The sequence below is a fragment of the Squalius cephalus genome (genome assembly GCF_949319135.1).
Source record: "Squalius cephalus genome assembly, chromosome: 10".
Classification (NCBI taxonomy): domain Eukaryota; kingdom Metazoa; phylum Chordata; class Actinopteri; order Cypriniformes; family Leuciscidae; genus Squalius; species Squalius cephalus.
Genome location: NC_137131.1, coordinates 8,460,097 through 9,036,812, shown reverse-complemented (window position 1 = coordinate 9,036,812; position 576,716 = coordinate 8,460,097). Strand labels below are relative to the sequence as shown.

Sequence of the window (576,716 nt, the reverse complement as noted above, 5' to 3'; positions counted from 1 at the left end):
TAGGTATATATGTATGAGTATATATAGATATATAGAAGAATCTATTGAGTCTGCTTCCTGCTTGTCTTACTCCCTGGAAGAGTGGTGGTGCTGCCCCCTCTTACTTGCGAGCGTGGGAGCCACTCTACAATATTTTTGCCCCGGTACTGAGGTGCCTGGAGGCAATATCATGATTCTTCAGGTATTCCATCCTCCATCGCATGTGTCGGATGATCAAGGTCATAGCCTTGGAGGTTCCTATATAGACCTCAGGCTGGGAGGAGTCAATCCATCTAGGAGGTATCAAGGGTTAGGAGCTATTCCCCTTTATCAAGTAGACAGTTGGTTATCTGCAGAAACCATTCATATTTGATGTACAAGGTGCGCTTTGGCCTTCACCTTTTATTTAATCATTTCTACTGTCCGGGGTTTCCCTTTCCATGAGGTCAGTTGAGCCTCTGGCTCCTCACCTCCCCTTCTTACACCAAATCTTATAACAGACTAGTTTGGATCTTCCCTCTACTCATTCTATCGTCCTTGAGTATACCAGATGCTTTGTACCAGGGCGTTTTTCTCTCAGTGTGGCGGCGTGGGTATTCGTTCCCCAAAGTATCGAGTATCGATGCAGCGGGAGTTCCCTTTACGAAAGGGAACGTCTCGGGTTACGTATGTAACCCTCGTTCCCTGAGTAGGGAACGAGACGCTGCATCCCTCGGCCACACTTTTCGCGCCCCTGAGAACGACTTGCTTTGACCAATTAGAAGCTAACATTTCCTGGTTCCTGTGACCGTTTTATAGCTTCCGGATCACCGTCACATGCGACGTCACGGGTGACGTAATGACGTTGCACCAATCCAGATTGGAATAGTTGTATAGTAGGCTTCAGACGCTTCATGCCGAAGGCATTCCCCAAAGTATCGAGTATCGATGCAGCGTCTCGTTCCCTACTCAGGGAACGAGGGTTACATACGTAACCCGAGACGTTTTTTTCCGTAAAAACTACGGGATTTTTTTTAGTGTAGTGTTACAAAATTGTTCTTTTCTGTTCTGTTCTTTTGAACTTTCTTTTCATCAAAGAATCCTAGTATAACATTTCCCACAGAAATATTAAGCAGCATAACTGTTTTCAACATTGAATATAATAGTAAATGTTTCTTGAGCACCAAATCAGCATATTATAATGATTTCTGAAAGATCATGTGACACTGAAGACTGAATGATGCTGAAAATTTAGCTTTGTCATCAGATAGACAAAAATATATTCAGATAGAAGACTGTTCTTTTCAATTGAAATAATATTTCAGAATATTACTTTTCATGACCAAACAAAACATTGAAAAAAACTTACTAACCCCAAATTTTTTTATTGTAGTGTATGGACTCAATTGACCAATTTGTGTGGCAAACTTTGGTGGTTGGTAAACTCTTACTTTTTTATATATGTGAATTAGACAACACAACTCTTTGATTTGTCTTCCTTTGGGGACGGGGGTTAAAACTTTAATTAAAGGGGTCAGACCACAGTCAAATACTCTTACCAGCTGAAATAATGCCGTTATTTGTTCATGCTCTTTTTAAAGTCATCATGAAATCAAAATAGACAATTCTTTGTTATCAGATATTGCAGTATTAATTATTTATCTGTGCACATCATTATTGTTATGCCCTTTATACTCATACTTTAATTTGAGGGTCAGACCACACAGAGTCAAAATAGTCTTATCAGATGAAAAAATTCAGTTATTCATGCACTTTTTAAACTCTAACCTGTTAGTCATACCTTTGTTTCTCTCCACACTTATTTCTTTTGTTAGTCTATATTGAGGCTTAATGTAAATGACCATATCTCGTATACCTCATGTTAGAACTGATTTCAATGCCAAATATTTCATTTTTAAAGCACTTTATTGACAACAGTGAGAATGTACTGCAATACAGGCATTTTCATAACATCACCCACCACACTAATAGTCTAATAAATGTTTTTCTCGATAGCCTATTTAAAGACACTATATTTTGTACATTATTTTGATTGTGATCAGGACAGCACACACTGTGAGCAATTTATTTTCCTGCTTGTTATAAGAAATGATAAAAGGAGGGAAAGGTAAGTGGGGGTGAAATTGTATAGTTAAACATTGTTTGAAATGCTTCATTACGTGGAAACTCCACAATGAGTCTAGTGGGTTTCATTTTTTTTTTCTTTACATAATTGTACTGTGCTAGTACTATGGTACAGTGATGGTGTCAGATGGTAAAATCATGGTACTTTGATATTTACTGAACACTTAGCACATTAATGTGCAATTTACATGGTACTTCAAAGAATACTAATAATGTCCAAAAACATGTTTGTTAGTGTTGTTTCTTTTTCACCGCGTGTCAGAGTTTTTAAAGCTCAAAAACATAGAGCTGACCATCGTAGCTTCCTCAGGCAGCGGCACCTTCATGTCTGTGTGTTTCATGCACAGGAGAGTTCCCAACAGTGTGGGGAACTTCACAGTGAAAAGCAGGTAGATGCATGGATTGGCAACACTGTTCAGACTGGCTAGCAACATGAGGATGGTGAAGATTGCAGCTGAAAAATAAAATTGATAATATTATTGGTTAGATACAAGAAATTACAGTGGATAACATAAATGATTTAGCAGTGCTGTGTGTTACATGTAGGGTAGAGTGTGGAGTGTAACATGGGGTAAGTTGGAACATCTTCCATCATCTAAACCAATTAAAAAGATAAGATGTGAGAAATCAAAATATCATGTAATTATATAATATAGCCAACCCCTGCGAGGACTTCAGATGATGCCCACTCTGAATCTGCATGCCAAATTTTCTATATATTGTAATCATTACAATCACAACTAATAATTGCTTTAATGAGCTCATTGTTTCTGCTTAAATTAGTACATGATGTTAGCTAATTACATGATTTGTATTACCTTTGAACTCTATATTTTATATGGGCAATATGTGATCTGTGATAAATTAAATTGTTATGTAGAAACATTTATTTTCTGTAAAGTTGCTTTGAAACGATCTGTATTGCAATACAATCTGTATTCTGAAAAGGGCTATTAAATAAACGTGAAATGAACTGAATAATATAATAAAGTATATAAATGTTATTAAAAACAGTTGGCTAATATTGTGAAATAGCCTACCTATAATTTAAAATAACTTTTTTATTTGAATATATTTTCAAATATTTATTTCTTTGATGGCAAAGCTGAATTTTCAGCAGCTGTTGATCCTTCAGAAAACAGTTATTTTAAAATAATATTTGACAATATTAGCCTACTGTTTTACTGAATTTATGAACAAATAAATGCAGCCTTGGTGAATATATAAGAAAATTCTTTCAAAAACATTGAAAAAAACACTTAAACACAAATTTTGGCTTGATAGATAGATAGATTTCTCTTACTCTCAGTCGGAGCGTCGGTGTCCCACACAGACCACAGCTGCACGGTGAAGAACGGAGCCCAGCACACGGCGTAGGCGAGCACGATCACCACTGTCATCTTCACGGTCTTAATCCGAGACTTGGACACAAACACCACGTTGCTGGCCCTGGAGGAAAGAGAGTTCGGGTGTCCATCACCTTCCCGCGGCTGTTGCTGTTGCTGCAGCGTCTTCAGGTACAGGTTGATCTGGAGCGCGCGGCATATGCGCACCTGGCACACTGTCACAGTTACGATGGGCACCAGAAATATCACGAGCGTCGTCCACGTCACGTACGCTTTAGGTCCCCACGGCTGAATAAACTCTGCCCAGCAGTCGTAGACACCCGGGGCGATCTGAACCCTGGAGAAAATAAACAGTTGCGGGACGCTGAAGACAAACGACACAAGCCACGCGACGCACACGGGCAGGTTCCAGCGCGCGCGCCTCCTCTGGAAAGTCACCATGGGGTTGCAGATCGCCTGATAACGGTCCACAGTCATCACAACTATCATGTAAGTGGAGGCGAACATGCCGACGATCTGTAGATACTTGACCAAACGACATACGAGGTCAGGACCGATGAAACGGTCAGTTATGTCCCACATCAGCTGAGGGCACACCTGGAAGAAAGCGACCATCAGGTCTGCCAAGCAGAGATGGGTCACAAACACACGCATCCTGGACACCTGCTGTCTCTTCCTCCACAGAACCAGCAGCAGACCGAAGTTCAGAGTTGATGCGCAGAGAAAGATGACGCTCAGCACTGCGATCTCGATTTGAGCCAAACGCTCGTTCCGGGGTTCATTTCCGGTGACTTCCATCTCCAAAGTTAAATTGCTTAAGTTTAATGTGAAGAGAGACATTATCTTAATATTTGTAGAGTCTTAAAAATAATTAAAGTTCAGAACCTGCAGCCCAACTAACCCTGTGCACACAAGACTGTCAGTATAGGCTATTCACGCGTCTGCGCATCTTTAGTGTGCGCGCGTGAGTGAAGACTGTTTTATACGTGGTTCTGCTGGATGGCGGTGGGTCCTTCATTCAAAACTACTCATGAACACAAAATGGCATTCAGAAATCTACATGATGAAAAGATGAAGTATGATTTTTTTAGACAAATACACTCTTAGACAGTTTCACTTTATAAATAAGTCATGAAAATATACTTTTATAATATACTGAAATATACATTTCAAAAATAGTTTAACCAGTGTTTCAAGCAGTTGAAATTCGAATTATTGTGCGTTTTTAAGTATTGTGGTTTAAAAACAAGTGATTTTAAACCATTGAAGCACAGTAAGCTGCGAAAGACAACTCATTCCCCTATAGGCAAGCGCTGTCAGACTTTCTCAGCGCTGAATTTCAAGGGCTATTTCTCAGTGCTTTCTTGCTGTAGAGACGCTGCTCATAAAGCGTGTGAGAACTAAACCGAGTGCTTTTTGCTGACTAATTGGGCTTGAGCAGTTAAATACACATACTTATGTGTCAAAGTAACCATGTCTTTGCAAGTGAACATAAACAGTTGAGAAAGAAAGCGTATAAGTATATTGGATCCGTGCAGTCGGACTTAAAGTGACAGCATCCCAATTTACTTGCTGTCATTATTAATGTTAAAGGGGTGGTTGATTATGATTTCACTTTTCTAACTTTAGTTAGTGTGTAATGTTGCTGGTTGAGCATAAACAACATCTGCAAAGTTACGATGCTCAAAGTTCAAAGCAAAGGGAGATATTTGCTTTTAAAGAAATTGCTTTTTAAGGACTACAACAAACGGCTGGTAGAGACTACACCACATTCCTCCCGGGTTAGTGACATCACTAACCCTAAAATTTACATAAACCCCACCCCCGGGAATGCGATTTATAGATTATCATGACAGAATTTTCTAATCAATGACTAGAAGATAGTTAACTCTACATCAGCTACATACATTTAAACATAAACAAAAAAAGTTTTTGAAATTTTCAGGACACAAGCTGTTGTAGCTCCGCCCCCCGTGCTGGGAGCAGCAGCTCATTTGCATTTAAAGGGACAGACACAAAAACGGTGCGTTTTTCCTCACCCTTAAAAAGTGACAATTTTAACATGCTATATAAAAATATCTGTGGGGTATTTTGAGCTAAAATTTCACATACACACTCTGGGGACATCAGAGACTTATTTTACATCTTGTGAAAAGAGCATTATACCACCCCTTTAATCAAACAACAAAAAAGAAAATCTCTCACCGCTCTTCACTGAATCATTTTTTGTAACTTTAATAAGACATGGAGTGTTTTTATACATTTGATTACTTTATGTAGTATTTCTTATTTCTAGTGCTTAAACTTTTTCAGGTATGTCTATTTCATTTGTGTCTTTGTTCTATTGTAGTTTGTTTTCCTATTTGCTTGTAATTAGTTTCTTTGTTCTTTCTTTATCACTGTTTTCTCGTCTTCAGAAAGCTTGAGATTATTTTTACTTAGGCTAGTATTAGTTTGTGAAATTGAAAATGGTGACAAGAATTATAAAATGGCAATGGTATCGATACATTTTGATATCATAAAAACCTTATTTAAAGCAAAAATAACTATATTGTGATGTATATCATTATCGTGAAATAAAATGACTCATATCACGATATAAGGTTTTGGTCATATCGCCCACCTGAGATATATATATCAAACCATTACAGATTACCATCCATGGACTTAAAAGCAAGACGCCACGACACTGTAATACGTAATGTGTGCAACTTTATTTCAAAGTAAACACCTGGAGAGTTGGTTACATAACCATCTAATAACTATGAACTGTTGACAAAAGGAATATAACTTTTCCTCACAATGAAACCATGGCTACGGCTTCAAATATGAGAAGATGTCATCTCTGCAGGAGAGCTAAATTACTTCCTTTACTATAATAATTACACCACTTCATTCTTCTTGAAAGGGACAAATCCCACATCAAAAAACAAATTCAAAATTAAATTGTATTGTGTCATTCAATTTAGAGGCATCCTTGGTAAAACCAATTATATTAATGAATAAATTAATGATATTATGTCAAAGTAAATCACCATTTATAAAAGGAAAATGATAAGGAAGTGTTTATGATGTTTAGCATTCTAAATCTCACAATGTTCGCTTTGATACTCCGAGGCATTTTCTGCATCCCGAAAACATAGCCATTACAAATTCCAAAGATAGCAGCCATAGATATTCCTCAGCTTTTGGTAGCACTGTATCTGCAAAGCCACAGGACAAAATAATAAGCGTTTATAAGTGCCACATACAGACCTGATGGTCCCTCCACACACTTTTCGTTGACACTATGGAGGTGCACCTTCTGTACATAGACTCATAATGCATTATGGAACATGCATGCAGAGACAGTAGCACTTCTGACACTATTGAGTTTCCTTTTCTGACATCAGGATCTGCTGAGGGTGGCCAGAAGTTCCTCTTTGCTCATCTGATAGCGGCTCTTCTTCCACATGTCCCTGAGCTCCTGAAGGATGGTGCCAATCTCTTTACCCGAGGTAATGCCCAGCTTGCGTAGGTCATGCCCATTCACTGGGAAGCGGGGGATGGACCACCTTCTCAGCTCATCTAAAAGTTTCTTTTCTCCCTGATACTTCAGAAGCTCCAGTACTTTACTCTGCGAGTCTGGCTCTCGAGACTGCAATGAAAAAATAAAAAGATATATTTATAATGTAAGGGATAATACATGGCTAGCTGTCCATTACATGATTTTGTGAAGGCAAAGAACCGCCCGAAGCAAAGCTTAAAGCTGTTATTGATGTTTGAAGCTCAATATTTGACTGGAAGCGTAAAATTGATTATTTCCATCAATTACAGCTCGTTAGATCTAGCATTCTCCCCACTTTGAACCAGACACAGAGGTAAAGTAGTGCATAAGATTACATTTATTTGAATGAATTGCAGCATTTATTTGAATTAATTATCAAAAGAGGAAGTTGTGTACATGCGTCTGTTCAGTGTCTCTCTCTCTCTATTAACAATGAAGCTGTGAGTTTAATTATTTCAGAATAGCGATGTAAGCTGAGAAATATAATGTAGAGATTCAGTAGCCAAGCTATTTTATTAATAAAGGTCACAGGGCAGCGTTGATATGTTTCTGTGCTCCTGAATGTTTCTGTGTGCGAGTGACGTTCTGTATGTGTGTGCGCTTCAATGAAAACAGCGCATTAATACAGACCAGTGATTAATCGGACTTGGAACTTCCTGTGCATTAAATGGTTTTATTACACACCTTCCAGCCAATCAGAATAGAGTATTCAGACAGACCATGGTATAAAAATATATAATATTAATGTTTTTTTTTTTGATAAGTAAAAACTATATAATGTGGAAATAAAGATGAGGGGGAAAAAAGCGTTGTTATTGTTGACTAAAACTATTAAAAATCCTTAAAATAAATACATTTATTTAAAATAAAATAAAAATATTAAATGAAAAACAAACAAGTTAGAAATGTTGCCTTAGCAACTAACTAAAATAAAAAAAATTATTCACTAAAATTACTAAAACTGAAAAGCTAATTAAAAATATTAATGAATAATATAATAGTTTAACAAAACAACTAATGTATAAAAAAAATCAGAAATGAAATACGCAAGTAAAACTGTAGTAAGCAGAATACTCATATTCTGCTTACTACAGTTTTACTTGCGTATTTCATTTCTGATTTTTTTTATACATTAGGCCCAGTTTTTAACACTGGGCCTTTGAAAAAAATCCATTTAATTTTTTAGAATGAGTCTTAATGATTATGGTGATAAAGTGTGTCTTCCTACTGTTTGATTGACACATACATTTTTTTAATGTAAAAATGCTTTAAATGAATTAAATCAATGTACAACAACAGATTTTTGTTGTAGTAAACATTACGAGAGGGAGCCCAGGGAGGAAATGTACATACATCAATTATGAAATCTGTGTACGGTTTCATGCTGTCGTGTTGATCCTGTCCCTTAACGAGATCTCGTCTGTGTTTGACCAGGAAGAGGCCCAGGTTTTTCTCTTCTCTGGACAGCTTCAGTCGCAGATCCAGTTTCTCCACATCCTCCTGGCTTCGGAACAGAGCAGCCAGGATAGTCATGGGTTTAGGAGAGCTGTCGTGAGCCCTCTGCCAGACCTGCTTCATCTCTCCAACATTGCCATCTGCTGGAAGACCTGCAGGAGACACACAGTAAGTCAGAATATTTGCAAATAATTATTAAAATTTTTGAATATATTAAGTCCAACCCATTAAATCTATTGTATTTTGTAAATTTAAACAAATTTTGATTTTGGTGGCAGCTAGACACTAGACTAGACTTGGGACAGAGGCTAAATTAAAGTGGAAAGCTTACAGAAAATACAAGTTAATCTCTTTTGAAACAGTCCACAATAAGTAAGTGAATTGGTAATAGGTGAGGGTATCGTGATTGATTGTAAAAGGAGCTTCTTAGTCTTTGCAAGCAAAGATAGGTCATGACTCATCACTTTGTGCCAAATATCATGAGAAAATTGTCAAACAATTCAAAAATAAAATTTCTCAATGCAAGAATGCAAAAAATGTAGGTCTTTCACCATCTACCATACATGATATTGTGAAAAGACTTAGGGAATCCAGGGAAATCTTAGTACAGGTAGGGCAAGGCAGGAAACCGCTGTTGAATGTGCATGACCTTTGAGCCCCCAGATGGCATTGCATGAGAAACCGTCATGCTACTCTGTTTAATACAGCCACATGGGCTTGGGAGTTCTTTGGAAAACCGTTTTCACTTAACAGTCTGACGCTGCATCAAGCCACTTGAATCTCTGTTATGCAAGGAGAAATCAATACATCAGTTCTATGCAGAGATGCCGACGAGTTATCTGGGCCCGAGCTCATCTCTGATGATCCAAAACACAGTGGAAATGTGTGCTGCGGTCAGATGAATCCACGTTTCAGCTTGTTTTTGGGAAAAATGGACATTGAGTTCTCAGTCCCAATGATGAAAGGAACCATTTAGACTTTCATCAGCAGGTACAAAAGCAAACATCTGGGGATGCATCAGTGCAAATGGCATGGGTGACTTGCATGTGTGTGAAGGTACCACTGACGTGGAGGCATATATTGGGATTGTGCAGAGACATTTAATGGCATCAAGATGACATCTTTCCTGGGAAGCAAGACAATGCAAGGCCTCATTCAGCATGTGCTACAACAGAGTGGTTTCTAGACACTCTAGTCTACACCGTAGAAGGGTTGTGCTCGCAGTCCAGATCTGTCTGTTATTGAAAATGTATGACCCATCATGAAAAGGAGAATGACGACCATGGACTGTTGAGCAGCCGTCTTGTGTCAGGTGAGATTGGGCAAAAAATCCACTTGCAAAACTGCAACAATTAGTATCCTCAACTCCAAACTATTAAAAAGTGTAAATAAAAGGAAAGGTGATTTGACAGTCGTGACAACTTTTATTGTAGTGTTCTGCTGCCATCAAAATCAAAATTTGATTATATTAACAAAATAAAATGAAGTTGTCCACAATTCCTAACAAATATCTCCATTTCTCAGTTTCTCACCTGTGTACTGGGCTAGGCCTGACTGATAGACAAGCTCTAGCAGGTGACCAGCATGGTTTCCAACCAGCATCTTCTTGAGCTCCACCCAGATCCTCTCACCTGAGATAACAGCCAATCCTTTGGCATTCTTTCTTATTGCCTCCAGAGTCTCAGGTTCATGTTGCCCAGGCTCAGCTGCCACTCGCCCATAGAATCTACAGAGCGAAGACCGAAGATTTAAAGATAAACTCTATCATAATTTATTCACCTTCATATCATTCCAAACATGCATTTTGTTCTAGCTACTTTCGGTCAAAATACTGTAATAGTGCATAATTACCTGAAATATCTCAAAATTCGAAGGTAGTCCTCTTGGATCCGTAGTGAGGCACTGCCGACGAACCTTACTTTCCTGTTCTTGAGGTCCTCATATCCTTTGAAATAATCATATAGAGTCCCATCCAGCCCTGTAAAAACATAATAAATGTTAAAGCTACACTGTGTACGATTTTCTCTCATCTAGCGGTGAAATTGTTTATGACTACCAACTGAATATTACTTTCTAGCCCCTCCCATTCCGAGGGCGTTTTAACTCCTACGGTGGCCGTATTAATTCAAATCTGCCGGCAGTCGCGAGTAATCTCCCCCTCGCATTCGTCACGGTGCCACTGAGTGTCAAAACGCGAAAGGCGAAGCTTGAATTTCCAGGTATGTCCCTCTTTGGCTAATGTATTTTCAAGAAGGAGGCGCAACATGGCTGCCGCCATTCGAGCGACTCGCTCGTATGTATTCTAAATGGCAGATTCTACGCTTACGAGAATACTTGATTAGTTGGTAGAAGTAATTACACATTAATGAGCACATATCATTTTGAAAGAACAAAGTGTTTTTTTGCTAAGAATCAACTTAAAAAATTACACAGTGTAGCTTTAATGATTCCAAATCCTGTGAAAGTCAACATCAAATTAATGAGAAATCCATTCATTAGGTCATTCATTCAGGTGAAATGTCTCGTTAGGAAGTCCTTCTGTTTTACCAAGAAACATGGAGTTGATGGTGAGATCTCTGCGCTCTGCATCCTTCTGCCAGTCAGTGGTAAACTCCACCTCTGCGTGCCGCCCATCCGTCTGCACATCCACTCGCAAAGTGGTCACTTCAAAGTTCTCGTTATGAAGCTACAGTATATAATGTATAAAGTGGCATGTTTCAGTTTGTAGTCATAACTTTGACATTATGTGGAAAATTCTCACAAACCAAAATAGATCACCTAAACCCACTGCAAAAGTATAATAACTGTGTAAGAGTTTTAGCAAAACGTAAAATGTTTGAGGAATATATCAAATTCTTCACCTTACCCTGGCAGTAATGGTCCCGTGTTTCTCTCCTTTATTGTTTATCATCCTGACTCCTGCTGTCTGGAACATGCTCTTCATTTCCTCTGGAGTGGCTGTGGTAGCAAAATCTACATCTTCAGGCCGGTTTCCTGACAGAAGGTCCCGCACCGCCCCTCCTGCAATCCTCAGCTCAAACTGGTTCTTTTCAAATATTTCTATATATCGTAATAAATACAATGTTTTTTGACATGTTCCTTGGTAGTACAAAAGTAAACAGCATTGAACATGAAAATGGTAACCATTCAAAAGTTTTGACATGTGACCCCTGACTGAATGTACCTTATAACATGCAAAATGGTTTTGTTTTGCTGACTTTATCATTCTAAAATGTGAAAATACTATTAGGAGTATTTTTTAAATAGTAAATAGTACTATTAGAAAATGAGTAGGAGTGTCCAAACTTCTCGCTAGTACTGTATATCCAAGTGAGAATGGTAAAGTGGGGATATCATCACTGCAGTTAAAGAAAAGAAAAGAAAAGAAAGAAAGAAAGAAAGAAAGGGTGATGATGGCGTAAGATAAAGTGAGCTTACCAGCAAGGCCAACCAGCCCGTCGGTAAATAGAGACTCGAACTCTTTAGTTTTCAGTTGCATTGTGATCAATGATCTGTGACTCCACGTGAGATGAACTCGGTTGATAAACCTGGGGCTAAGAAATAATTTAGCCCACATCGGTGAACCTAAAGACAACAAAGTCAGTTACTAAAATGAGCAATAAATCTATCAAACGTAACATTAAATACTTAATATTTATTCACCTGAGGAAAACAACAGATGCTATTTTAGCATATCGGTAGTTTTACTTCCACCGCAGGCAGCCATGGCAGATATTCGTAAGGGGCGTGGCCAAGCTCCACAACATTTCCGGGATATATACCTCATGACACTACCAACCAATGAAAAGGGTTTATTTGCTTTTTTTTATGCACCCACCCAATGCTGCCTTTAGTATTATAAAAACTTTTTACATCTCTTGGCAGAAAACGCCTTTGAATGTTTTCATAAAATGATGTTTATTCATGTTTATCAGTCAAGTCCCAGGTTCACCACAAAAAATTGTTTACCTAAACTTTGTATTGAGCATATAAAGTTAACAGGGGATACATCAAAGATCACTTAAGAGAACAAGTTAAGACATTTGAATTGAAGCAATGGCACTAAAATATATTTGCAAAAAAGATCAGGGATAGTCTACTAAAAAATAAAGTAATTAACAGAAACATCTAAAGCAATTAAAAATGAGATTATCAGGAGGTAACCCTTGTGAAACCATTTTCTTTTCATCAATAGAACAGTATTAGCCGCTTTTTTTTGTTGAACGATGAACAGAGACTTTAAATCAATACACCACAAATTCTTATCGTGTGCTCGCTCACTCGTGGTTTCTCGGTTTATTACGAAACTAAAGATTCCTGGTTCAGCTGAATCATTCAGACTTAGTTCAAATTCTTCATTTAAAAGATCCGACTCAAGAGAATCGTTCGTTCGCGAATTGAACAGGTTACTAGTTAATTAAATCAGGCAATAAATAACCGTAAACTGTATGCGACGAGCATGACAATAAAAATCAATGTCTGGTGATTGCATTAAGTCGTAAATTCAAACATGATGGTTTGTTTACATGTGAAGTAACCGCCCATTTAAAGCCAAAGCGCATCGCGAGAGTGAGGAAGTGCATAAGCTGTGAGCAGCTGCCAGTGTATCCGGTTATTCGGTTTTAATGGCTAAAGTGGAGATCGCACCTTTGAGAGGCTGGGATGATTTCTATCCAGGCTCGGAGCGCTTCGCCAAACCAGACACGCGAGATTTGGCAAAATGGAACAACAGAGTGGTCAGCAACCTCCTCTACTATCAAACAAACTATCTGGTGGTGGCAATCACTGTATTCATGCTTGTAGGGTAAGTCCAGTAGTCTTGTTGGGTAATTTGTTCATGCATTCACAATATGGTATTTAACTGTAAACAGAGATTTCTAACTATTAGACTATCATAACTATTTCAAGCATCTAATTCTAACGTGTCTTGAACATATCAACACAAATATCGCATTACAGAAAGTATCGCGAGAAGTAATACCCACTGTTAAAACTGTAAATGCAGCTTTAAATGAGCATACATGCATCATGTAACTCATGTTCTGATTAACTTGACTTTAAATGCGTTTTAAAAATGGTAGCCTGCTATGATAATACCGATTTTTGTTTGGGCATCTTGGAGATAACATGAAATTTGCATTCTTTCAGTCCCTTGATATTATCATTTGAAACCACCGTTATACCATGGTACACTACTGTACTTTTTGAAAGGAAATTTCATGTTGTGCTGGAAAAAAAACAAGCTACGTTAAACTTTAAAAAGTTTTTCTTTTCCTGTCCAAATTAGAACATGAAGTCATTTCTTCCTAAATATAGTTCGTGGATTGTTAGTGATATGTGGGCAGCTGTGTTTGTAAGATGAATGCCAGTGTAATGTCTGGGAGATTATGGCTTGGCTCTAATATTATAGCTAGTTGCTAAGACTGAACAATAATAATCACATGACACTGACCATGAGCAAATGACAGTATTTAACAATGTAGGCCTAGATACTCATTTCACAGTCATAAAGTGGATGTTCATTTTCATATTTTAAAGTTCAGTTTATTATTTAACTGACAAGTTTATTCGTTGTTTTATTTATTTTCAGACCAACATGAAAATGCCTCCTTTTGTCAGCTATATTTTGTGTTTACACTTTATAGCCATTAGGTGTCACCATTGACACATGCTTCTATTCTCACAAAGCTAGAAGGCAGGACAAATTCAATTGAGCTTTTTGTGAGAACTAAGGGAATATTAAATATGTAGGCCTACAATGCTTATTTCTAAGAAGACATTGAAGCATTAGTTGAAAAAGTAACTGAACTGAAAATAACACAAGTGAACACCACAATTTTGGCCTCAATAACGTCCCGTCACCGTTCAATCCTCTGTCCACAGGTTGATGAACCCCGTGAGCATGTTCACAGGTGCATTAGTGGTCACTTCTGTCTTCATTGGCTCCGTGTGGGCAGGGGAGAACAAGGCAATCATTAAAAATTTCAAGAAGGAGAACCCTACCTTGTTTGTTTTCCTGGTGATGGTCGTGAGCTACTTCCTTATGTCGCTCTTCGGTGGAGTTATGGTATTCCTGCTTGGAATCAAACTCCCACTTCTGTGTAAGTTTCTTAAGAAATGTATCATTACCATAGATCTATTGTTAGCGAAAATGAAAGGAGAAAATGAAAAAAATTAGATGGAATGCATTAGGCATTCCTAAGTCTTGAAAAGACAAAATTCATAACATAGCAGTTTAATAAAAACTATGGCATTTAAAAGTTTTTGACATGCTACCTTGCATCTGGAGGTTTAAAGTGCTCTGTCATTTTTCGTTTCAGTGATTTTTGCACATGCATCGCTTCGCCTACGGAACATGAAAAACAAACTGGAGAATAAGATGGAGAGCGCTGGACTCAAGAAATCACCCATGGGAATCATACTTGAAGCACTGGGTCAACAAGAAGAGAACCTCAGTAAAATTCAAGACATTCTGGAGAGCAAACTGAAGGATGATCTCAGTCGATAGTGCCTCTCTGTGTTTCTCACCAATGCATGAAGGAACTGCTTTCAGCTGGTACAATTTGTGAAATCCACTCTGTTTCTTCCAACATGCATAATTGGCAAAAAGAAAAAGGTTTTTTTTTTTTTTCAGTGTCTTTCTGTAAAGGGATGAACAAAATGTATTGAAAAAAGAGTGTTTTATGATGTTTTTGTTTACGTCTCATGTCAAATGTAAGTTGGGTGATGTGTCATAAGTGCTTACTGAAAGTGTTAGTAGTATTTTTTTTCTTTCAAAATACATTCATTCTTACATTAAGAAAATTCGAAGTATTACAAAACAAGATGTCATCAGGTTTATAAGATCTAATATCTCCAATTTTCCTGCAGCGTAATGATGATAACTGGAATTATATGAATAAAAGATTGCATGGTCTGGACTAAAATTAATGGCGACTGTAATGTGTTATAATGAGCTATAATTAAGAATTTGTTGTTGATGTGAACTTTATTGAGCATTGATGTCTTTTAATATATTACTGTTGCAGATGTGTTGTAAAAGCAGTTTGAGTTCTGCATTACAATGATTTTACCATAGGAAATGGGCTTTTAGACACTCCGTTTTGTGTGTGTGTGTGTGTTTTATCATAGATAAGAACGTCCCTTACACTTGGAATACTACTGTAATGCACAGCCTTTCATGGCTCATTGTTTTGTTGTCACCTATAAGGTAAAATAAGTCATAGTTGAATTTAGAGTGATGCTATCCTCCAAAATCTATGCAAAAAGGGTTAATAAAGTCACATTTTGGTACCATCATGTGTTTTATTTTAAATCAAGTTTGATTTACATTGAAATCAGATTAATTGCTGTGGTTTGTTTGTTTGTTTTAATGCCAGGCTATTTTCATTTAGAAATGGTAAACTATATCAGGTTTTTAAAATCTATTTTTCTAAAATTATATTTGGTTTGTAAATGTTGTGTAACATTTTTTTTTAAATAAATAAAATGCCTTCCAAAGTGTTAACTGAATAAAAAAAGGTTTCTTCTCACCGTATTAAACCCAGCACAATCTAATAAAACATGCTTCAGGGATAAGGACAACAATTAAAAAAAAAAAAAAAAAAAAAAAAGAATCTTCTCCTAATAACTTGCTTCCTATACTTGTGTCATCCTGAAATGGCCTATATTTAGCAAAAGGTATAAACAATCTTGTCAAATCGATTTAAAAATGATGAAAACTTTCCCAACATTTGGAAAAGGATGTGGTTAAAGATGCACTCAGCAATTGTATTGTTTATGTTGTGCTGGTTTCTGAAATGCACTTTTCACGTGAAAATAGTGGGGTTACAGTGATGAAACTGGCAGAGGTGGACAGTAACAAAGTGCATTTACTTGAGTACTGTACTTCAGTACACTTTTTGAGTATCTGTACTTGAGTATTATTTTTTCTGCAAACTTTTTACTTTAACTTCACAACATTTGATAGACAAATATACTTTTTATTCCACTATATTTCTGTCAAGGTCCTTGAGTAGAAAGTAGTAACGTCAGTCATGGGTTGCATTTTGGTTGGAAATGAAAGTCGGCTTTACATCAGAACCCGACGTCGTACTGACGTCAGAACCCGACGCCGGTTTGACGTTTGTTGGAAATGAAAGTCGGGTTGACGTCAAACCTGATTTTCATTTTCAACGCTGGGTTTAGTCTTCTAAATGCGATTTTTGTCATTGTTTTGGAGCACACTAGCTTATAGATAACAGTAAGACTAACATATTCATACTAAAAGCCAAGAAACTTTAAATAGGGCACTATTTGAGGGAACCATTGTGGACGTTATTGAGTGCACTTATTCAATCTCACATTCAATCCCACTACTAGAACTGTGTTCTAGAAATAAATTTGATATTGATTTGAGGGGTAGGCAGGCATAGATTCAGAGGCATAAGGTACTATACATATTACATGCAACAATAATAAAACAATGCATCGATATTTACTTTTTACTTTTGATACTTAAAAACGAGTACTTCTGTATACTTTTACTTAAGAAAAAAACGGTCCTTACAACTTTTACTTGTAACGGAGTAATATTTGACCAGTAGTATCTGTACTTTCCCTCAAGTAAGGAGGCTGTGTACTTTGTCCACCTCTACAAGCCGGTCATGTGATCTCAACACCGCTGGGCCCCATGCAACCTGGTCCATGTAAAATAATCCAGCTTTTATTAGGCTACTGATATGACTGAGTCTTTATCTCCTTCAAGTGTACACGACTTTAAACATGTTTTACAAAAGCATTTACTCCTTTAAATGTGCAAACATTTTAAAGAGAAAAGAAAAGAAACGGCGTGCACCGAACAATGGATTCGACAGAGCAAAGTCTCCAATAACACTTCAACAGCTGACTCTCATTACAGACTCACAGAATGACTGAACTTGTGGACTTCTAAGAGTGAAGAGTCTTTAAACTGTAAAATCTTGACAGGAACTATGACTTTAAAGGAATCTTATCCCCAAAACCCACTGTCATTCTGTTCCTCTCTCTTATTAGATTGCAGGGTGTTTCAGAGCGGCTCGCTACGTCTCTGCAAACTTACCTGCAGTAAATCATGCTGGGTTCCTGCTGAATCAGCAACTTCACTTCCATGTGTTTACACTTAAAAACAGACCCAAATCTGAGCTCTTTAACTGGGCTCTTTAAAATGCTGAGCAAAATAGCCAAGAAGGATTTTTCTTTTCTTTTTTGCAGTCAGGATAAGGTTCAGATTTCTTTTTTGCAGCATCAGTAGGGATTGGGTTCAGATTTTTTTTCAATAGCAACAGGGATATAAGGTTCAACAGCCGGTTGCAACAAACCTCTTAGGTTAAGAGGTTATTCATTTATAATTATAACTAAGGATTTTCTTATCTTGAGTGGGTTGTTGTAACTAGGCCCAAGTTTTTCTTCTTGCACCGGGAAAGAGTTTTCTTATCATTTTTCCAGCACGCTCTCTAGGAGAAAGCAACCTTCAATGGCCGGTTGCTGACAATAAAGCCATTCATAAATGAAATAGCTATAATGGCATCATCTATTGAGGAATTAGGTCACAAAAACGTAACCCAAGCTCCAGTTGTTCTTCACCTTCATGCTGTTGACACATCCAAAAGCAGAAAACAGAGAGTGCAGCTCTTCACTGCCATATATATGTGAAATTCACCCTACAGCTCTTATATTGGTAATTTTCTCTACTTTTCAAAAATGATAGCAATTCATCTGCACTGTGCATAGACCTTATTCAGAGCAACACTATTACAGGTATGAAAGAGAGGCTGTGAGGGATACCGTGTTTTTAATGGCATTCGCTGTAAAAAGCTGTATAATTCTCCTCGATTCTCCATAATTTTCCACAGCTTATGTTGTCTCAAGTTTTTTTTTGTGTGTGTGTGTGTACTGAAATTTCTTGGGAAGATATTTTCGCAGTGTTTCATAAGCAGAACAATCCAAAAACACATTAAATAACAGTTCAACCCACTGGAGAGATTAATATCCCTCACAGCCTCACTTTCATTATCGTTAAAAATCAATGACACTGCTTTGTATAAAGTCTATTGCCACAGTTGAACATTTTCCTCAATTTGAGCTTCTTTTTACTAAATCTATCATTTACTTAACATCAGTTAGAGTAGATTTGAGCCTGATTTATATGTGAGGGTCTCTGAAAGACACCCACAGTGAATCTTTGATGGAACTTTGTCTCTGCCGCTACCCTTCCCCACCCCCAAAGGTTAAACATGACCTCATTTCTAAAGACCTTCAGGTGTATAAGTTGACCATTGTTGCAAAACTTTACACCACTATGAAACTCCTCTCCTCAGTTCACTGAGGTATTGGAATAAAAGAGTGCACAAACACAAAACAAAGAGCTCAGAAGATGCAGCAAGTTTAAAGGGTGTAATTGTCAAAAGTAAAAGTGTGTGAAGAACAAAATGTCTTAAAGGTACAATTTTGTAATAAAATATCCAAAAATCACTTGCACAGTGTGATATTTCATGCAGTGACTTACAATATCCCAAAAGTTGCCCAGTTTTAAATAATGGCTCGTCCCTGTTCACTTGTCACCTTGACATAATATCCGCGTTATCCATAGTAACCATGGCGACAGACGTGGACAACTGCGTTACATCTAGTGGCACGCTCACGCTGATTTTGTTTTCGTTCAAACATAATGGACCATGGCAAGCAGACTTAAAACTAATCAATGTTATATAGCTCAACATGATGAAATATGAATAGAATATGAGAAGTATGTTTTTCTAATGTTGATCTAGCTTACTGCTAGTCTCATACAGATAAACTAACACATATAATAACATTATAACTTTCAACACACTCAAATGCAGTCCAGTGTGATAGTGTAGACCAAGTGAAACAGCGCTGCGTTAACTTACCTCACAAGTTTCATTCGTCTAATAAACTGACCTGTTTAAGTATTAATTCAGCACTTAATTGCGGGTAGTTTGGTTGAATGAAATGTCCTTTATATACGCTGGGCTCGCGTGTGCTGCTGATATCTGTCTCTCATTAGAAATCGCGCCCTGCTTCATACCACAGTCATGTTAAAAACATCAATGTATTCATTCATCCATAAACATTATCAGATCCTTCGGCATGACGACAAGTTTCATAATTCCGCTTATGCATCATCAACCTACGCCTTTGTTATTGTAAGAGGTTAGCGACCCCTAGCGGCGAAAAAAATTACATATTGTAGCTTTAAATGAAGTGATTTTAGATGAGCAGTTGTGTGGTTGTACAGGCTCATTTATACGCTGACAGTTTGGGAAAAACTAGGTAAATTAAAAAAAACACTTAGTTATAGTCAGATGACTGTATTACAACAATCTTTTGTCTTTATACTGTGAAGTTGAAGTATGTGCGTAACCACAAACCCACTTGACAACTGGAAGGAGTGTGTGTGTTCATGAAGGACTAATAGATGGCCATTGTTTGCTTGGGGTTTGAGTCAGCTGTGGATGACCTGGCTGATATCTTTGTACAGCTGGTGGCTAGAGGAGCAAGGGGAGGTTAGACAGAAGGGTACAGCTGCAGCATACTTCAGGAGCAGTGTAGGGTGGACGGCCCCGGGACACAGTTCATCAGAACAAAGACCCTGTATCTCTCTCAGAGCCAAGAGCAGCGGCCGATGCAAAGAGAGACAAATTACTTCAAGAGCTGAAAAAAAACAAAGAAAAAACAGCAACTAATATTTTGAGCAAAGAACATGACTAGAGCCAATATGTTTTGGATTATGAAATCATTTCAATGTGGAAAAAAATAATGTCATTACTGTAAAAGTTTTGAAAATCACCCTGCACAGACAAGATTGTAAAGAACAACAAATATTGTAAAGACTTTGTTATAAAATGTAATATAATTTTATTTTTATATAACTCATTCTTTTCCACTGAAGAAATTACATTTTAGATTGAAATATGGTAGTCTTGCATTATTTTGTATTATATTTTTGAAAATATATTTTGTGAGAACGACAGTGGCTTCGTTTATATACGTACAAGTGAAGGATGAAGGTTAGAGGGCACAAACTAATCTAATTGAATGCATTTTAAATAGTGTTTCTTAGTGCGAACATAAATAAGTGCATTATGTATATTTATCAAAGGTGTTGCATAAAAAGCAAGCCAGCCAGCCACATGATCTGTTCTTACCTCATTATGTACACAGATGACAGATTGCTTATCTTTAGGGGAGTGGCTCATGTGCTCTTAGTTGGAGTTTAAAAACATGTTCTTCTGGTTTTACACTCCATGCATGATTGACGACGAGCTGCTTGTTCTCCTGAGAATAGTAATTCTCTGTGGAACAAGTGATGGAAGATAAACCGAGTGTGTAGCTGTAATGCAAGAACTTTAATTCAACTATATATTTCAACTACAAAGACAAATTGATAATGAATCACTTGTACTACTACTTGTAAGTTGCTTTTTTGTGGATGTCTGTAAAAAAATGTCTGTAAACATAATTGCAAAAAATTGACTTCTTAAAAGTCCTTAATTAATAATAATAATTCTTCTTCTTAATAATAAAATTGCTTACTGTTATAAACTGCAAGCTCAGTTAAGCTCGCAACTTCCTTATTGCATCTCAGCAGGTGGTATTTCCTTGTGAACCCATAAGAAAGTTACATATACAAACACTCATCAAATCATTCATGCTCAAAACGGACAAAAAACAAGGGCCATGCATGTTGGTTTTCTTTTTTAATTCCAATGAATTTTTTTTAGACAAATTACTAAGAACCAGCTTGATAAATCCAAACTATATATTATATGCTTTCAAAACAAAATCTTTCAAAATGATAAAAACAAATCTCTCTAAAAGGTGAAAAATGTATCAAATGTTTGTACAGTATTTACAAATACATTTACAGTTCCCTTCTGAAGAGGATGAGAGACGCAGTGTGCTCGGTCACGGTTTCCAATCTTTCCGAGTGAGCAAAGTCCATTAGGGTAAAAAAGTGCAGTAAATGCTAACAACTATTGTACCTGACTAATCGTTAGAGACAGTATTAAAACAATTATACTCTCATATAATCATGTTCCAATTATTAGAGCTGTTGCAAACCATTTAACAGAATTAGAAAACTAACTGAATACTTGGCAATGTCTGATGCAAAGTAGAATGTTGACAGGCATGATTTACTAGTACTTGGCATGTGCTAAAACAAATTCGTCTTGTTACTGGTCCAAATGTAAGTTGTGCACTGATCAAAAACAGCATTGCTGGTTGTGAACCAAATTAAAATGGTGCACAGGTGTAAAGCCCAGTACAAAGTCAGAAAAGAATGATGCCTGTTATTGTGAATGCACTTAAACCGAAAGTGATAAGTGAAAATACTGAATCAAAAAGTTGTTGTTGCACCATCACATCCCATTTTGGTTTATGAACATAAAAAAACACTGTAAAAGTTTGTCGAGAAAAGATGAGATCAGCAACAATAACAATCCAAGTGTGAAAAAGCATTGTGGAATATTTTGGTGAGGGTTTTGCACAAGAGAAAAATCTGGTTTCAATCCTTCATATCATTTTTAGCTTGTGCCTGATGAAATATTAATGTTGCAATATCCTTCAATGTCACAGAGTGTTTTGAGGGTTAGATAATGTCCCCAGTTCATTCTGCCCACAGCACCATGAGTTTCCACAGCAGCTGTGTCTTGTAGGCAAAGTGCTATCCCATAGTTTGTTCACGAAGAGAATGCATTGTCCTTTCTCATGTCGTCTAGCAGGATGATCTTCGCACGCATGTTTTAAGGCTCTTGTCCGGCAACATTCCTAACTTTGGAATTCATTGCTATTAATAAGCAAATGGGATGAGAACAAGGCACATGAGAGTGAACAGGAAAGAGTTTCTCTCACTCTCTACACTATGGTTCCAGGTTTAGAGTCCTCATGCCAATGCAGCGTCTGCTGGTCTTCAGAGTCAAAACTGCTGTCTATTGGGCTGCTCGTGTGTGAATCGTGGTGGCTCACGTCTATATAGGACCTGCAAATAGAAAAGAGGATAAAATGTTTTAATAATCTACAGGAAATATGGACAATGACTTACAAATGCACTGATTTATTGAATATTTTAAACCCCAGTGGACCATACACTGCCCGGCTAAAAAAAAGTCGCTGTTTGGATTTAAGTAGGCAAATGCTTAATAGTCAATGATTGGATCATTATTGCAGTGATTATTATGTTTCTAGCATGTTATATGTTTGACAACAGTTCTTCAAACCCTAATTGATGGAGTGTGTAGCTTTTCATTTCTTAAACAACCATGTAGGAAAACATATCATGATCATATTCCAGACTGACATTGTCAAGATCCATCAGGCTCAAATTGTGAAAGAATGGTTATAAGAGGGAGCATGACGAATCATTTTCACACATGAATTGGCACCTCTGAGTCCAGACCTTAAACTCATTGAAAGTCTTTGGGATGTGCTGGAGGAGACTTTACAGAGTGCTGGACTCTTGCATTCTCAATACAAGATCTTGATCAAATATGGATGCAACTCTTGATGGAAATAAGTGGAGGTGCACCAATTTTTGGTCCAATCATAGACTCTTAAGCATTTAAATCCAAACAGTAACTTTTATTTTGGCCGTTCAGTGTAGTATATAAATACAACACCAGATATACTAAAAACCAGAGTCAAGGTCAATGGTTTTGCAGGAACAACAATGTTACAAAAATAAATTCTTGTGCAGCTGGTTTTCAGCATTGTGTGCAAAGGAATTCAGTATATCTGGTCAAGAAACTAGCCTAGTTTCCAAATTGATGATTGTTTTTGATTATTGCGTCAACGTGTTGAGTAGGTTGAGGGAGACACAATATCACTGAACAGTGTTAAAGACTGAAGCAGACCATACAAAAGCACACACGTATACTTGTCATAACTTGCACACAGCAATCAAAACATGAAGCGCAGGGTCACATGCTTCCCCTCAAAACGATACTTCACCCTTTTTTTTAGAAGAAAACACAACCATCCCACCACCAGTGAGTAAGAGGTAGAAAGTGCTGTGGAAAAGACGGTAACCGCAGTCTTGTTAACCCCTGAGTGATTCGTCATTATAGTTAGAGAGGCAATTGCGAGTCCTTCATATCTCACCACTGTTTTACGTGTTGTCTGTCACTAGCAATGAGTGTAAAAGTATTCCGGATCATAACCACTGGCAACAGCGCCAGGCACCTCTAAAGGCACGGGCAATGGGCTTCTCCTGCCCGGAGTCATCCACCCGTACTCGGGTGGGTATCTGTCCATTAGAGGGTCAGGAGGCGGAGCCAGCAGATGGGGGTCAGGGCTGGTTTGGGAGGAAGGGTAAGCAGCAGTCAGTCGGACCATTTACTCACTTTTTATTTTGTTGCAAACACGTATGACTTTCTTTCTGGAACTCATAAATGCTATTTTGTAAAGTGTCTTTAGTCATAATGGACTGAGGCAGGGCCGGTGCTGCATTACCGTATTTTACATTTGTTATTTATGTGTATTTTTATGCCTTAAACATTTGGTTTTAATGTGCAATTTATGTGAACTAGATAAAATTATTGGCTAATTTGCCAGCAAAATTGTTTAAGTTAATGAACATCTCAGAGTTTCCTGTGTAATTATTATACCAGCTATTATTGCTTTCTCTATAAAGAAAATGTAACATTTGATATATATATATATATAGATTAATGTAGAGTAATAAATATAAATATAAAATTTGAAATTATGTTTTTACACTACCATTCAAAAGTCAGAAAGGTCAGTAAGACTTTAAAAGTTTTTAAATTTAAATCAAGTGTTTTCTATTTGAATATATAAAAAATATATTTATTCATGTGATGGCAAAACTTAATTTTCAGCATCATTACTCCAGTCTTCAGTGTCACATGATCCTTCAGAAATCATATTGATATGCAGATTTGGTGTTCAAGAAACTGTATCAATGTTGAAAACAGTAGCTTAATATTTTTGTGGAAACAGTGATCAATTATTTCAGGATTCTTTGATGAATAGAAAAGAACAACATTTATTTGAAATAAAAATCTTTTGTAACATAAGTGTATTTACTGGCACTTGATCAATTGATTGCGTCCTTGATGAATAAAAGCAAACATTTCTTTAAAAAACCCTCCAAACTTTTGAATGGTAGATTATGTGTTGGGGTCAGTGAAAACATTGTCATCCTAATAGGTCAGCAAAAGAAAAATCCTTAATGTTGCAGCTTGTGAAGAATATTGTGACTTCAAAAGACACAGAATATAATGCCGTAAGTCGTATGGATACAAATAGACGCTCCACTATGAAAACAAGCACTCTGGTCATTCTATTTGCATATTTATGGAAGAGAGAAACCTATACAAGTTTGGAAAGACATGAGGCAGAGGGTGAGTAGTACACAAGTGTGAACTACTCCTTTAAAAGTTGTTTGGAGGAAACACAAGCACATTTAAAAGACAGCCATGCAGTCACATTTTTACAACACACAACAAGCCAGACATCCTGAGATGCTGACTAAACATCAATCACGCTGAGTACAGACATAGCAACCCCACACAGCTGGCCGCTTTACTTACTATCAAGGGCTACATTTAGCAAATGAAGCTTTATTAACCCTTGCATGTCTTGCACCACCAGATAGAGGCGGGGACAAACCCATCTGCTTCATCTGAAAGCAAGAGGAGGATGGAGGAAGAGGAGGAGGAGGAGGAGGGAGTGAGGAAGAACAAGCTTGGGAGAAATGAGGAGGACAGTACTGAGGGCTGGCAGGGAAGTGCCAAGCACGTTTAGGGTGTGAGCTGGAGTCATGTCTGTGAGGGAAAGAACGGTCATAGCACAACAAAGCGTGAGAGCAGATACTGCACCAGCACTCCTGCAGAATTAACCAGATGCATTGTGTCAGGCAAGCTGTTAGCTTGAACATGCCCTAATGAACTGTAGCATATCAGCTAGATAGTGGACACTATGGTAAACATCAAGAAAAAAAAATACATTATTCAAACTAGCATTTTCTTTGAAAGTGTAAATATCTGGGTGGTTGCTAGAGCATTTCAAGGTCTTTTATAGGATGTGCTTACTGGCCAATTCAAAAGAGCCCACTATAAGCTTGAGACCCTGATTCAAAATGTGTCTTAAGGGATTTTTATGCTTTTTATTGTACAGCGCTATAGAATCACCAAGCACGCCATTATAGGCATGCCTCTGGTTAAGACGGTTCAGATAAAGGCTAATGAGCTAATCAGTAAAGGACGATGGTGCACAGTAGAGTCATACCTGCTCTGTAACGGGTGGCTGTGATGGACTGTGTTGTAGCCGTAGGACTGATGATGGTGTGTGAGAGGCATTTCATACTCTGACATTGCCATGACTGGTCGACTGTGCCAGTTTCCCGAACTAACTGCGATTACATGAAGATGAAAGGAAATTAATGAAGGAGAACCTCATGTAGATAACATTGCTGTTTAAGAGAGAAGAAAATGATTCTGCATTCAAATCAACCAAAACACCCAAGGTTTTAGACAAGCTAGGCTGATTAAATAGCCGATATTTGACATTGAAAAAGAAAGATGCCCATTAAAACAGCTTCAAATCTACCAATAGCTTTTTTTGTAATAAAAATATTAAAAACAGAAAATGTTTACTATGTAAAACACATGTTCATTTAATTAAAGCAATTTTGTGAAAGCCTCATTTGCCATCAACAATTTAATAATTGTGTGTTCACTAAATATTGGCATCTAGCCTATATTTGAAAATAAATGTTGATATAAATATTTAAAATATAAGAAGGAAATTTGAGGGATGATAATTTATAATTATTTTGATTTAAATAAAATCCTTCCATCTAAACAGTAAGAGAATATTGCATTACAATGCTGATAAATTGTGCTCAATTGCTCTGACAATAAGGTCACAATGAAAACCACCTTAATGGTCCTAGAATTGGCTTCTTTTGTCTTATGCATAATTCTTTTCATGTTGGTGTAAAATGTTTTCGAGAGATTCACCAATTTAAGACGCCTGTTGAAGCCCAGAAGTATTTGTAACACGAGGAAACAGGAGGTGTTTTTAAGCAACATTTCTCACCTGTTGAGTAGGAAGCTGTACTGTCACTGCGTACATAACTTGATGACATGGTCCTGTAGCCTAGGTTTTGCTGTGGCCCCCTGTAGGTATCATATCCTTGTTGTTTGTTCTGTCGGCTGTACCATCCCCGCAAGTGTTCCACCACTTCAGCCCTTTGCATGTGTCTGGCAAAATTCTCATTCCTGGATGGAGGACGGTTCCTTGGTGGCCTTAACGTGGCATAAAGGTTATGAGCCAAACCGTCTATCTCATCATGGCCGTAGTTCCCATGAGGGTCATGTCTGGGGTAGGAGGGGTTAACATTATAGTGTCCCTCCATCTCAGTCTCATACATATACGGTCCATTTGGATAAACCTCAGGTTCCATGTACTGCGGATATCCAGTGACGTAATAGGCTGTGGTGGTTGGCTGTTGCCGAGGCTGGGATGTATAACCACGTGTGTCATTCTGTGCTAAGTTAGGCATGCTTCCTGTGTTGGCGTATATGTTGCCCTGCCTCCTCCGATGTCGGTTTTTGGCACGGGAATGGCAGCCGGGTGCAGAGTACTCCACGCTGGACTGGCTGGTGTAGGAGGAGCCATCGTCAAGAATTTCAGTGCTGTTGCTACGACGAGGAGAAGAGATGGTGAAGACAGGCTCGGATGGTTCGCTTTCCGTAAGGAACTGTGACTGAGATTCCAGACTGCCACTGCGCTGCCGAAAATGAGTGCTTCATGCAGGAAGAGGCAAAATAATTCATGAAAACATTATCGAAATCATAACTTAAAATCATTTTAAAAGACATAAAAAAACATTTCTTCTCTGCATTTCTCCTCTTCTCTAGCTTGCTTCCTAATCAAGTTGTCTAATAAATCTGGCATTTTATATTACAAATAATTTTGAATTAAAGTGTCTGCTAAATGCATAAATGTAAATGTGATAAAATAAAAAAATATAATTTACATAAAACAATTGTATTTACTGGAGACGTTACATTAAAAGGATAGTTCACCCCAAAATTTTAATTTAGTCACCACTTACTCACCCTCATGTTGTTCCAAACCTGTATGAGTTTCTTTGTTCTGTTGAACACAAAAGAAGATATTTTAAAGAATGTTGGTAATCAAACAGTTGATGGTGCCATTGACTTCCATAGTAGGAAAAAATACTATGGAAGTCAATGGGTGGCGTCAATTGTCTGGTTACCAACATTCTTTAAAATATCTTCTTTTGTGTTCAACAGAGCAAAGAAACTCATATAGATTTGGAACAACTTGAGGGTGAGTAAATAACGACAACATTTTTGGGTGAACTAACCCTTTAATAAGACCGAATAATGTTTCACACTGGTTTGTCAATTTTGCAATTCACAAACACTTTTCACATTTCCCGGTTTCTCAGAAGCGGAAGTTGTCATAGTTTGGTAAACTTCTATAGCGATAAATGAGAGAATACATTAAATTTATAAAAAAAAAATTTGTGTGTTCCCATTTGCTCAAATAGCAAATAAAAAAATAAAAAATAGGGAGACTGATAATGGCAGTCAGAAGAATAGCCGCTGTATTAGAAAAACTCTCAAAGCAGAATTAACTAGTTTCTTTTAATTTAATGCAAAGGTAATATAATACAAAGTATGGTGTTATAAATGTACATACATAAAAAAAAAAGCCTGCAACTTAAAAAAGCCTTACTTTTCGAAGCTTGTAAATCCCAGACATTTACAAAGAAAGGAACAAAGACAGTGTTCCTACGATCATGGAAAGTCTTTATTCCTTAACAATTGTCATTCAGGGGGCCTTGCTAGTGGGAGGGTGATGAAGAAGGGTTGATTGTGTACTGTACCTGAGCTGGACGCTGCTGTAGGAGTTGCGGGGAAGTTGCGGGGTGGGGGGCATGCTCCGCGAGTCTGAGGGTTGTCGTGAGGGTTGACAGTAGGGGCTGCTGTGTGTTGATAAGGTGTCTCCATGTATATAGGTCACAGGTTCTTGGACTTCTCCATAATTTAATCTAGAACACAGATAAGAACAACACTTTATCAAACTTCCTTCATGGGTGGAGTTCTTACCGCATACAAAGCCTCCAAGGAAGTACAGAAAAACTTTTCACGCTATACCACCCTTGTACCTAGTTAGATCTAATACAAAAGCTCATTGGTTTTAGAGGAACAAATGATTAAATAACAAACGATTGAATTACATCTCATTTTACGAGCAGACTTCAGCCGTTTGGTCTCATTGAACTTCCACCTCACTGGCTCATTCTATTAATGCCCGTTGTCCCTGTGAGATTTTCCAGAGCAGCTTTCCTGTTTGCTTATGGCCCTTCCGCCCCCACTTTGCGATTATTGCTAGAGTTTTTGCAGTCAAGCAGTGACATGCTTATTCCTGGGGCACTATTTTTAACACTGTGAGTGTTTGGGCTGATAAGAGGAGACTGTGAAGGAAGAAATGGAGGCAAGGGAAGACTGGAATGCAGGGCTGATTCCTTGATCACAGGTCTCTACTAGCTCAACTGGCCCAAAAGTAAACAACAGCCAGAGGCAGGGAAAGGTAAGAAGTGCATAAGATTAATCCTAAAGAGCTGTGGTTGGTGGGCCTCTCACCTGCTGTAGTTCTGGTGATCGTCATTTCCGTGATCTGAATTGTATGATGCAGTGAAGGAGTTTGACGAGTTAGGGCGTGGAGAATACTGTACTGAACGTGAACGTTGTCTCTGCGATGGCTCATCTAAGACAAAACAAGTTAACAAGATTATGAGAGTAGCCACCGAGTCTAGCCTACAGCGATAAGTGTTTACAGGCATTTATACACTACTGTTCAAAAGTTTGGGGTCAATACGATTTTTTTCAAAAGAAAATAATACTTTTATTTAGTTTTATTGACAAAAAGTGAAAGTACAGACGTTTATATTACAAAACATTTCTTTTTCAAATAAATGTTGTTCTTTTGAACTTTCTATTCATCAAAGAATACTGAATTTTTTTTAAAACACAGTTTCCACAAAAATATTAGGCAGCACATCTGTTTTAACATTGATGACAGCAAGAAATATACCTTGAGCACCAAATCAGCATATTAGAATGATTTATGAACAATTATGTGACATTAAAGACTGGAGAAATTATGCTGAAAATGCTAAAAAACGCTTTTTTGCCATGCAGCCTTGGTGAGCATAAGAATAAAAAGACAACCCCAAAATTTTGAACGGTCGAGTACCTGAATTCAACACCAGTACTCACCATCTTGGCAGTCAGAAAAGCTGTCAAGGTTCACATCATCTGCAAAAACAATTAAGTTTATAATTATTATTTCCTTGCCGCCATGATCCACTTCTACAACTAGCCTAAAACATTATCTCATCACAAGTAAAGCATAAACTATAACGGTCAACAGAGTGCAAAGATACAGATTCAGGCTACGGTCAACAATCGCCTACGTAGGCAACATTTGTTTGACTTTTCTAATCGTAAACACAGGCATGTTGAAGACTGCAGTAATGTTTTTCATTGATGTTATGGCAGTCCACTCTGCTTATTGCTTTTCGAGAATGTTGCACTCCTGTTTGTCATTGTGCACGAAACTTCACGCCAATAAATCAACAGGAATATTGCTGACTTGTGCGCGTCTCAAGCGCCCTCTTTACGTTCGTCCTAATGCCTGTTAGTTGTCCGTGGATTTGCCCATATTTGGCGTTTAAAATGGAAACGTCTTTAGACATGGAAAATCGATTTTACAATCGATTCAATGAACACATGTCTCAAAAATCGAACAGGATTTTTTCTCAAAAAGTGACAGCCCTAATAAGCATGCATGTTTTCAGTGTCCCACATATTTTGACCAATACATTTATATAATCACAAGTAATCGTTAAACCAGATATGTACCAGCAATGATGACGGAAGCTCTTTGTGTGGGCTCCTTGCCAATCTTCACTCTGTAACAATTAATCTCATTTTCAATCTCCTGAAGTTTATTGGTAGCATCCAGAAGGTTTCTCCTGCGTTTCTTCTTCACAGTTTTACAGAGCTCATTTTCATAGGCAAGTTTTTTCGCTGCCTCCACAATCTTCTTCTGGAGCGCAAAGCAGCCCTCCATGTTTCTTAAATGAGGGTCCTGCAAGGAAAACAACAACATTCAATTAGCATAGAGGAACACAAAATGCAAGGAGTTCTTGCAGCATTTCTGAGAAGAACGAATGAGACAACCTACCGCATCATAAGGGAAAAGATCATCCAATTTGAAAGCAGTTCCCATGCGCCTTCGAACAGTGGGGGGCTTCTCTCCTGATGCCAAAGGATACTCCTTAGGTAACACACCGGTAAGCTCCTGGTCAAATAAAAATAAAAAGCAAAGAAAAATCTCAAAATAGGCCGGTATAAATTGACAAACTTAAAAGAGTGTAAGGATATATGACAAGCCACTAACAGCTTCCCGGAGGCAGATTTTCTTCAGCTCTTCTTCCTTTAGTGCCAGAATTTCACTTAAGCTCTTCTGTTTGTTCTTCAGTTCTGCAATCTTCTCTTTCTTCTGTTCCTCATTCACATCATTGTCGGCAGAATCTAAAATGAAAGCAAAAGCAAGCTCAATCACGATATCAGTTCGAACGACAAAGTTCATTAGGCTGTTCTTGGAATAAATAAAAGAGATTGTCTTACTGGAAGAGACCAAACTTCCATTGCTGGCCATGATGAGCTTGTCTTTACTCTGCATGCTGACCAGCTTACTGCTCCTTGGAGCTCCAGTCTCTGAGAGATCCATGGCAATATCACCCAAACTTCTTGCTGTAGTTATTTTAGCCTTTAGGTTAAAAAAAGAAGAAGAAGGGTTATGACATCATCTCAATTATTTTTGCATGATATCAGCACAGAGACAAAGCAATGATTTGTGCATTTCTGAATTTATGAGTATTAAGTATTAAAGATGCACTAATGCTAATGCATACTCACTTTACTCTGTTTGCGGTCCAGGTAGAACTGGTGTTGGCTGATTGCCATTACCCAGATGGTTTTGATCAGAGAGTGGCTGGCATACCACGTGTGGATGACCTGACCAGACTGACCAAATGTGCGTCTAGAAGCTGTTCTTCTATGGATTAACACATGTGCACATTGAAGTCAAACATAAACACATTCCTCATCCTATTTACGGTCAATGAGAAGGCTAGTTTCTGTAAAATATATTTTTTGCATGGTATTCAAAGATGAATATTATATGCTTAAAAAGGTTGATTTAGTCAAACTAAATAGTTCTTAAATGGATAAAACCAATACAATTAAATGTTACTACATAAAGGGTTTCCTGATATTTGATACCAATTGACAATAAGGCAGGTTTGGTGACACTAGTATGGTAACAATGTACAGTGGTGATATCATCTTTGTTTACAGAGCAACCTCAGCCCGTATTACTACTACAGCGTAAAGTGACCGATTGCTTCACTGCTGCAGTTCAGTGTTGGAAACCCATTAACTACGTCAAAAAGGCTTTGCATCACTAACATTTACTTAGTCAGTCTATTCAAAGGCCATGTCTTACAGTCTGAAAGAGCAAAAATAATGCTGAACGTTTTATGGTAAAAACTGTGAATCAAAAACTGTGCTCATTGAGTGCTTCCGTCTATCTCATTCAGGTTTGTCATGTTAAAGTATATTAAGGCTCAACCTAGTGTATATATATATGTCTCATTTTCTCACCTCTGAGGGTCGTTGACCTCTACGGCAAACTTCTTCTCACGGAAATACAAGTTTTCAAGCTGTTTCCACAGAAAGAGCTACAGAGAAAAAGGAAATGAGATTTAGACAAGAACTATATTAGGAACACAGAAAAAAAAAAAAAAAAAAAGCATTTATTTTCATTGAGCATTCATTTCAATGATTTGCATATTTCTTTGTGAGATCAAGAACTTTTACATCCTTGTATTTCAGCTATTTTTTCTTTGCTTTCTCTGTCAAAGCAGGAAAAATGCATTAATTCCTAGAAACAATATATGCTGAATTTATTCACAAACACAATGACTAGATGATATGGATATTGATATATTTAGCTAGAAGCACGAGACAATTGCTTCAGGTATAAAGCCAATAGAATCTAAGCACGACAGAAGCGAAGCGTCCACTGAGCTTGAACCTCAATTTGGCCCTAAAGGGAGAGCACTGAAAAACAGATCTGTGGTAAAAACATGGCCAAAACATCTGCAATTCATGTGAACTATCCTTTCAGAGCTTTTTTCTAGAGCTCCGTCATAGCTTTTCCCAGCTTAGGGCAGGGAAAGTACAATATCCAAATACTATCAGCATGCGGGGGTGAGGATTTACTAGGAATGTTAATAAATGCTCCCTCTACCAGGTACTGCTCCAATGCACCTCCGAGTAATATTCATAGAAACAATACGATCCGAGCACGGATCTTACAATAGATTTGACTGCTAAGAGCATATTAAAACTTAACATTTCTGACAGTCATGTTTAATAACAACAAAACTAATAATGACAACTTATCCTAATTTCAAAGAACTTAAAATGGACCTTACCAGATCAGTTAGTAAGCCTGTAAAATCCCTTGATAGTTGGACAGGTTATAGTCCTGTGTAGTATAGTCCTGATCTAAAGTTTCCCACAGGGTTGTGGCTTCCTTGAACAATACTCGCTTGTCTGCTTTCAAAGAGACCAAAAGGTGTTGCAAGAGTTTCAGAAAAGTGAGCCCCGCCTCTTCCCTCCCTCTTTCTGTGACATCACTAGCACCTCACTTTGCTCTTACTCACCTTGAGCAAAACTTCTCTTTAAGAACAAGTACTACTCTCGGTTTCCGCCTGCCAACTATGCCATCGTCTCTCTGAAACTCTCTAACTCACACATGTAATTAAACCTTCGCAACTTCATTCTTTCTTTACAGTCACCTCCCTCTTACTCTGATACTCGCTTCCTGTCCTTGTCAAACCAGACAAACAGGTTACTCTCACTAAAATACACACGCATAGAATGGCATTCCTCTTCTTTCATTTTGGGAGGGGATTTAGAGCATTGATCATAATGTACACCCTTCAATAGCTATTCATTAATCCGTGTTCCTTTTCCTGATGGGTCTCATTTTTACAGTCTGAATCTTAATCCATCACCTGTTGTTTTGGATGCTCGCTCCCTTACGCTTCCCAAGGCAAGTATGCGAGGAATCTACTACTTTCTTGTAATCATTGATGGCTGGCCATGGCACTCTTCACCTCCTGGTGAAAACAGCATGCCTCTCTCACAGTGACTAAATAGCCAAAGCGACAGCAACAGGGAATGTCTCACTATCTGACAACATGAAAGTTCCCTGACCTTTCTCTGACAAATAACTAACAAATAACTAAAAGTATATACTTCTTATGTCGAAAGGTGGTACTGATTACTTAAAATAAGCAGTATAAACACACGACAGACCCAAAATATTTCAATTTTTCTATTTCTAAATAAGTCATACTGTTTTTTTTATAACAAAAACATGTGATAAACCATTATAATGTATTTTTTGTGACACAGAAATACCAAGTGCAAAATCAGCTAATTTAAAACCAGGACTGGGTGAGAGAAAACTATTGTTAATACATGAACAGCAGTCATTTAGAATGCTGAGTGAGATAAGCTATTTCAGCATAATTCTTTTAGCCAATTAAATAAGAGATAACTAGATAAAGTCTGAGGGGAAAATGAGAGCATGCAAATGGAAAGACAATGGGAACAATCCTCAACACCTCAGACTGTCTGTGACTGATAAAGCAAGACAGGCAGGCACATCTAGGAAGTCTGCAGAAGTCAACGACAAAAAAAAATGTGAAATTACATTAAATGAACAAAAAATAAAATAAAAACCCTACAGATGATGCATTTTAAAGTATCACTGATCTTGATGTAAATGTAACATCAGTTAGCACCAGAGATTTGTTTAGCACCAGTATCGATAACTGTGGATTCAAATCGGCATTACACGCATCTAAAAACAGGCTCAAGCATCTGGATCTGTGAAAGTATATTATTTTATAATCACACACACCTTAAACTCTTTCATGTCACTGGGATAATGATGATGCTGTGCAGAAATATGTTGCGAATATTGACACACCCTCATGATGCATCACTAGATCTTCAAAATAAGCTGTGTTCACAGAAGTGAAATGCAGTTATCAGTCCTTTTTTGGAGTGGTAAATACATTAAAAAAAAAAACTCTTAAAAAAAATTTAACTCTTTTGCATGAGCTGGATGTTTTTTTAAAATTCCTTAGCAAATGCAGTTGACTAGTTCTTCAGACAGTTAGGGAACAAATTATTTTAAATATGACACAGAAGCCACACCAGACACCACCAACACACATGATCCAACATGGACTCATGTATGAAATGCTGTTTATTTCAAGGCACGTTGCAACCAAAAACTAGATTGCCTGGCATAGTATTAAAATCTCTGATATGTCTATGATTTGTCATCACCATATTTACAGAAAATCCAGATGCAATTGTCAGCTCTGAATTATGACTCAAATATATATATATATATAACACTGGGGTGTTTTGGGTTGTTGTCAGGTTTTTACTTTCCAGGTAATACTTTATTAATTTGCTTTCAATTTAGTAAACAACAGGTTATCTTTATAATAATAATCACATTTGCTGATTTTATATTTTAGAAAGGGATCCCCTTGCAAGGGGATCATCACATTTTGGCATCAAAAAGTTCCTGAAAAATCCTGAATTAGAGGATGTCCCAGTGAAATAATATACAAGAGCAGAGCATTCAGTGTAAACACAAAAATTAAAGAAAATTAAGAAATTATTAATCAACATCTGATAAGCAATGTTAAGATCTACAGAAATGTTCCAATTAAAAATTGGGATAAAACTGGGGACAGACTAATGACTGGACTGAGTTTTTTCACTTAATTTACTGCTTTCATAGGGCATCAGTTCAGAGCCCGGGAAAGTTCAGACAAAAAGTTTCAGAGCTTCTTTTAATACTGAAGACTCCCAATAGCTCTTGCCTATGGAGGAGTTACAGCCGCGAGACCCCTTGCTCTCCTTTATGGCCCCCTGCTAGGCTAATTGTGTTTTATTGCTTGATCAATTGTCTGGCCTGAGTGAAATGCACAATGGCGGTCAGATTTGCATAATGAGCTCGGCGTGCTGGAAGAAGATCGGGGGGCGGGCGGACACAAAAACTGCCCTCTTGGCAGGAAGCACAATCAATACTGGCCAGATGATGGGTTGCACTCTGACAGGGCCTAGTGTACTTTCAAAAAGAGACAGTTAAAACACTCAGTCGAGTGGGAAAAGACACACAAAAAGGAGAGGGAGGGAATGAGAGAGAAGATGACCAAATGTGTTACCTTTTTTGGTCATGGTACCTTGTAAAAATGTGAATTTTTTGTGCATATATGTATATATATCAAAGTATCCTAGTAATACTATATGATAGATTCACTGTACCATGGTACCACCACATCTTTCTGTTAAGACAAAAAGAGAAAAAGAAAGGATTTCTATGTTTACTCTCTAACCCTCCAGTAGCAGTCTTAGTTTTGCCAGGAGAAGAGCTGATTGGGGTTCTGTCAATGGAGCCATTCCCCCTTCAGACATCACATTGCTGGCATCGCTCCAGTTCCTGCTCCCCATGAAGCTCCATAATTACACCCTCCACAGGGAGGGGCTGGTGTTCATTGCAGCCATGCAGCAGGGTTACAGAGTGGGACATGGCCATTAACACTCTGGCATAGGACTGAATATACATACACACCCAGCTGCATCCTACAAAGCATTGGTGTAATGGATGCCAATTAACAGACACTTTAATGAGTGAGGTTGGGGTGAAATATAGAAGTCCTCCTCATAAAAAAAGAGCAATGGTTACTAATCTCTCTCATATCCTTGAAATGTGATAAAAATGTGGTAAATGAGAATGTTCATTAAAAATTCCAATGAACACAAAATAAGAGCTAAGTGATAGCCTATCTCAATAGGACATTTCTGGGAAAAACATATTGCACACAAAAATCTGATTGGCTGACTTGGCACAACCTCTGGGATTTGGGGAGCACCAATCCACTTGGAAAAAAAGTTGGGTTTACAAGGTACTGGGTTAATACTAGGGCTGTAGTCAACCAAAGAAATGCTTAGTCGACCAAAGTCCTGTCCTGCGCAACGATTAGTCGACTAAAAAAGGTACTGGGTTAATACTATTACTGCTTCTAAGGATGAACAAAGCACCGGATTTGCCAGCTTAATGGCATTGAAATCTGGAAGTTATTTAGAATTTTTTAGGCACTTGGTAGCAAGCAATCTAGACTAGATGTCCACAAGGAGAATTGTACACTACCGTTTGAAGGTTTGGAGTCGGTGAGATTTGAGATATACAAATGAAATATACAATTTAAAACAACTGTTTTAATATATAAACTATTCCTGTAATGGCAAGGCTGAATTCAACATACATTACTTCAGTGTCACATGATCCTTTAGAAATATTCTGAAGGAATATACAGGGAGGAGGGCAATTATTTATATTTTGCCTATGTCACAATAAGAGGTAAATCTGGCGTTGGTGGTGTAAGCATTAAAGGTGACCTATTATGCCCATTTCTAAGATATGTAAAATAAGTCTCTGATGTCCCCGGAGTGTGTGTGTGAAGTCTTAGCTCAAAATACCCCACGGATAATTGTGTTGTTAATTGATAATTGTTACAATTGCCACTTCTTGGGGGTGAGCAAAAATGCGCTGTTCTGGTGTGTATCCCTTTAAATGCAAATGAGCTGCTGCTCCCGGCCCCTTTTCTAGAAGACGGCAAAGCTTGAAAATGTCAGAAACTGTCAGCAGTGTTGAACTCGAGTGTGCATTAACATCTTATCCATAAACTCTCTCTTTCCCTTTCATTATCATCAACATACACAATTACACAAAAACACTTGTTACAACTAACAGTAAACAAATATATACAGACCTTATGCCTTTTCAGGGGGTGCTTAATAAACTGGTAAACTTTTTATCTGTAAAACAACTCTGATAAACTGTAATAATGTGACCGCTCTCCCTTTCATTGTTGCCGTGACCAGTATTGATCCGGAGACTATAAGCTGGATCCTGAACAGATGGTAACTTACTAATCCATCCTCAAGTAACAACTTCAACCACGGTGTCCTCAGTGACTCAGATGCCGGGAGTCTATAGGGGCTTTCGCACCGGATAGTTCTAGGAACTAACCACCAGGGTAGTTCCTTGAGAACTAATAATTCCCATAGGAACATTTTCTGGTTGCATTCGCACCGCCAGTAGGAACAGTAAGTGACATAAGCCGTGCTTGTTGTGACATTTATTTTGACGGCGCTGATAACGCCAGCAAGAGCCTGAGCACACAGCGCTCGCATTTTCCGTGTTCATTAGTTTACGATCTGTCTAACAGTCCTGTCTAATACGTTATTAGATATAATTATTATAAATGGAAAGTAGACAGTAATGATAAGTTAGTAGCGTATGCAAAAGCCCCTTATGGAGACTCTTATGTTCGTTGGTACATCCAACAACAGAACATAATGTTTTTTGGCACAGACATTGTATATCCCCAGCTGCTACAGCGAGTAAACAGAAATGGCGGACTGCTGTGGCTCACTCAGGGCGGAAACTATGCTAATAGGGCAGATCGTCACCAGTCATGGGCGGAGTTTCCCTACTCTTACATAAGAACAGGAGGAAATCTAAAACCAGGCATTTGGAGAGATTGTTAATTATTTATGGAGATTATAAAAAAAGTATTGGGTGGATTTTTATAATTATAGGCTTGTTGTTTACACACATCTGTGTTCAAACACCTTATAAAAATTAATTTAGCATAATAAGTCTCCTTTAAGCATTTCAGATAAATACACCCCTAAATTATGAATTTGAACCTAGAAAGAACCATAGAATTTTCTTCATTACCACTGTACTCTTGCTTACTCTTACTCCACTGTGCACTGCTCTTAGCACAAAAACAAACAAACAACAAAACAGCAAACCTTTCGTGGCTTGAGCTTGTCTTGCAGGTCGTACTGGCCAATGCCTTTGTAGCTAATCCCCAACCACCACGGTATGCCCTGTTTGTCCTGTAAAAGAAAATTGTTTTGTTCTTTAAAAAAAGGGAAATGTAATATTATTTGCTTTTGTCTGGCATGGTAGAGAAATAAAAAGATCAAATGGGTACAACCAACACAGCCATTCACATACAGTAGCAGTGATTTAAACAGCACTGTTTGATCTCCAGAGACATTTCTAATAGAGATGCACCGATTGATCGGCTGGTGACTGGAATTGGACGATTTTCACGTGATCGGCCATGACGGCGACCGGCCGGTCAGTCTGACATATGCCGATTTTATGCCGGTCAAATGCACTCGGGCGCCACGCATGATTAACATCGCACAACATCAGCATCACATGTGCACGCGGAATGCACATGTAGGAAACAGAGCATGTGAGCAGAGCGGAGTGGGGAGCGGAGCGGTTATATTTCCTCCAGAGCGGAGAGCACCTTTCTGAAGAATCCACTCCGCTCCCTCATTCCTATGCAACCTCCATAAACTATGCAGTGTTATTTTACATTTGATTACTTTATTAGGTTTCTTTTTAGACCATACCTGAACAGTAATGTTAGCAGACCTTCCTGAAATTAAAGCACTGTGTAGGTAGGCCTATATAATGTGTATTTAATATATATATATATATATATATATATATATATATATATATATATATATATATAATTTTTTTTTAAACAAATTGTATTCTTTACTTTACCGGTATTCTTATCGGTTCTTTATTTATATATATATATATATATATATATATATATATATATATATATATATATATATATATATATATATATATGGGTAGGTTTAGTAGTGGTGTGGGGTACGTATGTATTATACGTTTGGGTAGGATTAGGATTCGGTGTTCTTATCGGTTCTTTATTTATATAAAAATAAAGAACCGATAAGAACACTGTTAAAGTAAGAGTAGTACTACCGTTAAAACCTTAACGATACCCATCCCTATCCCTAGAGAGACAGTGCGAGTTGGCAAAGATTCATATTGGAATCTAAAGTGGCACATTGGCAGAAAGCACAAGCATGTGCTACGCAAACATAGTGTAGCAAAAGGTGAGCTATAGGCCAACGATAATAAATTAGATAAATAGGTAAGGTAGCTATTGTGTTGTACCCCGCTCTTTATACGCGAAAATGAGTTTTTACGTGCATATGATATACGCAGTTTTCACGTGCATATGATACACACTTTATTGCGTGTAACACACACGCATCCCAAAACACTAATCCTACCCAAATGTATAATACATACGTACCCCACACCACTACTAAACCTACCCATGCGTATCACATGCATGTAAAAACCCGTTTTTGCGTATAAATTGCACGATAAACACAATGCGTGCTATAGAGACGCATTTAGTGTGAACGGGTTGCACCACGAATTAAGATTTCCTTCCCATGAATTTAAGAATTCGTTCTCTCATTTAGGCTAAATCATGGCCACAAATTAAATTTGTTCTCTGATTTTATTAAAACAAGGGAACAAATTATTACAACGTGGCCATGCACGATTTACTAAACCAGGTAGGCTAACGAATTATTATATAGTTAATTGTGTGTTCGCTTTAATTAAAATGAGGGAACGAATTATTAAAACATGGTGGCGTTGGGTGGGAGTAATGTAAGGGTTAATGCCTGACGAGGTGTCCATTATCAGGTTTTAATGGACGACGGCGAGGCGTGAACCGTCCGACGCGCAGCGGTGCATGTGCCTGCTTTGCAACGGCAGTTATGTTCACAGAAATAAAATAACGAAAATCTAATATACTTTTTCAGTTATTCCATTTTATAGGCAAGTTTCCTAAAGAGAAATGTCATGATTTTTAATTGATAAAGTTAATTTAACACATTTAAATTAATAAAAAGTACAGACTGTCACAGAATCTCATATCATAACTGCTATTTATAATCCTACTATTGATACATTATTTCAAGAAATCCAAAACAAACAGAAATCAATTAGATTACTACAGAAATGCAAAATGTTATATTAAAGAAAAGATAGAAAATAAATATTTGTTTGTGCTGTGAAGTGGTTAGAAAAAATGAAATCGGAATCGGCTAAAATCGGTATCGGCAGGTCAAACTCAATGAAAAATCGGAATCGGCCTAGAAAATTGTAATCGGTGCATCTCTAATTTCTAATGAACTAAGCACAATTATGATTATACCACACGATGGATATTTATTTAACCAATCATAAATCAAGTAAAGAACATACTAATTATGGCAGCTTCAGTATTTATAATGTCTAGGTTTATGTCCTAAAATACCACATGATAAATCAAACCACATACCTTCACTTTGTAGTAATGAACTCCATATGCAGGCAAGGACTCCACTAAGGTCAGATACCTGTTGATTGAAGTTACAACAGTCCAGTAAATGACAGTATAGCACAGAAAGTAAATAAGATAGTGTTTCAGACAAAAACAACAAGGATGAACAACATTTTAACCCTAGTTAATCATCTATAATGTGTCACTGACAGTAGTCCTACAAACTCCTGGTGCTTTCACAGTGAGGGACAAGGTCAATATATCAATGCCGGAGCACAAATCAAGCTGACAGAAATGACCTTGTCTCATCCCAATGAGCTAAAAAATAAAGTGGGACAGTGTGATTAGGCCAGTTGAAAGCGGTCACTTTCAGTAATGTGGTCTAATTAATTACGCAGTTTCGCTCTTCCACAAACAACTGTGCAGCAGTTATCAGAGGCTGGGCAACAAGCTCAGTCTCGCAGTTCCTGTATCTACTGTACGTTCCTTGAGGTCCTTTATTTCAGGCATATAAATTATTATTGCAGGCATATAAATTATTATTGCACTTACCGTACGATAGCCTGTCCACGACTGAGTCCTTTTAGCTTCTTATAATGCTCGATTACTTTATCTTCACTAGAGGGCAAAATAGAGAAACGTTACCATCCACACAACTGCAATAAAATAATTGAGCATAAGACCAATATGTGAATGTGCCATTTTAATGACGAGGCTAGTCAGACTATATTAACTAGTCAGATATTACACCAGGTGCACCCATGTGTGAAATGCCATCTGGCTGGCTGGCCAGTGAATCACACTCACACACTGTTTGTGGCAAATTATCCCAATAACCGGTTTGGTTCATCAAACACATACACATATACACGCTGTAAGTATTCATGTCCACTATTAATATGAAACAGCAAAAAGGAAATTAATATGACAGATGAACATTACAGTAAACTTGTACACAAATAAAATGACAATATATAGACAATTTTTATATAGAAACTAACACAGCTGCTTATGCACTCACTCACACAGCTGCCTCTTAAACACTTGCACTAACACACAGCTGTTTCCTAACATACTCATTCCCACTCACACACTTCAATAATTGCTGTCAGTTAACTGGTTTACTGTCTTACTGCTCCCCACACTCAATACCCATTGATTAACGCTGCCACATCAATCCTTTTAAGGTGGTAGACTTCAACATCTAGACGTCTAGGGTTACAGTAGCCAGAGGGCAGGAATCATTAACAAGCAAGTTAATTAGCCAGGTTTGTTTGAAATAAACAGGCTACAGCTTGCACACTACAACCTGGCTACACTAAAGTCTTTGAGTTTCAAGACTCATTACACAAATATTCACACTTATGGAATATGTTGGTTTTAGACACTGAATAATATTCTGAAAAATATGATCATGATGGATACAATCAAGTCTCGCCTACATAATTTCCTTCTGAATATTGCGTTTTACTCTGAAAAATGGCATATAACAGAACTACCTGCCTTTATTACAGAAACAAAAATGCAGTCTTACCAGAATGCTAATGATGGGTGCTCCTTTAAAACCGCAGTGGGGAAAGCTGGAAGCTTTTTTAAGTCTGATCTTGTGCTTTCATCACTAAAAGATTGAAACAAACAAAAACATCACTGACTGTTTTAAAATGAAATACTTCCTAGCTAAATATATGCTAGTGCATAAAAAACATGGTTGTACCGTATGACTACAGTATCAAGACTATAGTTTGGTTTCATAGATTTCAAACAATATTTTTTTTTTAAAGACTTGCATCGTCAAATTTCCTTTTTAGGCATTAAAAACAATGTATGATGTGTTTGTTAAAATGAATTAAAAAAAAAATTACTGACAAATTTTTTTAAACATATTTTCCAAAACACACCCTTAAAACTCTCATTACGAACAGTCTGAAACTGTCAATACCATCAGGAAAGCTAATACATTTTTTATTTTATGAAAATTGATTATTAACAGTTGAGTGCAGTTACTTGAAACATTGAAATATAACACTGATGTCTCTCATTACTGCAACACCTTTTGCAATTTACACTAATATTTTCATATATTTCAATAGGTTTTCATTTCAGTAGATTTTATTGAAACTTGACATTTTCAAACTGATGTAGCAAACCAGAAAGAATAAAGCAATAAGCCCCTTGAAGCCGTGTTTTACAGTGAATTCAGAACAGCTAAGGGCCGTTGTTAGGCACAGCGTGGAGCGGAGTTCTAAAGCCCCTTAGCTGTTCGAAATTCACTGTAAAACATGGCTTCAAGGGGCTTATTGCTTTTATAAAACGGTTACTCAATAAAAAAAAATCATTTTAATATTTATTTTATTCATAAAATAAACACCAGCAACAAAAAAATATAACGTTTTAACACATTTATTCCTGCGCCAAGCAATGTAGTTCCCAAGAGGTTGCTAAGCAACACATGCAGCAACAAAGAATCACAAACAGCAGTTGCGCAGTAATACTAATGTAATGCGGTCACAGGTGTATGTTTGTTGAATAATTTACAACGGCTTCGAATGCGGCTCAACCACTCAGAATCAAAGACCGGAACTATCCGTTTTATAATATAATGTCTAGATTCTGTAAATGTCAAAACAAGGTGTGATTTAAGAGATAATGTTTGAGAAGAGCATGTTTCATTCTCTAGAAATAGAACTCTGAGGTGATAAGTGATGACACAGATTGACTGATGTTTGCATATTTTTCTTTTAGAGCTTCTTGAGTTTTGAGGAGCACACCATTTTTATCTTTCATCCTCATGCTGGAATTCCTTTCCAGATAGATGGGCTTCCTATTGCAAACAGCTCACAACTCTTACACTTTAAACCAATTAGTGTTTAAATTACAAATCATTATGAGACCTGCATTTTTTTCTATTCTGAATCTTGGCTTAGCTTGACTTTTTATAGTCACTCAGAGCAGATATTTAAAGATTAGATGTAAATGTTCCCATGTGAGGTTATAAATTTAAGATGAAGTTAGTGATAGTAATGATGCAGTACTTGAGCTAATAGCATCTTATCTCAGTGGAGAGAGAGTACTATACTTCAATGTCAAAGTCTGTTACCTGAATATACAGTTATAGCATTTCAATTACAAAGCATGTTTAAAGTAATAGTTCTGTCGTATACTTGAGGCTCATGTTGTTCCAAAGCCGTATGACTTAGAGCATGTAATTGCATGGACAACTGGCATCTAGTGCTGAATCGAAGAAAGTCGGCCTAAGTCATACAGGTTTGAAATGGCATGGGGGGGTGAGTAAAAAATGAACTTCTATTTAATTTTTGCAATAAAACTATCCCTTTAAGGGCTTAGAAGGCTCCACATTTAACTACAACAAAAAAAGTGTAACCATTGTGATGGAAGGAAAGACACAACACCTGAATTCCTAAAACAGGACAGCAGTGTTATAGAAAACCCTCATGTCTTGTGTTTCCAGATATCTGATCTGCTCAAGAAAGCTCTGATCTGATCTTTTCCAAAACCATGTTGAGGGTGAAGTGGGCGATATTGTTTTTACAGGAAGCAATTACCAGAAAACAAAGGGGCAAAAACTGATCTAAATGTGCAGAACACTTTAAAACCACAACATCTGAGTCAGAATACTTTGAAAATTAATTAAAGACAAAAGGAAACCGGTTGCAGACTTGATAACATAAAACCTCTCTAGCCCCGCTTATCAGCCCATTAATACCTTGCTCGACTAAGCACCACTATATTCCCTGGCGCTTTTCCCTTTCCAAGCCAGTTGGTTCTGCAGTTCAGCGATTTATGATAAGTTTGAAGGTATAAATCTAGGAGGCTGGGTTGATGATGTGGTAAAATACAGTAAGCTGGTTCCCTGAGACTGCAATGCCTTGTCAGCAATCTGGAATTCATTATGCTGTCTGTACTATCAAAGAGTTGGCAAGGAAGGGCGGGCACATGCTTAACCCAGCACAAGCAACGCATGGAGGAGTTAGAGCCATGTGTCAGCTTTTTCAAGAATACACATAAAGTGCATTAGTGCCCACCCACTTTATCAGTGGCGTTGGTTCCGGAAGTTTTTTTCCATTTGTTTTTCCTATAGGGATTTTTGAAAGTTTTCTTTTTAAAGCCATGATCCAAGCAAACCAGCTCAGAGGTGAATCACAACATTACAAACTTTTACTCAAAGCTCGAAATATCTGAAAATTGGACAAAAAGACAAAGATTGAAAAATGTGTACGTGACTGCTTTAAGGTTTGGTTGCGTCACGCGGACACTGCGCAGACAGTCGAAGTATACTTCGGGCTTTAGTGAGGGAAAGAACTACTTTCCCCTCACTACTGAAGCATTGCTATAATGACAATTAAAAACTATCGAGAAATATATAAATATTTAAATTTGTTGATTATATCTAGAGAAACATTATATTTAGGGCTGTCAAACGGTTAATCGCGATTAATCGCATCCAAAATAAAAGTTTGTGTTTACATAATATATGTGTGTGTATGGAGTATAATTATTTTCTATATATAAATACACACACATGCATGTATATTTAAGAAAAATGTGTTATTTATATATAAAATATTTATATATAATATAAATTATATATAATATAAATATATATACACAGTATATACATGCTAATATTTCTTAAATATATACATGCATGTGTGTGTATTTATATATAGAAAATAATTATACACCGTACACACACATATATTATGTAAAAACAAACTTTTATTTTGGATGCGATTAATCGCGATTAATCGTTTGACAGCCCTAATTATATTTTAAAGGAATTTGTAATATGGCTTCATAAAAGCATATAACATTGATTAACAACTTCTGAACTCAGAGTAGATCTATTTTTTTATGGCTTATAAAAGTTATCGTTAAAAAACGAATTTCCTTACGGAGAAAATGAATGGAATTTTTACTTCCAGAACCTGACTACTGCACTCTACAGGTCTTGATGTCAACGTCCTTGAAACGTATGTGATTTCTGCTTAGATTTTCAGGTTCAACAGGATCAAGGATTTTCAGAACAGTATTTAAAAATATAAAACTGACTAATATTTATTTTAAAAGTGACACCACTTCTTAAACTTTCCATATTCTCTCTAAAGAACTAGGAAATATTAGGAGGGGATTGTATAGGAAGAACCCCTGAGTGGTTGCCCCTGACCTAAACTGCAGACAGATGACATCAGCATCCTGCATGACGCCCTATGTCTGCCAACGGGAGATGTCTCCACTCCCTTTCCACTAACATCTATGCAGTCTTAACAGAGAAGAGGAGGAGTGGTAGGTTTATATGAAGAGACGTGGGGGTCTTCTAGCTTCCTACATAAACTTAAAGCCCTGGGCCTCCAAATGCAACTGCTCTGGCTTTATGAGATCTGGGAGCTTCATCCACATGAAATAACAGAAATTAGAGGAAGAGAAGGTCTAAAGGGTTTGCTGATGTTAAGCCCACTTATACTATAAGAGGATGCTATCAATAATGACACACTGCTACCAGAACTGCTTAATTATGTGCCAGCAAATAAATAGTGAAGGGCATATCAGGCATAAAAAATGTACTAACATGACCAACCTATATCTTTAACCAAAAACTCAAAATAGGGAATAGACTACCATTTTAAATGTTTGGGGTCTGTAAAATTTAGAGGTTTTTGAAAAAAGTATCTTATACTCACCAAGGCTGCATTTATTTGATCAAAAATACAGTAAAACAGGAATATTGTGAAATATTATTACAATGTAAAATAACCACTTTCTATTTAATATATTTTAAAATGTAATTTATTCTTGTGATGCAAAGCTGAATTTTCAGCAGCCATTACTCCAGTCTTTAGTGTCACATGATCCTTCTAATACGCTCAAGAAACATTACTTATGATCAATGTTGAAAAAAGTTTATGCTTAATATTTCTGTGGAAACCATGATACTTTTTTCAGGATTCTTTGATGAATAGAAGGTTCAAAAGAACTGAATTTACTTCCTTTGTAAGTAAACTTGTTGAATAAAATTATATATAAAAAATATATAATATGCCTTATGCCTAATATGCCACCTGTGTACTCTAACCTCCCATTTTCCCGACAAGCCCTTTCAATATGTCCCTTTCTTGTCCATTTCGACAGAAGCACGTCGGCACAGAATGAAAACAAAGCTTGTCAAGCCATTTCACGAGACATTTAACAAGTTACCCACTGCTAAACAAAAGCAGTCGTTGTTGCAAGGTAAACATTTTCAGAGTAAAAGGGGCTGTTTGCACACCTCTGTTCTCACTCTGCTCAACAGTGGACAAGCTCTGTTTCCCAACAATGAACTGCAAGGCTACTGAGAACGAGTGGTCAACACATGTTCAAACCTTGCTGACCAATTCACCCTTTTCATTTGTTAGGGTTTCGTTAACAGATTGCTTTATCCCAATGCATCCCATTCACTGCCTCAAGTACATGTTAACAGAGAGGATGAAGAATTCCATTACTCACAACAACTAATCACTTGGAGTAAACCTCCTGAAAATTTATGAACGGAGAACTAGGTAATATGCCAACTGGCTTGATGACTGTAAAAATGTGCTTAGAAAGTGGCCAACATTTATAAACAACAAAAAGCTCTGAATTGAATTATGCTGTCGTACATGAAATGCAACTGTCATGGGTCCTTTTTTAAGGTTTGAGTCCAGAAATATCTAAGCCATGGACATATACATCACATATATTGACTGCCAGCTCTACTCACTCATGAAATGTTTCCTTTGGATATGATCAACTAGGGCTGAATTCACAGCATTGAGGCACACAACCTGAACATTAACTCAAAAATGCTTACTTTTAGATGGATCTAACTCGCAAAAACAATTCCACCACCAAGTTAGATGGACACTAATTTTAGCAATACAAATATTTTTTTCTTGCAGTTATCTTGTAAGGTATGATGGAATTTATAATCAACTGAACACCAGTGCAAAAACTTAATGTGGCAACTTTTTTTCATTTCAAGTTTGGTCTGGAAAGGAACTGACTTTTAATTGAGTTATGAACGTTATGTAATTTACAGCAGTAATAAAAGTTAAATATCTGAAGAGTTTAGCATTGTAACCCCCTACGCCTGTTACTTGCTGTCGATTAATGGTCTCCATCAAATTTTATAAGGCTTAACTGTAAGAACAGGAAGTTTAAGCTATGGTGACAGTATACCAATTCCTTAATACTAATGTTTTGATCCCAACAAATACAAGACATATCAGTAAATATAAAGTAGTGTGTACAGTGAGGCTAAAAGTATGTGTAAACTTCAGCCAAACTCGTACATGTGCCGAAAATGTCCACCCCACAAATGATCCTTAACCTCATCTCATCAACCTCAACTTTCAAATATTCCATTTTCTGTAAACCACCTGGTTCCAAGGTCATTTTAGTGGATTAAACTTTCACACAGGTGTCCTAGCAGGTGCCTGTTCCATTAAGTTGGACAAAATAAAGTGTTACTTTTACTAGGTGATATATAAACTTGATATATAAAAGTTGTCTTCATTTTGAACAATATCTATTAATTATTCAAAGTCAAACAAATAAAAAACATTCGAAACTATAGAGGGGTAGATAGATAGATAACTATCTATCAATTAGAATATAAAGTCTGTATTAGAGGATATATCTGGGACTGTAAAGGTCGGTTACCCCTGATCTAATGTCTTCCAAGATCTAAGTTTTCTCTTACCTTGTGTAGTCTCCGTTAGCCTCCTAAAGAAAGAGACAAAAGTGCTTGTTGATGAATCATTTCAGACTGAACCTTTATAACGTTACATGCTTGAGTCTTGAGTCAATGCGGTAAGAAGCTTAACTCCAGAGTGGGTTTGCTACAGACCACAAGTCTCTAAACTTTGTATTAGACATTTGCCAAATAATGAAATGTTGATATAATCACAGTTAAGTTGCACTTCAACGCACAAATACAAGCATGCAACAGTTTAGCGAAGTTTAGCGAAAAGATAAATGCAAATTCTGGCGTAAAAAACTTTAGTACCCATGTCGTTGTAACTGGGTTATTTCCAAAACAGCTTCAAATCAGTTCAGGAGATACAAATTGCGAGTGAAAATTACTCGCAGCGAGTCTGTCAAAACTATGTAAACCCAGAGAACTCAAATTCTCACTCACCTGAACAGTGTATGCAGCTAACTTAAAAACGATCTCACTCTCCACTTCAATGTTTTCCTGTAAGTATTAAAAAGGAAGGAGTACAGAATTATTAAATCGCTTTACACGTAAGGCTTTCGGCAGACACACCGAATCTCACTATTATTTATCCCACACCAATCGTTTCGTTTCCAGTTCCACCACACACAGGTTCCACAGTGGACGATACCATCTTTGTAAACAGACACGGGGTGTTTGTACAAAAGTAATCACTTTATCTACCTTACACGCACTGTAGCATTACACGACTAACATATTATTACGATAACACATGAATTTAGTATTTTAAAAACATAATAGACACTAATATATTTAATATGACTGCAGTACATAACTTGGACCACACCAAGATAACATGGTACATTCTAGGAGCAGGTTCAGTGCTCGTGTTTCAACGTGCATCAAAAGAAGCTATTCTGTTGTCTCGCGAACGCAAATGATTAAAAAAAAACTATATGGTAAAAAAAAAAAAGTTTTCACCACACGATCGAGCAGGGGTAATTTTAAATAGAAGTCTAAAGAAGTTTGTGGCTGTAGTACTACAGTTACAGGAGTAGATTAATCAGTCAACATGGGGTCGCTGTACAGCAACGAGGAAAATCCCTCAACCACTCAATCACGCCATATGCAGCGCCCCCTCACACCATCTACACCACAAAGAACGGATTATCAGCAATATTGCAAATATTTACTTATATTTAGTTATGTCAATCGATTAAAAATAACTAAATAATTCTGTAATCACGATTAATCTCACCTAACATTAAAATATGTAATATATTTTTTATATTGTAATACATAACTTCACATTTAATTTGTTTGATGGCAGTTTTTTACTAAGTAGTTACTATGAATGAAGGCCAGTATCATCAATATTGCTACTGATGTCTTTAAAAAAAAAAAAAAAGTTTCCTCAGTTTCTGGGTATTAAATGTGTAATTACAACCATTCAACATTATATAACTGAAATCTATTATTTTTAACATTTGATAAGCTTTAAAACATTTTAACAGTTTTAATTTAGGAGAACTTAAAACAATCTTCACATAAACCCATTTTATTAAATGCCACATTTAGTTATTGTTTTCTTTATTTTTGACCCATGTAACCTTGAATTTTAATTAGGGCTGTCAAACGATTAATCGCGATTAATCGTATCCAAAATAAAAGTTTGTTTTTACATAATATATGTGTGTGTACGGTGTATAATTATTTTCTATATATAAATACACACACATGCATGTATATATTTAAGAAATATTTGCATGTATATATTGTGTATATATATTTATATTATATATAAATATTTTATATATAAATAACACATTTTTCTTAAATATATATGCATGTGTGTGTATTTATATATAGAAAATAATTATACTCCATACACACACATATATTATGTAAACACAAACTTTTATTTTGGATGCGATTAATCACGATTAATCGTTTGACAGCCCTAATTTTAATTAATAAGGTTATTACATGACATTTTACATACCAGTGACATTTCACAATTATTGATTTTTAAACCACAACCAAAAACTACTAGCCTGAAGTCCACACATTTTTAATGTAAACAGTCAATAATAAAACTGTTAGGCATTTAACCTTATACTGCAGTAAACTGCACAAAATTACAGAAAAAACTAAAATTTCGTAAATGTCCATATTTATTCCCATTTACAGAAAGTAGATGTAAACAATTATATATAAGGAAAAAAAAAAAAAAAAAAAAAAAAAAAATCACACTGCATATATACTCAATTGCTTCAAAATTGCTCCAGTAACAAATCATTAGTATTGTCCACCTCATTTTTGTGTAAACTTTAACTTTTTTGTGTGTGTGTGTTACAGTGGAGGGCATCAAAAAGCAGCATAAGATAGTAAAATATGTATATGATTATTTTGGAATTAGCCTATGTGAACTGTAATGGTTTCTATTTAGACAAAAAAAAAAAAAAAAAAAAAAAAAAAGGAAGTCTGTCAGAGCAAGCTAAATTCATACTACCTTCTTTCTTTATCAAATGTGTTAGGTTGAGTTAGATTTGGTGGTTCAATAATGGCCTTTACAGTTGAAAGAGGCTACAGAGGAACCAGCCAACCCAGCAGCAACCTGCTGTGCCAGGGCTGTCATCTGTAAATGCCCGTAATCAAAAAGAACTTAATGGAAGCCACCTGCCAAGCTCTTTTAAAGCCTCACAAAAGAAAGAAAAAAAATCAAAAGGGAAAAATCATCCACAGACAATTGTTGTACAAAACATCAGAATATTGCACTACTAGATAACAGTATTGTTATCTTTAACAGATTTGGGATGTTTTGATCTGTGACATGATTTTAATACTTGGATCACTTACATTGTAGACCGATATCTTAGCATTCCGGAAAAACAGTTCGACAGTGGTAGCATCTTTCAAACATGCAACACTCTCGATGTAAAACCTACAGAAAACAGCGACAGTCAATGAGGAACATAAATTAACTCCTATGATAAACCAATACTAACAATCATTGCATATAAAGAGAAAAAAATACAAAGTAATATAAAGAGTTATGAATGAGAAATGATTGTCAATCTCAATGCCAAATCTTGTATGTCTTGCTTTTGTATGTTGAAGTTGCACCAGCATGCCTCATGCTGTACTGGTGGCGCCCCCTATTGGTTAGCCATTGGACATGCAAATGAGTGAATCTGAACTAACCTGACTTGGAATTTGAGCTCAAGGGGTCCAGTCTTTTTGGAAAAGTCATGGTCCAGCACCCTGCGATCCAGTTGAAGCCAGTTTTTTTGACCCCTGATAAATGGCAATAAGTCTAATTCAATACTTGGGCTAAATCACATAAGAAACATAATGATGTCTTTGAAAGACTTGTAAGAACTATTCATAGTTGTACATACCGGTAATTAAACCTCACATGTTGTGTATGATCCTATATGTGCTTTGTTTGACTGAATGAATGATCAAAAGCAAGTAAGTATTAAAAAAAAAAATCATAAAACCTAAACATAATACCTCTGAAGCCCCATCTAAGCCTTTTGTTCGAAAGCTTGTGAGTTGACAGACTTATAGCAGTTAGAAGTTCAGTTATTATTTGAGGATGTCTGGTTAACGCTACTTCAATGTGTGTAATGAACAGGGATTACATGCTAGTTTAATATTGTAATTAAAGATCTAATGGGGGAGTCTGTATTGTATAGTTGTGAAGTATGCTAATAAGCAATAATAAATACGTCTTTCTATACAATGACAACAAATCACTTCACTAGCTTACCTCTCATCAGTGAAGGAGATTCCAAAATATTCTTTCTCTTTTAGGTTGAAATGTGATGAAACCAGATCCAGGAGATCTCGGGACAGCAGTTTTGGCTGTATTAGGGAAACGGGTGTTACTGTTAATACCGTGTCTGTTTTTTATCTATGAGTTAGTGTGGTGACTGGTGAGTTAGCTTTACCTGGACCAGCAGTTCCAGCTGCCTGTCATCTAGCAGAAGCACCTGACACAGCCGGCCCTCCGTCATCTGCCAATGTCAAACACACATCATCTTATTATATACAATATTTGTATATTATTAATTCACATAAATATGGGCATGTATAAAATAGTGTGCACTACAGTTCAAGGGCTTGAATACTGAAAAAGAAATGAATACTTTCAGCAAGGATGCATTAAAAATTTCCATTTCAAATAAATGCTGTTCCTTTGAACTTTCTATTAAACCAAAAATATTAATAAGCACAAATGTTTTCAACATTTTCAACACGTGACACTAAAGTCTGGATTAATGGCTGTTGGAAATTAAACTTTGCTATCACAGGAATTAATTATATTTTAAAATATATTAAAATAGAAAATAGTTATTTCACACTGTAATAATATTTCACAATATTACAGTTTTTTTTTTTTTAATCAAATAAATGCAGCCTTGGTGAGCATAAGAAACTTATGAAAAAACATTTAAAAAAAAGGACCAAATCCAAACTTTTAACAGGAGTGAATTTAACATTTTTATTGACACTGTATGTGTGTGTAAGTGCATGAATATATTGAACACACTCTTCCATGACCTCTAATACAGATTTAGACACAATCATAACCTACTGCTATACTTATAAACACTAATCTAATGATGTGAGGAGAGTGTGTCCTCTGATACTGGGTTGATAAATTGGATTGTTTTTCCCATTGGGAAGATTGATCTCTGTGTACAGTCAGCTGGATTTAGATGTTATCTTGGCAGCCTCTTGGCAGGGTCACGTTAGTATTTAGTATTCAACAACGTAAGAGAAAACTGTGAAACAGTGAAATTATGAACACAATTATTATTTTATTATTATGTAAAGAAATCTTTTTTCTGAATAGCCTATATTTTAACTGAAGAACTAATTATGTATGAACCTATTTAGAGAGTAGCATTTGATTTAGAATGGGAGAGAGAGCGAGAGAGAGAGCGAGAGAGAGAGAGAGAGAGAGAGAGAGAGAGAGAGAGAGAGAGAGAGAGAGAGAGAGAGAGAGAGAGAGAGAGAGAGAGAGAGAGAGAGAGAGAGAGAGAGAGAGAGAGAGAGAGGGCATGTCCAAATCCAATGTTAGCTTCATTTCCTGGGTACTTCTCGATACTCAAATTGATGCTTCCTCGTTTCCTCGCTCCTCCGTCCTCCATCTCGTGACCCGTAAATTGATCAAACTCAGCCATCTTAAAGGGCATCTCAATTCTCTAATAGCACTGCGAGGAACGAGGAGTGAGGAAGCTTCCTGAGGAGTCATGATCGGGGATAGACAGGTGTATCCTTCTCTCGCATCCTAAGGGGGCGGAGCTAAGACGCGAGGAAAGGAAACAAGGATGCACAAATATGAAAAGAGAAGCACCCCCTGACTCCTGAGATACCTTCGTCTGATCGATGTATCATTCGCTGCCTTTGATATCCCACAATCCTGTGCTTTCCATTCTCTGACAGTTGTTGTCTGAAAGTTGAGGTCGGTGGTCAGTTTGTGTGTATATGTGAGTTTTTGACCAACATTTTACACTTCTGATGTTATTTCTAGCGTGTAATTACGATTGTTGTAATTAAATATTTGCTTAGTTATCACCAAAGCACACTCTATTTTGCTGTAGATCATTAAACCATTACGCTGCCTTAGAAGTCTGTCTGAAATCAGTTTCATAGGCCTACCTTCATGCTCAAATACTGCCTACAAAGTCATTGCCTGATAAGGCAGTGAGGCAAGTCAGCTGCCTAGGTTTTCAGATGCATCCAATGTGTGAGAGAGACTTAAACGGGAGGGCCTAAAGAAATATAAACTGATGCAAACCTAAACTTGTAAGGACACATTGTTCCCTTCCAATACAACGCTTATATTTATTTTTGGCGGTTTACATCATTCTGTCTTACACAATGGCTGTGCTGCTACATAGCAGAAAGCCCAAGACTGAGCTCTAATAGAATTTAATATAATCTAAGTGAATTATAGTCATGTGAAATTGCAAACTACAAATCTTTTCATTGTCGAAAGCTGCTAATAAAACTATAATTATCTATAATCAAACTGCCCTCTTATCTCTAATACTGCATTAAATCAATTGCAAAATTAATAACACACACACAATTAACTTTTCTATTTCATGAATTAAAACAGTGATGAGACTGAAGCATACATGAATTCTGCTTAATTAGTAAGAACCAATTAAACTATCTCTCTTCACCAGATCCACCAGTGTCCAAGTACTGATAACATTTGATTAATTAACCAGAATTGGCCATTCTCATGTGAATTAACCAAATTTCATATCGTATGATTGATGTAATATAATATAATATAATAGAAATATTTTTTTATTTATACTTAGAATTATATTTTTAGAAGAGACTTGTGACTAAACAAGAGCTATAATAAGTACTATTAAATAAGAGAGAAAAAAGCAGAGTCTTAGTCGCTATAACAAAAACAAGGACTTGCATTTAAGCCGTCTTAATGGAGAGAATTATTGGTGTTGTTAATTACACAGGCTCCATTGTCTAAGCCTGGATTAGTCACTATAGAAACCCTTTAAAGGACTAGCCCAGCCTGATAAATGATTCAAGCATGCTTTAATAAAAAATAAAAGATCGCATTGAACATGCAAGCAACAATAGATCTTTCTGATGTTGCATTCAACATTATTTGGAATTTATGCTTAAGCAATGTTTTGCTTGGCTAAATGTTTAGTTTAATATTTTCATTTTGATTAGAACAATACAACAAGAGTCAATACCGATTTCCATACATTAGAACAATCTGCTCCACCAGCAATGCAGGAAGCCTCATTGGCTTACCTTGCCAAAAACAATACACTTGAATGTGCATTACACCAGACTCAGCATCAGCATTATTTAAGCTTAATGCGGCACCACTTCCCTGCCCCCATTATACTTTCTTGCCCCCCTAAAAAGCCCTCCACTTATCCCTGAAAAAAAAAAACATCCACTTGTGTTTTCTGCTTGTCTGGTATAGATTTACTCATGCAGAAATCTCCCTTGTTTTGTGTGCTGTCAGACTATAAGGTCATCACTGTGCCAGGCACAGAGTGGCCGCTATATTAGTCTGTTAACTCATGTCGTGGATGAACACAGACAAAAGAGTTAGTATAAAGTTTGGGATCTGTAATGAATATTTAAACTTGTGGCTTTGTACTTCAGTATCTGAAGAGAAGCATAATTGATTTGTATTTGTGAATGAACTAAGCCAATGTGTCTATGGGGGCAGGGAATGAGTGACCACTGATCATGCAAAAAAAGAGGGCCATGTCATGTGACAATGCTCTTGACATAAGGGTCATTCACCCTGAATTACAATCTGAGTTCAAACAAAGCCCCATACTCCCTCTCCAAAAACATACACATGCTTTTACCTCTATTTAAAAAAATACCACCTAAACTATTATATACCACCACTAGCTTCAAACCTGAAAACTCCTCAACCCCTGCCATGCTTGAGTGTGATTTTCAAGTCCAATCTTTACACAAACAATGCAATCTCAGGGAGTCTGAGAAAAACAAAAATATTAAATGACCTACAGGCTCTAAAAAGCTACAGGAAAGAACTTAAAAGAAAAAGGAAAGGAAAAACATCTGGAGAGAAGATCTGTCTGGATATATAAATATCACCCAACTGTGGAGTGACTAATTTAAACAATAAAGTTGTTTAAAGAAATACAAAATTTGGTTCAATTTTTATCCTTTTTTACCCCAATTCATCATATGGCTTCAGACCATCAAAAAAACCTTGGAATAGTATTGACTTCTTTCATGTTTTTGTTTTTTTTAAAGGATTTATCCATGCACATATTTTTTTTTATGAATGCACGTGCCCTCGTAATTCTTAATCAAAATAGCTTCCCCTCTCTCTTGCAGCGACATCTCTTCTATTCTCTGATGACGTGTTTACTGGCGTGAGGGCAGGACAACCTGTCATTCACATAAGATCACAGATCTTGCACAGCAAACCACAATGATCCAACAATCCAATCAATTGCTGATAGTCAAAATCCCGCCCTACATTTCTTCTTGTGCGAGAACTCGGATATAGGCCTACATCAATAGGGAAAACAAGACTGTCACAACTTCCGTTTCATGCCAGATTTAAGTATGTAAAGCCATTGTGGGATATTATTACCACATCTTTTTTCAAACTTTGCAGACAGAAGTTTATTGACAAATAGGGAGTAAAACTGATTATATGTCAACAAATGGTCAGTAAAAAGAGGAGCTTTTATCTTCAGAAAATGTTCCTAGTCAACCACAGAAGTTCCATTTTTTAGAATGCAAATTAGGGTTGCCCATTATGAGAAAAAATATTAAAGTAATGCATTTATTAATGTCAATTCATAGAATGTACATCAAAATATTTGTGGGGGAAACTGCATGGCATATATGCAAACATGATTGGCAAGCATCTTCACAATATTTCAATGCTGCCTTACTGACACTTGCTGCAGTTCTGACTGACAAAGAAGTTCTGATTGGTCATTGCATTCATTTGCTCAACTGACTTGTCCGTGATTTGTTACAATGCAAAAATAAAAACATGTTTTTTAAAAAACATTTTGATGCAATGGGAGGACAAATGTACAAATTGTGGCAATTGTGTAATTTTACAGCCCTAATTAGCATTAAAACAACATTTTGAGCTGCTAATCCCATTCCTACTTCTAAACCACCATTTCTTTAAAATATGTAGTTATAAAGACAAACATAACAGACAAGTGGAATCCCAATTTATTTATTTATTGCAAAAATGTCAAAATCGGTACCAAAAGTATAGTTCAAATGACAATGTGCTGCAGTCGCAGTCCTCTCTGGCGGTATATAAGAGTTTTGTATGAGATACAGAGTAGAATTTAAGTTAATTGCTGAGAATCTTATCCCGATCCACTCAATGAAAGCATGCATTTCTCATTCAAATGCACATCACCCAAAACACGGGATGTCGCAATCTGTGACGAAGCAAGTGAGAGACAATGAGCGTTTGATATCGGCGCTGTCCCAAATGGCACACTCCGGACTTGTGGACTTCCTCAGAGTCCACACTTTGGTGACGTCATGTAGTGCAGACCTATAGGGCCCTTGGCGTGAGTCCACGAGGGCGCATTGAGAGGTATTTTTGGGACAGACTCGATCGGCACGCCGGAAATAATGGCCTGGTTGTTGTTGGAAAGGAGAAATCACATTTTTGCGCTCCGACGTCTTATCTCCATGTCAACTACACAGCCTAATTTTACAGTTCTATATTTTGATATTGTGCATATCACCTGGGCATTAGACAATAGATATGCTTATTTAAATGATGTATACAGTTGTACTTAATAATACATAATGTTCCATTTGAACTAAGATTACAATTTTAAAACATAATGAAAATGTGCATGCGTTTCAGATGAATTTACAGGCTTTCAATATTCATACTGTTTACATATGACTCAGTAAAGCCCTGCCATTCGGTTCTATTTATTTAATGAATCATAATGCGATCGTATTATTAAACGCGCTATTATTATGTTTGAAACATCAACCACTGAAACATCAATGACCATAATGTTTGTATAAACTGTAGGTAACAACTGGTAAAATGTACATTTAGGTCATAAAAACCGTAATATTTTCTTCTCAGCCATGTCAACAATTATCCATGAGTGAAATCTTCTCCCATCCGTTGTCTGATTGGCCTTTCGCAAGGATTCCTGGTTAGTTAAAGTGTTAAAGTGCGTGGAGCCTGCTTCTATGCGGGCTTCGCGGAAGACCGCTTCAAGAGTACAAAGGGGGCGCTGCTGAGCACACCTCAGAGTGGTAAAATGCTGAATGGGACGGCCTACGGACTCGTAGACTCAGCGAGCACGCGCAATTCAAGTCCACGAGACTGAAAGTCCGCATGAAGTGCGCCATTTGGGACAGGGCCATCGCTGCCGTAAAACGAGTTTGTAAAGCTTCCTGAGGCAAATGAAAGTGAATGGAGACCATAGGCTTATGCCCAAAAAACACAATAAATGACTAATATTCTGAGAGGAAAACAAGCATCTGTTCAGCTTGACTTCAGAAAAAACACATCTGTCTTTGATATAGCAGGTATATCAGATGTCATGAATGACTGAATTCATGTTAAGGTTACTAGAACAACATTCCTTAGACACAATGACATCAGACAGACCACAGCTCTGACAACAGTAAGAGAAGAAAAACATCCTTAGTCAACAGTGACACTTGCACGCATGAACGCTAAGTGAATTGAGCAGATGGTGCTTTGACAAGTCCAAAAATTTTCATTTGTATTTTGACTTCGACCAACTCTCAAAAAAACAAAGTTTTAGACGGTTTACCCATGAATTAAAATTCTGTCATCAGTAACACACCCTCATATTGTTCCAAACTTTCTTTCTTTCTTCCATGACGCACAAAAGGAGTTATTAAAAAACAGAATGTCTAAGCTGCTCTTTTATATAAAGTGATTTTTATTTAATAAATAATAAATAAATGGTTTGTTCCTCACATATGGCTTCATAAGCCTTAATATAGCGCATAATTAATATAAGCTACTTTTATGATGCTTTTAATTGCTCTTTTTGTTATTAATGGTAGAGGACAAATGGTAAATTCAGATGACAATCTGCTAAATGTCTCCTTTTCTGTTTCACATACAGTGATACAGGTTTGGAACAAAATAAGGCTGAGTAAATGATGACAGAATTTGTATTCTTGGCTAAACTAACCCTTTAATTTACATTTACTCTATACTGTTCAAAAGTTTGGGTCAGAAATAATTTTTATATGTTTTTGAAAGAAGTCTCTTGTGCTGCATTTATTGGACCGAAAATATAGTAAAACAGTGAATTATTGTAATACTATGAAATATTATTGCAGTTTAAAGTTTCTATTTTTAATATATTCCTGTGATGCAAAGCTGATAGATAGATAGATAGATAGATAGATAGATAGATAGATAGATAGATAGATAGATAGATAGATAGATAGATAGATAGATAGATAGACAGATAGACCCCCAAACTTTAGAACGGTAGTGTACAGACAAATATTATGACAAATAAACTATAAACCAAAGTGTATCATCATCATCACTCTCATCTCATACCTGATAGACATCTCCCAGACGACAGCATGTCTGCAGGAACCTCCTACAGTGCACAAGCCCATCACTATAGCATCTCCTCAACACCTGTTCAGTCAGAGTCCACACTAACTGACTTCCAGAGGCCAGAAGATCCTCAATGCCACAAAATAAGCCCTGCGCCATCGCTGTTTGTTTGGCACACTGGGAAGCTGTGCTCCCTCAGAGGCTGATGTAACCTAACTGGAGCCTGGAAGAGCCAGGGTCGGAATGCCACTGGCTGGGTTTGAGGCTCTGTATATACTATATAGGCTTCTGTCCAAGACTTTCCCCCTTGGAAGAGAGCACAGAGAGAGGGCAGGCCACAAACAATCCACAGTCAGACTCAGAGGCAAGCCTACTGACTGTACTGAGGCTTCATAACACACAGTGACTGAGACACATACATACTTCAGTAATAAACAGTGCACAGCACACACTCATAAACAAAAGAATGTGACCACAAATAAGTGCAGACTCATATACGCACACATATTTACGCAAATTGTACACAATGGCCGCCCCAGCCGTGCCAGTCCCTTCTCGTAAACAAACGTTGTGGTTTCTCTGTGCTTTTTACAAGCTTATGTCTTTTGTGATCAACATTTTACAGACACTTATGTAAGGCCAATCAAAAGACAATGTTTTGGTAGTCATAGTGATTAAAAGTAAAAACTCAAAGCTGACTATTTTTGGCTCCTTTCTGGGAAGGTAAGGGTTACATTTAGCTGTTTCTGTATGTAGCCTGCGAGTGAAAGTGTGTATGTTAAGGGTGTAGTTTCCGCAAGACGCAACACTTCTCCACCCGACATATTCCATAAAGGAAAAATGTATAAAAATACTCACTGAGCCATCCGCAATATAAGAGGCTGATGTGTTATGACTAACGGCCAAACTCAGCAAATTATAGAGGAAATTCAAAGGTCTTCATGGACAAAATGGAATAAAAGGTTTTCCACAGCATCACTTTCTGTTCCAAATCTGTTTAGATTACATTCAAAATGTCAGATATTTATGGAAGCCCGCTTCCACTTTTCTCTCAATTACGAGTTTATATCTGGGAAATCAGACATTTTTCTCAGAATTGTGAGATATAAACTCGCAATTGCGAGAAAAAAGTAAGAATTGCGAGATAAAAAGTTGCAATGACCTTTTTTATGTTTTACTCCGTGGCGGAAACAAGCTTCCATATATTCATTTTGTAGCAATCCAAAAGAATATTTTTCATTCTCCTCCTGCTGTTTGTGCATGAGTTTAGGGTCTTGCATTACACATATTGGTGTTGAGTTCATCCTTAAGGGTCATTTTGGCAGGAAATTGGACAAATCAAAGAGGAACATGCACACACAGCTGTCATTCTGGCAGTAGTTTATAGAGAAGTGTATGTCACTACATGTTTGAAAGATTTAAATCTTCTAAAACATAAAGAATGCACTAGAAATAAAGGGATTTGATGAAACAGGCTCTTAATAGTAAGTAAAAAATTCTATATGACACTTGAACTGGATATAGCTTGCTAAAATTGCTCATTTCAAGAGGTATACAGAATCTCAAAATGACGCAAACAAAGACCATAGAGAGAACGGAGAAACAAAACAGTAAACAATTCATTTAAGTGGTAGCTCCATTGTTAAAATCTACTAAGAAATATAGGCCAATCAATATAGACTACATGCATCTAAAAAAGAGAGAAGGAAGACTATGCAGGCTGCATGTTTGCAAGACAGGCTGTTCTTTGATGAATAGGTATAGAAAGCTCAAAAGAACAGCATTTTCTTGAAATATGGTCATTTTGTGATTTCAATCACCACATTACAGGCAGCCACACCCCTTCGTCTTTTTCGACTAGGGAAAAAGTTCCAGGGGTTCACCTCTTTTGGCCATCCTACACACAGGTGACAGACTGCTCGTGCTCGAACCAACTGGAGGGGAAGGGGTCGTGTTACTCTCTACACTGCACACAACCTGAGGGATTCCTGCACTTTCTGTCTTTGACGAGACCAAGCGGAAACCTTCCGGTCTCTCTCTTGAATCCAACACGGAAGTGATTAAACTGCAATTCATCGATTAGCCGCTAGAGACAGGCTCCAAAAGAAAGTCAATCCTATAGACCCCCCCCCCCCCATGTTAAAATGCCCAACTTTAAAGCAGAATTTTTTTTTTACAGCCCGGTGCAAAAAGTGGTTTTAGTCTATATAGCTAATTTTGAAGGGGTGAATTTTTTTCTAACTCATCTGTTTAAATTATATTAAGCCTGAAAGTTCTGCATAAGGTCGTGGCCACTTGAGTGACAGGTGGATTGCCGCTGCTGTCACTACTAGCCGTTTGTCTGCTATCTAGGCGTCACGTCACCTCAGCTAATCTCGTCTTTTGGGAGTGACGCGCTGCCAAGATGGCGACGGCCGGCTCCGCCCACTTTGGGCTTCAAAAATGCTCTTCAGAAACCTACGGGTGACGTCAAGGACACTACGTCCATTGTTTTATACAGTCTATGGACGAGACATACAAAAACAGCTCATACGCAGGAGTGGTATAACAGAAAAAAGAGTGGACTTTTTCAAATCGCGGTATACCTTGAAACTGGTAACCGGCCCATGCCTACTGAAGACTGGAGTAATAATGCAGCAGCATTTATATATTAAAACTGAAAACAGTTCTTGTAATAATAATAGTTCACAATATGACTGTTTTACTGTATTTTTGATTAAATAAATGCAGCCTTGGAAAGAGTAAGAGACTTCTTTCAAAAACATAAAAAATATATATATTTCCAAACTGTTGATAGATAGTGTGATACACACACTAACACTAACCATAAAGGCTAGCAATAGCAAACATAACCCTCTTGCAGTGCCACAGCTCCTAGGATATATATATATATAGGGGCAATATGTCAAAAAATCCAAGCTGTTGATTAAAAGGCATTAGTGTAAAGAGCCTCTAACCATGACTGACAAAGTTGAGACCAGTGCTGCTCAAAAGTTCCCTCACGGAGCAGAGCAACCATTGATGTCAAGCACTGATTGGCTGCTGAAAGGCAAAGAGTCAAAGGTTTAAGTGCATTCTGGGAATTCAGAGAGCCTGTGGCATTGGTAAGAGCAAACACGGGGGTTAGAAACAGGACATCCTCAGTCTTACATCGATCTTACACCCCCCTCAACCTTAATGTAAAACTCCAGGCTGAAAACAATTCAAATTCCACACAAAAAATAAGACGTTTTTAATATTTTTTCATAATAAGTCTAACATATAAACAAGGCAAATATGTCTGTATAATGGCCGCTAAGTTGTACAACCAATTTCTCATATGGTTCCATCAGTTCTTTATTCTCACATAATTTCTAAAAAATACTAAAATAAAATAATAATAAATATTAAAATTGTACTGTATATTACCCTTAAATATGTTTTAGATGTATAACTTTGATATTTGAAAAAAATATATTCATTTTCAAATTCAATTATCCCTATAATACCCCTATAATTCAAATATACTTATACTGAAAAATTGAGAAATATTTTATTGTTTGCGTGAATGTGACGCAAACTCTCCTGTTATATAATTTGTTGACTAATGAATAGATTATAAATTTAACTCAGCATAGAATACACTGAGGAATACGATGTTGAAAGTCATTCCCAATGGAAGTCTTGGGTAATTCTCTGGGTACATCTGACAAAAGTATCTGGTTAAACCTCTCAGGTGTGTGTGAGAGAGAGCAAGAACAAAAACAAAAACAAACACACATCTAATGCACATACAACACATAGGCTACATAAAATGCTCAAAATGCAGGCTGTAAATATGAAATGCAAGTACAAACACATACACAACATAAGGTTCACACTCAAGAGCTTCTCTACGAAAGAAAAAAGAATTGCCTGTATTCACAAACACACAGAGCAACCAAGGTTCACATACTGCCTGCACCTTTAAAAGTAAACACAGCTGTAGCTTTTGAAGGCATATTTTAGGCCGAAACTCAAAAGAAAGCACATTGTGAGCAAAAACAAAGACTTTTACATCAATGTGGGGGAAAAACATCAAATGACAAGTCTAATTTCCACATGTTGTGTTTAAAAGGCAAAAACATCTGGGAGAACTATGCCCTGAGTTGCTAGTGATGAGTTGCGCTTTGGTCTGCGAGCCATGCATTTTACATACAAACGTTACATGTTATTGCCACAGAAACTGAGATACAATTACAGCTTCAACTTGGCTTTGAATGATGACCTCACACATTGGCAATTGTCCAGTGTCATGTGCATAAACTCAAGCTCTCTGTGACATAGGATCCTATTCATTTTAATGGCATTGACGCTTGATGGCACCCTGCAAGTAATTAAATGCCTATTGTATTTCCAAAACAAACAGGACAATTGGATGTTGTGTTATATGACGTCAGTAGTCAAGTAGTCCTTCAAATGACAGCAATTACATAGACTGGGCCAGAAGGTGTTCATTTAATTCACAGTTGAATTAAAAAACTGCATTCTTACAATCATAATAAAAAGTAATAATCTTTATTACTCACTAGCCGTGCGTATACAAATTTGTGTGTTATCAGCTTTGTAAAAATACCATCATATGTCAATAATGATACTATTATAGGGTTGCACAATATTAAGGAAGCATGATATGCATTAGGCTAACTGTACAGATCCACTTGTCCGTGCGACACTTCTGTCGCGCCGCACTCCACTTTATTCCTATGGGTGATGTCAAGCGACTCTGACGCGCCCGCAAAGCATTCCGGGAAGGCGGCGCTTCATTTGGAAAAATGCTGCGCGTCAAAAATCTTTATGCAAATGAATTCCGTTGAACGCGACGCGACTATCCAATAGAAGTAGAGCATATGGAGACGGGGGGGAAGTCTCTCGCAGGTCCTCTGTTCTAACTTCTAATACGCAACATTTCCCGCTCGGTCAAAACCACGCCCATAGCGGTAAACGCCCATCAACGTACAAATGTGGGGAGGCGTCGCGACACCACGCAACAGTCGTGTCGCAAAAGTGGATCTGTACCTTAACCATAGACAGTAAAAGAAATGGACACAGCGACCCCATTGGATTCAACGAAGAAAAGTGAAGCAAATTAGAAGCACTCACTTCCTGATGGCTGAGCGTACTGCGCAGACTCAAACTGAGCTTGATGACGTAGATGTGACGTGGGCAACCTGTCTGACAGTTGTAAGTCTTCTAGTAGCTGTGCCAAGAGCAATCTGAATCATTCCCTTCCGAATCTTGCAGAGACGGAGAGTGTGAGTAGGAGCTGTCCATGAGTTAGGAGCAACTTTATGACTCTCTATGGGCTTCTCCCTTGACTTTATCGGACTTTATGCCTCCACGTCCCCCGATTGACTGCGAGCCTCTCCTCCTGTCTCTACGGTAATTTCCAGAGAGTCGCGTGGTTATGACGCAATTGTTAGCCTACTTTTACAAAAACTGCTTCTACGGGGCCATAACGTAAGATACAAGGTAATGGAGCCTTTTATACATTGTCGTGTTTCTTTAGAAATAAACAATAAACAAATAGAGTCTTTAAACGCCTCAGATGTAAAGTTATTCGCTGTTAAAGTGAAGCCAAAATGAATGGGAGTCAATGGAATGCTAACAGCAGGTGATGGCTTGTTAGCCAATGGCGGCCCCCGGGGATGGTACGCTTTCCAGATGCTGGATCACCCCCCTGTACTGATCCACTTCTCCGTGCGACACTTCTGTCGCGCCGCACTCCACTTTATTCCTATGGGAAGCGCCCGCAAAGCATTCCGGGAAGGCGGCGCTTCATTTGGAAAAATGCCGATGCCCATCTTTATGCAAATGAATTCCGTTGAACGCAACGCGAATATCCAATAAAAGTAGAGCATGGAGACAGGGGAAAGTCTCTCGCAGGTTTTAAATATGCAACATTTCCCGCTCGGTCAAAACCACACCCATAGCGGTAAACTAAGGAACGGCCATCAACATACAAATGTGGGGAGGCGTTGCGACACCACGTGACAGTCGTGTCGCACGGACAAGTGGATCCGTACCGTAAAGTGGAGTGCGGCGCCAGAGAAGTGTTGCACGGACAAGTGGATCACGGTACAGTCGTGTCGCAAAAGTGTATCTCTACCGTCAGTACCGGAACGGTACAGATCCACTTTTGCGTCGCGACGCCTCCCCACATTTATACGTTGATGGGCGTTCCTGACTATCCAATAGAAGTAGAGCATATGGAGACGGGGGAAAGTCTCTCGCAGGTTTTAAATACGCAACAGTCGTGTCGCAAAAGTGGATTACCGTATTGCATATCGAATTTTGCATTTTTTAACGAGATGGGCATCAGCCAGCTTTTTGACGTGCAGCATTTTATCAAATGCAGCGCCGCCTTCCCGGGATGCGTGTTAAAGTCGCTTGACGTCACCCATTGTGGAGTGCGTTGCGACAGATGTCTCGCACGGACAAGTGGATCCTGTGCGCATGAATACCTGTCATATGTAACAGTCACGTATCCAGTCTACTCTCTGCTGTCTGCGTCAACCTAAAACTTGGGACTTTTTGTAATCTTTCAGAATATTAAAATCAGGCAGTTATCGCAAGCCATTACGATATGTACATTTGCGGTATTTCGATATTGAGCAGCCCTAATATTATGTCAAAGAAGTCCTTCAGCAAAAGAAAGTCTACACCTACAAATCTTGGGACTACATGAGGTTGAATAAATGATACATTTAAATAAATAAAATAGGGATTTTTTTAAATGAACTATTCCTTAATGCATCTTTAAAATTCAGAGAACTCTTATTGGCTAAATGTTTGTTTTTTTTCTGTCTTTTTCTCTTTGTTTCAAGCTTTATCTATCTCCTTTTTATCAGTGCCAAGACAAACTCCCATGGTTACATTCATACACTGATTTGTATTAATGAGCTAATTTCCACTAGGAACCCAGAGGAGGGCGGCACAGAACTGCCATCCTCATCACCCTGTGCGCTCCCCCAGCATAGCAATAATGTGACTTCAATTACCAAATGCAATATGAGCATATTTAATTGGCTGAAAGGGGAAGGCATTTTATGCATCCAGAGGGCACACACACTCAGAAATGATGGGTATGCAGCTGTTCCAAAGTACACGCGTGCACATCAACAGCTGATGGCCCCAAAAGTGTGCATGACTGTGCTTTGAGAAGTGCAGTGTCTGCATTACACTTTCATTACTGGGATGCCACTGTACAGAGCCAACACCAAACGGCTGTTTGACCAGCCCACTGACTGACTGACTGAGGTCTCTGTTGGGTTACAGATGGTTTGACAGGTGGATTGTTGGAAGGGAAATCAATAATATTCTGAATTGAAATAAAAGAGTTCTGATATCAGACCAACTGTTTCGCAATCTGTAAAAATAATAATGCTTTTCATAACACAGAGAGATCAAAATCAGAGCAGGCTGCTCTAATAAATTCAGCTCTGTTGTATTTTAATTTAAAATGCCTTGGGAAAAAACATAGGGCTCTGAAATGGAATTTAACCCTTAGTATTTGGCATATAATATAACTCATCCCACGTTGTTTGTGCTGAGCATAAAATGATACCTCAAAATGTTAAATCTTTCATAAACAATCAAACATATGATTTTCACTTGGTGGGTGTTAAAAAAAAAGGTGACAGTAAAACATGTTAAAATATTTCTGTTTCAAATAAATGAACGTTTTATTCATCAAATAATTCTGAAAAAGTATCACAGTACGGTATCAACAAAAATATTAAGTTTTCAATATTGATAATCATAAGAAATGTTTCTTGAGTACCAAATCAGCATATTAGAATGATTTCTGAAGGATCATGTGACACTGAAGACTGGAGTTATGATGCTGTATGTACAGTAGTGTATCTGATGAATATTAATAGACTCCTTTGACTTGGGCTAGCGAGCAAACAAGAAACCACCCAGAACACCCTAACTACATAACACTAAAATCTATTCAGAACACCTTAGCAACAACATAGCAACGCCCTAGTAACCACCCACATCACCTAGCACCACTTACTTTTTCTTCAGAATATGTAAAAATCTTTTAGTCTTTGCTATATTTATATATCTTTATGAAGATTAAAATAATATAAGTGTATGCCTTCATGAATATTTAAGCCTCGGGCATTTAGATTACAGTAAGTCTTTGCTTTATGTGTCGTGATGGGGTTTTAGTAGTTCGTTGTCACAGAGAGCCCATTGAAGTGTCTGTTTGATTGGGATTTGGGGCTGACATAGGCCATAGCACACAGAGCTGGGTTATGTTGAAACCTCTGAACCATGACAAAAAGGATGGGTGTGAGTGTGTGTGCGCATAACACAGATGCCACGGAGCAGACGGGGGAGGTGGTCACTGCTGCTTCTGCCCAGCGCTCTGCGCGTACTGTCTGTCTGCCCCCTCTAATAAGGTCCCCACGGGATTGTGGGTGCAGGGACTTTGCAGAACGGTAGATTGAGAACGTGGGGCCACTGGGTTTAAATATCATTTGCAAGAGATGAAAACCATGAATGGATTCTCTTAGTTTCACTGTAGGGGGGGGGGGGGGGGGGGGGGGGGGGGTAGACAATGGCAGAGAAGATAATCTGAGAGAGAGCAAGAAAGAGCTGTGAAGAGATAAAGACGAAGACAGAATAAACCATTTTTAAGCTATCACAGTACTACTGAGCAAGTAATATATGACTTTTGATGCTCAAATAGTGAATATTTTTTGTCAACTATTATTTATAATGATCTATATTAATCTTATGTTAACTGATTCAAACACTATATGAAAATATTTTATCGTATAAAAGTAAACAAATTGTTTTTAAAATCAAGCACTAAAATGTATAAACTGAGTAGTCCCAACAATATGCAAGCTTATTAACATTATTCACAGCATAAAACACACTGTGACTTGCATAGCTTGCTATAGTTGTACCTTGATTTGTTCATGTTTTTTATTGATGAAGTCATGACAAGCAACTTTGCCATCTATATACCTTTTTGGCTGCTTTTTTCAAATGACCAAAATACTATAGATTTAGAATGGATGCACAGACTTTGATGTCAACCCAAAAAGTAATGGGAAGTATTTTCGACTCCCTAATAAAAATTCTAGGACTGGAAAAAACACAACATTTCTGTGATTACGATTGTCTGGATGTAAATAATTAATGTAATGCAGTCTCAATAATTCTCTTCCTGAGGCTATGATTTTGTTTTTCCCCACTTCATGTGGCTAGTGTTATGTGCTCATGCTATTAATCACAAAGACCTGTATGAATTAGGCTATTTATTATTTCTGAATCAATTCACATCCCTAAAAATTATAGGCTAATAACATTTTTATTTGATTATATGGTTAGTTGCATTTTTTTATTTTATATTTAGCATTTTCTGTCATGACTCACCAGTTAAGAAGCACTGACCTAGCGTATTGCATTTTCCCTTGTATGTGTCACATAACTTGACAATTTCTTATAAAATGATGCACACACTCACAGTCACACTTTATACAGAAAACATTCTGAAGTCCATAGCTGAATGAACCCTCACCCTGATATGTTTATATATGCGCATTTTTGTGAATTTGTAATCTTATTGCTACTGAAGCATAAGAAGTGTTTAGCTTATTCCATCTCTCTTGGCTCTTGTCCTTATTAATATTTAATGTTCTCTCCCGCTTCACAACGCATCTCCAACTATATATTATGCAAACTACCACTGTTAACATTTCAAAACATTTGTACTGAACCTTAGGTCCTTGTCTCTTGTCATATCCTTCAAAATCAGTGTGACATTTCACCTTAATTTCAGCCATGCTAAAAGGACAATTTTCCTCCTTTCTGGCTTAAAAGATATTTGAAAATATTTGGAGATGGAAGAATCTGTTTTAATAAATACAGATGAGTTATGTATAAAAATTTTATTGCAGCACAACAGGCTGGGTTCAAGCTAAGGCTACTGCTGTAAAAGGCCATGTGTAAGTGTTTTTTAGACAAGGAACACAAACTCAGCCTCTCGTAAAATTGTTTATATCTCATTTAACACTAGAATTGGTATTGGAATTGACCAAACATGTGCAAAATGATCCTGTGATAATTCACAGTCCTTGAACATGTGGTGGATGAGAACATTTTGAACATTTGTGTTCATTTAGGCTGTTCAGAATGGATTACTAAATAAATACTGTGAAGTAAACATCGCGTGAAATAATATGTGAAACTATGTATTATGCATACACATGCAACATTTTAAGCAACAATATGCACATTTGCATACTATGTATGTACAGAATACACTTTTGAAAAAAATTAAAAATAGAACAATAAGTATAAGATGCTTTTCTGAACATTGCCTTATTCTACTGAGTCCACGAACGGGAAACAGAGGGATAGAACAATCAAATTACTTTAACTGTGATCTTTATCCTCTCTCATGAGGGTAAATGGCCCACAGACACATGCCATGTGTCAGAACAAATAAACAAGACAGGCACAGCAGGGTAAGCAAATGCATGAGCAAGTAATTCACAGACATGACAAGTTGGATCACAACATGCCACCTGCACTCTTTGCTCAGTCTTATCACAATGATCCAGTCATACAAGATCTTTTGCTTTGTTTAGATAAAAAATAAGCAATTCAGCAAAGTTGCCACCATTCTCTGAAAAAAAAAAAGACAAAGACTTCATTGTAAATTTCTGATGATGTAAGAAATTACAACAGGCTTAGTCACAAAATCCTGTAAAGCTTTACTAACCCCTTTGGGCAACAATTCATTCACCTCTTGCTGGTCATTGATGGCATGAGAAGGTCATCGTCTTTTGTCAAGACCTTACCAAGTCCTTTCCCCCACCCCAAGGCTAGTCACACCTGACCGGTCAGCTTATGGTGACAAAAGTCAGATCTCTCTTTCTTTGAGTCATCCATATTTCAGCGTTTGAAGGCTAAAGCTAAAGTGTCAAGTTTCTATCTAAGCAGAGGTCATCTTCAGTAGCAGAGAAGTTAGAGCGTGTTCAAAGGACAGTTCTGAGAATGAATCATTTTTACATTGAATAGTTTTTAGTGTGTTGCTATGGTGTTTCTGGTTGTTGTTAGGTGGTTGCTAGGGTGTTAAAGGTGGTTACTAGCAAATCTCTATAACAGGTGGAATGTTTTCATAGTTAATAATAATAATAATAATAATAAGTAATAATAATACATTTATTTTATATAGCATCTTTCTGCAAACTGTAGGTCGCTTTACAGTATTATAGCGAATAAACCCGACAGCAGACCAAAAAACAATACAGATACACTGAGCGTAGATACAGTAACAACATGATAACATAAAGTTAGGGATCAGAGAAACAAGAAGCCATTTTCAATGATTTTGAAATCATGTAATGATGAGAGGTTGCGAATGTGTTGGGGAATATGAGTTTAGAGTGAGATCTGATGACAGAATTTTCATTTAAATAAATTGATACGAAATAGTCACCTCGTGAAACAGTCACGTTTTCTCATGGGATCAGGTTGGAAAATCATAAGTTGGGTAACTTAAAGTAATAGGAAACCTCTCCTTAATAACACCGCACAGTTTAAAGTATCATCAATTTCTGTAGCATAAACAAATTACAACTGAAGTCCACTACAAGTTTGGAGGATTGTTCAAATGGACAACTAATAATGCAACACATCTGTTCCTGAAAAAATATGTTTCTTTAAGGCTGAATAATCATTAAAAAGCAAAGGGCATGTGGTGGATTTGATTGTCACTCATATTAATATGAAAAGCAATTCCTTTACCATCTGCTAGATGAAAAGGGCTCCTGACCTGTGTCCCATGTCCCGTCTGCAGTTCATTGTCACTGTGGCCTTAGGGCTGTATATGTGCTACTAACCTAACCCAATATTTATGAAACATCGTTCTGATAATGTTTACCATATTACAGGGTATTGCACTTACTCTAGCCATCCCCCTTGAAAAGAACAGTACACTATCCCTTGATAAAACACAGAAATGTTGAAGAATCAGCCGTGATTCCCTCCAGCGCTACCACTTATGTGGAGCAGCACCATACAACTCTATTGATTTCCATCCAGACTGTAGGCCATGTCTATTTTTCAGCGAGGATGTTACCATACCAAGGTCTCTTGAAAGCGAGGAAACACACACACATACAACAGTAGTGGTAGGCGAGACAGCAGCGTATGGCCCATTATCATGAGCTCTTCCTCTCTGTGTCTAGGTGGACTGATATTAATAGTCGCTCTCATTCGGGCATTGATGGAATGTAATTGAACATATGCCTGCCAGTGCGAGAAAATGAGTTATAACTATAGGGATCATTTTCGGTTTTCCCTGGAGAACAGTAGCAGGGCATCATGGAAGCTAAAGTTCAATTATTGGAACAGAACATCATCACATAATAAAAACATTTAGCTTTGTATCAGTTCTTATATTTTCTAAGAGCCTTTAATTGAAGGGGCAATATGGATAAATAGCAATTGGTTGATAGGTATAAAGTTTTACATCCCGAGGACAGGTTTATGGACTACCAAACCTCTAGTTTTGAGCTCTTTGTTTTTCCGAGCTGCCACGGGACAATTTAAATACTCCAGTTAAGACAAAAGAATGGAAAAACAAGTAAGAAACAGCTATTAAACACAAAAACAATGACCCACTTAAATTCTGGGTACATTTTGTATATTTTTCACTAATTTGACACAAATATTCTGATTTCCATATGACTCTTACTGAGAAAACTGGCACCCATTACTAGACACATCTGCAAACATTATCTAATTTCATCTGTTCTACAAATGTACTTTGTACATTTCAACATCTCAGCCATCTGATGCCGTATTTGCCAGCATGCCTTTCTAAGGACATGGTGAAATTGGACTGACACCAGTGTCCTTAATGCAATAAGGGATCAATTATACGACATCAGGTCACACTTGCTCTGTAACTGAGTTGGTTTAATTGAATTGAACTGAATCCACATACCCCTCTGAGGCATTGCCAGCGCCATTAAATGCAGAGGCTTTGAATTGATTTGTACTTCCAAGCTTAAAGATAACTGCCAACCCACAGAGAGAACTGACAATCAAATTCCTAAATCTCAAAGCAAGTTTAGATTCAGCTAGAATCAAGTGTGGAAATCATTTAAAAACACCCTTCTAAAAAAGCCAAAACACTCTTCCTTAAAGTGGCCATTTTCAAGTTACACTTCTGGAAGCGTCAGCCATCAGCGTGTATGCAGGCAAGGAATATTATCTTTTGTGGTCAGCCTTCCTTTGTTGTGCAACAGGAAGGTGAGCTAGTTGTCAGGTTACACATGGTGAACATACTGGATTTACAACTATATCATATGACAACATCATGAGCAGTGTTAAAGGAAAGCAACTGGGCAGAAAGATAAAAACATATAGACAAAAATGCATTCAGGAGAAGGGGGATGGGAAGTGTTCAATGTGCTTCAATTAACCACTCTACCCTAAAAACCTCCAGAGAGAAAAGCCTTGCTTTTAATGATAGTTGAACATTAAAAGCCTAGTTTCTATAGGCAAATCCATTAAAGCACCCTGATTGGAAAATGACTCTATCAGACACGGAATTTTCTATATCAGTTAGCTTAATAGCTTAAAGGAATTGGGAAAACTGACCCCATTTTAATGCTTCCTAATTTTAGTATGCATGTGTTTGAAGGTGTGCATGTGCTTTTCTGATAAAACCAGCTAAAAGTAACCCACTGTGGCATAAATCAATTGCTGAACCACATGCACAAAACAAAAAGTCCTTGCCTTTAAAAATACAACCAGCGTATCCCTTAAATTAAATTTAATTTGGATTTAGCTTAATTACATCACCTGCTCCCAAAACAAGCCCTAAAAACAAAGAAAGCATTGCTTATCCTCCTTAAATTTGGACTGAAGTGCGTCACCGTTCCCCTCATACACTATCAGGATGTCACATGTTTCTGTCTCCTATTGTTTGTCTTTCTCAGGAAGTAGGAAGTTCAGAATCAGCGTCTGCAGGAACGGTGGGAAAATAGCTTTTTGATGGAGTTCTGTCTTCCTTGGTCTTTTAAAATGAGCCAGGGTTTCTAATCAACAGCTCTCTCACATGTGTCAACAGGAAACAAGCATACACATGTTCTCACTCCAGGTAGTCCCTTGGCATTGAGTATCATTGTTCAAGGTTTGAGCAAGGCATGAAAACTTAAAAGTTTTTATATTTGTGGAAAAAAATACAACTTTACACTGAGTAACTCTGTGAATCAACTAATACTATCAAGTAAACAGGGTTTTGCATTCACCATTGAAGGCTCATTTAAGAGGAGTCAGGTGCTCCTGGCAATATTACTGTGTAATATTAACTGTATTTCACCACAAAAAAAACACTTTCCGCAAAGTTTGAATCTAAGCTGTCTCTCTGATCCTGGAGAAAGTAATTTGTTGGTGTATTTCACAAATAGTATGTGGTGAAGTTTCTGACACCGGTCGTAGCCTACCGTACGGTCGTCATGTCAAACATAATGTGTATCAAAGAAACCCAACTTCTTATCCTCAAGTTGTTATAATATTGCAAATCCATTATCCCTAAAGCACAAAAGGAGGGAAAAAAAAAACATGCAGAACACGCAGACCTTTCAATAACAAGCGGAACTCACCTCTCTTTATTGTCGGTATTGTTGTGTTCAAGCCCCAGGTTTGCCTAAATCTTTTGTCTTTTTTGTTACCGGAGCCTAAAATGACTCTGTTGTCTCAGTGATCTCGCGTCCAAAGTCATGAACACAAAAGGAAAAGCGATGCGCAAAATATACAGCCAGCCAGTGATACAGTTCATGTCAGGTTTGTGAGGACACAAGCTCTGTAGGTCCGTTTACTGATTTACCCCTCCTCCGCCGCCCCTATCTGATCCCTACAGTCGGTCCTGCCTGAGCAGACGAATTTCCCTCTGCCGTTACCTTGGTGATACAAACGCCACTGACGCGCGCGCGGGCTGAACCTACAGTGCCTACAAAACAAAATAAAATAAAATAAAATAAAATAAAATAAAATAAAATAAAATAAAATAATGGAGTGGAAATAAATGGTGTTTTTTTTTGTCATGATCAATGCAGTCCTATAAAATCATATTGTTGTTTGTTATATCCACTTTATATAAAAACTACCAAGGTATTACTATGTTTTTGCATGGTATAGGCTAATAAGTTTTTTCCTCTTCTGTGCCATCAGAAAATGTAAGTCACAATGTATATTATTCTGACTAGGTGGTCCAAAGAACACACATTTGTAAAGTGTATTTGCTATTGTGACGTATATCCGAGTGAAACAAGAAGAAATGTAGGGCGGGACTTGATTTTGTCCATTGGGAATTGATTGGATGGTTGTGGTTTGCTATTGCTGTGATTTCATGTGAGTGACAGGTTGTCCCGCCCTCACACCGGAGAACATGTCATCAGAGAAGAGATGAGATTTCGCTGCAAGAAGGAGGGGAAGTTATTTTGATTAAAGATTATGAGGGCACTTTTTTTTTTTTTTTTTTAAACAATGATGTTAGTGGATAAACCATTTATAATAGCAATAGTCCATAAAAAATAAGAATGGTCCATTTTGATTTCATGGTGACTTTAAACATTTTCTTGACTTGTGCTATATCTTATGTTGATATAGAAAAAGATGAGTGTAAGATTGCCACCTCTTGTCCAGCTCTGTGATTTCACACATGGCTAGTCATCACTGCTATGCCTGCTCACTCTTCCACATCCATTTTGATTCCGTTGATTATCCAGTAAGATGGGTAAATGAGTTATCTGGGCTTGTCACTGGAGAAAAGTTTCACTTCTCACCTCAGCGAATAAGCGGACATTTTCACAACACGCATTTGTTAAGACCTATGATAGTCCTGATGAAGGACATGTCATTTTGAATTTAATTTTGATGGAAGTCAAAAGTGTAACCCCATGTGGGCCTTTCTTATAAAATAAATAAATAAATGTAGACAGTCTTACTGATAACATCAATGACAAATTGTATCAACATCAAGCACACAGTTTATCAAATGTAGTTACAGTCTATGTTACCAATCCTCACAATACTGTAAATTCTAATTTACTTTGTCTACAAAAATGTGAGGTGGTATGTGTAGAGGTTTCCCAATTTAAAATGTATTTTTATGCCCTAAAAGGCTAAAACTAGGAAGCTGAGAAAGCACAGGGAGCAGAAGAGAGGGAGAGGACTTGTGAAACAGGGAGGGAGAGGGATGGGGAAGGAAGGGAGTGTCAGTGCTCAAAACAATACAAAAGCTCTCAAAAAAAGAAACAATAGGCCTGTTAGCAGGAAAATGAAAAAAAGGAAGGAAAGAAAAAAAAATTGTGGCTTTTGGAAAAATACATTATAACATGATGGATTTTGCAGGCATTGGTTTCACATAATTTACATCCCCACCTCTCTTTTGGCGATGTTCTGTTAACGTTATTGTCAAATAAAATGAATAGGGTACATATTTTCTTTTCTTGATGCCTTCTAATTCACTGAATATGTTCCTGGATTCTCAGTCTTGGTTTGTTAAACAACCAGAAGAAAGACCAATGAAAAGGATAAAATAGGATGAAAGACTATGTTTGGTGCATTATAGAAATTCACAACTTGTATTCTGGTCCCCTAAGAGAATAAAATTATAAACAATGGATCTCTGCTTCCATTCCCTCATAATAAGCTATGGTTTACTGCCATCTAGTGGATGAAACATCTCTGACTGGTCTGGCAGAAATGTTTAGAACCATCTACTGGAGAAACATTCAATAAAAGTCTGAAAGGGACTTTTTTTCAACTTACTTTTTAAGTTGTGTCAGTTTAGAAACGGCAATTCTATTGTTAATTATCTAGGTATGTAATTATAAACTTGCGAATGTCTGTTCTTCAACACGCATTTGTTTTTGCACGCATGCGCACTATGACGAGCACATCCAATACATTGAGCCACAGCAAATGCATTTTTGGATTTTTTGGGGTTTTAGAAGTTGTTTTTGCTGTATGGTTATAAATGTTTTCGATGAATGAAGAACACCACGGACATAATTTGGTCACGGCAAGTTTGTTATCAAGTTAACTACAATTTAAATAATGAACTAAGTGTAATGTATTACGAAAAGCGACATTGCATATTAAATTCATAAACTAGCATTCTAGTGTTTGTTGTTGTAGCTACTGTCAGCTAAGACCTTTAGGCCTTACTGAAGTTGCGTTTATCATGGGGAAGTGTCAGAAAACATCTGATTCTAACAACAAAAAAGGTTGTTTTGAGGGAGAGAAAGTATCATTTCAAATTTTTACTCCTCTTAGATGCTCAAATCATCACCATAATCCGGTGGAGGTCCACCGTGAGATATAGTGTGTATCTATCTCTACCATAAAAGGATGGAATGAAAGTTTTCTTTTATATACATTTTTGAATGACCTTTCCCTATATTTTGTCAGTCTGTGCTCTGCTATACAGAATTTACTAGCAGAAAACTGTACATTTCCTTTGCGAAGAATGACCCCTTTCCCACCTCGGTAATGTATGATGTATGATGTGTGTGTGCGTCCTAATTGTGTGTGAGTTTCTATATGAGCTCAAAGAAAAATAATAAATTCATCAATTAATTGACTATTCATTTTTTTGTTTGTTTGTTTATTTCTGTCCATTCACGCTCCTAATGAATGTCCTTTGTAGACAGAAAGATTCCATGTCACTCTGACTTCTAGGTTAGCAGAGTCTGGAGATGATGGGGTGTGGATGTGGAGCAGGTGGCCATCTTCTGGACACATACATAATGTTCAAGTAAGTGATTTCCTGTGTAAAATTTATCATGTTAGGTAACAAGTATAAATAGGCTATCTGTAAATCAGCACGGAAATTAGATTGAAAAACCTATTTTATTACAGATCATCTCGGATAGGATTACTATTGGATTACTAAAATAGTAAGCAGTAAAACCATCTAACATGCACAGAAAGGTTTGAGCTTATCCCTTCCTTTCCTCTTCCCTTAAAGAAAATAAATAAATAAAAGTATTAAAATTGCAGGAGAATATCTTAAAATCTGCGGAATATCTTAAAATTAGTCTCAGGATCACTACTGCACAGACTCACGCTTCATGTGGTTTAGAAAAAGAAACAAAAAACGATTATTTCTGGGATATTTTGGCTTAATTTTTCTATAGTGGAAGGAAGTGGAGACACGTCATCCATTTTATTTTACAGTCCAGAGTGGCGCAGGTATGACGTCAGAACCCGGAAGTCTAATTCGCCTTTGGTTCCTTCGAGATTTTCCTATAGGGTTTTTATAATGGAGTTTTTCAATTTATGAGTAAAATAAAGCCTGTGGTTAACACAACTTGACAATACTTTTCAGTTTTGTTCTACAACGTACACTGCACACAAAAAAATGAACATAAAATGCTTCAAAATTCACGTTTTAGCTATTGGTGTGTGTAATTTACGTTGTAGAACAAAACTTAAAAGTATAGTTAAGTTATGTTTAAGTAACGTTAAGTAATTTGACCTTATTGTAAAGTTTTATAATGTTTTTATTTATTTGAAATTCTTGGTATTATGACTCACCCAACACTTAAAAAAAAAAAAAAAAAAAAGAGTAGTTTTAGAGAAACGCCCTTGCTTTAAGCCAAACACTGACACTAGCTGAGATTATTGCAATGTTTTAAGCAATGTAAGTCCACCGTTTTGATTGACATGATCTCTCATTGAGGCGATTGTGCAAGTAGCTTGCAGCTTGGGATCGCTGCTCTCCTCAGCTTGAAAAAGCAAAGTTTCATTTTAAGAGGTATTTTCCTTGAGGCTGTTTGTAACATATCTGAACCCAATAGCCCCAGTCAGCTCATGGTTCTCAGGTGTTTCTGTGCTGTCTATGTCTCTCTGGATGAATGACGGGTTTTGTAAGTGTTATGGATTTTGCCGTTAGGTTGGGTTGCTGATGAGACATGTTCCTTACAGCCCTCAAGAGAGATGCATACATTACATGTCAGAAAAGTGGATAAGTGCTCATATCATACATAGATTATCATCTCTTGTCAATTTGATTTTACATGTCAGTAGCTTTATGAAAATTTCTCTCTGTAAAAAAATCCTGTTAAATTTATGGTAAAAACTGACTGCTGTAATTCTACAAATTTAGTGTAAAAAAGTATGATGATAAAGTTACGGGCATTATGGGGTGGAATTTGGTGGCTGCATATTTTATAATTCATAACTGATTAAAAAATAAGAAATATTTGTTTTTAAATTAAATAAAAAACAAACTGGCAGCTGCCTCAGCCTCACTCAAGGTCTCACTATAAATTATTTTATTTTTCATTATTTAAAAAAAATATTATAGAACAATATTTGACTATAAAGGTACATGTATTATCTTGTTGAATATCAAATATTTACTTCCCAAAACAATTTTTTTCATGTGAAATCAATATAATTTTTCACTTCATATGGAAAGCTAACTTACAGTTAACCAATTAACTGTTTTTATTGTAGCATTTTGACATTGTTTTTCTGTTAATATTATTTAAAAAAAAAATGTAAGTGCATTTTTAGAATATTTAATTTTATGAACTTGAAAATTGTACCAAAATGTACTTCGTTTAACTAATTACTAATCACAAAATTCATAAACCATGTGATCATTTTGTGAATCCATTTTTTAAATATGTTTCATGTCATGTTTTGAATTTGTTTAGTTATTCAAAGTGGTTGCAAGAGTACTTTAATCTGCATCTAAACTTAAGATTTCTGTTATTTTTACACTGCAGCATTCCTCTAACACAGATTTCACTGGTTCCATGCCAATGTCTGGCTTTGTAACATTCAGGGAGGAGAAAGAACATGCAGCTACCTGTTACAGAAATGGACACATTTTCAGCTTCATTTAAAGCCTGGTTACACATGTCATGCTCCATCCTTCCTGTTTCATACTCATCACAAGCACAGATATATGTTCTGACAAAGAGTATACTCAGGATAACCACTACTGGAATTTTCCACTCCTGAGCCAGGAGTTTTTCGCTTACATTAAGTTTTGTACAGTACAGCTAGATGTGATGCAAATAGTTTGTATTGACAGGTTGTTTGGACAGGTTCCGTTGGTTTTCATAACCTCTTGCCTAATCATCTAAATACTTTTGCTGCATGTGACCTCATTTCACTGAGACCAGTTAAATAAGTTTTTTGGCGTTTTGCTTGTAAATAAGTTTGTATATGTTGCATAAAAAAAAAAATGTGTTTGCCATTAGATTAGTCTCTCTTGTATATTTATGTATGTTGCCCCTTCATTAATCTTAGATTGTTTCTTCAATGTTATCAAACTTTTAAAAAAAATTCAGTCTTGAATTGTTGGAATTTAATTTTATGAGTTTAAGACTGTTAGAGACATTCTTGAAAGGATGTTGTCTCATTAGGTGGAGGATTTTCCTTTTTTGTGTGTGATTTACATTATCATTCTAAAAGTTGCTAATTAAAAATGAATTAAATCTGCCATGTGTTTCTGTACCAGGTGCACTTTTGTACATTCTAATGTACTCATGTATGTTTGTATATGTCATTGACAGTGCCATAATCAACCATAACTCCCCGATGCCAGGAACAGATTCTTGAGAACTTCATGTTAGAGCGCCCTCTACCAGATAAATCCCAACACTGGACAATTGACTTCCCATTGAAGCACTAAAGGTGAGGCCTTCTGTTGATAAGGACTAATTTGACCATTGTACAAGTGTGATGTACAACGTCCTGTTCAGTTGTTCGTTTTTTGACATGGACGTAATATAACTCACAAAAAGTTGCTGTCTTGATCTTTGAGATACTATGGTGCTATATTCCACTGGGTATTCAGTGATGATCCCATTTGTAGGATCTCAGCCTCCAGAGAAAATTCCATGGGCTCTGTCTTCGGCTAAAGAATACTGGTTTTAAAGACTAAACTGTGTTAAATCCATAGGGGGGATTATCTGTACTCAGTGAATTCCTCCCCTAATTTGTGCTGTGTTTCCAGACTTTTGGCGTTCAAAATGTTTAATCCTATTTGCTCCACTACACTGACGTATTTTCATAGCTTTGATTTCTGGTTGGTCTGAGTGGACTACACAAGAGGAAAGTGCGAATCTCATGCACAGAGACACAAAGTGGTTTCATTGGCGGCAAAAATGGCCCTTCTGGCAGAAAGGAACTAGCTGAAAGGATCTGGTAAGGATTTCTAATTTGTGTGTAAATTTGTAGAGAATATACTACATTAATTGTGTAATATTTGGTCAATGACAGGTTTTGTCTTGTAGAGTTGCAGTTTATTATTATTATTTTAAACTTGGTTTATATGTAATGCCAAAATGAATGGCTGTTAAAAATTACACATTTGGGATGTTTGGCCATAAATTACTACATCTTAGTATTAAGTTACTTAACTTCAAATTTTAAACTTTCATATACGTTTTTAAGACAATTCTTTAGTATAGTACACACTAACAATATCAGTAGTGTGCTTGTGTTTTCTCAATTCCTTGCTCATATTACATGGCAGCATGGACGTCACAGGTCACAGTGATTTTGCCAAGTAAGACATGTTCCTGGATCAACATATTTTGTTGATCCTGGAAAAATATTTCTGTCCAAATATGTAGTCCTATCCCTACCCCTAAACCTAACCCCTACCCATAACCTATCCAGAGGAAAATAATTGGTGAATTATTTTCAAAATCAGAGGAAAATAATTGGTGAATAATACTGATGTAGAAACACCTAAACCTGGTTGTAAACCAAAACTTGACAAACTGTAAACTTGTCTCTCAAATCTGATTGGTTGATTGAAATGTTGTTCCAGGTTAAACAAAGATGTTGATCCAGGAACATGTTGCACTTGGTGAAATCACGTTCATTGGACGTCTAGTGGGGACAACCAGGAATTTGATCTTGGATTCAATATATGATTATTTATTATTGTTCATGAAATACTTATTTATGTTTACTGTTACAAATTATATATTTATAGACCCACACGTTGAGTTTTCATGTTTTGTGGGGACATTCCAAAGACATAATGATTTTAATGCTGTACAAACTGTATGCTATTCCATAACCCTAACCATATCCCTAAACCTACCCATCACAGAAAAAAAATTCTACATTTGTACATTTTCAAACAAAATCAGTATGATTTATAAGCTGTTTTCCAAAATATTTTCCCACAAGGACAAGAACTTCTGGTATTGCCATCTTTGTGGGTACATTTTGTCCCCATAATATAGGGTATACCTGAACCACACACACACACATACACACACACACACACACACACACACACACACACGCGCGCACACACACACACACACACACACACACACACACACACACACACACACACACACACACACATACACGCACACACACACACACACACACACACACACACACACACACACACACACACACACACACAGAGAGAGTACCCTTAAATATAGTAATAATGTTTTGCAAGAGTTTTAAAGCAGACCAAGCTCTTTTGTAGGCTAAAGATTAGTCCATGTCTCCACAAGGCAGACAAACTTTTTTGAGGTACCAGGCAGAGCCTGCTGAAGTAGAAAAGTTAAATCATTAAGCTCAGATGGGTTTGACCAAAGATTGAGTGAACCCTTAATTAGCTGAAGTACCTCTGACCCGACCAGAAATTAGCAAAGAATCAGCTCAGATACGAAGACAAAGGCAAACACAGTTCTGCCACACACACACTCAGCGCTAATTCAAGCAAGAATGCTCATAATTAGGACCGCCGTTCCCATTCTTCAAATAATTTATGTGGGGGGAAAAATCAGACTGCTTTGAAATGGTGACAGGACAGGATCCTGTCTACGGGGTTTAACGTCATGATCAACAATGTGGAAAAAAGCTCACAATTCACTTTGAAACTTTTTTCTGCTAAGTTGATTTCATTATAGAGGCTTACTGTAATGCGGAAACTAAAGCCTCTGTTTTATTTTATTTTTTTTTGGTATTCAAAAAGTGGTAGATAACAGCATTTGCTTCAAGAGAGGCAAAAAAACCAAAAACATAATAGTAATAATTTTCAGTAAGGCCATAATTTTGCTTTGTGACACAATGATTCTTTCTCATAGCTTCATGTGACTGAATAAAATGCATTAAAGCTTGTTGCATGCTACCATTGTAATTACTGCTTCTTTAAGATAGCCCTGCAAATGTTTTCCAAAAACAGATGACTTTGAATACCATCAGATTTCAGCTCCACGTGCGAATGGCTTGCCGTTGTCTACTTGGCTCATTGGTGGTTGGGGTGACCTTTCAAACTGCAATGCTTCAGGACTCTGTCCGTGTGCATACACAACTCCGGCTTTGTTTACCAGCTCCTGGAGATAATGAGGCTCGAGGCACTGTACTCTGTCAAAAACTAGACAGCAGGAAAAGAGCTTTTGTTCTGTGAAAAAAGGGTCTGGTCTGTTTCTGAGAGTTAGTATGTATTGGTTTACTGGCAGGTTTGCAGAGTTGAATCAATTGTTCGTTCAAAGGTTTTGGGTTTGTAATGAAGCAAGATGAAACAGTTGATGACTTTTGCTAATTTATTGTCACATGCACAAGGCCTTTCATAATATAAAACACTTAGCAAATCAACATTATCTAACATATTTGATTTGGATTCTTGCATCCAGCGATTGTTGGAACTGAACAGCGTTACAGAATACCAGAACCCTTAAACCAAAATGGATTTCCCAGCAGTTAATTTGCTTTGCTTGAAACATCAAGGAAGAACCTTCGAGGACCACACGCCTGACCATTGATGGTACTCGGGGGACCTTTGTGGAGTGGGTCCGTTCCAGTGAGTGAAATTCCTGAGTCCATTCCATTGAGTGAAATTCCTGAGTCTGTTCCAGTGAGTTAAATTCCAGAGTCCGTCCAAGTCCGTCCCTGAAACTGGGGTTCCCGAGTCCGTTCCTGGGAGTGAAATTCCCGAGTCCATTCCAGTTAGTGAAATTCCCAAGTTTGCTTCAGAGAGTAAAATTTCAGAGTCTGCTCTAGAGATGGAAATTCTAGAACCAGCTCGTCCTGTCAGTTCTAGCACGATCAAAAGACGTGGTCTTTTCCATATATGTTGCATCTTCTATGTGTGTCTGGGCCACACATACCCTGTCATGGCCACGGAGGCTGCTCCTTCCAGGCTCCCCGGACTAACGGCATCTCCCTGACTCCCTGAACTACCGGCACCTCCATAGCTCCTTGAGCTACCGGCACATCCCTGGCTCCCTGAACTACCGGCATCCTCCAGACTTCCCGAGCTACCAGCACCTCTCTGGCTCCCCGCACTGCTGGCATCTCCCAGGATCCCTGCACTACCAGCGCCTCCCTGGCTCCCTATATTGCCAGTGCCGCCCTGGCTCCCTGAGCTACCGGCACCTCTCTTGCTCATCCCTCAGGATCCCTGAGCTCCCTTCATTATACCGGCATTTCCCAGTCTCCCTGAGTTACTGGCACCTCCCTGGCTCCCTGTATTGCCAGTATTGCCTTGGAGGCTTCCTGTCCTACCTGTGGTTAATTAGTTTTGTTCATCTTCTGTTCCCTGCCTGTTTTGTCACCATGGTTACACATTCATTCATTCAGTTCAGGTGCTCCTCGTTTGGTTACGCCTGTTTGCACACTATATTTATACTCAGTCTTGGGCTGAATCCGAAATCGGCCCCTAAACCCTCAATCACTATTCCCTATATTAGTCCACTAATACTGTTCACTTGAAGGAGTGAATGAAAAAGAGCGAGCGAATTCGGACAGCCGTTGCGTACATCGTCTGTACACTCATTATTGCGATGCAATGTGGGATAGAATGATTGCACTCAATAACATCCACAATGGTTTCGGACACCACTACCAATGTCTGTCCCCTCAAAAATGCCCTATTTGAGGGTGTAGGGGGTGATTTCAGATTCAGCCTTGGTTCACCCTTTGTTCTGGTATTTGTTGTTATTTAAGCTGTTGAGTTGCGTTGTTTTCTCCTGTGTTTCCCTAGTCTTCTGTTTTTGAATTTAAATAACACTTCCGTGGATTTGGATTCCTGCTCCCAGCGAGTGTTTGAACTGAACAGCGTGACACATATTAACACAAAATTGAGAAATTATAATTCTGTACCACAGTGCATTGCAGTAATGTATTTCGTAATTAGCTTTTTTTTAGATTATTTCAGGTATTTGTTTTTTGGAAGTGTTTATAATAATGTAATTGTATTTATGTGTTTTTTTTACACAATTGTCATGTGTTCCAAACAAATGCAAACAGCTATGAAAAGGGAAGCAAAAGAGCTACAAAAGAATTTAATCAGAGATTTAATTTAATTAGATACTTTTTTGACCATTTTTGCTTTGTTACAGTGTTGCCACATTGCAACATGTTTCTCCAATTTATTTATTTTAATTCATTTTTAAATTTATGCCATCATTACAAGAAGTAAACTTTGTATACAACAAGTAAACAAAGTTTTTGTTCATTTTTGTCTATAAAGAGTCTCCTAACTGACAAACTGTCTGTGCAAGTCTGCAGGATAATCTTAGATTTGTAAGCAGTGTATTATGTACTTTCATTAGAGTGACTAATTTGACTATTTGACTATAAAGTCATCATTCATTCTGTTTTTGGCCTGTCTCCACAAGGCACCAAAAAACCTCTGACACCGTAACAAATATTAGTGCTCTCAACACCCACATTATGGTACACTGTGTATTCAGTTTTGCCCTGACACCCCAACTGTCATAACCGGGCTGTCTCAGATTTGTAATGAATTTATATCAGACTTGATTTGGGACAGTAGCCCAGCTGCACACATAAGCAGTATTGTCTGTCATGTAAGCAAGGGCATTTTTGTAATCCCTTGTAAATCGTCCAGTGTTGCCCATTGTGGTCCGAAGCTGGGACATTTTTGTTGATGCCTCTTGCCACAGGCTCAAAAGCACATTGCACGAATATGGCTGGATAAAAAGCTGTTCTTTTGTCTCAGATCCCTCCTCTTGAGCTGCGTGTCTTCATCATGGCCCTTTATGCGTAATGTGAATGTCTCTTCACTAAGGGCAAATGCTAATTCACACCCCTCAGGCATGCCTTTAAACCTACTCATTTAATGGTTGTTAGCATGCACACACAAGATGCAGTACTCTGGCAAATTTATTGTTTCACGCTTTCAGTGGCCCCAAAAGAATTTGGATGCATAAGCTATGCTTAAAAAAGTATAAATGTCATAGATAACAAAATATCAAGCAAAGGCATCTGTGATCAATTCAAATGTTCATTAGAATTAACTTCACTATCTTGCTATTTATGCCCTTTTTAAATCAAATGGTCCCAAGATGATTATTTTTTGTTAATGTATGAAGTCAGTTCTTCTAAAGTTTCCACGTGTAATCTATCATTAACTATGAACATATTCTACAAGCAGAAAGTGTCTAAATACCTTTTGTATGATTCTAATAGTTATCTGTTGTTTTATAATGTAAAATGTATCAAAGTTTGGTGAATTTGCTTGCAAAGTGTCCTTATGCTAACTTTTTTTCAAAATAAATGCCATTTGGTGTTGTGTTTGTTAGTTTGACACAGTTACGTTTATTTTACGTATATGCATCGTACAAGCTTGTACACTTTTATAAATGCACGCATGTTCTTTTCTACAAATGCTCTCTCATACTTACAAAGTGTCTGTTGTCTTAAACAAGCTGGAAGTTGGTCACGCATATTTTGTTTGGTTCAGATAATTCTACTCTCCTCACTTTCACCATTGTCTGTAATTCCACATCAGTTGTCTGAACTTTGAACCCCTAACTGATCTTTTATGGTCTTTAAGTTGACATAAAAGTTCTAATTTACTGTGAACTTATGGCTACAGATCAGTTAATGTCAGCATGTGGTGTGTAATGGATGGTGTGTTTTTTTTGTTTTGTTTTTTGCAGTTTTAGGCTGTGCAACTCTTTTGCAAAAAACAAAAAACAATAAAAAAAATCTTTACTGATATACTCAGAGACAGTTGAAGTTAATTAATTTATCAGAGTCCTATTCCATATTCAGGGTTAAATAAAACATTTTTTTACTACATCACTAATGCTGCAATTAGATGAAAATAATCGCTCCTTGTATCATATAGATAGTTTGCAGTACTTTTAAGTTTGATGTGTTCAATAAAGAATGCACAAAATGCTGTATTTGGAACATGTACTTGATGTAGATTTTATAGCCTCTGATAATCCATGCCTTGCATGTTACATTTTTACTGCTGGTCAAGCAATCCTATGCCAGTGTTTTGATATTTCATTATTTAATTCAGTAATTCATAAAAGATTATCAAACAAGTCTGTTCCATTCTAGCAAATCATATGACTCAGACTGACAGGTAGGTGTTACTCAAAACTTTGCACATCTTATACGTTTATTAACCTTCTAGTTTGCTGTTCTAGAAGACTGTTACATCCTTTTGCAGTGAATTGCATTGCATTGAATTTATTTTGAAGCTCTGCTGAAGTATTGGGATTTTAAGTTTGCAATCATATTTTTATTTAGTTTAGTCAATTACACCATCCTGCCTTAAAAAAATCATAATCAAATTAATTTATTATATTAAATTGAATGCATTTAATTGTTGTTTTTATGTATGTAGTGTTACTATATGTCTGTCGTTTTTTGATAAACATCTATTCAGCACCCAATATAATAACGCTTTAGCAGCCTTGAGTCACCAGCAAAATGTCACCAACCCCTAAAGGACACGGTTGACTATTTACTATCACCTTAACCACTCTCCTATGAGAATATGATAAAACTACTCAGAATTTATGAATCTCTCTATAGACACAGTAGCTGTTGGCATTTAGAGAATACTGCTTCTCTTCAGCAGGAACTTTTTATTGAACCCAGGGGGTTTGGCACGAAGGAGGAAAGTACCAGTGAGAGTAAAGAAAAGCACAAAGACTTTCCCTTATAAGAAAAAGAAGAGTGTTCTTATGTGGTCTGACTAAAGTTAGTATGGTCCAGAGCACGCTTTTGTCCACGGAATCTACGCGTGACACATTTTTATGATATGTGTACCTTTAAATATTAATGCATATACAAATTCATTCATTATTTTGGTACTTCCCTGATAACAAAATATAACAAAATGGCATGTATAATGAAAGTATTGACTATTTCCACTTGTACATGTTCTGCGTGTGCCTACATGCTGTTTTAATCTATACATCCACAAAAATTCAGGAATTATTTCCTTTGCTGCAGGGATTCTGAAAAACAATCGTCACATTGTTGTGACAAATACTGTCCATATAGTTTCAATTCCAAGGGAATTTTCAATGATCAGCATGTTTGTGTCTCGTGGTGTCATTATGTATAAAATATCAATACTTTACAATCTTTAATAAATCATGCATCTTGTTAATTTGCTATGCTTGTCTGATTTGAAAGCATGCCAAGTCAAGTTTATTTATATAGCGCTTTTCACAATACAGATTGTATCAAAGCAGCTTCACAGTATTAAATTAAAAGAATACATCAATGTTTGTTTCTAGTGGAAAACGTCCACGTTTGGTAATGCTGATCAATAGTATTGTTGATTGATTAATTAAATTAAATATCCCCAACTGAGCAAGCCAAAGGCAACAGTGGCAAGGAACTGAAAAAACTCCATCAGGTGACCTGATGGAGAAAAAAAAAACTTTGGGAGAACCCAGGCTCAGTCGGGGGCCAGTTCTCCTCTGGCGTCTATGAACTAGAGGTCGGATTTAACTGTAAGATTAAAAGTATTATATGAATGCCTGGCTGAAGAGATGCGTCTTTAATCTAGGTTTAAACTGGGAGAGCGAGTCTGAGCAACGAACAGTATCTGGAAGACTATTCCAGAGTTTTGGAGCTAAATGTGAAAATGCTCTCCCTCCTTTGGTGGACCTAGATATCCTAGGTATGACCAAAAGCCTCGAATTTAGTGATCTTAAAGAGCGCGATGGATTATAGGGCGATAGAAGGTCCGTTAAATAGACTGGAGCTAAGCCGTTTAGGGCTTTATAAGTCAGTAGCAATACCTTGTAATTAATACGGAACTTTATAGGTAACCAATGTAATGATGATAAAATTGGTGTTATATGATCATATTTTCTTGATCTAGTAAGAACTCTAGCGGCGGCATTTTGGACTAACTGTAGCTTGTTTATTGAGGATGCAGGACAACCGGCTAATAAAGCATTACAGTAATCTAGTCTCGATGTCATGAATGCGTGAACTAACTTTTCTGCGTCAGAAACTGATAGCATGTTACGTAGCTTAGCAATGTTTCTAAGGTGGAAAAAGGCTGTTCTTGTAACATATGAAATATGATTTTCAAAAGACAGGTTGCAGTCTAGTATAACACCCAGGTCTTTTACTGTAGAGGATAAAGTAACAGGACATCCTACTATGTTAAAGTTGTAGTGTGAGAGGTTTTGTGGGCGTTTTTTTGAACCGATGATTAGTACCTCTGTCTTGTCTGGATTTAATAAAAGAAAATTGCGCGTCATCCAATCTTTTATATCTTTAATACACTCTGTCAATTTGGATAATTTAGCGTTTTCATCTGGCCGTGATGAAATATAGATTTGAGTGTCATCAGCATAACAAGGGAAACTAATTCCATGTGTCCTTATAATATTTCCAAGTGGCAGCATATATATTGAGAATAACAGAGGGCCTAACACAGATCCCTGCGGCACTCCATAGTTTACTGGAGTTATGATCGATTTTTCTCCATTTAATGGTAGCGGTCAGATAAGTATGATCCGAACCAGCTTAATGCTTGTCCTTGAACACCAGTATAATTTTGTAGTCGATCTAAGAGTATTGTGTGATCTATAGTATCTAACGCAGCACTAAGATCCTGAGGAAAAAGTACCCGAGGCACTTGTGTTGAGGCATGCTCATTATGAGCAGTTCATAGGCATGTATAAACAATTTTAATTTGTGCTTGGATAACTTGGATACGCATTGTATTGCATGCACGTGCAGACTCGCTAAATGTTATGTTACACAAACAAATATTGTGTAAATGATTATTAAACAATGTTTTGATCAATATTTCAACGATTCATGCACTTACCATTTTGTTTATGCATGTTAGCATTTGTTTATATTAACATTTATTTTCTTAGCTTTTTGTGAAAATGCATGAAAACAAAAGGTACTAAAACATGAGAAGTGCTTGGTTGAGGATTATTGTTTTGAATGTTGCAGTAAAAATGTATTTGAAATAAAAATTTTATACTTACAGGTATACTACAAATACATTTACATATTTATATACTTAATATAAGTACCCTGCAATTGTACTTTTGGTATACTAAATAGGTATATTAACGTCTGCTAAATTAAGTACATTCTAATTTTGTACTTAATGCACTTTAGTTACCTGGAAATAGTGCTGAGGTCCAACTAAAGATATACTTAAGCACATTTGATTGTGCTAAAATTGTCATGAATGCGAGAGGAAGCAAGATGCAGGTAAAAGATGTTTATTATAAATAAACAGTGATGGTCAGGTCCACAAAAACACGACACAGGGCAGGAGAGTGACGCAGGGACCTCGATGGGCAACCGGGCTGATGGTGGATGGCAGATGAATGAGGAGTCCGTAAATCCAGAAGTGTGATGATGACAGGAAACGAAGCGGGTTAATGTGAGAATAAAACACGGGTTTTAATTTGTATGCATGAAAGACGGAATGAATTCTCCTGTACGCAGGAGGAAGTTTGAGTCGGACTGCCACCGGACTAAGGATCTTTGTGATGGTAAATGGGCCAATAAATTTGGGAGCTAGTTTATTAGAGACAGAGCGGAGTGGAATGTTCTTGGTTGAAAGCCACACTTTTTGACCAACAAAGTATACGGGAGGCTTCGACCAAGGCCTTAGCCTTGGTGCGCGCCCCCACTTGGAGCAGAGTCTCACGGGCTATGGTCCATGTGCGGTGACACCTCTGGACGAAGGCGTGGGCGGAGGGGACCGCGACTTCGGATTCCAGGCTAGGAAAAACTGGTGGCTGGTAACCTAAGCTACTCTCAAACGGAGATAGGCCTGTGAATGACACTGGTAACTAGTTGTGAGCGTGCTCAACCATAGAGAGCTGCTGACTCCAGGATGAAGGATTCTTGGATACCAAACATCACAACACTCATTCCAATTCTTTACAATCCCCCCATTGAATAACATCAGACCCTAATCCCTCCGGCACAAATAATCGATTCGGTGGGCCACCGGGCGGGGGCGTTACCCCTTCTAAGGCCGTCTTGACCTTCGACTCGATCTCCCATGTGAGCGTGGAGACAAATAGGGTCTCTGGTAAAATGCACTCGGGAGTGGACGGCCGTTCGGAAACGTCAAAAATTCGCGATAAAGAATTGGGTTTGATGTTTTTGTAACCCGGGCGATACGAAAGAGAAAAATCAAAACGACTGAAAAAAAAGAGCCCACCGAGCCTGCCTGGAGTTGAGTCTTTTGGCGGTTCTGATATATTCCAAGTTCTTGTGATCGGTCCAGACGATAAAAGGTACCCCCGACCCTTCTAACCAATGACGCCATTCTTCCAATGCTAACTCGATTGCCAACAACTCTCTGTTACCAATGTCATAGTTACGTTCGGCAGGAGATAAACGATGGGGGAGAAAAGCACACGGATGTATCCTGTCGTCTGTGGAAGAACGTTGGGAAAGAACTGTGCCTACCCCCACCTCTGACGCGTCGACCTCCACCACAAACTGACGTGATGGATCAGGGGCTATTAAGATGGGAGCCAAAACGAAGCGACCTTTCAGTTTGGCAAATACAGCCTCAGCTGTATCGGACCAACTGAGCGTAGTTCTGGGGGAGGTCAAGGCGTTCAGAGGACCGGCTAGTTGGCTGAAATTGCGAATGAAACGCCGATAGAAATTGGCGAATCCCAGAAACCTCTGTAGGGCCTAACTGGAATCCGGACTTGGCCAATCTACCACAGCCTTAACCTTATCAGGATCCATACGTACTCCCTCAGACGAGATGATGTATCCTAGAAAAGAAACAGACTGTGCATGAAAATTGCATTTCTCCGCCTTGACAAAAAGCCCATTTTCTAGCAACGTTTGAAGTACTCGTCGGATGTGCTGCACGTATTCCTGGAGAGAAGATGAAAAAAATCAATGTCTTCCAGGTAGACATATATGAACTGATCTACCATATCTCGCAGCACGTCGTTGATGAGTGCCTGGAAGACCGCTGGGGAGTTTGACAGACCAAAAAGCATGACCAAATATTCAAAGTGCCCCCTGGGGGTGTTAAACGCGGTCTTCCATTCATCCCCCTTCCTAATTCGAACCAAATGATAGGCATTCCGTAAATCCAATTTTTTGAAGACTGATGCTCCCTGTAACCTCTCGAAAGCTGAAGACATCAACAGCAAAGGATAAGTATTTTTTACCGTGATGTTGTTCAACCCCTGGTAATCAAAACAAGGTCGCAGAGAACCATCCTTATTGCCCACAAAAAAGAACCCCGCCCCCGCAGGAGAAGAGGAAGGCCGGATGAGCCCCATTGCTAGAGAATCAGAAATATATTTCTCCATGGCCTCCCTCTCTGGAACAGAGAGCAAATATATAACTTGCCCTTAGGCGGAGACTTACCTGGCAGTAAATCTATGGCACAGTCGTAGGGACGGTGCGAAGGAAGAGAAGCAGCACAGGACTTACTGAACACTTCCTTCAGGTCGAGGTACACAATGGGCACGTTTGATAAATCCACTGCCACCTCCTGAAACACAGAAACTGGTACAGATGGACAAGCAGACAAAAGACAAGACTCATAACACTGAGTACTCCCATGCGGAGATGGAGTGCTGGCACCAGTCCACCCTGGGGTTGTGTTGCGTGAGCCAGGGGTGACCAAGAACTATGTTGCCTGATGTGGTGAGTGTTATGGGTCCGGTGGTGAGTGAAATATTGGGGAGTTCTTGACCGTTGAGGGCGTTGACTGATATGCTATGAGTAAGTGAGGTGACAGGAATGTGAAGTCTATGAGCGAGCTTACGGTCCATAAAGTTGCCCTCCGCTCCCGAGTCCAGTAAGGCTTGACAGTCGTGTGTGCCGGCTGCCCATCTCAGTCTTACCGGGAGGAGCATAGATGATGATGACGAGGTCTTCTCGGCGGAGATCCCACCCTGAAAGCCGAGCTCTACCCACCTGCAAGGGCTCGTGATCGAAGACGGGGCTGACCGAGTCCCCACCGCTGGTCCGTGGGCTTTCAGTGCCTCCAGGTAGTCGATTCGGAAGAACGCGACGTTCCATCCTGGAGAGCCCTTATGGTAGATATGGTAGATCCCACACCGCCGTTCCCCATAATGCCGCTCTCCCAGCCAGCAGGGTCAAAACGAAAACTACCTTCGATCTTTCATTGTTGAAGGTTCGGGGTTGCAATGAGAAGTGCATGGAGCACTTGGTCAAGAACGCTCTGCAGAAACTGGGTTCTCCTGAGTACGCCTCCGGTACTGGTAGATGAGGTTCCAACTGGAAGAGCGACTCCGGTGGTGTGGGCTGAACTGGCGGTGTGGGCGGTGCAGCGGGACTCCTCAGATGTTGGAGTTGTTGGGTGAGCTCGGACACCTGTGTCACTAAAGCTTGTACTGCCCGCCCTGTGTTTGTGATGCTCTCCTCCTGCGTGTCCATCCGAGTGATACTCCGGCGATGAATTCGTCAAGGCTGATCGTGGGACCACATGATGTGGTCAGATCGTTCTGTCATGAATGCGAGAGGAAGCAAGATGCAGGTAAAAGATGTTTATTATAATTAAACAGTAATGGTCAGGTCCACACAAACACAACACAGATGGCAGATGAATGAGGAGTCCGTAAATCCAGAAGTGCGATGATGACGACAGGAAATGAAGACACAAAGAGACAAATCCAAACTGGAACAAAGACCACGAGAGAATGCCAAACAGGACAGGAACCAACACCGGTAAACACCACAACAATCTGAGAACACAAGACATCAGTCGCTGAGAATATATAGGTGAGTAGAGTGGAATCAGCTGGCGCTGATCAGGGCTAATCAGCGGTAATCAGAGGACACACCCACACTAATCATACACACTACACACAATCACACGAGACGAGGAAGAGACAGCGAATTCATGAACCGTGACAAAAATGGAACTATTGCAAGAATACTTTAGGTTGCATTTAAAGACTGATATTATACAGAGATCATACTATACTTACTAATAGTCATATTAAAACACATTTTAGGCTTAATATGTGCATAGTGCAATAAAGCACTCCAAATAAAGTTTAATTATAATATTTGTATCAGTCTCAAGTGATACGTCAGTAAATATGTTAATGGATTTGTAGTATACTTAGTATGAAACTTGGTATAGGTAGTTTTTTTTACTAGGGAACAGCTCTTTGTATGCAGATAACAGAACACTCAACTTTTAATGACTTTGTAGGTCCTAATCCAGTGGTTCAATCGGACAGGAATTTGTACATCTGTGACTTTCTTTGTGCGCACGTACATACATGTGCACAATATATTTAAAAAAAAGGGCAATTACCAAAGGCCCATCAGGCAACAAAGTTCTCTTTCCTTTCTTTCCCCCTTCAACATTTTAGAGATAACTCCATCTTAAACTGTCTTGTTTTTAGACTAACAGTGGTTGTGATTGTATGCCGGATGCTGAGAACAAACAATGTTTTATGCAGAACGAGTGGAACTAAAGATGAAACGTTAGTTAGCCTTAAGCCAGTTTCAGTTTAGACACTAGTAACCCGTCATCTCAAAGAGCCTTTTGTGTAATTAGACTGATGACGTCAAATGAACTCTATAAATGCATAAATTCATCGTTTGGGTTAAAAAACAATATGAGAACAGCAATCCCCTCCCAGCCCCTTAAATAAATTTTCCCTCTTTTCTTTTGCATTGATATCTTCAGCTGGCTAAGACGACGGGTCAGTTCTTGCACGTCACAAACAGAATCCACAAAGGGAATATATTTAAGCTAACAATTAGTCTTGTTTAATATGTTGGAGATGCTAGAGTACAGTCATTACCAGGTGAGATGAGACTTTGTTTATTGACTTAGAGAATATAGTTTATATTGTTATAACATATTGCAGCATTGATTGGTCTGTTTTAATTCTGTTTAGACTAGTGTGTTCCTTGAATCTACTTTCTCAGCCTCACAGCCAAGCCTGTGCTTTTGTCTTCTTTTTTTAAAGCATGCTTGCAATACACAGAGCAATTGTAACATGATCTAATGTATTCAACGGATTCAGTCTGTGATATGTTCAAAATAAAACAGGACTATCTTTGCATGAATACACAGATAGCATATAGTATTAGCATGTATCTGTCTGACTGTATGGGCATCACCTCTCTGTTTGTGACTCAGGTGCAGACCCACCTGGAAAGCCCATCAAAATACCACATCCAGCAGACCCAGAGGCAGCAGGTGAAGCATTACCTGTCCAGTGCACTGGGAGCCATGCTAAGCCCACAGGCCAACACAGGGCCTGGCCCCAGCCAGCCCACAGAACACGGCATGCCCCCTGGACCAGGAGCCAGCGCTCCTAATAGCCCTATGGCCCTTCTCACCCTCAACTGTGAGAAAGAGGTAGATGCAAAACCTGGCATTGCCAGTTTTGTCAATTAGATTATATTTTGCCAAAGTATGGTGTCAAAATGTGGTGAGTTTTCCTGACAATATGTGTGAATAATGTCCATAGACAAATAAGCAAAAGGGCAAAGGTAAACAAGAATCACATGAAGCATTAGATCTTGTTCATATTATTCACCTATTCATCATATTGTTCACCTTTCAAAACTTTGGGGTCAATAAGATTTGCAATTACTTAGCACTTATTTGATCAAAATAGTAAAAACAGTAATATTTTTTATTATATTTAAATATTTACTATTTAAAATAACTGTAAAATTCTATTTAAATATTTTTTAAATGCAATTAATTCCTGTGATGGCAAATCTGAATTTTCAGCAGCCATTGCTCTAGTCTGTATATGCTGATTTTGTGCTCAAACATTTCTTATTATTATCAGTGTTGAAAACAGTTGTGCTGCTTAACATGTTTGTGAATACCATAATAATTTTTTTTTCAGGATTCTTTGATGAATAGAAAGTGCAAAAGAACAGCATTCATTTTAAATGGAATTCTTTTGTAAAATTATAAATGTCTTAACATTTACTTTGATCAATTTAATGTGTCCATTCTGAATTAAAGTATTAATTTCTCTCAAAAACAAAATGTTATTGACCCCAAAACTGATGAATGGTAGTATACATCACTCTATCAAGGTTGTTAAGTAACTGCATGGTGGGGCCTGTTTGACCTAAAAAAAAAAAAAGCAAGTTGTGTAAGTAGCACGACTAAATAGTTTCTCACCATTTCTATGTCTATGAGTGATTGATGAACTGCTGTACATAAGTGCTGGAAGGGCTTTGAGGAAAGTAAAAGGTGACAGCTGGGTAAACAGGACAAAGGTTCTAAGACATTATTCATGTATGTGGTGTATGATCATCTTTCATTGTCCACAGAGGCCATTAGCATTTCTATTAATCATTGTGGCTTTCTTACTAACATGGATCTAAGTAATACTTTGGGATTGAAGCACTTATTACAAGGTGATGTGAACACATTCTGCTCTTAAAATTTGAATTGGCACAGATGGACGACGTAATTGAAGACATCATAAGTTTGGAATCGAGCTACAACGATGATATTCTTGGGTTCATGGATGCAGGACTTCAAATGACTAATGCGGTAACAGCCCTAAGGATTGTAGTGTCATGTTATTTAAGATTCATATAATCACCTGAACAGTCAGAACATGCACTGAAATCTTTTTGGTTCTAATTTTTCAGATTCCAGTTTCTGCAAACCTGTTGGACATGTACAACAATCATGCTCTTTCTCCAGCTGAGGTTACCATTAACAACTCCTGCTCTAACCTGCTATCCGTCAAAAGGGAATTATCCGGTATATTCACACTGTCTTATCTATCATTAGAGTAAATAATCATTTTGGTTACCATGTCACTGCCCACTGTGCTTAGGAATGGAAGTATCCATATTGTGTGCACTTTTGAATGCACAATATCAATGAAAGATATATTGTATTAAATAGTTACCCCAGCACCTGGCATGATGCACATTATGGACAAGTCTGGACCATGTGGCAAGTTTGACACTTATCAAAGGCCTGAAGGCTTTCCAGTAGGTATGTTTTCCGTTCCTTGGCCTCTGAAAGGCCCTAAGCATGAATAAAGAGTTGTTGTTTTTTGTCCAGACACTGTACATTAATATCTATAAAATTATATTATTTGATGAACTAACATGCGTGTCAACAAGGTTTACATTTGAAATTACCTTTACACACATCAAGTCAAGAAAAATATTTTCAAAATGCACAGTTGGTGTGTTAAAAATCACCTGTGTACTTAAGACAGTAATTGCACACAATATGGACACTTGTAAAACATGCTACACACACATTGGAACTTGAAGAGTTTAATTTAAAAATACAGTAACACAGTATACAGTTTTACATTTATTATTCTACTTTTTAGAATTTCTAGTGAACAGCAACACATTAGAATACATTGGCACACTAGGGAAGAAACTGTGAACTCTGTAATAGAAAGTTCTTGATGTTAAAACTGTGAAGTTGACTGATAATTATGAAGTTGTTTCAGTTAATATAACTACACATTTCAGAATCAGAGGTCAGAGCCTTGGCAAAAGAGAGACAAAAGAAGGACAACCACAACCTCAGTGAGTCTGATCATCACTTTATATGCATAAACATCTGAGATATATGCTAAAATGTCTGTCACATAATTTATTTTTGTATATTTAAAATTTTAAGTATAATAATAATAATGATAATAAAATATGACCATATCTTTATTGGCTTTTATATCCATACAGTTGAACGAAGAAGGCGTTTTAATATAAATGACAGAATTAAGGAGCTGGGGACATTAATTCCCAAGTCAAATGATCCGTAAGTCTCAAAAAATGATATTAAAATTTAAATAAACTTTGGTTTACAATTCTATATATTCTGTATTCATATATTCAGCCTAATCATCTATGAAATATACCAGCATGATCTATACCAGAAAATGTTGTGGTTACACATAAATACCAAATGCCAGCGTAACCGCCTGGCTCTGGATTTTGCAGGGACATGAGGTGGAATAAGGGGACCATCCTGAAAGCTTCAGTGGATTATATTAGGAAACTGCAGAAAGAGCAGCAGAAAGCAAAAGAGCTGGAAAACAGACAAAAGAGACTAGAACATGCAAACAGACATCTCCTGCTTCGTATTCAGGTAAACCAACTGATAAACAAAAGCTACTCACCTTTGGTTAAAAGCTCATGGCAGCTAGTTACATGATCAGATTTTTGCAGACAAGTATGTCCTTTGACAAAATGCTTCTTCTTCTTTTTTTTAAAGTTAGATGGCAAAACACCAAGCGTAACTATGCTTTGAAAGCTTATAAATTATGCTTAATGCTTCAGCTGCATGAAATTCAAAAGTTACACTTGAGTAATTCATTATGGGGAATTTCCTTCATTTTGACACATGGCATTTGGTTCACAATGCGCCTACTGTTTACACGCACAACTTTTCATGCACCCATCCATTTTCTTAGAGTAACGCTGTGTTATCCTAAAGTGTGTGTATTTGTCGTTTCTGGTTGTGTCCAGGAGCTTGAGATGCAAGCCCGTGCTCATGGGCTCACCATTTTACCCTCTCCCAGCCTTTATTCCTCTGACCTGGTGGCTCGAGCTATCAAACAAGAGCCCGGAATGGGGAACTGCACATCCGATTTGTACTCACACCTCCCCAGTACTGATATATCCCGCCCCACCACTCTGGACCTCAACAGCGGCACCATCAGCTACAACGACAGCCCCACGGAGGAAGAGGAACCGGGGGTCTACGACAGCCCCAACAAGACCTCCGCCAAGCTGGACGACATGCTTATGGACAACACCCTGTCTCCAGTGGGCAGCAGTGACCCCCTGCTGTCTTCCGGCTCCCCCGTCCCATCCAACAGCAGCGACAGCAGCAGTATGGATGAACATGAAAACGGCTGTTAGCATTGCAGACAAACTTCGATGAACCAAAGTTAGACGATTAGATGTTTTTTATATAATTGCAGTACCAATGATACATTCAGGTGGTTTCCTTACAATCCAGATCATGTGTAACATTAAGAGCACTTTTAAGTACAGTACTTATCTTGTATTTCTTAATATTTAGTGTGTATATATTTTTTTTTCATATATCATTTTGGAGTTTACTAGTTAAGAATGACTGATTTGATCAATTTCTTGATTTATCAAGGATTTCTACAGGATTTATCCAGGATAGCTAGAATAAAAACTGCTAAAGAGTAATTTTCAGAGTTGGCTTGATATTGTCTACAAATGCAACTTAATTTTTTTGGGGTGAACATTTTTCAGAGGTGGAGTAACCAGTAACACGTCTAGGCATGCACAGTTCAATTCAAAACATCTCTACAAGAGAAACACAGAGGTCTGATAGTAGTTAGAAGCAATCTAATTTAGTACTTTCAATCGGTAGCATTAATTCATTGAATTAATTTCAACAAATGTTTGTTGATGATGAAATTAAACATGTTGGCCCGTGGTTACCATCTAATGGTCATATATGAAGTCTGTTGGCCTGTCAGATTCCTTGTTTAACCATGAGAGAGTTGTTGGAAATTTTAAATATTTTAGATCATCATTTTGAACATATGTCACAGTCTGGTTTCAGAACAATATGTACTTTTGCACAGCATTGTAGATTGTATCAGTCAGGCACTGTTTTTAATCAGTTATATGTGATTATTATGTGCAATGGATGGCTTAGACAGTATACTAACATTATCAGTAAAATGAATGTCAAAATCCTGACTTATGATAATGTACATGAATGACTTGCTATTGAACAGCTAAATTACAATTGTTGCCTTTTTATATTTATATCAGCTCATTGGCAGTCCTATTGCAATTAATGGAAGTCTACTACAGTTTTTTAAAGGTCAAATAAAGTCTCAAAAGTGGTGTAGTTTTATTTATGCAACAAATCATTGATGAAGACAGGAGTGAACATTTATATCAAATTATCAGATTCAAATGTAGTTTTCTCAATCTCTATGCATTGTTAGGTCATTTTTAAATATACAGTACTGTAATATCCTTAATGTATGCATTTCAATATAAAAAATATTTTTAATTGACTTGATAACACTATAGGATAAATGATTACTGAAAATCCTGCATGAAGTGCTGTTTTCAAGGTTCATGAAGACAAAAGCAAGAGAAAACCATACATTCATTGAAAACCAAACCAATGGTGTCATGTTTTCCACACATATATATGGTATCTATGCTCTCAAACATAAATCTTTCTCTTCATAACAGTCTTGTTGTTAATAAGTGCATTGTTTATTATAAACCTGCATGCATTACATCAAACACATTAGGCAGACTTTATTACAGTTTTAATACATGATTTCATGATTAACCGAAATGTCCCTTTATCTAATATGAAATGGTGGGAAAGAACCCCCTTTAACACAACGATAGAAAGATCTTCACATATCAAGTCAGCCTTCTTCTATTCACGGCCATTTACAAAAATGGCATTAACAGTAATGAAAAGCAATTGTTTTAAATGTAAAACACTTAAATGCCCATGATGTACATGATGTTTTCTGTATACAAAATAAAAAAGAAATAGAAGCTGTCATTGAATAGTACACAAGTAGAAACTGTTAAAGCTAAGAGGATCCCCATATGTAAACATTGGTGTCAGATCTGTGAGGGGACTTCATCGAAGTGAACCAGTGCTGAGCTCATCACACCACTTCTCATACGCTCGGAACAGAGTGTCTTCATTAGTGTCGTTGAAGATTTCTAAGAAAGGAATGAGGAAAGAATATTTACTTTTTCCAAATCATGTTACTTTAACCTTCTGGTGCTGTTCAGTCATTTTTTACTTAAATGTATTAAAAAATTTTTTTTTTTTTTTTTTTTTAATTACATTTTTTACTTCATCAGAATTATACGAAACTTGGAAAAGGTTTTGGCACTTGCTGTGTGAATACACAAAAAATCATGGACATGATTCGAAAAGGTTAAATGGTCCTGAAAAAAATAGTCACACTTGTATTGTTCGCAGTCATAAATGACTGCATTGGAAATGAATGGGAGACGTATTTCATCTGTTGGAAACGTTTGGGACTGTGCACAAACAAGTTCTTACTGAAAGCTCTTTTTTTTTTTAGACATCAACCATCAACCTTATGGCTTTTATTTTCTCACAGTTTCAGAGTAAAACGTGTTTTGTAAAATATACATTTAATATAAAATTTGAAAATAGCAATAAATGTAACATTTTATAACTTTTTTCACTTCAGCAATAATCTGCAAGTGTTGTCTTGTTGTCATTCAACACACTTTACACAATATCTTAAAAATTCCCCTTAGGTGCTTTATCTTTTCTTTCATAGAAATTTCTTTCATTTCTTTCAAGTCATATCCCTACCTGACATACAAGTTTCAGGTATGGGTAGGGATACATGTAAAAACTTCATTTAGTGAATTATTCAAACTCAAAATTTGTTTGTTAAAACAATGTTAAAATACATGAAATTGCTTCAGCCTCTACAATAGTCTGTTTTCGACTAACACTAGTTGTAATGAATTACCTGCTCTTCCGAGGCCTGTTGGTAAAGGCATTCTCACGAGTCCTCCAGAATGCTGTAGTCTGTCACTTAGAGATTTCTGCACCAAATCAAAAGTGCAGTCTTGATGCCAAACCGGCAGCTCCATTCCCATCATGCAGCAGACGATCCTGAACTTCTCGTCCTCTGTGAGCAACCCAATCTCACGTGCCACATACACCATGTACGCCATGTCAATATTCACTGCTTCACCATGGAGTAGAGCTGGTAGGACTTTCTAAAACATGGAAAAAGGGGATGATTAAGTATTTCACATGCATTTATTGCTGCATTTTGCATGTGTAAAACCAAAGCCTGAAACACCCCTTAGGAAAAAGAAGTTTATTCAAGTGTGCTTTAGTATACTCTTTTAAACTAAAAATAAGAACGTATACTTTCAGTACACCTTTTATGTACTTCTCAGAAATATACTTAAAATAAGAATACTTGACTCATGCTAACAGACAAGTCTAAGTATATTTGGCCGATACTTGTACTCAATCTTTTGATCGAGATATACTTAAAAGTATAATTAAGTATTCTAAGTATACATGGATTGTAGTTGTGTTTAGTCTTTTGATTGAGTATATCCTATTAAATACTTTTTACTTAAATACCACATACTTTTACATCCTGTCTAATAAACTTACATTCTTTGAAAATATTGATTTATGAAAAAATAAAAAAATACTTGACCTACGCCATCTATGTTTTGATCATCGTTCTGAACCGATTCGGACGATTTTCGCAGCTTTTTATTTAAAATGTTGCTTCTTCTTTTTCTTTTTCTTTTTTTTTTTTTACGAAACTTACCCATATTCAAGTGTTGATTAAAAATGATGCATGAAGCTAGAATAAAAAAGTTTTTAAAATGAAAGGGTTAAAAGTACAGTTAAAGGTAATGTTATATATAAATAGTATACGTGTAAAAAATTAATACCTAAATAGGAATATAGTAGTATTCTTAAAGTGCAAAAATAATATATTAATAAATAGTAAACTGTGTAGGAAAGTGTACTTTCATAAACTAAAAAATGTGCTAGGATTTTACTAGTAAACTATCAGTATATCTACAAGTTCACTTGTAATATAGTTGCTGTACAAATGAAAAACTTAGTTTGACTTAGTCAACTTCTTGTGTACTCAAAGTTCACTTAAAAGTAAACTTTTATAGACTAAAAAGTGGGTCAACTTAGTCCCAAGTAGTATTGACACACTACAATTACAAGTTATACTTCTAGTACATTGATATTAGTATACATAAAGTATACTTAAAAATATACTTCATAAAATGAACATGAAAGATACTTATTTTTTGTAAGGAACAGTCTCATGTACTTTAATGTGGAAAAACTGCATCCAATCTTAGAACGGTTTTCAGACTCTCACAAAAGAAAATAATATTGAAAGCCTTAAGGCGAAACAGAGTACGGTAATCATGAGTGCAAGCCTTTCATTTATAACCCCACCCAACCCTTTGAAAATAGTAGAATGCGCAGTCGAAGAAGTAAAGATACCATCTCTAGTTCTGGGCTGATCAGGTGACCGAAGTCGACCAGTCTGTCAAGATCATCCTCCCACAGGTTTGGAGCTAATTCTTCCAACATGGTTTCTATAGCGACACGCGTGGAAACAGAAGCCGGGTCAATGCAGTCGTCTTCTAAAACCTTAGCAGACTGGAACTTTGAGTCTAACAGGAACTGTCCCTGCGTTTCCAGAAGTTCAAACAGCCCTCTGTGCTTCATGAGAGCCATCTACAACAATATAAATATAAATGAATTAAAATCTGTTTGACAAATACAGTTGCTAGGACATATTTCTCAATACTTAGGTTGGTGACTTTTCTTAAAACTAGATCAGTTCATGGCTAATTAAAATGCAGAGCAGTTCATTTCACATTCAAAATGCACTAAAAGTACCAAAACATCTCTCAAATCAAGTCGTTTTTCCAAAACACCAAGGTTGTCACCCAACAAACACACTTTCTCACTCACAAAAACAATGACCTAAAACACTAACAACAGGTAGAAGTATACCAATAATAAATATAGCTGCAAGCAGCCATTACTGGGGCCAAGCGCAAAAAAAGACAATAGATAAAGCATTTAAGGCATTGCAGAGATAAAGCCTGAATAGTGCTTTTGGCATCATGCCTCAAATTTGCTGCTGCCCTATACGAAAACGGTTTCGTCTATCGACACGAAATCCTTAACTTTTAGTCGGCACGGTCTGGAGATGACACGATTCGATTTTGGTGAAAATCAGACAAACGGTCTAGGAGGAGTTCGAAAAAGTAGGTTTTGGATGAAAATCAAGATGGCGGACAGGAAGTTCAGCCAAATAAGGAAAACTTGGTATCTATGCTCTTGTCTTGAGCCATGGAATCTATTAAGACCAGTGGCATTACAATAGACAGATTTATTCAAAAGTTATTAGCAGTTTTGGACATTTTGTTATAACTTTTGACCACTAGGTGGTGCTGTCTCGAAATATTTTGAGTACCTTCAGGGGATGGTGCTGATGGCACATTCTGAGTTTCGTAATATTACACCAATGTATTTGTTTAGTATAGCATTTTATTTCACAAAACTGTATTGAAGTCAATGGGTATTTCATGTTTTGTTCTATTATAGCACCACCAAGAGGCTCAGTCCCACCATTTTTTTATGTGTCCTCAGAGTGAGCCTATACATATGTGTGTCAATTTTGGTGAAAATATCTCAATTCGCTTCGGAGTTATAGACATTTATATGAAAAAACACGTAAAAAATGACTGACACATGACTTTGATTGGATTTTACTACCCCTTACTATCAATATTTTCACATTTGGGCATAGATGTTTAACTATCGACCTATGTTTCCAAAGTTCTGACGGTGGTTTCGTCTCGATCGGACTAGCGGTTTCGAAGATATAGCCAAATGTTTTTTAAGCGCTAAATCACAACGCTACACAAACCCTAAGGCGAAACCTAGCATGTTTGGTATCGTAGGACTCGGCAAGGATTCAGGAGTCTAATTAGATGAGTCTCGTGAAAATAAGTCGACCACACCCAAAGTTATAAGCATTTGAAAAAAAACATTCACCACTAGGTTGCGCTGTTTCGAAAATTCTCATGCTTCTTCAGGACATTGTGCTGATGACCCATACCAAGTTTCGTAACAATCCATTCATGCGTTCTTAAAATACAGCATTTTAGAACAAAATTCAAAATGGCCGACAGTCAAAATGGCCGATATGGTAAAATTGGATATCAGTCGACTCGGCAAGTTGCGATTAACGAGACCAATTTTATGATTTTTGGACAAACTGTTCAGAAGTTATTAAATAGCCATTTTTCATATCTCCGGACCAGTAGGTGGTGCTGTGCCGAAACGCAGCATGTAGCCTCAGGTCATGCTTGTGAGTACATGTACCAAGTTTGGTCTGAATATGATAAACCGTTGCGGAGATACAGCCTTACGACTGTTTTTGCAAGCGCAACATAAAATTTGTTCGAGCGTTTATCGAAAACGGTTTGACGAATCAATTTAAATTCCATAACTTTTGTCAGCACTGCCTGAAGATGATCTGGTTCAATTTTCGTGCAAATCGGACAAACCGTCTAGGACGAGTTCGAAAATGTAGGTTTTTCGAAAAATTCAAAATGGCGGCCATATTTTTATGACGGAAGGGTGCAATCGAATCGTCATGAGCTCAGGAATCAGAGGAAAAAAGAATTTTGTTGATTGGCCTTACGGTTCAAAAGTTATTAGCATAAAAATGAGTGCAACTTTGGACAGTTGGTGGCGCTAGAGGGATTGGTTTTAAGACACCAAATTTGCTATGGTGACTTTTCAGACCGTCCTCTACCAGTGTGCCAAATTTCATAACTTTCCCGCAAGCGGTTCTATGGGCTGCCATAGACTCCCAGAGCGGAAGAAGAAGAAGAAGAAGAAGAAGAAGAAGAAGAAGAAGAAGAAGAAACCTTCGGTGCTTGGCCCCTAATAATTACAGTATGTGCACTTACGAGTACTTACAGTGTACTTGCCTAAGAAAAGGGTAACTACATGGGTTAGGTTTAGGTTCAGGGTTAGTATCTATTACCCAGTAATTGTAATAACTATAATAAGTACATAGCATGTACATGGGGAACTGGACTGTAAAATAAAGTGCTACCAAAATTGCTGTCTTGTTCAGTTTTGTATTATGTTGTGAGAAAACAATTCATGTAATTTGATAGAAATAGTAATTGAGTGCATTTTGTGAGAAAGCAATGAGCGTTTAAAAAGGTGACCTTAGTATTGAGAAACTTTTCTAAAAACTGAAATAATAAATATAGTGAAAAACAACAAACTTTTATTGTACCTTCAGCATTTCTGCAAGACCATTAGATATGTGCCTGCGAGGAATTGTCTGTATAAACGACCGGTCCAAGAATGCAGCGACAGGTGCGATGTAGGTGCCTAGCTTATTCTTGCAGTTTGCAAAATTCACGCCCGTCTTTGCTCCGACACTAGCATCTATGTAGGACAGAAGAGTGGTGGGAACACGAATGTATGGAGTGCGCCTTCTGTAGAGGGACGCTGCGAGACCCACGATATCCAGGCAGACCCCACCACCGATGGCAATGATGGGCTCCGTGCGCCGGTCGATACCAAACTGGTGAACTTCCTCCAGGATCTTCAGAGCCATTTCCATGGACTTGTTCTCCTCCGTCGTGGGCAGGGGCAGGATCCGGTACAGGACGTGTCTGGCCTTGAGGTAGTCGGTGACCTGAGAACCATAGAGATTGTACACTACCTCATCCATGACTATGAAGCGTTTTAAGGGCTTGGTGCTGGACCGTACGGCCTCAAGCTGCTCAGTGTCTCTGATGTGGCCCAAAAGCAGAGTGTCATTGCTGGGGTCAAGAAGATTTTTGGTCTGAGTAACTGTATATGTGAAGGTGATGGGGGTGACCACTGTCCAGGTGGTGCCACTAGAGGAGGTGCTTTCGTAACTGCAACATATAAAGCTCATAACTCATTTTGTAGCTTGTTTTTGATTTAAAAAAAAGATGTCAAATTGAATATATTGCAAAAAAGTGGTGCTACCATACTGTAAAAATACTTGTAAAAAGTTCATTTAACCCTTCTATTGTTTTCAGGTCAAGAATATACTAAACCAGTGCTGTCAAATCGATTAATCGCGATTAATCACTTCTGACATACAAGTTTGTGCTTATATATGTGTGATATATATATATATATATGTGTGTGTGTGTGTATATATGCATGTATATATATACACACACACACACAGATGTGCACACACATTTATACATGTATGCAATTTATATATAAATAATATATTCATCTATATACACACATATATTATATAAACAAACTTATGTTTGATGCGATTAATCAATTTGACAGTGGTAATCTAAAAGTAATAACTATTTTTACATTTTAATTTGTCAAATGTTACCCATATTCGCGTAACCAGTTATGGCCTTTCACCCTTGCCCTTTCAGCATGTTGTTTGCAGATTTCTCTAAATCTATCTATTTGTCTGAAAAACGTTATATATTTTGTAATATCTTTCAAATATTTAGGTGTAAAAGACACCTTGGATGAAGTTTTCTCCTAAACACTGTGTAACATGAACCACCAGAACCTGCTTTGCATAAGTAGTGGATATGCAAACAGAGGCTGTATTTGAATCCTCCTGTTTAATGGAGACTTAGTGTGAAGTAAAGAGAAATATGTATGAACTAAAATTGTAGCTCTATCGTATGTCCATTTTCTAATAGCATAACGATACAGGTGTTGTTATAAAATACTGTAGCCTACATTAAATGTTATGAAATGCCAAAAGTAATCACAATTAACCAGGAAAATAGGTCTTTAACATACATTTTTTACTCAACTCTTTACTTTGTTGTAAATATAGAAATATTTTTAATACATAATATAATCATAATACAATTTAAAATCAGATAAAAAAAAACATCCTTACCTGCACTATTCTTACAAACATTACCTGCTGTACCCTAAAAAAGAATTAATGTATCTTTTGATGTTTTCTAAGTGAGTCAAAAAAAAAAAAAAGGTAGGTGGGTGCAGTTTCTCAGGACAGTAGGAGTTATTAGGACGTGATGAAATTCTGACCCTAATGTAAGTTGATTCAACCTTTGACTTGAATAAAACATCATTGAGAAGATACACATAAAGCACACCTGGCAACATTTTTATAAATAAAACAGTATAAGTGTTTCTGTAAATGTTCAGAATACTTATTGATTTATACGCACATTTTAGCAGCTGAAACTCGTCCTTTTATTCCTTGCTTCACATTTTGACCTGCTTTGCGTTTCCACGTCCCCTTCACCTGCACCAGGCTGAATACGGTTTCCTTCTGTTTGTTGAGTTTTTCCATCGTCGAAGTCTCCAAGGATGAGTGCCAAGGAACCGCTGACTGCCGAATTTCAGGTGCATTAACTGTTAAAGGTTCATCAGGTGTCTCCATATTTGAAGAGTCGATATATAATGGCATGGGGTGTAACAGCAGGAATCAGGGAGGAGCTTGCGAGGACAACTTATGAAATATTCTCTCTCTCCAAAACCGTGATGTCTCGCAGACTTTGAACTTACACAACTCACGTTCGCTACGATCAGTTACATATGATGATGACCACACGTGCACCAAATGCCCCGAAGCTCGGTTGGATTATGAAATATGTCGAAACGTTATGAGAGCTAACTGGAAAGTTATGTAAATGATAAAAGTCATTTTCATGCTACATTAGATTATAGTTGATCAAAAAAAAAAAAAAACTTATAGGCTATGTCTCACAAAAAAATAAAATAAATAAATAAATAAAAATAAATAAATGGGAATTATGAGTCTTTTATTTCTAATGATAAATAAAGTCATTGGGCATAATGTGAGGTGTATTCATGGATTTCGAGGACTGTCAATATCAGTGTTCAGAGAAGGCGATGACTTTCATTAGATGATGCTTTGTTTCTGTCATTGCGTAATATGCATGGAGAACGATCATAAGGTTTACGCATCCTCTTTTTTATCCCAGTTATTCGACAGTTTTCTGGCGCACACAAACAAATAAGAAAATTATGAATGATCTTAAATTCAACTAAAACAAGGAATAACATAAGGAAGATCAGGAAAAGATCCTGTTGAAGTCATGGCATAAAGTTAAGCAGGTTTAACAGGTTTGACTCTGTTTGATAAGCAACCACGTGCACACTTAAGCAAGGTAGACCTCAGTCTTGACCTTTGCATTCCAAAATATCAAGTAACCCATCATGCACTTTGGAATTACTGTAGCCAATTTTCGTGTTTGCTCTTGAAGGGGGTAGATATAACTTTTGTAATGCTATTAGCAAATTCCATTAAGATCCTACAGTTTTATTTAGACTGTAAAAAATGATATGATCAATAATATTTTTACATGACTTTAACTTCCTCAAAATAAGTTAAGCAGTTTTCAACTTTTTGTAAAAGTTATACAAGATTCAATGCATTTTTTCAATTTAATATAGGCCTAATGGAAGTTGAAATGACTTACACAGTCCAGTTGATTGTACTTAAAAATGTAAGGAAGCAACTTCTTTAGAAATTTAAAAAAATATTTGTTGACTTGTTGTTGACTTGAACTTTGCTCATCCCATGTCAAGTTGTCCAATTTACTTTGGAACTTTGGAATTACTTTCATGCTTACTGTTAAAAAAAAAAAAAAAAAAAAAAAAGTCAATATATATAACCACATTCATCACATTTTAGCCCTGAAACAGAAAACATGCACCGCACAATAATCTTTAGTCTCTAGAAGGAGGCAATGGCATGAGAAATACATTTTCACCTGATAGCTTACTAATATCATTATCATAGTTGAGTCTGTTTTGAGTATGTGGGTCACATCATGGGTCACTTCCCCTCAATAGAAATCATGTTCTTTTAGTAGAAATCAAGCAGAGGAAGATATTGCGTTTTGGGGCTGGGGGCCTCATGGAGATCGTTATGGGCCCCATGTTTACAGTTCTCCCTTTTTTTTGGGCCCCCTGTACAAAGTCCCCCTTCTCTCAATCCTTTTGAGTTTAAAAAAAAATCACATGTAAAACTGATATTATTAGCTATATTTAGTTGGCTACATCTCTGCAACTATCGAAGTCGACCCTGCCCTAAAAAAGCTATCCTGCAGAATTTTTCTCCAACCCTGATCAAACATGCCTGAAAAAGCTTCTGGATTAGCCTACTTGAAAATTATATGTTGTGTTAAAAATTGCATTAGGCTATATAGGCTACTTTATAAGGATGGAGGTAAACTCTGCAGTGAAGCTCTTAATGTAGCCTACATTAGAAGTACTGATCACTAATCTAAAAATAACAACTAAGATTAGAGGTTTTAACAAGGAACCTGTGAATATCCTGAAGATTTTTTCTTTTAAAGTGCTTAAACGGGTGGGTTTGTGGGGCGTGAAATGCGATTCACAGGGGTAAGACAGCAGCAGCCTAAAACTCAACCGTGCTCAGAAGAAGCGCATTTACGTAGTGTGTACACACGCACGAGAGAGAGAGAGAGAGAGAGAGAGAGAGAGAGAGAGAGAGAGAGAGAGAGAGAGAGAGAGAGAGAGAGAGAGAGAGAGAGAGAGAGAGAGCTGCTCACGGACGGAAACTGAGCCATGCATTGACTGAGAATTCGTTAACTTGTGTAAGTTTGTGACGTGATAGGCTAGTTTGCATAACGTTTATGCGTGTAAGGTGGGCTTGTGCAACGGAGAACACGACCAACACAACTCTTCCAATTCAAACTACGAGGATTCGCTAGTATGCAGGCAGCAAAAGGTAGGAATGTTTACGTGCGTCGGGTTGTATTCCCGAACTATTTACAGATTGCTACATGACAAGTCAGACTGCACATTTTCTGAAATAACGTCAGTTTTGTTTGTTGCAGCAGAACTAATGCGTGTTTAATGTAGTCTTACAACTCTTACTGAGAATTTACTCAGCTGAAAATAACTTTAAAACCCACGAGTGGAATTCCAGTCAGGGTTAGTGTGTCACTGAGCTCGGCCAGAGGTGTCGAGTAGACAGCGTAGCCTACTGTCACACACTCTTAAAATAAGGTTAGGGTACTTTTGTTTTTTTGTTTTTTTTTGTAGCGGTGCAATAGAGCGACCTTTTTTGTTTCACGAAAGGAGCTTTCAGTGAACAGTTCTTTCTTAGAGGAACATTTTTAAAAAAATATCGAAAGAACCTTTTTCCTCTACTTTTGTAATGTTCCAGGATGTTACTCTTCATGGAACCATCAATGCCAGTAAATAAACAATTTTTTTCGCAAGTCGTCATGAAATCAAAATTGACCCTATTTACTTTGTCAGGGCATATTACTAGTATTGTGGTGAACAATTAATCCGTGCAAGTTAATACACAGAAAAAAATTCTTTAATCAAAATCTAAAAAGTTACTTCCGGTCTGGAATGGTGTTCCTTCTCTGATGACGTCAGTTGGACGGCTTGGGTTGAAAACGCTTTAACTACTCCCCTTAAATCGTTAGTCTGCTATAGAGCTGGTAAGTCCCGCCCATCCGTAAAACCCCGCTGGACCTAGAGGTTGAAAAATCGTCAATGCAAGTGAATGGGAGAAAATAATTATTTTCTGATCCCGTTTGAATTGTGCCATGAATGTGAACATATGTTGTACGTGAATTTTTATATATAATGTTTCATGTTACGAGTTTGACCGTATATTGTACGATTCTTTGTTTAGCAGTTGTGGAAAAGACATAACGAGAAAGACTAGGCTACATGTCACCTATGTGACGTCACCCCATAACACATTTCCCTCCACTTGTCAAATCACGGTGCTAATGCTGCGATAATATATGGAGACAGATCGAGATGCCTGTGTGTTTTGTACCCAAATGTCACCATTCAAACCAAATGGGCTGTTCTTTCTTCAGATTCGCGTCGAAAGCAGCGAAGAGTTGTAGTCCACAAAGTGCTCTCACACAAAGTCTAACCGTATCAAACTTCTACCAGCTAAATTGTAGCATTCTTTACACGAAACATTATATTAAAAATTCACAGACAACATATGTCACATTCATGGCAGAATTCAAACGGGACCAAAAAATAATTATTTTCTCCCATTCACTTGCATTGACGATTTTTCAACCTAGAGGTCCAGCGGGGTTAGCGGAGGGGGCGGGACTTACCAGCTCTATGAGCCAGAAATGGAGAGGAGGAGCGCTAAAGTAAAACCCTGCCCTCTATTCAATATTCTGTTTCACTTGGAAATAAGTCACAACACTGGAGAAAAGTCGTTTGCAACTTCCGGTTCACGGGGACATTAAAGGCCTCATTATGCTTCTGCGTCAACTCCACAGCGTAGCTACGCCGTCACTCCTACGGCGTTGTGGCCGTTTTATGGTTCTGTGTCGGGTTGCGTTGCATTGCGGTGCATTTCACCGCCAGAACGCTAGGGGGGTGTGTGGTTCGCGAATCTCTTTGCTAGTTTGTTTTGGTTCCATGCGCCAAAACAAGAACAAAACAAGCGGCAGGGGGAAACCGGAAAAGCTACACGATTGATTGAAGCCGTCGATTCGACGCATAAGCATAAAACAGGCTTAAAGGCTGATTTATACTTCTGCGTCGGACCTACGCCGGAGCCTCTACACTGTAGGCGACGCGCTACACACAGCCTACGACGTAGCTACGGCGTAAGTTCGACGCAGAAGTATAAATCAGCCTTAAAGGGTCATTTCACCCGTGGAGACATGAATGTGTATTGAAAGTGGGTCATTTATGTAGAAGAAATGTGAAATTATTTTTGAATTTGGAGCTTTCTAGACTGAGAAAAGCCAGAAAATGTATTTTTGGCTTATGTGGATGAAAGACAACAACTCCCAGAATGCACTTGCTTCGCTGCCCTACAAGGCCACTCCCAAGCCACGCCTACCGGTAAGACAGCGCTGCGCAGTTGAAAACAAAAACATCAAGGCAAGGCTAGGCTACGAGTGAGTCTCCGTGACGAGTTTGCCCAAAATGTCCGGGATTCGGCTTTTGCGTTCTACAGTCGCCATTCATCATGTTTACTGTGGTGAGCAGGACGAGGCTGAGGGGCGCGGGAGAACGGCGCGAGGCCGGTGGCGTGATTACTGACGACTGACACCTGTGAGGCACTGTTCTCGTATCTCGCACGGAGGAGCAGGTATTTTCTTAGCAATGGTAAAACACACATCAACCGATCACGCCACCGGCCTCGCGTCTTTCAACCGATCACGCCACCGGCCTCGCGTCTTTCTCCCGCGGCGCTAGCCTCGTCCTGCTCCCTGTATTACTGTGATTACTGATGAGCGCGCCTGTGAGATGCACCGGTCTCATGGGCTATCTCTCACGGAGGTGCGGGTATTTTCTTAGCAATGTTAAAACGCAAATCAACCGATCACTTGTTTAGCATTCATGTAAACATTACATTCAGATTCACCAATCGGGGTGAATTCAGTTAGATTGAAACAAAAGGTGAGCATGTAAACAATGGATGGCGACCGCAGAAAGCAAAAGCTGAATCCCGGACATTTTTGTCGATCTCGACGGCCGGACATGTCCGGGAAATAGAGTATGGTAACCCCTACTACTCAGCTTTCTTCGTCCCTGTTTTCTGCAGGTTTCTGCCGTTGAAATCAAACGCACTCGCACTGATCTGTGATAGGTCTGTTAGCGCATTAGGTCCAACCCCCTATGGGCGGGTTTGAAAGGGTGGATCTAGTGCTTGTAGTCTTAACAGAAATCCCCCCCTCTTACACTTCCTCCTACAATGACGCAAAATGACGATTTTTGCGTCATTGTAGGAGGAAGTGTAAAGAGGTAAATACAGATTTCTCTCGTCTCGGGGGAAAATGAAAAAATGTTGCATGACCATTCAATAGTATGACTGGGTTTCTAACAATGCAAAGCTTAATGCAAATGGGTGAAGTGTCCCTTTAAGAGTGTAAAAGTAGGAGACTAGTGAACGTAGGCTACAGCAAAACAGACAGACAACAAAAACCACTCGCTGTTGCTTCTCCAGCAAGACGCACCAATCGCAGACCTTATATTTAAAGGGTTAGTTCACCCAAAAATTAAAATTCAGTCATTAATTACTCACCCTTGTGTCGTTCAAAGCCATAAGACTTTCGTTCATCTTCATCTTTTTGATGAAATCTGAGAGCTTTCTGTCCCTCCATTGACAGCTACGCAACTAAATCTTTGACGCTTCAAAAAGTTCATAAAGCGATCGTAAAACTAATCCGTATGAATCGAGAGGTTTTGTCCGAATTTTCTGAAGACACAATTGCTTTATATGATGAGCAGATTGAATTTAGGCTTTTATTCACATATAAAAATGTATCAAATCACACATCACTTGTGATAAATGGAAGCTCAAGCATGTTTGCTTGATGTGCGAGAACCAATGAGGTTCATTCTTGTGTGTTACGCAGCACGTTTGAGCTTCTGCAAGAACCAGTGAGGCTCATTCTTGTGTGTTACGCAGCACGTTTGAGCTTCTGCAAGAACCAGTGAGGCTCATTCTTGTGTGTTACGTAGCACTTTTAAGCTTCTGCAAGAACCAATGAGGTTCATTCTTGTGTGTTACGCAGCACGTTTGAGCTTTGAGTTTCTGTTTATGTGCTCTAAACAATGTTTAAATGTGAATAAAAGCCTAAATTCAATCTGTTTATATAAAACGATCTTCAGAAGTCTCTTCAGAAAATTTGAACTAAACCGCTCAATTCACGTGGATAAGTTTTACGATCTCTTTATGAACTTTTTGAAGCGTCAAAGTCAGTTGTGTAGCTGTCAGTGGAGGGACAGAAAGCTCTCAGATTTCATCCAAAAGATCTTTATTTGTGTTCCAAAGATGAACGAAAGTCTTACGGGTTTGGATCGACATGAGGGTGAGTAGGCTAATTAATGACAGAATTTTCATTTTTGTGTGAACTAACCCTTTATGTGAAATGTGTTGAGTTTATAAGAGGTTCTATAATGTCTTTTGTCTGTGTAGACACAGTGTTAGCAACAAACTGCTCCCAGAATTTTTGGTAACTTTGAATGATTGCAAGTAGGACAAGTAACAAAGGCTACAAAGGTTATGTGATATGTGACCTGTATGAGTAATTACACAGTCTTGGTGTGCTATGTAACTAGTTCTCACTTTTAAATCTTAGTTTAGGCCAACTATCAGGTAGTAGGCATCAGTAATTAAGTGTTGTAGCTGGATCACATACCTCTGTGAAAGCTCAAATATAACATTTCCATGATTATAAACATCATAACACATCTAGCCACAAAATCACATACTTATTCTCTAATCCATCCTTTGAATATTAGTTTCAGACACTCCTGTGGAGTTTGTCGTTGAGTACCTGCTGAAGGCTAAAGAGATTGTGGAGAATAATGCAAATATTCCAGCTGGGCTGCTTGATAATCTTCAGAAGGCCCTGGACATCGCTAGTGGATTGGATGGTTACCTAGAACAAATGAGCAGCCAGGAGAGTGAACCGTTGGCGGAGTTGTATAGGTAACCAAAACTCTTCAGATTACCAGTTCTGTGAATAGTGTGTCTTTATGGCTATACTGTTATGTTATTATAATGTTTTATGAACTATATGTTTATGCAATAAACACAAGATTGACATAGATTCACAATATTTATTTTCTGTAGGAAATCAGTTTCTCATGACTGGAACAAGGTACATGAGGATGGAAAAACCTTATTCAAGCTTCCTATTACATGCATAACTGGACAGGTAGAAGGTATAAATCTTGAAAATACAAATCTTTTTTTTTTTTAACTGCAAGATTTAGTCAATATTTGAATCTCCACTTTGCATACTTTGTTTGATCAGGTCATACTACCATTCAAAAAGTTTGGGTCCGCAAGTTTATTTATTTATTTATTTATTTATTTATTTTGAAAGAAATTAATACTTTTATTCAGCAAGGATGCATTAAATTGGTCAAAAGTGACAGTAAAGACATTTATAATGTTACAAAAAATTATATTTCGAATAAATGCTGTTCTGTTAACCTTTTTATTTATTAAAGAATCCTGAAAAATTCATCACTGTTTCCACAAAAATATCAAGCAGCAAAACCATTTTCAACTGTGATAATAATAAGAAATTTTTACTTGAGCATCAAGTCAGCATTTTAGAATGATTTCTGAAGGAGGATAGCGTGGCACTGAAAATTCAGCTTTGCCATCACAGGAATGAATTATGCTTTAAAATATATTAATATAGTAGAAAACAGTTATTTGATATTGTTATTGTCATTAACAATACTGTTTATTGTCATTCTATAGGTCAGGTATTGAAGATGCTGGTCCACATGACCAAAGCAAAGAGGGTCTTAGAGATAGGAATGTTCACAGGATATGGGGCCTTGTCAATGGCAGAAGCCTTACCAGAAAATGGTCAACTTATTGCCTGTGAGCTCGAGCCTTACCTGAAAGACTTCGCACAACCTATATTTGACAAGTCTCCCCATGGTAAAAAGATAACTGTAAAGACTGGGCCTGCTATGGATACCCTAAAGGTTGGACACCCCGCCAACTCTACATGCCCTGCAAGGAATTTTTATTATTTTGTTTAAAAAATGCTCCACTGTTTTTCAGGAATTAGCTGCCACCGGAGAGCAGTTTGACATGGTTTTCATCGATGCAGACAAACAGAACTACATTAACTATTACAAGTACCTCCTGGACCACAACCTTCTGCGGATAGATGGTGTTATATGTGTAGACAACACACTGTTTAAAGGAAGAGTCTACCTCAAGGATTCAGCAGATGATTTTGGAAAAGCCCTGAAAGATTTTAATCAGTTTGTCACAAATGATCCTCGAGTAGAGCAGGTATGCATGTTCTTCTCTCTAATGTTAACTTTTATTCATGTTGCAAAATTGATATTTTACAATAAACAATCAGATATTTTTGTTATGTGTCTGAATTTGTCAGTTAACCATTGTTTATAGGTTATTATTCCTCTGAGAGATGGCCTGACTATAATACGAAGAGTGCCCTACACACCTCAGGCAAACACAGAGGTGGAGGTATTTTTATGCCTTAATTGTTTTTAGGCTCAAATAATTGCTTTTTTATGCAAATTGACAGTACAGCTGTTGATCAAAGCAATGATGATGATCTATGCTTCATAGAGCACTGTAACCTATGACGAGGTGTTTCGAGGAGTCCAAGGCAAGCAAGTGCTGGACAGGTTACGCTTGGATGGGAAAGTGGCCTATGTGACCGGGGCCGGTCAGGGCATCGGCAGGGCCTTCGCACATGCTCTCGGAGAGGCTGGAGCCAAAGTCGCCATCATAGACATGGACAAGGGAAAGGCTGAAAATGTGGCCCATGAACTGACTTTGAAAGGTAAGTGGTTTTCGGTAATTGAAACGAAATATAAATATTTGATAAAAAACTTAAAGAATGTAAAAATGGGAAATGTTGCCTCTGCAACTAACTGAAATAAGTTATTTAGGTTAAAGGATTAAAATGACTAAAACTGAAAAAAATAAATAAAAATTGTATAAAGCTAAATAGAAATAATGATAAAAATAAAAATAAAATGGAAAAAGCATATAACAAAATTGATAAAACTTAAACTAAAATGAATATATAAAATTCACAAAGTTTTATTTGCATGGAAAAATAGAAATAATAATTAAATAGAAAAAAATACTGCTTACTATTCTATTTATAATGTTTACATTACTTGATTTGATCAGCAGATGGCGCCCTAGTATCATAGTTCCAATCCAAACTTTCCCTGCTGTTCAGACGGATTTTGACATCTTTTGTCTGTCTATATATATATATATATATATATATATATATATATAATATAGTGTTTAAAACAGGGAAAAACACTTTTATTTCATAATATACTAAAGTTTTGTTTGTGTCTTATCATTTGTTTCTTGTTTATGTATGTCGTTCCAGGCATTTTGAGCATGGCTGTGGCTGCAGACATTAGCAAACCAGAGGACGTTGAGCAGATGATTGACGACATTGTTTCAAAATGGGGCACAATTCACATCGCTTGCAACAATGCTGGCATCAACAAAAACTCTGCTAGTGAGGACACCAGTCTAGAAGAATGGGACCAAACCTTTAATGTTAACCTCAGAGGGACTTTCATGTGTTGCCAGGTACCACATCATTTATGCATTTTATTTGTCATTAATTGCAGCTGAGATAAACCATTTTGCTGAAAAAGAAAATCATGGTAAAAATGCGGCATGCAATTGCTAAAGATTTCATTGACCCACAGTCAGCATCATGCTGTCACCAGAAGGGACCTAGATAAGATTAGACATGACCAAAGGTTAAACTTAGATTATTTGTGTGTTTTTTGTTTAGCCTGAAAAGGGCCCCAGGTTCAAATCTTCACCTTACATATAGTTTTTATCATACTAAACCAAGCAAAATTGCCACTGAACCTAACAGCCATTGATCACCATGCATTTTTTTTTTTTTTTGTGCATGTTTAAGAGCAGTTTTAACATTTTGTCACATGGGTTGCCTCTACTTGTATTTTCCCAAACTTTTGCAGATTCTAATTGCTTTTGTATATTAGCAACAACTTTTCCATGAGTTTCTGACATTTCCCGGGAGACGGAATAAAAGCTTTGATAGGTGAACAGAGAAGTGTGAAGGAAAGTGATTTCATACCTACAGCATTAGAAGACATTAAATCCTGCTAGGCACCAGATAAATCAGAGTAAGCTGTTTTACACAAAACCAGGAGGTGATGGAGATGCCTTACGTGCATTAAAATGAACGCCGAGAGTTTTTGACACTTTTTGTCTCTCTCCTCATGCGGGGATTGTTATTCCTCTCCCTGTAGACTGTAGACGTGGAAGTCTGATTAGTGAAGGTGTCAATACTTTCCTCTGAAAGCACATTTGTCTCTTCTCTCCCTCAAATTACCGCCTCAGGCGGCCGGTCGTGTCATGCTGAAGCAAGGATACGGCAAGATAATCAACACAGCTTCCATGGCCAGTTTAATAGGTGAGTGATGATTTTTATGCCACCATAAGCTGAGATATTACACTGTCTCTTCCCTCTGAATTTAATACTCTCATCAAACGTAGGGGTGGGGTTTTGGAAAGAGATGTTTTTGTAATACCGTATAGGTACACTTGTCCATGATTTAAGATGAGGAAAAATGGTTTAGAAATCTATTACAAAACACGTACCAAGCTATTAGAAATGTACTCTTTATATTCATGTAAGTTTCACAAGTTTTTGAAAAATACCATTATACACAAAGAAAAGTTTGTTTAAAAAATGTCATGTGGTATCAAGTATCAATCAAGTAAATTGTGTCTATATATACATGTATGTATGTATGTATGTATGTATGTGCGTGTAGTGAAAATTATACCATACTACTTGATAAGGTTTTCTTTTAATGAGGCCTTTTCTTCATAATGTTTTCACTTTTGTATCACCCTGGCATTTTTTACTTATACTACATCAAAATTTTAATACAGAAATTAGAAACATGCTATTCATGGAATCATCTTTAGGTTTGTAAACAGCCTGCACAGTACAGCTTTTAATACACCAAAATGACTGAGACCAGTCAAGAGAAGCTGCTAAATTGTAATACACCTTTACAGATCTGACATAGCATTTGTGCTCAAACTGTCTGTGTTCAAACATCACTGGCCCTTTTATTGTTTGTTCAACCGTATTGCCCCTCACAAGGCTGTATTTGCATCATTATAAACACGACAACTGTAACGCTGTTGAAAGGCTGTAAATTGCAGCTTGTTCAGCCTCGTGTAAAGGGACTTCCTGGTATGCCGCCGGTCCTGGGTGCTCCGTTTAGAGCTGCGGAATAAAAACAGTGTTTGGTTTTTATGCAGCATGCTGTAAACGAACTTTATTTGCGACGCAGCGTAACACAATTTCTCCAACAGGTCCCTCGCTGTGCAACAGCAGCACTCCATCAACAGTATAGGCAAGTAGCCAATAAACTTGTGTACCATATGGACGCTAGTCCCAACTGTGGATGCAATCTGTAACAAAAGAAGCATGCTGCTAAAGGAAGTGGAGAGAGAGAGAGAGAGAGAGAGGAAGGAAGGAAGGAAGGAAGGAAGGGGGAGTAGAGGGCAAGGGGAAAAAGTGATCAATTACTCACATTACATACAGTCCTTCAGGAATTTTCTTTATTGGCCTGGACATCTGTTATAATATTGTCATAATGTGTAATCAGATGGGGGCTGTTGTAGCCAAGTTGGGGAATACATCTTGAAAGTCCCATTAAAATGCACAATGACACTACCTCTGTCCATCTGGTGAAAAGCACAGTGTTTTCCCATCTCCTTTTCCCTTCTGCATTCCCTTCGACCACTTTAAGTACATATTGGAATATTTCAAATGATCTTTTTGGATTTGTATTTTTCTGCTGTTCGGCCCATTGATGAAAGATGTATTTGACCTAACATAGAAGATAGGTGGCGTCATGCATTTACACATGAAGTGATACCTGAACAAGACTGGCTGTTAAAGGGTTAGTTGACCCAAAAATGTAAATTCTGTTATCAATTCTACACCTTTGTCATTTCAAACCTATAAGAGTTTCTTTCCTTTGTGGAGCACAAATAGAAATGCTTAGAAGAATGTTCACACAGCTTTTTTTTTCTCTATACAGCAAAAACATATAGTGAGCAGGAGCTGTCCAGCTCTAAAAAGGACAAAAGAGCACCATAAAAGTAGTTCACATGACTATACTTCAATTCTTTTAAAGACATACGATAGCTTAGTGTGGGGAACAGATTTGATTCACTGAAAATCTCAAAAATCCACTGACAGCATTCCATGAAACATCTTTTTTGTGTTCCACTGTATAAAGAAATCACATAGGTTTGGACCGACATGATGGTAACAAAATGATGACCAAATTGCCTTTTTTGGTGAGTGAGATATCCCTTTAATACTCGGGTCTTGGATGACAAATCAGGCTCTGATGACATCACATTGACCTGCAACATCTCTGAAATTTACAGATCAGAGAGGAGCCTTGTTTCTTTGCTCTTAAAATGTGAAATGAAAATCTGTATGAATGTTAAATGTGATTGAAGATATGTTTCACTTTCCTCTTTATCCTCTCAAGCTGACTGCTCTTTAAAACCGCAATGTTCTTTGAAACATCAATGCCGCCCAGAGGCATAAAAAGGCCTGTTCTTTCACCGCATTTTCAGCTAGGATTAATACATGTTGGCCTTTTTGTGTGCTGATAAGACAGACCTAGAAACCCGAAGCTTATTTGTAGGGAAAGAACGGCCTCATTTTATTTATTTTTTTAATAACAGTGGTATCCCTCGAAAACCAGGCCCAGCGCAACCTGACAATTGTCCGGTTAGCATTTCTCCTTTAAAACAAACGAGGGGCCAGAGAGCGCAAACCCATCTCCACAGGACTGGCCGCTGCCTTCGCACAGCTGTGCCGTATTTATCATCCCGCTCCCAACCACGGCAATTTGGCAGTGAGATCACCGGGTGACGAGGTTAACTACTAAAGTTGCATGTAACTTGGAGCCTCCCTCGTGATGATTAATCAAGCGAGCCCCTTTTTCCCTGCATCGCATGCAGCGTCGAGCATCTGTGATGGTCAAGGCAAACAAATGGCGTTTTGCCTTTGTTTCTGAAGATGATGCACACCGAACATCCCCAGTAATTAATTTTACATCGCTTCATCTGCGGGGTCCCAAAAGCTAATGAAAGTGTTTTCATGTCACATTGGAGTTCAAGACCCTCTCACTGAGTTATGAGGGGAATGAAGTAATCGGGCCTGGTATTAATCACATGTTTAGGTCATTACAGAGTATGATATGGATTTTAATGTGTGTTTAAAAGTTGGTTTATTTAATTAATTTCAATTTATTGATGTAACACTTTTCGCAATTGCTTCAATGCTGGTTCCATTAAGTTAGCAGATGCAGTCATTTTAAGTTTTTTTCTTCTGGGAAAATGGACCAAAATTATTGATGGCTCATCTTGAGGTGAGCACAAATGTTTTGTCCAATAAAATGGTACCAGCAAAATAGGGTTTTCTCCTGTGACATAAACTGAAGACTTTAGACTATTAAAAAAAAGGACAGTCCCTTTGATTATGTCCCATCTCATGCTCCTGTATAAGTGTTTTTAAAATGAAAATTCTATTAATTTTCTCCACAGACAAATAGATTTTTAATGATATCATAAACCAGAACTCTTTATTAAAGAGGTTTTTAAAATTTAATTCTTCTGGACCCAAGGCCACTGAAAAAGTGCAGTCACTATTGTCCAGTATAGGAAATACACTCGCTTCAATGTCACGATTTTATCAAATCACTTAATAGAATTTCAATGTTAGAAAGATGAAATGACAGAAAACTGATAAAAATGTTCCAAATAATTTTTAAATGTGCTGTGTCCTTCTCAATAGTACCGCACCCACAGAAGCAACTGTCCTATAACACATCCAAAGCTGGGGTGGTAAAGCTCACTCAAACCCTGGGCACAGAGTGGATCGACCGAGGCGTTCGAGTCAATTGCATCTCCCCGTAAGTGACCATAGACTGTGCTTTCTGGGTTAAAGGGATAGTTCAGCCAAAAATGAAAATTCTGTCATGACTTACTCATCCTCAAGTTGTTCCAAACCTGTATGAGTTTCTTTGTTCTGAAGATATTTTGAAGAATGTTGGGTCATTGACTTCCATAGTATTTTTTTTTCCTACTATGGAAGTCAATGGCTATCAACTGTTTGATTACCAACATTCTTCAAAATATCTTCTTTTGTGTACAACAGAACAAAGAAACTCATACAGGTTTGGAATAACATAAGGGTGAGTAAGTGGTGACAGCATTTTCGTTGTTGGGTGAACTAACCCTTTAAGTCATAATTTCAGTGGAATACATTTTTATTGCTTCTAACTTGGTTATTTCCCTCTACATGCAATCTCAAGCAGAGTCACATGCTCCGGTTCTTCCCTGTATTATGTTTTCGAATGTAACACATGAATCAATGCCAACTTTTTGTGCAAACAAAAAAGGCCTTTCTCCCTTCATATGTACATTGCACCAATTAAACAGAGAGAGCAGTTTTTGGATATTTAAGTGGAAACTTAATTTGTTTTGACAGGGTCAAAAGCATTATTTTCCACAATGGGCCACACAATTGAGACTCAGTTACTAAATTACAGTGTGAAACAATGCAACCCGGCTTAATTGGATGACGTCTAGAGGGATGAGTAGAGCAAACAGTTTCTTTAATTGTTATATTCAATTAGGGATTCAAATTAGCCTCTTCAGCTGAAGTGTCAGCAAAACAATGGCAGCCTTGTTTGTATCTATTTGTCAGCGCAGTTCTTCTGAGGAAAGGAAGAAAAGAGCAAGAGGAAGCGTGCACGTGTCGCTTGAAGCCGAGCATCCCCAAGCCCCCGTGGTTCCCACAGCAAATCCGCAACACGCATGCATGTGCTCTTTATTCATTTCTGTAAAGCACCAGCTTGTTTTCTAATTTTAATTTGCGAGGAAGCAATTCCTTTCTCTCTGCCGAACTCCCACTCCTCCCTTAAATACGAGGTCTCTCAATGGAACCCTGATTTCTGTGAAGTGACGGTTGGTAAATATGCATACAGGCGGCGGGACCACAATTAGCGCGTGTGAGGTTGACTGCCACCTGATTTCATTGGCAACTTTAGCCGCGACAGTGATAAGCTGCATTATCTACAAAATTGGCTGAGGGAAAACAGTAAGCCTATGATTGCCAGGACGGGTTCCCAGATAAAGCTGTGCTGATGAGAAATATAATTGAGATTTAAATATGCTAACCAAAGGTGTCACATGCTACTTCAGCGCCTCTGATTTAGCCGCGGTGTCGGGTTTGGTATCAAGTTGAATTGAATATATTCGGCCAGGCTTAAATAGCGTGGAAGGCTGTTGGGGATTTGGTCTGTCATTGAGTGTGTGAACAGACTGGCTGCATTTCCCGTGCGGCTGTCTCTCTGTGAAGTACGTTCGTTCCAAATTGGTGTGCATTTCCCTTAGTTAGGGACAAAAGCGCCACTGAAGTTCAAACATAATTTCCAATTGATGTGGACAGTTGTTGATCCAGCACCTCTTTAGTTCAACTTTTTGTGCTGACTATTTCATTAGGAATGTGCTCAAATGGAATAAGGAATTATTCTCAAATAAATAAGAATAAAGGGCAATAATTGACTTGTTCCATTCTGTACCAAATGGATTAATGGAAACATAATGCATAATATATTACAACATAATATATATATATAAATATATATATGATAAAAAGTTTAGGATCAATAACTGTTTTTCATTTTATAATATTTGAATGTGTATAATAATAATATTTGATGTAATTTAGTCCTGAATTTTAAGCAGCCATGTTACTAGTTTTCTGTGTCACCTGATCCTTCTGAAACCATTTTAGTATGCGGATTTGGTGCTGAAGAACATTTTTTATTATTATCACAGTTTAAAAAAAGGTTGTGCTGCTTATTTTGTGGATTGTAGAAAGATTAATAGAAAGTAATAATATACCACTTACTAGATAGTAAATAGGGTCAGTTTTGATTTCATGTCAGCTTGAAGACTTCTGAAGTTCAGTTAGGAGTGTGTCAATCACACTATCCATCCATCAAAGCAAAATGAACCAGTGTAAACACCATCAGAGCTGTTCTGCTCACTACTGAGGTCCTTGAAGGATAGCCAACTTCATTTTATGTCACTGTGACTGCTATAACTGAAGCAAGTGGCCCTGAAACAACACTGTCTCCCTGCCTCTCATGTCTGATCTCTCTCTTTTTTTTTCTCGACAGTGGTATTGTTGACACCCCTCTCATCCATTCAGAGAGTCTGGAGCCTCTAGTTCAGCGCTGGCTGTCAGATATCCCAGCCGGACGACTGGCTCAAGTGACAGACCTCCAAGCTGCAGTGGTATTCTTGGCATCTGACGCCTCTGACTACATGACAGGGCATAACTTAGTCATAGAGGGTGGTCAGAGTCTGTGGTAGAGAAAGTTTGCCTCTCAGATTTGGTAATACACTGTTCCTAAAGGAGACTGAGTGACTAACTTGATTTTAATGATGCAGTACATTGGTGAAGGGATGTACTGTACATTTTAAGTAATCAAAGGGTCCAGCGTAAGAACTTGTATGGTATCACAACTGTACATTTTTTAACCAGTGCGTTTTGGGCAAGGTTTTTATATTTGAACACTTTTACAATAAACACTGCTTTCCACAACATGTTTTTGTTTTCCACATTTTTCAGATTAAAAGGTAACACAAATTTTATTAAGTGGTATTTGCTCATACTTGCGGTGCGGGTCACATTTATCATTGCTTGGCGAAATTTTGCGAGCGAAGTCAAGTCTTTCCAATAGAAATCGGGAGTTTCGGGTTTGCGTGAAAAATTCTGCAACACAGATTTTACTCGTGTTCAAGTTGCTCACGTGAATTTGCGTGCTGACCAAAGGAAAGCTCCTTGGTGTGAAAGTGATTTCTGCGTGAGCTGTGCTTCATACCTCTCTATGCTATTGACAATGAACAGGTCACCTTTTTTGCCTGCAAAATTTTGAGCGCACTTTTAGAGTTAAAGTTTTGAACAAACACCTTACCCCTAATATTCAACTTTGGCGTGTAACTCATTCTGGCTCAAATTATGCTCAAATTGTGCAGTTTCACATTGTTTCAAAAGTTTCACATTGAACTCATATTGGTCAAATATGACAGCACAACAAAAAAATGCTAAGCTACAACTACTCTCCAAATGTATTTACTGCTAAATTTGCTCCTTTATTCAGATGCATCATAAATAACATTTACAATGCATTTGTAATGCTACATATCCCAAAACTACCTGCTATCACACTCGTTTAGGTCTATCCTCCCATGTTCAACCTTGTGTATAACACTACAAGTCTCTTTCACCATCACCAGCCCTGCAAGGACCTCTTCCCACTGTTATCTTAATTGCTCTCTGTTCTGTGTATATCCCGAAAAACAATACTTGAATGAAAAGGCCAGTGGACAACTTGACCCCAGTCACTGCAATTATTCTAAAGGAGTGGCCAATTAGTTCCATTAGTAAAGCAATAGGATTGCAGGTATACACATAAATGCCTGTAATATTATGCCATCAGCTCGGATACTCAGGCCAGATATTTACATAATTAGTACTGTAAATGAGGAGATTGATGTTGGAGAGGTTCATTGTTATGTTAGATCGGTGATTCTGTGACTGATCTGAATCCCAGCATCCCATCAACTATCAAGATATTCACGTTTAGATCCAAGAATGCAAAATATGCATGTTTTGATGTTTAATAAAATCAGAAATACTACCAATCAGGACTCAATTGTTATTTAATGCAAAAGCTGATGAACATAAAATAGATCCTCTGAGTAGGTTTAAAAATTAGTCTCCTGGTTTCACAGACAAGGTTTAAGACTAGTCCCAGACTAAAATGCATGTTTGATCTGAAAGCAACTTGCTCTGACATTTAAAAATATGTCGGTGCCATTGTTTTGTCTCAAGATGCACACTAGTAATGTTTTTTTTTTCTAAGGTACGTTTATAAAAGCTACTTAAATGTCCTAATTGTCCACAGGCCTAACTTAATCTGGCCTAATCCTGGTTTAATCTTAGACCTTTCTGTAAAACCAGGCCAGTGAGTGCTAATAAGAACGTCAGTGATTAAATTAAAAAGTGTGATCCATTATCTGTCCACTAAGTGGAAGCATGGAGTCAAAAAGCTTCAGTTCAGCGTGTGCTTCTTTTTTTATTACCAGCCCAGATCACTGAAGAACTATCAAACTGTCATGGCCCATTGTCTTCATTCTTTACATGGGAAATCTGCAGAAAGAAGAGGATTGTTTAATATAAAATGCTGCTCAAACTACTTAAATACAATTTTGAATACTAGGCTAAATATTTGCTTTATTATTAAGTCTATTGATATTTCAATGCTACAGAAAAACATGTTTTTGCACATCACAAATGACCTTTAGATTTAGTAGTAAACACATCACTGTGTACAAGGCTATTTTCTGAATCCCCATTTATTCAAAGTATTAAATTATTAATAAATAGTGTACTATAACAATAAAGCATAAAAGATATATGTGCATATATGTAAAAGTTAATAATAAATATTTATTTAATATTATTACAGAAACTTAAATTGTATGTATGTGTATGTGTATATATATATATATATATATATATAATTAAATATATATTTGTATGTGTATTTATGTATATATATATACACACTCACCTAAAGGATTATTAGGAACACCATACTAATACTGTGTTTGACCCCCTTTCGCCTTCAGAACTGCCTTAATTCTACGTGGCATTGATTCAAAAAGGTGCTGAAAGCATTCTTTAGAAATGTTGGCCCATATTGATAGGATAGCATCTTGCAGTTGATGGAGATTTGTGGGATGCACATCCAGGGCACGAAGCTCCCGTTCCACCACATCCCAAAGATGCTCTATTGGGTTGAGATCTGGTGACTGTGGGGGCCATTTTAGTACAGTGAACTCATTGTCATGTTCAAGAAACCAATTTGAAATGATTCGAGCTTTGTGACATGGTGCATTATCCTGCTGGAAGTAGCCATCAGAGGATGGGTACATGGTGGTCATAAAGGGATGGACATGGTCAGAAACAATGCTCAGGTAGGCCGTGGCATTTAAACGATGCCCAATTGGCACTAAGGGGCCTAAAGTGTGCCAAGAAAACATCCCCCACACCATTACACCACCACCACCAGCCTGCACAGTGGTAACAAGGAATGATGGATCCATGTTCTCATTCTGTTTACGCCAAATTCTGACTCTACCATCTGAATGTCTCAACAGAAATCGAGACTCATCAGACCAGGCAACATTTTTCCAGTCTTCAACTGTCCAATTTTGGTGAGCTCGTGCAAATTGTAGCCTCTTTTTCCTATTTGTAGTGGAGATGAGTGGTACCCGGTGGGGTCTTCTGCTGTTGTAGCCCATCCGCCTCAAGGTTGTGCGTGTTGTGGCTTCACAAATGCTTTGCTGCATACCTCGGTTGTAACGAGTGGTTATTTCAGTCAAAGTTGCTCTTCTATCAGCTTGAATCAGTCGGCCCATTCTCCTCTGACCTCTAGCATCAACAAGGAGTTTTCGCCCACAGGACTGCCGCATACTGGATGTTTTTCCCTTTTCACACCATTCTTTGTTAAACCTAGAAATGGTTGTGCGTGAAAATCCCAGTAACTGAGCAGATTGTGAAATACTCAGACCGGCCCGTCTGGCACCAACAACCATGCCACGCTCAAAATTGCTTAAATCACCTTTCTTTCCCATTCTGACATTCAGTTTGGAGTTCAGGAGATTGTCTTGACCAGGACCACACCCCTAAATTTCAATTTCAATAAAGAAATTGAACAGGTGTTCCTAATAATCCTTTAGGTGAGTGTATATATAGTGAAATGTCACCAAAGGCTGCCATTCAAATTCAATTGTTGATATCAACAATTGATTTCTTACTAGTTGAAATTCCAATTTCACATATCAGAAATACAATTCTTACTAGTACATACTTTATATTCGATATCAAGAATTCAATTGTCACTAGTTGAAATGTCTATTTTTGATATCAACAATTGAATTGCTACTAGTAACAATGTTGATTTTTTTTTATATCAATAATTCGATTTTCATAATTCAAGACGTTGGTGTCCATGCCGGAGACGGTGGTGTCCTTTCCGGAGACGGTGGTGTCCGTGCCGGAGACATTGGTGTCCCTGCCGGAGACGGTGGTGTCCATGTCGGAGACGGTGGTGTCCGTGCCGGTGTCCATGCCAGAGACGTTGGTGTCCATGCCGGAGACGGGGGCGTCCATGCCGGAGACGGGGGCGTCCATGCCAGAGACATGGGTGTCTGTGCCGGAGACTTTGGTGTCTGTTCCGGAGACTGTGGTGTCCGTGCCGGAGACGGTGGAGACGTGCCAGAGACATTGGTGTCCGTGCCGGAGACGGTGGAGACGTGCCAGAGACGTTGGTGTCCGTGCCGGAGACATTGGTGGAAATCCAGTTCTCATTAGTATTCATAAACTCATTACCATAGCTGTCCGTGCACTTGTCCGTGCCGGAGACGGTGGAGACGTGCCAGAGACGTTGGTGTCCGTGCCGGAGACAGTGGAGACTTGCCAGAGACGTTGGCGTCCGTGCCGGAGACGGTGGAGACGTGCCAGAGAGACGTTGGTGTCCGTACCGGAGACGTTGAAGACGTGCCAGAGCCATTGGTGTCCGTGCCGGAGACATTGGTGGAAATCCAGTTCTCATTAGTATTCATAAACTCATTACCATAGCTATTCTTACCTGTAAAAATTACATTTCTAGATATCTGTAATACTATTTTCACTAGTTAAAATGCTAATTCTTTATATTAACAATTGAATTTCAATAAAAATTTCAAGTAAATAAAAAAAAACAAAAAAAAACAGAATTTCAAGTAAAAACTATAATTCTTGATATCTGTAATTGTATTTTCACTACTATATATATATATATATATACACTAATATATATATTAATGTACTTTTTTCCTCACTATTTCTTTCAGTTTCTCTACACGCTAGAAATTAATATGGATTAATATGGGCACTTATACTGCTACTGCTTTTTCATATTTCTAAAGTGAAAGCGTGGGACTGGTGGCAATATTTGCAAATGCAAAATCTGTGCAGCACTAAACCAAAAATAATTTAAGATATTAATCTCACGTATTATTTATTGTACTTTTCAAATGTTATAGCTGCATTTTTTTTGTACCGTAAATGACTTGTACTAGTTAAAAAAGGGTCACAAGACACATTTTAATCAAATCTATTGCACACCTCTCTGTGTGAAAGGTTTTGACTTCCACTTTTTGACCACTGCTGTACAAATTATGATATATTTTGTTTACTGCTGTAAATTGTTTACAAGTTCTCTTTTGAAGGCCAAATTTTCCCTGAACCTCCTGTACCACTGGTGTTTTTTTATAGCTAGGATAGAAGCATTTCTCTTTAAACCTATGACTGCTCCACGATGTGTAAGTGATCTTGAATACATTATTGATGACCTCCTTGAGCTGCAATTACTGTCAGGAGCGTGGGCACGGCTAACTGTGTTGTGCTAAACACGTCTTCAGTGGAAAAAGCAACTTCTGCTTTGCTTGTTCTTTTTCTCTAGCAGTCTATGTAAACATCAGATTAACTCTGATAAATGTGTTGGACAATTTCTGTATGAAAATATGGAGATGCTGGCGATATGAGTGTCAGCGATATATTATTGCTGTATAGGACAGACATTACTTTGGTACAATGTTTTTTTTTTTTTTTTGGAGATATACTATAGTTACTTCTGTACATGGTATATAGCTCATTAATGCAAATATCTAAGCCCATTACATGGCAGCAACTCAATTTAGGAATGTAGACATGGTCAAGATAATCTGCTGAAGTTCAAATTGAGCATCAGAATGGGGAAGAAAGGTGATTTTATTGACTTTGAACATGGTGGCATGGTTGTTGGTGACAGACGGGCTTGTCCGAGTATTTCAGAAACTTGATCTACTGGGATTTTCATGCACAACCATCTGTAGGCTTTACAGAGAATGGTCTGAAAAAACAAACAAAACAAAAAAAACAAGTGAGCAGCAGTTCTGTGGGTGAAAATGCCTTGTGGATGCCAGAGGTCAGAGGAGAATGGCCAGACTGATTTAAGCTGATAGAAAGGCAACAGTTACTCAAGTAACCACTCTCTACAACCGAGATCTGCAGAAGAGCATCTCTGAACGAACAACACCTTGAAGCAGAAGATCACACCTGTCACATAAGAACAGGAAACTGAGGCTAAGCCTACTGAGGCTTTCACCAAAATTGGAAAATAAAAATTGAACAAATGTTGCCTGGACTGTTAAGCCTCGATTCCTGCTGTAAGATTCAGATGGTAGGGTCAGAATTTGGCGTAAGCGAAATGAAAGCAAGGATCCATCTTGCCTTGTATCAATGGTTCAGGCTGGTGTTGGTGTAATGGTGTGGGGATATTTTCTTGGTACACTTTGGGCCCCTTAGTACCAATTGAGTATCGTTTAAATACCACAGCCTACCTGAGTATTGTTGCTGGCCATGTCCATCCCTTTATTACCACAGTGTTTCCATCTTCTGATGGCTACTTCCAGCAGGATAGCACACGACACAAAGCTCAAATCATCTCAAACTGGTTTCTTGAACATGACAATGAGTTCACTATACTCAAATGGCTTCCACAGTCACCAGATCTCAATCATAAAGAGTACCTTTGGGATGTGGTGGAACAGGAGATTCACATCATGTTTGTGCTGCCGACAAATCTGCATCAACTCCATGATGCTATCATGTCAATATGGCCCAAAATCTCTGAGGAATGTTTCCAGCACCTTGTTGAGTCTATGCCATGAAGAATTAAGGCAGTTCTGAAGGCAAAAGGGGGACCGATCCGGTATTCGCAAGGTGTAATTAATAAAGTGGCCGGTGAGTGTGTGTGTGCGTTTATATGATTTTAGGTCTATATTAATATAGATTTTGTAAATGGTTTACATTTTACATATATATACAATTATGCATCAGCCTTAGTCTATATTAGCTGAGCTGTCTAGAGAGATCTTTATTCTGTTTTGTATTATAAAGTGAGTATACAAATGTCAGGCTCACACACATTCATACTTGCACAGATGCCACCGCACTGTAACCTTTCTACGCTGCTAAACAGTTGACATTTGAGAGTCCTTGCTTCAAACTTGGGAATAACAGCGAGTTGTAATTTCATTTTACAATAAGCAATTGTCCATAAACCCAAATTGGTCAACCCTAAGGGGGGCTGAGGGGGGTCATCACGGCAGTGGTAGCTGTTTTATCTGTTATGAAATTTTAATTTCAGCGAGAAAATGGCTGACCGTAGACACTTGTTTCTCTGAAGACTTTTAGTTGCATTTCAAGCTGTTTGTGAGTGTACAGGAGTTTAATTCTGATGTGTAAGCTCTGTTTATGCCCTGTTTGTGATCTCATGTCTTATTGATGATAGCAAGCTTGCGCTGTTTGCTTGGATCAGGCTCACCTGCTGACATACAAGACTTCAAAATGCATTTATAGTGCGTAGAAAAGGCACATTTCCACTAAATAATAAAAAGGGCAACATTTTGTCAACCTGTGCCGTACTGCTTGATTCTACTCGAATAGAGGTGGGAAACCGGCCACACAGATGTGCATTATTCATGTAGACGACACATCATTCTCACAGATTACGGGCCTGTTTGACCATAGCTGCCTAAACATTGAACCTCATGAATTACTGATTCACAATTTTTATTTGAACGTTTGCTTTTCTGAGGCACAACAGAATCAATGGGCTGTTTCAAAAACAACTGGTTTGTATCTGAACGTCATGAATTATCAAAGCTGGCTTTCCTAGATGTGCTGTGACAGAAGTCATATAAAAAAAAATCAGCTGATTAACATTTAAATACTTTATTTTATGCATCATAGCTCTTTTTTACGGTATGTCAGCCCACTCATGGCTATATTGACAGCTATTTTTAGTCAAGTATAGCTGCTTTTTCGACCAAATTCTCTGAAAATGTTAATCAATGTTAGATTTAAATGACATAGAGAATAAAATCTGATAAGAATTGTAGGCTACCATAAATTGTGCTTCCTAAACTCAAATCTCACAAACAACTAATCCAACAAATGTGTGTGTGTGTGTGTTCTTAAAGTAAAAGAAGCATTACCTTTGAAAAATGTAATGGACTTTTTTAAATGTAAGGCATGTCTGTCCATCTACTTTTTTTAAATGTATTTTAATATTTTTGTGGCTATAGCTATACAAAATGCTTAAGGGTGCTCAACTGTATATAAGTTAATATCTATACAAGCTGTAAAGAAATTATATGATTAATAAGTTATGACAACATGTTTTTACATTGCTTTAACTCATCAAAATAAGCAATTTTTTAAAACTGTAAGTTATACAAGATTCATTAAGCCAGTTAAGTTGAAATGACTTAAACATCCAAGTTGATTGTACTCACAATTTTAAGTCGGCAACTTTTTTTACAGTGCAGTTTGGTGATAAATGTAGTTTGTTTGAACCTTCAGAAATGAATTTCAGCCATTCTGCTTGTGATCCTTGAGTCATAACCTTCAATAAATTCAAAATAACAAACTAATAACCTTAATTGCACTGATACAAATTCGCTATGTGCCAATTTCCAACACTCATGTCTTTTACAGATTATTGCAATATACTTCATCAGTTTTCTAAACATTTTTATTTTCTTTTATTATCCTCAGACTCCTGTTTTTCCAGGAAAATTCATAGTACAACCAATTTTGTACTTTGTACATGACATGAGTCTAAACACAAAGAGTTTGTTGAGCTGAGGTTGTCTTGCCATTACATAAGCTATAACTTCTGGTGATTAATGAGGTGGCCTATTACCTAACACACTGTTGGTATACTTGTTTTCTCAGTGACAAGCATGTTCCTTAGGGAAGAATTCTATGGGGAGCTGGATGCATATGTGTTCTGCCATTTTGATGAATGAAAAAGTTGACTCGTATGGTGGAAAATTGTTATCTCTCTTCATAAGAGGTGTTTGGGCTTGCTGCTGGTGGCCCTAAGGGACGTTTAGAGAAGAAAAAAGAACAACACGACAAATATGTCTTATAAAACCGCTCCGGAGGAGTTCAATTATGTATATTCAACGTATGGCATTCAGTATATGTTAGCGCAGCACTGTAAGTGTGACCTGTAAGTTGATGCAGTGTCTGTTGGTTTCAAATATGCTATAAAGAAAGCACTATAATGCACTTTCAGCACATCTAGTTCTTGTTTGTAAAGCGATGCATTTTCCTTTAGAAAGCTTCCATTATGATAAACTGGACAGAGACTTTGTTCCACTGGCTCTTGAAACACCAAGGCAGGAATCCTGTAAATAAAGTCTCATTTTAAATTCTATTAATCTATTAATAGATGCAACTCACAGCCTTGTGTTCTTGCTGGAACCTCATTGCTTAATTTATGCACGTCCAGAGAAATCTCATTTGCATTCTATAGACATTCCATATTCTACTCGTGTGTCCAGAGAGATCATTTCAAAGGCAGATTCAGCTGCTGATGGAACGTATTCATTTGAGCTACAAAACAAGGAACACAATTCAGATTAGAATATGCATTATCACAGATTAGAGATGTCATTATTACTGGGTTTAGATTAAGATCTGCTTATGGGGAGAAGATGTCAGTCATGAAAATGTCTTAAAGAAAAAGAAGAAAACCAAAAACGAGTTCTGCATACATTTAATAAAAGCATTTTAAGCATGTTTAATTTGAACACAAGGGCTTCTAGAGTTATTTACAACTTATTTTATTTATGTGCTCTCTTTTGGGGTTTATATGTCATGCAGACTTACATATCTCTATTGATATTGCTGCTTGTGAATCATGCATGACAGGTACTCAATAATAATGGGTGCGGATTACTTTTGACATCTGGCTATTGGTGACGGCAGCTTTGTTCTATGGTCTGAGTTCACATGTACCACATCAAAGACTGGCGTTTCCCTCTCTACGAACATGCTGAAGGATGATTTTACTGACTTTACGATTGTCTATTAGAAGTGTCTATCACATGCTGAAAATATTACAAAAATGTAACCTGGTTTGCACCTAAATAGTTACTAGGTAATGTTAAAACTGTAGAATCATACTAAATAAGAACTGTAAATAATTGAATTATATAAACATTATTTTTTTATATATTTATTTGTAATATTACATTTTAAGACTGGTAAGAATTTTTGATGTTTTTAAAAGAAGTATCTTATGCTCACCAAGGCTGCATTGATTTGATAAAAATAATATTGTGAAATATTATTACAGTTTAAAATAACTGCTTTCTATTTTAATTTATTTTAAAATGTAATTTATTCCTATGATGGCAAAGCTGAATTTTCAGCATCATTACTCCAGTTTGTTCACATGATCCTTCAGAAATCATTCTAATATGCTGATTTGCTGCTCAAGAAACATGTGATGTACTGTTTTTCAGGATCCTTTGATGAATATAAACAGCATTTATTTGAAATTGAAACAATGTTAAACACTTTACTGTCACTTCTGATCAATTTCATTTAGTTAAAAAAAAAAAAAAAATCATACTGACCCCACACTTTTAATACATATTTTATTTATCAAATATTGGCTTTAATAACATTTTTGTACAGGTCCGATTTTGAGAAAATTATTTTAAAACGGTACACCTCGTTAAAACAGTACAGTAGTTAGACATCTAATCACGCTTTTATTTTTCTAGTTTTAATATTTCCAGAATTAATATTACATCCAGAGATGAATGACAAACTTTGACCTAAAATAAAACAGATGGACAGGAGGTAGAAAACAACAGGAGAGGGCTGTAACTGAGGAAGTGAAGATTTAGTGGGGTTGTGAGGTGCCTCTAAAGACTTACCGCAGGCTCATGAGGGAAGGCCACACTGAGGGGGATCGATACTCTGCTAATGCAACTCTCATTATTTCTCGGAATAAATTCTCCTGACTCGGGGACCGACACTAAAAGCACCTGGTGGTATTTCAGTGGCTCCGGGGGGCCCATGGGGTCCCAGGATGGCTGCATCAGACTCTGGCTGGCTACTAAAACTCCAGACAAGCTTTCGGGACCTTTAGCACCAAGCTCTAAGGGGACACATTAACAGAGAGTCTCACAATAGGCATTTTGATGTGTCTAACAAGAACACAATAAATTGTCTCTCATTACTCAGTAATTAACTCCACAGTCCCATCCCCCCTGCACTGACACTTAAATCACCCTTTCCTTCCACAAACACCCCCTAACGCTCTCCTTCCCTCCGCCTGCTCTTTAATTTCCTCTTCTCCGTGGGGCGTAAAGGCAGAGAGGTTTCACACCGTACTCCATCATTCGCTGCCATATGTGCTCTCCCTCCCCAGCCCATCTTCAACCCCACCTTTTACCCCGTCCCATCCTCGGAGGCCTCTCATAGGGCAACACCTGGAAAAGGGCGTGGCCTTATGACTGGGGATGATGGGAGTGAACCTAGGAGAATCTGCTTTGCTTCAGCAAAACCTAAACTGCTACCAATCCCTCAGGCCTTCACTTTCCACAGGGCTTTCACAATCCTCCACTGTTAATTGTTAAAATGAGGTTATTAATTGGACGCAGAGGAAAATCACCTGTCATGTCAGATGGGGATCTCTTACTGATTGAAAGGTATCTCTGATATGAGCCCATGGGCTTGATGGGCCTGTGAAACGCACACTGGGATTGATCGTCTGCATAGCCCAAAGGCATATAACCCACCCTAGTTCATAAGAGGGGGAGATCACTTTTTGATTGTATATATGGCTGACATACATCCTCTCGGATGGCCCAGATTCAAAAGCCATGAGTTGTTTGATAGCCTATTGGGGACTATCCTGGGAAATAAGGGATAATGGACTTCATACATGCACAGTTCAGCATTCATAATTCAAGAACATTTCCACATCCTAAGACATCAATAACTGCATAAAATGTATTTACACAAGATTTATTTTTCTGAAACATACAGTAACATTGACAACAAACTAGATTTTTACATGAAAGTATAAATGGTGTTTGCTCATGCAGAACAGGGTATTGTGGATGGTTGTGTATAGGATGCTTTGGTGTCTGGAGTGGTTTTGGCAAGTTTCTATTTGGGAAACTCATTCAAGTGATTCCCAAGCCACCCCCCCAACTCAACACCACACCACCCCCACCCCCACCCCCACCACCACCCTCATATAATCCATTGTGAGTGCCCTGAACAGTAATAAAACCATAGAATAATCAGAAAGTCCTTATGAACAATGAAAAGACAGTCACAGACGCAAACCTTTGTGAAGTTCTTTAAATAGATGGGAAGACCATATGCAGCACCATTAGTGAGGCCCAACAGCCCCTGTGGCTCCCATAGCTATCAGGTAATTTGACAAAGATCCAAAAGCTTAGACATGCAGATGTTTACCATTTAAGCAGGCATCTGTTTGCTCAGGCATTTTATGTCAGAGAAAATGTGACAGGCCCCCAAAGTCTTTTTAGAGAGCAATTTAAGTTAATTTTGTTAAGTGAAAAGTGTGGTGCATATGACAGTGAAAGCCATCTGATTACAAATGAAGTAAACTGAAAATAAAGTGATATAGTCTTGAATAATCCATATATGTCATCATTCTCATTATTTTGTATTTTTAAAAATACAGTAGAATAGGAAATTTACACCGAATGTGAGATTCGGTTCACATGAATCTGCAAAAACGATTAAAAACGCTGTATTATGCATGCCAGGCCAGTAGTTGGCGATGTCACTTTGTAAAGAAACACTACGCACCAACAGACTGAACACTTAATATGCATGAGAATGGCGGTATTGTATTCATAAACTTGCACTCTGAAACCGTTTTGAAAAGTTTGCGTTTCCAAAACGCCGTTGTCGTGTAAATGAACGGCCAAAATGCATAAAAAGTTTTCAGTTTTTAGTTGAAAATGGTGTTGTGTAAACGCCCCCTAAATATTGTAGTATCGATAACTATAACATTAGCATTTTGGTGGAAACTTTAACTATGATAATAATTTTTGCACCAGTCTGAGTTTGAGGAAAATTGTTATAAAAAAACATACAGTAACTCAGAAAACAAATCAGGATATACAGTTTTGCTTGTGGATATTCAAGTTTACATGCTACAAGTCCCCTATGCTTTTTTTTCTAGGATGTGATGCTACTAATCTGGCAAACATTTTGGCAAATCCACTAAAAGCGCCTATTTGATTTGTTGGGAAACAAATAAAAAAGTATTACGATTGTTTGTGTAAATGTGTATCAACCATTTAGGATTGTGGGAAAAAAGACAGCTCTACTCACTTCTTGGCTAACTGCGCTGAGGCTTTCCTGCTGTTTGAACAACCATGTTACTCAGTGGGTATCTCTATCTGATAACTGAAAACAAATGTTTAGCAAGCCAAGATAACACAATAACACTCCAGCCCACTGCCTGGCGTGATCGTTCTCTTACCTTGACCTCTCCCTGAAATAGATGCCTGAATTACATGCACACAAACACACGAACAAAAGTGTTGCTTTCCCCATTACGTGACGAGAGCCTGGCGCTGACAAAAACGATCTATTACACAGTCGCCGTGCACTCGAGAGAGCAGTCTTCCTGAACGAAGAACAAAGGTTGATGGGCCCTAGAAGGACAAGTGTCCTACAAAACATCGTCTCAAACTGGCTGTTTAACAACTGCACTCTAGTTTAAACAAGCCATCAACAGGGGGAGACTCTGAAGGCCTTTTCTCTCCACTTCGCTCTTCGTTGTGATAAAAATCAACATACGCTGGCACAAGGGCCTGTTATTGTGTAGAACTGTTTATCAAGTGAAGCTCATAGGATCATTTTATCAGCCTTCCGATACACAATCTGAAAGTGATTAATTTTAGTTAACTTTAGTGCTTCAATATTTGATCACTTCAATAATAATCGAACTGAGTCAAAACATGTTAAAGGGATAGTTCACCCAAAAATGACAATTCTGTAATGAATTACTCTCCATCACGGCATTTCAAACCCTTAAGACTTTTGTTCATCTTTGGAACACAAATTAAGATTTTTTTTGATGAAATCTGAGAGCTTTCTGTCCCTCCATTAACAGCTACGCAACTGACACTTTGACGCTTCAAAAAGTTCACAAAGAGATCGTAAAACTAATCCATATGAATCGAGAGGTTTGGTCCAAATTTTCTGAAGAAACTCGATCACTTTATATGATGAACAGATTGAATTTAGGGCTTTTATTCACATATAAACATTGATCAGCGAACATAAACCGAAGCTCGACCGATCCTGCTTGACGTGCGAGAACAAAACTCTTGCGGAAGCTCAAACGTGCTGCGTAACATGAGAATGAACCTCATTGAGCATGAACAGCAAGTGAACATGCTTGAGCTTCCGTTTGCCACAATTGATGTGTGAGTTGAGTTTTTTTTTTTTTTTTACTATCCCTTTAGGGAGCCTTTTTAACAGGAGGTCTGTGTTATTTAAGAGAAAGCCACTCACCTTAAAGGGGTGGTTGAGTATGATTTCACTTTTCTAACTTTAGTTAGTGTGTAATGTTGCTTTTTGAGCATTAACAACATATGTAAAGTTACAATGCCCAAAGTTCAAAGCAAAGGGAGATATTTGCTTTTAAAGAAATCATTTTTTAAGGACTACAACAAATGGCTGGTAGGGACTATACAACATTCCTCCAGGGTTAGTGACATCACCAACCCTAAAATTTACATAAACCCCGCCCCCGGGAACATGCAGTCCATGTTGAAAAGAGGAAGAGTTGTTGTAGTCGAGCACATTTGTGAGTCAGCTCAAACTGTAGCATCCGTCTTTTCACATGCAATAGAAAGTCACTTTGTGTGCACCTCACAACAGTTCCTATACGAGCGATTTATAGATTATCATGACAGAATATGCTAACTGAAGATAGTTAACTCTACATCAGCAACATAAATTCATAAACTAACCATTCAGAGACATCCTGCTGCATTCTACGTGTTGTCACTTCTTCTTGAGTCTCTCCATCTTTGTCTGACTCCGTTTAAACATAAAAGACAGAACAGTTTCTGCCATTTTAGTGTGTCTGCGTGAGGTAATCAAAATGAGCTGCTAACACACAAGCTCTTGAAACCCCGCCCTCTGTGTCGGGAACAGCAGCATATTTACATTTAAAGGGCCAGACACAAAACGGTGCGTTTTTGCGTACCCTCAAAAAGTGACAACTTTAACATGCTATATAAAAATATCTGTGGGGTATTTTGAGCTAAAACTTCACACACACACTCTGGGGACATCAGAGATTTATTTAACATTTTGTGAAAAGGGCATTATACCACCCCTTTAACCAATCAGAAAACTTGGAGGCACTTCTCTACCACTTCAACCAATGACGTGACTTTAGGGGTCGGACTATGGAAGATGGGAAAAGTAGCAATTTCATGTGAAATCACTTATAATAGCTTTAAATGTTTATATTTTTTTGATTTGATTATTCTAGCTCTAAATGGGCATCTATTAGCTTGCTTTGGCATAGACCGTAGTGTTCTTTGATACAAAATTTGCAAAGTGACACGAAATTGTAAAGTGTTCTTCCAACGAAGCAACTTTGACGTCTTCAGTTTTGCAGGCACCTTAGTGATAGCAAACCTCCGAAATTTCCATCGCTAGCTCAAGGCATTCCCCTGTTTCATGGCAGATGTCCCTAAGTCCACAGTCAAAATCACAACCGCAGTTCCAGTTGGTGTGCGCAGGTTCCGCGGGTGGAGAGAAAAGCATGTAGGTAGGGCAGATGGAGATAGCAGCTCGCTCGCATGTTTCAGGTAGCATGAGGAACAAGTCGTAGAATCGGCAGAAGAGACAATTCAGTACAATCCCAGCACAGAGCTCTGAACAACAGAAATAAGAAATCATGACATTGTGGGCAGTTAACAGGGAGTGCTAAAGCATCTATACTTTATTCATGGCTGCATTTAAGAAGCAATAAAGAAGTGTGTAAAACCTCCCTAATGGAGAATACACTTGCAGTTTATCTGTTTAGTTAGCAGAAACGTGAGGTATCTAAAATATGTACAGATGCTAGTTACATATCATGAAATCAAAAGGCAATAATTGAAATTTTTTATAAGATACACCAACTGCTAACTATAAAATTCTCCCTATGCTCTCAAACTACTAGCATATTTAGCAAAAAAATTCAAATGTTGTCAACATCTTTAATTCAATAGTTTTATATATACTTTTACATATTACTTTTATGCTCCAAGGTTTTCAGGTAGACACGAAATATTATTTAATCATGTGTATTTAAGATACACAAAATGCTAACTATAAAATTATCATTAACAAGACAAAAATGTCGGCTAAAAATGTCATTTCCACTACACAAATGTCACAATCAAACTGCATAATCTGAGATGAGGTGGAAATGTCTAAAATATGACTAAAATGACAGAATTCTCCTGTGATGCATGTATATAAATGGTTGGACATTGTTAGTGGGGAAAAACACTAGTGAGAGAAATCTGTTTTGTACAAAAGTTTATTTTCTAAAACCCCACAGGGCCAAAGTGTCTATAGTTGAAGAAACACCTTTAAACAGCTGTAACGTGCCAGTATGGAAACATTGCATGGGGAAAAACTGCTTTTTTGTGTGGTTGTCTCTAGCAGAGCTAGATATTATTATATTGCTAATAAGTTAGTTAACAGACTTAGGCTCTATCACACTTTTTGCACATATTCAAAAATGTACTACAGTACATTACAATATGCATCCATTTAGAATTTAATTGAAATAATCACATCTGTCCAACACAGCATGCCGTTACCATCAAATAGTAAAAAAAAAGTCAAAAAGCACAAAAATGATGTCAGAAATGAAGCACTTCAATGAACGACACATGGCACGATCATGCCGAGAGCTTAGAAAGCCCACACAGTGTTTTGTATGTTATAGAACCCAAATGCCTCTTTGAAAACTCTCACCTTGGGAGTTCGGCTGATGGGGATAGACACTCAAAGGCCCTTATTGACCTGCAGTCTGTCTGCACCTCTTGTATACAACAGTTTAAAAGCCCACCAGCTCTCGCTGGGCACTTCTGTACACATGCATAATTTACTGAATCACCTTTTCCTTCCAAAGAGAGAAGGAATAGAGCTGTGTGGAGATGTAATCAATTATCATCTGTCTGTATAGGTGTTTTTCCCTTACAAGATCATCTGTGCTCTGCTGGAGAGAGAAAGACTTCCAGGTGATTGAATAAATGGAAGAATGACACAGACTCAAAATAATTAGCAGGATTTTAGCAAAGTTGACTTAATGTGATGGTCTGTTTTTAAGAAATGTTTCCACACAGCCTAGGGTCTTAAGTAAAAAAAAAATAAACCAAGCTTCAAATGGGGCTTTCAAGACTTTAAGTAGATTTGAGCATAATGCAGGACAAAATACCCTTGCCTCTGAGCATAAGAGTTGGAATTAGATTAACCTCTGAATATTACACCAGGAAAGGCATTGTAACGCATGTGTAAAGCTCGACACTACGACATAATGACTGCAGCACCTTAACTCATCTGAACCTACTGGCTGAATGAAGGGAAATATATTGTTCTAATTAATTTCATATTGAAAAAGCTGTTGAATCGTAATACTCATGCAAAAGAGTTCTCAGTGCATGATTTTAATAATTCATCTCTATATGTAAGTTTAATCAAATGTGCTGCTTAATTCAGTTATTCAACTGATGTAGACAGCTTTAAAATCACAAGCTTTTCCTTAGTTTTCATTTTAAATTAAAGATACGTTTTAATAATTTACAATTTAAAAATGCATAATTATTTGCTTCTGGCAACATATAAATTCATAAAAAAATCAAAGGATTAAAAAAGAAACAAGACCATGTATAAAACCACTGCTCATTTGAGAGAAAATTAGGAGTTTTAAATTTAATACAAGACAATTCATGGTGGCAGCTGATGTTGTAATTTTTATTCATTAGAGCACTTTAGGGCACTATGGGGGTCTGGGAAAGTGGAAGCTGGCCAATCCCCAAACCCAGGTGTGATGATGTGTGACTCACCTCCTCTCTCCTGGGAGTCAGACAGGGAGCTACTGGAGGAGCCGGCCGTGCTGTACCTGTCCACTGAGCATAAGGAGTAAGTGAATTCTGTAGAGTCCGTGTCTGCTTCTCTCTCCCAGGGATCCAGCTCAGGAATGGGTGAGAGCCTCCCAGTTGCTGTGCTGGACACCTCCGCTCCTGAAAAAGAAAAGGAGTTTTTGAATAATCTGCATGCTTACAGTAAATTTATATTGAGCAAGATATGGTTGATTAAATTCACCTACACTCTCAGGTACAAAAACTGTTATTGGGGTTGTACCCTTTCAAAACATACTAATATGTACCTTTAAAGGGATAGTTCACCCAAAAATGAAAATTACCCCATGATTTACTCACCCTCAAGCCATCCTACAGTAAGTATATATGACATTCTTCTTTCAGACGAATAGACTCAGAGTTATATTAAAAAATGTCCTGGCTCTTACAAGCTTTATAATGGCAGTGAATGGCCGTTTATGTTTTGAAAAGTGCATCCATTCATGATAAAAGTGCTCCACGCGGCCCTGGGGGTTGATAAAGGCCTTCTGGAGCTGCGTTTGTGTAAGAAAAATATCCATATTTAAAGGCACAATATGTAACTTTTTTGCTTTAAAAATAGCTAAAATCACTATATCTATGTTATATATTTTTTTTAGTTGTGTACTTACATTTTCCCGACTGTTTCCAACAACTTTCAAACCAGGAGAAATTTGTAATTTAATTCGAAGACACGTCCCGTTTCTTTATTTCCGTTTTGTCGCCGCCAATGGCGTCATATCTGCGTTGTCCCTGGTTTCCGCTCGTACTGCCATAGCAACCAGAGCCCTCTGATAGTAACCAAAGCGACTGACGTGGACAACTGTGTAGTTCGCAATGTCTATCTGCACGCTGTTGTTGTTTCGTTCAAACATTATGGACCATGGCAAGCAGACTTTGGATAAAAAAGGAGAACTAAAACGAGAATCAATATCAGCGCGGTGTTTTCGAGATGCCTAGAGCTCCCATAGACAGTTTATGAGCTCCACGTCCGAGACTTCGACCGCTCCTACATGTACTTTATTAAACAGGTGAGCACATTTACATAAAACTAATCAATGTCATATAGTTCAACGATGATAAAATGTTAGAATATGATCTGTATGTTATTCTTATGTTGATCTAGCTTACTGCTAGTCTCATACAGACAAACTAACACACATTTCAACACATTCAAATGCAGTTTAGTGTGATAGTGTAATGTTAGACCAAGTGAAACAGCGCTGCGTTACCTCACAAGTTTAATTTGTCTAATAAACTGACCTGTGAGTATTCTCACTGGCGTGTAGTTCGGTATAATGAAATGTCCATATTCCTTTTATATCCGCGGGACTCGCGTCGCGTGTGGAGCTGATAGCTGTCTCTTAGCAATCCCGAACTGCTTCATATCACAGTCATGATAAAAGCATCGATGTATTCAGTCATCCATAAACATTATTAGATCGGTCGGCTTGACGTTGACGACAAGATCCATAATTCTTAGCAAATGTTGCGTCATCAAACTACGCCTTTGTTATTGTAAAGAGGTTAGCGACCCCTAGCGGTGAAAAATTCCATACTGTACGTTTAAAACTTTATCAACTAAAATAACTAACTTCTGGCAGACGTCCTACGCAAGTCGACTTACGCCAAAAGAGTATCACTTGACGATGTATGACGTAGAAGTAGCATAAGCTTCGACGCCTCTCGCAGTTCAAACAAACTCTTTAAAAATTCTCGTTTTAGACTTCTAATTCGTGACTGGTGTTTTGTTTTGCTCTGTCCTCTGTGCTTCCGCGTTCGTCACTGCGTTATGCGTCATATCAAAGGTTATTCTTTCGCCATAAATCGATGCGTACTTAGCACTTAACAAAAGTTACATTCATTTTATTTACTTTGAAATTTGTTCCTTTAAAAGCATTAAAGGAACAGTTCATCCAAAAAGGAAAATGTGTACGGCTTCCTATTGTGGATTTTCAGTAAATAAAAATTCAGTCTTTTCCTCACAATGCTTTCATATGACTTCAGAAAAGTCTAAATATAGCACCAGAGATGTATGGGGAAATATTATGATGCTATTTGTGTCCTTTTTGGAGCTTCACTGCCCTGGTCCCCATTCACTTTCGTCGTAATGTAGAGAGTAGAAAAATTAATGGATCCACAAGTTGCAAACAAACAGATATAGAATGCCACAGTTGGGTTCCAGAAGTCAATTCTTTAATGAAGACTTTTGAAAAATCCCTTTGAAAAAGTGGGTGGACATTGTTGCACTCTATAGTCCCGCCCCAAACTCACGCCATTGGCTGAGCCAGAAGTCTCTCATACACAGTTTTTTTTTAACAGCTAACTTATATCTGCACATTTACTTTTTTGCAATGCTAAAATCACTTAAATACTCTAAACATCCCTGTCAGAAACAAATCCACCACTATATATGCAAAATAATCAATGTTCTCTAATCCACCATGTCAGTTCCGGTTTCAAAAGTTCTTTCATCCTGAAGCAATGTTTTTCCAGGCTTGTCTAGAAAACATGTTGAGGTGTTCCTATGCTCTCACTGCTTTCAAAGTGAGCCCAGAAATCATTCAATAATGAATCTGCCAGATCTGAATGCAAACTATTAATGAATCATTGCTTTGGCTGCACTACCTTGTTTATTTTTTCTTCCACCTATCCCAAATGAATTATTCAATGTGCTTTTCTCTCTTTTATTTAACATTTAATGTCTTATGATTAATTAACACCCGGGACATATTTTCCGTAGAGGAATCTGCATTGTTAGTCTAAAATAAAAAAGAGAAAGGAAAGACAAATGAAAATGGCTTTGGGCTGTATTGGCCTTTTTTATTCTCTCTCTCCTTCAGATTGAATAATTTAGAAAAGAGGATAAAGAATTGTTTCTCCAGAAAGTTCTGTAGTTTGTCTTCACTGTGTTCTCGTTTTGTGAAGTGAAAATGTTATGATATGACGGATGTGGAAGATTAATCTTTGTTTTATTACGGGAGAGCGCATGCTCTTTGACAAACACAGTCACAGGATTTAAATGGCAGATTCTCAGGTGTGCCATTATCAGCTGTTCACAATCACAGCACATCTGTCATGCATTACCATTTTATGCATGATATAATCTCTAATACAAGTGTTTATGATAAATAAATATGGAGATCTAAGGGACAGTGTGACAACTAACCCCGGTCTCAACTTATTTTAGTCTCTGAGTAAAATTCATAAAAAAAAAAAAAAATACAATTTAAGGTTTTGGGGGATTTACTGGATGGGGAAAGGGATATTTATAGGGGAAAAAGGGATAAAAACAGATCCATTATGACAGGGAACAGGATTCACCTTGCCTATTTCTAACTGCTGTGAAAGCTAATGCACTCATTCTTCAATCAATAACTATCTCAAAATGAGTGAGAAAACATTGTTCTCATAACATACATAATGCACCATACCAAAAATCGAACAGTGTTAGGCTAATGTTTGAACATGTTACATTGCTTATTACTAACTTACCAGCTTTTACAAAAGAGCTTCTCTCTTCAGTTTTGATCAAATCAAGCTCGATTTCAGAGTTTTGTCCAGCCATCTGTCTTACAGTGTGATTAAAATATCAAAGCAAATATCAAGTTAATAATGAACCGATTCATAACCCCACCCCCCACAAAGACACTGCTAAAAGTGTATGAAAACTTACCATTGATATAATCTTAGTGAAGACAATATAAATGCATCACATGAGAGCTCTAAGCATAATGCGCGACACGCCTTCAGCAACACAAAAATAATCGCATGCGCATTTAAGCAGTTAAAGCTACACACGTCTAGGTATTTCACTTAAATAGATAATAAGAAAGTTACTGAGATTTAAAATTACAGAAGTATACTGTCGTCAAAAGCAAAGGGTTTCGTTTCTCTCACACTCCCGCTAGTCGTCACTGCTGGGTTTAAGTGAGCATCAACTTTGATTGACATGTGTGACACACCCAACCCAAGTCCACCGATGACGTCGTGCTATGGTCGTGACGTGTTGCGTTTGACAACAAAAACTCAAGGTAACGACACGCTTTCTCACGTTTTTCATTCAAATATGATTAATGTATTGATAGATCTCGCTATCAATGTTCAAACACGCCTTAAGATGCATATTTGATGCTGAGGTGTCCCACTTTTTTTTCTCAATTGGGTGTTTATATGCATTTTGGCCCTGTAAACTAGCCTATCTAACAGCCTATTTAAACGTTTTTTTGTTTTTTTTTGGTATAAAATGTCCAACTCTTTTGTCTTGCTAAAGCAAATGTAATAGCTATACTGTATATCTATGTTAAATACAATTAAACAATATTTTATTATTCATTTATTTTCAATAAGCTATTAAGTTTTTTTTATATATATATTTTTTAACTATTTAACAAAAGCTTGATTGGAAATTATGCACATTAAAAATCATTTGTTTGCAAGTGCTGTTTACCTTGATGCGAAACTGTTTACTGAATGCTTTTCAGTGAAATTATTAATTTGGTAAACGTGCAAAATTGTTTGTGGGGGAAATGACAACAATTGGACAGTTGAGAAAAAAAAGGCAATTTTGAAACATCCTCATACATTTCACACAATACATATTGCAATATATATGAAATATTAGGCTTTTTTACTCGTTTAAATTGTCATAGTCTTTAAAATTTAGACATATTTGATTGATTTTCATATTGAAAGTCTTAGTCTGGGATAAATTATATACAATCTATAGCCTATGTACTAAACTGCATTGGAAAAATGAATAATCAAGGCATGATCAAATCTTTCCAAGACAGTTTTAATGTGAACTGGATATAACAAAAAAAAAAAAAGTATGTGTTAATAAAAATCAACCCTTGGGACATAAAAGTGTCAGAAGTTGAAGAAACCCAATTATGAATGTACTTGCTACTTCCAGCATTATTCACACAGTTTCACAATAATTTTTTTTTAATTTTTTTTATTCAGAGCCTTATGCTGTAGCCTGTAGCACTACTGCACTGAAGTTCAGTAGCTTTTTCTTTGCACACAAACATGTCTACACATACCCCTGTTCACACAAAACAATCTAGTTCAGCTTACAACACATGCTCCTCATATGAAAGCCAGTCAGCAGAGATAAACTGATAATGAGCTCTATTCAGATTTCTCAAGGTTTACAAGCCTGCCAATTTACTCTAACTAGCCTGCAGATTAGAGTTGCATTTTAAAGGATACCCCGCTGTGTTTGCATATGTTTAGAGAACAAGGGGCCTGCTAATTGAAAAATTAAGATGTGGGTATGTTTGTGGGTTTGGACTAAGCCAGATGCCTTCTTCAACAGTGAGTGCTGGTTAAGTGTGAAGAATATTACAGGTTGGATACAACAGGCAGGATACAGATTATGCTAAGATCACTAGATTCCATCATTACAATATGTTGCTTTGTGCCATAATGATTATAATGAAATGCCTGTTTGTTATGTAGCTGATCCCTCATCTAAAGTGGTAGACATGGGTTCAAAAATATAAGTAATTAGATAATTTCATACTTTTAAGGGGCATCTGAAATAGTCAGTCACTGGTAAAACATCAACTATAATACAATTAAATTGATTGAGAAAAAATTGTAAGATTACTCAGCTACTTTTGAAAAAAGGAAATCAAATATTTTGCTATCATAAAGGTGCAGTTATAGTATCTACCAGCAGGAGCTAACTGTTGATGCTAACAAGCCAATTCCTTACCCACCCAGGGAAAAAACACACATTAAAATAAATGAATCAAATGCTGTAGGTTCAGTATAATGCATGTTTCATTTCCAAAAAACTGCATAACATCAATTTGAAGGATTGCAATCTTAATAACTTAAGATTTGATACCAAACTTTTCAAGATTTTAAAGCTATATATCATCCAAGGCTAACATGCAATTATATTATACAGTAAGTGTTTCTCTTTTAGACGGGATGGAGCACGCTAAATCTCAAACCTCTGGGAATCACCTGTTTTAAGGAAATGCAAAACCGAGGAGAGTCTGCTGGCAAAAAGAGAATGTGACAGAGCTTGTAATAAAACGAGAATCAACATTGGCTTGGCTTTTCGGATCGACGCGTTTTTATTACTCAACAGGTGAGTAAGGCATTGAACATAAATTGCCATACTGTGTGTAGCTCTCTTACAGAGTTATTGTAAGGCATTATCTATTGTGAAGGGTCATACACGCAGTGCCGACGCACAACCAAAATGTATGCAGTTTTGTTTTTTAACTATTAGAGGGCCAAAAGTTCCATAGGCTGTGTCTGAAATCAAACTATACCCTTATTTGAAGGGACAGCAATTTGTAGTGGTGTCCGAAACCGTAGTGGACGTTATCGAGTGCACTCTTTCAATCCCATAATGCACCGCAATAACGAGTGTACAACTGATGTACACTCAATGACTAAAGAATACCCATAATGCACTGTGAGGGTGGTGCCGAATGATGTTGGGAATAGTGAATGAAGGTATAGGGGGTGATTTCGCACACAACTATAGCGTACCTTTGCCATATATCATGAGGACAACATGCAATGCATATATTTGTTTGCTTTTTTGCATATATTTTACATTGTAAAATGTTGGATATGTTGGAATATTGCTCATAATACATAATATTTCCTTCTTACCTTGAGACAAAGACAGATAAAATGATCTTCCATGGAGTCATATTCTAAATCCAGTTGATAATTAATTATACTGCAACCTGATTCCCTTCCTCTAAATTATTTATGAGTTAACCCCTCTTTTATCCTCCAGTAATGAAATACATTATGCGTAATGACAAAAATAGATTAATTCATTTGTATAAAAGGAGAAAAATCTTGCTGCTTTAAATTGAATGATAAATATAGCTTCCCATCCCCCATACACAGACACTGAGCTCCAAGATTTACATCTTGATGGATGAGTTGAAACAGAATGACTGATAGACTCATACTTAAGACTCTCATGGATTGATTTGAGTAAAACGAACGAGACTTGAAGGATTTTTAAAGCTGAAGAGTGTAATTTCTGCAGCATTTGCATCACAAAATGCAAAAGAGAAATATCTGAACAAGTTTAAATTCCACACCTCAGTTTTAAGTTTCTAGTTGTTCTTGACAGTTGTATCTAACACGGATAATTCTTCAATTTTAAAACAAGGTTATGATGACATCAGGCTGCTAATAATGCCAATAAATCTCCCTTGTATTATTCGCTTTTGTCAGCTTCTATCGGGAGGACAGCTACTTGACCAGGCCATCATACCAGCATATTCCAGTGAAAATGACAAAGAAATATCCCTCCCAAGGACAATCAAAATAGATATCAGAATTTCCAATTAAGACTACAGATAAATGACCTCACAATACTGCAAAATATAGCAGGAATATGAGAAAAGGAGGAAATTGGATTTGGTGAAGTTAAACAGTATATGACTTAAATCTTTTGGGGATTCTCTCTCAAACAAAGAAAGTGAAGGTTTCCTAAGGCGATGGCTTCACTTGGGAATTCCCAGGGTGATCCAAGAGGGGATCGGAAAACCCTTGAAGTTATTCAACCCAGTAAATGACTAAATAGATTTTTTTTCTATTAACTGATAGCCCCACATTGGTTGAAGGCAGACTATTTGACTCTCTGTTTTTTATTTAATTAGATGTCAAAGTCAAAATGATCATCTTTGATGAATATTTTTGAATTATTGATATTCCTGGCAATATTGTCTTGGCACTAAATGGATATTCTAGTAGAATATAGATATTCCAGTCTGAGGAGCAGATTATATTAACCTGCTTAGACACTTTGCAGTCACATTTTCCTTTTTAACTTATTTTTATATTATTGGACTTCCATAATCCAAATTCCATATATTCTTTTTTTTTTTTTTTTCTTGTCTTCATTATGGCATTCCTGTTCTTTTTGATGAAAGAAATACTATGCCAGTCATCAGCAGAAAACATTTGACCATACGAATTAAAATGCACATTTGATTTTTTTTTTTTGCAACGAGAGCTTTTACCATTAGTGCAATTATGATATGACATCAGACATTCTCAGTAAAGTATTGTCTTGTTGTTATTGCGTAAGACGGATTATGATTGGGTTTAAGCGCAGGCACATTATGAGGTGAGCCCTAAGTAGTGCTGAGGAGGGAACAACTCTTTTATGGTGTCAACCAGATAATAAGCTCCTTGATTCATATATACTTTAAGAGTCAAGGGTAACACAATGCTAGCCTTGTATTTTCTCTCTCCATCTATGTGTGTGTGTCCTTGCTTGTAAGGATCTCTTTTGTCCTACATTTTCATGAGTCTGGTCTCCCTCAGTCTACTAGTGCTGCAGGCTTATCTTCACACAGCACTGTTTTTAAACACTGTCAATTCATCTCTCTCATTACCATCATTAATAAGGCCTTTGATACATCTTATTACAAGGTTAATTGGGACAAATCTGAAGCATATCCCCCTGTATCTTTTAATGTGATATGTCTCAAATACTCATCGCTCAAGGTAGACTGAATACCACAACTACAAAACAGAGTAAAAGACCCTCTAGTGCAATGTAAACGTTCACAACAGCTGGTATTCATTGATTGGCGTTTTCCAATAGTGAGTGTTTTATTGTGTTCCTGGGTCTGTTTGATGTCTTACCTTGGACTGTTGTGCTCAAATGTGCTTTTAATGGTGGCGCCTATGTGCCAAATTGTTCATTAAATGATTTTAACAGTGCAGTGTAACCAACTGCTTGCTTGTTGTCAAATGTTCAAACTGATATGGGAATTAAGAGGAGGTCATGATGCCATTCAGCCTATTCTGTACAAATATTCAGGACCAGGCAGAGTCTGCAAACTTTTTACGCATTTTATGGGGATATTGGGGAAAAAAATCTGTGGAATACAGTTAAACACATTGTGTTTACCATGAAATCAAAATGGACAATTTTCATTTTTTATGGCATATTGCAGTATTTATCCATGCACATCATCATTTATTTATTTTTTAAAATTCATGTGCCCTCATAATCTTTAATCAAAAAAACTTCCCCTTGCTCTTGCAGAGACATCTTTCCTCGGGTGACATGATTACTGGCGCGAGGGCTGGACAAATCTGTCACTCACATGAGATCATATAGCAAATCACAATGATCCAATCAATTCCCGATGGACAAAATCAAGTTTCGGAATACATTTTTTTGTTCAAGAAGCCTTTTCACTTGGATAGGCCTATACGTTACAATATATTGGGAAGAAAAAACTATTGCAACTTCCGTTTTATGCCAACCTTAAAATCACACTGAGAATACTTCACTCATAGCTAGTAATTAAAAGTTACAAAATTTGTTACTGTAAAACAAACAAATCTGCTGAAACTTCCAAAATGATTTCAAAGTGAGTGTGCATCTGAAAATGTGCCTTTTTACATTGTTTTGGTTCTTTATTTACTAATTACATTTAGCATTGTGGCAAGATAGAGGAAATGGTATGTTACTGTATGTGTATTCCATCTTAGATTTGCAATAACATTCAGATTTTAATTTTGGAGATGTGACAGATTTATGACTACAAATGCCTTTGTTGAGTGAATAATATGCCCAATGGCATCTATGGACTCTGCCTTTATTTATACTACCGTATTTTGACTTTAAATTTATGATTATTAAGCAATTTGGACTTCAAAATACCTGTGGAGAACAATTATTCTACAGTTGTTCGAAGAGACCTTTGGGCACTCAAGGTCTTGAAGCTGGTTATTGCACAGCATAGTCGCTGTGAATATTTCAAAAAGACAGAAAATGAGTTTGACAAACTGTTCTTAGCTATTGCTCTGTGCCAAATAATACATTTGCTGACAAGGCCACTTAAGAGTATGAGGTCCACAGAGTTCCGTCTGTATGTTCAGGTGGGAGAGTTATCAGAGCCTTTATTATCTGGGCTAATAAGATCTTTCAATTATGGAGAATGAGATGAACAAATTAATTAATAGTTCTGATACAGTTTTTGCCACCTTCAGCAAATGTACTCTTGAGATATACATGAGAGCACATGCTGATTCGTCTCTTGTTTTGTGTGAATTCAGTTTTTTTGCTTTATTTCTACTTCAGCACACAGCACTATGCTTTTCAGAACTGATATTGTGTGTTAGTTTTCAATAACTGTAGCACAGGTGCAAGAAAAGTGCTGTAATTAATTTCATCAATGCTACTTTTTGCTCTTGTGACAAATTTTCTTCTTTCATCCTATAGGTTAACTCGTCCTTCGCTGAAAAATGTGACATTACCAAAGTATACAAGTGCAAAGATGGGAACATTTCAGTGTAGAGCGGTGGAATTATACGTCAATGAATGGCCCCACTAATAGTGATATCACTCCCCGGAACAAAAGGATAGGAGGCTGAGCGAGAACAGAGGAGTAGAGGTGAGTTTGTGATCCGTGCACCGTCGGCCATTTCCGTCCCTTCCGTTCAGGTCATGCACTATCCCGCCGAGAGAGCGCGCACATGACTGACAATACCCACAAGACAAACGGTCCACTCCAGCACAAACCACGCTCAGACAGAAAAGTGCAAAAAAATAATGGTTATTAAATTAATTGCGGTCGTAATCTCGTAAAATATGTGTCAGAAAATTATACGCCGTTCGATTAACACATAACACGGGTGTCAAATATGTAATAAAATCCTGATCAATAAAACAATAACCATGTTGTTAAAAGCAGCCGTTGAAAGGTGTTGCCAGCTCTGTGTTTCAGGGGTGAGCACCCCTTTTAATATAAACGGATTTCATCTTTCCACTGTGTCACCTAAATCACTACAATGTTTGTGTATACAATTATAATAAGTTAATAAATTGTAGCAATGGATGGATTAGGAACACTCTCATCGACCCCATATATCAGGCGTTGTCATAGGCCCAGAAAATGCATGTCTAACAATCTGTTGATTACGCTGTGCTCCGAGAATAGCTTTTACTAGATACATTATTTGAGCCTATTGCATTGTTAAAATCAATAAATTGCCAGCAGTAATGATGAGTCTTTATTACATCTTATATCTTATTTTAGTTTTAAAGACAAGTTTTGTATTCTTACATTCTACGGTTTCTAGAAAAAATACTCTTTTGTCTTTGCAAAGAACAGAGCTTGTTGATGTGGCCCTAAAGCAGTGCATTGATGATCCACATAAATTATCACCTATTGTTCCAGATACATCGTCTTAGTGCTTTAAAATTCACAAATGGTGTGTGCTAAAAGAAAATGGTATAATTTAGGGTCTCACAATGATTCTTTTCTAACTGAAAAGGTATTTGTGTATAGCATACAAATGTATCATCGACCTAAATGTAAGCCTTTTTCATAAAGTGTTTTAAGGGAAGGCTTTCATTAACCAAAGCCATATTCCTCTTTCTCTGCGGAGGCACACTGGAATCATTTTCATGCCACATTGACTTCCAAAGGAACATTAGTGTATTTATCTGTATTTATGTGGAATGATTTGAAAAAGCTGTTGATTTGAAAATGACTATTTTTTGCCAGCGAAATATTCATTCGAGTGCATTAATTGTAGCAATTAAAAGGGTCATATTTGGGAATAGTTATGAGAATGGCTGTAGCTGAGGGTGTGGATTTTGTAAGTACAGGGTTAATTAACATTGGCTCTGCATTGCCAATGAAACCATCAATGCATTTGGGTTGCATCAGTGCAAGATTTAATTCAAATTGCCCCTTTGTGAATTAATTTGATCATGTATGCTATTTGTGGATGTTATTGGTTATTTCACCATACATGTAACGCAAGGAATTTATCGACTCATACGCATACTCTATTTACTGCATATGTGTACAGTGAACCAGTGTGCTGTGTCTATATAGGTGAAATAAAGATATATAGTCCTTACAGTAGATTAAACCGTCCCATGGTCTTAACAAGCAAAGGAAGATATCAGTGCACTAACAGAGCCAGTGGTCAATAATTGAATGAGAGAGGCCCATTGTCCAATTACACGGATTATCAGTGGAGTCTCCCCCTCTCGTTAACGACTAAGGCAGGGATGAGTAATTAAAAAAGATTCATGTTGTTGCCACTTAATGATCCTCTCTCTTTTTCTGTGCCTCATCTGTGGTTAGCAGAGCATTTAAAAGAGGGCATTGGACCAAAATTCCCTCAGCTTTTCGAATGCCTTTGGCTACATGTGTACTTCCGGAAAGCACCTAGCGCACAGGCTGCTTGCAGGAACTGTGTGTGTTTTTGGGTTACTACGCTATTGAGATCCAGAATTAAAGTCTTTTGAGAAAGTCTTCTCCCTGTGGGTGCGTCTGAATGTTCACTGGCTATAGGTGATTCAAGAGTCATTTCTTGTTGTAGACGGCAACCACAAACTGAGAACTCTAACACTGAATGATGATTAAAATTGTATTGCAAGTGTTAAATTAAGTTGATGCTTTTGCAAATCTTTTATTTGCTTGTTTATGACTAATTTTGTGAATATTGCAGATATATTTTTAAGGTGCATTTCTTCAGTAGTAGACTGGTTCTTCTCCAGTAATGGGACAAATTCACTGTTGTACCACTTTTGGTGTTTGAGGTTGTGTTTACACTTGGCAGGTTTGGTTCGATTAAATAAAACTCTGGAGCGATTGCTCTGTTTATTTGAACAAGTGTAAACTTTGGTGCACACCAAACAAGCAGACCAAGACCCACCGTTGTCCGCTTCCAAACGCACTCTGGTGTGGTTCGACTGAAATATGAATGCAATATGGACCAAGATATATAAACAACCCAAAAATAGGATGTGATGTCAAAATGCGACCCTAAAATGGACAGAATGCTCAAGCATACATGGTTCTTCTCGTCATAGGAGCTATGTTGTCCATTACAGTCCAGTACAGGCATCGGAACCGCCGTCCCTTTTATAAGCTCTTCGTGAGTTTTCAGCTGGTTAAAAAAACGGCATGTACGCACATACAGCGAGCACATTTAGCCCAACACGCGCAAAATATAGGAACAAACTACAAGTGTGAACATCCTAAGTTTGCGCTTGAATACCAAAAGTGGCACAACCGTTAAGTGAATTTGTCCTCCTGTCCATTTGCTTTTCACTAAATTCAGTACCTGCGGTCCCGTTTAATATACCCAGAAATATCACTGCACCATATATAAATTTGCCATTCCTTGGCTTCGCCATTCATTTAAATGGTTATTTTTGTAAATTTGTACTTTTTAAGCCTGTGGAAAGCGGGCGGTAAAGAGAAATGTATTAAAAATATGTTTTTGTGCCTTTCTCTGTTGATCACATCCAGTGATGGAGAAGATTATAGCTTTATAACTTGTGTATATATATACAATCAAGTTGCCATTACATTGGTTTCCCTGTAAAGTTTGTGAAATTTACATCTAGCACAAAATCTTTGCCCATGATTGAGCTATTATCTTATTTGCAAAATTCTTCTATCAGATTGGATATTTCAATGCAAACAGAGCATTCAGACATTCAACTAAAACCATTGTTATTGAATTCCCACCAATATGTTTTATTTCACCCACTGCTGAAAGCTCCTGAAAACACCTGAATAAATCGATTTGATTGATTTTACTTTATTTTTTAAAACGTAATGTATGCTTCAACAGATGTTAGTAGACTAGGAGCAAAACTGTCTTCAAATATATTCGCAGTGTCTGCAACAGTTCCCCCAGCATTTGACATGGTGACTCGCTGTTCTTGCGGCACATTTAGTAGCCAAATTGAAGTGATTAACTTCAGCGTTCATTGTTGACTTCTAACTGCTTAAACTCAACTTTTCTGAAAACCTCGACTTCCCACTCAAAGTTGGATAGCTCGGGCCAAGGATTTTCCTTAACCTATTTTCCCGAGCCCTAGACCTCAGGGCTGAATTCATAAAAGCTCAGGCTGTCGAACAATTTGTCTTTTGACAGGAGGGACCAATGAAGCCACCAGAGGCTGGTCAACAGTGAGTGGCAGGGCCCGAGCCTGGGGCGATACCTGTGGGGCGGGTGGCTGAACGGGTATTGCAGAAGCAGCTCCGGTAAGAGAGAGAAAGGGAAGGAGAGAGCTAGAAGGGGTATAAAGGAGGGAGCAGGCCGCCATCTGGCCCCGGAGAGGGAATTGGGTGGTACGATCAAGCCGAGGGTGGTGTCAGATCAGAGCGGTCAGGGCTGGTGGTGAACAGATGTTCTGGGGTGAACACGCACACAAGCAAACGCGCTCTGGAGGGACCACGTGTGTCCATCAGTGGCTGGAGAGTGCTGCTGTTCTGACCTTGAGCAAGGAAACATGTCAAAGTCTCTCTGCTCTAAAATACAAACACACACAAACACACGGACCTCGTAGGGAATTAACCTGTTCTGTATTTACATTTATGTCAGGGAAAAGAGGCCATGACCAATACCGCTTTGCAATTTGTAGACGGTAACATCCCAAGTCTAATATAGTACAGAAAGATGTTTTTCAGATTAAAGGAATAGTTCACACAAAAATGAAACTTGTTATTTTCTGATCATCATGTCTTTTGTGTGAGAATCTTGTGAAAAGTAGAACATTAACCCCTGGTTTCAGAGACAAGGCTTAAGCCTAGTCTTAGACTAAAATGCATGTTTGAGCGGTTTTAACCGAAAGCAACATACTCAGGCCTATTCAAATATTTGCCCTGTTGATGGGACTCAACTTGTCATGACTTAATGATCCGGTTAACAGATCACTAGAAGGAGGATTATTAGTAAATGATGACTTAAATTTTGTTAAGTCATGACGTCACTCATGTAATGCATATAGTTACTGTGTGAGTTAACTTGAGTTATGTTATTACATTACTTTTTCAAGTAGCGAGTAAAGTAACAAATTACTTTTATATTTACAACAAAATATCTGAGGCATGAATATGCATTTCCTTCAGCTTGACGCTTATTCACTTCACTTTTGATGTGACAGGACCTTTACATTTGCCAAAAAACAAACCCAGCCCAGGTGAGAAAAAAGTAACGCAAAAACTAGTTACTAAAAAGTAGCGTAATGCATTACTTTCCATAAAAAGTAACTAAGTAACATAATGTGTTACTTTTTTAGAAAGTAAAACAATATTGTAACATTAGTTTTGTAAGTAACTTTCCCCAACACTGCCTCATTCATTGTAATTGAATTATTTTTCCAAAGTGAAAAGTGTTTGGGACTATGATGGTGAGTAAATGCTGACAATTTTTATTTTTGGGTGAAATATTTTTTAATCTAAATATGAGAAAACCAAACTGATGTCAGAAGGTCTCCGTTCTTCACACAAAATCTGTTGTCCATGGCCTCCGGTACTCCTGGGATGGAGACTGGAATAAAATGGGCACTTTTTCATGCGTAAAAGTAGCCATTTCCTGCATCCTCATCACCTAGGAACTTGCTAATCAATAAGCATTTAATTAGTCAATTATATGCCATTAATTTAACACCCCTGAAGGTACAGTCATCTCCGTGATAATATAATGCTTTAGGAAATTTATCTATTGGAAAATGTAAAGGCAGACAATTAAGTTCTCAAGCAGGGATGTAAAAATCGACAAGTTGTCGTGTGAGGATGTGAAAGAGAGTTTGTGGAACCCAGGCACTGACTTTTCATCTCTTCACTTGTATGGTTTCATTATAGAGATAGTGAGATTCGTTTTAATATCTGACATGCTGAAAGGTTATTTGTGTTGTGGAATTTTACTTGTAAAAATGATACATTATACGTTGCTACTAATCAAAGGCAACTAATTGTGTTGCATCAAAACTATTTATTGCTAATGTATTTTTTTTTTCTTGCACTGCCAATATTTTCACTGGCCAGACCATTAAAAATGGACACATTTTTTAGACCACAAACCAAAATATTACAACAGATAATAATACAGTAAGTAAATAAACATTCTGTATAAAGGAAAATCATATAATGTAACCGTGTGACCACTGAAGATAATCGTTTGAAGAGATGTTATTTAGAGATGTGATTGTAGTTACATCTTATTTACAGTAGTGCGCCAAAAGATGAAAAAGCTTTAAGGCAGTATGGCTTATTTATACATTCACAACAATAATCCTTGGAACGCCTCTAGGACTTAACTGTACATGACTGGCCCCCATTATGATATGCTGCCGTATGACCTTCCAATAGACAACACAATTGTTTTACAGTAAGCATATTTTAATCTGTTTTCCAAAGGCATCTGTATGTGTTTTTTTATTCAAGCAAATTGTCTTCTTTTATTGCTGACAGCAGTCATATTTGTAAAAATGAGTCCTCGGCTGCAAAATAATGTTTATCGTTTTATAAACTGCAGGCTTATGTTTTATTTATGCCATATGATGAGAGAAAATACAGCTTGAATTGATGTTTGCTAATAGGCTGCAAAATAAGAAGCCTCCACATAATAGTGGAGTTCACTGGCGGCCAAGAGGCTTGTAATTCCTGGTGTCAATATTTGAATTGCTGGGGGAACTATTGCAGACACTGCGAATATATCTGAGCACAGTTTTACTCCTAGTCTATAAAAACTAACATCTGTTGAAGCATACATTAAGTTTTAAAAATAACCGAACAGATATCACCCGGAAAAGTACAGTTAACCAGATGTCGTTTTAAAAGTGGCAGATGGAACAATGAAAGGCGGATTGGAAATTAAAAAGCGCAGCTAAAGGTCAGATCAATTAAGGTGCCCGTCGCCGGCTCCCATGTGACAATTAAGATGAGTTTAAAGCGCTTTGAGCGATGGGACAGCCTGTACTGTAGCTGTTGCAGGGGCGAACTTCTTAAGGGCATAAAAATGTATGGCATGGGACCGGAGGCCCCTGGAAGTGCAGCGTATTTGCAGTGGGTCAAGGTTAATAACCCGCATAGATAAACCTGTTTCAGTGTCTCCGAGCTGAAATGGAGACCTTTGTCCATCAGTATTAAGCTACAAATAAATTACCAGTGACATTGCAAGAGGGGAAGGTTGGACTAAATTCATAAGTTTAATGTTATTTCAGTTTCTTTACTTGTCACTTAACACAGTGGTTCTCAACTGGCTTTGCTATATTAATTAATTGTATTTTATATATATATATATATATATATATATATATATATATATATATATATATATATATATATATAAAATCTGCGTTGGCGAGTATATGAAACGGTGTCACACATTGGCCGGTAACTTCTAAGTTTATATATGAAGTCTTCAGATGCAAAAGCCTCTAAGTGCCATCTGAAATTTTCTTCTAGAATGATCATTTTTTATCAAGCTAGTATATTTAAGTTCAGTAATTTCACTTAAATGGCAATGAAGATTACCTATTAATTGTCATTTAAGTGAAATTACTGAACTTAAATATATATGAGCTTGTTAAAAATGATCATTCTAGAAGAAAATTTCAGACGGCACTTAGAGGCTTTTGCATCTGAACTCTTATATATAAAATCTGCATTGGCGAGTATATGAAACGGTGTCACTCATCAGTTGGCCGGTAACTTCTAAGTTCATATAAGTTTATATATATATATAAAATCTGCGTTGGCGAGTATATGAAACGATGTCACTCATCAGTTGGCCGGTAACTTCTAAGTTCTAACAATGCATGAACATGAACACACGTTCACTCGGGACAGTTGACAGGCCAGTGCTCCATCGTCACGAAAGTTTATGCCTTGACATCTTAAATATTCAAGCTCCAGGATACGTGAAAGGGAGCTCATTTCAAATGCTAAACTGAGCTCTCTTTCACGTCTTCTTGCATTTGAGCGGACATTCAAAATTATGTAAAAAAATAGCGAGTATCCTAGTAAACAAAGTTGGTTATGTCTTAAGTGAACTTAAACAGTTGAGAAAGTAAATGCATATGTACAGTATCAGTATATTAGATCCACGCATTCGCTCTTAAAGTGACAGCATCCTAATATTCCTGCTGCTGCCTGTGTTTTTAATGCTAATCAAACAACAAAGGACAAAGACAAAATCACTCACTGCTCTTGACTGAATAACTTTTGTAACTTTAATAAGGATTAATTGATAAGGATGTTTAAGTTATACAGTGAAGACTATGAAGTGTTATTTAACATTTGCGTACATTTTTGTACTGTTAGACCTACGTGAAAAACCTGAAAGCACTGTTTATTTCATTTGTGTGTGTGTGTGTGTGTGTATATATACAGTATATATATATATATATATATATAATGTTTCCATTTATATAGTAGTACATGTCAACTCACTCACTCTCATAACTTGGTTGCTATTCGCTCTCATAAATTGACAAGATTATTTATTGTGCTATCCTAATTATGCACAAATGGTTGCATTTTATATTTTTAAATTTTGCATAGTTTTTTCTCTGCTGTAACCTACCCTATCAGATTCAGAACAGAACCGTGACCCCTTTTTAATTACAATCCATCAGGTGAGAGTCACTGATTTAGCAGACTCTATTATCTAACACTATTTACTGTACAATACACTGATTATACGCATAATTATGTGTTAGGCTAAAATCATTAATAAATTGCTATTTGAGGTACTTTAATACAAAAAGAATTGTGCTTTAAATTTCAAAAAGAAACAAAAAAATACTGATTTCCCATTAGTTTTAGCATAGTAACTCCAAAAGTACAATTTTAAGTGTATTAATATGATGGTGACCACATCATAATGGTTAGTAAAATTGGCAGAAAACGTTTAAACAGTTACATATCATGCTGTTCTCAGGAAAAAAAAGATGATACAGGGTATTACAGAGGGATCGTGCACATTGCATTTGGCAGCAGGGGAGCCACAAGAGGGCAATATTTGCATTGTTTGTCCGTCTGCTCCCCAGGTGCTCTCATTTACATCAGACGTGTGTATTTGCATGCTGGGATCAAAAACAGTTTAGTTTGTTCATTTACATCATAACATGCAAACAATATGTTCACAGTAAAGTCTGATAAGACCTTTCCGCCAGTGTCTACAGCCCACACTTGATACACAGACATGCATTTAAAGGCAACTATCTCTATTTGGCAACCGTCACCTGCAAATACTAGTTTATTTTTCCCTTCCACAGACGTGTTTTAATGCTTATCAGGACCTGGAAAATTTGCAAAATAGGTTGCAGTAGGTTTCCCCTTTCTTTGACTACATTCAACTTTAGTTCACATTTCAATTTCTGAATGTTTATTTTTAAATGAAATTAACATGGCTTTAATCGATAATCTTTTAAAGGTATAGGTCTAATTTAAATGGGAGTTAAGCATGTATTTATTCAATGTTAATGAAATATGTCCATTATATTGCCTTTTTTTTTTTTTTTTTTTTGCATTTTGTAGGATATGTTGGGATAATCTTGAAGAGAAGTGGGTTTGCTTATGTATATTACATATTTGTTATTTTCATCATGGAACAGCAAAATTTACTATGCTATGCAAAGTTGCAATCAGTCATTTTATTATTTTTTTTGAGTTCTGCCACAATTATCTCATACAAATAAACTTATAATTGTTATGAGTCATTGCAGCTTTTTTTCTTTCTTTTTTAATAGAGCTAACTTGGAATCGTTTCCAGACAAACCTCACTGTAGATTGACTACTAAACTGATTATTGTAGGTGTCTATATTGACTTGCTGCTGCTCCATACATTTCACCAACAGATGAAAATAATGAAAACATGTTATAGGAAAATTTCCATTTCTGTGTCATTTTTCCCTGAGCAGTATTTTCTCCCTGGTTTGGTGGCCAGTGAGCTGCCGCGCATCGGAGTGATGGAATTAATTAGATAATTTGTATAATGGACCACGGCCTGGAGAGGTTCAGAAGTCCTGCTGCTTGCATTGTCCTTGAGGAACTCTCATCCAGATGTTCAAACGGATCTTAGCCTGACCTGTAACCCAGTCCTAATTATCATTTGAATGACAACATGCTCTAGATCAATAGTGTTCAGTCACAGTTTGAAGGCGGAAGATAAGAACTCACCTTGTGGAGCTGCATGGGGGAGAAAAGATGCTAATGTATTTATCTGAGAATACATGCCAGTTAACCACTGAATTTTGTGGATAATGATGTAGTTCACTTTTATTAACTGATTCACTCAAGATATTAGTAAAAGATTACTGTAGACACTGCAAAATGCCTTGTCTTGTTGTTCAAATATGCCAAAAGACAAGAAGACTTTACTGTTTTTGTACATTGTACACAAGCTGAAAATTCAGTCTCATGTCTGTTCCAAACTTGATGTTATTTTTGATGTTATTTTTGATGTTATACTTGATGTTACACAAAAGATAAATAACAAATTCCTTACTTTTCCTCATTCAGAGCTATTATGGCTTCAGAATACTAAATAGTGCCTTTTTAATTTTCTTTACAGACATTGTCACTATCAATTGTAGTTGCATTAAAAAGAGCAATGTAAAATTCTTCAAAAATAGCTTACTGGTTAAATAATTACAGAATTTTTATTTTTGGGTGAACTGTCAAGTGTCTACAGGGAGAAAAGATGCTCAAGACTTTTGAACATGGTGAGGTATACTATTCCGTCATTTGTCCTGGTTTAAACTTTCCTGGATTGTTTTAACTTTCAATTTGTTTTTCCTAAACCTTACCAACCCGTTAATTTAGAACGGGTCATATTTAATCACGATCTCCATGTGTATTTGTATGTGGTTAGTTTTGTGTGTGGCTTAGTTTCGCTGTGTGTACAGAATGCTCTCTGGAACAGCAAGTTTATACAAGGCTTTATAACTCTTCTAGTTTTATTGGGACATTAGGTAACTCTGGTAAAACGTGTGCATTGCTTCAAGCTTCTATTTCACTCTCTCTGTCTCTTTCACAGATAGAAATGGTGCTCAGCTTGAGGATCGTTGGACTTCCCAGTCCATGTTTTCACTGACTTGAGAGCTGAACAATGACTCTTATAAGGATATTTTAGCATCTAAAGTAATTTAAATGGGTCATGAACTGCATTGTTTTATTATTTTATTTTTACATTAAAAAGAAAAAAAAAAATTAATTAGTTTTCTGGGGTGGACTTATAATGTTAGTATGATTTTTACATAAAAAATTGTCAAAATATAAAAATAAAAGGCATTTTTCCTAACCTAATTTTAGCCCTCTGATTTGAACGCTCGTTTTGAAAGGGGAGTGTCTGCTGTGAGACTTAAGTGTAAACGTCCACTGCTGTGATTGGCTAACATCTTTGCATATGAACTAAGTATTACATCTAGAACTCTCTCGAAAACTTTTAGCACGTTTTTTACTATTACAGCTCTCAAGATTAACTAATTGTAAAAAGTGTTGATTATAGCATTATATTTCGATCTATAGCATTATATCTCGATCGTGGCATGAAGGGTTGCAGTGATGAGCATATTAATCACAGTTTAAATAACAGATTATTTTCATCCTACTAAGAGAAACAATGTGAAGTTGACCGTTTAGTGATTGGTTTGATTTACTGACACATAAACAAAGGAAATCTGACTATACATGAATCATTAATTACTGGTCACAGATCAGGCATTAGAATTACCATGGTTACTTACATGTTGTCGCATTACTGTCAAGACCATATCGTAAAAGTCTGTTTTCAAAGCCTGCACCGAAATTGTGACTGATTTACCAAATCATTCACAGTGAAATGTACTGAACAAACAAATAATGCTCAACTGAGAAATTCACATTGTTGAAATTAAATAACCACATTCATAGCATTAGGATCCTTATTAAGGTAATGTTATTTTTAGTCCAGTGAGTGATCCTGTGCTCTTCTATCCTTGCATATTAAGTTGCAATGATGAAGTAGACAATGATTTTCTTCTGCAAAGGCGGCCTTTCGTCACACTATTACGTCATAAAGAGGCACATTCCACAACGAGTCGTTCTGCAGAGGATATTCTTATTGAATGATAACCTCTTATATGCCAAAATCTCAATTCATGACCCCTTTAATGCACCTTCTTGATATCGCAAGCCACATGCTTATGATGAGTTCATAGCAAGATAGTTGTAAATAATGGCCTATCGTTTTATTTTCGATGGACCTCTCTTTCTTTGTGTTTTCAGTTTAATGAATAGCTTAGCATAATGCTAACAGGTGCTAAAAAAAAAGAAAAAGCAAAACAGCTAAAATCAGACAAAACTGGCTGTCTGGACTCAGCTGGTCTTCTAGCCTGGTCATTGCGGGTTTAGCAGGTTGGTCACGGGTTTAGAGGGGTTTTGGCCACTTCTTTAGATGCTCAGGCTGGTAGACCAGCTGACCAACCAGTTAAAACTAGCTGAACACCAGCTTGGCCAGACTGGGAGACCAGCTTAACCAGCTACATCCAGCTTAAACCATTTTTTTTTATTTTTTTTTTATTTTTTTGCAGCAGGGTAACCTATTGTACTTTATACAATTTTACAATTTACAATGGTTACTCTCTGAAGTCCAAGGGATTTGGACGGTACGATTTGGGACCCTGTCAGTGGAAAACAACCAAACTCTCAGCTGTTCATCTTGCCCAAAATCTCTGAGGTAGAGCACTCAGGATGCCCTTTATCCTTTACCCTCAGCTTTCTTTCATCGTACCGAGGGAAATTGCAATTTAGTCCAAGTGTCCCTATCCTTGAGACTCTAAATAATAAACCCATTGTGCGTGTGTGAACCCTTTGCTCATTGTTGCTGATTCCACAAAGTAGGACAGAAGGATGAGATAGAGAGAGACGCAATTAAAGAAATTGTTCTAATGAAACGCAAGCTCATTGCGACTTCTCCCTCTTGGTCATTATCTCTCAGATTAAATGATCTATATGACTGTGTGGTGCTTAAGCGAGGTGAGAAGGGTGTTTATGTGTGGATGAGTGTTGGAGAGTGAGAGAAGGAGAGAGAGGGAGTAATTCAATCTATTCCATAAGTGAAGTACAGGCGGTCTCAGCCATCATTAAGCTTGCAGAATGGAGTCATTACAATTTAGATATCCATGTGAGCATAAGCAATATTAGACAGTCAGTAATATCATCTGATACTTTACAATATCATGCTATTCTTTTCTTTCCATCAGCTTTACTTCATATTATACTGGAAATCTCACAGCAGTTGATGGGTCAGTGCTCGGCTTCATTATGTTAGAATCTCTGAAGCATTTTTAGAAATGGAGCAAATATATTACAGTGTCTGCTGACCCATATAACACTGATCAATATAAATAGGGCTATGGTATGCCATTGTGATAATGTGTTGTTCTTAGTTTAATTGCCAATGACATTTACTTACTGTAGCTATGCATATGGATTTCTTTAATTTATGTTTATTTTACGTGTAGGTGTAGATTAACATAATGAATATAGCTACAAACAGTATTAGTAAATAGTATGTGTCTTCAAGACTAAATCTATAGTAATTAATATTTTCTTCATTGAACGGTCAGAGAGGTTAAAGCATGTAAAAGAAATGTTCTGGGTTCAAAACAAGCATATTTGTGGCATGCTGTTGATTACCACAGAAAATAATTTCAAAATGTATTTCAAAATTTCTGAAGTTGTGTTATAGCTATGGAATCTTGTTTCTGCCACGGAATAAAACATGCAAAAGATGTGAGATTGTGAGTTAGTCAGAATTGCAGTAAAATGTCAGAATTGTGAGCTGATTTTATTTCCCCTCAGAATTGGACTTTATATCTCGAAATTCTGACTTTTTTTCTTGCAATTGCGAGTTTATATCTAGCAATTCTGACCGTTTTTCTCACAATTGCGGCTATTTCTCATAATTGCGAGTTTATATTGTGCAATTCTGACAATTTTTCTCACAATTGCGGCTATTTCTCATAATTGCGAGTTTATATTGTGCAATTCTGACTTAATAACTCACAATTGTAAGTTTATATCTCGCAATTTTGAGAAAAATGTCAGTAGTAAAAGTCAAAACGATGTAGTAAAATAACTAAAACTTGAATAAAAATGAATAAAAACTATATAGACTTAAGAAAAGTCATAAATGACAAAAATACACAACAAAACTTTAACTAAAAGGAAAATATACTAATAAAAACTGATTCAAAATATCTCAGTGATACTAAAACAACAATGCTTCATTATACAATGATAAATATTATCTTTATTAAAAAAATCATATTATTTTAACATCAATTTTGAGGCCATTACATCTTCAATATTAGAGATGTTCTTGGGTTTTAGCAAGCTGCAATGTCAGGGCCCATGTGGAATCATAAATTATGAAAGATTATTTTTCTGCTGGGAGTCTGTGGTGTGTCTTTGACTGTAGCTATTCTCTTGAATTTGTTACGCAGTTTAGCCAAACATAGAGCATGCTGTGGCTTGCTCAGATGGGAGAGCGAACAGGGAATACAGTGACACAGTGAAGTGAAGAAAGAACTAAAACCCAATTGTATTGCAGAAAGGATTAAAACATGTCAAGTTTTCCTTCAATTGATACAAAACCAGTGAAGTTGAAGTGCTTTGTGCTGAAAAGAAATTCATTCTTTCTTGGTATTTGTACTATAGCATTTTTAGATTTTTTTATTTTTTAAGAAAGTTTAAATGTTTGTTTCTTTTCTTGGTCAAATAATAATAATAATAAAAATCCAATCCAGCTCAGACATTTCTTTCCCCATTTTATGAGGACCAGCAGGTGCCTCCTCCAAAAACTGTTTACATTTTTGAGAATAACACTGTGTAATGCCAGATGTGGACATCTGAAAGTAATAATAAGAGAAAGGAAACCGTGTGTCTTTCTGTTGTTTCCTCCTCTGTTGTGAGCCTGTGTCACTTTTAAGACAACATTTTCCTTCTGACTCTCAGTCAGGTTAGCAGCTCTCTGTGCGGCGTGAGCGCATCAGTCTATTGTCTCAGCATCTGATCCTGTGGAGAGAGCCCTACAGCCCTCTGTTACAGCTCTACTAGGCATTAATACCACAAATGAATGCATGACCGAATATGCAAGTGAATAACTGCATGAATAACAAAATACAATTTACATAATTGCACATAGGCTATGTGTTTTCTGCTGTTTGAAACCCTTGCATATTTGCATATGCAAGCTCTATAGAAATTATACACTCAATAGGATGGGCATATAAATATGACTCCTTTGAATTACTGGGGAGAATGAGGGAGAATAGTAAGGAAAAAAGAGAATTCAAACAATAATAATGTTAATGATGTTTTTTGCCCTAAGGGTAAAGATGCCCCCCCCCCACCCCTGCTTTGGGAGATGGACTTCAGTCACTGTTAAAATGATCCTCTGTTAAAATGATTGTTGATCGCAGCAGTGGGATGTGCTTGTAAATAACTCTTAGAACGTCCTGATCGAATGATGTGTGTCTCTCTTTCTCTCCTGCCGTATCTCTCTCCTTTAATTCTGCACTTAGACACACTGTATTGACACAGTCATCGATTTTGGGTTCTCACATGTGTGTTACAGTGCATATAGACTGTCCATGTTGCTATAGTGCACATAAATATATCAGTTCAAATCTTCTATAAGGCCTGCCGAAGTATGTCTCAATTTTATTTATATATTTTTTAATGTGTCTTGGCAATGATTAAGGAATAGATCTGCGAAACAAAAATTCATAGTCATGTTATCAGTTCTGGTTAGTAACTGATTACATGTAATCTAGATTAAGTAATCAGATTCCAAAAATGAAGTACTTACGAGTAAAATACTCGTAATCAGACTACAGTTACTATTTTCTTGATCACATGTTTATATTATTCACACAATGGCAGTAAATAATTCATAATTTATTGATAGAATATTATTATGTTCAATTCAATGTGATAAACGTCAAAAGTCAAAAGTAATCAAAAAGTATAGCGAGATTATATTACCTAAAATGTTACGTAATGTATTACGTTACTAACTACAATTTTTATAATAACCATATCTGTCAAGTATGAAGCCCATTTCTGCCACATAAATCTTTATAAGACAAAATAAAAATTAATAAATATCTTTGGCAAATCTTAATTTATTAAGAGGTCTTAATAAAATGTTGTACATAAATGAGATACTAAGTCATAATTATGAGAGAAAGAGTCAACATTATGACATACTAAGTCTTAAATAGTATATTTTTGTCATAATTATAAATTTTAATCTCATAATTGATTTTATGCGCCACAATTACGACATTTTGTAATTTTTGTGTCTCACTTTATCTCAGAATAACTACTTATCTCATCATTTTGACCTTATAATTATGACCATACTTACAACTTTTTATGTCATATAATTCTGATTTACCAAAGCATGTTTTTTTTTTCTTATGTGGCAGAAATGGACTCCAAAAAACACAAATGCATCATAAAGCACCAAAAGCTTTCCATATATATATATATATATATATATATATATATATAGATAGATAGATAGATAGATAGATAGATATATATACACACACACATTTTGCTGTATTTTACCAGTCTTCTGAAGCTGTAATTTTAAGACATTATTTACTGAAAATCTTCCCCTCAGCTACAACTTTAAATCCAATAGGAAGCTGTTAGACATTTCGATTTATTGTTGATGTCACAAAACATGAAATAACCAATAATGTCTGATGTCATGGCAGTCAGTCACAGTATCTTTAATTGTAGAGCAATTTATAATGTATATCAACTTAAAATTTGGTTAGTTCACCACATCATGCAGTCGTATATGTCTGATCAGAAGATGTGTAATATAGTACAGGAGTCAAAATACATTTATGGTGCTTATTTTGAGTTTGGAGTTTTACAAAGTTCCACCGATGGTCATGGTCACAATGTTGAGGATTAGGTGAAAACAAAAGTGAATCGAGTTGAGAGAGTGTCTTACTTAGACCTTCACCTTTGTCTGAGAGTGTTATTGCACCGCTATGCATGTGTGTTGTTAATGGGGGATGCTGTTTATGGTCACAGAAAGAAAGAAAAAGCTTGGACTCTCTGAGCGGCACCCCGCCAGAGCCCCGCCTCCTCTGTCCATCAGCCCTGCAGCCAATGGCCCAGCAGGGAGAGCGGACACAATTAAAGAAAGCAGGAAGAGCAGCGATATGTCACTCCACGAGAGGAGAGCATAACCACGGCCACATTTCCATGATTAATGACCTCTTCTGAAGAGGAGAGTGTCTGTGAATACCTCTGCTTCTATTTCTGCTTCTCGCCCCATAAGCTTGTGCTTGATGTCATATAATTACAATCCATTGTTTGTCATTGTATTTTCTTGTACAAGTGTCTCCTTTGTTTAGCAGGTATTCATGTTGTCACTCTTGTCAGTGCTGGTCAACCACTTGGAGTGAAAAATTATATGAAAGGAAGGAGAGTAAAAAGCTAAATTAATACTTTAAACACTTAAACATTAAAAGACTTTATGAAAGTTAATACCTGTTTATTTATCTTTTTCGTAATATGGTTCGTAATCGCTGTGTATTGTTTTACTGAATGGAATTAACCATACAAAGTGAATTGTATCATTGTATCACACACATTTCTAAGGCCTTTGGGTCAGGCCTTTTTCTGTGAACACTTAATGGACTGAAACAACTTAGATTTACTTTATTATCCTTACATACATTTTTATTTTATATACAAATATCATGTTATGCATCAGGCTTTTGCTTTTGATGATTAAGCCGATCATCATTGCGTTGCATTTTTGCTGAAAAAAAACTAAAACAAAAAAAACACAGAGCTCTATCTTCTTACTAAAGACATTATTCTGAGACACAATTTTTATAACAGACTACTTAAAATGCATATGCATTTTAAGTGATCTGTTATACTGTTATAAAAATCTCATTGATTTACATTACAAGCTATCAGAATTTCATCTTACTTTTTGGTCATATAAATATCAGCAACTGCACCAAACTGCATATTTTTGCTCAGTTTGCCCATCCGAATAAAACGGGGGTGCCTCAAGTATGATCTCTTTATTCTCCTATATTATACAATATGAGCCGTAAAAGCTTGATGTATCAAAAATGATAAAAAAAAACAAAAAAACAAAAAACGCATGCAAACCTTTATATTTACCCATAAATCTTTGCTCTATAGCAAAGTAGGAGTTGATGGTTTTCTTACAAATTCAGGAATGCAAATCTGAAGCTAGTTTTTAAATATACAAACCTTAAAGTAAAGTAATATAGCATTTAAGGTAATGGATACAGTGGGGAACTTAATAGAATAATATGAGGATATTTTCTATATTTGACTGTAGATGGCTTTCATCCCTCATCTCCTCTAGAATATAGATGAGGGCTTTGTCAACATGAGTTTATCATCATTTCATATGACACCGGTGGTTAAAAACATACTGAAAGGCATCAGGGGGTGAGAGATGGATGCGGAGAGATTGAAAGAAAGCAAGGGAGATAAAGAGAGAGAGCAAGCGGCAAGTAAACAACGCTTAAGTACTCTAAATAAAACATTTGTTTGTGATTGAGGTTTCCCGATATGAGCAGCATGACCTCTTTTATGGAGAAGTCTCCGAACACAGATCCCATCTCTCTCCTGCCTCCTCTCTCTCCCGATCTCTGCCAGCATACAACCTATCCATATTGCATGAGAACAAATTTTTTTGACAACTTGAGTGATAGATTTGTACAAGGCCTGGATGTTTTCTCCAGAAGAGGCCTGTCAGAGTGACACAAATTGCCATTAATAAAAATTTTAACAATACATGCCAAATGAAGTTTTTCTGTTAACACGGCAGAGGGGGAGAGTAAATGGGTGTCTGTGGTGGGCTTTTGGGGAATGGGGGCTCGCCTTTTCTTTTTCCTTTTCTGTTGTTTTGTCGTGAGGAAAGCCGGTGCTAAGGCCAGAAATGTGTTTGAGTGAAACTGACAGCAGTTTACGAAATGCTTCGTTGGCAGAGCCACCAATTATTTATTTACTCTGAAAGACCTCTCATCCGAAAGATGTCTAATGGTTCTTTTACACTAGAGGTTTTGGTGTTGCTCACCCAAGTCCATTTGTTAGCAGAGTTTGATTTGTTTGGTTAGTCTGAAGGTGGTTTCACGAACTCTGCTGCTTAGAAGCAATTTGCAGCCAAGTCTGCTTCATTTTTCTACCCAATGCTTGATTTATTTATTAGATGTAAGCCTATCAAACGCTCAGTTATGAGTGTGATATTGCTTTTATAAACAACATTGAATACATACATTTTAGGCAATATATTACTAATTAAGACTTGTTCACACCAAAAACAATAATAATGATAACTATAATGATAATGATAAATACAAAGTTCTGTCATGAAACTCTAGATGGCGCAGGCTAATTGGTTCTTAGCTCAACCTGCTTTCAATCACATCTTTCTCTATAGGGCACAGCTGATTGGTTCCTGCTGTATCAGTAGCCAATGAGCTCGCTGCTCAACTTCAAACACTTGGTTAGCATTTGCCTTAGCAAATGAAACCCTCCACCTTCCCCAGCTCCACCTGTATAGATCTGCCACTAATTCATGTCCGCTATATTGTACAGCAGCAGCATGCCTTACATGCTCATGCCAGCTTGCTGTGTATGTATTGGCAGTAGCAAGTCCACACCAGGTGACATTAATGTTCTGTCTTTTTATAAGTGCTGCAGTTATGTCGTTTGCCTCTTTATATGCCCAAGCTCTTAAAAGTCAAGTGGATTCTGATTCAATGTCAATGTTTTTATCATTCATCATTAAAACGTTACAGTTATAGTTATCGTCCTTGGTGTGAAAGGCAGTGGAGAATTAAACGTTGAGTGCCTCAGAGCAACACAAATTAGTGGCGTTTCGTTCCTGAACGAATCAGCTGAGCAAATTATTCACTTGTCTTGATCCTGAATGAATCAGTGTTTTGAACGAATTGGTTGAATAATCAATTGAACGACCTTCATAAACACAGTCGAGATTCAATGACAAATACACACATTGACGAACACAGAAAGACGGAATCATATTTATCTCTCCGTTAAGAGTTACTTCACATCAGGTTTCCATTGATTTTGCTCTGAATCAAATCTGCAATTTCAGGGTCGCTGGGGTTCTCACAGCTGCATTGTATGATTGTGTTTGCCTAAAAAAAAAAAAAAAGTTTTAGTTTTGAACTGTGGCTGAGAACTGAACCCTTTTTGCCTTTTTCTTGCGCTTCCTCTCTGCTGCGGTGATTAACTACGCACATGTTTGAAGGTGGGATTATACTCGTCTAATTGTGGTGTGTGTTGTCATGGCGACTATCAGCCGATCATGGGGGTAAACACCATTACTTGGCAGCGTTTGGGTGAAAAGCGACGTGTTCTGATGTCAACATCAGAATCACAATGGCAAAACAAGATTATGTTTTGGCAGTAAAATCAATACTCTTGCCACTCTGGACCTGATTTATTTTAATAAACAACCTATAATGTAACCTGTCCTGGACTCTTTGTTCTTCCTTGTAAAATATGAGACGTTTGAGACTTTCGATGTTCGTTGGCACTATTCTACTTTTGGAAGATCCTGTTTTTTTTAGTGTTTTTATGTGGATAAAAGAATGATTTCCTCTTCACAGATCTACAGCCAGCGCTTCTCTGAGTTTAACCATTTTTGTCTTCCTCTACTGTGAGCAGTGAGGTTTTAATAAGAGAATGCATGAGCATCATCAGTGTGTTGCAGATGTTGTGTAGACTATTCTAACCCTCGCGAGGACACCTGCTCTCCTGCACAGCAAACCTGCTCAATTAACCGAGGGACAAGAAGAAAACATCACAGGAAGTCAATAAACCCATATCACCCCCGCAGGGTCCTGGAATCACAATAACCCTCCACAAACACATTATTACACATTACAATTTGCCTTTAAGATATTGTGTAACACCAAGTGTCCAGCGACATCGTGCCTCTCTAAGACTTTATTAGTTTGCTTTCTCAAATGTACTGCTTCGTTAAAATTGAATTGCTGTTTAAACACACTCTTCAATGATGTCTCGGAGGTCAAGTGTTTGTCCTGGAGACACTGTAGGCCAAACAAGAGGGTTTAAACCCCTATTTTCTAGAAAGGATAAACTAATGATTAAACATTTCTTTCTGCCACAATATAATAACTTCGAATTGTGTTTACATTAGGTCTTTTTTCAGCAAATATAATCCCTTTGTGATAATTTATTTGTTTTAAAATTAGTTGATTTGACAGCCAATCGATCTTTTTCTTGAAACAGTTAACAAATGATTCAAATGATAGTAATTATATACTGTAATACAGAATTATTATTATTATAAGGTTGTTATACTATATATATTATATATATATAAATAAAATTAATTACTTGATTGATAATAATAAATATAATTATAATAATAACAATAACATGTAATTATAATTATACATTTTCTTCAGAATGTATTCTAATATACACATTTTTATGTACAGACAAAACATTTCTTATTATTATCAATGGTGAAAACCTTTTTTTTTTTGTGGAAACCGTGGCGTGAAGTACCATTCAAAAGTGTAGTTTGATCAAAATTGATGGGTAATTTTTTTTAATAATATTACAAAAGATTTCTACTTCAAATGAATGCTGTTCTTTTGAAATTTCTATTCATCAAAACCTCCTGAAAAAAAGTCACAGTTTCCTCAAAAATAGTAGCAAAATATGTTTTCAACATTGATGATAATGATAATAAATGTTTCTTGAACAGCAAATCAGCATTTTAGAACGATTTCTGAAGGATCATGGAGCAATGATGCTAAAAAATCAGCTTTGCATCACAGGAATAAATTCCATTTTTAAAAATTATTAAAATTTAAAAGAACAGTTTTATATTTAATATATTTCGCAATAGAACTCTTTTACTGTTTTTTTAATCAAATTATCAAAACATGAACATGAGACGTTTTTCAAAAACATGACAAAAATCCCAATGATTCCAAACTTTTGACCGTTGTATATACAGTAGTACACCTATGATGATGTTTTTTCTTGCTCGCCATTTTTTCATTCCTTATTTTATTAGAATTGTTTCTCTCAAGTCACACTTCTCTTTCCCATGAGGCTTTGCTGCATGAAGATGCTTTTAGAGAGCACAGATCCACAGTGTCCACCATCCTCTTATAAATATTGCAGTGGAATGAAACTGCATGGAGGTACAGGGTCCCCATGGCCTAATGTACAAACACGTGCTACGCTACACAAAGGGAGATTAGGAAAGTGGATAAAAAGCAAGGAAAGGATACACAGAGCAGACTTGATCTCCGTAGGCAAGGTCTATGTACAGCCCAGCACAGGTCCTTAATAAATCATGAGAATATGAGGCGTGTTGCACGCCTTCAGAGCGGCTCTGGCTGGGTAAAGGAGATAAGTGCATCACTCCAGGTCTGGGATCAAAAGGCCCTCTTATGGGTTTGTCAGCAGTCAACGCTTGAGCTTCTGACATTGAGAGCAAACGTGTAGAAGAAGACTCTTCTGTTAACAGTATTTCCACAAAACACCATGCTTGGCTGAAGCACAGGCATTGATCAAAACACACTCACGCACAAAAACCACACACTGTGCAATCATTTCAATGTCAAACACCTCTTCAGCCAATTGTTCTGACCCGTAAGAAGACCATACCTCTCCTCGAACTTCGTTCTTCCGTTTGATTCACTCCTTTAAGCCTTAAATCTCCTGTTTTCTTTGCTTCCAGCCAACAGGAGAAGAATGGTTGAGTTCTGTTTCAAAGGAATGGAAAGATTACCTTTATTTCCATTATAAAAGTGCTTTTGATATGGCGGGCATCTTTGAACACAGTGGGAACCTGAAATCTAGTACACTGGCCTTCATTATATCCCTCTCAGTCTGAACAGACGCAATACCCCTGTAAAAGAGCAGTGAATAGTGGGCATCCTGGATTGACTTGTTTGCTGAATATCAGAGTAGATTTTTTCTGATGTATTTATAATGGCCTTATTAAAAGTGCTTTTGATGTGAAGAATGCAACAACAGCACACAGAATTATTTCAAAGTTTGTGGCACAGCGTGCAATGACTATAAACTTACCCAAAGACACGTGAATGTCAATTTTTAAATGAAAGAGATAAAAGAATGTTATTATTTTTATTATTCATTTATTTGTATTTATTTTTTGAGGGGTCGGTGAGTCATTATTTATAGATGTTTAATAAAGGAGCCTTTCGAATTTGTCATATAATATCGTTTAATTTTTTCATATTGTTTTATTGTATTAGATTATCTTTTAGTAATTTAGTCATTACTGAGCAACAGGTTTTCATGTTGGAAATAAGAAAGGTTATTTTGCATTTTTATTTCAATTCTGTGTTTTTTTGTTTATTTGTTTTTTGTTTTTTTACATGCCTTTATATGACTTTTTTTTGGTCTGGCCTCCATGTGATCTCTTTTTTTATTTTATTTTATTTTTGCTTTATTATTGCTTTATTATTATTATTATTATTATTATTATTATATTATTTATTTCATTTATTTCATTTATTTCATTTATTTCATTTATTTCAATTCAGTTCTATTCTATTCTATTCTATTTTATTTTATTTTTTAAAAATAAGGGTAGATGAATCAACTATTATTTCTAGATAAATAAAGGAGCCTTTCGACTGCAGATAAATATATAATGTATAATTGTTTTATTTTTTTCTTGTTGTGTTGTTTTAGATTTTGTTTTAGTCATATTATTCATTGCCATTTACTGTGCAACAGGTTTTCATCTTGATTGAAAAATGATTGATTAAAGGAATATAAAATATGAATGCACATGGTATATTGCTCAAAATATGTTTAATGCATACATTTCTTATTAGTAACATCAGAGGACGTTAGTGACATTTACATTTTGGATGAATAAAAGGTACGCTTTTCTCACCTTTAATGATCCATTTCATATTCTAGCAAGTTAAAATCAATGATCTGTTGTTTTGCATTCACAGGGGTTGGCTTGAAAGAATCGCATATCGGTTTCCTGCATTATTATTTGTCTGGCAGAAATTTGAACACTTTCTTATTTGCATTCGTAATGCAAATAAAAATTCTCCCCATGTTTTAATAGCATATATTTTCCTACATGTTTTGTTAAACAAATGATTGACCACAATTGCTGCTTTTTTTATTTTCTGTGCTCCATGCTTGCAGATTTTTCATATTAGGTTTACTACCACTAAAGATAACAAGTCCTTTCATTTGCAAGGCCTTTCTGAGCTGTCAACAACCCATTCAAGAGCCTACAGCACTGGCTCCGTTTCAAACAATCTTTTTAAAGGTCAGCCCGGAGTTACTTGTCATTTGGTTGACGCTTTTTCCCCGTTTGATTTGTTTATAAAATGTATTTCATTAAATGTTGTGCATACTAGATAGCAGTACTCCGTAAACGCTTGCCTGTCAGAGTTGCTGGTCTTCTGCAGTAATGAGTCAGTGGCGAGCCTAACAAGGCTGAGCTTTTGGATTGCAAATACAGGCCGCTGTATCCATAATGAGACCTTTGCAATCGTAGATTAAGCAAACATGTCATGTGATTGGACTCATTACAATTTTAACACCAGATGTTGCTTTGTTTTCTTTGATTTCTGTCAAATATTTAATATAGGACCTTATTTTCATTCAGGCTTGTGACTGACATGTACAGACGCGCACGGAACAGGGCTATTTTTATTGGCACAAAGCATCAAATTCTTACTGTGGGTCACTGGCATTTCTAGACTGTTTAAATGCTTGGCATGTTATCATAAGATGTCCACATTCATCAATTTATACTTTTTTACATCACCATTTTGGTCCCCAAAAAGTAGTGTTTATCAACAAAAAAACACTTGTGCGTGTTGAAGCAAAACCTGGGACTTTTTTTTTTTCAGCGAACCTCCGCACAAGCCAGTCTGCTACTGCCATCAGCCATCGCAGTTGTAAACCAGAACCAAATTTATTCTCTTCTTGGACTCCGTCACACGGACTTACCGTGCTAGACAATTTATAAACAGTGCTTTCCTCCCCACCCAGCACAAATACCTGGTTCAAATTAAGAGTCTTTAAGAGTTATGGATATCTTTCAGAACTTCACATGTGCTGAAAGCCATCTCTGGCTTTTTTTTTGCATAGCCCACATTCTCTGAAGCAAAAACACAATTACCTCATCTGTAAGGAGCTTACGAAAATGTTGCAAACGAGGGTTATTCAAACATAATAAGTCAAGAAAAATGTCAGGGCGGGATTTGATAAATCTGGAAGTGGCAACAAAGGGGATATTATTCGTTTCGTGGAGCACTATCTCAGGAATTAGATTCAAACACATATTAGAGACAAGACTGATGGCCAACATATACAAATTACCAATGAGAGTGACAAGCTTAATGGAGAGTGTATGAGTAAAAGTTCTCGATCTCTATCTGCTTGTGCAAACAATGCTTTGACTGTATTAAAGCCTGCTTTGTTTGAATAGGTCAGTATGGCCAAAAAGATGAAAGCTGATGCTATCCGTCGTAACGTGTGCGCATATTTCAGCTCAAATCATTTTCTATTAAATTATCATTAAATATCAAACTGTTCTCTTTAAACACATTCTAGATAGTGTTGAAGGCTTTTTTACTACCGTAGATGTTTTTCATGCAGGTTTCTGACTAAGCCTTTTCATTCAGAATCCATTCAAAGCACATAAAACCATCAGAACATTTTAAATATCAATAAATCAGGTGACTCCTGGAAACCGGTGAAGCAGGACGCCCGCTCCAGATGTGCGGGTGGCACACGGGGAACGAGAAGGGGAAAGAAGGAGAACAGAGTTTGCAGTTCACTAGAGGAGAAAGAAACGAGAGCGTGTCTCTATACCTGCCTGGCATGGGCTGTATGCTGCATGCAAAAAGCCAAGGGAACTTTTTTAGCTGGAGCTTTAGGAACAGCCTTAAATCGTGAAGGTTGGCACCAGAATTTTGCCTTTGTTTTATCGGGAAACATTGTAGAAATATTGCATTGGAATACGAAATAAAGGATTTTGTATGCTCCAAAAATTGCCTTATTTTGTCGCCTTGTACCTTTTTGTAAAAGATTTACTTTGTTTTCTTCGTGAAAACAACTTTTGTTGACAACTTTTATTGAAATTCCTTTATGTAAAAATGTAAATTCTGTCATTAATTTCTCACCCTCACGTCGTTCCAAACCCGTAAGACTTCCGTACATCTTCAGAAGACAAATGAAGATCTTTTTGATGAAATCTGAGCGCTTTCTGTCCCTTTGTTTTAAGCGGTTTAGTACAAATGTTCTGAAGTTAAAATTTACGCCAACGTTCATTTTTATAAAAACGGTCTTGTGGAAAAGTGCTTAGCGCTACGCTTACGTACTTTTCCTTGTGGCCGAGAGTTGGAGCACTGCAGGTATTTGGAAATCTAAGCAATTCTTGCCGCTCGCCATTTTCAAGTAAAGGATTTGGACGTTAATGACATGATTCAGGCGGTGTTTACAAGATGAAGATCTGAAACCATTCAGCTGCGCACAATTTCAAGATCAATTGCGATTTATAGATTTCACATCTTTAAAGGGATACTCCACTGTTTTTGGAAATAGGCTCATTTTACAACTCCCCCAGAGTTAAACAGTTGAGTTTTACCGTTTTCGAATCCATTCAGCCGATCTCCGGGTCTGGCTGTACCACTTTTAGCATAGCTTAGCATAGATCATTGAATCGGACAGGACCATTAGCATCTCTCTCAAAAAAATGGCCAAAGAGTTTCGATATTTTTCCTATTTAAAACTTGACTTTTCTGTAGTTACATCGTGTACTAAGACCGACGGAAAATGAAAAGTTGCGATTTTCTAGGCTGATATGGCTAGGAACTATACTCCAGCAGGCGCAATGATATGACGCAGCGCCTGAAAATAGTCCCCAGCTCAGTAACTTCCAACGTGACCAGGACTAAGTTTGTCTAACCTATTAGACCTATTTTCAGGCGCTGCGTCATATCATTACGCCTGCTGCACCCATGGTACGGCAGCAAAGTTTCTTGATTATTACGCAGGAATGAGATTATAGTTCCTAGCCATATCGGCCTAGAAAATCGCAACTTTTCATTTTCCGTCGGTCTTAGTAGACGATGTAACTACAGAAGAGTCAAGTTTTAAATAGGAAAAATATCGAAACTCTTTGGTCATTTTTTTGAGAGAGATGCTAATGGTCCTGTCCGATTCAATGATCTATGCTAAGCTATGCTAAAAGTGGTACCGCCAGACCCGGAGATCGGCTGAATGGATTCGAAAACGGTAAAACTCAACTGTTTAACTCTGGGGGAGTTGTAAAATGAGCCTATTTCCAAAAAAAGTGGAGTATCCCTTTAAGAGAGTGGTCTAATGTTTGTTCTCTGAATCACACGTACACACATTGGAGAAATGATCGTACAGTAAGATCCAAATGTGGGACGGTTTCTACGCAACATTTTATAAATGAGGCCCCAGGTTATACAGTATGAATCTGTCCCTTCCTCACTGAAAGTACGAGAGATTTTTAGAACCTATTTTTTGCAAGTCTAAAAACTAATAGCGCTTTTTTCCTCAACAAACCGCAATAGTTTGAGATATCATTCATTGCCATAGCATGCAATTTTTAATTCTTAAGGTCAGAGGTTTGTTCATTGTTCATCAAGTATGAGCAATAGTAATAGCGATGCTTGCCTTAGCAAGCAGCCCTAATAAATAAATGTCACCATCTCGGCAAATTCTTCCACATTTCAAACTAAACAGCAGTTAATTATCGCCTTAGGCCTACGGCTTTGATGAAAACCTCTTTCCCTCCATCTATTCCTGGAAGTGATTTTCTTTAGGTCCTGAGGTAAACTAGCCCACTGGCTCTCAGCAGGCTTCCTGATGCTACCGCTGCTGTGATTCGCTGCATTGTGCATATGAATTAAGATGCACAGCATTAATGAAGGACTTACTCAGAAATATGGACTCGACAAATTCACGGGCGGCAAAACTTGTGAGATAAGTCTAAGGGTTCATCATTTTTTGCCCTGTTTAAAATAGCCCTCACAGGATTGAGCTGTGCTTTGTTGTTGATTTATCACGGACGAAGACAAGTGAGTCTGTTTGTATTACTTGTTTTATTCCTAGACGGCTTCCAAAATCAACAGGTTAGAAACAGTTCTCCCCTTTTTTTGAGGGTTTACACCTTTTTCTTAGAATTCTTTGAACTTCAAAAGTTGTGCATTTGTGTGTTCTGAGGAGTCATGCTTAAGGGCTGTGAGTTATTGGGTTCTTGACTGATGCATAGCCACTGTTAATTCCCCTTGGCTCTCTGCCCTGTCTCTGTGTTGAATATGGATGCAATAAGCCCGTATGCACCTTTCATTAACATGTCACTGCCGTTTCTTGTGACTGACATGGCTGCTGAGTGTAAACAATGGGGGTATGTGGCCCATTGCAGCGAGATATGCTGACAGTGGCAACCTGCCCTGATTGGTTGAAGGACTGCCATGTCAGTCATGTCTGTCGACACCTCTGTTGCAAATCTGATTGGACTGGAATCTGGAAGATATCCAGTGTCAAGGTGTAAACATGAAGTAGGAGTGAAATCCTTCGTGAAAACAATAGGCAAACAGATCTTGGACACACAAACAAAGAGATTCAAGTTTATTCAAACAGAAACTGACTAAAAAGACTAGCACAGCAGCCGCCCTCATGCACTCACTGTGACCTCGACTACTGACAGAAAGAACAATGATGGGACAATGAAGAACTAACACACATGTGAAAGAAGCAACCACGGTGTCTGATGAATGGTGACTTTGAAGTTTGAGGATGCTCTCGTAACAGCGTGTAACTCCCTGGAGAATTCACAAAAGATCACAAATAACAACACTTTAATATCTCAGTTGGGTAACTCTTTATTTAGATGGTCCACTTTAGACATTCTATCTATAACTTTGCAACTACATGTCAACTGACTCTCTTTAGAGTATTAGTAGACTGCCTCTGCTTAATATCTGCTAACACTTTATTTTGATGATCCCCTACAGACATTTTAAACGTAACTTTGCAACTACGTAAACTTATTCTACTAACCCTAACCTAACAGTCTACTACAGGTAAGAGTTGGTTGACATGTAGTTGCAAAGTTACTTATAGTTAGCAGAATGTCTAAAGTGGACCATCAAAATAAATTGTTAACCTCAGGGGTTTCTTCTATAAAATGTGTCAAATAGATATTTGACGTAATTGGTGTGATGTTTTCAATGATCAGAGAGACATAAACACTAATAACTGGTAGTATTGCTGACAATATATTCTTCCTGAATGATACATAGAAGTATGTATGTATGTTATGTATGCATGCATGTATGTATGTATGCATACATGTATGTATTAATTTATTAATTTATTTTTAGGGTGCCATTTTAACTTTAACAACCTTAAATAATGTTTATTTATTTTAAACTATGTACAGTACTATTTATTTGTATAAGTTCATAAATAGAATGTGCTTTTAAATGATTAAATACTGTACTTAAATATTAATATATTTTTAAATATACTGTTCAAAAGTTTGATATTTTGAAAGAAGCCTGTTATGTTAACCAAGGCTGCTTTTATTTGATCAAAAATACAGAAAAAAGTAATATTGTGAAATTTTGTCACATGATCCTTAAGAAATTATTCTAATATGCAGATTTGGTGCTCAAGAAACAGTATTATCAATGTTGAAAACAGTTGTGGAAACCATGATACATTTCCCCCCAGGATTCTTTGATGAACAGAAAAAGAACATTTATTTGAAATATAAACATTATTTGTAACATTATAAATGTCTTTACTGTCTCTCTTGATCAATTTAATGTGTCCTTACCAAATAAAAGTATTCATTTCTTCAAAAACTCTTTTTCTTCCTCTATAAAGTTCAGAAACCTGTCGGGAGGTAAGCAAACCATAGTCAAATTACATTACCCTGCAAATATAACAAATAGCTCACATGTTGTAAACACATACAAACTCACACCGCATGAATGACACAGCCGTGCCACCATGTGACCCTGGACCACAAAACCAGTCACATGGGTAATTTTCTGAAATTGAGATTTATACATCATATGAAAGTTGAATAAACAAGCTTTCCATTGATGTATGGTTTGTTAGGATAGGACAATATTTAGCCGAGATTCAACTATTTGAAAATCTGGAATCTGAGGATGCAAAAAAATCAAAACATTGAGAAAATCGCCTTTAAAGTTGTCCATTTATGTTCGCGATTGTGCTGCATCCACTCACAAAAATAAATGTTTTATATATTTACGCTAGAAAATGTACAAAACATCTTCATGGAAAATGATCCTAATGATTTTTGGCATAAAAGAAAAATCGATCATTTTGACCCATGCAATGTTTTGTTGGCTTTCGCCACAAATACACCCCGTGCTACTTGTGACTGGTTTTGTGATCAAGGGTCACATATGTCTTACACACGCTGTAATCGTTTCTACCGACGCGTTTCTACGCCTTGCCCTCAACCCTGCGTTCTGGGTTCCCCGTCTGCTGTCCACACTCATATGTTTCCTATCGCCAGCGCGGCTGTGGTTCCCTTCCCTGATTCTACCGGACTGGAAAAACAGAGCTAATATGGTGTGATCTGCGGAGCGAGCTTTGATGCAGGACCTTTCGCAAACACCCCCACCCCCTGCCGCCATATGGTTTGAATTCGTCTCTTAATTTATTTCCTATAAATGTCTCTTGAATATTCAGGCAGGCCACGTGTGGAGCCGGGGCTGGAAAACAGAAGGCCTCAGAGAGCAGTTTGTGGTGACGTGTGATGAGTATATTTTCCTTTTATTTATTTTCATTCATTTCTTGTTGCCATCTATTTGTGCACATATGGTAGGACCAGACAAGACTTCAAGCTAAGTGTAGCTGGCCCACATCAGAATAACAAATAAACGAATCAGGGTGAAGGGAAAAGATGTCGGCCATGATACCAAGGTAATATGAATCAGGAGTCATTAAAAGGCAATAAGCAGGAGAAGTGGAGGATGAGGTCATTGTGATTCATGTGTTGGAGGTCAGGTTTCATGGCTTTCGAGCTTGTTTTAGAGCCGCCAACTCTGGAGCGCATGGAAACAAAGCTGTCCAAAGTGACTGTAGTTTCCTATGCAGACTTCAGAGCGATGATAGCACTCGCGTACTCAGAGCCTTTTAGCGTTTTTTTTTTCTGTGCTGATTTTGGGGGATGAAATAAAACATGATAAAATGAGTTAAACAGAGCTTATTGGTAGATGTAAGAATGATCAAAACTAATCTGCGGCCTACTAAATCTGCGTCACAGTGTTGTTTATAACTATGTGTATGAATTAACGGGCTGTATTAAAGTAAAAAAACAATTCTTAGTATTTATGAATAGTACACACTGCATATTGTGATGATGTAATTCATACGTTGGTTTATTGATGGTTGAACAAATATGTTTTCATACAGATTGATTCTGTATAAAAAAAGAGATGTTATTGATTAGGCTTAGACATTATATTTGTTTTTAATCTATCATGATTTTACATAATTGCATTTGGCTGAGATTATGCTTAACGTCAATATATTGTCTTGGAAAGGAAGGACATTCATATTCTACATCCCTTAATCCTACCCAATACCTAAACTTAAAGGAACACGCCGACTTTTTGGGACTTTAGCTTATTCACCGTATCCCCCAGAGTTAGATAAGTCCATACATACCCTTTTCATCTCCGTGCGTGCCGTAACTCTGTCTGACCACTAGCCTAGCTTAGCACAAAGACTGGAGGTAAACGGCTCCAGCTAGCATACTGCTCCCAATAAGTGACAAAAAAACACCAACATTTTCCTATTTACATGTTGTGATTTGTATAGTCACAGCGTGTACAAATAACAAGGTCACATGAGACACAGCCATCTTCTAACCTTATAATGGGAACTATATTCTCAGAAGGCGAAGCACTGCTACTTCTGCAGAGTGATTTACTCCAACTCTGAGCGAACTCTCTGCTCCTCACCACGGGGCTTCTCAGGTGCTGCAAGCAAATCACTCCGCCCAAGTAGCAGTGCTTCGCCTTCTGAGAATATAGTTCCCAGTATGTATACGGTTAGAAGATGTCTGTGTCTCATGTGACCTTGTTATTTGTACACGCTGTGACTATACAAATCACAACATGTAAATAGGAAAATGTTGGTGTTATTTTGTCACTTATTGGGAGCAGTATGCTAGCTGGAGCCATTTACCTCCAGTCTTTGTGCTAAGCTAGGCTAGTGGTCAGAGAGTTATGGCACGCACGGATATGAAAAGGGTATGTATGGAGTAATCTAACTCTGGAGGATACGGTGAATAAGAATAAGTCCCAAAAAGTCAGCGTGTTCCATTAACAACTACCGTACTAACTATTAATAAGCAGTAATAAAAAGTTGTTAATAGTAAGTTAATAGTGAGGTGTGGACTCTAACCTAATATTTTTATAATAATCTTTTATTTAAAATGATTTAGATACTTTAACAGAACAAAAAATGAATAAAAATGTTAACATTTAATATATGAAATATCTATATTAACGGTATACCCTTTATAATTGCCTCTGTTGTTTATTTAATTTTCCAGTGTAAATTTCTCTAGCAGTCATGTAAATAAGACCTTCCGAAACTCCCCGAGAGTGTCCTACTGATGACAGAGTCATTAAGGTGTTCCATTGATCTAGACACTGTCTGCCCTCTATCTGAGGAGAAAACTCCCCCACCCTGTTCCCGCTTTCTCTTTTCCTTTTTTTCCTCCCTCTAAATCAGAATGGCCTTGTCAGGGAGGATTAATTGGGGGAGGCCAGTGTCAAGCTGTCTGTACAAAACACCCAGACTCTGCTCTCCAACAGTAAACAATAAGGGTGTGGATTAGTTTTGAAACAATGTGTTTATTTAAAAAGCTCACTTCCTGTATGCACTTGACAACCCTCCCATTAATTTCATTGGCAGCGACTCCGGTTCAGAAAAATGTTATCATTGTTTAGGAGGAAAATACAAAACCCAAACAAAACAAAATACAGTGCTTTTTAAAATGGCACTCGGTTCCTGAGAGATACTAAAAATGCTAGGCGAGCCCACGTTGAAATAGCGCCCAGAAAACTCTTAAACCTCTAAGCAGAAAACAAACTCCAAATCATTTTGTTTGAGTTGGCACCATTTTGCTGGATTTTTGTTTACAGTCAAAACAGAGACTTAAAAAAATGCTTGGCTTTGCTTTTTTCTGTCTCTCTCTCTCTCTAACTTCACCTCAGCTAACTGTGGTTGTCTTTCTTTTTTGGTGCCTGTAGGGTCTGAAATGTAGTGCTCGTTGCAGAGCCTTGGAGGTAGCGCTCAAAGCCCCTGTGCCCAGAGCCACATCCTGTCCAAAAGGAACACTCTTGCACTTTTCTAACATGCAGAAACAAAGGATTTGGCAAGAACTATTTGCGTGCACAAAGGCAGCAAAAATTAATGATGTACTCCACTTCTTATAATAAAATATTTTTATAAAATTATTTCATTTTTAATTGATTTAAATTGAATATTTAGATAACCTATAAAAACATCAAGCGCTATTTATATTTTATTTTACAATATTTGATTAATATTGGATATTTTTCCCACTTTGAAATGTAGATCTAGTTAGTGTATAAATAATATATTTAATCATTTTACTTTTTGAACTCAAACTAATAAATATTTATAATTGCTCATACTGTACTGTTGTGATGCCTAAATTCACTTTTCCCTTTTTTTTTATTATTTATTGACAAAAACTTTGATGCACCTCTTGATGGAAATTACATCACAACATTTATTTCCATCAAGAGTTGCATCCATATTTGATCAAGATCTTGTATTGAGAATGCAAGAGTCCAGCACTCTGTAAAGTCTCCTCCAGAACATCCCAAAGACTTTCAATGAGTTTAAGGTCTGGACTCAGAGGTGCCAACTCATGTGTGAAAATGATTCTTCATGCTCCCTCTTATAACCATTCTTTCACAATTTGAGCCTGATGAATCTTGATAATGTCAGTCTGGAATATGGCCATGATGTGTCTTCATACATGGTTTATTAGAAATAAAAATCTACAAACTCCAGTAATTAGAGTTAGAACTGTTGCCAAACATATAATATGCTAGAAACATAATAATCACTAAAATAATGATCCAATCATTGACTCTTAAGCAAATCCAAACAGTGACTTTCTTTTGGCTGGGCAGTGTAGTAGATTTATATTAACAGCCATTTACTGGTTATATACCATAAAGAGAAAATAATTATCAGCATACTGGTATTGCCCAGAATATCCATGTATCACTATAAACCAGACAGTTTTAGATGAAAAAATATGCATTAAATTTCAAAAACTTTGTGAGGTTGAGACTTTGTGACATTCAGCTGTCAGAAATCTGAACTTTGATGTTTACCTGATGTGCGGAGTTGCCTGAATTCGTGATCTTCTTAGGCAAAATAGGACTTGTGCAATCCCACATTTTAGTCCATTTCACATCAATAATACTTACGCCTCTGAAGTTTGAGGTTTGTTTTTGAAGCGATTACCAGCGTTAACCCTGCAAATGAGTTCATTCCCGAGACTGACAACTGTGAACAAACATAAAAAGCTTTTTTGAGGCGGCGTTGCACCCGTCCTTTGATGAAGTTGCGCAGTATAACAGGTAAACTTGGAGGATGGTGTTTAAGCCCTCTTTAAGCTTGTTAATCCCACCCTGGTACAGACGAAACCCGCTCGGCTAGATCCATGTCAATCTGCAGCCCCTTCCTCGGCCTGGATTTACATGCATTCCCTGCTAACGCCTGCTCCCAGTCTTCTGTATTACACCAGGTTGTGACTTACTTTAGGGTAGAAATGAGGTTAAATCGGAACTTTTTCTATGCTTCGTGCACTTACATTTTCGTTTTTGAAGGGTGAACACGCCGTCTTATTTACAACCAAACATGACTGCTTTTGTAAATTGACTCCTCAATTGTGTTCTGGGGCCAGACACAGGGGAAGGAAGGTTAGCTGCCTGTTGTATGATAAGCTGGCAGAACCTATCAGCTCGTCCGCTAGCAGATAGCGCTCTGTATTTCTGTCATGCTTTATCGCCAGCCGGGGTGAAACTAAACTGCAAGCAAGAGCAGTCTGAGGGGGCCATTTCTGTGGATTACTAAAGCCGACTTTAATTTCAAAGACCAGTGGCGTATCCAGAGAAGGTCTGCGGGCTGCGTCTGGTGCCGATTGGCAGCATTGCCTGGCGTTGGGGTGAACGATCATGGTATAACGGGACCACAGCGCTGGTGTGGCTTCCGGTTGAGCTGGCGTAGGGTGTTGTTGTGCCAACTACTGTATCTCTCTCTCTCTCTCTCATTTTCTGTTCCCTTCTCCTTTCACCCCGCTCTCCCCCCACAATGAAGTCTGCAGGAAACGCACCGCAGGAAGCTGTGGATTTGTAAGGACTCATTAAGAAAGGAGGTGACAGTTCAAATGAGTGGTTTTGAGGCGGCGACAATGCCAAAGGGAGCGCTGGCTGCTTTATCACCACATCTCTGATTCGTTGTGCTACAGCAACCGGAATCAGCCACAATGCCATTATTTTAGCTTGATGGATGAAAGCGCAGCACAAAATATCAGAATGAATTCGCTCTTCCATTTCCATTCCAAGTCAAGTTTATCCTCGGCCAATTTGGAAGCGTAATCTCCCCTGTATAATTCTCGCCTTTGTGGCGAAAGACGGTTAAATGTTTAGAAGAAACCCCAGGGAATCTTTCATATTTGTTAGATGTGCTTTCAGATCACAATTCCTATTGACATTAAGAAGTGCTCGCCCCCCTCAAGATGTTCGTGTTTGCGGAATATGCGACGGTTGTTTTTAATATCAGTTATTATTAGAAATAGCATTTCAAATGATATGTCACAAGGGAGCAAACATCATTTACAAATCACTAATGACTTCAGAACAGTGCTCTAGCCTCCGGTGGAGGATGCATGCAGAACACAGTATGGGAGCAGCCGCTGAAATAAGAAGCGCTGGGAGTTTTTCGGCATCCGGCCGTCCTCGTCTTAATTCGGAAAAGCCAATCACTCAAAAGCCCTTCATTACTATGCATCAAACACAAGAGGTGAGCATTGGCCCCTCTAATGGGTTTGTGCTGCTGTTTGTTCTAAATATGCAAATGAGCTGCTAAAATATGTACATGTCCCATGTCGAGATGGATTGGGTTTTGGGGGGATTAATTATTCAGGAGGCATTATCATTATTAGGCTTTGCATCTTCTATTAGGATGGATCGAGGAGAGAGAGAAAAAAGCCCTCACCTCATGCCGGACGGCCTGTAATGAGTCATCAATAAAACATTTTCATAATGTCAGGGAGACACAAGTGTGGATGCTTGATCTAATTTTACATTGACTCTCCTGGTCATTAGTTCAATATGGCATGAACACCATTTTATTAAAGATACAGGCGAGAAGGACGCATGCCTGATGTGCCCTGACAGTCCGTGCATCAAGATGCTTTTTTAATGTATGTTTAATGGTTAATCATTACAAATAATAGAGAAAATCGGTTTAAAGGCTGCTGTTCAGGAGGATTCTTGTTTCTCATAGCATGTTAGGTCACGATGAATTATTATTGGATGGCCTTTTTTGCCTCGGTCTGGATTTGTGGGGCTATCTTTCTTGGGAAGCCGTGAGAGTCCGAAGGTTCTGAGATTCTAGGAAGCATTTCTACTAGTGGTCTACTAGTAGACTTTTGGACCCCATTAGCAGGATAAGCTACGAGAGGTGAAACTGTAGCCGTCATAATTCACCCTCTAGTCTTACGAAATGATCAAAGTGAGTTTTTGATGCTTTAACTTTAATAAACTCTGACATATATCGCATACAAATACCTGAAAAGAATGAGTCCAATGCAAGATGATATTATCAAACTCTTCAATAAAGACGACACTCCTCCTGGGTGTAAACTTAAACTTTCATGATCTCAAATCTCAGCAAGTTGCAAACAATCAAAAGTTGGAGACGGGGGTTCAGATAATAACAGCGGTCTACTTCAAGCACAAGAGGGGGCGGCTTTATTGCCACTGAGACATAATAAGTAAATGCAAATTGTAACTAGTTAAGCACAGCAAAATAATATGATACCATTGTCTGAGGCAGATTGCTATTATAATGTTAGCATGTGCAAATAATTACATTCTCTTCCTGATACAATTACATTATTTGTTCTGCTTGTATTATACACCAATAAAAGCAAACATCATATTAGGATTCATGGCACTTTTCGCTTTGCATTATCAATATGTGGAAATAATTGTCTGCTGAGAGATTAAATTACATTATTGTGTATCTTTTTCATGCCTAATAAATAATGATGGATGGCTTTTATTTTCATCACCACCTGCAACCATTTTATCTTCCCCCTGAATGTTAAAAATGAAAGAAAAAAGAGAGGGAAGTAGATAAAGAAACAGGAGGCGAGTGTTGTCTGCGCCATCGAAATAAAGTGGAAGGGAGACGGAACGTGACGTGCCAGAATTCGCGAACCGCTGAGTTTGAGCGTTTGTTCCTGGCAGGAAAACACGAAAAAACGAGAGCTCGCGAGTCGGGAAGTGACAGATTAAATCAGTTTGCCATTTCCAGTTATCCCACACCTCAGAAACAGGAATATTAAAGCTGGAGATGTATTGTGAACACATCATTCCTGTCAATACACTGTTGAATCTCCAATCTGGGCTGAACGACAATTTGCAATCTTAAACGCCTGATATTTGCCTAATGTATTGAAAATGACTAGAGGTCTATGGAGTCAGACCGCACACAATATACATGCACCGATGCTACACAGATTAACAGACCAAAACTCTATATGAACCATGCTGGTAAACCCTCTAGATCATGCATTTGCATTTAGGAACAATCTCTAATTTACAATTCCTCAACACCGTGCCTCTACCCTCGCATAGCTTCAATTTCCATCAGTGCATTTGCACTTTGTGGCGATAAGAGGATTGATTAGCTAGCACTCTGCAGGACGCTTGATGTTTAATTGGCTTCTGTCTTTTCCCTCCCCAATACTGGTCAATGCCGAGCCGTCTCACTCCTGTTGCATTTGATGCATTTCTTGGCACTCGGTTAGGAGAGATAAAACAAGGTAAGGACATTTATAGTCCAAGTTAATTGCCGTTGGAAAGGCAGGGGGTGAAAAAACGATTGGTGTTATAACTTCATAACTTCTTAAGTCATGCCTTGTGCACAGCTAGGCGTTGGACCAATGTAAAATTTACATTTTAATGAAATATTTGAATAAGTACTTGAAATTCACTCTAGCTGGGCTCCCAGACCTAAAACCAACATTTCATGTTTGTGTTTTTGAATGGCGGCGTCGGGGAAATTAACATGCCAGTCATACAGATTAGAGGGGCATCAGTGTAAAGTCAGACCTGCTTCAATCAAGGTTCACTGCAGGTAAACAGCTGCCATGACATATTTTAATGACAGTTATTTTCCATCCCCTCCCCTGAAGAAGAGCATTAAATCTGGGCTGAAATGAGAGATGTGGAGAGTTGCACTGACTGAAAGTCACATCAGAAGCTGCATTAATACGCATCTGTAAAAGTGTGTACAGCAGGAGTAAAAGGGCTGTAAAAGTAAAGGCTCTAATCTCAAACTTTAATGTGCCAAATATTAATGAGACAGTTGGGGGAACGTAGGCCTCGCTGCTTTTAGGATTTAGAATTTTTCCATAATTATTCATCTTAAACCTGGAAATAATCAATCTGTAAAGCACAGAAACATGAAATAAAACTCACATAATTGCTATGATATAAGTACATTGGCATTAGAGACACTAAGTTGTATTCCATACATATACACTGACTGTACTGTGTGTGTTTTACTACACAGAACGTCTCCACAGTCATTCAGACCTACTTTCGTGGTTAAATATGTATTGACCTTCGATGAATGCATTAGCAAATGTGCTTTTTACACTCATGATATGTAAATGAAAAGTAAACTTGGCCACATCCATTAATGCGTGGTGGCGTAAGGCGGCGAGACTGGTAATTATTCATGTTGTTTTGCATCATCTAAATTATTCAGATATCCTGCTTGAATATGGAAAATATGTGGAAATTAATCCAAACAATGCTTCCATTTAGCACAAAAGAAAAATGTTTGATTATATGATCAGTCAGCTTATGCAGTTTGAATTACTTTTTTTAAAAGCAAGATTTCAATATATTTATAAGAATGCAAATATGTTTAAAAAAAAAAAAATATATATATATTATATTAATATTCTTCTTCTTATCTTATAATGAATGAATTTTCCTGCAATTGTGTGTGGATGCGCAGCCCTGCGAGGCCTGTAGAACAGCTGGCTGTAATTGAATCAAAACATTGGCTGATTAACTCAGCATCTGACAACCCATGATCCAAACAGCATGCCTGATGCAAATCACAAAAACACAAGCTCCAAACACAAGAGGCCCTGGAATGAAGTGGTCATCATCTAATTAACACAAAATGTTTTAATTACAGGCTAAACCAAGCAGCACAGTGTGTCAATTTAACTGATGCGGTAAGTGGCGGTTTACAATATCAGAAACTGACAAATAATTGGAATCTAATTGCAGCAGGTCTATTGCCCACCAGTGCCCGAAGCTGCTCATCTTAATAAACTTTTTTTTTTTTTTTTTTTTTTAAACATCAAACCCGTGAATAGCAAACACTACCGCCCCTGCTAATTGCCACGTCGCAGGATTGGGAATTTGCCAGCTCTGACTATTAAAGCAAAGCTCTTGTGTGGATTGCTGTTGCATTGCCACACTTTAATTAGAATGAAACGAGGGGTAGGAACGGAGTCTTGTTACTGCAATTCAATATATGTAAATAAGATAATGCACTAATCTGTCCATTTCATTTCCAAAAGCCTACGCAGACTGTGGGCTCGGTAATAAGGGCTAGACTCGCACTTGGTAACATAAGTAGACTGGTGTGAATGACATGATAGAGACAGGTTTTTTTTTTTTTTTTTTTGCCATATTTTCATTTTAGGATCAAAAGGTTTTCATGCTTTGCAAAGATACTCTGATGTATTTTGTTGTGTTATTTTTTAATTTGTCTAGGCTATATAGTTTTTATTCATTTCTATTTTAAGGCATCAAATTAAACTAAATTAAAATGAGAAAATTTGTCTTGGCAACTTTAACTTTTTTGTTTTAGCAATAAGTTATGAAATAAGTAAAGACAATTTATTCATGTTTTAGTTGTAGTTAACTGAAAATTAATTTCAAGCCTTGAATAAATAAGTAAAAACGAGAATAGGGAATTACTAACATATATATATACAGTGCAATGCATAAGTTAATACACCCATGCTAAAGTTGACTAAAAAGAGGAATAAAAAAATCATATTTTGGAAATTGAACTTAATGCCTTAATTTAAAAAATTAGGAAAAATCCAACCTTTTAGGACACCAATTTTCTTTGTGAATGAATAATGTATCGTAAATAAAAAAATGTTCTTCCTTAAAATACATGGTGCATAAGTGTGTACACCCCTATGTTAAATTCCCATAGAGGCAGGCAGATTTTTTTTTTATTAATTTTTAGGATACTATGCATCCTGATAAAGTTCCCTTGGCCTTTGGAATTAAAATAGCCCCACATCATCATAGCATTCACCATACCTAGATATTGGCATGGTTTTATTTCAGTTAGCCTAAAAGCTGGTTTGATTTGCATTGAGAGATGCTCTTATGGAAAGTACCCCATGCCAATCTCTAGGTATGGTGAATGCTATGTGATGATGTGGGGCTATTTTAATTCCAAAGGCCAAGGGAACTTTATCAGGATGCATAGTATCCTAAAAATGAATAAAAAAAAAAATACTTAAAAATAAAAATCTGCCTGCCTCTATGGGAATTTAACATAGGGGTGTACACACTTATGCACCCTGTATTTTAAGGAAGAACATTTATTTATTTACGATACATTATTCATTCACAAAGAAAATTGGTGTCCTAAAAGGTTGGATTTTTCCTAATTTTTTAAATTAAGGCATTAAGTTCAATTTCCAAAATATGATTTTTTATTCCTCTTTTTAGTCAACTTTAGCATGAGTGTATTAACTTATGCATTGCACTGTATATATATATATATACATACATATATATATATACATACACACACTCATACATACATAATATATATATATATATATATATATATATATATATATATATATATATATATATATATATATATATATATATATATATATATATATATATATATATACACACACACACACACACATATATTGTACTACAGGTTACTGTAGTTAACTAAAACTAAAAACATTAAAAAACATTGTTGTTACTTGAAATATAATACATTTTAACTGAAATAAAATAGTTTTCTTTAGCTATAACTTAAATTGAAAGAAAAAATAATTAAAATATATTGACATTTAAAAAAAAAAACTACAAAATGCAACAAAATGACTAAAACTTTAAACTTAAAAGAGAAAATATAAAGATTGAAAATATTAGTAAAATATAATAGTATCTCAATAATACTAAAATAACAATTATGTAATATCCAAATCCTTTAACATTTTTTTTAACAGTATAGAATTTAAAACAATCATTTGCTTTCATAGATTTTTAAGTGACTCTTTATCCAAAGACAAACTTTAGAAGCTTTAGTGTGAAGGGATGCAGGGCTTTTACCCTTTTCAATCAGGCATAACAATAAAACAATCTTTTTTTTGGTTGGACACAGGAACAGTACAGACTATGCCAGCGGATGAGGAGAGAACTAGCTCGCACTTATGAGCAGGAAATATTGGAGAGACAACAGCAATGAAATTAAGAAGCTCCAAACACGGGATAAAATATTACCACCAAAAAGTCGAACCATAATTTTATATTGTTTCCTTTAAATCTTGTCTTCCAGCATCTTTAATTAATAATATCCTCAGTGACATTTATGTATCAGAGCAATAAGCTAAGCGGGAAACAATTTATGTCACCTAAAGCTTTTTAACAAATCAATGCAACTATTTGTAATTGCTTGTTTCACAAGATTAAAAATGCTTAGGCCTGATCTCTGTCTGCTGTTTAGTGGCTAGCATGACCCTGTGCATCCCTCATAAAAAGCAAACTCCTCATCATCAGCATTAATTTCCATCAAGAAATCCATATCGCTAATATTTCTGGGATTTTAATGCAGTAACAATTTATAGCTGGTCAAATGCAGTTACCTAAATTGCTGTTGGTAAAGGACAGTTTAACTGTCTCTTTTTAATTAGAAGGTAATTTAATGTGCGAGCTGCCATGATAGTGCCGGTCATTACAGACGTCGCATTGAGCGTTCGATAACAAACAGCCCAAATATCGCTGTCTATAATCTTATGAAAGACACTCAATAATGTTGTGCTGAAACTGATAAATGCAGTGGAGTTCTGCCTTGAGCCTTATCTTTGCATGTCATATGTGCATATATGACAAACAATTATCTGTATCTTTTATTAGAGTGTGTGTGACCATGTACAGCAGCACAGGTGATGAAATATGCATATAATTCAGAAACAAAATGCATTTTTATTGCATCTATATCGAACATGAGAGTCAAGTTTTAGACTGTCTATAGCGGAGTAGTCAGCAAAGTGAGAAAGTAAAGATTTTAGATTGTAGCTCTGGATTAAATATGAACATGCATTTACTCATCTCACTTTCACTGAAAACAGATTCAGTATTCCTCAAAAAGAATAAAAACTGTGAAATGCAAACTCAGAATTTTACGCAAACCTGCAATAATAAAATATGATAACACTTATACTTTATGTATTTAATCTCACTTTATTAACCATACAGATGTGAATTTGCACATCCACTTGAGGCTTATTCATTTCACTTTTGGTGTGAAAGGGCTTTACATTTGCCAAAAATTGAACTTTTTTTGTTATTAAAAAAACAAGCAAGCTCAGTCCAGGTGAGAAATCGCAACGCATTACTTTCCATAAAAAGTAAATAATGCAATTAGTTACTTTTTTTTAGGGAGCAACACAAAATTGTAATGCAAAAAGTAACTTTCCCCAACACTGATTATGAGACATCATTTTAAGTTTTATTACCTCAAAGAAATCTTTGCTCTGCATAGTTTGTCTGGTTTTCTAGAGAATCACTATCATGTGTTCATGACTTTCCTCATAGCAAACCTTTTTTCTTTATCAGTATATTTACTGGGGAACAAGACAACTGCACCTTAAAACAAGGTCAATTTGTGTGATACTAAGAAAATCTATTTCAGAGAATATGTTGTGAATCAAGTTCCTACCAAAATGTTTTGAACTTTTAAAAAGGTTAAAAGAAATGGACTTTAAGCAAAATTCCACATTTAGATAGTTTTACTGGAAAATACAGTGAGACAAAGAGAAAAATAGGGATTAAGAAAATGATTTTTGCATGCAAGAATTTCCTCTTGTGCTCTGGAGGAAGTACACCTGCTTTCAAAGCTAATCTAGACACGAAAAGCAGGATCTTTTTCCCGGCGTATTAAAAACAGCTTAACACAAGGAAAGAAGGGAAAGACCGAACAAAACGCTTCGGTCAATGATAACAGAGACAAATCTGTTTTGTATTTTACAGTTTTTAGAATCCAAAAACGGAGGATTATCCCCGGATCCATTCCCTCCCCTCTCGCTCACAGATGTCTGCAAGTTTCCTCCCAGAAAAGCAAGGATTATGAAGTCAATTACATTTGCTATTGGAATACATACAGTAGCTCATTTCTTGGTGTTTTTCCGTCTTTTTTAATAGTAAATACAAAGCAGTTGTGATAAAGCAAACATGGTAATACAAACAGTATTTTTTTGTTCTTTGAAAAGAATCAGAAGATGAGAGGACACACAAGCTATAATGTGGTGTATGTACAACCTATTTCAACATGAGCTAAAGAGCAGAGACAGGAAACAGTTTACCGCATGTGAGAAGCAAAATAAATTGAAGCTGAATGGCGTTTCTTAACGATACAAAATCCTGAGGTTTGGATTGGTTTAAAAGAAGAAAAAAAAAAAAAGAGAGAGACCCTCATGATAAACAAGCTCTGATTTTTATATATATATAAAAAAAAAAAAATCTTTTTCTTAAAATAGTTTGCTACAGTTTTGGACTAAACATGCAAGACATACGACTAAGTGCAACCGAGTGAAATGTTACATCATTTTCTTAGTTACTCATTCCCTATAGGTTTGAAGTGAGGTATGCATACTAACAGTTTCTCATGCTGTATTTCTTCAGTAATGCAGAGCTACACATGCGGTGAATGCTCTCATCTACCTGCTCAAGAATAACAATCAGAATCAGCCCGAATCCTTCCCACTGTCCCTCAGCTGCCCGGATGCTCGATTCATTTTAGTGAACCACAGGGTGCCCATCAATAAGAAATGCTTGGATAAATTTACAAATAGTAGTAACTGCCATTAAAGTACCTTGTACCCAGCTTATTGGTTGACAGGAGTGTTTTTTAATATAAAAAAGTAATAAGTTGACAGACACTAAAACACAATCATAGAGCATTGCCAAGATTAACAAAAGGACATCGGGAATCCCGTTTCGAATTTACAAGGTAAGTGGCATACAATCTTTTCAAATAATAAAATGGCAAAAAAAAAAACAAAAAACAACAACCTAAAGTATGAGAACAAATAAAACTCTCATCATTGTGTGGTCCAGTCGAAGTTCAGTTCACATTGTGTTATGCAAATGGATTTAAATTTCCTGTGACGACAGTGAACAGTCCTAAACTCTTTCATCCATATCCTTCTCCTTTATAGCCATCATTTCCTGATAGAACACTCCCTTTTTCCTTTTCATTGGCCCAAAGACAACATTGCTTTGATTTGGTCGTGTGTTGGTCTCCATCTCTGCCTCTCCTCTCCTATTTTGGTCACAGGCAAAGACATACAGCTGCCCATCGAACAACCCCTTTGGCTTTTTTTTTTCTCTTTTCTCTCTCACCATAATAAGCCCGACACAGTTTCAGACATTTCACAATTTTTGTGTCCGGCCGGTGCGGGGAACACTATAAGGATATTTGGCCTTTCGTTCAGCTATTGCATGGAACATAGAATATATCAGCTTGTAGTATCTTGTATCTTTGGTAGTCACAGATAAGAGACATAAACATCAACTTAAGTAAAAACAAAATGACAACAAAAATGGAAGTAATAAATAAGAACACAGAAAGTGGTTGGTTGCAGTCATTTAAAAAACAAAACAATGAACGCAATCGTGTACGATTTGTAGAAGCCTAATCTAAAGTCTGTTCTCATCCTTGCGCAGTCCCAAAATTTGAACCTAAACTAGCCGGCGGCAGCAGCTTCCAATTCCGACTTGTTTCCCGGGTTCAACTGGCCTGCGTGGAAACAATCGTCTCCAAGGTGACGTGGCAAGATGCGAATGGTCATAGTGGGCCGCCCCAGTGCCGTAATGCTCAGTGGTCATGGCTGTGCCGTCAGCCTCGGTTTATAATCCCTTTAACATTTAATCCCATGTGTAATTATTATCATGTCTAATAACAGAGGCTGAGTCGGTCATTGATGTGGTGAAACAGATGCCGAAACTAGAGGCAATGCAGTTTAAAGTCATCCAGACAGTCTTTGAAATGATAGAAGTGGGTATCTCCCCCCCCCCTTTTTATATGAAAAAAAGTTTCATACAGTATAAGCTGACAGGAATCACAATTAGTTTTTGTCTAACAATTCTCTCCCTGCTGCTTATTTCAACATTTTTTGACATTTCATTTTGCAATACAGATGATGGTTTCGATCAGCGATTTGGTTGACGCTAACATGCATCACCACAAAAGGGGATTTTTGAAAGTATAATTCCAGAACGATAAACGTTAACCTGCGTTGATTTCTCTGTCATTCATTCCACGTGAAAATTAAACTTCATTGGTGCGTGGAGAGGGAGCCTTCATTATGAGTAGTGCATTTGCAGATGGACTTCATGAGCGGGAAAGAGCATGAGAGAGAGAGAGAGCGAGCGTGTGTGCGTGTGTGTCGGTACGCAAGGGCAATGTGACTGCAAAGTGGCGATTCGAAACGCTAGGAACAAATGACAGAAAAATACTACACGGTAATGCGACATTCTGTTTCAATTTCGAAAGGAAAGGAAAGGAAGAGGGAAAAAAGAGAGCATGAGAAGCCTTAACATTCATCCAGTGCTAAGCACACCATAACTCCACGTCATTATTCATGAGGTCTGATCAGTTACCAAAACAAACAAACCCAACAAAATGAATATATAGCTAACAGCACAGAGTAATGAGAGGACACTACATTTAAATTATTTGCCCAGAAACCCTCAAAACACCATACAGATACGCTCCAGCTGTGATGACAGCAAACTTAAAGGAAAAGTGCACTTAAAAAATGAAAATTCTGTAAATTTTATCATCATCATATGACATTTTAACCCTAAAAACTCTCTGCTACCTCTGTACTCACTTCATGCAATTGCAATTAATGGGGAGTAGAGCTTTTAAGCTTTTAAAAAGGACACAAAAGCATCATATATTTACTCATTTTACTATATTTCAAGTTGTAGATTGATTTGGATAAGACGCAAACCAAAATTCTTCCCTTCCTGTGAGTCATTGAGTTGAACACGAGAATCAGTGATTTGTGAACCAATTCATTGAAAAGATTTGACTCAAAAGAATCACAATTCAGACCCTGCTTACTTCTCCCATGAACTCCCAGGGAGAGCATTCCCTTTCATTATGTGAAAAAGCAACCAAGTGCGCTCTTTTTGTGTTTCACGGAAGAAAGTAAGTCATATGGGTTTGGAATGACATGAGGGTGAGTAAATGACAGAATTTTCATTTTTAGCTGAACCGTCCTTTAAGAAGATCTGAAGGCAGAGGCAATGAATTAAAGTCACAAACGTACACGCACACTGTGAGTGGCACGCTCATTGAAGCGCTAATGATTCGCGTGTGTGTGTGTGTGAGAGAGAGAGTTTGTGATCAGTGTTTATTCGACTCCGAGAGCAATGAGTCTTTCTCAGCTGTGTTTTCATGTCCGCTCTGGTCTCAGTGACACTTATGCCGAAACGAAGTAGAAGCAGGCCCCAGTACCAAATGTCTCTTCATCAGACGATGAGTAGAAATTTATGCATCTCGTCTTTTAAACGAAAAGTAGAAACAAATCAAAAATACTTCCAAATGGAATAGATTTTCTTATCTCGTATTTCGTTTTGTATTTAATGGCACTAAGAGTAAATCGGAACATTTTTAATAGCTGTCAACAAGAGAATTGTGAATCCAGTCTATATCTGGAGTGGTCTCGCAGGTGACCGCAGTTAGTATGGCCTCTTCGGCAGAGGACCTGGGAGAAACCAGGCTTACAGCATGTCCTCGTTCCCATGGTCGTCCTCGTAATCTCTGTTGTGGTCAAAGTCTGGACTGTGATTGGCTGTTGTCACGAGGGAAAGGGGGCCTTCGTGCTCCTCAGGGTCCAGTGGCTCCTCTTTTACGCTGATATGATGCCTTTGGAAAAAACAGAACAGGAACCTTCATTTATTTGCACAAAAAAAAGAAGAAATCTTAATGAATGAATATTCTTTTGTTTGTAGATATTATGAGGTGGCTTTGACTTTTTCTTTTCTTTGAGTTTTTAAGTCGACACACCAAAGAATCGTTTTTGGTGAGGACGTCTATGGGTCAATGACGTGACGGGTCATTTTTTTTGTTCAAAGGCCTTAATAATAATAAAAAAACAAATATATAACATCCAAAGTATGTAAGGTAGTACATCTTGATCTCTTTTACTGAATCCAAAAGGTTTTAATTATATTTGACTACATATAAAGGTATTTTAAAGATTTTGAAGTGTCAAAAGGTCATTCGGTAAAACCGAATAAAGTAGATAAGGCTCTTTTTTTTTTACATTTCCCCTTTTCTCCTTTCCCTGTGCAATGTTTTACTTGAATATGTTGGAGTGTTTAGAGTAGTCCAATAAATGATTACATTTATGAGATCAGTGATCATTTGTTTTAATAGTTCTTCTGTGGTACACACTATATACTATCTCAACATCAATGTCAAATCAGTTTTTAACTTTCAAATCAGTGGTTAAACCGAATGACTTTTTTTTTTTCCATCTTGTAAAAAATGACAAAAACCAGTGTTAATTGATTGTACAAACCACAAAATCTTATTGTTAACACCTAGGTAAACTAAAAAAATGGTTTCAAATATAGTTATATCTTCATTCTATTTTTTTACACTTTTAAAAACCTTATTCGTCAATGACCCTTATACAAATTGGTAAAAAAAAGAAAAGAAAATGATATATGGATCTACAGTTTCTAGGCAATATCGTGACAAATAAAAACAAAACAAAAACCATATAATCAATATGATTGAATCAGTGCAGCCCCACTGTCTAAATATTAAAAAATAAAAGGAATAAAGTAACGACCAGCTGTTTCTATAATGAAAGACTAACAGAGGTGGCACAGCAACACTTCCCTTACAGCTCTTCCAACACCGGGATACCAGCCGGCTTTATTTTCCACAGCTGGCCCGACAACAGGGTTTTCACTTTGAATTGATAAATGAGGGAGATTAATAACATACGACTTTGCGACGAGAGAATGGACCGCGGAGAACGGTGGCAGGCGTAGGAACGAGCGAGCGGACGTCCTGTCAGCTTCCCGGTGGTGTGGGATCAGTGCCGCTCTTCTCTCTTGTTAACATGCACAACCTGTGAGGCGGGTCTCTAGAGGACGACCCTGCGCAAGGTTCCGTCATTAATCAACTTCAAGCGTGCAAAAAAACAAAAAAAAAACAACACTGTGACCAGACAGCGCGGCGTACACTTTAAATACGCGCAAAATTAATGCAACTTCTAACCAAAGTGTCAATAAGAGGAAGAAAAGCAGAGGCGGGGAGAGGGGAAGGGGGAGGCGCTGACGACGGGGCCCAACACAAACGCCTGTGATAAGAAACAGAGCCCTTACAAGAATAATAACGCTGTCAGTTGTAAACAAGGCAAAACATGAACCCCGGCCCACAGTCTGGGCAAAGGATTGTCCACAGAGATGAGATCTGCCAAATTTCTCATTACAGAAACACTGCAGGAACAGAGCGCCAATGAGCGAGCGCTGACTGTACCGAGGACCAAAACTGAAACCAATGAAAGAATAAACATTAGAAGCAGCTGTAGCAAAGCCTTTAAGTTAATTAGTCTCACATGGCAAACTATAGGTTTTCGCTGAGACATGTTTGGCAAATGTAATTAGCCACAATCTTTATTTCTCTCGTGTGCTTCTCAGCCACGATTGTTAAGAAAGCAGCCATGCTAATGAGTTATCATATTTGAGTGTGAATAATAAGAAAAGTCTCCCCATTCTATCGGTTTCAGATCAAAGCATCTCCATGTATCCCATTGCCTCTCTAGCTGGAGGGCAAACATGAAATTGTTATTAATATGCAACTGAGATGCACTCCGCTTTAGCCTTCATTGTAATTGGGACTGAAGCGTCTGATTGCAGACATCTGCAACAATACAAACAGGTGAGGCTGATGGAAGCCCATTTGCTAGATGCTATTATTTACGACTTTGAATCATAAGGCAGTGTGTGATTCAAAAGAAATAATGCTAACATACAGAGGTTCTATTATCATAATGTACTTGTGTTTACAACATAATTACAGGCCTGGTTTACTTCATAGCATGTTAAGATGGATATAAATTATATACTTGAACTGACCATACTATGTAATCATTTCAATAGTTGACATTTAATTACACGTTTGATTTGAGAAAATCCAAAGTAAAAACATTTTTAAAAAAGTGCAAAGGGTAACACTTCACAAAAAAGTAGTGATGGTGTCAGATGATAATACCATGGTAGTGGGTGTTAACCATATTCACGTTCCATGGCATTGACATGGTAATCCAAAATACGTCATAGAAATGGAATTACCATGGTACTTGCCTAAAGCACATGCTACTAATATTTTATTTCATGACATGATGCTCTTGATAATGTAAATATCAAGTAATGATATTACTTGATATTACCTAAATAAATAACGTAAATCATAAAAATAAATTATGTTAATCAGAATATTCTGAAAAAAAAAAAAAAGGATTTTCCTTTTCCTGTTTTATGCAGGGCCATACATTTACACACTTTATAAAACTCATGTTTGGGAAATACTATTTGAGATTTTAATTACAGTTCTAAATAATTGTTTGCATTGAAAAGTAATTTATGCTTGAACAGATTCCTTGCCTAATCTATCAGCGACATCCAAACCATTTCCATTACTGAGAAAAGAAGTTTTTCACCGAAATTGAAACGCGATGCCCTTGATAACATGATCCATAAATCTGGTTAACTTAATAAACCTCAGTGGTTTTTATGTGAATGTTTTATGTATGCTCCTACATTCTCTCACACTTTGTACAGCTCGTGTTTGGGCAACATCTTTGCTTTTGAGTGTGTTAAGTTGGCAAATGCCTGGAGAGGTGAGAGGCAGACAGCCTCATCCTGTCTCTCTGTATCCTGCGGATGGGGCAGGCCTGCAGCTATGTTACCTGTCATTAGCGTTTCTCTCATCCACATCTTCACGAGTTCATTACCGCGCCATTTAAAAAAAAAAAAACCGATTTGCTGATGTTTCACAGAAACGGCAATAAATCTGGCCGAGCAACAAATCAGCGCTCTGTCCTCCAACATCTGGAAACCATGTTGTCTGCACCGTATTATTTTAAGCTTCAAACAAAACGCCGGCCCCTCCCATACAACAAGTGTATGGGGAGCTGTGGTTTCCAACCCCGACCGCAGCTCAGCTACATGGAAATCTTGGAGCAGTTTCGTCGAGGCTAATTACGACCCCCCACCCCTCCCTTCGTTGTTTTACTCTCGACAGCTCGGAGAGTTTTCGGACGTGCTGCGAGTCCTGTCTGGGTGGAAAAAGGAGGCCAGTTCTGTCATCTTCTATTCACCACTTTTGTAAATATTTAAACAAAATGGAGGCAATAATTAGGGAGGAACTCAACGTAGAACGCCGCACACTATTGACCCGTAATAAAAGCCAGTTTATAAACTTCTCCTCGAAATAACATGGAGAGACACTATTTTCTTTACGAGCTCCCCCAGCCTCGAAACCTGCCAAAGGTGGGGTTTCCTTTCTAAGACTGCATTCACAATTCCTGCTTCCTCTGTCAACTGCAGTTTTCTATATAATTTCACGGCTGGCTAAACATCTACTGTAATGTACATCGAACCCTACTGTGCGTTCGGAGACTATTTTCAGCTCATAGCGACCTGGTGAAAAACGTCCACCACCTAAGCTGTACGAGCGTCGGCCTGCATGCGCGTGAGCCTAATGATTCCTGGACATCTCCCTGTACCTCGAGCTCTTATCTCAGTCACACACACATTCTGAAGGTGGGATGTGAGCCACTCACATAGCTGGCAGGGGCGAGCGTCCAGGGCTGCTGTCACTACCGTTGCTGTTCCCGTGGTCCATGGCCCCATTCATTTCCTCTCGGATGGCGCTGGCAAGCGAGTTAAGAGTGGGACTTCCGATGGAAGCGGTAGTGTATAGAGGTATGTTGTTCTCTGCCATTGAAGCCTAAAACAGAATGGAGGAGATGAACTCGGTGAGACCAATTCCTTCAAAACATCGGGACCATTCGATGGCCTTCAGATACTTGTGCTCATCCAAAAAAAAAAAAAAAAAAAAACATTTTTAGAAGACTATTATAGAAACTATTTTAAAGTTTTTAAAGTGATGATGGCATGATTATGAAATGCAAATGATACACATTAGGTGTGTACTCTATTATTTGATATATTTGTGTTTTATCATTCTCGTAGTGCCCTCAAGGGAATAATAGAAAACTGTAGTTTCGTCAGGCAAGACTGTCACCTTATAAACCAGCTAAAAGAGCAATATTTTCAGGCAAGCTTTATTGCTTCATCAACTGTACACAAAATGAGTACATACAGTACTATATTGTACAGTCAATGACTGGATGAAGGCAGCAACTAAACATTAAAACATATAAATAATATGGATCAGGATTGGATGCTGCAAGCTTGTGATTTTACCTGGAAGGCTGCAGAAAGGGCGGGACCATATCCCAAAGTGGTATGGATGTTCTTTACCAGAGCTGGACTTCTGTAGAGACAAAAATATAAACACACATTCAGCTCAGTAGTGAAACAAGTCATACTGTCTCCGCTCTACTGAGCAGATTGATTTTACACTGAAGTCAGTATTTAGAGTACAATCTGATTTCCAATGAAACTCAATAGCAAAATCAATAGATGGCACTAAACTATCAAAAGCTCTTTAACACTGGAGCTCTGTCCCAAAACTAGCTGCCTACTTGGCCTACTTCACCTCCAATGCGAAGGCTGTTTCAAAATAATAATGCTAGCTTGTTTTGGCCAATATCTAAAGCAATGCATCTGTCAGTTGTGGAATAGGGAATCCCAGAATGCACTGTGACAAGTTAAGAGAAAAAAATAATAATTTCAGTCGATATCGAAAAAATATTGATATTTTAAAATTTTACCCAATATTTCTGTGTATTCTTATACTTGTGTTGTTTTCTTAGTAACATGCTAGCATCAGATCTTACAGAGTGCAAAACTTTTTCAGCAGCCTTGGTTGAGGAAGTATTTTGTTAAAAATAAATTCCACTATCCACCTTTTTCCTAACGACCCTACTGCCTTTTAGATTATGGGAGGCATTCCAGTTTGGGGAAGTTCCACTCGAAAAGCTTGCGCTACAAATAATCATTATCTGTCAATTTTGACTGAATGAGCTGTAAAATTTCCTTCATGTTCTATTTTCAGAAGTCAGGGGAATAACTCTATGGCAAGAATATTTTTCTCCTTTTTATTCCGCTGTAACAGTATGAAAAAGACAACATATACTGCGCATTTGTGGTCCGCTCTTCCGATTTATATTACGATATATCCCATGAATAATTCACAGGAATGCTCTAAGAAGTTCTCGTTTTCTCACCAAATCCTCACGTCTCATTCCAGGTTTGTTTTCACACGGATGCTTTAAAATGTAATAGTCTCTCCTTTTCAATTCTAATCCTAGTGTTTGCTGGAATGTTTCTAAAGCAGGTAAATACAAGATTTATTGTCTGTTAAAATGACAGAAATCTCTTTGAAATATTATCACATTGTGATATTTAACTCGGTCGAAATATTGCTGAGAAAATAAGCTTTTGGGGTTAATCCTGGTCTTTTGTAGTTATTTGTTAATGCTTTTACACTTTTAAATGTCCTTTTAATGTGAACAGAATGATGGTGCCTAGTTTTTGAAAATGCTTATTATTTCATTCAAAGATTGAAACTTTTGCTGGTGGTTTATAACATAAATGAATCCCAAAGCATCATAAGGTGAAGGGAAATGGTGGATAGAGAAAAAGAATGGGATGTTTACTTCTTTCTACAGTATATACTTAGAAGGTAATTACCTATGTAGACAATAGATTACAAGGAAGCTCGCCAAGTTTTGGAACAGAGCTTTTATATGTACAAGTGGTCTCATTTTAAAATCACATATTAATATAAATCAGTTGACACTCAAATAAGCAATTTCATCTATTATGAAAAACAGATATGACAAAAGCACAAGATACATACAGGATGAGCGAGCACATGGAGGCGGGGCATGCAGGGAGGGGGTGGGGCCGAAGGCGGAGCTTACTGTACAGGCAGATCATCACAGCTTTCGTCCGCCGCATGCTTCCTGGGGCGACCTCGTTGTATGTGGCGGCCGCGTTTAAACTCTTCATCGTCTACGGTCCAAAAGGACCCAAAGTCATCTTCAACTCTTACAAAGCATTTATGCAGGGAGAGATTGGTGCGCACAGCACCCTGGGATGGGGGAGAGGGGCAGCAAGCAGCCAGATGCGGATGTAGTAAGACAGACAGACAGTGATAAAGAAGAGGATATGAAGTGAATGAATGGATAAGCACAAGCGACCAGGGGTTACGGTTCATACAGCCAGCACATGACTCGCATACAGGCACAGAGACGCACGCTAAAGCTAGTAGGGGGTCAATGGGCGGCACAGCACAGAGACAATGACATGGAGCCCATCCATCAACACCACGAGACACGGGTTTGCTCAGCCATGCTGTATGGGGTGGCACTGGAACACCTACCCGCTGATCTTTTGCGGCCTTCTCTTTTGGAACTCTAGCTCGTCGACGGTCCATACCGCCCCTTTAACGTTTTCTACTCGCACAAAACACTTGTGAAGACTAAGGTTATGCCGCACTGCATTCTGCAGTTGGTGTGAGAGAAAGAAAAGAGCTATGAGTGCAAAAGGAAATGTGCTGGAAAAAATTTGACATCTTAATATTTTGTACAACAGCTTTTTTTTTTTTTTTTTTAATAAAACCCACATTCTCTTGTTTTTTACATTGTAATACATTTCCAATAAGGAATTTTAAATTCTGTCATCATTTACTCACCTTGTTCAAAATCGGTGGAACAAAATAAGAGATGTTTTGCAGAATGTCTTGAATGCCAATGAAACCAAACGTCACTGATTCTCTTGTTTGAAACTGATATTTGTTAGCTACAGCAGGACTTTTACGAGAACAATAGCTTACATATGGGTCTGTTTGTCACACAAAGCCATATAAGACATTTATGGTGTTTTTTTGGAGCTTGAAAGAGCAGCAGGGACATTCTTCATAACATCTTTTTTTGTTCCACAGAAGAAAAAAATGAATCATTTAATTTTGAAGCGAGTAAATGATGACAGAATTTTAAGAATCTAAAAAAAAAAACATCCTTAAAATAAGACATATATACCTGAAAAGCAAAATTGCATAACATATTAAAACATTTTTCAGACAATATATGAAATACCATGTCATTTCCCCCAGTTTTTTACTAGCTGTTTTAATGTTATATGCACTAAATCTTTTTTTTTTTTTTTTTATTCTTTATTTATAAGGATGCATTAAATTAGAGTAACATTAAATTAAAAAAGTACCAGCAAAAATACATTTCAATAAATTCTGTTCTTTTGAACTTTCTAATCATTAAAGAATTTTGGACAAAAAAGTATCACGGTTTCCACAAAAATATAACCGTCTTCAACATTGATAATAACAAGAAATGTTTCTTGAGCACCAAATCAGCATATTAGAATGATTTCTGAAGGGTCATGTGACACTGAATACTGGAGGAATGATGCTGAAAATTCAGCTTTGCCATCACAGGAATAAATTCTATTTGATCAGAAAACAGTTATTTTAAATTGTAATAATATTTCTTACTGTATTTGTGATCAAATAAATGCAGCCTTGGTGAGCATAATATTAAAATGTTTTTGCAGAATAGTTTGCTATTTCCAAAACACTCCCTAAACAAAGAAATGCACTGATCAAGAGCCAGTTGTAGCAGCACCTTGGACTACCAACAAAATTCCAGACTGCACAAATAGTCTGATAAACACGACTCTTTGGCAGTTATGACTTTAGCACTGTAGCTGAACAATGAAGGGAAGAGAAGTAATTCTAACATGCTCTGCTTGTTGCGTCCTTATAAATGACCCTTTCATCAGGCCATTTGTACAACATGAGGGTGATATTTAGCAAATAAAGCCCTCCTTGATTGATGGAGGTCTGTGTGGGTGTTGTCACTCTGGTGCTTGATCATTCAGCTCTGGTAAAAGTCACAGATAGTTCATCATTTTCTGCCTCACTTCAAAAACGGAAACTGAAAACGCTTGAGTTAGATGCCAATGCTCAACAAACTCAGCCAGGGGAAAACATCCTACTCAAATGACCAGATTTCCCCTTAAAGCTCTAGAAATTCTTCCAGAGAAAACCAAAAAACACTTTCAAAATAAATCCAAATGAAGAGGAGGTCTCTTCCAGAAACTTCTAAGGACCATTAAGTGAAATAAATCATATTTGGGGAAAAATACATACTTTCTCTGGGTAATTTGAACTTGTTAACTAAATCTCACTGGGCAAAATGGTATAAAGTACAGCAATTTTACATGATTTCTGTTTGTATTTCTGAGGGCTGGTGGTGTTTGGAATAATTCAGATATTTTTTAATGGTCATTATGCTGTGATATCTTAATTCCTGGAAACAGAAAATGTGTTTGCCAGTATGACAGTGTTTAAATAACTAAAATATACAGTGGTGTCTAAAAGTCTGAGAACACTAGTGAAAATTTATATTTTGCATTTTAATTTGATCTAATTTCATCATTTTTTTATTACAAATTATATAAGCAGCATAACATTATTATGAAAAGTTATGATAAGTTGACCATATAAACAAAAGAGTTGATATGGTAAATTTCACAAATTTTGGATTTTAAATTCCAGAACTGTAATGTAGTCTCAGACTTCTACTGTATCTCCCTTATTCATATATGCTTGTAATGAGCGAAGAATTGTGTGGTCCAATAAGAGTGGTGTGTGCTGAATTCTGGGTGTGGTTTTCTACTGCCAAGGGCTTAACAGTTCCACATTCTTCAACAACCAAGTTTTTTTTTGTTTGTTTGTTTCTACTTAATTAAAAAATATATATTTAATGGGAAAATTCCAAAATTCATTGCATATTAGTAACAGCAGGAAATAGAGAACAAGAACGGTGAGATCACCTTCCACGTCGCTGCATTTCGTCTGAAATATGCAAACATTCGCGTGAACCAGTTGTAGATCTCGTTTAGTGTTAGCTGTCTTTCCGGCGACTCTAGTATTGCCTGGAAAAACACACACACACATACACACACACACAAATGCTGATAAGCAAAAAGCTGTTTCATTTCCGTTCAAACCTGGAGCAAAAACAAAGTGAGATGCACATGGTATGTCAAGTTAAAGTTGATCTGAGGGTGCATGTAAAACAGCTCCACGCTTTTCCGTTCTCAAATGGGAGCTACTTTGTTTACTGAACGCTTCCTTATGCAAATGTGGCAATTTGAGCACATCCTTTTCCGCTAAACGACCAGAACAAGAAAAAAAAAAAAAACTATTTTATAGAGCCAGATTATAAAGCGGCAATTATCCCGGGCCCAGATTAATGCCCGTGTGATCACAGATTACCGGTTCAGGCCTGATAATTGACTGGGCATCTCAAAGACGCCCCGTTCCTACTGTTGTGTGAAATGAATTCCATAATAATCACATTGGCTGTAATACTTAATCAAAAGCAATTGTTATATATGGGCTTTTTGCCCCTCTATGAACAGCAAGTGCTCTCACGCTCATTTGCAGATGGCTAATCTTGAGCTCTGCTATTAAATTGCATCTGAAATTTAATGGCTGCGGAGGTGGGGGTTTAGGGGTTTGTCTTTAAAGAAGTTTGCAGTGGAGCATGTTAGATGCATGTAAAATCTAAAGTGTAGATGCTCAATTACAATGCAATAGATGGGTTAAATGCGTCATGTGAAAGTTGCTGTGGTCTTACCTGTCGTATTAACGAAGCGTATGTGAAAGGAGGTCGTACTTCAGCATTCATGTAGAACTCTTTGTTCTGGACAATATCTGTTCACAAAGACCAGACAAAAAAATATGAAGAATTGAACTAAAGAAAGCCTGGGCACAATTTACATTACATTAAACTGTAATTTGTGACAGTGTATAGGGTAAATTGTAACTAAAAAGACCGGAAAGCTATTTTCCATATAAGCAGCATACAAGAGAAGGCAAACATATACAAACATCTCATTTTCATTACTGTGATAAAATAAATCAATAAATAAGTAAATAAATCAATAAATAATCATGTAATTATGTGCTATTTAAAATTCTATAGTATTTATACATCATAGTGGTATTAAAAATAAAAGAATGGCAGTAGTAAAATAGAATAATACTAAATCTAATGAGAATCAACACTGAGAATAATTACAAAAATAAAATAAATACATAAAATAAATCAAGATATATTACAGTAATGAGATTTTGTGTTTAATTTGTGCAGTTTAATTGCCATAAAATAATGTTAGAAAGCAAAAAACATTTTCATATAATTATTTCAATTAATATTATTTATTTAATTATTATGTTGGTTTTGGGGGAAATGTGATTTGGCATATTATCATAAGATTCACCCACTGATTCAGTGTATTGTATGTCACAAGGAAGCTTCACAGAGTCTGCCCGTACCTGGAGATATGGGCATGTTGTACTTGTCCGAGTAGCGTCTGCGCATGGGACCGACACTGTGCAGGCTGGTGGGGGTGATAACAGAGTGGGTTTGTGAGAGCGGCGTGAGGGGGGCAGTCGGGGTGGTGGGTGTCTGGGGTAAGCTGAGGGGCGGCGAGGCCTCGGGAGCCGTCTTGGACAAAGTTACGTTGGACACCAGGTTCAGCTGAAAAGAAGCACAGAGCATTGTTAGTCACCACTGATGCCTGCGGATGCTAATTGTTAACACACCATCCAATCAATCTCTGCGCCACAGAGGAGCATGTTGGTTTGTAAATATTTGTAAACACCATGCTTTCGCTTTCTGCGTCCATCATTCTGCGAGCAAATAGCGTACAGCCCCCCTGGTCGCCTCTTTGTTTGGTCTGCTGGCGTGCTCCCAGAATGCCTAGCTCACTCTCTTTGCTCTCTGGCGGCTGTAGCAGTCTTGCTGGCTGATGGAATGAGTTTCTCACCGAGCCCTAAGAGGCTCCTAATAAGCCGCAGACAGAGAGAGGTCAATCTACACTAATTACAGGCTCAAATTGTATTGTAAGGACCCTAATTAGTGGCTACTTACAGGGGTGATACTACAATTAAACGTCACATCTGAATGACCCTCATCAGCCCGATGGTTTGGCATAAGATGGTTCTTCTGGAGAAATAGTTTCCAGAAAAATACTTTCTTCCTCCCTGATCAAGTGGCACGATGTGGGGGTCTAGTAATAATGGCTATAAGGTAAACTAATTAACCAGTGGGTTCGTAAAGGTGCAGTCCTGCTACCAACGGCTGCGTTGAGTCGTCAGTGTCAGATTTCCTCTTCTACTGGAGTGGAAAACGCAATCCTGACCCGATGCTCCTGATATTAATTTGTAGGCGATGGGAAAAAAGCTAATGACACACATACATATTTCCCCACCAAATTGTTCTAATTGCTAATTTGCCAAAGGAGGCCTTGTTACCAAATTAAACATGATTTCACTGGGAGGGTGGAAAAGCGATGAATGCATGGACAAGCAGAGAGGAGCAAAGAAAAAAACAACAACGAGAGGGCATGCGGAGGTGGGTTTTTCGTCGAGCGCCACAATCGCCTACAGATTGGGTGAACAAATTAATGAAATGTCAAGGCTGTCAATTGCTTTGGAGGTATCAGATGTCTAATTTTGCTCTATAATGGCGGCGCTGACAGTGCAGACGGCGGCGAGGCGAGTGAAAACCAACAGACAGTGTTTAACATCTAACCCCCCGCCACGCAGATACGTCGCAGGCCACGCAATTACCACACACCCCATTAACGGTCATTACCATACAGATGCTCCGTTTGATAGACAGGTACATAATAAAGAAATTTGAGGGATGACAGAAGCTTCACATGTCATTGACGTCATTGTCTTCATGCTTATTTAACCTTTTTTTGTTGTTAACTGGTTTCTCTCTGTGCTAAAATCACATTAGAAAACCAATAGTTCTGGTCTTTGATGCCGATTGGTCAATAACGGGATCCAGTCATGTTAAAATTCACTGCAATGCCTTTCTCAGGGATTATATGTTATAATGAAAAAATACAGATAATATTTTTATTATTTAGGAAGGCAAGGGAATTGTTTGCAGGGTTATCATCATTAGCTAAATCCATAAAAACATTTTTAATACCTAAAAAATTTAATTAAATAACTGAAATAAAAAAAGTATAAAAAAACTTAAAGAATAAAAAATGAGAAATGTTGCTTGGCAACAATCTGAAATAAAACGACTAAAATTAAACAAAAATGATAAACTAAAGCTTAGTAAAAAAAAAAATATATATATATATATATATTGACATTAAAATTTACTAATTTATAATTTACTAAAACTTCAACAACTTTAAAATGAAAAAAGAAAAGAAAATCTAATTCAAAATATTAAATAAAAATGATAATAGTATATTATTGATACTAAAATAACACTGGTTGTTTGCCATTCACTTAATTTTTTTTTGTTAAAGAAAATTTGGAAAGTAATGCGAAAGCTATTTTTAAATGAATAAACGTAAAAATTTGAAATGAAAAATGTCACTTTATATTCCATTAGACACACACACTAAAAGATACAGCCTAAGCCTGAGCATACACGACCTATCAGGCTTTCCCTGCAAGGATAAAATGACATGCACAAATAGGGGGACTAATAAAAGGGACTCAGTTTGGGCCAGGGGTTTTGAATAGTATGGACTCATTCAACCTCTGTGCACATCAGCTAGCTTTGTTACCTATATTCCTCATCCACAGTGAGTAGCCTCTACAATAGGCCAGACAGGCGAGTAATGGCCCTCCTTTTGTTTTCCTTTACCATTTGGGTGCTCTCCAATACACCAGCAAAATGAGACTTAAGATTGAAAATAATTAAATGGTAATTGGTGATCTAATTATATTGGCTTTGACTTGCCAAGCTGCCATGGAAAACAGAAGACAAGCTGCTAAAAAAAAAGCTAAACAAACAACAACAACAAAATCTGCTGTTTAATTATGGACAGTGAAAAGGTCAGATCACTGACGAGAACGCTTAGTGACACGTTCGTTCGTAAACTCGTGCATGCACATGTGCACGCACAAACACATAAACAACTGTAGCCTGAGGCAAAATATCTCTTAAAATGAGCTGTTGATAAATATGAATGTTATTGGGGCAAGATTAATGAGCAGTATATCAGACCTCAAAAAAACATCTAATTTGTTCATGAGTAAAATCGTGACTCTAAAACTAAAGACACATTCCAAAATAAGCCAAGCTAATTTGAAATAAATGTCAAGGCTTTTAGCACAACAATGCTGTTGAGTAAAAGTACACCAAATGGAAGCTCTGTAAACACATTTCAAGTAATGGTAATATTAAATAATGGCTTCTGACCATCAAGCATACAGTACGCAAAAACAATAATAGCAGCTCATAATAAAGTGGATTATTTGTAAGGGTCCACCTCTCTGCTACAAGCTGCCCGTGGGGAGAGACGGCCAGCCAAAAAAAAAAGTGGGAAAAGAGAGTGGGAAAAGAAACAACACGGTGCATCCCAATTTAAAAACTCATACTTTGCCTTAAAAGTATGTACTTTCATTTGTTTCAGTATGTAAAGTATGCAAGTATTAGGACTAACAAATAACATCAGCATTTTTCACTAAAATTTAAGTTTATTAAAAAAAAAAAAAAAAAAAAAAAAAACTCATTTTTTTCAACCCATGCTAAATTTTCTTTAACAAGAAAAGTCAAAAGTAAATGACAAAGAACCGTAAAAGCAAACAGAGATGCACTCCAAAAAAAGAAAGTATATAATCTATGCACATTCAACAATCTATCATTTTGTGTGCTCTAATTCCTATCTAACATGCTATTTAGGATGGATGGTATGCAAAGACATGAGTACTCACTGGCTGTGGGGTGGGTTTGGGCTCTGTAGACTTCACATGAAGATGAGTCATCATGGCTTGGAGACGCTCTTTGTCTTTTGATAACTTAAAAAAAAAAAAAAAAAAAAAGACATAAAAATTAGAAAAGGTTAGATTTTTTTTACATGCATTTTAGTGTAATATTCTCGCAGCTACCAGTAGAACAAATAACACCTTGTGGAAGGACAACTGACATATGTATGTTTATTCATGACATACATGTTCTCAGAATGTGCATGTGACCTTTACACTTGATCCAGATACACAACCCTAAGGGTTTATTAGCAAATGAGTATGAACACACACACACTAGCCTTCAGTCATGATTACTTCAGCCAAAGTGAATCCACAATCAACATTAGAGGACCTCCACACACTCTGATCTGTCCCAAAAACATTGTTAGTCTGAGTAGGTCATAGAAACCATTGGCACCAATGGACTTGGTCTCTATGGTCTACTTAGGCTTGCTTTTGAGGAATGCAGCCTATGTAGTTCTGCTCCTTTCAGCTGCTACCGTACTACTTCTGAATCTACACTGTATGTGTGGTTCTTTAAATCTCTCTCTCTCTCTCTGCTTTGGTGTATTATAGAAGAAAAGTTTAAAGACTTTATCGGCATCATGACAATCACTCGTATAAAAGCCTAATTATATTTCGAGCATTTGAATAGAGTATAAATGGCTAATATATGGATGGATGAGCATGTACAGTAGATAGAGAATGATCACTGCACTTTGATGCCTGGGGTGAATTTTCCCAGCATGCATAAAGGTCTTATAATTAAAAAAGCCGTATACATTAAGAAATTAAAATATTGATAAACATATAGAGCTGGATTTGACCTCAAATTGCCCGCATGAACACACCAGTTCAATGTGTTAATTGCTGCACAATAGCTCTGGAACTTTCTAGTGAGATCTGACTGAATCCAAGAGAAAATATGTCTCGCTTCTCCTCTTAAAACCGAAACTCTACACTAACCGTATATCCACAGCTCTATGATGCCATTCGGTGAGTATTTGTCACGATTAATGTGTATTAACAAGCAATGCAATACAATAAACAAAATGAGTCAATGAATCCATTGAAATGACTGGTAGCGCACCCACCATTGTTGGGGCGCCTGGGTTTTTTCACAAAGTGTTTTATTGTGGTGCCAAATAGTTAAAAGTCATAAACGACTTTAAAACCCAGTAAAATTGGAAATGTAATTATCTTGTGGAGTTAGCCCTAGGGCACTCCATATATCTTTGCCTAGCTGTCATGCGAACATAACACATTTTTAATGACTGGTTACTCACAAATGTACAAAATAATTTCATTTTTATCCCTCCCTCTTCTATCTCTGAGCTGCTACTTGAGAGAAAGCGAGAGAGAGAGAGAGAAAGAGAGAGAGAAAGAGAGAGAGAGAGAGAGAGAGAGAGAGAGAGAGAGAGAGAGAGAGAGAGAGAGAGACAAGAATCAAAGTTTTGATGAAGCCAGAAAAAGAGATGAATGAAGAGAAATGCGATGATACCTGCAATTCCAGCTGTTGAACTACTTGCATCTGTACCCGGCACTGCGCTGTGCTCCTGTCATCCAAGGCATGTTCATTATTCAGATGTCTAGAGAGAGAGAGAGAGAGAGAGAGAGAGAGAGAGAGAGAGAGAGAGAGAGAGAGAAGCCTTCATTTTAGTACCATATTTTACAGCCATCTATTAAACATTTGATAAAACTTTCATGGTAAAATATTGAATTACATTATCTGCACATTCTGCAGGGCAGTCATTTATTTCTCCATATTGGAAAAGTGAAAATGGCCTGAGATGCGCACATACTAAAATGATAAAAAGTAAATAAAGCCAATGTCCACACATCCACAAATATCAAATTCCCCAAACACAAATGAAGAGTGTTCTAACAAGATCTCTGCATTACCAGAAATAGAAGCGCTCTTTACATGCCTCATGCATAATTCACGAAGTCGCCGTTTTTCATGCAAACCTACAGAAACGGAGTTGAGCAGGCGGGAAAAGTGCCTTGCCAAAACTCAGGTGAATAAAACGATATTATAAATTGTCCGACGTGCACTCCACAACCCTCCCAGCTTTTAAAATTAAATGGATTCTTCTTATTTTTGGTGCCTTCTGCAGTTAATTATGTCATCTAGATTAAAAGAACTCAAATGAAGCCAGGAGGAAAAAGGCAAAGGACAACAAGGAGAAAAGAGATGGAATCTGTCATAAACTTGAATTATGAATATAATTATGCATGATTATTTTATACCGCCAATACCTTTTTTTCCTCCCTCGCACGTTTATAACTAATCTAAATAAGTAGCTGGCCTTGGCAAAGCGGGCCAAGCTTTCCTTTTTTTACCTCTTCTTCGTTTTTTTATGGTGATTTATATAAAATGGTGGAGATAAGACTCACGACTGAAGGAAATATGATTGGAGGATCTTTATCAGCCCTCGCATGAATTATGGTTTGAAAATGCTTATGCAGGGGCATTTCATTAATCATTTAATCATAATCCGTGCAGGATGTTTGAACCGATTTCACAAATACCCTTTCATTTCACTACTTCATTATGCCTGCTAATGGATCCAATATATTATATATATCATAAATTATATCGCATCTTCACTGACCATGTAGGTCACTGTCACCAGGCAGAGGCTGGTGGAACGGAACAGTAGCGTTTTCCACGTGCTCTTCTTCCCAAATGTGCGTTTAGAGTCTTCTGCAGCAAATCAAAATGTCGTGCCCGGACCTGAGCAGGGGCCGAGACAAGGGGAGCCAGAACTGATGTTGATGGTGTAATAAATTTGGCGAGGTGGCGTGACATGATGGCAGCGGCGCCATTATTAAGAATAAAGACAACATACGAGCACGGCTGAAGATACACGTGGGGAAAACACACTCGACAACACTCGTGACAGAGAGCGGTTTTGACTTCGGAAGTGGAGCACTCAACCTTGAAAGGGAAATGATCTAAACGAGCGTCAAACGGACTCTGTTTTCCTTCAGAATGAGCATATAAATACCACGTGTCTTTTTGAACGTTGACACCGCATGAATGCACCTTTAAAGATATTCTGAATAGATCTTTTCGTAGAAATAACACAAGGATTAGAGGCGGCGAGTGTTTTAATGTAACGAATCCACACCTTGTTTAAAACTATACTATGTCTGTTCTGGCTTCCAACATTAATCAACTGAAAACAAGCCGCTTTTGAAGTCAGGGAAGGTTGAGGAGGGATCATGTAAACATTTCAAAACAACCACCCAGTTTTCATTTGCGGAGAGATAAAATAGGTGCAGGGCGTCTCGCATTTTCAATGAACATGGCTGGACGTGACATGCTTTGGAATTCGTAGTTCGCATCACCCGGCGAGCCCCCGCTACCTCTTTTCATCCTTTGTTACAGTGGACGTTTCTCTTTTTTCCCCCGTCCTCTCCTCTGTTCCGTCTAATGACATGTAGAGTCACAGTGCATAATTAATAGGAAATGAAATATTCAAATGGCCCTTAATGCAGCCTCTCAGAAGAGTGTCTGGACAAGAGGAGCTCCTGAGAACGGCAGAATTGACATCGGAAAGACTATGAGCGCTGGCATGTGTCACTTTCTGGACTTCAAAGGAAGGCTGTTTAAAAGCTTTCTGGCAGGATGACAGCCCCTAATGTAAATGGCCACAATAAAACAAGTTAAATAGACATTACTTAAACAGTCAGCATTTTACATATCACTGAAGCTAGCTGCCCAGGTTTTAATGATGCTCTAGGAGGGTGACGCCCTGAAAGGTCTTTTCTAGTATAGTGTTGGCGGGACGAACTATTGTTTATTCCCAAACACACGCAGCTGTTTCAATAGCTAAACATCCGCCTGTTTTTCCTTAACTTATTGCATTATGTAAAAGAATTATGCTTATCTACTGATTTTGTTTACTCATACTGCTTGTCTTTGATGGGTAAACACACTTTCCAGGATGGGAAATACAATGTGTGTGTGTTTGCGATAGGCGATGAGCAGAAACCAGTTCTAAGACTAATACTCTAAAAACTGTATTCCAATCATTAAGCAATGTGAATTTTAAAGAAGATAAATACAAGACGACTCGAAAACTCACAATACAGAGTTCGACCTTTCAAATATCACTGGTTATAGATGCCCTGGACCTTTGTAAAAGCGTCCAATCCGTTATATAAACCGTTGCCCCACCCTTCCTGTTCTGCTGGAAACAAACACATTGTGACTGGTTTCCTTTTTTTATTTATTCGAATTATCATCCAGCACGAGATATTTTCCTTTAAAGACATAATAAATATCCATATGGTTTAAAACAACACTGCCGCACGTTATCGTTTGTTGTTGCTGGCTCGGCTGGCGGAGGATCCACGTGACGTTAGGGCGCATCTCTCACCGTTCCTCGCTACGTCGCCCCGGGCCCCCATCTCTAGCTACCCAGAAAACTCTTATCATCCAGCTAATTTACTCCCTGATTTCTTTTTATGGTTCTTCAGGCCTGTCGGGTGGAGGATGTACATGTGGGAATGTTTAGCACATGGACGGTTAACACCTTCAGCGTGCCAGCTGAACTCTCACCCAGCCTCGCTTTTTACAAAGGCAGCTTTGTAGAGCATCTCCAAATGTTTTCTCAGCATGTTCCAAGCAGTTTAGTGCAGGCAAGAAAAGTAAACAAGATGTTGCCACGATAAAAACACTTGTGTAAACATTGCAGAGTGTACTTAAAGAGAGAACTTCTCTCTCTCTCTCTGGCTCACTCTTTTTCAGCTCTGAAATGCTAAATTTCTCTTATTTCAATAAGCAAATGGTGAATCATGGGTTTGGTCAATAGAAAAAAGGCAACGATGTGAACCACAATCCAAAAACATATGAGATCCGTGGTTTAGAAACTCCAGTGTAGCAAACTTTATTAACTTCTGGCGGACAAGAGTGAATGCACTTCTTCACATTTTTTCTTCACAGGTAAACAGATTCGAGATAGATTATGTTACTATCTGCAAAAGAGCCTGGGCCAGCTTTAAACATGCCCTCAAATAAACTGCCACGAGGAGCCTGCTGTTTAAAACCCAAGCTTCGACCCTGAAAGAAACAGAAGTGGAAAATAAAAAATAAAAAAAACACACACAAGACTGAGAAAAGGGGTAGGAGTGCAGCTGTGGTTCTGCTTACCACTCGTTTTTCTCCTTGGTCTCGGCTTGTGGGTCTTTGAGCCGGGCTTGTTTTAGTTTGAACCCGGGATAATGGAACAGTGTCATATCTTGTTTAGAGTGGGACTAATACAGCCTGACACACACTAACTGATCTGCTGCCACACGGCACATGTTCTCATCATCTCATCACAAACACACACACATAGTGGAGATTAAGTGAGACCAGGTCTTCCTCAGAGAAGGGACCAGGGTGAACACTGTGTAAGCGGTGCACCTTTAGCCTGATCTTTGGTTTAGGTGTTATTTAAGGAGCGTGCCACTGTGTGTTGGCCAGTATAGAATGGACTTTAACAGCATGGACAGGTCAGGCATGATTCAGTTGAGTTAATACATAGTGGGCAGGTGAACAGACACTGGTTGCAGGTAAAACCAATGCAACAGTTAGAGCTGTGGTGCTTCAGATACCAGTGTGGTGCTTGTGAGGGTGATGCAGATTGATTTTGGAAATGCCACAAGTGTATTAAGCAATTGCATTGCATTTTTTTTTTTTTTTTTACTGAACCCAAACTTTTGTATTTTACACATTTGTTTTTCATAGTAGTAAAAAAACTACACTGAAAATGTGAGTGGCACAGCTCAACGTAAATCCCTGCACGGGTCTCAAATCTAGGCCCTAGCCCGGCGCTTGTCCAATAGCTTATTAGTATTCTCCGCCCAAGTCTGGCTGGAGCCCGTGTTTTTTCACCCCCCGTCCCCATTACACAGCCTATGATACTGTTGCAGCCATTAGAATAGTTCAGGTTTGAAGCATTTTTTGTTTGTTAAATTCATTTTAATTCATTTTACAAATATCTCCGACAGGGAGTTGTTATATCTCCCGACAGGGAGTTGACCACATGTTTTATCCATTTAGCCTCTCAAATCAACACTTGACTTGCCTACAATACAATTCATAGATATAAAACACTTCAAGCATATCACAATGTTAGTTTAAACATTTATTATCACCACCACAGTAAAAAGGCATTTTTGACAAGGTGAGGCAGGCTGCTCTGCTGCTCGCAATGACGTTAGCAAACGAAACGGGCTATACAATCTAAAAAAAAGAAAGAAAAAAAAGGTTGTCTGACCTTATGCCTAGGCTATGCATTAAAAATCAAGGCTTCACCACAGAACATGGCCATTCATTGTTCAAGAGTTTCCAACAGTTAGACAAAAAAAAAAAAAAAAAAAGGGAAAAGACCAAGTGTAAATGCCCTCCGAAACACTTTCGAGACGGATTTAAATCCAATCACTCAAACCACTTCAGGTGGTGGTCTGGGACTCATTCCAGATGAAACTGGACGAGTGTAAATGCATCTGGTTGTTGAAACCACATATGTAAATTTTACTTTAAGTGTGTTATAGGCTATATGACATGCTATAGCCAGATATGACAGTGCTACTACAACACGAATTGCCACAGTAGAGTAGCTGAGTAGCTCTTCAGCAAGTCAACGAGAATAAAAGAAATCAGATGAGATGTCCGATCAGAGAAAATGCATGAAGTGACCAGGTGTAAAAGGCCCTATAACTCTTCCAGCTGTGCTGAAGGCACGCTCACTGCTGCTGCTGCTGGCAGGAACACTAAACATACATGGTCTCGTTTGGGTTTCCACCAGCGCAGCAAATCTCATAGTTTCTTTTAATTAATTAATGTCAAAAATATAAAAAGAAAGAAGCCTAAAACAGGCCCGATGCCCGGCCCGCGTGTGAGCTATGACGTGAAAATTGGCCTAAAGCCCAGCCCTAGGGGCGTAAATAAGTCGGGCCCCGTCAGACTCCTAAATGTCAGTGTATTGTGGGTGGTTGTCAGGTTGTCGCTAAGTGGTTGCTGAAGTGTTCTAAGTACTTATTAGCTTGTTCTGAGTGGTTGTTGGATGGATGCTTATTGGACCATGTTAAAAAGTTTGTCAAAATCCTCAAGTATGAGGAATATGAATAGCAAGCACCAATGATATGTTTCTAAAAACCAGAAGAGAGAAATCTCTTCTACTTTGTCTGTAAAAAGGCAGACAAGGGCAAACCCACTGTACTCTCAGAATGTGGCCCACCGTAGATAAACATCCTCACTTGTTTGTTTTGGGACAAAGTGTCAGTAATCACCATGGGGACTGCAGTTATCACAGGCAGCACAGAACCCTGAGGAAAACCACACCACACCACAGAGAGCAGGCAAAGAGCAGCACACCACACACCCACGTCAAGAACCCAGCCCACACACAGAGAGGAAAAATCAAAAAAAGAGAAAGATCAGGAGGAAAAGGATTGAAAAATACTGTGATGGGACACTAGGTTTGACTAGGTTGATCTAGAACATGCAAAAAAAAATTACAGTTTGAAACATGAACATGATTTCTTACAAAATTTGTTATGGACTTATGATTTAGAAATAATTCCACAAATTCAACAAAATTATACTTCATAGTGGGAAATGTATGTTCTAAGAGCTTTAGTTTTAGTTTTGTGTTGGAATCATATATGAAACTATCCTATATGGAATCCTTCATATAAACTCCTACAGTATTAACAACCTTTAGCATTGGTTCCAAAATATGATTCCAATTCCAAAGGCTAATTCCAATTCGAACCATGTATACATCCCATTTTTCAATCCCAGGTGTGTATGTATGAGTGTGTGTGTGTGTGTGAAAGAGTTACTTACTTCAGGAACGACTGAAAGTCATCAAATACAGCTTCACATCCTGGCCATTTACAGACGCCGTGACCGTAGAGAGGGTGACTATGAGGGGAATGATCATCCAACGCTGATCTTTAAGAAGAAAAGACACATTTCTGTGATATCCAGACTGCAAATATTTGAGACACACACACACACACACACACACTCACGCATCATTGGTCTTTTATGAAAGAGGCTAAAGAGTAATTAATCTCCATAATACTACTAGATGTAATATTAATGGCTTATCCACTAAAATATGACAACTAATAAAGAAACCTTCCCCTTCAGCACAAAAAAACACTGCAGCGTGTTGTTTTATTGACACAGCACAAACTCTCATTTGACCACTGACTTCTACAGGAAGATTTCTGCTTGTCAGCCTATCACAACCCAGTGCTGGCCAATCAATAGCCAATTACAGGTCTCCTCTGATGCACATGGAGGAACGCTTTGATCAGGGCAGCACGGGGCTCTGAGAGACAGCATGTCCTTTAGCCCTGACCACTGAACCATGGCCCCTGCCGTCCACCTGGAGCAACAAGTGTTTCCCACAACAGGAAGCTCCCAAATCCATCTGGATTGTTCCCGCCAAGCGCAAACAGTAAACACACCCCACCTGTTATCAATTTATCCGCTTGCACAGGATCATCAACAGCTCAGTACAGCACACTTTTATATGAACTACACTGCAGGCACTATAAAGCTTAGCTGTGAAGAGCCACCTATTTTTTTCTCAATTTCAACAGTGTTGTTTTATCTGCAGAAGGGAATCTATTGGCAGTTGTTGAATTTAAAAATCTAGTTGAACTGAACATAAAGTTTAGACCTTACTGAACAGTAAACCCTCATCATCTCCAATTATCAACATTTAATAACTATTAACACAAAGGGTTTTTTTTATCAATGCAAGAATGAAATAATAGAAAAAATGGGATTTGTCAGTGAAAGACAAAACATGAACGTATGCATATTTAGGCTTTAAGGCTTATTTAAAAGCAGTTGCCTTAATATTTATGCCTTATGCAATTTTTTAATTAAAAAGTATGTCAAATATATTACAGTTTCTTTTTAAACAAGAAATGTGCCATGCCACATCTTGTTTAAATTCCAAGATGACATTGGCTATAGCATTATTAATAAGAGTTAAGTTATGAAAAGCCTAAGGACTTGTGAACCAGGAAACAAGGCTCATTTTAAACAATGGATGAACAAACAGTTTTAAACAACTCCGAGGAAGACTGACAGACTACAGGGGTGTTCTTTCTAGCCTGACCTCATTTATTCCAAACAAAAAACAATAAAGACTGAGTCAAAGCTTGTCAGTGATCTTGTCTGTCTTTTGAAGTGTGTGGTAATTTCTTTGTTTTTTAGGCTATGAAAAAAAAAAAAAGACCTTTTTTTTTTTGAGTGACAACCAAAAGACAGACAGACTACTAAAACAAATTATCTTATAACAAGTAAAAAGGTGACATTTTGCATTCAAGGTTAAGTAAAAAATGGCCATAAATAATAATAATAACAACAAAAAAAAAAAAAGAAACAGCACATCAAAATCAAAATCACCACCACCACCATTTATACACTTGATCGGCCCTTACAGCACCAGCCTAAATGCTTTCCTGTGAGGCACTGTCATATCATCTTTCATTACATTATGGTTTAGGATCGTATTATCACGCACTGAGTACCTAAGTATCATCGCTGCTGACCTAACGAAGAAGATCGGTCTGACGTCTGGAGAGCTCAGACAGGAACTGAGCACTTTGTCACAACACTATTACTCTCCCTCACGTCTTCATGTGGGGAGAAATCAAAGACGCACTCCTCCTCCAAGTCTACTATCAAATCCCCAGACCCCCGACTCAATCCTTTAGAGTATGCCCAACCACACGGCCCCCTCCCAACCCCCCAAAAATGTTTTAATTATCATTTGCAGAGTTGAAGATCAATTAAAAGGGAGGTTAAGGGGCTCGTTTAGGGGGGCAAATCTGATTATTTATCTCTTTAAAACAAATTGTCTGGGTTTTAATCCCCTTGAGCGTAGCATTCCTAAAGGATTCTGGGAGGAGAATGAAGAGAGGTGACTCAAACTGGGTCCCTTCCATTGAGGAGAACTGAAAACTGCTGAACAAGGTGTCTCTATATTTGTTAAATGAAACAATAATAATAATTTATATATATTATTATTATTATTTCATTTAACAAATATAGAGACACCTTGTTCATATATATATATATATATATATATATATATCTTTTAGACCCTGACTAGAAAAAAAAAAAAAAGAGGTATGGGCCTGTTGGTCAGATAGCCGACACCTCATTTTCAATCACCTTAGAAAGGTTCACACGGGTCCATGAGTGTTTTTTGTCCCTTATCTGAGCGCCGATGGGTCGGGTGGACTGACACGTTGAAGGCTTTTATCATATTTGGGTGTGTATGCGGTGGATGTCTCTGTGCAGGCACCAGTGGGAGCCGATGGAGGCTGCTAAAAGCAGGGTAGCATCGCGTCTAAACATGTACAGAGTGATTGAGTTTCTCTCTCCTTCCTTTAAGACGGAAGTGAAAAGACAGTGAATGATGCCGCTGGATGCACTTAAGGTTTTAGTTGCAGGCGTCGCAGCGACTGGCCAGATTTGATATGACACATGAAACGGCCTGTGCGGTGTTTAAGACCCCGGCGGTAAACCAATCTGAGAGAGCTAGAGCAGAGCAAGTCCATCAGCGCGCAGCCGCCCGCCTGTTTCACGACAAGAGGGACCTGGGAAAACCACATCAATTAAAAGTTCATTAACGTTTGTGTGTGAGGAGTCCACATTTCTTTTCTCACACTCAAAAACCTGGATTTCGAGCAATGGAAATCCGTAGATGGATTAGAAATCAGTGTTATGTTTTCTTGGAGGTCCATTGGGTGTAGTGATAAAGCACATTTACCAATAAAACTACAAAGATATTAATGCTACATGGAAAATTATCAAAGTGCTAAGTTATTAGCAGCGTCTCTCTAATTTGCCTTTGCATTTGAATAGTAATGATTTGGAAGTATTTCCAGCACTAATTCTGCAGCTAACAGAAGGAAGAGAGAGGGCTGATCACCTGCTCCTTTTTTCTGACAGATCTAAGATACTCAGTCTACAAAACGCCTTCTTCACAGCATGAGTGCTAAACTGCTGTTGACGTCTTCTTTAATCTCTGACACCGAACGAGAGGCAGGGAGAGAGAAGCAGTGAGCTTTCCAACATGTCTTTTTGAGCGTTTCAAGCCTGCTATGGCACGAAAAGGGTTGTGGTGTTGTGATAGAGGACTGGATGTTTGTGCACTTTGAGGAAAAAGGGTGATAGACTGGAGAAAAAGAGCTACTAAAATAGAACAAGTGAGCATACGAGTGAGTTTCTCGGTTTCAAAACCTAGTGAGCTGCCTACCTAGACCTAATTATTCAATTAGGGGATATTTTCTGTCCTCTGGTATGATTTCAAAGCAAAAACACACCAACAAACAATCATTCTAGTTTTAAAGAGTAGATTCAAAGAGCTTTAAAACTTTTTCTTCAATTACATTTTCCACTCAATAAAAAAAAAAGTTAGAATGTTAGCCAAAACTTTTGAAGAGGTTTTAAAGAAGTTAATTTTTTTGTGCTCCTAAATGAAATATTACTCAACTATGCTGCACACAATTAATGCAGCATATATGTATCATTCATCGAGGAGGCAATCCCAGAATGCACTGCAACAAGCTCAGTAAAAAAAATCCATCCAAAGTGCAGGAGAGAAACATTCATTTTAAATGCTTATATTTCAGGGTAGGTGATTTATTCCAGAAACATTTTTGCCATGCTGGTTAAAAGTCTCATCACATCCTGATAGAAATCACTAAGTTAAATGGTCTAAATATATTTATATGTATACATCTCATCTGTGGAAGGCGTAGGACCATAAAATGTTCGTCCAATCATTGCATTGGGTCAATATTGTGAGAGTTGAAGTTCTACGCTTAAAGCATTGTGTCTAGAGATGCACCGATTACAATTTTCTAGGCCGATTCCGATTTCAGATTTTTCATTGAGTTTGACCTGCTGATACCGATTTTAACCGATTCCGATTTAATTTTTTTCTAACCACTTTACAGCACACACAAATATTTATTTTCGATCTTTTCTTTAACCCTTTCATGCGTAAGTTAAAAATATTCTAACTGACACCCCCACCCCCAGAGTGAGTTTTTTCAAGGCGAAGGTTCCCTTTAATGTTTCCATGGCGACGCGTCACGCGATACACCGCAGCCACAATAATACTGTATGACAGATGTGTTGCTTTTATTTCGCTTTTCCTTTTTTATTCAAAGTATTCACAAACTTGCTTACCATGTCATCAACTAGCCTATCTGATATTTCTCAAATACGTGTAAGTGAATGTGTTTGGTCGTTTAAAAACCTTTATAAATAATCTTGATCTATAACATGAGATGGGTGCCGCAATGTTGTCCTGTCAGTCGGATTTACAGCACGTGAATTCATCAGTTTCTCCCGAAATAAATGCAATAAAGTGGCGATAAAGAGTAAACTTTATAGTTACTTCCACTAGGTTTGTCTGATATGAATAACACATGTCGGCAAATTATATTTGAATCGATTGTTATTGCTGCTTCCACAGACATCAGTGTGTATTTTACAAACTCCAAATGTATTGTTTTACTTATGTGTATTTAAATATCTGAAACCTAAAATAAACATTATGAGGTTGAAAACACTGCTTAGTTGTGATATATGACAGCGCTGAACGCGTCCGACTCTGGCTCAGCGCCAGCCAACGCGCGAAAGCTGGCAGTTATGCGACGTCACTGAACATCCTAAATGTGGCACCGGTGACCGTACTCTCAGGGGCACAGAAATAAAAATCCCATATATGAGACCGCACCGCTCAAAAGGATAATCATGCGCCGCCCGAGTGCATTTGACCGGCATAAAATCGGCATATGTTAGACTGACCGGCCGGTCGCCGGTCATGGCCGATCACGTGAAAATCGGCCAATTCCGGTCACCAGCCGATCAATCGGTGCATCTCTAATTGTGTCATTAGCGTAGCAACATGTTAACGTCATTGTAAAGCTGTTTTGAAACCGTGAAGCTGCTTTGAAACAATCTATATTGTAAAAAGCGCTATATAAATAAAGGTGCCTTGACTTGACATCAAAACAAACCAATAGAGATTCAAGTCTCTTATTTGTGTGGCACAAATGAATGAACGAGAGAAAGAAAGATAAAAAGAAAGAAAGAAAGAGAAAGAGCAACTTGTATGAGCTCTACAGCATCAGTGACATCATGGCCAGTTAAATAACCCTGACATGTTGAGCAAACCTGTCATGAAATCCATTCTGCTCTACACTGGTACATAAGCAGATAGACATGTACATGAACTCTCCCTTTACCTTCGGCTAAATGTGTTTTCATTCGCATTGCTTTCATAACGACACGTTGGTTTTGATCAGCCAAATCTGAGTCAGATGTGAAAAGAGAGAGAGACACAAATAAATGAGCTCACAGTGCCTGGAGGCTTCTCACCAGCGGTTCAAAGATCAGGCCTGAGCACATGAAAACAAGCAAATGTGTTATAAACCAAATTAATCTCTTCCTTAAAGACACAGTGATGCAACGCTTCCTCCAAATAAATCTTTAAGTGTCAGGGCTTTAAAGAGGCTTTCCAGTATTTAGCGAAGTTGTGCTGTGTTGTGCAACTGTTACTGTATTAAATTAACTGCTCTTTATTTGGCACACAAAATGAAATGATTCGGCAAAAAATGAATAACAAATCGATATAAAATATTTACAATATAACTATTTAATATAGTTTACGATATTTGAAATTTGATATCTTATAAGAAGCAGAATGAATATATTTTTTAAAAAGTTCAAATTTCTACATACATAAATAAATAATCAATCAGAAAAAGTAAAACATCCCTTGAACTGCAATCCAGCTAAACCATGCCTGTTGTAATTTTGTAATAATTAAAAAGGAATTTCATTACAGTAACCTAACCTTTGTAACAGCACCATTATCTTAGGTGTCTGACTGGAATTCCCTGATGAACAGGATTGAGTAGGCAGGCCCGGTCCTTAATGAAAATTCCAAGGTACTTGGAGGCAATAAATGACTGACTATTTATTTGCAGGAAATGCCCTATTGGCACCTGTCAATCAACTTGACAGGCTTCCCTTGCAGCGATTTCCACCTTCAGAACTCAATCCAACTGAATATATAGAGTTTAACAAGAGTTAAATCTCAAACTGTGCTCAGATTTGCCAAGAAACCAAAGTCTGCGACCAAAAGTGACCTCAAACTCTTCTCCTCCAATTCTCCCCAAATCTCAGGTCAATGGCTGTGCGATCTTACCCCTCTCTCTTGAGCGAGTGGCTGATGTACTGGCCGTTGGTGGATCCATGCTGGTTGTGGTTTTTGAGGGGAACGGGGGAGGGGGACGACAGGTCCAGACCCCGGTGACCGTTATTGGTCGCGCTGTTCTCCTCCTTCACATAGCTGTTTGTCACCTCCTTCCACAGCTGCTGCAGTTCGACTGGAATCATGCCTGCCACAAACAAATTGGATAATTAAATCAATTAACAGCTAATCTGGTTCTACTCATGGCATAATTAAATAAAAAACAAGGGCTCAGTAAACAAAAGGGGGCATTAATTATTCCACTACAGGCTGATACGCAGCGTCTGCCCTCTCGCTCTGCCATTCTCTCTCTCTCGCTCTTTTCCCCCTACGTGCTTTGCGAAGCGTGTTTGTGTACAAAAATTCCCTGGCATTCACGCACATTTCATGCTTGAAGTAAATAATTAACATACAGACAAGGCATGAAATCTGAATAATCACCATTATTTCTCTGACAAGGAACTCAGCCAGTTCTTTCTCACACACACAAAACAAGACCACAAAAACATCCCTCTCCATGAGAGAGAGAGGGAGAAAGTGAAAGAACGAACAAGCCCCCAGGGTAATACTCTCGAAAGCATGTTAATGTGCAAAATGCTTAAAGTTTTGCACCGCCTCCAATTGACACAGACGACTTAAACCTCATTTAACAAGTCAAGCACACTGCGGCTCATACGTCCTTTGAAAAAAGAGAGAAGAAGATAAGTGGGAAGAAAAATGGCTTGAAGACAAGATGTTGCCTCAATTCTGTGACAGACACACAAACACTTACATGCACACCCACATACGCAACGCAAAGTGTTTCATGTAGCTGACTGTACAACTCAAAGCTAGCAGGCTGAGAATTAGAAAGGGCTAACAATGAAATGAGCCCATTGGAGTGGCCAAGGACCTCCCTTATATTCAGAAGTGTTAAATATCGAATATGAATTGAAGCTATGAATTATATTTGTGAAATTTCCATATTAAATATATTTTTTATGTTCAAGAAGTCTCTTATGCTTAACAGGTCTGCATTTATTTGCTAAAAAAATACACTAATATTGTGAAAAAGTATTACAATTTATAATAGATTTTCTAATTTTTCTAAGCAAATTTTCAGCAGCAATTACTCCAGTCTTCAGTGTCACTTCAATGTTGAAAACAGTTGAGCTGCTTAATATATTTGTTTAAACCGATAATCTTTTTTTCCAGTCTTCTTTAATAACTTGAAAGTCCAAAACAACAGCATTTATTTATTTTGCAACATTATAAAAGTCTTTCCAGTCACATTTGATCAATTTAATGTGCCCTTGCTTAATAAAAACTTTTGAACAATAGTGTATAATATAAATATATACACAGAAACACACAAACACATTTTGACACATCTGACTACCATTATGTTGCTTCAGGAATAGGGCATGTGAATGGAACGCTGAATGAATCACACCCACTGTGTGACTTTATACATTTCTTTGTATGTTTTGTGAAATTAAACAGGAAGGGGCTGTTTTGGGCGGTGGGGGATCAATCGCTTAACATCACAATTAAATCGATTTTCGAAATGAGCGAAAGCAAATGGAGAGCAATTTTTGTCTTGGTTATCTTCATTCGTCTCCTTGTTTTCCCTCCTCCTCCCCCCTCGCTCTCTCATTCTCTCTCCTTCATAATTCTCTTTACAGATACCAGAAGTGGCCTCTTTCAAGCGCTCCAGCGCAATGCATTTGTGCGAGAATCGCTTAGTCTTAATTTATTCCTGTTGTGGCAAAATAACGGCGAGGTGAAGATCTCAATACGATCAGCAGAAAATATTTTTAATTTGATAAGCTACTAAAGATTTTAATTATGTCAGTAATGGAGAACAGTAAGCTAATGAGGCGGCTAAGACTCCAGAGAGAGAGACAAAGAGACAGAGCGAGAGAGACTAAAAACTGTGAAATGAGTCTGGTAGGACTGCCATAAATTCGCACAAGATCGTTTGCATATAAAAGAGCCAGCGGAAATTATTGCAGGACGAATCAATAACCTTCCCACGTGCCACGTGGCATCTTTCGCTTCCTTGGGTTTTTTTTTGTGCCATCTTGCAGTGTTTTAACGTCCTCGTGAAACTGACGGCGGTGTCCGAAGGTATCGACTTGCTTGTTTTTTTGTCTTTGCTGTTGTCATTGTGAGGGAGGGAAAACTTGCCCGTGTGGATTGAAGAAGGTCACGGCGCTGGTGATTGTTTTGGGGTTTGGACATAGAGGGGAACAATCATTTTCCCCCCACTTGGAGCGCAGTGACAGTGTGCAATGTATTTTTAGCCGACGTGCTTGACAGGGCGGCCCACTCTCCCTCAATTACCCACAAGTCCAGGTGACCCCGACACCACTGTTTACTGAAACGAATCCAAGCCGGAGGGGGGAAGGGAGCTGATGAGAGGGGTAACAGAGTGGGACGAAGCTGTCTTGTTGTGTCTGACGCCCCCTATAAGCCTTTTTCCTCTGCAGGTCTATATCTCACTCTAAGCCTTGGTTTCCATCCCGTATCCATCTTTTTCATAGATGCATCTCCCAAACTGTCTGCATATATCTTCACATGACCTCTCAACCTATCTGGCAAATGCTACAGCATTATCCTCATTTAGTAGCCGATGATGGATGTAACATTTCGCAGATAACACATAGCATTAAAACAGTTCTTTGTCCTTAAATCCGTCTTGCAAACTCCAGATCGCTTTAACGGCCCTAAAGTCATTTTTCAACACCGCACCTCCTCTCATTAAAAGCCAAAGATACACGCTTGCGCTTTTAAAAAATGGATGTCATTGAGACGTTTGACTGATCGCTGGCGAAGCAACTCAATTTTTACCGCAGCAGGTAGCGGCGACACCCAGACAGGGGCCCCGAACTCTCGCTTCAACCTTTTCCTGTCCTTGTACCCCGGTACCCTGGTGACCGTGTTCGAGCAAGCGGAAAGTTGATTTAAGGTTCACAACCACATTAGTTGTGGCCCATCAGCGGCCCGATAAAAAATGCTGTCGCGCACTGGGGCCGCGGAAATCAGTGACCACGTCTTCCTCGATGAGACTGCCACGGCACCACTGGGGGCAAACTGACACTACTATTAGTTTATTGTTCTGTGAGGCAGAGATCTTCTCTCCCTCCTGTTAAAGGGGTTATGATCACTGGGGCCTTCGATATGCAGCCCTTAGGCCTAAAATATGTTCCTCCCTAATGCTACAGAAGCTATTAAACAGTGCCACACTGCCAGCCGATCAATCACTGCCAGCGAGGCCGGACGAGGGGCCGGAGTCCCCTGATGGGTCCGCGCGCACATCGCGCATCATGCCTGGTCACATTCGCTGCTTTCATATTAGTGGCAAATTTGTCTTGTCGGTGTCCTGTGGCCCTTGACTGGACAACTTGACAACTAATGTGCGGCTGGGGATGAGAATGAACTCCAGAACTTGAGGGATTCACAACATGTGTGTAGGAGAGCACAGATTTAGACGAGAGCACGCTAATAGTGGAAAATGAGGTACAAACATAAATCCGGCAGCCACAATGTAGACAACCAAGCCTCTTCTGCCTAATCCCATTCTGTTCACACAGGGTTGAGTTATTTACAAAAGTGAAAGCAAATTAATTCAAGAAAAGGTTTGACCTCATGTACCACGAAGGAATGATTTCAACCCATTTTTTTATTTTTCAATTTCAGCAAAATTGGATGGATTTAGTCAACAATTTAGTCAAAATGTCAACAATGGATCCCTATCGATTTATTCATTCATTCAAAAAAAAAGATAAAAAGTGAAAAACAAATTTGCACCTAAAAAATAAAAATAATAAAACAAAAGTCACTAAAAATAACTTTGTTATATTTATATCTCAAAAGGCCTCAAAAAATGTTCTATCAGGATCCGGAGTGACTCCTGTATTGCGTACACACTCAGAATGACAATTTAGGGGATTCGCACCATATTCTAATATGGTTGTTTCTCCCAAAACTTTGCATTGTGTATGTGGGACAAGTAAAGAAGCCAGAACTGGTTTTACTCCACATCTCTCTGCCTTTCTTGAATATTCATCTGCTCTGTTTGTTTTCTCACTCTGTTACTCACACTGCTAAGTCCTCTGTTTTCTCTCTCTGGACCCCGTTTATGATATTCATCTCCTCCAACACATTGTTCTAATTCATAGCAGACTTCAGCTGACCCTCTCCAAAACTTCAAAGTCAAAAAGTCAAATAAGTGATATAACCCCAAATACAACAGACTAAAACACATTGTTTTGATTGAAGTCTCAGATGCCTGCGCCGTGACAGAGAGCTAGATAGCACGCTTGTAAACAGGGTAGAAATCGGGTCGAAAATGACTGGATGTGCCTGTACATTAAATGTGAAGCCGTGATGTAAAAATATTTTATTCACGCATCAAAGTCAGAGTCTAATAAATAAGCCAATTTCAGCCCATGTTGCTGGCCGAGTAATCTTACTTAGTAGCTTGCCCAAGCACATAATCACCACGCACACATAAGGAGGTAACATAACTTATCACACCAATGCTAACTACTTAGCTAACTACTGAATATTGTAGATTACATCTTGCGAATGGAAAACTGGGCTGCTGGAGCATGAAAGAAAGCAGTGGAGTGTGAAAGAAAAAAAGGTCATCAATAACTTTTAACAGTGAAGCAGAAAATGTGCAGGACACACACAAACACACACTGACAAGTGTTTTAATCAGGGTATGAAATTACCCCCTATGCCAGTCAAATTTGGGCCCAATTTTACCAGTCACTGTGCCAGGCGACCTGTAGGACATCTCCGACTGATGTTTGACAAGAAATGCTGCTAGTTAGAGGCAAAGAGGCACACACAGAAGAAACACATTTGATTATATTGATGAATAGAAAAATCAAAAGCCTAAACTGGGTTCCAAAATAAATGTAAAATTGGCTAAAGAAATTGGGCAAAATTTTATTTTGCACTCTGGCTTTAACCACCACTTTAGTTTTAACACTTAACCACCAATTCAAGGAATCTGCCATGGGCTATTACAGTTACCCAGTCAGATTAATACTAGACAGACAGGTTCTAGGAAACTAGGAAATAATCTACCCTTTACTGCCAAGTAAACGTATTATATATCTAAACAATATCTTGTGTTCTGCAGTAGAGCAACAGCATGTATTCTCTGTGTTTTTCATTATTGCCCTCTGATTGGGCATTACATGCTTGCAATGTTCCCTGGGTAACGACTGCTTGAGATGTCATTCAATCACTTGTTAAAGAAATAAAACTGTTCTTCTCTGAGATGGCCTCTTATTTGACACTAGCCTATGGCTTCGCATTGTAAAGCATCGCCTCGCCCAGCCCCAGGGCAACGTGGGTATGTGGAGTTGCTCAGCTTTCCGACTATGCCCTGATCAAACAATAACAAGACTAAACAAACACAGTTTGTATTTGCCTGTTACCCAAGCACCCCCCTCCCCAGCCTTTATACAGCCTTATCTTGTTGTGGGCTTGTTTGTCTTAGCCGGAGAGAGTACAGTCAGTTTTTGAAAGAAAGAAAACAAAACTCAAAACAAAACTGGTATGAATGCAGTCTTTATTCTGTTGCTGCTCCTTAAGTAAACATGACAAGGAAAATAAAGCAATACACCTCCTGGAAAAACACCTTTTGACTCACTGACTGCTTGTGAAGTGATTAATCTTTGACTAGTTTAGTGGGTTGAAGTTAGAACACAATGGTGCTAGTATGTTTAGGGGCTGACGAGGAGCCAACATGAGACAATAGAGATAAACAGAGATATATGTATTCAATGGAAAAGTGAAAAACTAGGACACATTTACTCATTCTAAAAGAGAAAAGCAACAGAAACTATAATGCAAAGAGAACATAAAGGCCTATTCTCTCAGAGAGCAATATTTGGTCTAATTTCGTAAATTTCTGTAAAATGTTCAAAAGTGCAAACTTTTTTTGGTTTTGCTTTTTCTGCACAAAACAATTTATTCCTATAGACCTCTTCATGTGTGTGTAAATGTTTTTCCTCACATATTCACATACATAAAGTGATATTTTCTCGTAGGTAATCTTTTGAATTTTTGTTGTTGTAAATCAAAACACTTAAGATTTTTGTCAGCAATTCCTGTTGTTCTCGGTGCAAAATAATATAATATCCCCATAAGACCTCTTCATGCTGAGTGTGTAATCTTGGCCATGGTTCCCCCCACCCCACATTTAGCAAAAAATAATAGAGATAATAAAAATCTATACATACATATTGCATCCCTATTTTTTACACAGATGTTGCATTCTATAAATAAATAAATAAACAAGAAACAAAAAAGCCGTTGCAGGCAAGCGGTGTGAAAAGAAGTGATATTTTCTTGGAGGCTGATGAAAAACCACATTGTAATTTTGAGAATAAGTTCCTTGCACTTTTCATAAGATATTTGTCAGCAATTCCCATTGCTCTCAGTGTGAATATCCCCTTGCGGGGTGATAGATGTGCTTGTTCTTACCCTGAGTGAGGGAGTGCAGGGGCAGAGTCTGGTTGGGCTGAATGGACAGCAGCCCTTGTCTCTGCAGGCTCAGGAGATGCTGCTGCTGGAGCTGCTGAACCTGGAGCAGCTGCTGTTGGAACGCCAACTGCTGCGCAGACACCTGCCGAGGGAGAGACGGAGAGAGGATGAGGGGTCTACATATCATCCTCGCTCTCACAAACAATTATGTCAACACGTGCACAAACATACTTATTCACTCAGGGCAGATAAACACACACAAACACACACAAACAGGCACGGACAGGTACATTCCCATATTCCCGTACCCTCTTAATTAACGAGTCGTCGGGGAGGCTCGTGACAAATAATGAAATGTTGTTAATCATTCCTAATAAGAGCCACAGGATTTTAATTATGGCCATTCATAACTCCGCAAACAACCTGTGACTGAAAGGAGCTCCTTAATATTCAGCAGCGTGTTAGTGCAGAGCCGGGGGAGCCAACCGTTGTCTCCTTTGGATAAATCAGGGGTGTGAAGTAACAGGGGAACCGTCCAATAGGAGGAGAGCTAAGCAGTGTATGTGCCAATTTTATCATGCCGTTATCATGCACAATTATTTCTGAGGCAAAGAAAATTACATTTAGATGCAATTATAAAAAATATAATAAAATGAATTGTGGGCATTAAAACATTTATGCATAAAATAAACAGGGTCAATTTTAATTTCATGATGTTTTTAATTGTAAAAAAAGGTTCAGTTCATTGATATGAACTCCACTTCACAGATAATAAGTGGTAGCCAGGACAATTTTAGAATGACACAACAGTCATTCATGACACTATATTCAACAACTACAAGAGCTCGTTCCATGGGTCACACGTCATTATGCCATTTCTACATTGCACATGCACAGTACTTTCTAGTTTCGCTTTTCAATCCGATCAAGTGTTTACATGTCCTATCGATCGGATTAGAAAAGGAATAAACCACCTCTTCCAATCCAATCAAAATTTCTTTTGGATCGATTAAGGTGTTTACGTGAAGGCTTTTCAGTCCGATTAATCCGCCAATCCGATTACTAACAGATTATTTGGTAGCATGTAAACATAGTCATTGATTAATCTCAATATTATTTCATTTTCATTAGTTTTTTATAAATATATTTATTTTTTGTGATTCATTAATACATTGGACAAGGTTGCACACATTTATCTACATGTGATGTTTAGGCCTAACAATTTATTGAATTGACTGATTTTTTAATCATGAAATGCATTGCAATTGATATCATTTTGTGTGGAAGTTTGCGTTCAGTATCTTACAGTAATATACACCCTCACATCTGGATAGATGGAACTGAGTATAGAGAGAAAGGAAGGTGCCAAAAGACTGGGGAAATTTTGAGAGGAAGAAGGGAGTGAGTAAGTAAAAGTGGAAGGGAAACAGGGAAAAGAGGGTGTTGAAAGACAGAAGGAGAGGGAGGAATGGGCAAACGAACTGCTGCGTCGTCAGGACGATAAATGGGAGGAAATTATCTAACATCCCCAATCACCCCTCAGTCAAAACTAATGGGTGATGTTATGGAGATACAGGGCTATTGAACCCTCGCATTGACCCCTTTCAACGCTAACAGTGTTGTTTATGACCTCCTCCATGCATTATGACAGTTTCATGACAACGACTAAACATAAGCCATAATCACGGGACATTCCTCTGAATGTTTCTGATGGACCCGCGGTGAAAAACCGGACACTGAGGGGGGTCACGTGTTTGTGTGTGCACGTGTTTGTTGGTACATTAAAGCACAAACGTGTCTTTGCCAAGCTGTGTGCCGCACCCTCTTCCCAAACACAGGATGCTTCACTTTGTGTTTACTTCTCCAAACAGAAGGCGCACAAAAAAGGTCCCGCAGCACAGGCGCGGACAGGTCAACCTTTAGACCCAGAACAGATCTGAAACAGCCTGATAAAGTGCTTGCTCTTTTTTCCACTCTCATTCATGGTCCACCCATCCTCATCTGCCTGTCAAAGGTCTGTTTCTTTTTCTCTCTCTCTCTCTCTCTCCACTCTAACCCTGATCACGAGGCTCAAAGGTGGAGAAAAATCTATTTTTTATGAAAGAGTAAGAAAACGAACATGTTTTTTAATACTGTGAACTGTGCACATAAAAACCTTTATTAATAAAATAAATTCGGACACTTTTGATTTCATGATGTCTTTAAAGTCGTCATGAAATCAAAATGGACAATTCTTATTTTTGATGGAATATGACAATCAATTTATCCATCATTTAAACATTTTTATTTCCCCTTTTAATATTTAATCAAAATAACTTCCTCTCCCCCCTTGCAACGGCATTTCTTCTCTTCTCTTATGACATGTACACCAGTAAGAGGGCAGTCCATCAAATCCCAATGGAAAAATCAAGTCCCGCCCTACATTTTATTCCGTTTGAGAAGCAGTTTCACTCGGATAAGTCGCAATAGAGAAGAAAAGACAAATTGCAACTTCCGTTTCATGCAGATTATAATTGTTTAAAAAAAAATTTGCAAAATACTTTACAATAAAGTTAAATTCATTAATATTGATGCATAAGTATGTTCACTGCATGTGATGTGTCAAGACACATACTGCATGCTAACAAATTGAACCGTATCATAAATTGTGTTTATTTTCATCTGTACGTCACCCTGAAGGATGAGCTTGAGATCTTCCTCATCGCACGAGCGCTAACCTAACGCCAGCCTGGCATAGCGAATGGGAGGTTAACTCGGAGTGGCACGCGAGAGAGGCGAGAATAGAGCAGATGACAACATGATCCAGACTGACGCTGGCAGGCCCTTTTATTGCCTCGCCTCCAATCCAAAGTTAAAAATCTTTGAAAACCTAAGAAATGTTGTTGTCTTTTAAATAAAAGAGGCACAAAGCAGCAGCGGGGGGTTATTGTCTGACCCCCGTGGGGGGAGTCGCTGCAACAATTCGTATTCCATCTTTTGATGGCTGCGCGAGAGAAAGCCGAAGGAGGGGGGGGGAGGGAGAGGGAGCGCGTGAGAGAGAAAAACACGCACAGACGGAGGAGAGCCTCTCGAGGGCTGCATCAAATTCCTGTGATCATACATAATACTCTTTAAAATGGTGTTTTTCCTTCCTGTTCGTCACGTTCCATTCAGCTGATCAATTGTTTCTCCTTTTGACGGTGCCACCCTCCTTTTTTCAACCCCCCTCCCATTCTAGAGTCCCCTTCCCCTCATCTGTCCTTCTGACATGAGAGAGAGGGAAAGAGAGATAGAGAGAGATAAAGAGTGACAGCTTCTGTCAGAGGCAAGAGAAACAGTCCTGTCGCATTGATTTATGGAGGCAACGCACCACAACTTGTCCAAACTGAAGCCCCCAGTTCATTAATTAGCGAGCTGGGGGACTTTGAAGTAAGCTTGTGAAAGTGTGTGTACGGCTGTGTGTGTGTGTTTTACAACGTTCGCCTTCATTTATACGCTCTCTCCGGTTACAGAACGAAGCTCTCAGTGGGGAAGTTAAGAAGTGAAACTATGATTGTCTTTGAACTGCTTCTGACCGCACAATAATCGCTTCTTTTGTCCAGAGCATTGCCTTCCCCTGCTGTCATTAGAGCAGCCAGAAACACAGCTGGTGACAGTTATTTTTATTTTATTTATTTTTTTTATCTAGTATATATAGTGTATATTTTTAGTGTCCAGTTATCTAGAGCATTATTTTGGACCAATGAGATTATAATGCGGGGGCGACGTCACACAACTAGATCAATGTTTTATCTTGCGACTGGTTAGAACAAGAACTCGAATTAAATTAAAGAAGATTTTAGTGCTTATTGCATTACAGTGTTGCGCTTGGTTAGGACGCGGAGCAGAAATACAAAAGCAGGACAGGGTTCTTCCCATTGTCGACTCAACTCAAAAATAAGATGACACCAATGCACTGGAATGATTCTGTACTTGTGTTGGTGGGAAACAGCTGCTTGATGCACTGGGGGCAGGTAATGAACACCAGGGCTGAGTGTGTGTGTAAAGTAATGCAGTCAGCATACCTCTTTACTCTGCTGTTTGCTGCCATGCTGCTGCTGGATGAGCTGAAGGTGGAGTTGTTCTTGCTGTTTCTTGTAGAACTCCTGGAGTTGCTGCTGCAAAATCACAGAGTCATAAATTAAAGACGCCTCTTCTGTATTTCTGCTGTGTTTTATTTATTTTCTCCTGAAGACCAAGTATTATGTTACAAAAGAGATGACTTCATCTACTATGATCCTAAGAATTAAAAGAGTAACGTACTGTAAAATACCTCAAATCTTCAACATTAACATACGTGTGGCATAATACTATTTTTGTCATTTCTTAATCACACTGAATAGCAATGAAAGGGAATAAGGAAGACGTTTCGAGCTGTGAACATTTGCGAGATTGTCTACACATTCCCACATACAAAATCCTGTTCTTCATGATATATAACTTTTACATTTCACAACTTTCAAAAGTCAAATTTCACAAGAATCAGGAAGAACTAACCTACAGTGTGTGTGGAATTCTTTGAGTCACGTCACAGATATACCAAACTGTGTTTATTGCTTCACTACTACATGTATGACAAATCCTCTTTGTTTGTCACATAGACTGAGCAACAGTTAAGCCAGTTGAAAAGAAGAAATTACTGTATGTTTGATACATTTAAAAGAGAAAGGAACTAATTGTAGGGCAATTAGGAATTTATTAGTAGTTAATTGTTGTTGCCATTTTATAATAGATTCTATATTATTATAATAGATTATTACTATAATACATTTATATATTATATTCCGAATTGTTTATTCAGATTATTTATTGAACTCCGCTTCACATCGCGACGCAAAGATCCTCAAGGCTTATAATTTAATTAGAATTCTTGCAATGTCATAGTGTTAGTTTAAACCCGAGAAATATTTGAGAAATTCAAACGGAAGGAATATATCCGGTATGACACAGAACGAGGGCAAGTACCTGCTGTAACATCAGTGCTTGTTGTTGTTGCAGTAACAGCTGGAGCTGCTGGGGGCTCAGAACTTGGTGTTGGAGGATTTGCTGCATCTGCTGAGGAGTTATGACCTGTGGTGTCATCATAGCAACAGAAACTGGGACCTACACAAACACAGAAAGAGGACGGACATATGAATACAATGGCAATTGGATAATCACATAAAAACATACTCACAATACATACACTAAAGATAACGTGTCAAATGTCTTATCAGTAGCTTGTCACCAGATGAATGTGCTATGAGATCAAGATCTGTTCTCAAAAAAACCACCTGAGGAGCTTTCAGAACCAGTGATATGAGAAGCCAAAGCTGCTGACTGATGGGAGACTGACAGATACAAAGAGAAAACCCTAACACACACACACACAAACACACTTGAACAACCACAGAGCGTCCCCCATCATCAAACGCCCCACTCCAGAGACAAGGCCACTGGCCATTATTCTGGAGTGCTGTCCATGTTTTGCTTGTGACTGTTTGAATGCGTTTTGTATTTTCATTTTTTTTCATGATTGTTTTCCCCCCTCTTCATCAGCGTGAAGCTTCTTGTCCCTGCGATACTTCACTAAAATGGGTCACAACTCTCACGGTGTACCGTTTTGTTGTGTACGTAAACTTAAAATCGCTGAATATCAATTAACACGAATGTAATCGTGTAAATGCAGGACGTGTTGTCGACTGTGTTCTTTGTTAGTTCGGAAGTACAGAAAAAAATGTCCCTCTCTAAAAAATCTATCAAAACAACACATTTAAGGGCACACAAACAAGCTTAAGTGCAATAAAAAGTGTACACATATTATGGGCGTAAAAGAAAATGGCGTGTGATGACATTGAGAGGGTCCTCGTGCTGTTGACAGGGGTCTTTAATTAGAGAAGAGGCTGTGTGAATACAGTACACGCGTGTGTCTCAGTGTCAGCCTTTCTCTGATACACCGTGCCATTAAAATCTCCTTTGTGACATTGGGTGACAAACCAAGTCTGTGCTGAACTTGATAGCGGCGGGCATTTGCAACTGTTAACACATATCCCCAGTGTGTTTTAGCAAGCGTGTGCGAGATCGCAGATGTATGTCTCACATCTGCTGCAGATTGGCCAGACATTAGGGCGACAGTCTCCCTTCACCAAGGTTACCTCAATTGCATCTGTGATTCAGAACCGCTGACACGCGTTTGAATTTGTCACGTCTTGATGAATGTAAATGAGTGTGTGAGGGGCGGGGCTAAATGTCACATTGCCTCCGCCTATTTCAAACTAACCTAAATATAACAACAAAAAACCTTAAACGCATGCAATGTCACAAACGGGGTTGAACTTGTTATAAACTCATCACCAAAATGGATATGTGGTGCTTGGAATCAAAGTTGAACACACAGGCAGGCGCCGCAACACACGGTTGGTACGTCTTAATATGCGGCCCATTTTTCACTTGGCTTAGCGCACCATTTGCATAGGCTGCACCCCTTGATTTCTTCATTTCACAGTCATTATGCACTCATGTCCTTATTTCTCAGCGCCACTAATTTTGATGAACTATTCTGAAGGTCAGAGAGGCAGACGAGTGGGTGGTGGTGAGACAATACGAGCTAAAACACACAGACAACACCAGATGCACGTTTGTACATTTATTCTTGACTATGAAATCCTTACCAATTTATAATTGGCAATTTGGATGTTTCAGGTTTTTTTTAACAATTGAAAGTTTGAAAGAGACAGATTTTTTAAACTTAAATTTACTTACGAATTTCATTTGATCAGACTTAAATTTTCAACATAAAACATGAACAAACATTTACACTCAGCAAAAAAATGTATTTGCTGATTTGGACAATTTTTATGTAAAAAAATGTTCGTGTAAAATTTTCATAAATGTTTGAGAATAAACATTTACAACAAGCATTTCATTTGATATGAATGCAATTTCTAAAAAAATCTTTGGTTTTGACTAAAAAAGAAAATCTTAACTGAAATGGCCAAATAAAAAGTGTAATAAACTAACATATTTAATTTTGGGGTAACACTTTACAATACGGTTTCCCCTTTAGTTAATATGAACTAACAATGAACAACACTTCTACAGCATTTATTAATCTTAATGTTAATTTCAGAATTTACAAATACATTATTAAAATCAAAAGTTGTATTTGTTAACATTAGTTAATGCACTTTGAACTAACACGAACGGCCGATTTTTATTAACTAGCATTAACAAAGATTAATAAATACTGTAACAAATGTATTGCTTATTGTTAGTTCAAGTAAGTTAATAAGTTAACTAATGTTAACGAATGATACCTTATTGTAAAGTGTTACCAATTTAACTGTTCAAATTTGAAAATAAATTTACTTTACAGTTGCAACTACCACATAAATCCTTTTAAACATCTGAAGTAAAATGAAAACGCTTTGTAAAACAAACTAACAACTTAACATTTACTAACTTCTCTGGACACGAAAAATTACAATGCCAGCCTGTTCCAATTAAACCCTTTATATCCACACCTTACAGACACACTGACACCAGCTTCACACCCTCATTTACTGCATGAACATGTGTGTGTGTGAGTGTGTGTGTGTGTGTCCACTTCTACCAAACCTCAGCTCTAGCGGAAAGGCTATTACAGCTCACATTTTACTGCCCATTACCACTGAGGTCATTAGTGGAGAGAGGGATGGGCCTCCTCTTAACCTATTGATCATTGTAACTACTAGCATTTAATCCGCTGGTGAATGAGCTGGAATCTCTTTAAGACAGGCCTGCCGCAGAAGAGAAGCACTTCAGCTGAAAAATATCATCCTGGCCACTATATCAGCAGCACTTAAGAGGAGTGAGGGATACCACTGCTTACTGCTCAGAGCTGTTCGCTCTTTTCCTCTGGCCGTAATTGTGGAAGTGTGCGGAATGAAATTATTATTATGAATTGCGGTAAATGGCCGTATCGCTTGATAAGAGGTGAGGAAAGAACAAATACATATTTCAAGTCGTCTCATAATGAAAGTGCTATGAGATAAAGCATATATCTGGTTAAACGAGATGGGAATTTTATGAATGCATATTTCAGCTGTCATGTGGACTGGTTTTAAAGAGAACAAAACTTGTTTGCCAAGAAAGAATTGTTAGGAGAAAAGAAAAGTGAGCATACTTAAGAAAGTTGAAGGTTATTAATTTCACTAGAAAGAGGTGTAGGTAGGCCAGGTGTGAGTGTAGCACATTAACACACAGAAAGTGAAACGTACTCAAACAGCTGCTATGTGACTGTACTGTAGGCAATGTGCTAGCGCAGGCCTGCTGTCCACAGGCCCTACCCAAACTACACATACACACACACACACATCATATGCTGTACACTCAACATTCGCATGCCAACACATGCAAACATCTGCAATGTGCAAAAATGAATAACAAGTGAAGCTGATACTTAGGCCAAGTTTCACAGACAGGGTTTAGATTAAGCCAGGATTAGGCCTTAGTTCAATTAGGACATTCAAGTAGCTTTTATAAAGTTGCCTTAGAAAAACTGGTGTGAATCTTGAGACAAAACAATGGCACTGGCATATTTTAAGATATGTTGCTTTCAGTTAAAACCGCTCAAACATGCATTTTAGTCTGGGACTAGGTTTAAGCCTTGTCTGTGAAAGCGGCCACTAATGTTTAAAAAAAAACAAAACAAAAAAAAAAACCTTAAAGTAGGTAAATGTAACAAAAAGAAAACGTAAAAATGTAAATGTAAAAAAAGAAAAAAAAAAAGAAAAAGTCAATGTAACAAAAAAGACCAATCATTAAAATAAATGTAAACATAATACGTAAAATATATATATTTTAATCACTTTGCCTCTTCAATCAAACATAAAAAGTGCAAACATTTGTGGGCATTAAAATGAATGATGTTACATTTATTTTGATTTATTTTTTAACTTGAAGGTGTTGAATCACAAGGGATACAACAAAACGATGCCAGCTGAGAGATGGAGCGTATTGGACGCAGCAGCGGATCCAGCTCATTTAAGCCTGGCGCTCATATCCACCGTCCAGTTCATCTTCAGTCCATGACTATGAACAGGAAACGCCATCCAAAAATACGGCTCTAATGAGGAAACATCTGACACACATCTGACGAACCTCAGAAACACTGATACTGACTTAATGAAGAACGCATTCTTCCTGAGAGAGCAAAATGTCATGCACGGAGAGAACGAGAAAAAAAGAGAGAGAGAGGGAAAGAGAGATAGGCAATTAAGATGAAGAGCGAAGGGGGGCAACTTCAATCAGAGCGTCTCGTACATTGAACTGGACGCACGGAAACAGGTTGCAAAGAAAGAAAGAAAGAAAGAAAGAGGGCAGAAAAAAAAAGAAAATCAAATTTTAATGCCAGCTCCCCGGTGTCATCTTGTTTTGTCAGGACATCAAATAGAATTGAGAAGTACAAAATAACAAGCCCTTGAGAAATCAGAGGAGGTTTGGTCTGTTTGAAGCCTCTTGGTTTACCTTGTCCAGAGATATAGGGAATAGCACTGTCCGTACGCTCATTTGGCATGGAGTGCCGTGGAAAAAAAGGATTTCATACTACGTGTGAGCTGTAATTATTCATTTGAATGCACAATTTTCATTTCTGGAAATTTTGTTTTGCTCAAATGTTTTTTAAAAGTTCTCAAACAATTCATTTAACAAGTAAAAAAAATCCAGTTTAACATGGAATTTGCATTCCTAATGTATTAAATGGAGATATTCTTGTCTAATATTAATGGCATTTCTGAAAACATGCATGTACTATTATTATTATTGTTATGAAACAAAAAATCACTAGGGCTGAAGCAAAGATATATTAATCTCCCCCAGCCGCTTCTGAATAGCGAACAATTCCCATTCCCTCTTCCTCGCTTTGGCTCTCGCGCAGCCCGTTTACAGTTCACATAAACAGGATAATCATAGTCACATTTTCTGCCCATTTACCGAGCAGATTCTGCGGGGGGAAAGCGGTCCATTCAAGGCAACTGTAAAAACAAAAATCCAGATTGCGCTTTAATTAACTTCTAAACCACAAACAAACAAGTTCTCAGTAGAGCTGGCCCGGTCTGCCGTAAAACAAACAAGCAGGAGCATGAGGTTCAGCTTTGCCTTTCCCACACTAACTCAACCCCACTGCAGGTGGGTGTCCCGAAGGGGTGGGTGGACCATCAGCCCTGGGACTCAGGGGATACTCACTTAATCTTGCACACAAACTGAAGGTGGATGCATTACGGATGTGGCACAGGCATGTGCATGTGTTGCTAAGTGTTTGCCTGGGATTCGAGCACAAAAAAATAAACACAATCACACAAACTAACCCAGATTTAAAAGCTTTTTATTTTATTTATTTTTTATTACTTTTTCTCATCTTTCTGCATTTTAGGATGCAAAAACTTGAATGAAAACCTGCATATTGAATTCATATATTTATATTTTATATCCTGACCCTTGGCATCTACTGCCTTCATGGAAGTGCCTACTTATGCGTTCAGAAATTACGATGTGCTGAGCGCTCAAGTGATTGTGGTCAGAATTAAATGCACGCTTTGGCCAAATTCAAAGTTATTTCCCCAGTTTTCACTTCCCAACAAAGACAGCTTTGTTTATTTCTAGTACCACTAAATAAACAGCAAAGGATGAGCATTAAATATACTGTATAATCTATTTATTTAGCAGACACGTTTATCCAATGCAACTTACAAATGAGGAACATCACAAGCAATTTATCAGAAAGAAAAAAGTATATTAAATGTGTTATTATCATTAATTTAATATTTCCTTTTTAAATTAAATATTAAATATGCTGCCACAAAGAATTATGGGACTAATTTATGTTTAATTATATACTAGACTAAATTTTCTTTGCAAGCCATTCTAACTATTCTTCATAAGCAGTTTACAACATGTTTTACAATTACAGTTTATAATCAAATCCACTGTTCTACCACCATGATTATTTAACAAACACGCTCACCCCAAAAAAATAAAAAAAAGGGCTCAGAGAGTTTCCCACTGGTAAATATGACATTGTGGTGGAGATCTTGTAAAAGCAACCTTACAGACATGACTGGCAGCAATAATCATTTCTAACAACCTCAACACAACCCCAAGTGACCCTTGACGTGACTCTCCTCTCACACACTAAAACAAGACAAAGCAAAACCGCTGAACGTCTCCCGCTCAACTCAGTCTGACATGTGCCACTAAAAACAATGGTGTCGACAAACTGCCTTCGACCACTTTACACCTTTCCAGTACACCCTAACGCCCTTTCCTCTCTCTCTCTCTCTCTCTCTCTCTCTCTCTCTCTTTTGCTCTACTCATCCCACTGATATGATTTATGGTTTACCAGCTCAGCGAGGTTACGCAACGTCGCACATGCCTTCAGATGTGTTATTGGAGTCGGTGGAGATTTAATTAAGATCACAGCCACACAAATCCCCCTCAAATTGAGAATTTACTCGAGACAATGGTCGTCACATCCTCGCACGGGAGAGGTCTCATTCTGCACGACGCCAAACGACAACAACGCTAATCCGTGTTTCCATGACATCACATGAAGGTTTCGGTAAATTGGGATTTGTTTTCATCGGCCACGTTGTGATGTTCCTCGTCAGGGTTGATTAATATTGAGTGGAAGATACTGTTGGCATGTTGCAAGAGCTAATATGCACAAAGAAGACACAACCGAGTTTATCTTTGTAGTAATTGGTGAAATAAAATCAAAACTTTTACAAAAATTGTGCCAATAATTTCTACCGAATGTAATCTCTAAATCTCTGTTCTGCCCTAAAATTAGTTTAGAAAGTAAAAAGTTGCAGATGTGTGAGTTGAGGAAGAATTTTTTTTTTTTGCTGTATATCATAAAATTGTCTTTCAGAGCAATTCGTCACTATGCTGCTCTTTCCTGAGAGAATGCTCACCTGGTGTGCTTTCTGGTAACCGAGTAGGAGAAAAGGAAGAACAAATGCATCTTTAGAAGAAAAAAAAAAAAACTAAAGTTTTTTCCTCTGTGGGAGAATGAAGGAAAAAAGACAACAGAAAAGAACAGCTGGCAATGCCGTGTGTCATCACCAAAGTATTCTCGATTCTTACCACATAATGTAGAGCAATATGTCTGTGAAAGAGGTCAGCCACATGAACGACTGACCAGATAACCCCCCCCACCCAACTCCTTTTTCCCTTTCTTATGGGAAAATATCTATTTAACACACACAGTTTGCTTGTTCTCCAGTCTCATGTAAACACACACGTGAATATTCTCTCACACACCAACATGGTCGTGGCCGCTAATACGTGTCGAGCGGTAGGAATGACAGGTGTTGGCAGGCTCACGGCCTGTCAGGGCACAACATAAATGCGGTTCGGCCCCAGCCAGAGCGGACCCTAATGCACTACTAATGAACAATAAATCAAGTCTGATTACAAACTGTCAGCCCAATCAGCTCTCACGCTTTCTAAACGAAGGGGCCCGGTGGTCACAGCTGTGTGGCGTTACCCTCCGCGGGGCTCCCTGTTTAGCCTTTACTTTCCACACGTCCAGTCGTTCCCTCTCTCGATCCTCGAACTGAAGCGTCCCCCCTGACCTCGAGTCCCAAACTTCACAATCATTACATTCTGAATAATGATGACAACCACAAACTTTTGTCCTAACTAATGCATCTCAGCATTTAAATCATTTCCTTTAATAACATTTTAATGCATCACTAAAATATAAAACTATTATTTTAAACTTATGTATCTTTAAAACAAGTAATCAAAGAAAATAACTGCATTCAAAACTAGTAAAGGAGAGTGTCAAAACTTTGCCTTAGTTTCAGTGATCACACCACTGGCATGTGCACACACACACACACACACACACACACACACACACACACACAGGAGGGCCCATGATACAAGTGTCAAATCGTGAAGGGGAGCAACCCCCCACCCCCTCACCCCCATACACACACACACACACACACACACACACACACACACAAGAATGCAACACAGAACTAAACAATCTAACTATAATTAAGTCCAACACTGAATAGCATGTGCAATCTAAAAACATTTTTACAACTGAAAAAAGCTGCATAAGTTTCTGCATAACTATAAAAGTCTTAAAAAAAACATATATGCACAGCACAGAATGACATTTGACAAAAGCCTCGTAAAAATCCTGCGCTTGTAAGCTGCAAGTGAAAGGAGAAGCTTCAAACATCAACTTGTAATCGCATCACAGTGTTTACACAGTGTCTCCTAACCAACCAGCATGATAGAAACTAAACAGCATGCAGAGAAATCAGCCTCTTTTCCTTTTCCCCTGGACGCAATGCATTGTAAAACTTTTCTACGGCAACAGAAACAGCTCTTTCACTGAAAAATTACAGAATCAATCATATTGACAAACCTGACAAACTCCATTTGGCTGGCAGGGTAAACAGAGTGAAGCTGGGCCGTTTGGAGGATCGCGGAAGATGAGAAGACACGAGTCGCGGTGCGGAGAGCGAGAGAGAGAGAGAGAGCGAGCGAGAGAGAGAGAGAGAGAGGCGTTTACAGTGAGCGTGTGCGTGTGCTGCCGCGTCTCGAGCCTTTTTCCCGGGGATATGGACAGATTGCACGCGCAAGGTTGCTCCCTAGCTGACAAGATACAAAACTATCCAATCAACCACGCCCTTTCTCCACCAATCACAAGCAGCCCTCTAAACATAATCAATTCAAATGGGGACACAAGCAGCGGCAGGGGCCGCCGCAGGCCGTGTGTGTGTGTGTATGTGTGTGTTTGGAGGAGGAGGAGGGGGCAGGTGAAGCAATGCCTTTGTGTGGGACCCTATTAAAATAAAAGAGAGAGAGAGAGCGAGAGAGAGAGAGAGAGCGAGAGAGAGAGAGAGAGAGAGAGAGAGAGAGAGAGAGAGAGAGAGAGAGAGAGAGAGAGAGAGAGAGAGAACAAAAAGAACAAAAACAAAACAAAAAGAAAAAGGCAGCACAGTTGATGGCTATTAACCCTTTGACCCTAGTAAAGGTTTTGTCCGTGCTGGTGAAACAATGGAAGAGTGAAGAAAAGAGACCTTTTAATTAAACAACAGATAAGCAAACACTATCTGACAGAGAGAAAGAAACCGAGAGAAGGCTATGTGCAAGTTGTTGTTGTTCTTATAAAGTGGAATTGTTTATAGTAACAGCTCTTCATTTTAATAAGAAAAAAAGGGAGGATTTTGCATTTTCTTTCATATTATAAATATATAAATCACAGTTATTTAAATGTAAAAAAATTTTTTTTCCTAATTTTTATATAAAATTTTAGGATAAATCTACAAATTTTCAGATACTTTAAAGTGTACATTCTAATCTATTTTAGAGTCAAACTTTAAATATTGAAAAGGCTGCTGTTTCAATTCACAGACTGACTGTGTGTGGGTTCAATTCACAGTCCAACTCCTTCCAAATCCACTAATTTCCACAGCATAAAATAACACACACCGCAGCTCCACTTCTGCTGCGAACAGTTAGAACATAAGTGCTCAGAGCTAGCAAGTGATTAAAACATCACCACCTTCTCACTTTTTTTTTTTTTTATTAAAAAAGAGGGGGAAAACACAGAAAAGTTGCTTCGCCCTCTACTGGTAAATTTTATATGACACACTCAAAACCCAAGGCTAAACTTCCCTCTTTTATAATAATAAAAAAAAGTGAGAAGGTGGTGATGTTTTAATCACTTGCTAGCTCTGAGCACTTATGCTCTAACTGTTCGCAGCCGCGGTGTGTGTTATTTTATACTTACTGCCTTAGTCAATAGTTTTTTTTTTTAAATTAGAATATAAGCATTATTTTTAACTCCTGCATGTAATAATAATAATAATAATAAAAAAAATCATATTTAGGCAAGATAATAGTACTTTTTATATTTTGCATTATGTTAATAATACATTTAATGTATGAAAGATTATAATAATTTGAAAATCAAAATGAAACAGTAAAGACATTACAATAGCAATATAAAAACAAGCGCTAAAATAAATAAAAATAAACAACATATATGCTTATTAAATGAATACCTTTATAAAAGTAATACCCTTAGAAGAAAATATTGCGGTAGTATCAAATAATAATACATCATGCTATGGTACTGTACATAAACAACAACACAAAATAATGATCAAATTCACATAGTGGAATTTATGTTGAATGGGTCCAAAAAATTATTTTAGTGTCAGTTTGTGGGACTGTAAACAACCGTTTCTGTAGTCCACAAGAGACTGACTGTCTTAATTACTGACCTAAAGAAATGAAGAGTTAAAAGTCTATACATGATACAATGAAATACTTCATTGTTTCTCGGACAAACACTCTCAGGGCACATAGACACACTTATGAAAAAACAAAACACATGCTCAAGCAAGGGCAAAAAGGCAAGCAGCCGTGCAAGTACGCACACATAACGCATGCAGCCGCTCATATGAACACACACACACACACACACACACACACACACACACACACACACACACACACACACACACACACGGTCGTACCCCCTCTCCCATGCCGTTTCCCCTGGGCAGAATGTCGGCATATTCTCAATAAAACACCTTCTTAGCAGTAATAGGCCACTGTTCTCATTTCACTGCTCCCAAAGGGCTCATGATAAATTTAGCAGACATACAGTTCAAGCCTCCTCCTCTTGTCTCTCGCTCGCTCTCTCTCCATCTATCTGTGCTGTGTTCAGGCCTGTACGCCATAATTACCCATACTCTTTCTATCCAAGCCGTCTAATAGATCTTGCTGTTTATTCACTCCATCACTTTGTGAGTCACAGAACCAACACTATTCATTTATGTCTTGTTACAGATAATTGGAAAGCACAGGTTGACTCCTTTGCAAGACTGACACACAAACAATAACGCGCTCCATCTCAGATCAGCTCTACGGTTCCCCGTATGACTGTCAGGGTGACAATGGGCCAAGGGAGGGGGGGGGGGGGGGAGAGACTGATCCCAGATAAGTGTTTGCTGGTAACCTGCTTGAGTTTAGCATTTGAACCGCACAGTCATTCGAATCCTCTAGTGAAGAGTCATCACAAAACCACTACAGATGTGACGGGTTCTAGTACTACTACTATGACGAGATCTCTTTGTTTAAAGACCGTTCTTAGACCTTTGTGCGGGTCTAAATAAACTCATTAGTAACGCTGTCCTGTGACTAAACGTAATCTGTTGTTTACAGGTTTTAGCATGAACAGGTGTGATGTTAACAGAAAACAGCTGGTGCTGTAGGCAACAACCTTCGTTTTGAAGGACCGACACACACACACACGCACACGCATCTTGAATGTCACTTCTATTAATGAATGAGCAGAGACCAAACAGTCATCTCTGACCTCTGACTATCATGACGGCAGCAGTTTCAGTACAGTATGTGTGCGGTGTTGATATTTGGCACAGGTAATGAGGAACAGACAATCACGACAGAAGCCACAAACTCTGAAATGATTATATGTGCATTTAGCAATTTGCACTATGACAAAAGCTGCTTAATATCGAGCAGATCCTGTTTTGCTAATCCTGTGCTGATACGTTAGCGAAAAGTGTTCCACCACGGTCTGTGCTTCGCTGCGGCTTTGACTTCAGTCAAAACACGAGCTTTTGTTGGTGATGTTCGACATAAATGAAGTGGGTGGGGGAATGTTGTTTTCTTTATGTTCTATTGTGATTGATTCAGAGCGTGTCCTTTTTTTGAGTCAGACACTATTTTTTGGAGGCGTCATCAAAACATTTCGATCAGAGGAAAGAAACACAAAATCTTAAGAAACAAACTACCATATTTGAACAGTGTAACATTTAAAAAAAAATTAAAAATAAAATAAAAATCACACTACCTGCTGTAAAAAAAAAAAACCCTTTTCATTTGATTTATGTAGTTTTTTTTTTTTTTTTTTTTTTTTACAGTACTTACAGTCTATTTACCTCAGAAAGTACTGGTTAATTTAAGGTAACTACATGGGCTAAGGTGAGGTTTGGGTTAGGGCTAGTTTTTACCCAGTAATTGTAATAACTATAACATGTACATAGTATGTACATGGGGAACTGGACTGTAAAATAAAGTGCTACTGAAATGTGTATATTAATACCGGTTGGACAATGAAGCTAGTATTGGAGGTTTCACGCTTGTATATGCGTGGCCTGGTGGCGAATCTTCACTGATTTTACATTCCATCAGTAAGAGCAGAGTGTGAAGGTTGAATTAGCAGAGCAGTAGCAGCTGTCCATAAAATATTGCAATCCACACAACATAATGGGAGACATATCAGAGTTCAAAAGAGGAAAAACTGTTGGTGCGCAGAGAGACGCTGGCTCATCTGTGACCAGGACGGCGAGTCTTTGTGGTGCATCAAGAGCGATAATATCCAGGGTAACATCAGCGTATCAACACGTACTGTAGGACGAACAACATCCGACAGAAGTAACTGTCGAAGCAAGAGGAAGCTGTCTGAAAGGGATTGTATATATATGAAAAAAAACTGCTCGTGGGGAGCTCCACAAAGTCAATATTCATGGTCAGGCTGCTATTGCCAAACATTTGGTCTTGCCAATGCCAAATGTTGGTGTCAATGGTCCCAACAGTGCAAACCTTGGACCGTGGAAAATGTGAAACGTATTGTTCTCTGATGAGTTCACCTTCACTGTCTTTCCCACATCCCTGGGAGTTACGGTGTGGAGAAGGCCCAAAGAGGCTTAACACCTGACTGTTGCTGTCCAGAGTGAAGCACTGGGTGGATCAGTGATGGTTTGGTCTGTAATATCAAGGCTTTCCCTGCTGTGCTTGATGGCGTCACGACCCAACCCTTCCGGAGGACTAATGGTTCAAGCATTGTACCCTGAAGGGGGTGCCATGTATCAACATGATAATGCATCAATACACACAGCAAGACTTGTGACAGAATGGTTTGATAAACATGAAAGTGAAGTTGAACATCTCCCATGGCCTGCACAGTCACCAGATCTAAATATTTTTGAGCCACTTTGGGATATTTTGGAGGAGTAAGCCAGAAAACCTTTTCCTCCACCAGCATCACATAGTGACCTGGCCACTGTTCTAGAAGAGGAATGGCTCAAAATCCCTCTGGCGTGGAGTGAAACACATGTATCTGTCATTCCCAAGATTAATTGATGATGTTTGGCTGCAAAAGGAGGCCATATAAAATAAAATATGTTAAAATGTAATTTATTCCTGTGATCATTCTAATATGCTGATTTGGTGCACCAAAACATTTCCTATTATTATCATCAATGTTCAAAACAGTCAGGCTGCTTAATAACTTATTTCTTAATACACATTTTTTCGGGATTCTTTAATGAACAGAAAAAGAACAGTTCAAAACAGCATTTATTTGAAATAGATTTTTTTTGTAACTGCTGAATAAAAGTATTTCCGGTAACACTATTTTAAGGTAGTTACACGTTACTACATGTACTTACTATAATAATAACAGTAAATTATGCATAATTTCAAGTAACTAAGCCTAAACCAAATCCTAATCCTAACTGTAACTCTATAGAAAGTACATGTAGTTAATTAATGTTACTCAGTACTTATTTGAGTAAGTACAATGTTACTACATCACCTTAAAATAAAAAATTATTTTAACGGTAGTTAACTAATAAAATATTGGAAAAATGTAGATAATTTAAATAAATACTAATTACACATAATATATTAAACTAAATGTAATAATAAATGTAGTAATATTTTAATCTTAAATGGTATATCACAAATAAAATCATTTTAATATATTCATCCTCTGAGATCAAAGAAAAAATGTACTGCCATGCTAAAGGAGTGTCAGCCAAATGCAAGCGAACATCTAGTGAACATCTTTGCTTTACTAAACTCAGTCGACCTTTCCAAACAAAGCAGCACAAGGCCACAGCAAGGTATTTTAACATCTGTAATAAATATAAACCCACACCATATGCGTTTTGTCTACTCTCAATGACAATATTAATACGTTAGAAAAAAAGAAGAAAAAGAGAGCGAGTGAGAAAGAGCTCAACTACTAAAAGCAGTTAAACATACACGCGCTGATCACAATAGCCCATATTCCTCTGTCCCAAGCCTCTCATGCTAACCACTGACAACCGTCAGTTCTCCAGTGAACCCACAGGCCGTCAGATGTGGCTTCACACAAGAGACTTCACCAAGCTTCTTATATTGCTGTTAGTGTTTTGGAGTCTCAAATACGACCTAATCACATCTATCCATAAACTCCCCGCAGGACGAATGAATCAGTCATAGCAACACGGACCACACATCTGCATACCGTGGCGGAAAACGGACGAAAAGATGGAAAGATTTGAGGGATGAGGGGAGAAGGGGAGGAGACAAGAAGAAGGGGCTGGTGGGCTGCTCGGGGGGAGAAAAGAAACATGACTGAAGTGAAAAGGTCTCTGAAATGGCACTGTTGCTTTAAGGGTTGGCGCTCGGAGTTGATGCGACAGCAATCTGATGCTTGGACGTTACTCACTGGCTGAGCCAGACGGTCTGGAAAAAAGCGTGATGACCTCATCGTGACAGCATCATCCAAACCTGTTTCTCATCTACACATTACACATAATGCATTCCTACAATATGACTAGAAAAAACAAACGGCTGAAGAGAACAGGAATGATACGTGGCTACAGCCACAGATGGAGGAATGAGAAATACGCAGACGGTTCCTTCTGAGGTCCTTCAGAGCGAAAAAAAACAAAAAAAAAAAAACGGCAAAACGATTATGACTTTAAAGAAAAGACGATTGTGTCATCATTTACTAATCCTCATGCTGCCAAAACCATTTGACTTTCTTTTTTCTATGAGACACAAAATGTGACTTTCTGGAGAATATCTTAGCTGTTCTGTGCTGTTGTCTTTATTAGGTATTGAAGATGATTATAGTATTCATCATGTTGTACAGACAGATGGGTTGAGTGGTGTGAAAGGAACTCACTTATTATAAATGAAAAGACAACAAAGGAAATTATTTTTGGACTTCCAGCATATATATAACACCAGTGGCTGTACATAACATTCAGATTGATCATCAGTCATCTTATAAATACTTGGGTGTCTATGTGGATGCTGCTTTATTATGATGTTTTTTATTGATAAAAAGTGATAGTAAGGGCATTTATAATGTTAGAAATGATTTCTGTTTCAAATAAAAGCTTAATTCAACAAAGAATCCTGAAAAAAGTAGCAAGGTTTTCACAAAAATATTAAGCTGCACAACCATTTTCTATGAAAGCTTGTTTCTGCCACAGAATAAAAAAGGTAATTGTGACTTTTTATCTCGCAATTCTGACTTTTTTTTCCTCAAAAACTTTTTATCTCTTAAATCGTTTTATTACGTGGCAGAAACAAGCTTCCATAATTTTCAACACTGATAATCAGAGATTTTTCTTGAGGACCAAATCAGCATATTAGAATGATTTGGGATCATGTGACCGATGCTGAAAATGAGGAATAAATTACATTTTAAAGTATATAAAAATAGAAGACAATTATTTAAAATTCTATTAATATTTCACGATATTACCGTTTTCCCCTCCGTTTTTTTTAACTATATTTTTGATTAAAAAAATGCAGCCTTGCTGAGCATAAGAGACTTTTTATTTTATTTTATTCTTACCGATCCCAAACATTTAAACTCCCATCCACACTGACATTATCAGAGTTGTTGGATTGCAAACAGCCTCATTGTCATGTCCAGATCAGCGCAGGGGTTGACAGACTTCACAGCCCGCGTCTGGCTTCTCGTGGCTGTGCTGGGTTTGTCTGTAAGAGAGGCTGGAAGCTCTGGCCGAGCTCCAGCGAGCCCCAGCACACCACACCGCTAATGAGTTACAGATTGTTACACTGTGGTATACATGTGTCAGGACAATGCCATGGGTCTCCACCAAAAAAAAAAAAAAAAAAAAAAAAAAACACCAAAAAAATACAAACCCGGTAATTCAAAAAAAGACTGGAGGGGAAAAAACTGCAGAGAAGAAAGAGGGTATTAGTGAAGGAGAGCCAAGGCCTGACTTCTGCACTGTGTCATGTAGCACTCTATGAAGACAAGGAATTGCAGTCTGTCTGTGCGTGTATGTGTGTGTGTGTGTGGGGGGGGGGGGGGGTGTGGGGGGGGGTGGTGCAGTCCCTTCATCATTTGTTAAAGTGAGAGGACATTATCGCTTGACCTCCACTTGCCCTCCCAACGACTGCATATGATCATGAAAGAAAGGCAAAGAGAAACAGAAGGAGAAAGATTGTGCAAAACAGCTCTACTGATTACTTCCTGTGACATCATCAAAACACTGAAAAAAACTGACATTTTTGACCATTGAGGCCCGAGAGAACAAGCGAGTCTAGTTCACAACAGAGGACATTTAATGAACAATGAATGTTATAAAATGCTCCAAAACTATTCAGCTGCTGGTGTCTTAGTGTAGGAGCGGAATCCTGTGATCAGGGTCCAACATTAAATTGCTAAAGGTTAGTGAAACGAAAAATAATTAAATAAATGCAAATATTTCAAATGACACATTTTTTGTAAATTTGTTTTATTATTTATCTTACATATTGGCGTATCTATCCATCCGTCCGTCCATACACACACACACACACACACACACACACATGTCTGGTGCACTATCTTTGTGAGGACTCTCCATAGACGTAATGGTTTTTATACTGTACAAACTGTATATTCTATCCCCTTACACTGCCCCTATCCCTAAACCTACCCATCACAGGAGACATTCTGCATTTTTACATTTTCAAAAAAACTAATTCTGTATGATTTATAAGCTTTTGTACCCATGGGGACCTCAATTTAGGTCCCCACGGTGACACGAGTCCCCATGAGTCTGTGTGCATTCAGGTTTAAGTCCCCACCGGTGTAGAAAAACATGTCCACACACACACACACACACACACACACGTCAGGTCAGGTTATCATTTTTTACAATTAGATTTAAACCATTTACTATGTTGCAGTATTATGTTGGGTGGTTGCCAGGGTGTTGCTATACAGCTGCTAAGATGTTCTGAATGGCTGTGTCTATGAGACTGCTAGCGTGTTCTGAGTGGTTTCGCATTGACTTTATAATTGTGATCTGAATTGTTGCTTACTGGTCTAAATCTCGATAACAGCCGGTTCCCTAGAAAAGTCCCTTCTTCACTGAAAGTCTGAGATTTTTCATGCATTTTAGTGTCAACCTGACCAAAAGTCTGACAGCTTAGATAACTAATAGCACACTTCGCAACAAGCACATTTGCTGAAGCTTCTCCATCATTGAGTTTTTGGTACAGCAACAAACTCCAGATGATTTGCACATGTTTACACCAAAAATAAGCGAACAGACCAGCTGATCTCAACAAGCGCCAACACTTTCCAAGGAAACAAACAACCTCTCTTTTCAGGCTGCCTATTGACACCACGTTTGTTTTGCTATATATTCTTGCCAAGTCAAGCGTGAACGGCAAAAGTTTACGCTCAAGCGGCCTTTACCGGCAAAAGTTCACGAGTGCATGAGAATAGGCATGACATTTACACTGTGCAATGATCAACTAAACCACAATGTGTCTAGTACAAGCATTATGCTGGCGGGTGAAAATCATGTCAAAATAACACAGTCAACCCAGCTGTAATCCTCCATAGGTGGCAGCTCCCTACCCATCATCCCTTGTGGCAACGGACAGTCAACCACACCTGCTTTCACAGCATTGCCGCAAATAATCCTCTCTCTTTTTTTGGTCTTTTTTTATTTTCCCTCATTTCATGGAAAGGGTGGACTATCAAGGAAGGTCCGCAAGTGTTGTTCCTAATTACCTATTTCTCCACTCCTGATCCTGTGGCGGGCATAATTAGTTACCTGGGGCTGCAATCCAATTTGAAGTGATGACAAGAAAGCGATCCATGAAAAAGTAATAAGTTAAATCCAATTTCAGACTGCCTCTAATTAAATGCACATGGAACTAATGACTCAAGCCCTACCATTTCAGTGATAACCGTAATTAGCAAGGAGGGAGTTGCACTCTCTCGATCTTCCTCTCTCTCTCTTTCTCTTGTTGACTCTCTCTTCTCTGCTGTAGGTGTAAAGTGGTAAAGTGGCATGGACTCTTAATTATGCGTGTCATTTTGTCAGTGATTTACTCACGTTTTTTTTGACCAGCCGAGTGTGTTTAGCCTTTGCTCCGGTCTGTCACTACACCAGATGTTTATGGTGTTCTATGTTGTGTGTCATATTAATAAAGACCCCCCCCCCCCATTAAATTTATTTTTTAAAAATCTCCTAGTATGACTAATGAAGAAATATAAGAGTTATTGTCTGTTAATTGTCCAGCATCCAATGCACTACTTACTGTACGTTAGAGACGCCCATCGATTAGCAAAGGTTCCCATGAGTTTACTGCCATACCCTGTGATCCCTATAAGCCCAACAATTAACAATTAGTGTGCTACAATTACATTTCTCACTGCTGACCAAAATAAATAATGTGCAAACACTTAAATCTTCAAAGTCTTAGGTGGAGGGTGATTGAAATGCTGAATTGGTGAGAAAACGGTCACAAATCAAATAAAATGCTCTAGAGTAAGGAAAGCAAATTGACACTGGCTTCTGGCGCCTCAATACAGCAATAACACCTAATATAGATCAGCATCTAATGATAGATAGATCACACAAGACAGCAAGAGCTATTGGGTGCACAGATAATATAATGAGCTAAAGAGTTATTGGACGGAACGAAGGAGAGAAAAAGATGCAGGCTCTGTCCAGAATGGCATACTACCATACTATTTCTGCAGTATATAATATGCATACTATGCACTGTCAGAATATTTTCTATATGCAAAGAACGAATGTGCCAAAAAGTACAACAAAGCACACCACACACTGGGAACTATCCCATAATGCACTGTGCTCAACTTCACCACTTGATTTAAAGGCTGCGTCTGAAAACTTAGGCAGCTGACTTGTTGCCTTGCTGCTTTATAGGCAATGACTTTGTAGGGAGTGAAGGATATATCTATGCTGCCTTCAAAAAACGATTAGATGAAGGGATCACAGGAGACAGGAAGTGAAGCAAACATTGAATTTGGGCGTTCCTACCTTGGAATACATCCTCCAAAGGCAGGGTTTTTCAGCTTTTGGACGCAGCCAAAGACCTCACATTAAGGAGTACTGCACCAACAAGAGACATACAACATAGCATACTGTAGGCTACATGTTTGAAATGTTTGATTTGCAAACTTAAAAACAAATAGCAAGCAGTATACAGTATTTATTATGCAGTACACTAGGATTCCACTTGGAACACAGTCATAGAAAGAGAGAAGAGAGCATGAGGGAGAAAGACAAAAACACACATGCTTTCTTTTTCACTGGTGTGAGTGACAGGTTGGCCATGCTCTCTGTATACATAAATAAATTAGAATTTTAATTCTGTCTTTGTGTGCTGAGGCTGGTCTGCTCCTCCTCTACTTACTAACAGTCCGGATAGTGGAATCTGCCGGCCGTTGACCCCTCAGCCTGATGAGTGAAACGGTTTAGCTTGATCCTCTCGACTTTATCTCAATACCGGCAAATTCACACAGAACCTAAAGGTCACAGATACCGTATTTCTTCCCATGTGGCTTATTTCCAGTGATATCTACACAAGTGTTTTTAGAATACATGGCATGATAGTGATATGCCACAAAGCGAGGCTGCATGATTTTGGGGGTTAAAATTGTATTGCTTTTTTTCTGATCAAAATTGTGATTGCACTATATTCGTAATGACTATACTAAGAAATATAACTATTGTAATATTTCACTGTAGAATATAAAAAAGAAGAAAAAAAGAGCATTTAAGGAAAATATACAACTACTACTAGTTTTATTTCACAGTGCAACTGTAAAATTACAATGCTAAAATGTATGGTTGCCTTAATTTCATCACTTTCAAATGTTAAATCATTAAGCTTTTAAATTGTCAGAAAATCACAGCTTCTCTTTTGTTGACAACAGCCAGTTTATAAGAGCTTCTCATTACAAGTTTGAGAAGATGGTTGGCACATGTTGCATGTTCCCAAACACATATTATAAGCAAGCCAAACTCAGAGAAGATCCAGAGATGAGTTCCCTGTTTCCTGTGATCCGCTCTGAGACACTGAAAACACCGGATCATGAGCTGCTCGCGTGTAAAAGAACAGTTTCCGCGCTTCACTCTGAAACACGCAGCGCATTTATTCATTACATTTAATCACAGCCTTTGCAATTTGATAATAGCACTAGGGCATATCGCAATGTTGGATTTATTTCAATTTATCGTGCAGCCCTACCACAACACCTCAGTAAAAACTAGTTTTGATGAAGAAAATGTGAGTGGTGCATGCCTGCAGAAAACTTGCGTCATGATTCTAGGGTGTTGCTATGTGGTAGCTAGAGTATTTTTTAGCACGTTGCTATGTTGTGTTTTGGGTGAAAAGAGCCAAACTCCAAGCCCCTTTGATGTTCAAGTCACTCCTTCAACGCAAGTCTAAGATGTTTTTCCTCCTTTTCCTCAGTCAAATTGCTTAGAAAATGCATAATTTGTCCGTTTCATTACCAAGTACCACGCAAAATCCTGCCTATATAGTGATTGCACACACAAACAGACTCACTCAAAGCAGGGATGTGCGTTAATTAACAAATATGCCCCTTGGTCTCCTGCGATTCCAGCATGAAACAAACAACATCCACCTTGCTCAAACAAAGATAAGGATCTGAGCGAGAATGATCTCAAATAAACGTAAATATTGCATCAGACACGGCTAGCTGCTCTCTTTTAAAGGGGCGCGGATGGGGAAATGAAAAGGGCCGGATTTGCTTTGCATCACAAAGGATAGGCAAATAGAAAGCCCGGAGGCTGAGACGAGAGACAGGGATGCTCCCGGGCGCCCCCTTTAACTGCTGATGACAGAATTAAGTGTGAAATCAGAGAGAAAGAGACAGAGATAGAATGCCATACTTACTGTACCTCTATTAAATAAGCTAATGTTGTTTGCTCTTCACACTTGCACACACGTTAGATATCCATGTGCTCATAATGTGCTAAAACTGACAGGATTTCATTGTGCGTGATATGTTAGATTACTGTGAATGATGAAAGAACACTACGCTAATGTGCTTCCAACTCTTCAGCCCTGTCTGCCTTAATTTCCTGTTTGTCAAGCTTTGACAGGTACATGTTGTACCACCAACTGTATATGTAAACAAATAATGCCTGATCACTCACATAAACACACACATCAGAAAATATGTAAAAAAAAAATTAACCAGCTGTTTATAAATGCATTATTTATGAATAACAATTAAAATTTCATATATTTATTATAATAAAACATATATTAATCCAACTTTGTATTAAAATCTTTAAATGAATAATGGGTCAAAAAACAGCTTAAATTGTGGCTGATATTGCCTCCGTTTCATTCATCACACTTGAAATAGAAGATCATGAAAAGCGCACGGTCTCAAACATTGCTCAGATTATCTAAGACACCAAAGATAATAATATGAACCACAACATTTCCCACCTAATTCTGCCAAAATCTAATCATCTGACCTATATCCACATACATTTTACAGGTCGATATTGTGTTTCAGCAATTTTCTCATTTGTTTCTGTTGTATTTCTCATAACGTATTTGAGGAGAGACAGTTGACACTTCTACTAAAACATTCTGAGAACTCCATTAAGTCTCCTGAGCAATCAAAAAGCAACATTTGAGCAACATCGGAGCTTCACACATGCACACATACCTGTGGTGCAGGCTGCTTGTCATTATTTTTAGGGGACTTGAGGGCGCTGCTTTGCTGTTGCTGTTGCTGTTGGAGAAGGATCTGCCGTGCAACTTGTAAGGCCTGAGTGAGGAAAAAATACAGAGAAAAAAAAAAATCGGTGTGAGAAAACAAACGTTCATGAACAACAGTTTGGATAGTGTTGTGTTTGGGGACTGACACTCCCTTGAGAACAGCCCTACTGCTATTTGACGTCAAAGATGTAATCCAAATGATGCCATGTTCTTACAGCTGGACAAGATACTGTTTTTCCATCTCTTCTGTTTTCAAACAAATGTACAGCTTCATTTGGTCACATGTGCAACGATTAGTCCCCAAAACAAGTAGGTGAAAATAAGTTGATAGGAAACTTTTATCAAAAATGGTAATCAAAACAGTTAACAAAACATTTTCAGTGAATAGATTACAGCTGCAGGGAACAGAGAGGACACAAGCTGTTGTTTAATATGACTATGTTCAGAATAAAATATTAGCATACTCTACACTACTGTATATACTAGGGTTGTCACAGTACCGAAATTTCAGTAGTCGGTACCAATACCAGTGAAATTTCATGGTTCTCGGTACCAATTTTGGTACAAAACTGTTGAATTAAGAACTTTTAAGAAAATGTTGTCCTGTTTTGTCTCATCCATTGGTTATCACTGTCAATCATCGCAGTTTCCCATTCAATCGCGTATTTAAATACGGTTGTCAATCCAGAAACTTTGCAGTGTACTTAGCAGCATGAAAAACTAAACTTGTATTCAAATTGTGAATTGGTAATAAACCAAAAGCAAGAGAAGATCCTCCCTTTATAATAACTAAGGCTGTCAATGTATAAAGCGCAAGCTCACTGAATTCTGCACTCTCGCGAAATCTCTCGTTAAAACAAGCTGTTCTAATTCTACAATACATTGTGTTTACAGTTGGTTATAACGAAAGGATTGGTGAGCATGCAGCTCGTGTTGAGCAAAACAAAACCTTGAATGTTTTCAGTGGTATCAAGTGGATTCTGACTACTTATTGAGCAGCACAGTTGATAGGCCACTACGTAACTTCACACGCTCAACAGATATGATTGTGATTGGCTACAATGCTCAACGCTTGTAAAAACACAGTCTAAACAGAAACCTTTGACGCTCAGAGAGTGCTCAAACATACGGGAACGAGAGTGTTTGAAAGCAGCATCCTATCAGTGGGTACTGAATATACCCGGTGCTTGGTACGTCAAAATTAGTTTAGTAGTTTAGTAGTATTATTTTAGTAGTACCAGTACGTTTGACAACCCTAGTATATACTGTATACTACTTTTATTTAAAAAAAGGAAATTAACACATTATGGCATTAAACATACGCTACAATGTTGTCACACGACATAATTTAGCGAATGGAGTGTTAACTAGAATACATTTATTATTTATAAATAATGAATAAAATAAATATAAATGTATTATTAAATATAATAATTTTTATTATAATTTAATATAATTTAAATGTAATATAATACAAAAACAATTCAAATTTGTGTTAAAATCTCTTAATTCCTGAGTGCTGAGTAAATAATAGCCTAAGTAAAAAACTTACTCTACCCAGCACTGTATACTGTTGCCTACTGTAATTTTTGACAGCTGTAGTAGTTGGTCTGGATATTCTATCCATACTATATGCAACAGAAATGTTAGTGTGGTATGCAGTCTCTCTCTCTCTCTCTCTCTCTCTCTCTCTCTCTCTCTCTCTCCATTTATCTGTCCGTCTGCTTACCCCCGCCTTCCCCTGATCATAAAGCAAATAAAAAGTTTATTAGCCTTCAAAATATCTGTCAAAGGACACGGCCCTGTGAGTGGAAAACAAAATACAGTGCAGTCACATGTTTACTGGCTGGACTACTCCCTTCCCCCCCACCATAAATAATCAGACATGCCATCCAGAGCAAACAAAAGCAACAGCAGTGCTCGGAAAAATAAAAGTTCTCCAATTGAGCAAAAAAAAAAAAAAAAAAAAAAAAAGAAGAAGAAAAAAAAAAGGGCACCAATACCAAGAAAAGCAAGCAGCGTGTTCCCATAGAACAGCAGGGGCAGACTCACACCTACACCAGAGAACCATCTGAGTAAATAACTGCTTCATTCTTTCCACCCTCATCACACCAAAAACTCCCACAATTCAACAAACAGTCGCAGGAACATCTAAAACCCTTGGGCTTCTCGGTGGGCGGAGTTTAGACTATATTATCTGATATTAGTGGCTTGTTATTAGCAACCTGATGCTATAAAGGGCTCGAGAAAGTGTGCAAAACACGTGGGTTTGCATTGAATGAGATGAAATTTACATCACTTCATGTAAAAAGTGAGGAAAAGGGGGTGGTTTTGAGATAAAGTTCAGGGCTGACTTAGAGAGTAAAGGGTTACTGTCTGGTCCTGCTCTCTAAGAGCTCAATAAAGAAGCCATGGAGATGAGGACTGAAGCGCTGGGCTGGAGAAGCCAGCTGTTTGTGTGTGTGTGTGTGTGTGAGAGAGAGAGAGTGTGTGTAAGTGAGTGACCTTCTCATGCACTGGAGTTGTGGGATGACATCATGAGGCAGGAATATAATAACAGGCTACAGAAGGGCCACTTCAGTGCCGTCTGACACTGACCGTCATCATTATGGACAAAAACACATCACGCTACACTATATTACATTAAAACATATATTACCATATATATACACACAGCACAGAAGTAAACGGGTTATATCAAGATGAATCATATTTTCCTTGACCTTTTGAAATATCCAGCAAAAATAATTTTCATTACAAAAAAAAAAAAGTGTAAAAGACACTATAATTATATTTTTAGTACACCATGAGAAAACAGTTTTTTTTCTTTCTTGTTTTAAGCATGAATTTGTCAGATTTATGCTCTAAACAATTACAATTATTATTCCTAAATAATTTATGGGAAAGAGAATATATGGGAAAGTTCATCAAACCTTCTGTTCCTTGCTGCATGAATACTGTGCCGAGTATCTGAAGGATCCCAACATCAGGAAAGAGCTGCTGAAGTTTTAAACAAGGTCTCTGATCTATTCAGACTGAACTTAACAGTTTACGCATTACATACCAACGGCTCCTCAGCCCTCCAATTTCTTTGTGATTTAAATTCCAGTAATAGAAAAAAAACAACCTTTCTTCATCAAATAAATCAATGAGCGATATTTCCATGCGGACCTGAGGCCCGTTAAATATGACGGAGGCTTATTTGAAAGGGACAGTCCCTAAGCCACTCTCTCACCCAAACCGCCAGCACCACGCTCTCCCCCTCCCACACTGACCAGCCAGGCGCTCGCACGCAGCAGAAAAAATAAATACCCTATTTATAGAAGCATAATTAAATATGCATGACAATATGACACTAAAGTCTTCCAGTACCATGAATGGACTGAAACTCTTCATTTCGGGTGACTAGCAGAAATGTGAGAAAACCCATCCAGAATGAACTCAAAAGAAAGGGACATGTGGATATAAACAAGTGAAATTTTGTGCTCATGTAGGTTTGATTAGGAAAAAGTCTTCTGAAAAGTTCTGTTTGAAAAACTAATTTGTCAGAATACTTGAATGTATATTATTTTGTGTTTTATATGTTACAATAATGTTATAATGTTACTATGCGTGTATATATACACACAAACATCTATCTGTCTATCTATCTATCTATCGGTCTGTCTATCTGTCTGTCTGTCTGTCTGTCTGTCTGTCTGTCTGTCTGTCTGTCTGTCTGTCTATCCATCCATCCATCCATCCATCCATCCATCCATCCATCCATCCATCCATCCATATACACACATACACACAAGTCGCAATGAATTAAAATGTCTATAAAAATGCTTACATGTTTATTTTATTAAATGTTTTTAAACCCAAATGAAAACAAGCGGAAACAAGATTTGAATCTAATGCCTCTCTCTATGTTTTATCTCTTTTAATCAATCCGAAAAAAAAAAAAAAAAAAATATGCCAAGAAACCATGTGTATATATTACTAATTTATGCGTTTCCTCTCAGGTGCTCTTTCTCAGCATTTTGCAAAGTCCCATGTGACCAAAGATAAAAAAGTGTTGAAATGAGTCAGACTTCTTTTATAAAAAGTAATACTTTGCTGCGTACGACTCACTCTCTCACTCTCAGGTCTGGTGGTTATGCCAGACGGAACATAAAACAGAAAGACGCTCCCTCAACCGTAAGATAAAGATTACTGCATGAGCACTGACGCTGCACACGCTTTGTTTACACAGAAACTTTTATGACATAAAAATACTTGGTGTGCACAGTTTGCACTGAGACAGTGCTGGAACAAGTATATTTGAGTCAACAGGATGTGATATTGAGACACTTCAAGATGAGGACATAAAGTACAATGTGTTGCTTTCAGTTGTTAATTGCGTCAGAAAGGCTGTCAACAAACAAACCAGATGATCAATCAGGAGATACGGAGGTCTAAAAAAACCAACATTAGGCTACGCAAAACCACAAGTCTGCTTCCTGCTGAGAGCGCTTTCAGGAGAACATCTTCTATATCGACTAAGACTTCACAAGCGCACCTTAATAATAACAACTTTCTTGTTGTTAATGCAGCTAGCTAAAAGATACGTCTTCATCGAAAACGACGGGAAAAAAGGCAATTAAGACAAAAGAGCAACGAAGGGATGATTCAAAGACTCTGTCAGGATCAAAACTAATGAGAAGAGAGAGGATGAACTTGGCACCGTTTCCGAGGTGAGCACGGGCCCCGGGCGAAGGAATTATTTGCTGTTTAACAAGCTAGCGAGCGCGGCTGACTGGCGGAGGGTAAAGCGACCCATTGTGAGCTGTCACTGTGATGTTTACAAAGCGCCCGTCCCCACACACGCACACGCACACACACACACACGCACAAACAGCCCCCTTGCGCTCCCCCTTTCCATCTCTTTGCCTGGAATTCATCTTTTGATCTGGCATTCAAAGGTAGCGGGGGTTTGATAGACGCGCTAGGCTAAAAGCAGCTCCAGACACAAGCACGATAAACTGCCAGACGATGACAGGCCAGGCATCTGAAGGCACGTTTAAAGTGAGGAGAACAACGTGCTGTCTAGGCGCTACAATAGCGAATCAAGAGACGTATTAGGCTGAACTGATCGGATACAAAAACGGTTCAAAGACAGATAATGCTAACAGATGACTGAGCTGCCGACGGAGCACAAGCGTGCCTCGCTATGGGCAACTTGATGCTAATCAGCGAAAATACATATTGATGACAGTGGATAGAAAACACGTTCATTAAAATCACTTAATGCAAAAGAAAAGGTCAGCAGTGGCTGTCTAGTCCTTTTAATTCTTGCGCCGTAACACTGCTTGAAAGTGACTCATGCGACTCGTCGAGCGCCGGACATCTGATGTCTTGCGAATCCTTCATTAAAATTCCTTGTTAGGATTATTTGATGTCATGGCTCCGCCGACGCACACACAAACACACGCGATAACCCCTCCAGGTGTTTGTGATTAGAAAACAACCCTTGAGAAGCCAACAAGGCCCCCTGCGTAATCGCTGACAGTGACAGCAATATTTCTCCTATTTGTCATCCCCTACGCTCACACTTCCACACATACAGCATCCTTGTGCATATATACATCTGTTTACGTGTCGCATTCGAGTGTAGAGTATAATATCTAAGCCAGCACTTGTGTGTGTCTTTATGTCACTAGCACATGTGGATTATGTACAGGCTTTGGGGGTTCCCTCTGTTTAAGACCAGTTTGGCTTGCCACACAAATCCCTATTTGTGGATTCACTTTACCCAGAAAAAAATGGAAAATGATAGAGGAAGTTTCTATATGTTATATACGGTGTATATATAGGGGAGTCCGGGCTAGCTATCGCAAGGTCAATATTACAAAAAAACATTTTTTGACTGGTTTTTCAGTTAAAATATCGAAAAATCCTTAAGAATTAACTTGAGTGGCAACACTGCATAACATATCAAGACTTATAATCATATAAAATTGTTCACTAAGTCTAAAAAATAAAGTTATTCAGGTTATTATCTTAATCAGTGTTGCTTCTCAAGTAAATGTTTATTGTTTTAAATTGTTTTAAACTGGAAAACAAGACAAAATTACCCACCAAGAATATAATTTTTAATTTTTATAATTTTTCAGTAACTAAGATTGAATAAAAATTCCAATTCATCTCTAGCCGTGGTTTTGTATGTTAGTTTCAAACATTTACGTCAAAACAGTCTAAATATAGTAAAAATAAAAAATGCAAACTAAAAAAAAAAAAGTAACATAATTTCTAATATCTGTTGGATAAAGTACATAATAAAAATGAATAAATAAATAAAATTCCTTTTTCACAATTGTTGTACTGTTTAAATGACAGTAACAAGCTTTTTGCAGACATATTCCATTATGACAATTCCCCCCATGTGGTTTGACCTGCTAAATAGAAATATTACACAAATTCAGCACCAAAAATGCAGAAAAAGTCTGCATATTTCATCGGGCCTGGCAATGACAGCAGAAATGTCAAATTTAAAAGCATACTGTATAAGTTACATAGAAAAAGACTTTCTAACACAGTTCCATTGATTTGCTTTAGAACTGTTAACTAGTAAAAGTGGCTGTTAACCCCAGAGTTTAGCAAAAAAGCAAACACCCCCAAAGAAAAAATGATCTGTTTAATGTTTGTCAGGAGGCAAAAATGAACAAAAAATGTTTTTCACTGATATGAAAACTTTGCTGAGACAGTAAATGCTGGACATATGTAAAGACAACAGCTTGTGTTATCCTCTGAGGGTCTGGTTTTGTGTACATCAAGGCAGGCCTGACTATGAAAAATGAGACTCGGACTAATCGGCCCTTTGATTGGTGGGAGATGTGCGTACAGGTGAAACTGTGTCCCAGAGGCCATTGCGAAGTAGAGGAGGCTGTTTACACAGCGTTAAGAGGTCTGGAGATTGGGCTCCTCAGACAGAAAAGTCTGCTAATAGATTAGCGCATAGCACTGTCGTGGACTAAGCACATCTTCTTGTTCTCCACAGAGCTGGAGGGCTTTTTCTTAAATGTCACAGTTATTAGATTGACTTTTTTTTTCGGCAGGATGGTCCTAAGGGCTTCCTGGGAAGGTTTAAAAGTTGTCAAGGTTTTATGAGAAAGTTTAAGGAAAAAAAATATATCCGGATACACCACTATACTGCTTTCCCAATCGCTTATTTTAATCCAGTCCCAATCCATCGCTGTCTCATTTTAGTTGAAAATGACAAAGTAGGCTGTGCGAGTGATCCTTAAAGAAACAGTACACCTCAAAATAAAAATGATGTTATTTATTCACTCTTATTTACAGTACGTGTCATTCCAAACCCATTTGAGTCCTTTCTGGGCAACATTTAAAGAGATATACTGCTGCTCAGAAGTTTGGGGGTTTACAGAAATGCTTTTGAAAGAATTCTCTTATGGATACTAAAGGTGGTCGCACACCGGACGCGCAGCTCAGCGCCGCGCCACGTCTAGGACAACTCGAGGTATCGCACACCGGACGCGCACTTTCTCAATTTATGGCCAACAATATTGTTATGTTTAAGGACATTATGGAATTAAGATAATGTCTGTACTATGTTATGATTGTACTGTACAATTAAACAGAATTGTTGCTGAGTCTGCAGTCTGAATTCACTTTACCTCAGAGCGTCCGTTAACTGAATGAATTGAAAATATCACCTGAAAATCCGATAACATCATCCATTTTCATTCAAGCAGCTGATTTCTGTAAATTAATGTAAAAGTAAATGTATATTGCAGCACAGGGTGACGTCAGTATATACATTAACGACGATTTGAGACAAATAAATGTACATTTAATGTAAAACTATGTAAATGGCGCTCTGTGGCGCGGCAGGATTTTGAACACGGTCCTGAGCCGTTGCTGGGCGCCGCGGACAGACGCCGCCGGTGTGTGTACTCTCATAGAGAATAACGTGTTCGAATTTAAAAGACGTGGCGCTGCGAGGCGCGGCGCCGAGCCGCGCATTTATTTGATGAAAACACAGTAAAACAGTAATATTGTTCAATACTATTACAATTTCAAATAAGCATTTTCTATGTTAATATATTTTAAAATGTAATTTTCAAACTTTTGAATGGTAGTGTAAATTCAATAATGAATACATTTAAAACCATTCTTGCAAAAGTTACATTTTCACAGTGTTTTAGAGGCAACACAAGTGCAATCCAATAACTGGCCTCAACTATAATAAAGACAATACTAAAGTAACAGAATATGGAAATAGAAACAGAAATAATTGTTTATAAAATACCACTGACAAAATTAATAAATCTTTGCAGTTAAACAATTTGGGTGAACTATTCCTTTAATATCCTAACTAAAAATACATGTGAAAAGTGAAACAGTGTTAGCCATTCACTGTCAGTGTCACCTAATTAAAATTCATACGCTACAGGAATGCTCCTTCACTGGCATGAGAATATGCGTACTGAAGATCAGGACTGTTTGTATTAATTGAGTTCTTCTTTCTCTTGCTAATTCTGCCTTCTTTTGTTCAGTTTCTAGATTGGACATTTATCTGCAATGCAAAAGAGGGCCGGTCAGCTTCCTGTTAAGTATCTAATTGATGCAATTTCCAAAAAGCCTCTTCACATGGAAAACAGGCGCTCGTAGAATCACGGCCTCTTGGAAACACGCTCGCTGTTTAGATTTCTAAACTAATTCATGTAGAATACATAAATAAATCAATGTTATATACCCACTTCAAACCATTACTACTCCCTCCCATGGCTGCACTTTTCTACCAATCTATTAATATTAATGACAACACTAAACATATCAAATTGCTGTGCTCAAACCATGTAAGGCTCGGTGAATGATTGCAGTAGATAAGCACTGTCTTAAAAAAAGAAAAAAAAGAGAAAACACTGACTGGTAACGGTTAGGGTTGACAAGCATTCCGTCTAGCGAGTATAATAAAAAACGATCGAGGGTGCGCATGAAGGTATGAAGGGAGAGTGTTTGCATGTGTGTGTTTGTGTATTTGTTTCCATGTGGAAGGCGGGAGGTGGGGGTGCATGACTGTTGATGGATGGACGAGAGCGATGATGAAGGAGGTATAGAGAGAGTAAACAGGGCGCTGTGTGGAGCCTGGTACGGATGTGTGACCCCGGGCCTGGGGGTCGTCTCAGCTATGCGCCTCTGACAGCCTCAGTTTGTAGTTTGTTTGGATTCCGAAGCTCCGCCTCAGGAGCAGCTTAACAACAGATGGCAAGAGAGGGGATCCATTCATGGAGCCGGACATAAGGAGACATACGCAAACACACACAAGGTGATGTATGCTGAGATCTGTGCATGAATGTTGGCTTGTTTTCTCTCTGCCTTAAATGAAGGCACACATAGAAATGTACAAAATGACATTTTCAAAATAGACTAGTTGATGGGACCCAGGTGACTGCAAAAAGGGTGCTAGGGGTCATAGAAATAATACAAAATAAAATTAAATTGGGTTACACTTTATTCTAGGGTGTCTTTGTTACACTGTAATTATACATTTAAGTACTGAGTAATACTAAGTAACTAAATGTACTTAATATAGGGTTAGGATTAGGGTTTGGTTTAGGGTTAGTTGCATGTTTATTTGCATGTAATTATGCATAATTTACAGTTATTACTATAGTAACTACATTTAACATATGTAACAAAGACACTGTGAAATAAAGTGTTACCTAAAAGTGTTACCTAATTATTTATTTTATTATATTATTCATTTTATTTTATAAAATAACAATTAAATAATATATATATCCATATATATCCAAGTAAATGATGTAAATGTAAAATGTAAAATTAACTTTGAGTGTTGGATGACTACAAAGCCCAGAAACGTTAAAAACACAATATCTATATGTAAAAACAAAAAGAATTATTGTTAATAATGAAACAAATAATAATAATAATAAAAACTCTAATATCAGCCAATAACTGATATCGCACCAATATATGGTGCATCCCTAATATTAAGCAAAAAAAAAATTAAGTAAAAAAAAAAAAAAAAAGACGACAGAAAATTACCTATTGAATACACTAACCCATTAGTTGGTTATTGGATGACTAGTTGACCATCCTGATCCATGCCTAACACACAAAAGCACAAGCATGCACTGAAACAGTCGCATAGACACACGCACCCTATCATTTAATTTAAATTCCCCTTGTCATTTAATACACACCTCAATCCAGCATCCGACGCCAGATTCCGTCTATCAAGAGAGTTATTGAATTACGATTGTGTTTATTGCCCCTTTAGTGTGATGTATACCCATAAACATCCTTCTAGCATACAAGAAAAGCCATCTGCAAAATATTGTCTCCTCATCTCCAAGCTCTCTTCCATGTCAATTATGTCTTTAGACTTCACAGTCTCGCGGTGATGGAGTGGCCGTAAAACCCACTCACATTAATACTCCATTGTGCATCTGCTGCTAACGGTAATTAAAGAACTAAATGACTCATAAGAATAGATGAATTAACCACAAGCAGAAAAAAATGAGAAGGGAACGAGAGGCGCGGGGAACCTGCCACATAGAAATATGTGCCGTTAAGAGTGCAGTTCGGTACTATAAGGAATGATGAAGCCACCTTCTTAGTGGTGAGGTGTCTGTGTGACACTGACTTTTGCCACCATTGACTGAGGCATAAAGAGATGGCAGGACATGATTGGGAGAAACAAGCCAGTAGAAAGCAATGCAGGTCATTATGTTAGAGAATGGCTGTGTCCAAAATCGCAATCTCTCTCACTCTCAGTGACAGCTTTTGTACCTTTTTTCCTCTGAAAGTGTAGGTAATCCAGACGTACTACATTCGCCATGTTGTTATTACCACGTGACGTACCATGTGAGTTGCGTCACTTCACTCCCATTCACAAATCCTCTCCTGAGGCCTCATGGGACAGTAAAGTGTCCATGCACACTTCAGAATCTCGTCAGTAGTAGGTCATCCGGATACGTTTGTCTACCCTTTTATGAGTACTGTGAATTCAGACATACTTCTTTTGTCACATACTGTTTTTCGACTACTATATAGGCTAAACATTAAAATTATATCACTACACCATTTTCAGGGGGGGGGGGGGGGGCACTCGTATCTATGGTTCCATCAAAAACCTTTAAGATTGATGGAACCGTTCCATTGCACGAAAGGTTCTTTATACGGGGAAAAAAATCTTTAGATTATTCTTAGTTCTTCACCAAAAAAAAAAAAAAAAATACTGAAGGGTTCTTTGTGGAACCCAAAATGGTTCTAATATGGCATTGCTGCGGAAAACCCCCTTTTGAAACCTTTAGATTTAAGAATGCAGAGTCTGGTTTTTAAATGACAGATTTAATTTACAGATTGGTATCAGTACCATTTCCAGTGTCGTTTTCATTACCATCAGATTATATATAAATATATATAAATATATATTACATATAAAAAAAAATGAAGATAAACTCCATCTTACATTGCAGTGCATGGCTGCAAGATTGCAAAGATTTAGTAAAAAATTGGCAACCACAAGCACGTAGTAGAGACTTTCTGTAAACATTCTGTAATATTTTGTCTCCTCTCTTTTTTGGCAAAAAAGTTTACATTTTTTTCGTCAACGATATTGCATGTGTATATATATGATACGTTTACACAACAAACGATATGCTTAAAATGGAAATTATTAAAATTAAAAAGTTTTAAAAAGTTAAAAAGAATTAAAACTTTTTAGAATTAAAAAGTTTTTCCTTTGAGTTTTCTGAGTACAGGCCTATTTTGCCATTCGCACGGATCCGCAAAAACAAACAAACAAAAAAAAAAACCTGTATTTTGCTGCCAGGCCATTAGATGGCGATGAAACACTATACACGTAATACAATGCGTTTTTGTTGTTTACAGAGAGACCGTTTTCAAAAACTTTTGAACACTTTGGAACTCGTTTTCAAAAGTTTGCGTTTTCATGCACCAAAAACGCTGTTGTCGTGTAAATGAACAACCAAAATGCATAAAAAGTTTTACGTTTTTAGTAGGGCTGTCAGTTAAACGCGTTATTAACGGCGTTAACGCAAACCCATTTTAATGGCGTTAATTTTTTTATCGCGAGATTAACGCCTAGCAAACTTTTTGTCGTTTTTTTCACATGCTTTTGCAACAACTAGTAACGTTAGTAAAACTACAACACACACTTGTTTGGGCTTGCGAGCCGGCCAAAGAGTGGACGAGAAGCCGCGTCTAGGACAACTTGTATCGCACATCGGACGTGCACTTTCTCAGTTTATGGCCAGCAATAAAAACGCCGAATGGCGCCGCCGGTGTGTGTACACTCATAGAGAATAATGTGTTCGAATTTTAAATACGAGGTGCTGCGCTTCGCTTCTGGTCCAGTGTGCGACCCCCTTTAATGTTACGTTTTGAGTGGATGAATGATGAGCGCGAGACACCGAAATGGATGCTAATAAGATTCTGAATGGAAAGTTTACTTTTAAAAAGTTGCCAAATGGTTCAATTGACAAGACCAAAGTGATCTGTGTGTTTTGTCGTTGTGAACTGAGCTATCATCGCAGCACGTCCAGTCTGAAACTTGACCACTTGATGGCCAAGCACACACACAGCTGATGCGAATTCTCCGCCCCCTCGTCAATATCAGGACCTCGTCAGTATTTCTTTCACCCTTTTATTGATGGACAGTGTTACATTGTGTGAGAGATTATTTGCTCCAAGTAAGAATGTTAGTGTGAAATTGAACACTACAGTATATGCCAATGTTGTTTTCAATAAAAAAAAACATTTGCACAAAGCAAACCGATCCACTTTTCCATGTTGATAAGAGCATTAAAATGAGAAAAAAAATAATGGGACAAAAAGAAATCAAGAGACATTTAGAAATAATTGCACTTAATCGCGAGTTAACTATGACATTACTGCGATTAATCGCGATTAAATATTTGAATCGTTTGACAGCACTAGTTTTTAGTTGAAAACGGTGTCGTGTAAACAGCCCCATAGTCACAGTTATCGTTTATCGTTTAATGGTGTTGGTGGTCTCATCATCATCTCATCTTAGTCATTGAAAAAAACGGTCATGGTTGTCGCCGAATATTTTGTCACAGATTTTGTTAACGAAATTAACAGTAATGCCAGGAATAATCACAGTTTTAAAACTCACTAATATTTCCAGGTTTTCCATCAGCGTGGGAACCTTGAGGATGTCAGTTGTGATGGGTTGCTGGGAAGGCTGATGAAGGTGATGGAAGGGAACTTAAGAAGAAGTAAGCTGAGGTTACATCTCCATCACAGACAAACAAATACACAATGCCATCTGACAATTTTCTTTTAGAGGATGTAATGCTCAGGTAAACCTGTCACTGCTTGCTCCAGTAATCCATTTGTCAACATGGAAAATGGTCAGAACATGCAAACAGTGCAGGGGATTTAGAGAGAATGTGGAATATAAGAACTTATTCTTTTTCTGTTATTGCATTTATGCTCAAGATGTTGCATCAGATTGTATGGTGCATGAGAGAGGAGAATAAGCGGGTGCGAGAGGTGCTTGCAAACACAGCGATGGCTGAGTCAGATTAGTATTTAGATTTTAGTGCCTAAATTTTAGATTTTTTAACCTGTTAAGCTGCAACGCCACTTTTGAAAAATCCCCAGAAATGACATACCCAAACTAAAACAGATACAGTTCATGAACCCTTTGTACTAAAAGCACAAGTATGATCTCGTTTGAAAGCTGACACCTGGCAGTTTATTGTAAATGTAGAATTAATTATTGTCGTAATGACAAAAAATGTTATAAATAGCTTCAAAGTTTTGTAAAGTTATTAGAAATTATTTTTTATGAAACATCCTCATGAAAATAAAATTGAAATTGGCACTGGAGCAATCTAGAAATGCACTACAGCTAAAGCCACATGTCTAAACATTTTATGTTTAAAATCTGAAGATAATAAGCCCAAAACTCTGTATTTAGTTAAATGTTTTTCAAGACCATGTCATGTGACTAACAGTTAGGGCTAGCTAGCATGTTAGCTTAGCACACCATCAATACACGACAATATATGAGATTAAAACCATATTTATGCTCAAAACGTACTTTATAACTCAAGCCGAATGTTTTAAATAATCTTCTGTGATCTAATTTAGCTTCAGATAAAAAAATCAGACAGAAAATATATTATTTGATAGTATTATGCACAATGATGAAGTCTATATAGATTAGCATTACATTATAAATATAATCTATTATTATAAAAATACCTGGCATGGCTTGAAGAACACAGGCAAATCAGATATCATTGCAATCATGTTTATTGTCTTCAAAACATCTTTTATCTGCATGATTACAGCCGATCTCTGTTAGCTGTGTGTGTGTTCGAGGCTTCCTAGAATGTCACATGATCATGGCTCTTCTTCATGTGCCATATATGGACTATATTACTGTGCATATAGCGCCCTCAGGCTATTGGTATGAATTGAAAACACTGTGAATTAGAATACCAAACGCTCATAAAGATTACATTGACGCATTTGGGTATAAATTCAATAAATATTATTCCTGTCTATAGAAATATGATGTGAATCTAAAAGAATCTATCAATATTTCTCCAAATCTGCACATTTTTGAGCTAAAGCCCTGAGGGACGTTGTTTTGTGTATCGCTGTCATGACGACAGCACAGAGTTTTTTATGAATGGGAGCGGCTGACGCGCATAATTCATATTAAAGGTATCGACTCATTTTTTCATTTCATAACTCCTGACACAAATTAAGACATAACTGTCACTATGAGTTTCTCAGAATACAATAGTGGTCAAATACTGAAACTTGAGTCTTATATCTTTTTAATGATGTATAGTTTGTCAAGGTATAACATTAAATCTGATAGTAACTTTGAATTAAATAAATAAAAAACGCTTCAGTGCGCCGACGCACTGGTGAAGCTTAACAGGTTAAATCAAAAACGGGTTTGGGGTTTTATATTAAGCAATGTCTGTCTCGTTGTCATTACAGTAGCATGTCAAAGTGAAAGTGGTGGGCTGCTGTAACAAAAAACTGCAAATCTCTCAAATAAAAGGAATCTGCATGCAAATGCATAAACTAGTTTGTGGCAAAATTGGCAGATTGTTCGAAAGAATGGTCACGAGCATGGACAAGTTGGCCAGATTTCAAACCAGCTTGAAGTCAACAGGAAGTCAAAAATCAACACAAATTCTAAATTGAATCAAATCCTACAGTGAATGACTGGATATTACTCCAAAGAAAACAGATATTTATCTTCATAGCCTTTCACCAAAATGTAATAACTCACTTCTGCAGTGTCTTTCATTTTCAGCTATCCTCAACCTGCAATTTTTTTCAAAAAGTTGACCTGGAGTGCTGAACAACTCAGAAAAACAAATACACTTTTTGAACAAAAACTCTAAATAAGAAAAAAGGTCAAATTAAAATACATTTGAACAACACAAATTTCTGACTTGGGTTCACTTTTCATAATTTCCCACAGGATATCCAACTTAAAGTCAAGTACTTATCTGTCCAAAAGGCCAATTTCTGTAACTGACAAAGATGCACACAGGCACGATAATTCACAGGCCCCTCTGCCAAATCTCTGTGGTAACGTTTTCATAGACTCATCTCACCTGAAGTCAGCTTTATCAATGTGTGTGTGTGCTGCTCTTGGTTGAAGACGACACAAAGGGTCAGCTCCTGGTGTCATTAGGCAGTGAGCCCGGAGAGAAAGCTCTTGATATATCACAGTGCGATTGGCCACGGTCTGGGATTGAGTTGCTGAGAGAGGGAGCAGCTTCATGGGAATTACAGACTCGGCTCAAGTCATTCCAACTTGGGTAATGTTATCCCAGAGAGAGAGAGAGGGGGGAGAGAAGGGAGGGAAAGAACGAGATTGCTTTTGTCACAAAAAAAGAGATGCTGAAGGTGTCTACTGCTTTGGGAAGAACTGCAGAATTGTCTAAAAAAAGTAAGAAATTACAATAAAAACAGATTTTTCAGATAAAAAAAAAAAAAAAAACGGTGCTCAGAAGTTTCCTCTTATGGTTCAAGTAAGTGTCAATTTGGTCTCAGTTGCTTCTATAAAATGTCTTTAGAACATAATAAAAATGGATGCAAATGAGACATGCAGTAAACACTGTTATGAAATTAGCTTAAATATACATAGCCAAGACCATTTTTTCTTGGAGTTGAAACAATTTGATGAGAACTTATTTACACTACCGTTCAAAAGTTTGGGGTCAGTAATTCTTTTCAATTATTGTTTTTAATCTTATGCTCACGAAAGCGCCATTTATTTAATCAAAAGTTCAGAAAAACAGTAATATTGTGAAATGATATTACAATTTCAAATTATTGTTTTCTATTTTAATATATTTTAAAATGTAATTTATTCCTGTGATGGCAAAGCTGAATTTTCAGCATCATTACTCCAGTCTTCAGTGTCACATGATCCCTCAGAAATCATTCTAATTGGCTGATTTGCTGCTCAAGAAACATTTCTTATTATTATTTTCAATGTTGAAAACAGTGGTGCTGCTTAATATTTTTGTGGAAACCATTATATATTTTTCTCAGGATTCATTGATGAATAGAAAGTTCAAAAGAACAGCATTGATTTGAAATAGAAATCGTCACTTTTGAACAATTTAATGCAGCCTTGAATGAAAGTATTAAAAGTATTCTTAACAAATCTTTCTGACCCCAAACTTTTGAATGGTAGTGCATATTCAATTATTTTACTACTAATACAGACTTTGTCTCAAACTGTGCTTTGATTTGCAAAACGACTCAGCACGAGACAGTAAATTGACATTGTGATTTATACTTGAATTAAACAGAACAGAACTGTTTTGAGGGTAAAAAGTTTTTTTTTTCGGTAAAAAGTTACTGGAAGTATTTTGGTGATGCTTATTTTAAGAGACATTTAGCAGACATCAGAAAGTGACTAACAAAAAGCTTGTCAGCATCAGGTCGACGTCAAAATTCCCTCAGCCCTAGTCGATCACACCTTCAGAGCTGAAGGCGAGTTATGCGGCGGATTGAAAGCGTTACACCAGATGTGTGATAAAAATACGAAACTGTCAGATCAAGGAAGAAATTTGTGCCACCTCTCAGAAGACTGGAAGTAACGTTGTGGTTTGATTGTGTGCGATTAACACCAAGCTGTGCATCATCATTTGGTCTATAGGCACAGTTTTTCTCAGCTTATATAGTAGATGTCCCCCAAAAACCTTTAAACGGCAAAGCATCCACTTGAACCAGTTTGGTAAACCCCATTTAAAACTCAAACGACAGCGGAGCCCCTAAACAACAAGCTCGGCAGGAACCAAGGGCACATGAGCTATATAGTGAAGTGACAGACTGCTGTTCAACTCCATTAGCTGCTATGTGAGAGAGGAAGCTTCGCATAAGCACACGACCTGTGAAGAATCCGAGATGTCTTTAAATCCAGGGGACGGGATTGCCGCATTAATTCTGAGAGGACCGTAATCTCTCAAGCAAATCAAATTACACTCATTAACTGAGCAAGAAAACTGCCTATGTAATAAGTGAGTATTAAAAAAAGTATTTATTACCAATAATCACCCATTTAATATGGAGCAAAGCCCACAACGAGTTTAATTTTTTGCTGATTAGGTGCAAAAATGAGAAACCAGAAAGGGCGTAAGCGCACATGAGGTGCTCGCGATGGGGCGCGTGTACGCGTTCAGGCAGAGTTTCTGGCAAGCCAACGTGGTGATTAAGGTTAAAGAATAGGGGCTATTTAAGCTTTAAGGTCTTTGTGCGGGCAAGCGTGGCGCAGCTAAAACACAGCCAACACGCCGCTGTCTCGTTAACGCGGCATAAAAGTGACTCTCTTCCTTTAATGGTCGCTGGCATCCAGGGCTAATTTCCTTCAAAATAAAACCTTTTTAATTACATCAAAAATGTTAATGGAAAAATATATCAAAAGAGAGATAAATAGGATTCAGGCGCATAAAATCAATTAATGCGAGAGGTCAGCGTCTCATTCATTTGTGAGATTAACATAATTACCTATTTTTCTGCTCGTCATTTACTGCTTGATTCATTCGGGACGCACCACTGTCCCTCGATCCCCATGGAACAAACACAGGGACTGTTGGCCTAAATTAAATATCTCCATCTATACACAATGTCCACGTTATAGCCACAGGCGCCAATTAATTGACTTTATTACGGCGAGCACTTATATTGTGCATCATCTCAGTGGCTGTGAAAAGCACCACAAGATTTCATTGCTGGTGTGAAATATGAAGTTCTCTGGGTTTTCTGCTCAACAAAAGGTGTGTGTTCATTAACAGATGAGAGAAGTTCTTTTTGAAATGTGAGACGATTCGATTAAACAATGAAAGAAGCAGGTAAAAAAACGATACAAAAAGCAAAATTAATTTAAATCTGAACATGAATTAAAATGTGTAAATGTGCATTATAAATGTTGGAGCTGTGGCTTAGTGGTAAGTGCACCGACCCACTGAGCAGTGGAGCTCATGCAGACTATACAAATTCAAATCTGACTCACATCCCTTCTTAACATTCATTAGTCTCTTCTTAAAGGGATGGTTCACACAAAAATGTAAAGTCTGTCATCATTTACTCACCCTCATGTCGTTCCAAACACATAACATTCATCTTCGTAACACAAATGAAGATATTTGAATGAAATCTGAGAGCTTTCTGTCCCTCCATTGACAGCTATGCAACTACCACTTTGTAGCTTCAAGAAGTTTATAAAGAGATCGTAAAACTAATCCATATGAATTCAGTCCATAAAGTTTAGGCTCAATCCCAATTCACCCCTTGCCCCTACCCCTTGGCCCTACCCCTCCGTTTTGCGCGTTCCCGTGAAGGGGTAGGGCTGTCTCGATTCTCTTTTGGTTGGAGGGGTAGGGGTAAGGGGAAGGGCAAGATAGCCCTTGAAACTAAGATTTTTCGGGACCACACTTCAAACGAAGGGGTATGAGAAATGTACCTGCATACTCCGTCTACAGAGGCAACGTGACTGCCAATAATCATTTTCTTTATGTCACATTCAATCTAGTGTTTACGGTCATGTTCTTCAAAGAAACGGTTGCAAAAAAATCGTTCAAGTTCGTTAACAATATGACGCGTGTAAAAAGCAAAAGTTTGAAGCGAAGTGGACGCGCGAATGAGGCGAATTCGCGTCCACCGCGCCGCGCTAAACACCTCATTCGCGCCGCAAGACCTCCAGACGCGTCTTAACATTGAAATCACTCACGCCAGACGCTCTATTCGCGTTTGGTGTGAACGCAGCATTAGGCGTCGAAGATATCGTCATCTCCGTTGTTTTCTGCGAACTTCAGAAGAAAAATAGCTGTAACTCACGCAAGACTACAGCTGACGACGGCATCTTGGAAGTTTGTGATAAACATTGGCGCATCTCCTGTGACGTAGGCGCTAGCGACGATGTATAATGACATGTAACGGTGTAGTAGTGGTGTCCCATTTCTTAGGGGAATATTTTCACCCCTACGCCTTGAAACTCTGTTTCATGGGGCAAGGGTAAGGGGTAGGCAAAGGGTTAGGGGTAGGCGAAGGGGTATAAAATAGAATTGGGATTGAGCCTTAGTCCAACGGATTAACAGATTGAATTTAGGTTTTTATTCACATATAAACATCAGTTGTTGTAAACGGAAGCTCAAGCATGTTTGCTTGATGTGCAAGAACCAATGAGGTTCATTCTCATGTTACGCAGCACGTTTGATCTTCAGCAAGAACCAATGAGGTTCATTCTCATGTTACGCTGCACGTTTGATCTTCAGCAAGAACCAATGAGGTTCATTCTCATGTTACGCAGCACGTTTGATCTTCAGCAAGAACCAATGAGGTTTGTTTTCATGTTTCAAGTGATTGTGTCTCTTCAGAAAATTTGCTAGTTGCGTAGCTGTCAACGAAGGGACTAGTGTTGCTTTCGTCAACGAAAATTATGACTAAATATCGTCATCAACGGACCTTTATCACCTGACGAAAACGAGACGAGACGCACCGTAAATGCTGTTCATGTGACGATGACTATAACTAAATGTATAATGCAATATTGTTGACGAATAAAAATGAGACTAAATGTGGTTTACAAAATAAAAACTATTCTAAAACGTCTCTTCATTTTCGTTGACCAAAACGAGATGAGACGAAATGTTATAACGTCACGGCGAATGAGAGAGTTGTGCGTGAGCCCATAAAAGCTTTGTCGGCTTTGAATTCTGGTTTGCAATCTGGTCACCCGATTATCAGCGAATTTAACAATATTCCATTAGTTATTCCATATAGAAAGCTTGAATTGTCTACTTTTAAACAAAACAATTCAAAACGAAAGAAACAGAGCCTACTCTCTGCTTATGATATTTATTTCAATGCTTTACATGCATAAAAATGTGTGTTGTTTCTTTGACGGAATTGCTCAAACACTTTTTTTTTTTAAACAAACCCCCCCCCCCCCAACCACCTCCGGAAGTTGGTCCATTATCACCGTGGTGGTAAAAAAACCTGCCACCGTCACAGCCCTAAATATAATAAGATAACCTTGTTTGAAATACTATATTGGCTAGGTTAAATAGAATTACATTACTAAAAAGAGACTAAAATACAATTTTCAATGACTAAAACTAGACTAAATTGTCATCAGACTTTTAGTCGACTGAAACTTGACTAGACTAAAAAGAGTATGAATGTGACTAAAACTAATAAAAACTAAAATTACAGTTTGACACAAAGACTAGACTAAAACTAAAATTAAAACAGGCCGCCAAAAACAACACTAGAAGGGACAGAAATCAAAAAAATTTCATTTGTGTTCTGAAGATGAATGAAAGTCTTATGGGTTTGGAATGACGTGAGGGTGAGTAATTAATGACAGAATTTTAACTCTTGGGTGAACTATCCCTTTAAAATACTCTCCCATAATTGTTTTATATACAGTATAATTAATAATTAAAATATATAAATAAATATATATTTGAATAATAAAATGTGACTAGCAATTACTTGCAATGAAAATTGTTCTAGAACAATAACATTTAGTACGAATATGAATACAAAAATGACGTTTTGTAAATTGTTTGCAGTGTACAAAATGAATTATTTCTTAATAATGATAAATAATTGTGTGAAGCCACACAGTGTAAAGGTGTTTAGAGATTGACAAGCAGTTCAACATGTTTAACTCATGATAGCTACTTCAGTGAGACCCAATGCTTAGTGTCACATAAACACTTTATAAACATTGGGCTGTAAGGATAATTATTTTGATTGCGGGATCTTGTGCTCCTCCTAACTTCAACATCTGTTTGAAATATGTGTGTGTTTCTGGCTTTAGTAAGATGGATAAAAACAGATGACACACACACTCACACACACACACAACATATACACACTCTGTGGAAACGCACTTTCTTCCAGCAGTTTACAGATTGCCTCAGCTGAAATGCTTAGTAGGAACAGTATACTGAGCTGTACTCAAGAGCTGAAGATTGTGGGATATGTGGAGGCCTTCATTTGCTCACAATTAAACTGTGCTGCTTAAGTCCTGAAGTAAACTACTTCTTCAGAACAACAGAGGGGTCAACAACAACATTGGACTCCATTGACTTGAATTATATGGACAAAAACAACATAGACATTTTACCCTTATTTGTGTTCCACAGAAGAAAGTCATAAAGGTTTGCAATAGCATGGGGGTGAGAAAATTACATAATTTTCATTTTATTCCTTAATTATTCCTTTAAGGGTGTGAATTATAAAGAGAGAGGGAGAGAAAGATACAATGGGGGGAGAGATGATATTTCACTTGGACATCATTTTCAACTCCAGCTTCCCTGCCCAGAACTTTCCCAGTGTCTGTCTATCTCCCCAATGGCCTATAAATAACCTCAATCATTCCACATGCCCGCTTTGGTTTTATTAAGAAGATGAAGAACTAATTTATTGTACACAATTTCACTTTTTTTTTTTTTTGGTGCAAATCCTAACATGGCTTTATCAGCAGCTGATTAATGAGGGAGAAGTCAGCAAAAGAGCATTTGATTAACACTAACTAAAGTAGTGTTATCAAGATTAAGACCTGTCAACTAGACCACATTGAGGAAGGAGTTAGTTCATCCAAAAAAGATGTTGACATTATTTATTAGCCTTCATGTAGTTCCAAACCTTTATGACTTTCTGTCCTCCATGGAACACAAAATGAGATGTTTAGCAGGATGTTCACACTGCTCTTTCCTGTACAACAAAAGAACAAACTACCATTTAAAAGTTTAGGATTTAGAAATCTTTTGAAACATTATACAAGTTTTTACTGTCACTTTTGAACAATTTATCATATCCTTGCTGAATAATAAAAGTGTATATTTCTTAAAAAAAATAATAATAATAATAAAAAAAAAAAAAACCCTAGTGTATTCAGGGCCTGTTGGGCTCCTAAAAAGTACCATAAAAGTAGTTCATACGACAGAGTTCAATTTAAAGTCTTCAGAAGGTGATAAAAAAACACAAATTTAAGTTGTGCAACTTAAATTCAGTTCTTGTGGAAACCCAAATGAAATTTGAGCACTGAAAATGGTTTATCAGGACATGAGTAAAAAATGACAGGATTTTCATTATTGGGTGAACTGTTCTTTTAACAGAGCGACACTCTAAATAAATATCATTGGCGTGAAATACACACACCTCTCCCTCGATATAACCCAGTTCCTGAGGGGGCCAGGGCACATTGAAACACTTGCTGCCCCATGGTGGCCTGCTGTGGAGGAGTAGAGCGAGCTACTCCATCAGTATTTACTGATGCTGTTATCTTGTCCTGTGGCAGACTGAATCAATCAATCACCGCACCACCGCGGCGCTCGTCCTCAGCATTCAGCACACATTGCGGACACTTCAGCCAAGCGGATCGCTGAGCGGTACGCGAGCCAAATTTGATCAACAAGCGCATCTCCCCTGTGCCATGGCAATCCGAGATGAAGATGATATTAAGAGGAAAGAGCAAAGTGATAAAGACTGCTAAGCAGGAGGGGGTTGGGGATTTAGGAAAGATGGAGGCTGGGAGAATGATGACGATAGACGTGCAGAGAGATAAAATCTTTTTATCATCTCAAATACAATCAAACATCTGCGCATAATGTATAGACACAAAACACACTACAGTGTGCTCTTATAGGAATCTCCTGCAGTACATCAAACCTGTTGCACTTCCCTTTCTAAATAAATGCTGTTATTTTTTTTATTTTTTTTTCAGGATTCTTTGATGAATAAAAAGTATCACAGGTCATAAAAAATAATAAGTTCCAACTTTGATGATGAATCAGCAAATTAGAATTATTTCTGAAGGATCATGCGACACTGACGACTGGAGTAACGGCTGACAAAAATTCAGAATTGCATCACATAAATAATTTGTACTTTAAAGTATATCAAAATAGAAAACCATTATTTTAAATTATAATAATATTTTTTTTTTTTTCATGTATTTATGATCAAATAAATGCAGGCTTGATGAGCATAAGAGAACTTAAAAAAAATAGTAATGTTTCATAACTTTTGACCAATTCACACTTTTTCAAATTCACCGGAAAATAGCAATGACAATATTTTTCAAATTTTGCTTTCTTTTACATTCAACAGAAAAAAAAGTCTTAAGCCTCTGGGAAAAATTAGAGTTAATAATTATTAAAAGATGATAATTTTGGGGTAAACTATTCCTTTAACAGTGAATTAAATCAGCATTAAATTAAATAACATTTTTGCATTTTTTTTTTAAAACCCTACAGTAGTATAAAGTGTAAAGGCTTTGAACAAACCTTGGCTAGTTTGCTTTATTTTATCTGTTGCCCTACAGAAGTGCTAACTTTCCTTCGTTTTGTTTGCGGTTTCTTTTTTCCCTGCATTTTAATGTTTAATAGCAGCCTTTGGCAATCTGGGGGCACAATTATTAGATATCCGCAGAGAGAAATTGAAAAATTAATCATACTCATAATTTTACACATGCTCTGTTCCTTGAGAAATGTCACATGCTTGCGGATCAAATACGCCATCCGGAGAGCTGAACAGACTGCTTGTGCACAAAACAATTGCATTAATATTGCAATTAAGAGATTATTTACAAGCGCTGCTTTTCATCATCACGCATGCTAGTTAAATTATTATGCTGTAAGATCTAATGATAATAGAAATGTTTATCATACCATAACTAAGCTTTATGAAGATAGATTACAGTCAAATACAATATGACCATTTCACTAAGATGTCTTATATTACAGGAAGTTCTGTTGATATGAGAAGACATTAGGGAAATTACCCACAAACCAATGACAACCCCCCGTAACACACACACGACCAGTGCAGATACACACAAAAAGAATCACTCACAAAAACCCCCAGGAAGATAATATTTGCATTTACGTACAGTCTTGCTTTTTATGAAAAACATGCATGCAAGAGCTGCAAACAAAACCGACACAAAGCTACCAAACAAAGTCAATATATTTGTTATATATAAATAAATAAAAGCAATTATTTTCACTATTGGTGAAGAACAGCCAATGATCAGGGTCGATTATATCCTGTCAATCAAAAGGGGGCAGAAAAACGTGTCACACAGCAACTCATACTGTGTGTGAAGAAAATAAGAGCTGTCGAAGTTAACGCCGCGTCAATAACACATTAACGGTTTAAAAATAGGGACGTTACAGCAGGCTCTATTTGACCTCATGAATCACCCGTAGTTCAAAACAGGGTTGCCAGATCCACGGTTTTTCCCTACACCAAACATTGTGCTTTGTTACATCTAATAAGAAACAAAGTCTCAGCTTTCAAATTCTGTCCATTTTATCACAAAATCCAAACAATAAAATGACATTTTGATGCTCTAAAATGTGACGTGACAGATAACTGTAGTTCAAGCAGCAAGTTTTTTCTTCCAATTTAATATAAGTTATAGCACAAAAAACATGCATGAACATCAGAAGGTATGTTGAAATATACAGTACAACTTACATGTAATCGCTCAATCTGTTTCTCACCTGCGGAAATGCATCAATAAAACAGTTTCTGAACAATGTCACTTCACATTGCATTGGAAACCTATGTTCACAGTTTGTTAGTTAGCTGTAAAAAAAAACACAAGAGAGGAGCTTATTTACTGTTAACTATATATGTATGATTGAATAAATTTGTCATTAAAACAAGTGTTTATGACAACTACCTTATTATGTGCAACTGAGTTGAATACAAACATTTCAGTTTTTATTTGAGAGCAATTATTATAAATAGCAGTTGAATATAATAGTTTGGGCTCTGTTGATAAATTTAACCACTAATATTATAGTAATGTTCCAAATGAGAGGGCTCCCTGTATAGTTACAGCATCAGTTGGAAGATATTCTTTTTCCTTAAGAAAATCAAACTATCCATAGGCAGATATCGTTCTGAATAATCGGTATCAGCGGAGAAATTTAGTAGCGGTGCATCTCCCGGTCAAATGTTTGGAAACATTACTATTTTTAATGTTTTTAAAAGAAGACTCTTATGCTCATCAAGCCTGCAAACGATTTACATTTTAAATAAATGCTGTTATTTTTTAAAAAAAATTCAGGATTCTTTGATGAATAAAAAGTATCACAGGTCATAAAAAAATATTAAGCAGCACAACTGTTTCCAACATTGATAATCAGCAAATTAGAACGATTTCTGAAGGATCATGCGACACTGATGACTGGAGTAACGGCTGATAAAAATTCAGAATTGTATCACAGAAATAATTTGTACTTTAAAGTATATTAAAATGGAAAACCATTATTTTAAATTGTAATAATATTGTAAATTTTTTCCTGTATTTTTGATTGGCTTGATGAGCATAAGAGACTTCTTTCAAAAAAAAATACAAAAATAGTAATGTTTCATAACTTTTGACCGGTGAACGAATATATATTTTTAAGTTTATAGAAAATATATTGAGGTTTTTAGATATTTATCTTAGGATCAGCTTTTCTTGCTATTGACAAACGTTTCGCCCACTAAAAGATAATCTAACACAGAAAAATCTATAACAGAACAAATTTTAAACATAAAACTATAACAGAAACTCTAGAAGTTGACATATCTACGATATATAGCCTACTGTCGTACCATCCAGACCTATTTTCAGGGAATGCTGGGAATAGTAGCGGCGTAGTGCGTACAGCCTGAGAATAAGGACTACTGATGGATGCTTCAACCTCTCCAATTCCTATTTACAGTACAATCATTCGAACCCTGTTTCCATTCAAACAATCAAACTCTTGCTCTTGTGTTCTCTCTAAACATCTGTTCAGAAGCCACGCACAGCTCTTTGTCCGGCGTCTCTGTCTTTCCCGGCTCACGACGCCCACATCTAATCAAGCAGAAAATGGTCATAAATATTTCTTTCTGCTAGATTTCACTTTTGCATTTCATGGCTGGACATGATATTTTCCTCTTTCTCTCTCTATTCACCTCTGGGAGATCTTAATGCAAAAAACAGTGACTTGTATTCATGGTTCATGTCTCTGTAGTCAAAAGCACAATATATTTGTGTGTACAGTGGGTAAGAAGAAAAAAAACTGGGAGAACGAGTGTGAGAAAAGGGATAGACAGCGAGTGTGTGCGGACATAAAGACCTCGTCTTATTTTCTGTGCCATTTGCTGGCTAGTGCTTTCACGGCCCGTCCCATTACATCATGTCAGAGGTTGTAAACAAGCAAATAACAACAGCTCACTGACGCTCAGAGCGTCTCCCGGCCCACCACAGCGAGGGGAATTGCTCTCTGCGTTCTTCCATGCTGCAAAACATTTGTTTCTTTATTGCCCATGTAAATAATACATCATCTCTACCTTCCCTCCTTCCTTTCTTATGGAAGAAAAAAAAAAGGAAAGGAGGGTAGGATGAAGGATTTATGTGTACGGTGTGCAAAAGGGGAACTATTTATGGTGGGCGTCATTCCTAGAACGCAAGGTGCCATCACTGATATTTATGGGAAGACATCACGGCACTGACAGGGAATATCATTCTCCAAATGGTACACAAGCAGTCAGCGGCCAGCACCATTTCTCTTTGGAATAGAGGCCACATCACAGCCGCACACCTAGGAAGTGGTTATTACTGGCAGGAGTGATGGCATGAAAGGGCTGTGATGAACATAACTGGGTTTGGTGGAGGAAGAGGGGTCAGACTTGTTCATTCTGGACTAACAGAATGAAATTTTAGCTTTTTTATTTCCTGAAATCTTTTTACACAGGATCATGTGATATTTGATACTTAAAAAACTCCATGAAATCCTTTCAGTTCGTGTCTATTAGTTTCTAAACTCACAAATCATCTGTTTTACTGTAAACTAGCAGATATGCACATTGCATATTTAAAATGCAAAGTCTTTCTCTTCTGGGAAAACGGAAAATACACTACACAGATTCTGTCAGATAAAATGAATGAGCATGTCCCTCCCCTAATACCACATTCAACCGACTATTAAAAAGGGACTCTTCAATATGTTGATCACATACATAATACTGTTATTTTTTACGGCTTAATCGATTTTTTTAATATACTTTTGTCAGGAAGCATGCATTCAATTGACCAAAAGTGACAGGAAAGACTTTCACATTGTTACTAAAATATATGATTAAAAAAGATGCAATTGTTTTCAACATTTATAATAATAGGAAATGTTTCTTGAGCAGCCATATCAGCATATTAGAATGATTTCTGAAGAAGACTAGAGTCACGGCTGAAGAAAGTGTATATTGTAATATAGTTATTTTAAATTGTAATAAAATTTCACAGTATTACTGTTTTTACAGTATTTTTTATTGTTGATAATACTAGTGTGCAAGCAAATTTAGTTACTTTATATGAAAATTATTAATATATTTAAACATAAATGAATATGAATCTAAAATAAAATACAATGAATTTATATCAGATCCTAACAGGACACCTATCAGACCCAAGACATTTTCATATGTTACCACAGTTAAAGTTGTAAATATGATATTTTATGGTTACTACAGTAAATCTTTGTTTTAGCTTCTGAATGTCAAGGATAATTTCTTTACCTCCTCAAAACAATTACTAAACAAGTGCAAAAAAGCTGTCCTGTGATGCTTATAATTACCAATAATGCTTTCTAGCATCTTTATGTGTGTCATAAACGTCTTTATAATGTCCTTCCCACGTTTTAAACCCTCTCTACAGTAATAATCCACTGATGAAGATTTGATTCTGCGAGGCAATATGTGCATGTAAGATATAAACAAAACAAACAGCTGCAGCACATCATCATCAAATCACACGACAATCACGTTTATTGGCATTATTAAGTCTTCAAGACGCTTGTAGCGCTTCGGCAGGTGCGTTTCTCATCGGCCCCCCTGGGAGCGATACGGGAAGAGCCGGTAGCTAGCTAGAGACGCGCAGAACCCCAGCACTTTGCTCTGTCAGCCGCGGTCTGGCTGACGTGCCGCTCTCTGAATGAACACTGACGTCTATTATCCGCCAAGCGCCGGCAGATTATGAATAAGAAATAAAAGCTACCTCAGCTACAGCACTTCTGCATTAGTGACGGGTGGGCACTACGAGCGCACACACATCAGTACCTTCATTCTGAGCCTCCAGAGCCCAACTGAGATGCCTTAATCTGAGAAACGCACAGCTACACGACTTACCGTTTTATTGAAACAAATAAGTGTTTCTAGAAAGGCCTAGTTTCAATTTCAATAGCTCGTTTAACCCTTATCGTCCCGATTCCTCAGGGACCATTCTATGTTAATTGGATCTCCACTGCATTTGCATTGGGGGTGTTAACAAGCACAGTCTATGAATATTAATTACCCAGAAGTTTTTGGTCCTTGGAAAAAAAATATACTTTTCTTGATACATATTAATTCTGTGAAGTTTTTTAAAGAGAAACACTCATTAAAATTGCACAAGCCCCACGCTCAAACGTATCCCCATGATATTGTGGCATCTTTTAACTTCATCCCTAATAAATTGGGTCATATTAGCCGAAACAAAAAGAAACGCCCTCCGCTAAATAGTCTTTTCATTTGCTTGTATGTAAACATTCTGATCCAATGACGACGACGACTACATCGAGATCGTGTGAAAATGGGAATATGCGCGTTTCAGAAGTATGAAATGATGTCGTCATGCATTTCTATTTAGGCATGCACGCCGCAGCAATGTTTGATTGTTTGAAAAGCGTGAAGGATTATAGAGAGACAGAGGTTATTCTTTCATGAGAAAACTCAAGCGGTGCGTTAAGAAGAAATCCTCCCTTACTGCTTTCGGGACTCCAAATAAGCCATCTAATACTAAAACAACACGGATGCATTTCCCAGTGCAGCCACAGTCTGACAGCTGCTGGGAACACCTGCTCCGAGTGTAGAGTTCCCCTCTTTAAGACACACACACACACACTGGCATCAAAGCCCATCCGGCCTCAGCAGACAATAAGAACTGCTTCATACTCACTAATGGTACCAGCATAGCAAACACATACGTATGCACGCATACAAATTGACCCCCATTTTAAAGCAAGGGTATATGGGAAGTGGAACAATAGGATGTTCCTTTTTATACACATGCAGTGATGCAAAACCCACCCACTCACGCATATGGACGCACACATTTGGGCTCACTTTGGCAGCCTCTTCAAATGCATGCACACATTCACTCACTCCACTACTTGTCTCCATTGCTGACCATCTGACCCGAGATCCATTAGTAAAGCAGTTTCCAGCACACACTCTAACATAGAGGCTCTCCACAGCGCTCCGGCCGATCCGACTGCGGAGGAGCGCTCCTCATCGCTGAGCCGTCAATCAAACCCGGTAAACAGGATGTAAACTACTTGAAGATGCATTTATCGCTGGCGAATTGCATGTCATTGCCGCAGAGGAGATCAGAGATGCTGTTGCGATGATGCGACTAAGTCCTGAAGATTCTAGACAGCCTGCTGTAAATGTCACTTCTGTAAATGAGCGAGCTAAAGCATCGGGGGTATCGGGGGGTGAGAAGTGCACTGCCAGGGGGATATATTGCCTGCAACAATTAGTTACGATCCCAAAAAGCAATATGCTTCAATTGTAGCAGGCTTTGGAGAATCACACAGAACGTGTTTCTGTTTTTTTTTCTCCCGCTTTGCAAATAATTATTTCTCCTCTCTTCTACGTACAAGCACATTAATGTACAATTTCAATCTCCATCTGTACGATTATGAATCAGATCGGCCATCAATCGGGAGATCCAGCCGAGAGATTCGTCCCGTAATAAAACTGTCACCTGTTCCAGGATAAAGACAGATGTTGCCAGTTGGGTGATAACATAATTAAACCATTCAACGAGGGATTCCATAAAATTATCAAAATTGAAGGAAGCACTAGCGTTTTACCAATAAAGCAATTTGGGGCAATATGCGGTGTCATAACACCAATCTCCTGCTCAGGATTTGCAATAAGTTGGAGGCTCTGCCTTTCTCTAGTGCAATCTGACAATATTAACAGTTTACAAGCAGATACCTTAAAGCGAAAAGAGAGTGAAAAAGAGCACAAATGTGTGTTTTCTTCACCATCTGACATCTTTCCTCTGAGCAGGGTTGCTAAAATGCTTTTAAGAATGAGTTTAAGAATTTGCTCTTTTTTCAATTCATTAGTTAGAATCTGAGGCCTACAGGATGTTGAATTGGAATTGGAAGAAAAGGAATTTACTTAACATTTAACATATACAATATCATATAGACTATATGTTAGTATATATATATATATTAATATATATATATATATATATATATATATATATATATATATATATATATATATATATATGTACACACCTACTATGTATACTGACAATAATACAGTGTATAGAATAAATACATAAAAATATTATTTTTTAAATACAAAAATATATACATATTTCAACATACCATTTAATTGTCTGATTTTTTTACTTTAAAAAGATGAAAACCTTTTTTAATATAAAATATAATATTGTTTAATATTCTGTATTAATATTAATAATCAATATTAACAAGATCAATATATATAATAAAAAAATTGGTTATATGACTCTCTTTGCATATTACATTTTAATTCTACTTCCTTAAAATTCAATCCAATTACATGTTTGTATTTTGTATGCCTGTATTCAGATTTTAAGAGATTTAATTTTTGAAAATGCATTCTCAATTGTGTTCTGAATTTTCAAACGTTCTATGGACAGATGAAACAAAAAAATTTTTTGACAGCAAACACTTAAGATGGGTTTGGTGCACACAGGGATAAAAAAGTACCCCATGTGTAAAATGAAATACTCCGCTGTATCTTCAATGCTGTGGGCCTAATTTTCTGCCAGAGGTCCTGGACATCTTGTTCAGATACTTGATCAAATACCAACAGATAAAAAAACTAAACCTGACAACCTCTGCTAGAAATCTTGTAACGTGCCATGTTTGGATCTTCCAACAGGACAGTGATCCAAAAACAAACATCAAAATCAAAACATTTATTTCATAGTGTGATTTTCCCCTCACTTTCAATTCTTTTACTTCAATGAAAGGTTAGATTTTTGCAATTTTTTGAAATAAAATATCAAAAGGATTAACAATGCAGATTTATTTTTTACAGCTATCTTTGATCATATTTACCAAGGGGGGAAATAATTCTGACCAGCACTGTATCTTCATCACCATACATGCTTTGTCACTCCTCTGAGTTTGTTTCTTGTTCCAGTGGGTTCCAGGTTTTGCTACACGTTGCATAATGCAAGCACCTGTGCTTACTCAGACTGTTCTGCCTGTGACCATCCCGAAGACATCACCTCACCGGCTCCTAACCATGCTTAAGGGCCAGAGGAAAACAACAAGAAGAAAAAGCCCTTAATAATTGCATCCTTATCTTATGATTTGTAAAAAAGCATGATTCTGTCAGAATGAACAGATGAGTTTGCCCTCCCATCAAAGAACAGCACTTACTCATGTTGTAGCTTTTCTTGTCTGTCTATATGTCTAGTCTTCTTTGTTTTTTGTGGTTTTGAGATAATGTTGGTATTCCTTTGAGTGAGGGTGCTCTAAAATGTGATTAAAAAAAGTCTGCCATGAGACAGGGCATTAATATTTCAAATTTAAGAGCAGCATCAGCTGAGCAGGATTCCTGGCAATAGCTGCTTGCTTAAACATGCAAGAGATTATATATACACACACATCAACTTAATCACTCATAACTCATCAGGAAATGTGCCATATAGAGGCTTGGATGCACATATTCTTAAGAATGCGAATATCAAAGAAAATAGCAAATTATTTGGTTATTAAAAAATGATATATACATATCTTTAAAATCTCAATAGTTTCTCCAAGGCAGCATTGAGATTAATTGGGAGTTAATCAAAAAGCCCAATGACCTCATATGTGTCTCCTCTTTCAGAAACTTTTAGAAGAGATTTCAATGACTCAAACAGTGCTTTGATATCCAAGATACCAAATTACGCAATTAAATCGCAGAAATCTCAAAACAATCTCAAATATGTCACACCTTCTTGACCAAATTATCTGAGCTACGCTGAGCTAACACCCTCTTCGAGTGTCAATCAGCCTCTGACAGACCATAAACAGGATGTACTGTAAATAATTTTTAAAATCTTGTACATTTATTATCAGTGTCATCACAGCATTCAAGATCAAGAGACGACAATCGCAACTATATTCAACAGTTTTTACAACACTTCCTAAAAAAATCCTAGAAAAAAATCCTAACTGGCTAGTCTTATTTTATAATTGTTTTTGTTTTATATGACTTGTGTGTACATTATATATCATCATCATCATTGACTAAATTATCTGACCAAATTATTGACAGATTCTTCACTGGCCAAATGATCTGAGCTATACTTTTGCCATGAATTTCTGGAAAACAGAAGGATGATCCTGTAAACTTAGCCTGGATCAGAAATGTACGACAACATCCTTGTTGTACAGCTATTTTAGTGCGATTCACACATGTTGACTCCCTTTTGCAGAAAGCAGAAAAAACACCAAAATGTGTTTTGCGCTTGCATAAGTGCAGGCTGGCATTATTTTCTTTAAATCTTTATCTCTTAAGATCTTCTTCACTTCCTCATCAAAAGATGTTGCTGAAAACCACAACTTCTCTTTCTGCCTCGCTGAGTGCAAGACAAGACTCTGTGTGCTTTTTAAAGAGGCCCCCGAATAGCAGTCTGTGACGGAACGCAATCAGTTCGGGATTGACGGTGTTCTTGCTTTAAGATGTACATTCGGTGAGATCAGATATAGGTCAGTATGATGCCCTGTTTGGGCCACAATTGTGTCATACTTTTGGGAAGCACATGAGAGATGCGATCAATCAGATGGCTGTCTTGGTTGTGTGGCTGTGGAAGGATGTTTGTATTGTGAATGGGGAAATTCCTGTGGGTGCAGTCGCTGCTGCAATGAGCGATGGCTGACATGCAAAAAAAAAAAAAAAAAAAACTACATAAACACATATATGTGTACAAAACACATCTAAACCAATCCTCGCTGCATAAAACAGAATGCAATGCAATGCATACAATATAAATTATATAATATAATATATGATTTTATTAGGACTCTCTAGACTAGGACTCTTGATTAAAACAAATCTAATTGCAGTCCAGATCAATTCATTTTGTCATGAGGTCATGTTTTTTTTTTTTTTTAACTTAATTATATATACATATCCGTATGTATATATAATTAACTGTGCTTAATGAACATGGTAAATGGATTTGGCTCATACAATTTCTTTTGATATTTTCCCTAAACCAGCATCTTGATACATGCACAATTTTCTTTCCTCCACTGCTTTTCCTGGAATCACATCCCAACTACATCATAAGGATGTCCACAGACATGTTTTTTTTTCCCCCTGATCTTGTCGACCACAGACCACAGAGAAATGAATTGCTCATTGGAGATGGCGCTTGTGCCATAATGGAAATCTTTTGCATAAATGCTGACAGGGGTGGTCTGTTCCTTTAATGTTGGTGAATTATATGCATAAACCATTTAAAGAGTGGACCTAAATTCTTTAGTACAAGGATGAAAGACATTTGAGGTGGCTTTATTTGAATCTAAAGGCTCTATTCTATCTAGAGAACTCCCATTTAGGGACACATCTCTTTTATATAAGGTAATAGCACTGGGGATTTGACTTCCTAATGGAGATGTTTAAATGAAGCTTATGGTCTACTTCCCCCCAAATCTGACTAGTTCGAGAAGATAAATTCCCCTGTCAAGGTCGAGATGATCAAACAGATTACAATTATTTTATCCCTAGTCTTTATTAATGAGCACTGTCTTTCACAGTTATGTCGACTAATCAGGATAGATGATATGTCAGCCTCCAGGTTTGTTGTTTTTCACGTATTTAAGGAGTCGTAGGAGTTTATAAATTGAAAGATAATAAAACCCTACAGCTTGTCAGGGGAGAAACTGGGCTTTTGGAGGTTTTAAAAGGTTACGTTTTATGTATTGTGTGCATAACGCAAGCAAAGGGAATGATGTGTTGTAAAAAAGCTGTCAATTATCACACAACTGAATCCTTGTTCTTAGGGGGAAAAACAAAGAACCTGTAATGATCAAAGCTGATAAAAAAAACCAAAATATCATTTACAGTATAAGCTTTGACATTTAGACTACAATATTAACTCTGTTCTGAGAAGCCTTTTAATATTATATAATATTCCCAAAAATAAATCAACTTTTAGAATTCAATCACCTCAAGCTAAAACATAGAATATATGTAACTCCAAAATAGTGATAAACAGCAGCGTTTAACTAAATATTTTTCTTTAAATTTGAAGGTGCAAAATGTGACTACTTGTTGGAAAGTTTTAAGTTAGACTATTCTACTATGTTACCGAAAAATGCAGTTGAGCAACTGTTCCTCCATGCATCACAGTGACAGTAAAACTACAAACTAAATGTTAAAAAACATTTTTTTGGTTACAATGTCAAGTGCACATCCCTGACTCGGTCAAGTACTCTGGCGTTCAGCCTCTCTCTATCTCCTCTTCCTTCTTTCTCTCTCCATTTCCTTGCATTTGTCAGAGTAGTAACCCCTGTTGTCTCAGCCGAGTGAATCAGATTGAGCCCCTGGCACAGAATGAAGGCAAAGTCAACAGGAATTAAGTTTCAGTGCAACTGTTTACTCAACTGTGGCCTGCAGTTATTGAAATCTTATCCATGGTTTTGTGTGACGACTGCGGTAATGAATTCAGCATGCCTGTGATTTTCGAACCGACAACATCACGCTAAGTCAGAGAAGCACACGACAGACTGAAGCAATTCAGAGGACAGGAGAAGGCGAAAGCGAGAACCAATCACAGATGCTTCAGATTATTGATCGATTGCGATATACTCTAGTTACAGATTGATCTCAAGAAGACTGAAGGGAAAATCTAAATGTCAAATAAGTTTTATTCCTATTCGTTATCCAAAATAATAATTCCAATTTGCAACCAACATCTTACTAATTTAAACACAATACAAAATCAATATCCTATGTATGAAATAAGACCAAAACAAATCAGTTTTGGGTTGTTCTCTCCTCTCAAACCAGACGTCACGCAGACCTGTCCTGTTTGGCATTAAAATCAAGGCATCGCTCTCCTCAGTTCAACGACAGCCATGTTACTCCGGCAGACAGTTACTTCAGAAGCTCCCCATCCCCCACCAAACAACCCTTGACAACATCTCCCATCATGCCGTGGGGTGCAGATAACATACGACTGGCTGATCTTTTCAATGCTGGCCGGCTCAACACGCTGCCGTGTGACAGACAGAAAGAGCTTGTCTGTTTATTTTAGTCTGAGTGAGGATGCTTTGGGCGTTCTAGGTATATAATAAAAAAACGGCTGCAACACTCCACGCTCCGGTGCTTTGAATGGAAGCTCTCCAAAATTTCAACCTGAGTGTTAGGGATGTTTACAAAGCGACAGGTGAAATCTGTGGCACTTGGATGGACTCCGCACATACACAACTGTCTGTAAATTCCATTGCACCTATGCATTTGTCTGTTGATAAATATTTCACCTGAATGCAGATGCCGAGATAAACACATTGGCAACCAAAAACACAATCACAGAAAGAGCACTTAGTGCGTTTAAAAATTCAAACCGCTCTCAATATACATAAATAATCATAATAATGTGTTTATGTACTCTGGTTGGAGGGGGTGCGACGATTAAATATTTACAAGCACTTAAAGAGGGGAGAGAAGAATGCCGTTGACATGCGTTAATAACAGACAGGTGCAACAATGAAAGAAAGAAAAGGTAGGGCCGTAGGTAGGAATGAACAAACAAATTAAGGATGGAAGGAATGAAGAAAGAAATGGAAAGGAAGAAATAAAAGGAGGAAGGGAGGAACAAAGTAACGAACAAATAATCAAAAGATGGAAGGAATCATTTAAAAATGAAAAAAAGAAAGAAGGGAATGAAGGAAGAAAGAAAAGATGAACAGAAAGAAGGAACTAAACTAACTAACGAATGAACAATGGATGAAAGTAATGAATAAAAAGTAGGAAAGTAGGAAAAAGACAGAAGGAAGGAATAAAGGAAAAGGAAGAAAACTTAAAAAAGAAAATGTGAACGAATGAACAGATGATTAAAGTAAGGAGGAAAAAAGTAAAGACCTGCTGTTGCTGGAAGTTCACGAGGTCAGATGCTGTGATGTCAGAGGAAGGTGTGGCTTCTCTGTGTCTCTCCACACAAGGTGCGGCGCCGTTCTGATTGGCTGTTTCGTTTGTCGCCTCTGTCCCCGACTCTTGCATCATGACTTAAAAACCTGCAGCAGAGATGCAAAAAGAGTGTTAAAACAAACAAAAAAGCATTTTAAAACAATTCCACGCAAACGTCAATTTCCTTTCGTCCCGCTCAATTTCACCTTTCCCATCTTTCCCTTAAAAAACGCTAACAATCATATTCTGTTTGTTTTCCATCCTTCTGCTGGGCCTGAAAGAATGAAGAAACAGCAAAAAAGCAAAACAGAATGGGAACCCAAACCTCGGTCACGTCTCAGCAGAGAGGCCCAAGAAAACACACTCGCTCACAAACAAAACTTGTTCAAGTGAAATGGATATATTTACTCGCATTGCTCCCAGAAGAACCACAGCGCGATGGCTTTTTAATGGGAAACAGGGCAGGGGAGTTGGTTGGATTACAAATCTCAAAAATCAGAACTTCTCAGCAAACGTTCGCATCCAGGGTGTTGAGTTAACGCCGCGGTCCTGGGCCCGCACACAAATAAACAAACCTGAAAATATTCCCATGTACTTCCAAAAGTATTTCCAATAATACATTATACTTTAATGTTGCCTATTCAGGCTCACAAAAAGACTTTTTGTTCTTCCAACGCTTCCCATCTAACAGACCAATCCTGCGATGCACTAAAAATACTACTTTTCTCCTGATCTGTCCATGTCGTCCTGAGATAGACTCTTAGATTTATATCTTTTGCATTCATCGTGGCACTCGTTGGCAAGGAGTGCCTTGTAGCCCTGTTTCAGACCATCTTAATGAAGCTGACCAAGTCGGGCAGAAGTAAATTAACTTGGCTTATTAATTATTGATATGAGGCAGAATGAATGCCCTTAAAGCGGTGGGTGCTAATCACATAGGCAGGTGAAAATTGAAAAGAATTCAGATTTATAATGCTGACCCTCTCAGACAGTAATAAGGTGCTTGATAATTGTTCAACCAGGTTTGCAGGGGAGAGGCGGTTACAGACGCAGGAGAACACATTGGGGATTGACCCATCTGGACCCCCGAAGGGCTGCGGCTCTTCTGTTCCATTTATTGATGTAAACAAGAAGACTGGGACCAATTGGACCACATCAACTACTAGGCCAAAAAAAAAATTTTTTTTTAGGTAAATGTATATACGCACACACATACTGAGCTACATCGATGTCTAAAATCTCAGGGAGCCCTGTCCATTTCTTAACCCCTTAAATCACATATTTTAGTTTTATCTCTAAAACACCCTGAATACACTATGTAAATAAATCACAGGTGTAAATAAACTGCTCTATGCTCAAAATCATCCTTTCAATCAGAGATAAACGGACCAAGTACCTGGTACTCCCACAAACAAGCTGAGGCTTGTTTAGCAAGCTTCTCCCCCTTTCTGCCTCTTTTACGGTCTCATTTGTTCTTTCTCCTTTTTTTCATTGTGTTCCATAAAAGAGGGTGATAATGGCTATTATGCATGCACTGTCATTCCATACTAAATTTTCATAATTATAAAGGAAGGGCGTAAATTTGCGAATGCGTGGCATCTCTAAAAGTAATCATGAGAATGCGCCGGGGGGCTATTTTAATGTATGCGAAACTAGTGACCCACAATAAAGACGTGAAGCTGCAACGAATGCAAAGTAATGCACACGCGCCCAATTCCACGTCTGAAGAGGGCCAGCTAAAATTAACACCCAATTAATTTCGGAATTGACAAACAAATGAAACCCATAAATCTAGTTTCTCATTAAATTTCACCATGGAATAATTCAAAAGCAGCAATATCACGATAAAAAAAAAAATAAAAAAAAAAAGGATGAAAGAAAATGCCTGTTATCCATCACAAATATCAAATAGATGGAGGGGAAAAAATAATCTAGTGGAAGGGCATTAATAATGTCAACGGCTTTATGAATTAAGCTATTGTTTTAGTGTATCATCGTTATGATTCCAGCTTTGAGTTTCGACCCATTTTGATAACAAAAGTGCAATTCTTTGCTTGTGATTTTCTGTCTAGAATTTGGTACAAAAAAAGGCATGCAACATAAACATGAATAACAGACAAGCGAGAGTTGACAAGAAACAGATGTGTTTGTTGACAGTGTTTATGGTGGCTTTAAATAAAAAGAAAACAAAGACTTAAGGCAAAAACTTCAAAATAATGGAAATTCCCAGAGATTAAGCCCCCGCCACCAGGCACCTACCAAACAACCTCCATCATCAGATGTCTGCGCCTTTTCCCCACAAAACGCTTGCTTGCTAAACACAACAAGTGTTTGGAACAAACAACAGATAATACAACAAGGTCAGAATTTGCGTGTGTTGACGTTTTGTTCGGTTCATCTGATATTGCGTGCACACACACCAAATCATGTGCGCACCACACCTGGCCTACATAAAAGCATGAGCAGATACAGAAAAATCAAGAGCTTTCTCCCTTATTTATTATTTCCCAGGATTTGACAGTGAGTGTGTTTATGGCGAGAGTTTGTTTGTGTGTGCCGTGCACCAGGCCGGAAAGCAGACTCCATCAACGTTAAAAAGATGCTGTCATTCCGGTAAGTTGTGAAAGCCCACCTGCTCTTACAAGTCTTTGCTCTCACACCACCCCTGTTTACACAAGCGCTCAACAAAAGCACAACATTCTTACGCTTCAGATAAGTAGTCACAATAAGGTCGACAAAACCCCATGATCACACTGTTGTTTAGGTTCAACGTTGTTGCTTGTCTAGACAACACAATAATCTGTTCGACTGAAAAGGTGTGAGAGCATCTTGAGGTTTATCTTTTCTCAAGGATTCATGATGAGTAATGCAGACAGTTGTATTTTGGCTATGGGTAGTATGAACAAAATTATGACCTAATATTACAGTACAGTGTGTGACATTTTTAAATATGTTTATATGGCAATATAGTTGTGCATGAAATTCAACCCCAATATTGTTTAGATACTGTATTACAAAACCATGCAGTATTGTTTGGAACTTGGACAAAAACCAAAAGGTAAAATAATTCGGTTACACTTTCTTTTAAGGTGTCATTGTTACAGTGTATTATGAGTATTAATTGTTAACAACAAGTACTTACTATAGGGTTAGGGTAGGATTATGGTTTGGTTGAGGGTTAGTTGCATGTTTATGCATAATTTACTGTTATTACTGTGGTAAGTACATGTAACATATTTAACAAGGACACTGTAAAATAAAGTGTTACCAATTATTTATATATGAATGTAGAAATTTACTGATATAAAGATTCTGGCCGATACTGATAAGCTGATAATTATTTTCATTGTATGGTGAATAATCAATAAATGGACAATATTAAAATTCTACACTATTTTGGCAAAACAAACAAAAAAACAAAACAATATATATACACTGTATATACAAATACAAACTTTTTTGCTCATCAGCCACTGTGGATAGTGGTTTTCCAAAGCTACTAGCCACTCTGCATTTTCACTGGCCACAACTTTGACATTGATACCATATAGATATTTTTAATATTATCTCATAATTTGGCAGCCGATATATTAGGCTGCTGTCACTTTAAGACCTGATGCACAGACCCATTATACTGTTTTATATAGCCAATATACTTGGCTTAACGTGCGCACACTTTGGGGGAATGAGTAAAATTATGCACAATACGCGCAATCCCACGCTGAAATTCAAACCCTGTAACACCAACAATATTCATCTGGACCACATGAAACGAGTATGTGAGGAAGAGCTGGTATTGTGTATCCTGTGGAAGAGTTTCAGACATTTCAGTATCGATATGTTTCGAAAAATCTATATTTTTGACAACACTACATTGCATTTAAGATGCCTTTTTAAAAGACCACGATTGAAAAATGTATATTATATAAAATTTATACACACACACACACACACACTCACACACATTAAATAAATCCCAGGGGGACATTTAAAAATCTTTTAAAAAAAAGTAAAATAATTATACGTTTTATAAATAAGTTTACTTATGACTGCGATCAAGCCTCCTCAAAAGTCTGTCTATCACTATCTAGATATCGAGCATTGTGTTAGCTTCGGTTTGGGTCTTCCGTCTGAAGGCGCAACTTTGCATCATTCACACGTGTTGGCACAATCAGGGCTAGCAACTCGCCCTCGTGGAAAAGAATTGCTCGTCACCCTCTCAAAGAGGAAATGACAGCAGCAATGACATTCTGCCAAAAGTAGATCTCACAGCGAGACCAAACAGCCCCTCTAATCTCAGCGGGCCTCTCCAGGCCAGAAACATATCTCGACACTACTGTGGTGGCAAATCTGAGAACAAAACCCCACCACGTTTGGACAGACGGGTTTCGTCTTTTCTTTTGTGCTTTCTTCAGTTTGCTTCCAGACCTTGTAGGGCTAATGCTGGTCCGGCAGCTCCTACAAACAAAGCTCGCTATTTGTTTAATAACTGATTGCTGCCATGACTACGGTAAACAAGGGGGAGAACAGGGCCTTTTCTTTCTGTTTATGAACAAACATCTTCTCGCAAAGAGCAATTTAACATTAACCAGGTGGAATGATCAACAGATCCCATAGGTTACACAGAGGGCGAGCCGAAATGTAAACATTCTTTAGAGAAAGAGAGAGAATGGAAGGCGGCGGGCAAGCATGTATGGATAGCAAGGTCAATGCAAATGCAGCCCGTCTTGAATAAACAAACTCAAGGCAAACAAACAGTCGTTCTCCTGACATTTAAAGAAGCATTAGGACGAGTGGGCTACAGCTGCTAACGGTCAACGTGGATGTGAACTAGATACGGGTGGGAATGTGTCACTCAACAGGACCTCACGTTCCTCCTATACGTCCGGCTTCGGTCTGCGGAACAAACAGACACGCTGCATCATCCTTATTGCCTCCACGAAAACAGCACAAGGAACTTGTAAAACCAGTTAAACATTACCAGTCAATTACTCAGTAACTAGTGCTCGGAACATATCAATTATGGCTGTGGGTTCTTGTCTATACTCTATTTACAATGCGTCGAGTTTGATTGTACTGTTAACATTCACAATGGTATTGACTAAGTCAGTACAAAACAAGTATTTGATAGGTGGTGAAGGCATAAACAACTATTCTCTTAAAGGGATAGTTCAACTAAAAATGACTTACCCTCAAGTCAATCCAAATGCTTGGCTTCAGAAGAACTGGAATATACCAGTGGAGACATATGGATAATTAGTGTGGTGCTTTTGTCCTTTTGGGGAATTTGACTGCACAAATCTCTTTCCTTGAAAACAGAAGCTTGGATATGCTTCGTTATATCTACTGGAAGAGGTGCATAATCAATACTTTTATTCAACAAGGATGCATTCAATGCAAAAACATTTACATTTATGCATTTGGCAGACGCTTTTATCCAAAGCGACTTGCATTTCAAGGTACACATTTACATTCTTATCAGTTCAGTTCAAAACATCTTTTGAACTTTCTATTCATCAAATAATCCTGGAAAAAAATATGGTTTCCACAAAAATGCTGCACAACTGCTTTCAACATCGATAATAATAAGAAATGTTACTTGAGTACCAAATCTGCATATTATAATGATTTCTGAAGGATCATATTCAGTGATGTTCATCATGAAAGTTCAGCTTTGCCATCACAGGAATAAACTATTATTGTAGCACAGTTTGTGTAATATGACTTAAGCCATGAAAAATTTTTTAGGAGTGTAACTGAATGATATGCCTGATGAAGGTCGTGAGACCGAAACGTTGCTAAAAAAAAATGTGATACTCATTTGCAAGTATTGCTAGTGTGCGGAAGTTCCTTGTTTTTTTGAGTGTAACTGAAAAAAGCCCCCCCAGAAAACACCTCAGACCCCAAAGGGTTAAAATATATTAAAAGAGAAGGGCTAGTTTTTCGAGCACCGAGATGGTGAGTAGAGTGTTCTTCTAGAGTGTATTGAAGTATTGAAAAAGTCCTTTTCAGTTTCAGAAACAGTTGCTTTTTCAACTTGCTGTCTTCTCAGTCCAACCGCTCTCACATTCATTTCATTTACCTCTCCAAATCGATTTATCCCTACTCTGAAGAGCTGCAAAAACGAGTGATACAGGGGTCTAAACATATATTTATTACACATTGAGAGAAACGTAATAAGATCCTTGCGCGTGAAATCCAGATTGAAACATATCACCAGACCATCACCGCAAGCCAGTGCCGGTGCTCCTTAATGCTGCGCACAATGATTCAAACAAATAAGAACCCATTATCACACTACAAGCTTGAGAAATGAACAAGAAATGAACAATCAGGATGCCGTCAACCGGAAGACAACTCCAGCGGAGAGGCTAAATAGATGTATAATTTCAAGACGTACACAAAACAGTTTGTCTCCTCAATGAATTTACGACAAAGTCTGCGCTGCGTTTAAGGCCCTGCTGTGCCAAGACTATGATGGAACGCACAAAAGTAAGGCAGGCCACGGTATTTTTAGCGAAACAGCCAATAGAGACCAAAGTAAATAAGAAGAAGTCTAATGAGTTTTAATGCAGCCGCTACCAGGATAGAAAGGCCAATTTTGGGATGTGGAACTACAGTCATGAGCGGTTTACGACAAACTCCTGAGCGACTCTCCTTCAAGCGACATTGAAGGATTGGTTCACAGACAGCTTGGGATGATTAGCACGGCAGCGAAGAGTCAGTAACCGTGAGCCGGGTCTCAACCGTACGCATGTGAGGCATCGAGCCGTGGGGAAGGAGGCCTTCACTCAAAAGGCCCCACAGCACAACGGACAAATTACAACTGTCAAACACCCGCACGCACTCGGCAAAGAAAACAAGGCATTCAATCTCCCGCATCCTCTGGGACTGGCCAAAGTGCATATTGTTTTAATATTATTTAAAAGTGTGTCATATATTTTTAATCATTGTTACTTGAAATTCGTGCAACGAGCACTCCCATGGGTGGAGCGAACGCGGACTTTTGCGCAGAGGAAATGTGTCAACCGCGTATTTGTGGGACGGGGAGTTTAGCCTCCACGAACTTTGTCTAATTAATATTTCCAGTCTAAACCATGAGAGGGCCTGTATTATTAGAAACATTATCTTGGGGGTAAATTACCCAGTTGCACTGCCATAGTGTCAATTGGCATTAATGGAAAAAGGCAACAACATAACTACAGTCAAGCAGAGGGACCTATGAAATACTCGCTACCTAATTTGCAGGCCCAGTAGCATATGAACATTGCTTGCTAAAAAAATATAGCAAATTTAATCATCATTTAAACGCTTGAAAAAGTTTATTGAAATTATATCAAATGTAAATTAAATATATACTTTTGACTAAACAAACATGAATTCATTTCCATCACATTTCGAACAATGTATCGTGTTTGGCAGCATTCTGTAATGGATATGAATCATTACTATGAACAAATAATTAATATATTCACAATTTTTACATAATTTGTCAAAACTACACAATTAAGGGGAAATTTTATAACAATGAAACAAGGTCTGAAAAGGCATCTGAAAAGCAGAAAAAATAAATAAGGCACACATAAAAGTTTATAAGATAGTTTACTGTGACCTTATTGTTAAAAAAACACACACACACTCAAACAAGGGAGAAAGAAAGCAAAAAGTTCATTCAAGATAAGCAAGTTCTACACAGAACTGGTCAACTGTTGCAGTTTGTTACGTTTTTTACATGAGAAATTATTATCAAACGATCTAATAACAACCACAATTACCCTCTGATTTGTCAATACATGACAAGAAAATGTTAACACAATCACTCTATAAACACTTTTTCTGATTCATACTGTGTTGATTACAGAATACACAACAGGCATAGATCATGCTGATCGACTAGTCGTTTGGCTTTATCGGGTATAAACATGCTGTATAAATCTCACCAATTTTCAGTGCTTGCATGCACAAAACCCAATTTCTGCACGAAAACATTTGGCGTCACAGCTTACGTCTTGTGATCAAAAGCAAAAACCATAGGGGAACCCCGAAAGACTACTTTGCAGCATTCAGGAATCACATGACCTCTCTATATTTTTATACAACTAAGATTCTTCACCACAGACATCAAACCACAACATCGTTTGGTATACTTTCCATCCTGCATACTTAGGCAATATCGAGAAAGGGATATTGCACAGCTGTGAGGTGCCGGTGCCGAAATTAAAGACTTGTGCTCAAAAGTGAAACATCTTTCTGAATGTTTACTAGAAAATGAGCGGACATATGGCATCCATTCTGCCATATTGGTGTCATGCACCTATAGAGGTTTGTGTATTAAGATAAAACATATTAATACAGTATACTGAAAGGGTTAAAAAGAAAGGGTTGAGTCCCCTGTCTTCCATTAAGCAGTTAAACCAAAGGTAAAGGGCATGCTGGGGGTAAACGGCAAAAGACCTCGCGTGAAACCGATGAGCGCTTTAATGGAATCGGCTTTTTAACAACTCTTTTTTTGTGTTAAATACAGTCCGTGTCAGGGAGATGCGTCCCACCCATAAAGCAAGCGCAATGACAACGTACAGTGGGCACTAACGCAAGGACATAGTTCATCATGCCATTTTCTGCAATTCCCAGCTGATTAGGGTCATTATGTTGGAACCCTGATTTATGCTGTCATTTCCTCTCACCCTATCCTGCATCAATGAATCTTAATGAATTGGTAAATAAGGGTGAGGATTACACTCTGCGACAGCGAAACATTCCTCACCCTCCACGCCACCAGATTTATGGAGCCAATTAGGGACTAACGGAGAAAATTGGCTGGCAGGAAAATAATATTCTTTATGGTACAAAATGGAAAAGCATTCGCGCTGAAGGGCAATTGTATTGTCAGCATTAAGTCCATAAAATATCCCCTCCACCCAGTGAAAGAAAGAGAGAGAGAGAGAGAGAGAGTGAGAGAGAGAGAGAGAGAGAGAGAGAGAGAGAGAGAGAGAGAGAGAGAGAGAGAGAGAGAGAGAGAGAGAGAGAGACTTTCGGGCAATCTTTCTTAAATTACAAAAAGAAAGTGCATTCAGAATTATTCAGAATGATAAGCATTTTACTTATCACTTTATTTTATTTGTTCATTTTCCAACAAGGCTATATATATACACATATAAATGTATATATATATATATAAAATAACAGAAAAAAATATATACATACATAAATAACAGAAAAAATCAATTATGAGAATTAAGACGGTGACATTGTAGGATTTACTGCGAGTGCATTAAGGAGCTGTCAACATAAACGTGAAAGGGTAAAAAGGGATTTAATAAACACATGCACCTTGCTCATCCCATGGCCATGAATCATGCACCGGCACACAAATCGCCCTTTAAACCAGTCTTCTCCATGATCAAAACAACGGCGCCTGCCGCAAAACGGCTAACCTTCAGTTCTTTAATATATATTTTTTCCCCTTTTCTTTTCTGAGGTGACAAAATGTGGAAATACAAAAAGACAGCCAGGAGAAAAGAATATCGTGGGGGGGGGGGGGCAAGTATCTACGAAAAAAGCCCGAAGTGAGACCCACCTCTTCCTATTAATGGCAGCATCTTAGAGGCACACTCAGTGTGCTAACGAGCCCCTTTATGTATTACATATTGTGACTAGACTCGGAGCGTAACAGTGGCTCTCCACATCAAACAAGCAAAGGCCTGTTATTAGATGGAGGGCTGGGAGAGAGGCTGTGTGAAAAGAAGTGGAAAATTAAAGTTGAAGCCAAGCAGGAAAGGCTTTAATTTACTGGCATGTACAGTATGCAAATGAGATTACTCTCTGCTTAACTGCATCATTTATGTCCATAATAACGGCATCATCATTACGGGACTCAAATTAAATTACAGCGTAATTAGCATATCAAAGTGACTGGTTAAAGTTTAAAACAAATACCCAATTTTCGCTAATGAAAAGCTGTAATCGGCGCTCATGTAACTTGGAGTGAAAACAGCCTAAACAAATATGTGTTTTCGGTGGTGGGGGGGAGGGCAGGAAGATGGTGAGAGGGTTCTTGTCTCGCTCAAACGTATGAGGGAGGGGCTTACAGAGGCTGGATGTGTCTCACCTGGCGGACTTCACACCCTCAACTTCCATTTCCTAGAGACGCTCTGATCAAAGGTTCCATTTCCTACACTTGCCACTTCGGAGCTCATCAATAAAATACAAAATCACTTCACTGCTGATTCGATGGGTGGAAAAAAGTGAAAGTAATACGTGAGACAGATGGGGGAGGGATGACATATGAGGGCTTATAAACTTGCATTTGAAAGGGGAAGGAAAACACCTCCACTTTCCAGTCGAATTATCATGAATAATGACATTTAACTATTGCCGTCTACCAAAAGCAACTGCACCAAAAATGACAGCATTGCAACCCAAATCATCCCACAAAAACCATCAAACCCGGACTCGACGGATCACACAAACATAGTTTGTGTCATTCGTTCCCCCTGTTTTTGATCCGCAGCTTTAAGACTTTCATGTCACCACATTATTGATCTCATTCCGAATTTATGACGCACTTCTCTGTTCCCAGAGCAAAATCTGAGGTCTTCGCTCTCAGACATAAGTCAATCTCTCCTCACCAACCCGCCAGGACTTCATCTCAATTGACTTAGCCAAACCGCACCAACAAACGAATCAGAGCCTGTGCACATTACTCTTGAAATTTTAAAGAAGTGCTGTTTTATTTTATTCATTGAGGAATCCATTATAGACTGTATTCCTAAGAAGTATGTAAATGACGTGCCTTTCAAGGTAGAGTCGGGGCAGAATCCTCTCCATCAACTAATGACACCGCTCATTACATGCAGAACAGAGCGGAATGAAAGTGCTCCTGTCTGTGGCAGTGTCTTCCCTGTGTAAATCCCTATGAAATGCTAATATCTCACTTCTAATTAAAGGATACCAAGTCCAAATGTACCTACGTGCCAGTAACATAAATTTTATTAATGTTTTTTTTGTCGCTACAACCATGTCTAGGCTTCATTCCATTAATTCATATTTAATACCACTGCTGCTCAAGCATTCTTCTCTTTTTTTGCCTTTAGTTCTTTTCTTTTCTTTTCTTTTTTGAACACTTGTGGAAAAGATTACAAACAGATGCTCACTGTGAGCAGAAGCATCATTATGGGGTTGTGAAACTATATTTTTTTGCAGGTGCATGAGCGCCTGGCCACACAGACGTTTGCACAAACAGACTCATGTGCATATAAGGTAATCAGAAAAAAAACAACAACACTGAGTTAACCGGTATGGCCTCTCTGAGCCTGTATGCGTTTACTGTATTGACACATGTCTGCATGTAAACATGTTTACAAAAAATGTGCAGCCATTCTACGAATGCGACCTTGAGGTCTGCAAACAACGGCCACACAAAGTTCATTAAGAGGAGGTTAAAAACAATGCCGTTCCCTTTTGCCTCAAAGACAAAGCTGGCTTTTTACACTGCTTTTTCTAAAACACAAAACGCAGGGAAAATTGATCACTTGGGTATCATCGTTGAATTAAAAAGCCTACCTAATGGCGAGTATGAAATACGGCCTAATTAGGGCTTTGGTTTTATAGCGCCTGTTAACGTAGTTATCACTTACAACATTGTAATGTCAAAATCAATACGGATTACTTATGTCCTATCCGCCTCCATTCAGTGAGGTGACAATAGTGGATCTGTCTGTGCACTTATTAGGCAGGATTGAGCCAGACAGCGTTTGGGGAAAAAAAGATCTAAAAATGAATCTATGTGGCCCCGTTCATATGGCATTACTCACACAACCAAACCTAATCAAAGAAATTTATTCCAGCCTGAAAGTAGCAAAAACACTTGACAGCAAAATATAGTCACTGATTTACTACTGTCTGTAGTGTCTAAGAGATGACAGACAGATAAGATGGAATGATCGACAGAACGATAGAACGATAGATAGGACAATCGATTTTCAGACAGATAGATGGATATATAGAACGATCGATATAGAACGGCAAAACGATCGACAGAACGATAGATGGATGAAAAACAGACAGAACGATCGAAAGATAGATGAAAAAAGAGAAAAACAGACAGAACGATCAACAGACTGATAGAACAAATCGACAGACAGAACGATAGAACGATCGACAGAACGATAGATGGATGAAAAACAGACAGAACGATCGATAGATAGATGAAAAAAGAGAAAGACAGACAGAACGATAGACAGAACGATCAACAGACTGATAGAACAATCGACAGACAGAACGATAGAACGAACGACAGATGGAAAGAACGAACGACAGACAGACATTTGAAAAAATGTAAAGCTCATTTTCAAACTGATATGAAACTGAAATAAAAATGTTATCGATTCAAAAAAGTGCACATTTCAATGTCCAAACCTAAAGGTAAAGAAAAAAAGTAAAAGTAAAAAAAAACACCCCAAAATTGTAATCTCCATTTAAATCCATGTTATGACAATATGCCCATAGATAAGGTGAGCCTGCACTGAAGCTCTGCTTGATTCAGATATAAGGTTACAGTGGATGACCTTCAACATTCCTCAATGTCCCAGAATGCCATTCATCTACAGCTGCAGATAAGGCTGAGCAAATATCATGAGCATGAGGATTTTAGGATTGAGGTGAGGCCGGCCACATCCTTAACCTACAAGGAAGAGGGCGAAAAGAGATCTAGCCTTTAAGCGCCATTTCCTGAAGGATCTGCTGTAAAAACACACATAAAAAAAGAAGCCATATCCATGTCCTGTCATTTGTCTTGGCATTAGCGTTTTTCATCGTCCCTTTGATGAAGGCTCATCTGACTAATCACATAAGCCATGTGTTCTGAACATCTTCATTAAATCGACAGGATTCTTAAACGCGTTACAGACATGAGCAGAATAAAGGTCCTAAAGTTACTCACCAATCAGAGAAGAAGATAAAAGAGCTTGATTGGTCATACAGCGCGCTTGAAGAGTCTCATGTATGAGGGCGCAGCGGTGACAGGAGGGACACAACCTGTGACTACACTAATCTGTTCTGAAACACACCAACCCTTATCCCCTGCTGATATATACCTAAACAAGACAAACACAGACAACCAGTGAACAGGCAACCACAACAAACAAAAGAGTGAAAGACTGAAAGAGAGAGAGAGAGAGAGAGAGAGAGAGAGAGAGAGAGAGAGAGATACAAGACAAAAGAACAGAGAGAGATATACTAATGAATTTACAAACAAAAATAAAAATAAATGAATCCAAAAACTAAAGATATTAATAACCATAACAATTTCAAAAAATAAATAAATAAATAAAATAATTCAAAATAAATCAATAAAATTGATTAAAAATGAAATTTGACCATTTATAAAATAAAGAAAAATGGTCTAAAGCAATTTTTGACCATTTCTATAAATGACCAAATTTATAATCATATATTTTCAGGACAATTAAGAAAATCCTTCCCAAATATCATAAAATAATAATAAAATAATATAATGATTATAGATTTGGGCATTTATAATATTATTTTCAGGAAAATTAAGAAAATCTTTCCAGTCCTGTTTCCATTTTCTTCCCAACTATCTAAATAAATAAATAAATTAAATTAAATAAAAATACTGATTATAAATTTGATTTAACAATTTTAGACCATTTTTATAAATGATCAAATGTATAATCATATTTTTATTGACAATTAAAAATTGTCATTTTTAATATATATATATATATATTACACATACATATATATATTACACATACATATATATATACATATATACACATACACACACTCACACTACCGTTCAAAAGTTTGGGGTCAGTAAGATTTTTTATGTTTTTAAAAAGAAGTATCTTCTGCTCACCAAGGCTGCATTTATTTGATTAAAAATACAAACAAAATCAGTAATATTGTGAAATATTATTCCAATTTAAAACAGCTGTTTTCTATGTGAATATATAGTAAAGTGTAATTTATTCCTGTGATCAAAGCTGAATTTTCAGCATCATTACTCCACTCTTCAGTGTCACATGATTTTCACAAGAAATTATTCAAATATGATGATTTGATGCTCAATAAACATTTATGATTATTATCAATGTTGAAAACAGTTATTTAATTTTTTTATTTTTTATTTCATGATGCTATGATGAATACGAAGTTCAAAAGAACAGCATTTATATGAAATCTAAAGCTTTTGTAACATTAAACACTACCGTTCAAAAGTTTGGGGTCAGTAAGAATTATTTTATTTTATTTTTGGGGGAAAGAAATAAAATAAATCAATACTTTTATTCATCAAGGATGAGTTAAACTGATCAAAAGTTACAGTAAAGACATTTATAATGTTAGAAAATATTCTATTTTAAATAAATGCTGTTCTTTTGAACTTTCTATTCATCAAAGAATTTTGAAAACAAATTGTACACAACTGTTTTCAACATTGATAATAATAATGAATGTTTCTTGAGCATCAAATCATCATATTAGAATGATTTCTGAAGGATCATGTGACACTGAAGACTGGAGTAATGATGCTGAAAATTCAGCTTTGATCATGGGAATAAATAACAGTTTAAAATATATTAAAATAGAAAACAGACATTTTAAATTGTCATAATATTGCACAATATTACTGTTTTTTTTTTTTATTGTTTTTTATCAAATAAATGCAGCCTTGGGGAGCAGAAGATACTTCTTTTAAAAACATTAAAAAAATCTTACTGACCCCAAACTTTTGAACGGTCGTATATATATATATATATATATATATATATATATATATATATATATATATATATATAAAATACTTTTATTTATTCAAAATATTATTTATTTATTTTTCATTTTATCACAATTTTCTTAATTGTTATGAAAATATGATTATAAATTTGGTAATTTATAAAAATGGTCTAAAATTGTTCAACCAAATTTCTAATCATAATTTTATTATATATATATATATATATATTAGAGGTGGGCATAGATTAATTTTTTTAATCTAGATTAATCTAGATTAATTTTGAAATTAATCTAGATTAATCTAGATTAAAATGGCTCATTTGAATTCTGCCGAAGGCATTCAGAGTATGTGTGCTACCCAAATAATGACTATAAAAGTAAGTCTTTGAGAACGGGTTTCTCAAGCCAGGTGGCGCATTAGACCAGGTGCTCATCTCCTGTTTCCAAAATGCATCACAAACTGCTTGAGAAAGCTGTTCTACTCATAGACTGTAAAAGGTTACTACTGTACTGTTACCGTCCGTAGGCAACATTAGGTAGGCCTATGTTATTATCAACTACTATAGGCTATCAATTAGGGATGGGCGATATGGCCTAAAATCCATATTGTGATATACATTGCAGCCTCTTGCGATAACGATATTATAATAAAACCATTTCAGAACAGGTTACACAGACCCTGCTAAACAACTGCTAAATGTTTTTGTTTTTTTGTTTTTTTTTGAAAGGGTGTATGTAGTTTTGAGAACATATATTGTGCAAAACTGTAAGTATACAACATAATTTTGCAGATAAATAAAATTTAAGTACACTAGCTGCAGAGACTTAAGTAGGTCTAATGTTTATTATGGCTTGGAGCTTATGAAACCCCACATTTAAAATTAGAATATTGTCTAACTGATGTCTTTTCAGTTAAAAAGAAACACAACAACGATTCTTAAAATCGGGCGCTTTTAATAAAAAGAGATTATGTGCTACACCACTCACTAAGATATATTGGGAAAAATACGCGCGCGCTGGTATTCAGTGATATGTTTCGTTTTGAATTTGAGGTGGTAGAACGGATTAGTCGTGTGTTAACTTACCGAACTGTTACCACACAGTCTAACGTCGGACGGCTTAAATACAAACCAAGTCCAAATAATGGATGTTGCACGGATCTTTTACACCAGCTTTCACTTTCAGCCGTGTTTACTTAAGATGACGACGAATATGATGCGTTGCAGCCGGGTGTTCCTCGCGGCCGCGGGTAGATTGCGTCATCATAGCTTGTGTAGTTTGAGCCAGCTCCCAACGCTCCCAACCCAACTTGGAGAATAGATTAACGGCGATATTTTTTTTATCGCGCGATAAGAGTCGCCGATAACGGCCCACCACTAATATATATATATATATATATATATATATATATATATATATATATATATATATATATATATATATATATATATATATATATATATTGACAATTAAGAAAATTGTTACAGTATTGTTTCCATTTTCTTCCCAATTATCATTATACCAAAAAAAAAAAAAAAAAACATTGAATCAGAAATATTTAAGATTCATCCTACACTCATTTGTATCCGCAAGTAGCAAATTATGACTGTTATGTCAACTAAAGGCTATTGGCTATTTTGATATGTCCTGCCCCAACTTCCTGTTCTAATAGGAAACCGGCAAACAAACCGTTGTTAAGCAAGCTTGTGAGGAAAAGATGAAATATGAATGGCTGTGAACAGGGAAAAGAGAAACCAGTCAGGGAAAAAGCCTAATTATCATTAGCGATCATAAGGTTGAATAATGTATGAGAGGACAAGGCCTGTGTGATATGTTTCTTGTTGTCTAAGTGTCAGTTTAAAGGCCCCTACCCTGGGCCGGGCCCCTGGCCTTCCTTTTGCACTGTTTTAACAGAGATGAAACCATATTAGGATGTGTATGCTAAAGTAAACAATAACATAGTTGCAATGAGATGGAAATTTTTTTCAGCTAATGGTGTTTGTCATTCCTGTTTTCAGTCCTGGACTTAAGCTCTTTGCTTCTTTCTCTTTTTTTCCACGTCTTCTTTCTTTTTTCCCTCCCTCCCCCGAGCTTGGGAGGACTGTGTTTATGAATAACAACTAAAGCAGCCAGTCCTCGACCTGCTGCAAAACACACAGTAAACAGATCTGCTTTTAACGTGCCTGGTCACTTTTTTTTTTTTTGTTGATAATGTTGAATTAGCTTTCAGTCTACAGGGAAGAAGACTTCAACCAGAGAAGTGACAAGTAAAATGCATGCCACTTTGTAATTTATTTTTTTAGCCCAAAAAATTACATATTACAGCCCAAGTGCAAAGAGAGCAATTTAAAAAGTGATAACTTCCCCATAAAAAAGACATGTTTCATTCAAAGCAAAGCAAAGCATTCAAAGACTTTTTTTAAAAACCAAAGGCCCCTTTCATAACCACAAACTGTTCGCAGGCCTCTAATATATTGCATTTTATACTTTATACCCAACAGTTTATTATTGTAGTCTAGTATTATTTCCATATTTGATTATATGAACAGTCGTTCGTTCCTTTACAACTTTTTAGATTTTCAGTTTACTATTTTGAATCAAATGAATCAATGGAATGTTAATAATTTCTGAAATGTTCAGCACACACCCTGAAAATTTGACCCCAGTTTGAAAAATGCTAACTTACAAACCATCAAAATAGTACAAAAGTAGGACCTTTGCATAAATCACCAACCAAAGTGATACCACTGATATACTGTATGCCATTGTGAAATCAGTTAATTACATTCCCTTACAAAGGAAAATGCATTACAGTAATTGCAATAACAATATTTTCGCAATTCAATTTGGTGCCGAAAGTGGCAAAGAAATCACACATTTCACCTTTAACAAAGTCCAAAGTCAAACTCTTATTTCAGTTTAAAAGCCACAACAAAACTTCAGCTAACCAGTGTAGGCGTATCTCCTTTCCTACCCACAGCACAAATACACTCCCCCTCTTTCTTTGTCTCTGATACACACACACACACCTTTCAAATGCAAGCTGTTTATTTACTTAATGTTAAAGCTATTCCATTAAGCATCCAGGCCCAGGTGCTTCATCCCTAAAAGGGATTTTGCTTCCTCAAATAAATACAGCAGCGAGACACTGCCAAAATGATATTGACCATGAATATAGCGAATGTCAGATAGAGAACAATAAACATCAACCTGTGCAAGTCATTAAGGACATATACTTTCAATTGTCATGATGATTTATGAACTTGATCTGCAGAATTTTTAAGAAAGGCAAGCTAAGACTAAGCCCATAGAGTATGCTTATATATAGAGTAAGCCCATTCGCTGCTTATGTTCAACAATGTGCTAATGATTTCACTTTCGTCTTACCAAAATGAGTTCAACCGTGTGGTGTATTTGCATTGCTAAATGACTGGGGGGGGGGGGGGGCAGACCAACCTTACTTAAGCAATAAAAGAAGCAAATGCATACATTTCATGTTGAAAGAACCACCTAAAAATCATTCTTTCATTCAATTTGACCCATTTAAAATACGGTCATCTCCTTTCAGCTGGATGAAGAAATTGAAAAGTGATGCAAAAAAAGAAAGAAAGGAAAAACAGCGAATGTCTTCAGATGAAAAGAAGACAAACTGAGCTTTGTGATATACGTGACAAACACTCTCGCACACACTCCTCACGGAGCGTTTTCGTGGACAGATTTCCTTTCATCTCTCTGAAGACAACTCCTCTGACAGAAGCAGAGACTGCTGCCAGCCTGACTGCCATCACTTCCATTCAGTACAAAGATCCTGTCACGAAGACTCGCTCCGACGCAGTGGCAGACCAACTATATCAAAGCCTTTCCACCTCTAAGAGAGCAGAATTCATTAAGTTATCAATACATGAAAAACATAATGGATTTGTAATTGTGATTTTCTATATGCATTCAGAGAAGTGCACTTTCATCAAGTAAAAAAAAAAAAAAAAAGTGACTTTTTTTAAAGCACGGAGGCATGGCAAGGAAAGGCAGCCAGTTTTAAATGCATCAAAAAATGTAAATGCCAATTTGGATCTGTTCTACCTCTGTTTTGACCTCAAATCTAATTGATACATCATCATAATTTTGTTATTCAATTTATATTCATAAATGGTACAAATACACAAAACATACAAAAAAAGTATGTTTTGGACACCATGGTAATACTGCTATGTATAATTGTGTTAATCACCCATACAATTTTTACATCTGACACTTCCACAGTACTTCATTGTAAGAAAATGCTGACAATTTCATAATTAACAGAAAACGAAGCTAGTGCTAATTCTTTAGTTCAAGATGTTACCGCTCTAAAAACTTTTTATTACAGCATATTAAAATCCTCTCTGGAGTTATGCACACGGGCGCATAAACAACTGTGTGACTAGCGTAAGCATTTAACTTTCTCGTTAGCAATCTCCCCCGTGTGGCGCTTTAGCCATGCTGGCTTGTTTATTATGTTCATAGCTTTGGCAGAAAAAGAGATTTAAGTGAACTCCTACAAATCGGAAGCACTTGTAAATGCATAGAAACACACTCAGCTGTAGAAACAGGGGAATTAGGGGCTTACCAAATGCTAATGCTAATACAAAGCAATTTTCAACCTGATGCTGATACACAGAATTACATTTTTTTTGTAGTAAGCAATAAATGTACTCGGAAGAGCTATTACATGGACCCTAATCCACCTCTGCGCCCTAACATGCATCAATATACAACTTTTCATTTGGTGTTACCTCAGAATTTCCATCTTTGTGGTTGCCGTAAAACGAGAGGATGAGGCAAATAAAGTAAATAATCAAGTGTATGATCTTCAGAGGCATTCCAATTTAGCCCTTGGCAGGCGCCACACAGCATGCAAATATTATATTTTCCCCTGCTGTTTAGCTCTCTGAAAAAGTACTCAGGGTTTAAGTGGATATACACTTACTTTAACTTATGTAAGAGTGGTTGAGTGGGGATAAGATTATACCAGGCATCCATACAGAAGTAAACAGGCATTTCTGTTGGAAAGTGGACTGAACTGAATGTATAAGCAAGTCATTTTGCGTTATACCAAAGTGCATGATCAATTAAAAAGTTTGAAAGTGTGTGAAATGATCAAAATCATGTAATACTTGCATCATTGTCATTATAATCTGCACCTCAAACTGGTTTTTAAACACTGACATATGCAAATCCTGTGCAAAAAACATATAGTATGATGAGGTTTATCTTGGCTGGCCAGTTGCTAAAAGGGAGATAGCCCTACACCCTTCCCAGAAATCCAATGGTATGGCCAAACCCTACACCCATCAGTTTACCCAAAAATGAAAATTCTGTCATTAATTACTCACCCTCATGTCGCTCCAAACTCGTAAAACTTTTGTTCATCTTTGTAACACAACTGAATTTGAGATTTTTGTCCCTCCATTGACAGCTACTCATCTACCACTTTGATGCTTCATAAATTCATAACGGGATCGTAAAACTAATCCATACGAATCGAGTGGTTTAGTCCAAATTTTCTGAAGAGACACAATCGCTTTATTTGACGTAAGATTGAATTTAGGCTTTTATTCACATATAAATTAAAATATAAAATATAAATTCAAATTCTAAATTCAACAATTGAGTCTCTTCAGAAAAGTAGGACTAAACCACTCAATTCATATGGATTAGCTTTACGATCTCTTTTTGACGCATCAAAGTGGTAGTTGCGTAGGCTGATGACAATTTGATGACTAATTGATGAAAATGTTTTATTATTTTTGGGTGATCTAACAATTTAAGAAAACTCACTGGGTGGGTGGTTAAGTAAATAAATAAATAAATAAATATTACTAGTATTCCTGTTTTCCAATAAAAATATCTAATCTTGTTGAAGCCAATAGCATTGTGGGCAGCACTTTAAAAAACAAACAAAAAAACAATAAAACCAGGTATGTAATGGATATCAAAAGCAAGACAACTTTTTCTTTGGTAATGTTGGGCATTCAGTTTAAGCATAAATCAACAATTTATTTTGTCAGACTTATAACTATGAAAAAAATTGCCAATGGAGTAAAAAAAGGAAATTTTCACTGAAAACAAATCTTATTATGTTTTATATAAGTACTTATATATGTTTTATATAAGTACATAAGTAAATTATATGTAAATTTGTTTTAAGAATATTTATATATTTTTGCTGAAGAACTAGACAAAGATAATGATTACAATAAGATTTTTACAGTGTTTGTAGTGTGTAATGACAAGAGGGAGATCAACAGTAGCTTTTTAAGAAGCTCTATGGTGAGAAAAATAGAAAGAACAAAATGCAAAACAACAAAATAGAAATCAATCACATAGTGAACAAGGTTTGTGTATTTGGGTGTGTGTGAATGTGTCTGTAAGCATGAGCTCATGGGAAAGGATGGGAAGTCCCTTCCTTGTCCACCATACTGTCAGAGAACACAGACACACAAACACAGTCCTTCTCACACCCTGCGCCTTAATACTGTACATGAACACCCCTACTTCACTTCTATGGTTTGCTCTGGTCTCCATGTCAGCTGATTAAGGCTGTTCCATTCTGAATCAGACAGGTTGGGAAACCTATTTAGAAATCAAATATCGTTTTCAAATACAATTTTTCCTTGTCGTAGTACCTGGATAACTCAAAAAGTCCTATTAATTACTGACAATGACCATTTAAAATATGTTGACTCAGCAAGTTAGCCAAATCATGTCTCAAAAAGACCTGTGCAGTAGGGGAAATAAACCGTCCTGTTTAGCGGTAAACTTTGACAAAAATAAACAACCTCTTTTTCTCTCAACCTTGAGAAAAGTATACAAAGACAAGAGCAGCAACAAATCAAATTGTTGTTTTATTTATATATCGCTTTTCTCGGCACTCAAAGCGCTTTACATAGAAGGGGAGAATCTCCTCAACCACCACCAATGTGCAGCATCTACCTCAGGGATGGGCAACTTCGGTCCTGGAGGGCCAGTGTCCTACAGAGTTTAGCTCCAACCCTAATCAAACACACCTGAACAAGCTAATCAAGGTCCTCAGGATTACTAGAAAGTTACAGGCAGGTGATTTTTTCAGGGTTGGAGCTAAACTCTGTAGGACATTGGCTCTCCAGGACCGAAGTTGCCCATCCCTGTTCTACCTGGATGATGCGACGGCAGCCATATTGAGCCAGAACGCACACCACACACCAGCTTATTGGTGGAGAGGTGAAGCCAATCAGTTTATATGGGTATTATTAGGAGGCTATGATGATGGACAGAGGCCAATGGGCAAATTTTTCCAGAATGCCGGGGTTATACCCCTAGTCTTTTTTCGAAGGACATCCTGGGATTTTTAATGACCACAGAGAGTCAGGACCTCGGTTTAATGTCTCAAACGAAGGACGGTGCTCTTTGACAGTATAGTGTCCCCATCACTATACTGGGGTGTTAGGACCCACACAGACCACAGGGTGAGCGCCCCCTACTGGCCTCACTAACACCTCTTCCAGCAGCAAACTAGTTTCCCCAGGAGGTCTCCCATCCAGGTACTAACCAGGATCAACCCTGCTTAGCTTCAGTCTTGGGCTACAGGGTGATATGGCTGCTGACAAAAAGATATAAAGAAACTATATACTGTAGAATACTAGCACTAGTCCTGCCCTTTCTAGTCTGTCAACAAGCACAAACACACACACTCGGCTCCATTGGAGTCTAATAACGAATCACTTGTTTACCTTCTCCAAGGACTTGCTTATTTGCGGCTGTCTTCAGTTCCAGCGCTGCGTTTAACCTCCCTGCCCTGCAGAGACAACAAACACACAGAAAAAGCTGTAGCTGTAAAATTACTGCTGCTGTCACAAACCATCAGTCATCTCTGTGCATACGAAATTACATTTAAGTAAGCTATTTTAGAGTTGTGATGTTGCAGATAAACCAATGAGAACTCAACTGTGGACATACAGAAGCACATCATCTACTTGGCAAAACTTGAGAGAAGCAGAAAAACAAAATCACTTATATCCGCAGCATTACTAAACCATAAGCTACAATATGGAAGTGAGTGATTGATCAACCTTATCAAACCATAAAGGGTTAAACTTTTCCTTTATATCAAGCGAAAGTTGCATTCAGGGCTTGACATTAACACCGGCCAACCCGCCAAATGCGGGTGGATTTCAGCAGTGGCGTGTAACTCAGTCACTTGCCACTTTGGCAGGTTGAAATACATACATAATATATACATTTTTCACTTATAATCTTTTAAAAAGGCATCTGAAATAATAAACTAAGTGCAATGCACTGTTGTCAAAAATATAGATTTTTCAATACACATCGATACTGAAATATCTGAAACACTTCCAAAACTCATTTTCCGCAGAATAGATCCACGATACCAGCTGCGCTTTCTTTCCCTCTCATCTCTCCGACAGCAAGTTGACACACAAACCCGCCTCTTCTTACTCACTCGTTCCATTTGCTCCGGAATGAATGTTGTTGGTGTTACAGAGCTTGAATTTCGGCATGCGATTGCGCGTATTGCGCATAATTTTACTCATTCCTGCAGACTTTGTGCTCACACCCAAAGTGTGCGCACATAGAGCCGCCTCTCAGTACTAAATTGAGTTCTTTTTTGCTGCTTATTGCGCTTTAACAGTCAAATACACACAAAATAATTTCAAAATGCCGGTCTTAAAGAGCATTCCCATGGAATCGATGTCAAAATTGTGGCCAGTGAAAATGCTGAGAGGCTAGTAAAAACCACTAACCACAGTGGCTGGTGAGCCAAAAAGTTAATATCAAGCCCTGATTGCACTATAGAGTCTATGCTACACCTGTTGCAAAAAACTAATTAGGTACCAAAACAAGTGCCAAAACATACCATAGTATTATACTATTTTTGGACATAAACACTATCGTTCAAAAGTATTGGTTCGGCAAGTCCTAATGATCACCAAGGCCACATTTATTTGATTAAAAATACTGTAAAAACAGAAATATTGTGAAGTATTATTACAATTGAAAATATCTGCTTTTTTATTTTAATATATTTTAAAAAGTAATTTATTCCTGTGATGGCAAATCTGAATTTGTAACAGCCAATTACTACAGTCTTAAGTGTCACATGATTATTCTAAACCATTCTAATATGCTGATTTAATGCTCAAGAAACTTATTATTATTATCAAAAATATAATAAGTCATGTTAACAGTTAAGTGATTCTTAATATTTTGTGGAAACACATATACACATACATGCATACATACATACATACATACATACATACATACATACGTACATACTTTTTTTTCAGGATTCTTTGATGAATATAAAAAGAACAGCATTAATGTGAAAAAGAAAGTTTTGTAACATTAGAAAATGGCACTTTGTTCAATTGATTGCATCAATGCTGAATACAAGTATTAATTTTTCTTACTGACCCCCAACTTCTGAACGGTGGCGTGCATTTGTAACACCCCCAAGTACATACCATAGTATATAATTATGGTAACAAATCAGTACCATAGTATACTGTATATCACAGCACTACTCCATTGAACTAAATATTGTACCATCAACAAAAAAGTAAAAAAATAAATAAATAAATAAAAAATTTTGGTCATGATACTACCATTTTATTTTGGACATATTTTGGTGCCAGTTTCAAAGGATCATAGTATTACCATCACTGTATGGCTTTTTATAAGGCAACTCCTTCCCAAAAGCCAAAAAGGCAAAAGGTTCATAAGCTCGCATTTACAGTCTGGACTCAAAAATATACTCTAAGAGCATATTCTCATACTACACTACTGAGAAAGATACTGTAGGCCAACATCCCTTGGGTATTTGAATAAAAGCATGAAAGCTTAGCCGAACGTGAACAAATATGCAGTTTACATTTGCCAGTCAAAACAGTGGCTGGCCGTTTGAGCAGAGTGAATCTGTTTATCTCAGGTAAAGTGAGCGCAGATAAAACACATTGGTACAGCCTGTCCATGTCTCTGCATCAATTATCTGTTAAACACCCTTGTTAAGGTGGGTGGTCAGCGTTTACTTAAAAATGACTAAAAACACCAGTCACCACCAGGACCATATATGAGTTTTCCGCATATCTTGTGCTGACTCCATTTTCTCTTATTCTAATTCATTAGACTTCAATTAACATGTCATCCCTGCTGTTATGAATCAATAGCTCGTGGTGACAAGTGATGAATCTTTCAGCTTAAAAAGCTAAACATCATTTATTCAAATCACCTGCTAAGGTCTCAGGTGCTAAATGAGTTTACTGAAATGCCTAACGCTCATTTAGACAAATGTTCTCTCATTCTAATGATGAGAACGTTTTGCATTAAGGGGGAGGGGGGGGGGGGGGGATAGGAAGAGAGACGCGCAACAGCAGTTACCTTTTAGTTTTTAGCACCGTAATGTGTTGCTAAATCGATATCAGTCCAGACTGAATGCATGCAGTTGGTGGTAATGCTGGTGTTTTGAGCAGCGGGGTGGAGGAGGCCTGGGGAGTGAATAAATACACTCATACTGTTAGACCCAGCTGGAGAAGGAAAAGAACCAGCACTCTGGTGCTCGGGGAACTTGCTGAGATGATCGGCTTCATGGGTGTGTTATAGAGGAAACGTGGCGGGAGAGACAACTAAATGATCACATGGACTAAATATTGTCTGAAGATGATAGCGAAGAGACAGACAGAAAAAAAGGTTAAGTTCTTGTGCTGGTAACTCGCTAAAAATGTCCAAAAGTCTTTTCCCTTCTAAATAGCATCATTGCACAAAAATGATATTTACCTTAATAAAAAGTACAGTAAACAAATTCTAAATCTGTTCATCATATAAAGCGATCGAGTCTCTTCAGAAAACTTGGACTAAACCACTCAATTCATATGGATTAGTTTTATGATCTCTTTATGAACTTTTTGAAGAATTAAAGTGGTAGTTGCGTAGGCTGATGACAATTTGATGAGTAATTGATGATGAAACCAATGAGGTTCATTTTGAGCTTCAGCAAGAACCAATGAGGTTCATTCTCATGTTACACAGCACGTTTGAGCTTCAGCAAGAACCAATGAGGTTCATTCTCAAGTTACACAGCACGTTTGAGCTTCAGCAAGAACCAATGAGGTTCATTCTCAAGTTACACAGCACGTTTGAGCTTCAGCAAGAACCAATGAGGTTCATTCTCATGTTACACAGCACGTTTGAGCTTCAGCAAGAACCAATGAGGTTCATTCTCATGTTACACAGCACGTTTGAGCTTCAGCAAGAACCAATGAGATTCATTCTCATGTTACACAGCACGTTTGAGCTTCAGCAAGAACCAATGAGGTTCATTCTCATGTTACACAGCACGTTTGAGCTTCAGCAAGAACCAATGAGGTTCATTCTCAAGTTACACAGCACGTTTGAGCTTCAGCAAGAACCAATGAGGTTCATTCTCAAGTTACACAGCACGTTTGAGCTTCAGCAAGAACCAATGAGGTTCATTCTCATGTTACACAGCACGTTTGAGCTTCAGCAAGAACCAATGAGGTTCATTCTCATGTTACACAGCACGTTTGAGCTTCAGCAAGAACCAATGAGATTCATTCTCATGTTACACAGCACGTTTGAGCTTCAGCAAGAACCAATGAGGTTCATTCTCATGTTACACAGCACGTTTGAGCTTCAGCAAGAACCAATGAGGTTCATTCTCATGTTACACAGCACGTTTGAGCTTCAGCAAGAGGTTTGTTCTCGCGCGTCAAGACGTTTCGGTCGAGTTTCAGTTTATGTTTGCTGATCAATGTTTATATGTGAATAAAAAGCCTAAATTAAATCTGTTCATCATATAAAGCGATTGTGTCTCTTCAGAAGATTTGGACTAAACCGCTCAGTTCATATGGATTAGTTTTACGATCTCTTTATGAATTTTTTGAAGCGTCATAATGGTAGTTGCCTAGCTGTAGAGTAGCTGAGCTAATTTTGGATTTAGATTTATCGACCAATATATCGGTTATCGGCCAAAATGTCATATCGGTGCATCCCTATTAATTGCGTTTGACCTAGAATCGCAAACATCTATATGGCAAGCAAAAACTTTGGTCATACATGACAACAATGGCTAAAAATGATAGCATGCACATGAATATCAACAATCTCATTTGGAAATCCAGACCTAAAGAGGACTTCTACAAAATATTGTTCTTATTCAGCCACATTTACATCATACAGGCTGTTGAATCACACACTCCAGCCAATTCCTGGCTAAAACTAAGCCAATCCTAACGGAAAAGGCCCTGGTGGTCATTATGAACGCCTCTTCAGTCCATCTAATGGACCATCTCTTTGCTCACTTCACCAAAAACACAAGAGCACATGAATATTTACCACCAAGCAAATCCATTCCATTAATCGGTTTGCAAACGCTTAAATAGCATATCTGTGGCTACTTCTGCAGTGGGGTCATAAATGAACATTCCTGCTTATTAGCATATTCATTTATGCAGGAATTGAGTGTAGCTCATAGGCTGTGACCACCAGCTCCTCTCCTCCCCTATTGGTCAAGAAAGCAAATTTATCCAGTGTCCTTTAACAAGCAGGCTTGACGTGCTCAAAAATAGTGTAGAAGGGTGTGATCTGTGATAAAGTGTCAAAAGTGCGTGTAAAGATTATTAAAAGAAAAATGTATATTCCGTCATCATTTACTCTCCCTCATTCCATACAACAACAACAAAGAACTTTCAAATTAACACTCTTGGTTATTTTTGAGTAAAATCATAAAATGTTACAAATGATAAAAATTTGTTTTTAAAAAAGTTATACAATACACTCAAAAAACATTCAGGCCTAATATTTAAGATTTATGTATTTTGATTGTATATCAAATTTCCATCCATTTGGATTACACAGTTTTAACAAATCAAACAAATAAACTTAATGTGATGCAAATTCAATAATACATTAATGAAATAATAATAATAATGAGATTCATGTAATAGTGGCAATATATCCAGTTTGACTCAAATTCATAAGAACCAGGATTATGTATTAACATTAATAAATCTAATATGATTAAATTCTTAACCAGGTTAACTGCAATATACCCAATTTGTGCACTGCATTTTTATTAATAACCCTGCGGCCGAATTCACAGACAAGGCCTAGTCCTAGACTAAAATGCATGTTTGAGCTGTTTTAACTGAAAGAAACTTATTCTGACATATCTTAAAATATCTTAAAATATGCCAGCCCAGTGCCATTGTTTTGTCTCAAGATTCATACCAGCAATGTGTTTTTCTAAGGCATGTTTATAAAAGCTACTTAAATATCCTAATTGAACTAAAACCTAATCCTGGCTTAATCTAAGCCCTGTTTGTGAAACCGGGCCCTGATGTATTTTAAAGCTTTGTGTTAGGAACAGACTAAAATTATTTACTGATATCATTCCAATCATGTTGCTCTCACAAACCTCATTTGTGTATGCACAAATTCAAACTCAGGTTTGATGTAAATGACACCAAATTATTTTGGTTCTCGCATGTTTTTAACGCTCAAAGTTTGAATATGCTAAAAGGACGAATGAGATTTGAGAGCTAAAAGATTTTACAGTGAAATTTCAGTCATTTCCACATACTGTACAAAGCTATTGTATGACTTCAGATAGCAAGCAAGTCATGTGAACTACTTTTATGAACGTTTAATATTTTGAAGAAAAAACTGATCTAAAAAATACAATCATTTCAGAAAAGGAGAAAATTGAGAGAGAGAGAGAAAGAGAGAGACCGCAAAAAAGAAACTTGAGCAGAGGACAGGCTGTGATATCTATATTGAGTCCATTTGTGTTTGTTTTTAGGGTGTGTGCACATGATTTTCCAAGTCACTGTCTGTGCTCTGAAATACAGGAAAATTGCATGACTCACTTTGAGACAAATGCAGCTGTTTACAAAAGCCTGACAAAAAGGTGACTGAACAGAGGTCTCTCTCTCCCACTCACTCTCTCACCAGAGCCTGATTCATTTCAACTATTCCCAAAAAAACCTGAAAGTCATTTTTATAATTCACTTACAAGCAGGCTTCGCCCATTGTTGTGCACGTCCACGTTCGTGTAAACAACGGCGGTTTCCGACATGCAAACAGACGAGAAACCTAATTTATCTTGGCTTGTACGTGGGTCACTTGAGCTTCTGGAGGCCGAGCGAGTCGGTACATAGTCTGCTGACTGTCAGGCTGTCTGAGTCTAGACATTTTTTCAGACCTGCCCTCACGTTTTGCTGAGCTAAGAACAAAGTACACAGACTAGTACACACACACATAGCTTTCACAGTCTTAATACCAAGGCAGCGGTATTTCGTTCCTATCCCAAAACAAACAAGGCAGTGCATTTCTTTACACTATTTAAATGTTAACAGGCAAGAGCGCGAGCTGAATAGAGCATTCTTTCACTCTGGATACCAGAAACGGCCCAGCCAGACTTTCAAAACACATTCTAATGAAATCATCCAAAAGATAAATAAAAAGCTTCACTTGTTTTCTTTTCTGAGCTCACCTTCCCCCCCTCTTCTTTCTTTTTCTTTTTTTGTAATTGGATTAGAAATATATATGTATATATATGTATATATATATATATATATATATATATATATATATATATATATATATATATATATATATATATATATATATAATTTTTTTTTTTTTTTGAGTACGGACCAGCACCATGAGAGCATGAAACTACTGTAAAGCAATTTCTCATTCTCACTTCCTCTCCCCCGATGAAATTTATTCAGCTAAAGTCTAAGGCTATGAGGGTTAACACTGGTCACTGTGGGTTCTAACCCAGTTATGTAATGTTATCTTTTTAAGCAGTGAAATATTATAGTTTTATTAATGACAAATGCCAATATGGATATCTAGAGGTTAGGGTCAGTAATGTTCAATTTAATACAATTTAATCACACAAATACGTACTGTACTTTAAAAAAAACCTGTACTTAAGCTTCATGATATTTACTCAAAACACGCTTAAAAAAATTGGAAACCATTGGAGAATATCTATTTGAAAAAAGAAAATACGCATCATCCAATTTTTAATGGCTGCTGCCGATGCCGATATCAGGGTTGCCTACATATTGCTGATTAATATTACAGTATACACTCACCTAAAGGATTATTAGGAACACCATACTAATACTGTGTTTGACCCCCTTTCGCCTTCAGAACTGCCTTAATTCTATGTGGCATTGATTCAACAAGGTGCTGAAAGCATTCTTTAGAAATGTTGGCCCATATTGATAGGATAGCATCTTGCAGTTGATGGAGATTTGTGGGATGCACATCCAGGGCACGAAGCTCCCGTTCCACCACATCCCAAAGATGCTCTATTGGGTTGAGATCTGGTGACTGTGGGGGCCATTTTAGTACAGTGAACTCATTGTCATGTTCAAGAAACCAATTTGAAATGATTCGAGCTTTGTGACATGGTGCATTATCCTGCTGGAAGTAGCCATCAGAGGATGGGTACATGGTGGTCATAAAGGGATGGACATGGTCAGAAACAATGCTCAGGTAGGCCGTGGCATTTAAACGATGCCCAATTGGCACTAAGGGGCCTAAAGTGTGCCAAGAAAACATCCCCCACACCATTACACCACCACCACCAGCCTGCCCAGCGGTAACAAGGCATGATGGATCCATGTTCTCATTCTGTTTATGCCAAATTCTGACTCTACCATCTGAATGTCTCAACAGAAATCGAGACTCATCAGACCAGGCAACATTTTTCCAGTCTTCAACTGTCCAATTTTGGTGAGCTCGTGCAAATTGTAGCCTCTTTTTCCTATTTTTAGTGGAGATGAGTGGTACCCGGTGGGGTCTTCTGCTGTTGTAGCCCATCCGCCTCAAGGTTGTGCATGTTGTGGCTTCACAAATGCTTTGCTGCATACCTCGGTTGTAACGAGTGGTTATTTCAGTCAAAGTTGCTCTTCTATCAGCTTGAATCAGTCGGCCCATTCTCCTCTGACCTCTAGCATCAACGAGGCATTTTCGCCCACAGGACTGCCGCATACTGGATGTTTTTCCCTTTTCACACCATTCTTTGTAAACCCTAGAAATGGTTGTGCGTGAAAATCCCAGTAACTGAGCAGATTGTGAAATACTCAGACCGGCCCGTCTGGCACCAACAACCATGCCACGCTCAAAATTGCTTAAATCACCTTTCTTTCCCATTCTGACATTCAGTTTGGAGTTCAGGAGATTGTCTTGACCAGGACCACACCCCTAAATGCATTGAAGCAACTGCCATGTGATTGGTTGATTAGATAATTGCATTAATGAGAAATTGAACAGGTGTTCCTAATAATCCTTTAGGTGAGTGTATATAGCAAATAATATATACACAAAATTGCTGAATTTAAACAAAAGTATAAATACTTATTTTACCCAATAGCTTTCATTAGCATTTTTTTTTCATTCATCATTTAATTGATACTTTTCTATTCATCAAAACATAAAAAAAATCCTGAAAAAAAAAACTGCATTACAGTTTCCACAAAAATATTAAGCAGCACAACTGTCTTCATCATTGATAATAATAAGAAATGTTTCTTGAGCACCAAATCAGCATATTAGAATGATTTCTGAAGGATCATGTGACACTGAAGACTGGAGTAATGATGCTGAAAATTCAGCTTTGGCATCACATGAATAAATAACTGTTTTCTATTTCAATTTTCACAATATTTCATTTTTTACTGTATTTTTGATCAAATAAATGCAGCTATAGTGAGCATAAGAAACTTCTTTCAATTGCATTAAAAAAATCTTACAGACCTCAAACTTTTGAACGATAGTTTATGTCCATCACTCATTTCATTAATAAACTACTTACTTTATCCATTCTGAAACATTCTGATTATGCAATGACCTCGGTCAACACCAATATCTACAGAAACGTGGCTGATATAATGCATAGCAATATAAAGCAAATAATATGTAGGCATATTTATATGGCTTGTATTTTATTCAACAATATTAACAATATAGGGCTAAATACACAACTTTTTGTAGTTATCCTAAACATTACACAAACAAAACACCACTTCTGTTTTATCATGTCAGACATTTTTAAGGCTCATATCTTTTATATCAGCAATGCTTTAACATCCCCTCTGACATCATGTTTCCTCTTTCTCCCCACCAATCCCCTTCTCTTTCTCTCTCTTTTTCTCATCCATTCTCTTCTCTCTTTTGACCACAGATCCTGTGTACTATTAATATCAATAACCCACAAATTCCATTTCCCTGTGCAGAGACAGAGTGAGAGTGAGTGTAGTGACTGAGGAAAGAGCAAAATCTCCCAATACAGATTCACTTCTCTTTTTGTGAGAAAGATCTAATTGGACAGGAGAGCGGAGGCAGATACCGTGTGGTTTGCTCAGAGAGACAGAGAGAGAGAGAGAGAGAGAGAGAGAGAGAGAGAGAGAGAGAGAGAGAGAGAGAGAGAGAGACAACGACAGGGATCTGAGTTGCACAGTCAGAAACGTAAGAATTTTACTCAGTATTTTTAGCTTGACGAGGAAGAGGGAGAATAAATGCATCGCTTAAAGTCTCTGAACACTCACCCATGAACATAACCCAGTGCTCCGCAAGCCAAATCCAAACAACTCCAGCGTCCCACACTTTGATCCACACTATAACAAAAGTCCTCTCTTCACCAGCTGCCTCTTTATCAAGTTGTAAGTGAGGTGCGAGCAGTGTGCAACCGGCAGCCTTGCCCCGTTCACGCTCTCTGGCTCACACACATATGCACTCTGGTCTCGGGGGCTGGAGGTATGTGGACTAAACACAACAAAAGCCTGAGTCGAAGATTGAATATGCAGGAAGAGGGCCTCCTTTTGCATAAACACAAACACTCAGCAAATGAAGGGCTGGCACCGATCGCACCAGTGCCTGCTGGGAAACGCATACCTGTCCCGTCCTGGCCCTGGACTACTTTAATCAAACTACAGCTGAGGAGAAATGGACTACAGTGGAGATAAACTCGAATTGTTTGGTTTGATGATTCCTAAAGGAGTAAGTGCATTATTTTTACTTCATTTGGAAACATTTATTAACTATACCTTATCATAGTTCATTCTAGTTCTAAAACAAAAAGTTCTTTAAATTTAGAATAAATTTTTCCAGCAAGCTTCAGTTCTGAATTTAGAAAATTCTTAAAAACAAATTGATTACATCTTATAGTTCCAATTTCTCCACTCCCCAGGGTTCCTGACTCAATTTTAAAGGACGCATTATGCCAAAAAGTTTCTATATAAGGAGAAAATGTCTTAAATAATTGCACAATCCTTTCATTTATTTGAAAGGTTATTTCAATTATTTGTACTGATAAAGTATGTTATAAGCTGTTCAACGCATAAAAAAATAAAAAAATAAATAAACGATTTTTTTAACTAATCCATAATAATGCCATTATGGGAACCCCTAAACGTTCTATATATGAAGCAACTGACAGAACCCTTTAAGATTCTAAATAGAACCTTCTTTCTGCATCGGATGTTTCCAAATTTCTTGCAAACTTAAAAACCTTACAAATTTGAATGAAAACAACTTTTGACAAAGGTAGAGGTGAAAAGGACAGTGCAGTTCAGTAATGCTGTGCTTTACTTCTTGTAGCTCTCCGCCTCTCTCGACTTTAAAGTGGCTGTTGAGAAATGTAACATCACATGATCGATGGTAAGCTGAGCAATCACGACTCATTCCTGCAAAGAATCCCGAGCCTGACACTCATTCATAAACGCACTTACATGTGTGACTTTAACAACTCGCTTAAAAAAAAAAAAAAAAAAAAAAAGAGCAGAGAGCGGAAAACTTAGGAGGAGAGATAGAGAAAGATGGGGAGAGAAAAGGGAAAGGGGAAGGGAACGGGATTGACGGATGAGGTGAGTGAGGAAGGGGAAAAAACAGAGAGAGCACAGAAAGGACCTCCAGAAAATAAACAGGGTGTCTTGTTTCAAAGGCGAGGGGGACACACAGGCATTCCATTGTTCAAGCCAATTATCAGAGGCAAATAATAACAGCAGATGGATCCAGCGAGGCCAAAGAACGAGTGAGTGAGAAGTGGAGAGCTGCAGAACAGATGATGAAATGTGAGAGAGGAGGAGGAGGAGGAGGAGGAGGAGGAGGGGTCAGACTACTCCGGTCCTAAAGTCCCAAACCAGATGTGGACGGGGACGGTGCACAAACACAAACTTTCACCACAAACACAAGATGATTTGAAGCTAGAAATGTCTAGTTAAAAGCTCTATGACATATATTCATCTTTTTATTATTTAATGATTCAATTAATATTGCTAGAATTTATAAAAAAAAAATTGTGCAATTTTTGCTTCACAGAAAACAGCAGAGAGAGGGCAAGAATGCAATTGGGACATGATTGAGATTCAAACCTGCATTTTCCACATAAACTTCAATAAACGGCGACACCAACAAACAAAACTGTCCCACAAATATGACGATAAGATGATGACTTCACGCTAAAAGTATTAACTGCAAACAACAACTACTATTATCATTCCAGTTTTTCCAACAAGCTTCAGTTTTTAATTTTGTAAATTTGATGATAAATGATAACTTTTTTTATAAAAAATAAATGATTTAAGCCTGATTACATTTGATATAGTTTCAATTTCTCCTACAATCTTCGGTTTTTCATTTAATAAAAAAAATGATAATAATACGAATTTGCTAATGAGATGAGTTATTTTGTTGAATCGAAATTGCATAATTGTATTGCATCAAAAAGTTGCTTTTGCTTTGAGCTATTGAGCAAAGGCTGTGTGTTATATGGAGAGTATTTCTCTGTTTTGTTTTGTTTTTTTGGTGTATTTTATTAGCAGCAGAGCTACAGGGAAGAGCATCTGAAGCGAGAGGAACGGGCAACTCAATATGCTGAAGGATGTGTCATATCGCTGCTCAACTGACAGCCCAAGTGTGTGCGTACGGGGAGAGGGGGGGCTTTTTCAGCCTAAAACAAAACGCATCCTCAATGTGCCCCTGTCAAGGGTGGGAGATGCCTTCAGATAGTGGCACAAAAGATCAACCGTTCCTTTTCAGCCGAGAGAAAAGAAAGAAAGTTTTCATTTCATTAACTCAAGACTAAAGCGTAATTATCTCCCTATGGGCCGCAATCACCAAAAGAAGGATAATAGAACTGAAAGCACTTTCCACTCCACTCATCTAAGCGGTTCTTTTCTTCTTCTCTCTCTTTTTTTTCCACTTGTTTTTTCTTCTCCGCCCTCAGATGAGATTAACCAATCGAATAATGGCAACAGATTGCGGGGGCAAGAGGAAAATACAACTTTCAGAATGGTGTCTGTTTGAGAGCTTTAAAGATCCGCCGTTATCTGGCTTAGTGTTCTTCTACTTGTCAGCGAAATGGTTTCCTTTCCTTTCGTCTGGCATCTCTGTTCCTCTTTATCTCTCTCTCGCTGACTTTGGAAAGGGGTGGAGGAAAAACGGGGTGAGGGAGGTTAGCCCGCTAAGTCGCCCTGGCTCTGCCTAAAAATGAGCAATTTCACAAATTCGAGATTAGAATCAGATAAAATGCAAACATTTTATAAGTGTATCATTTTTCTCAATTACTAACAGACTGCTACTTAAAGGTGCTTGTAGCGCTAGCCCTAAGTTAAGTCTCTCAAGGGTTCGCAACCAGAAACACAGAGCAGGCCCTGGATTTAATTAGCTTATGAAAATAATTGCCATTAACACAACTCTGAAACGGTTTGGCGCACCACGCGGCGACAGGAAGAGAAAATCTCTCACTTCTGGACGGAGACAAAGAAATAGTCGCTTGGCCTGCCAATTTCCTTTTTTTCGCACTGTTTTGTGCACTGACACAGAGGTCGAGTTAATTAGACTATTGTCATTTTAATCAGGACAGCTTCTCGGTCAGCATTCCCGCAAAGAGAAAGCGTGCGCATGTCGACGGTACGCTCAGGGCCTCTGCTCGGTGTGTGTGTGCCGGTTCTATGAGCTCGCTTCGCTAATGAGCCACGCCACAGAAACAAAGCCCCCGAAGGACCACCGGGGGAAACTCCTCGCCCTTCTCTCTGCTCACTTCTCTGTTCATTTGAAAATAATTTAAATATCTAATATTTGAAATCATTTGCTTCTCCTTGGCTATCTGATATTGAATGGCAAGTCTTTCATGTCGCCTTTATTATGTTCATAAACCGGCATTAAAATTCAGAACTATCATTACAAGTGACTATATTTATTGTAGCAACTATCATTTCAGTCCAAACCATGGATTGTTTTCAGATAACTATGAATATTTAATTCTGACAAGACATTGTTATGCAAAAATATCCACAATGAGAGCTCCCGCACCATGAATAAATAAATTCCATCCAAACAGTCAAAGAAACAGGATGTTTTGTACATTTACATTGTACAATAACTCATAACTCCACTGAATTTTGATATTAAAATCTTTGTTCACATTTATGTTTAATTACGATGTGCACCATAAAGGCAAAACCTTCAAATGGCAACATCCTATAATAACACATTGCCTAAAACAACTAGATCTAAAAAAAACTGCTTTAGGTTGACTTCTTGCTTTGAATACGCCTCCACAGGACATCATCAGTTTTGTTCATCTCCATGTACCCACTATGTATCATAAGGGTGATATGATGTCATCTAACCTTGGTATTTAACCCCTTAAATGCATGAATGTTTCGCAAATCATTATTACATATTCGGGTCTTTAGGGACCCGGATCTATATCTAACACGGAAGGATCATAGCCTGGTAATACCAAACTCTGCTACTTCGCTTTACTTCGTAGACAGAGTCTGGAAGGGCATAATTGAAAAGCGTTTTCTTTCCCGCGGAGGGGGGCGCTTGTCTGAAGTTTAAAATCATTGGTTACCCGTAAGCCAATCACATAACGTTTGGTTATGACGTGTGTTATGCGCAGGCTCAGCCGCATCGAACTTCCACTGTAAACACATGTATGATGCGAAAACAAAACATAGAGCGAAATACCGGAGTGAACATGGCTGTGAACGACTTTTGCAGATTATGTGAAGTAAATCTACGCATCCACGGTACAATCACGTCACGGCTCTCAGCCCGCCCTCTGTTCGTTGATTGGCCGGCTGTTTTGAGGCCGGAGGAAAACTGGGAGATAGGTCGCTACAGAAGCGAACTGAAATTGAGCGGAAGTACGAAGTCTGACGTAGTCAGGCTAGAAGGATCACGGATGGAGTAATTCAAAACTCTCCTGATATTAGAGTAACAATTACAGAAGAATAAAATAAAGCATATTTTGGAGGGTTCAGTTTGAGCAGATGTTTATACCATCATAACTGTCCTCATCACAGCTCATTTCCCAGTACATTCAGCATCTGGATCATATTCGATTTTGATCGCTGACAGCTTCTTCAGCAGACCAACCATCAAGTGACAGTGACACTAATATTTGATTTTGTTCAGTACTTGCTCTGCAGTAAATCACTGAGACATTTCAAGTTTTGCTGATGATACTTCCTATTTGTTTGTTTTCTGCCTGCGGTAACTATGAGTGCGTTTATCAGACAAGGGGAATTGCACTTATTCAGTCATCAAAGATTAAATTATTGTTGTGCAGAAAAAAATACATTGCACTCTTACACACCTTGGATCGTTAGCAACCCTATACTGTTTTTGGATGAATGGGAAAATGTGTTTAAGGGTTAAACAAATTCAGTTAACTCTCTTGGTTGCAATCATGTATAAATCAAGCTTCCAAATGAAAAAAAAAAAAACATCAAATGTTATCTCCCCCTCAGTACAAACTTCATTTAGGTCTTTAGCTGTCCAACATAGAGCCGAATTAGTCTAATTTGCATGTAGCTGGAAAAATGATTCTCATTTATTTCTTAAACTCGAGATGAAAATGAAATGGCTCTATCTTAATTTGGGATTTTCTTGCCATTTATCATCTTGCAGATAGTTCATAGTTTTATCATTCATCATAAATATTTCAGGCAGTGTTAATATTAATTTGATCAGATATTAATTACTCAAAAAGCAAGTAAAAATCAATTATTCAACAAAAGGAATGATCAGTGGAGCTGATGGGAGATTTTTAAAGCAGCTTTAAAAGAGCAATCGAGATCCTTCCCTCGTTATTGGTTTATATGGTTAACAAAACAACGACAGTATGCTTAAAGCATAAATCAGACTGTCAACATTACGGATATGATTGTTAAAAAAGGTCACAAGACCAGCACAATCAAATGCTATTAGTTGACTCACTGTGACGTGCTGCACCTCTACTGGGGAATATCATGCATTACGTGAATAATTTAGAACCTAATTTGAATGCCAAACTCCTCCCCTCTGGACACTTACAGATTCACACCATTCAAGTAAAACTTGGGGTAGATTCATCTCCTTCCACAGTCCATAGCAGGCTAAATCACTATGATTATTGCTCATCTTGTGGGTTAGGGGATGTTCTAAACCTCTATAATGAGCTTCAATATGTAACTAGTGCTGACTGATATGAGCATGAATTGTACCTCAAATCATGCGGCTATTACATTACAAAATGATCAGACTTACAATTTTACCCTTGTAGACAATAAAATGTATTTATTTTAAAAGCCTAAAATGCCCTAGCAACCACCCAAATTATTTTGAAAATGTTTTTAAAAATGTGTAAAAGATTTTTTCTGACCTACTTTTCATATGTATTAACATTTTAACATATTGTTCCATTGCATCAATTAAAAAAATACTATAGATTGTTTTCCTATAAGAAGTTCCTTCTGCAACATAACATGACTACAATTATTTCATTGAAATTGAAGTTGATAAGATAAATGACTACATCAAGTGGCTGGACTATGACATTAGTTTTAAACAGTGTTCTGAGGCAGCTCTTTCCCTTCAATTATTCATCTCTACGTTATTGCCAAGCACCTAGAAAAGAATTAAAAACCGCTGATTCCTCCTAATTAAAACTCTCGCTGATACTCGCTACAGATGTCTTAGATTTCTCTGGTAATCTTTCACTGTGTTTAACCCTGTCAAACATTCAGCCAGCCTATTTTTTCCCAGTCTTCCTCCATCTCTTAACCCCCTTTATTTCTCCTGTCTATCCGTCCCATCCCCAGCACATTCTGTCTTGTCTCTATCTCTCCTACTAAATCACCACTTGATGTTTCTTAATTTATTCCACTCTTTCTCTCCTTTATCCCCCTCTCTTTCCCTCCCACTCACGGACACAAACTCTCACATACACTGTGAAGAGGGGGGTGGTGTGTTTTCTTTGGGTGAAACGTACGTTACTGTGTGAGAGAGGAGACTTTAAATAAACATCAGCACAGCATGGCCACAATAGAGTCTTTTGTGTTGAAATGTGGGGAGAAATGATGATGTTTTAAGGGCCATTTTCAGCGCCGCAGCAACGTGGACATAACTCTCAAGCAGGTTTATTCACTCAAAAATGATCATTCTGTCATCCTTTACTCACCCTCATGTCGTTCCAAACCTGTATGATGCACTTTCTTCTGTGGAACACAACAGGAGAAATGCTGAAGACTGAAGACCATGCAATTACAATAAAGGACTTTTCAAGCTTTGAAAAAGAACACAAAATCACCATAAGCATCACAAAGGTTATCCATACAGTATGGCTAATATGATATATTCTTTGTGTGAGAAACTTTTAAGAAAATGTATACGATAACCTGTTAACCACTGGAACTGAATTGAGTCATTGAAATGAATGCCAGAACAAATAATTTTGCTTTGTGAATGAATCATTAATAGATTAAATTAAAAGATTCAAATGAATCATTCAAGAATTGAATATTGCTACATCTCTGATGAAAGCATCAAGGAATGCTACACAGGATGTCAAGATTTTCAGTGAAAAACTATTGAAATGCTGACATTTTATGGTGCTTTTCCATAATTTTTCACTCTTAAACACTCCACTGTGGTTACATGGAAAAGAGCATGGAAAACAGTCTTCAAAATATCCCTGTTTTCTAAGGAAGAAAGCAAATCATACAGGTTTGGAACTACATGTGGGTCAGTAATGACAACCTTCTTTTTTGCTCCATTAAATACCAAATGCAACTGAATCAAAACTCCACAAAGTTAAAAAAAAAAAAAAAGTGTCTTAATATTTTTTGAAATGAGAAAAAAAAAATTATACAAAAATGCACTTATAACCACTGTCCATTGCTTTAAAACACAAGGCAATACTTTAACTAGTTTCCATTAAAGAACTTACCAGTATTCATATGTAGCCTCAACACTTCAACACCTTTATCTCCCGCTATTCTGAGAAATGGCCGTATCCGTTTCTGCTTCCCATCGGCCAGCCTTCGCTCTTTGTTCCAACACAATCCACACCAACAAATAACACTCTATGCAAAGTAATGCCTGCAAATTGTTTTGGATCCATATTTGAATATTTAAATGCTTCACTTTAGATCTAGATATATGGCAGCAATTTCCATACGAGTATGAAGCAGGTACACACACTACATGATAGCGGTTTGTCATTTCTTTCCTGCCTGACAAAGATCAATCAGATACATGCCAAACAGTCACAATTCCTATTACTGTGACATCATTTTTTAGAAACACTAAGGTCACCAAACTAACACAATAAGTGCCCAAAGTATGAAGTAAGTGTTGTAGGTACAAGGATCAAAACAGCCACCCACACTACGCCATTTAACCAAATTGGATGCGTTGATAATAGTAAATTTACATATAACATAACTGCAAGCTCTGGGTGATTATTGTCGAAAACCAGCCTAGAGACACACATGAATTGAACACAGGTTGCTTACAAGAGCGTCTGAAAAAACTCCAATCTGGGTCAACACTGCAAGGTCAAATTAGCAGTTGAAGTTGGCAAATAGATTCAGGGCCCATCATCCCATCCAGCTTAGCATTTAAACACTCTCATCAGGTCAACAAGAACGATGCACGCCCGTTGTTCTCCTTGGTTACGGAAGGCCAAGCTATTTGCTTAAAAAGATGGACAGATTATTCCGGAAGGATCATAATCCTGGGCCCAAGCGTGCCGGCTAGCGTTTGTTACTTTGTGCGGCTGGCAAAAAAAAAAAAAAAAAAGCGAGCTGGATTTTCAGATTTTGAGAAGGACAAGATGAGAGATGCTTTGATCTTTTGAGTTTGAGAGGGAGATACTGACTCGGTGCTGTCTATCTGTCTCTAAAGAAAAAATATGACTGAATATCTTGCAAAAATGTCAGAATAAGTGTGTGAAGATGATGAACATTTTTTTGGGAAAAGATATGGTCCTTTAAATTTGATATATTAATAGTGTATTGTTAAGTTTCTTTTTATTTTAATAATTTGGATATATAACTTTTTTTTACTAATGATTTAATTAGTGTGCTTAAACACACATAAACATATAGATATATCCATTCTTTATATATATTTTAACACACACATACATGCATATATTTTGACGTAAAAAAAACAACAACAAACTGAAGCAATCACCCATTTATATAAAATTATCCAATGCCTCATGTTTAATTGGCATGGAAAAAACCAGCCATATCTTTAAACGAGAACAAAGCTCTGAATGTGACTGGGCGAGAAAAGAAAGAAAGATACACAGAAAAGGGAAGGGGGAGGGAAATGGCGCTGAGGCGGGATTATATGGCAGGATTTGGCAGAGGCCTATATGATGCCAGCGAAGGTGTCACTAATCTTTACGTGACCCAAGGGGAGAGAGAGCGCGAGACAGAGAGAGAAACTATCTGCTTCTTTAGATTCGGGGTGCTGTGACTCATCTGTTGCTTGTCACATTGGGTTTCGAGCGTCCGCGAGGCAGTCATGACCCCGAGCGGCACCCGCGTCCTCCGTCTGTGTATTTACAAACAGAGACAGGGCACAAACAGGCTGGGGTGAGTCGCTTTGGCAGAGCTGCGAGAAGCAGGGGCGTATAACACCACCGAGCAGAGGGAGAGAGGGGGAGGACAGATGGGATTGACCCTTATGTCACCATTCTGGACAAAATGACATTGCCAATGTGTGCATGTAGAAAAAAAAAAAAAAAAAGACTGCATCTGGAGTTTTAATCTCAAAACTACTAAAAACGAGACAATGTGACAATAACTAAATTAAATTAGTTAGTGTTAATTAAATGCAAGATGTTGAAAAAATTTACCAAAAAATGTTTTGTGGAGGAAATATAAAAGTTATTTCACCTGAAGTGAATAATGTGAAGAGTTTGGCTAATGACTTAAGTTTGCTTAAACACACATACACATAGATATAACCTTTTAAAAGTGTGGGGTCAGTATTTTTTTTTTTTTAAAGCAACAGCAAGGACACATTAAGAATAATTGTATTTATTTAAAAGTGCCAGTAAAGAGATTTATCATGTTACAAAAAAGATTTCAAATGAAATTCTTTAGAAGTTTCTATTCTATTTACATTTGTATTTCTATAAAAATAATGCATCATGGTTTCAACAAAAATGTAAAGCAACATTCATAATAAGAAGAAATGTTTCTTGAGCAGCCAAATCAACATATTAGAATGATTTCTGAAGGATCATGTGACACTGAAGACTGGAGGATTGATGCTGAAAATTCAGCTTTGCCATTACACTTTAAATGATATTAAAATAAAAAAGTTATTTTTAAATTGTGATAATATTTCACAATATTACTACATTTTTTATCAAATAATTGCAGCCTTGGAGAGCACAAGAGTCTTTAAAAAAAAAAAAAAAAAAAACTTACCGACCCCAAACTTTTAAACGGTATATGACAAAAACGGAAAAAAAGAATAATACTCTGTATATGTGAAACCAAAGTTCGCAGCACAAACCACAGTGTGCAAGTCCAATTTTCTGCTCAGTTTCTTTTTTGTATGGTTGTTTGCATGATCTTTTAAAGAAATGGCTTGACAAGCACAGTTTTCTTTCCTGTGCTGAGGTATTTCCTATTTACACAGGAAGTTGGGGCGGAACATAACGAAGGGGTCCTTTTTTAAAATAGCCAATAGACTTTTTAAAAGCATACAGATAGTTGCATATAGATGACCTCAAAGCTAACAGACATGGATTAAACCCTCAAAATTGCAAAAAAAAAAAAAAAAAAAAAAAATTTGTAAACGCTGTTTATATCAAACACTAGTCGGGGAACAGACATTGCAAATGGCACAATTCTGAACAGACTTTTCACGCCTTCAAAAAAGCAGATACTCGTTCAATATTTTCTGTTCACATGTCACTAGTTAAGAAAAATAAAAAGATTTGGGCCACATTCAGCCAAGGTGTGATCACTGCTCAAAGGTCTTATTAAACAGTCAACCGACCTATACAGTTCAATTATTAAATGTCATATTCTGCACAAGCATGTGAGGCTACAGTCAAATGCATCTCAAAGATATTACAAAAAAGAGGTAGGAAAGCTCTGAAAGGTGTCGACTAATGTAACTAATGGAATGTATTAAAGTACCGCGTTGTGCCTTAAGATCTTTCCTAACCTAAATAATTAGTCAATATTAAAAAGGTTAAATTCAACAGCAAGAACAGCTTTCATGTCCTCATGTTGAGTCATAAATGTAGTCCCCTCATTAGTCATAACCCATCTGCAACAATTATGAGTCCTAAAAGTGCTTTTAAAGAAAGTGGAAAACCATGTGCAAGACGTTTAAACGAAGACCCTCTTCAATTACTCTCGTCACAGCTGCCTTGCTGGCCACTTTAAAACTGGACCCTGCAAAGTACACTTTAATGGACAAGCTCGAATCCACCTGCTTTCGCTTTCTGTTATGGTCATAAATCTGAATAACTAAATAATAATAACCTGCACTTAAACATATTTGGAGTGCTTTTTAACTCAGATCGCCAAAAGTTTGGACTTTCATAAGAGCTAAATTTCCGTTAAACGCCATCAAAAAAATCTATATTCAAGAGGAAATAATCATACATTTTGAGTTCATTCGCATGCAATGTGAGGGATTAATGCATTACAACTCATCTAAAAGTTTTTTGGAAGAGCATGTTGTTTTGTTTGTTATGTTTAATTCATGTTACCAACATGGAGCCGAGCCAATGTCACCATATTGACTTTCAAATCGGTGATCTATGAACTAACGTGAAATTGTGTAGTTGGAAAAAGACAAGAGATTGATTTCCATAAGTCTCATAAGCACAACTGACTATGTAAATAGGGCTGATTTCTTTATGGGGGTGGGGGAAAATAGCTCGGCTCTCCATTTACATTATCAAATGACACAATTTACATTCATGTTTTCCATTTACTATCAATCAGTAAGGTACACAGTTTTACTAGCGGGTAAAACTGTTAGAAGCACTTTTCTAAAACGTTGTCTGGCCAAGCTAGTAGGAATAGACTTTGCAGAAGCTCCATTAAACTCACAATGCATCACAAAAGACTGACTAAAACATGTATTTCGCATCAAACATTGATGACAGAATTGAAACATTTAGATGCATATGTGGGTTAATGTTTGTTGAGCACTTGTTTCAAAGACAATATGCTAATAAGCACTAATACGGCATGTCATGCGCCGCAAACGGATGCTTTTGTGACTGAAGGTCATTAACATATGAACATTTACTGTAAACAACAGGGTTTGAACATAGACTGGCACAGTGACGTGGGCAGTGTCATGGTTTGTTTGTTTTGTTTACACATCACACAGGAAGTGAAGGCCGTGAGAGACATGGATCAAAAACAACTGTGGTGGTACACTATATTTAACTGTGTACAATCTAATTCAGACTAGAATTCAGACTTTTCAACTACAACTGACCTTGCGTACATGCTGACAGCATGCCGAAATACATCTAAACTGTGAGCACTTTCCAACAGATGTGTTTTGCCTAGACAACTAAGTGACACTTACAAACATATGAATGTCATTGCATTAGGTAAGAATTAAATATTAAACCAAGTGGCATTTAAATAAATATGAATTCATTTATACAGTTGGTATATAAAGATATATATATATATATATATATATATATATATATATATATATATATATATATATATATATATATATATATATATATATATATATATATATATTAGGGCTGTCAAAAGATGAATCGCGATTAATCGCATCCAAAATAAAAGTTTGTGTTTACATAATATATGTGTGTGTACTGTGTATAATTATTTTGTATATATAAATACACACACATGCATGTATAGATTTAAGAAATATTTGCATACATATACTGTATATATATTTATATAGTTTATATTATATATAAATATAATTTTTTTTTATATATAAATAACAAATTTTTCTTATATATATACACATGCATGTGTGTGTATTTATATATACAAATTTAATTATACACAGTACACACACATATATATTATTAAAAACAAACTTTTATTTTGGATGCGATTAATCGCGATTAATCTTTTGACAGCCCTAATATATATATATATATATATATATATATATATATATATATATATATATATATATATATATATATATATATATATATATATATATATATATATATATATATATATATATAAAGAAATATATTATATATTATATATTTGATTTATATTATTTGGTATGCATTACCAAACACTTAAATAAATAAAAGTGGCATTTATTTTATTTATATATAAAGAAATACACGCAGAAATGCATTAGACAGGAATTAAATATAAAAAGCTAATTTTTAAATAAATAAAGAAATAAAATATTAAATAATAATAATAAATAATTAAATATTAAATCAAGTGGTATTTATTCTAAAGAAATACATAAAAGCATTTGGCATTTCTTTTAAATAAATTGCATTATGTAGGAATTAAATATTAAAACAAGAGATATTTATTTTAATAAAAAAAAAATAATTATAACATTTCATAAATTTTTTTTGTTGGATTGTTTAAATTACATACAGCAGAATTGCTGTTCATATAGTAATTGAAGGGGTGGGGAGGGGGGAACTTGAGGGGAACTGACTTTATACATTCACTAAAATGACTTTGGGATCAATTGTTTTAAAGTAATTACAAGAATATCTCATAAAAAGTGTGGTTTTGAGGAGCGCATCTTTTGCTTCCAAATGCCACTTGGTTTAATATTTAGTTATCTATTGCAATGAAATCAATTCAGAAGTGTGGCTAGAGTGTCCAAATGCGTTTTCACGCAGTTAAAACCGTAAGACATACCGTTCAGCATCCACAGGGCTGGACCACTGCAAGCTCCTGCCTGCAGAACAGACAGCAGGTAGAAAGACTGAGCAGACAAAGACGAGAGAAGGACATACAGGAAAAACATCAGTGAGAAATGAGGAAATCTACTGAAACTTTGAATCATCAGAGACTGGTGCTCCACATCCAGTTCCCCAAAAAAAAAAAAAAAAACTGATGTGGATTTTGTGCTAATTATCCAGCGATATTGTGATAGCTTTATCTCCAGACAAATCAAATGGAGTTTTCTTTTCGGAGAAGAACAAGGTAACGAGGGAGGGCACACGGAGAGAGGTCACTTTGAAATTGTTCATTAACCGCTTCTGTCGAGTTTATTTTCGCTCCGTGTTTAAATAATATCGCGATACATTTTTAGCATCTTAAGAGGGCAAAATTCCCTTGATTAAACAAATAATAGCACATTTACGAAAACTGTAATTGGGTTCAAATTGATTCGAGCGGGTGCTCTAATTGCATTTAAACACTCTTCCTCCCTAACCCTGGATTCACAGCTTCTTAATTACTGGCCCTCAAAACGCAAATCCCTCCGGCAGCAAGGTAGAAAAATAAAAATAGTGCGAGTTTTACGGCACTTTGTTAAACTGACCTATAAACTTTTTTTTATTCAATATAAATGAAGGCCCAGTGGAGACTGGGAGGGTGAGGTGTTGAGGGAGTGCTACTAAACTCAGATTAGCCCAATCCCCTTCAGACTCCAATCCTGTCACTCATCTTCACCGACTTTCTCCCTCAAGTCCGTCCCTCGCTTTTTTAGCGCCGAGGGGAGGGAGAGGCACAAATGTGTTTCCTGAGAGAGGTGGAAAAGGCACATCCTGATTAGAAGAACGGCGGCCCGCCTGGCCAGCGCGGGCGCCGCTGGTGTCTGTCTTGCAGAGGCAGCAAAAGTTGCGAGTGCCAACTCAAACAGGGCCGGCGTGTGTGCGTGTGCGTGCCCGCTGTGGCCTTCCTGAGGGCGAGCTGCAGCTGGAGCTCTCTGAATAAAGGTAACGGGCGAAAAGTCAACGCTACTGTAAACTCTCCACCCTCCCCCGTCTTTCACCAGGACGTTCCGAATCAAAAGAAGAAACGACCCCACCTAAAAACATGAGCATTGTTTTTTTCCCCCTGCATTGCCTTCCCACGAATTACAAAGGAAAAAGTTTGTAAAGAGGGCAAGCGCTCGCTTTATTCCCGGGCTTGTGATCGTGCCAAACAAAATGCCAGGAGAGAAAGTGACATTCAGTGTTGGTAAAAAAAACACACACAAAAAAACAGCAGTTTAAAAGTGATTAGACTCTTTATTTCATTGTTATGAGCCTGACACCAGAGAGGAAACCAGAACAATCCATTCAACCATGTTTTCCTTTTTTTTCCTCCCTTTTTCTTGCTCTCTGAATTTAGAAACACTAATTAGTTTTGCTCTCATAAACCCAACCTGAAAATGGCCAATTAGATAGTGTGAAGTAGGAGACGTGCTGAAGAAACAAGTGCTTGAAGGGGGAGAAAAAAAAGAGATGACTAAAAACCTCATCATCCTTCAATTACAGCTTTACATGCGTCGCAACGGAGAAGAAGAAAAACATTTCACACTTTCCATGCGGAACATATGCAGGTTTGGCGTTCGAGCCTTTTCAGACGGGAAAAGGCTACATGGACGTATGGCAACATAACAGTGTTATGTAAATGAAACACGATAAGGCTTCATCTGTATTGGTTGTTATTCAAGTCTCTTGGGTTCTATTGAGGTCACCACACTAACCGAACCACCTGGCTAACCACAGCAGCAGCTGGGCTTTAGTGTAGCGACCAGCCTGACCAACGCGTTCCCCTAAACCACCTGCATTAATCTGATATACCAATTCCCCGTTTCAAGGGTACCTTCACGCAAATGACGCAAAAAAGGCTGCTTTTGTTTTCAAAAAGGGGCTGTTTAGGTTTTCGTGCCAGGTGGCTTATTTTCATACAGAGGACGTCATAAAAAATTAATGATAAACTTGAGCAAAATTGTCTTCAGGAATTTTTGGGGCCGGTCCCCTGAGTTGACCCGGGCGAGTCTTTCATCAGTGTCAGAGCGAAGACTGATGGCCTGTCAAAAGAAAAGCCCTCCTCCATTTCTGGCCGGCTCCTGGGCTGGGCAACGCGGCTAAAAAAAGGGGTCTGGTCGAAGCGGCGCTCAACGCTTTTTGCCGGGAATGAATTCTCAGATGCCGGGGTTGCTGCCAACGTCCTTGCAGCCAACGGCTGAGAGGGCAGCAGAGTTCATGCTAACTGCAGCTTGGACCTGCGCTGAACATCTGCTCATGAATGAGCCGGCCGCCTACTAAAAAAGTGCTGCAGCACTACGAGGGCCTGCTGATGAAAAATTCAACGCTCTCTTTCTCCTGGCACGCTTGTTTCGCGTCTATTCTCCTGAGCCCGACCCTGCGGAATCATATTAAGAGAATCTGCGAGCACGCCGCAGAGTTTATCTGGAAGAACAGCTGGCGTTGAAAAAGGGATCTGCTGCTTCAAGAGAGCTCGGGGATTTTCGCACAGAGATCTCCCGTCACGTACACCGTTTGTCCTTGAAGAAGGGAGAAAAGGGTTAAACATCCAAGTAATATGCTGGGAGAGGTGGCTACATTTAGCAGATTACCGTAACTCGTGGAGTGACGATAATGAAGACCATGTGACAATTGAAAGGATGGACAGGATCAAACTGTGTTTGAGTGTCGATATAGGTTTACAACCATTGTGTTAACATCACGCATGATGGGTTTTTTAATTCTTTCATGGCTTCTGCTTAAAACAAGACAAATTTCCAATGATGTAAAAAAAAACTGACAAAGAAAGTAATTTTTTGCTTATTGGGTACCAGGCAATATAGCTAAAAGCCTTTTGCTGGTATTCAATATATAATCTCGATATTTATTCATGCTTAAAAAACAGCTTACAATGGTGATTTTATTCTTTTTTTTTTTGTCTCCTGCATAACATTAAATTATCACTGTGATATATACAATGTATCATTATATTAACCCTTTAGAACTGGCTGTGTCGTCGCCTACACATACCAGCAAGCTGTATTCATTTTACCGTAACTCTTCAACCGTTTGCACTATCAAAACCATTCAAATTACCCGACAGCAATATGCGCTTTTCGGCAATATACGGCTTATTACGGTAATTTCATGCTTTCCGTCAGCAAATGACAGCAGCTTTCTGGCAGAGTGGGAAGGAAGCAGTGTTTCCAGATTGGGCGGGTTCCCGCCCAATTGGGCGGTTTTGAATTTGATTGTGCGGGTAAAAAAGGGTTTGGGCGGTTGGACAAAATTTGGGCTGGTTTGGGGTCAGTTCGGCGGTTTTCAAACATCTACATTTTAAAGTCTAAACTATGTAGTCCATAAAATCAGTCATCATGACATTACTGTACACACACGCCCATGCAGAGTCAGCTGGCGTTGGTGTTGACATCGCCGACGAGCACGCACTTTTTTGAGATAGTGTGCAACTCTAAAAACGTACACGTGGTGGGAGATATCGATGGTGACTATAACTCTGAGAGGAGAGCACAGTTGAATGACTTGAATTGAAATCAAATATGGGACAACTCCTGTCCATGGTCATGTGCAGAGCTGAGCCTGACCTCCCTGGGGCCCTAAGCAAAATTCTGTTTAGGGGCCCTCATACCTGACCCGTGAGCCATGAACCATTTGCCATTGCCACACAGGCACACCTGACACACCCCAGTGTTCCCACTACAATCCCTCCTTTAACTAGTTCTAGTGAAAATGTAATTCCTGATATCAAAGACATTGTTACTAGTAAAAAGTTCATTCTTAATATCAAGAATTCACATTTTAAATAGTACAAATTGAATTATTGATATCAAAAATGCATATCCTATGAATGAATAAAAGCTAAAATGGCGCCATAGCATGTCACTGTGTTTTAAATGATAAAAGTAATTCTTGATACTTGATGGTTATTATTTACTGAGGGATGTGCATCCATATTGACCAGAATCTCCAGCCAATCAACATTTTAAATTCAATGGAGCCTATCAATAGTCAACAATACATTGCTTTCCATATTGCATTAGTGCAGAGTTGTAACTTAACCTTGACTGAGCGACTAGTTAATCATCGTCTTGTTTTAAAACTATAATGAGGAGTGCCATCACGCCCATATTGTACTGGTCCCGAGTCATGTGCACACTAGCCTAACCAGACATCTGCAACTTTTACACCATCCAGACTTTCATGCACTCTACTCGACTGACAGCTGCTGAAAAAGGTTTGAATCAACGATGAATCCATTTTGACTGCTTAATTCTGCGCTATGTTCTGCAATGTGTACTTCCGAGGGTTTAAGTCATTGGTATATTTCTTGATTGCCGTCCACAGCAGTGATGCGCGGGTTGATCCGAAATGAGCGGGTGCCTGCGGTCACCCGCGGTTACCCGCGGTTACGAGTCATCCAAAAATATTTTTAATGATATTCGGGTCGCGGTCGGTCGGGTCGTTTGAAATAAAGATGCCAATTAAACCTTTGTAATTGATATAGTTCTAGACACAATTTTCTATGAATACGTTTTAAATTTAATTTACACTTTATTGGCTGAATAACTGGCGCGAAGATGACGCACGAGCTCAGTCTGCAGGTAGAGATGGAGGCGGCAAGAGAAAAGGTGAAGACTGGGGAGTGGAAGCTCCGCAAAATTATACACAAATAGAAAGAGCAAAGTGTGGGAGACATTTGCCGAAATAATGAAAGATGATGACCAAAGTGCTGGCTTTGTCATGTGTAGGCTACTTCTTGCGATGCTATTTGCACATTTGATAACCACAAAACTGGCACGACCAACCAGGCACGGCGCCAGGATTCCAGTTTTGGATAAGCCAGACCAATTGTGGGTGGGCCTTAAATTAAAAACGTTAAATAAAAATAAAATAAAAAAACGTTATCCAATCACTGCTTAACCTAATAAAAAAATATTGACTAATATAGCCTACTGTTATATTATCTGTGCGTATACATAATATAGATTTTAATAGCTTGATGCTCTTTAAATATTGTGTTGCATTGTAAAAGTAAATCCGCGATCGCTCTCCATGGTTCTGACCAAAGAAGAGAGCTTTGGAATCTCCATTATGAATATACCTGGGCTGCATTTTCCGATAACATTGTCTCTTAGCGCGCTGCGATAACTTAACTAAAGGTATACTACCACTAAAGGTATATCATTGCTAGGCGTCTTCAGGGCTATCATCCACTCGTGAGGCAGAGGCGCTGAGAGGCAGAGGCGCTGGCGCCCTCCTAGCAACGGCGCTGTTTTTGGTAAAACATGATTTTGACGACTTCATTAAGTTTTGTTTTATAGAAAACTCTTTTTAAAAGATTTTCGTTTTGTATAAATTGTATCTTAATTTTGATCAATGTTTTATCAATCAATTGCCCGTATTTATTAAATAAGAAGCAAATATATAGCAGACAAAATAAGGCGCCGGTACGCGATCACTGCATGTGAACTGGAGGGCGCCGAAACTCAACTTGTGCCTCACAGATTTGATAAATATAGGCTATATATTACAGAAAGCTTGAAATGTCTACTTTTAAACGAAAATATTCAAACCAAAATAAATAGGCTATACTCTCTGATTATGTAGGCTAATCCATATGAAATGTATACATTTCTCTCTGGCGTTCATGGCGAGTCCGCAATCTCCGCATTGTCAACTTCATCTTTGCAGCGACACAGAAAACACCAGTTTATTACTAAACAATTAAATGTCTCCTTGCTAATTTAGACACATTCATAATCATTACTTCAACCGGTTCTTTGTGGCAAGCTTTAAGCGTGCGGTCATTACGCTTATTCCTGTAGGCTAGCCTTTAAGTAATTAATTTAATATAAAGGGGCGATTTGTCCACGAATGGCTTAAATGAACAACTAGTCGACAAGAAAAAAAAATAGTCGGAGGCAGCCCTTATTCCACATATTTTCGAAACAGCAGGCCATCTGGGTTGGGCGAGCGACCATGAGCGGAGGCGGAGCGGAATATTCAGAAATGCGCTCTCCGCTCACGAGCTCTGATCGGAACAAACCCGAACCTCACTGTCTGCTGAACTTGCGCAGAAACATCAAAATAGACATAGCCAGCTTTTTAAAATTGTTTTTAAAACTAAATATTTAGACTATTTTAGTACAAATTATGAGCTTATATTGACGATTTTTTATAATTCTTGACAAAATTAGAATATTAAGTTATATTAAGAGCTACGATGAGCATTATAGCTATACTTTAAAAAAAATGCGGGTCAGGAAGCGGGTCGGGTACAATATTTTCTTTTTCGTTTTTTGCGGTCCGAGTTGCGGGCGGGTTAGTTGAAAACGTCGGTCGGGTGCGGTTTGTTTATACATTGACCCGCGCATCACTGGTCCACAGTGTCCACCTGGACATTTTAGTCATATTGGCTAATTCTCCTTAATTATTGCCCTGTTTTGATCTGTTTTCCTGAAAAATGTATTTATTTTATTTGAAAGAAGTGGTAGACAGCTGAAGAGGGGATTGGGATGATTTAATGAAACTTGGGAGGCGGATGGCCCTTACGCTTTCACATATCTTAGTATGTGGTGTGTGCATGTGTATCTGTGCGTGCCTAGTATGAATGCATGCATTTGTATGTGTGCATCAGTGGGGATTTCTTTAAGACTGCAAGGGAAGCTCGGCTTCCCCTATAATGTCAAAAAAAATTAATGGTCAAATATGTACTATTGTGTTAACATTTTATTGACTAAAAATGCGTTACAAAACGTTAATCTCAAAGACGAGTTCGTTCAGAATCAGCTACATACAGCAGGTCAGCTGACTCGATCTCCTTCTCATACATTCCCGTAGCGACACAGACAGTGCATTTCCCTGTTGAAGCCCAGCGTCCATTGACTTCAATGGGGCTGCTCTGAACAGTTTTTTTCAGCGCTTCGAAACTAGACGGTCATTGGATAAATGCTGCGATTATGTCCCGCCCACGGACGCTCAGCGTCTCTGGGGGTGAATGAGGAGTGGGCTGGCCCGGACTCCGGGCTTCCGCGTGATGATTGGAGGGGCTGCATCTCCTTTTGATTGACAGCGATTTCATACAATAAAAAGTCGCTGCCGCTGAAGCTATTGGAGCTCAGTCCCATCGCGGATTTTTCAAGTGATTGTCAAAAGATAAACTGCTGCTACCTTTCTTGGTATTTGCTTGTCGAAATTGCTAGCCATTTTTCATAATACATTTCACACAATTATACATTTATACCTTTATTATATTATTACTTATCCTATTATATTTTTTTATAATATTATTAGTAATAATTAAAACAATAATTATTAAAATAATTAAAAATAGCCTATATATTATTAGTAGTATTATTATTATACTTTATTATATTGTTATTTATACCTTTATTATATTATTACATTTATACAATTATACCTAACTCTGCTGGCCATTGAGAGGACACACTGGTCAAGTCACTGGAAAAGACACCTAGTTGGAACGATATAGGGTCACAGAGCATTTTCTTGAAAAGGAACGTTGGGCAGAATTTACGTATAAATAAATGGACAATTAATGATGTAGGCCGAAAAATGAGCTTCCCCTCTTTGAAAGACCAGCAGCCGCCACTGGTGTGCATGTATGAAAAAAAGTGTCCTAAATGAAAACTGTGCAACCCAATGTCACAAAAAAGACTTGTACATATGTATTATAGTTCATTTTTCAACTTAAAAGTGTTAGTTTCTTTCGGGGTTTTTTCTAAATAAAAATCAGTACAGGCGTTTTTTTTTTTATTCTCGTTTTTTTTTTTTTTTTTTTCTCGATTTAAATTCTATTTACAAACTCACCACACACACAATAATGGTCAATAACTGTAATTTGTTGAAAGCTAATCTTTTTTCTGAAAAAGATGACACCTTGCACATGAAGATAGCACATTGTTTTAGAATTTTACAGTCAAAAAAAAAATCAAAATGTGTGAAAAACACCTCAGATTCTAAAGTTAACAGAAGCAAAATTCCCAGGTCATAGTCTAGATGTTGCAAAAGGACAAAAAAGGCATAGAAGAATGGCTGACTTTAAAGACAAACTGTCCTGCAACTACATCACTGTACCCTCTCCCCAACACTGCAATTTCCAGGTATAGATAATCATAGTCTCCATTTTACTTTTTAGGTCCAGCTAAATATTTGATTTGCACAATCAACCAAGCCATTAGACCTACAGGAGAGTCAGAGGTTTTCTTTGGAAAAATATCCTCACATATAACTATGTAATAGCAGGAGTTTAAGGAAGTGGTCAAACTGAAATAACCGATTACCTCACATTTAGTAATTTCGCTTCTGTCTTGGGCCAGGATAGGTTCAGCTTAGTGAGCCATAAACATTTTGTTTGTGTACAGTGTGCCGTGGTAAAATGCGGAACGAAGCCTACAATGTTTGGTTTCCATGTTTGCAGATGGTTCCATGTGCAGTGGAACCTTTTATAGGCATCAGGTAAAAAAAATGGGGAAGCATTAAAATAGGTATTACACATTATTTGTTTCCGATTGGAATGTTCCGACTTCCTTGAGAGACTGGAGAACAAAAATTGCAACATTTGTCATACAGTAATGCTGGTCGTGCTTTTAATATGCAAATAGTCTGGCTTTTTTTTTTTGTGCACAGCTGTGATTTTTGTCATGCACCTATAGATCAGTTTCCACCAAAAAGCCCCGTTTTAGCACAACATCAGATGTTTTCACCAAAAAAGAACGTGTCGTCGCATAGGTCTGATGTGCTTACCAGACCACAATTTGTCACCAAATACACCTGCTAGACAAAACCATATTCTCCAAAATAGAATTTTATTTATAATGTTCTGAATAAAATGAATGCAATTACCCATGCAAATCTTCCCACAATACACACAAAAAAGTGTTTGACTGATTGTCAGTCCACTGTTAAAGGGAAAGTTCACCCCAAAAAGAAAATTATATCATCATTTACTCTGTAAAAAATGATTTTTCAAAGTTGTAAATAAAACAAAGCATTACAGTATGTTTTACAAGAAAATACTACAGCCTTTTTGCCTCAAAATTTCACATTTAATTTCGAAGTGAAATAGTTTCAAATTAATTCCTACACCAAGTTGTTTTATTGTGTCATTCCAAACATGTATTCTTTCTTCACTGAATCACTAAATAATATATTGTGAAATGTGTTTTTGTCCAAATAATAAAAGTCAGATGGGTCCCATGTTGTTTTGAAAACAGCTTCTGCAGAAGAAAGAAAGTCATGCAAGTTTGGAACAACATGAGTGTTATTAAATGAACTCTCTCTTTAAATGGCTGCTAAGATGTTCTGAGCAGTTGTTATTGCATTGCTATGTGGTTGCAATGTCAAAAGAAGCTTTGCTTTGTATGCCTCCATCTTTTCTCTGTGTGTCTGAGAAGTTTGCAACTTCAAGACCACAATATGTCTGGCTACAGCCTTCAAAAACATTTTAATATAAAACAACTGGCATACAAATTCAATATTATTGTGTTATTAAAAGTCAGCACTGAGGTAAACGTTCAATAAGCCATCCTATCAGATCGAGAACTGTGTTTTATCTTTTTAATACATCTAAATGTGTCAGTAGTAGGGAGCGAGAGAGGGGGAAAAATTGGTAAATATGACTGCTTAAATTTAATGCAAACATTGTTGACACATAATGTAATTTAAGTTGGGTAGTGTGAATGAAAGCCCAGCAGGGGTAATAATAGCCTCCTAATGAGAATCCTCGTTCGCTGTAGACCTTGCTGAGATAGCCATAATGCATGGCTTTTTTAATAAAATAATTGTTACAGTTATTAAAGATGAATCTCATCAGAAGCAGGATGACAAAATAATTCATTACCAAAAGCATGGCTTTAAATAGCTGCAAATTAAATTTCATACAGAAAATATGCCTGTAGATGAATGGGATCGTTATTTCATAAATATTGGATTCAGTGTGCCCTTGGAAGACCAAAAAAAAAAAAAAAAAACACATCCGAACATCCATTTAAAAAGTTCACTGCGAAACGCAGTTAATAAATGACTCTAAAACCACAAATAATTCTTACCACATATTTTAATTTGACAAAGGAAGAAAAAAAAAAAAAAAGCAGCAATGTGAATCGAGTTTAAAGGTCCGGGTCGGCGCGATATAAGGTTTGATAACGGGGTGCTTAATACGGATACCGCCAACATATAATTACTCAGATTATTTAGAGTTCCTGCTGTTTACTGAAGGCGTAGAAACTTCCCAGCAAGCACTTGGCATCTCCTGTCCTCTCTCACACACACAAACACACTCACACACAGCAGGATGTAAAGAGGAAAGCTTTATTAAGATCCTGCAGCCATAAAAGAGCGGGGTGACTAACCGGCTGCATTAGCGTCTAAAAGCCAAAGTTATTTAAACCCAATAAAACACTAATACATTGTTTGAGTGGAAGTTACAGTGAAGTTATCTTCACCTTAATAACATCACGGCCAGCTTGATGTTGTTTAGATCAATAAAGCCCATTACAAGAACAGGCCTCAACATAGATAACAGTGCTCAAGCGCAGTGATATAACACTCTATGGCATCTCAAAGAAGAAAGGAACCTTCTATTAAATAAAGAGGCCAATGGAAGGCCAATCGTAAGGCATGGTAATCTGATAAGAGGTGAGCGTGAGTGTTTTTAATACATGCTGCATTTGAATACACTGGGACTGTGGTTTGTGGGAGCCGTGTCGATGGTGAAGTGAGGTGGCATCTGTTAAGATTACGACCCTTCTTGGCCCCATCAGGCCTCCCCCAATCTTATTCTGGCGGCTACTCTCAGTCTAAGCTTGAACTCTACCACTATATCAGTAAACGGACAGACATTTCAGTCTGACTAAGCTTTGCATTTACCCAAACTTTGTTCCATTTGCAAAACGTACAAAACTGTGGAACATAAAAGATATTTTGAGAAAAGATTTTTGCGACATTTTTTAAACAACTGATTCCTGTTAAGATTGCCGTGTAATTATTTTGTTAAATCATAAATAGACAATAATATGAAATAAAATATAATGTAAATATATCTATATACAATACTACAATATCGATAATATTTTTATTTCATTATTTATATGTTAAGTACACCTTCTGCTGATGGATTTTTTTCAAAGATTTTAAACAGCTGTACAGTATTTTCAAAATATTGAGTGAAAACATAACTTCTGGTTCAACCAATAGCTTGAGTCTGGGGGCGGGACCACTTGCCAGACTGACCAATAGAAGACAAGGGGTGTTCCGCCAATTTGTTTGAAAACAAATTTTCACAGTTATATTTGGTGTCGCTACAGTGCCATGGAAATTACACAAATCAGTTTTATGTAAGTTTACAGAAACCATTCCCACCTCAGTTAAAAAATAAAAAGGTAATTTAAACATTTAAAAAGGTACACTATGTAACTTTTGGCCCCCGAAGCATTTTGCGGAATAAAATAGTTTTGGTTGTGCTTCGGTGTGTCTGTGCGGATGAATATGGTTAACCTACTGCTCATAAAACATTCACTACTAGGCTTAAGAAATATAACCAATTTAGAAGGAAAGGATCTCAAAAAAATAAATAAAAAAATCGCTTGTTTCTGCTGCTCTTTTTTTTTTCCTGTGTTTTGATCCGGAGATTCTTTACTCTTTCAGAAGATGCGTAATTGCGCCCCCTACCATTTAACATTGAAAACACGGAAAGCCAGAAAATTTCGTCAATGGAGGGGAAAGAGTTAATAGACACAGTAATTACTTGAAAATAAATTCCAGAACAGTGCTACAACAATCATAATGAAATCACCCTTAACAATAATGCTTTAAAATTAAATATGATAGAGAGCTACACATGTGATTTATCAGTTCAATAAAATACCTTACTATCCTGTTCAGAAATAAAAATGGCATTTCATATCCCTCGGTTCTCTGCATCGCCAAAAAGCCAAGCCGATGTTGATTCTCGTTTTATTACAAGCTCTTTATTACGAACGCGACGAGATCGCGTTCTCTTTTTGCCGGCAGACTCGCATCTATTCTGCTTTTTTTTTTTTTAACAGGTGATTCCCCAGAGATTCAAGATTTAGCTGCTCCATGTCAGTCTTTCTCACTCACTGTGGCAACTAACCTATGCCACTCCCACGTGCGTCAACTTTTCTCCATTTACGGATATGACGAGACATGGGCGATATATGTATGCAATTTCCCGTGACAACCATCTCACTAGGTCTATAATATAAACACTTATAAAAGGCTGGCTCACCATAATGAATCAGGGTGAGACAAAAACATGGCTTGGAACAAGAACTGATGATGTATTGACTTATTTAAAATGTTAATTAAAAAAAAAAAAAAAAAAATTTTTTTTTTTTAAAACATCACATTGTGAGATTTAATTGTCACAGAAATACATAAAGTCACAATTACTTGAAATAAAGTCACTTTTTTTTTTTTTTACTCTGAGGCAGAAACAAATGTCCATATGATTTCTCATAGTTATACAGTATGTGAGGGTTTGCCATTTGAACGAGGGCCTATGTTCTGTGCTAGTCCACCAGGTGATGCTCTGACATCTCACCGTAACGTCTGACGCCTGATAACATGATAACATCCACACATAACAGAGACACAAATATTTCAACAGACATAAAACCAAATAAATTCCTTTGTATTGCATACACAATACCAAAATATCTACCATACCGATGTGGTGCAGTAATAGACGATAATGCTATCATCGCAGGAATGGTAAAACAATGACATTCACCTTGCACTATGCTGAATTCAAACAGTCCTGGCCAGGACAGTCTGTTCTGTGCAAAGAAACCAAGGGAATCAACTTTTTTCTTTTTTTTTCGTTGTTGTTGTTTACCCAATTCTAGTTATCAAGCTTGACTCCAGACAGCCTTTCAGAAAACTGTTTCGGTGTGGTCAACAGACAGGAAGTGATGAAAAGCATAAATGGTTTTGAAAGGGAGAGCGAGACAATGTGTGTGTATTGAAGTGTGTATGTATAACAGTGTGTTTTTTCTGGTGAGAGGTGCAAACAAAGGCCTGAGGATTGCAGGTCTGACAGACACCCTTACACAAAACCACAGGAAAGACTGTTTTGATGTTACCTCTCACACCACACGCTCTGTGATAAGAAAGAGAAAAAAAAAAGGAAGAGATCTGTAACACAGGGTTGAAAAGTCCCTTCATGGGGGTTTCACTGCTGCGTGTTTCAGAAGAAAGGGCCCGTCGGCACAGCGCAAACAATAAATATGCTGCGTGATCTTGGTGTAAGGTCTACCAAACGTGACTGTTTTCAGTCTGTCTTCATAAACTCTCACACATCACACATCTTGTTTTGCGTTTGTTGACATCTAACGTACCAGCTTGTTGAATACAAGCTACAATAGTTAGCATATTAAACGGATCATCAAGGTAACACACAACACTAAAAAAAAAAAATGCATAAAATGTAACAAAGCAAGCTAATGTACATCACCTATAAGAAAAAGGAGAAGAAACAAAACTATTTAATTAAAAAATATAATCATATGTGATGTCACACACCTCTTGGAATGTCCTGTTAGTTTTTTTCATGGTAAATTATATGGTAAAAAAGTTTTTACTAGCAAAAACCATCAATTTGACAGTATTTTATGGTAAAATTACAAGTTACAAAGTTCACCCAAAAATGAAAAAGTTGTCAATTTACTCACCCTCATGTTATTCCAAACCTGTATGAGTTTCTTTCTTCTGCTGAATTCAAAAGATGTTACTTTGAAGAATATGGGTAACCAATGAGTTGATGGGCCCCATTGACTGAATGGTATGAAAAGAAAAAAATTCTACGGAAGTCAATGGGGCTCATCAACTGTTTGGCTACTCATATTCTTCAAAGTATCTTCTTTTGTGTTAAGAGGAAGAAAGAAACTCATACAGGTTTGGAAACATTTTTTGGTGAACTATCCCTTAAAACCATTTACAGTTTTGTCTGACAAAAACAAAACAAAAAACAATGATTTATTTAAAGTTAAAAAAAGGTTTAGTTGAGTTTAAAACTATTCAGGTGAGCATCGACTGCATCTGGGTGTCTGTGACTGAAATTTCCCCCTGCATCTTTCTGCTTTTGTTTTTCCGTTAGCAAAATGTGACCCCACTAAAAGCCACAAAAACGTCAGGGCATTCCAAGATCGGTGCCATGTCTCTTCGTTGTGGTATGACTGGGCTGCCCACATATTGATTTACGCAACCCGAATTACCTTTCTGCCGTCCCGGGGGACGACCAAAAATCTCTGTGCAAATTTGCTCAGCCACTCCGCATGCAGAGGAAGAGTCGGTAACTTGAGATCGAGCTGGTCCAAATGGATTCCTGTGAAGGTGACGATAGAGAATAATATCTCCGCAGAGATGATAGTTTTTGACAGTGTAATATTACTGGACGATAAATATACAGCGCTGAGGAGGCGGAAAAAAAAGAAAAAGAGAGGAAAGCTGCCGCCAGCTGAGTGCGAAAGCATAAATAAGGTCTTTTACCTTCGTCAGTTATCCGTCTTTTGACACGCAAGCTGAGCACACTGTAATTAACACGGAAAGAGATAATGGGGTCTCTACCCGCTGATCAATCTGCCATATAGATCATCCGTCTCTTTTACAATGCCACGTTAACATTATTTTTAAAAAAGAGTGAGAAAAAAAATTCAGCCACAGATATTAGCCTTTTTTTTATAGCTACTGTAGCTTGATACAGTTTATGGGTTTATTGACATGGCTGTTTACACCATGTTCACAAAAGAGCCGCTCTTTTCTGCATACAGCACATAAATACATACATCAATGCAAAATGGTGCGGTCCGAAAGACTGTATTGACTGACTATTGGGTCTGCTAGATAATGGACTCAAAAACAAAGATGTGAATTGTGTTTACAAGAGACGAAACTAAAGAGCCACATGACAGAAATGCTACAACTCTACTCAGGAAGCATAAGCTGTAGTGTGTGTGTGTGTGTGTGTGTGTGTGTTTCTGTAACCCAACCGGGAGATAAACAGGCCTGTTGTTTGTTTGGATTTCTCAGCTCTGCACATGTTTGTCAGGTCTAGATCCACTTTCACAGATTTACTGCTCCTGTCCCCTCTGGCCTAGTGTACACTAGTGTTCTCAGAGACCGCTTTAATGGACAGATTCCTGTTCCTGCTCTCCAGGGGACAGGCACAAACACGTCAGCTACATGAAGATCTAGTCGAGTCGAGCCGTAGCCTAGTGGTTAGGGCACATGCTCTGACACTTCGGGTTTGTAAGTTTGAGCCTTGCTGGTGTAATTTTGCATGCTGTTGCCCCTTTTCTTTGCATTACTTCCTAGTGTACCATTCAAAATAAATTAGATTAATTAAATGTTATTACATTTTTATTAAATAGAATTACATTACCATTCAAAAGTTTGAGGTCAGTAAAATCTTAATGTTTTTGAAAGTCTCCAATGATCCACATGGCTTTTTTCAAAAATACAGTGAAAACAGAAATATTGTAAAATATTATGATGATTGAAGATAACAGTTTTCTATTTTACTATGTTTTAAGTTTGAATTAATTTCTATGAAGACAAAGCTGAGTTTTCAGCATCATTACTTCAGTCTTCAGTGTCACATGGTCCTTCAGAAATCATTCAAATATGCTGATTTGGTGTTCAAGAAATGTTTCTTATTATTATCAATGGTGAAAACAGTTGCGCATTTTTTACAGATACTTTTTTTATAGGATTTTTTTTTAACAGTTCAAAAGATCAGCAATTATTTGAAATGTAATTTTTTTTTATCAATGTAAAAGTCTTTAATGTAAATTGATCAATTTAATGCATATTGCTGAATAAAGTATTAATTTCTTTCAAAAAATGTTTGCTGACCTTTGAACGACATTGTATAGACAAAAAATATATATTATAAAACAGATAGTTATAAATGGATAGGAAAAATCATATTTTACTTCAATGTACAGTATGCCCAGTGTGGACCAAGGAGTTCCTGGTCTGACGGATCTTTCACTGAATGAACTCACTAAATCAGACAGAGCTCTTGTGAATCATCTTCTGACTCACTTGCTAAAAAAATAATAATAGTAATAGTAATTCTTTATTTTACAATTTTTGGTTGCATAAAGAAAATCTTACTGATCACAAACTTTTGAACTTTTGTGTATGTATGTACAGGAAATCCAATAGGTGCATCCAATTAAATCCACAAAAATATGGAAAATTAGGTGCTATATCAAACAGTGAACATCATCCACTACAGAAAGTAGTTTAACAAGGACAAATCATAACACCTTGAAATCAAAATACCATATCTCCTTAATAAAGCTTTCATGATGTTCAATGTATTCATCATTACCCAAAGTCTGCTCTCTCAGCTCAAACTTCACAGAATTTGTCATTAGTGCAAGGCTAAACGGTCAGTGCGCCACTTCTCCTATTTAGACAAGCGATCCGTGAATAAAAAGTAGATCTGATGTCTCATTGCGTTTTTAGGCCTCATTAAGGCCATTAACCTTATATGATTAGATGGAGAATTTTAATGTCAAAGAACAAGTCACTTGGTCTCCCATTGCATATTCACAAATAGATTTCACAGCCTTTTCAAAAAAAAAAAAAAACACTGATATCTCTGATGTATGACAAAGAAGTTGAAATTGGTCCCATAAACAGGAATATGACGAAGGAAGTGTATCTGATTTACATCGGCCTGTTGATTGTTTCTGGGGTTTGTGGAAGACATCCACCTCAAATGACTATGAGCGTCACATGCTAATCGCTGATTCAATGCTATACAGCAGTGGTAGGATGTTTGATTCTTCTTGTGGGACTGCGTTTGGTTCACTGCGGTGACTAGAAAGGTAAAGGGCCCAAAAAACCCAACACATGACCTTTCTACATATCTGAGACAATTAAACACCCCCCACACTCACACACCCTCGACTGTCCTTCTCATCCTCCGCTCTCTTTCCCAGTGACCTGCGCTAACCTGTTCTCATCTCTCTTCACCCAGACAGGAAACAGCGTTGAGGGTGTGCTGGTGGATCCAGCCCAGAATCTAGACCAGCTCCACAATACAGGCCACCACCCCGAGCTCCAGCCTGCCCCCATCAGACCGAAGCAGGGGGGCACATCCTGTGTGAAACCGCATTCTTAGCTAGCATCACACTGTAAATAAAATGCTTTCTCTTTTATTTGCTCTCTCTCTCTCTCTCTCTCTCTGCTTCCGTCAACTGTCACAGCCTGTGCCTCCAATCACCTTCGAGTCCAAACAGGAAAGTGAAAAGAGAGGGGAGAGATAGGAGATATGGGCGTTAATTTGCTGCTCGCTGCAAGTTGCTCTGGTGCTTCCTACAAACACACACACACAAACACACACACACGGCCAGCTGCCTGGGACTCCATCCCGGACTTGTGTTCTTTTCCTGATGCTCACTGTTAAGACATCGGCCCACCGCCGGCCAGCGAAACAGGAAGTTAGGAAGCTAGGTGTAACAAAGCTTTTGTGAAGGTGGAGAAGGGACAGTGAATAAGACTGAATAAACACCACTAAAGCAGTCATTAATATCTGACTGATTTGCGGTTATATTGCAGAGCTAATCTAACAGAGAAAGTCACAAATGAGATCTCTTTAATATCTCAATTGTTACTCCTACAAAGCAATGAGGTTTAAAGGAGAGGAACTGAAGATGTTTGCCTTGCTGATTTTTCTCTTGAGAAAAATACTAATATTTGACATGTCAGCAGAGATCTCAACACACTTAAAATTAAAGGTTCCAAAAGAAGGTTATCATCGCAATGAAACAGAACAGTACATTGAACAGTTTCCACAGAACCATTTTTTCTTAGTGTTAAGAACATTAATAATCTAAAGAAACTTTTTCCACAATAAAAATAAATAAATTGTGCAATGGAAACATCCATGGATGTTATTGCAACCATAGATTTCAATAAAGAACATTTTTTAAGAGTGAATGTCTCAAAATATGCTCAGGATACAATCTAGTAAGTCTGTAATCAGTCTGTAATCAAAAGTCAGAGATTTCAATGTGATCTCAAACATTTCTAATCAAATTGAAAATTGAGCTGTGCCATTAACCTTTACAATGGTCCCTTGTTTCTATGTAAAATCCCCTCAATAAATTGAAGGTGAAACATTGTTTAAATTTGATACATCTCTCATGCATGTTAAAATACGTATTTTAATGTGTATGTAAAAGAGAGGAAACATATAGCACATATAGACAAGAGATAGGCATCTCTTGTCTATATGTGCTGTGTAAGAAATCACTGGGAAAGCGCTAAGAGCCTGACTCATTCGTGTTGCTAGATCTTGCAAGCAAATCAGCAAACAAGAACAAGCTCATAAAAAAGAAAGAAATAAATGGAAATGCTTAAGACCGAAATATTGCTCACTTTAATAACTCCATAGACTGGATCGCTTTGGGTCAAGCTGAAACAACAAGACCAAAAATTAAATTAATATTTTTAAACTTTCACAGTTTCTGGAATGAGTCGTGTTCCGTACACACAGAGCGATAATTTAGGGGACTCACTCTCGCTTTTAAATGTGGTTTTCACTCCTGAGACTTTGCAGTGTGTATGTGGCAAAAAAAGCTCATTTGTGTCTTTTTATTTAGAAAAAAACCTCTGAAACCAAGTCATTACTTGAAGTTCTCAGTTATGTTTCATTTACGTCTCCTGAGATATTAAAGACCTTTCTTTCCTGTTTATCTAGAAAGAAAAAAATATTTGTCTGAAAATGCATGACTAATTTACTGATTTAGCACTGACCTTTCCACAGAAATGACACGTATTCAAAAACGAACATAAGCAGATTCATTTATCAAATCAAGTCTTATTACAGAGAAGTGAATCAAGAGAAATATGACAGGATGGGAAACAAACTTGCTGCAACTACAAGGACGTACAACAAAGGTGTTCATAAAATCAGCCCTGAGTGAGGTGGACACATACAGCATTGAGACCCCCTGCATTAGCCTGCAGTGTGTGTTACACAGAGGCAATTAAGGCAGGCTACTGATCTAATGAACTTTTTAGTGTGTGTGTGTGTGTGTGTGCTGTGTTAAGTTGTGAAGCGGGCCATATGTTGAGCCACTGCTAAATGAGTGTTGAGTTTCAGTTGCCCGGTCAGAGGGCTGTAGGCCCAATATAAATGTATGTGTGTGTGTGTGTGTGTGTGTGTGTGTGTGTGTGTGTGTGTGTGTGTGTGTCCGGCCCTGTGGATAGCAGTCAATAACCATATTCTTGGAAAAAGAAAAACATCACACAGTACTTGCATTTCCATGCCCGTCGGGGTGGTCTTGAACTGTGTGTGGGGGGCTGCTAGGCTGTTGTTAATTGCACAGCCACAAATATGCAACTGGCCAAAACATGATTCAATCTGTACTCAACTCACTAAACAGCATTTTTCTGCTTGACTGACTGATGGGCAATGGTACAATTACAATGATTTGCTTAATCTATCTGTCAAACCAATCCCAGAGGATAATTTTATCGCTCAAGGGTTGCTCTTTTTTTTTATAGCTCCGGAGAATTGGAGACATGGAGTTACTCTTCAAAGTTCAACTTTGTCTCAAATGTTCCTCCATGAATGAAAAGACAAATTGTCATACAGTAAGTGTATAGAGCTAAAGTCGATTGAATAGGTCAGATAACGTGATTGTGGGAGAATTTTATGAGAATTTTTGAGATCATATTGGTATCTCTGACTTTTTGGATAGCATGGATTGAAACTCTAGAGCAGTAGTTCTCAACAAGGGGGCAGAGGTCTCAGAATGACATAAATTGAATAATTAATTTAATATATTAACATTACCAGTTTCTGTTTAAAAAAAAAAAGCAATTTTGTCATAATTCCATTGAATATTGTGTTGGACAATGGAGTCAAAAAGGTTGAGAATCACTGCTCTAAAGCAAATAATGTATATGTAATGCTTCTGGGGTGTTTATTAGGAGAAAATTCTGACTATCAAGAGTCAAGTCACTTTCCATTTATTCTAACTACTGTGAATGAGAAATAAAGAGATGTCACAGAGATCTCATTCCTGATTTCTCTTTCCTATAGGATGAAATTTGCTTTTGATGAGCATCAAGGTCCAATTTAATATTTCTCTCTATCACTTTACAATCAGATGAACAAAGAAAATCATTGTCAGCAAAGTGAGATGTTAATCACTGATGGTGAGAATATGTGGAGATGTCTTGGGCTAGTCCAACTCAAGTGCAGGGGTGTGCTGAGATTGTCCAAAGTTTATTACCGATTGTTTATAAGTTTATTATTAGTAGATGATGAGGAAATGGTAGCATCTGTTTTATTGTTGCTTCAAATTAACCTTCAACTCTGGAAAAAAACAGTTGGGTGACCTCTCTATTTTGTGAGATATTATTCATGCCTCCCTACATACACACACACACACACACACACACGCATACGATCACTCTGGATAGTGAAATGTCAGAGACACAAAGGGCATACCAACACACACAAGACATCATGAGACCTTTTGAACACAAGTTACAATAAATTATGGTGAGAAATTACAGTATGTGATGCATTTTAGTAACTAGTTACTAAACAAAAAATGAGAAATGTAGTAACTAACTTTTTACATTTTCTGAAGAGAATGAGAGTTGTGTTTTCCAACATGAGTGGTTGCTAGGTAGTTACTAGAGGTGTAACAGTTCAAATAACTCACGGTTCAGTTTTTATCGCGATATTAGGGTCATGGTTTCGGTACGGTTTGGTATGTGCCGTGTTAAGGGACTACTGTAATTTAAAAATAAAATAAAGATAAGAACAAATACAATAGATCATTGATACAAATAAAATAGTTATTTTCAGGTTTTTCGGGTATTTAACAGTAGTTTTCAGGTACAGAATTTGAAGTAATCAAATGTAAAACAACATTGCATATAATCTTCACAGTATAAATTAAATAAAGATTTATTATTAAAGTTACAAAAGCTATTCAGTCAAGAGTAGTAAGTAATTTCCTTGTCTTTTATTGTTTGATTAACATTAAAAACACAGACAGTAGGAATATTAGGCTGCTCTCACTGAGATATAATGTACACATGGTTTGTCTTTCTCGACTGTTTACGTTCACTTAAGACATATCCTACGTTTGCAAGGATACTCGACAAGATGGGCATGTTGAAATAATTTTTGTGTGAATTTGTCCATTCAAACTTGAAAGAGAACTCGATATTTGCGCTCTGTCCGAGACGCGGGTTTGCACGCTTCAAATGAGTGCACACAAAAATCTTCTTACAGTGCACCAGAGTTCTCTTTCGCGTCTTCTTGCGCTTGAATTTTTAAATTGGCCAGGCTTGAATAAAAATTTAGTTTAAAGGGGGGGTGAAATGCTATTTCATGCATACTGAGTTTTTTACACTGGTAAAGAGTTGGATTCCCATGCTAAACATGGACAAAGTTTCAAAAACTAAGTTGTACGTTTGAAGGAGTATTTTTGTTCCAAAAATACTCCTTCCGGTTTGTCACAAGTTTCGGAAAGTTTTTTTCGAGTATGGCTCTGTCTTACGTAAGATAGGGCGGAATTTCCTTATATGGGTTCTAAGGGCACTTCTCCGGTAAGATCGCGGCCGCGCGCGCACTCGTAGACTAGAGCAAGAGAGTGAAAGCAGTTCGCCATCAAAGCGCCCTGCCCGGCTTTTGGGAAGTCAATGTCACCAAAGAAGTGTGTTTTTGGTTGCCAGGGCAAGACAACCCTGCACAGATTCCCAAAGAACCCAGCGTTAAGGAACCCGTGGATGGAGTTTGTTTTCCTGAGCATAAACGGAGTTGTGTAAGACTTTTGTTCCCTGCATTTCGACGATGATTGTTTTATGAACAAAGCCCATATCGACGGATTTGCAGATCGTCTAATGCTTAAGGATCGAGCAGTCACAATGATAAAGGTTCGCGGTCGTGCGTTGGAACCGGACGGTGAGTAAAACTGTTTGTTGAACAAATGTCTCTGTGTGTTGTCACTAGCTTGGCGCGTTAGCACAGCTAAGCTTCGCCCACACGGCCCGCCCCCAGCCGCTCGGTTTTTTCCGGAAAGACTCGGTACAGCCAATCTTTCTGTTAAAAATTTAATAAAACAAAAGACTTTTTGGAGATATGAAGGATGCAATATTACTCTATAGGTACTCAAGATTAACAGGAGATTGAGTGAAAATGAGCATTTCACCCCCCCTTTAAACACAAATAGAAATGTGTGCTGTTCAGGTCTTACCTGCGCTTGCGTGCTATCAACACCTGGGGTGATGACGGCATAAATGACTGGTCATATTACAGTATACGGTACTCGCATCAAACAAAGTTTATGGGGAATTAATTAATTACATTTATACGTTGCACTCAAAGTGCTTTAAATAGAATGGGGAATCTCCTCAACCACCACCAATGTGCAGCATCCACCTGGATGATGCGACGGCAGCAATATTGCGCCAGAATGCACACCAAACACCAGCTTATTGGTGGAGAGGAGACAGAGTGATGAAGCCAATCAGTTTATATGGGGATTATTGGGATGCCATTTTGATGGACAGAGGCCAATGGGCAAATTTGGCCAGGATGCTGGAGTTATACCCCTACTCTTTTTTCAAAGGAAATCCTGGGATTTTTAATGACCACAGAGAGTCAGGACCTCGGTTTAATGTCTCATGCAAAGGATGAGACAGAAAGCGCATCCATTGACAGAAACAGTCTGTTTTACACTTTATTTTCAATAAACCGTATTATAGATGCGTATGCATTGTTAGATTTGAGATGAACTGCGATGCAAGTGCATGCTAAACCGTGGGTGGAGAACAGTGCGATTTTTTACTGAGAAACGTTACACCCCTAGAAGTTACCAGGGTGTTCTGGGTGGTAACTAACTGTTATTTTTTTCTTATGTAAAAAGAGGTTAAAAACAAGTCACAATGCAAGTATATTTTCAGCCCATTTTATAGTCTGGCAGACAAATACAAAACTCCTCTCTACAACAACAGCACGATTTGTGAAGGAATCATTCTTTTGAGACAGAATCAGTTAATCTAGCTCTTAGAACAAGACTAAATGACGACTCAATCAAACTGAACTCAAACTGAACTACTCGAATTTAACTCACAAAGGTAAACAGCTCACTGCACAGGAAGCATTTTGGTGAAAAACAACTTTTATTTTGATCCGTTCCTCACACAAACCCATTGTAAGAATTTAAAAGACTTGTAATATAGCATGTGAGTCATATGGACCATGCTTTTGATACTTTCACCTTTCTCTGTGACCTTTTTGAAACTCGAAACCACCAGTCCCCATGTGAACTATTTGCATGGGAAAGAACAACCAGTAGAATGAAGAAAAAAATCATACAGGTTAGGAACAACATAAAGGGTGGGTAAATGATGAAAGAATTTTCATTTTTGCATGAACTATTTCTTTAAATATGATAACGTATGGAGGAACGGTCCTGGAGCAAAACCGGTGGGCAAATGCACCATCAGCAGTTGTGCAAGTCAAATAAGGAAGGGAGGAAGAGAGAGAGAAAGAGAGAGAGAGAAAGAGACCCCTAAGTGCTTTCTCTCGCTGGCACAGAACAATGATTCACGCCATTGCCTGCTGTATCCCACAAATGAGGCATTACGTACAGCGGTTACTGCAGGAAATGCGTCCTCTCTGTTCCTCTCAACACTCATTTCATTCCCATCCTTCTGTTTTCCTCTATTCATCCTCCACTTCACATTGTATCAGAGCAGGCGGAAGGTCTCCCGCCACGACGGGCTGCAAAATAACAACTGTCACCTTCAGCACAATTCATTAAAGCAATTTAACGTTGCCGCCTTCCAACGTAATTTTTATAATTGAAATTTAATTCTCCTACGATATTATTTTTTGGAAGGAGGGGGTTAATTGACATTTGTGGTAATTAATTGCCAGGCAGAGAGATGTTTATGTGGAGAAGTTAAAAACAAAAAATGGCACGGAGAGCAAAAGAGAGGGGCGACGTGCTGAGACGGTCTCATCATCACAGCCGTCCCTCCTGCGGATTAAAGGAAAGGAGAAGGATGGAGGGATGGAAGGAGCGACTTCACCTCGCAGTCGGGGATTTAATTGTGCAAGGATTCCATTACCTCGGCACAAATGTCACGTTTGCTTCTGATCAGGGGCAAAGGCAGGGACTGGCACCGTGCCAGTTCTACAGCGCAGAAAAGTGTTCTGCCAGTCGCAAATATACAAGCACGTTCACACGAGGCTGCAAAGTGAAAAAGACAGGAAGGCTCGTGAACGACGGCCAAGTGTAAGTGTGAAGGGACAGTGACATAAAAAGTTGGGCAAAGGCATATGGGCAGAAGTATCAACCACTGAGTAGAAGAAAACAAACCCAGCCCAGATAAAAAAATATATATATTTTGAGAAAGTTTGGGGTTTCAGGATGACTGTTCTCGTAGACAAGACATAGGAGATCTCTTTAATGTGTCAGGATTTTTTTCTTTCTTCAAATTCTTCCAAAACTAAACACTTACAGTATGACAACAAATGCTTCATTTGTTTCCTTTTTTTTTTTTTTTTCAAGGGCATTTTATGAGAAACTTCTGAGACAAAGTTGATATTTAATTGAAGTGCATGTGAAAAAAACAACATGCAACAAATCATGTCTTCTGAGATATGAAAGAGTGATTAAAAGAAAAAGAATCATCCGGGTGTAGTGAAATATGTACATCGTTATTACTACAATGCAAAGCAAAAAGAAAAAAGATGCAGCACAGCAGATAATATTCAATCGTGTGGTTTCAAGGAAGAAAACTTAAGAGAACATACCACAGTCACTTGTTTGGATGAGATTTACATTCCATTGTTCCAATCAGAATTCAGAAAAGGGAACACAGGGGCGGAACCATTGGATACGGTGCAGCCAGCTAAATCTGAAATACAAAATGAGTAAAAGACAAGAGAAAGACACAAGTGCATATTAAGGTCAGCAAAATTACACACAGGAATTGATACCATTCTCTAAAGGTGGGGGAAGTCCCTTAAATTCACTCAACCCACATAAACCTGGATGATGACTCAAATGAGAAAGGAAAAAGGCAAAACGTGATGAAATCCGACCACAAATGCTTAATTTGGTGACAAATTAATTCCAGAACTGACCTAAATGCATCTTAACGCATTTTCAGATGTTCAACGGCAAGCATTTCTGACACTTGTGATATTTATACAGAACATCTGATAATCAGCTCAAATCTGCAGTGCTGTTCTGATGAATGGTAGTGACTCGAGGGACGACTCATCTAAGAAAATGCTGCGGCCACACACTACTTGACAGAATTCTCTGGAACGTTATGTCAGATCCCGTAAGTCGGTGACACGTGGCTTAGACCAATCAGCATCAGTGGAGGTGATTTGCATAGTAAAACGCTTATTGCAGAGGTCAGCAGTTACTCAAGTGTGTTCTCAGTAAGAGCGACAGGGAGACAAAAAGAGAGAGTGACAGAAAAAGGAGGGGGTAAAAGAATGTGAGATGGTGAAAAAAAGAGAGAGAACAGAAAGTGACGAAAACGGAGAGGAGTGTTTGTCCTCCGTTAACCCGGCGCAGGTCTGCTTGGTGTCGTTTTATTAGTGCGAGGGCAAATTGCTTGGCTATTGATGCCATGCTATTCAACAGAAGGCTAGGCGATACATTTAATATTTACGATGTATCTGAAAGTATTTTGATGGCAATATAAAATTAACCAACACTTTGAACATTGCAATGATTTTAATGCACTTTTTATTTGCCTATTAACTTTCCAAAAGACTACAGCACACCGGTTACTCTTGTCACAATGAGAGAGCCAAGACAGAGATATCTTAATAGTGCTTAAACATGACTAGCAAATGCAAATTGAATTGGGAAATTTGTGTTAATAAAACAAACATATTTCTTGTTTTAAAAAGCTTAGTAAAATATATGCTGTTTAGTGATATTGCTTATTAATAAACAGTTGTATACATTTATTAATATTACTGTTTATTATTTTTTTGTACTTTTGGTTTGCAGTTTTATATTGGTGCAGGAATAAAAATAATGAAATACTGATTATTTAGTGAAAAACCACATGCCTTGATGTCTTACTACATTTTACTATTTTTATTTCAAATATTTTGAATCAATTTAGCAAAAATTTCAAAAAATAAAGACTTTATGAGACTTTTTTGTCTATTTCTCTCTCTCTCTCTCTCTCTCTCTCTCTCTCTCCACATATATACATATACACACACACACACACACACACACACACACACACACACGTATAAAAAATAAAATAAAAACTCCCACATCAGAACGCTAAGATTTGAATAATAAAAAAAAAACTGGTACATATAAACTCAGGCCTATCCCCACCTAGAGGCCAAATATTCAGAGTCTGCCCCCAACAGACCCAATAAAAATCAACCCTTGCATTACAGCTCATCTCCATGTAATTCCTCTGCATGGAATTCAGCAAGCTCTAACCCCCTTAGTTGGCCGAATTCCTCTGTTCCGTGTCGGGCGCTGAGCAGCTTCAGATAAGAGCCGCTCTGATTAGCCGCCCGCGTTCTTGTCATTGCTGCAGAAAATACACCATCCCAAAAGACCCCTCGCTGGTATTTATGAGTCTCACATCACTGAACTCCAAAAATAGGGAGTTTAAAAGGAGCAATAGGACATAGCTACAGGTATAGAGAGAGAGAAAAGGAGGGAGGAGTACTGTAGTATTTGAAGAACAGCTAGAGCACATCAAAGTGAAAGAGAGGTGGAAACTACTCCAGGATAAAGATGGATCATCCAAACTTCCTTGAAAGAGAGGAAGTGACAATAAAAAAAAAAAAAAAAAATCAGCCACATTTATATAAACCTTTAAATAAAAATGTTGACATCTTTACCAACAGGAAGTAGAATTAAAGAAACATGATCTTTTGGCAGGATACTTAATTCTTAAATGACAAGGCAACCAGTGTATATCCACATACATTTTATAGTTCTAGACTATGTCAGCAACAGTTAAATTTGTACTGTGGCTACTTTTACTACTAGACAAACCTGATCATTTAATTTAGAATTTACATTCAAACAGGCATTAAGTTTTTCTCACCTGTTTCTTTCATATATCTTAAGACATTTAATTGATTTCTTGTTCATTAAGTCTCCTGATATATGGGGGGAAAACTGAGACAAACTTGATACTTTAAATTAAATAAGTGAGAAATACATTATGTCTTTGAGACATCTATAGGCTTCTATCTTCAATATGTATACAGTGGCTTGGGAAGGTATTCAAACCCCTTCATTTTTCCACATTTTGTTATGTTGCTGCCTTATATTAAACTACTTTAAATTACTTTTTTTTTTCATTAATATATTCTCCATACTGCACCATAATGATGAAACAAAAAAACAGATGTGACAACTTTGCAAATTTAATAAAAACAAAAAACTGAAATTACATTGCATAAGTATTCATACGCTTTTCTGGGACACTTGAAAGTTAGCTCACAGAAGTAGGGGTGCAACGGTACAGATAGCCCACGGTACGGTCCGTACCTCGGTTTTTGGGCCACGGTCTCGGTTCGGTTTCGGTACATGTTTTGTGCAGAAAGAGACTGCTATTTCATCCCAAAAATATGTTTTATTTTTCTTATGAGCAAACAGAATGTCACAGTAGGAAGAACATCAATGTATGGAATAAATTAACACTCTAGTCTGTACTGAACAACACTAAGTAATACAACCTCTTCAACTATCACTTATATGAAATACAAAATGTAAACAAACACACTTCAAAATATTCAAGTGGATCCCAATTCCAAACCTTGATAACTGGTATATGAAGTGATCAATGTGAAAGAAAAAGTGCACTTTTACCTTTAACAAACATAAATTAGCTTGTGCTTTGAATAAAAAAAAAGCAGAGCAAAATAATATAATGAAAAAATACTGCATTCAGGATACAAAGTGCAATGTTATTTACTCATCCACTATTGAGAGATTTTTGTGCAAAAAGATGAGTCTATCAACACTGTCTGGTGCAAGGCGAGACCGGTTGGCACTAACGATGTCCCCAGCAGAAAATTCTCAACTTTTCAGAATGCCGCAAGCGCACCGTAGGTCACGTGACAAGAACCAAACAGAGCGCAGCTGATAGTTGCTTTAGCAACGACCGACGCCTCCGGAGGCAACCGCCCTAGCGCTTTGGAAAAAGGAGAACGCGGCGCGCCTAGCGTTTTCTACGCGTTTTTAGGCGCGATATGTGAACGGCGCCTAAAGCAAAAACTAAAAGGATCAGCGCGAACTCAATGGCAAAACCGAAGTACCGCGGGACACGAGGGTAGATTGTCCCGTGCAGGGCTGACCGAACGGTCCGGTATTTTACCGTGTACCGTTGCATCCCTACACAGAAGCATTCCAATTTCACATATAGAGGTTACCACACATCGAGTGGAGTTAACCTTTGCAAATTCAATTGAATGGGTATAATTTGGAAAGGCGCTAACAGCTGAAAAACCAAGCCATGCGGTCAAAAGAACTGCCTATAGAGCTCAGAGACAGGATTGCATCAAGACACATATCTGGGGATGACTACAAAATAAATGATGCTGTATTGAAGGTTCACAGAAGCATGTAGCCTCCATTATCCTTAAATGGATGATGTTTGGAACAACGAGGGCTCTTCCTAGAGCTGCCCTCCTGGCCAAACTGAGCAATTGATGGAGAAGGGCCTTGCTTAGAGTGCGGACCAAGAAGCTGATGGTCACTCTACTTAAGTTCCATGATCATTTATGAAGATGCGAGAAATTTACAGAAGGACACTTCACCGATCTCAGCTTTATGACAGAGTGGCCAGACTAAAGCCTCTCCTCAATGAAGACACATGAAAACCCACTTGGAATTAGCAAAAAAAGAAAAGCACCTAAAGGACTCTCTCAGAATGTGACAAAAACAAGATTCTCTGGCCTGGCAAACCTCAGTTACAAGCATCATGTATGGAGAAAACCAGGCAATGCTCATCACCTGCACAATACTGTACCATCCCAACAGTAAAGTGTGGTGGTAGCAGCATCATGCTGTGGGGGTGTTTTTCAGAGACAGGGACTGGCAACCTGTTGGAGTAGAAGGAAAGCTCAACGACACAAAATATGGAGTTAGCCTTAATAAAAAACTTAGTCCAGAGCATTCAGAACCTTAGACTGGGCAGAATGTTTGCCTTCTAACAGGACAATGACCCTAAGCACACAGCTAAGACAATGCAAGAGCAGTTTATGGGCAACTTTGTGAATGTCCTTGAGTGGCCCAGCCAGAGGCTTGAACCCAATCGATCAACTCTGGAGTAACCTGAAAATGGCTGTACAGTGTCCACCGATGGTCCCCATCCAACCTGACAGTGCTTGAGAGGATCTGAGGAGAAGGATGGCAGAAAATCGCTAAATGCAGATTTGGAAAGCTAGTCACATCATACCCAAAAAGGCTGTAAAGGTGCTTTAACTATACATAAGTATTTAAACTCTTAACTCAGTGCTATGCACTTATTTCAGTTTGTCTTTTCTAATAAATTTGTAAAGTTGTCACAGATCGGTCTGTTTTTTAATTTGTCATTATGGTGTATGGAGTGTAGACTGATGTGAAAAAGTAATTTAAAGTAGTTTATCACAAGGCAGTAACATTACAAAATGATAAATATGAAGGGGTTTGAATACTTCCGCAAGCCGCTGTAAATAGGCTATAATGTATAAGTGTGTGTTCTTAACACAGATGGACTCCAACCAGTGATCCAGTGTCACAACAAAGGGTCCAAATACTTATGTCAATGTGATATATATATATGCTAAGTTATCATAAATCTGGGCTTTGTCATGATGAGGAATGGCCTGTAGATTCATGTGAAAACATGTATGTTCAATGTATGAATGATCAACCTCAAAGCAATAACATCTCTAGGCATGCAAGAACTCACAAAGGTTTGACTCAGCTACTTCATTTTGGTGGCATACCAGCTGCTCAATACAACAGCCCTCGGCATCTCCAACATGTGGTTTTAATCCACACGTTTCACACAAATTGCCAACACTGTCAGTCTCAGACAGAAACCAGTTACCAGCCACTTTAGAGTAGTTTGATAATTGCCAGTTATTTGTGTCAAATTTCCCACAACTGCGAAAAGACAAGAGAAAAGTCACATTGTGTGTGATAAAATGTACTACACTCATGATATTGTTTCTGCTTTATATCAAAGATGCTGTCTACCCATCAATTACAATGAGACACATAATCTAAAATAAAAGAGAAAAAATTTAGAGCAATTTAACGTGCTACCAAATATTTTACATTACACGATTACAAAAAAAACCTCTTTAATGAAGCATATCACTTAGCAACATACTGCATAAATGACTGTTTTCACACAGATCTCCTAAAACACTCCTCCACGGCTGCCATTGGTCAGTCAAACAGATAGCCATGCCCCAAACTAACACCAGTGATTGAGTCACTGTTACTATGCCAGGCTGGCCAGGATTTTCCAACAAATAAAGCAACGTTTGGAAAGCACCACGGAGTCACAGTTTTTAAACTTCAAAGAATGTATTCTAGAAATTGCTTACTTATAAACATCTCTGCATATTAAGCTTGCAAAAACGTAATTATTTAATCTTAGAATGCAATCTGATATGCTATGTTCTGAGCCTTCGCATGCTTATGTGTAATATTGCTTTTACACAACAGTACAATAAACAAGAAGTTAATTGACCGTAGTCAGGTTAGGCGCTAAATTAAATTGAATGCAAATGAAAACAAGCTGTTAGGGATAGATTGCGTAATCTTTGGAGTTTTCGTCTACTGAAAGTTTTTTGTTTTTTTGTCAGAAAGAAGTTAACAGCTGAACAATCAGAATTGTTGTTAAACAACAGTACAATCCATTAAACGCACTGTATTCTATCCCTCTCATCCTTGTTTTCTCTCCTGTAAATCTTTTTTTGTCCTGTCCCAGACTAAGGTCTATACAATGAAATAGTTCCAAACAAAGCCACAGCAGAATTATCCAGCAAACATTCAGTAGTTGAGTTTTGTTACTGAATGAATCTGTGTTGAATGAATGATTCAATGACTCGCTCATGAAGACAATCACGTTTTGTTTGCTGAATGAATCAGTGACTGTATCCGAAAGCTTAGGCAGTTGATTTGTTGCCTCACTGCCCTACAGGCAATAACTTTGCAGGCAGCGTTTGCACATGAAGGTACCTCATGAAACTGATTTCGGACAGACTTCTGAGCAGACTTCTTAAGCACTTTTTATTTTACAATATCTCTTTACATAAAAAAAAAAAAAAGTTCTACTTAAACTACAATTTCGTTATTTTACGAACCCAACTAATTACTCATCCGGGCTTTCCAATAGGTTGCACGTTAGGGGGGGGGGAAAGTAGCACGATTCTTTCTGCCAGTCAGGCTGCAGCAGAGAAGCTGTATACAGCTTTGCAAGAATCGCCGAAAATTCCGTGAAATGAACATGGCCCAACAAACCACAACGGGACGGTTGGGTTTGGGAAAAGAAGAACGGGACGACGGTTGGGTTTAAGAAAAGAAGAACGGGACGTTTGGGTTTAGTAAAAGAACAATGGGACGGTTGGGTTTAGGAAAAAAAGAACGGGACGGTTGGGTTTAGGAAACTTGACACATGGGACACGATCCCCGGTCTCCTGGGTGAAAGTTCTGTGTTGTTTGACCCATCCACCACCCCAACCAACTGGATTTTCGGCCTTTCATACTACTCGCTACCGTAGTCTCTCTTAACACTACGGATTCGTGCTGACCATCACGAAAAAAAAAAAAACCCTGATAAATGTGTCCGTGTACACGAATAAAAAGATTCAATTACGTGACCACTTCACAAACTGCCGTGAGACTGGGCTGGTCTGTCAGGGTGGGGGGCGTAGCATCACGATGGTGGCTCTCCATCATGATGTTGGTCAGCCATCACGATGGACGATGATTTCATCCATTGGCACAACCCTAACTACAATATAATTTCTCACTAAAAATTACATCAAAAGTGGAAAATGTTGGTCAAGAACATACATTTACACACAAACTGACCACCAACTGCAACTTTCAGACGGCATTTTTTAGCTTAGCTGTCACAGAATTTAACAATGAATTGAGGAATATCAAAGACAGCAAAGCATCCTCCGAAGGCAGAATTTTTAAGCTTTTGGACACAGCCAGTGTTTTTGAACAAATCAATAAATCACCCAAAGACAAGTCACTTGTTGCCACCTACTGTTGTGATGATGGAACTTACAGAAAACATAACTAAACAAAACATTTTCAAATCAGGAATAATATCTGAAAATAGAGATGCACTGATTGCAATTTTCTTGGCCGATTCTGTACACCATTGTCTGTAACGATATAAAAAAAAAATGTCCGATATAGACCTTATGCGCCAGAGAAACAAGGGCGCAGCCATCTTTAGAATATTGTCTTTTAACTTCCGTTTTTGCTGTCGCTCTGTATATTTCTATGGCATTGCTGTCCAGGAGTAATTAGCTTTTGAAGTGGATTTACTTAATGTAAAGTTAACGAAAGTTATCATGAGGACTGTAATGTTTAAAGCAGATGTCTTAAGAAATGTCAGTCGACCAGGAAGATTTTAAAACGAGCCGTTCATTCATAAATACGCAAGATCACTGTGAAAATACAGACCGAAAGACAAAAGACAACGAGTGCAGCGCTGAAAAGGGGCGGGGCTACATAAGGTCTGGTAAGTCCCGCCCCTTCTGCTAATCCCCCTGGACCTCTAGGTTGAAAAATCGTCAATGCAAGTGAATGGGAGAAAATAATTATTTTCTGGTCCCGTTTGAATTTTGCCATGAATGTGAACATATGTTGTCTGTGAATTTTTTATATAACTTTTCGTGTAAAGAATGCTACAATTTAGCGGGTAGAAGTTTGATACGGTTAGACTTTGTGTGAGAGCACTTTGTGGACTACAACTCTTCGCTGCTTTCAACACGTTTGAAACGTCAACACCACTAGCACACGGACACTAGCTCACGGATCCCGCTAAACATGGCTGTATCTTTGGTGCACTTCACCGCCTTCTTTCAGGGAGAGGACAAAATCGTTGAGGTTGGCGAAAACCACGGGTAAGTCAACTTTATGGGGTGACGTCACATAGGCGACATGTAGTCTTTCTCGTTATGTCTTTTCCACAATTCCTAGCCGAAGAATCATACCATATACTGTCAAACTCGTAACATGGAGAGTTATATAAAAAAATTCACAGACAACATATGTTCACATTCATGGCAAAATTCAAACGGGACCAGAAAATAATTATTTTCTCCCATTCACTTGCATTGACGATTTTTCAAATTTCTCCGTTATTAACGGATCAAACGGCGCTGACGTGGAAAACAGGAGAAACATTGTGCCATGAATGAACTAGTTATAGGCTTTAAGGAACACGCCGACTTTTTGGGACTTTAGCTTATTCACCGTATCCCCCAGAGTTAGATAACTTCATACATACCCTTTTCATATCCGTGCGTGCCGTAACTCTGTCTGACGCACCCACCGCTAGCCTAGCTTAGCACAAAGACTGGAGTTAAACGGCTCCAGCTAACATAACGCTCTCAATAAGTGACAATATAACACCAACATTTTCCTATTTACATGTTGTGATTTGTATAGTCACAGTGTGTACAAATAACAAGGTCACATGAGACACAGCCATCTTCTAACCTTATACTGGGAACTAAAGCGAAGCACTGCTACTTGGGCGGAGTGACACATCTTTTTCCAGCACTTCAAAACTAAAACATTATTATATTTAAATGTTATTTTTAATGTGATGACCAAAACATTATTTGTTCATCCTTCAAAGATTACCCCCATTTATAAAACTAAAAGTGTCAAGATGTAGGAAAACTCACACTTATTTAAAAATAATTTATTTAAATGTCTTTTTTTTCCTTTTTCTTCTTTTTTTTCAAATCAAGGAACCGAACCGTGAATGTTGTGAACCATTACACCCCTACTTATTACAGATGTTGTTGAAAGTTAAATTCAAACTTTTCTACTGCAAAAAAAAAAGGTTATAAAAAAAGTCAATAATTATCAATACCGAACGATTTTGGTACTTGCGACTCACAAGCTGCTTGAGACTGAGAGGCGTGCGCACAGTGCACTTTTGGTCTGAGCAACAAACCTGCAGGAATGAGTAAAATTATGTGCAATACAAGCACTATTTACCGGAGTGAATGAGACGAGTGAGTGAGAGGAGGCGGGTGTGTGTCACTTCACTATCTGAGAGAAGAGAGCAAGAACAGCAGCTGACGTTATTGCCCGTGCAAATTTGGCCCAGATGCAGTTGACATGATTGTGAACAAGTCCAAAATTGATTTTATGGCCTGTCAGATATAGGCTACATTTTCTAATACTCATGTCAAAAATGAATAATAAATCAATAAACTGAAATCACTTTTTCTGGGGTTTTCTAAGCAATAGATGAAAATCTATTTTCTTCTAAATTTAAAAGGTTTTCTATCAAATGAGACCATGTACTTGATGACACTTTTTTGTAGAGTTATAAGCCATTACTCTCAAGTATGCCAATTAGACATGAAATCATTAAAAATGCCTTCAGGGTATAAGGAGTCAACAGAAAGCTTACATATTATATAAAACTTGAATGATTGGAATCTGTATCTGTATCGGCCAATCATATGATAAGAAATCGGCAGTCTGTATCGGCTGCAAAAATCCTGATCTGAACATCCCTAATCTTTTCTCCTTATAAAGTCTCTGGCCCTATATATACACTGAAAAATGGTTCTTGATAAAAAAGACCTAAGAACATCAGGTGCTGCAAAGAACCACCGAAGAACATTTATTGGTGGTGCTGGTGGTTTTTCAAAATCTGCAAACTTAATTATTAAACATCACTGTGTAAACATCAGCCATAACTTAGCAACCACACAGCAATGCTCTTGCAGCCAACCACAAAAACTAGCATTGTGGTAACAAGTTTTCCACAGACACACTAAAATCCAATTATAAGTGTTCCACACGCAGTAAATACTCTTTATAGTGTGTTTTTATAGTTTTACTGCATTATCATACAGTTGTATGCGTGTTTCATCTACTATTGCACTACACAGCACTGAAGAACAATTACCACCACCATGATTGTGCAGCGATAAAGTAGTGTGAATCCTGAATCTGGACCTCATCCTCAAGACAATGACCTACCAAAGACAGGACAATTTAAGGGAGTGGTCTGCCTGAGGCGGTCTCCGTTTTGACCCGGCAGCACGGGAAGAGCCGGAGGAGATCGAGATGATTTAGAGCTCTTCTCCAAGACGTGCTGACAAGGTTAGAGGGTCAACACAGACATTAACAGGTCAGTGTGTGGCCCACTTGGGGACAATTACTCCTGGCCGCGGCTAAGTGGACACTTGATTGAACACGACAGTGCTGGGAATGCGCCATCCCTATAGATAACAATTCTAAAGACCATTTAGGATAAAAAGCCCTTGTGATACGCGCCTTTACGGCCCAAATTCATCTTTCTTTGCTTTTAAAAAAGAATGCTGGCAGTGTGATCGAGGGGTTATTCTCTGGGCAGAAGGAAGAGAAACATTAGAGAGAGCTTGCATCCTTTGATGCTTTCAGAGAGATCACACAAGAGCAAATACAAGGTGAGGGGGTTGCTCGAGGAATCCATGAGATGGTTTATCTCAGTTTAGAAGATTGTTTCCCTTATCACGCTGAGCCTGTTAATATGTTTTGATTGTTTTGTTTGGGTTTATAGTCGATAACAAGCTGCGATATAATTAAATTCCAAAGGAGAATCCACAGCATTTAAATTTTGATAATTGAGGTTATATGCACATCCAATTATTGCTGTTATTTGTAAGGTGCTAAAACAATCAATTTTACTGCCTGTACAAAAAAAAAAAACCTCTTTGGCTTGACTTTTACACACTGGCATCTTACAGTACATAGGAGTGATTGCAAAATCGAATGTAAACGGGCAGATTCAAACCTCTCTCCTATTTGCCGCTTGTTTAGAAAAGCCCAAACTGGACCACTTTCTAGACAACCAACTTTATTATACTACAATTTATCTTTTTCTAACTGAATATTAATGCAACACACCAACAATTATATCTCCACAGACATGCTCTCTTTCTTTTTTGAGAAAGCAGACTTTCAATAAACTGTTAAAACTAGATTACTAAATTGGCTCCCTTTCAATTCATTAGTTGGAAATTTAAATAAAATTAGTCACACTGAACTGAAACTTGTTTGAAATAAAGAGGAGTTTACTGAATTGTAATGGAAAGAAAATCAACACATGTAATGCATTCTTGAAAATGGAGTGTTCTTCCATCCTGGTCCAACTATTTATTAAATATGATGTGATATACATACTAAATACAAATCCATCTATTTCAACATTCAAGTTCAAATTGCAATTCTGCAGTTCAAACCTTTGTATTCAAGGGATTTAAATGCAACCGAAAATGTTCTGTTTGTGAAACTATAACGTTACAAAAAGTAACAGGCTGCCAGTGGGGTAAAAATTGTGATATGCAGTGTGAGCGTTTGTTTAGTAAAAAGCATGAGAAATGAAAACAAGGTCTTTGGGTTGTTGTAAGCTGAGCTTGTATTGTGAGGGAATCGGGGCTATGGATTGTTGGATTGTTTACTTAAGTCTTGGCAGCAGAAAATCATCTCCACATTGTCCTGCTCCTGCTGTCGGCTCGGGCAGCATCGATTGCAGCTGTAGCACGTTAGGGAGATGCAGAGGACACAGTTCACTTAAGCCCGGGCGCACGCTGTACAAGTTTTGACAAATTTTGAGAATGATAAGAGATTCCTGTAACACTTCTTTTTTGTATATTTTCCAGACAAAGCATTGCCAATATCAGCATTGTACCATTTCAATTTAGTTTGTCAATAAGGATGTCAAAACATGACATGACTGATGTGCAGTAAAACAACCAAACAACACTGTTAATTGTAACCAAATTCAACAAAGACGTATATCGCACTGACCTTTACCCAAGATTTCACTGGGAACATTTCGTACAATGGCAGAAAATAAAAGAGGTTGGGTTGGAAGGTGAAAGTGAGAAAAGGATAGACAAAGCGGAAAGAAAAGGAGAGATAAATAAACAGGTATCGAAAGGGGATGCCGATGGAGTGAAAAGAGAGAGAAAACACCATGGCATTGTCTTCCACGCCTCCTAAAAATAGAATTTTGTTCAAGAAGACTATAGAGCGAGAGAGGTGAAAAAAAAAAAAAAATCACTTATCCAAGTGCTCGCTGGACTATCCCATTACCACAAGAGCCCAACTACAGACATTTCCCTTTACCACAGCTCAAGCAAAGCCGAGACACTTGGAAGTGATGTACTTGCAAGGAAGCGAGCTGAGGAAGTAAGCGTCTCTTTTTACCTCTCTCCCCTCCGCCCTCATTAACTGGGCTCCTTTCCAATTCATTTAGGAAGCCCCGAGAGCCTGCCTTCCCCTGGAATTTACCGAAATGACACAACATTAGCAGATTTGCATATGCAAAACGGGTCAAGCAACAGGCACTCGCTGCTCAATTGACCTATTGCTTGTTGTGGCAAGCCGAGTTATTCCCGCGGAACAATTCTGTAACCAAGTGGGCGTCATGCGAGTGCCATCTGGGTAACACTTATTTAAGGCTGGCAGAAGTCCCGTGGCAGCCCGCCTGGCGAGGAGGAGGAAAAGGGGAATAAATTGCATCATTTACTTGACATCCATTTGCCGTCGTGCCCGTTTAAAACCCATGACTAAATAATTTGGTTATTCGACTGCCAGTTACCACTGTCATCCAAATGGTGCGGTGCACGCGACAAACAGCAAGACTGTCAAACGCACTGATAAAGGACAGGCCTGTGATGTTTAACCATGCCAAAATGCATAAGCATATTTACATCTTGCAATCTATTTTTACAAAATACTTTTTTAAGGATGGTACTTTCTATGTTACTGAATTATGACAACAAACACATTTTTATCCAAGCAAGCGGTTCTGAAATTGCAGAATAAAGGAGGACCATCTAAACTTAAGGAGAATAGTAATTCTCAATAATGATAACTTCAGATGTCATATCTTTTATGCTTAGGAATTCATTTGTATGAAATTGAATTGAATTGAAATTGAATGTTTGTATTATTTTGTGAAGCGACCTTGGGTTCTTGAAAGGCACTATAAAAAATAAACATTATTATTATTTATTATTTGGCTGCAAGCTGTACTTCATTTTTACTGCTAGATCTGCTGATTTTTTAGAGCAAATGCAAAACGGTGACACATAGACCAAAATGGGTTATTATTGGCTGATTGGGGTGATCAATTGCCCATATAATGCAAATATAATGCAGGCCCTATATGTAATAATTCTCAACAAAAAAAAAAAAAACATTGTCCAATGCTGATGATCTCAAAATATATAAATATGGGCTAATATATCAGTAGAAAAAAGACGTGTGAAAAAAAAGGCCATTTAAGTAGCATTAAAATCCATTTTAAATGAAAAAGAGCTTGTGTAACAAGAATAAGTATGAAGTTTCTTACTGTTTCAGAAGGTAAATTGACAGGTGATCGTAGACTGTATGCTTAAATCCCTTTAGTCTCGTTGAGGTGTCTGAAACCACAAATATACAACAATCAACAGTCAATGTTGCAGGACTGAGGAATATGATTTTATTTCATGACTTTACCATCAATCAAGAAAAAAAAAAAAGGTTCCACAATCTGAATTCAATTTAGGTTGACATTTGGTTTTGAATATGGATCCATTTTTCATTAATCAAAGTGTAATTTGCTCTAACCATTACACTAAATCATAGCAAAACAAAAAAAAAAGTGTATTGTACCAATAAACTGCAAGTGATAAACCCTCCTGAAAGTATCCATTTAATCACTGTAAACAATTGTATATCAAGTACACAGAAATGCACTCAAAATTCCCATCTCGCCGCTCTATGATATTAAATCAAAAGATTGATTCTCTCATTTTCGAGCTTTGAAGTTCACTCGGCATTGGCCAATTGATCAATCCACGCTTCAGAAGATCGTAGGCTACATTATGCTCATTCATAACATCAAAATGCTTTTAGAGAAATATCCAGTAATCCCCAAGTACATTTCTCAGGCCTCTTTCTCAACACTTCGCTCTGCACTAGAAAAACAAAGAACCAACAAATGGTGCTCCATTGTTACAGAGTTTGATTTTTTCTTTAGAGCTTGGATATCACCACCTGTTTGACAAAGTACAGATGTTTGTCAGGAACTTTCTGGACCTGAAATAAATGTTGGAGCATCTTTCAAACAGCTTCTTGAAATGAAGTTACAATGACTCAAAATGATTCACTTTCAGTCGGTTTCTCAAAGCGGCAAGCAAAAAAGGCCATACGTGAGCGCTTTCATGTGAACGAGGCAGGTTTGCTACCGAGTTGAGCGTTTAAGATAATTGCCGTGCTTTCATAATGATCCATCAGATGAGACCTTACATATCAAATAAACAAGCAACACGTCAATTAAGACCACCAGAATTGCTTCGAAGTTCAAACCAGCAAATAGGCCACATTTTGGTATAAACACACATACATATAGTTGTAAACAGAAGATCAAAGAAAAGTTCCATCGTTTCTTTTTTTTTTTCTCCTTTGAATTCATTTGAACATTCAATTGGAAAAAAAGAAACCTTCTCGCAAAACTAATTAACATGCATGCTATGATAAGGTAATTAGTACTCGAGCTGGTTTCCTGATTAAACATACTCTAATTGAGAGCATGCTGCTATTGAGAGGGAGGAAAAACTCGATTCCCTTGGAGGGCACTTAAACGATGTCCCTTTAACAAACACGTAAGCAGAGACAAAACGTCTCAAAGGCTGAGACAAAACGCACATTAATTACCAGTCAACAATATCGGCATCTACTCTATCCTTTTCCAAATATGTTTCTCCTCTGTTTTGAAAGTATTCTTCAAGCATTGTAAATAATTTTCAGAACTTGTCACTCTGATGGCTTGGCAAGTGATTAAAATAAATAAATAATAATAATAATAAATTATTATTATTATTAAAATAAAACATTATATATTCATAAAATATAAAATACAACATATAAATCTAAATATTTATTTTCTAACATGTCTATAATATCATCTATTCATCATATTTGCTTTGGAGCAAATCTGAACTACTGGCCGTGAAGTATGGATCTGAGATCATACCAAAGTCAAGAGCCAACAATGTGAAAAAGTTTTGAATGACTAACGTGTCATGATAAGGCAATCAGTGAAGTTTAGATTTATCATATACATTTCTGTTATTTAGTGCAGCAACACTGCTCTGATTTCAGAAGTGCAAGAGAGGTTATGATGTGTAAATTCTGAACCGACTTGGTATGAAAACTGGTGTGAAGGTCTCCATAGCCAGCTGAGTTCATGTTAAAGCATATGGCTCAGAGTTTTTGTACTTGTGCATGTCTAACATCTTTTGATCATGTGCATGTTTTTTTTATGCATTGTAAACAAACACATTTTAATTTCTGCAATGTAAAAAAAAAAAAAATCTGCTAATTATATATGCCGCCAAGATGATGTTTTCAAGCTTATAAAGTTTTATCAAAATTGAGTTTTGATAATATCAGATCAAATGGGTTGAAAATTATCTTGAAAAAAGAAATGTGTCAACCGGTAGAGATTTTGGACTATCGACTATCGCGGTTAAGCTCACGTGATGTTACCATGCTGCACCGTCATGAAAGCGTATTATTTGAATCTGTTTTTAAGCCTTACGGTTTACAAACCATTGATTTTAAACCGTTCAAGCGCAATAAGTAGCAAAAAAGAGACTCAACTGGTATAACGGACGAGACCGTTTCAGAGCGCACGCACCTGAAATGCTGGCACATAAACTGAAGTCTTTTTGGTGCCTTATTGGGCTTGAATGGCCAAATAAACACACGTATGTGCCAAAATGTAGGTCTTAAGTGAAAGCAAACAGTTGAGAAATAAAACACTTGTGTCTTAGGGTGACCACCTGTCCCGCATTTTACAGTTGTAGCTAGAGTTCCAATATCTTGACTGTTCCAATATGGCGGATGGCTTACGTATAGCGGGCCATAGAAAAAGCCACTAATGAGACGTATATTTCTGCTGATGACGACTGCATTGGCGAACCACTAAAGGAACCAGTGTAGACGACATCAAATCTCATAAATATTAGCTACAACAGCCAGAACTGCTTCTAGACTCATACTGGATAACATCCAGATTAAACCTGCCAGATCCAACAAAAAAAAAAGTTCAGATGAACTGAATCCGGTAAAGACATTTATTGTTTGCATAGTTTAATAAAGTAAAATAAACAAGTCGCTACTTAAAGTCCCCGTGAAGTGAACCGGATGTTGCAAACGACTTTTCTCCAGTGTTGTGACGTATTTACAAGTGAAACGGAATATTGAACAGAGGGCAGGGTTTTACTTTAGCGTTCCTCCTCTACATCTCTCGCTCACATAGCAGACTAACGGTTTAAGGGGAGTGGTTAAAGCGTTTTCAACCCAAGCCGTCCAACTGACGTCATCAGAAAAGGAACGCCATTCCAGACCGGAAGTAACTTTTCCGATTTTGATTAAAGATTACCACGGCAAACATTTTTTTTATGTGTATTAACTTGCACATATTAATTGTTCACCACAACACTAGTAATATGCACTAACAAAGTAAATAGGGTCAATTTTGATTTCATGTCAATTTTAAGGAAATTTATTTTAGTATAAAATGTGATTTTTTTTTCCTATACTAGCCTGTTATTCAGTTCATTATACAGTAGTCAACATTTAAAGTGGATCAAAAACTTTCATCAAAGTTATACATGAATTTTGAACAATACCTGTTCTTGTCTTAGGACAACTTTGATTCACTTCAAATGTTGACTACTGTATTTAGTAGTATCAATTCAACCTGGGCAAATTGAGTCCCAGTCACAGAACCGGTCACAATTAACAAAGCTTATTGACGATTTAAAACGTTATCATTCAATATGATTCCAAATAGTCTTTCCAACTAATAAAAATCAATTACATAGTATAATAGTAGTACATTTATCTCACACACATTTCCCACAAATTGCACAAAATCACATCTACTGTCCTGCAACAGAGCAATAACCAGGTGGTCACCCTAATGTGTATCAGTATATTAGATCAGTGCATTCGGTCTTAAAGTGACAGCAGCCTAATATATCTGCTGCCGTCTATGCCATTAATGTTAATCAAACAAATTCATTGCTCTTGACAGAATCACTTTTGTAACTTTAATAAGAATACATTTATTTATTATTTATCCTTTATTTTGCCAGGATAGTCCCATTGAGATATAAAATCTCTTCTTCCAGGGAGTCCTGTATATAAATGTATATTTAATTTACACAGTGAAGACAATGTAGTGTACATTTGATTACACAATTTGTGTAGTATTTTTATAGACCTGCTGTATCTAGTGCTAGCAGTTTTTCAGGTAGGTCTACTTCATTTGTATCTTTGTTCTATAGGCTAGTAGTTTCTTCGATCCTATTTTATCACTGTTTATTTAATTTTCAATGAACTTGAGTTTTCATTTTTTATTTAAATTTGTAATTATGTTAGTTAGGCTAGTATTAGTTGTTTTGTGATTGGTGATGAGATTTATGAAATATCAACTTTCGATATCATAATTTTGAAGCAAAAATAACTATATTGTCATAAATCATTATTGTAAAATAAAATGACTAGGGCTGTCAAACGATTAATCGCAATTAATCGCATCCAAAATAAAAGTTTGTTTTTACATAATATATGTGTGTGTATGGAGTATAATTATTTTCTATATATAAATACACACACATGCATGTATATATTTAAGAAATATTTGCATGTATATACTGTGTATATATATTTATATTATATATAATTTATATTATATATAAATATTTTATATATAAATAACAAATTTTTCTTAAATATATATGCATGTGTGTGTATTTATATATAGAAAATAATTATACTCCATACACACACATATATTATGTAAAAACAAACTTTTATTTTGGATGCGATTAATCGCGATTAATCGTTTGACAGCCCTAAAAATGACTCATAAGAGTTTGGTCATATCGCCCAGCCCTAACTAATTTTATTAAAAAAATAATAATAATTTAGATATAAAAATAATAAAAATATATTAAACCTAAAATTATTAAAATGTATCTAATTAATTCATTTTTATGGGTAAAAATCTGATTCTGAACTACTGGGTAAACCAATCGAGCAGAACTCTTGTATATTACAGCCGATTAAAAAAAAAAAATTAAAAAAAAAATCACACAAGAAATGAAAACCACTGTATGCAGTTCTTGCCTTCCGTAGCTTTTCCAGCTGTTTCTTTCTGAGCTATCAATATCAATGCCAATTTTTGCACAGAAAGAATGCTGGAAAGAATTCTTGCACATTATGCATGACATAAATGTCAACAAATGCAATGATTCGAATTCCTGGAAAGAGCAGCATCTATATTGCTTAAGGATTCAGAAACTCAGGCATTGGCTGCTGCTCTTCAGCTCTTCGGGGCTAGATCAGTGAGAAACTGATCCAACGAGCTGATCCCAGCTCAACTGTCAACTTCACAGCTGGCATAAAGGGACTTGTGAGTATCACACCATTTCAACATTTAATCCAGCCTCTAATCCGATCCATTTGGATTTACAATCCAATAAAAGGACATATAAGATGACTATAGCTAGAAGTCAACAATTTCGATGTTAACAAATCAGTGACCTCTTTACTGTACATTGATCACTAAAACATTTTTGCATTGATTCAAACTCTTTTCATTCAATTTTAGTACATTGTTTTGAATATAAATACACTACCAGTCATACATTTGGACAGAAGTGAATGAATTTAAGTTTCACATCATCTTAAAAAACATTTGATCTAAAGGCTCATGCTTACATTTTTGGGGGAAAAAAAATACTTTGGCAGATATATGTGAATGATGCTAAATATGAAAATAATTGCATTAGTTGGTATGAATATTGAAGGAAAAGCAGCAGTCAAATGTCCAGGATAAATAGATACATTTAATAGATACCATTTAAAAAGCATCCCAGATGTCACCTCAGTTGATTCTTATACAATTAAAAAAAAAGATTTTGTTACTTACAATCCCATACTTCCATTAGTGATATTTATAATTTTAATGATTTTACTATTATTCTAAAATGCAAACAAGTAAATAAATAATTGTGTTCAACATTTTGACTGGTATATAGTGAAAGAAAGAAAGAAAGAAAGAAAGAAAGAAAGAAAGAAAGAAAGAAAGAAAGAAAGAAAGAAAGAAAGAAAGAAAGAAAGAAAGAAAGAAAGAAAGAAAGAAAGATTTTCACCCGAAAACCTATTTGAATTCACTAGGTGAGATATTTAAAAAAGAAAAAAAGTGGCAACTTCCAGTCCACTTGTGTAATTTTCAACTGCCTGCAGGTACACAAATGATAAAGTACCTGGATTCCTCAGTGTGACTTTGAGGTGACAACAACAACAAGCTATAATTAACTTCTAAAAAAAACTTATCGCTGCACGCTGACAGCGTTCAGAGTTGCCATAGAAACAAGACCCTGGCTGCATCCTCAGCCTAAGCCGTCCAGCGACTGGCCAACGGCCTGGCTTCTCTAGCCAGGCAACCCAGCATGAAAGCCACACGCTAAAGAGACACAACAGCTGCCCGAACACACAGCAAGACACGGGACGCAGCAACCTCTTTCCCACGTTATGATTCAGACATCACAACTTCAAGCATTATTCGGCGAGCTGTCTTTAACCTCTACGATTCTCAGATTTCAGTTCATTTAAATACACTTTACCTCAGTGAAGATGTTAAAAACCTTTCTGTGCCGTAACCACCACACACATCTGACTCATCATGATCTTCTGAACGATTGCGAGTAAATCTGAAAATACTAGCTTTGGAATGAAAAATTTGCACGCTTTTCCTGTAATACCATGACAGAGTAACATTACGCACAAATCTATTTTTGGAATCTGAAAAAGTATATATGGGGAAATAAAATACAGCATAGGCATAAGATCTGATTTTTTACTACAGGTACTTGGTGAGTACAGTAGTGCGCTCCCATCATGAAACGGATGAAATAACTCAGGCTCTCTTGCTGTTGAGCATCAAGGCCGAAAAGTTGTATAGAAAAGTTCAGCCAGTGCTTTTAATCCTGGGTCAGTCTGCGTTTGCAGAGGTCCATTTCTGCATAAGTGAGCACAAACTCCAGTGCCTGTTCAAACAGTCTCTCTCTCTCTCTCTCTCTGGCCTTCTCTTTGTCTCTCCCTCTCAGGCAGCTCATGACAACGGCCCAGCAGCAGCACTGTTTGATCTCCAGTGTTTTCCTTAATCTGGGTTGTCAAGGTTCGCTTGTTGGAGGCTGTTTACTTTACTTCTCCTACCAAAAAAAAAGCATTCTTTTTTTTTTTTTTTTCATCTTCTCCTTCCCTCAGACAATGACTAATCCAAAGAACTGAGCCTTACCAACGCTGGGTGCTAAAGCTGCTGCTTTCCCATTTAAAAGTGTGATTTGAAAAGACGTTTAAAAGTTACATTAATGAGAATCAATGAGGGGAAAAAATGGTAATGGTAAATAATACAATTAATGATTAGTAATTTCAGTTTATGCCCTTTAATAATAATAATAATAACAATAATAATACACAAACAAATGCAAAAAGCAACATTTCTTATTCCTTTCCACTTTCAAAATAAAAAATCTGCACTTACTGATTTACATCTGGATCCATTGAATATGTGTGCAAACAGATAAATAATATCAAATATAACACTGTAAAATAATTTTAAGTATGATGTAGAAATGTTCTGTTTATTTAATTTGTGAATGTTTAAACAACAGAATGTAATATTTAAAATATATATTTAGTTAAACGAAACTAAAACGATAGTGGGAGCAAATATAGTATTGTGTGAAGAATATTTCAGGCTAATTATAATTAAATTTAAACTGACATTTTTCTGAACGAAAAGAGCTAATTTTATTGTGTTGAAGTACAAGACAGCTACATACAATTTAAAAGTTTATTTCCAGCACTTTTTCAAACTTTTGTCTTGTATTAAGTAGCCTAAATGTAGGCTATTTATCCACCGGTTGTGTGGTTCACATTCAGAAAGTACGAGCTAAGGCACATTTATCTCGAACACTTGTTACAACACAGTGATGTTGAAAACCAATTTTACACGAGCTACACTTCGGCTGTGTCTCCAATTCAAACCCTGAGACAAGACAGCGTTTATGGAACTCACAGGCGCGTCCGGACGTTCATAACCCATATGATGCTCAAAATGCTGTCTAACTAGGCAACTCACTAGGTTTTGAAACACAGCCTGCTCTTGCTGAACACTTAATTCTGAACGCTTCTACTCTGAACTCCATAACTCAACCGGATGATAAGTAACGTTACTGCACTGAGCTTTTTTTTTAATGCACGGGGGAAACTGTCGCGATATTCTCAACAGATTTCTTTTGCACTGTTAATGTTATATTTAACTCCAAACGAAGTTTGTTTGTGGTTGAGGGAACACGTGGGGAAAAGCCCCCTATACAACACTGAACACCGAAAGAAATCTCGGCTCGCAAACTTTTACGCCATCGATAGCAACGAATCGCGATTTCAATAACTTTGTTTTTACGCACCACGTCACACCTGAGCTGTCACACATATGTAACGATAAATGTTGTTTACACAAACAAAAAAACGAACAGCGTAACTTGCTAGCTAAAGAGCTAACTTCTGAAAAGTACTTAAAGACTACAAATAAAATGCATCGCCCGGACAGTAGTTATTATACACGCGAACAATAATGTTGTGTGTTAATTTGCTCATTACGCCAATATTGCTTAAAAACAATAAGGCAACAATTAGATAACAAAGACAAACTGTGTCCATATTGTGCCCTAAAATGTTGCAGAATGCAGGAGGTGAATGAACTTACCGGGGTTTGACAGGGACGAGATAGACACGGAAATTTGTGCACGATAACAAATTCAACTCTTCACGCGATCTTGTATACCATGAGCGCGTGCTATTAAACGCACTGTAAATAACCAACAAATATATCACTCCGCCAGCGGTACTAACTTCAGCTGCAAACACTGGACTGGGAGCAACGCCGCAGTTTCGAGCCCGTTTCACGCCGCCTTTCTACACGGAGCTGCTTCGCATGTTATTACAGTTTATTGCGCCTTTGCTCACACACATAAAAGAGAGAGAATCGCGGATTTGGATGTTGTTATTTTTTGATGTTCTACGCCCGTGACGTCATATCCACATCCACCTGCTGTAAACAACATTCATTGCAGATCTTTGCGCTGCAAAACAAAAGTGTGACAAAAAAAAGTCCGAGATATGCTACGTGAGTTACATAGAAGATAGGGTAACCTTTTTTCACGGTTGACATAATTCTAATCAATTTTGCTTGCTAGTTTGGTAGTTGCAACTGATGTAAATGCAGAATTTCTGTCTGTCTTTTCCTCGAAATTGTCCAGTGAAGCAAGACAAGGTGGGGGGGTGAAAGTTCAGGAGAAGGACAACCCATAAGAAGGGAAGTGCAGAGAGTGGGGGCATTTAATAATCTAAATATCAGCATACTAGTGTCTATTAACTACACAGTGGTTATAACCAGATATAGGCGTATTCACAATTCTCATAATATTAGCCTATGCTATATTACAATATTCACTTAAGTTTCCTTGAACTAATTAATAAAGGTAGCACAAAATATTTTATATTAAAATGTAAATACATGTATAAGGGTATAATACATGTATAAACTGCAACTCAAACATATATACATAATATATATATATATATATATATAGCGGATATGAAATACTTTTATATATAGATAGCCTACATACCCAAAAGTATTTCATATCAGCTACCCACAAATAAATTTCAAGAGGAAATTTCAAAAGTGAGCAGGGAACAGAGTTAGTGTAGGTGTGAAGTAAACCTTATATAAACTTATATAATTAGATAACTCGTTAAAAAGTAGGCTATAATCATTGGTCAGTTCTGTAGAATGGTGAGCATTCAGTGTGAGCAGCACTCATCTAAGATCTTGGAATAAGGGAGAGATCTGACTGTCCTTGATCAAGGACTGAAATGCACAGTAATTTTTGAAAGAAGAGTTGCTTTATGGGCCCAAGTTGAGGTGTTTCACGGATATAGAGCGCCACCCTCTGGAATATTGTGTCTCCTGCAGACACTTGGAGCTAAATTTATAGTTTTGTCATCAAACAAATTCATAGGGAAACATTGGTTGCTAAAGAATATTAATAGTTATAGTGAAAGTAATAACAGTTCATTTCAGTTAATTAACAGTGGAAAGTGAGTTCAAATTATTTCAGTCAAAAATTACATTTTTATCATAAAATAATTTATCCAGTGAATTATAAGTAATCTGGGACTCTTTTTTTTTTTTACTTCAATCACTTGACAAGCCAATTAGAATATGGCAATGTTATTTTTATTATAGTTTTATTGATATTTTGAATTAGCTTTATATTTTGAGTTTTCCTGTTAATTTTAATTACATTTTTAGTAATTTCGTTGTGTGCTTTTGTCATTCTTTTCATTTCATAACTTTGCTATTTACTGTAGCGTTATTTATTTATCTCAGTTTTAGTTTTGATTTATTTCAGTTAATACTTTTAGTGCTTCAACTTAAACTTACTTCCTAATTTCTAATTTTCATTTATTTTAAGTTTTTCAAATAATATTTATATTTTATTTTATTTCAGCTTTGTTTCAATTAACAGAAATATATTTTTTTTAGTTTTAGTTAATGATAATAACCCTGTAGCAAAACATGTACATTCCAGAGCTACCTTTATTTCTCAGATATATTTTAAAATCTATTTTATTAAATTGATTGTTGGAATAACATTTCTTGTCATCTGAAGAATTCTCCAAAAATCAAATGTACCTCATAAACACTGTTTTGACATTTGCAGAGCACAAGGAGATGCATTACAATGCTTTGTCCCAGGACATATTACTAATGGTATGAAATCTAATGTCAAGGGGCGTCACTGGCCTATATTCTTATCCAGAAAAAACTGCACGCCTGCAGGCATGAGACGGATACATCCATCACAGACACACCCTTCATGGAGAAACACTCCAATTTGACTTCTTTTTCTACTTTGTGTCCACTGTCAGTAACAAAGAATACTTTCAAGAAAGAGACAGAAATCTTCTGACATACAAAAAAAATAAAAAAAAAAAACATTAAAAGACGATACAGTACCTGTCAAAAGTTTAGAAACATTAAAAAAAAATGTTTTTGAAAGAAGTATCTTATGCTCACCAAGGCTGCATTTATTTAATCAAAAACACAGTAAAACCAGTCATATTATGAACTATTATTACATTAAAAGAACAGTTTTTTACTTTAATACTTAAAAAATTTAATTTATTCCTGTGATGGCAAAGCTGAATTTTCAGCATCATTACCCTCTTCAGTGTCACATGATCCTTCAGAAATCATTCTAATATGCTGATTTGCTGCTCAATATTACCATCAATGTTTTATTTCTAAAAACATTTTTTAATAAATGTTTCTTGAGCAGCAAACCAGCATATCAAAATGATTATAGAATATATATATATATATATATATATATATATATATATATATATATATATATATATATATATATATGTTTCAAACCAGTATGCACAGGAAATACATCTAAGCCTCTTTCTTTTCACCTTTTTAATGATTATTCAAATTATTTAGGTCAAATAGAATTTTTTGATTTAATTTCATTAACTTAGTAGTCATGAATGCATGGACTCACTATTACTGATGACACCACACTATAAAATAACACAGATTATATTGTATTTGTACACCTTTATTTGACTTTGAAATTATTTATAGAGAATGTGTCTATGTGAATTTCTCTAACCTTTTATATAGTAGTATATAGTAAATAACATTCCCCGTTAAGGTTAAAAGGTCACCACTATAATAAAACACAACTTTAATACATATTCCAGATGTTTCCAGAAAAATCCAGGCCGTTTTCTCAAGACTGACATGTTGTAGCGTGTTTTCCAAAACAAAAATAAAAGTAAGCCTATTTTGTTCGGATCGTATTGACATCATGTAGATTTGGCATGACTGATGCCCTTGTGGATTAGGTCTTGTTGTGATAAAGTGGCACTCTAAAACAAATTAATTGAGGATTACTATACGTTATGTAACATCTTCTCAATATGCACTCATGCTCAAAAAGGGAGTAATTAGAGTTGTGTTAATTAGGTAATTAAGCAAATGAAACGAGAGGACTCTGTTCTTCTTAAGGCTCACAAGCGTTATCCGTCCCCGAGACACAAAGGAACAATAGCTTATATTTGCCTATTGTAGAAAAAAACAAAGAGCCCTTTATCTCCTTCTGACATGACACAGGTAGGACAATTTCACATATTTTCATGACCTTTGAACAATAAGATGACTTTTTTATTATTATAATTATCTATACTTAATAAGAATGCAGAGCATAAAAAGAGCATTCCTGTTAGCATGCTAAGTTAATGGCAATGAAAACCATGAATATAATCAAAAATACACCTAAAATCTAATTGAAAGTATTTAACTCTCAATCATATTGACATTTAACGGAATGAATGACAATTATTATTTAACATTACACAGAAAACAGTTGTATTGTACCAACAACAAACAACATTTTAGGTCAAAATGTATATATAGCCATATAAGGGGAAATGTTTTTATACTGTAATCAGTTATTTATTTAATTATTTATTTAGAACTGCCCAAAGATGTCACGTTCATTCCGACAAAGACCACAAGGTGGAGCCAAAATCAAATAAATAAATAAATAAATAAAGCCTGTGACGACAACAGTGAAGGAAAACATATAACCACATAAAGACAAAGTTTAAGTAAATGTGTTCACATACACGTAGCCTATCATGACTGAATCCTTTCATTTATTCATTAATCTTCTGCTGAGACTGACTTCACTTTTCACCCTTATCTTTGGAGTCTCAAAGACTTCAATGCTGTCTGATAAAATATATTAATAATAATTCCAAAATTAACTTCTTTACCATTTAACGGGTTAAGGTGCAGAAATCGGTTAAGGTGCAGTAAGTGATTTCTGAGAAGCTGTTGAAAGTGGATCAGACTGAGCGCCACAACACTGTAACCAATCAGCAGTAGGGGGCGTGTCCACACATGATGAGGGAAAAGAGAGAGTGAGCAAGAGAGAGATTTAAAGAAAGACTGTAAAGACAGATGGCTGAGAGATATTACAAAAAAGAAAAGTTCTGAGGAATATCACTGGGAAAAGAAGGGTTATGATCAGGCAAGAGCTTTAGGTTTCCAAGCTTTCCAGCGCTGGAGAGACCGAAGGGGGTAATCCTGAAAACGAACACAAAATGTTCGCTGTTTCTGCTCCATTCATGAGTAACATTGGTTTTGCTATGTTTCACAGAACCAAGATATGCTGTTGTTGTAATGTATAGTAACAACAGGCAGTGTTGGGCAGTAGCACCGCTTAAAGTAGCGACGCTACTAGTTTAACTACATTTCTCAGTAGCGTGGTCATAGTGTCACTGTTTTCTGAATCAAATAGCTTTTCAGTAGCGAAGCTCTTTTTTTTGATCAAGTAGTGCGGTAGCGCTACATTTTCCCAAGCATCTCTAAAGCTCAAGCTCAAATCTTCTTCTTCCTCTTCTTCTTCGTGTTTTACGGCAGTTGGCATTGGGAAACATAGGGCCATATGATTTCATTCCCGCAATGCAATGCAAAACTTAAAAAAAATTTAAGGTGGTTTTATTGTTAGTTTGACAAAGAAAGAAATTAAATGTTTTTTTAAAAAATATGACCAAAGAACATAAAAGTGCCCATAGTCTAAGAATAGGGTTGCAAAATTCTGGGAATTTTCAAAGATGGAAACTTTCCATGGGTATTAATGGGAATTTAAGGGAATTAACAGGAATTTATGGGAATAAACGGGAATAAACTGGGAATTTTCAAAGTTGAGGGTTGGCTCTTCATAGGGAACTTAGATATAGTTGAGGAAAGTATATTTTAGCATAATCTTGACTAAAACAAACAGATGCCATTTAAATACACTTGAATATCCATGCCATTCCTCAATCCCATGCACATAGCACACTGCTTACTGCATGGCTATTGAGACCACACCCCCTACTGGCACTGTGCATGCCTCCATCACATGTACAGAAGCCCAAAGCACAAGACTATTGAAGGCACACATTTGAGCCTGTGGACTAAACAAAGTGAAGTAAGTTTTGATGATATTATGGGGAAATATATTTATTAAATGTTTAAATTGCAAATATCACATACAAATGTATTCATCTAGTAGATAGCAAGCTGATAAGTTAGATGCTAAATAAGCTAGCATAACTTTATTTACCACATAAGTAGGGCTGGGCGGTATGACGGTACATATCGTTATCACGGAAGTATTTTTTTATTCCGTATACCGCGACATGTAAATAAGTAGACGTGGTTAACTCACGTGCAGCGTGCGTGAGACTGAGACACTGATATTTGTCAAAGAAACATGAAGAAAGACCAAGAGGATCCACAAAAGGAATTACGTTTTCAAAATTAACGTGATATTTTCGGGGGGGAAGGCGCAGAAGTCAACTAGAGCAGTGCAGCACACTGAAAGTTTAGAGAGACGCACATGCTCGCAACGGGGCTTACTTGACAACAAGTTCATATATCAATATTCTAACGAATAGAAATAACCTTAAATAATGTATCTATCCATCTCTTATGTGTACAGTTACTTTCAAGCGGTTGCCATGGTAATGAATATTTCCTAAATTCCCCAGCTTAACTTCCCATGGAAATTTACTGGAAATTTTCCGCCCCTTTGCAACCCTATCTAAGAATCACCCAAAACCGGAATTTACCTACTATAACGCGGAATTTCACGGAATTTCTCAGATCTTGCATGACACTCGCGATGTTTTCAGTCTATATATGAGGACATGAATGCATGAACTTCATCTACACAGAGTCACTTCAGCAGCATTTTAGCTTGATTTGAGAAAAACTATCGTCATATCATAAAAACACAGAGAGACTCAAAGGTCTACACGGTAACCCGTCGAAATAAAAGGTTGGTTTAACCTTTGAATTTTTTAAAAATAGCTTAGATGTATGTCTAAACTACTTTTGCCATATTGCTGCTTGCTACATTTCCTAGGGTGATGGCAGCCTCAGTGTAGTGAAGCTACATTTAGAGTAACTGCTAGCTTAGCTCACTATAGTTTCCAAGGAGCTTGCCCAACACTGGTAACAGGACAGTTTTGAGTGTCATTGTTTGTCACTGGGCCCTGTACCATGATGGTAGTTGAAGAAACTCAGGGTTAGGATTAGTTCCGAGTTGACAAAACCAAACCAATCCAGTCAAGCTTTGTTGGTACCATGATGCTGATCATCAACTTTTTCTGTCAGCTCAGGCTTTGAAGCTGAGTTTAGGAGTTTATAGGTGTGACATCAGTAGAGAACAGCCAATCACATGCTGAGGAACAGTGAAACTGAGATTCACTTCGCTCTTCTGCAGAATATTACGAGATTGAAAAATAGCTATAAAGAGCTATGAAAAGAGGACAACTACAAGAAAATATCTTGCAATACTAGTGTAAGTAATAGTTAGTTTATAAAGTTGGTATAGAGAGAATTGAACATTTAAGCTCACATGTAGTCATTTTTATAGCTTTATCTATTGATTCTAAATCTTATTTAGGCTATATTAACTTTATATATTCATTTAAATATGTGCTTAATAATAATTGATAAACTAAAATTGTACATGTATAATGGATTAAGGGTATAATAATTAAATAATATCTAAATCATACAAAATTATTTTTATAAAAAAGCATTTCTAAAAGCCAGAAGAATTTGTCTTTAAAATCATTTGCTATGTAGTGACCTTTAATTTGGAGTAGAAACAGGGGGAGTGGCTTTACTGGATCAGAGATGTGTCACTTTGCTCACAGCGGATTGGTCCAGTTTCATTTTGAGATCTCTTAACTGGAACATAACCTTCCCCGCAGCAGGATAGCCATGGAGAGCTTTCATGGTGCCTAAAACCCAGGGTTTGGCGTAAACTAAACTGAAACATAACTGGCTAGTCACATAAACCGGCTTCAAGGTACAGGCCCCAAATGTGCAACATTTAGTCCGTTTGTCATCCGTTCATCATCTTCACTTTAAGCATTATTTTGCTTTGTGTCAGCTATGATAAAGAGACATCCACTCTTGCGTTGCGTGTTTGTGTGTTTTGGGGGCGGAGCAATGAAGGGAAGGGTGTGTTTGATTGGGTTGATTTCAGACATCAACAGTGTTTCTCAGAAATAGCTTACTGCACCTTTAATTTCTTTGTTCCTCTGATCTAGTCTAACTAGGCAGATATTATTGAAACTATCTGTTGATCTCAACTTTTCAGAGATTGTTAACCAGTTAAGAAGCTGTTTCTGTTTGAGATCAGTTTGAACTAAGGAAAAACACAATGCAGAAAAGGGACCCCATTGTAACATCCTATAAGGTAAAAAAAAAAAAAAGGGTGACATCTAATAGTAATATATTCATGTTAATCAGATATGGGTTTTGTCCGAAATCGTCCCTATAACCTCATATCAATATCAAATTTATTTCTAGAACACAGTTCCAGTAGTAGGATTGAATGTGAGATTGAATAAGTGCACTCAATAATGTCCACAATGGTTTCGGACACCCAAATTGCTGTTCCCTCAAATATTGCCCAATTTACAGTTTATAAATTAAATGTTTTTTGGCTTTTAGAATGAATATGTTAGCCTTAATCTATAAGCTAGTGTGCTCCAAAACAATGACAAAATTCGCATTTAGAAGACCAAACACAACGTTGAAAATGAAAATCAGGTTAATGTCAATCTCCAACGTCGGACAGACGTTGTATTGTGGTTGAAAATGAAAATCGGGCTGACGTCAGAAACCAACATCAGTCGGGTTCTGACATCAATCCGACTTTCATTTCCAACCAAAATCATCCCTTGACTGACGTTGCTACTTTCTACTCAAGGACCTTGACAGAAATGTAGTGGAGTAAAAAGTACGATATTTGTCTTTCAAATGTAGTGAAGTTAAAGTAAAAAATTTCCAGAAAAAATAATACTCAAGTAAAGTACAGATACTCAAAAAGTGTATTTATGTACAGTACTCAAGTAAATGCACTTTGTTATTGTCCACCTCTGCAGAGAAGTACAATTTGAGAGAGGTGTTAAAATGCTGTATTTATTCATGTTTTTTAGGCCTATACCTGCAGTCTCTGAGACTCTGCTCATAGGCAATGTACCTTTTACAGTGTGATGGAGGACACTTTAATCATTTCATAATGTTAAAGTATTAAGACTAGAAAATGTCATTAAGCATAAACTAAAAATGTACTTAATTGACCTATTAAAATGAACAGAACATAAGCGTTAATACAAAGAGCCTATTAACTGTACTGTGAGTTCATTTAATATCAAACTTAAGACACAAATCACAAAGTTGGTACACATGATCAAATCAAGGTAAAAAAAAAAAAAAAATAATAATTTCTGATGCCTGTCATTATTATGGAAGCTTGTTTCCACCATGGAATAAAAAAATGCATTTTTTATCCCACAATTCAGATTTTTTTTCACACAATTCAGATTTTACATCTTTACATCATAATTGCGAGTTATAAAGTTTTAAAAAGTTGCAATTACCTTTTTTATTTTTTATTTAGTGGCGGAAACAAGCTTCCATAAATGCTTCATGTGAACCAGAAAGCAGGTTATTAAGTTATATTTATAAACTAGTTCAACATTTGTGTTTAATAACTGCATCCAAAGAAGGCACTTTATGCTTTTACAGTGCCCCAAAAAGCACACTTAAGTCACAATGAATGTATGAATTTAATTTCATTATGACATTTCAGACCAAGTGGCATCAGCAATTATATTAAGTTTTTCTCAGAACTGACTTCCCTTTTTGGAGTCCTTTTGTAGTTGCTTAAAAAAAAAAAAAAAAATATGGGTGGGCCTTCCACCTTTAAAGGAGAACTCCGGTCAATTTTAACATTGAGCTCATTTTTTTTGTAAATTTGGAGTGCTGTCAATACAGAGAACAACGACAAAAATCGGTGTTGCCTACACCGTGTTATCCTCTTTTTAAAATGTGCACCCTGTTGACTTCAATGGGGCAAGTTTTAAACCTGCTTTTAGCCTCTTAACATCCTTGATGTGTCATTACAAGTGCACAGGTCATGTGAGTGATTCCTTTAGAGTGAACGCGGGTCAATCTGACTGCAGTAGATGTGAAAGATATGAATAAAAATGATATTTATTTAGCCAGCGCTCGTATTTACATCCTGTTTTCGGTCAAAGTCCATAGTAATCGATTGTCGAGTTCACACGCATGATCATAGGTACTAAACCAATGCACGTGAACTCGACAATCGATTACTATGGACTTTGACCGAAAACAGGATGTAAATACAGGTATGAGCGCTGGCTAAATAAATATAATTTTTATTGATATCTTTCACATCTACTGCAGTCAGATTGACCCGCGTTCACTCCGAAGGAATCATTCACATGACCTGTGCACTTGTAATGACACATCAAGGATGTTAAGAGGCTAAAAGCAGGTTTAAAACTTGCCCCATTGAAGTCAACAGGGTGCACATTTTAAAAAGAGGATAACACGGTGTAGGCAACACCGATTTTTGTCGTTGTTCTCTGTATTGACAGCACTCCAAATGTACAAAAAAATGAGCTCAATGTTAAAATTGACCAGAGTTCTCCTTTAAGTCACTCAAGCAGGAATCTGGACTATACCATTTTGGTCAGGAAGAAGGGCCCCTCATTTATCTGCACCCACATTTATAATAGTTATGATGTTTAATTACTGAATTGATCACATAATCAATTTGTTCAAGTGAGTATTTGTCTTTTGTTGGTTGTTTGTTCTTTGTCTGTGGTTTTGTTTTGCCTTTTCATTTCAAGACCGGGATTAATGATTTGTTTAGAAGCATAGATTATTTCCCCCCTTTCGTCATAAATTGCTAATTACCAGGATGCTTGTTACTTTCATTTACTTTTTCCCCAATTCATTAGAGTATGAAGTCATTTAGCCCCTAAACCCTGCTAGGTTAAACCCAGGTGTGGTTCAACTTCAATGCATGAACTGGACATTTTACATGTTTGACAACAGAAAGTGTCAAAACATTTTCCATATTCATTTTGAACAATATGTATATTGTTTTATATATGTATTTATTGAGAAATGTTTTGCTTTAATGTTGTGCTTGTCCTGTCTTTCTTTACGATAAATGTCACTTGGTTTAATATTTTTTTATCTAATGCAATGGCTTTTAAAGTGTGATTTAAGTGTCAAAATATTTTTGGGGTCACTTTTTTTACAATGAATGTCACTTGGTTTAATATTTTGTTTTATCGGGATTGCTATTAGATATATTTTATGAAATATATATCGAAACAGTTGAAATTGTGCTTAGTTGCATGACAATATTTAATTAATTTAATTAATCAATCAACAATACTATTGATCAGCATTACCAAACGTGGACGTTTTACACTAGAAACAAACACTGATGTACTATTTTATTTAATACTGTGAAGCTGCTTTGATACAATCTGTATTGTGAAAAGCGCTATATAAATAAAGTTGACTTGACTTGACAATATCTAAACACTAGATGACGCTATTCATCACAAAACTGACTCCTGGAAATGAAAGTACCATCGATTCAGGCACACACATTGCCCTGGACATTTGTTTGATATATTCCCTCTCTTGTGACTTCAAATGGTTTCTTTCTATTACTGTTCTCAGGTTTAGTGACTTTATCAAGTTAACAGCGCGCTGATTGACAGGTATCAGTCATAATAACACTTCAGCACCACGGACAGCGCTCCGCCCACCTTAAACGACACAGCATGAACTGCCACCACGAACTATGTGTTAAGACTGATGTAAATAGGCCTAATCTACTAGGCGTACATCCACTAAATTTGACTTTGGGACCCGTTTCTTAAAAGTAATTGCAAAAATGGCTTAAGTAGCTAAACATAAAGTTCTTCTGAGGAAAGTTCTAGTTTGTTAGCAGAACCACTTGGTTTAAGATTGTGGATTTAAACCACAGCCCTTCTCAGATGGCGATGAATTTGAATCACTAATATATTTAAAGAACTGGCCGTTTCATGAGATCCAGCTGATGTGGTCTCTGCTGGTTTAAATCAACTATTTTTCCTAACTTTTTTATGCACATGAATTTGTAGCAAACTATTTTTTTAGTAAGCATTTTGCAAAAATATATATATATTTTTATTTTTAGTAGCCTACTGCTACAGATACGCATATAACAAAGACTTTTATGTTATATAGAAAGTAGGCTTTATATAAAGATGTATTCATCTATTTCACTGTTGTCGAAGTCATCGAGCTAACAGCTGATTGGCCCGCGTTAGCGAACGTCCCAAGATGACGTGCAGCTTCAGTGTAGACAGCCTCGAGCCGTTGCGGCGCGACGCGTCGCGAGGCGTCATCGGCTGTTTCCAGTGTAGACAGTGTCAGAATCGCACCGCTCTCCAGACGGACCCACCGTTGCTGTCATCGGAGGTTCCCATTATACTCCCCCCTTCATCACCCCCAAAACAAGAACGCACTAGACAAGACGACTACATGCTCCGCCGCGATCTCCACAATAGACTGGATGCGTACGTAGCCTATACAGGCTGTTGTTTATTCAAAAATAATATTTCGATGAAGCGTCTTGGGTTGTTTTCGGCCTACACGAGCGCGATTTTCAGATCGTCGGATCAATGGAGAGTGAGACGGATACGTGTTTATTAGGGTGTCTTTTCTTCAGCAAATAATGGATTACCCAGCATCTGCTTTGAAGAATGAAGAATCGTGCGTCGCTGACATGAACAAAACGACGTCTTGGATCTCCAAACGGCTAGAGGTATGGGCATATAAAAGACTCAACTGATTGTTAACGGCTGATATTTTGTACATCAAACTGGGGGACCAGGACTGCTTAATGTCGGATTACAAAGCCCAGGCTGGGTTGTGCTTGCACAGATGGCGAACACAAGTGATCCAGGGGGAAGCATCCCCTCACTCCAGAATTATGCCATCACTGCGTCTGCGGTCAAACTGGCGTCTTTGGGGCTCATCACCTGCATCAGCCTGCTCGGGAACACCGTGCTCTCCGCGCTGGTGCTGAAAGACAGCTCGCTCCACAAGGCTCCATATTACTTCCTCCTCGACCTGTGCGTCGCAGACATCATCCGCTCGGCTGTGTGCTTCCCGTTCGTGATGATCTCCATCAACAGCGGCTCCCTATGGAGCTACAGCATCCTCAGCTGCAAGATCATTGCGTTCATGGCCGTCTTGTTCTGCTTCCACATCGCGTTTCTTCTGTTCTGCGTCAGCGTTACGCGCTATATGGCCATCGCGCACCACAGGTTCTACTCCAAACGCATGACGCTATGGACATGCGTCGCGGTGATATGTATGGTGTGGACGCTTTCAGTCGCCATGGCGTTTCCACCCGTCTTCGATGTCGGGACCTACAAATTTATTCGCGAGGAGGAGCAGTGCGTATTCGAGCACAGATACGTGAAAGCCAACGACACGCTGGGCTTCATGCTCATGCTGGCTGTGATTGTGGCCACGACGCACGTCGTGTATGTCAAAATGCTGTGTTTTGTTTACGACCACCGTAAAATGAAACCCGCGCAGCTGGTTCCGGCTATCAGCCAGAACTGGACCTTTCACGGACCTGGCGCGACGGGCCAGGCCGCTGCCAACTGGATCGCGGGGTTTGGACGCGGTCCGACGCCGCCGACGTTGGTGGGCATCAGACAAGCGTCACACAACGCCAACCGGAGGCTGCTCGTGCTGGACGAGTTCAAGATGGAGAAACGGATAGGAAAGATGTATTACATGATAACGCTGGCGTTTCTGCTGTTCTGGGCGCCCTACATCGTCTCGTGTTACATCCGGGTGTTTGTGAAGGGAAACGCGCTTCCTCAGGTGTTCCTGACCGCGGCCGTGTGGTTGACGTTCGCCCAAGCGGGGGCGAATCCCATCATATGTTTCATATTCAATAAGGAGTTGAGGATGAGATTCAGAGCCTGTTTGCCGTGTTGCCTGACTACACAAACACCCATGGAGCCCTACTGTGTGATTTGAAGTGTTCTACTCACTTGTTTTCACCGGCTCTGCCTGCTCGTCTACATTCAGTGGCCCCAAAAAGTAGTGAGACCGAGGAGTGTTTAAACGTCATATTTTGATTATAATATTCCCGTATTCGTCTTCTTCAAATTAAAGCAGTTTATTATTCTAATACTTCTCCCTAAACAGTATTCATGTCAAGTACAAACTTTACTTGACTTTACAAGTACTGCTTTAACAAGCCACCCTTCTACTGGGAATGGGTGTAACATTAATATAAATAATGTAGTATGTTTTAACTTTTGTGCATTCATTTCTTGTGGTAATCAGATATATTTCTTTAAAATCATGATTATGCCACCCCCATCACTAACTGCCAAATCCATTTCAATACAAAAAGGGAAACAAAGGGGAAATATTTATATCATATATTTTCAAAAACATATAATTGTCATACAGAAAAACAATGAAATATAAAAATTCAAATATTAATATATACAAATACATAAAATATAAACATAAATTACTAAATCATTCATATTTTTGAATAGAATCATCATGTATAATAGTGAGCTCATTTCTGATTGGTTAAACTCACTCTGTGTTAAAACACTCTCCAGTCTCCCCTATTTAAACCCAGTTGAATTTTGTTGCATTAATGTGCTTTTCTTTTTATTAAATGAATGCCACTTGATATTTTGGTATCTAATGCAATGGCATAATACATATCCTGATACTTTTTTGGGGGGGCCACTGTAGCATGTGATCTTTTCTTTCAGTAAGAGGTGAAAAAGACCAACGTTGCATATCAGAAGATCCATATCCACATTTATGCAATCCACATATCGATGTAAATAATGTAAAAAGATGATTTATTTATATTCTGGAACTCTTTATAACTGATATGTAATATATTTGCTATGACTTTTTGTGTGAACAAAACGGCCAGTGGTTTTTTACAATCACACGGACTAAATGTGAATAAATCAAGTCCCTCTCACAGTCACTTTCAATACCGGAAAATAGTTTTCAGTGGACACATGCAAATTTGGCTGATGGGTCAGTGTTGAGGAGACCATGGTTTGTATTTTAATTAAAATAAATGATTATAAATGTACTGTGTTGGTGTGCTAAAGCAAATGATTCAAATTTGAGGACAAATGCAAGCAAAGGGCCAACAAGGCATTAAGAGGGGATTTTGTTGGCATGTCAGACTAAACTGACGTACTGCAAAACATGTGCTTTTTGTACATATTGTGCTAAGCCTCCATCTCATTAGATGTTGTGAGGAAAAAACCCCAAGCCGTAATGTGATGTTTCAGACACACTCATCCAGGGAGAATTTTTTTGGCTGCGTTTCCATCCCCCCACCCCTCCTACAGACAGTTATATAATACAGAGCCCTTTTTTCCTGAACCTCCCCTTCCTTGTGTCATCTGGTGCGTTGCACTGACAGAATGAATGAAATGAAATGAATGTGAAATAAGATTATTTGTCTTCAATAAATGTAAACAGTGCATCCCAGAGAGCTGCTTTATACATGAAAGCAGGAAATACCTGAAGAGGGAAAACAATTCTGTTTAAAAAAGGGATCAGAAAGAGACAAGGCCATAAACACCATAGACATGAAGGTGACGTGTTGCCCTTAATATTTAGGTTAGCAGTCAACTATTGTTTTTTCTTACATTTTTACATTACATCCCGCCCAATCCTGAGTATTTACATAAGAATTCTAACCACTGTAAAAAAAAAAGAAAAGTTGCTGCCTTAATTTTTTAAGTACAATCAAATTGGATATTTAAGTCATTTCAACTTAAATTGCATTAAACAGACTTAAAAAATGCGATGAATCTTGTATTACTTTTAAAAAAGTTGAAAATTGTTTTGATGAGTTAAAGCAATGTAAAAACATTTGTTGTCATTTCTTATTGATCATATCATTTTTCTTTTTTTTTTTTTGCAGTGAGGGAAAAACAGGATAATTTAAAAGAAATCACTGTTGTTCCAAACCTGTATGACTTTCTTCTTTGATAAAAATCTCACCAATTGTAATATTCAATCAATCAAAATTTCTTCTTTTGTGTTCCACAGAAGGATAAAAGTCATACAGGTTTGGAATGACATGAAGGTGAGTCATTTTTTGGTGCACTATCCCTTTAAATTTTCCCTCTTTTCTTGTCATCCTAACATGAAAATGTCATTGAGAAAGAAACACAAACTGCTCATTTCACGAAGAGAAACTGCATTGTTGACTCATGTTGTGAGCGTTCTACATAGTAATAGAATGAAAAGCTCCATCAGCTAATTGGAGTGTTTTATTTAAACGGCCTTTGCCATCTATGGAAGACCCAGAGGAGAGATAGAAATAGGCCACAATCTGCTGAGCTGTTAACACAACCATATCATATATGAACAAACTGTTTTTAGAGCGGTTTCTGTCTTGCCATGCTGATCAGAATGGTGGCTGCAGCGCCCAAGGGAAAACATATAGACCAAGGCATTTGCTTTAATAAAAAAGCATTCCCCTCTTGTGTAAGATGCACCACACATATTGCCTTCTGTTGGACTCCTTCCATCTAGTGCATTAAAACAGCAGTTATAGTCTGATGGAAAGACATATTTACTTGAAAAGCAGGCCATGAATATTTTATCCATGCAACAGCGCAGTGTAACTTCTCTCCAATTTATGGATGCGACGCACACTTTATTTTGTTCAAGCAAATGGACCTTAGTGGACTGAAAGGGTTCTTCAAAAGGGAAAGCCTATTTACAACTTACAGAAGAGTTTTCTTTATATCTGTGTCTGTTATTTAACAAAGACACAATAGCTTTACACAGCGTTCCAGCTCCAGCACTCAGTGTTCTTCAGTGCTGCAATGGAGAGTAAATAAAGTGACAGTGGCCCCATTCCCAGGACAGTTCCTTCACAATGACACACTGAAGTGAGGAATACAAGAGTAAGCATTTTAAGAATAGTACTGCCCGAGCTTTGACACATCCTCTATAAGCTCAAACACTCATCTACACAAAATGCCACAGAGTATTTGGATACTTAAACCAGTTGAATAGTTATTTTAAATAGAGTTATTTGTGATAGCAGGAATTAAATAGATATTCATTGTTATTTGATTTGCATTATATTTACTATGAAATAGCAAGATAAATGCACCAAAAAATATTACAAAACAGTATTTTCAAACATGCATATTTTGCATATGTTCCATACTAATACCACTATTATTTGAAGTACCTTGGAGTGTCATGTAAATACTATGGCAAATAAATACAGTAATCATTTAGTACCATGGTATTTATAAAAGTACAATTATAATCTGATACTACACTCTAGTGCCCCTATTATGCTATTTTAAAGGTTTCTAATTTTGTTTTGGAGGTCTCCTACAATAGGTTTACATGCATCCAAAGTAAAAAAAAAAACTTAAATGTTCTCATAATATACGTTGCACATCATCTCATTTCTCAAAGAGTCTGAAAACGGTTCGTTCGAAGATTCAGTTTCTCTAAACCCCTCCTTTCCAAAAGCCTACTCTGCTCTGATTGGTCAGACAGCCCAGTCTGTTGTGATTGGTCTACGAAACGAAACACCTATTACCATATTTGAATTTCAGCTCCTGTGGCTTCCTCAGTGCTTGTAAACACAGTGATACAAACGGTAACGATGGCGTATTTTTATTTCTGTATCAATTCCAGCGCGAGAATCGCATGAAGTGCTTAGAATGAAGTGCATGCAAAGTGGATTCACAGCGTCTTCTCGACATGCTGACGACACAAACCAAACTCTTCCAGGCCTCAGCTACAACTACAGTGTTTGAGGGCTGGTCAAAGTAGACTCATTTCGGTAGTTCAGAATCAGTTCTTTCTTTTAGGAACTTTATTTGTTGTGCAATTTGATCCTTAAAACTTTTCTGACCTCTCACATTCACAAACAGCTATATTACACACTGCATGAAAGGTGATATTCGAAAAAGCATAGGGGCATTTAAAAAAAAAAAAGTTCCAAAAGTGGATTTTTGCAGCGATGACATAGTAGAACAATTTTTGGTTCCCCAAAGAACCTTTCAGCAAACAGTTCTTAAAAGAACCATTTCATTTCCTTACTGTGAAGAACATTTTTAGTGATCTAAAGAACCCTTTTCCACAATAAAGAACCTTTTGTGCAATGGAAATATATTATTTAGGTCATATTTCGACATTTTGCCAATACTGTTTGCATTTTATGACCTCATTTGCTAATTTCTATTTTCTTACTTTCTATTCATTTTCCATGAAGATTAAATACATTCAATAAATAGATCTAAAACACTTTTACAACTATACACTTTATACAAACATTAGCATGCTATACAGTGATCAAGCATCTTCATCACAGGTATTGATCCTGGAAAGGAAATGGCGGGAGACATTTGGACGTGCCATCGTCTGTGGTGATGCAGGCTAGGTTGGGCAGACATGGGCATGTATGATGGAGTCTCTTCCCAAAAAATGGCACCTAAATAGAAATTAAAGATTATAAAAAACAGGAACATAAAAAAATCATAATGAATGTGAGGAGGAAAGTGAGGAAATGAACCTTGTGGCTCATTGGATGACAGTCTTCTCCCTTCTGACCCATTGGGATGCACATTCGCAGGTTCCGGATCCATAGGCTGACGGCACAACACATGGCACCTCCACACTGAGAGTCCTTCTCACATGCCTACACACACACACACACACAGAGGTATTAGGGCTCTTTCTCATTATAAATACATCAACATGTCCACTTTTCACTCTAGTAAGCAAGCATATCAGTGATGAAATGTTCAGTGTGTCCACCTCATCCACCATATAATGTATTTGTAAAGCTATGTACAGTGAGCATAAGCCCATGGGTGGTATAGGATTTTCTCTCATGGATCCAGGCTACTGATTTGCTCTGACAGGCCGTGTAGGATGATGGTCTCATTGTGTTTGAAAATGCCATGCCTCCATCTCCATTAGGCCTGGGGTGTTCTGACAGCACTCTCGCATATTTTGAGAGCGCTGTAGACTTTTACTGTCCTGACAGGTGTGAAGGAAATGCATTTGAGCATCCCAACACATTCATGTCAAACAGCAAGGCATCTCTGCTGACCATAGAAATGCTCTGTGAGTTTGAACTTTACAGTGGCAAGGAACGATCGATTTCATGCATGCATGAATATTAGGGATGCACCGATATGAAAATTTTGGATAATTCTTTATATTTGAAATACATTTACATTGGCCGATAAATCTAAATCCAAATTTTTAAATAATTTTTATATAATCGCATAAAGTGATTCCAATCATATTTCAAGCAATTCAAAACCATTATGGCGAACAGTGCGCATCTGAAATTTTCTAATCAAACCGATAACAATGACATTAAAAATGAACCGATATGGTGGCCGATATATCGTGCATTCCTAATGAATATGTGCAGTGCGGTATTAAATGTATTGTTTTATTATTACATCACATTATTGAATTGTGTGTGCACTAAAAGCTGGAAACATGCCATGTTAAAAGTGAAATGCAAAGCTTTGATTTGTCTAAATGACAATCTAACATCAGCTATTGGAGTTAACAGCCTTTAGCAGACTGATTTTGGTCAAATTTATGTTAAGAAAGGTTCTCTAGGCAGTCAAGATGTTAACAAAAATTGTTTTGTACCTTTTATGAAATCAACTGCCATGCATTTTATGCTTTTCTATTGATACATAATGACCAGCAAATCCTCTTTTTTTCAATTAACATGGTAAAACTTTTGTAAGATTGAGGCTTGATGACAACGAATGACTTGACTTCTTTTAATAAGTTAACATAACAAAATAAAAATAGCATTATGAATAAAATAAAAAAATTCAACAGTCTGTATTGTCCCTGAACCAGATACAAATCAAAAGCAAGCAAACAAACAAATAAATAAATATAAAATAATAAATAAATCATAAATATACATAATGTATACATTTAGTGTTTACTGTTATGTGAAACTGCTTATTCAGGACAGTGCTAAATAAAATAAAAAAAACAACATGCAATTTTTATGATCCCTGTTATTTTGTTAAAATTATCAACATTTTCTTCCATATTCTGGGGTATGCAAACTTATAAACAGAACTCATCTATCTATCTATCTATCTATCTATCTATCTATCTATCTATCTATCTATCTATCTATCTATCTATCTATCTATCACACATCTCTCTCTCTCTCTCTCTCTCTCTCTCTCTCTCTCTCTCTCTCCATCCATCCACATTATATATATCTACAAACATACATGAATAATAAACAGAAATCTCCCCTCAGTTTTACTCCAATAATAGTTCTACACTGCAGAAATTAAATATACTGTAATTTGTTCTAATGAAAAAAAAATGGTCTACCTCAAAACTTACACATCAATGGCACTTAAACTGTATAGATGCAGTAAATAATTGTTAAAGAAATACCTCAAATGAAAATGAATAATTCAATCAAATTTGACACTCAAACAGTGATTTCCAAACAATGTTACTATTAGGATTGAATAAACGAAAGAAATAATTTAATGCTCGTGATCTATAGTGTTCTACAGTGTTCAATCCACTTGACCAGACCGGTCCTGTAAGTTGTAAGGGTCACTCACCCCGGTGATGACTGCAGTCGAACCCAGAGACACCACCAACAGGCAGAGAAAGAAAGAAATGTTGGATGTCATGGTCTTCAAACGCTGGTGTCACAGGTTTCTCTCCCCTGAGAGGAGGATCCAAGCACTACAAACGCAAAAAAAACAAACAACCAAAAAAAAAAAAGGTGCCAATGTCCAACAGACACAAAGGGTTTTCACGTAAAATGTGAGTATATGTATGTATGTATACTCCAAAATGTGAAGAGGCAGCTTCTCAGTTGTTCTGATGAGGGACGGATGGTTTATAAGCACTGTCCTTCATTCAGAGTTATCAGTGAGTCACGTCTTTATACGCAAAAGAGATGGAGTATGAAAGAGGAACAAAGAAAAACCAAGGTAATACAGTCGAACCCCCACTGCCCACCTGCCTGACACACAGTACAACCCTCACATCCAAATTATAACATTCCCTTAAATCTGATAGACATCTTTTCCACTGTCGTGACACGGTCTGTTGAATTTAAATGCATGCACATAAAAAAAAAAAAGATTACAATTCTGAATTAGAAAATCAATAGTTCTTGTGCATGGGATTTCGGTGCGTTTTGGAATAATGTTATGTTAAATAAATAATAATAATTTGACCTGCAAAACCTACAATAATTCCCAAGGCTACTAAACCTGTTTAGACCCAAATTTCATTTCCTGCCACACAAAAGGTGTTTTTTTTTTCCCACTCTCGGGGTCTTTTTAAGTTTTTTTTTTACTTCTTCAATATTTGCTTTAATAAGATTCTGAAATGGCAATGGAAAAAAAATGATAAAGGGAAGCTATGAATGGTGTTGGTTCACCAGGCCAGGGATGGCCACGTCACATGCAAACGTCCTTGAACATGAAGAACGGTAGTTCAAGGTGGAGAATAGGTTGAAAACATCCTTTACGCATGGCAAGGAATGTGAAAGAGCTGCCCATCCAAATTGTGATCAAAAGAATTTAGAAAGCACCCAAAAAGATAAATCAATAGCTTTTCAATCTCAGAATTTGGATATGAAACTGAAAGGGTGCTGCTAATGACAGACACAAATACTAAATTCTTTCTTTTTATACAGTAAGAATGTCCCACCTTGCTTTGCTTTTAGGTATTCAAGTGATAAAAAAGTATTTGTACGCTTCAGACAAACGTGAAAATGTATGAATGTCACTGTATCAGAACACAAAATCTCAAAACAAGTAGGATTATTGCTACTATTATTTTAAGTTGAGTTTTATGTCATGGATATGAAGTCATTTCCACTCCAGATCACACGTGTCCTGTCCGAGTAACCACAGGTATAGTATGTTCACATTTTAGTTCAACTAAAAATGAAAATTCTGTCATTAATTACTCACCCTCATGTCTGCATTTACTCTGAACCTGCTGAATTGGTTCACAAACACTAAATCTGCTGTAACAGGGCAAGCTTTTAAAGCTCATTTAAATGCTTAAATGTAGACATTTCCACATGTGTGTATAATGCAAATTAATGCCCATCCATCTTCCCCGCTGTTTTAGCAGTTTCAAATTTCATAAAATAGTATTTTTCCATAGCGATCCACTTAAAATGTTTATACAATTTGCCCCATGTGCTATGATTTGTCGCTACGTATTTACACAAATATTGTTTTTCCCCATTTTTAAAATACTACATGGTATATTATTTCACTTGTTTGGACACTTGAATTATCAGTAACTCACTGATCCTTATTTCCGTTACATTGCGACTTTAAAATAAATTAGTTTCAATATTGTGTTATATGATGTATACATTTATGGCTGTTTCTTCGACTATGGACACTTCACATAATTATGTGATTGAAATGACAGTGATGGAAATTACATTTGTAATAAAAAAAAAAAAAAAATTAAACAGCCTCTTGTTAGGGCTAATGGTTTAGCTAGTATTTTATGTATATTAAATGTCACATTTTTCATTTCACACTTAAATATTTCACACTTTCTGCATAAAAATTACAGCTTGATTGGAAATTATGCACCAAAATATTCTGTTCACAAGTGATATTTACCTGGATTTATCAGAAAGTTTTGACTAAACCACTCAGTTCATATGGATTAGTTTTACGGTCTCTTTATGAACTTTTTAAAGCGTCAAAGTGGTAGTTGTGTAGCAGTCAATGGAGAGACAGAAAGCTCTCAGATTTCATCAAAAAGATCTTCATTTGTGTTCCAAAGATGAAAGAAAGTCTTACGCGTTTGGAACGACATGAGGGTGAGTCATTAATGATGGAATTTTCTTTTTTTGGGGTAATCTAACCCTTTAATTAATTTATGATGTAATTTTATCGTAACATATTTTATTGTTATATTACAATGCAATTATATTTTGTGCACTTAGCTTATTTTTCGGTCAGTAAAAAAGCCTGAAAAGGTCACTGTTAAATACCTATAAGTAGGCCTATATTGTGGCATTCCGCCATATTTCTCACTGACACGCCCTCAACTCCTAAACTCTGGGCTTAAAGAAAATCCCAAGCTTCCCACTCGTATTTACTTTATGTGAGTTCGACTCATAAATACGATCTTTTCCGCCATGACCACCATAAGCACATAATTTAAAGAACATTTTTATAAGCATTTATAAACAAAAGTCAATTTAAACACAGCTCAAGCATTGTACTGCTTTCGTAATAGTGGACATTGCTGCCAGCACAGTAATGTAGTTTCAGCCTCATAAAGGGCTTATTAATATCCCATTAGTGCCTCTCTCTCTTTCTATTTCTCTCAGTGTGCCAGGTGTTTGGCCTCCTTCCCCCACAACGCTTCTCTCCTGCATCATCTCAGAGTTATTAGTGCTGACATTTTTTGACTTCAGACCAAGAGTGATGTGAATGGCTAAAGAGGACCATATGAGCAGAAATCCAGTAGAACTGCAGTCTTGTATCGTAAAATTCAGCGATACGTATTTATCTAAGCCTTCTCTGTAGTATCATGGTTTGTTAACAAGACCCCCATAATCCAGTGCCATAATCCTTTATTATGCTTGAGTAAATGGAGCAGATGGTTTAGAGACGGGATTTAAGCAAACTTGCAGTAGAGATGATTACATAGCAGCTCTTTTGTAGCCTATGAAGGACTTACAAAGAATTAGTGGGGAGCATAAATGTTTAATGCTAAACAGAAACCTAACTTAAAACAGATTGGCCAAGGTCTCTAATGAGAAATAAGGACATGTTCGTTTGACTCAAGCACTATATTTCAGACTGATCTGCTGCTTGGGAAGGCAATCTTTGAGATGGTTCTGGGAGGTATTTAAACCCAACCATTTTGATGATAGACTTTGGCTCAGACATTTCAGAATGATCAAACCAACATTTGAGATGCAGTGCAGTGAAAATAGTCAATGGTTAGTCCAGGTATCCAATCACATCCTCTGTTGAGGCAAAGTGTTTTGTTGCGCATCAAGGGATTTATTCAGAAAATGTGTTTCCATCATCATTTATGAGCATGTCTTCTTATTAAATAAAAAAAATTATGCACCTTCATTGATCACATACTTTTTTTTATGCACATTTTTTGAATTTATGCACATCTTTAACCCAAAAATTCACATATAAATTGGACGGTGGACGGAAACGCTATAGACAGGTGCACTCTGTGCGATTTATAATAGTCCTATTGTCCTATATAGTCCTATAATAGTACGATTGTTGCTTGTCAGACTGTACGAACCTGATCCTCGTTGTAAGCCATGTCACACTGTAAGATCTCAGTTGTCATTAATGTCAGACTGTACGACAGTCAAGACGCGTTAAAAACGCACGCATGCACAAGTTTTACATCATCAATCAATGACGCGTTCGGTGATGTGAGCTGCATTACACGCGGGATTGAAATGGTGACTACAAAGAAATCTCTAACGTTTATTTTGGTCATGGCTTGTCTTGAAAAACGAAGACAATTTGACGGTCGTCGTCGGAGAAGTCAAACTGCAGGACTGTGAGTCAAATCTTCTGACACTGCCAGAATTTCGTCTGAGGTCAAATGATCTCAATGGTCATTAATCGGCTGCCTGTGAACATGTCAAACTAACTATTTTAGCCTAGGATCAGAGGATTCTTTTAGGATTTGCAAAATTTGTCTCATATGGCCAAATCGTGGCCAAAATCGCAAAGTGTGCACCTGGCTTAAGAATGCATTGCAAGCCCATATACAAACATACTCGCAGAACAGAAAATAATATTAAAAGAAAATACACAAAAATATACTATTAATTAGTTCAACAATTTATAAAACTAATAAAAATGATCACTGATAACTAATAATAACACACATTGTGTAATATTTGTGTTTGATGCATTTTTTCAAATGTATGAGAGTATTGCATCATTAGCTCTTTGGGATACTTTACCGATTAGCATTAAGCTTTGTATCAGTAGAAAGCCGGTAGTATTTTCGAATGACCGTGCTTCCCTTCCTCATGTCCCCCTGAGACAGATTTCTGTATTGTGTGTCTGGAAAAAAAACTCTGATGACGCAAAAATCGTCATTTAGCGTAATCGGAGGCTTTTTTGGCCAGAGGCTAGAGACTACAGCCAGTAGTAGGAGCTAGTTCCGCATGTTTTCAACCTGCCCATAGGGGGTGGGATCTCACTCCAACCAGCCTCCCTCCATATCGGTGTCCTCTCCAAACTTCGGGTGGTTGATAGCCCACAGCCACTGTTTGCACCACTCCAAATGTTTAACCGGCAAATAATGGAAACTTACTGCTTGTCCTTTCCTGGTTTTGGCTGTACATCCCGGTACAAAGCAATTTAGCACCATTTCGATGGAAAAAACGCTAGTATTTAAATTAATTTATCAACTAACTCGTCACGGAGACTCACGATAAAACAGCGTCTTTTCAGTTTCGAGTCAACTAGTAGCCTGCTCAGCTACTGTTCGGACGCTCTTGCTTACTGCTCCGCGCTTTGCTCTATCGCTTTTATCAGCAAATTAGCACAGTGCTCAAACGACAAAGTTTGGATTACTACAAAAACGCAGAATTCTTTTACCCGACCAGCTTACATTCCGGGGAAAGGAAAACACAACTGCCTACATTCATAAGATAAGAGAGAAAATGCCTCTTCTGGTTCAATAATCTACTTGCTGCACTAACTGCCACAGACTTTTACAAAGGATTGCGGTCTTGAAACAAAGTTACTTACGGGACCACCAAACCAGACGCCACACACAACAGAGCTTCGCCATGGACACCCTCAGCATATAGCCGGTGAGTTCCATGAAACTAGTGCTCCTCGACAGGTAGAGAAACAAGCAGATCGACTTACAAATCGATGGCACAAACAGGGAGCGAGACCCAAAGGCACTCGAGACATCAGATTGTCACGAGCATCACATATTGCCGCAGTAGCATCCTCTACCCCAGATACAGCTCTGACAAGGATTGCAAACACTGGTCTCCTACCACCGCCTATACATCTTGAGAACAGATTTGAAGTACTAATGAATGTAAATGAGGAATCCCCAAACTTGATGAATGTGATCGAACACAGACTGAATCAGCCAGTAGCTAACACTGATGCTAACTGGCGCTCAAGGTCGAGCAGACAGCGGCACTCAGCTCAGAGCGCAGCCGAGCCCAGGACTCTGATAGTGGGGGACTCCATAATCAGAAACATTAGCAGCAGGAATACAACTACGTGCTGCCTTCCACAAGCAACAACTTCTGATATAAACAGGGAACTTCAGAACATTCTGATGAAACATAAGACTGCAAATCGACTCATCATTCATGTGGGGAAGAATGATATTCATAAAGAGCAGTCAGAACTCCTTAAGAAGGATTTCAATGAACTTTTTGAAACACTTAAAAGACTGAAAGTTCAAACATTCATCAGTGGACCACTCCCAGCAAGAGGAACAAACAGGTTTTCATGGTTGCTTGGGCTTAATACATGGCTGCAAAAAACCTGCAATACAAAAGGAGTGAACTTCATTGACAACTTCAATCTTTTCTGGAGTCAGAGACAACTGTTTCATCAGGATGGCCACCACCCAAACAAACTTGGTTCAAGAGTGCTAAAGGACAATATCTACTTCTCCCTCAATCATCCTTCTGCAGTGTGTGCCAAACCACTCAATCTGAACGGCCTGGACACAGTATGAATGACCACAGGACTTCACTTCAGCAGCAAAGTGGACATGCGGTTGACATATCACACAAGGACAATGATAACACCACTGAGCCACAACAACCTCTGCTCACGGACAGAATCTCAGCTGAGCCCTGCCCACAGAGCTCACCACACACAAACATATTAGAACTGCTCCAAGATTCAGCACCCAAGGACGACTTCCTGGAAAACAGCAAGGGAAGCCAAGACAAGCATATTACAGCCTCCGATAACACCAGAGCAACAGCCCCTCTCATCAGACACTTTATGAGCCCCTCTCATCAGACACAGCTGCAGTGCAACAATCCTCAATGAAACAGCCCCTCCTAACTTTACTTTTATGAGTCTAGCTGCTCTTTTTAAAGATATCGATCAATGTAAGCAAATATCATTTGGGAATTACCCGTCTTTCGAATATTTGGGTATTGTGTTAAAAGGTGCTCCACGCATTTTACTTATCATTATTTACAGGCCTCCAAAATACTCTCCAGCCTTTGCTGAGGACTTTACAGAACTGTTATCAGCAATTACCTCAGAGTTTGACTGTTTTGCCATTGCTGGAGATTTTAACATTCACATAGATAATGCAGAAACCAATATGGCAAAAGAAATCAAAACTGTTTTAAAAACTTTTGATCTGACTCAGCATGTACATGGACCCACACACAATCGTGGACACACTCTAGATTTACTTATCAGTAAGGGTCTAAACATTTCATCGATTGTTATTAAGGATGTAGCACTGTCTGATCATTTCTGTATTTTCTTTGATATATTGATCTCTCCTGCCATTGAAGCTAGATCTGTGTCTGTCAAGAAGAGATGCTTAAATGAGAACACTAGTGTACTATTTATGAAGGCTATATCCTTAACACCAAGCATATCTGCTGACTCTGTTGATTTTCTCCTTGATTCTTTTAACTCAAAAGTTAAAAGTGTAATAGATGATATTGCTCCTGTTAAAGTCAGGAAGAAGAGTGGCAGACAAAAAGCACCTTGGAGAAACTCAACAGCAGTGCAAAACATGAAAAGACAATGCAGAAAAGCAGAGCGCAATGCAGAAAAGCAGAGCGCATGTGGCGGAAGACAAAACTTGTAGTCCATTATAACATCTACAAAGACAGCCTTCATGCTTTCAATATGGAACTAGGCAAAGCTAGACAGACTTTCTTCTCAAATATTATAAACAGCAATTTAAACAACACACACACTCTTTTTGCTACTGTAGAGAGACTGACAAACCCCCCAAGCCAGATTCCCAGTGAAATGCTCTCAGACAGCAAGTGCAGTGAGTTTGCTTCTTTCTTCTCTGAGAAAATCAATAATATCAGAAAGGTGATCAGCACATCCTTGAGTTGCTCTGGGGTCAGTCAGATCAGACCACCTGAGAAAGTAGTTACTATGCCTGATTTCAAAGAAATTGATGGCAAAATTTTGGAAGAAACCGAACAGGACCTTAAAACATTAACCTGTGCTCTTGACACACTTCCCACATCTTTTTTCAAAAGTGTGTTAAACAGTTTAGAAGCAGATCTTCTAGAAGTGGTAAATGCCTCACTTCTCTCTGGGAGTTTTCCAAACTCCCTGAAAACTGCAGTTGTCAAGCCCCTCCTGAAAAAGACCATCTGGATAAGACCATATTAAGCAACTATAGACCGATCTCAAATCTTCCTTTCATAGGCAAGATCATTGAAAAAGTTGTCTTCAATCAGCTGAACAAATTCTTATGCTCGAATGGATACTTAGACCATTTTCAATCTGGTTTCCGACCGCACCACAGCACAGAGACAGCGCTCATAAAGATAAACGATATTCGCTTAAATACTGATTCAGGCAAATTATCAGTGCTGGTACTACTCGACCTCAGTGCTGCATTTGACACTGTCGATCATAACATACTTCTTGACAGGCTGGAAAACTGGGTGGGGCTTTCTGGGATAGTCCTAAAATGGTTCAGGTCATACTTAGATGGGAGAGGTTATTATGTGAGTATAGGAGACCATGGGCCCTATCTTGCACCCAGCGCAATTGACTTTGTACACCGACGCATGTATCATTCCTATTTTGCACCCACACACAGTGGACTTTTCCCTCCACAGACGCACGTCGGTAAATTAGGAAATTAACTTGCGGTCCCGGGGGCGGTTCAGCGCAAAGAGGAGGCGTGTTCCGGCGCAAACGTTCCCTGGTGCTATTTTGCAGGTTTAGAAAAAAATTCCGCAACTGACCAGGAAAAACCTAGTCTAAAGTCAGTGGCGCGTTGCGCATGTTATTCATATGCTATTTTAAGGGCGCATGCTTGGCCATAATCAATGTAGCTTGTGCACAACACGCATGCACTTTGCTTATCTCATCTACACACAGACGCAGCAGTTCTCATTTTTAGAAAACCATACATTATTACAAGGAAAAATATTAACACACGACGGAAATCATTGTTGTGTCCATGAAGATGTGAAAAAATAGGCATAAATCTAGCTTACACATTTACCCACATTTTTATGCGCCTGTTTAACCGAAGCTAATTTGGGTGGGTTTCTCCCATCCCCATACAAATGTCACTTCTCTGTCTTTTACGGCCCTCACGAGAACGTCGGTCTCCTCGACTGTGAACCACTCCTGGCGTGCGCCTGGCAAATCCGCCGTTATAATAGCAATCTGCCATGGAGCAAGCGCGCCTGCTCTTAAAGGGAATGTGAGATGTTGCTCTGATTGGTTTATTTCACATTACGCCCAAACCACACCTATGAATAATGAAGCTACTTCAGACCAACCCATTTTAGATTTGTGCCGGGTGCAAGAGTAATTTATCCCTCCGGTATAATAGCAACAGCGCCCAAGACCTGCCCACAAAGTTACTTGCATTTCGCGCTTGATACTTGCGTTTCAGATCGTTAAAATAGGGCCCAATAAGTCTGAGTGGACATCCATGACATGCGGAGTCCCTCAAGGCTCAATTCTTGCGCCACTGCTGTTCAACCTGTATATGCTCCCAATGAGCCAATTAATGAGAAAGAACCAAATTGCTTACCACAGCTATGCAGACGACACACAGCTCTACTTAGCCCTATCACCTACTGTAACGATTACAGCCCCATTGACTCCCTGTGCCAATGCATTGATGAAGTCAACAGTTGGATGTGCCAAAACTTTCTTCAGTTAAACAAAGACAAAACTGAAGTCATTGCGTTTGGAAACAAAGATGAAGTTCTCAAGATGAACGCATACCTTCACTCTAGGGGTCAAACAACTAAAAATCAAGTCAGGAATCTTGGTATGACACTAGAGTCAGACCTTAGTTTCAGTAGTCATGTCAAAGCAATAACTAAATCAGCATACTATCATCTGAAAAATATTGCAAGAATTAGATGCTTTGTTTCCAGACAAGACTTAGAGAAACTTGCTTTCATCACCAGCAGGGTGGATTATTGTAACGGACTCCTCACTGGCCTTCCCAAAAAGACCATAAGACAGTTGCAGCTCATACAGAACGCTGCCGCCAGGATTCTGAGCAGAACCAGAAAATATGAACATATCACACCAGTCCTCAGGTCTTTACACTGGCTCCCAGTTTTAGGACTGATTTTAAAGTATTATTACTGTAATATAAATCATTAAATGGCCTAGGACCTCAATACATTGCAGATATGCTCACTGAATATAAACCCAACAGATCACTCAGATCACTAGGATCATATCAGCTAGAATACCAATGGTTCACTCTAAGCATGGCGAGTCCGCTTTTAGCTATTATGCCAGCCGCAGCTGGAACCAGCTTCCAGAGGAGATCAAATGTGCTCCTACAGTCGTCACAATCAAATCCAGACTCAAAACACTTCTGTTTAGCTATGCATTTACTGAATGAGCACTGTGCCGCTGTTCGTCTGACTGTTTGTACTGTACTGTATTTTATTTTATTTTTCTAAACTGTTTTAATTATTCTTATTTCTTTTTATTATTTTAATTTCTTCTATGTAAAGCACTTTGAATTGCCATTGTGTATGAAATGTGCTATATAAATAAACTTGCCTTGCCTTGCCCTCTGTAACTGGTAGGTGTGGCTTGGGAGTGGCCTCGTAGGGCAGCGAAGCAAGTGCATTCTGGGAGTTGTTGTCTTTCATCCACATGAGCCAAAAATACATTTTCTGGCTTTTCTCAGTCTAGAAGGCACCAACTTCTAAAATAATTTCACATTTCTACTACATAAATGACCCAATTTAAATAAACATTCATCTTTCCAGCGGTGAAATATCCCTTTAAACCTTTTTAAAATTGCATAAAAAATGTGTGTTATGTGTGTATCATGCATCAGATTGCATTTAAAGTCCCCATGAAATCCAAACTTTTTGGGCTTTTAGTATTAATGTGTCAGCCTTACTGTCATCTATAAGCTAGTTTGAGAATAAACAGAATAAACTAGCTACAGAATAAACATTTCGCTCTCCATTTAAGCTTGCATATATTTTTTTTTTTCAGTTTCCTTAATATATTCAGTTGACTTACTGTATTTCAAAAACAGACTGACAGAAAAACAGATTTATTTTTCCGAAATTAAAATAGAAAATTCTAGTGAAATAACCTTTACTCCCTGAAGGAAACATCTTTGTCTGGATGCAGCTGGATAGTGCCATCACGTTCTGGTACTGGCACCCTCGGTAGGTGTCAAACTGAGGGTGAAAAAAACAAGCACACAGAGCACATCAATTATTTCTTGCTGTGTTCCCTGTGCTATCAGGAGGGTTTTGTGTGGGTGTTTGGCAGTTAGGATGATGCAGAGAAAGTGTAGAAGTGTCTTTTGGTGTCATAACGGATTGCTGAGTGTCTCATAGCATGTGAAACCTCATGAATACAGAAATGTCTGATACAATGAAGACCAGCAGGCATGTGTTTACACCCAACACCAATTATTCCACCCACTCCTTAGTGTTTTCATTTGTATGGCAGCTTTTGCCCTCTCATGTCCTTGTAACAATTTTTTTAGAATATTTTTTTACACTTTGCATGTCAAACAAAATGTTCGACATGGCAAATAAACAATGTTATGTCAAAGCAAATTAATTCAGGTTTAACTGTATGTATAATGTATAACATGCATTATATGTTGGTGAATTGTGAATGTATAAAACTATGTAAATGATTTGGCCTACATTTAGCTATGAATTATTGAATAAACCATTTTACCCAAAATGGTAGCTTTGGGGTAAAGTGTGTCAAATGCATAGGGGTAAGCTGTGCCATTGGCATAACCAATAGGCATTGTAAGCTTAGCCTCTAAATGCAGGAAATGAATATTCAAACCATTCATGATGAATATTACAAATATTACAAATACAAAAAAACTAAATAGCAGACATACTGAAATATAATTATTAGTTTTCTCTCATTTCCAGAGCACAATTTAATAAAAATTGCACAGCTTACCCTATTTGCCCACTTTTATTTTTTTGACAATAAGAAAAAAAAGAAAAAAAAAAATCTGAAAATGTAAGCTTACACATTTTGAATTGTTGATGGATTTTTAAAGTGTTGGTGGTGTGTCTGGTGCATGCAAACAAGTTCATGGCTGAAATGCCCAAACTCTGAACTGAATGGTATTTAGGGCATTAGCCAACAACAACAAAAAGTATTTCATTTTCAGCTTATTTCAAATAGCACATGCATCAACATGCTCTCCGGCTGCTTGGCAACCAAGGCTAATTATTTCTCCCCATCTCAAGTTCTACATTTGGATCGTGGGCCAGCATCATATTTTCTGCAGTTTCTTCATTCTAAAAATGGTTCTGAGGTTCAGTAATTTATTATTCTTGTAATTTAGTTAAAGTTCCAATAACCTAAATGAATGTCTGACTTTAATTAAATTTTAGCTTGCCTCTGAGACTCTGCTCATTTTAGAATGTTTCATCGCCCATTTATTTCAGAGTGTCATTGATTGTTTTTGCTTTGTTTGGACTGCAACTTCAATCTATTTGATTAATTTGGGCTGAAGTTTCAATCAGGCCATAACCAATGAACTGGGTTTTGCCACAGCTGTGAGTCTGGGACTGTGCTTTGGCAGAAGACATTAGTGCAATTAGTATTGCTCTGATTAAAATGATTGTAAAATGCTATGGATATTTAAACTAATATTTGATCCACGCACAAAAATGATTTTGTGGTGAAGTAAATACTACAGAAAAAAACAACGTAATTTACATGAAAAAGTTAGTTCAGGCAAGAATTTAAAAAACTAAGTAAATTCTATATTAGTACTCAATTCAAGCGTGTAGAAATGAAAGCGTAAATATAAATGTTATAAAATTAAGTAAAATTACTTACTGATTTACTGATAAACTTTTCTACTTGTGTTCCCATCATGCACTGGGCCTTGAATAATTAATGGGCCTTGAATAATAAATAATTCACTGTTTTCCATCTGTTCTTGCACTGTTTCATCATTGCTTTTGTTTTTAGGATTAGTAACTTGCCATTTTGTGACATTTGGAGTTTATTTTCCACTCAAAATGACACATTCAAACACAAAAACGATCCATCAAATGTTACCGTCATTGTGTATTTTCTACCAAGTTTTGAGGTCTCTGCATTCACATTACTTGTAATTCTTTAGATCTAGAATAACTATTGTATTAATTACTTAAATGTTTCTAAGTAAAGCATATACTTTAAAAGTGTGGTTTAATTCAATGTTATATTGGTTGAGTGAAATATATTGCAAAGGAAACTTCAACTAAATAGATTTTACTCAACCTTTTACTAGCCAAGTTAACATTACTTATTTCATTTGTTACTTTCACTTAACTTAGTTAAGTAGAGTTTACTTAATTCCGTATGTGAAATGTACATAAAAATATGCATGTGAAATTTACTTAAAAAATATTTGTGCAAAAACTTTTTATTTGAAAATTTTAAATTTTACTTGTTTTTTTTCAGTGTAATTATTTATCTAGTGTTTTGTGATTATATTGCAGGCATTTAATTTAGTTGTTTTTATTTAAAGGGATTGTTCACAGTAAAATGAAAATTAAGTCATCATTTACTCACCCTGGTGTTGTTCTGATGCTGTATGCCTTTTTTCTTTTATGGACCACAAAAGGAGAATTTGTATCCATATAAATGGCAGTGAAGAGCGACCAGCATCAAGCTTTTTAAAAAAAGCAACATGCAACACGAATATTCCAAGTGTTTTTGGGGTATACCATATGAAATTTTATGTATTATTAAAGACGAAATACAATGCCTAGAAATCACAAAAAAAGTATCCTTGTACTTTCTTCACCAAGTGAAATCTCTCCGGACAGTCAGAACGACAGTTGACAGATGTGAACACGATAACAAACACAATGGATATATTCACCTCAGAGAAGAAGGTACATGGATTTTATTTCATGTCGCATGTTTGTTAATGTTGATTTCTCACAAATGGGGTGCTTTTTCTGGGCGAGACAGAGTGAACTGCAGCGCTAACAGAGTCACAGGACCTGCATTGAATACCAATGGCCAAGGTCTGAATTTTCGTTAAATAATGCATTAACTTTCATTTTGTATACCCCCAGAACAGTTGGAATATACGACACGTGTTGCATGGGATCATTCTGGTATGCTTTTGCGTCTTTTAAAAAAAAGCTTGATGCTGGTCGCTACTTACTGCCATTATATGGACAAGCGTGAGTGGGCCATTTAAAAAAAAAAAAAAAAAACTCCTCTTGTGGTCCATAAAAGAGAAGGGCATATGACATTAGAACAACACCAGGGTGAGTAAATGATGACTTAATTTTCATTTTAGGGTGAACAATCCCTTAAATAATTTGCAACCAGGTCAAATATACATACCATTTCAGTGCACAAGCAACCATTAATTGAGGGTCTAGATTAAATGTATCCTTTCAAAATGTATATGGATAACATGTATATGAATTTTGTACATAGATGTTCAGAGCCAATTTGATTTCTTTTTTCATTTGAACTCAGTAACTCAACTTTACGTTCTCAGAATCACTTGAATGCGTATTAATAAACTTTCTATGATGGTTTACTGATACCTTAGTTGAAGTGTTTTCATACAATTTTATTCACAAAAATAGCAGGGTTGAATATACTTTATTGAAAGTGTAAATACTAATATATTTATATTAATAATAATTAATATATTACTATTAATATCAATTATTTACACACGTATCCCCAGTAAAATCATCATTAATAACTTAAAGTGTAGGCCAACTCGGGCGTTGGCATCACCCTGGTTCCCTTGACAAAAACCCAACAGGATTTTTCCATTGGCTTTTGGATTATTGCAGAAAATAAGGTCTGAGACTAACCAATTCTTATGCTTCTTACACGTTTTGTTCATCGTGATAATCTTCACAAATGAACACAACTTTTATGAGTTCATTTTGAAGTGTAGATGACTTCGGCCGAAGTCAAAACCTAAAACATAGGCTATAAACCACATTCACATGACTTCAGTGTCACCATCAAGCTTGTGACAGCTCTTTCAGTCATTATTTAAATAAATTTTCCCTGAAAGTTCAAGTTATAATAGTTTGCAAGAGTGCCATTATAAACACAATGAGGCTGTGAAAGTGGACTAGTGAATACTTTTCCTAGTCGGCATGATGATGTTTAATGTCCCCAACAACTTCTGTAGTCCCATTTAGCCACTTGTCAGTAACTGCCTTTTACAAGACAAGTAAAAATAAAAAATAAATTCACAAGAGGGTATTATTGATGTATTTTATATTGTGAAACATGAAACTTTTGTTCACCACTAACCTTATTTCAAGTATTTAACCAAAAACCCATTGACTTCAGGACAATGGAACAAGAAGTGCTAAATTGCCAACTTGTTTTCAGGTTTTGGCCTACAAAAATATCTCATCCCTGCACCACTCTATATAGGCTTGATTTTACACTTCTGCTAAAAGAAAGTGGAACCTTCTATCTCATCCTTACACCTTGAAAATATTATGTGTTATATTCAGTATAAATAAAGTATATTTCAACAAACTCTTTTGTGTAAGTTGGGCAGTTTAGTAAGTTTTGTTCTAGAGAGAAATAAATTAAAAGAAGGGTTGAAGACCCAATTGGGATGGGAGAAATTAGCTTCTCATTACTTAATGGCATATAATAATCTTTTCGTATCCATTTATGCAACCGTGCGTTCCAGAGTGTATATTTAATTGTAATTTAATTTACCTCCCAAAACATACAATTGTGTTTTGGTTGAATGTTATATGTCTTTTATGAGACTGAAAATAAACAAATATTTCCAGGTTGGGAAATAATGCAATTTAGACAATAACTTACATTGAAGAACATGCCATAGTCCTGAACAGACTATAAATATGAAGGGCTTTCCATGGAAATAATGTTCGGTTCTAGCAGCTCATGTCCTCCTGGCTGAGATTTTGACAGCCTTGGCTCCCGCTGCCATAACAGAGGAACAATGTGTACATCATGAAGGTCTCCCAAACAGCTGCAACATCAGATTTTTAGTGGACAGAAAGGTACGTCATGCACCCAAGCACTAATGCCACACTTATCTCTTGAACTGAAACAGGCGAAGAATCCTTAATCATTGTCAAAAGATGAAAATGAGAGGATGAAGTTAGTCAAATGCACTTAGACAGAATCCTTGATTTAGATATAGATCTTAATAATTAAAATGCATACTTTATGCTCTGTATTTTACTCTCAAGTCTAAATAAAAAGATTGAGACTTTAATCTGGAGGTCAAATGTGCTGCTCTAGATGTTATAAGAACATGATTGTGAACGTGAAGCAACATGCTTTATCATCGTTGAAATAATCTCAGGCTGGCTTGTAGCAGTCTTTCAAAGTTGAAAAAGTCCTATAAACAAATAGGCAAGACTTTCAAACAGAAAAAAAAAAGAAGTTTTGCCCTTGAGATATTTCACGTTTCTCCTTTTGCTGTCGAGAGAGTCAATACGATGCTAATGTCTTCAACACCCCCACAAGGTCAGGAATCCATCAATTTTGATAAACAGAAAGACCTTGACTGCACTGAAGCATCTGTCCCCAAAAACCAATTGCAATGCAATCTGCAAATCAGAGGCTCGCTGAATTTAAAGAGCAACCAAAAATTCAACTGGTTTCCGAATGCATTCACAACGACCAACATGTCTTAAATAATAAATGAAGCGACAAACTCATGCTGAGTTTTCGTGGCAAGACCACTCAAATATCAATAAAATTTGATCTAATCTTTATCCTTTTGTCAATAGGGTGGTGTGTTAAAGATAGCGGTTAAAGATTAGGGCTGGTAACAAAGTCTGTAGGTAAAAAAAAACAAAAAAAAACTAAATGACTAGTTAATAATTAAAAGGTTAGTTCCCCAAAATGAATATTCAGTCATCATTTACTCACCCTGATATTGGTCTAGACCTCTATGAATTTCTTCTTTTTCTGTGGAAGATAAATAAAAGAATCATAAGTTGTCTTACATGGTTTATGTGCTGTATTCTACGTCTTCTAAAGCTGTATGAAAGCTTTTTGAAACAATAAGTAATCAAAAATCTTCACAGCCACTGTAGCTTTCAAATCTTTTTTGATTGCTTCATGGCCCAAAAGAGGCCTTCCCAAAGTCTCTATTATATTCTGGTCTCTATATGGTTCTATATCTATGGGATATTTTTTAAACATTTTGGAAAATGTATCTGCTCACACTGTAATAGGATCAAAACATATTGCCTTTAGACTCTGACAGTCCGCTATGAAAGTTTTCTGTCTTTTGACCTCCTCCTGTAAACAGCTCCTTGGCGCTGAAACATATATTTATACTTACACTTCTGTCATGGGCCAAGAGTGTGCTGGCATGACGGTAAATTGGGCTGACAAGGAAGGCCAGCAGGACCCGCGGCGGTCACATGGTGGTGATCATGTGACAGCCTGAGCCAGAGAAGAGTCACTAATGATTACATTTGCTATTGTGCCTACACCTTCACATTGACCATCACCTGTTCAATTCAGGATGAATGTATAATGTTTAGGTACAATGTAACCTTAAGGTAGATTCTGGAAGAATCCCCTGATGCATTTCAAATGTGCTTAGAGTGCAGATACTGAGACATAATGGAATATTAAAACACACAACACACTACACAGGATAGGGCCTATACTGTATGTTACTGTTTTTTAAATAAATAAATGTTCTAAAATGTTCTTTTTATTTTCAAAAATGGTACATTTAACAGTATTTTACTGTAAAATTACATGAATGGAAAGTTAGACCAATTACAGTTTTCCTTGTAAGGGAACTTACTATTAACCAATTAACAGTTTTTATCATAGCATTTTAAGTCTTTACAGTTAAAATAACAATAATTTGGACCAAACAAATAGACTGAGTCAAGAAAAAGATGGTAGATACTTGCCCCAATATTGTCTACTGCACATTTTGCAAATGTATTATGCAATGCTGAATTGTCATACTGTGTACAGAGTACATACTGCTAATAGCAAGTCAACAGTTAGAGTACAAACAGCATTTAATAAATATGTCATCAGTGGCATGGCTTGATACTGTGATGGTTTTATCACAACATCTAGTCCCCCTAATGTAGGCAGTCTTGTGTTAACACCCTCATGTCGTTCCAAACCCGTAAGAGATAAAGCCAAACCCATAAAGAGATTGTAAAATTAATCCATATGAATTGAGCGGTTTAGTCCAAAGTTTTCTGCAGCATACGCAGTAATAAGGAGCATCCCTCATTAAAGAGGTTCGCTGGAGGCATTATGACATTACTGTCCCCCAAACATGCAGATATGCACATACACACACTGATTCATTTCCTATTATGAGAAAATGTCTTTGAAGAGAATATGAGCATCTTCAGATATAGTCTCAGAAATCACTTTTTTTGTGATTATACACATGACATACAGTACCTGATTGCATCGATTCTGAAGCTGCCAAAATTCTTGAAATTCAGTAAAGCTCTTCCAGGAACTCTTCCAGAAATTTTTGCTTTTTTAATATTTAATCTTTTAAAAACATTTAAAGTTTTTCATTGAAAGTGTCAAAACTTTTAAAAAACTTTCTTAAAAAGACATCATGAAACATGAAAATCATCATCATATATAGATCAGAATAGCTAAATGTAAGTCTAACATCTCCAGATCTTTTTGTGTTGAGTAGAAATTTGATCCCTAGAGCATGATAAATGATCATAATCATAATATTACAGCAGAACTGTAATAAAAGCCTCAAGTTGGAGGAAGGCCATCTGTGCTTTTATGCTGTTTACTGGGTTAAACATATACATCACGCTCCAGGGCATTCATTTGAATCCCGGTGGCATCTGGTCACCTACTTTTTAAAATCATTCTCACAGATAGTGAACCTAAAAATAGACCATGCAAAGCCTAATTTTGAGGCTAAATAAAGAGATTATTTCACATAGGCCTATGCCATATTTCACAATGCCATTACTTATGACAATAATGACTTAACATGGATGCAGTAATGCGAAAGAATAATGTATTCCATGTTACATTATTAAATTACCTCAGTCTTTGGGGGAGGCTACTGCTCTTTTCTCTAATTTAGAAAATGCTGCTAAAGCAGGAATTCTGATAAACTTGCATTGTTTTTCTGGAGTTGGAAGGTAAAACTGCACTTACTTTTCTACTCCTTTTGAAGGCAAGATGGAGCTCTCTCTCTCTCTCTCTCTCTCTCTCTCTCTCTATCTCTCTATCTCTCTATCTATCTATCTATCTCCCCCTCTCCCACCCCTGACAGCTGATGCAGAATAACGCCATACTGAGGGAGAGAAAGAGTGAGAGAAAGCATGAGGAAGAGAGAAAGAGAGAGAAGTTAACTCAGTGCAATGGGAGCTGAGATTTGTGGGAATAAATCATTGTCTTTTCATGACACATCCCAGGCTGCCAAGCCAGAAATGGAGACAGTTTAGAAGAACTCATAGAACTGTCACAGCATGCATCTGTTTTAAGAGTATTCGCTTAGCATTTGAAACCTTTACATCTGACATCTTTGCTGTTAAAGGGATAGTTCACCCCAAAAATAGTATAAATTTCTTTCTTCTGTGGAACATAAAAAGATACTTTGAAAACTAGTGTTTTTATACGATGGAAGTCAATAGCCATAAAAACAGTTTGGTTATCAACATTCTTCAAAATATCTTCAGTCATACAGATTTGAAATGACATGAGAGTAAGTGAATTTTATATAGGCAAAACAAGTGAAAAATGTATGATGATTTTGGGGTTTTCGCAAAAATTTGTTCATTAAGCCCTTGTCTAGTGATCCCTTTGCTCCAAATAGCAATTAAACATCTAAATCTTTATTTGTATGTTTTCTGAGAGGAGTACCTTTCCTTTGTCCATGAAAAACAATCTTACGCGTGCTGACTGACAGATCTGATGCGTGCGCACAAAGACGCCTCAAACAGTGCGCGACCCTGATATACACATACAGAATACAGGTACACTTATACAGAATCGCAAACAGAATAACAGTTTTTCAAAATATCTGTCTAGGCGAGTATTCACACAAACATTTTCTGTTATGTCTTATGTGAATGTTTGGTTAACTGTTGGGGAAAAACACCTGATGTGTAACATTATTTTAGATCCGCGTGGTATAGTAGCTCTTAATATAGGCTGTCCATGTCATTAAATGTTAATCAAACATTTGTGGTTAAATATATATTTTTCTTATAGATAAATAGAAAATATTTAGTTTTGACTTGGTGTTTGCCAAATTTGGTGTTATTACCAGGGATTTTAAAGTATGGTTGCTAGGTGATTTTGTTTTGAAACCTTCAGAAAACTTTAATTTGATTTTTCTCAAAATTGACTTTGCTGACTTTATCGACTTCAAACAGGTGCAGCTCATACATTTTTTGTCTGATTCCAACACAAATAACACACTTGGTACCAAATAACACACTTTTTTGCCAAAGTTTAATTATTAAGTGTAGCATCAGTTCTGGCAGGTCACGTTAGTAAAGCTCGCATCAGCTGACATTCAGCTGATCCACGTCTAACTATAGGAATACATTGTCTATCACTGTATACATATATAAACTCCTTCACTATCAGCAGCTATCTAATTACCCTCCTCCATCCCCAGCTCCTCCTCTCGTCAGTCAGGATTTGGCATTCTGATTCCCCTTGAATCAGAATAAATTCTCAAATTATGTTGTACTTTAAAATCTTGAATTAATGATATCTGCAATACATTCATGTTGGTTCTGTTCTGTTTACCCTAAGTGGGGTTATTGCTGCTTCACCTGCTCTTATCCATGCTAGGCTGCATGGATGCGCAGGGAGTTCTTGCCCAGAACAGAACCATACCGCCAATCCTAACTGTATGCAATTGCCAATTGTATTTGACGATAGTGGTCCTAACAGAACTAAGGGTTAGTATAGAGTAATAGTACTGGCTGGTATTTGTGATGGCCATGGTATGGAAAAGTATTAACTGAAGAGTTGATTTCAGTTCCATTTCAAGATTGTCATTTCAATTTAATCAAAAATCAAGGTTGTTTCAATGCCAGGCATTGATTGACTCAATTCTGAATCAATGTCTATTGCTATATGGGTGGTCATTTAAGAACATATGACAGATGTGGGAAATATTTGGCCTGAATTGTCACAACCCATAGTGTGTGACCTATATATTAACAGGGACACCCGTGGGTGCATGTGCGGGGCAGAAATGATGGATGTTTGTTTGAGCCAAGCAATGAAGCATAACACAATCTATTCTCCTGGATGGCTAAACACCTCAGGTAAAGGAAAGAACGGAGCCCCACGCTCGATCTCAAACACCTATACACATACTCGCAGAGACGCACATGCACACACACATCAACCTCCTGGAACGAATAGTTTTTCATCCTTGTCCCTTAGTGATATTTCACCTGCCAGAGGCCTGGCTTCTTTATTACCTCTGATAGCTTTCCTGTTCTGTAGCTGATAACCTCACTTCCTGGTTCTTAGTCAATGTCATCCTATTGGGTTTCATCTCATTTGTCAATGTAGACTTTTCCCCTTGAGTCTATTGGCCTTTGTGGGCATCTGGAGAAATATCTTCAATCCGTCTTTTACAGTAAAAATGGCTGCATAAATGGCTCTTTAACATTTCCCTGCTTTGTCTTATACTATATGGTGGATTTACTTACAATGTGGCATCATAACTTGGCATTATAAATTTTAGTTATTGAATTGATAGTCTTTCTGACCACCTAATTATGTAAACAAACCCCTTAAAATATGACCAAAACAACAGTTGATCTTAAACAATGCCATGTAGAATGAAGTAAACACATTTATCTCATCCACTTCTTATATGTGACACTTAATTAAGACATTACACAAACCACAAAGAAGTCTTTAAACACAAGGTGAAGGCTGATGATTCGTAATGGGGTACTAATTAAAAAGATAATTACACATGCATCTGTTGAAATATGGATGCCAGCAGAAGTTCCCTCTAATTAACCTCCCAAGGACGCTCAGTTATTAATGCTGTTAAATAAAGTGGAAGAGAGACGGACAGAGAGAGAGAGACACCTCTACTCGCCTTTCATTGACAAGAGAGAGAAAAAACTGGAGAGAAAATGGAAGGAAAATCGTGTAGCTATTATTAAATGCCTTTGTATTCTTTCTGGTGGATTTATGAAGTGCAGCAGGATTTCCTGTTGTGTAAAGTCAGGACAGCAGAGAATAGAAGATATGAAAGAGGTAGTTAGAGTGGTCCTAATGGACATGTTCTTTAAATATAGCGCAAAAAACACACTCGTGAACACATGTGAGGCCTGAAGTCAAACTCGTGGACCACGCTCCCAAAGCCCATAGAAAGACGGAGTACATTTGTGCACACTGTTCAACTAAATTGCAAAGGCGTTGTGTTAAAAATAGAGGCCCAGCTGACAGCCTGAGGCGACAGAATGCACATCTACCAAAACTACTCCTTTTATAGTGCTTTCTTCTTTTTGGCTAGGTAATTCCAGTAGAAAAATGTCACATGGAAAATGTATTGCAAAGACGTAAAGAAACAACCAGCAGTCAAATAAATTGAGTTTGTGTATATATGTATGTATGTATGTATAATATATATATAGTCGTGCTCAGAATTAATCATACCCCTGGTAAATATGATCAAAAATGGCTGTAAAAAATAAATCTGCATCGTTTATCCTTTTGATCTTTCATTCAAAAAATTGGCAAAATCCTAACCTTTCATTTAAGTAAAAGAATTGAAAGTGGGGGGGAAATCACATTATGAAATAAATGTTTTTCTCCAAAACACGTTGGCCACAATTATTGATACCCCTAGAATTTTTTATGAATAAAATATCTCTGAAGTATATTCACATTAATATTTACCTTTTTTTAGCACACCAGGGTGACTAGGAACATGAAATTGCCCAGCTATGACTTCTTGTTTCACAGGAGTTTATATATGAGGAAACACAAAGGCCAAATTCCCTTAATCATCCATCACAATGAGTAAAACCAAAGAATATAGTTCTGATGTGCAGCAAAAGATTGTTGAGCATCACAAAATAGAAAGTGGCTGTAAGAAAATATCTCAAGAATTGAAAATCCCCATTTTGACCATCAAGGCAATAATTAAGAAGTTATAATCAACTAAAGATGTTACGAATCTGCCAGGAAGAGGATGTGTATTGTCTTAATGGATGGTGAGGATGAAAGTTTGAGTGGCCAAAGACTCTTCAAGGATCACAGATGGAGAATTGCAGAGATTAGTTGAGTCTTGGGGTCAGAAAGCCTATTAAAAAAAAAAAAATCAAACAACCCCTACATCCCCACATGTTGTTTGGGAGGTTTTCAAGAAAAATGCTCCTCGCTCATCCAAAAACAAACTCCAGCATATTCAGTTGTCAGACACGACTGGAACTTCAAACGGCACAGGGTTCTGTGGTCAGATGAAACAAAAAAAGAGCTTTTTGGCTGCAAACACGCTAGATGGGTTTGGTGCACACAAGGATAAAAAGTACCCCATGTGTACAATTTAATATACCATTGGATCTTTAATGTTGTGGGCATATTTTTCTGCTGGAGGTCCTGGACTTCTTGTTCAGATACATGGCATCGTGGATTCTATCAATATCAACAGATAAAAAATCAAAACCTGATGGCCTCTGCTAGAAATCTTATAATGGGCCGTGGTTGGATCTTCCATCAGGACAACGGTCCAAAACAAACATCAAAATCAACACAAAAATGAGTTAGGGAGCACAAAAAGAAGCTTCTGCCATGACCATCCCAGTTCCTGACCTGATGAGTGGAGTGAACTGAAGAGAAGAAGTACCAACATGGATCTGGGAATCTGAAGGATCTGGAGAGATTCTGTATGGAGGAATGGTCTCTGATCTCTGGTCAGTTATTCTCCAAAATCATCAGGCATTATAGAATAAGACTCAGAGCAGTTATCTTGGCAAAAGGAGATTGCAAAAAGGTATTTAATAAAAGGGTATCAATAATTGTGGCCAACGTGTTTTGGAAAAAAACATTTATTTCATAATGTGATTTTCCCCCCACTTTCAATTCTTTTACTTAAATGAAAGGTTAGGATTTTGACAATGTTTTGAATGAAAGATTTGAATGAAGGATAAACGATGCAGATTTATTTTTTACAGCCATTTTTGATCATATTTACCAGGGGTATGATTAATTCTGAGCACGACTGTGTGTATATTATATATATATATATATATATATATATATATATATATATATATATATATATATATATATATATATATATATACATATATATATATATATATATATATATATATATATATATATATATATATATATATATACATATATATATATATATATATATATATATATACATACATACATACATACATACATACATACATACATGCATACATGCATGCATTGCAAAACTGTACCATACGTTTGAAATATACAGTTTTAACAGTTTCCACAAAAATACATTTGATACAATGATAATAATGAAACCAAATCAGCATATTAGCATGATTTCTGATCATGTGACACTGAAGAGAAGACTGCTGGAAAGTCAGCTTTGCCATTACAGAAATAAATTATATTTTAAATTAAAATTATATAAATTAAAAAAGAAAACAGTCATTTTAAATTGTGATCATATTTAACAATATTACTGTTTTGCATCATTTTTGATCAAATATGGATCCTTGATGAACATAAGAGACTTTCAAAAGCATAAAAAAAAACCCAGTTTGAACAATCGTTGATATAAGGAAATATATACTATTTTAAGTATTTTAATTGTTATTTAATGTGAAAGGCTACAAATTTTGCCATTTGAAACATGTCTTCAGATGTCTACAAATCAATTATTGTTAGAGGCCATTCACACAAATGCATTATTTGTTGCATTAGATGGCCATTTTTATGGCCGTTTATTGAAATATGAATGCAGAGTTTTAAAATCCCTTGTCAAAAAGTTTAACTTAAAATGTGCCTTGGGATCCCTGATTCCCTGCTTCATTCCTCTGCTCTCTGTCAGAATTTTTTAAACGCAAGAATGTGTCCTGTGTGAACGGCTCCTCACACAAGAGCGCTTCGGTTAGATTTGCTCTCTGCATTTTAATGTTTAAATAGCCAACATCACTTGGGAAAGAGGAGCTGGTATCCAGTGTTTAATGTAAGGGTCTGGCCTATCAGTTAAACACATGCTGGGTGTTTGTTCTTTGAATAAATGAGGAGGACAAGCTGTGCAGTAGCACAATTTTGCCATTGTAAGGTTTTTGAGTAATCATATCAATCAATTGAGTACACAGGCAATGACCCAGAAAACCAGAAAAAAGCAATTTCCCCCTTTTTCTTTGATTTTATACAATACTTCACTGTCATCATTTACTCACCTTCATGTGATTCCAAACCTGTATGACTTTCTTTCTTCTGTGGAACTCATAAGGGAATGTTCTGCTCTTTTCCAAATACGTTGACCAGGTGCTGCAAACTGCAAAATGGATGAAAAAAGTACCATAAAAATAGTCAATACATCTTATGCACTATATTTGAAGTCTGAAGCCATAAAACAGGATGATGAAGCAGCCATTACTCCAGGCTTTAGTGTCACATGATTCTTCAGAAATCATTCTGATGAGCACTTTAAAATTTGAATTTAAATGATATTTTTTCCAGGATTCTTTAATGAATAGAAAGTTAAAAAGAACAGCATTTATTTGATTTTTTTTTTTTTGTGTGTGTTATCATTTAAAAGTCTTTACTTGCACTTTTGATTTAATTCATCCTTGCTAAAGAATAGTATTCATTATTTTTCAAAAATAAAAATCTTATTGACCCCAAACTTTTGAATGGTAATGTACATTAAAATTATTCGATTGTAAAAGGTTTCCATTCACTTTAGCTTTCAAATCTCAGTCTTTCACTTGCACATATTCAAACTTGCTGAGTTACAAGAGATGCAAGAACCAATGTTTTTTGAGTCATTTATCATTTTCTTTTCTTTTTTCAGACAGAGTTAAGCTTTCACAGTTACATTTCCCATTGCCTTCGGAACCAAAAGCACACATATAAATATTTTATCAGTGCTCTTTGCTCAAGTGAATAGTCAGCACTATTCCCAGTTCTACAAGCCTTAAATTTTCAAGAAACAACCACATGGATTTACACTCAACCTAAATTTACGACGACTGTATGCTTTCTCGGCATGCTAATATTTTGTGAGTGGCACCAAATACTTCTGTTTACCGTGCATCTCTCAAACAGATGTCCAATGTCTCACATCATTAAAATTCAAATGAGCACATCTTGATCTGAATCATAGTGTTTGTGGGTTAGAGGTGTGTGAACAGTACAGACAGAGCAGTCGTGTTGTTGTTGTTGTGTGATGTAACACGGTTTGATGACAATCAGAAGCCCTCAGATGCACTTGAATAGCTGAGCAGTTGGGGATATGAATATTATATGTTGTTATGTTTTGTGATGTGCTGCTCAAGCTGCCTTGTTGAAGATATATGATACAACTTGAAACCATACAAGTCCTCTGTGTTGAAAAATCGATGCTATTATGTTTTATTTAACAGCAAATGCTAATGATGTTTACCGGCCTAGTAGTTCACAGTTCACTCTACTTTTTTGTCATTTAAAATATTATAAAACTCACAATAGCACAGTATAGTTACAAACACTGGCTCTATATCTACAGTATAAGCAAGTGGCATTTTAACTGATTTTAATTCATTGTTATTTAAAATGTCCATGGCACAAGGGCTTTATCTCATAGGCTTTAGAGTAAAATGTTGTTTTCAGTGGTTCAGTGGATTTATATTGGTTTTAATCACCTACTTTAGGGTTGTAAAAGCTCTTGGGTAAATACGTGAACACAATTTAACTACACTGGGTTGCAATAAGACACGTTTTGCCTTCCCCCTGAGAAGCTTAGCATCTATTTGTAAAAATTTCACGAGTAAGCGCCAAAACTGGTGATTGAAGTAATATAGGAAAACTATATTTCAATGCTTTTGCAAGCAAACAAAGTTTCTTGGAGGAACGCAAAAAAAAGAGAAGAAATGTCAAAAAACAATTAAAGCCTTTATGTAAAATGCATTATAAAGATATCATAATATACATTATAAATTATTATTAATTATATATTTTTAATAAATAATTGTAACCAAAGTTAAATACATTATAATATTTGCAGATTCCTTGTTACATCTGAAATTAGTAGTTTTTCTATGCGTTTTAATGCTTTATACTTTCTAAAGGTGTAATAATGAATAGATAAGTATTCAAATGTATTATAAATGTGGTTACAATTATTCATGAGAACATACAATGCATTAGAAGTATTACAAGGTATAATTAATGCATTAAAAATACTTTTATAATGCATTATATATATAAAGGTTTTAAAGTGATCATGACATGGATATTTTTTATTATTTGAATGTTCCTTGAGGTTTATAAAGTGTTGTTAATAACTTTGTTAAGGTTTTTTGCACAAAAAATGTGGAAAAACAATTATTTTCAACCCTCATTCAACTGACCCTCTGTCTGAAATGGTCTGTTTTTAAGGGGTGGCTCCTTTAAGGATTGTCAATAAACGGCTACTGTTATGATTGACTAATGTTCTTGCATAGGAAAACAGATCAATGACCACTCGCTATTGCACGTGAGTAAGTGTTATGAAAACAGTATCCATATAAAAGCATAATTTACAGACAAAAAAAAAGCTTTATGAAATCATTTATTTGCGCTTTGCAATATAGCTGCTGTCAGATCCTATGCAGTTTACTGCTTTATCTTTCAACAAAAGTTTCTTTGCGAACATTATACTGTGCCTTATTTACAAAACAATCTGCAGTCAATTTCTCTGAACAAACATAAAATCCACCAGCGTGATCCAGGACGCCATTAAAAAAAAACATCAACTTGTTCCTGACACTGGCATCCTTTTGAAGTCTCTACAGAAATGAGCAAATGAGCTGTTTAAACAGGACGCGTCAAAGCGAACGTTCTTTACGCTTCCATTCACCCTTCCATTTGTCCCCTTGTCGGCAGACTCAAGTGCGTGGACTAAAGTGAACGCACATCTGTATACTGTATTTTTAGTGTAGACAGCTTCAGTGATTATTATGGGTTCCATTTCATGATTAAATACATTCTTTGTTTATAATGAGGAGGATGTTTTCAGCTCTAAAACTTGTAGGATGTTTTAATGGTTCAAAGACCTCTTATGTGTCAAACGATCAAAGAAAATTGTATTTCTCATGTCAAGACCCCTTTAAGTAAAGTGTTGCCAAGTATTCTTCTCAAATAACTGTCAATAATAAACAGGTTCACTTCATTACATCTCACCTCATTCAGTGTGACATGTCCACCTGTTTCTTAAGTGAACTGAATCTGTTTTCATATTCAATAACAACATATCCAGAAATTGACTCCCACAAAATGAGCTAAGATATGTGCTGGCGCTCAATCCCTGGTTTCCTCTACAATTTAGAGAAATAAATAGCTTCAAATTTGCTCTTTTTGTGGACACAAGCTCCATAGGAACCCTTTTGCACATTCCAAAGGCAGCCTATCCTTCTCCACCATGGAGGAATCTTTGATCCTTACCCTGCTCTATCGCTGTTGCCCACACCTGCACGTGGGCAGCGGGACACAGTCATTAACCGCGCACGTCTGCATGACGTCTAGCTGAAGCTACTGGTGCTCACACTAATTGAGTGGAGAATTCCTCCTCACGAGGCGTTAATGAAAGCTTTTCACTTGAATGAGCGTGCACATCACAGCAGCTCAAGCACCAGTTACTAATGAGCGGGGTGAGAATATATTCTGTTACAAATGTTGTAGATCAAGGCATGATCATACAGCATGTTGTCTTTTTCACAGATTTGATCAGCTGGCCAACTTGCATTAGCTGCTCAGATTTACACTTGTAATAGTAGACAGCTACAACAATTTCTTAATTTTAGGAAGGTTTTCAGTTATGACAGTCCCTCATAAACATGTCAAACATTTTTTTAAATATCATTTATGATACATTTATGATATTCTAACCCACTCTAACTGATGATACAAGAATATCACAAATCACAACTTTCACAATTGCAACAAATGTACAAGAGAACAATGTAAGCTAGCTAGACAGCAGCAGTGAAAAACTGTAATTATTATTAAATAAATAGCACTAAGACACATTTCTTGAAACCTTCACCCTTTTTCTCACAACATTAAACACAAAACTAAATCTTCAAATTGCATTAAAAAAAAACGGACTCTTCTGACAAAATCAAAGAATCGGCTCAAAACCATTTCACCTGTACTCATAATCAAACAATGCTTTCAGATCATACACACAACAGTCATTATATAAACACTGCAGATCATTATTTAAACACTACATAGACAAATGGAGAACACTGCATCCAGAAAAAAATGTGTAGCCTACACTACACAACTAAACATTTTTTGCATAAAGTATAGTAATCGCAACTTACTGTAGTAAGGTCAATATATTGTACACTGTATGTATACTGCAAGTATAGTATTGAATGTCTTGCATACTGTGAAAATGCAGAAGCCAAAATGCAAAAACACAAAAGGCCAAAGAAAACTCTTAATGAATAGCATTTTACAGTACACACAAAAGAGTTATGCAACTGCAAAATCAAAGTCAATGAGAGATTCATTCTGCCTTCGTGTTGGGTCCAGTCTACTTTGTCCACATCACAGACAATGTTGTCCCTTGCCAGGCAATGGAAAAAAAAAAAAATCTGGTGTGCCGGATCCAGTCTTGACAACACTCACACCTTGCTCTTACTCTCATCCTCTTCCTCCTCTCCCTCTCAGATTTTTTCCATCCATTGTTCATGTCAACATTCAGTGCACCAGTGCCAACCTGTGTTTGTAGGTTTATAGTTTGTACAGTTGGCTTGATCACATCATTAGAAACAAGTGTGAACTATTTTTTTGCCGGTGTGTGTAAACGATGACAACTGTGTTGCAGTTGTGTTTAACACTTGTGTTTATGGTTTTGCAACACAAATGCATCCCAATGCAAAATGTGTTTTAGTGAGTGAGAATGTGTTTTAGGAGTTTCGCAAAAAGAGTGCATGAGATTTGCAAAATAACTTGATTAAGGTTTTGCAGAAAGAGTGATTTATTCGACAAATGGTTTTAGGACTTTGAGAATCAGAGAATGGGGTTTAGTGTCTAAGCAATTGTGGAAAACTGTAATTTGAATAATATAATATAATATACACACATTCACCATTTTTCTTTTTTGAATCAGTAACGTGTTACATGAGTCACCAAAATTAGAATCAATGGAAAGAACATTAATGATCATTTCAACTATAGAAGATGCAGTGTGGCTTTTACTGACTTCATTTTCACTACTAGACCAGCAGAGAGGGAGATCAGACAGACAGTTTGCCTGGAGGCTGATGGCTCTCCCATAAGAGAGAGATGAGAAGCTTTACAAAGAGAGAGATGGGACTCTGACTAGCTTAAAAGGGATTTAAAGATTTATCACAAAGTGCCACAGGAGGATATTCCCCTCGAAAGCTCACCTGATATCAACCTTCCTGCCTCCCCTGACAACACACACTGTTTTTTAAACACTACAGTAAGAAATTCAGCTAGCTTATTATCCCAGCTTTAAAAGCAGCACTATAATAGTTCTATAATAGTTCTCATCCCAAAAAAAACCTTACACTTCACCTCTAAATGAACCAAATCACAAACCAGATGATTCACACTCACTTCAAGCTATACATCTTCATTTATGAATCATGATCATTTATGAAACGTCTCTGTGTTCTTTCATCTAAGAGCCATATGTTGAGTTTAACGGGCAGATCGCAGACCCAAGAGAGATACCACAGAGATAGAGAAAGGAAATGTGAGAAGCTGTCAGAGCAAGAGATGACTCCAGGCAACAGATGCCCAATTTCCATATTTACATAATTATGGTGATGTGGTTGGATCCGAATGAAGTTGTAAGAGCACATCTGTTGTTGTCCAGCTCTGGCGTAGCCCAGCAGAGGAGCAGGCTGAATATTTATGTGACATTTCATGATATTTCAATTGCGTGGTGCATATCACAGTCAAATGCAATGGAGACCTATTTCACAAGCTTGATTACCATCTGGTTTGATGGGAATATAATATGTTTAACAAAATATCATGGCAAAACCATGACCGCGTTTCACAGCTTTTAGAAAATGTTTGCTGACAATAAAATAACACAATTTTGCTGCATGACTTCTATTTTGTAATAAGGGACCTACAGTAGGTAACACTTTAATTTCGATGGTCCACTTTAGACAATCTGCTAACAATAAGTAAATTTGCAACTACATGTCAACTCTCATTAGAGTATTCGCAGACTGTGGTAGACTGTTAGGTTAGGGTTCAGGTTAGTAGAATAAGTTGACATGTAGTTACTTAAAGGGATACTTCAGGATTTAGCATTAAGCTTTGTATTAGTAGAAAACCTGTAGTATTTTCGAATTACCGTGCTTTCCACCCTCATATCCCCCTGAGAGGAGAGATTTATGTATTTTTTATATGGAAAAAACCCTCCGATGACGCAAAAATCGTCATATTGTGTCATCGGAGGATTTTCTGGCCAGAGGCTAAAGACTACAGCCAGTAGGAGGAGCTGTTCCGCATGTTTTCAACCCACACATAGAGGGTGGGATCTCACTCACAGAATGTACACAGTGTCAGCCGTCTTTCTTTGGAAGCTAAGCTAGCAGGCTCTGGTTCTGTGGAGAAAACTGAGTAGTAGGGGTTACCATCCTCCTTTTCCCGGACTTGTCCGGCGGGCGAGATCGTTCAAAATGTCCGGGATTCGGCTTTTGCGTTCTGCGGTCGCCATTCATTGTTTACATGCACACCTTTTGTTTCAATCTAACTGAATTCATTCCGATTGGTGAATCTTAATGTAGTGTTTACATGAACGCTAAACAAGTGATCGGTTGATGTGCGGTTTAACATTGCTAAGAAAATTCCCGCTCCTCCGTGAGAGATACGAGACCGGTGCGTCTCAGTAATGACGCCACCGGCCTTGCGCCGTTCTCCCGCGGCCGTCAGCCTCGTCCTGCTCGCCACAGTAAACATGATGAATGGCGACTGTAGAACGCAAAAGCCGAATCCCGGACATTTTGGGCGATCTCGAAATCCCGGGCAAACTCGTCACGGAGACTCACTAGTGGCCTAACCTTGTTGTTTTCAACTGCGCTCTCTAACCGGTAGGTGTGGCTTGGGAGTGGCCTCCTAGGGCAGCGAAGCAAGTGCATTCTGGGAGTTGTTGTCTTTCATCCACATAAGCCAAGAATACATTTTCTGGCTTTTCTCAGTCTAGAAAGCTCCAAATTCAAAAATTTCTTCACATTTCTTCTACATAAATTACCTATTTTAAATACACATTCATCTTTCCAAAGGTGAAGTATCCCTTTAAATTACTTATAGTCAAAAGAATGTCTGTTTGAGGGACCATCAATATAAAGTGTCTACTAATAGTCTAATGAGAGTTAGTTGACATGTAGTTGCAAAGTACTTATAGTTAGAATGTCTAAAGTGGACCATCAAAATAAAGTTTTACTGGGATCAGGATAACACCACTTACATTATAAAATCTACAAATGCATGGTGAAATCAGATCAAGCGCACAAAACTGAACAACCACCTTTAACAAAAATAACCAGTATCATCTTAGAAATCTGCATGGGACAAACTTAAAGCACTAAAAAATCTTAAATAAGCATTCACTAAAAGTAATCAAGAGGATGAAATGAACGAGACAAGCCTCTCTGGAATTTTCCTACTATAAAATACGTTGGTTTCTGCTTCCCCTTTGAAGACAGCTTCTGCTCTAATAACTTCGTCTGCAGGCCTGCTGTTCACAGGCTTTGCCCGGTCCTAGCTAGCTCTCGGCCTGAGCCTTTTCAACTTTCAGATAAATTATTCAGACAGATAGCCTATAAATACCATTCTCTTTTAATGAAATATCCTGGTGAAGCACCGCAGTTTGATGTAGCAAACATAGTCCTGCTGACTTCCATGCACATCAATCTAAATGTCAACAAGAAACATATAAGTTACACAAAAACTTAGGATTATCACATCTTTCGCCTTATCAGGATCACAAAAACTCAAAGAATTCTGATCAAAGAATCCTGAAAAACATGCATCACGTTTTCACATATATTAAGACGATAATATATGAACCACGACTGTATTCAACATTGATAATAAGAAAAAAATTCTTGATATTAGAATGATTTCTGAATAATGGCTGGAGAAAATTCAGCTTTGCCATCACAAGAATAAATTACATCTTAAAACATTAAAATAGAAAACAGCTCATCTTAAAATTGTAATAATATTTCAGTATTACTGTAAATAGTGTAATTATTTTTGAATGGTATTTTACGTCGAAATTATTCAAAGTGTGAGTTAAAGGAACAGTTCGCCTTCCAAAAATATGTAAAATCATGATTTACTCACCCTGATGTCAGTCCAACTGGTATGATTTCCTTTTTTCATTGAACACAAAGGGAGATCTTTGGAAATCTGTGAAATCAAATGATGTTTAGAATTAATGACAATTTAACACAAACTTATCGCATTTTAATGAATGTGTGTTGCGTGCCTTGAGGTCGAAAGTTTTAATATGTGCCAATAAGATTTGAGAGCTACTGTGGAAGGGAGCTACTGTGCTACTGTGAAAGATTATAAGCGAATAAAAAATAAATTTTATATATAGAGATACTTTCATTGTATGTAAAAAAAAAAAAAAAAAAGAAAAAAAAAAAAAAAAAGAGGTCCGGATTATTTAAATTATACGGATAGATTTAAAGGCTTCAAAGTAAAAAAAGAAATAATAAGTAGGTGTATTGTAAATATGAGTCTAGGATTAGAAGTAAAATTCTCTTTGCATTCTAGGGAAAAAAGAAAGCATTTGTTTGTGCTGCCACAGTGCCGCCACCTACAGACTTGCCACAATTAGAACTATTTTCAGAACACTGTCAAAATCACTGACCTGCATTTCTGTGCATATGACTGACACTGATATACATACTGTAAAGTCAAAGGCAGCGCTTCTATATTCTACAGTAGCAAAATCTAATCACTAATCACTGACAGTTTCTGGCCGCTTTAATAAGGGGAATTAATTAACATGTGGTAAAACATCTGCCATGCTCCTAATGATCTCCTGAGTGCAACATCTTTCCAGCTAAGCCTCAAAGTATATATAATCTCCTTAGCATGATGGAGTCTGTTTAGAAAATAAATATGTAAATGTGAGCTCCAGTGAGGATAGACACACTTTGGCTTTCATGGCTGAGAGTGGGCGAAGAGTGACAGAGAAAAGCAGTCTGCGCATCTCAAATGTAGTAGCTACACAGAGGACTGTCAACTATGATGATGAGGATGAAAATGAATGAAACTGAGCTATACGTATCACAAATTGGCACACCAACACTAAGTGTCGCAAGCAATCACATCACCTCACGCTATTCTTCAACGAATGACAATCAATGAGTTACTGAAGAGTGATTGTGGCTATATCGTCTCACTTTTCACAAGATAACACATACACATTTTGTTCTTCAATCATGGTTGGGACTTTCAGGAGTTTTTATACTCTTATCACACAATCCTTTTTGAATTTCTATTATTTTCATTACAACATTATTTAGTACTACATAATAGATGATTTCCCTGTGGGAACCGTTAGCCACAAAGAGGTTAATTAAGGTCTTCTTTTTCATGTTGGGACATTTGGTCCCTAATGTAGGGCAAAACCTGACCCACAAAACCACACAGAGAAAAAACTGAAATCAGATATAAGAATTGTGGCCACTAGATGGCAGAGAAATACCATTGAAAAACCACCCACGTGGCCTGTAAATGTCTTCTGAAACTCTTTCTGGGATAAAAGTTAAAAGAATAATATAATACGAAAAAACATACAATTTAGAAATGTCAAAATATACAATTTTGTAATTACAGTAAATATATTACCAAAATACAGTACAATCAAGCAACTGATAAAAATAATACAATCCGTTTTATCAAATAATGCCGGGTATTACGTTGTTTGTTTTAACGTGTTTTACCGACGAAAGCAATGGGAGTGTCCTTAACGGTTTAAATGTCGAGTCAAACCTTTAAAGATACAATAAAATCCTAATATATAATGTCATTATCAGTCACTTATAATCGAAAGTTGGTGAATTGCATTGACTTTGTATTGAGTCAGCCTAGCTGCTACTCCTTCAAAAGACGGTTAATACGTAACGTTAGCCTACTGGTCTCAATCCCAAACTGGCAGCTTGCCATCAGGACTTGTTGCTCTGCATTTACAGCTGCTGTACACGATTTCTGTGCCATCAAACCGTTTTCAAACAGATTTCCCAATTCACATTCACTCCCCTCGTCTACAGTGACTATAGGCTACTGTTCACAACTAGCTCTCACGCCATTGGCTTAGATCCGCTTTCGAGTTTTCTGATTGGCTGACACTCACGGGCAGAAACTTGGAGGCTTGGAGCTTTGACCTGTCACATAAACAAGTGTTAGGCCCATTTTTTAGACAGTTATTACAAAAAAAATCTTTACCACATATAGTTCAGCTTGATTCCTTAACATTAATTCTGACAGTGAACATATTTGCATGCACATTATTTTCCAAATAAAGCCCGCATATTGTAACAAAGTCAGTATTTTGCATATTCGTTTCTCTTGTAAGTATAGCCTACTGATGCTCGCCATTTATTTCAGTTTGTATTTGTAATAATCCGGCACAATAATTTAATCAAGTCACCAATTCTCCTTGACAACAGCACACACAAGCACAACACATTGCAAAATGCATTCACCCATTTGTATATTTATTTATGTTGATTTATTTTTATAGTATAGGCTAGTTATATTAAAAAATAATCTGAAAATGATAGCCTAACATTTCTTACTTCTTCCATTTGAAAATGTGCAGCTATAAATAACTAATTAATAATCTAAAATGTTTACATGACAAAAATTCAGATTAATATGACAAATGCTAGCTGTGTTATTGGATTGCTTGCTAGATGATAATCAGGTTAATATGTCGGAATATGACCAGATTTAGTTTATAATGGGGATACCTCACACCATTGCCTTCACTTTCTCTCATCTTTAAGCACAAACACACACACACTTATAAAGAATTACACACCCAGCAAAGCAGCAGCATATACATACTCAGAAAGTGTGCTCACGCATCTTCACTGATTGTGCGGGGTTGCCAAGCTTTGCTGCTTTCAGATTCATGAAAATCCTTGCCATTAATTCCCTGGGATGGAGGCGAGGCTGGACCACTGATGAAATATATGCCAGAAGCCCTGCCAATTTCTATCTGAAAGCCAACAGACATCTCATTCACTTAATGCTGTTTTGGGGAGGGGAATGCGGATGATTTTTTTCCACCCCTACACTGAGGACTTATGCATCATGATCAGCAGAGAGTGAGAAAGAAAAGACTCTGCCTGAGGTGGGTCATTTCTCTGCCTTCCATCGGCTCTTTTATGGAATAATGACATTCTCCAAGATATTGAAATAGATGGTGGAAGAAAAAAAACAGTGCAAACAATATTCTAACCTGAAGTATCACCAGTCAGTGTAACACTAATTGACTTTCAAAGTCCAGTAAAGGCATTTTTTGACAATTGAAAATTCTGGGGTTTTTTTTCATCCTCCATTAAAGTGGGCATGAAATGGAAGCTGCAATAGTGTTATCTTCCGAGAACTGTCCTCTATCCGAGTGAAAAAGCTTCTCAGAAAAATTTTTTTTGGCTTGGACTTGGTTTTGTCCATCGGGAATTGTTGTGGTTTGCTATTGCTGTGATTTTATGTAAGTCACAGGTTGTCCTGCCCTCACACCAATAAACAGGTAATCAGAGAATAGAAGAGATGTCATTCCATGCAAGAGGGAGGGGAAGCTATTTTGATTAAAGCTTATGATGGCACATGCATTTTGAAAAAATAATAATGTGCATGCATGGATAAATCATTTATAATTAAAAAAAAACTGCAATATTATATAAAACTTTTGATTTCATGTTGACGTTACGAAAAATCACACGGAAGAGTGCTGTTGTACAGAATTGTACGACTGTGATCAGCGACTGTGTAAACCTGTTAACGAGTTTGTTTGCCCATAAAATCTTAAAGACATTAGGTTAAAGGGATAGTTCACCCAAAAATGAAAATTCTGTCATCATTTACTCTCCCTCAAGTTGTTCCAAAAGAAAGGAAATCATACAGGTTTGGATTCCAAACCTGTATGATTTCCTTTCTTCTGCTAAACACAAAAGAAGATATTTTAAAGAAGGTTGGTAATTAAACAGTTGCTGGTCCCCATTGACATCCATAGTATTTTTTTTCCTACTATGGAAGTCAATGGGGTCCATCAGTCGTTTGGTTACCGACTTTCTTCAAAATATCTTCTTTTGTGTTCAGCAGAAGAAAGGAAATCATGCAGGTTTGGAACAACTTGAGGGAGAGTAAATGATGACAGAATTTTCATTTTTGGGTGAACTATCCCTTTAAACTTATTTGGCTTGCTGTCCACTGAAGAGGGGCTCAATGAAGCAGCTTCAACTCGAGCTCTGATATACCCCCCCAGTGGCTAAATGTAGGATATGATAATTGAAGGGCAAGGTACCTGAGATGAAGGTGGAGTTTGGGGAGGTGGAGGGATACTGGAACAGCTGATGCTAGAGCGGCTGCTTATATACTCAGGCTGTTGATTGAAAGATTAGATGGGCTCACTCCTCCCTAACTTACGTTTAGGAACTTAAATGAACATTACATTAAATGAAAATATGGGCTTTCTCTGACATCAAATGCTATTACACTGTTGCAGAAAGCTAATATTCATATCCAATCCTTTTTCAACCATCTGGACGTTATGGTAGTGAACTTTTACTCTGTAGACTTACTGTACTACTACAGAAGGCAAGCCAGCTGGCAGGTTGGCATGACACATAACACATCGAAGGTACTGGTATTTTTGACAGCCATCTTCCAAGCCAACAGTTCCTGCAAATCCTTACGCAAACTATTCAGGGGCCCTGCAGACCTCAACAGAGCTCAAAACGACCGTATCATTCCAAACTGACCCCGTAAAGGCCCCAGTTTGGAGAACCATAACGCTGTAGCTCGAAATGAGCAGATATCAATTCAGAGCATAACAAGAACAACGAGAGGGAGAAATTGAGAGAAAGAAATACATGCAAATTCTAATTGCAAATTCTATGAGATCTGCATGCTGGTTATTTGGGTTTTTTATAATCTGACAGACAATTATTCTCTGTGGTAATCAATAGGCAGTCAGGTACAGGACACATTTACCCGTCATCTTCAAATAAGTGTTTACTTTGCTATTTGAAGAGGATAAAAGTGGGTTCTAAACTATAAACAGTGACTCTCCAACCAGTGAGAGGGGAAAAAAGCACCAAACATAAAGCTGTGATATAAAAGATATGTGACTCAGAGCCGAAATACAAAAGTAGTGCTATAACTCTTCACCAATATTGTAAGCATAAATGTCTCCTAAAGCTTCCCTCCCTTGGACAGCAGATGATTGGTATGCCTGTGAAATCCTAAAGGCTCCCAAGAGAGGTGGCGCCTGGAGATGATAAGATCCATTCCCATGAAAGGTCAGAGCTGGGCAAAATCACATCACATTGCATTATCATATTCCTGATAGCTTGCAGAGAGTCTCGGTCAGGGAAAAGTTGAGACTGTATCATCAAAGAAAATAGATACAAATTATGGAAGAGAAAGAAGAAACAGGTGAAGGCCATCTGAAAATTTCCAACATGGTGCTTAAAGATTTCTATGAAATCAAAATGATTGTTTTGTGGATTCTAAGTCATGATTCAGGCTAATGCCATCAATATGCTACCATATAAATTCAGAATATTAAATGGAATTTAACCTATCATATACTACAATCTATACATTATAAAACATCAGATGAATGCATCTGTGGCAAACATTTTTTTGAGAATGGTGGTGTTTATGCCAAATCCTAAACATTAAAAAATATACAATATATATTCACCATAGCTTGTTTCATTAGCTATTCATTCTACCTTCCATGTGTAATAGCTGTTTGTGAATGTAAAAGGTCTGAACCGATTCTGAACTGCCTCAAACGAGTCGTCAGTAATTCCAGTTTTACTTCCTGCACAAACATATATAGATTTGTTACAAATTTGCATAATGCCAGCCTATGGTCGTCTTTGCCCGTGAACAACGACACCATTGTTACTGTTCAATTGCGTTAGATTAAACTGGGAAGGGTCATAGCACTTGCATATTGTTGTCCTATTGTTAGTTTAACTGCTTCTATCATTCTCATTTGTAAGTCGCTTTGGATAAGCGTCTGCTAAATGAATAAATGTAAACGTAAATGTAAATGTTCACAGCCGAAATTCAGATATGGTAACAGCCATTACATTTCCGATACCCGCTATAATAGGTAGACCAGTCACAACAGACTGGGCTATTTGACCAATCAGAGCAGAGTAGGCTCTCAGAAAGGAGACATTTAGAGAGACCAAATCCTTTATCGAACAGTTTCAGACAGTGTGAGAAAAGAGGTGATGCTGCAATATATGAGAAAATGTAAGTGTTTTTTGACCTGTATCATACCTCTCTAGGTGGGCCCTACCATGAAAACGTTTGTGACCTTAACCTATTGTGCCAGTCAGACACATCATTTCCTGGTATGTTAAAACGTTTAAACTTAGCAATTAGTACAAATCATTACGAAGTAGCTGACTGTCTTCTGTGGTGCTGCATGTAAAGTCTGTGAAAACATGTATTATGAAGCAGCTTTTCTTATCTTCTTCTTCATCTTATAACAAGGCTTAAAAAAGATAACATCTTCATGGCTTGTTGGAAATGTTTGAAGATGACAGAATAAGTCCTCAATGCCCAGGCCACCCTCATAGGAGCCGACCGCTGCACAAACAACCCCCATCTCTTGAGGAAGGAGTGAATGAGTTTATGTTGCCTTGCCTCGTCCTTTCCATCTCTTTGCCTCCACCTCCTTTCCTAACTCATGGGACCTTCTTGGCTGAGGTTCGGAGAAGTTTAGTTTGGAAATGACTCATATATGGAAACTTATATAGTGTAGGCAGCCAGGCTGCTCTGCCTGTTCCTATATGGCCTGTGATGTAGTGTGAATAACGGTCGATTACTGCCCGACCGTACAGTCCTGATTCAGCCATTGCACTGCTTTCTCCAACAGAGAGCAATGTTAATGATGCAGAGAAAGACCACATGAATAAGGAGGAATAAAAAGGTTTTTGGCTCATTCTTAGGAAATGGTGTGCCTCTGACACAAATAGCATTTTTTTTTCTTGTAAACTTACTCACAGAACTTAGTGGCATGATTTGATCATTTAAATAATTTAAATGTGTAATGCAAACATTATTTTATTATTGCAATACATACATAAAATAATACATGCTATTCTTGCATTTAAATAATTTAAAACCAAAAAAAATAATTTAAAGACATTTTGTAAGTAATACAAATTAGTAAAATAGGGTTCACCTAACCTGTGTCACATACTTTAACATATACATATACTTTTTTTTTTTTCAAGAATTCCTGAAATTTTCATAAACAAATCACACCATTTCCTGGAAATTGAATGTATAATTGTGTGATTATGTAGAATAAAAAAAAAAAAAAGAAAAGAAATGAAGCATTACACATAGATTATATTGATATTTGATGCACGTCTATCAAGTTTTTTCATCATTTTAAAAACATGGTTACAGTAACAACTATGGAAACTGCATAAATAATCCCAGGGCATTATTCAAATGACAATTATACTGACATGAAATGCATATGTAAAATTGACTAATTTGGCTACTACATCCAGCAATAAATCGCATTATCTGTTGAATTCATATTTGTACATTCAGTGAAAAGAGAAACTATAATATATGTGGTATGTGAGTGTTTGTGTTTGCTTTGGACTTACTCTTACTGCCCAGCCGTGACATTAGAGCCAGGCGGTTAAAATCTAAGTTATTATAGCGCTCCGCTCAGATAAATGGAGGTTGCATTTGGTGCAATTTATTCTCATTAATTATTTAGCGGCCAGGGCCTCACATTATGCAGTTCAGATACTTAATAGGAGCAGATCACCGAGTGGGTCAGGAATGATTACACACTGCACTGGCTGGCAACGTGAAAGCATTTGCTGTGAGTGGTAATTACTTTGAAATGATAAAGTGTTTGCATTAAAAGTGATAAAGAGAGGGCTCCAATGCAAAGTCGCTCATTGCAAAATTAAGAGAATTAGCAACAATTTCGCCTGCCAGTCATGCAAGGGGTTCACATTACTGAGGTTAAATCAGACCATTATACACTATGAACACATTCATACACTAATTGACCATAGTGGATGTTTCTGGGGTTGTTTTAGGACTTTTTTTTTTTAGTTTAGTTTACTTTGATTTGTCTGTTTAATTTCATGCTGATACAACCTCTCATTAATCTTTCAAATTAAGCAAAGTCTACACTGGCAAATTAGGCAAAGGAAGAGTCTGGAATATTAATATAGTGGAGTAATAAAATAAACCAAGGTAAAAACACATATGAACGCAAAATCAAAATCTTAATTTACATGTCTTGTGACAGGCAGGAATTCTTTAATGTGCACAGCCGTAGATGACAATGTCAGACGAAATGCTTTAAAAATAGCTATTCGGTTTCCAAGCCTCCAGAGGTTCTTGTCTAGAGTTGAGATAGGGAGGCAGAACGTCTTCTTTTGAAGCAAACACAAAGACGAGCCCACAGGAGCTGTAGCAAAGTGAGACAAATGAAGATATGACCAGCAGTCGAGTTATTACTAAGACTGGGAGATATGTCCATCTCACACGACACAAAGGCACCCGGGTAATCAATTATTAATAATGGGGTTTTAGTTCAGTATTCATGCTGGTTCTTGAACAACTGCTAACTATGTACTTTAATTCATGCTATGTTTCCTCTTTCTGTGCGAGAATTCCCTTGTTTGTCACTATCTTGTTTAAACATAATGACTTTGGTCATGTAAATTTTGTCTGTCTCCACGGGCCTTTCGTCACTCACACTCATTATAGTCATAATTTTCCGTCACAGCTCATTGAAGCACCCAGTTAGAAACAAAGATTGAGCTTTGTTCAATGGAGAACACACTTGACTGCTCAGCGTGATAACAGAGGCTCAGATTATCTAAGTGCACTGTTTTAACTTCACTACATTGCTTGTAAAGTAAATACATCCTATGTCTTAGGGGAAGAGCATTTGTTGTTTAATTCAGTGTTGTTGGTTATGTCCTGGTATGATCTGCTGCTGCGTCTAGTGAGTGAGCTAGTGAGCTAAACAGCAAGAAATTATGCTTAGTGCTCTGGGTTCGGGCCAAATTCAACTCTGAGCCCTCTCCTTGACAGCACGCCAAATACACACATTTTATACTATATCTGAATATATGTAAGTGTGACTCATGTATTCCAGACAGCATTTTTGAGCATCATGCATGTTCAAACCTAGTGAGCGGCTTATCTAGACAGCATTTTTGGATATTATAGGATTGATCAAAACTAGTCAAAATCCTTTTGTAGACTAAATACCTTTTGTAGACAGCATTTTTGAACACCAGACACATTTGAACCTAATCAAGACCTAGATCCCTTTAGACTGGGCATCATAGTCACCAAAAGAACTGTTGGTATCATAGACACATTCAGCCAAGTGAATTCTAGTGAGGTGACTATATATCAAGAGAACACTGAAACCTAGTTAATACTCGTGAGTTACCTATCCACACTGCATTTTTGGGCATTATAGGCATGTTCAAACCAGTCAAAACCAAAGACCTAGACGGCATTTTGGGGCAGCATAGGAATGCAAACCTATTTGAAACCAAGTGAGATGCCTAGACAGCATTTTCGGCTATTATAGGCATGATCAAAACTAGTGAAAATCTAGTGGGCTACTTACTCAGACACACCTGAAGCTAATCAAGACCTAGTTGAATAAAACATTAGTCTGTTTCTTGGGTAAAGAAAAGATGTTACTTCCATTACTACGGTCCAAACTGCGTGCAAGTATAATAGGGCTCACTGCATCCTGAGGTGGACATCAAACCCCGCCCACATCCAAGTGTGAGGTCATAAGCCACACCCGTGTCCAATACTTCAAATACATCCCCGTTCAGCCCCGGAAACCTACATCCAACAAATTGGGTTTCCGGGGCGGAACAGGGATGGAGAGTCACAAGGTGATGTATTGGATTGGTTTTTAGGCGTAAGGGTAAGGTTTTGAGTGTGTTTCGGGTGTAAGGGTAGGTTTTAGGTGGGTTTCAGTATGTAGGTTCCAGATTAAAAGGGGGGTTTTAGGCGTAAGGGTAGGAAGGTTTTTTTTTTAGGTGTAAGGGTAGGTTTTGAGTGTGTTTCGGGTGTAAGGGTAGGTTTTGGGTGGGTTTCAGTATGTAGGTTCCAGATTAAAAGGGGGTTTTTAGGCGTAAGGGTAGGAAGGTTTTTTTTTTAGGTGTAAGGGTAGGTTTTGAGTGTGTTTCGAGAGTAAGGGTGGGTTTTAGGTGGGTTTCAGTATGGTTCCAGATTAAAAGGGTTTTTTCAGGCGTAAGGGTAGGTTTTGGAGGGGGTTTTAGTGTGGTCTGTCATGAAAAGAGAAATATAAGAAGTAAATGAAAAAGAATGAGGTGTGAGTGTTAAGTCTTCTCGATGCTTATTGCTATTTCAAGCGTGGAAGGAACCGTGATTTTTCCCCCCAAACCACTTCAGCAGAAATCCCTCCCTGCAGCAAACTTCATTGGTTAAGGTTACAGTGACAGGCAGGTTTAGGGATCAGTGTTTGGTGTAGGCAGTCATTCAGTACTGTGATTGACATGATCAAATCTTAAGAATCGGCTGCAGGGCGAACATCATCGTGGCTTCTGACGTCACCCTTGGATGTGGGCCGGGTTGGATGTCCACCGCAGGCTGCAGAGAGACACTTCTCACTGCGTGTGGATCTTCATTCACGAGAGGCGGATGGAGTTAAGAGGGTTGACTGACAGTTTGAGGATCCTATGGAGTTACGAGTTTTAGTCGCAAGCTGTCTTTAATACTTTTCATTGGTTAAATATGTACATACAAATAAATAAATACAAAACCCAAAGACAGACATAAAAGGTGAGCATAGTAGACCTAATGATTTTTGAAAAGAAAAAAATATATGAAGACACAAGGTTTCCGGCCAACAGCAATGATATTTTAATTTGTTTTGATTTATATAATTGTCTTACAGTGTCTTAGCTTTAAAGTGAAATAATATCAATAATAATAAAAAAATAAAAAAATATGTATTATTTCTCCTCATTGTAATTGGTCCCCCCTGAACGTGCGAGCATAAATCTGGCCCTGGTAGACCAAGACAGTATTTTCGAACAGCATTTATGAAAACATACACTCACCTAAAGGATTATTAAGAACACCTGTTCAGTTTCTCATTAATGCAATTATCTAATCAACCAATCACATGGCAGTTGCTTCAATGCATTTAGGGGTGTGGTCCTGGTCAAGACAATCTCCAGAACTCCAAACTGAATGTCAGAATGGGAAAGAAAGGTGATTTAAGCAATTTTGAGCGTGGCATGGTTGTTGGTGCCAGATGGGCCGGTCTGAGTATTTCACAATCTGCTCAGTTACTGGGATTTTCATGCACAACCATTACTAGGGTTTACAAAGAATGGTGTGAAAAGGGAAAAACATCCAGTATGCGGCAGTCCTGTGGGCGAAAATGCCTTGTTGATGCTAGAGGTCAGAGGAGAATGGGCCGACTGATTCAAGCTGATAGAAGAGCAACTTTGACTGAAATAACCACTCGTTACAACCGAGGTATGCAGCAAAGCATTTGTGACGCCACAACACGCACAACCTTGAGGCGGATGGGCTACAACAGTAGAAGACCCCACCGGGTACCACTCATCTCCACTACAAATAGGAAAAAGAGGCTACAATTTGCACAAGCTCACCAAAATTGGACAGTTGAAGACTGGAAAAATGTTGCCTGGTCTGATGAGTCTCGATTTCTGTTGAGACATTCAGATGGTAGAGTCAGAATTTGGCGTAAACAGAATGAGAACATGGATCCATCATGCCTTGTTACCACTGTGCAGGCTGGTGGTGGTGGTGTAATGGTGTGGGGGATGTTTTCTTGGCACACTTTAGGCCCCTTAGTGCCAATTGGGCATCGTTTAAATGCCACGGCCTACCTGAGCATTGTTTCTGACCATGTCCATCCCTTTATGACCACCATGTACCCATCCTCTGATGGCTACTTCCAGCAGGATAATGCACCATGTGGAGCTTCGTGCCCTGGATGTGCATCCCACAAATCTCCATCAACTGCAAGATGCTATCCTATCAATATGGGCCAACATTTCTAAAGAATGCTTTCAGCACCTTGTTGAATCAATGCCACGTAATTAAGGCAGTTCTGAAGGCAAAAGGGGGTCAAACACAGTATTAGTATGGTGTTCCTAATAATCCTTTAGGTGAGTGTATGTTTAATTACGCCTACCTAGACAGCATTTTTGGCTATTATAGGCACAATCAAAACTCATTTTTGACTACCTAACTTATACAGCATTTTTGGGGCATCAAAAACACATTCAAACCTAGTCAAAACCTGTAGACAGTCCTATCTAGACAGCATTTTGGGCATTATATACACATTCAAATAGTGAATCACCTACCTAGACAGCATTTTTGGGAATAAAATGCATGTTAAAAACCTAGTCAAATCCTAAAGAGACTCCTCTCTTGCATTTTTGGCATCATATAGTCAATAGTGAGTCACCAACCTTTTTGGGCATCATGGGCATGTACAAACTAGTCAAAACCCAGTAATCAATTTCAATATAGTCAAAATTCAGTTGTTTCAAAATGCAACTAATAATACCCATGCATACTGTAATATCTGTGCCAGATTGATAACAAACTTAAAGGGAAGTTAGAAGGATGGGGGATGGATAGGAATAGAGACAGATAAAAAAAGCTTCTCATAGACAAAAACAGATCACCACAACTGTCTAAATCTCTACTGCTTCACTATCCTTTTAAACCTTCGAAAACACTATTGTCTTACATTCATCAAACCATGTAAGTCACCCCGGAGTGAACAAAGAGAGGCTCAAATTCTAAGCAGGCAAGAATTCCTTCCCGCAAAATGGAGATCAATTCTATATTGACTCACACTCATCAGAGTAAATTCTTTTTCTTATTGATTCTGCTGGAAGACTGACATGTGGAAGCCAGAGGAGAACCGCTGTATTATGGTAAGATCTGTAAGTGCACTTCTGTGGATGTAAACAATCGAGCATGCATGGTCATAGGTTACCCATCCAAACACATATCACAAATATCACGGGTTATAGAAGCACATGAATCACGATAGCATGCATCTGCTTGTGTGGTGATTTTGGAATAAGAGTCAATTAGTGTAATCTAATCAATTTGAGATGCATGAATGTGTACAGTCTATATTGGGTTGTGTGATAAAGTCTTATTTTTTTGGTCTGAAGTGTTGAGGTGACAATAGTATGCAGATCAAAATTATGATAAAATGTAAGCATTTCTTTAGGAGTTTTAGATCTTTAGGATCTATTGCTTTTTTTCCCACTCATCTTTATATTTTTCACAAAAAGTAAAGACAAATTGCACGTATACAACTCACAAACAGAATATAAAATATACCACTGATTCCACCATAGTTCTTTTAAACACCAAAATTATACAAAAAATAACTTATACATAATTTGTTTTGCTATATAAAACTATTTAAATCAGTGTAAAGCAACAAAAAGTATTTTCTATACACTAAGTGTAAACTTGTTAGATACCTTTTATATAGTGGAAACAGTGTATTGTAGTATATTATATTGTAAAACAGTATGCTGTTTCATTCACACATGCAAAAAGACTCCTTTTAATAACCTTTTACCCATATACAGGTCAAATAATTAAATAAATGAATAAACACCTATTTATTGTGCTATTAAGGATTTTTCTCCCATTTCTCTCCAATGAGTCTCTGTTAAACACATGCTCTACCTTTTGGAAAGTGGGCCTTTATATTTCCTTCATATAAAAAGCTCTTCCCTTATCTGCAGATGTTCTCCCTTTCCCAGACATATGGAAATCCTCACCCTGTGGTCTGGAGGGAGGGAATGCTACGGAAGAGACCCATCTGGAGTGGGAACAAGGTGGGTAATGGAAGAGATGAGGCCCCCCCTCTCTGCCAGGTTCTCTGGAGAACCCTTGGGCTTGTCTGGAAACGCATCAATCGGTCATACACAGCGGGCCGATCCAAAGCCTGTCACCGGATAGCCCAGGGAGAGGAGTTAAAACTACAATTGGTTCTGCCGTTTAATGATAGAAGCAACAGGCCACTGGAGACCCGGGGAGTGCTGAAACAGACAGGCTTAGTGAATGCAGCTGAAGGATTATGGCAGATTTTGGGTGATGATGGAGACAAGTGGTTTTGAGGCTGTGAATAATCACACGCAGCCAAACTTGACCACTTTGACATGCTTATTCAGTCTGATTATCGTACGTGAAGTGCAAAGAGCAGCATTAAAACCTTTTCACGTGTCAGGGCTTCAACACAAGTGTAATGCGCCATTTTGACCTTCCTAATAAAAGCGCTGCAAATAGCATTACATAAGACGATTTTATGAGGTTACTAGGTCAAAAGAAAGTGGTTTAACAAGTTAAACAGTGTCAACAAACAAGGTAACATAGATTAGCATACTTATCTGTCCCGTGTAATTGGAGTGCTCTGCGCTGGATCAAAGTCTTTGGCTGCAATGGCTGGATGATGATGATGATGATGAAGAGCCAAAGAGGGGTACCAAACTGCTTTTGCTTTTAACTGTGCTTTTATTGTATGTATAAATGGCAAAAAAGTTCTTAGCATTATTTTGTAACTTTCTCCTACTCAAGAACACAAGACGTACCTCCGTCAGAGCGTTGCAGCCGGGAGTGACGCGCGGTGATGCGCTGCCAAGGTGGCGACGGCCGGCTCCGCCCACTTTAGGCCTCAAAAACGCTCTTCAGAAACCAACGTGCTTTGATGTCATAAACCGATCGTCTGTGTTGCGTTACCGCGTAACCATTAATGGTTGTTACGTAGTTCAAACGACTTACATAATTAAGTTATATCTGATTTGTAACCAGGCACTAAAGCGATTATCCATAAATCTTGCTTTGAACCAATCGGATTGTTTGGGTCCTAAGCTGGGACTCATCACTACGGTGGGACTCAACACTTCACCACACCAGGGCTTTCACTCGCTAACTTCCCTCCGTCTCGTTCACTCGGATGTATGTCATTGCTTTCGTTGCATGAGTGCCCACTACTGGCGGAACCTTTGCAATAGGCTGAATTGGAACGTGCTGCCATTGATCACTTAGAATCCACTATGGGGTTGATTTATTTTTTTATTTTTTCCCTAACGAAATTGTTTAATGCAGCATTCTATATGTATAGTTCTGTTTGAGTTGTTTACATTTTTTTTTTTTATAATTAATATATCATAGATCTATCTATATATACTCTAGAGTCATTTGTGGTGGGGGTAAATTAAACACAATATGCGTTGACGTCACAATCGTGTTGCATTGTGGTATATATATGGAGCTGCCTGAAGTGTACATATGAAGTAGACTCGCATCCGCTGTATAAGCTCCTCCCAGATCACTTAATTTTCCAAAGCTCATGTTGTCTGGAGTTTTTTTTTTTTTTTTTTTTTTTAACTAATGAAGTCTCTTGGAAAGGTCTCTCTTGGAAGTCTCTAGTTTTGCAGTGTTTCATCAGCAGAACAATCAAAAAACACATTAAATAATAGTTCAACCCACTGAGGAGATTAATCTATCCCTTACAGCCTCACTTTCATTCCCGTTAATCATCAAAGATGGCGCTGCTGTGAATAAGGTCAATAGCCGCTATAGCCATAGGAGAATCTCTTAAGTGACAATAATAAAACCGTTTCTTTCTGAAATGTTACTTTTTGTAATGTGTCATACAAATTAAAACCGAAGTATGTAACTTATTCGGTGTTAAAATACTTTCTCCTGTCCACAATTTATAACTATTAAGTAAGCCATTCATAGGTTAATTTTCTCAAAACCCTTTATGGCAGGGGTGTCAAAGGTGTTCCTGGAGGGCCACTGTCCTGCAGAGTTTAGCTCCAACCAGCTCCAAAAACACCAGCCTGGAAGTTTCTAGTAATACTGAAGACCTTGATTAGCTGGATCAGGTGTGTTTAATTAGGTTGGAGCTTAACTCTGCAGGGTTGTGGCCCTCCAGGAACTGAGTTTGACACCCCTGCTTTATGGCATTATGGAAATTAGCTTTTAGCAACATCTCTAGCCCAACAGTGCGGACCAATTCTGAAATGAAATCAAATTAAAATATTAGATATAAAACCTAAACTTTAAACACTTAAATGAAAATGAGAAAAGTTTAAGCTGAGGATGTAAAATTCCTAAAAAAAAATAAAAATTAATAACAATACTAACAAATGACTAATTATAATCAATCAATGGCCTACAGGGGGTGTATTCAGAAAGCTTTATTTTTGCAGTCCCTTTTCAGTGGCACTAGTGGCACAGAAATGACACACTTCAGCTTCAATGTGACTGACACATGCCTCTCTTCCCAGACATAGAAATGTATCATGCAAATTGGCTGGTAATCATTGGCTGTTTCACAAGTCGCCAGCAAACAGCTGGTCTGTTGCGAGTCATTTAGCTAGAGGAATAGAAAAGGAGCTGAATTTCTCAGAAGGGCTGAAGCACTTGGTCTGCTCTGGTCAAGTGTCAGTGCTTTGCACGAAGGGTGAGAGCTCTACTCTGACATCTCCATCCCAGATGAGACAGCTCCCAGCATGCCTCAGGGCACCAGGACTCACTATCAGAGCAGCACACATCACTCAATGTGCTGAGGAGAAAGCTTTTATTCTGCATACCAAATTATTTGCATCAAAAGCTATTAAAGGTTATCGGGCAAAACAGTAGATTCGAAGCTCTACAGTATTTGGACACTTCAGCTGCATTAAACGTCATTGCATTAGATAAAATATGAAACCAAATGACATTTATTTAAAATGATATTTTAAGATATGATAAATTAAATTGATATTTCCTGGTCTAAAACAACCTTGAGATCAGTTGGACACGTGTCTAAGTGCATTTTGGGGTCACTGTATTTGATGTGCGTTGAAGTATAATTGTATGAAAAAGACCAAAAACATCACGTTAGATAAATTGAACATTTTATTTGTGGAAAAAACACAAGCAAAATGCATCAATAGACATTTCTACTGGAAGCATGGGAAATTATAAAGAAGCCTCTAAAAGCAAAGTCGTGCACATGCCAGAAGTCTGTCGAATGTTAGCATTGTATCAGCTATAGACAAGGAGCAGTGATCAATAAAAAAAAAATGAAGAGAAAGGGCAGTAAAATGTACATTTACAATTGAAATAATGAGCTCAATATAAAATTTACAAATAACAGCAACTAGCAAGAACAAAACCAGAAAAAAAAACTAAATGAAAAATCATTATGCAAAAGAAAACTGTAAAAAGCATTTTTTTTTACAAGATATTGACAAAATTAAAGGAGCCAGGACTATACAGGTACACAAAAATTTCACAAGGTTAACGCAATAGCATATGTAGACAAGCATTCTATATTTGGGTTTCTGACAAAAAAAAAAAAAAAAAAACAAAACAAAAAAAAATGTAACCATCTTTACACAGTAAATTAAGGTTACTGGTCGTACACAAGAACAGAACTGCTTGCGCGTAAAAAAAAAAGTTTAGCTCCATTGCTATTCATAGCCTATTATGTTGGCTTTTGCACCATTTTGAGTTATACATAAGCAATTTAAATTCAGCAATTGTTTTTTCTCCTCAAATTTGAATAAATTAAGATACAATTCATTGTTTGTTCTTTTTTTTTCCTTTACAATTTTACAAAATTCACGTTTCTGACAGCGGATAAGGCAAGTGAAAAAATGGCTATGTTCATACATTTTACGAAACGTTCTTTTAAGCTATACATTGCAAATTCAATAACTTTGCAGGGGTTAAAATGTAGTAAAATCTCAACAATCTGAACAATGCAGAATAATTAAAGCCCCAGAGATTGATTTGTGATGTCAAACATCTCCCATTCTGGTTATTACTTTGCATACTTTGAGTAAAAGAAAAGATTTTACGAATAGTGTCTATCTTGAATTGCACTGATCTAAACGGGTAGCAAAACAAAATCAATATCAATACAACTGAAATGCTTTGTATTCAACAATCAATACCGGTTTGGTTGGTTAACATCACAAATACAGAAGACACACGTTTACCCTCTCAAAACAACCAGTAAAGCATGAAGGTTGTTAACAGAAGCAGTTTCCCATTCAAAGCATCAAAGTGTCCATTTATCTCTTCATTTCAAAACATACAAAAGATTAAAAGAACAATTCAAGAAGGGAAAACAGCTTGATGGGAATTCACTGTAATAATTCTATGCCATAGCAGAATTAACACGCAGTACAATGACAGAAGTCAGTGTTGTCTTTACAGATTTGACTTGAATGTCTATGAATTTACAAGTATACAAATATTCTGCATATATCAAGAGGACAAGAATTACACATTTGAAATGGATTATATTAGACTTTATTAAAATGTTATATATCACACATATGGTAATTACATTTTGAATTATTCATTTGCCTAGCATGTCATCAATATCAAATTCCTTTGGTCCGTCAATAAATAAAACTCATATCATATACACATACTTTGTACAAGTTTAATACAGTTCAAAGGGACGATTTGCTGACTTTAAGGTTTGTGGGAAACGCCAGCTAGACAGCTTGAGTATTTTGAGTCAATGGGGATTGGTAATGATGAGTGAAATCATGCTTGTGTCAATTTTTCATGACACCCAAGTAAACAGTTTTTTAAAAATGTTGGTACTGAATGCTTGTGAGAGTTCCCGTGCATTCAATGACAGTTTGAAGCTCATGTTCAGCATGTCTCTGAATTCTAGCGGTGGGACTGTTTTAGTAAATACAGCACTGCTCTCCATGTACGTTTCTGAAAATAATGGGGTTAAGTGTCACACGTTTGCCTTCAGAATAAAACAAGGCTGAGTATAGCCCTAACATTAAAATTTTGAATCAAAAAGAACTAGAAATCGCAAAATAAGTTCTTCAACGTTAAAAGCCTACGGACCTTTGAGACGTCAAACCCTTTTAGTGTTTTTACAAAACATCATATGTAGACCATGAAGGACATCAAAAGCTGTCAAATAAAACGTTTCAAATACATTTGCAAAACCAGACGTTAAGCCAAGTGAGCATTAAGAAAGCTCAGTTCCGAATGTTCAAATTCAAAGCTGACATCATGCTCGCAATGTCTCCTCGCAGTTTTTGAATCCCAGCTGTCTTCTCCATAACAAAGCGGATGCAAAACACCATCCGTTTAGTTCATTGACGAAACCAGATCTAGGGACCCCCAGTGCACAAATGTTCAGACCAGTCTCGCAAAATGGAAAAAACAAAAATCCCCAAACAAAGCAACAGAAGAATGCAGCCTGACACCAGGACACAAGTACTTCCATTGTTTTCAAGAGTAGAGGGATCTGTTTCTATGGTGTGAACGTCAGTCTGAGGACTGAAACCATTTCACAGTGTATCTAGCACCATTGCGGGAAGTTTCTCAGGAATCTCCGGCAAGATTGTTTCAACACTAAAGGGGAGCCGTCGGCTTGAGCTACTTTAGCTGTGTGAAACTGAAGAAAAAACAAATCTCTTAAAGTAGAAAGATGCAACATAATAAATAAGAGCAATAAAGGTCCAGAATAGTTCAAATGTCGGGGGTTATTGTGCACAGTGGACATTTACATATATCATTTTTTTTAACAAAACAAAAAAAAGTTGATTCAGCTGCACATCCATGTACAAATATAAAACAATACATACAAGAGTGGGATGTCTCCAGAAAGGGAAAGGAGGTCCAGGTCGCCCAACGACCCAATACCATGGTCCAGTTTGCACCATTCACACAAATGTATGTGTACGTATATGTGTGTGTGTGGGTAAGAGGACCAGAAATCCCCCTTTCAGTGATGGAAATGAACATGAGTTGGCTCAGGGCAAGGTGAGGGGAAAATGGAGGCAAAGTACATCCCTGCGGTCTCGACAGCGTCCGTGGCGCTCAGAATGACTCATCGTGCCCGACCGAGAGGTCTCCCTTTGGGGTCGAAGCACGGGATGAGCCCTTGTCCATGCTCTCGGAGCCGGAGCTCTGGTGCTGCTGTTCAGAGCCGGCGCTGGAGGTGACTGTGGAGGACGAGGTGGAGGAGGTGCGGGTCTTCTCCTTAAAGTCTGTTATGATCACTGTGACGTTCCCCACAGTGATGGCCAGCTGCTGGGCTGTGCTCCTGTCAATGTTCTTCAGCTTGGGCCTGCGATGTGGAGAGAGAAATATTTAGGGGGGGGGGTAGTGCGACAAAGAACGCATTTTTGGAAAGTAAAGATAGTGAAGTAACATGCACCTGTATAGTCATGGCTTAATTTTTTTTAAATGAAGATAAAATCATGTTTTAATGTTTGCCTTTGCTTTCCCTTTGCAATTTACAAAACCAAGGTAACTTTATTAAAGTAGGTAATGCAGGCGAATTATTATTATTTTTTTTATGTTATGTTGGCTATACAATACCATTCAAAAGTATTTATTTTATTTTTTTTTTTTGAAAGAAACTAATTTTCTTCAGCAAGGATGCAATAAATTGATCAGAAGTGACTTTCTATTATTCAAAAAATCCTGAAAAATATTCATGGATCATGGTTACCACAAAAAATTTAAGCAGCACAACTGTTTACATCAGTGGTCTTCACTATTTTTTTCATGCGAGCCGCACTGACAGGACAAAGTCAGTAGGAGAGCCATTTTACCGCAAAGTATAAAAAGTTACATCCAGTCATAAATACCATGTCTGCTTATCAAGCTGTCACCCCTGAACAATACAATATGCAATGCAATAAATACAAAAGGGTGAAAAAAAAAACTTTATTTATGATTTATCAGTCAAATTTGTAACTGAGACAAGATGATTTCCTTTAATGAAAAAAGAAAACAAAAAAGGGATTTCCAGAAAATATTCATCCCAGAATGACCTTAAGTTATTTTTTTCTACATTAGCCCATCTTGTAGGCCTATCTAACCAACCAAGAGCACATGCAGCGTTAAGAGCTGGAAAGACCGCCATATAACTGGCATCTCTGCAGAGAGTGGATATTTACATGCACAACTTTTGTTTCAGTCGGACTGAATTCATTCCGATTGATGAATCTGAATGTATTGTAGTTTACATGAACGCTAAACATCGTGATGTGATACATGATCGGGTTGATGTGCGTGTTTAAGTCAAAAGATTCAAATCGGAATATGAACATATGAACCGTTGTGCCGTGCTGTTTGTAGGCTATTTATCACGCAGTAAAAATGCCCAAAGTCGTCTGTATGATAATCTGAAACAAGGACTGGTGAGCCGTTGTCCTGCTTCACTTCACAGATGCTGAGTGAAAGGAGAATTATAGAATGACAGGACACTCATTTATGTGACACTTTATTCATCGGGAGAACAGCTCGTTCAGCGCGTCATAAGTCGTCCTTTCAGTTTCGCTTTTCAGTCGATCAAGTTTTTTCACGTTCTCTCGATAAACCACCCCTTTCAATCCGATCGAAATTATTTGTAATAGAGCTGACACTTTTAGTTTTTAAAGGGTTATGTTAAAGCCCTACTTGTTATTAATGGTTTTATGAAATATCTCTAGTGAATGCATTATCATATCAACGTATTATATTTACCGCCATGCGAGCCACAAATTAAAGCTTGGCGAGCCGCATGCGGCTCGCGAGCCGCGCAATGAGTAACACTGGTTTACATAGATAAACATAAGAAATGCTTCTTGAACAACAAGTCATCATGAAGTAATGGCTGCTGAAAATTCAGCTTTGCAATTACAGGAATAAATAACATTTTAAACTAAAGTAAAATAGAACACATTTTAAATAGTAAAAATATTTCAAAATATTACAGTTTCTACTGTATTTTGATCAAATAAATGCAGCATTGGTACGCATAATAGATGTTTTGAATGGAAAAGAAAAATTATTTTTTATATTTTAAATAAATTCAATTAAATTCAATATAATATATAATAATTATTATTATAAAATATATTATATTAAATATAAATTAAATCAGTGAAGAAAATGGTGAGAGAAAAAAAAAGTACAGATTCCCTCTGGGCCCAGCCAAAAAATGAGTATTCTATGGTAAGAAAGGGGGAAAGTCCTGCTTTTCACCTGTCGCAGTATTTGCATGATTTTTAATTAAATGCAGAAAAGGATGGTTGTTTCATGCAAACCACGTCGAAGGGTCAAACACTTGTCCACAGTAAAAACAGTCCACCCACACAGCTTTTAATGCAAAAGACAGAAGTAACTAACATGTTACTCTCTCACTAGCACTAACATTTAGAAGTAAAAATCCCTAAACACTGCTTGGAATGCAGAAAGTAAAGGTCAAAAGATGGTTTTGAGAGAAAATAAGACCAGGATCACATTTCCTAAACATTTGTTTGATCAATCAAAAAGCAGCAAAGTAGACAAATATGAACAGAGATCAGCAAGATTAACAATGAACAGCAGACATTTCAAAAGTTAAATCACCAAACCTGACATTTACACAAAAACCAAACACAAAATCTTTCAAAAAAAAAAATGGAGACATATTTCCAGGGTTGTGTGCATAGCAAAAGCACAAAGCTAAATCTCATTGATTGGCATTAGCCTCAGTTGTTAGTATGCCTCCAAGACAATGTGACACAATGAGCTCTGCTGGAAGAAGCAGACAGAAACAGAATGGTGGGACGGCAGCCAACAGGGCGTGTGTGGGAGTAAAACTGTGCTGCTCATTTGAGATCAGCCCACGACTCACTCATTCAGATAGAAAGGGATTGAGACAGAGAGAGCGAGAGAGCGAGAGAGCGAGAGAGAGAGAGAGAGAGAGAGAGAGAGAGAGAGAGAGAGAGAGAGAGAGGCATTTGTGAATCAGGGCATTTTCTACAGTGATTTTCGTCACTGCTGACTGCCAGCTTTGTTCACTGTTAGAGTGACTTGCAACACATTCTCAAGTCAGATCAGTTTTTATTATTACATTACCATTATTTGGGTAATTATTTTACAACTGCTGTTAATTTACAGCTCATTTTCAACATTAATCTACTGTAGTTATGTATTACAGCTTTGTACTGTAGTGCCCAATGCATTGTGGGCTCGTGTATTTTTTCAGTATTAGCGTAATGGCGCTGAACGGGTGTTTCACAGGAGTTTGAGTAAGAGTAAGTCCACCTTATCTGTGATCGAGGCGAAAGCTAAAAGCGGAAAGGAGAGGGAACTTTGAAACGGACTGCAGCGAGGAGCACGTTCTTTTAAAACTGGACCGGTGACTGTGGTGAGCAGCAAGAAAAAGTGAGTTGGCAACTCATTAAACTGAAAAAGTGGTGCCTGAAACGAACCTGTTCGTGTTTGCAGCAATTATGACACTTCGAATCCCTTAAGAGAGAACTTTGAAACTGACTGCAGCGAGGAGCACATCCTTTTAAAACTGGAGGTGGTCAGAGTGTTTTCTCTCACATCCAAATCACTCGAAAGGTGACTGATGAGCTGGAACTGAACAAGCTGGAATAACGTTCGGGTGTGCGTACAAGTGAGCGATTATAAACGCATTAAATAGAGAGGGTAAAATCCTGTCGATTTACTGCAATACATAATTTATTCCCAAATATCAGTGTTTATTAAGGCTTTCAGACTGTGTATTTCTTGATGGCACTCAGCCTGGTGGTTTTGTTCATCTAGTGCTCGTTGGCAGGAGAATTTTTTTTTTTAAATAACCTTTTAAACTTTTAAAACCGAATTTAATTTAACTGTATAAGCTATACAAAAGAGTATGAGTTTGCTTTCTTTTCTGCACTTTTTCTTACAAATGTTCACATTGCTTTTACTATATTTTTGTCCATTTTGAGTGTTCTTGCTTATAAATAAATGTTCACCTTTTTATTAGCCTATTACTGTAGTAATTACCTGTGTGATTTTAATTTCCAACCTATTTTGAGGTTCCCTTTTGACCTAGAGCTGTTGCCAAAATTATGCAATTATGCAAACCTCACCGTTTTTTAGAGTGTGTAATAAATTGAAATAATCACAGAAATGGCCTGCATGTATTTTTACAGTTAACACTGTTGAATTACTGTATATTGCAGGCATCTCTGCAGCCATTTTACTGGAAAATAAACAAATACTGGAAAATACTGTATTTCATTTTTACGATAATAAGCTGTAAAGCAATTTCACAGCATTCATACCATAGAATTACAGTAGATTGCTGGCGACTCTGCTGCCAGTATTTTACTGTTTTTTTACCAATAATTTTTTTACTGTACTGTCAAATGCATTGGCAAATGAATGTTTATGAAAAGTAGTGTATCTGTTAAACAAAGTTGATAGACTATCTAGTAAACAGCAGAAGTGTGTAGTCCTGGCATTTTGTTTTATTGGTAGGCAAGTACAGTAGGCTTGCTACGAGAGTCGGTGTTGATGGCGTTACCGGTGTTCAGAAGCAACACCGGTTACATCTCTTGTCCATCACTTTTGTTGTTGTGTTTTTCATTAAGAGTAATAGGCTAATGAACTCACCATTCAAGCAATCCACCCCCAAATTGGCGCCAATTTGAAAGCGAAACCAAAATGTGCACGGCCACACGTGTCAACGGGCGCGGAGCGAGCAGAACAGAGTAAAATGTAAAAAGTGCATTCATAATTTCGGAAAAACGCTCACTCTGCACCATTATGAATGCACTTTTTACATTTTACTCTGTTCTGCTCGCTCCGCGCCCGTTGACACGTGCGGCCGTGCACATTTTGGTTTCGCTTTCAAATTAGCGCCAATTTGGGAGCGGATTGCTTGAATGGTGAGTTCATTAGCCTATTACTCTTAAAGGGATACTTCAGGATTTAGCATTAAGCTTTGTATTAGTAGAAAACCTGTAGTATTTTCGAATTACCATGCTTTCCACCCTCATATCCCCCTGAGACAAGAGATTTATGTATTTTTTGTCTGGAAAAAATTCTCCGATGACGCAAAAATCCTCATTTTGCGTCATCGGAGGATTTTCTGGCCAGAGGCTAAAGACTACAGCCAGTAGATGGCGTTGTTCCGCATGTTTTCAACCCGCCCATAGAGGGTGGGATCTCACTCACAGAATGTACACAGTGTTAGCCGTCTTTCTTTGGAAGCTAAGCTAGCAGGCTCTTGTTCTGTGGAGAAAACTGAGTAGTAGGAGAAAGCTGAGTAAGTAGGGGTTACCATCCTCCTTTTCCCGGACTTGTCCCGCGGGCGAGATCGTTCAAAATGTCCGGGATTCGGCTTTTGCGTTCTGCAGTCGCCATTCATTGTTTACATGCACACATTTTGTTTCAATCTAACTGAATTCATTCCGATTGGTGAATCTGAATGTAGTGTTTACATGAACGCTAAACAAGTGATCGGTTGATGTGCGATTTAACATTGCTAAGAAAATTCCCGCTCCTCCGTGAGAGATGCGAGACCCGGCGCGTCTCAGTAATGACGCCACCGGCCTTGCGCCGTTCTCCCGCGGCCGTCAGCCTCGTCCTGCTCGCCACAGTAAACATGATGAATGGCGACTGTAGAACACAAAAGCCGAATCCCGGACATTTCGGACGATCTCTAAATCCCTGGCAAACTCATCACGTAGGCTAGCCTTGTTGTTTGTTTTCAACTGCGCTCCCTTACCGGTAGGCGTGGCCTCCTTTAGGCAGCGAAGCAAGTGCATTCTGGGAGTTGTTGTCTTTCATCCACATAAGCCAAAAATACATTTTCTGGCTTTTCTCAGTCTAGAAAACTCCAAATTCAAAAATTTCTTCACATTTCTTCTACTTAAATGACCTATTTTAAATACACATTCATCTTCCCAGAGGTGAAGTATCCCTTTAATATTGCCTATTGCTCTGCTCCACTCCATTATGAATGCCCGTGCAGATGCGCGCATTTTACTTAGTTAGCGATTTAAAAGCCCCCTCCGGTATTACCGGTGTTGTCACACGTCGATTAACCGGTGGGAAAATATCCTCACCGTCACAGCCCTAGTAGGCAGACTGACTGCTGATCCTGTCACTGCTTAAAAAAAAAAAAAAAGAATACATACAAAAATAAAGGTTAGATACCTGGAGATGTGAGAGTTCTTAGTTTTCGTTGTGGATTTGCCGGACTGAATGCTGTTTCGCTCACTGGGTGGGCTTTGATGGCTGTCTGACTTGGGTCTGTAAAGAGAAAGTCTTTTGATTACAAATGTTATAAAGCATAAATCAGACGTTTCTCAAATTCTTATTGGTGATTAACGGACTTGTTCTTTTTGCTGTTGGGTTTCTTGGTGATGGCTGGGGTAATTTCTTTCTCCCGGTCCTTCTTCTCTTTGTCAGGTTGATCCTTCTCGCATTTGTCCTTGTCCTTGTCCGTGTCCGTGCGTTCGATCTCGGGTGGATTTCTGTCAGGACGCTCCCCCTCGGCCCGATCTTTCTCAGGCCTCTCTGGCTTTTCCTTCTTCTCTTTCTTTGGGGGAGGAGGGGTGGCATACTGCTGGGCCACCTGCTGTGCCACCAGCTGGGAGTTTATCCGGGGTTTCCTGTGGAGCCAAACAGAGTTGATAGTATCAGAGTGACACAAACCAATAGAGTACACTCTTCACTCATCTGGTGAGACTAGGTTATCGACAAGTACAAGTTCAATATCTAAAGTCTGAAGTAAAATAATGTCCTTTTCAAATGAATGTTCTTGGTTCAACACAAGCTCAAACATCTCTGCATTTGATTACCACAGAAAATAACCTTGTCTTGTCCCTCAGGTTTAGGGGGAAAACCCATTGCATTTACTGAGATACACTTACAACAGAAATTTGAGGTGAAATGCACTCAACCAGGATATAGGTTAAAATACATCCTTTTCTGAAAGTAGCTACAACACTTCAAATTACACGTTCACATAAGACTGATTAAAATAAGGGCTCGACATTAACACTTGTCCGGGACAAGTGGATTTTTTGAAGGGACAAGTAAAAGATAATTTTACTTGCCCAACCGGACAAGTAGCGTAATTACAATGTTATTACAATAAAAAAAAAAAAAAAAAATGACTAGGGTATAACCAAACCGTGAGAATGATTCTGGTTTTATTACATTTATTGTAAGTGACGAATGATAGTGGATAATAAATGTAGGCTATTTCTGACGGTCACAAGGTTGCGCTGTTGAGGCTTGAGAAATGGAAACACAAAGAAACTCAAGTTAACAACATACTGTCAATAAAAATTCTAAATGTGGAGTTTTTATATTTTTAACATGATACAGTTAAGCAACCTCGCACGACGAGTGTTGTTTTCCTGAATACCATCACGATTGACAATGTGACATGATTTCATACAACAGTTCAATAAACAGTTAAAATTAAGTCACTTACATTTTAGATGCAATATTGACTGTTTTTGTTCTGTTTCAGCAGCGAAAATAGTTCCAAACATAGATCACAACAGAACGCACATCTCACAGCAACACTCAACCGTGTTTTCATTGCTGAATGATTCAGCGTGAATGAATCGGTTGAGTCAAAGATTCAATGATCCATTCACAAACAAATGCCATATTCTTGAATGAATCAGTCGTTTGAACAAATCATTTGAATGAATTGAAACATACATAATTATGTTAATAACATTTGACCAGAAATTCATTGTACAGCAATGAACAGCATCAAAAAGTCTCCTTTCCATTGCATGTCTGCATGTAATCCACCTCAGTCAGCGTTTACACAAAACCATTTTAAAGCACAGATTCTGTGGATTGTGATGAATACTTTAAGGCATACCTAGCCAGGCATTTCAGTGACTAAAACCCTTTCACTGGTCCCCGAATGTGATGACAGCCCATCGCCAGCTGTGTGGGTCTGCTGAATGTGTAATCTCATTACTCTACTCCTTTAATAAATGACTGTGAGGATCATAGGGTGGGACATTTGCAGCATGTCATTGTCATAGGGACTAATCAGATTAGCTAGAAGGTTTGGCCCCATTTGTCACAAACCGGATAGAAAGCGGTTTTCAGTCTGGATGTTCTCTGAAACAAACAAGCTCCATCAAAACGTGGGGTACACATATAAAAAGTAGCACAGAGAGGGAAAAGATTATTAAAGAATGATGGTCAAAAACATTATTAATATTTCTCACAAAAGCAGAATATCTGGGCGCTCCAAAAAAACAGTACCATAAGAGTGCCATAAAAAGTCCATACGACTTGATCTCAAGTCTTATAAAAACATTCAATAGCTGAGGAATAGACCCAAACAGGAGTTATTTAGTGAAATCAGATATTTGTATAATTTCTTACTCTCAGATTTCCGTTATGCGCTTTAATGTGCAAACACAAGAACTTAATTTACAAAGATTGCAAGCCTGAAACTGCACAATAGTCATGTATATTCATTCACAATATTCTGTTCTCATGTACATCATGAATATACCAGGTTTAAAAGTTACCAGGTAAGAAGTGATTTATAAAACTGAGAATATGAATTTCTTTACTAAAGAATAGTATCTATGTGGGTGAGGAAACCTTTTTGCTTCTGTGCGCACACACATTCTGTAACGATGGAAAGCTGGAGGCTCTCTCTCCTCGGCGCGGTGTTGAGTTAATTAAAAGCCGAGGGGCTGTGTCTGAGATCTGAGGCAGAGCGCCAAGCAGCCCGAGCCGACTCACGTTCCTCAAGCATAATGGCCAACATCTGGCAGCAGCTGGGGGTAACAGAGGATTTCAACTGATCATGGGGCTGAAGCTGAAGCCCAGAAGTGTTTTTTTTGCTTTGTCTAAACATTTAGACTCAGGAGTCCTCTTCACCTCAACATTTCAGATGAGTCGCAGTTGGGAATGTTTAGCTGTTTAGATGGCGGTTAGATTCTTAAAACTCATGAATGAAAGATTAAGGCCAGACAAACTCAATATACTCACATAAATGCACAAACATGAAGGCTTAGCCAATGTATTGTACTGTCCCGCTTAACATGTTCTCATGGAAGGTAACCACAGAAAATAAACCTAAGAATACATTTGGAATGTAAAAACAAGACTGAATCATTGTGTTCACATATTTGTGTAGAGGACATTTATGACTGCAAGAAAGCATGCATAATAGCAACTCATCCACACATTGCACTGACTGGCTGTGACTGTTAAGATGCACAACATTTGTCGCAAAAGGTTATCACTAGAATCATGTCATGTTGTGCCTGGTTAGGAATGTAAGAGGCCACAGAATAATAAATGAGGCAGAATGCAACTGAAGTACTGATAGAAGCAGCTATAGTGATCCCAAGACCTAACGGTCCTGTTGATGCCCTTCAACTCAAACCAATATATAACCCCAGATAAAACTAACAGCTGTCTACTGGTGGTTTGAAGAAAACATGTGGCCCTTAGATAGCGATGGTTCTTTCACTCCCTATGACTGATGTGATACAGACGCCTTTATCACAGAGACCAGCCAATGTGAAGCCAATCAATCCCTCATAATGGGGAATCATGTTCAAGAGGCCAGCACAACTCCAATCAATACAACCTCTGCAAGGAATCTAGATGAGCTTTAGGGCCCGCTAGCAAATGATACAGAAGAGCATCTTTTAGTGCATGTGGGAATAGTATGCATCAGGTCTGTTCTGGTCAAGGGAAGAAAAAAGAGAGATCAGGAACTAACACTGCAGAATAACTAAGAAAAAGCAAACAATTTTAAAAGTTAAATTATTATTATTAGTATTTTACATTTATGCTATAATGGCAACATATCCATTCCAAAGTATGATTAACACTCTGTGTTATGATCTTACTATGATCCAATTTACTGTTACACCACATGCATTTTCTCTCAACTATTTATATTCCAAAACTGACTGCATTTACCTGAACACCGGACAAGACGGACATTGAATAAATGGGACGGGACGGGAATGAATAAAATTATGCACAATACCTGTAACCACGCGCCGAGATTAAGACGTGCGGCTGGTATCAGTGTATCGATACTGCCTACTAATACTAATGTGTGCTGTTTTGGTCTCACCTGCGCACTATCAACACCTGTAAATAACTGAAACAAACACAACAAACTGGCCAATCACAGAAAAGCCCATAAAATGTATCATTCATATAGACCTTATGTAGCTCCGCCCCTTTTCAGCGCTGCGCTCATTGTCTTTTGACTTCCGGTCTGTATTTTCACAGCGTTTTGCGTGTTTATTAATGAACGGCTCGTTTTAAAATCTTCCCGGTCGATTTACATTTGTTTAGTCATCTGCTTTAAACATTACAGTCCTCATGATAACTTTCGTTAACTTTACATTAAGTAAATCCACTTAAAAAGCTAATTACTCCTGGACAGAAATGCCATATAAATATACAGAGCGACCGCAAAACGGAAGTTAAAAGACAATTTTCCAAAGATGGCGGCGCCCTTGTTTCTCTGGCGCATAAGGTCTATACAGTATGAATTAATGGTCACTTTTTTATTTGTTTAACAGAATCCAGAATCCACTAAATGCACACTACTTCATTATAGAGAAAAACAACATGTCAATAAAATATATAATCATAAGCTATAGCCATTTTTATTAAACTTCGTGAGCGTATAAATCAGAAATAAAAAGTCATTCTTGAAAAAAAATTATTTTATAAAATCTAAAATCAAATTTCAAATTACTATTAGTACTCTTATAAAATTAATTCATGTATTCATACATTTAACAATTTTATATTTATAGGCTATATGAATGTATACACACACATAAAACCATGATAATATGAATGAAACGCTTCAAAACAAAGCGGCACAGGGAGTCACAGTGCGCAGCGCTGCACAAGTGCACATTTAAAAGTTCACCGCACAAAGCAAAGAAATGTTGAGTGCACAAATCCTAGTGTATATCTGTCCAACAGTTCATTGATCATTTGGTTATTCCTAATTTTAAATTCCAGTAATTGTACATTTGATGCCAATTCATAGTCCTTGTGCTGTGTATGCTCACGGTAGAGTCATTTAGAAACAGCAAACTCCAGCAAATTAAAGTCATTTATGCATTTAGCCCCTTTTCTACAGATCAAGCATTATAATGTGAATATATCATATTGGAGAGAGTATTACCGTGCACCCTGTCGTAACCGGACGAGGTGAGCTGTTTGAATGCTGAACGGAGAATGATTGACGGCTGCGGAGGAGGGAAGACGAGTTTCCGTGAACTTTTAATTTAATGATATAATACTTCTGTCCCTCACATTAAGCTATGGAATGGCATCAGATGACTTTGAAAAGATTGCAGGAAAACTTAATTAGTGCTTGTCTATTTCTTTTGGTCCATGACTCCCCCTTGTGCCGTAGGCCTATAAAGGAGCGCAATAATCGCAGTTGCCTGAAACACTGCGGTTAGATAAAATAATCGTGATCAGACGGTTATTTAATCATCGCGACAGGCCTACAGGCAGCAGCTCTATCAGCAGCGTATCTCCCTCACTTGCCATGCTGATCAGCAACACACCAACACATGAGGAATTGTGATGTCCACAACAGATTAAGTTTTACATCCTTAACAGTTGACTGGACAGCTACATCTGACGGTATGTTATTTGTATTGTTTTTACAGAGAACCATTACACCATAACATATAGGCCAGGGCTATTCAATTGGCGGCCCGTCAATCATCTCCATCCGGCCCGACGGCACCAACCTCCCTCCTCCTCTTTTCCTGGCGGTGCGGCTAATTTAGTTTGATACTCGCTCCGATTGACCTGAGAAACGTTTTACGTGCAAATATTTCAGCAGTTATTATATATGTCCCGAATTTATGTCGACTGAACCAGCGATACCAATCATTCGTGAATTAATAATTTTTCAATCATCGCTGGCATAACGGTCTAAAACTATTCGGATTCATTCGGACCGCTCCGTCACTGAATCATCTGAAGCGGTTTCTCGGCCAGTACAGTAACAACAAATAGCGATGTTTTCAGTTGTTTCACTAGTTGTTTCAACACGGCCCAGCACAGAGTTGAGTTTACTCCCGGTCCCGGACACTATATTAAACAGCGTTGCGACAACCAGTGGGAAGCTTTTCAATTCGACAGACACCTCTCTGTTACAAACCACAAATCACTTGATGATTTAACTAGTGTTAAAACGGATGAAACAGCCTCAACATTCCCAACAAGACGGATGAGGAAAGCAGGAGAAACATTGTGACACGAACGAAATTAGAAGACTTTAAATCCCCTAATCACCCTTACAAACATTTACCATGAATGTAATTTACCATGGGTTGGGCAGAAATGTGCAATATTTATATTGAATATGTAGTAATAAATAAATATAGTAAATAGGGATGTCACGATACCAAAATTCCAGTAGTCGGTACCGATACCATTAAAATTTTAAGGTTCTCGGTACCAATTTCGGTACCACAGCAAAATCTGTTGGAACTACTTTTCTATTTTATTTAACTATTTGAAAAAAGTATTAAATTCAATTCAATGACTTACTATTTATGACGGTAATCATAAGTAAATTATACATCACTGAAGGCTACATGCTGTTTAAATGTAAATATTACTTATAAAAAAAATCAAGTGAAACATAAGCAACCTTCAAATGCACACATTATTATTATTAGTAGTAGTAGTATTTTTAATACATAGAGACATAGCTAAATCTACTGTACAGTAGCCTAATGTAATTATTTGTGTCAATTTCTTCAAGTTAAACCGAACTTTTATTTTGACGGGTTGCCGTGAAGACCTTTTAGTTTCTGTGTGTGTATGATATGACGATAGTTTTTCTCAAATGAAACGGTAAAATGCTCATGAAGTGACTCTCAGAGCGGCTCTGGAGATGAATTTCATCATGTCATCATATCGTGAGCCAGCAGAGACTGAAAACAGCGCGAGCGTCACTCGTGTGAGGTAAATGAAACCACGTGTCTGCGCCATTCATTCACAGAGACAAGCAGAACATGCAGGGTTAATATTTAAATAGTCTTTTTGCGGTTTAATATTCACAGACACTATATATATTGTGGTATATATCGGCTACAGTGCTCCTAGTAAAAAAGTTAGTCTGGAGCCCCGCACTTAGATAAACACGGAGCAACTGAACGCATCTGCCTATTACTGGGTGCCGAATATACCCGGTACTCGGTACTACCGGTACTACAGAAATGCTGGTATCGTCACATTTTTAAAATTTCAGTACCGACTTGGTACCGAAGTACCGGTACTTTTGACAACACTAATAGTAAATATATATATTTACTATAATATTATATAGTATAATAGTAAATATAGTGATTTATATTGCATTATATTTATTAGGTGGGTAGAGGAATATATAATTAATGTTTGTTATGAAGTTTCTTTGTAAAAGTGCGTATAGTTTTTAACTTGTGTTTAGGCATTTTTTATACAGTGGGAGTGAGTAGCCTGTGGTTATCAAGTCTCACTTTCAGAATATTTTCATTTAAGCATAACAATTACATGTATAAATAAAATAATTATTATTTCTCACCAACAGCTATGAGTTTGTATACATTTATTTGTTCCAAGGAAAATAGTTGTACACAGCTGTGAATTATCAAGTTTTTATTTATTATGGTTTTATATATTTGCATACTGTTGGGTACCACATTTCCAAGTAAATACCATACTTTTTTAGGGTTACTTTAACTTATTTATTGAAACTGTTATGTTTCAATAAATAAGCTAAACCCCCAAACCAACCCACCGGCCCACCTCAACTTTTTGATTTGATAATGCAGCCCTCGAATGAAGCTAATTGAATAGCCCTGATATAGGCTATATGCATCCAATCGTTCAGTCTATCCACTGTAGTACATTTAGCACTGGGTAATTTGCTCTAATCCAGACTGGGGTTTTGTCAAAAGTGCACGATCCTCCACTTAACAGGTACTTGGCTTAGTTTACCTCCTGAGGGGGATCCAGAAATCCCTTCCAACCTGAGGTCAGCCCGGGAGTCTAGCGGCAGACAGGCCTGTGATTGATTTGATTAACCTTCCCTTGGTGGATCTCCTGCCACGAGGGGAGATTTGTATCAGGGGCAGTTTAGAGAGACAGAAACAGCCTGAGTGTTTGAGCCATGAATCAGTGCCAGCTGTAACTCGGCCACGAGAGCTCACTGGCATGTCAGGACTGCTGTCAACACTCACTAAGCACGACAAAACCCACACAATGCATTATTTACTGATCGACACATGACCGCCTCATCACAACCTCACTCTGTTGACTGGGACTCGTGTATGAACACAGGAGGCACCTCTCCAATGGGAAGAGAGAAATGGCATACAGTTTGAGATGGACACTGACCAAACTCACATTAGCGAACAGATGTTGGTTGCCAAGTCAAGGGAAACTTGAATGGATTTGGATGAGAGAGGTCATTGTGGTTGAGGGACTGTGTTTTGGAATTTCATACTACTCTTATGGATTAGTCAGGGCATATGTCACATTTAATTTCACTTGAATGAACACAACGCTGTGAGGGACAATTTACTGTTGTATACTTTGGTGTCCATCATTCAGCTGACATAACACAGAGTACGTACGTCTTTTCAAAACATTTCCTGTTGACAAAAATCCAAATAAAATTAATATGTAAAGGCAAACTACTGTATCTCTCTCCCTCAGAACCTTATTTTCATTTGCATTAAATTAAATGTTGCCTACCTCTAACTAAGGTCCATTTCTGCTATATAGAGAATGTATACTGTGCATTGAGCATTTTCTTTATGCATGGAACATCTGGATGACTTACATTTGACAAAATCTGCAGTACACAATATAGCACACTGTATCCTAGGGCTGCATGATTAATCAAAATTAAACCGAAATTGCAACTTGGCTTAGTGCGATTATGAAAATCGCAAAAGCTGCGATTTTTAAAATTTTTAATTAAATAAATGGCACAGCATGTTAGTGATCAGTAGTAAATTCTGCTCCATCTCTGAAACCACTGAGAGTTTGACTCGCTTATAATGTGCATTTGAAAAAGCAACACGCATCAAACATCTTCCCAAACTTGCAATGCAAAGCGTTTATAAACTTGTTGTCCAACAAAAGACAACATTTAATAACATGTTTTTACTTCAAACTCACTTCATAACGTCAGTCGAGTGTTTGAAATAAGTTCCTTTGTGAGCTGATGTGGCTTCTTATAGAAAAATGCAGACCATATATTTTATAGTATTCTATACAGTGAAAAAGGCTATGTCAATTAGCACTGCATTATAAATAGGCCTTTACTTTATTATTATGATGAAAATACCCAAAAAGGCTTGAATAACTCAAATACACCATATTGCTGCAGTAGTGCGATTATTGTCTTCATATTTAATCAGTCAGAGTTTCTTTCTTCTTTTTATTCAGCTACAGCGATAGCATGATCCCTTTATCCACATTAGGGACTTCCTTTAACGTCAAGTTACATAACTTCTGAGAGGCATATGTGGAGTTTCTGCACAAGGGAACCCTTCAGCTTCCAGTATGAATGAAACAGACGTGATTAGCTCTCAGTAATGCTCACTCCATCCTAAAAAAAAAAATAGAAAAAATAATATTTCTCTCTAAAGAAATTTATATGATAATCCATATGTTTTTCTCCAGTGTACAGGAGCTTTTTTTCCACAGTGGATACATAAGAGGCTCATATTTCATATTAAAGACAGACTTTTAGTTTTTGAATACATACTGACAAAAATTAAGAAACAATTTTTATAATAATATAATATTTTATAATAAATCTTTAGACCACTGTAGGCTGCCTGCATATTAACAAGTAACCCTAAAGTTTTTTGTACCATATTTTCAGTAAAATAAAAATATTATTATTTTATTATTTTTATATTAAATACTCTTATTTATTTTTTATTTACAATTATTAGGCATATATTGATATACAAGCAGAAAATGTTGAGCCAAATTGTGCATTAAACCAAGTGAAAATGTATGGACCATTAAGAATCTCAAACAGTACACAGCCTTCAAGATCCACCATTCTCATTGCAAAGAAGCCCAGTTGCAATCAAACCCTTAAGCTAAGAAAATTATTTATATTTATTTATAACTAAGGTTTTTCAAAAGGTTTTCTTGGCCTAAATGGTCTTGTTGGACCTGGCCATTCCCCTTTCTCTGTTGAATATTAAAACAACAAAACAAAATATACAAAAATAAAATAATTACAGAGATGTAATTATCATTATCAAACAGAGGTTCAGAGAAGGTCAGAGGTTTTGGAGAAACTGTACATTATTCTTAAGATTAAAATACCATTAGGAGATCTCTCAGAGATTGGAGCAACACCTCACTATGTAAAATTAGTTTATACTGTTCTACTATACCAAGAATACTATTCTTCAACACTGGACAACTAAAAAAATTATTAAATATTAATCATTGGTTAAATCTATTATTAGAGCACATGGCAATCGAAAGAAATGGCCGCTGTAGCAAGAAAGAGCACAGAGTCAATTTGGAAGTGTGGTCACGTATTTTTGGAGTAGAGTATTCTCCTTATGTCTGTGAAAACCCCATTTAGACAAATTTTTGTATATCATTGAATGTAATACAATAATACTACATTACATACACACACTATAAATATTTTTTAAAAGGCATTCAATTATTATTTTATTTTTTAAATATAAAACTGGCCATTTTGTGAACGTAGAACTGTCTGAAAACAAGCCTTGGTCTGAAAAGCCCCCCATGGTGGCATGTGTCACTTTAAACTGATGCGCTGTAATTAATGACACCACACATGGAGGCTCTTTAATTCCTAGAGAGGTTGGCATTTCGGTGAGGCTCCAGTCTAGGCTTCAGTTACACAAACGTTAGCGGTGCAGTAAATTATGGCTGCGTTAAATGAAACAGATTGCATGTAGAGGCAAGACAGAATGAGAGAACGCTCCAGTGAAGAGAGGCTACAAAAAGCGCTCAATTAACACAGCTCTCCAATTCAAGTGCAGCATAAGCAGGCAATCATGGTCATTGACTCTTGCATGCTATGGGGCCACAAAGTGCCCTGGAGAGAGGACAGTCAGGTCAATGGGATACATATCTGATACTTATGCATGGTATTGGACTACAAGGTGCTGAACCTTTATAGGCAGATTGCAATCTAAAAAGCAACCTGTTGTCATTTAAAGGATAAGGCTAGTTAAACTGAACCCAGACTCTCTACTGAGCCTATGGATTTAATTAATCTCAGATGGAGGACTCTGAATGTCTAAAAAAAAAAGCAGTGCAAAAAACTTTCATATTTGTCCTAAAAATATGCTACACTTTTTAGACATTTCCTGACAGCATCTGTGAGATTCACCACTAGATTTAACATGGTTCGCCTCTTACATCACGGCAAACGCGACAGTTATGTGCAGTGGCAGTTCGCAGAGCGCCTTGATCCTCTGGCGTAGCAGTATTAAGCGTTTGGCTGGTGGGGGATGATGAAGCTGCCATGTGTGCGCGTGTTGAACAAGCTCTGGGACCGGGCTCCCATAAGCCATTCTCCTGAGCGATTAGTGGCTTTGTGCCTGCTGTACAGAAAGGAGATAGTGAAGAGAGCACCTAGAGAACAGGTCCTGGGTTCCCATGCTGTAGCTCTCGACTGGGTGGAGGACATTAAACATTCATCTCCGCCTTCTGGAGGGATTCTGCCCTCCTTCTTCCCCGAGGAAATTGCTCTCTGGGGAGAAGATCTCAGCTGTGGTGAAAAATTTAACTGCTCTCACAAGATGTGGATGTGAAATGCAATGTGAAAACGGGGAAGTTAGCAGATAACATAAATTAAGTAAATAAATAAATAAAATAGAACACCAAATAGAAAAATGTTGATTGTCACGTCAGGAGCTCAAACTAAATATTACATGTTTAGTTTCTAATTTCATAAATTAACAAAATTTCTATGACTAAATGCCTAAAAATTACAAACATTATTTAAAGAGCATATTATATAAAAAAAAAAAAAAAAAAAAAAAAAGAGACCGTTGCAAGTAGTACCAGGGTTTTTTCCTCACAACACAATTTGTTCTTGGAGTGGCATAACAAAAACATGACCTATATTTTGTATTTGGAAATCAGGCACAGACTCTGTGTGGGCCTGTCTAAAACTAGCAAAAAAGCAAACATGAACATATCTTTCTCTCTAAACATCTCTTTCTCTTTTTGATCCATCCAAGAGAAGCTTCCTGTGTTGTCTGACCTTTCACCAAAGGAAACCACACAATTAGCCTCATCACTCAGACTGCAAACCAGGTGTAGAGTTTGTGTGGAACCCACATAGGGATCCATCTATCAGCAGAGGCTTGTCATGTTTCTTATATGATGACCTGAAAGAGTGATACTTTTTCTATCAGACTCACTCAACCTTGTGTCCTGCTGTTGCCTCTGACCTGTAATTACAGGTCACTTTTCAAATGAGTAAGAACGAGCTAAAGGCTGTGCAATATCCACCCTATTCAACAACAATTTACTGAATATTTATGTCTAGACTGGCCTGCCCTGCTAAACTAATAAGTAGAAATGCAACAAAGAAGCACTTTTTGTTAAGCGCTCAAATAGGAAACCATGTCTTGTTGCTGAACTGCTCCTTTGTGATTCACTTTTGCACTGAGAGAAGTTTCAGTACTGAGTAGTTACTCCCACACAACTAAAATATCTGGAGACTGTGGGCCTACAAAGTATTTGAACACTAAAGTCACACTTTAAATCACTGCATTAAGTAATGTACATATTTTCATGTTCATGTTCATGCTCAAAAATCAACTCCTCGCTTAATAGCGTAAAAGCAAGTGGCATTTAAAAAGTTTTTGAAGCTCAATCTGCAAGCAGAACATTTCATAAAGAATAAAATGATTAAAACAATAGAAGCACGGTTCTTAAGACAAACTGTAGTTGGAGACAGGTTGTCAAATTTGTTTATTTAAATTTTTTTTTTTAAATCAATTTAAAGTAATTTTAAAATGGCTCTAGCAGCATTTATTTTCAGATGTTGCTTGATTTTATATTTTGTATGTGACTTGTAAGAATCTAAATACTTCTAGGGGCCATGTGACAGTTTTCAAACAGACTGCTGTTGTAAAATAAAACCTTCACAGGAAGAGTTCGCAGAAAAGATATTTCCCTCACCATCACTTTCATACATTATCTGCAAATCCATGCCCTTACTGCTCTAAAGAATTTAATGTCATAGAAAAACACATCAGCAAGCAATACAGCAGGCTGACTAATCTTCTTAGCGCTAACATCTACATACAAGCAGAGCTGCAGATTGTAATAGCTTTATATTTCCTCCAGCAAAAACAGATTCCAGCTCCAATCAAGACAAGCTGTCAGTCACTCTACCAGTCGGTCTGCCTTCCCATCTTCATCAGCGCTCTGCTCCGCAGACTACAGAGAGGCACAACCGCTTCAGTTCCTACTCAGTTAGCTGATTAAGTGTGGTCACCGAACGTCACTGACTGTGTTACGTGAGATACGCATGAGTCAGGCGGACGGCAGCCTCCTCTGCTCCACTGAGTGAATGACATGCGGAGGAGAGCGGGAGTTGAAGGAGGGTGAGCCCAGTGCTTCCCAGTGCTGGGTAATGATGTGCTCCATTCTGCCTTCCCTCTGAGAGCCTCTTGGCTGAGTGAGCACATCCCAACAGAGCCGTCCATCAAACTCAGCATGCAGTGGCCCACAACCCCCTCCTCACAGCGCACACACGTACAACACGCACACTCACTCTCTTGCATTCATTCACTCTCTCCATTCTTTTGGGGCCTTTTTTTTTCTCCTCCCTGGTGTCTTGTCATCTGTCTCCCTTCAGAATCACATGGCCAGCAATTTCTCTGTTGCTAAATCACTTTCAAGCCTATTTCAGCCCACCCAAACACACACACACTTGGTACAAACTCAATACTAAGCATCAACCAGTACCACAAGGGCAGAGAGGTCCAAAAGTCTGAGAATACTCTGAAAATCTGAGATTCAACATCCTATTTAAACCTAAATAAGAGTTTGAAAAGTATAAAACATAATATTAGTTATAATATGTAAAACAAAAAAGAAAATTGATCATCAGGTTCTGTGCAAACTTGTTAAATGCTGCTGTAAAATAAGCAAGTAAAAGCAAATCAAATATTTCTAAACATTCATGTACATGCATTTTTTCAAAACTTCACTTAGACTATTATGCTGATAATATAAATGAATTTTAAAAAATATATTAGAAACAAAACATTTTCAATAGTGGTCTCATACTTTTTGACCCCGCTGTAGGCTAATACAATTAAAGACAGCAAATGAGATGTTCGTAACTAATATTGTCATTGGATTTACACAAGCAGAATATTATGCTGATAATATTAATAAAAACTTTAAGAAAATTAAAATTAGAAAAAAAAAACATGCATTTAAAATAGAACCATTTTCTCTGTTGGTCTCAGACTTTTGGACCCCACTATATATAATGACAGCAAATAAGATGCAGTCTTATGAAAATGAGTGAAAAAAGTGAAAAAAATAAGTATAATAACACGTTTACAATAACATGTTCTTTACCTGTTGGTAGATTCTGACAATCCCAATGGCCACATATTGTTTGATGAATCAATCTAGCTAATATATTGGTCTATCACTACTTAACACATCTATTTGACCTCTACAAGACACAAAATCTCATGCATTCCGATCTCTCATTTTTGCTCTAGTGAAAAACGACTAGTGTGCTTTTTCGCTTAAATGTCTGCAATCTCAGAAGTTTTAAACCCTCAATTAACACACTGGAATAGATTAAAAGCTTATGCCTGTGGTGTAGAGCAGGTCTAAATGCTGATAACTGCGGATAAGCAAAAGTGTGTCTAAGTGTGTTTGTAGAGGCATGGGGGAATTTGACACAGTGTTAGCAGTCTGATTATGTAATTTCATTATCCTCAAACAATCTGCACTCAAGCAATGGCGAAGCAAATTATTGGATAGTAAATCTCTGCTCCATCAATTACACACAGAATCTCTGCCATCCTTGTTGATTTCACGAATCAATAGTGTCAAGACAATATTATGTTATTCCAAGCGGAACAATGCACTTAAAGCCTCAATTTCCCATGGCATCACAAAGATTGTATGAAATTCTTGCACCGTGACATACTTAATATTCCATCAGCTTGCTCTGTGTCTGCCTTTACATGACACACGAGAGAAACTAAAACAGTCTGTTGAGTATGGGTGGGAATGTAGAAGACACCTCATCATTTGATTACATTTTGATTCAGCGACTCTCAAATCTTTTAAAGAGTTAAAGAGAACAGTTGCCAAATTCTATGGAAAGATTCTGTAAAAAAATAAAAAAATAAAAAGCCCTGGTAAAATGTCTGCTCTGGTCAATCAATAGAAATACAATAAGAGGCGGCTCTGCAGTTTTTATTCAGTGTAAATGAAATAACATATCGGAACAACCTTCAACTATGTCAATCAGTGTGTGTCTTGATTTCTGTGGATGTGCACAAGACTAATCAACTATTGTGTAAATACATATACAGTGAGGAGTTAATAAATAGCCTACAATAGCCTGCAAATGCATTTAAAAAGCTGTTTCTGCAAGGTTGCAGCAAACATCTATATCTGTAATGTTTTGTCCTGTGTATGCTTTATCAATAAACAGAATTTTTAATAACGTAAAAAAATCTAATGATTTTTTGCGGCTTAGTCCAGAACCATAAATGAACTGCAATGCATCTGTGAAACGATTTTCCTCTCCTCTATCATTGAGTGTAAAACATCTCTTGTGTCTTAAATGTTTGCTTTTATCAATACTGACATAGGAAGAAACAAAACTACTTGGACACTTGTTTAAAGGATGAAAAACTTTGTCTGGGACCTGGCAGGGAGCTTGAGGGGAAGTAAAAGTACACCCGCATTGAAGATCAAGGTAACACAAAGGCCAAATGGCACTTCCCCCTGATCCGGCACATCAATCAAGTTTAGAAAACCCTAATGGATTCTTCCCTCTAAACTGTGGGTGACTGATATGCATCTTGGAACATAGAAACCATGGAATATGATACTGAAACAAGGTGTCGCATTCTTCACTCCTGTTCTCAGGATTCCAATCTAATATTAAAACATGATGCTTTAAGGTCTGCAAGGAATGCGGTGTGAGGAAATTTATTTCGATGGGCTCAGAGGAAAGAAGATCGTTCTGAGGTTTTGCTTGAGGGAGGTTTTTTAGTTCAGATTAGTAAAAATGGAAGATTAAAGCCATCTTAAGGCAACTTGAATCCAAAAGTGCTACCTCAGAAATAATATAGACCACATGTCTAGCATATCATGCAACAAGCCCACGGTGATTCAGGATAAATTTCTGCTGGGTTGACAGTAGCGTAACCCTAGATAACCTCTACTGCCATGGCAACACAAAGCGAACGAGTTTATGAAGTGTGCAGCTGCTGTGTGGGGAAAAAACAATGAGAGACATGCCCTCCAGCAAAGATGTCATCCAAATCATACAATCCTGCAAGTTGCGGATACACGAGCATGAAAGCCATACATATAATTCATTCAACACTTCATTAGCACACTGTTGAGCGTCAAATTGCCCAGTCTATAAGTGAACATCCAAACCTTTATGAGGTCAGTTAGTGATTCAGTTGAGCAAAAGAAAATCTGTTATGCTTAATTTACATTTATCCCTAAAAGTTGCCTTTAATTATCATCCTAAAAGTCTACCGACACCATGCACACTCTCCTGCAGACAAGTTCGCGGCATGCTGCCTGAACATAACGTGCTCAGGAATCAGATAAAGACTTCGAAGCAACCATCCCGACACTTTAAACAGACTTTCTTTACATGACGTAAAAAAAAAAAAAAACACATGTATTGCTAATCTACATACATCCTTGCACAGGGAGTTGCTTCATTCTTTGAACTCCAAAGACCAACAAAGGTAAAATAATTGGTGAGTGGAATGCGTTATCACACCACAAAGACCCATTCACTGAGGGAAACAGAGATAAAAGGTGCTGAGATGGGAGCATAAACTGCTGCACCCTTGTCAGAGAGCGCATCGTTTCGCTGCGAGCACCCCACGCTCCCCCCCGTGCACCACTGGAATACATCAAACGTGGACAAGATGGCTAATTAGTCCTCATTACAAAGGGAGCCAGGCTTCTTACATCAGCAAACAATCGCATCCATCAAAGCTTGACAGCGCAGATCAAACAGAGACAGAGCGGCTCTCATCGTGCGATTTCTATTTAGCAGACTGATAGGAGCTGGGCTGCTGCCAGCGAGAGTGAGACGAGGGGTTTCCGACACGCATGGCATCATTTCCTGTCATTATTACTATGAACGTAACGCGCCTGATTTCTGCAAACAGATCCATGAGCTAAGCTGGGTTTTCGAAGGGAATAAACTGACTAATCGTTATTGACAAATACGCCGCTTTGGAGTGTCTGACTTCTCCCGACACCTCTTCTTTCCCCCAAATGTCAGAAAAGCACTGGGTGTAAAAGAGCAGATGAAAAGGTTAGAGCCCGGGGATTACTGCGTGCAGCCGCATATTACTCATAGCTGTAGACACCACATCAGTCAGCTGATGAGAAGTGTTGGCGGGTTCACACATCATAACAAACACAGCGCAGGCTAGACAGACGTAGAACATACGTAACTGAGGATACACAGCTACATTCGCTTACAGGAATACAACCACGATGGCATTTCAGGCAAACCGAACACATTCATTTGTCGATTGAATCAGTGATTCTCAATCCTGGTTCTGGAGAACCCCCTTATTTAACACCTAAAATATGATCAGCGTACTAGCCTGAAATATTGTATGCAAAAAGCAGTACATCAAATATATTGCATGGTAAACTAAGAAAAATGAAACAGCAGGACATGGAGATACTGGAGCGTGCAGCCTGTAGTCACTTTGACATCCTACGAGGAGCTTAGAAGCCATTAGAATAGTTGATCCTCATGGTTAATTTTTTTAACAACACAGATAATTAGCAAAGGTTACATCCAGACAACTAAGGGTCACATAAAGAATGAGAACCACTGGAATAAATGACCTTTATGAATGGACAAGCACACCCAGACCTGTTAGTGACAGCTTCCAAATGAGCAGCATAGAAATTAAAGTAATGAAATCATTCAATTAGGCAATCCAGAAAAACAACATTAACGTCTGCTTCTTCGCCCTAAGCTTTATTTCAAGTGAGCATCATGTTAGTCTAATTCTTAAATCAAGCAGAATGTGTTGCACTAGCAGATGTGTCAAAACAAAAGGCACATTCTGAAGAATTTCTGACACCTGATTGACCTTTAAACTGTTGCAATAAAATGTGTTTCCTGTTCTTGATCTAAATGCCTCTAAAACAGTTTGAAGGATTCTAAACACACCCAGACATTAAATGCCTTTGATCTAACCCAACAAATGCCAGCCATGGATTTAAATTGGAAATCTGACTCGAGCCAAACATGCAAACACTGCAGCACTGCAATAGCAGGTATACATCTGCAAGCATGCATGACCATGGAGCTACAGTGAAAGCATCTGCGCGAAAATCCAATGCAATAAATTGTGTTCAGGCTAATGCAGGACAAAGAAAGTTTGCCCATCACTGCAGTGACTGCACGGGCTGGCTGCCACACTCCATTCTAGTGCCAGTCATCAGACTGAAGAAATTACATTTAACTTGCATGAGAGGACTGGTGTTTCAATGAATCTTAAAGAGCAAATCAACAAGTAAAGCGTTTCAATCAGCTGCATTAGTGAGGATAAGGATTTGCAATGCTGCAGAAGTCCAGTGTAAATGCCCATACCTGGTAGACGTGCCCTTCCGTACATCACAGATGCTGCATTTGAAGGCTTCGGCACTGTTTCTGAAAGTGCACACGCTACAGTCCCAAAATCCGTCGTCCGCTGTCGGTTTGGCTTGTCTTTTTGGCCTTAAATAACAAAAAAGAAGCCCAAATTATAAAGGTCAACCTTCATGTTTGCCCCCCTAACATCCTACACCCATACTTTTACTGTCTCGAATTCGTTTAACGTAACCGAAGTGGCACAGAAAGTGACAGAAAATCCGACCCGTGACGCGCGAGGGCGGTTTATTAGAACCGGAAAATACTGGAAATACACGCTAACCAGCTAACTAGCCACGGTTATTCTCCACAGCTCCTAGTCACCGGGCTTAACACATATATACTACACTCTATAGATTGGTTGTCGCTGGCACGACAGCTAACATTAGCCAGCGAGCTAAAGACATCGCGTCGGTGAACGGCGTGAAATTGAATGTCAAAAACGGTCCATTTAACGTTGAACTTCGACCAAAAAACCCGTCCGAAGAGGCCAGGCGTATCCCGTAGGAAGAAAATCTCTTTGTCTGAGAGGCACTGAGAAGTGTTTAGAGTCCTATGTGAAAAAGAGAAAGCCGCCATAGCTGCGCTTGTTTCTGAGAGAAAGGAGAAACACTCCTCGAGAAAAGCATCCGAATGTCCACCGAGCGAAAAACAGCCGCGCGGTCACCAAAATCGCCTCGGAAACTACCGACTGTTGACGCTTTCTTACCTGGTCGGGCTCTTTTTGTCGCCCATGGTGGAAAAACAGACTCTCAAAAGACCGAAAAGGGTTCAGTAATTAACAATAATTGTGTGTGAAGGTCCGTGTGAGCGTGTGTGTGTGTACGGTGGATCCACACAGAGAGAAGCGCTTGCAGGCAGTCTCGCCTTCCCCCGACTGACTGACTGACTCTAGGCAGGGCGAAGAGACTGCGGACCCCGTGACTGCGCCGCCCAATCACCGCTGTCGTCGGTTTAAAAGTCTCGCCAGAAATAATCGGCACGGATAGAGTAATACTACTACACTCTCCGATTGCCAAACGTAATTAGACTGTGTGCCCGTCGAAGTGAGAGAAAGCATTAGTGAGAGACCTACTCGATGACTTAATGACTCTGCTATATATCAACAGCAGCACTGGGGAGTGTGCGTTGAGTTGGGATGGGGAGAAAAGTCAAGTTCAACTTGGGACACCTTGATGCTGAAGACTACAGGAGTTTACTTTGTCTTGTGGTTGACCATCTCAAATCATATATAAAAGTAAGCCATGGAAATGCAAGGACTAAATTACCACATAACCACAGTTTTAATTCTTCAGTGTGCAACAAGTTTACCATTGTAGCAGCTGATATATATATAATTACAGCTGATTTATTGCATATTTTTAAGTGTCTGATAACTGAAGAACCTGTTGTTAATTATTTTATTTCTGCTTTTTGATCAAATACTTAGTCATAAAAAGAATATTTCATGTATTATTATTACTTTTAGTTGTTTTTGATGTCACAAATATGTTTTTTTTTAATATTTAGCCTGTCTACTTGTTAAAGTCGTGATGGAACAGAAGTAACAATAAATATTTTATTCTGTAATTGTGCGTAGAGTGAAATTGTTGGCATATGTCAAGGTGCGTTCACGCCATGTTGTAATTACAACGTTCCAATTAGCAAAAAGCATTCACATCCTCGTAGAACTTGTAATTACAACTTTCTGAGAGCTCCTACTTGTACGACCAGACCGCATCAGATTCTTTTAGGCACTGATACTGTTGCCATGGAAAAGCATAATTCCATGAAAAGTCTTCAGAAAAGTTTCACCAGAAGATCGAGTTATGTTTTGATTAAAAGTTAGAAGCTCAAAAAAAGTAAAAAATAAATAAATAAATTGATTTGAATTGGTTTACCAAATAGAGGATGAATTTTTATTTCATGCCGAAGTTAATCTTAAAATGCTGAACTTATAAACGAATGAACACATGAGATCAATGCCAAAATCAATGCCATTTTGTTGTCACTGACATCAGCGTATTGATATTTTGTATGTCATGGCTATTTATCTGCTTTGACAAGCATGACCAGAATCTAATTGTGCCAAAATACATGCATAGGGGTCTTATGGAGGATACAACAAGTTCTAAGTATAAACACAATTGACCTCGCCAGTTTCTCTTGCTGCGAAACACATACTGCCATCCAATCACCACACAGCCAGAGATCGTGAAGGGAGCACACACGTAATGAGCAACAGACGATGATATGATGGTTTTTAGCGTTTTTCTTACGGACTTCATGATTTAAATTTCTCAAGTGTCCAGTCCTCATCTGCGGCTCCCATTTATTTTGGATTGCACAGTGAAAACAAACGCTCTAAGAGGCCCCTCATGGTAGACACAAGGGTCCCTGTGTGGGGGGATATGAAATGTGAATCATTAGCTGCTCTCTGGGGTTCCAGCCCCTTTGTGCCCCCTTTTCTCTCCATGCGCCGCTGGATTCTCTGTTGCAACTTCATGACAGACTCTTGCAAGTTTACTACCGGCTGATGTTGATTGGAGGTTTGATCTGGAATTCTTTGCAGATGGTTCCTTACAAAATCCAGGACAGCTGAGAATACAAACGTTTAAGGTTCGGAAAAGCCAAGAGCTTCAAAGACCAATACAAGAAAATGATATAGAATCACACAATTGTAAATACTAAATACAACACAGATGCTGTCAAAGTGTTTTTAGCCACATCAGACGAAACATGAAATATTACACAGTACTGATTACCTGAGCTTTCAATCCTCAAGTTCACACTCTGCTTCAAACACTGATTCATAACTGAATGCAGAGAACTTGTAGAAAAGTTGTAAGAACCTGTCAGATCCTTAATTTAGAGCTTGCTTGTGATGTCTTAAAATTAGAACAGTACATTTGGCTGTCACCTCTGTGGTACCAGATTGATGTCACAGATTTGTAGCTCACGAACGATGAGATGTGATGTGGGAGTAGGTGAATTAGAAAGATGACTCAGATGAATGCTGCGATCAGAACTGAGACTCTAGCGAACAGATGAAAGAGACAGAAACCGAGAACATGGTTTCTTTCTGTTCTCAATGTGGCTGGTCAACCTTTATTTGATGATACATTTTAACAGCCTACAGTGTTTGGGTTTTAACAATGAAAAAGTTTTTTAAAAAGAAAGAAAAGAAATATAAAAAAGTTCAACTTTCTCTTATTTGGTCACAAATGGCTCAGGATGTTCATATTTTAGATAAGTATTTTAAAACGTAAAACATAATTAATATGGTATATATTTTTTTATTGTTAATACTATTAATGAGTATATTAAACTAAATTACTAAAGTATATTTGACTGTAGACTTTATAGATATGGTTATTTGAGACTTTAGTTTGAATGAATCCCTTTTTTTTGCATGACACATTGACATTGTGAATGGCTATTATCCTGAATGTTGTATAAACATTTCACGTGTCACAGAACGGAAGAGAGGTTCTTGCATGTGCGAGTAAGCATCACATTCTTTTGATTTTCCAGGCAAAAGCGTTCCGAGTCCTTCACATAAAAAAATTAGTCTACAGGCTTTCATTGACAACCTAGGAGGTCATGGCATCTTAGAAAAAAACTACAAAGTGAGCATGATCACAAAACACAAAGTGTATGAAAACAGGACTGTATTAATTAGACTACATGAAGTACCAGAATGACACTTAAAAAGCCACTTTTATTTGACCAGCTTGCTTTTAGGATATTTCAATTCATTTAAAATGTTTGTTTTCAGGACAAATAAAACACATTATGAATCAGATGGGGCCAATGCATTCTAAAAATAAAAGAGCATTACTGGCTCAAGGACAAAGTCAGGATGACCTCTAGATTTCTATCATTTTGTTTGTATTTGGTTCATGCTCCCTGATTAGTTTCGAACCAGTAATTCAACAATTACCTCTGATGCACAACTCTGACCTTTGCTTCCATTTTCGTACCTGTCGCACTTAACACTCCGCAGCACGTTTTCTTTCTATTGGTATAAGTTAAGGGGAAGTAATAAAGAAGCAAAGTGGAGCCTGTTCATTTCGTATATTGTATTTGAAGCCAGAAGAAAATCAGATGCATATCTGCAGCGCTGTGGATAGTGTTCTTGCTACTGGGAATGAGTTTATGCAATTTGTTCTACTTGACCTTTCACCTTACAGATAAAACACATCTGGCTGCCGCCCCTGAGGCTGCTTCTTGTTGGCTAAACTCATTGTGTGTTCATGTGCTTGTGTTGGACTTCAAAAAGGTTTTCACTGATCAGTAAACACAGTGTTTAGTGACACATTTGAGCTACTTACAACCCGCATTGTCTCTTGAGACAGATGTGGTTGACCATTTATGCATATCTGGCACTGACACTGGGAATTTTATGCACATTATGCAATAACATTACAACATTTATTTGCATCAAGAGGGGCATACATTTTTGGTCAAGATCTTGTATTGACAATGCAAGAGTCCAGCACTCTGTAAAGTCTTCTCCAGAACATCCCAAAGACTTTCTGAGGTCTGCCTATTCATGTGTGAAAATGATTCTTCATGCTCCTCACAACCATTCATTCACAATTTGAGCCTGATATGGCCATGATGTGTCTTCCTACAAGTGACACACTCCATCAGTTAGGGTTTGAAGAACTGTTGTCAAACATATAACATGCTAGAAACACAATAATCACTGCAATACTGATCCAATCATTGACTCTTAAGCATTTGCCTATTTAAATCCAAACAGAGACTTTTTTTTAGCCGGGCAGTGTATAAACAGTATATATACACAAATGTTGTGTTTTCAAGATACTGAAAATGCCTTTGAGTATGAAATAACTTCTGCTGGTCAGATTCTCGGTAATGTCAACTCAAAGTTGGAGGCTTTTTTTCTCATGTGTGTGTGCGTATGTGCTCTGGGAGAATGAGGGGGGAATGGAGGACATGATTTCCTTTTCCACACAAGGAATGTCTCCAAAAGAGTTCCTGTTTGGAAAGTGGTTCTCTCAAGCTGGTAGAAAGCCAAGAGCTGCTTATGCTCTGATGAGCCCATAGTGATAAGGAGAATCACAGCCAAATCTTCGGGAAGGCAGATTATCCCACCAAATGCTGGCAAACGCTCAGAGCGTGAGTGTTTTATTTGTTAGAGAAAGAAAGAAAGAGGCAGACTGCTAAAGTCAGGTGAAGCGACTGAAAAAAAATGATGACAAAGAGAGCCAGACTGAACATTGGGGGGGCGAAGCGGGAGAGAACGAGAGAGAGACTTCTTTAGTCTCACTCTACAGCATAGTGCTTTGCTGAATCCAGGGCAAGCTTCACAAAAGGTTGCAGAACAAAGGCCTGCGAGCTAAGTGTGTGTGCAGGAGAGTATGCATGTGCGCGCAGGCAGCGTGGTGGGAAGGCTCAATCCCATGGTTTGTTAACTCAGAGGCGCACTGCAACTTTAAACAAGAAAACGAGACGCTTTGCGTCAGCTGCCAGCTCTCCCGCTCTCACTTTCAGATGTCGTTTTCTCTTTGAAAAAGAGCTTGCTTATCTTTCAAATTGTCATTCTTCACAGATCCTAAAAGGTTTATCAAAACCAAAGTCACTTGAAAACAATCAAGCATGACAGACTAAGAATTGTGGCACATTGTGGATCAGAAAAAAACTCAAATCAAGCTCTTTGAGCATAGGTCACCTTTAGATGAAGGAATGAGAGGTTTGAGACTTTGTCATACTTTCATGTGGTACTTCTGACAAGAGTGGTTTATCCAGAGGACGATAAATCACTCTATGTGGTCAAGGAGACCTTAGTCTTGCAAAGCTATACATTAAGCTGTCTTACTGACATTTAGGCCAACCACAGTTTATTTTACTAACCATTTAAGGGTGGGTACATATGAAATCAACTGTGCCACAATAATATAGTGCAATGCAAAGAATTTCAGTCCATATACAAGTAATAAGTAGATTTTATTTCACATAAACTCAGAAAACAACACAGAATATAAAGTAATATTTATGAATACGTAGTTGACCTCATACTAAAAAAGTGCCTAAAAACACTACATACCTTTGATGACGTGAATCCTGCATTTTCAAGTTCCTAGCAGACTGATAAAAGACTGTGCTCCCAACTTCTGGAAGTTGTGTAAAACCAGATTGGAACAAAATTCAGAATTGGCTTCTTTTCGATTCATGATCCTTGAATTGATTCAGCCGCAAGCCGCAGGAAGTTGAAATGTAATTTGAATTGAAATGACAGGAAAAGGAATTTCTTAAACTGCAATTCAAAGGACTTTAACACACATAAATGCATTCTGAGAAAGTTTTTATTTTTTTACCCTGGTCCACAAAATAGGATGAAATATAAGGTCATCCTTTATATTAGCGTCCAATTCTCACTATTAACTAACTATTAACTATGATTTTAAACTCAATAAACTCCCAATTACTGCTTATTAATAATTAGTAAGGAAGTTGTTAAATTTAAGTATTGGGTATTAATGGATGTAGAATATAGTCAAGCAGAATAAGGCATTAATATGTGCTTTATAAATACCAAATATTGTTACCAAATACATATTCATTTATCCATATATGTATCTTCAACTCTAAGTTCAAATAAGGCTTTAATGAGCCAACATTCAAAGTTTTCCATTGACAAACTGCTTTTCTAGTAAAAAAAAGAAGAAGAAAAAAGAGAGAATTATATGATTTTCTTTACATTTCAATTCATTTTAATTCTGATTCCTCATATTGCTCAGTAAACGGACTGCATTTGATCCATGTGCTTGCTGTCTAAGGCTTCAACTTGGTTAATGTTTAGACTGAATCAAGCAGTAGAATCTCACCAGGTAACAGTGGGTTCCAGTTCAATTTGACTGATTAGTGCATTGACGAACACAATGCAATCAACTGGCCAATCAATCTCGAGCGCTTGATTCATTTAACAGAGTACCCTAAGAGGATTCTTTTTCTATTTGTTCCCCTTTTCTTTCATTCTTTCTGGTGACTCAGCTGGTTGCAAAGCCAACCCTACATCAACTGTGAAAAAATAACTAAGGCTAATGCTGAAGGTCTGGATATTTTTCCTACATGCCTACCTGTTCTCTTCCCAGATGATGAAGTTATCAGTGAATGTCCATCTGGCACTCGTTGGGGAGAGGAAAAAGATGCTTTACATGTTTATCACTTTCCTCCACATGCTAAGCTCCATTATCATGTGTCTGCAACAGTTTGAGAGGGCAAGAAACCTTCACATTAGACTCATATTATTACATGTGATAAGTGTGAGACTCAGAATAGCAGAGGAGGGAGAGAGAGAGAGAGAGGAGTAGAGAGGTGTGGGTGGGAAAATGCATTAAAGCCAGAGACAGAGGCTGAGAAAGGCAGAAAATGGGGGACAATAGGTTAAGTGGGATTGGATAATGGAGAGTGTTTTATCAGAACATGAGGCGAGAGACAAAACCAGGAAAGATGGCAAGATGGCAAAAGGAACATATAGAGGTTTTCCAATAAAATAAAAGCCAGATTAAAGAGACTTGAGCTGAAATGGTCTGGATTTAATGAACCTAATGAACTTAGACTAAAGTCGTGGGCGAGTACAAAAATATTTACACAGAAGATAAACTATATCTTCTCTGCAATTTATGATGAAATCATTGATTAAGTGTCAAGAATGTCATGATGCAATCAAAGGAATCTTTCAAAGAATCTTATCAAGAATCAAAATGTTCTGTCTTTTTGAGATTAAAGAGCTTGATGCACTATAAAAACATACTGCAACTTACAGAACTAAAAAAAAAAATTGCAAAGAAGTGGTTATGAGAGGAAAGGGGAGTTAATAACATAAAAAGGCACAAAAAAAACCCCCAAAAAACCAACAACAACAACAACAACTTTAACATCATAAGTGGACCTCACCTCAGGGGGAACATATAATAAAAAAGTATGATACGATACCCTAAGTTGATAGCTTAACAGATTTTTTTAAAGAGCAAACAAAACAAGACTGCTTATTTGCTTGATCTCAAGCATCAAATTTCAGATGTGAGTTTTTATGAGAAAATAATATTTTGTCCCATAGCTTTTATAGGAATTGCAAATAGACTTGCATTCTGAGAATGATAGTGTGAACCTTTCCCATGTTTTCCTTTAATTGTCATGCAAAAAACAACAAAAAAACAACAACAACTCCATTTGACTTAATATTCCTGGTTAAATAAACTTACAAATATATATATATATATATACAATGGTTGCTCAACAGCATGCCATAAATTATCTTGTATGGAACATTTTCCTTTAAGCCTTCATACTGTCCATTGGCATAATAAAATAGTTTTTGTGACAATTCCCTGCACTTTGCTTACAACATATTTCACTGAAATAATGCAAAATACAGTTTTCATGGTTAGTAAGAAATATTTAAGTCTGGTAAATTTTCTTAATTCAGTCTCCAGTGAAAAAAAAATGCGGACCCTGATCTCGAGCCCTTTGCATTATATTAATAGTTTCCAAATTTCCTGATGAATGATTAGCACTCTGACAAATTACTCTAATCTGGAGCCATCATGGTGTGGTCTTGCATGAACAAGGGCAGAACATGAATTCCTTGCATAAACATACATCATGAGGTACATGCAAGGGTTATTCCCACTGAGAAAGGAAAGAGGTCAATTTGTCTATATAAATCGACAAAAAGAACCAGAGCTCAATTACACAGCCCAGAGCAGTACATGATTCCAGTGAAGGGTGGTATTATTTGTATTGCAAATTAGTGCAGTATTATCAGAGTACACATTTGCAAGTGACTATTTTGCCAAGCACTCACCCCTCAGGAGAGTTCATTTGGCTGTAATTGAAACAACACCTGCAGCTTTGAGTGAAATCATTAACAAAGGTCACATGTGTCTGCAGTAAGATTACCCCACACATGATGTTAGCATTGACTTGCTAATCCACCTGGCCGAGCTTCGCCGGGGGTTGGAGTTTGCCCTTTCCCGTCAATAAGGGGATTCTTGGCACAGCGTGTGTGCATGCTTCATGCATTAAACAGTTCTGCTCCGGGTCTGCTATTGGACTCTAGCTTTAAACCTGTTATAGCTGTTCAGCATTTCCATTAGGTGAGCGATGCGCTCACTCATGTTGCAATGGAATGCAACAGCTTGCTAGTGTGCAACAACATCGAGCTCTGGATTTACAGCCCATGTAGTCATTAGACTGCGGTTTGATTTATTGCATGATATTATGTAATGAGACAATTCAGATCCGATCAGAATGAATTGGAAATATAAAGTAAACAGCAAGGCAATGCAACAATTAGTAAACATGAGTGCTGTTGCAATATAGTTAACTTAAAGATATGAACTATCAGTCAAAAGTTTGGAATAATTTGGAAAAATTTTATGTATTTGATATATTGTATTTTGAAGTCTCTTATATGCTTCCCTCGGCTGCATTTATTTAATAAAAAATACAGTAAAAACAGTAACATAATTACAATCTAAAATAACGGTTTTCAATTTTAAAATGTAATTTATTTCTGTGATGGCAAAGCAGAATTTTCAGCATCATCCCTCCAGCCTTCAGTCACATGATCCACATTCTAATATGCTGATTTGGTGCTAATTTATTATTAATGGTTCTTAATATTGCAAAGTTTTTGTGCCTTAATATTTTGTGGAAACCGTGCAACATTTTTCTTTGATTGATAAAAAGTTCAACAGCATTAAAAATGTCTTTACTGTAACTTTTGATCAAGTTACTGCATCCTTGCTAAATAAATAAACATTTTAAATAAAATAAATGTTTAAATTTAAATAAATCTTTTGAATGATAGTGTATGATGGTGTCCACAAAAATATTAAGATGCATATATAAATATATATATATATATAACAACTTTTTTGTATATTTGCTCCAATTCAGATGTGGATGAACCGTGATTATACAGTTTTGAGGAAAACTGTTAAAATGACAGTGCCTGTAGCTTCCCCTGCTGGCTTTGAGATTGAGACGAAAGTGAGCGAGAGGGGCTTGTGTCGTGGCAGGCTCGCTGGAGCGAGTCACTTCAACTATAAAACATGCGCCCAGGGCAGGTCATGCGTTATGCATTGATCCATGTAACTGTGGCAGGAAAACACCACATGGCAATTCCCTGCTGCTGCCAAATCTGTTCTTTTTAGACTGGAAAAGTAGCCGGCGCGGCACGGACCAACAGCGGTAAAACCAGACTCTTTTACATGAAAAGCCACATTCTTTGAGAAGGCAAAGAAAGTTGTTGACCAAATGCACATAATTCACTTTTTTCAAATACTATGGGCCAGTTGCATAAACTTATCCACCATGTTTTCAGCGCTGTGAATGCACTTTGCATGCACTTCAAAAGGATGAGGAATATACAGTAAGATACAGTAAAATCGACGCCATTTTCACTGTTTGTATCACTGCGTATCGAGCACGGAGGAAGCCTCCAGAGCTGAAATTCGTATATGGTAACGGGGATTTTGTTTCCAACATGCACTGTGAGAAGTAGAACAATCACAACAGACTAGGCCATTGGACCAATCAGAGCAGAGTAGGCTAGCGGAAAGGAGGGGTTTAGAGAGACTGAATCTTCGATCGAACCGTTTTCAGACTCTTTGAGACTGTGCAATGTATATAGATTTTAAAAAATGTATATTTTTTTTTATCTTTGATGCATGTAAACTTATTGTTATGGACCTCCAAAGCAAAATTAGGAACCATTAAAATAGCATAATGGGGGTACTTTAAGACATCTCTAAAATTTCAAGGATGCTGCCATAGCTGAGGAAGAATCCATTGGATCAATGCCGTGTGGACCACACTAAATTGTTGATCCAATACGATAGAATCTCAAAATGTGATTTCTCATATTTATAGGTGTATACTCGCAACTTTCCTGCATTTCTTGCCCAGCCGGGGTGAGTGGAGGCATTTGCATTTGCAGGATTCACAAAGCACTTGTAAATCTCTCAGCGTTGCTAATGCCGTACAGATGTGCGGTGGGTGAGGTTTGTGCTGAAGCTCAGAACAAGTCCATGGCCGACCGCAGCAGATGAATCGCACTTGGGTGGGCGGTTTATTGATCTGGTGTCAGAAGCAGATTAGACTACGTTAAGGTTACACACACTCATGGATGGGATAGATTATAAAGAAATGGACACCCTTTCTCCTCAGCCGTAGGTCCTGTCAAGTCAGAATACAATAAAGCATAATGTTGCCATAAAACAGTGTTTATATCAAGTTTCAAAGTCATATTGGGAAAATCAAAAAAATCATTTAAAAATACATTTTTAAATAAAATAAATTAAATTCAGATAAAATAAATGAATAATAATAATAATAAAAAAACAACGTCATATTGTTCTCTTATCACAATTTCCTTATAACAAAAACAGTGCAGCATTATCTACCCAGTCTCGGAAATCATTTTAACCTCAGTGTTAAGTGATTCTACATTCTTCAGAAACCTTATCTAAGGAATGGGAGGGTGCAGCTAGTTTATTTTTACATTCATTTTACGTAACGCAGTTTCATTCCTCCTGTGCTGTCCTGAAGATAACAACCATTGAATAATGAACAAACATGGTTCCAGCCCTACATGTGACACTGGACCACAAAACCAGTCACATGGGTCAATTTTTTGAAATTGAGATGTATGCATCACATGGAAGCTGAATACATAAGCTTTCCATTGATGTATGGTTTGTTAGGATATGACAATATTTGGCCGAGATTCAACTATTTGAAAATCTGGAATCTGAGGATGCAAACAAATCTAAACATTGAGAAAATCGCCTTTAAAGTTGTCCATTTATGTTCGCGATTGTGCTGCATTCACTCACAAAAATAAATGTTTTATATATTTACGGTAGGAAATTTACAAGATATCTTCATGGAACATGATCTTTACTTAATATCCTAATGATTTTTGGCATAAAAGAAAAATCTATAATTGTGACCCATACAGTGTATTGTTGCCTATTGCCACAAATATACCCGTGCTACTTGTGACTGGCTTTGTGGTCCAGGGTCACATATGAAGGTTATAGAAGGGTGAAGCAATCACTAAAGGTTCAAAAGTCAGCAATCACCTTGAGAGTGTAATGGACTCTGTAATAATCCATTCAGTGATTACATAAGAAGGACCAGTGCAGCCAATAGCAACAAGTAAATTAGCATTTTATCTCACTTGACACACTTTCCAGGGTTTGACTTCTAAGTACTAAGTTACTCATTCCACAAGAATGTTACACAGCCAACATCTTTTACACCTCAACAGCTGATGATCATGTAGTGCTGCTAGAGAGAGCCAAAATACACAAAGTAATTAATCAATAACATGAATTAAAATCCCATTCACATCGTTCATTTGCTGATAAGAGTCTTGATATAGACTACCATTCAAAGGTTTGAGATCAGAAATCTCTTTTTTGGTCACTAAAACAGCATTAATTTAATCAAAAACCTTAATATTGTGAAATATTATTACAATTTAAAATAACTGGGTCCTATTTTAATATATTTTCAAATGTAATTTATTCCTGTGATGGCAAAGCTGAATTGTCAGCAGTCATTCCTCCAGTCTTCAGTGTCACATGATCACATTACATAAATATATTCATGTCTTTTTATAATTATTATGTACCCAAAGTTTTGAACAGTAGTGTACCTCAATAGCATTGAAGTCTTAGTCAGGGTCTTGGTTTCTCTTAAAGGGTTAGTGTGTCACCCAAAAATGAAAATTCTGTCATTAATTGCTCACCCTGATGTCGTTCCAAACCCGTAAGACTTCCGTTCCTCTTCGGGACACAAATGAAGATCTTTTTGATGAAATCAGGGAGCTTTCTGTCCCTCTATTGACAGGCCATGTAGCTACCAATTTCAAGCCCCATAAAGGTAATAAAGACATCATTAAAGTAATAGGTTTTTGGTGAACTATCCCTTTAAGTGCACAGTGTCTTGAGTCAAACAACAGAATTCTGGTGGCACTGACAAGGCGAGAGTCCTTGACAATCCCAAGAATCCTTGGGAGAGAGAGGAAGGAGACGAGGAGGAGGGAGGGAGCAGACAGCAGCAGGGTGACACATTCTAATGAGACCTCCAGAAACAGCCCCTCACACATCGACCTCACTGTGTGTATGTGACAATGACAGAATATGTTTGCAACCTAGAAATTTACAATCTGTTTGTTAGCATGTTAGCTGCAGATGAAAGTGTGAAATGATTGATGGATTTGACTTTCAAAATGTAAATTGGACTGAACATGTGTCGTCTACATGCTTGCAGGGCACCGTGTACGTTCCAAAGAAGTCTTTATTATTACAACAAAATGAATATTTTTTTCTATTTTAATATATTTTAAAATGTCATTTATTCCTGTGATGGCAAAGCTGAATTTTCAGCATCATTACGCCAGTCTTCAGTGTCACATGATCCTTCAGAAATCATTCTACAGACATCCCAACCTGCAAAAAGTCATTTCAGGGAAGGTTTTTTTTTTTAGATATTTCGGTGTAATGGACAAAATAAGCTCGCGCAGTTTACATATGATCGACCGGAAATGACGGATGAGAGCATCAGTTTAATTTCTGCTCTGACAGACCATGCCAAATGCTGAGTGTGTGTTAGACATCAGGAATGGTGAGAGAAGATTGTGCTTGGTTTTTCATCTTCAAACTAAACCTGGGTCTTCAGCCGACAAAGTTTAAATCCCGTCTGGCTAGCGAGCTTCCCATAATGTTCAAAGTCTTTTGTTGTTGTTCGAACGCATGTGACCACATGAGCGTCTACACTATACAAAAGCAATCCGGTTGAATGCGTTTTCGACTACCTCTGAAAGTGGTTGAAAGTGGACAAGCTCAAAACCTTTTAAACCCCGTTTAAAATTGACCGGAGTTCTCCTTTAATACCAGGAGTAAACAGGGCCTAAAACGCTATAAAGACTCACTAAGTTTTGTAACAATGCTTGCATGTTTTGTGTGTGTTGGCTGGTTCTCTCTATACGTATTATTACCATCATACGTGTGTGTGTGTGTGTGTGTGTGTGTGTGCAGTGAGCAGATGTAATGCACACCACTCAGGCAGTGAGAGCTGTGCTGCAGGAGTCACAGAGGGCAGTCTAGGGGGTGACAAGCTAACACATTCAGCCATGCACATGTAAGGAGATCTGTCTCTCTACACCATATCCCTATGGGCACTATGTGTGTGTGCGTGTGGAGTGAGAGAAAAGACATGAAGCCAAGCATTTGACAGCCCCACAACCTTGCAAACTATGAACAGATAACAAGGCAGTGGATGGAGTGAGTGGACACCAGGCTCTATCAATGCAAAGCGCTATACAAGGTAATAGCAGGTTAGAAAATGAACGGCTGGTTTACAAACAAACAAAACATGGTGGAAAGAGAGTCAAACAACAATCATTGAAAAGCTACGAGCTCAGAGAATGAAGTGTGAAGGCGGATGAGGTAGCCTCTAGCTGTTTTTTACAGTTTTGTTTAGGGCAAAAGGCAAGAGCAAGTGTTGCTTTAGCCTGTCTTTTTTTTTTTTTTCTTAGCTGATAGGTTAGCGAGTCTCTCCGCAAGGCATTGTTAGTGCAAAACTCTGAAGTGGTCAGTCTGTAGTTCATGTGCACACACTTGCAGATCCCATAGTGGTCAGTTTAAAAAGTTAATTTAGTAGGATTAATAAGAAAAAACAATTTTTCTACCATCTCAAGGTATATATATAAAACACATTTTAAATATGATTAATACTGTCAGTTTGAATCAATTTGATACACTGGGGTCAGTAAGTTTTTTGAAATAAATAAATTATTTTACTCAAGCAAGGATGCATTAAGCATTAAAGGAGACCAATTATGCCTGTTTTTCTAAATCTTGATTTTGTTTTTGGGGTCTACTGGAATATGTTTTCATGCTTGAAATGTTCAAAAAACATCTTATTTTTCACATATTTTACATTGTTGCAGCACCTCTTTTCCCAGTCTGTCAGAAACGCTCTGTTTAGTTACCAGTCTCTGAAAAAGCCCCTCCTTCCGAAAAACACAATGTGCTCTGATTGGTCGGCTGGACCAGTGTGTTGTGATTGGTCAACAACTTTGTGCATGTTTCAGAAATGTCATGCTCTTTAACATAACCACGAGTTTCAACACACTACTAACGCAACTCAACATGGCATCGTCCCGATTTTTGTTTGAATTTTTTAGCCGATTGGATCACAAGTAGATAAGACATACCCTGTTTACACCAGGGTAGGGTTGCACCAGCCGTTCGTAAGTTGGAACGTAAAGTCCACACTAGAGGCTGAGTAACTACTAGCTAGTTTGTAACTAACTCTGAACTTTATTCCGTTGCACCATTTGTTCGTAAGGCAGAACGTAGCTAGTAGGTCGTAAGCTCTCCATAAAGTAATGCGTAGTCGCATAATATGACGTTTAGCCTCGATGATCCAATAGCAGCCTTCAGCAGTTGTGTTGAAATGCTGTGAATTTCAGTTTATCCTTCATTCTTTTGCATCACGTTACTAACGGTAAAAATAAGTTTCCATTAAATACGATACTTGATCATGAATAGCATAAGTGTTTTTGTAAATAACATTCAGAAACTGTATTTGAAATGAAATGAATAAGGATCAATAAATAAATATTGATACAAAAAACATAAGAAATTACGTTTATTGATTATGACTGATATTTGACATGCACATGGACCGATGCACACAGCGGCGTGCTGTTTAGGATGGGTTCGTGTTAAAGATAGCCGCTAAACAAAGTAATCTTTTCACATAATGTTCTCTCTCTTAAAATGTAAGCGAGTGTAAATGTCAGCATAATCATATATGTCTAAAGAATTGAAGTCTGTCAGGTAAAAGAAGAGCTTATTGATGCAGTTCAGTCTGTCTGATATTTTATTCCATCCGTTACTCCTGATCGGAGGCTGCCGTAAATATTTAGTTTATACGTAGAGTTACGCTTCAACTAAGTTTAATGGTGCAACGCAAAAATATTTAGAAGTGCGTAAGTCGTAACTTAGTGTCCATTTACGTCAAAACTAGGCTAAGTTATAACTTACGCACAGCTGGTGCAACCGGCCCCAGGTGTTTTAATCCATCTCTTTTGTCCACTTTCAACCACTTCTGTCCTGATTTCTTTAAGAGGAGGTTCTATGGGTGGGTAAATGTATGGGTTTTTTCAGATCTTTCGATCTATGGACAAAAATAAGCTCACGCAATTTACACATGAACGTGTATGGAGATGACAAAAAAAAAAAAAAAAAAAACATACAGAGAGCAGCCACTTTCATTTCTGCTCTGATATCTGCAAGACCACGCTGAACGCTGTGAGTGCGTCTCAGAAATCAGGAATGGTGAGAGAACATTGTGCTTTGTATGTTGTTCGTCTTCAAACCAAACTTGGGTCTCCAGCCAAACAAAGTTTAAATTCCATCTGGCTAGCGCTTCCCGTAATGTTTTAGGTCAGTAGGAGGAGAGTAGGTGGTCTTTTGTGGCTTTTCGAAAGCATTTGACCACATGAGCGTCTATATTACAAAAGTAATCCAGTTGAATGCATTTTCGACTACCTCTGGAAGTGGGCGAAAGTGGAAAATCTCCAAGTTTATACCTGTATTTAGCATCGCCCGCTTGTGATACGATCGACCAAAACGCATCTTAACACTAGGTGTAAACAGGGCCATAAACTAAAGACAAATGTAGTTAGGAAATAAACATAGAAAACTAAATGAAAGAATGCACAACTGCACCATTGTTACCTCAGCTTATGGAAAGAGAGAGGGGGAAATGAAGAGAAGCACTTTGACAGGTTGGCTTGCTGCCTCCGGCTTCCAATTCCCCCAGCCTCTTCAAGCAGAACTTCTCTCTTCCAACAGCAACTTGTGCTAAAAAATTTATCATCTCGGACTTTTGTTTTAAATGAAAAACAAATAAGAGACTGTTGTTTCTCAAAGCAACAGTTTTTCAAAGTCGAGATTTATGGTGTGGTTTAAAAAGCTCTGAGGTGAGAACTTACAGATTGAATTCTGAAAACTACACTTTGCTACGCTGACTTATGAAGTGTTTACACAAACATGGCACCCTTGAAAAGTTGAATGAATCTAAGAAAGAAGCCTCTGGCACAAAAAGAAAAGCCATCTTCTTTATAGGCAGGACATACCTTCAATGGAGCAAACAAAAGTATATTCAGATTACAGTCAAGCTACTTGAACTTGACACCTCGGCTAATTGTTACCGTAGCCTTGGGAGAAAAGTTATACAGCGCAAGATTCAGCACAGCGCAAAGTGCCTTTGCAATCTGAGAGCTAACGACAGGACAATGGCTTATAGACACTCACCCTCTCTCTCTCTCTCTCTCTAACATGCACTAGAGTACCAAACATCGACCTTGTTAGACAGGCAGGGGTAATAGTGTCCATAGGCTGATAGCAATCGCTGCTGAGAGCGAGGAGTGATTTAACACACACTCTCAGGGACGTACTACTTTAATTTCTCCGTTTAACAGGAGCGATTTAACAGATGCTGCTTATGCCAATTAGAGTGCATCCGGAAGCTCGGCATGTGGGAACTGTTGATGCAAGCACTCTCAATGGGCCCTGTACTGTAGCTCGGCTGCTTTATGCTTTTCGCTCTAGTTGTCATCGGAATGAGAGGAAAAAGCCTCAAAAACATGAGATATCACAAGGACTTTACTTGCAAGTCCAGACAAGAGAATTTGCTCTTCCTCTACTGAAGTAGTGAATGAAGGTTCATTACATCCCTAATATTGACAAATGAGGAGACAAAGATTCAACAGACAATCAGAAAGGGACATATGGCACACAAGAAACCTTACTTGCACAGTCATTGGAGAAGCCAAGCCCCGGAGAGGAATGGATTCATTTCTCCTTTAGGGTTATTCATGTGCTCAAGTACCGGAATCGCACCACTTAAAAGGAGAAGAGATTGAGTTTTCTATTAGTATGGCACACTGGGGGATCCTGTGTGTGGGGTGAACACATTGTCCTTGTTCTGTCAGCAATAAACGTATGCAGGTCAGGACAGTTTGAGGCAATGTGTCACATAGATTTCACCAGCCTAACGTAATGACGTCTGACAGCAGAGGAAACGAATCTCACCTTCAATGGCGAAGTATGAAATATTTACAGTGATACTGTTTCCTATTCAAATATAATGTACAACTATGAGAAGGCCATTAGTAAGTTATATTCCCTCACAGCAGGGCTGAAAATTTCTTTATTCACATACATTTCACAATTCTGGAGACAACGGGTCATCGCACTTATTGGAACATCGCACTAAAATACTCTTTCAGAGATTCTTGCACTAACATTCAGTGGTGCCACAAAACTGCTACAGAATCTACAGCGTAAAAGAGGTGGTTTGATCAGCGTATAGTCAGATTCCCGAATAATTTTATGAACTGTTTCAGTTCAGTTGACCTCCCAAACAAGTGACTCACTTGATTTGGTTATTTTTGATGAATCAAAAACATACAGCACGAGCAGTTCAGTTCGTTTCCCGAACGGGTGACTCATACGAGTTGGTTATTTTTAATGAACTAAGAACATAGAGTCATTCACAGAGCTCACGCTCTAAGTCGGTTCTTTTTAGTGAATGAAACATTGTTCATACCTTAATGACAATGATCAAAATCCAAAAAGACCCTAGATGCATCCTGAGAAGCAAAAATTTCATAAAGACTTAATTATAGTTATCTTTCACACCAAGATTGACAACTATAATTATATTAGCATCCACACTAACTTGCTAAGTTGTAATAATCATTCTAATTTGAAGAGAATAGGGAAGTCCACAAAGTGTCGTCCTTAGGGCTTGAGGGGGCCCGTGCTGAAAGTTCAGACTTCAGAAAATGATAATGATCAAAACACATGATCAATTAAATCTTTAGAATTGGCTGCATGCAGGATGGGTTTGCGCTTAACTGGCTAGGGAAAAGAAATCACACCACTTTCATATTTAATCATTTTGCTCTCACTAATTGATGTTACTACGTCAAAATGACAGCTTTAATGAGAAAGTGACAACTGGAAATATTAGTACCTTGTTCGTGCATTTACGAGCTGTTCAAATTTTATTTGAGCAGCAGAATACAAGCAAAACTAATTTGGTCACTCACTGCTATAAGCTTCCAACTGACAATACGTGTAAACAACAGTTAAAAGATGAGACGTATCTGGACTTTAATGAGGCGCTCACAGCAGAGTGTCAGATCTGCTCATAATTACTGCACAATGCAGAGAATGGAGGGAAAAAAAGCCTCTTGAAACACGACGGCATTCATCCAATTTTGTCAGCTGAATACATTTAAAAGACACAAATGTCCCCCTTAGCTGCAGGTGAAACCTATTAAAAACTTGGCTGGAAAACGCTCAAGCTAGCATACGTTGTGAAGCACCAGGCTGGCTCCCAGGGGTGGCCATCATAATGGGAAATATAGGCACCTCTTTACCATGAAAAACGACGATTCAACAGAGTGTCACTTAATCAATGGTGGACCCCACAGGGGAGAGGCGGCTACAGCCTGTGGGCTCCCACAAGCTACTGAGCAATGAAGTGAGAATAAAAGATGGAGGCATGAAGGAGGAGGGTTTGATAGAGGTCGGACAAATGATTAGGCTCCCAAGGTGCTGCTGGAGAGCTCGGTCGGCCCCTCTCGGAGGGAGCTACTTTAACGACATCATCCATTCTCAACACAGTGCGACAGAAAAAGAGAGCAAAAAAAGGAGAACGGCGAAGAGACTGAGCGATGGTGAGACGGACAGAAATAAAGAGCTCTAGTTACAGACAGAGACAGCGTCTGTCTCCAAGGTATCAGACAGACTCAGTCAGAGAGTGAACAGGGTAGACAGCCAACAGGAACACACGGCCTAAAACAGCATTTCGTCCAAGCTGCTCCTCACTTTAACAGCTACCAAACTGTCAATGACAAAGTAAACGTGAAATGCCATTTGTAGCCTATTTTACTCCCATACTGAGCCATATTTCTCAGCAGAATCTTGATAGAAGGGAAAAAATTTAGGGTGGGACTTGATTTTATCCATCAAATTATATCATGAAAAGTGAGTTACATAACAGAATGAAGCAAGAACTGAAAGCGATCATGTGGATCTGCTTCCTTCCTGTTAAACAAATGGCCTCATAAGAGCAGAAAAAAAAAAGGGTCAAGAAGGTCAAGCTCAACTTTAAGAGCATCTTGACATATCCCAGTGTTAAGTCTAGCATTATTTTCTGCTTGAAATTAACTACTGTATGGGTATGATTTTAGAAAGGCTCTTTACTTAATGGCTTTGCATGTTTAATCTGAACTTGTTACCTCGTTCAAAGCTGTTGCAACCCAATTTCACAGCAAAATGTAACTGATTCACGAGGTGGCGAATTCATTTCAATTTGTAGAATTTTTAGAAAAAAGGTAAGCATTAAAGTCCACCCCTAAACATCACCGCTGAGGCATAAGCAAATAGTACGAAAACGTGCAAATAACATTGTATGAATTCATACGAATTAGCTACCAACGTGCAAAAACGTAAAAGAGACATGAATTGCCAAGAGATTGTGTTGGTTGTTGCTTGCTTTATTTTAAAGCTCTTTAGTAGATAAAACGTCTGTTAAAGTGAGGTGTGTTGCAGTCGGTTAAACTGTCTGCTTTCTGAAATGACAGAGGAAGAATCTTACCACCTTATCTTCTCAATTTCCACTTGCACATTACACAATCCCCCATCTATCCGCCTGACAAGTGCTTCCCTGTTTATCTCGCCTCTCCACGATTGATCTGTTTTCACCTGACTACTCTATTCAATCAATTCAATCAACTGCACTCAAAATCAATGCAAGTGGAGCAGATCTGATCAAAATTGGATTTGTATAACAGATAGTAAATCTAAAGAAAGAAATAACTTCAAAAAGAACTTCACATAGCAATTGAGAAAACCTTTAGAAGCACAAAACAAATTAGCACAGCAAAAAACAAAATGGCACCCAAAAATACATGTCTCTAGCTGGATGGTAACAGAAACTTTATTCTCAAGAGAAGGTTGTAACTAAGATTTCCTGTCGCCATACCACCACCCCCACTTTATGCTATCGTCAAACGACCACCACCTACTCCTTGACTTCCAAGGAAATGTCAACATGCAACACGCTAATCTCACATTCATCAGAAGGGAGACTAACACGCGCTGGATGTCACTTCACCGCAAACAGGATGCATGTAAATAACAGAAGCATCACAGACTGCAGAAACTCACTGCAAAAGATCAGTTTGAACAGACAAAACCCCTAAAAAACTCTCTGAAGTACCACAGGAATGCAGGCGCTTGCCTTGAACGCGTATTTCTTTGAAGACGACACTGTATATATGACTGTTTTGTTGAATAAGGCTTTAAATAGTATGAATATGCTTAAGGTATCTTTAAATGCTTTTTATACATTTATACACACATAGATATACACACACTTGGCATAATGTAAAAAGCAGCATATACAATAAAATATAAGTAAAACTTTTTTATTGCTATATTTTGCAACAAACTGAACTCCATAAAACAAATTAAATGTGTGCAAAAAACTACCCAGAATTACACAAATGTACAGTGAAAAAAAAAAAAAAAGTCTTATTTTCAAAAGCAGCGACACTGCCACAAATAAAACCATAATTTTTCCCAATATAAATCCATGAAAAAGCAGAAGCTCTTAGATAGACTTAAGGATACATCCTTAGTGTGAAGGAATCGTAAAATCCAAGCAATAATGTTTCCACTACGGTCCTTCTTTTACCACTGTAAGAAGTAGATCTCCATCATCGTCACTGTCCAATTCATCAGTGCTTATGATACGCAGTGGATTCCTCTGAAGGCACGGATCAAGTAGCTCTCTGCTGGTTGCTGCTTTCGTGGCGTCTCTTTCCATCTCAGCTGCACACCGATGGTAATAGTCTCCCTCTCGCTTTCGCTCTCTCTCTCCCTCTCCCTCGGTGTTACTGCCGCTAATAGAGCGTCTTCCCCGAGGCACATCCTCCTCAATCGTCAGCCCCTCCTCCAGCCTCTCTCCCAGCTCTTCAATCATCCGTCTGGACTCAACACGGAGGGGGGAAGCTTCAGTCAGGGCTTCTTCCTTCAGAACCTCACAGATGACCTGAGGTTCAAGAGGTCGGAATTCTGTTTGGTCATTTTCTGTCCTTTCTTCAGGTTGCGTTTCTTCAGGCTGCTCTTCTTCACTTTCTTCCTCAGAGTCACTGTCACTGCTGGAGTCCTCTTCTTCTTCTGCTTCCTCCTTCACCGCAAGTTCAGCAGCTAGTTCAAGTAACTCCAGCTCTAGTTCTAGATGGTTTTTCTGCAGTTTGGCATTCCGCAGGGGTTCGGCTAGTGCGAGCACATGCTTGGATCTGGTGAAGAAAAAATAAACAATATTTAACTCTTTATTTTACAGTGTCTTTGTTATATACGTTACATGTAGTTACTATAGTAATTACCCTACATTCTGTATAATTACTTGCAACTAACCATAAACCAAACCCTATTCCTAACCCTACAGTAATGTAGTTAATTAACATTACTCAGTACTTAAATGTATAATTACTCTGTAACAAAGACACCTTAAAATAAAGTAAAACATGTAGCTTATCAAAAGAAGATATATTTGTGACTGGACTTCTGCATCTAATAAGGGATTGTTATTCCACCAAGGAGCTCACGGTCAATTTATGACAAAATATATTGAAAGATGCATGTATACTCAAATCAAAATGTACAATGATTATTTTTCCATGGACCACAAAATGAGATTAATTCATTATAAGAGTTTTTGCAAGAAGGCTGCATATTGTGAAATATTAATGCAATTTAGAATAATACAATTTAAAACTATTTCATAATATAACTTATTCCTGTGATAGCAAAGCTGAATTTTCAGCAGCAGTCATTTACATGCACACCAGTACGCTGATAACTCAAATAAATCAGGAATAACCTGTTGTCCGTATTTACATGCAAACCAATAACCCGTCAACAAGTAAACCGCACCTACAAGACTTTATTAATAAATCAGGTTATTTCCCGGTAGTGACGTCAAAGCGTAATAATTTGCGTATATGACTCAGAGTATTTATTTTATTATGTTGATTGTGATGTCAAATAAAGCATTAAATACTGAAGAAGGGTATTGCAACATGTCAGCGGGACACTTACTGCTCATATATTATCTCTCATGCAGTTACAGATACAGCATTTTGACTGTACCACCACTTCTCCTGCACGAGATTAAGAAAAGAGTGTGATCAAGAAAGAGAGAGTTTGCAATCCATTTCCTCCTCCCTTACTGTAAAACACTCGCTCTGTCTGGATGCGTTTCAATCCCATTCCTGTCACATATCACACATGCGCACTTCAATGAGCCGAAAGAAAGCAGGTTAATGCGTTTACATGCTGGACGAATTCGGCGTAAGGGACAAAAATCTTGCTGTGACGATCGGTTTATGCTTAAGCCATTTATGACCTTATTCCGATAAAGGAAAACGGGTTAATGCATTTACATGATCAAGTGCATTGTCGACTTAAGCATAATCATGTTAAAAACATGATCCTTCAGAAATCATTCTAATTCAATGCTGATTTGGTGTTCAAGAAACATTTCTTATTATCAATCTTGAAAACAGTTGTGCTGCTTAATATTTTTGTGGAAACCGTGATGCACTGTAACTTTTGACCAATTGAATGCATCTTTGCTAAAAAAGTAGGCTATTAATTAAAACAAAATCGTACTGACCCCACACTTTTAAAAGGTAGTGTAACCTTTGCATTCCATTAAAGAAAGAAAACCATACAGGTTTAAAATGACATGAAGGTGAGTAAATGATAACAGAATTTTCATTTTTTGCTGAACTAATCCTTAAATAATTATTTTACAGGCAACATATTTTTTTGTGAACCAAAAAATTGGGTTTGGCAGTTGAGCGAAATGTGGCAGAGGATATTTTAGTATTCAGTTCACAATACAGACGTCTCCATGGCTACTGTAGGAAGAACTCTAGAACTTCAGCACATGCTTATCAGCTAGAGGAGAACTCATTTTAAAATAGACACTTCAAGCACATTTTTAAAATGACAAACACTAACTAGAAAAACTAAGCATGTATGTACTTGCCCTGACAATTTAACAAGGGAAGTAGAGATAATCTGAAAATTAGGGAATACTCATGGCTCGTGAATTTTAATTAGATGATGCAACATTCAGCCAGTAGTCATTGCAGAATATATACACACACATACACATACACATACACATACACATACACATAAATATACATACACACACATACACACACATACACACACATACACACACATACACACACATACACACACATACACACACATACACACACACTTTTTTTAGGGTGTTCAAATGAATAATACTACGACCATTTAATATTTTGTCATTTTGTGAATATGTAATGCACGCAATATTAAACGTCTGGACACCAAAATAAATACATCAATCAGAGTTTCACTAATATCGCATTCCGCCACAAACTTCCCCTGGGGAGAAGCAATATGCAAAGCAACCTGACAAAGCTTCCCTGAGAAGAAAAAAAATATATATATTGCTACAATACACTCAATGCAAAGATCCCAGTACTACAAAGGGCCTTGAGGCATACATTATTCATGTAGCAAATGCGATCGGGTGCTGCCAAAACTCAAGTGGCTACCATTCAGACTTGCAAGCCGCTCAAATCCTTCATCACCATGGTGATTAGCGAGCGGACGGGGTGCTGGGGTTTGAGGTCGTGGTCATTCACAAAAAGGATAAAGCGTGCGAGTCTGAGCCGCCCTGTCTCTATTGACGTGGGTCGCTGAACTCTGTGCTTCAATTAACACACCGCTGAGAACCAAGATGCCTTGTTATCACCGCACAGGCCTAATGATGTCCCGGGCCACCAGCGGATAGGGATTCCTAGCAGGAGAGCAGCGCTACAGTCTCAGGAGGATACTGTGTACACACAACGCTTTAGTCACAAGTATGCCTTCTGAAATGTGTTTATCTAAGATAAAGAGGCAGACTGTGATACAGTATGTCAAGGAGAAGTCATGGTTAGAAGGAGAGGCAAAACTGGTTTGACACTTTTCAGTGGCTTTACAAGCTGAATGACATAACATACAAACAGGCCTTGTATTTGTTATAAACACTTTTTTGAGAAAACCACAAATGAAATGTCCCTACAATCCCATAGATATCACTGAAATAGATGTCTTTAGAAAAGTAAACAGAAAAATGTTAGTTTTGTGAACAGGGGAGCAGCCGGCACTTTTTTTTAGGCAATCTGAATCTGAAACTGAATCTGAACAGAAACTGCTTGTGCATCAATTCAGTCAATGTTGTATAGGGCCTACACTTCTGTTAAAAAGTTTTTGGGCAGTAAGACTTATATTAATACTTTTATTCAGCAAGGATGCATTAAACTGATAAAAAAAAGTGAATAAATATTTTTATGTTACAAAAATGTAAATTTTTAAATAAATACTGTTCCCTATGTTCATCAAAGAATAACAGTTTCCACAAATATATTAAGCAGCACAACTGTTTTTAACAGGAGCAGCAAATCAGCATATTACAATGATTTCTGAAGGATCATGTGACACTAAAGACTAAATTTAAATAGACCTCATAGATTTCAAATAGATATATTTCAAAGCATTCTGCACACTCAGAAACAGCATGTTTTCCAAGACCTTATGAGAAAAGAGGTCTAAAAATGGAATGGAATGACAGAACTCATGCATGTGACCCAACATGCTATGTTAATGAAATGGCAAAAGTAATAAAAGTTGGAAAAAAAGACCAGCATAAGGGGTCAATGCGATTATGCCTACTATACTAGCATAATCAGTTTACAATTTGTACTATTTTCAGCATAAAAAGTTTGTCATCAAAGACCTGAAATCATCTGACCAGCTTCAAAAAAATGAATGAAAAAGGTTCCAGTGTCTCAAATTAATGTTATTATTTGTCCCTTGCAATTGATTTTCAGTAGCTTTTTTTTAATCTTTGAGGGAATTTTTCCAAAACCATTTAACTGAAATTATTAGTAAACAAACAATTATGGGTGTTCATTATGTAAATCAACATCAAATATCTATAAATAATAGGCTAGCCCAAAACACAAATGCTCTTCTGGAATACATTTTAAATAATCCTCCAGTCACAGTTTGTAGTAAATGGGAGTGTTTTATTCATGTTCAGTGGTTTCCCCCCCAAAAAAACCCACTTCTTATTAACAACACCTGCTTCTGAGACCGTGAATACAGATATCTGCAGGTTCAGGTCACTAGTGGCTCATAACTACAATATTATTATATATTAGATAACAGATAAAAAAAAAATAAAAAAATAAAACTTTTTCCAGGGCATTTTTGGCCAAACCCCTGGTTAATTTCTGACCCTGGACAAAGAAAATTCTCTGAAAAGCACCACGTGAAGACAGACAGTTCATAAAACTATTAAGCACTTCCTGGAGTAATGTGGTTGGTGGAAATCCTGTGGCAGTGGCGGCAGCGCTTCAAACATTTGCCATATTCGTTTTCTCCCTGTGGGAAGTCATTATTGAGTTAGGATTGTAGAGGCTCGCTTGTTTTCTCTGTCTCTATCTCTCCCTCTCCTCCTTCACTTCTGCGGTGAGAGAATGCACGCTTGCGGTGGAAACAAAGGCCCCTTTTGGGGCGAAGGATAATGTTGTACACAATTCAGTCATTACGATGACACTGTTGTGGTTCGCCTTAATTAACCGAGAAGGGGCGGCTTTCAAGGTTGGGAGAAGGGGGAAATAAAAACAAGCCTGCCGCAACAAAGACACACTAGAGGCAGCTTGAGAAAATAGTGGAGACCTTTATGTCTAGAGAGATGGGGTGAACCTGTGGTGAATTACTCGTCTACTTCAGACAAAGCTCTCAGGCTTCGTCTACATTAAGCTCTTAAGATATACAAATCAAGGACACAAGGACAAAATGTACCTCTGCCTTTTCAATGAGATTAGTCTTTAAGAGCATTTAAAATGGCATAAGACCACATTCACAGATTATCACAGATTCATAAAGTCACTGAAACGAAGTAAATGATTCATTATAAGGCTTAACTGTGAGTTGAACACATTTCAGTCAAGTCCTTACCACATTTACGTTCATTCATTTGGAGGGTTCTTTTATCCAAAGTGACTACTTGAATGGTCCATTCTAGGTATATATTTTGCAAATTGGTGGCATTGTTTCATTCAGCCTTTTGCATATTACAGGAGAGGATTCTGGAGACTGGAAGCACCGTCACAGCTAAGACTGACATTACAAGCCGAAGTGTTCAAATGCCGCTAAACCACACACTGAGAGTGAATATGATCCACTTATCTGTTTGAGCTCTAAGACCGGGATCACTTTCCTCACACCAGCGGGACACTTCAATCCTCTCTCGCTCTCTCTCTCTCTCCCACTCTCTGCATCTCAGAACCGCGCTCAAACAAGAACATGTTGATCACATATTATTGTAGCCCAGTTTGTGCTGAATACAGTGTAATGAGACTTTAGCCACTAATATGTTTATAAGCAACTGAAAAAAGCGCAAAAATTCTCAAAACACCTTCAGACCCCAGAGGATTAATGTAGTTGGCTACTGTCACTAAAAACTCCATAAACTATTTTTTTCGCAGTACACTCGCGCTTTCAATGCAGCCATTCACTGGATCACTTAAAGACAAGCCACAGGCACAGACTTTCCCGGTGCTCGCTATGACCCGCCTCTCCCGCTATTAATGCACTTACATGATAAGAATAAACCATCTAAAACACTTTGAATAATCATACTACTAAAACTAAATGTGATAAGGTGATTTAAATAATGTTTGTGCTTTCACTTTGATGAGCTCCGCTCCAGCGCGTCCGTGCTTCATTTGATCAATGCAATCAATCACAGTTCTAATCGTCTGAATGACTATTCCCAATCTTAAAAGTTAGTTCATCCCAAAATTTAAATTCTGTCTCCATTTACTCACTCTCATGTCGTTCTCGCATGCCACGCACACATTTGAACATCCGTGTTTACCCAAGTATTTACGTTGTAAACCAGTTTATCATTACAAAGCCCTTGTGTCTCTTCAGAAGATTTGGATATGGATTAGACTGCTCTACGGATTATTTTTATGATGCCTTTATGATTTTTTTGGATCTTTTGACATGAGGGTGAGTACGTGATGACAGAATTTACAATTTGGGTGAATTATACCTTATAAATAAAGTAAGCCGAGTCTTGGATATCATATCATTTGCATCACCGATACATATCGTCGCATTTTTATATTGCGATATCTCGACATAATGTATTGTTACACCCCTACTTGATTGTGATAATCCAACTATTAAAAGTTTTTGCATTTTGGTTATCGAATACTTACACATGAAAATAATTTGTATCATTATTGGTTTAAAAAACAACATTTAAATCAGCCTTTACTTAGTAAACCCCTATTATTTAGACAAATTTAGTTACAGAATACATCAGTCATACGTGACAAAGACACCTGCAGGTACTTCTATATAGTCCAGTCCAACACTATTAATTACTTTTTACAACCAAGATGCAGTCATTCCCCATTTTTTCCAAACGCCACCCAAGCTGATCAGTACGGTCATAAGCAAACCTCTCGAATTGGACGGAAAGCTAGTGAAATGTCAGAGAACAAAACCAAAAATGTCACAATCAAACTCAAAGCCATCCAAACTCAAATGACAGCAATCCTTAATAACCTAAACAGTGCTATTAACCAGCACACACACACCAAACCGAGATATTTTAAGCCCGATTTCCCTCAATGCTAGAGAGGGATTTCACAATTCACTTGGCTACTGATGCAAGAAGTGAAAACACAGTTTCTGACACTAACACTAACTGACAACAGTAATGTCCACTCTGGGGCAACTGACCACGAAGCTTTACGAAACCCCTGACCCATGTGGCCCCTGGAGACCTCTTTACCCTCAAGCAAGGGGCTCGAGTCCCTGGAGAAAAACAGTTGGCTGAGCGTCAATACTCTGACAATGTGTCGTTTCTCAATGTCAGAGAAAGCAACTTTCTCATCTTGTCAAAAGATAAACCCTTAAGCTCACCTTTAACAGGTTGCCATGGTTTCCGTTCAGAATCCGACTGACCCAATTAAGGAGTTTGAACACAAAGGGAAAATGAAAAGCAAGGCTCTGTCAGATAACAGCTACATTGCACTTAGTGAAACACAGTAAGTTCCACCTTATCTTATCTGCTTTCCGAACTGGCCGAAGAGTCGACTCACTGGAATGATTCTGCATGCTGGATGGGAGGGGGAAGAAAAGATAAGAAAATGCCAGTGGTCTCAGAGTATGGCATCAGCGGCACACATTGAAGCCACATTGAAATGTGTAGCAGAACCTCATCTGCACTGATTGTAATTGATTGCAGAGCTGCTGTAAGGTGACTTTTGAAACAGAGGACAACTGTATATATTGTATGGAAGTTTTGCAAGCTTAGCTAATGTCTGTAGGCAAAACATGAGTTTTCTTTTTGTTCAAACGAGTTGTTTTGCAGCCTCTCTAGAGCACAGAGATCATTCCATGCATACATTCCAAGATATTTGTTAATGCAAAACTGCTTTTCTTTGTCTCCCCCGTGTCTATTGTTTTGAACACGTATGAACCTCAGAATACAAACAAAAGGAAACTATTTTAGTGGTCTTTAGTACTTTTCATTCCCAAACTTGCAATGTTCCCGTTTACCAACCAAGAGTGTGCTAGAAATTCCCCTATAAGTTAGTAAACAAATTAAAATGCTATACTAAAATAAATAAAAAGGATTTTTCTAATTAATACCATCCAAATGGAAAATATGCATCTATCATTTACTCATCCTCATACAATTCCACAAAAACTGTGGTTTCAATACAACCATCTTTTTACAGTGGCCAAGGAATGTCAAACTCCAAAGAAAAACTCCATTCAACTTCCTATATTCCTTACTCTTCTGAAACCTCTGAAAACTTTATAGTGTATTTTAATTCTTTGTGAAGCTTGGAAGTCTGTTAAAAAAAAAAAAAAAAAAAAGCAAATGCAGGTTTGAAACACCTTGACGATGAGTAACTCATTAAGGAATATTACTTTAATAAACAAGTTAGGACATATAGGTTCAGCTAAGGTAAAAAGTTGGGAACATCTGCAATAGCGGATGGATATGGGACAATTTGTCAGACACTATTCCAACCATACACAGAAGGATTGAGTGACAGTGGCGATTGTCAGGCATGTTGCCATCAGAATGTCAAACAATGATTCATTGAGCCGTGTCAGTCAAAAAGCCAGAAAGAGGAGTGTCCAACTCAATCCACTTTGTTTCGTTGTTGATCGGAGGGCCAGTACAGAGATTTAAATCACACTTGAAGTCTTTAAGACGTCATAAATTTGAGCATGACATTCCGGCAGTCTGGAAGACTTCAAGAGTGAGAAAGATGGTCAGATTGGAGAGAGACAATATAAATCATCCCTCAGGGGCAGGGTTTATTAATCCCAGCATTCATCACAAGCAGCTGATCGTGTCTGACTGCCGATAAGAGATTTGAGGAGGAACTGCTGCCACAGATGAGACTGGATAACATCTATTATCCAGAGATCTCACAAAGGCTACGTTCACACAGTCAGGGGCAAATTCACTAAACCACATTTCACGTCAAAAAACCTTTAGGAACAGGATGAAGAATTACAATTCAAAATTGGATGCAAGTAAGTAGAATGAGGTAAAATATCATTTAAATAAACATATATGCTTGTAATTTTTAACTAGAAAAGCCAGGTTTGGATGCTGTCTTGATGAGGACTCGTTTTGAAAAAGTTTGAAAATCCTTAAAGTTTTACGGTTAGGTAGATAGAGCAATAGAGATACCAAATGAAAGATAAGACAGACAGACAGAACGATGGATGGATGGCTTTCAGTGTCAGAATTTTGATCAATCCATCCATTGTTCTTTCTGAATTTGAAAGCTATCCATCGATAGACAGACAGACAAAAAGAAAGATAGATGAATGGATTTTAAATTAAGAAGTTCCACCCATTCGCCGATCATTCCATCTATCTATCTGTATGGATGAATTGATGGATTTCAAATTCAGAATTTCCATCCATCGTTCTTTTGATGTCAAATTCAGAATTTCAATCCATCCATCATTCTTTTGATTTCAAAATCAAAATTTTCCCATCCATCCAGCGTTCTTTCGCTCTATTTATCTGTAAGTCTGTGGATGGATGAATGGATGGAAATTCTGAATTCTGAACAATTTTGCATTCTAAAACAAGAGTGACAACTGCATTTTGCCACTGCGTGAACGTAGCCAAAGATAACTCGCTCAGATAACTAGACTGGGGCGTCCTTCTGGAAGGAGATTTTCTGTAAGAGAAAATTGTTTAAATAATCTGACAGAGGATATGTCAGATGTTGAAAACGCTGTCACAACAAACCTGCTGTGATAACAGGGAGTTATCTACACAAACCAGAGCAGTGGGGATTTGATCAAATGCTCCAGCACTTAAAAGGAGGAGAAAGTCTCCTGCAGTCACTTCCCATGACAAGAGGGGTTTTGTCTCAACTCAAAGAAAAAGTTTACAGCACTGTTTCAAGACAACTAAAGATACTCTAAAAGGAAGCAAACTGGAAATCAATTTTCAGTGTGATGTTGAGAGATGTCAAACGCCTCAAGGCAAGTATGACTAAGACACATCAGCGGCACTAGAGTGCTGTCACAGATCCTGCAAGTTGCGCCTTTCAACAGCTCTCCGGTCTGTTTTTCCTCAGTTCTGTTCAATAAAGTACCAAAGAGGGAGAGGAACAGAGAAACACAAGAACTCAATTGCAGGTCAATGATATTGATGCCTCAGATGATGCATTTAGTGATCGATGAAGAACCCTAAGGACACATTTTTTCCCTGCCATTTAATATTTTATGTCCATTTTACTTTAAATATAAGAGGAAGGGAATAAAGACATGATAGTGCTTTGCCTTATTTGCCCTTTTGCTTTTTCTTCTCCGTAACTAAGAGGCCCAGCAAGAGTGACTGAGTTTTCCAGCACATTGACAGTGGAACTGTTCAGTTCTCTGTGGACCACGGACAAAGAGTCTCTGTACCCACCTCTGCTCTCTCCGTCTCTTTCCCCTCATTTTCTCCCTTTGTCTCATTGAGAAAATAGGCACATTTAAACTCTGCCATTTTACACATCCATTATTAATTAGCTGTCAAGGACATTTTCTTGCCAGAAAATCTACACTTTGGCAAAACACAGGACTGAAAAATGTCTGCGTAATCCCCGCAGGACGTTTATCGCATCTGGGCACCGGGCCTACAATTTCAGAAGCACATTTTTCAACTGGACTCTTTATAGACAAGCGTACGACTTTAGCTGAACACCAGCCGGGAAGCAGAGTAGATCTCATTACTGAATTATGCTATAGTTAGCATTTTAAACATGGAAGTGATTACAAAAAATGCAGAGCACAATCATGATTGCGTTACCATTCATCATGAATCAAGTTCAAGCACTGTGGTTCTGTTTAACCAACTAAGACTGAACTAAAACAAAAAAAATATGAAATGGACCGTTTGGACTCTCATCATAAACTTCATAATTTGTGTCATACTGTCATATTATTGCTTGCTGGTTTTAGGCACTCTGTTTCACATTGCGCCTAAGAAGGTAAATCTCACCAAACCTGACAAAAACATTTATGGAGCTTATCTCAACCCAAAAAAGAAACAAATAATAAATATTTTGCCTAAAGAAAATATAGCCTATTTTAGTGACCATTTTGACATTTTTCATGACAATTTCCACGCAAATGCTCATTACCGTAATCCAAAAAAATCTCATAGAATATAATGTGAATTTTTTATTAAAAAAGTTAAATGTTACATACTAATATATACAACATTTATAGTTTCATTTAAAAAAAAATATTAGTACTTTAATTGATGTGGTGAAAATGTGGTTAACCGTATGCGAAACATAATTTCTTATTTTCATCTTTTGATTTTGGTGTGAAATGTGACCTGGACTTGATATTGCGAGATTCTAAAAAAAACCTCTTACCCCTAGTAAAATCACTATAACGCCATCTCTTGTGGCTCACTGCTTTAATGAACCTGCGGTTTAGCTCTCAGCAGGGATTCATCAACACGGCATGATTAGCAGACGGTCAGATTTTGGACCTAGTTCATTTCAGGTTGGCTAATTCAGGCTGGACTGGACTGAACATACTTGATCCTCTGGATCCAGATGCAGTAGTCCGTGATGTAGAGGTCATTGAGGATATAGGCTGGATCGTTCTCCCGGAAGATCTTATGGATGGCTAGCAGACATTTCAGGATGCAGGCCTTCCCTGTGACAAAGAAAACATGCACTGAATCAGCCTAAACACAGAAGTATGCGTTTATTAGTGAGGTTTATGCTTAAACCAGCGGGGAAACAAACACTTATTTTTAACAGTAAATTCATCTTTATTTTAAGAACACTTGGATTTTTTTGGAGATTTTTTTAAGCAGTAAAGACAGTGGAGTTAGTGATTAACTGTGCAACTATTTTGGAGCAAAAAAGGGAAATCTGTGCTAAGCAGATGCTTTTTAAGATGATTGTATTTTCCGTCCTGGCAGATGCTTCCACAATACACAAAACACACCCACATACACACAAACACCTTAAGGGCACCATGCAGCAGCAATGATATTTGTTGTCATAACACCCGTCTCCCAAATAAGGTGCAAAATATCCCCTCAGCGCAATGCAACGGGCTCAGTTGTGAAGCGAAAGCAGGACCCCGAGGATTCTCGAGCTGCCCACAGAATAGCCTGGCAGCCGGTGGAGACATTCCAGCCGCCTCAGAAAACAAACAGTGCACTCGCACCGAGGAAAGCCTTACACAAACATTTGGTTCCCATTTAAGCTGGAGCTCTTACCCAGAGCAGCCGCAGTGGCTTCCAGCTTCAGGACATGCGAGAAAAACTCCAGGAACTTGAACCGTACTCTGTCTTTCTCCATTCTTCCTCCCTCTCTCGCTTTCTCTGACTCTCATCCATCTATAATTGAAGGGTTTTCTACTTTTCTTCACTGCTCCCTGGGAGAGTGGAGGAAAAGAAAGCTTTTGGATTCTTCCGAAGACCAGCTGTGGGACTGTGCGGTGCAATGTGTGCTGGGTTTAGATTGCATGTTGAGCCAGTTAATCATGTGCTGCAATCAGGCGTCTCAGGGGAAGAAGTTGAGGAGAAGAGAAGAAAGAAGAGGAAGAGGAGGAATGGGGTGACAAGGTGAGATTTGGGCCCTGGAAGTTCAGATGGTAAAGGTCCACATTCTCACAAAGCCTGCCCAAAAACATGCCTAGGTCATATTTCATCCAAAAAAAAAAAAAAAAAAAAAAAAAAATTGGATTAAGAAAATAAAACCCATTATCAGTCTTTCACTAGCTACTTGACATTTTGACATCAAATTCACTGGTAAAGCTTCTACTATAATATAATGATATATTTGTGATTTATACGTTACTTGCAAAACATATGTCATCAGTATCTCTACTTTTAAGGGGAGAAAGATGTCTGTGCTTAATTGTCATGAGAATACTGTAAAATGCCTAACAAAATAAAAGGTCCATCAAACAGGCTTCATATTCTTCTTTGATTTTGGTGCGAAATATGACCTGGATATGTTGTTGACAAACTTGGTAAGATTCAGCCTTAAACCACCAATTTATTAATCATACAAAGGGTGACACTGACTGCTGTCTGTGTGGAAAAACCTCACACGAGTGAACAAAGGAGCTTTACTCGTGAAACAGCTGCAAAAATCACATTAAAGAACATTGACATCAAATTATGCCGCATCAAATGGCCTACATCTATCATCGTGAATACGGCAATGTACTTTTTAAGATTGATCACGTTGGCTTAAAGATGACAATTCCTGCCAAGGAAAACAATGTATCTCAATAAGCTACGACAGAACTTAGCAAAAAAAAGAAAAAAAAAAAAAAAGCACTGAATGATGTAAAAGAGCTTTTTTACAAAATCCCATGAAAATGAACCTGCTTCCAAACCAAAAGATAAAACGAATTTTACATTTGAAAGTAAAATTGATCAAAAGTTACAGTAAAGTCCTTTGTTACAAACTATTTCTATTTCAAATAAACACTGTTCTTTTGAAGTTTATCCTCAAAAAATTCAAAAAAATATAGATCATTGTTTCCACAAACACTGTTTTCAACATTGATAATAAGAAATGTTTCTTGAGCAGCATATTAGCATGTAATTCAGCTTTGCCATCACAGAAATAAATAACATTTTTAAATATATACAAATAGAAACCAATTAAACCTGGAATTAAGCCTAGTACATATAAGGGGTATTTAACATGGTGCTATGGAGGTAACAATGGCAAAAAGTTGGGAAACACTGTGCTAACTGATAAAGCTCATACCAGTGCAGAGCAAAACAAGTGGAAACTGAATCCAAGTTATGCAGTTAAATGAAATACAGGCATGCCCCTGAACGTTCAGTGTTTATATTTGCCCACAGTGCATCTTTTAGGCCGTTATCCATAGTCTCCCTCCTCAATCTCCTTGAGGGCCGCTGACTTTAGCAGGATCTCTCGGAGAACAACCAGACAAGCTGCCAGAGGGCTGTTCAAATATTTACCCCTGGATAGCATTTCCATCACGGCTTTCCTCGTGCAGGATCATTAATGGGTTTGTTTTCCTACCTACAACTGTTTGCTTTCACAGCTGGTTAAACGAAGTGCCTCAAATTAGAGTACACACACATCAGATACACACCTCCATTCATGTTCTGCCGACAAATTAATTACCCAGGACAGTCAAGGTGTCACAGGATAGCCTGCTTTCCGAGGGGAGTCACACCGCTGTTACCGTTCATTAAAGGGGAGCCTTATTGCTCATGAGGCTTTGCTGGTTGTAAATCTACAAATTGTAAACTTCTTCTGTGGAAGTCTCAGGACTAAAAAAGGTTCGTCCAATCATTGCATTCGGTCCGAATGAAATTATAGGAAGTCCTACCTGCCTGTGAACATATGTATTTGCATACCTCTGCGCACCATGTTCGCTCAGACATCACACGTCATCAGCGCATTACATGAGGCTATGCAGAGGTGTAGACAGTCATAGAGCACCCGCAAACAAACAGCAGCCGCCTTTTACAGTTCCTCCTGAACCAAAACAACGAGCTTATGCTGCGCTAACAACCATAATTAAGAGATGCAACCCTGTGACATACTACCCGCATAGAATTATGCGTTTCTATACTATCAATGCCCACCCAATGTAGGGTGGGATCTTATGATTTCAAAGCTATCAAATGTATGTACATCTATTATTATTAAATGTCTTATATGTGTATAATGTCTTAGACTTATATAGTCTTTAAAATACAGCCTGAAATGGTATTCCCAAGCATTAAAGTATGAAATAACGCAGGGTGGGACTTTGTAGGGTTTATCCATCTTGATTTGGGTCATCATTTTTTTATCTGGTCTTTAGAGTCAACCTGAAAGCTAAACCGATCCTACTTACTTTCTTAATACACATCCCTGGTCTTAATGGGAAAGGTTCAGTTGTGTAACATTCCATTTCACCAGAAATTTTTTTTTATGCGTTTTTCATCAAAATTATTATTTTTTGCCTACATCTAAAAAGACTTCCTAGTTGACGTCTCCAAGTGCCTTCCTTTTTCAACCACTTGTCATAAGTAGACAAATTTTCACAATTCAATCAGTTCCTGATGGAGGATCACGCTACCTTTTTTTCTCAAACTGAATAACCAATTATGGGTCTAAAATGTGTTGCAAACAATGTTTCTTTATGAAATCTTCCATGAGTACTTGTCATTCTCAGTCAGTGCAGAAAGCTGCCAGTACCTGACATGAACCTGAAATCAGTGAAGTGTGATTTTGCTTATCTAATCTTGTTTTGTTATGTAGTCTTAACTTCTCAAATCAACCATACCTTGCTAATCCCAAACCTTACAAGCCCTTTAATTGAAGTTATTTATGAGCGCTAAAATCAACATGTGTTGGATAATCTCACCACACACGCCCCAAAATGTGTTTACACAGCGCTTCTGTCTCTCCCACAGATGGCTTCTTTGATTTAAAGGTTGCTCCTCTCGCAGAGATATCAAAGGCAACAGTGTCTACTCGGCAGAATCGCTGATTTCTTCAGAAGTGAGGAGACATCCCTCTCGGATTCCCTCATTCTTAACCCCCCCTCCCACTTACGCTGACAGAACAGCAAGACTAAGCACACGAAGACATGAGCAATCTGTTGACTGACTTGTCATGGAAAATGTCTTTTACCAAAGCACCCTGCTGATCAGGGAGGGATGGTGAGCGTTGTGTTAAATCTGGTCCAGAGTGAGCAACACCGTCTGCTGTGGGTAAATTTAGGTTGCCTGTCAAGCTCTTGTTGTCATTAGTCTCTTAAAGTCAACATGAAATAGCATTCGCAACTCACACTTCTGTATTGTGATGCATTTCCGAGATTTACTGAGAACAAAATATGTGGGATGGGACTCTTTACAGTAAAAAAAAAAAATATCTAAACATTCTTATTTTAAACTTGTTTTGATTTTTTTGTATTAATAATATTATATTTCATATTCTGAATGTTATTATAGGCATAAAAAATAATTATGTATTTGTTTCATTAATTTTTTTTATATATATATATATATATATATATATATATATATATATATATATATATATATATATATATATATATATATATAAACCTGCCTTTTTGGCGATATGAAGTTGAAAGATGCGCTTGCTTTCATTGGCAGCAGGGATTCTTGTAATGAGGTGGAAGCACTGCAGGGTTTACAGGGTGAGGATCAGGTCATGTGTTTAGTCTTGACCCTCAACCCGATCCTTTGGTGGCTTGGAAATGGCTAAGAGGTCTGTTTTTAACTGGGAAATAAAAAAAGAGGGACAGGACTCACCAGACTGAAAAATGCAAGCAACGTCTTTCACAGCTCTTGTGATCAAGGAGAAATGCCGATAGAGCGGGTAGCACAAAGTCCTCCTGCCGAAAGACACCAGCACATCTTGTACAGAGTGATACGTCTGTAACACACACACACACACACACACACACACACACACACACAAGCGTGGTCTGTAAATTGCTCCAGATCTGTCTAGGCATATTACATCAATCATTTCTTAACTCCACTGGTAATTACAGCAAATTGCTCTAATTATTCCCAACGACTTCTCGTTTTATTAGCAGGGTAAATAGTAGGTCAACTTTTAAACACCTTGGCAAGCGGCGTTCTTAATTGTAGACAGTGTTTAATCGCTCGCCTCAGAGTTCTCCGTAGTCTAAGCATCAACAGACAAGTGCTTTGGGGGGAAAAACATGTCTTTATTCTCTCTCTTTCTCTCTTTTCTCTTTGCGTTTTCCAGCCTCCCACTCTACCTCCCCTCCGCTATTCTCTCAGCAGCTTGTTAAGAATGCACCCGGAGCCATTCTAGCATGTCATCATAGCTCATGCACTCCCCCAGGCTATTAAACACTGGTGTAAATAAGCCTGCTGAGGAGGGGGGGGGGGGTGTCTCAAGGAGCACTGGCTTTACAGTGGTTAGGCAAAACACAGGGTGGAGAGGAAGAGAAATGAAGGAGATTGAGAGAGAAAGAGAGGGGGAGACAATGATAGGGTGTTGAGAAACTACATTAGCATTTCCTGAAGGAAATACCAGTGCTTGCAAGATAGCTGAAGAATAGCACTGAAGTTTTAGGACGCTTCAGTTTCAGGCCATTGTTCTGTGTAAATGAAATGCTTCAGAGGCAGTGTTTTGAGTTCTACTGGCTGTGCATAAGAATCGTCACATAATGCAACACTGTGTTTGTAGCAGTAGGTGGCTTTAAATGGTTTAACAGATGCATGAATGAAAAGACCAATCACAAATTGGTATGCAAATAACTGCAAGACAATCATAATTTATTATACAAATATTTGAATGACGTTCAGTCATCATTTACTCATCCCATTTCATACAAGAGAACCGAATGAATCATTCAGCATGATTTTGTGAACTGGATGAAACAATTAACTGAAAAGAAAAATAAATAAATAAACAAATGCCAGCGTGCTAAAAAATTATTAATAAATATGATGATAAACAATTTTACAAATATTTATATAAAAAAAATTCAATACACAGAATTGCCATCAAGTTTATTACAATGAAACTAGTGACAAGAACCAAAGACCCAGATAAATCCAACTTGTCAACAAATAATTCAACCTGGTTTGAACCAGATCAACCAATTCATTGAAAAGAAAAGTCTCAAAATTGGCTGCTTTTAATGAACTCTCAAGGAGAACTATGTCAAGAGTGTTCAGTGAATAACATGGAGAGAATGGTCTGTTCCTCACACAAACCTTTCATATGATTTCAAATGGCTTATATAGGTCATATAGACTACTTTGTAAAAATAAAAATACATAGCAAACATAAGGCTGAAATGATCTACAAATAAAAGTTTTAACAGAGTCTGTAGGCAGAATAAATTGCAGAAGTTTAACACGAGTGTTAATTTTGACAGCAAATTTTGATTTAGTTTAAATCATATTTTAGTCATCTGAATTGTTTTAGTTTTAGTCTAGTTTTGGTTGACTAAATATAAGATTTTAAAAAACTAAAACTACAGTCGATATAGTCGACTAAATTCTAATGGGTTTAGTTTAATTGTGATGCATCAACTAAGCTTTTCTCTAAAATTTCCAAACTCATTACATACACCAGGAGAAAACATCTATTAATCATAGTATTTGTCATTAAAAACTGGTTATTTAGTTATTGCCTCATTTTTCATCAGTGAAAAAAATGTCGTTGACAAAACGAAATTAACATGGTTTAATACTTCAGAGGTCAGAGGTTTGGGGCAAAACCCTAACACGAATGTTTGAGGAAGATCAATATAAAGCTGCCTTGCAAGCACTAAAAAGGAAAGAGTGAAAGAGGAAATGAGGGGGCAGAGGGTTTGTGTTGTTTTGTGTGTGTGTGTGTGAGAGAGAGAGAGCAGGCAGTTGGAGGATGTCATTACCACCCTTCCATTATCAGTATTGCAGCGGAGTGCTGGCTCTCAGCGCACTGAGCTGGGAGAGGTGTCGGGTTACTCGTCCTCATTGTCACACTCACTGTGGAAATGTGGGGGATTAGGGACTGCTGCCGCCCCAGGAGTCAGTATACGCGTACACACACGCACACAAAGCTTAGAGCTCTGCTAACCATACGCAAGCAGTTTAAGGTTAAATGTGTCCCTCGCTTTGGTGTCCACTTTGGCACAGGATGGATTATGCTTATGATGAAAATGTAAATGCCTGTCTGCTACATTTCACTAGACACACGTTTATGCAAATCAGGGATAAGCAAGAGTAATCGAGTACTCGTCGGAGACACCAATGATCAATATTTATTTTTCAATTTCTGCAGTAACTAATAGCCAAGAATGCACATCAGATGTGTGAATTGTTTTTTTTGTCGGTGCTGGAAACTTGGTGTGTTGCATCTGGGTAGGACAAGTGTTAAGAACATGCTTTTAAAAATGGCTGAGCTTAGAGATGGACAGTGGTGTAATCTGCATGTATTTTAATATCAGCAGTGGTTCAGAGGATGACAAATGTCTAATGTAATGTAACCAGAATGCTGCATACCCTTATCTTAAGCTTCTGTTCATGTGAAATTTGCAATGTTAAGCACAAGTAACGTCATACAAAGTGTGCAATACTGTCTAGAGCTGCATCCATGAACACTCCCTTTATCATTCCTCGTATAACAAACCAGTGTTGTTTTAGTATTATTTATTTACTATTATAGCAAATTATTTATACCATTATTAATTATACCATTATTTACTTTTCTTTCTTTTTTAGTTTAATTTTCAATAATTTTGTTATGTGCTTCAGATTTTTTTTAGTATTTGTTTTTTTATTTCTGTTTAAAGGTCCCGTATTATGCAAAATTCACTTTTGCATGCTGTTTGGACATAAATGTGTGTTGGCAGTGTGTGTACACAACCAGCCAATAGTGATAAAAATCGACCTGTTTTCAGAATGCTGTTTTAGTGATGTCACTAAAACAGGCCCCGCCCACGATTGTTATCAGACACTGCCAGTGTTGCCAGATGTACGATAATTATCGTATTTGTACGATAATTTTGACCTCTGTACGATGTACGATCAATAATGGAAAAAATCCTATAATGTACGATAATTTCAGAACTGTGTGACACTTCAAATGATGGTCGTTGTAATAGGGCTTCTCATTGATCTAGCTGTGGATTCTATGTCTACCGGGGGAAGAACGTGTAGAGAGAGGGAGCGAGACCTTGCGTGTGTGTGCTAGTGTGCCTCACGAAGCGCATGTAAGGACCCAACCAATCAAATTTAAGTGCGGGCGGGCTATTATATACTCCCGAACCGACACTGCCATTCTAACATAGACCCACCCTGATCGAGTTCACAGCGAGTTCCGCCATTAACTTACTGCACTGACGAGAATGTCTCCCAGCGTTGTAGGTGTTGTGTGGCTGGATGTATTAATCCACATAGTTCTCTCTATTTACTCCCGAAGTCTGAGGCAGCCAAGACGAGGTGGAATTATTTTGTTTTTAAAGAAAATGCTCCCTCAATTCTACCGAAATTTATGTACTTACGCACTTCTTATACTGTGTTTACTCAGCTCTTACGGTGATTTTCTGAAGTAAAACTGATGCTTCATCTTTTGTGTGATGTACAATAAACTTTATTAAACTCATCAGATCGTCATTCGGACCTGGTCCGAAACAGCAGACTTGTAGGCTATTAATATACATACAAGCAGATGACAAATACGTTATAACCGTAATTAAACTACTAAACTATACCTGTTCCATCTCTATACAGCACTCTGACTCTGTAGGCATTATTGTCCGACTCGAAATGAACACCGTTACTGAGAGTTTCTGATATTATCATCATTCCGTGAGATGAAATAGTTCTCAGAGACTGAGCGCGAGCTCATGAAGCTCCGCCCCCTGTGCCGTGCAGCAGCAGCTTATTTGCATTTAAAGGGCACACACTAAAACAGCGTGTTTTTCTGAGCACCAAAAAATGACAATTTAAACATGCTGTAAAAAATGATCTGTTGGGTATTTTGAGCTAAAACTTCACATACACACTCTGGGGACATCAGAGACTTATTTTACATCTTGTGAAAAGGGGCATAATACGGGACCTTTAATCTTCACTTTTAGTCATTTTAGTGCTTCAACTGATTTCCTCCTAATGTTGCGAATTTATTCCATTCCATCATGATATAACGCTGTATAGTGTATGGTGAAAACTGTGAAGGGAATTGTGAAATGAAGGAACAAGTCAGCAGTATCTTCATGAATGCGTAAAAATCTGTTGCTTATGTTCTCTCATACATCTTGAGTTCAGCATGACGGACATGAGCAGAGGCAAAATGTCCAGGTTTTTCAACCTTTCTTTCCACACTGACAGCTACTCTCACTCGTAGTATGAGAAAGTCTCTTGGCATTGTGCTGATGCTTACAATATTACTATAGCAACAGAAGTAGACACATGGGATATTGACTACATTGTTTGAACAAACAGATCAGATTTAATCACTTGCAGAATGGCAGAGCAGACGTTGAGTCCTAAAGCTCAGGTTTGAACAAAGCCAGAGTCTCCACATATGTGAACCCTCTAAGTTAAAATCTTGTTAACGGTCACTCGCTCATTCATTTGTTTGTTCGTGCCTTCAAGGCCATGTTGTGTTTTGTTATGCTGCTAAATGTATGACATACCTCCAGCCAGCTGAGAGTACCGCTGAGCTTCCTGATGGTCCAGGCTGACTCTACCTGGAAATCACAACAACATTGATCAATATTGCCATCAATGATCCTACATCACTATATCATCTAGTCGTCACATGTCTTTATGTGATATGAAATTGTAGGGCAGAGTTCACCAAACTTGAACTTTGGAACACAGCAAAATTCACATTAGCTTATGTTTTCTTGTCTTCTGCATTCGCATTCCTATGAATGGAAGTCAATAGAAGAAATGTTCAGTGTGACCGTCCCTTAAAGGTGGTATCAGCGATTTCAGGCCCAAACATAAATGTTCACATTCATCTAATCTTACCTAACGATCCGCTAGCTGCCCGCCCCATAAGCATGCCGTCAAAAAACCGCGTCTCTGTAGGCAGCCTAGGCTCGGAGATCTGCACACAAAAACAGTTGTTTTCACCCGTTTTAGCCAAACACTCAAAACCCAAACAAATAGTGTTCCAACCAATCACCGACAGGGGCGGGTGTTGTGAGGTTTTCGCGTGCAGCCGTCATAGGCAGCCGTGCACGAGCGCAAAACCTCACAACACCCGCCCCTGTCGATGATTGGTTGGAACACTATTTATTTTGGTTTTGAGTGATGTTGATACCAAATGTTTTTGTGTGCAGATCTCAGAGCCTAGGCTACCTAGAGAGACGCGGCTTTTTGACAGCATGCTTATGGGGCGGGCAGCTAGCGGATCGTTCGGAAATATTAGATGAATGTGATCATTTATGTTTGGGCCTGAAATCGCTGATACCACCTTTAACTATGACTAGCAATTAACCAATATTAAAGTTTAATATTACATAAATCGTGTTATTCAGTACATGCTACAATATTGACCATTGCTCAAAATACACTGATGTCCACCATACTATGTACATATTATAGTAATTGCAATAACTGGGTAATAAATATGTACTAACCCTGAACCTACCCCTAAACCTAACCCATGTAGTTACCTTATATTACCCAGTACTTTCTTAGATAAGTGCATGTACTGTTTTTAAAAAAAAGAAGGTATTTTTGATGCAGTGAGCATAAAAGACTTCTTACCAACCCAAAACCTATGAAAGGTAGAGTAGTAAAATAGTATCAAACTTCAGACATTTATCGGTTATCAGCCATAAAATAACTATAATTAGTGGCTTATTGATATCGGCCAGAATATTGATATGGCACATCCCTATTTTGACACTTTTTATTAAGTCAACAGGGATGAAAGAACAGGAATTAAGGAAAAGAGGGGAAATGTTGCTGGATTCAAACTCCCGTCACTCACATGAGCACCACGGCTCACTGAGCACAAGCGCTAACCGCAAAGACACAACTCCAATGCTAAATTTATCACTTTAGACAAGAGAATGTTTTAAGAAGGTTTGATATGTCCTCTAGCTATTATGATTGAATGGAAGCCCAGATTTCTACTGTACATTTAACATATAAAGCTTGGGAGTCAGTCCAACAAACCTCTTCAAAAAACGAAGCCCTTGCAACATTCTATTACTTCAGTTTCGGAAACTGTGTTTCAAAACATAACCACCAATTTGATATTTTTCATATTTATTTTTTACAATTACTACCATGTGCAGTGGCCTCCAAAGAGACTATCTGGAAAACATTATAGGAATGCATAAACTTCCTGGAGCTTTATTACATGTGAAAATGCCAGGACCTGCACGCCAACCCCACTTACTAGCCGAGAGAGTCATCTGTGGCATTCAAGCGTGCACTTACATTGTGCTCTCCCTCTGTAGTGCGCACATCATAGACATACGCCAGAATGATGTCCACCAAACCCAGCCAGACGTGGAAGCGCGCTTTCTTATCCAGTAAGTACGAACGGTTTGTGAATTTCCTCATCTGCTCCTTTTCCTCTTCTGTGAAAGTTATTGCTGAAAGCAAAGAGAGAAAAAGAGAGAAATTCAGTGTTGTTTATCAAGTTATCTCAGAGAAGTACAGTCAAAGTCAATCTCTGACAAATTCTCCCCGAAAAACAAGTTTAAACGCAGGGCTCCAGCAGTGAATGATGGATGCCTCTGCTCCGCGGAGAGCTTTAAGAAACAAAAGCATGTTCGCCGCAATTATTTTTAAATCAGAGTCGGAGATGAGGCTTTTGAAGCATAGTAAAGTTACCGCATGGGAAGAGCAAAGTTACACAGCTTGATTGATGCCCTAAACTGACTTGATACTGCACCAGGGAGGAAGAAGTCGAAGGCAGGGCAGCGAGAGAGAGAGAGAGAGAGAGAGCGAGAGAGCGCGAGAGAGAGCGCGAGAGAGAGAGAGAGAGAGAGAGAGAGAGAGAGAGAGAGAGAGAGAGAGAGAGAGAGAGAGAGAGAGAGCAAGTCAGCACTTTAGTAGCAGCTGAAAGTGATCCCTCTCCTTGGCTTCAGTGCTGCCCCTGATAGAGCCCCTCGTGTGCATGCTTGCATGTCCATATAGACACACACACTTTAAGCCAGAATTGGCAGAAGTCAAGCTCTGGCTCTGTTGGGATCTGCTGGATTCCAGCGACATGACGACTGAACAGCTCCCCCATTTTCTCTCTCTCTAACTACCTGATTTACCCTCACACAGCTGCCTCCGCCTGGCAGAAAACACTGACTCCTGAGACCAAAACCAGGAGCTGAGGAGGGAGTTCAGCTCCACCCTAGATCTTGTCTTCGCCTTATATTAAACTGATTCTGTCCCCAACTACTCATTGACAGGTTCAGGGTTTTTTCTTCTTTTTTGTGTATAACATAACTCTTAGCACTTTACAAAATATGGTAAGACAACAATTTTAAACCATTCCTTCTATGTAAAAATGTGTCAAAGAAACAGTTCACCTCATAAAAAAAAAAAAAAAAAAAAAAGAAAATTCATAATTTACTCACCCTGATTCCAAATCTGTAGGGCCACACAGCTTTTTTCTACACATTACAAGTGAAAGGTGACCGGAGGTTGCGAATATTAGTAATATTAGTGAATATTACTAGAAATAAAATTTGAATGGTAATATATTTTCAAATTTAATTCATTTCTGTGATGGCAAAGCTGAATTTTCGGCATCAAGTCATCAGTCACTTCAGAAAACATTGCAATACGCTGAATGTTAGTGCACACAAAGTGAAAATCTTGCCTCATTTCATAGCTGGCCTATTTCATCTGAGAACCAATTAGGTGTGCAGTTTCTTCACCACCACCACCTCCTTATTTTTCTACGACATTGAGTAAATTGCATTTCCGGCTGTAAGCAAACAAAGTAGTTCTCATGTACTGTGAATGTTCCAGATTTGAATATATGTAGTAATAAATATTGGCTTGTTCCTCACAAAGCAATTCAGAAGACTTGAACATATAGTATATAGGAAAATAACATGGTTTCTGGTCACCATCCACTTTAGTTTTATCAAAAGGAGCAACCTGGACATTCTCACTTTTTCTCAGTAACATAGAACATAAACATGCTTCTGTTTAAGAGCGATTAAATAATGACAAAATGTCCTTTTTTGAGTGTACTTGCATTTCTAATGTACAAATATTGAACATGTCTTTGAGGCAATAACAGAATTCTTTATGGTTTATCCTTCACTTAAATAGTAAAATCTGCAAAAACAACATCTGACACCACACAGGTGCCCAGATCACTAACACAAACAGCTACTGGAGTGAGATGGGGGAGCTGAATAATGAAGTGCATACATGCATACGCATACGGTGAGGCTGTTATCTCCATTGGGACCTAAAGTGTGAAGTTACCCGATACACATGGGAAAGCAAGTACACCACCACATGTATACACACACACACACAGAGACACAAAGGGGGAAAAAAATCAGACCCAGAAATCTTGAATTAGAATCTCAGGCAGTTAACGAAACATTAAGTTTCTCACCATAAAGATAGAGAGGCAGAGAAAGAGTGAAGTCTATTACTATTCCATGACATTTGTGAACTGCATAGAATGTACATAGAACATGTCTGAGTTTCTTTCTTCCAACAACATATCATGTCCTGGGAGTAATTAAACATGACCAGAGGTCAGATTGTTCAACAGCAGATTTTACATTTTCTTCCACAGTTTTGGAGGAATATTTTGGTGGGTAGATGGCAGAATTTTTAGATATAAAAGCAAATGATCCACAGAAGGTGCAATTTGATTGGACTGACCAAATTTAGCCATGTGACTGTGATCAAAGATACAGGGCACACTGAATAAGACGCTTGTGTATTGACTAGTCATGGATCATGTGACTTAAGTGGTTACACTAGGAGGAAAACTCTTCTGGTAGTCCACAAGTTCACAAAAAGTCCACAAATTCTGGTAACTTGTGACGGCCAAATACAGGCTCTCAGACTGCTGTCGCTGCATGGTGTGATTCACTATACTGTACATTGTGCACCATTGAGTTGGTTAATGAATGTGCATAGTCATGAAATATGTTACAGTTCAATACTACACACTCTGGATTATTTTTAAGCAAAATATAATTGATTCAGTTTGTTTGATTTTTGGGTGAAATATGACCCAGACATGTTCTTGACTGGTTGTGAGAGAAAGAGCCCTGCGCGGGACTTTTTTCTTCATCCCGCTCCCGCCCGCCGAATTTCTGACCATTACCGCCCGCTCCCGCAACGTATGAGCCGAGGCGAGCTGGTACTGTGTAGTGGAAAAGCGCCATTATTGACATCTCCATCATGTCGCTAGGCTACCTCCCGATCCCACAGTGTTTTTTTTAGCCGCCCATTCCCGCCCATAGCAAAGTTCAAACCGCCCGCTCCCGCGAGATTTGCGTTGGGTCCCGCGGGACCCGGCGGGACTCAATCCCAATGCAGCCCTCTAGTGTGAGATTTAACCAATGTTAACCAAACTTAAAATGAACAAGCTGACCCTAATACCTAAAAAGGAAAAAGCCTAATTAACTTTAATGGCTTAATGAGCCACATCCAGTCAGGAAAAAACATAGAAAAGAGCGAGGAGAAGATATTTTGGCAGCGATTTGTTCAAGATGTTCAGGACGGTCTGTCCAAGCAATTAGTACCAATTAATCTGCCCCATGCATCCAGCGTACTGATGAGAACTGAAGTATAGAAGCATCTAAGTCCTAAGTAGCTAGGAAGTAACAATGTTACTTGATTGATTGACAGCAGAGACAGACAGCTTTGGAAAGCATATCTTGAAATATCTCCATCTCTCTATGTTTAATCCCTCCTCATGTTGTTCTTCTGTGATAGGACCAGCTGTATAACCCCCTCCCCCACACCACACCAACATATGCTTGCAGCTCAGAGTAATTTCCTCATTCTGTAAACGGGCACTAAGGAATTAGCACACTGCTCTAGTGATGAACGTGCTGGTGTGGGACATGTCCATGTCTGTGCCGCTTTATCACACACACGTCAATAATCCATGCAACTTCAAACGTGCCAGATTTTAGTGTTTGAAAAATTAAAACAGCTGTGCCAAAAAAGAAAAAGACAGACAGACAGACAAACAAACGATTGATAGACAGACAGGTAGAAAAGAAAAAAAGCAAGATAGATAGATAGATAGACAATAGAACGACAGAATGACTAATAGAATGACAGAAAATACTGATCAATAGACAGAATAATAGAACAATAGATAGAACTAACGAATGAATAATTGATTGATGATAGGTAGATAAGATGAAAAAGATGGAAAGAAAGGGATAGACAGACAGACAAATAGAACTATAGACAGATACAACCACAGACAGAACATTAGACAGAACTATAGATAGATAGATAGATAGATAGATAGATAGATAGATAGATAGATAGATAGATAAAGGAAAGATGAAGAAAAAAAGAGAGAAAAAACCAATGGGTGAGCAAGCACATTTCTTTGTGGGCACAAAAATGGGCTGAGAGGTAGTTTGTGCCTCGTTGACTAAACTAACTCAGTGACTCACACACAGCCTCATCAATATGACTCAGCAGTTATGAAACAACGACAAAAACACACATAAAGCCAGGGACACACTAATCACACAAAGAGTTAAAGAATGAGTGCTAAAACAACACTCCAAATAGTTTCCAATCTCCTCCTATATGCAACGTGTGAACACGACGCTGTTGCTAGTTGTCTCTTACGAAATGAATGATCAGTTTCCAGCAAAGGTGCGCCACCTGCTGGTAGAAACTAGAAACTGCAATTCTGGAAATATTCCAGTTTACATTGCAAACTTGGCGCCCTCAACTTAACCCAAACCAATTCTCCATACTGAGAGACACACACAGGACAAAGCGGTAATTATGCACAGAATGTGTAAATACAGTTAGAGAGTATAACTTCATACATTTAGAGAGTATAACTTAGTAAATCTGAGGAGGTAAAGGTCTCACAGGTGTCAGAGTTTGCTGAAGAGTCGGGGCTCAGTTCTCTCCACCACGGTTTAAACTTCAGCAGGTTTCTGATCTCCTCCTCGTCATCATACAAATTTACCCTGCATCAATCAAACAGACCTGTCAATCAATCAAACTGACTCCCAAAACAAATTGGGTCAAGAAACAAAGTTCTGGATGAGTGGATGTTCTGTTGTATGTGAGACGTTGAATGAAATGTTTTAAATATTCATGTCATTGTACTATTTTTTAGTTTTGACAGATTTGATGACATTCAAACACAAGAACGGGGAATGGTGGACTTACATATAATGGTCAGCACAAAATATTGAAGTCTCTGCATCTAGTCGATTGCGTCTTCTGAGCTCAGGAGCGGTGTTGTCGGGATCCTTCATGTCAATCACCTCATTCAGCTCCTCCTGATTGGCAAAACAACAGGTTGTCCACAAAACTCAAGTCATTTTTTTTTTTTTTTTTTTTTTTTTTATATTTATCAAAAGATTAAAAAAAAGACTGTATCTACAGTACCATCAGGGACAAACGTTCTTACTTGCAGTCTAGTGAAGACTCCAGACCTGAGGTTTCCAAAGCCATACTTGTGGTATTCTTTCAGCGTCTCCGCTGAGGTTTCGGTGTAAATCTCCTGTTCTATCTGCCAATCAAACTCCTCCTCTTCATCTTCCTCCTCACATCCTCCACCACAGGCCTCTGAGAGAACACCTTCAGAGGGCGTTCAGAGAATACAGATGAAAAGAAATGCCACAAGAAGACGATCAGCTTTTCATACCCAAGTGAAAATGAAACCTCACCTGTGTCCTCCACCAGGGGTTTGGCTGATCTTGAGCCTTTAGGAGCCAGGAGACTGGTGAGCATCTCCAAACCCTCAAAGTGCTGTCCGGCCGTCTCTTTAGGGACGTGCAGCGTGAAGAGACCTGATACATACAGTACACACATAATTAAAGTTGCTATGCAATTAAAGTAGAGACAGATCTTTTTTTCTGGATTGTGACCTGAATGTAAACATGCATTCGATTGTAAGAAAAGCGTTCAAGAGAAGTAAATGATTGGAGATGTCTGGTACACGTCGCCAGAGAGAAGTCTGTTGTTTCACTGGAACATTGAGAGATGATTTATATTTTAATTAAATATGATATTTTAATTAAAAATCACGAGGTAAAAAAAAAAAAATAGATCAATTCATTTCTCTATCCAATCAAGTTCCCGGCCTAATTTTTTTCCTTCTTCCTCAATAATTTGTTTCACATGGATGTATGTCTCAATACAGAAGAGATGTGTCATTATTTCCATTACATTTAACCTTTTAGAGCGACTGTTCACCCAAAAATGAATATTCAGTTCTTTCTTCTTTTGAATGCAAAATAAGATTTTTTTTTTGTCCATACAATAATAGTCAAGGGGTCCAAAACAATATTTTTCAAAATTTAGTCTTTTGTGTTCTACAGAAGAAGTCTTGTGAACACTCTCGCTGACTACCACTGGTGGATCAAACAGATAGTCCCGCCCCAAATATATGCCATTGGTTAGCACTGTTGCCGTGTAGGGCTGGTCGGATTCTTAAACAAACAGAGCAATGCTTTGAAAGCAGACACTTTTTTTCTGGGAACACAACCTACACATGGCTTCCTTATAGTTGTCTCTACTTATTAAGCTGGGACAGGAAAAAAAATATTTTAAATTGAAAAAATACACACATCATCATTAAAATGACAATAATTGCCTTGATTGTAGTCCTTAAAAATTTGTAAATGATTTATAATTTCTAATGTAAACATAGAAAGCAATTAGTTGCTACATGATAGGAGACGTTATAGGAGATGCTATATGAAAGCAATTAGACGTTCTTTACGATAGACTACTGCTAAATTTTTCACTGGCTGTCGATCAAAGAGGACGTGCTGAAATGAGGCCAATGAGATGTCAAGCAGAAGATCCCGTGGCTATTAGGTATAATTAAAAGCGCTAATAGGCAGCTCATTAAAAGACATGTCGGGAATACAGCGGATCGGTCAGACACAATCACAGCGCTGCTTCTGCTGTTTCTTCCTGAACTAAAGATTGATAAGTACCACACGAAAGAGAGAGAGCAAAAGTATAATCTAAGTGAAGGTGTATCTCAATAAAGAAAGAGATCGTTATGATGCTGACAGCTCAACTGGCTGATTAAATGTGAAGAGTTTTGTGCTATAATGAAGTCTATCTTCAGAAAGAAAGACAACGAGAGAGAGAGAGAGAGAGAGAGAGAGAGAGAGAGAGAGAGAGAGAGAGAGAGAGAGAGAGAGAGAGAGAGAGAGAGAGAGAGAGAGAGAGAGAGAGAGAGAGAGAGAGAGAGAGAGAGAGAGAGAGAGAGAGATTTCTAACTCTCTGCTTAAAGGGATAGTTCACCCCAAAAAATCATTTACTCACCCTCATGTTGTTCCAAACCTGTATGACATTGTTTTTCTCTGGAACATAAAGAAAGATATTTTGAGAAATGGCCTTAGTGTTTTTTTGTCCATACAATGGAAGCCATTGGTGACCAAACAGTTTGGTTACCAACATTCTTCAAAATATCTTCTTTTGTGTTTTTACAGAATACAGAGAGTCCAACAGGTTTCAAACAAACATGAGGGTGAGTAAATGGCAGGGTACATTTTCATTTTCCATTTAACACTTTTTATTTTTATTATTTACTTTTACAAAAAGAGAGGACAGGAAATTATGAGAGGGACAATCCAAACCCCCATCTTCCACATGAGCACGATATCTGGAGTATGTGCACTAATCACTATCCCACCACACTGGTTTTCCATCTTTGACTTTGTGTTCTGTTATACAAACAGGAATTTGTGGAAATTGCAAAATTATAGGGGAAAAAACGCAGAGGGATTATATTCCACACATTATGTGCCAAACGGTTACAATCTCAAAGTCTGTGTCTGACATCTTGCAATAAACAATATATAATTTTAGACCGTAATGGAACATTAACAATTAAAATGGTGTTATTTGACAATAATTGCTTTGACTGTAGTCCTTACAGATTTGTGAATGATTTATAATTATTTGTTACAGAAAGCAATTAGACGTTCTTTATGATAGACTACTGCTAAATTTTTCAATGGCTGTCGATCAAAGAAGACACGCTGAAACAAGGCCAATGAGACGTCAGGAACAGGATCCTGTGGCCATTACTTAGCAACTGGAAATCTTCATGCTATTTGAAGAGCAGGTAGACAGTTTGAAATGTTCAGAAAATTGTAAAATCAAAGGGGTGTATAAAAAAAAAATACTAACCTATCAATCAATTCCATGGGAAATGTAAGAAAAAGAAAATTCTTGGCAGTCAAGAAACAATGCGATGCCGTAAATTTCATAATATTTCATCTTTTAATTCAATTTTTTAAAAAGATTAATTTCCACTGGACAGTACAGAGAGCCTCTTTTGACGACAATCCAGAACTTGAATCAGGTCGCCCTGAAATTTGTATTATTTTAAGTCCTGTGAGTTTTGTATACTGTATCCAGTATGTGTGATTTTTCCCGAGTGATTACTGTTCCAAATAATTATGATGAATAGTGATTTTGTCTCGTATGTAAACGTTTTGAAGAAAAAAAATGAGTCTGCGCTGCCGCTGACCCAGAGAAAGCAGTTATCATGTATTAGTTGAAACAGCTTCACAAGCAGTGGACAATGACACTTTTCAATGACACAGTATCATTATTTGCGCGTTACAAATATTTGCATTATCACAGAAGTACTGGGAAGTTTAAAAACACTGTTGTCTACGGAAGCACCTTTTGAGAGTAACTTGGCACTTCAAATAACAATTGTTTCCATTACACAGTTACGCCACCAGGTGGCGACAAGTGACTGTTAAAAATTTATTTGGCATTGAATTATTCATTCAAAAGATTCGTTCAAAAGCGCTGATTCATCCAGTAATGAAACAAGTGAAGTATTTGTGAGTCATTGAATCATTCATTCAAACATTCTTTTTTAAAGCAATTCATTCAGATTAATTAAACATTTTAAATAGACTGCAGCAATTAACATTTTGTCAGAACCTCTTGCAAATTTCATGTTATTTTGTTTAGTTGTCTGTTCAGAATCATGGGAGAATCGTGATCGGTTTAAAAAAAAACAAAAAAAACAACACGATTCTTAATTCATCCAGAATCGTGTAGAAAGGCCAGGAAACATCAGCCGGGCTGTTTTTGAGCATCGGTCAGCTTTATTTTTCCGGTGTGTTCTGCACCGTTGGCCCTAGCCGGACACTGTCTGGGTTTTTTGGGCCGATTCAGCATCTTGAATCGCCGTCGGTGAGAGAAAGAGCTCTGATTGGCTATTCAGCTTAGCGAACGAGTCAGTGCGCGAGAATAAAAGCGAAAGTGATTAAAGCGAGCAAAGATGTCAAGACGGTACAGACAGAAGGCTGTTATAATTTTACATCATCTTACCTGAGCATTCAAATTCATGAATATTTTCATAATAACATGAGCCGACTGGAATGAAGAAAGTGATTGAATTCAAAATGATAAGCAAGCGCTGCTGTTTGCAGTTTGTATATCTGCAGTCCTAGTTTCGGTTTCCCCTTTTGAATGACAAAAATAGACTATTGATACCTGCTGATATAGATTCAGAATGCACATGAAAGTTGACAGTCTCCTTTAGTCCTTTTGGCGTGTTCAAGTGCAGCTTTTTGGCTGAAGTGCAGCCGACGAGAGGCGACACCTGTGTAAGCTTTCGCCGCCGCTAGTTCATGGACATCGGCTTGGTGTGTCCCGAGCTGTGGGACCTTTCTCTAAAGGTGCTTCTGCTGAAGCTTGTGAGGTATTGACTGGCAAACAAAAGCAGCACAGGTTTTCTGAGACTACAGAACGTGTCTAAAGAGTGATTGTTACCTTTATCGATATCGAATGAAGCTTTTTCCCGGCCATCTTCAACTATTCTCCCAGGCAGAGTCAACCTTCAGGGTAGATGATTACACAAGATTCATTAATAACGATACAAATAATAAATAAAAAAACCTTATGTCCATAATAATATACACTTGTACGCATTTATCTTCAATATGCATTTGCCACCAAAAACCACATGCATACATGTTCCTGCTAATAATCAAACTTAAATACAAGTGGCATCTACAAATTATTCCAGGCCTGTTATCAGTCATGGAATTTATTTTAGTATGGATGAGGTGTCCAAATGCTTTTTTGGGTCTTTGTCTTTGTATTTGTAGGCAAAACGCTTTGTAATTAATCTAATATTAAGTATTTTCCAGTGTTTTAACATAACAGAATATCAAACAAGGAGTTTGCAGGCGAGTCACCTGAGAAAGTATGGCTTGGCATAAAACTTCAAATCTTCTCCCTGGATGTAGATGTCAAACTCAGATGTTCTGGTGTAGGGTACACGAATAATCACAGTAAGGAAATTGGCATCTTGGCTCAGTTCAAACGCCGGTGTTATCATGATTACACACAGCAATGGACTGTAGCAATGAGACAGAAAGATTTAGACAGATTAGAAAAATAATTATTCAGACATTTTAAAATAGTTGGCAGAGGGGGAAATCACTAAAGGAATGCTACTGAAATTGTATTATAATTTGAAACAAATCCTAATGGGATTAAACAAAATACTCTATCAATCAAAAATGGTCAGAATTTCGGTTTAGTTTTTGATTAAGCATTAAAAAGGTAATATAATATAATTTAATATAATGCAGCAATGTACAACACAATCCTATTAGAATTAAACAAGGATAACCTAAGAATAAAATAATATCCTACTTACAAAATCCCAGCAAAGTCTATTTTCTTATTCATATTTTAAGAGCACCATTTTATCCAGTAGAATATTATTCGATTTAACATTAAAATGTCCTACAAGATCATTTACCTTACAGTCCAAAAATGTTGTTTTTTAGTCTGGTAATCGATAGTATCTTGTCATCTTGGCACAATTCCACTTAACAACTAATAAATTAGCAAAATTACAGCTAAAACGTAGGTTTACTTGGACTATGTGTAAAACTCTGAAGGTTGCTTCAAGAGAATCAACTACCTGGCACTGTGATATGAACTAAAGACACTTCAGTCTACTCAACTCCCTGAGTCTGTTTGACATGCAGTCAATATCTGAAGAAAGGAAAGAATAGGGCAGCTTACAACTCCACCTTGTGGCTATTTGATTTGAACTAAATCAGACATAAAACAGCACCTTTGCCAACTAGTACATTATAAACATTGGATGTGATTAGTTTAAAATTAAACTTTATTCTATTTCAACACAACACTGTTATTCACCAGTTAAGACAAAGTCTGATAATATTGAGGACTAAAATGAAAGAAAACATCGACAAATGAAATGCAAGTAACCAACGTCGTTAAACTGATTTGATGCACACCTTAGAAAACAAATCCAAAATGATAACTAAAGCCCACTGCAGGTAAACAGCTGTCAAAAGTCTGCCTGTGTTGTTTGTGCCTGCAATGTTTATGCCATCATAAAGAAGCAGGCAGGACATCCTCCATGCACTTTTAGACTTTAACGTTCTCAAATTGCATAGTACGATATAAATAAGGAAATGGCAAATAATATAAACATTATTTAACAAAACATACCTTCACGCCTCGTCTGTGAACACGTCCATGCGATAAACAGCATCAGAAACACATGCAGCACATGGCCTGCTTCAGTACTTCCTGCTTTCTCCGTTGGCCATGTTTTACCGTAATTCCACATATAAGGAGGACTACAAACTCACTTTGACATTACACTCAATTTCTCATGGGAATACTACCTGCACATGGTAAAGCTGATGGAATATTGGTGCGTTCAAGTCCTCCTGGGAAGTTCGTACTTGTTTTTGACATGCAAACTTTATCGTTACATATTACATTCAATGCCATCATATTCTGTGCAGGCAATTAGCTTACTTCGCTGTAAATAGAAAAGTCTAGCAATATCACTGCTAAATACCTTTAAGTATTGTGGTATTCCGCCATGTTTCTCAGTGACACGCACCCAACTCGTAAAGATCGGGGCTTAAAGAAAATTCCGAGCTTCCCACTCGTATTTACGACATTGTGGTGGCGTTCATAACTCGTAAATACGATCTTAACGAGATGACTTGAACGCACCATATATTGCAATTATAATGTCATTTCAAATCAAATATTTATTAATCAGATTGCAAAATTGGAACAATTTATTTCAACAGATTACTTTTATTTGAGCAACTGATCAAGTTAGAAGCGTAAACCATTTGATAGCATCATACAATAATGACATACAACAATGTAATCTATAAAAATAACATAACATAACAAATAACAATATTTTGTCAAAAACTGTATATAACAAAATATATAAATTATTATTAATAATAAAAGTCTTAATATCCCCCTGAAAGCCAGACATGCGTATAATAATATAATATAATATAATATAATATAATATAATATAATATAATATAATATAATATAATATAATTGTGAATATGAACAAAATAGAAAAAGTGGAATATCTTTTCATACAGTATGGAAGCTAGTTTCTGTCACAGAATAAAAATTAAAATGACAATTGCGAGCTTTTATTTCACAATTCTGACTTTTTGCGTGATACAGAAACTCACATTTGCGAGAAAAAAGTCAGAATTGCATGATATAAACTCGCAATTGCGTGTTATAAAGTCAAAATTGCGAGATATAAACTCGCAATTGTGCGATAGAAAGTCGCAATTATCTTTTCAAATGTTTTGTTCTGTGGCAGAAACAAACTTCCATATTTTATCCTATTGCATTACCGTATTCAATTTACGACTAAAGTATTATAAGTGTTACGGTAAGGAGTGTTAGGTCCGCCTTCAGAGATTCTTATACGTGTGTGATATCGGCGCTAAGCTGAGCAGCATCGTCTTCATCATCACAGTACAAATGAAGAAGTATGGCTGCACACTACAAATATGTCCCCATGTTTTAACCAGAGCCATGGTTGAGACATTTCCACGCGGACAGAGCACTTTTTCACCATGAGAATTCACAGCAAGATCGTGGCGATCGCGGTATGCTTTGGAGTTTTCCTACTTTTGTACTTTTTCGGGGGGAACGCTGCGGACGAGCCGCCGCTTAAAGAAGTTGCGAAAGAAAAACATTTTCAATTCTTCAATCATGTCGAGGATTTTGCACCGGCGAAAGAATCGAAACGAAACCCAGAAGAGCCGCAAAAACCACCGAGGCTAATCCGCAAAGAGCCGAAGTTGAGCAGCAGAGGAGGAGGGAATGTCATCGCAAAGACTCGGTAGGAAATTCTTCAAGTGCAACATTATTGATGACCAACAACTAGTTTGATCCAAAAGAGAATGAATAAATATGTTTCAAGTTGTCAAGATGTTTTCAAGACCTTTTGAATAAAATGTGGTATAAGGTAATATAGTATATAATGCATGTTTTTCCTTCTATTAAAGTTGATACATATATTTACTTTCAATTCCCGTTTCTGCAAACATGATCTGTGCATTAGTTTGATTCTCAAGAGCATTTATGACCTCAGTTTAATTTGCAGTCACTGCAAATCAATGCAAATGCATGTTTTAAAATCAACCCATAAATCATTGGTCTTTTCCTGGATGTCAACACAGCAAATCCAACCAGACATTCTTGTCAAAAAGCCTGCTGCTGCTGTGATAATGGAGATTTTAGCAAGAATGTCTTGAGCTGATTGTGCAATCTTGTTTCTTAATGTAACAAAGAGGAAACCATGCATGACACATTTATTTTGCACTGTCCACATCCAGATTACCGTGCACTTATGTCTTAAATCTTACCAGATAGGCTACCAGTGTGCACTGCACATGCTACAACGCAGAGTCTAAGAGCCCCCTGTGCGCACATTATCTCAATTGTATTTTAATTATGACTCTATTAAAAAGGTCACCTTGAATGCAGTTGCCTCGTTCCCAAAGGGTCTCAACGAACGAAGGACAAAATCAATGATTGGTTGTACTGAGCGAGTGCACACAGTCCCATGTGACTAGAGGATGGAGTAGTTTATTCATCAAGATGATCCGCCCTTTCTGAGACTTAATTAAAAGGAGCTGTCACATTTATCCTTTAGGTGAACTGAAGATTGCTTCATTTGTGTCAGTATTTTGATAGTGTGAAATCGATCATGTAAAGGTAGGCGAACTATTATGGATGCCTTTTTGATAGTGTGAAATCAATTCTGCAGTGAGGATGAGTTTAATATTCATTGCTTGTCTTCTTTCAGCAAGCATATGTTATCACCCCTCTGACAGCTTCACATAAACGCCACTAATTGCAGTTGTGAGATATCTCAACCCTTTGACCCTCCTGTTGGGTTTCCAGCAGTGATCCGTCTTCATGTCCACACCCCTGTGACTGCTCTCTGCTGATAAACCCACAATGCAAAGGGCCAATGCAGAGCGGGGAAATTAGTAAAGCAGTTTCACCGTACAAACGGGAGAGATGAGAGGGTGTGATTTGGAAAACGCTCTATGCGTTTAATTCCTGGCTCCCTATCCATCTCCCCAAAGGAGATCTCTCTCATCCCGTTTGACCTGTTGTTTTATTTAGAAGTGATTAACTCTTCCGCACTAGTTTTTCCTTTTTTAAGCGCATCCTCCAGACGTGCTTCCTGCCTCACTGTTGCAAAACAGACAAATGTGTCCCTGATGATACGTTTCATCACGTTCAGGGGCCCCGAAGGGTTTGTTTTGTCCTGAGGGCTCTAACAAACACAAACCTTTTTTTTTCTGTTTTATTGTTGTATTATAAAAAGAATATATCAGCAAAAAGTGAAAATTCCTTCACGTATTAAACCTCATGTCACACCAAACCTGCATTAAGATATTTTTAAGAATATAGTCTTGCAGGCATGACATTTTTGTTGGCCACAACCCGGAAATGAGTTAGCATAGTAGTAGCATTTAGTACTTTCAGTTCCCTCATCCTGAAGTCAATGGGTTTTGGTTAAATGCCTAAAATAAGGTCTGTGGTTAAACAAGCGCAAGATATTTTCATGCTTTATTCTACGACATTAAAAGTCATCATGCCGAACAGGAAAAGCACTCACTAGTCTACTTTCACAGCCTCATTGTGTTTACAATGACGCTCTTGCAATCGAACTCAACCTTTTAGGGAAAATGCTTTAAAATAAAGACTAACAGAGCTGTCGTAAGCTTAATGGTGGTGACGTTGAAGTCATGTGACCGTGGTGTTGTTCGTTTATAGCCTACTTTAGCTTTTTACTTCCTGTATTTGGGCTAAAAAATTAATAAAATATGTTCATTTGTGAAGATTATCATGATAAATAAAACATGGAAGAATCATAAACTGTTGTTGGTTACAAAGCTCATTTTCTGCAGTGATGCAAAAGCCAATGGAAAAATCCTATTGGGTTTTTGTCGAGGGAACCAGGGCGATGCCAACTTCCTTGTTGCCCTATGAAAATAATCAAAGTCATCACTGCAGCAGTCTTTTGTTGAACTGTTGAAGTTGAAACTACATCGGCTCCCAAAGAAAAGCATTTTTCAAAACATTGCTCTAAAGAACAAAGAAAGTCATGTAGGTTTGGAATGACAAGATGGTGAGTAAATAATGACGGAATTTTCATTTTTGGGTGAACTATTCTTTTAATATAATAATGAATTAAAATGACAATGAAGTAAACTTGCAGCAGTACACTCGTGTTTCTTTCACACCCTTTCCCAAAAATAACCGGCATTACTGGAAAGCTGGGTGCTCATAACACCTTTCTCTGCCAGAATCACAAAACACCACTGTACCTGTTTTTGCCGCACCTAGGAATAAATGTCTACTAAATGTCAATCGAATAGCTCGCTCTGTCATCTGTAATGCGGGTATGACTAGAGGCAACTGCTGCATGGCAGCTACATTATATAAAGCCATAAACCCGTCATGGAGGAAGACTAAGAGCCCTCCATTTGTGTGTGTGTCTCTCTCTCTAGCCTCTTTTATCTCTCCATTGCCATTCGTGCTTCTCAATGAGTTGATTTCTCCTCTGCAGTCTTTATCTTCTAACCTGAAGCAATAACACTAACGTTTCAAGGTGCCACTGAAAACCTCGCTCTGCCAGGACAGGTATACAGACATTCTGAAGCGGAGGAAAAGTGCTAATAATTTAGCGGTGAATAGCTATAAGAAAAGCACTGGCTGAATTCCATACACCAGCCATGAGGGCTTTGCTTAAATCAGACAGCGTATTTGTTCTGTAGATGTTTTTTTGGATCTCTCTTTGGTGTTTTCCATTGTTTTGTTCAAGATTAGATTAGCGACTGCAAGATGCACAAACCACTAAAGCTTCCACAATCCAGTGTGAGGTGCAGCATAATTTCGATTTCCAAATCCTATTGGAAACAAAAATAAATAAATCTCAGAAAAAAGATACTATTACTGTTTATCTCATTAAAGGTACAGTATGTTTTTTCTCAAAGTCATTGCTGAACACTGTTGATATTTGAATTGAAAGAAAACAAACACATCCCTCTCTTCATTGCTCTACCTACAAAGCTCACCCTCCTCCAATCCTAACCGCCCTGCTCCGAATTGGTCTAGAACCCCGATCGCTGGCATGCGAGGCGGTGCGCTAACAATGACGCTAAACGGTAAACACCAAGTTCTCTAGCAGTCATCAGCCTGCACAACTCTCACTAGCTGGCCTCCGTTACAAATGCAATACAAGAGTGGATGTCTATTTATCATAGCAGAAGCGCAGCAAAATAATGCTTCATGAAAAATAAAGTGGAGGTGATGAACGAATGACAAGGGAGCACAAAAAATTAACATACACAATTGTAAATGCAAACAAGAGTTTGTTGTTAGTTGCCAACAGCTCAGCAGCTCCAGACAAACAATGACACTCAAAACCAGTGTTACTCACATGTGGAGTCGAATCAAAGCAACCTCAGCGTTGGAAAGCTTTTCTAATATTAACGTGGCTCCTAAAGCTCTTTCCTGATCATATTCATAACCCTTAATTTTCCAGTAATATTCTTATGAGATTTTCTCTTTTCTAATGTCTCTCAGCCATCTCTCTTTCTACAGTCTTTATTCAAAACTCCCTCTTGCTCGTTCTCTCTCCTCCTCCGTCATACGCCCCCTAATGTTGATACACGTTGTTTGTTGTGTTGGTCCGACCAACTTTCAAACAGCGTTTTTCAAATATCGCTTACCCCACCTTTAAAGGTCCCGTTCTTCGTGATCCCATGTTTCAAACTTTAGTTAGTGTGTAATGTTGTTGTTAGAGTATAAATAATATCTGTGAAATTATAAAGCTCAAAGTTCAATGCCAAGCGAGATATTTTATTTAACAGAAGTTGACTACATCGAACGGCCAGTTTGGACTACATCCCTCTACTTTCTTCTTTAATGACGTCACTAGAACCGTTTTTTGACTAAGCTCCGCCCACAGGAATACAGGCGTATTGATGGCGAAATGTCAACAGGCGTGGTTGATGTTTATCTATAATCGGATACCGCAAAAGTTTAATTCGAAGTTGTTAGTTTGCTCTGTCCATTTCACCACGGACTGTTTTTCTAACCTGGGACAATATCAAGCAGGCTTCTCTCAGCGTTTCATACTGACGAAGGGGGCAATTTCAACTATATTCCAGCAAGCGGTAAGTACCGGTAGTGATTTACTATGGAAGTAGCGATCAACTTCACATCGTTTCTCTTAGTAGGATGAAAATAATCTTACTTAAACTGTGATTAATATACAGAAAGCGATCAAATAACAATCCCTTTCCAATCGCCCAAGCTGTCAATCACACAGCGCGAGTTTATCTGGACACTTGCCAAAACTCGTTATGAAATCAATGACGCTGTTACACTGCACAACGAAGCTCTTACTGTATTTATATAGGCTACCTCATGTTTGCATTGGTGAAATCATTAGTGAGAGTGCAGAAACTGCGTTGCAATGATAAGATCTTTTTTCACGCGATCAACAGACTGTTATCTGCTCAATGCTCATCACTGCAACCTTTTATGTGATGGGAATAGATCTAAATACTTAAAAAACTTCTCACGATTCGTTAATCCCGATAGCTGTAATAGTAAAAACGTATAATAGATGTAATAGTAAAAGTTTTCCAGATAGTTCCACATGTAATGCCAGATATTTCATATGCAAGCATGTCAGCCAATCACAGCAGAGGGCGTTTACTCTGAAGTCTCTCAGCAGACACGCCCCTTCAAACAGAGCGTTCAAATCAGGGGATGAAATCAGGCTAGGAAAAATGCCTTTTATTTCTAAATTATAAAAAATTTTGATCTAAAAAACATACTAACATTATAAGGGCACCCCAGGAAACATTCTAAAATAATAAAATAATCCATGCAATGGGACCTTTAAGTCTATTCTGACAAATATCATTGTGGTGAATCATCGTCCTTAATCTATTCATGAACTAATAATATAATAATATCATATTGGCAAAACAGATGTGGCAAACACTACAGTGTGCATTTGTGTTGGGCTCTGAAGAGCGTCAAATGTTTCTATTTACAACATGTTTTTACAGCATTGAGCAATGTTGCCAATCACTGTTGATTTCTTGAATGCAATGCCAATCAGAGAAGTTTTTAAGTTAGTCGGTATCCACTCACTGCTGAAAATGCTGGAGTCTTCTGGTGTACAATGGAGACATTTCTGTGTAAATCATTTGTAAAACCATTCTTGCATAAATTGTTGCACTAAATTGAATGCATGTGTTTGAATTACATTTTAAGAATGATTCACACAAATAATAAATAGTGATCTCATAGAAGCTGAAGTGAGAGATACACTTCATATTGTTTAAAAAGTTAGAGAGGAGACACAATAAAAGTCCACCCTATTTTATTTTCATTCATTTTCAAGTTTTCAAGTTGGTTTCACGTTGTCCACAATAAATTGTATCGCTCAAAGAGGAACATCAGTGTCAGCATTCACTTTAGCTCTATAAGGAGTGCAATATTTAATTCAGCCTTCACAGTCTGAATGTTTCCAGATGTTTCCACACAGACTGCAAGAATTTTTATAAGATCAGTCAGAGCATGTGAACATTTCATGTTGATTAAAAGAGGTAGGCTACCGAAGTAAATGCCTTACTAGACAAAATCTTAGACAAATGATTGAAAAAAATGAAAAGAATAAATTGTTTGATATCATTCAATCAGACCATTGGTGCAATTCCTGTTGCCTAATTTGCAGTGGTGTAAACAATGGAAGCTTTTTCCACAGGAAACCACTGCCTTCAAAGCAGATTCTACAGTCTTTTATGATACTAGTCTACAATCTATAATAGGCAGAAAAATCTGAAAATTAACTTTCAGGTGTGAAAATATCCATGCTTCCCTCCCTGTTGTCAAACCCTGAGGTGTTCCATGTTTTTCCTTTTATTTCACATCATATCAAGGTCTGTGGTTCAGTTGAAAAGAGAGCAAGAGTGTTTTGCACGTCCTTGGCTTAATGGAAGCTCTTTGATGTCTGTCTGAAAGGCTGCGTGCTTTTCTTGCGGTATGAATTTGTTTCCTCCTCCAAAGCCTTGGATAAATGGAGGACTTTTTTTCCCAGAGGTCATCTCTTGGGTAGAGCTTAGAGGGTTAGAGAGCTTACTTCCCTGGAGTGAGACTCAACATGAATCACAAAAGCAAACACCACACCAATAACAATTTTGTTAGAGACTCAAGACGAGGAAATGTGTGTTCAAGTGAAACACCGTGTGGCCGGGTCACTTAAGTCATGACGAGCAAGAGTGCTACTACTCATCTTCATGTTTAATGTCTCCTATTGTCTTTCAGAGTAGGGCTGGGCGATATGGCAAAAATATGCTTCCATATAGATCAATATTGATTTTTATCCAACCTTGGTTGGAGCAGACCAAGACATATTTTAAGACATTTTTTGCATTCCACTGCGGTAATTTTCCATTGTTTTTCAATGTAAATGTGCTAGACGGACGTCTTTGACCGCTGTGTTCATCTCTTTTGCATTGTCTCATGCATGACATGGTATTCTAAAAATGTGGCGCTTAAAGGTACACTATGTAACTTTTAGCACTCTAGCGGTTAAAAAAAACTGCATGCATTTTTGCGGAGGAACATTGTTTTGGTTGTGCTTGTGACTCTGCGAATGAATATGGTTAACCTACTGCTCATAAATCATTCACTACTAGGTTTAAAGGGGTCATATAATGTAATTTTTGTACAAGCTAATATGATTCTTTATGGTCTAAATTAAAAGTTTGTAATATACTTTCATTAAAAATTCTCATTAGTATTGTAAGAAAACACTCATTTTACCTGGTAAAAAACAGCTCTGTTTTCAGCACGCCGTTTAAGTGCATGTGTCTTTAAATGATAATGAGCTTTGCTCACCCCGCCCCTCTGTTCTGTGCGTTCACCGTTTGAAACACAATAACAATAACGCGTTGTTTATTATAAACATGGGATTATGAATTATATTGAGAACGTCATACATAGAAAACATGCCATAATGTACCCTGAGTGTAAACAGCCGCATTCATCGTGAAGCGTGCAGCAAGCGATTTGCAAAGATTAATATAAAGATTAATATAAAGGTTAATAAAACGTTACACTCACTCACTTCTTCTGGAGGTGCAGCAGGAACACGAATAGTTGGTACCGATCCTTTTTTCAAGAGCAGCTTCTTAGTAAAACCAGCTTTATACTGACCCTCGTTTGTAAAGCAGTCTGGTGAAATGATTCGCGCAAACATGAAAGCATTGGTTGATCGTGGGGAATATTCCCTTCGAAAACAAACTCAGCCACTGCGTCTTCAGCGGTTCGGATTTAGGAACATCAAAATGACTGCTGTGTTCCTTATTACACCCAAGAACACCACAATCGCTTAGACGCCATTCTACTCAGTGCTCCAGCTATCAGCAATGAACGCGCCGTTTGGCGCGGGCTATGATTGACAGCTCGCTCACGAGGGCGCTAGGGCGGGTCTGTGTTGAAACCATAGACTGTAAAAAATAGGTTTAAACGCTGCTGTCAATCAACCATTGTGGGAGGGGCGTCGATTTTGTGACGTCACAAAATCGAACAGCTTGATTCAGGAGAGGGGGAAACATATAAGAAGATTAAAAAAAAAACACTGGGTGGATTTTTATCATTTTATGATGGTTGTGTACAGACACTGCCAACACACATTTCAGTACAATCAACTTGTAAAAGTGCGTGTACCATTATATGACCCCTTTAAGAGATATAACCAATTTGGATGGAAGAGATATCAAGCTGACTAGCTGAAGACGGTACTGTAGCTAAACCCATTAACCAGAATGAAATGACCCTTCAAAATAGATAATGCTTCTGATAGAGAGCTACATGGCAGTTTTTTGTTCAATAAAATACCTTACTCACCTGTTGTGAGTATATAATAATAACAACGCCATCTCCGCATTGTTTTTACAACATTTCAAATCTCTCAGTTCTTGCCATCTCCAAAAAGCCAAGCCAATGTTGATTCTCGTTTTATTACAAGCTCTGTCGCGTTCTCTTTTTGCCAGCAGAATCTCCACTGTTCAGCGTTTCTTATAAAATGGGTGATTCCCCTGAGGTTCGACATTTAGCTGCTCCATGTCAACCTTCCTCACTCGTTGTGACCACTAACCTATGCCACTCCCACACCATACACGCATCAAAATCGCACACTTCTCTCTATTTACAGATTTGACAAGATACGCTCGGACGCGTGAAAACCATCCCGCTTGGTCTAAAATATAAACGCATATAATAAGCTTACCATAGTGAATCTGACCTTCGTCTCACATTTGTAAGCGCAAAAACGCATTCTTCTCATTCTTTTTTAAATACGCTTGCCCTTGTGTGCTCTCTGATCCAGTAGGTTGCAAATCTGACTCTGACTCAGAATTGTTTACCCTTGAGTCATTCCATGTGCCAGAGGAACCGTGTACAGAATGAGTATTTCACGACCATGTTGTCTCATGGTTTGACCCAGCTGATTTGTACCAGATGTTTTTTGTTGTTGATGTCACGGTTTGTATGGGTTTAAGCTTTATTTTTTCTTTACCTCTAGGCAGAAGAATGAGGTGGGGCACCCTGTGTCAAAGGTCACACGAGCAGAGGATGTCATGCACCTGGCAGTGGTGGCGTGTGGGAACCGTCTAGATGAAACGCTCAACATGGTGAAGTCAGCACTGCTCTTCAGCATAAAGAAGATCAAATTTCACATCTTTGCAGAGGAGGACCTGGCCGAACAATTTGAAAAAGGGGTGAGAGCGTGTCCCATGATTCTTTCATCTTTGCTGTGGCTATATTAGGTTTTTTAATTTGATTGTAAAGTCTAGCTGACTGGTGACCTAAAATATTTTGGGGGTTTTTCATCAGACGTTTATTTTCAAGTGGTTTGAGTATCTTTACTTTTCTAAGGCATATCTTTATTCTCTGGAAAGCATTGCAATGGATAACTGACTTTCAGACAAAGTTTCATCCCCTAACTATGCAGCTCGAAAAAATCTGGCACACATTTTGGGACTATTGCTTCACTCTGATTCTTTTCGTTGCAACTTAAATCTCTAAATGTAATATGCCAACTCCACATAACTTATAGGGCTGTGTATTTGTTCTGGGAACAATTCAGTTTCATTACTGTTGTTTTATATTAAATGATGCAGTGTATTTTATGTTTGACCTTTTCAGTTTATTATTTAGGTAGGTACTATTCATAATTTTTGCAAACTCACTATAATTATTGCTTATATTAGGGGTAATGAACCTTTTGCAAACCTCCAATAACACACTCTCACTCATGTCATATTAATTATAATCATAATGATTGTCTTTTTACATCCTTAGTAAGGTATACAGTTTGTTCCCTAAGATTTCTCTGTGTATTTACTGTAAACCGACCTTTGACAGAACTGTGACTGTCAATTTTATTGTACTAGTGGCTTTGTGGTAACCCTCAGACAATGTCAGACTAACCCTGACAACCAACCAATCTGGTGAGGAGGGTAATGTGAGAAACCTCATGAATCTATTGATCCCTTTACCATGCTCTTAACACATTATTTGGTTTCTGGTAGAGTGGTCTTTCTCTACAATCCTAATCGTTTACAATGTTTCTCACCACAGAGGGACTGTTATTGAAAATAGCACTACATTGTTTTCTACATTTAGACAGTTGATGCTTTTTGAGAGGTGCCCTCTGGCCTTGAGCTGATCTTGATCTATTCCTGCGCGTACTGCTGAAGATAAAGGATCTGAAGGCTTTGAAAAGAGAGAGAGAAAGAATGCAATGTCATGTTTGTTATTCAAAAGATTTCCTCTGTTTTTCTGCAGCCTTTTCAGCAGTAGTTATTTGGCTATCAGCAGGATATTATAAACCAGTGGTTCTTAACTGATTTGTTATGACTCAAAAATGGGTTGAAGGTCTTTTCTGATGGGATCACGGGCGGCTGGAAAAAACGAAGCTAAATGAGAATAATAAAATCCAAGTAGATTTTTTGACATTTATAAGAAAAGAAAAAAATGGCTTTCATAACTTTTGTTGTTGACATGCATCTAAATGAATATTTATTACAATAAAATACAATCAAGTTTAAGGTTCTTTTGGTGGTATTATGGCTAATAATAAGTAAGGGATAATCCACGGTTTGCTGTGCATTAAATTATTTTAATGCATGATGTGGATGCACCCAAGTCCCGATGCGAAGCCTCTGTTGCCTTTGCAAAGTGCATTCAAATTGTTTAATGCACAGCTAGCCGTGGATTATCCTGCTTATACCATTGTCATTTGCTGGCATTGACAAGTTAAAGCTATTATTAATGTTTGCACTTTGACCGAAAGGGTAAAAAAGGGTATTTTTTGTTAGTTACAGCTCGTTAGATCTAGCATTCTGCCCGCTTTAAATCAGACACAGAGATAAAGAAGTGTGGTAAGATTACATTTATTTGAATTAATGAATTATAGCATTTATTTGAATTAATTATTGATAGAGGGAGAGGGAGAGAGATGCGTATGGGAATTGTCTTCGTCTCTGCAGCCTGTCTAACAATGAAGCTGTGAGTTTAATTCCTTCAAAAACAGAGATGTAACCCTAGCCTGGCTTCGCCCTCCTACGTACTTCCGCTCAATTTTCATTTTCCTTCAGTACGTCGTCTGGGTTTGCGGTATATTCTTGGGTTTTCTCCGGCCACATTTTTGGAGGTCCAATCAGCGAACAGAGGGAGTGGCTGAGAATGATGACGTTGAGGTCGTGCGCTAGTTTGAGTTGTAGGTTTACGTCACAACCAAACGTTAGCGATTAGCTATGGCAGATCCAGAGTGGCTCTGGGCAGATCCAATAGTTTTAAATTTCAAAAGAGTGCCCGTCTTCAAGGAAGTTAACGCTTGTCAATGGAGAGTGGCCAGACTCTCTGTACAAATGAAATGTACGAGAGTCTGGTAGGACCAGGCTAATGTAACCCCCTCTTTGCTGAGAAATATAATGTAGCCAATCAGTAGTGAAGCTATTTCATTAATAAAAGCCACGGGGCAGAGTTGATAAGTTTCTGTGCTTCCTGAATTTGTATGTGTGTGTGTGCAGCACTCTCTCCGATATAGGTGTGCAAGTGATGTGTGTGTATGCTTCAATGAAAGCAGCACATTAATTTAGAACAGTGAATAAACTGTTTTAATGCACACCTTCCAGCCAGTCAGAATCAAGTGTATTATAATATTTGTATACATTTTTTACCCAATGATTGTTCCATGTGTTAGAGTGGTAATGCATTTTGAAAATGATTAGTTTTTCTTTTCTGAATAATTTTGCATATTGCTGGGCCTGTGCAGTTTATGGTGATAGTAATAATACATATCTTTTTGTTGGCATTGTAAAAATGAATAATTAATATCGGTTGTCACCTCCAAACTTGCATGAACCAAAGGGGTCAATTTTATTTTTTATCTCTAGACATAAATGCAAGAACTTGCAACAACAACTACAAATGAAGCTAAATTTGTTACTCTTTGTGCAGAAAATAGTAAAAAAGCATTCAAACATAAAATGACATGTAGGTTTGTGCCAAAGCTGATAGTGGGGAAATTGATCCTTAAGATATTAAAGCCTGGTTTCACAGACAGGGCTTTAGACTAAGCTAGGATTAGGGCTTAGTTCAATTAGGACATTTAAGTAGCTTTTATAAACATGCCTTAGAAAAAAAAACATTACTGGTGACGTGCATCTTGAGACAAAACAGTGGCACTGACATATTTTAAGATATGTCAGTGCAAGTTGCTTTCAGTTAAAATAGCTCAAACATGCATTTTAGTCTAGTACTAGGTTTAAGCCTTGTCTGTGAAACCGGGGGTAAAACATGCCATGTCCTACTTGGTTAAAACAAGGTATACCACTATGGGTAGATCTCTTCAGGATTTCTAAATTACATTCTATTAATCACAATTCTTACAAAAGATACAAAATGTTGCTCTTTTGAAGGATTGGTACAGGTTTCTTCACACACTTCTCTTCGCTGACACCTGTAAGGAATAGATGTGCAGTTTACCGAAGGCTGACAGTCATGACATTGACTGATTCTTTCAATTTCTTCTCACAGTTCAGTGTGTGGCCTCAGACGGTGTCCTCCAGGTTTCACTACAGCATATATCCAATCACCTTCTCTGTTGGGAATGCAGATGAATGGAAGAAACTCTTCAAACCATGTGCTGCCCAGAGGCTGTTTCTTCCTGTAGGTCCCTGCTGGTTAAGTTTTTTTGTTCATTTGTTTGTGTTTTCCATCTCACCACACTGACTGTAACCAAGTATTTCTTCTGATATCAGGTAATCCTAAAGGACGTGGACTCGCTGTTGTACGTGGACACAGATGTTCTGTTTCTCCGCCCTATGGATGACATCTGGAAGTTTCTGAAGGCTTTCAACAGCACTCAGCTAGCTGCCATGGCCCCAGAGCACGAGATCCCCAAGATCGGCTGGTACAGCCGCTTCGCGAGGCACCCCTTTTATGGAGTCACAGGGGTCAATTCAGGGGTCATGCTAATGAACCTCACACGGATTCGTAGCACTCTGTTTAGGGTAAGGAACAATACAATTGACTTGACTTGAATTTTGATGGTCAATTTGTAGCTCTGCTTATGGTGAAATTTCAGTGGTCCACAATACTAGTCCACATAGCTGTTTTTTTAAACTTCAAATTCTAGAAATGATTATTACTCTGTTCCATACCAGTCTTCATTTTATATTAGAGATTTTTTATTTTATTGACAGCAAACGTGATCTTTAAAAGCACTAATCATTTCAAATGTAATCTTTGGCAAATCAATATCCACTTTTCATACTGTACATTGTAATGTGGTGCCTAAATTCTCTTCAAATTCAATTATAGCATTTAAAATGAATAATTTAAGTTTTTAGTTAGACATAAAAACCTTAAATATCTTACATTTTTCAGTTATCTACTATAATTTGAAAATGACTGTCAGCTTATCGGTATCAGCCCAAATTTTTATATATGTGCATCTCTGTCAAATACATTCTGATTTATACACGTAACATAAAATAGTTAATGGAAATATTTTTGATTTCATAGAGTGCTAGGTTATTACTAGATATTGTCAGTGTTTTCCTTATATAGTTTATTCCTCTTGGTAGTGGGCTGAGGCTTTGGCGTTCACATACAGTGAGGAAAATAAGTATTTGAACACCCTGCTATTTTGCAAGTTCTCCCACTTGGAAATCATGGAGGGGTCTGAAATTGTCATCGTAGGTGCATGTCCACTGTGAGAGACATAATCTAAAAAAAAAAATCCAGAAATCACAATATATGATTTTTTAACTATTTATTTGTATGTTACAGCTGCAAATAAGTATTTGAACACCTGTCTATCAGCTAGAATTCTGACCCTCAAAGACCTGTTAGTCTGCCTTTAAAATGTCCACCTCCACTCCATTTATTATCCTAAATTAGATGCACCTGTTTGAGGTCGTTAGCTGCATAAAGACACCTGTCCACCCCATACAATCAGTAAGAATCCAACTACTAACATGGCCAAGACCAAAGAGCTGTCCAAAGACACTAGAGACAAAATTGTACACCTCCACAAGGCTGGAAAGGGCTACGGGGAAATTGCCAAGCAGCTTGGTGAAAAAAGGTCCACTGTTGGAGCAATCATTAGAAAATGGAAGAAGCTAAACATGACTGTCAATCTCCCTCGGACTGGGGCTCCATGCAAGATCTCACCTCGTGGGGTCTCAATGATCCTAAGAAAGGTGAGAAATCAGCCCAGAACTACACGGGAGGAGCTGGTCAATGACCTGAAAAGAGCTGGGACCACCGTTTCCAAGGTTACTGTTGGTAATACACTAAGACGTCATGGTTTGAAATCATGCATGGCACGGAAGGTTCCCCTGCTTAAACCAGCACATGTCAAGGCCCGTCTTAAGTTTGCCAATGACCATTTGGATGATCCAGAGGAGTCATGGGAGAAAGTCATGTGGTCAGATGAGACCAAAATAGAACTTTTTGGTCATAATTCCACTAAACGTGTTTGGAGGAAGAAGAATGATGAGTACCATCCCAAGAACACCATCCCTACTGTGAAGCATGGGGGTGGTAGCATCATGCTTTGGGGGTGTTTTTCTGCACATGGGACAGGGCGACTGCACTGTATTAAGGAGAGGATGACCGGGGCCATGTATTGCGAGATTTTGGGGAACAACCTCCTTCCCTCAGTTAGAGCATTGAAGATGGGTCGAGGCTGGGTCTTCCAACATGACAATGACCCGAAGCACACAGCCAGGATAACCAAGGAGTGGCTCTGTAAGAAGCATATCAAGGTTCTGGCGTGGCCTAGCCAGTCTCCAGACCTAAACCCAATAGAGAATCTTTGGAGGGAGCTCAAACTCCGTGTTTCTCAGCGACAGCCCAGAAACCTGACTGATCTAGAGAAGATCTGTGTGGAGGAGTGGGCCAAAATCCCTCCTGCAGTGTGTGCAAACCTGGTGAAAAACTACAGGAAACGTTTGACCTCTGTAATTGCAAACAAAGGCTACTGTACCAAATATTAACATTGATTTTCTCAGGTGTTCAAATACTTATTTGCAGCTGTATCATACAAATAAATAGTTAAAAAATCATACATTGTAATTTCTGGATTTTTTTTTTTTTTAGATTATGTCTCTCACAGTGGACATGCACCTACGATGACAATTTCAGACCCCTCCATGATTTCTAAGTGGGAGAACTCGCAAAATAGCAGGGTGTTCAAATACTTATTTTCCTCACTGTATCTTCTGAAGTTTCTTTGCAGATTTAAACCCTTTTAACCTCAGGCTGTTTTTAGTAGGCAGTGATGGAAGTCTACTGATTGCCATCCGTTGAGAGAGAGAGAGAGTGGGTGACAGCAGTCTAGATTAGCATATTTCTGAAACCCAGCTAGAACTGTAATTTCCAACCCAAGCACATTTTCAAGGCTGTCTGGCAGGACAAAAAGAACATTTCTTCTTCTGAAAAAAATTTCCATATCAACAGCTGTCTGAAAAGTGGCTGCCAGACTCACTGTTGAGGAAAATAACCTGCCACTATTGATTTTACAGAACAGCATGATCGCCAGCGGTCTGTCGTGGGAAAATCTGCTACACCCTCTCTATCAGAAATACAAGAACCACATCACATGGGGAGACCAAGACCTCCTCAACATCATCTTCCACTACAATCCAGGTACAAAGATATACTTGATTATAATGAGTAAGATTAGACAACACAATCAAAAAATAATTTCGTTTTTTTTGGACATGTACCATGGTGTTTTTAAAGTATCACTGAAGTATGTTGTAAATACAATGGTATATATCAAAATACCTTGTTTTTTGGACTATATTAAAACCAGGTTTTTGGATATGTGCCATGTCAATACCATTGTATTCTTTGAAGCTCTTAAAAGTATTTTGTAAAATACAGAGGTATAGAAACTTGTTTTTGGTACTACACTAATTATATGCTTCGAAGTCCCATTTATTACATCTTAAAGTACCTTGCATTGTCTTATAAATGCCATGGTGCATGTCAAAATACATGGTGCATGACAAAATAAGTATTATCACCTTACATGTTTTTAGACATGTAAGGTGATAATACTATTACATTTTTCAAAAGCTGGTACATACTATGGTAAATATCAAAATACCTCTGTATTACCATATTTTTGAAAATGTACATCTTTAAATTACCTTGCATTGTCTTGTAAATGACATGGTGCATTTCAAAATACTTTGGTTTTACCATGTTTTTAGACATGTAAGGTGATAATACTATAAATTTTAGCTGGTACATACTATGGTAAATATCAAAATACCTCTGTATTACCATGTTTTGAACATGTAATATGGCGCTAAAGTATTATGATATTAGCATATGTGATATCATCACTGTACGTTACACTGGCACAGTAGAAATAAGAAAGGGAATGTTTTTCAGTGCATCATTTAAACTCTCATATAAACCTTTCTACTTTCTTTATTTTTGTTGATTTGCATTCTACATTGTTACAGCACTAATTTAATTGTGTTGTTTGCTGGAGGCTTAAATCCAAGTTAAAAAGCTGTTATTCTACTTGTGAAGCCTTGCAGGTTTTTATCATGTACATGACAACTAAACTTTCCATCTCTGATTGTTGTTTCTTGTGCAGGGCTTGAAGCTACATCTTTCCATTTGTACCCTTTCCAGAATGTTTTTTTTTTTTTTTTTTTTAACTCTCTTTTCTCCCCCTTCTGAATGTTGTCGTTTTATCTGGGCTTTATAGAGATAAGACCCTTTTGTGTAGATTAACACTTCTCTTGACTGGATCAGGTGTGATAGATACTGACAGGTGCAGTAATTAAAGTCTCTAAATTGGTAAGACATTTGGCAAGGGTAGTGCTTGTTTGACAACTGTAATGGTACTGGCCCAAAAGACTAGCACAACTACAAACACCTACAAATAGAAGACAAATGAAGATTCTCTCCACAAGTGCTGTGTAGCTATGCTATTTGCAGTTTGGATAAAACGTTGAATATTTTTCTTTGTGTCTACAGAGTGTCTGTACATATTTCCGTGCCAGTGGAACTACAGGCCAGATCACTGCATGTACGGAAGCAATTGCAAAGCTGGTGAAGAGGAGGGAGTGTCTATTCTTCATGGTAACCGTGGAGTGTACCATGACGACAAGCAGCCCGCATTTAGAGTGGTTTACGATGCCATACGTGAGGTGAGACATTTTCAGGAGACATTTATATGATAGAACGAATAGAATGGCTGTCAGATTGATGACAATTAAATATGTACACTACCATTCAAAAATGTTGACTCACTTAGACACTTTTTTTACAAGAAGCATCTTATGCTCATCCAGGCTGCATCAAAAATACAATAAAAAGCATATTACTGCAAAATATTCTTATAATAAAATAAAAAAAAACTGTTGTCTATTTTCATACATTCTTAAATGTAATTATTCATGTGATGGCAAAGCTGAATTTTCAGTAGCAATTACTCCAGTGATCCTTCAGAAATTATTGTAATATGCTGATTTGGTGCTCACAAAACATTTCATATTATCATCAATGTTGAAAACAGTTTAATATTTGCTGATTAATAACTGCTTAATATTTTATGGAAACGGTGAATTTTTTTTTTTTTATCAGGATTCTTTGATGAATATTAAGTTCAAAAGAACAGCATTTATTTTAAATAGAAATCTATTGTAACATTATAAATGTCTTACTCTTAACTGTCACTTAAAATAGAAAGTATTAATTTCTTTTTAAAAAAAAATCTTACGCTCTATATATACAGGTGCTGGTCATAAAATTAGAATATCATCAAAAAGTTGATTTATTTCAGTAATTCCGTTAAAAAAGTGAAACTTGTATATTATATAGACTCATTACATGCAAAGTGAGATATCTCATGCCTTTATTTGTTATAATTTTGATGATTATGGCTTACAGCTTATGAAAACCACAAAATCAAAATCTCAGAAAATTAGAATATTACATGAAATCACACAGTAATTACATAGTGATACCATGGTCATTGAACCAGGTTTTGGTTATTTTGGCAGTGTGGGCAGGTGCAAATCCTGCTGGAAAATGAAGGAAGCATGACGTGCTCTGAAAATGTCCTGGTAGACGGCTGCGTTGACTCTGGATTTAATAAAGCACAGTGGACCAAAGTCCTCTTTTCTGATGAGAGCAAATTTTGCATCTCATTTGGAAACCAAGGTCCCAGAGTCTGGAGGAAGAATGGAGAGGCACACAATCCAAGATGCTTGAAGTCCAGTGTGAAGTTTCCACAGTCTGTGTTGGTTTGGGGAGCCATGTCATCGGCTGGTGTTGGTCCACTCAACGCAGCCGTCTACCAGGACGTTTTCAGAGCACTTCATGCTTCCTTCAGCAGACAAGCTTTATGGAGATGCTGACTTCATTTTTCAGCAGGATTTGCAGCTGCCCACACTGCCAAAAGAACCAAAACCTGGTTCAATGACCATGGGATTACTGTGTAATTACTGTGTGATTTCATGTAATATTCTAATTTTCTGAGATTTTGATTTTGTGGTTTTCACAAGCTGTAAGCTATAATCATCAAAATTATAACAAATAAAGGCTTGAGATATCTCACTTTGCATGTAATGAGTCTATATAATATACAAGTTTCACTTTTTTAACGGAATTACTGAAATAAATCAACTTTTTGATGATATTCTAATTTTATGACCAGCACCTGTATATATATATATATATATATATATATATATATATATATATATATATATAGTAGATTTAATATATATATATATATATATATATATATATATATATATATATATATATTATATACACCTACATAAAAATGACTAAGATTAAGAAGTATAATCCATTTGTTTTTGCTTGCTTAGGCCATTAATTCTTCAGTGCTAACAAAACAAATCGTGAGGGTGTTGAATCATATGAGAATAAATAGAAGTGTTGCAATGTGCATTCAGAGTGCAGTGTACTTGAATCTCTCCTTGAAGGCTAATAGCAGGAAAGCGTCTCTCCACGAGGAAGCCTTTTGTATGGTTGAGTCACGTGGGCCCCTCTGCTGTTCAGAATTCAGTCAGATATATGGACCTTTGTTCATTGTGCCTCCACAATTATACCAAAGCAGTTCCTCAAACTTGTATTTTATGTTCTCTTTCAGTATCCCTTTGAGGAGAACATGTTCCAGTCTTTGTTTTATCCTCTTCAGACTAAGTTCCTAGACACAGTTAACACCCTTTGTGGAAGAATACCACAGGTGTTCCTCAAACAGATCGAGAAGACCATGAGGGTTGTTTATGAGAAAAAAGTGGTGCGCCATGTCCGACTGCCACATGAGAAATGAGCCTCAGCTGCATTTCAACATCATAAGGAAGAGTCTCTGCCTGCTTCTTGGATCGAAGTGTTTTTGTTTTTTGTTTTCATTGAAGACGAGCAATGCCAGAAGCAAGCTACATTTGGTCCATTAGGCCCAGTATGAGCTTCATGTGCCAGCGGAGTTGGAGATTTAAGCAGGAATGAGAAGCAGTTTTGGTCTGCTGGAGGGAGATAGAGATGTAACCAAATGCATTGAGTGCCTCCAATTGTGGGTTATCAACCATCTGATTGTTCCTGAAAGAATATGGGCGACTCGTTGGCAAAGCTGATTTCAGCAAATCCAAAAATATGGATTCAGAGCTGTTTATTTACAACTGTGTTGTACCATTTTTCACCATCTAGTTTGTCATCATGTCTAGTATTACAAAATTGGAGCATTTGTGTCTAAGTACACTTTATCTGATTCTTGTACTTAAGTGGCTGCACCAATTTGTTTGTGCATTCTGCTGCTTAATAGCATGAGATAACGCCTTGTTTTCAAGCCACAAAAATGAATGTAGCATGCAGAAACAACCAAAGAGAATTAGTCTGTCAGTCTTTAGAACTCAGCAAGATGTACATTCAGTTTAGGCACAGCCTTAATGGTGGATGTTCACACTGTTTACATTGAAGATGACTTGTTAGTGAGATTAGAAAGGAGTCTGATGTTGTACATTTATCGTATCACAGAGCCTTTTTTTGAGAATTCCAATCAAGTCAGGTGTCCTGTATTTTGATGTTACAGGCCTATTCTGATGGACAAAATGAATTTGATGTTGAATATGTGGCAGAAAGTCCTTTTAAGATAACCTGCTGCCCAAAAGGTCTAAGTGGTTAAATATATTTTTTAGCAATATTCTGTCTGGTCAATTACAGAGAACACATTTGGTTGTTTTATTCTGTGCTTTGTTATTAGGAACTTTTGCCATAGTGGGATTAAATTAAAGTGATCATTTAAAATAAAATACTGCCAATTAGAAAGGTTTGTACATCATGACAGTATAATGTGAATAAAAACAACATTATAACAAAACCGTAAAACAATACACAGATGTACAGTTTGGAGTTAATTGCACTTTTTTAAACAAATACTGAGTTTGGAGAAAGTAATATGAAAGATAAGTTAAAAATGGCAACAAGGTTAGTTTAACAAAACAAACTCTTTGGACCCAGTATGATCAGTTTACCCATTTTTTATTTTATTTTAAAAAAATGTTACATTCTAAAATCATTTTAAGTTTGTGTAATCGCAGCCTTTTAATTTGTTTGCTGACTTTGTGTGGAAGTACAAACATAAAAGGGAAAGTGTGTTGTAAGTGTTTTGGTGTGTGTTTTGACGTTCATTTAGCACAATGTGCTTAATTATATGTGTGACCAGTTTCCAGCCTCCTGTCACTGGTCTGGGATCAGTGATGAGATTTATTTAACTGGAAACTCAGGAGACTATTATACATCTCATGTTATCTCTGTGTCAAGAGATGCACCAGCGATGGTCAAGTTTGTATCAAGTGTGTTTTTCTGTCTTTCTGAATGTCTTCTATGTATTATTGTCCTTTTATACAGAAGTGTGTCAGAAATGTAATAAATAAATATGCATTTATTATTAATTTGACTTTGTCTCACAATTATTTTTGCATTATATTTATGTTATAAAAAAATCACATTTCAATCTATTGGTCAGACAATACATGTTTAGGCAAGATTTATGATTACTTTCATTAACATTTAAAAAAGATATAAAACAAACATTGTCACTATGTGATATTTTGGTGGGCTGGGGTTACTATAGTAAAAAAAAAGTAAATTCAAATTCCAGAGCGAGATAATACTTTAACACTTGTTTTTAAATAAATAGGGAGATGGGCGTTCAATTATAATTATAAAGAGGCTAATAATTCCAGTCAGACTGCACAAGACATTGAAACCGTGAGCTCCCTTCTTTCAATGCATTTATGGATATAGCCTATACTTTGCTCGGAACGCACCTATAGTGCTTCAAAACTATGTCTACGTAGGCAGCTCACTAAGTTTTGTTTGCACATCCACAAAAACACTAAAATGATGTTTAGGTAGGCAGCTGACTGGATTTTGAGGCGCAGACAGCTGGGACTGATCTCTATACCACACCGGCAGTGACGTCGCAGTCGCCGCCATATTGAAATGTTTCCCCTGTCCTCTTCTTCACTGAGCTCAACAGCAGCCATCAGCTCACGATTTTCAGTTGGAGACCGGGACAACACCACAGACATGGAGATAGACACTCTTCTGGAAGCTCTTAAAGGTACCCGATTGTGTGTGTTGAGGTGGTCTGCGCGAGTTTAGAGAGGAGTTATATGTGCTTATGAGCTTGTAATGTGAGTTAGCTCATGTTAGCATGGCCTGTGGCTAAATGGCTTTTACTGTTTTTCGAGGTCTGTTGTGTGTTACGAGTAGATGAACAGGTTACATCCTCCTGCTTTATGACTTCTGTAATATGTGCCTAAAAATGACAGGATAGTTAAGTAATACGTTAATAAACAAGACTATTTTTTGATTGAGATAACTAGTTAGTGGTTTGGCATGATATAGAGCTGATTCAAGTATATTACACATCGGTTTATCCAGGGTTAACTCCAAACTTGTGAATAATTTAATAATAAAGCCTGATTCTTTATTATTTTCCTTTTATAACGTGATTTTTTGGCCATTTATAATAACTTAAGTTGCACTCTCAACTCTACGCTTATAGCGTAAATAATCATAATCATCTGTCTTTTTATGTGTGTGTGTTTATGTTTATTGTAGTATAGTAGTGCAAATAGTTTTGGTGATTAAATGGCATAGGCTAAAGTTCAGATTTATTGTACCTGTATTATCTCTTATATAAGTGTCAGGATAAGGATTTCATATTTTCTCATATTTTAATGAAAGTTCAGGGCTGTGCTGGTTATAGTTATTCTCTTGAATGATGCCATAAAACATCACACTTGGAACTTGAAACTGAACTAAAGACTAGAAACCAGATGTTTAGTATACATTTTCTCATAATTTTCATAAAAGCATGCATGCTATCCCAAGACTATTTTAGTTATTTTCTGAGTGCTCTAAATAGTTGTTGAAAAGAAAATGCTGTCTAAATTTGAAACTTGTAGATGACCTAAAACTAGAAACTGGTGCATTGTAGTTAACTATTATATTGGATATATAGCTAATTAAAACATGCACCCTTTTTCATTAAAATGGATATAGGGTGAGAACTAGAATGGACTAGCCTAACTAGATTTAGAACTGAAGGTATTACTAGATTGTGCAGTTAAATGCACTCCAGAACTAAGATGATCAGATTGTATCCATTACAGATATTCACATGAAATCGACAATGCGATCTTATCATTGTGTTTTCTGTAGATTTTGACAAGAAGGTGAAGAAAGAAGCGTCTCCGCCGTTGGACCAGTTTTTATGCCATATTGCGAAGACTGGGGAAACCCTGTAAGTACCTCCAGATATCTGTGTGTGCTCTAAGAGGGGCACAGAAACCCCAACTACCTTTGTGTGACCTCTGTTTTAGTGGTTTAGTATAACACCACAGCACTTTTGGTTTTGTTCCAAAACACACTGAACCTTGTCCTTATCGATTAGATCTGCTTTAGACGACCTGCCCTCATTTCATGAAGTAATTGTGAGTCAGATGCATATCGAGAGATCAAATGTATCTATGTCTCTGACTATATTATGTCTCTAATATTTTATGCATAATGACTTCTGAACTGTGTGGCTTTTTTTTCAAACTACATAGCTGTGCTAGTTTCATGTCTGTCTTATCAGCCTTGTATTGTCGCACATAATATCTCACATATTGAATATTTTCAAATATGAACATTTCATGCTCATTATTTTGGTTGCTGGACGTATAATAGAGAATCATGACCGGCGGATCTTGTGCCTTACAAATTATAGTTGTCTGTGTGACTGAGTTACTTATGCTCCATATTGTCACCTCTCCAGGGTGTCTTGGTCTCAGTTTAAAAGCTATTTCATATTCAAACTGGAGAAAGTAATGGAGGATTTCCAAGCGTCGGCCCCAGAGCAACGAGGGCTTGCCAACCCAAACGTGGAGTCAATTCCCTTCGAAGAAATGAAGGAGAGAATTCTTAAGATTGTCGATGGATACAACGGGTTAGTAATACTCTTAATTAATTGCATTGTGTGGTGCTATCACCATTTTACTTTTAGAAAGGCACTGGGGTTTGTCCTTGTAATAAGTGTAAGCTGTTTTGGATAAAGAGCAAGCCTGTCTCTTTACCCCAGAGCAAGTGTGCCATCTTCTGGCTGTTGAATATAACCAAGCCTACATCATTCCTTGTTATTTGTGTGTCAGGATAGAGTGGAGAACATTTGCTACTAGTTCTCTGTGGTTTGTTATGGAGATTTCACCAGCTAATTCAAATATTATTCAAATATTTTTTTCTCTGTCCAGGATCCCATTTACTATCCAGCGCTTGTGCGAGCTACTCACGGAACCTAAGAGGAACTACACAGGAACAGAGAAGTTTCTCAGAGGGGTAGAGAAGGTCAGTGCGTGATGCATTATTCAGTTTAAAATCTAATAAGGCTAATGCAAATGGTGCACTTGTTACAAAATACTTTTGTCAAGTCACCTTTTTTTATATAGCGCTTTTTACAACAGAGATTGTTTCAAAGCAGCTTTACAGTGATAACAGGAGAATAACGCAACAAAGTTTGTTTCGGCTATACTGCAGATCTAGAAGAAAATAGCGTCGTAGTCCAGCTTAAGTAAGTTCAGTGATGGTTAATTTTTGTTGTAAAAAAGTTATTAATTTAGTTCAAATATATAGCCGCTCTGGAGAAAACGGTGAAGTCATCGTCCAGCTCAGTTCAGTTCTCATTTAATGGTGTCAATGCAGGCAGATCAATAATATTGTTGAATATTAAGTGTCCCCAACTAAGCAAGCCAAAAGCCAAAGGCGACAGTGGCAAGGAACTAAAACTCAGGTGACAGCATGGAGAAGAAAAAAAACTTGAGAGAAACCAGGCTCAGTCGGGGGGGCCAGTTCTCCTCTGGCCAACGAACAAACAGTGTATGATTATGATTCAGGCAGCATTACAGGGCAGAAGTCAGGTTGGATCAGAACATTCAGAATATTTATCCAGTTCCATCTGGTAGAAGAATGGAGTCATCACGCGGTGTGGAGTCGGGTTTGTTGAGGATCAGTGCCACCGGCTGTCGTGTCGATGCGTTGTGGTCGTGTCTAGGTGCAGGTCCACCATCTGATCTGGATACGGCCCGGATCCGGCTGACTACATCATGCGTTGTGGTCATGTCTAGGCGCAGGTCCACCATCTGATCTGGATACAGCCTGGATCCGGCTGACTTTGAGGCTTCTTCTTCACCTTGCTCTTATAGGGGTGACAGTCCCCGTATGTTCCCAGTATGTTTTCCTTGTTTTTGCATTTTTATTGTAGTTTTGCTACTTTCCATCTGAAGTCAGATGTGGGATATTATCACATGCTATCTCTGACTTCCATAAAGGTACTCTGTTGATTTCATGGTCGCTTGCATTTGGTTTGCAGGTGTGCGATTATCGATATAGAAATGTCTTTACATTGCTTTACATACTTGTCTCTTCAATGTTTGCTAAATAGGTTTTATTATAATGTGATGGAGGAACTTAGACACATTGATGTGTTTTATGTGCTTAAAAGTGATTTGATTATCATTAAAAGGTCCACATCTTAAAGAAATACAAGCAAGAAGTTTAATTATTTATTTTTTCACCCAAGTAGGTTGTAAATATAGGATTTATGTTGCTTATGTAATGTGATATTGATTTTTTTTTTTCTCTCTCTTTGTCAGAATGTGATGGTGGTCAGTTGCATTTATCCTACATCTGAGTAAGTAATTACTGTTCAATATTAAAATCATAAAGCTGCTACATCTTAATTTGATCACCTGGATTATCTTTAATTACTGTAGACAAATGAAAAGCTATTTTTGACCTTTGTAGGAAAAATGGCTGCAGTGGTGTCAACAGAATGAATGGAGTCATGTTGCCAGGGAACACATCTGCTTTTACAGAGAGGTTAGAAAAATTAGCTTAGGACCAGTCATTTTAAAAAAGAAAAAGAGCTTAACTTGATTTTCCTGTGTATTACAGGAAAGTGAATGGTCCAGGAACACCCAGACCATTAAACCGACAGAAACACTCCATGGCCAGTTCGCTGGCCACAAACGGCCTTCCGGACAGTACAGAAAACAAAGAGACGAACTCACCACAAGGACATAGCAAAACAGCCAGGTAGTCGAAGTTTGCCATCATATCTCATCTTTCATGATTTTACAGAAATACAGAATATATCTTTGTGTTTCAGTGATGCATCTGTATCAGGCATTGGTGGGCCTCTCAGCAGCTCTGTTAAAAACAAACACTTAGATGACGAGGAAGATGAGGGAATGGAGGAAGAGGAACATGAAGTAAAGAGACTCAAATTCAATGAGGATGGCAATGAAGAAGATGAGGATGAAGATGTAGACGAGCAGCTTGTCGAGAAACCCAGATCTACGTCGTCCAAAAGCTCCTCAGATAAGTCGGAGGATGCCGAATCACCGTCATCCATGTTGCAGGAGGGGAGTGAAGAAGAGGAGGAAAGTAAACCTCACGTTTCAGTTGAAGGCCCTGAGGACCAAGGTAGTGTAATCTGTTTCTTCACTTTTTGGGTTTTAACACGCTAAACAATGCTCTAATGTATTCTATTCTTTGCTAACGTAGAGCCTTCCAGCACACAGCCTGAGTGTCCCACCGCAGATTCCAGAGAGTCTTTTACTGAGAGAGAGGTTCCTTGTGGCTCAGATGACTCTTCAGAAGAGCCCAGTGATATGGACCAATCAGAGCAGAGAGCCCCGGCAGGTGTGGCCTCTAGCCCTGAGGTGAGAGAAGGGGAGGAGCCAAGCGAGGAGGTCAGCAGCAGTAGCACTGATGAAAATGCCTCTGCACCCACATCCAGCAGCAGTAGCGTAGAGTCACCCACAGAGGGCGACTCCGGGTCAGGGGCCCTGGACTCAGAGAGCGCAGAGGAGGAGCCTATGGAGCAGGACTGAAAGCCTGCAGACTACTGCCCTAAACAATAACTGCGTTCTTTTGTGGAGATTAAAACGGCACACACTTAAGTGGCCTTCCACAAAGGCCATCAGAAGCAACACCCAATCTACCACCATGCGCCTTTTGGTCGAGAGTCCACCTAACTTCTCCAACCTTCCCAAACGGACACTTTATGCAGATGTACATATGATTTTATTGCTGAAGTCAAGGTTTTAAACTCTCTCTTTTTTTTTTCTTTTTTCTTTTTTTTTTTACAGTTTCTTTCCTTTAGTTTCATCCATGTCATCGGTTTCTGCCAGTCTGTCAAAGCGGTTCGACTGATTTCTTTGGTGTCCAGTAATCACATTGTCAACTCTGACACCACTAAATGGCTAATTAAAAGAATATTCATGGCTAAATACAAGTTAAAGTCTATTGACAAAGCTGTTGGATTCTTTCAGTTACTACAGGAAATAATTCTGACTCATTGTTCAGTAAGAAAAAGCAAAAGAGGATGTCGCTTGCCCTTAGACTTCTATAATGAATGCGTTTCAGAGACAAAATGTTTTGTTATAAATGACAGCATGTCTCAGCTGTTGTTAAAGCTTGACTTGTATTTAACCATATTTTAGTCTTTAAGGATAAAGTTTAATCTGTATCCAGTCTTGTTTCTACGTTTAGGACGCCTGCTAGGACGTGTCGTCTCTGCATTGGTGTATTAATATTTTAGTCACAGTGTCAAACATCAGGGCAGTGGAGTTTATCATCTTGCGCTCTCTGAAGAACCATAACTGGCTGCTTTTACAGTTATGTTCAAAGCAAATACAAGCCATAGCTATCTTTGTTCTGTTAAATGATTCAAGCCTAGCGTAACATCATTTCTTTCTGGTCCTTTGTGTGTAACTGACAGGATGTAAAATCTCTTTTCTCACACGCTACCACCTTCGCTTTTGTATTATTGTGCAGTCTGCGCTGCATTGAAAGTGGTTTATGTCAGGTACATTTACCTCTTGATTTAAACTGATTTCATGATTCAAGTTAATTTATACCAACATTTCAATCTCCTGTTTTATGAGAAGTTGTTTTTCATTTGTTGTTTTTGGCAGGTGGTTATTGACTGCTCCGACTAGCTCAATTACAATGTCATTTGTGACAGTCCAACCCTGAGTTGTCCCACCGATAACAGCTGGCTGCCGTTTTGCAGCTGTGCGATTTTTGATATTTAGAATTTTTAAATTTCTGTAAAGTAGTGTTTTGTAGAGCGTTGTGTTCACTGCCTTTTGTGCATCCATGTATAATTTTCTTTGGTGTATTACTGAATGCGTGTGGTTTCAATACAGTATTCAGATGAAGCAATAAATGTTATTGTTTTAAATGTTTGGAAGACCTTTTAATTTCTTTGCCAACGTGTTCTCATGAACCTATTGCTTTGCTTTTTGGTCGGTAGGGGCTTGCTTACTGGTCCAAGACAAAAGAGCCCTCCAAGTGTTCATGATACTGTGGTCTCTAGATATGAGTCAAGTCATCTTCATTTATATAGCGCTTTTAACAATGTAGATTTTCAAAGCAGCTTTACAGAGATAAACGTATAATTTAAGGTAACAGAGATTGTTTTGGCTTTATAGCGGTTCTTTAATAAAGTTATTTTCCAGCTAAAGTTCGTTTTGATTGATTCGCTTCCGTCGCAACAATCATTTGTTAGTAAATTAGGGGCCGCTAAGACGACACCATTCTCTCTACACAGACTTTAAACGCCATATGACTTGGGTCCTTTCTTCAATGTAAGTTTTGCCTGTTTTATGGACATCAAAATATCATTGAGATAAATAACACAACTCTCCTCAACAAACCACACAATTTGATGCAGCCATGTTCACAGTTTGTGTTACGGGCAAGTTCTACAACAAAGTATAATACTTGGTAAGCACCACAAACTAGTAGAGATGTTGTTCATAGGAGGATTATCGTTACATAACGTCTCTTATTCTTTCATCCAGGTCTTTTCATAATCCTTAATCATGTTCCTCAAATGAATGCATGCTAATTCATTTTGCTGTTACTAAGCTCTTGCACAAATTTTTCTGCTTCATTTCCCAAATACAAGTTTCCTTTTCTTGTGTCACAGTCATATGCCTCTAACAGGCTCCTGCCGACTCAGAACAGAACTCACACTTACCTGTGCTCGTATTGACTGGATAATGTCAGAGGTCGTATGAGTATGTGCTACTGAAATTTACCCAGCCCTCTCGGAGGAAATAAAAAGTGGATTTTCTAAATCCTGCCATGATGCGCAGTGAGAGGTTACGTTTAACTGACGTCTTTGAACGCCCGTCTCTTGGGAAATAACCCTGCACACTGTGGGAATAGAAACAAGTCTTAAGTAAATGAATTGTAATTTGATCCATGAGACCAGGACCCAAGCTTATTAATAATGAAGTCGAGTGACTTTTAAGACATTTCTTGTGTTGTGTGTAGTCGAGAAGACATTTACTATAATGCATACAATAAATTAAAAATGTATTTGTAACATTAAGAGATATACATCAAATACTTCAAATGTGGGGGGTAAAATGTGCCTAACTGTTAAAAATAGGCTTCATTTTCTTGTAAGCAATATGTTTTCAATTTGTACTGGGTATGTTCTTGTCAGGATTCATGAAATTATAGATTGAAATGATATGACATGAAGTGATGGGTACCCTAAGCTGTATCATATTCTGTCATAGCAGCATATGACAATTAACATCAACCCTTGTGTGCTGACTCCCAGTCTCATTACTTGAGGATAAAGGGATAAGAGTTTAAAATACCTCAATAATGTCAGATTTGCATGAGAAAACAAAACTATATGCTAAACATGATCTAAAACACAACATTTGCTAATTTCTAGTAAGATGATGTATTGACTGAGATAATGTGATAATTATTGACTTTCTCTTGCACTCTTTTATTGTAATTGTTGGTCTGCCCCCATGTTATAACTCGAAATGAGATTTAATAACCCGTGAAGTGCCTGTTATTTACAAAGCTCAAGACAGATTCCAGTCATAATGTTATTGTCAATGGGTGGCAGCTGATGCACAGGGACAGGATAATGGTAGCCAGCCACTGGAGCTTGATTCTAAGATTTCCTTACAATGCACCTCTGTAGAGCATAATCTAGAAGGTGAAACAACATATGTGAAGTTCAACATTAAAAACAGTTAAACCCACTGCAAACCCGAATAATTTGGCAAAACTCAAATTTGAGGTATAATCAGATCCATATTTTTTTTTTAAGTTAAGAAAGTAGAAGTTTAAGAATTGTATTTTGTACTCATGCATTATAAGTGCTCTTAACTTGTAATATTTAAGTAAGCACATTCATACGTTTAACTTAAAATTATCATG

At 37.6% G+C, this 576,716-nt stretch overlaps 15 protein-coding genes and 1 long non-coding RNA gene across 46 annotated transcripts; 6 read left to right on the top strand and 10 right to left on the bottom strand.

Moving 5' to 3' along the window:
- Nucleotides 1–1,960: 1,960 nt before the first annotated feature.
- On the bottom strand, nt 1,961–4,449 carry avpr2b.1 (arginine vasopressin receptor 2b, tandem duplicate, 1). Of its 2 annotated transcripts, XM_079884532.1 has the most exons (3): nt 4,351–4,449; nt 3,407–4,263; nt 1,961–2,557 (listed from the first exon to the last, which is right to left on the bottom strand). In XM_079884532.1, exons 2-3 carry the CDS (start codon nt 4,245–4,247, stop codon nt 2,352–2,354), a joined length of 1,047 nt encoding a protein of 348 aa, XP_079740658.1. In that variant the 5' UTR covers nt 4,248–4,263; nt 4,351–4,449; the 3' UTR covers nt 1,961–2,351. The 2 variants fall into 2 exon arrangements, with proteins under 2 accessions (XP_079740658.1, XP_079740657.1); XM_079884531.1 differs by having other exon boundaries at nt 3,407–4,449.
- Nucleotides 4,450–6,145: 1,696 nt separating this feature from the next.
- trnt1 (tRNA nucleotidyl transferase, CCA-adding, 1) lies at nt 6,146–13,403 on the bottom strand. Its single transcript, XM_079884530.1, has 9 exons — nt 13,099–13,403; nt 12,115–12,242; nt 11,890–12,036; nt 11,318–11,511; nt 10,999–11,137; nt 10,303–10,429; nt 9,984–10,177; nt 8,350–8,603; nt 6,146–7,086 (listed from the first exon to the last, which is right to left on the bottom strand). The coding sequence occupies exons 3-9, from the start codon at nt 12,026–12,028 to the stop codon at nt 6,838–6,840; spliced, it is 1,296 nt and encodes a 431-aa protein (XP_079740656.1). The 5' UTR covers nt 12,029–12,036; nt 12,115–12,242; nt 13,099–13,403; the 3' UTR covers nt 6,146–6,837.
- arl6ip5a (ADP-ribosylation factor-like 6 interacting protein 5a) lies at nt 12,774–15,747 on the top strand. Its single transcript, XM_079884537.1, has 3 exons — nt 12,774–13,255; nt 14,335–14,552; nt 14,772–15,747. The coding sequence occupies exons 1-3, from the start codon at nt 13,077–13,079 to the stop codon at nt 14,957–14,959; spliced, it is 585 nt and encodes a 194-aa protein (XP_079740663.1). The 5' UTR covers nt 12,774–13,076; the 3' UTR covers nt 14,960–15,747.
- Nucleotides 15,748–22,075: 6,328 nt separating this feature from the next.
- Nucleotides 22,076–74,735, bottom strand: frmd4ba (FERM domain containing 4Ba). 3 transcript variants are annotated; one of them, XM_079884516.1, is made up of 24 exons: nt 74,421–74,735; nt 52,589–52,654; nt 52,408–52,502; nt 51,837–51,929; nt 51,492–51,576; nt 49,095–49,151; nt 48,657–48,679; nt 42,456–42,539; nt 41,474–41,539; nt 40,940–40,997; nt 38,550–38,636; nt 32,229–32,305; nt 31,482–31,620; nt 31,191–31,332; nt 30,961–31,094; nt 30,745–30,861; nt 30,420–30,648; nt 29,775–29,813; nt 29,139–29,262; nt 28,379–28,543; nt 26,557–27,266; nt 25,744–25,867; nt 23,593–23,785; nt 22,076–22,474 (listed from the first exon to the last, which is right to left on the bottom strand). In XM_079884516.1, the coding sequence occupies exons 2-23, from the start codon at nt 52,652–52,654 to the stop codon at nt 23,617–23,619; spliced, it is 2,883 nt and encodes a 960-aa protein (XP_079740642.1). In that variant the 5' UTR covers nt 74,421–74,735; the 3' UTR covers nt 22,076–22,474; nt 23,593–23,616. The 3 variants fall into 3 exon arrangements, with proteins under 3 accessions (XP_079740642.1, XP_079740643.1, XP_079740641.1); XM_079884517.1 differs by lacking the exon at nt 23,593–23,785 and having other exon boundaries at nt 74,421–74,728; XM_079884515.1 differs by lacking the exons at nt 23,593–23,785; nt 74,421–74,735 and adding an exon at nt 59,752–59,966.
- Nucleotides 74,736–77,227: 2,492 nt separating this feature from the next.
- Nucleotides 77,228–99,889, top strand: mitfa (melanocyte inducing transcription factor a). 5 transcript variants are annotated; one of them, XM_079884512.1, is made up of 11 exons: nt 77,228–77,310; nt 77,471–77,578; nt 80,355–80,475; nt 95,204–95,425; nt 96,494–96,589; nt 96,691–96,805; nt 96,953–97,045; nt 97,543–97,599; nt 97,756–97,831; nt 98,014–98,161; nt 98,542–99,889. In XM_079884512.1, the coding sequence occupies exons 4-11, from the start codon at nt 95,297–95,299 to the stop codon at nt 98,935–98,937; spliced, it is 1,110 nt and encodes a 369-aa protein (XP_079740638.1). In that variant the 5' UTR covers nt 77,228–77,310; nt 77,471–77,578; nt 80,355–80,475; nt 95,204–95,296; the 3' UTR covers nt 98,938–99,889. The 5 variants fall into 5 exon arrangements, with proteins under 5 accessions (XP_079740638.1, XP_079740639.1, XP_079740640.1 ...); XM_079884510.1 differs by lacking the exons at nt 77,228–77,310; nt 77,471–77,578; nt 80,355–80,475 and adding exons at nt 93,761–93,822; nt 94,754–94,865; XM_079884513.1 differs by lacking the exons at nt 77,228–77,310; nt 77,471–77,578; nt 80,355–80,475 and adding an exon at nt 80,858–80,988.
- A 246-nt stretch (nt 99,890–100,135) lies between these two features.
- Nucleotides 100,136–108,142, bottom strand: eevs (2-epi-5-epi-valiolone synthase). The gene is made up of 5 exons (XM_079884509.1): nt 107,851–108,142; nt 105,921–106,554; nt 103,091–103,327; nt 101,559–101,811; nt 100,136–100,764 (listed from the first exon to the last, which is right to left on the bottom strand). The coding sequence occupies exons 1-5, from the start codon at nt 108,090–108,092 to the stop codon at nt 100,679–100,681; spliced, it is 1,452 nt and encodes a 483-aa protein (XP_079740635.1). The 5' UTR covers nt 108,093–108,142; the 3' UTR covers nt 100,136–100,678.
- A 1,945-nt stretch (nt 108,143–110,087) lies between these two features.
- On the top strand, nt 110,088–125,967 carry LOC307165502 (uncharacterized protein). 2 transcript variants are annotated; one of them, XM_079883158.1, is made up of 11 exons: nt 110,088–110,405; nt 114,932–115,121; nt 115,266–115,357; nt 115,908–116,140; nt 116,220–116,456; nt 116,577–116,654; nt 116,760–116,976; nt 117,547–117,755; nt 118,545–118,617; nt 122,044–122,161; nt 124,439–125,967. In XM_079883158.1, exons 1-11 carry the CDS (start codon nt 110,390–110,392, stop codon nt 124,632–124,634), a joined length of 1,659 nt encoding a protein of 552 aa, XP_079739284.1. In that variant the 5' UTR covers nt 110,088–110,389; the 3' UTR covers nt 124,635–125,967. The 2 variants fall into 2 exon arrangements, with proteins under 2 accessions (XP_079739284.1, XP_079739285.1); XM_079883159.1 differs by having other exon boundaries at nt 110,194–110,405; nt 116,577–116,648.
- A 4,169-nt stretch (nt 125,968–130,136) lies between these two features.
- On the bottom strand, nt 130,137–146,443 carry mdfic2 (MyoD family inhibitor domain containing 2). 4 transcript variants are annotated; one of them, XR_013822632.1, is made up of 6 exons: nt 146,092–146,442; nt 145,911–145,983; nt 142,362–142,538; nt 135,159–135,382; nt 133,672–133,824; nt 130,137–130,267 (listed from the first exon to the last, which is right to left on the bottom strand). XR_013822632.1 is itself a non-coding variant. In XM_079884866.1 (5 exons), the coding sequence occupies exons 1-5, from the start codon at nt 146,092–146,094 to the stop codon at nt 133,816–133,818; spliced, it is 486 nt and encodes a 161-aa protein (XP_079740992.1). In that variant the 5' UTR covers nt 146,095–146,442; the 3' UTR covers nt 133,075–133,815. The 4 variants fall into 4 exon arrangements, 3 of the variants coding, with proteins under 3 accessions (XP_079740992.1, XP_079740991.1, XP_079740990.1); XM_079884866.1 differs by lacking the exon at nt 130,137–130,267 and having other exon boundaries at nt 133,075–133,824; XM_079884865.1 differs by lacking the exons at nt 130,137–130,267; nt 133,672–133,824 and having other exon boundaries at nt 135,108–135,382; nt 146,092–146,443.
- A 48,744-nt stretch (nt 146,444–195,187) lies between these two features.
- foxp1b (forkhead box P1b) lies at nt 195,188–391,989 on the bottom strand. 19 transcript variants are annotated; one of them, XM_079884500.1, is made up of 21 exons: nt 391,650–391,989; nt 383,169–383,238; nt 369,355–369,458; nt 344,440–344,506; nt 320,944–321,008; nt 298,391–298,542; nt 261,603–261,704; nt 239,768–239,905; nt 238,828–238,920; nt 234,785–234,926; nt 228,251–228,443; nt 221,839–221,946; nt 215,494–215,581; nt 213,960–214,043; nt 210,537–210,741; nt 209,836–209,912; nt 209,027–209,128; nt 206,095–206,264; nt 204,470–204,539; nt 203,824–203,990; nt 195,188–199,886 (listed from the first exon to the last, which is right to left on the bottom strand). In XM_079884500.1, exons 6-21 carry the CDS (start codon nt 298,529–298,531, stop codon nt 199,742–199,744), a joined length of 2,025 nt encoding a protein of 674 aa, XP_079740626.1. In that variant the 5' UTR covers nt 298,532–298,542; nt 320,944–321,008; nt 344,440–344,506; nt 369,355–369,458; nt 383,169–383,238; nt 391,650–391,989; the 3' UTR covers nt 195,188–199,741. The 19 variants fall into 19 exon arrangements, 17 of the variants coding, with proteins under 17 accessions (XP_079740626.1, XP_079740621.1, XP_079740633.1 ...); XM_079884495.1 differs by lacking the exon at nt 206,095–206,264 and adding an exon at nt 206,556–206,677 and having other exon boundaries at nt 238,828–238,917; XM_079884507.1 differs by having other exon boundaries at nt 238,828–238,917.
- Nucleotides 391,990–403,221: 11,232 nt separating this feature from the next.
- On the top strand, nt 403,222–405,364 carry gpr27 (G protein-coupled receptor 27). Its single transcript, XM_079884233.1, has one exon. The coding sequence runs from the start codon at nt 403,860–403,862 to the stop codon at nt 404,973–404,975; it is 1,116 nt and encodes a 371-aa protein (XP_079740359.1). The 5' UTR covers nt 403,222–403,859; the 3' UTR covers nt 404,976–405,364.
- Nucleotides 405,365–409,338: 3,974 nt separating this feature from the next.
- prok2 (prokineticin 2) lies at nt 409,339–422,425 on the bottom strand. The gene is made up of 4 exons (XM_079882775.1): nt 422,343–422,425; nt 411,611–411,737; nt 409,549–409,674; nt 409,339–409,467 (listed from the first exon to the last, which is right to left on the bottom strand). The coding sequence occupies exons 2-4, from the start codon at nt 411,680–411,682 to the stop codon at nt 409,342–409,344; spliced, it is 324 nt and encodes a 107-aa protein (XP_079738901.1). The 5' UTR covers nt 411,683–411,737; nt 422,343–422,425; the 3' UTR covers nt 409,339–409,341.
- A 5,717-nt stretch (nt 422,426–428,142) lies between these two features.
- LOC307165288 lies at nt 428,143–446,706 on the bottom strand. Its single transcript, XR_013822450.1, has 5 exons — nt 446,377–446,706; nt 444,785–444,850; nt 436,657–436,754; nt 428,565–428,668; nt 428,143–428,185 (listed from the first exon to the last, which is right to left on the bottom strand). It is a non-coding gene; the product is annotated as an uncharacterized lncRNA (long non-coding RNA).
- Nucleotides 446,707–461,664: 14,958 nt separating this feature from the next.
- rybpb (RING1 and YY1 binding protein b) lies at nt 461,665–490,373 on the bottom strand. The gene is made up of 5 exons (XM_079884479.1): nt 490,204–490,373; nt 489,456–489,581; nt 470,905–471,183; nt 470,726–470,821; nt 461,665–464,879 (listed from the first exon to the last, which is right to left on the bottom strand). The coding sequence occupies exons 1-5, from the start codon at nt 490,227–490,229 to the stop codon at nt 464,630–464,632; spliced, it is 777 nt and encodes a 258-aa protein (XP_079740605.1). The 5' UTR covers nt 490,230–490,373; the 3' UTR covers nt 461,665–464,629.
- Nucleotides 490,374–510,535: 20,162 nt separating this feature from the next.
- On the bottom strand, nt 510,536–545,543 carry shq1 (SHQ1, H/ACA ribonucleoprotein assembly factor). 2 transcript variants are annotated; one of them, XM_079883463.1, is made up of 12 exons: nt 545,448–545,543; nt 544,151–544,312; nt 543,723–543,787; nt 539,630–539,752; nt 539,371–539,540; nt 539,127–539,239; nt 538,821–538,921; nt 534,207–534,364; nt 532,442–532,495; nt 527,583–527,706; nt 522,841–522,961; nt 510,536–511,917 (listed from the first exon to the last, which is right to left on the bottom strand). In XM_079883463.1, exons 2-12 carry the CDS (start codon nt 544,291–544,293, stop codon nt 511,293–511,295), a joined length of 1,797 nt encoding a protein of 598 aa, XP_079739589.1. In that variant the 5' UTR covers nt 544,294–544,312; nt 545,448–545,543; the 3' UTR covers nt 510,536–511,292. The 2 variants fall into 2 exon arrangements, with proteins under 2 accessions (XP_079739589.1, XP_079739590.1); XM_079883464.1 differs by lacking the exon at nt 545,448–545,543 and adding an exon at nt 544,888–544,963.
- A 1,150-nt stretch (nt 545,544–546,693) lies between these two features.
- On the top strand, nt 546,694–567,256 carry gxylt2 (glucoside xylosyltransferase 2). The gene is made up of 7 exons (XM_079882532.1): nt 546,694–547,125; nt 555,916–556,111; nt 559,437–559,568; nt 559,661–559,912; nt 562,433–562,556; nt 563,910–564,082; nt 566,056–567,256. Exons 1-7 carry the CDS (start codon nt 546,857–546,859, stop codon nt 566,236–566,238), a joined length of 1,329 nt encoding a protein of 442 aa, XP_079738658.1. The 5' UTR covers nt 546,694–546,856; the 3' UTR covers nt 566,239–567,256.
- Nucleotides 567,257–568,363: 1,107 nt separating this feature from the next.
- ppp4r2b (protein phosphatase 4, regulatory subunit 2b) lies at nt 568,364–574,154 on the top strand. The gene is made up of 9 exons (XM_079883157.1): nt 568,364–568,530; nt 569,637–569,718; nt 570,235–570,405; nt 570,707–570,800; nt 572,105–572,142; nt 572,256–572,330; nt 572,406–572,546; nt 572,620–572,936; nt 573,018–574,154. Exons 1-9 carry the CDS (start codon nt 568,410–568,412, stop codon nt 573,344–573,346), a joined length of 1,368 nt encoding a protein of 455 aa, XP_079739283.1. The 5' UTR covers nt 568,364–568,409; the 3' UTR covers nt 573,347–574,154.
- The last annotated feature ends 2,562 nt before the right edge of the window (nt 574,155–576,716 follow it).

Bases quoted from the DNA above. Each gene is read 5' to 3' on its own strand.
- avpr2b.1 (XM_079884531.1), bottom strand. From the start codon at position 4,289: ATGTCTCTCTTCACATTAAACTTAAGCAATTTAACTTTGGAGATGGAA. The intron at 2,558-3,406 runs GTAAGAGAAATC...TTTATTTTTCAG, and splicing joins CACCGACGCTCCGACTGAGA to CTGCAATCTTCACCATCCTC.
- trnt1 (XM_079884530.1), bottom strand. From the start codon at position 12,028: ATGTGGGCTAAATTATTTCTTAGCCCCAGGTTTATCAACCGAGTTCAT. The intron at 11,138-11,317 runs GTAAGGTGAAGA...TATATACTGTAG, and splicing joins ACGGGACCATTACTGCCAGG to CTTCATAACGAGAACTTTGA. The intron at 7,087-8,349 runs GTATGTACATTT...TTTTCATTGCAG, and splicing joins ACACAGATTTCATAATTGAT to TCTCGAGAGCCAGACTCGCA.
- arl6ip5a (XM_079884537.1), top strand. From the start codon at position 13,077: ATGGCTAAAGTGGAGATCGCACCTTTGAGAGGCTGGGATGATTTCTAT. The intron at 13,256-14,334 runs GTAAGTCCAGTA...CTCTGTCCACAG, and splicing joins ACTGTATTCATGCTTGTAGG to GTTGATGAACCCCGTGAGCA. The intron at 14,553-14,771 runs GTAAGTTTCTTA...TTTTCGTTTCAG, and splicing joins AATCAAACTCCCACTTCTGT to TGATTTTTGCACATGCATCG.
- frmd4ba (XM_079884515.1), bottom strand. From the start codon at position 59,913: ATGGCGCAGGGCTTATTTTGTGGCATTGAGGATCTTCTGGCCTCTGGA. The intron at 31,621-32,228 runs GTGAGAAAATGA...GTTAATCCATAG, and splicing joins GAGGTCAACGACCCTCAGAG to AAGAACAGCTTCTAGACGCA. The intron at 30,862-30,960 runs GTTAGTGGCTTG...TTATTTGACCAG, and splicing joins AAATCTGCCTCCGGGAAGCT to GAGCTTACCGGTGTGTTACC.
- mitfa (XM_079884510.1), top strand. From the start codon at position 94,833: ATGTTGGAGATGCTAGAGTACAGTCATTACCAG. The intron at 94,866-95,203 runs GTGAGATGAGAC...TTTGTGACTCAG, and splicing joins TAGAGTACAGTCATTACCAG to GTGCAGACCCACCTGGAAAG. The intron at 95,426-96,493 runs GTAGATGCAAAA...GAATTGGCACAG, and splicing joins CCCTCAACTGTGAGAAAGAG to ATGGACGACGTAATTGAAGA.
- eevs (XM_079884509.1), bottom strand. From the start codon at position 108,092: ATGCCATTATATATCGACTCTTCAAATATGGAGACACCTGATGAACCT. The intron at 101,812-103,090 runs GTATCTTTACTT...TCCATGTTTTAG, and splicing joins TCAGCCCAGAACTAGAGATG to AAAGTCCTACCAGCTCTACT. The intron at 100,765-101,558 runs GTAATTCATTAC...TTCCTTTCTTAG, and splicing joins AACAGGCCTCGGAAGAGCAG to AAATCTTCAACGACACTAAT.
- LOC307165502 (XM_079883158.1), top strand. The intron at 115,122-115,265 runs GTAACCAAAACT...TATTTTCTGTAG, and splicing joins CCGTTGGCGGAGTTGTATAG to GAAATCAGTTTCTCATGACT. The intron at 122,162-124,438 runs GTAAGTGACCAT...TTTTCTCGACAG, and splicing joins CGAGTCAATTGCATCTCCCC to TGGTATTGTTGACACCCCTC.
- mdfic2 (XM_079884864.1), bottom strand. The intron at 142,539-145,910 runs GTAAGTTAGTAA...TTTCTTTTTCAG, and splicing joins AAGCTCTTTTGTAAAAGCTG to GAGCGGAGGTGTCCAGCACA. The intron at 140,175-142,361 runs GTGAGTCACACA...TCTGTTGTTCAG, and splicing joins TGACTCCCAGGAGAGAGGAG to AGCTCTGTGCTGGGATTGTA.
- foxp1b (XM_079884500.1), bottom strand. From the start codon at position 298,531: ATGATGCAAGAGTCGGGGACAGAGGCGACAAACGAAACAGCCAATCAG. The intron at 221,947-228,250 runs GTAAGATCGCAC...TTCTTCTTAAAG, and splicing joins CACTCGCTCAAGAGAGAGGG to ATCAGCGTTGGATGATCATT. The intron at 204,540-206,094 runs GTAAGCTCCGCC...TTGTCTCTACAG, and splicing joins TGTGATGATCTGCCTGTACA to AAGTCCAGCTCTGGTAAAGA.
- gpr27 (XM_079884233.1), top strand. From the start codon at position 403,860: ATGGCGAACACAAGTGATCCAGGGGGAAGCATCCCCTCACTCCAGAAT.
- prok2 (XM_079882775.1), bottom strand. From the start codon at position 411,682: ATGACATCCAACATTTCTTTCTTTCTCTGCCTGTTGGTGGTGTCTCTG. The intron at 409,675-411,610 runs GTGAGTGACCCT...GTGTGTGTGTAG, and splicing joins CGACTGCAGTCATCACCGGG to GCATGTGAGAAGGACTCTCA. The intron at 409,468-409,548 runs GTTCATTTCCTC...ATTTCTATTTAG, and splicing joins GTCATCCAATGAGCCACAAG to GTGCCATTTTTTGGGAAGAG.
- rybpb (XM_079884479.1), bottom strand. From the start codon at position 490,229: ATGGGCGACAAAAAGAGCCCGACCAG. The intron at 471,184-489,455 runs GTATGGGCATTT...TTGGCTCCACAG, and splicing joins CGGAAGGGCACGTCTACCAG to GAAACCCCGGATAAACTCCC. The intron at 464,880-470,725 runs GTATCTAACCTT...TCCACATCGCAG, and splicing joins AAGAACTCTCACATCTCCAG to GCCCAAGCTGAAGAACATTG.
- shq1 (XM_079883463.1), bottom strand. From the start codon at position 544,293: ATGATAACACCGGCGTTTGAACTGAGCCAAGATGCCAATTTCCTTACT. The intron at 539,753-543,722 runs GTAACAATCACT...TGTATGTATCAG, and splicing joins TTCATTCGATATCGATAAAG to GTCTCTTCACGCTGCACGTC. The intron at 527,707-532,441 runs GTATGTCATACA...TGTGTGTTACAG, and splicing joins GTACTCTCAGCTGGCTGGAG to ACGTATCACTCTGTACAAGA.
- gxylt2 (XM_079882532.1), top strand. From the start codon at position 546,857: ATGAGAATTCACAGCAAGATCGTGGCGATCGCGGTATGCTTTGGAGTT. The intron at 559,913-562,432 runs GTAAGGAACAAT...TTGATTTTACAG, and splicing joins TTCGTAGCACTCTGTTTAGG to AACAGCATGATCGCCAGCGG. The intron at 562,557-563,909 runs GTACAAAGATAT...TTGTGTCTACAG, and splicing joins CATCTTCCACTACAATCCAG to AGTGTCTGTACATATTTCCG.
- ppp4r2b (XM_079883157.1), top strand. From the start codon at position 568,410: ATGTTTCCCCTGTCCTCTTCTTCACTGAGCTCAACAGCAGCCATCAGC. The intron at 570,801-572,104 runs GTCAGTGCGTGA...TCTCTTTGTCAG, and splicing joins TTCTCAGAGGGGTAGAGAAG to AATGTGATGGTGGTCAGTTG. The intron at 572,331-572,405 runs GTTAGAAAAATT...TGTGTATTACAG, and splicing joins ACATCTGCTTTTACAGAGAG to GAAAGTGAATGGTCCAGGAA.